Source organism: Chiloscyllium punctatum, chromosome 6 (genome assembly GCF_047496795.1).
Source record: "Chiloscyllium punctatum isolate Juve2018m chromosome 6, sChiPun1.3, whole genome shotgun sequence".
Classification (NCBI taxonomy): domain Eukaryota; kingdom Metazoa; phylum Chordata; class Chondrichthyes; order Orectolobiformes; family Hemiscylliidae; genus Chiloscyllium; species Chiloscyllium punctatum.
Genome location: NC_092744.1, coordinates 52,508,358 through 53,023,460, shown reverse-complemented (window position 1 = coordinate 53,023,460; position 515,103 = coordinate 52,508,358). Strand labels below are relative to the sequence as shown.

At 39.3% G+C, this 515,103-nt stretch overlaps 7 protein-coding genes and 2 long non-coding RNA genes across 12 annotated transcripts; 4 read left to right on the top strand and 5 right to left on the bottom strand.

Annotated features, from left to right (window-relative positions):
- Window positions 1–4,741: 4,741 nt before the first annotated feature.
- Window positions 4,742–32,992, bottom strand: pdcd10a (programmed cell death 10a). 3 transcript variants are annotated; one of them, XM_072572677.1, is made up of 8 exons: window positions 32,807–32,992; window positions 21,462–21,646; window positions 21,048–21,101; window positions 14,002–14,119; window positions 10,994–11,120; window positions 7,749–7,827; window positions 7,129–7,211; window positions 4,742–5,203 (listed from the first exon to the last, which is right to left on the bottom strand). In XM_072572677.1, the coding sequence occupies exons 2-8, from the start codon at window positions 21,549–21,551 to the stop codon at window positions 5,122–5,124; spliced, it is 633 nt and encodes a 210-aa protein (XP_072428778.1). In that variant the 5' UTR covers window positions 21,552–21,646; window positions 32,807–32,992; the 3' UTR covers window positions 4,742–5,121. The 3 variants fall into 3 exon arrangements, with proteins under 3 accessions (XP_072428778.1, XP_072428779.1, XP_072428781.1); XM_072572678.1 differs by lacking the exon at window positions 32,807–32,992 and adding an exon at window positions 32,383–32,582; XM_072572680.1 differs by lacking the exon at window positions 32,807–32,992 and adding an exon at window positions 32,188–32,323.
- Window positions 32,993–33,206: 214 nt separating this feature from the next.
- On the top strand, window positions 33,207–67,123 carry serpini1 (serpin peptidase inhibitor, clade I (neuroserpin), member 1). Of its 2 annotated transcripts, none has more exons than XM_072572675.1 (9): window positions 33,207–33,343; window positions 42,958–43,230; window positions 43,731–43,961; window positions 50,495–50,689; window positions 51,402–51,606; window positions 54,914–55,011; window positions 60,208–60,294; window positions 64,309–64,398; window positions 65,318–67,121. In XM_072572675.1, the coding sequence occupies exons 2-9, from the start codon at window positions 42,978–42,980 to the stop codon at window positions 65,392–65,394; spliced, it is 1,236 nt and encodes a 411-aa protein (XP_072428776.1). In that variant the 5' UTR covers window positions 33,207–33,343; window positions 42,958–42,977; the 3' UTR covers window positions 65,395–67,121. The 2 variants fall into 2 exon arrangements, with proteins under 2 accessions (XP_072428776.1, XP_072428777.1); XM_072572676.1 differs by lacking the exon at window positions 33,207–33,343 and adding an exon at window positions 33,361–33,650 and having other exon boundaries at window positions 65,318–67,123.
- Window positions 67,124–69,674: 2,551 nt separating this feature from the next.
- On the top strand, window positions 69,675–121,127 carry LOC140478968 (uncharacterized). The gene is made up of 4 exons (XR_011960910.1): window positions 69,675–69,816; window positions 70,438–70,577; window positions 71,138–71,199; window positions 121,094–121,127. It is a non-coding gene; the product is annotated as an uncharacterized lncRNA (long non-coding RNA).
- Window positions 99,377–223,963, bottom strand: LOC140478966 (transient receptor potential cation channel subfamily V member 6-like). Its single transcript, XM_072572673.1, has 15 exons — window positions 223,643–223,963; window positions 178,789–178,883; window positions 160,307–160,429; window positions 154,566–154,706; window positions 148,402–148,500; window positions 143,514–143,686; window positions 135,971–136,117; window positions 131,814–132,017; window positions 127,119–127,205; window positions 121,378–121,454; window positions 115,851–116,016; window positions 114,884–114,950; window positions 112,992–113,260; window positions 108,087–108,196; window positions 99,377–100,553 (listed from the first exon to the last, which is right to left on the bottom strand). The coding sequence occupies exons 1-15, from the start codon at window positions 223,798–223,800 to the stop codon at window positions 100,379–100,381; spliced, it is 2,091 nt and encodes a 696-aa protein (XP_072428774.1). The 5' UTR covers window positions 223,801–223,963; the 3' UTR covers window positions 99,377–100,378.
- Window positions 136,063–137,894, top strand: LOC140478969 (uncharacterized). Its single transcript, XR_011960911.1, has 3 exons — window positions 136,063–136,153; window positions 136,322–136,487; window positions 137,367–137,894. It is a non-coding gene; the product is annotated as an uncharacterized lncRNA (long non-coding RNA).
- A 46,955-nt stretch (window positions 223,964–270,918) lies between the features above and the next one.
- On the bottom strand, window positions 270,919–319,248 carry LOC140478967 (transient receptor potential cation channel subfamily V member 6-like). The gene is made up of 15 exons (XM_072572674.1): window positions 319,214–319,248; window positions 318,333–318,427; window positions 310,989–311,111; window positions 309,416–309,556; window positions 300,987–301,085; window positions 293,975–294,147; window positions 289,336–289,482; window positions 288,211–288,417; window positions 285,593–285,679; window positions 281,296–281,372; window positions 277,018–277,183; window positions 275,543–275,609; window positions 274,770–275,038; window positions 271,170–271,279; window positions 270,919–271,075 (listed from the first exon to the last, which is right to left on the bottom strand). Exons 1-15 carry the CDS (start codon window positions 319,246–319,248, stop codon window positions 270,919–270,921), a joined length of 1,953 nt encoding a protein of 650 aa, XP_072428775.1.
- A 6,590-nt stretch (window positions 319,249–325,838) lies between these two features.
- LOC140478421 (uncharacterized) lies at window positions 325,839–365,519 on the top strand. The gene is made up of 9 exons (XM_072571687.1): window positions 325,839–325,967; window positions 326,296–326,358; window positions 327,499–327,652; window positions 330,239–330,389; window positions 350,300–350,393; window positions 352,868–352,986; window positions 355,166–355,308; window positions 356,320–356,517; window positions 365,408–365,519. Exons 3-9 carry the CDS (start codon window positions 327,642–327,644, stop codon window positions 365,517–365,519), a joined length of 828 nt encoding a protein of 275 aa, XP_072427788.1. The 5' UTR covers window positions 325,839–325,967; window positions 326,296–326,358; window positions 327,499–327,641.
- A 3,705-nt stretch (window positions 365,520–369,224) lies between these two features.
- Window positions 369,225–404,943, bottom strand: LOC140478499 (transient receptor potential cation channel subfamily V member 6-like). Its single transcript, XM_072571757.1, has 17 exons — window positions 404,825–404,943; window positions 402,254–402,396; window positions 399,050–399,131; window positions 393,270–393,364; window positions 390,712–390,834; window positions 389,807–389,947; window positions 387,732–387,830; window positions 383,680–383,852; window positions 383,019–383,165; window positions 379,410–379,616; window positions 377,486–377,572; window positions 377,292–377,368; window positions 373,642–373,807; window positions 371,560–371,626; window positions 370,703–370,971; window positions 370,195–370,304; window positions 369,225–370,103 (listed from the first exon to the last, which is right to left on the bottom strand). The coding sequence occupies exons 3-17, from the start codon at window positions 399,082–399,084 to the stop codon at window positions 369,959–369,961; spliced, it is 1,941 nt and encodes a 646-aa protein (XP_072427858.1). The 5' UTR covers window positions 399,085–399,131; window positions 402,254–402,396; window positions 404,825–404,943; the 3' UTR covers window positions 369,225–369,958.
- Window positions 404,944–405,614: 671 nt separating this feature from the next.
- Window positions 405,615–514,780, bottom strand: golim4a (golgi integral membrane protein 4a). Its single transcript, XM_072572671.1, has 14 exons — window positions 514,173–514,780; window positions 479,463–479,537; window positions 463,985–464,034; window positions 458,883–458,936; window positions 446,974–447,124; window positions 443,703–443,785; window positions 442,566–442,649; window positions 440,506–440,697; window positions 439,389–439,727; window positions 434,141–434,343; window positions 432,738–432,814; window positions 427,332–427,423; window positions 423,598–423,666; window positions 405,615–409,006 (listed from the first exon to the last, which is right to left on the bottom strand). The coding sequence occupies exons 1-14, from the start codon at window positions 514,357–514,359 to the stop codon at window positions 408,842–408,844; spliced, it is 1,821 nt and encodes a 606-aa protein (XP_072428772.1). The 5' UTR covers window positions 514,360–514,780; the 3' UTR covers window positions 405,615–408,841.
- Window positions 514,781–515,103: the final 323 nt, after the last annotated feature.

Here is a 515,103-nt window from a genome sequence, read left to right as displayed (position 1 = left end):
AATAGGGATATTTTTAAAAATTCACTCCCGGGAGATATGTGCCACTTGCTGGGGTAGTTAATGCCTGGACCTAGTGATTCTTGAGAAGTGGTAATAAGCAGGTTGTTTGAACTGCTGCAGTCTACCTGCTGTAAATGATTCAAAATGCCCCCACGGCGGAATTTCCAGGACTTTGACACAGTGAAGGAATGGCAATACAGAGGAGCCTTGATTATCCGAACGAGATGGGCGGAAACCATTTCGTTCGGATAATTGATTATTTGTTTCACGGATTCAATGCCTTTCCTCTGGAACTCGGGGGTTTTCCATTAAGTCTGCTCCCAGCTCAGGAGACAAGGCAGTAGCACAGCATGCGCAGCCCCCACCCGCCCCAATCCCATCCAACACCACCCCATGCCCACAACCTCTCTTCCCCCCCTCCCCCACCCCCAACCCCATCCAACACAGCCCACCGCCCCACTCCAAATCTCCCGCGCGCCCCACCGCCCACAAACCCTACTGAACACCATGATCACCCCACCTCTCCGCATGTCCCCGTCTGCCCCAACACCACCCGCCACGAACAATCCAGAAATGAAGCTGCATCAGAACATTATTTCAAATGAGCCACCACACACTGCAGCACAGAGGAACTACGCAAAGCAGAGGAAAACCACCTACACAGTGTATTAAATTCAAATGGGTACCAATGAACACAGTCTGATTTCTCAACAACAAACCAAAACAAGCATCCAGAAACCCTAGCCACTCTCCCATACATCAAAGACATCTTGGAAATGACTGCCAGACTACTAAGACCCCTTGGCATCATGGTAGCCCACAAGCCCACCAGAACACTAAAACAGCATCTAATGAACTTGAAAGACTCTAGTTTTGCTTGTTGTCTGTATAATGTTATTTACAAAATATCGTGCAAGAATTGTAACAAACACTATGTTGGACAAACAGGCAGAAAACTAGCCACCAGGATACATGAACATGAACTAGCCATAAAACAACATGACGCTCTCTCACTAGTATCCTTACATACAGATAAGGAAGGACACCACTTCAACTGGGACAGCACATCCATCCTAGGACAAGCCAAACAGAGACACGCATGATAATTCTTGGAAGCATGGCATTCCAACGGAAACTCAACAAACACATTGACTGGGACCCCATTTACCATCCCCAGAGGAAAACAGGAAATGACATCACCAACCCAAATAAACCAAAACATATAAATAGAAAGCAGGAAACATCTGCAGTGCTTTGGCAGGAGGGTCACTGAATATGTTACCTAGTTATGGTGCCGAAACATCTAAAATGAACCGTCCAGCTCAGCGAGCAAACCTACATCCAGAACCTCAACCTGAGCTACAAATCTTCTCAAAACTCACTAATTCCAACTCTTGGCAAATAACTTTGGAGGAAACCCAAGTGAATGCCTAAATACTGATTAAATATTGCATGACTTTTGACTCAACTACCCTTTCAAGCAGTGAGCTCCAGATTCCCAATACCTTCTGGGTTAAAAAATAGTCACCTCAACTCTCCTCTTAATCTTCTACCATTTACTTTAAATCTATCCCTCTTGTATGAGCCCCTCTATTAAAGAAAGAATTTCCTACCAATGTGCCCTATGCTCTTCAATCTTATACATTTTTATAAGGTCCCCCTCTCAACGAATGTTGCTCTAAGGAAAACACCACCAGCTTATTCAATCTTTCCTTAAAGCTCAGACTCTCCAGGGCAGGCACTATCCTAGTAAATTGCCTCTGCAATCACATCATTCCAATAACTGCAACATCCAGAACCGGAGTAGACAGTTAAAGAAGTGAGCTGTCATACATTCCACCTCAGAGTAAAACACATGCTTTAATGTATGTAACAGAGAAAGCCAAAGATGGTTTATAAAATTTAAAATTATAAAAATATTGATTTTTAAAAACAGTTCACATTACAGAAGAGGAACTACTGGAGGTCTTAGAAAATATAAAGGTGGATAAATCTCTGGGACCTGATCTAGTGCATCCCTGGATGCTGTGGGAAGCTACGGAGGAAATAGCAGAGCCTCTTGCAGAAATGTTTTATTATCTATAACTTCGGGTGAGGGGCCAGATGACTGGAGAATGGCTAATGTTGTGCCTACGTTTAAAAGATGTAAGGAGAAGCCTGGGAACTGTAGACCTGAGTCTAACTTCAGTGGTTGGTAAATTGTTGGAGGTAGTTCTACATAATAGGATTTATATGCATTTGGAGGGGCAAGGAACAAATAGGGATAGTCAGCATAGTTTTGTGCTGTGGGATGTGGTGTCTCACAAACTGATTGAGTCTTTTATTGAGGAAGTACCAAGAAGATTAATGAGGGGAAGAGTGTTAAACATTGTTAACTTGGACTTGACTAAAGCCTTGGACAAGGTTCTGCATGGCAGATCAATTAATGTTAGATCACATGGGATTCAGGGTGAGCTTACCAATTGGATACATCATTGGCTTCATGGCAGGAGACCGCGTAATGGTGGAGGGTTGTTTTTTTGGATTGGAGGCAGTGCTACACAGGGACAGGAATTGAGTCCACTTTTGTTTGCCACTTAAATAAGTGATTTAGATGAGAATATTGAAGGCAAAGTTAGTAACTTTGCAGATGACACCAAAATTGGTGATATAGTGGACAGTAAAGGCTATCTAAAATTACAGAGATTTTGGATCAATGGGCTGAGGAGTGGCAGATGGAGTTTAATTCGGATAAATGCAACGTATTGCATTTTGGTAAAACAAACAGGGGCAAGATTTATACAATTAATGGTGCGGCCTTGGGTACTGTTGTAGAACAGACACCCACAAGTTCAGGTGCATAAATCTTTGAAGTTTGCATCACATGTAGACAGGGTGTTTACAAAGGCATTTAGTATCATCATCCAGATAATTGACTATAGGAGTCAGGACATCATGTTGAAGTTGAGCAGGTTGTCGAAGAAGCCTCTTCTAGATTACTGTGTCCAGGTCTGATTGCCCTGTTACAGGAAGGATAACTTTAAGTTGGACAAGGTGTAAAAAAGATTTACCAGGATATTGTCAATAATATCGTTGAGTTATATGGAGGCTGGATAGGTTGAGTCTTTTTCCACTGGAGTACAGGAGGTTGAGCGGTGGCCTAATTGAGGTTTATAAAATCATTAGGAATATAGATAAGGTGAATGGAAAAATGTTTTTCATTTGTTTCCAAAAATGTTTCCATTTTTTATGATGCCTTACCATCTTTCAATAACTTTGGCAGAAGATGTCTTCTCCTGGCGCAAGCCCAGCAATGAGTGTGCTTCCAACAGCCCAAAACAGCAGTATAGGCCTGACACCCAAAAGGACAGTCTCATCCAGGAGGGACAAAATTGGTTTGGAGTTGCGTGCTTGTCTCATCATGGAAGTCTTATTTGGGGGCTTCCAGGTATTGACGTGACGGTCTAGTCTCGGCACAAATGTCTCATCTTTGCTACGGAGGCGGCTTCTTTGTCTTCTGATGATGCAGCATGGAGGTCTAGTCGCGGCATAGTGAGGCGGTCTGACACCAGCATGGTGTTCTCAGCCTGCCCCGCAGGGCAGTTTCGGCCTGATTTTCCAGCATACCTTGAACCCAGGAGTCGTCAATTTAACAGTGATGCACTTTTACTTTAGTTTTGTTATCGTGACTTATATGGTGACTCAGAAAACTTTTCAGTTTTTTTTTTAAATACACAAGACAATAAATTGCTATTCTATTTCCCTGGAGGGGAAACTTCAAAACTAGGGTGCATTTTTTGAGGCGGGAGGAGAAAGATTTAAAAAAGACCAAAGGACAATTTTTTTTTGTTTTTTTTAAACACGGTGGTTCATGTGTGGAATGAACTCCCAGAGGAAGTTGTGGATGTGATCACAGTTACAATGTTTAAAAGACATTTGGATAAGTACATGAATAAGAGACATTTGGAGGGATATGGGCCAAGCACAGGTAGGTGGGACCAGTTTAGTTTAGGCTTATGGTCGGCATGGACTAATCGAACTGAAGGGTCTATCTTCAGCATCTAAATTTCTTCGTAGGTAAGGGTACATGTAACCTGGCATATTTGACTTAGTTTTCAAATTTCTGGCCTCTACCTGAAATCACTATAACACAGTAGCAACTTTAAAGACAGTCTTCATACAGCATCTGAATGGCAAAGAAGTTATTACATGAAACAAGCTTCTGTTTTGTGAGTGCACAAAGTTTTACAAACAAAATTTCCTATATTGCAAGAATTCTTCACCATTAGAACATTCTGGATTTTAAAAAAAAATCAAGTATTTTATGTCTCCTTTATTTTTGATGGGGTGGTGGCTCATAATACATTTACACAATGACTTCTGCCAAAAAATCTTTGGAAGACTTTTTAAAAACAGCATGTTTTCATAAAATGCTCGCGTTGGAGAGTCACAAAAATTGAGATATTTTATTGCCTTGATTAAAGCGCAACTATTTCTTCATACAGAAGTTTTATTCTATGGTGACTGGTCTCTGTATAAACGCAACTGGAAATTACACGTTGTGCAAGTACTCAAGGAGACATTACATTAGATCTAAATAGATAACAGGTCAGCATAACACAAAGATCTAGATTCAAATTGAAAGATTGAATCCAATCTGAAAATGTGATCATATTAAATATTAGCTTCATACGAATGAATTGCAGTCAAGCCTCCTCAGTTGTATTATTATAATAATGCATCTTAACAGAAGACAACATAATCAAATTGTGAACTATTTATTTGCGACTAATTATGTTAAATACATAACTTGTATTTTTTTGCCAGCAAGTTAACTTCAGAAACATAACACCAATATTTACACAAAGGAATGTTACATTAAGATATGTTAAGGCGCAAATTCTTTTGGCTTTGTTTTGGATACAATAGTAATAGCAAAAGTTATGCATTTTTTTTTAAAATGAGAAATCATGATTAGCTACAATGTTTTACAAAAATATGGTGCAAGTTGACAATTATTTTATTCAACATTTTCAAGTTCTGAAATGGATGTGTTAATTTACACAGTTGTAACTATTTAAATTTACATATAAAGGTCAACCTTTTAAGATTGAAAATTAAAAAGCTTCACAAATGGAGGTTCTAAGCAACAGTTTTGAAGGTCTGCAGTATCAAGTTAGTTTGGTGGATTAACCGATTGGCGCTGATGAACACATTAATTGCCCTGTTTAAAAACAAAAACAATTGTTTCACTCCATGATTTGCCCTAATCTTAACCCAAGTACAAGACACAAAAATACAAAATATACACTTAACCTTCTACTCAAATTGCTCAAATAAGGCCAATGTATTGGGAAATGCAAGAGCAGACTATTTTAATCAATAAAATTTACACAGCCAGGAAGGAGAGATCACATCCAGAGTGAGATCCAGCCTAAGTGAGTATATAGTTCAGGGACTCGACTGGCAACGTTGGGGGGAGCTTAGTGCAGAGAGGAAGAGGTGCTTTTTAAACGTGCTGTTTTGGCTGATAGTTTGTCAGTTTTGTAAAAAAAAAAGGAAAAACTGGAACCCAGCATCAGGATCCCAGCAGAAAATAATGATATCACAGGTAAGCTACAGGTTCATTGGTTGGTGACAGTTACTAATTTGACAATTGAAGGCAATTAAGGGAAATATTTACAGGTTACAAACTAAAAGACTAATAGGAATTTTTTAGAAATCAGATTAAGAACCAAGTAAAATAAAGATACAGAACAAGCAATGTGTTGTACGTGCATGATGTGGGAACTGGAGGATCATATTGTGTTTCTAGTGACCATGTGTGGCAAGCGTTGGTTGCTTGAAGATCTCGGACTCAGATTTGATGAGCTGGAGCCTGAGCTTCGAACACAGACATCAGAGAGAATTACGTGAATGCTGTGTTTCAGGAGATAGTCACATTCCTTAGAAAAGTGGCCTCGAATTCAGTCAGTGGTCAGGAACAGGAGGGTGTGACTACCAGCAAGGCAGGTAGAGGGATCCAGGAGGTAATGCTAAAGGTGCCTCAGCCTTTCAGCTTGTCTAACAGATTTGCAACTCTTGCTGCCTGTGTGCAGGAGAGTGGGGGCTATAGGGAGGATGACTAAACTGACAAAGCACCATGATATAGGAAGCCAATCAAGTATGTGGAGAAAAATGTAGTTGTAATCGAGGTTAGTATAGTTTGGGGAATAGATACTGATCTGTGTCCAGGATTGATAGCCCTGAAGGCTACATTGCCTGCCTGGTGTACAGATTCAGGATATCTCATTTGGGCTGCAGGCAAAGTTGGAGCAGTAGGAAGAATAGAAGTGTAGACTATTTTCCAAATAGGGAAACGCTTCAGAAATCTGAAGCACAAAAGGGACTTGGGAGTCTTAGTTAAGGATTCTCTAAAGGTTAACATACAGGTTCAGTTGACAGTTAGGAAGGCAAATGGAATATAAGCATTCCATTTCAAGTGGGTGAAAATACAACAGTAGGCATGTTTTGCTGAGGCTGAATAAGGCTCTGGTCAGACCCACACTTGGAACACTGAGCAGTTTCAAAGTGAACAGACAATGGTTTAGAACGGAGATTGGGTGGAATTTCTTCAGCCAAAGGGAGGCTAACCTGTGGAATTCACTGCCGCAGACGGCCATGGAGGCCAGGACATTAAGCGTGTTTAAGACAGAGGTATACAGGTTCTTGTTTTGTAAAGGGATCAAAGGTAATGGGGAGAAGGTAGGATAATGGGATTGAGAAACATATCAGCCATGATCAAATGACGGAGCAGATCTGATGGGCCAAATGGCCTAGTTTTGCTCCTATATCTGATCGTCTTTTAATTTTCAAAACTCTTAACTGGAACAGTGTAGAACTGGCAACATTACCCAACCTGGAATGCGATGAACTATCTCCAAGTTATAGTTACATAATATCGATTAATGTTGATTTTATTAACAGAAACAAACCTTCTTGTGAAATACAAACGTCACTTATTCTAAAGGCAGCCAAATTGATGTTTCCTATCAATTATTTTCATTTTTACTTAAATATTTAAAACTATTGCAGCAACAGCAAACTAAATTTAAGCTGATAGTACAAATGTAAAAGCAATACAAATGCTCATCTTACTGTAATACTTACTTTCCATCTTTAAAGTAGGTTTTTAAAGTGTCACTGAAGCTTTTGGAGTATTTGACAAATTCTTTCTTTTGGTGATCAAGCGCCTAAAAGTGACAAAATTTAATTTAATCAAGTTTTAAAGGTTTACACATAAGCTTCAAAAAAGCATCTTGTTTGTTTAGCCATCCAAATAAGCCGTCACTGGCTGTGAATTAATGGATGCATTTCTTCAAAATATTATGTGCGGATGCTACACATCCATGAAATGCACAATGTTACAGATCAACCAGAGTTACATCATTAAAAAATGGTAATGAGTCAGCAGTTTATCAAAAGTATTTCATATTCAATTAACATTTTGTGATGAATCGATATAATTTTCACAAGCAGAGATGTTAGAAATTTCACATTAACAAGGACTTGAAAGAAACAGTGACAAGTGAAATAGTGATAATACAGCTTGATAGCTTGATATCTCAGGAACAGCTTGAACCTAGAAGCTTCAAGCACTTTTCACCAGAATAATACACTGGAAATGGATGTAGTCCTTGAACAGTTCTCACACTATAAAACTTATCAACTGGTTTAATTGACAATATTTATATTGTGGGGTCTCTGGGCATTTTTTATGTAATACTTACTCTGCGGTTCTGGTACTGGTATTTTTTGAAAACATTGTTCACAGTGTCAAGAAGCTCCTTTATTGCACTGGCAATATCCCTGCAAAGAAAAAAAGCTGGAGAAATTAATAAACTTAACAAGTGCCATAAAAACTGAGAGAACTGCAGATGCTGTAAATTAGAAACAAAAATAGAAATCGCTGGGAAGACCTAATTGCCATGTTTCACTTGGGCAGGACAATGAAGGTGAGAATGGGAGGACCCTGGGATGCACCGAGGGTTTGAGGGACCTTGTTGTTCAAGTCCAACTTTCCCTTAAGGATCAAGGTGGGGTCGATAAAGTAGCTAACGTGACATATGAGATACTTGCCTTTATTTTCTGAAATGAGCTTAATAGCAGGGAGGTTAGGTTATAAAAAGCTGGTTAAACTTTAGCTAGATTATTATATGCAGTTCTGGAATCCACATAATAGATTAGAGGTGACTGCACTAGATGGGATACAGAGGAAATTTATCAGAATACTATCTGAGATGGAGAATTTTAGTTGCGATGGGAATTGGGTAGACTGGACTTTGCTTCATTGGATCAGAAAACACAGATGGGGGACCATGATTGAGATGTATGAAATTGGGAGAGGCATGGCCAGAGTAGATAGGAATAAACCTTTTCCCCTGGTGGAGGGATGAATGGCCAAGAGCTGGAGATTTGAAGGTAAAGGGTAGGAGGGTTAGAGGGGATGAAAGGAAAGCTTTTTCACCCAGAGGTGGTGGGAACTCGAGAACTCACTACCTGCAAGGTTGGTAAAGGGTAGAAACCCTCACAACATTTAAGCAGCATTTAGATATACTAGCGATACTTAGGCATACAAAATTGTGGACCAGATGCTGGAAAATGGGATTAGAACAATGAGGTGGTTGTTTTTAACCAGAGCAGTAGGAGGGCTTTTTACTGTGCTGTGGACTAGAGTCCAAGCTAAGTTAGGTAAACCATGTACTGTCAAGCTTCAAAGTGCAGCTAACTGCTTTGAAATTAGATATTGGCTACTTTCAAACAGAATATCAAATTAGCAGCTCCTCATAACTTTGAAGAAGACCATAAGATGTAGGAGCAGAAGCAGCCATTCAAGCCCACTCAATTTGCTCCACTATTCCACAAGATCATGGCGGATCTGATGATCCTCAATTCCACCTTCCTGCCTTTTACTCAAACCATTGATTCCTTTACTGATTTAAAAAAAACCTATCAGTCTCTGAATAAACTTAATGACCCATTCTACAACCCTCTGCAGTAAAAGAATTCCACTGAATCAAAATCCTCATAAGAAATTCCTCATCGGTCTTAAATGGGCAAACAAATTTGACTACTTGATCTCTACGAGCACTTAGTGTGAAGCATGCCTACAGAAATAAATGTATGTTTACATGTCATAATCTATAGCAACCTATTTAAAAATAAATTTGGGTTGAGTTGCATTGAGAATCTTAAGAAAATTGTTCATGAGATGTGGGCATCACTGACTAGACCAGCATGCACCGCCCAGTTCTCAAGTGCCCTTGAAGTGAGTGGTTAGCTGCCTTCTTAAACTACTTGGGTAGGTTCTTAGGGACAATGGACACCCAGTGTTGTTAAGAAGGGAGTTGTAGGGTTTTGTCCCAACAACAATGAGAGAACAGTTATAATACTTCCAAGTCAGTATGCTGACAAACATGGAGGGGAACTTGTGCATAGTAGTGTTCCCACACATATGTTATATTTATCCTTCAAGATGATAGAGGCTACAGGTATTGAAGGCTTGGGAGAGTTATTACAGTGCACTTTAAGATGGTACACACAATTGCCAATCTGTGTCAATGAAGGGAGTGTGCTGAGAGTGGTGGATGCTGAAAGGGGGCTTCTTTGTCCTGGATGGCGTAAAGTTGAGTATTGCTGAAGCTGCACTTATCCAGGCAAATACAGTACATTCCATCAGACATCTGACATGTATAAAAGGAGGCACTGTAGAATTCTTAGAATTTGACTGGAACATAAGCAGTCATGAAAAAAATAAAGTTTATGAAGCTCTCTTCTACTATTCTAGCTCACCCAAACCCAAACATACAACAGCATTTTGAACACCTCAATTAGACTCTACTACTTTTTAATTACTATCTGAGTAGGGTAAAGGGGAGTGATTTTAAGTAATTGACTTAGACTGGTGGAAAACAGGAACCAAGTTCCACACGGATTAGTGCTGGGGTCTCGAGTTTTCAAGAGAAAACCCCAAATTGCTGGAAAAACTCAGCAGGTCTAGTAGCATCTACGGAGATAAAGCAGAGTTAACATTTCAGGTCTGGTGACCCTTCTTCAGAAGATGATTTTTCAACCTCCACAGAAATGATTTGGATTCAATATTTGGAAGTACCTTTCCAAAATTTGTGGATGACAGCACCTTTGAGGGGTATAGCCAATGCAAAGTAAAAAAAAAAAGAGTTGAACAAAATACACGACATCAACACATTTGTGGAACAGAACTGTAAAATGACAAGGGTACTTCCTTTAAAAAGTTGAGGTGATACATTTAGTTAGGTGCTGGAAGGAAAAACCAGATACTCTGCGAAAAATAAGAGTCTGAAAGGATTGGAATCAGAGGAAACAGGTTATTAAAATGTACCAACTCAATAAGGCCACTATAAATGAAAAGCTATTGTGGTACATTTCTACAGAAATACAACTGGAAAACAGAAGTTGTTAAATTCACAACGTTGAAAGAGAACTTTATTACATGGAATACTCTGCACAATTGCGGTCCCTAAATTAAAAAAAAAACCAGATCGGTACCAGAGAAGGGACAAAAACAGACTAAAAGCTTAACGCCAGAACTGAGAGATCATAACCATCATTTAAAGAACTGAACAGTTTCAAATGGGAACAGTGCCTGATACAGATCACAAAGGAGTTGGTAAAGTAGACAAAAGATAGCTTCATTCATGAGGGAATCTAAAACTAGGATTCACAAATGCAACAGTCATGAGTCGACCCAATCAAGGAATTAGAGGAACTTCTTTGCTATAGTGTTTGGATTGTGGGATTTAGTACTGCTGGTAGTTGTCAATGAGGCAAATTTCATAGATGTCTTTCAGGTGAAGCTAAGGAGGTACACTAAGGGGAAATTTGCAGAGAATATGTTGACTGGCGAGATAAATTAGAATGGGAAATGAAAATATAATACATGCAGGGAAGCTTGATTTCAAATTTGGCAGGTTTGTTACACATTCACAATACCTACTTGATTGTCTGAAGAAATCTGACCCTATCATTGATCTCATCAGGAATTTTGCTGAGAATGTGTTTCAGTGCTCGTGCTTTTTCATTTAGCTCCCGGAATTCTGGTTCCTGTCTGTCAATCATGTACTCTATGAAAACAAAATAATGAGAAAGAAAATCAGCTTTCAAGAAAAATGACCCTAATAGAATTGATAGTTTTAATTTATATATTTCCGAACATGTCTCTGGCACTTCAGTGAAATGAGACATCTTCAGCACAGTACAAAAGTTTAAATTAGGCCTTTAATTATATAATGCTTATGTATAATCATAGCATCCTCAAGCCGCTCTTGTGTTTTGTTTAGTGTCATGCCAGGTTTGTTAGCTAATTTAATATCATTGATGAGAATATAAAATAAACTTCCTTCATTCAGCATGTCGATAGCTGGGAATACCCAATGAGAAAAGGTTGTGCACTAATTGCCAGCGACAATGAATATTAAGTCACATTGTGACATCTGCTTAAAATGTAAAAGCCAACGTCGGACTATCAAAGCAACTTCTGAACTTGTACTTGTATTTTAAGGGTTAAAGACAGGACCTGTTCAAGGGAATTCCAATTGAGGCTTTGATGCCAAAATAATCCTTATTTGGCAACAGACTGTAACGCTATGGGGGAGGGGGTGGGAACAAGTAAAATAAATTATTCAAAAAGGGAATTATGCAGGAAGGAACTGGGATTAGTTATACTTTACTGCAAGAATTTACAAAACACAATGAATACTAGAGGCTAGCTTCAGGTAAATTTAAAGAAGGAAATTATAAACAAACTTGCAAAATCTACAAGAATCAAGTGAAGCTGGAAATTACCAACATTGGTGAATGTAGTATTTTAAAAAAAACAGAAAAGGCAACATTAAATAATAAAAGTGCCTTAATCGTTTGCATGGTGTATTTGAAACTACATCCAAAGTTCCAATCTGGTGTTTCTGCCACTCTCAAAAGCACAAGAAATAACATACTCAAGCTCAAACTCGAAAGATGAAACATTCGGATTATTGCTGTATCCAATTAAATACAAAAACTGTCAAACAATGAAGATACCCAAATCAATGCCCAAATAGAAACTCCATTTTAATTTAATATAGATCAGAATTCTTAAATACTTCGAATAATAAATTCTTCAGCTTTAAGAGCTCTTAACAGCATTGTGCGTGTTGGGTGTGGGATGCGACGCCACGTCACATCAGCTTTCGTGCATTCCAGTATTATTCGAAGTTTTGTATCATCTATTGTCTCCAACTCCAGTAGGTTGGGAAGCCAGGTCTCAGTTCAATAAATTGGTCTACTGTGCTAAACCTAATTAAGCAAAAGTAGTAGACAGAGAGACATCTTTATCTACTTCACAGTTTTAAAATGAATATTGAAGTATAGTGCATCATCAGTGCATTATATGCAGCATACAACAATTCTGCAACAACTCAAGACATCAACAAATTGAACTCTTTGGTGTTCTTACAAGGAAGACAGAAGAACTGCCAGTGCAAATTCATCACCTGACTCAGTACAATGTGGATCACACTGCAGTCATAGCATTTTATCTTTGCATATGGCATTGATCTGGGAATGCAAAGTGCCCAAATGGAAAGTACCCTGTTAACCTGCTCTACTATCTGATACCGTTTAAACTTTTTAAACTTTAATATAACAAATCTGATGGAACTGCAAGATGGATTTTGACTAAATTGTCAGCTATGTTCAGGATATTTCTGCTCCTTACTTCCAATACTCAATACATTGTGGATTAACTGATTATATTTAACTTACAGCACAACTAATGAAACAAAATACATTTTTGTGGCATTTTACTACGCCACCATGTTTAAAATAATTTAACTAAAATATTCAGTACAATAATTCAACAAGGTGATATGATAGCAGAGCAGGTAACATGATACTTTACATTCAAGTACTTTCAATTCTCAGTTATTAAAGTTGAATGCAAAATAAATTTCTCGACTCTTTTCCATACAAATAATGCAATAAATATTTCTATAAATCTTTAACAAAATAAAGTTCCCAAGATACTAGGCAATCAGCTGTTCGCACTAGGAAAGGACATCAGCACAGGAAACAAAGTTTGATCAAGTTGCAAGTTTAAGAAATGTCTTAAAGGAAGAGAGATAATGAAATTTAGTGCTGGAATTTCACAGTTTAAGGCTTAGATGGACAAGACATTGCTTTCAGTAGTTGGAACGAGTGTAGTAGGACATGCATCAGGAACTAGAAAGTGGAACTAAGCAGAGATCAGAAAGGCTTGTTGGGCAGGAGGAGAGTAAAGCAGCTTTTGTTAGATTGTTAGCTAGTTGTCAATATACACATAGAATTTGAGAGTTTTCTGTTATAGGCTTAGGAGTTTCATCTTTACAATCCAACATCACACAGAGGCCATGGTCAGCCTGAGCCTAAAGTTGAATTTTAATTTGTGGATGAATTGTTTAAATAACAAATTGAAATCTTTAGTCATAACTGGAGAATTCAATTCCAAACTCGGTACTTTCGGTCACGTAACACTTGCTATGGTCACGCATGAATTAGTCATTTGTAAACTCTACTGTACTCAAGGAAAATTTGTTTTGAACAAGTGTTTCTTCCATGCAAAGCAAATTTGAGGGCAGAATGTTTACATCAGATAACAGCTCTTAAAAGAATGCAAGAGCCTTATAACCAGCCCTATTCTAAACTGGCTTCTGTAATAATATTCAGTGGCATGAGCAGATGAAACTTGACAAAATACTAATACTTTACATCTTCCTTTGTTTGCACTTCATGACGCAGCTGTACAGTATTTGAGATTAAATGAACAGCCTTAAATGTATTGGTTCAATGAAGAAACTAAATTTAATGTTCTTACAGATTCAAAGGAGAACTGTCAAGAAGATGCAGGCATGTGCTAAAGACACTGAAGTTTGGTAAAGGGTATTTTTGTTACTTGCTACATTTAGTTGACATGAAAACATGGAGTCATACCTTCAACATCATCACTGGCCATGCGCAGTAATGATTCAGTGAAATTAACATCCACACTCTTTTTTTCCAGAATTTTGGTTATGATGTCCTGGGTGAGACCAGGGTTCTCTTTTTCTGCCTAAATCAAAGAAAGAGAGATCATCAATGCACCAAGTGATTATGAACATGTACTATATTCCATCCAATCCAATTACACTTGAGCTAGAGTTTTGGAGCACAAAATGATTATTATTTTTTAAATTGCCTATGGATGATCTGTAAAATTACATAAGATCATACAAGGACAGGCAAAGTCAACAAAGTTTAATATAGTTGGCTATAATAAATATACTTGGCTATATTAAATTATGTTAAATTAGTCCAAAATTAAACAGTTTAACATACAGTCTTTGTTTATAAAATACTTTATACAGAATTAACAGATGAATTATTTACATGAGAACTGAAGGTCAGATTTAGCCACAAAGTTCAGGCATTCCATTAAATTGACATAACTTGGGTTATAATGAATTTTGATTTATTGACAACTAACATAAGAACAGCTGCATCACATGGGAGTTTACTTTATGACTTTTGCAAAAAAAAAAGCTCAAGGACAGCAATTACAGGCTAGACTTGAATATATCTATCCAGTTTTTCCAAAAGAGTTTGCTTCAAGAGCCAAAATGTCTTTACCTTTTCAAAAAAAAGACTTCATTATGTTTTACATACTTGTCAAATACAGATGTGAAAGAGCACTGTATAAATTATCAACATGTGCCTTGTGTTTAAAAAAAAGCATTTTAAAAGTTGCAATATAATCAGAGGTCACAGTAGATTGGATTGATCTCTGTGCTATTCCCAAGACAATTAGCATAGAAAAGCAAGCAAAAAAACTCAACTGTACTTGGATTCTTCTTGCCATGGGAACTGAATAAGGCTTTGTTTCTCTACATACCATGTGGATATATTATCGCTACAAAAACAAATGGCATTCAATTAAATACGCCCAAGTTAATCCAGTTTTTAAAATCTGATCTGTAGGCCCCAGTTCTCTGGTCTCAAAGTCCTAATGTATAAATAAGTTCAGCTACTTGCTGAATCAGGACAATGAATACAACAGCAATGATAGAGAGTCTGATATTAAAGCCACAATTACTTTTAAATACAAAGTGTGATAGTGTTTCAGGACACTACCAAAATCTGTTCAAGTAAAACATTTTAATCTTCTGACAAAAATTGGAAGACTGAAACAAACTAATTTTAATTGGAAAATGAAAACGTGAGCATGCAAAAATAAGTCTGAAATGACTATAACTCAAAGTGAAAGAAATGGTAGGCAGATTTTTAAAGTTAATTTGTGGGATCATATAGAATTATAATATAATATTGGGTTCTTCATCATTATGCACTCAGGGGAGTGGTTATTGCCAACTATTTTCTTCAGTCATACTTGTTTCCCCATCAAAAAAATGCACTTACCTGTTAATTTCATATTAGGAGTTTAAGCTACAATGTTGAACAGTGCTACTTGATCACCACTGTAGCAAAGGCAATCCTGAGAGTGAAAACTTCTAAAATTTCATGGGACTTCAAGCATTTTGTTTCAACACAAATGAAATAGAGAACGTGCAAAGTTATACATCAAGCTTTAAAAACAAAAGGTATTAGTCAGAAATCAATTAGTTTAAAATATAAACATACTGTACTTGTAAAGGAGCTATAAAAAGAGAGAGAATGAGGGAGTGAGAGACACTAAACACAAGAAGGAATAAGCATAAATGTGAAAGAGTACAAGACATAGTGCATAAAAGTTACAAAAGACTGATGAGTTTAAACTGGGGTGGGGGGGGCGGGTGGGAGGTGGGAGAGAAGAAGAGAGAAAGAGAGAGAGGAGGTTTGAGTGATCTATGAGGATCTCTGTAATTTGCATTATTAGATCCACTCAAATACAAAGCCATTGTTCAGAGCTTGAGTCTCATTCAGGCAAAAAAAAAGTGTTATTTCGTCGAGTAAAAAGGGAGTTTCTCACATTCATTCTAGGCTAAATTTTATTCATGTGTAGAATAATTAACCAGATAACATTCTGAAATCAACTTTTGCTCTATGAATGCATTGTAGTATCCCACTATAATTTTGTTAAACAACCCAAATATTTTGGTTAAATTTAAAATATATGCAATATGAGGAACACTAAACCAACTCTTATAATGAGTAGAGGGCGATTAATAACCTCATTGACAAATTTAATATTTACCTCATTATTTCCATAATGGAAAGTTGCTTAACAGTTAAATTTTATTGTAGTAAGCAGTCTGCATTTGTAAATCAACATGTATTGAGTATTAACGAGTTGTGAGAAGATTTGCAGCTCATGTTGAAGTTCTGGATGTAGGTTTGCTCACTGAGCTGGGAGGTTCAGTTTCAGACGTTTCATCACATACTAGGTAACATCAGTGAGCTTCCAGATGAAGCACTGGTGGTATGGCCCACTTTTTATTTGTGTGTGTAGGTTCCCTTGGATTGGTGATGCCATTTCCTGTTCTTTTTCTCAGGGGGTGGTTAAATGGGATCCAAGTCAATGTGTTTGTCGATAGAGTTCCTGTTGGAATGCCATGCTTTTATGAATTCTCATGTGGGTCTCTGTTTGGCTTGTCCTAGGACGGATGTGTTGCCCCAGTCGAAGTGGTGTCCTTTCCTCATCTGTATGTAAAGATACTAGTGAGAGTGGGAGCCCTCTCAGGAGCCATAGTCTCACTACCTGATACACCAACTTACAGATTAGTCAAAGAGCTACACCAAAGACTAAAACACTTAGTAGAAGACTCATGTCACTCTATCCACTCTACCCAAGAATTCCTGAAGACCAAAGTCACCAAGATAGAAGAGGATGAAATAACGATCTCCTTTGACGTAACAGCCCTGTTCACATCAACAAACATCAACTTGGCCACTGACAACATGATTTGAAGAACCAAAAGTCACGTACACCAAACATCACCAACTTCATCAGCAAGGACAACATAGTCAAGCTAGCGGACCTATGCCTTACCATCCACTTTACCTTCAAAACAAAACCTACATACAAGCAAATGGAGCACCCATGGACTCTCTGATATCAGGGTTCTTAGCAGAGGTAGTAACGCAGAGACTCTAACAAACAGCTCTGCCAACCATCCAACCCAAACTTTGGGCCCGCTACGTGGATGACACCTTTGTCATCACTAAATGAAACCTTCAAGACCATCAATTGTACGCTTACTGGCATAAAATTAACTACAGGAGGAAAACAACAAACTGCCATTCCTAGATGTTGCAGTAGAGCGAACAGTCAATGGGGAATTTCAAACCAGCATATACAATGGACCAAATACATATGGACCAAATATTGAACTACAGAAGCAATCATGCCAACATCCACAAAAGAAGCTGCATTAGAACATTATTTCAATGAGCCATCACACACTGCAGCACAGAAAATACGCAGAACAGAGGAAAACCACCTACTCAGTGTATTCAAAAAGAACGAGTACCCAATGAACATGGTCCGCTGATTTCTCAACAACAAACACAAATAAGCAGACAAAACATGTCCAGAAACCTTAGCCTCACTCCCCTACATTAAAGGCATCTCAGAAATGACTGCCAGACTACTCAGACCTTGGCATCATGGTAGCCGACGAACCCACCAACAAACTAAAACAGCAACTAACGAACTTGAAGGACCCTATACTAACAACAAGCAAAAATAATGTCATGTACAAAATACGTTGCAAGAACTGGAACAAACATTACCTTGGATAAACAGGCAGAAAAACTAGCCACCAGGATACATGAACATCAACTATCCACAAAAGGACATGACTCACTCTCACTAGTATCTTCACATACAAATGAGGAAGGACACCACTTTGACTAGGACAACAAATCCATCCTAGGTCAAGCCAAACAGAGACCCGCATGAGAATTCTTAGAAGCATGGCATTCCAATCGGAACTCTATCAATAAACACATTAACTTGGATCCCATTTACCACCCCCTGAGAAAAAGAACAGGAAATGACATCACCAACCCAAGGAATCCTAAACACAAGTAAAAAGTGGGCCAGATAACGAGTGCTTGATCCGGAGGCTCACTGATGACGTTACCTAGTATGGCGACGAAATGTCTGAAACCTAACCTTCCAGCTCAGTGAGCAAACCTACATCCAGAATTGTTGGAGTATATTTAAGATTGAGATGGATAGGTTCTTTCATATCAAGGATTATGGGGAGAAAGTTGGAGAATGGAGTTGAGAAACTTATCAGCCATGATTGAATGGCAGAGCAAACTCAATGGGCTGCATGGCCTAATTTCTGCTATATCTTATGGTCTTATAATTTTGTTTCTGCATACAAAGTGATCAAGCAGAGAGTTTTGAAGAACACTTCCCTGATTTTTTCTAATTTCTTTATAAACAACTTTGAAATCCTTTTTTTTTAAGATTAGATTACTTACAGTGTGGAAACAGACCCTCCGGCCCAACAAGTCCACACCGATCACCGAAGCAAACTCACCCAGACTCATTCCCCTACATTTACCCCTGCACCTAACACTACGGGCAATTTCGCATGGCCAATTCACCTAACCTTTTCTGAAATACAACTTATACAGTATTAGGGGGATTTTGAGTGTGATTAACAGAGGTAGTAATGTTGATTGAAGTTCATATATGAAAAGCTAATGTAATTAGACATTCCAGAGCTTTCTCATTTCAGCTAAACAAGCATGGAGTGATTGCCTGTATTGTGTTCTCTTTCTTGGACAGAATTGGTTGTTCTCAGCAAAGAATATTAATTTACAAACAAGACTGTTCTTCGTGTTACAGTAGAAGTGACTGATATTTAAAATTTGTACCCCTCTTTAGATTTGTATTGTTCTGTTTTCTCATGTTCCCAGCAGTGAAGTCACTATCTCAACAGCAAGCTATGCTCTTAAATAATGCTACTTGATTTTCAGTTGCAAAAGTTCAACAAATTGTTATGTGAAGTTGTGAGGTCTCTTCTGGAGTACTGTGTCCAATTCTGGTTGCCCTGTTATAGGAAGGCAATTGTTAAGCTGCAGAAAGTTGAGAGGAGATTTACCAGGATGTTGCCAGGAATGGAGGGATTGAGTTGTAAGGACAGGCTGAGATTTTTTTCACTGCAGCATAGGAGTTTGAGGAGTGACCTTATAGAGGTTTATAAAATCATGAGTTTAGATAAGGTGGGGGATTTCAAGACTGGGGGCACATTTTTAAAAGGGGAAAGATTTAAAAAGGACATGAAGAGCAATATTCTTTTCTTTTTTAAACAGTGTTTCATGTGTGGAATGCACTTCCAGAGGAAGTGGTGGATGCAAGTACAGTTATAAGGTTTAAAAGACATTTAGATAAATACATGAATAAGAAATGCTTGGTGGGATATGGGTCAAGCACAGGTAGTGGAATTGGTTTAGTTTGGGATTATGGTCAGAATGGACTGAAGAGTCTGTTTCCATGATTCCAAATTGGAGAATAACTGCAAAAGGATGTATCAACATTATTCATTGCAGCATGTGTCACTCAAGACTTTTTTTTTAAAAAGTGAAGAATATCCTCAAATGTCATTGAATTTTGGACTGTCAAAAATATTAACATAGTTTTCAATTGAAAAGGACTGTACAATGGAAGCTTCCAACCCATATCATTGTTACACTATTCAAGACCAGCAACATAATGCCAAGATGCAAGGAGTTAAGAGATCTTAGGCCAGACTCAGCCACCAATGGAGATTCCAGAAAGCCATTTTATTAAGGAGCCAGCAGATCATCAAATCAGAGTGAAATCTGAACAAACTCAAAAGGACAGGGCAGTGCAAACTCACTATTACTCAGCTTGGTGAATCATTACACACTGTTCTACATGTTATAACACCACTGTTTACGGAAATGCACAATGCACAGATAACTTTATAAAGATAATGTTAAAATTGGCATGAGGGATTGAGGACTTTTTATTAAAAGAAAGCATAAACAAACACTTGAAGACAGGCATGTCCTATCTTGAACAGATTAACTTCATAATTAACTCAAGTTACACTCTTGCCAAAACTATCATTTATATTGGGCATGGAATAAAGTTTCAGAAATGTCTGCAAATCAGGCACCAATCAGTGAATTAGTAAATAAAAAAGGCTTGCAAGGAGAGAAAACAGCAGCTGTACTGGAGCTAGTACAATATTCAGAAGTTTCTTTAAAAGCATACCTAGTAAGAGTAGATAGCACTTTATCCTACATAGGTTATTAGTCAAATGTTTTATCATTGTATCTCATGCCACTACACTACAGCAGAAATTTGATGTTATTGACATCACCCACATGCAACTGGAACCAGAGGCTCACACCCAATCTAGTCATAGGCACATACTCAATGTCACTGACCACAACAACGTGCACCCAATGTGCACTCTTTACCCTTACTCACTGCACTGCTCTCAACCCCTCATTACCATTACCCTGCTCCCTCACTTACAGTGAAAGAGCAGGCAGGGGCAGAGTGAGGGAGCAGCATGGCCAGACTGGCCAAATGTTGGGATTGGGACATTGAATCCCTGGAATTAAAGTGAATTGATCAAAAACATTTTGGAGAAAGAAAAGCACATTTTATTGGTATTGTACTTGTTAAAATATTTGTGCATTGCTCAATGTTACAGATGTTTCTATTCTTTAGTACAAACAAGTACCTGTAAGCATTGCTAGCAGTAATGTCTTAAGTACTGGGATTGCATTGACAGTGAGTGTGCCCCTTGTGATTGAGGGTAGCAAACAGTCATTTTTTACCAATATTTGAAATTCTTCAATATAAAGTCTGCTTTAAAGGGATCATGAACATTTTTTGGCCAAAATCTGCTAATATTTATAAATACTACTAGTTATCAAGTTTCCAATAATATCTGAAATGCTAAACCCTAAACATTAATCTTGCATTTTACTTAGCTGTTCAAAGTACAAATGAGGCAGCTGAATTGACAGTATATTTAGTTTCCATTTATAACAGCAATTAAACTTACCTTAATGAAAGCAGCTCTAAGTGTCTGTGCAGCTGATAGATTAACATGCTCCAGCTGTGATAAAAAAAAATTAAAGTTTAGCAATTTGCAATGTTAATACCTGATTCAAATATAGAACTAGATTTGCAAAGATGTGTATGTATATTGTTTGGAAAATATTTATTCACAAATATTGTACGGGAATCCTGTTACTTTGAATGAAAAAAAATTTGGCAAACTCAACCACACATTTATTGAATTTCAGAAGAGATATTTGTCTTAACAACACCCTATTCAAGTTTTCTTAGCTTGTTTCTCTATCATACGTTACCTAAGCATTGCCTCTCTGTTTCTTTGGTTCACTCCGTTTTTCTGTTGTAGTCTACTTCCATTTTACAGTCACTTGCAGCGAAAGTTTTCAAAAAGAAAACTCACCTCATTGAACACTGGGTACATCACAGCATAGAGTGGCATGGAAACCATGGAGGTCGTCTCAGCTTCATTCCTCATCTCTTCCATTGTCATCCTTGATTAATCACACTCTATTACTGAAAAAGGGCTGCAGAGGCATTCAGTGCCAAGTCAGTCTTCTTCTGTCCTCCTTGTAAAAAGGTGAGCCACTATTGCACGAAAAATGAAATAAACATTAAAACATTGCATAGAATAAGTTAAGCACTTCCATCTTTTTGTTTTTCTTCATGTCAAAACTTTCATCGAGTGTAACATGGTGTGAACTGAAATTGTTGGGAAAAAAAAACTAGTCATCTATAGAACCACAAATCAGGATTTAGGAGGATTTCAGAACATGAAACAGCATACTCAATTTGAGTTGTTCTGATCAAAATGGATGGATATTGACTACAAATTTTCTTTAAAACGTAGAATGAATGGCAAATGCCAGCAGTAACATGAAAAACATGCAACACGTAGCCAGTTTCTAATTAAGGATGGTAGATATAAACATTCAATTTTGCTATGAATCAATCAAAATTTTCAGGTTCTTTACAAAATACATAGATACAAGCAATGATAAGGATAAAAGTGAACTTGGAACTGTCTGATACAAAAACATCCAAGCCTTAAAAGCTTATACAGAAGCTGAGCATATAACCCAACAGTGAATTGCAGACTTCCTTCCAGTCTAATTTGATTGGCTGTTTCAATCTAGTTGGGAACAGTTGGTCCAATATTAAACAATAACAACATTGCAAAGCCAAAGGATAGCTAATTGAAGCCATAAATATTTTAATTAAATGGCTTGCTGAAAAGTGTGTGCATTCCGCAATAAAAAATACAAAAATGTTTTATTAAATTGGTCATACAAAACTGATTACTCCATAGGTGTTGAAATAAGTTAACTTGTTAGTAATGAAAAATTTTAGCATCTTTTACCTGCTCAATATTCCAAAGCATGTCACAACCAATTAAGTCAGATATTAAAAGCCATATACAACATGATTTGCAACACAAAGCGCATTTTATATACCAGTTGTTTCAACCTCTAGAAAATTTAAGGCAGTTGTGAAATCTTTATCTCCATTACACCAGTTGACATTAAACTTGGGTAAGCTTATCAGTTTATCCAAATTAGGAGCAATTCTATTTGGCACACCACAAGCATAAAGGAGAAATTGTGGTATGTTTTTCAAATGCACAGAATTCTTATAACCAAATAAAATAAACATTGTCACTTTGGGCAGGATTCAAATCCAGGTTTCAGAAATCATTGCAACATTCAAATGACACGTGTCCCATTAGCAAGAAATTAGCAAAATATTTGAGCACTTATTGAGCAATGAGTTTTGTGTGGTGATTTAATTGAGCAATTTTTTGACAAGATAAACTCTCTTCTATAAACTATTTGAACAAAATTTCTATTTGCATTTGCAGAAAACACCTAGATTTTGCAAACAAGACAACTGATGCTCAAGATATTAAAACTTTTTAGTACCCACACACAATCTTAAGCAGAACATCAATAAGCTTTACTTTATGAATTAACCTGTTCGTCACAGGATTTGCCGCATCACCAAGAGTCTCAGCTTTCAAATACACTACCTACATAGACATAATTGAAAAAGTTTGGCTCTTTCAATACAGGTACAAGTGAAATTTTAATGATGTGATCAATTTTAATTGATGCCAAATAACTTTTCTGGTACAGAAGATTAACTCTGTCAAGTGTTGGATTTCATTTTATCAAATTTAGTTTATTTTAAAAATAGGTTGAACAAATTTTCTTAGTTCACTTGGCCTTTATTTCAATTTCATGAAGGTGACTTGGCATTGAGTTATTGCTCTAAATTCGTACTTCCTTATGACTCAGATAAGAACCTTAAATCTGATTGGTTGCAGAAAAACACTATTGCTTGCCCTGCTTAAATAGAACTCCTCTAGAGAATGCAGTGCTGTTCTGACAACATAAAAGCCCATGGATATTGTAGATAAACTTATGCATAAATGAATAGCAAGTGCTATGCCTTTACCATTAACTATAAAACCCAAGCAGCGTGATTACGAATCTCAGAATACAGCATGAAACACTTGGCACATTCTTCCAAAGCTTGGCATAAGATTGACATTCCAGTTTATGAATGGATAATTCATAAGGATCTTTTTAAAATAAACTCAGCATACAACAAAAATCAAAAGGATACCTGAGAAAGTCACACAAAGTCTCTAAGCAGATCACCTGTAACAAGCGATAAAATATTAAAGACAATATTCACAAGATGGAGAAAGTGAGGACTGCAGATGCCGGAGGTCAGAGTCGAAGACTGTGGTGCGGCAAAAGCACAGCCGGTAAGGCAGCATCCGAGAAGCAGCAGAATTGACGTTTCGCGCATTCATCGGGCTTATGTCCAAAACGTTGATTCTCCTGCTTCTCGGATGCTGCCTGACCAGCTGTGTTTTTCCAGCGCCGCACAAAATTCACAAGATGTCTCAGCCCAAGAAAGGCACACTGCAGCATATCACAAAGAACTGCAGATGCTGGGGATCTGAAATAAAATTGCTGGAGAAGCTTCTGAAGAAAGGTCACAGGGGAGGAGGACAGAAGGAGTATCCCCATATGCTGACTTTCTTAAACATAGACAATAAATGCTGGCCTACCAGCAATGACCATAAGAATTTTTGAAAAGTGAGAGAAGCGAGTCATTAAATTACAATATCAAACTGAGATACTAATAAATTAAAAATACTATATATGAATGCACGAAGCATTAGAAATAAGATGGATGTGCCTGAGGCTCTTTTGGAAATTGGCAGATACGATATTGTGGTGATAACGGAGACATGGCTTCAAGTGGACAGGGCCTGGGAAATGAATATTCAAGGCTACACGTGCTATCATAAGGACAGACTGAGGGGCAGAGGGGGTGGGGTGGCCATGTTGGTACGGGATGATATTCAGTCCCTTGTAAGGGGGACCTAGAATCAGGGGATGTAGAGTCATTATGGATAGAGCTGAGAAATTCTAAGGGTAAAAAGACCCTCTTGGGAGTTATCTACAGGCCCCCAAACAGTAGTCTGGATGTCGGATGCAAGTTGAATCAGGACCTGAAATTGGCCTGTTGCAAAGATGTTACTACAGTTGTTATGGGGGATTTCAACATGCAGGTAGACTGGGAGAATCAGGATGGTATTGGACCTCAAGAAAGAGACTTTGTGGAGTGCCTCCGAGATGGATGCTTAGAACAGCTGGTGCTGGAGCCGACCAGGGAGAAGGCAATTCCGGATCTGGTATTGTGCAACGAACCAGAATTGATCAGGGACCTCAACGTGAAGGAGCCATTGGGAAGTAGTGACCATAATACAATGAGCTTCAATCTGCAATTTGAGAGGGAGAGGGTACAATTGGAAGTGACAATATTTGTGTTGAATAAAGGGAACTATGGAGCTATGAGGGAGGAGTTGGCCAAAGTTCAATGGTACAATACCTTAGCAGGGATGACAGTGGAGGAACAATGGCAGATATTTCTGTGTATAATGCAGAAGATGCAGGATCAGTTCATTCCAAAAAGGAAGATCAATCCTAGGAGGATGCATGGGTGGCCGTGGCTGACGAGGAAAGTTAAGAAACATATAAAGTTAAAAGAGAAAAAGTATCTCTAGCAAAAATAAGTGGGAAAACGGAAGACTGGGAAGCTTTTAAAGAACAACAGAGGATTACGAAGAAGGAAATACGCAGAGAAAAAAGGAGGTATGAAGGTAAACTGGCCAGTAATATAAAAGAGGATAGTAAAAGCTTTTTTAGGCATGCGAAAGGCAAAAAAATGGTTAAGACTAAAATTGGGCCCTTGAAGACAGAAACAGGGGAATATATTACAGGGAACAAAGAAATAGCAGAAGAATTGAATTGGTACTTCAGATCTGTGTTCACTGGGGAAGACGCAAGCAATCTCCCTGAGGTAACAGTGGCTGAAGGACCTGAATTTAAGGGAATTTATATTTGCCAGGAATTGGTGTTGGAGACACTGTTAGGTCTGAAGGTTGATAAGTCCCCGGGGCCTGATGGTCTACATCCCAGGGTACTGAAGGAGGTGGCTCGAGAAATCGTGGATGCGTTGGTGATTATTTTCCAGAGTTCGATAGATTCAGGATCAGTTCCTGCGGATTGGAGGGTGGCTAATGTTGTCCCACTTTTTAAGAAAGGTGGGAGAGAGAAAGCAGGAAATTATAGAACAGCTAGTCTGACCTCAGTGGTGGGAAAGATGCTGGAGTCTATTATAAAGGATGAAATTATGACACATCTGGATAGTAGTAACAGGATAGGTCAGAGTCAGCATGGATTTATGAAGGGGAAATCATGCTTGACTAATCTTCTGGAATTTTTTTTGAGGATGTAACTCTGAAGATGGACGAGGGAGATCCAGTAGATGTGGTGTACCTGGACTTTCAGAAAGCTTTTGATAAAGTCCGACATAGGAGGCCAGTGAGCAAAATTAGGGCGCATGGTATTGGGGCAAAGTACTAACTTGGATTGAAAGTTGGTTGGCTGACAGGAAGCAAAGAGTAGTGATAACCGGCTCCATTTTGGAATGGCAGGCAGTGACCAGTGGGGTACTGCAGGGATCAGTGCTGGGACCGCAGCTTTTTACAATATATATTAATGATATAGAAGATGGTATCAGTAATAACATTAGCAAATTTGCTGATGATACTAAGCTGGGTGGCAGGGTGAAATGTGAGGAAGATGTTAGGAGATTACATGATGACCTGGACAGGTTAGGTGAGTGGTCAGATGCATGGCAGATGCAGTTTAATGTGGATAAATGTATGGTTATCCACTTTGGTGGCAAGAACAGGAAGGCAGATTACTACCTAAATGGAATCAATTTCAGTAAAGGGGCAGTACAAAGAGATCTGGATGTTCTTGCACACCAAGTCACTGAAGGTAAGCATGCAGGTACAGCAGGTAATGAAGAAGGCTAATAGCATGCCGGCCTTCATAACAAGAGGGATTGAGTATAGAAGCAAAGAGGTTCTTCTGCAGCTGTACAGGGCCCTGGTGAGACCACACCTGGAGTATTGTGTGCAGTTCTGGTCTCCAAATTTGAGGAAAGACATTCTGGCTATTGAGGGAGTGCAGCGTAGGTTCACGAGGTCAATTCCTGGAATGGTGGGACCACCTTACGCTGAAAGACTGGAGCAACTGGGCTTATTTACCCTTGCATTTAGAAGACTGAGAGGGGATCTGATTGAGACATATAAGATTATTAAAGGATTGGACACTCTGGAGGCAGGAAACATGTTTCCGCTGATGGGTGAGTGCCAAACCAGAGGACACAGCTTAAAAATACAGGATAGACCATTTAGGACAGAGATGAAGAGAAACTTCTTCACCCAGAGAGTGGTGGCTGTGTGGAATGCTCTGCCCCAGAGGGCAGTGGAGGCCCAGTCTCTGGATTCATTTAAGAAAGAGTTGGATAGAGCTCTCAAGGATAGTGGAATTAAGGGTTATGGAGATAAGGCAGGAACAGGATACTGATTAAGGATGATCAGCCATGATCATGTTGAATGGTGGTGCAGGCTCGAAGGGCAGAATGGCCTACTCCTGCACCTGTTGTCTATTGTCTACAAACAGGGGTTTAGCAGCAAGTCATCCGAAACTGGGTAGACACACAAGTCATTTAAATGTTAGTTGTGGTGATAGAGCAGACACAAATCAAAATTTATCTCAGAGTTAAACAGGATGCCAAGTTTGCTGATAGGTTGCTGCACCCTCAATCTTTGGCCAGACTAGGGAACGGAGTTTGCTGCTTATAGACATTTTTAATTTATGTCAAAATTCAAGGTCATGCACAACTCAGGCCCAGCACATCAGCTTTATTAGTCAAATCTCTCAAAAACAAAACAAAGTCCATATACATTGGAAACTCGATTATCCAAACGTGATGGCCGGGCACTATTTCGTTTGGATAATCAATTATTCGGAAAATCGATTAAATGCCTTTTCTCTGGGGCTCGTAGTTTTAAAGTCTGCTCTCTATTCAGGAGACTACAGCAGCACACAGCATGTGAGGCCCCTGCCCCTAACCCCCGACCTTATCCAACCCCGCCCCCACCACAAAGCACGTGAGCCCCTGCCCTCAACACAGCCCCACGTCAACCCCCGGCCCTTCTCTGGGGCAGCCGGACTACACACCAACAACAAGACTGCTGCTGCTGCAGCTGTCTTTGTGGGGTAAGTCTCCAAATAGCGCACACAGCCACAAACACAACTTTTTTACTGCAAATTTTTGACAGGTTCCATGTTTGTCCTGTATAGGACAAGGTTGAAATGATTATTCCTGGGAAGGGGGGGGGTTAAGGGTACACCCCTCTGTAAAACTCCAGGGAAAAAGTGTGGGGAGAGAAAGGGCAGGCAGTCAGCTGGAAACACATCTTTGATGTAATGTTTCTATCTGGACCTCAGGATCTCCTTCGGATAATCTGATTTTCATATAATGGCATTCAGATAATCAAGTTTCCTTTGTAGTCAATGGTACAGATCTTTCAGTCTTCAGATAGTGGGAGATTGGACAAGCTCTTGACAAATGCACATCAGATCTTGAAAGGAATTCAAGTTCCGATGCACAATCACCCAGGATTTGGAATGCCACGAAAACATCTCTCTAACTTTTAGTTAAGAGTTTGTGGAGAGTTCCAATTTACTGATCTGAAAAGTTACCCAAGAAACATTCAGAGGATTAAAACCTGCTTTAACTCCAGGCCAACTATAAACTAACCCATAGCCGAACATTTGGATTAATAAAGATTAATTTATACTTCAGTTTCTTTCCAATTAATCAAAATGAAATTGAAGTAGATCTTTCTATGGAGTTAGCATAATTATGTTAACTATAAAAAAACTTAGTTACTGCATACACAAATGGATTGTGTCGTGGGTAAAAAGTAGAGCAATAGCATAATGGTCTGAAAAATTGCAAAATCTAACCATCCTGTTAAACGTCAATGGTCAGTAACATTGATTTTGTAAGGATATTACGAAAATACTGGACTATTCACAGAACATTAATATGGTTGTATTTTTATGGGAAATGTACACTGACAGATGCAGTCATCAATTAAGCAGAACACTACACGGATCTGAAACCACACACAATATTCATCATAAGTTTCATCTCTCCACGAATGTCTCAGGCCATTGGGCCACTCACCTCATGCCCTAATCAACTAAAAACAAAGCATAGATCCCAATACTCCTTTCTCTCTAGAACACAAAGCATCTGCATCCACCTCCACAACATAATGCACCGTAACTCCTACCTCAGCCAAATCATGTCTCTGCTGTCTCTTAGTTCAACAGTTTTAATGCAGTCCTGGACATTTTCCATTCTCTATATGGTTGAGCTCATTAGGGTTCCATTCTCCATATTCTATCCTGCATCACACCCTGCTCTCAGAACATTCTTGATCTTAATTTTGCCCCAGTTCCTGAGTATTGAAAAAAGTTCAGGTATTCATCTTTACATCCCTTCATATTATCATCCCACTGTCCCTCCCCCTAACCAGCAGCCTTGAAACTCTCCCCTTTCCTATTGTCCCTCAGGCAAGTTTTACCACATTAAAATCACTCTATAAATGCAGGCTGTTAATGAAGACTTCTGACTTTGGCTTTATGTGTTCTCTGTCTCCCACTATTGGTAGCTGTTCCTTCTTTGCCTTCCTTGGAGATATGGTTTGAGGTTACCTACACACAAACAAAACCAGGGCACCACTTGATGAGGGAACTCCTCTGAATTGATGATACTGCATTAGACCCTCTGATAGAAATTGAGCAAGAGAGACTCTGGAATTGTCCCATTCATGTAACTGGTACGCCCTTATTACAACCTTAAAAAAAAAGTGGCTATAGGACAGGAAGTCATATTTTCATCCTTAGCCACACTAGATATCACCGTGGAAAGCACTAAAGAGAGGGAAAATAAAGTACGAGAGTAGGCTTGCGAGGAATGTAGAAACTGATTATAAATGTTTCTATTGACGCAGGTAAGTTTAGACAAATATAAGCTTTTACAGTCAGAAACAGGGAAAATTAAAATGGGAAACAAAGATTATAGACAAAATGAATACAGAGGAGGACACAAATAACATTTCAAAAATGCTAGGGAATGCAGAGGCCTGGTGAAAAACAGGAACTGAAGAAAATCAGCATTAGCACAGAAATAGTGTTGGGGAAATTTGAATGACTAAAGGTGGATAAATTCCCAGGGCCTTCTAATCTACATTGCACAGTACTTAAGAACATGGCCCCAGAAACTTTGAATTAATTGGTGACCATCATTGTGCAGCAGTTCCTGCGGATTTGAAGATAGCCAAATGAAACCACATTTAATTAAAAAAGCAGAGAGAACATAGGGAATTATGCTGTAAGACTCGGTGACTCTATACACTAGTTAGCCTGACATCAGTACTAGGGAAAATACTAGAATCCATTATAAAAGATTTAACAGCAGAGCACTTGGAAAACAGTACCAAAATTGAATAGAATTAGCATAGATTTATGAAAGGGAATTCACGTTTGACAAATCTACTGGAATTTGGAGAGGATGTAACTCGTAGAGCTGATAAAGGGGATTCAGTTGGTATAATACTTGGACACTCAGAAGGCTTTGAATAAGGTCCCAGATAACATGTAAAATTAAAGTATTAGAAGTAGTGTTCTAACATGGATAGAAAACTGTTTAGCAGACAGGAAATGAAGTGTTGCAATAAACAATTCTTTTCCGAATGTAAAGTCAGAAGTCACACTTCACCTGATGAAGGGGCAGCACTCCGAAATTGTGATTTCAAATAAACCTGTTGGACTATAACCAGGTATCGTGTGACTTCTAACTTTGTCCACCCCAGTCCAACACTGGTACCTCCGCATCAAGGTTTCCAAATGCAGGCAGTAACTAGTGGGGTACTGCAGAGATTAGAGAGGTAAAAACAATGACTGCAAATGCTGGAAACCAGATTCTGGATTAGTGGTGCTGGAAGAGCACAGCAGTTCAGGCAGCATCCAAGGAGCTTCCTCAGCTTTTCACAAAATACATTAACGATTTAGATGGAGGGAACAAAAATGTAATATCTTAACATTTTACAAACAACATAATGCTGGTTGGAAGAGTAAACTGTGAGGAGATTGCAGAGATGCTTCAATGAGATTTTAGTGAGTGGGAAAATGCACAGCAGACATAGATTAACGTATGGTGATTCACTTTGGTAATTCAGATTATCTGAATGCCATTAGATTGAGAAAGTAGCAGGTGCAAAGAGGGTGTCCCTGTACATCAGCTGCTAAAATTAAGTATGCAGATCCAGCAGGCAGTAAAAGTGGCAAATTGGTATGTTGGCCCTCATAGCAAGGGGATTTGAGTACAGGAGCAGGAATATCTTGCTGAGTTGAACATGGCCGTGGTGAGACACAACTAGAGTACTATGTGCAATTTTGGTCTCTATCTGAGGAAAGATGCTTTGGCTGTGGAGGAAGCAAAACGTGGGTTTACATGACTGATTCCTTGGAATGAGGGCTTATGCCCGAAACATCGATTCTCCTGCAGTTCTCCTGCTGCGCTTTTACAACACCACACTCTTCAACACTGATCTCCAGCATCTGCAGCCCTCACTTTCCCCTGATTTCTTGGATAGCAGGACTGACATAAGGAGGGAAACTGGATTGTTAGGACTATGTTCACTGGAATTTAAAAGGGTAAGGAGGGTATCTAGAAACCTAGAAAATTCTGACAAGACTAGGCAGAGTAAATACAAGAAGGATGCATCCAACAACAGGAAGTCCAGAATCAGGGATCACAGTTTAAGAATACAAGATTGGCTAGCGAGTTTTGAGAAGATTTGTAGCTCAGGTTGAGGTTCTAGGTGTAGGCATGCTCGCTGAGCTGGAAGGTTCATTTTCAGATGTTTCATCATCATACTAGGTAACATCTTCAGTGAGCGTCAAAGGGCTGAATGGCCTGTTCCTGCTCAAATTTTGTATGTACATTTGTGTGTCAAGATGACAATCTATCAGTCAATACAATACATGCATAAGGAAAGCAGCTACTGGGGCAGCACTACCTGTAGGCTGGCATGTGCCATCATGTCAATTGACAGCTGTAGCAGCTTGTCAGCAAGCACCAACACCAAAACACAGCAGCCCATAATAAGATATGACACCCATTCATGAGCACTGCCTGTCACAGAATCAGCCTCACAGATTAGCCTCTTCAGTTATTAGCAAAAATATACCGTATGAAGCTAACCCTTCTCAATGGATTTTCTGCACATTCATATTGTGCAAAAGAATACAAGCAATCTTCAGGAGACCACAATGAAATCAAAGACCTAAATACCTCAACTTTCTCTCTTCATTAAACCAAACGACTGACTAAGGTTTTGATCATGACTTCCAATATCAGCATTTATATCCACATGTTCGGTTTAACTGTGAAGTACAAAGATGCTTTTCAAGTAAAATATCATAAAAGTTGTGAAAAAAACACTACGGCGGGTGTTAATTACAAGGATATAAAAGAAATTATTTCAAATTTAGAGGCCTAATCACTGATCAAAAAATGGACTAGAGATCTATTTAGCCTTAGCACAATATCCACTCTTATAATGCAGTAGAGACTTTTCGAGGATTTTATCTAAAACCGACAAGAAAGTATCCTACCGGCCGGCAAACCTGCAGATCGAGTTGCTGCCCAAACATTACATTCGGTTTCCAGAATGAAAAGAAACCGTACGAACGCATCTGAAATTTTGAAGGAGTCGCATTCGCCAATTGTCGCACATCCCTTTAGAGCCGGCGTATTGCACCTAATGCAAACTTAAGAACTCCAGGGGGTAACATTCGCCCGTAACTTACTTAAAAATGTAAGACCTGGGAAGACTAAGGGCTTCGATCGCCTGCCTGCCTGCGCGTTAAAGGGCAGCGGTGAGTTTACACCGCTGGTCAATGCTGACCGAGATCCTGCACACACCCAGGTTTGCTCATACACATTCCGGGAAGGCACACACTTCCGCAAGTTGCCTCTCGATTTAAAGCTGATCCAAACCCTCCCAGATTGATCGGTTCACACACAAAAACCGAGGCGTACCCCGCGGATTGTTGGCTGCCCTGAGGGGGAGGGGGGAGAGGGAGGGTAACCGGGCAGCCCCTAGGCCCGTGGCCCAGTCTGGGCTGGGCGGATACCTTCCCCACTCACCGGGGAGGGGGGGGGGGGGGTCACGGCGCTGCCGCCAGGGACCAGGCCTCGGAACCAGAAACACGGACGGTGACAGGGACTCACCCACAAGCATCGGGAGGGAGGGGGGAAGGGTTAAACACACCACGGCCACAGCCACCACCTCCCCGAGGTCCGGCCTCTCGGCGGCTGACTCGCTCGCTGTACTGCCTCCCGGCTCCTCTCACCCCCGGCACCGACAAGGAGGAAACGCAGCGTCGGCAACGGCTCGACCGGAAACCCCGCTTGCGCCTCAGTCAGTCACCGCTGGGGCTGCCGGGGGTTGTAGTCCTGGATGGTGACTGCGCCTGCGCCCGGACGTCCGAAAAACTACAAGAGCCAGGGAGCGTTGCGATGCAACGTCGTCGGAATGCTCCTGATTGATGTCCAACCGGCCAATAACTGCTCAGGACGGCGCGAGGGGGTGGGGCAGTGTCGTGCAGGGAAGGGACTTCAGCTTGAGGCTTCATACCACACCTCCAGACCGCAGAGGGTCTGCTGCAATCTGCAGAGTAGTGTGGTCTGTGGGAATCTGCATCCAGTGCTTCGTTTAATGCAACTGCCTCTGTGCTATTAATTTTTTCGGAAATCTCAAAAATACAGGTCTGCATTGTCCTTGCGAGCTACCTTTGATGTGATAAGAGAAAATGTCACAAGCGAGGTCTTGACACTTTGTTAAGCGCGTAAAAAGCAAGAGTGGCAGCTCTGTGTCTTGTTTGAGTTGAGTGAAAATCTAACCCCGTCCTCAAGAGTGAGAGGCGAAGGTGATGCTTCTGTGAAGTTATTTGTAAGTGCAGCTGGAGCTGCCTGACTTGGAAGCGTTAGTCTCACTACTGTAGGTTATTGACAAGTTCCGTGTATCGGCACCGCCCGGCTCTATGTTAGTCATACCATCGGTCTTACCTACAAGGCAAGCTCCAGCTTGTTGACCTTTTGAATATTCCCTGCTTAATCCATTTGTATCATTTTTGATGAATTAATTCACAAAATACAGACTGTATAACTAAGTAATTAGGCGAAAAAAATGCGAGCGGGATAAAATATCTGATATAACAGCAAATTGCATTGTGAGATGTGAATGCCAGCGAAACGTTGCAATATTTTATCACTTTTTGCAGGAGAACTATCTACACGTTGCCATAATTGTTGATGTATGTTAAGGTACTGGATAAAAGCAAATTACTGCGGCTGCTGGAATCTGAAACCAAAAGAGAAAATGCTGGAAAATCTCAGCAGGTCTGGCAGCATCTGTAAGGAGAGAAAAGAGCAAATGTTTCGAGTCTAACTGACCCTTTGTCTGCTGCCAGACCTGCTGAGATTTTCCAGCATTTTCTCTTTATTGTTAAGGTACTGAATGGTTTTGCTGGTAATGTACTGAGGTTATTTTTTTTGCATCGCTTCAAAATGTTGTTATTTTGAAATATTTGATGAAGTTGTTTTAAATATCTGGAATTAAATGTTTTTTTGTCCACATGAATCAAGTTTTATATTCACAGTATGGTATAAATCATGATTTTTATCTCTAAGTTATTGCCATACAACAGATTAATTCCTGATGTTTGTGCAGTTCTTTTGTATTCATTTTCAGCATTAAGCAATTTGGCTTTGTTTGTTGCTCCCATTTCACAGTTTAACTACCTCATCTTGGATTGATACTTCTCTTTTCTAGCCCAGAAGTTTAAGACGTTGGATCTGACATGCTGCAATATTGTATCATTCAGAAGGAAAAATTACCTTATTATCTAGAATGCTTGTCACACTGCAGATTTGCCATCTTTTGTATAGCTTGATTAGCCATAAATATGGTTCTAGGTAAAAACAGTGACTGCAGACACTGGAAACCAGATTCTAGATTAGCGCAGCAGTTCGGCCGCATCCAGCACCACTCTAATCATAAATATGGTCCTGACCATGCTCTTATGATCTGCTGTCAAGTATATCTTTAACAGAATGCACTCTTTAATTTACCACTGAAATTCTATCATTGTCAATCTTTTCACTTTAAGTAATATAATTAATTTTATAAATAATTAAACTAAACTCAAATTTTATTCAGGCAGTTATTTGTAAAGAAAATGAATAGCTGATTAGGGTCTTAGATCACACTGTAGTCTGATATTTTGATCAATTTGAGAGTGAGCAACAAATTATTTGAATACAAACACTGCATACTTATCCACTTTGTAAGCAGTCATGTGGATTACTAAGGGCAGCGATCTGTTGATTGTGTATTTGCCTGTAACCAAAACTTTAGACAACAAAACTCTTCAATGTTTATGACTCAAAGTGGAAAGACCAAAGCAGGTAAATCATTATCTGAAAGTAATTGTGCAATAGCCATTAAAATGCAATGAAGCTGATGTTAATATCCAATTCATCAGGTTTTTTTCTTGTTTTCTTGCCAAGAAAATATTGTTTTCAATATTTTATTTATTTTAAATAATTAAATTGCATAAGACTAATTTAATTACTATTTTTGTGCTATTAGCATTTATGTTTTAGTTGGTTGCCTAATTGTACAATTTTAGTGTGTGTTATTCTTGCATTGTTTCTCTGGTAATAATCACAAGTGTTAAAACCATTATGAAGGATGGAAACTATGATAAATCAGAACATAATGTTTAAATGGTCCTGTGCTTGAATTTTAAAACTTATGATTGAAGCATGAAACAAAAACTGACAATGAAGTAGCTACAGAAATTTGAAGTCCGAAGAAAGATTAAGTTGGGGTAGTTCAGTTTGTGTTGTTTGTCCAAATCCAAAGCAAGAAAAGCTGCATAGAATCATAGTCATAGAGATCTACAGCACGGAAACAGACCCTTCGGTCCAACCTGTTCATGCCGACCAGGTATCCCAACCCAATCCAATCTAGTCCCACCTGCCAGCACCCAGCCCATATCCCTCCAAAACTTTCCTATTCATATACCCATCCAAATGACTTTTAAATGTCGCAATTGTACTGGTTCCCACCTTGTACTAGCCTCCACCACTTCCTCTGACAGCTTATTCCATACATGTACCACCCTCTGCGTGAAAAAGTTGCCCCTTAGGCCTCTTTGATATCTTTCCCCTCTCACCTATGCCCTCTAGTTCTGGACTCCCCCGTCCTAGGGAAAAGACTTTGTCTATTTATTCTATCCATGTCCCTCATAATTTTGTAAACCTCTATAAAGTCACCCCTCAGCCTCTGCTCCAGGGAAAACAGCCCCAGCCTGTTCAGCCTCTCCCTATAGCTCAAATCCTCCAACCCTGGCAACATTCTTGTAAATCTTTTCTGAACCCTTTCAAGTTTCACAACATCTTTCCGATCGGAAGGAGACCAGAATTGCACGCAATATTCCAATAGTGGCCTAACCAATGTCCTGTACAGCCGCAACATGACCTTCCAATTCCAGTACTCAATAGTCTGACCGATAAAGGAATGCATACCAAACACCTTCTTCACTATCCTATCTACTTGCAACTCCATTTTCAAGGAGCTATGAACTTGCACTCCAAGGTCTCTTTGTTCAGCAACACTCCCTAGGACCTTAGCATTAAGTGTATAAGTCCTGCTAAAATTTGCTTTCCCAAAATGCAACACCTCACATTTATCTGAATTAAACTCCATCTGCCACACCTCAGCCCATTGGCCCATCTGATCAAGATCCTGTTATAATCTGAGGTAACCTTCTTCGCTGTCCACTACATGTCCAATTTTGGTGTCATCTGCAAACTTACTAACTGCAGAATGAGGAATCTTTATTTTAATGAAGTGTAGCAGGAAGAACATTTAAAGTGACACTTATTTTTTTTAAATTAAATTCTTTTTTTAATTTTTGAGTTGAGTCAGAATGAGTACTGCAGCAATAAGAATGATATACTTGATAATAAACAGGTGATAATTTTGAGTGCAACAATTTGCATTTATTATGCTGAAGATATACAGTAGTGAGCAAGTACTATAACTGGGACATTGATAATGGCTATTAACAACCATAAGAACAGGAATAGGTCATTCTGCCTCTTGCACCTGTTCTACCATTCAATGAGATTATGGCTGATCTGTGGCCTCAGTCCATATACCTGCCTTTGGCCCAAATTCCTTAAAAACTTTGCTTAACAAAATGTATCCATCTCCAGTTTAAAATCAACAACAGATCCAGCATCCACTGCCATCTCTGGAAGAGAATTACAAACCTCAATGCCCTTCTATGTATTAAAATGCATCGTAACATCTTTTCTGAACTGTCTGGCCCTAAATCTCAGACTATGCCACCCCCCAACCTAATCCTAAACTCCCCTAGGTATAGAATATACAACTAGTGGAAATAGTTTATCTATCTACTGTGTCTTTTTCTGTTGTTATTTTGAAGAATTTGAGCAGATCAGCCAATAAACCTTCTAAGTTCTAGGAAAAAAAAGGCATAATTTGTATGATCCCTGTTTTTAACTGAATTCTTGCGGTCCAGATATTCTTGTAAACCTGCATTAGACTCTGTACAAAGCCAATACAGAGGAACCTCGATTATCCAGCATTTGATTAACCGAATTTCGGATTATTTGAACAAGATCACAAGTTTCCAATCTTGGTTAACAATGTTATCCAGCATTTGATTAACCGAACGAAACCCTCCCTGCCTATGTCCTTCAGATAACCAAGGTTCTGTGTATACGTTTCCTGAAGTGTTGTGTCCAGATCTGGTTACAGTACTCCAAGTGGGTCTAACAAGGGTTTTGTATACCTACAGCACAACTCCAGTCCTCTAGATCTAATGATCAGCATTCGATTAACTTTGATTATTTTCTGCACCTGTTTATGGGATTTTAATGATCTGTGCATCTGAACCCCCATGTTTCCTTGGACATTCACTATATTTAACTGCATGCATCAAGAAAGTACCCTGATCTAACCCATTTCAATCTAACCTACAGCATGTAATGTGGATGAGTCAAGCTTTGTTTTCCTGTAACAATAGTTATGAACTTTTTGAACTGGCCTGTCTTTCTCAATAAGCCTGCAATTGATTTTGAAGTGAACAGAACCAAGTCCATTTACCAAGCCTGATATGAGTTTGTAAGTGAACACAAAAACATAACATACATCTCTGCAGTGGCTTTGTTTAGATTATGTGAAAGTGGCAAGGCATATTTGAAGACCATTGGAAATGCTTCAGACAGGATTTGGTTCATTATAAAAGCTGCATTTACCTTGAAATCCCAAGAGGTAAAATCACAATACAATAGCACTGGCTGTACAGTGAAGACCGGATTTGCAGACTGGCTGACAGTGGTTCATGTGAGCATCAGGTCAGTTTCAAATTGGCTGTGAAAACTGCAGAGCTGTCCCCACAGGCTATTTCAACATGACAGAAAAACACTTATTCAGGAACGTCTGGGCAATAGTCAAAACCAGAACAGGGAAGGAAAGAAAAGTGGCTGCATCATTGAATTACCCAATGAAGCAACAAGGCTAAAAATTCCACATACATTGACAGCATTTATAAAAGCCAGGGAACATCAGAAAGATGACCATCAAATCCCTTTGCATGAATTGGAAGACCACTGCTGTCCCATCTGAATTTAGGCTTTATCAAAACAGAATGTAGCTATGGTTTTTAGATCTGGATAAGAAAACAATGAAAACAAGTTTGCACAGAATCAACACTGGGCATGTTTCAGGAAGATCAAACAGACCCTGGTAATTGGAGAATATGCAAAGGATCAACCTTAAGTAATGTAACTTTCAGCATTCCCTGTTCAGGGCTAATGGCTGACAGGCAACAACCACAAGAATCAATTGATCGGTTTGTCAGTCAGGGCAAAGACGTGATATCTGGAAAGCTGAGAAGTTTTAGTGGATAATATACCTGGTCGTACTGATCAAAGATTTTCAAAAAGATCTCTTGAAGATGAACTAAATATAAAATTACAACATTATGATACATTTTAAGGCAGAAAGTGTCTCAAGATGCACATTGAAATGTAATCAGAAAAAACGTACCCTGAGATCCTGGGAGGAGGGATGACCCAAAGTGTCATCGAAGATGTGGGTTGTAAGGAGCTTTAAAGAGCGGAGTGAATTGGTGAGGTGCCAAATTTTAGGAAAGGGGCAGAACTGCAGATTTTCCAAATGTCCTAATTGACACTTAGAAAATGTGACTGTGGATTGTTCGAAACAACTAACTAGTTTTCTCAATGACTGTGCCTCTGCTCTTTCCTTTTATCATACAAAGTAAGAGCAAGTAGTTTAGGGGAAAACACAGAAGCCCACAGGCTATTCAGTATTAATCAGTTGTACTGTGTTTTCAGTTTTTTCTTAGTTTCTAATGTTTTGACATGAGCAAATAAACTCCATAGAAATTTTGACATAAACTCCTGCCCTACAGGATAGCTGTAGAAATTTATTATTATATTTGCATAAATGTACTTCGGCCCATAGATCTGTAGTTTTATCTCTTAAAACAAGTCTTGCTGCTGTTAACCAGAGTGTAGAAGTTACTGATGTCAAGACCTATTGCAGAAATGCTGGACAACATGATGTGGCATTCAGTCCTCCATCTCTGGGCAGAGTACAGCGCCACTGCCTTCTCCCCTGCATGCCATTACATTACTTTGGCTCATCTGCAGTGTCATCCCATCAAAAGGGCAGCAAAGTACAATAGGCAAGGCAAATGATGGCTCAGTTGCAATGAGTGTAAGATAATGGAAAACTGCATGTAAATGAGGGAAGTTTGATTATGAATGAGATGTAAATTTCCAGTTATTAGGGACATTCTTGTCTCGTCATTCAAAGTCTAGTTGCAGCATTGTGTTTCCTTCATCTCCCCACCCGCACCCCCTCCCCACCCCCACACACACGCATCCTCAATGTCAAGCATTCTATTTTCCCTATCTTGCCAAATCTTCAGCTGAAGGATGGCCTCATAAGAACACGGTACGACGCTCAACTCATCAAACGCCAGTTCTGATGTGCTACAACGAGAAACCATAATACCTCCTCAGGAGACAGACACGGAATGCAACCAATAGGGTACCCTTCGTTGTTCAGTACTTCCTGGGAGTGGAGAAACTACACCATGTTCTTCACAGCCTGCAAAACATTATCTTTGAAAATGGTCAACGTTGCCTATCTCATACACTGCAGGCAAGGATGCCTGAGGCATGGTATATTGACGAGACCGAGCAGAGGCTACGACACCGCACAACAATCGGGGAACACTTCAGCGGTCAGGTTCATTCAGCCTCAGATCTTCGGGTGGCCATCCTCCAAGGCGGACTTTGGGACAGGCAACAATGCAGAGTGGCTGAGCAGAGGCTGAAGCCATGTTCAATACCCATGAGGATGGCCTCAACTGGGAACTTGGGCTCATATCCCCACTACACTATACACTCACATGCACTCTTACATACTCGCGCACCCATGCAGACCCTTTTTCACACACACATTCTCTCTCGTACTCACACACATACACCCCCCACACTGTTACCGACGCATACACCCTCTCACAGGCTTCTACTCCATCACACTCATGCACACACTCTCTACCAAGCACACACATCTACGTCTTTGGGTGAATTTGCATTTGCAGCATTGTAATTGGAGACATATTCTATTTTTGCTCAATGCAGGTAGTCAATCATGTATCATTTTATAAATTCCTAGTTTGGAACCAGAACCAGATTGACTCAAGATTGGGATACAGACAGACTCTACTCTCACACCTTTTAATACATTGTCTGAGCTGAGATGTCACATTTTTATTTATATACATTTATTTTGAGAATGTGACTTAAAAGAAATTCTGGGATTTACATATTAATGAACCAAAACCTGCAACCCATTCTAAAAGATGAAAGACTTAACAGCAATCTAGGTTTGCTCAATATATCATTTTAATTGCATGACATTATAATCTTTCGCTATAAATTCTGTCTTATGGTACTACTGCACTAGTTACCTGATGAAGGAGCAGCGCTCTGAAAACTAGTGCTTCCAAATAGACCTGTTAGACTATAACCTGGTGTTGTGTGATTTTTAACTTTGTTCACCCCAGTCCAACACCAGCACCTCCACATCAGATTCAAATAATCTGGGACCCTGTAAAGGTCTAATTCTAAATTGATGCAATGAAACTGGGGATACCTTGGATAAATGACTAATTTGATAAATTGTTTCTGTCCCTGTTCAATAACTAACAAGTTACATTTATGCAAACAACACCAATGTCTTTGTTAAAGTGTTTCCTTTCATCTCTCAGGTGTGAATTCTGCTTCATGGATGCGACATAGAAACCTGTATGTTTGATCCATGCTATAGCAGGTAGATTTTCATCACAACTTGGAACATAATATGTATATACCATATAAAGCTTTGGTTTCCTTGGAATTTCACAGCATCAGTATGGCTAGTTTATACTTTTGAATAAAAATGATGCAAAAAGTCAGACTTGAACAGTGTCTAATCACACATTCAAACTTAGGACTTGTATTAACGTAACTTTCTTTTACTCTAATAAAATATTTTAAAATTTATTTTGTGGTATTTGAATGCAAAAGCAATAGGGTGCATCCTTTATATAAAGTAAAGCCAGAGAGTCATATTGACAAGAAGCTCGAATATTATTGTGTTTATTTGGCCTTGAAATTAAATCACCCTATTTTCTGATGTCCAGCAGTGTTACCACCCAATGTAGTTTTCAGTTAGCTTGTAAAATGAGTTCCAATGATGTCTTGCATTAAAAAATCAAGAAATAGATAGCATTAAATGCAATGTGGCTTGAACAGGAGATAGCTTACATTCATCCATTTAACTGATTGATTGGAGGATTAATGAAAGCAATAGTTATCAATAAATAATGGGGTATGAGAACTTATTACTGTCAATTAAGTGTACTTCTTGCAATTTAGTCAGCATTATAGTGTTAAATCATCATTTAAACTGTTCAAATATTGAAGCATGACAGCCAATTTGTACTTTGGATGATTCCATAATATGCAATGAGTTAATTAACCAAGTAATCGGTTTTAAATTTGATGGTCGAGTGATAAATAAAACAAAAAAATGTATACATCTGTACAACCTACGTTTCAGGGGTTCTTTTTGTCTCCAGAGACAAATGTAAGTTGAAACAGCTAACATTTATAGAACACCTTTACTGGAGGGAAGAGGATTTGCCTGCAGGTAGTAAAAATCATGCAAGATGATCAAACTGTGACCTTAGAGGTTCTTAAAGAAGTAGCAAGGTTTTGGGGAAAACATCTTGAAAATAGAGGAATGATGACTGATAGGTTTTTCTGATCGTGGGATTGGATCCACAGCAAGTCTGAATCGGGAGATCAAGGAAACTGTGTACATGTTGAGATTGGGGAAGGTTACAAAAGTAAATTACCTGAAAATGGGGAGGGAGTTTGCAAACCAAGACAAGGATGTTTAATTTTGTTAGATGGATGATTTGCACAGTAAAATTGCAAAATGATGCCACGAAGGTGCAGAAGGTGTTTGATACAGAGTACTATGTTATTGATAAATGCAAAATGTTTGACTTAAGACTTTAGCGTTGGTGTGAAGAGGGTGGTGAGTTGAAAAAAGAAAGAAAGGACAGCGAGGGGCCAGAATCAAATGACAAACGGTGGTGATAATTAAACACAAACAATCCTTTGGGTTGCATTTATCCAAACTGCAGAGATTTTCAAATGGTAGCTAGGTGTAGCTGGAAATAAGCAATAAAAGTAAATGTTAAAGTTTTAAATTCGACCAACAGCTTCCAACATAGAAGGCCTGATAATGTCCAGTCAAACTGGCAGATATTTGCTGCAAAATTGTTTGCTCTCTTTTGTATCTCCATAACAGCACTCCAAGTTAATTTGTTGCACTGATGCACTTTGGGATATTTCTGAGATATAAGACAATGCAACAATTTATTTTCTCTGCCATTCCCTAGCATAATTCCAATAGCCATAGCTGAATAGTATCAGAGCTGTTCTTGTTTTCTTTAACTGTGCTTTGGACCTGATGTCTAATGCTGGTACCTCTGTGCTTCTCCAGTATCTTTGGTTGCATAGAATACAATATTCTAATAGTTTCTTACTTAAAAAGAAGATTATATTGAAATGTTATTCATTCTAATTGTAATGTTTCAACTTTACAGGCAATATTGCATCTTTTTTAAACTTCTTGTAGTACAATATTTTCATGAGCATTTTGCAGTACTAATTTGCAATTCCTATTCCCATAGATTTGTAAATTAATTCAAAAATGGCATCTTTGCTGGGATTCCTGATCGTGTCGATTGTGAAGTATGTTATGGTCGATGCAGGCATCAGGGATGGTATCACTGCTGACTTTTCTGTGAAAATGTACCATTATTTGCGGTCACTGGAAAAAGATGGCAACATTTTTTACTCCCCGTTTAGTATTGCTAATGCCTTAGGAATGGTTGAGCTTGGTGCTGGGAGTACAACTCTTGAGCAAATTCAACACGTCATGGGCTACCATTACTTGCAAAAAGGTATATATTGTCTTTATTTAGGTAAACTAATTTTGTTCAGTAAGTCTGTGGTATATTCTTAACACCCTTAAATGTGAATTATACAACTAATGTTTTTGGTTGGTTAAATTCCTAGTTTTAAAAAATCCTGTAATCCGTATTAGTTCACCTTGACTTCATGGTCTTGATGCATCACCCAATGCCTGCCTTTTGGAAAGTGCTCCTTAAGGTAAAACACCTGGATCTTTATTCAAAAATATTTATTTAATCGGAGATAAAGTTTTCATCAGGTAGATCTTGAACCTTCCAAAGAAGCCATAACATGATAAGTCTAACTTAGTTACCGCTGGCACAAATATTGTACATATAGACAATATCTGAAGTATTCTGATATATGTTGCTCTTTGAGGTTACAGGACATTAAATATTTAATTTTCATTATTCATACAATGAAGGCAATATTGCAGAGCATTATTTAGGAGTATGTATTTTGTAACATTGCTGATTTCTGTTTTAATCAGGCATGGAATTTGACTTGTTGCGGGATCTGTCTCAGTCCATGAAAGCAGACAGCCAGCAGTATGTAATGAAGCTTGTCAACTCGTTGTTTGTGGAGAAAGGATTCCAACTGAGTGACCAGTTCCTTCAAATGCTTAAAAAATATTTCGGTGCCAGTGTTGAAAGTATTGACTTCAGCCAACCTTCTTTTGTGGCTGACCACATCAATGAGTGGGTGCAGAATCAAACCAATAGTAAGTATTGTCAATTTGGACAATATTAGTAGAAATGCCCACGTTTTTGAACTGTACCATTGCACAGAATTAGAATGTACCACAAAGAGGAAACTTATTCAGCCTATTGTGCTTGCAGTGATTCTGTTGAAGAATTATCCACTTCATCCTGCTCTGTTGTTGTCCCAGGCCTGCATTTGTTTTAGATATTTTTACAACTTTCCTTTTATGTTTCTTTTGGTGTTCTTTTGCAGGTTCACCGAGGCATTCAGTGCAGCTTTGTTATGTACAACAACTGCAACTGTCCCATCTCTACATTTTGACTGAAATTCATGTCTGGCATCCTCCCAGGCACAAATCTTGACAATATCTTTCCTGTCCACCCTCCCCTTCCTACTGTTGCCTCTGGTCCATAGGGCTTTTTACATTTGGGAATTAATCATCTTTCACCACTAGGTCAAAATCCCAGAACTCTCTAACAGCGTTGTAGATGTCCCTATACCCCAAGTACTGCAGTGATTCAAAAAGGCAGCTCACCATCATTTTCTCCTGAGCAGTTAGGAATTGGCAATAAATGTTGGCTTAGATAACATTGTCTATATTCCATAAATTAATTTTAAAAATCCCTCTCCTCATCTTGATCCAGAATGCCGTTTTGTTTGTGAACAATGCTCTTGCCAACCAGTTACTACTTGTGGGTGATGACATCAGCATCATGGCTTTAACAGAAACCTAACAGAGGAGGTGATGACACCTTTCCCCCTTATTTTTCCAAGACCATTTTGTTAATGGAGTGGCTTTTATGACTAAATCACATCCTGGTTTGTCCTCTTATTCCTGTGACAAGTTCGCACCTTGTTCTACACTCTCTGCTCATTTTCTACCACCATCCACAGTACCAAGTTTTTTTCATTGAGATACCTTGACTGCTTTCTTCCATCAGGCTATGCATCAAGCAACTTCTCCTTTTAAATTTCACCTTCCATCTCAACTTATCACTTTCTCTTCTAGAAAAATACTTTCCTCTTATTCTTTCCTTGACTTTTTTTAAACCAATATTTACAGTCACTCTTTTTGACCTTGTCATATTATGGGGTTTTACTGGCTGTGAAGAAGGTTATTTAAGAGCACAGCGAGATTTTGATCCAATAGATGGAGAAGTGGCAGATGGAATTTAATTTGGGTAAATGTGAGGTGTTGCATTTTGGTATGGGCAAATCAGGGTAGGACTTATGCAGTTGATGGGAGAGCCCTGGGGAGTGTTGTTGAACACAGGAACTTAGGGGTGCAGATTCATAATTCCTTGAAAGTGGAATTGCATGTAGACAGGATGATGAAGAGGTTGGTTGGCATGCTTGCCTTCATTGGTCAGAGCATTGAGTATAGCAGTTGGGATGTCATGTTGCAGCTGTATGAGACATTGACGAAGCATACAATTCTGATTGCTGTGCTACAGTAAAGATGTTATTAAACTAGAAAGGGTACGGAAAATAGTTACAAGGTTAATGTTCAGACTGGAGGACTGAGTTATAGGGAGAGGCTGGACATTTTTTCCCCTGGAGCATTGGAGGCTGTGCCAAGGCCTTATAGAGGAGGGGAGAGTGAGGACTGCAGATGCTGGAGTACTGGTGGTGCTGGTGCTGGTAAAACAGCAGATCCCACCACCAGGAATATATTTCCCTCTCCACCCCTATCAGCATCAGGATAGACCATTCCCTCCACGAATCCCTCGTCAGGTCCATACCCCCCCACCAACCCGACCTCCACTCCCAGCACCTTCCCCTGCAACCGCAGGAAGTGCAAAACTTGCGCCCACACCTCTTTTTTCCCCCCCCCCCCCCCCCCCCCCAACCTCCCTCCAAGGCCCCAATGGATCCTTCCATATCCGTCGCAAATTCACCTGCACCTCCCCACACATCATTTACTGTATCCGCTGCACCCGATGTGGTCTCCTAGAACATAGAACAATACAGCACATAACAGGCCCTTTGGCCCACGATGCTGTGCCGAACTTCTATCCTACATTAAGCACCTCTACATTGGGGAGACAGGCTGCCTACTTGCGGAACGTTTCAGGGAACACCTCTGGGACATCCACACCAACCAACCCAACCACCCTGGAGCTGAACACTTTAACTCCCCCTCCCACTCCGCCAATGACATGCAGCTCCTTGGCCTTCTCCATCGCCAGACCCTGGCCACATGATGTCTGGAGGAAGAGCGCCTCATCTTCCGCCTAGGAACCCTCCAACCACACGGGATGAATGTAGATTTCTCCAGCTTCCTCATTTCCCCTCCACCCCCCCCCCCACCTTATCTCAGTCCCAGCCCTCGGATTCAGCACCGCCCTCTTGACCTGCAATCATCTTCCCGACCTCTCTGCCCCCACCCCCTCTCCGGCCTATCACCCTCACCCTCCCCCTCACCTCCTTCCACCTATCATATTCCCAGTGCCTCTCTCCCAAATTCCCTCCTCCCTACCTTTTTATCTCAGCCCGCTTGGCACACCAGCCTCATTCCTGAAGAAGGGCTTATGCCCGAAACGTCGATTCTCCTGCTCCTCGGATGCTGCCTAGCCTGCTGTGTTTTTCTAGCACCACATTTTTCAACTCAAGGCCTTATCGAGCCAAGATCTTTTTCCCAGGGTAGGGGAGTCCAAAACTAGAGGGCATAAGTTTAAAGTGAGAGGGGAAAGATTTAAAAGGGACCCAAGTGTATGGAATGAGGAAGTGATAGAGGCAGGTACAATTACAACATTTTAAAAGATGTTTGGACAGGTACATAAATAGGAAAGGTTTAGAAGAATATGGGCCAAATGCATGCAAATCAAACTAGTTCAGTTTAGGATATCAGGTTGGCATGGATAAGCTGAGTGGAAGGGCCTGTTTCCATGCTGTATGACTCTGTAACCCGATGACTCTAAAATCATAATATAAATTGCTATCTACTCTGAAGAAGAGTGAAACTGAACTCAAAAGGTTGACTTTTTTCTGTTTCTCAACAGATGCTACCAGACCTACTGAACTTCAGCAGCATTTCCTGATTTTATTCCAACTTCAGCTCTGTCCAATCTGTGAACTTGCATCTTTCTCCAGTTTTCCCTCTTACCTTCTCAATTTGTCTGCAAGACACACCTATTCCCACCTGACCACTAAACTTCCCTTCCTCATCCCCTAAATGTCTCTCCTCCATCAACCAACTGGATGAGACAGCATTCCTTTGCTCCCATTCTTTTTTCTATCTAATTGTAGCTGGAGTATCATTTTAAGCGGTTTCTTATCCACTTACACAGTTACCTCTGGTGTCTCCCAAGAATCTATCTTTGGCTCCATCCTGTTTCAGCATGTACAAAATGATATCCAGTTCTACCTCTCTACTACTCCTTGATTGTTCTGCTGTCAGTAAAATACCAGCAACTTGTTTGAAATTGAGTATTGAATGAGCAGAATTTTCCTCGAACCTGGTCTTTGTTCCCCACCACAGTCTCTATCTGGTCACTGTTTAAAAACTCCATTCACTGCCTACTGGTTCTATTTCTCTCTCTGGCAACTGTCTGAGCACGAACAAGTTTGTTGACAAATTCAGTGTCATTTCTGACCCCATTTTATAAGCTTCTGATTCTATGCCCATGCCATCCATAAGACTGTAAGACTATTTCCATCACCATACAATCAATTGGTTACAACCTGCCTCAGCCAAATACTGAAACTCTCACCTTATGTCTTTGCTACCTCTAGAACTGATTATTCCAATGCTCCCTTTGTGGTCTTCCACATTCTGTTTTTCATAAACTTGATACAAACTAAAGTTGTGCTCCCCAAAGTCTGTTTACCCATCATTCCTCTGCTCGTTGACTTTGAACTAGCCCACATTCTAAGCAATACATTTACTTCAACTCATTGCTCCAAGGCATGCCCCTTCTCTATCTTTGTAATGCCTTCAACTCTCTCAAACCCCTTGGATATGCTGTGTCCTCTTAAGCATCCCTTATTTTAATTGCTGCAGCTTTGATGGCCATGCCTTCAGTTACCAACGCCATATGCTTTGGAATTCCTTCCCTTCACCTCTCCATGCTCCTGTTTTGATGCTCCTTGTACAAATCCAATCCAGCCAATTACCACCCCATCAGTCTACTCTTGATCATCAGTCAAGTCAGAAGGGGTAATCAACAGTGCTAGCAAGCAGCAGTTACTGTGCAATAACAACATGCTCACAGATGCTCAGTTTGTGTTATCCAAGGTAGTCTGCTCCTGACCTCATTACAACCTTGGTTTAAACACAAACAAAAGAGCTGAATTCCAGAGGTTAGACAAGACCAAGTACCCTTGACATTGAGGCTTCATTTGACTGAGTGTGACATCAGAATGAGCCCAAGAAAAATGTGTCAATGGGAATCCTGAGAAAAAGTCTTTGCTGCATACAATCATCCGTAGCATAAAGAAATGATTGTTGTTGCTCGGGTCAGTCATCTCTGCTCCAGAATACCTCTGCAGGATTTCCTGAGGCTAGTATCCTCTGCCCAACCACCTTCTGCTGCTTCAGCAATGCAGTGTCATAAGGTCAGAATGGGGATGTTAGCTGATGGTTGCAGAATGTTCAGTACCATTTGTGACTCCTTAGACAATGAAACAGTTCTTATCCATATGCAGAAACTTCTGAATAAAATCTAGGTTTTGGCTGAGAAATAGATTCCTGATGAAGGGCTTATGACCAAAACATCAACTCCCTTGCTTCTTAGATGCTGCCTGACTGGCTGTGCTTTTCCAGCACAACACTCTTCAACTCTGATCTCAAGCATCTGCGGTCCTCACTTTCTCCTGAGAAATAGCAAGTCACATTCATGTCATACAATGACAGAGAATTTAACAATTTCCCCTTGAACATCACTGAATACTCTACTATCAACATCTTGGGGATTACCATTGACCAGAAATTGAACTGGAATAGTGATATAAATACTGTGGTTACAAGAGCAGATCAAAGGCTTGGTATCCTGTAGTAAGTAGTAACTTGCCTCTTGACTCCCCATGCCTGTCTACCGTCTGCAATGTACAACTCAGACGTTTGATGGAATATTCCCTACTTGTTTTGTTGTGCAGCTCTGATAATATTCAAGATCTTGCCACCATGTGGGATAAAGCCTGCTGTTTTAGCACCACAACCACAAGCATTCACTCCCTCCACCAACACTCGGTACACACTGCTGTTACTACCTATCAGATACACTACAAAAATTCACGAAGACTCAAAATTTACAACCGCCACTATCTAGAACACCAGAACCTACAAGTTTCCATCCAAGACACTTGCCATCCAGGCTTGGAAATATATCGCTCATCCTTCAGTGTTGTTGGATGAAAATCCTGGAACTCCCTTGCTGACAGCACTGTGGATATACTTATAGCAAATGGACTGCAATGGTTTAAGTAGGCAGCTCACCACCATGTTTTCAAGTGTATCTAAGGAAGGGCAATAAATATCTGCTGGGCCAGCAAAGCTTGCATCTCATGAATAATTTTATTTTTAAAAATTACATCAAACTTTTCATCATCTGCCCTAAAATCTCTTTACTTTGGTAAATGTCACATCTTGTTTCTCAAAAACCCTATGAAGCTCCTTGGGGCCTGCTACAAAATATATGGTGCACAAAAATTAGCTATTGTTGCCTTCCTGTCTCTTTCCAATTTTTCCTTTTGAAATCTTCATTTTATATTTTTTTTTCTATTGAGAGTTCATTTTTCCTTCTGAAAGATTTTTAGATGCTGCAAGTACTACTGTTTCTAGGAAAACATTTTATATCCTAGGATCCCTTTGCTTGATATAGATTTTCTAATATCTTTGTTTAGTGACACTTATGAAATTGTGCTCTCTGCAGCATTGACCAGTGAAAATAATTCTTTCCTTTTTATCTCCTAAAAGTATAACGTAATTTTGATCCATTCTATTAAATTACACCTCAAACATTGTTCCTTCTTCTTGGATAAAAGGCCAGTTTCTTTAGTCAATATTAAATAAATATTTTCTGCATGCTTACCTGATGTAGTGCTCCCAATCCAGTTCAACATTCCAACATTTTGATACTGCTTATGGACATAAGCATTATCATGAGCATTTCCATTAAAAAAAAAGACACTTTTTTGTTGCAGTTTATCTTCACCCAATCATTTCAAGATTTGTGTGACTGACTCAAAAGGCATTCTCTTGTTTTACTTATTTACTATTTAGTGCATTATTCCCATCTGCCTTCCCAAAATGAATCACCTCACAGTTCAACAGTTATGTGTTTGCTCAATTCCGTAACCTATCTGCTCCAGACTGTAAGCAATTTCCTCCTTTTAGATCCTTATTATCAATCTCTATTAATTATAATCCCCATGCACGAAGGAGAGAGGTGTGTATGTTTGCTTTTGAGTGCTAATAGTAGCTACATTCACAAACCGGTCATGAATAATTCTGCTAAGTGTGTAGTGAATTTTGCTGATTATATAAATCCAATTGTGATTTGTATCTCTGTGAAATAATGTACTTGCATATTTTCTTCTTTTTTTGCTCAGATAAGATACCAAATCTTTTATCGCCAAAGGACTTGGATGCTTTAACTCGTCTAGTTCTTGTTAATGCAATTTACTTTAAAGGAAACTGGAAGTCTGAATTCAGAGGAGAGAATACGCACACATTTCAGTTTACCAAAGATGATGAAAGTGAAATCCAGATAGCTATGATGTACCAACAAGGAGATTTCAATTATGGTTTGCAAATATTTAGCTTCGTTACACAGTTAATTAAAATTGACCTTTTTCATTCATTTGACGTGGCATTTGAAATAAAGGTTAAACTTGTTCCAGAACAGTATTCCTTTGTTTCCTTAGCCTTTTTGAGCACAATCAGTTGATATTCTATGTTATAACTACACAATAGCCGAGATATTTTAACTAAAGCATTCAGCAGTGTACAGAGACATGCTGAAAGCCAATATACTCATTTGATATATCATCATTTATAATTCTACTCCAATGTGTAGTGTCAGCTGGGGCACAGCTAGTTCACTTCTAAATCAGAAGCTAATGGGTTCAATGCCAACTCCAAAGATTTGACCATGAATATTAGACCTGCACTGTAAAGCTTGGGAATGCTGATTTATCAGAAGAAACATTGTTCAAATAGCTGCAATTTAAAATAAAGACTTCACCTCTGTCTTTATTTGAATGCAAGTTCCCATTTCATTATTTCCATAAAGAATTTGAAGGTATCCCTTGTACTTGTACTTCAACCAATACTATTAAAGCCAATAAACTGGTGATCATCTCGGTGTGGTTTGTGGAAGCTTGCTGTGTCCATGTTGGCTGCTGTGTACCCAAAATTGCAACGGAGACTACACATCAAAAAATACTTTTTTGACTGTAAAGTATTTTGTGACATCCCAAGGTTGTACTATCTTTATAAATACAACTTTCTTTTTAGGTGAATTCAGTGATGGCTCGAATGAGGCAGGAGGAGTGTACCAAGTTTTAGAAATGCCTTACATTGGTGACGAGATGAGTATGATGATTGTTCTTCCAAGACAAGAAGTACAGCTGGCTACCTTGGAACCACTTATCAAAACCCAACTAATTAACGAATGGGCAAGCTCAGTAAAGAAGCAGAAGGTTGAAGTATATTTGCCAAGGTTGGAGGAATTTTCTTGTTTGGGGAACGATGCCTATTAGAATCTATTTTCATTTCTATAATATGATAAGTAATTTTAATATTAGAAAGTAACATATGTGTTTGGGGAAAATTCAGTGATCGCAGATAACAGTATTTAATGTTAAAAGTCCATTTGGGTTTTCTTGCAGCAATTACGTAACATATAATGTTATATTCTTTATTTTGAGAATCTCACAGTTTCTACTGAGTACTTATGAACTCAACAGGAAGGTTTTCTTTTCAGATGTGAGAGATATTAGCTAGGAGCCTTGTTCTTAGCAAGCCCTCCTCCAACTCAGCTGGTTTTTAACAGGCTTGCCTCCAACTGAACCATGTAAAACAAGGTCCACTCCAGGATAATCACTGTTCAGACCAGCCCTGGCAAGCTGTAAAGCAAGCTGTACTACCCAGGCATGTGAATTCTCAGAAGTCTTATTTTTTAAAAATTGATATGTGGATCTTCGCTGACCTCTTTTCAAGAAACAACTTCAGATATTTCCACCAAACTTGAAATAAATGTATTTTGCACGACCTTCAAAACTTAACTTCAAAACAATATTAAGAATAAAGCATCTTTGTAACTCCAATCAGTTATGGATCTTGCACAGCTCTATGAATGTTCTTGAGCAGAATAGCAAAGTCATAAAATCATAGAGAATTACAGCATGGAAACAGATTCTTTTGTCCAATTCGTCCTTGCTAACCAGATATTCTAAATAAATCTAGTCTCACTTGCCAGCCTTTGGCCTCTATCCCTCTAAAGCATTCCTACTCATATACCCATTCACATGCCTTTTAAATGTAATTGTACCAACCTCTACCACTTCATCTGGCAGCTTATTCTGTACAAGCACCACCCTCTGTCTGAAAAACATTGCTCCTTAGGTCCCTTTTAAATCTTACCCTTCCCACCTTAAATTTATGCCCTCTAGTTTTGGGCTTCCCAACCTTGGGGAAAAAGACTTTTTGGTTATTCACTCTATACATGGCCCTCATGATTTTATAAACCTCAACAAGATCACCCCTCAGCCTCATATGTTCCAGGGAAAATAGCCCTGGCCTCTTCAGCCTTTCTCCATAGCTAAAACCTTCCAAACCTCGTAACATCCTTGAAAATCTTTCCTGAACCCATTCAAGTTTCACAACATCTTTACTATAGCAGGGAGACCAAAATGGAACACAGTATTCCAAAAGTGGCCCAACTCATATCCAGTATAGCTGCAACATGACATCCCAATTCCTCTCCTCAACGCACTGGGTAAGAAAGGCAAGCGTACCAAGCACCACCTTCACTATTCTGTCTACCTGAAACTCCACTTTCAAAGGAACTATGAAACTACACCCCAAGCTCTCTTTGTTCAACACCACTCTCCAGGACCTTACAGTTTAGTGTATAAAGCCTGCCCTGATTGACCTTAGCAAGTTCAGAACCTTCCATTTATCTAAATTAAACTCCATCTGCCACTTGTCAGTGCATCTGATCAAGGTCCCTTGGAATGAGATGATCTTCACTGTCCACTACTCCACCAATTTTGGTGTAAACTGCAAACTTACTAATGATTTCTCCTAAATTTGCATCCAAATCATTTATATAAATAACAAAAAGCAGAGGACCCAGCACCAATCCACCACTGGTCACAGGCCTCTAAGCCAAAAGACAATCCTCCTCCGCCACCTTCGCCTACCTTCGAGCCAATGCTGTATCCAAATGACTAGCTCTCCCTGGATTCCATTTGATCTAACCTTGCTAACCAGTCTACCATGCTGAATCTTATCGAATGTCTATATGGACTTCAACAAGGCAGCATCTACCACTCTGCCCTTATCAACCTTCTTGGTTACTTCTTCAAAAAACTCAAATTAATGAGATACAATTTCCCACACACAAAACTATATTGACTATCTCTAATCAGTCCTTGCCTTTCTAAATACATGTAAATCCTGGCCCTCAGAATCCCTTCCAATAACTTGCTCATCACTGACATCAGGTTCACCGATGTAAAGTTTTCTGGTTTTTCCTTACCACCTCTCTTAAACAGTGGCACCACATTAGCCACCCTCCAGTCTTCCAACATCTCACTTGTGGCTATTGAGGATACAAAAATCTCTGCAAGGGGCTCAGCAATCACTTCCCTGGCTTCCCATAAAGTTCTGGGATTTTGCTGAAAAGGTCTCCGAGATGTATCCACCTTTTATACATTTTAAGATAACCTTCTTAACCAGCACAACCTTCTGTGTAATATGGGCACTTTTCCAGATGTTACTATTTATTCCTCTAAGTTCTTTAGATTCCATATATTTTCCACCGTAAATACTGACAGGAAACATTTGTTTAGTATCTCACCCATCTCCTACATGTCCACACATAGACAGCTTTGTTGATTTTTATAGAGCCCTATTCTGTCACTAGTTACTGTTTTGTCCTTAATGTATTTGTAAAATCTCCTTAGATTCTCTTTAACCCTATTTGCCAAAGCTACCTCATGTCCCCTTTTTGCATTCCTGATTTCCCTTTTAAGCACACTCCTACTGCCTTTATACTCTGAGGGTTTCACTCGATCCCAGCCTGTCATATGTCTCCTTTTTCTTGACCAGAGCCTCGGTTTCTCTAGTCATCCAGCATTCTCTACACCAACCAACCTTGCCTTTCACACTAACAGGAACGTACTGCCTCTGGACCCTTGTTATCTCATTTTTGAAAACCTCCCACTTTCCAATCATCCCTTTTACCTCTGAACAACCTCTTCCAATCAACGTTTTGAAAGTTCTTCCTTTAATACTGTCAAAATTAGCCTTATTCCAATATAGAACTTTAACATTTAGATCAGGTCTATCCTTTTCCATAAATATTTTAGAAATAACAGAATTATGGTCACTGGCCCCAAAGTGTTCCCCCACTGACACCTCAGTCACTCACCATGCCTTATTTCCCAAAAGAAGGTTAAGTTTTCCCCTCTGTAATGGATACAACCACATATCAAACAAGAAAATGTTCTTGTACAGTTGAGAATGCCACTTATGCTAACTCTGTGTTTAAACAAGTTTTTATTAAAATCATTATTTTGGAATTACAGTGTAAGGGGAACATATTCAGCATATAGCAGCAACAATTGGTTTTGCTTTACAAAAATGAGATTATTAATCATTTTAAACTCCACAGGAGAAACCTTTCTCCTTTTATAAAGATTGATATATCATTTAAAATTAAAGCAAAAGAAATGCTTACAAGTAATTCCAACCTGCTTGTTTTCATTCTTGTTTCAATGCAAATAAAATTATGTTGCTAGATTCAAAATGACACAGAATATTGATTTGAAGGAAGCTCTCGCAGGCCTGGGGATCTCTGAAATGTTTGGTGTTGAGGCTGACCTCTCAGCAATGACTGGTAAGTAAAGTTCTTCTCATTTAAAGATTTCTTATTAGCTTGTTACAATGCGTATAAAATTCTGTTTAAATCTAGCTGAGGTAACAAGTCTTTGAAACTTTCTTCTAATGCTGTAGATGGGCAGCCCTTTCCTTCAGCACTGGTCTTTAGGGTGAATGGATGATATTTGAGGAATGAGTTTTTTTTTAAGAAATAAAATCAGAAACTGCTTGAAAAACTCAACAGGTCTGACAGCATCTGTGGAGAGAGAGTAGAGTTAAAGTTTCAGGTCCAGTGACCCTCCTTCTGAAGGTAAATAGTGCAATGGTATCAAGTTGATGGCACTTTGGAAATAAAGACTGGTGTCTTTGAGAAATGTTTTTGTTTTTACTTTTCTGTTTATAAGATAAATGTGGATTAGTCAGCATTTAAACATTATCATGGTGAACTTCAAATATCCTTCTAAAATCTATACCCCCTAATGGCTGGAACACTGTTTCTTTTCTAGTCAATCAGAGCAAGTCTCATTTTCCACTCTGGTTGTCTTGTCTAGTTGTTCAGCTCCACCTTAAATTTATCCCAATGTGCAGGGTTTATATTTCAGGTGCTGTCAGGGTGCACTGAGGATATTGAAATGAAGGATGAACATGGTCCGGACACACAGGAGCAGATGACCTAATTTGGCAGCCAGTTACACCCTGGTCAAAAAGAGACAGGAAGGAGAGAGAGAGAGAGAGAGAGAGAGAGAGCAAAACAGCTAACCAGGGTTGTTCAAATCCTACTTTTAATCATGTCTATTTTGAATTTTGTGTTAGAAAACAAGTTACAAAGTGCTGTTACCTGGAAGCCCAGCACTCCAGCACAACATTAGAAGTTACAGATCACTGCATTTTAATTTTAACGATAACTAATATACATATTTTCCTGTGTGAGTGACATGTTGCTATTAGACTATGCTGTCTATTCAGTCAGTTGTACTCTGCTGCTCTTCAGCAAATATGCACTGTCACACTTCACTCAGGCAAACACAAATAGCACTTGCCAAGTTTCAAAAGAAATCAGAGCACCAAGTGATAAAGACTTATTTCACCTCAGTGCACACATGGAATTTATTTACTCCATGTCGACTAACCTGAAAAGGGAGAGAGAGGCCCACTCTTTCTCTAAGTAGTTTGATATCCGGACTGTACTGGATAGGCATGACAATACTCTGGTCTCAGGCTTTCTTTTTGAACAAATCTCTGCAAGTAAAGCACCAAAATTGGATTGTGACATTTGATAATTATATTTTTCTAATGTGCAGATAATCAAGTACTCAGTGGTGTAGATGTTTTTTGGCACACCAATGATATTGGTATGAACGCTAAAGGTTGGATTTGACCAGAATTTAGTTGTGTCCTTTTCATTGAGTTTCATGAAAAAGTTTTAGCTCTGTGGACTCTAGCAGGTTTTCTCATGGTATTCTCCACAGCTCACCTCATTGGCTGTACACCATGATTCTGTGGCACCCCGCCTTATGTTATCTTCCACTTATTATTGATATGATTATTTATCACTGCTGGCACATTCTGGGATTCTCTGTGCAGGCACCATTTTTAAAGCTGCGGCACACACCAAGTTAAGTATTGAGCTGAGAGCAATAAGAAAGGAACACACGTGTTTCAAATACAAGTGCACATCTGTCAATGTAAAACTACTTTTCATCATTCACTGTCTGATCAATAGTCACTGCAGCTATAAGAACCAGGCTAATAGGCTATCTATGCTTAGAGTTATCCCATCTTAAATCCTGACTGAGAGGGCTACTCTTTCAGTGTCTCCCAGTGAGGCATAACATCATCTCGTCATTCGATGTCCAAATGTTCACAGTGGAAAGCTTTCATACGGTTCAGAATATTCATTTTTCATTCACTAACATCAAAGAAACAAAGTGAGCAAGGAGAAGCTGTGTTTGCTTCTGGGAACAGACTGGCTGCTTGCCTTTTACAGCAGCAAATTAACAATCACTGCACCCAGCTCACATTTATCAGAACCAGGTGTCAGTTGCCACCTGTCTGGCTTGTACCTCCCCTTGCAGCGCTCTGTCATGATTGACCTCCATTTTGCTGTCACTCTCGCAGGTCTTCAGCTTCCATCACATCCCGTCATTATCTACTCCAGTTTGATACAGTACTGCATGCTAGGATTATGTGGTGCACTCTGTCTAGACTATTTTGCAAGACTCCCTCCCAGACCTATCTGAGCATCAGAATCTCCTCTTCACCATATCTTATTGTCTGTTCCCTGACAGCCCTAGTGGAAGAATTAGCTACATTGTATCTATGTTCAGCCTCTGTTATGGAGTTGTGTAACACTCTCAAGCCATGGTTACAGAGGGTAGACCTTATCTCCCAGTAACTATCCTTGGAAGACATTCAGCACGAATATGGGAATTCTCAAAAATAGGCAGCGTGGCAGCTCCCAGGATACCTGGGATGGTGTTCTCAAATGTGATACTGATGATCATAAATGACTTGTTAATTGATGAAATTGAACCATTTTCTGTGGATAAAGTCTGTGCACAGTCTATAACTGGTTTTCCCCAGGTATAGGGCACTATGCTGGCAAAGCCTATTCCCTGGGCTGCAGCACTGACCTTGTCACAGGGTCAAGGCGTGATTTGGCACCCAATTGCATTGTAACAACCTTGATACCTTTGGTCAAGAGTTAAGAGGTTGCACAGATGTGCCTTGTGGATCATTGGAAGCGGCCAGTTGCGTAAAAGATTAGCACAGCTTTCACCTTGATAGAACTGGGATAAGATGGCCATCCATCCTTTCAGGATACAGGTCCTGCTCCAACAGTTATCATAGTGACAGTATCCCAGGACATCTGCAGTATGTGCAAACAAAGTGCCTCACTCATCTGGAATGGTATTAATGTTGATAGCCTCTAGGTCTCCTATGCATTCTGCAGGGATCTTCATATTCCTTCTGTTGTGACTTCTTCACATGAAGGCTGTATGGCAGCTCTCAGAGGTTATTGCTAGGCCTGAGCCGTCTGACTCTCCCACACATTTGTTACTCTTCAAATTCACTGTGCCTTCATTGCATCACAGTAATAGCAACAATAAAACTGTTCTGGCTGGATCCATTGGTCATGACTCCAATAACCCAATGTGGGAATTATCAGAAACAGATGAGATCCTTAGTCAGTAATTGCATGACTCACAAATGACAGTTTAGCGTAGTCCCCAGTTCAGCAAGACATAAAATGCCTCTACTTGGACCTTTTAACATGGGGACATTATTTTAATGAATGCAGCCCAGCAAATACGGTAGGACAGTGTTAAAGCTGTGGGATTCCCGATCTCCTGTTCCTCCACCCTGACTGCTCACACCACCTAAGAAAGGCAGAGTTGCATTAAAGAGCATGTTGGTGAATACTTAGAGTTCAAGTTGAAAGGAAATCAGTTCTATGCCCTTGTCAGCCTGTGAGATCTTGGATTGTGTTCTGCAGCAACAGTTGTCACTTTTAAAGTCGCCTGTGATTAGTTCTACTTGGCAGAGATGACCATCTTCAATCTGCAGTGAGCAGTGACATGGTCAAGATTGCTTGTGACCAGAACTTTTACCCTACACGCTTGGACACTGCATTCACTGCATGGTTACACCAATGGTCAAGGACAATTTCGACCTGTACTGTCAGTGTCTGGTTAACACTGTTTCCGCTTGAAGGGCCACACGTTGCTCATAAGTAAAACCTACCTGCGAGGACCAGGAAGAAAACCCACTTATTCCACCTGTATAGAGTGCGGTTGCATCATTTTTCTAATTCCATTGCCTAATTTCAATTTAGAGGAGGATAGAAGGCAATACAAGACATGCTTGGCACAGTGAATTGCTGGTTCTACTTGGTAATTAAGGCATCCCTCACCTCCGAGTCCCTAAGTTCCTTTCTTCCTTGCATTTCCTGTCGAGCCCGTCTGAACTGGACTTCAACACATTCTGACACACCTCTGAATGATTTTGTCTGCCAGTGTGACCCGAGCCCCAGCCCTATGGCTTAGTCACTGCCAACCATCCTGCTGCACTAGCCCTCTGTCAAAGCCAGGGTGTTGATTGACGGTGCTCTGTCCCACAGTAACCCAATGCACTATCCTTTTGCGTTCCCCCGCCATCCCCCTATATAATGAGTTTTCTCTCTTCACAATTATTGCTGTGTCTGATTTCTAGTGTTCTGCCTCTAATCCCCAGAATTAATTTCCTCCAACTTCCCTATCACAGAAGTGAATCCTGGTCCATGATGAATTAAATAACTTTGCTGTTGACATCAAAGGAAGCTGCCCACAAAAAGCAAAGCAATTTCTGCAGTATGGATTTCACTTTTTTTTTTCCACTTTCATTCCAACATTAACATAGGAGGATGCCTGATGTCCAGCAGGGGTGATATCATCAAGAAAACAAAGCAGTCAAGCAGCTTGAAGAATTACCACAGACAGCCTCTGAAGAATAGTCATACTGGACTCAAAATATTAACTGTGTTTCTCTCTCCACTGATGCTGCCTGAGCTACTGAGTTTCTCCAGCATTATCTGTTTTTATTTCAGATTTCCAGCATCCACAGTAACTTGCTTTTATATTAGTAGAAAGCACCAATTGCTCTTTACTTTTTAATTATTTTACAGCTAAATAAAGATTAGCATGCACATATGGGATCAAGTTGTACTAAACAGTCATCTTTAGTGCAATCAGCCCACTGATTGATCTACTACTTTATTCTGAGCTCTCCACTGTCACTCTGTAATCCAGCATCATTCTGGAATGGTCTAAGTGGCAATAATGATTAAAGTAGTGTGAATTCACTAAATTTGCCATCGGGATTCATTTTGATTGAGGGTAGAACAATTGGAATTATTCAGCAGATGTCTCTGTGGAGTGGAATAAGGGATAGCAAGTAAGCTGTGTAATCTGTGTAGGCATTTGTCCACTGGCTCAGCATTTATTACATGCCCATCTATCTTCCTTTATTATGGCTTTTGATCAGAAATGTTAACTTTCCTTCTCTCCGCTGATGCTACCTGACCTAAGCATTTGCAGTATTTTTTTGTGTGTTTATTTCAGACACCCAGCATCTGCAGTATTTTACTTTAGTGTTGTAGTACAGTTTTACAGGTGTACTTCAATGTTTATGGTTTCCTTGGCTTGTGAAATGTAGCATTTTCTCTTCCAAACTACAGAAAAGAAGGACTTGCATATTTCCAAAGCTATTCATACATCTTTTATTGAGGTGACTGAAGAAGGTTCCGAAGCAGCTGCAGCCTCAGGTATTGTGCTGTGTAAAGCTCATAAATATTGAGTCTCATATATTTAACATTCTTTGAATCAAAACTCTGGTTTCTTGTCACATTTTGATTTACTTCTGTGTCCCCTGTGCCAGTGTGTAATATCTTTATTCATTATATTTATAGATATTATGGAACAAAATTTTGTCTCCAGCATTGGTGGAAAAATGGGCATTTAAGATTACCTTGTGTTCTGTTCCATTGCCAGTAATGGATCTGATTATCAGATTCTGGGTATAATAGGCAGCCAGCATGATATTGCCCGTCTTGCGTCAGTGCCCTTGATGAATTTTTATCTCTTGAAGTTTATAAATTATAGTTTATAAATTATAGTTTCTGAACAATATTTAAAATCCTAATTTAGCTTTAAGTAAAACTACATATACAGTTTTGTATACTTTGTTGTACCTAAACCTGACCTCCACTTGCAATGCACCTATTATCTAATGAATGGCAATGATATCATTGTAACTGTTCATTCATTCAAACATTCACAATATATTAAACTTTTAAATCTAAAATGACTTGAACTGCCATTCCATATTTCTGAGACATCATAAACTGTGGTAATTGACCATTAAGAAGTTTATTTAAATGTTAAAGAAAAATAGCGTATTCACACATTGGTTTTCTTAATTATGTATAAATTTTAATTATAAAACAATACTGAGGTGAAAGAAATGAGTATTGGATTGGTTAATTTACAGACATTGACAGTGTGCATTGTTTTGTTGTATTTTCTGGTCTTTGCTGTGCCCAAGTATTAGTGTAGACCTAGGAATACCTATCCTGCAAGAATGTGTAATGATAGAGAGTTTATTAAAAAATTACATCATGTAAACACAAGCTTACAAACTAATATAATAATATAGGACCAGACATTTGCACGCAAGATGACGAGCTTGGCATATCATCCTCAGGAAACAGTGCTCCAATTAATATGATTTCAGGTCAGGGGAGGGCTGGGTCCTCATGTGGAATTGTGGAGAGGCCCAGTGCTCCAGACACAGGATCTCCCGAACAAGTTCTTTTTAAAGACATTTTGGTTCTCAGGAACTCAGTCCCAATTGTTTTGATAAATGGTAAGTCCACTAACCCCCTCATTCTGTTCCATACATTTGAATACTCCAAGTCCTTAGTCCCTTTATAAAAACAACCTTTTCTTAATCCTACATTAAAGACATCTAATCCTTTAATAACCTCTTTGTGCCATCAATCAAATTTTGATCTTGCAATGCACATTATGATTAGAGTGTGGAAGTTGTTAATCCCTTAATGAACAGTATTTATTATCAACAAACCACAATTGAAATTATTAGAACATTTTTTCAACTCTAACAGACACCTGCAGACAGTACTTTTCAATTTTGAAATGGTTAGCCAATATTTTTTTAAAATGACAGCCTTACAGTATTACATGCTCTATTTGCCCTTAAGAACATTAACAACCTCTAAAGATTCACAACTCCTGTACCACAAGTTGAGGTAGATGTTTCAGCAAAATTACTTAAACTTGAGTTGAATTGTCCTCATTGAATTTGGATTTTCTCATTTGGGAACTCATATCGGTGGCACATGGGCAGCACGGTGGCACAGTGGTTAGCACTGCTGCCTCACAGCGCCAGAGACCTGGGTTCAATTCCCGCCTCAGTTTGTGTGTGCAAACTCCACACAGACATTCTCCCCCTGTCTGTGTGGGTTTCCTCCAGGTGCTCCGGTTTCCTCCCACAGTCCAAAAATGTGCAGGTTAGGTGAATTGGCCATGCTAAATCGCCTGTAGTGTTAGGTAAAGGGGTAAATAGATCTGGGTGGGTTGCGCTTCAGCGGGTTGGTGTGGACTTGTTGGGCCGAAGGACCTGTTTCCACACTGTAATCTAATATCTCACCCCCAATGTCCCTTTCCCCCGCTGCCCTCCATTCAAACTGCAGATCCAATCCTCTGCTTGCCATTTTTAAATGTCGCTAATGTCTCTATGACTGGGCTTGTTTTCAAAGTTAAATGAAAGGATTTTGAGATGATGGGCTGAAGTTTAACTGTCAGAGCTATGAGATCAGCAAGGAAACAGCAACCTATTTGAATAAATATTGGGACAAGAAGGTAATTGGTCCCCCAACCATAATTAAATTGAAGATTAATAGTAATCCATTGACTAGTAGGTATTCGCTAACTCTGTGATACACTGAACAAAGCAACAACTGTGAGAAAGTAAGAATTAACCTTTCAGTTGTAACTCTATATCTGTACTTGAGGATCTCAACATATTTCATGTTTCCAACTTCTGATGTTTTGCTTTATAAGAAAGAGTGGCACCGCTTTTAGCAATAATCAACTAAGGGATAGAGGAAGGAAATCTTGACTAAGATGTATGCACGAGCTTGCCTGAAATATTTGTATCAAAATGTATAAACTAAATGTGTAATGTTGAAACATTAATGAAATATAAGAATGGCAAAACATTGAACACTAACTCATTCAAAACGCTAAGCGCTCTGTGTACTGCAGCACCAGATCTTTGCTTTTCTAGTTTTTCCTACAATCCCGTCTGTATATCTCCAGTCTCTTCATTTCCTCTTTCTCCCAACATCACCAGCAGAACATTGGACTCAGCTTAGCCAGATACACTGGTATTCTGTTCCTAAATATTTTAGGCTTAAAGCCCATCTTTTTGTCATGGGCAGAATCTTGTTACATTAAGAGTCTAGTCTGCCTGCTGGGGCACCAAAATGTTGCAAGGTGGATCCTCACCATAGCTGAACATGGTAAACGAAACATTGGATAAACTTGCTGCCACTGTTCTTTTTTTCCTGGTGGTGATCGACAGGGCCAGTTGGTCTAATGTGATGGACAAAAGCCACTTGGTAATGTATCAAGAAGAGACTCTTGTCTGAAGCAAGATCTAGTTTTTTGCATGATAGTGATGAAGTACAAATTACATTGCTATGATAGATATTGTTGCTGAGACTATGAGGGACACCTCGACATTAGGTCTTATTTAAAGCTGTTCTGCTTCCTGTGTCCGTAGCCTATTACACTCATAATGAGGTGGCTTAATGCACCATTAATAGTCGAGTCACACCTTCTACAACTTGTGAGAGACTTGCAATGCTTTTTTTCCGACTTGCCAAACCACCAATGGACCTTCCTCTGAAATTGTGATTCTGAGGGCATGTTTTCCAACTAGTAAGAGCTTCCAGCCAGTCAGGGGCTCCCTCTCCCACCCCCTAAACAGAATCCCATAATCGTTGAAGATCTAGGCCATAAATGGGTAGTTGGGTGGGGCTTCACAAGCTGGGGATTGTAGGAAGCAAGGGCAGGCATTTTGTTCTCAGCAGGCTATTAGTTGGTCACCTAAGGGCCTTGACTAACAATGGGATGGGTCGGTCAGCCATGCGCCTTATTACCCAAAACAATGCGGAGGTGAGAAACCAGTGGGATTTGGGTGTGCAACCATCTGACCTAATTACATGCTGTTACCACCCCCAAGCTCACAACCAAAGATTCTACTCCATATCTTTGGTTACCTTCCACAACTGTGAGATAATCATTCCCTTTTATCCACAAGTTACCTAGGCATCTTGAAACACTATGCTTGGAGCAGTTTCAAATGAAGATTAATCGAGTTGTAGTTTATTTTATTGATTATCAAGAATTGAACTGGTAACAAATATGCTGACTAATTTATCATTATGCAAGTTATTTTGTTGCCTTTGATATACTAAGATGTTCTGTGGTGGAATCTGTACTTGTGTGACTTATCTTTTGGCCCATGACATGCACTTAACAGCTGTCACAAATATACAGATGGCTATATGTTCAGATGCAGTCATTTATTCTAAAAAGAACTAGATCGAATGTTGCTGTGGTAGTTCCATACATTTGGATTAAACATTTCCATCTCATTTACTAACCCATCTTTGGATTGGCAAATCCAAAATAGGAATGCAAAACCAGCTAATTTTCACTGGAACTAATTAGCTTGCACTTGTTCTTTGCAGAAATGATTGCTGTTAGCAGAATGATGGTCCTTACTCCTCAGATCATTGCTGATCATCCATTTTTCTTTCTGATCAGAAATCAAAGGACAGGTAATTTCCTAATACTAATGTATCAACACTAACAGCAAAGATCAATGACTTTTAGACTACTTAGACCCCTTGGCATCATGGTATTCCATAAACCTACCAACACACTTAAACAGCGACTAGTGAACCTAAAGGATCCATTAAATACTACCAGCAAAACTAACTTAATTTACAAAATAACATGCAAGAACTGTTTAAAAAAACACTACATTGGACAATAAACAGGAAACTTGCCACCAGGATACATGAACATCAACTAGCCACCAAACAAACACGACCCATGATCACTAGTTTCAATACATGCAGACATGGAAGGACACCATTTTGACTGGGACAACACACGCATCCTAGGACAAGCGAAACAAAGATACACATGAGAATTCTTAGGGGCATGGCATTCTAGCCAGAACTCCATCAATGAACACATTGACTTAGATCCCATCTACCTTTCCTTGAAAAAAAAAGAACCGGAAATTGTGTCACCCACCTTAAGAAATCAAGACCTATACATAAAGAGGTAGGACATACCGCCAGCGCTTCACTGGAGATTCTCACTGATGATGTTGCCTAGTATGGTGACAAAATGTCTGAAAAATAACTTGCAGCTTAGTGCGCTAACTTACATACTTGTCATCAACCTGAGCTACAAATCTTCTTTAAAATCACTAGCAAAAATCAATGGCACATTTTGTACTGTTAATATTACATAATAAATATATCTTTCTGTATTATGAATAATGCACAGCCCTAAATATAAACTGCCAAAAATTGTGAAAACAAGCAAATTGTTAGTTTGTCAGTCTAGGAATTAACGTACTATCATAAAATTAATCCAGAGCTATGCATTATTAGAAAAAATTAAATTAACTGGATAACTGTAACTACCTTAACCTACGACTGACCTCTCCCTCTTCCGTTCTAGGTACTATCCTCTTTATGGGAAGAGTCATGCACCCTGAAAATATTCATCCAAATGAACATGATTTTGAAGCTTTGTAGATGCACAGTTCTGCACTGATGAAATGCCCCATTTAGCAGCTTTTCATTCATAAGTGGTGTGTATTGCACTTCTACAGTCTGGAAATTTTTGTCATAAGTAGCTAAAGTAAAAGAATAGAGAAAATTTGTAGAAAAAGACTGTATTACACAATATATTACTATTATTGTACTGTCAGTTTCATCTCTTAAATAAAATAAATGAACATTGTTCCATATTTATTCTAAACTATTTAATTATGAAGCCTTTGGTAATACCCTTGAGAATGCTACAATGGTAGTTTTAAAAATAAAGTGAAAATTATGTGCCAACCTTTTTCTTATATATTTGTATTTCATGTCAATATTTCCAGGAAATGTTCCAGAAATCTCTCACTCCAAGCTATCCACACTATTTCAATAGAATAGCCAAGATACAGGCTAGCTCAGCTGACCTTGCCACAACTGAGGTCCTTAGATAGACTATTAATGGCTAACTACTGTTCTCAGTATTGAGGCTGGATGTAGTTTAGGAGGAGTGGTGAAGGCCACCACGTTATCCTTTTTAGGCGTCCCCTTTCCATATCAGAACTACACAGTGTTGGCCAATCGGATTAGCCAGCAGCTCTCTGAGGCAAGGCTTACACTCGACTGAGAGGCAGAAGCCCGGTCTTCAGCCAAATGTCTGCAAGACCGTCCTTATTGGTGGAGATGCATTCCCTGCTGATGCGTAGAATGGCATGGTGGGAAATCCTGCCTTGTGAAAAAGTTCTGTCCGTGTGTGACAGTCTGGTTTACAAATCTTTTGTTGTTCTAAACTTAAACAATACAAGCAAAATGTCATTTGGATTTTGTTGTGTACATAAAATAAGCCAAAATGGGTAATTACGCATTGTGCAAAGCTATTTGTCCATTCTCAAACAACAATTTCCAAGGACACTGTAAATCATCATTTCATGCTGAAGTTTATAGCCACTTTTTTCTAACTTTTATGGCCCACAATTTTGCAACTTTATATTTTCACCTGGCATTGGTTAATATATAAAAGTGCTATGTTAAAATATAGATTTCTGCTTGCAGAATGTTTTATTACAGTTTCACTTGAGTAATAAGCTATGAATAAAAAAAAATTCCCTTTTTATATGTTTTAGTTATACAGGGTTTTGATGAGACCACATCTTGCAACATGAGCAGTTATAGTCTCTTTACCCAAGGAAGGATATAACTGTATTGGAAGTTGGTCATGGAATGAGGAGGCTGCTTATCAGATGGTTGGACAGGCTGGGCTCCATTCCAGTTTTGGATACTAAAGGATGAACTTATTGAAGTGTATAAGGTCCTGAATACTCTTGACCAGTGGATGTGGACAGGAATTTTCCTCTTGTAGTGAGCCCAGAACTAGAGGACACTGCTTTAAAATTTGGTCATGATTTGGGGGAGCTGGTGTTGGACTGGGGTGGACAAAGTTAAAAATCACACAGCACCAGGTTCTAGTCCAACAGGTTTTTTTGGAAGCATCAGTACCTGATGAAGAAGCAGCACTTCGAAAGCTGGTGCTTCCAAATAAACCTGTTGGACTATAATCTGGTGTTGAGAGTGTGGCATTGGAAAAGGACAGCAAGATAAAAACAAGGGCTGTAGATGCCAGAAACCAGATTCTAGACTAGAGTGCTGGAAAATAGAGCTCTAGTCCTGATGAAGGGCTTTTGCCCGAAACGTCGATTTTCCTGCTCCTCGGATGCTGCCTGAACTGCTGTGCTTTTCCAGCACCACTCTCGTCTAGAATCTGGAAAAGGACAGCTGGTCAGGCAGCATCTGAGGAGCAGGAGAACTGACATTTCGGGCATAAGCCCTTCATCAAAAACCTGGTGTTGTGTGATTTTTTTTTTTTAACTTTAAAATTTGGTGTCACTCTTAAGATACTGATGAGGAGTACTCTCTGCTTTAATATGCAGTAAGGGTATGCATTCATTGATTATTTTAAATGTGGAAGTGGGTAGATTTTATTGGGCTGGGGTGTCAAAAGTTTTGTGTAGATAAAAATTATATTAAACACCACAATAAGCTTGAAGGGCCAAATGGTCTACTTCTGCTCCTATATTGTACATATGTAAGTGCTGAATTTTTTGACACTAATGTAGGTCTACAATGCTGAATTAAAGCACTTCTCTTTCATTTTGGCATCCTTGTTGAGCATTTTCATTTAATCCCTGATGGCTTTGAAGTTATGGCTAAACAATAGCATAGTGCTGATTTTGAAATGACAAATATATTTTTACACATAAACATGTGGTTTTGTTCTGACTGACAACTGGGGCTTAAATTCTCACAACCAATGGACATATCAGGGACTAGAGTAACAGGACTGTGAGCAAGTGGGCTGCATGTTCTGAATGTTCTAACTTACAAAAAACATTTGTGCCAACAAGGTGTATTTAAGTACTTGGGTTTCAAAGGATATCCTAGCATTGATGGCTCAGACACTATTAAATGGGTGTATACAGTATTTGTTATGGTTCGACCTATATAATGTGCACAACTATTTATGGGAATTTTTCTAGGTGTTTTATGAAAATATGTTTGCCAATATTTAAATGATTTCAAATTAGAATGAGTGTACTCACAACTTGCTTTGCACTTAATGGTTAAAAACCATCCACAATTTTTTTTAACTATTCTGAAGGTAAGGAAACAAATCTATAAATGTTAGAAGTTTGAAGTAAAATACAAGGAAAAGCATGTTCAAAGTCTGTGTCACCATCTGTAAAGGGGGAAGAAAATATTATAACAGCTTTGTGTAAACCCTTTGTCAGACCATAAATTGTTTCTTTGCCTCTAGACTGGTATTTGCTTACCTGAAGTGTATTTCCATAATTTTCTAGTTTCCTTATAATACAATGTGCAGAATTATGTCATCAGCTTTCATAATGAATTGGCTGCAGAAAACCTGGAGGAAAATAACCCAGGATGGTGCTCATTATTTTCCAAATCAGACCCAGGGAAAGTTGGGGCATGGTAATATGTGGTGCACATGTACAATTAACTGGTGTCCTTTATAACCAGTTATAATGCATTTTAGGTTCAATTAGATACATTCACAAATGGCCACCTCCAAAGCTTTAAGCTTGACTTTGTAAGAAAAGAAAATGCATAAGCTTAGGAAATCATTAGACTATAACAATTCTTCAAATTATTACTTTGAGTGCTCATTCTCCAGGAATCATATGTTCTATGAAGTCCACCATATTGTTAAACTCTGCAATCCCAAGCTTCCTGTTGGATGCAGATGGTACTTTTAGAATTTACTATTTAGCTGATTACATACAACTGCAAATCCTGCAGTATCGTCAGAACATATAGGAAACTTTCAAACTTTTGAAGGCTCAAAGCTGGCTAAAAGATTAATGAACAGATAGTGAGTAAACTCGTGTACATGGATGACTTTTTTTATAGCACATAGTCTGGACAGTGTAAATTTGCTTGTTGACCACTTTGTCCTACCCTCAGAAGTTTTAAGAAAGTAATATCTTATATCAGTCACTATCAACAATGCATCTCTCCATTCAGTATAAACATTATGCAATACTTAGAGTATCCACATCAATAGTGGCCGGGTGCTAGCAGATGGGACTAGATTGGGTTGGGATATCTGGTCAGCATGGATGGGTTGGACCGAAGGGTCTGTTTCCATGCTGTACATCTCTATGACTCTAATAGGTTATAGAATAAATCAACTATCACCTAACAGAGTCAAAGTCCACCAGGCAGTGGTTCTTGTATCATGTTTTTATGGATACGTGACTTGGACAATCTATCAGCATTTCACAAAGCAACTAAATAGAAGCATGCCATTCTCATAACTGTGTCTATTTACAACATCAAATAGGCTGGATAGAATGTTAACACTGAGATTCTTGCGAAGTGTTATGTATCTAGCAATGAAAGAATGTGGTCAGTCTTGTGGTTCATATTAAAGATTCATGGACTCCAAAGACAGTGCTCCAAAGCCAGCTGAGCATAGGAATCCACAGCACTGGCCATCCCAAACTTACTTACAAAGACAATCTGAAAGCCAGAGTCACAGCTTGCAATCTAGTTCCCAATACATGAGGAGAAAACTACCTTGGATAGTCACTGTCATCAACTGATATAGACATTTCACTAGAACAGATAAGTGCCTTCAGGGCAAGGGTAGCAGTACCTCAATCCAACCTTCCAAGAGTAACTTCACACAGAGTATTTGCAATCAGTTTTGTAACTCATGATTTGGCTTCTGATTTTTGCCAGGATGGAGAGCATCTTAATTGCGGAAAATATGCTGTCAAACATGCATCTAATTTTCAGAGGGACAAGTTTTAGGGCAGTTTTTAAATGACCAGCTGCCTCCTCTGAAGCTGGATTTTAGAGTCTCCGGTGTCTGAAATCTGGATTAGTCGATTAGACCAGGTAAGAATGTGATTGTTCTCTGTGCATTTGAGTACATAGGGAAACCCTGTGGATACCGTCCTAGCCTCCTTAGGGGTGGGAGGCATGGATCCTATCAGAGGTGAAGACTAATCTGTTAGCTGTGAGGACGATTGTCTACAAACCGAGTACTGTTTTAATGTGAACAAAAGTTCTCTGAGCTATCCAACCTGTTGAGATCTGTGGAAATGTCTAAAAATCTCAAAATTAATTTATGAACCAGAGTGCTTTTCTCAAATGTAGTGTATTCTTCAATATACAAATTTAATTAATAGAACCTTTTTTTTCTCACAACCACCTTTGGTATTTGAGAAGTTTTATTTTAAATTCAATCATGGGTGGCTAGGCTAGCATTTATTGTCCCTGAGAAACTGGTGGTTGTCTGCCTTGAATTGCTGTTGCACTTAGGATATAAGGACACCCATGGTGCTTATAGAGCCATACAACACAGAAATGTTGTTCCAAGACTTTGATCCAATAACAGTAAAAGAATAAACAACACAGTTCCAATTCAGGATAACGGGTGGTTTAGAGGAGAATTTGCAGATTTTTATTCGGTATTACCATAGTATTACCATGTATCTGCTGCCTTTGTTCTTCTAGATGGCAGAGGTCACAGGCTGCTATCCAAAGAGGCTTGGTGAATAAAAGCAAAATACTGCAGATTCTGGAAATCTGAAACAAACACAGAATGCTGGAGAAACTCACCAGGTCTGGCAGCATCTGTGGAGCAAGAAGTAAAGGTAACATTTTGAGTCTGGTATGATCTCTTCAAAACTGGTGAATATTTGGATGCACTTAAGCACCAAGGGTGTGAAAGGCTATGAGGGATGGATAAAGGGTGGGGAGTATAGTTTAGGCATTGGGAGAATGTTGGAAGAAAGTTTTATAAACTTCCTTTAAGAGACATAATGTACCCTTTTGAATCTGGTCCAAAGACACTTCAGTGGAGGTTAGATACTCTTTGAGATTGCAAAAACAGACTTGTTCCTAAAAAGTGAATAACCTCATCAGAACTTGAAAAATTGGCAAGAAACTGTCCAAAAAGATTACTTTTTAAAGTAAAAAATCAATGGTATCTATTTGAGAGTACCTATTTCTTTAAAATCATTAAAGAATTTGTGCTGCATGACTGTTTTCCCAATCATTTTAACAACAGGGTCCCTATTGAGTATTGCTGGACAGCTGCATCTGCTTATTGAATGGAAATGTTAGTTGACTGAAGGTTGTATTTTATTTACGTAAAGGATTTGTTTGATATATTGAATTGTTTGTGTTAATGAGAGTTTCCTTTTTTTTTTAGTGACTTCATCAACAGAAATGTTGCGAGGATGCTTCCTGGTTAATGCTCATGTTGGACAATGGGTGAGTTGGCATGTACAGAAAAGGGGAAAGAGTGATGGGGGTGGTGGAATCTTAATTGGCATGATTTAAAGGTGATGAATGGTCGTGGACATGATTTGGGACAACTAGGGTGGAAGGGACAGTAAAATGGGTTGTTTGGCATTGGATAGCAGAGGCCATCCTGGTACATGGATTGTTTGGTGTGGGGTCACGAGGGGCCTGGGGTTGGATATAGTTTGGCTCAGATGGAGCATAAAGAGTGAAGGAGTGAGAGCAGAAGGGAAGTTTACTGTTTTAATCTTTGAAACTTTTCAAAGTTTAAAAACAGAGTCCCCAGGCAAACTTCTGGTCAGTCTGCCTCAGGAATTGGGCAACCACTTCCCAGGTCACCAAGACTGACTCCTGACCCATTGTGCACCTCCTTCTTTTCTGCTCTGTCTTAAATAGGGAATCACTTATTTTAAACCGTGTCTCCAGTTGTCGATTCTCCTACAAAAGGAAACATCCTCTCCACATCCAAGCTGTCAAGACCCCTCATTATCTCATATATTTCAATCAAGTTACCACTTTCCCTTTTCAAATCCAGCAGATACAAGCCTAGCCTATCCATTTTTCCTCAAGATATCCACCTCATTCCAGTATTAGTCTAGTAAACCTTCTTTGAACAGCTTCCAAAATATTTGTACCTTGCTTAAAGAAGGAGAATCAATACTGTTCAGAGTACTTCACATGTGCTCCTGTACACAATGAGGCATAACAGCCCTCTTTTCATTTTTGATTTCCCTTATAATAAACAATAACAATTCTGAACACTATTAATTACTTGCTCTACTTGCATACAAATCTTCCTCGGCCATGCACAGACCCTCTGCTTCTCAGTGTTTTGCAATCACTCATAATTTATAGAATGTTTATTTATTGTCCCTGCCAAAATGAACAATTTCATATTTTTCTCAATTTGCCCATTCACTTAACCTCTCTATATCCCTTTTGTGACCAGCTTATGTCCTTTTCACAACTTACTTTCCTATCTTTCTTTTTCTCATCAGTAAATTTAGAAATGGTACCTTCTGCCTCTTCATCCACATCATTATATAAAGTGTAAATCATTGAAGCTGGCAAAACAGGTTGAAAAAGTATTAAAGAGGCACACACAATCCAAAGATTTGTAATTAGAGTCAGACTACAAAAGCAAGCATGTTATAATGAACCTTTTATAAAGCATTGGCTCAATTTCAACTGTATTCTTATCTTATACGTGAGAAAGGAAGTGAAGGCTTTAGAGACAATGCAAAGATTCATATTTGTTCTGGGGATGAGGGATTTAAGTTCCATCTTTGGATTGGAGAAGCTGGGTTGCTCTCCTTAGGGAGAAGAAGGATGAAATGAGGTTTGATAGAAGTTTTCAAAGTCCTGAGAGGTCTAGAGAGGGTTGATTTCCCCTTTGGAAAAATCCCAATTGGATCTGTTGATAATAATTCAATGTTCTCATAGGGGAAAAGGATAATTTAAATGTCAGCATTGACAGAAAGGTCAAGAACCAGCTGAGACAAATTGGAAGATTTGAAATGCCTTGGCTGGAAGAGTGACACAGAGATTAATTCCTGGCTTTTTAAAGAGGATTGGATAAGCACCTCACTTGATGATGATGATGGGGGGGGGGGGAGGATTATGAAGAAAAAGTGAGATTAGATAAATTGTTCTCGCAGAGATAATGCAGAGATCCAAAATGCAAAATGGCCTCCTGAGCTATAGCCATTTTGTAATTCCGTTTAGAGCAGCCTCATTTGTCTTAAAGGTTAGAGTTTGGGTATTTTTAAAATGTGTATATGTTTCTACTGGATTTAATATGGCTGAAAAGTATACAGTATAGTAAGATATTGGAAATACTGGTTAAATGCAAATCTTTAAACATAGACAACATATAGTCCCAAGGAGTACAGATATAATTGCAGATTGAAGGGGATGCTTTTTAAACAAATACAGAGTAAAGTATTGACAGCCTTACCCTGTTTTAGAATACTGATTCTTACAAGATGTCGCCAGCGCCTTGACTGCTCAAATCACCTGTGGATTGACCTTTTTAATACTTTGCCAAGCATATCTCTCTTATCTGATCATCAATTTGTTCAACAAATTGGCCCATTTCCTGCACCACACTTCTTGTTTTTTTTGTTTCCACTTAGATAAATGATGCTTGTTCTTGCCTTTCATTCACTAGCCTTTGCATCTGAAAAATTAATTTTTCACTATTTCTGCATTAACCACCACCATCTTGTTGGTTTCCTGGGAGGACAACTACCTAGTATGACACCCACATTAATTTTACTTAGTTCTTCCCAAACCATTATCCATGAACGCAAACATGTTTCTAGTGATGCTGAATTATGTATGTTTTCTCCAGTTCCATTTAGTGTTTACACCATTTACAGTATGGTCGTTTTTATCAGGAAAATCAAAATCAGGTTGGCTACCTGCTGTGCCACATATCCATCCTTTCTGTAAACATGATTCTGATTTCCCTGTAGTAGTTTTAAAAATTAGAGAAAGCCAAAGATGATAAAGGTTTGTTCAGCCTGTTAAATGTCCCTCTCTAGCACTTCAACTCTGTACAACCTAGCATCCAGCTCCATCGTGAACGCCCTTAAATATAAATGTATACAAGTATGGTACAGGAAAAGACAAGATTGTCCATCTAACCTGTTCCATAAAGTCAAGAGGTTCTTTGCTTACTTGATTCCACGAAGTTTGAGAAAGAGAATGAAATCAGTTTAGAAATATTGTTTAATTAGGGAAAATAAATCGAGTAAATTTCTCTCTGATTCTCCTCTGATATTGAAATTATTCTTTGAATATTTTTATGATAGAGCTGGATAGATTCTCAGTAAGCAAGGGGATGAGATGGTTTTGGGGGTAGTTTGGAATGTCAAGCTCAAACCAGGTAATCAGATCTGTCATGATCTCGTTAACCAGCAGAGCAAGTCGAATGGGCCAAATGGCCCACTCTTGTTGCTAACTCCTATGCTCATATTCCGGAAGGGCAAATTGATGATAACATACACTATATATTTTGATCTCTCATGTGACGTAATTCTAGTCCAGTGTCTTGAAGGTAAAGAAACAGCATTCATCAGATAAATGACAACTTGGATCTATGTGTAGTATCTTGAGAAAAGAACTGATTAGGAGCTAACTTCTTTCTTTGCATAATTTATGTCCATAACACCTCATTCCTCCCAATCTAATTGAAATAATTTGTCAGTGTACACAAAGCCTAGTGCCATATCTACCTTACAACCTCAAACATATCACACCTAGTCCATGGGCAGACTTTTGTAACATCCCACATGGCTAGTTTGGTATCAAGGGGCATTGAATTGGGCATGAAAGTGGTGGGTGGGGACATCTGTCTCTAATCTGAATAATTCATGACCCTGAATGCCCACCTGAGCGGTTCATCTCTAACAAGATGCAAAACAAGCAAAGCTTGTCACGTTTTTACTTGTGGACTCTGAGTGAGGGGATGTCTCATCATAGCAAGGGACCTAGCATCAAGGGGTGGGGTGTGCCACTTGGTGCTGACTCCCTAACCATGATCATTTATCTTTTTCTGGAGCCTATCCCCATCTGAGACTTTGGATGGGTATCATACTGGCAGAAGCTGCAACCTCCTGACTGGTGTTACTGGGTATTAGAGAGCTTGTAACTCTCAGCAGATAGAATGTTGAGGAATACAAGTTCTTGAAACTGGGAGATAGGTTCAGTGGGCTATCAAGTGTCTGAGTGGCAAAATATGCTGTTGGGCCTTCTTAAAAAGAGGTTTTTCGGAAGTCTCTTGTAGGTTTTCCAGTCAAAGACTGTCCTTGCCTTCACATAGTTCCAACATCTCCGTCTCTAAAGTCTGTAAAATCCAGCCCCCTCATCCTCTCTGTGATGTTTTAAACAATAGATAATTACTCAAGCCTCATTATAATCAACACAGGAACCAAACCTAGACCCACTGCTCCTCCATGATGACAATCAAAATCTTGGCCTGTAGCATTTTGTCCTTGTACATGAAATATGAATGTAAACAGTAGGCTATTTGTTTTACCAAAGCTTTCCTGAGTTTATCAAGTCCTTTAGTGAATTATAAAGTACGATACCCAAGATCTTTTTCTTTTTCTGTGGACTCCAGTTCTATTCCTTCAAAAGTGTACAGGTGCTAAATATTGGTCCTGTCTACATGCCTACTTTGAATTCCACCAAGTTAAATACCATTTGCACAATACACCCAAGATCTGCATGTGGTTGTACAAAACACTTGCTCAAATCTTCGTCTCATCTGTAGTACTGCAGATCATGCCATTCACACCTCTGAGCAACTAATTAATATAAAGAGTAGAATAAAGTCAGTAAGAGCAATCGTTCAGAAACAGCAATCCTTCAGAAACAGCAATGATACATTCTGTGAGATTCACAGCTGTCAATAAATTTCTGTCTATGAATACGAAGCCAGTTCTTAATCCACTGCAGTATCTTCCCACTGATCAGCCTGGGATTCTAGCTCTTGGAGTAAGCCATTGTAATATACTTTAGCAAATGTCTTCTGTAAATCTAGTTGAAAAATGTCTGTTGTAATACACTGATTCAGAAAGGTAGTAGCATCTTAAGACACAGCCGGCTTTTCCAGAAACAAAAACAGAAATTTCTGGAGAAACTCAGCAGGTCTGGCAGCATCTGTGGAGAGAAATCACAACTAACGTTTTGGATCAAGTGCCCCTTCTTCAGAATTTGTCACTGGTTCCAACACATTAACTCTGATTTCTGTCTACAGATGCTGCCAGATCTTCTGAGTGTTTCCCAGCATTTTCTGGTTTTATTTCTGATTTCCAGCACATGCAGTTCCTTCAGTTTCTTTTCCAGGAGCTGTGTTGGGTGTCGTAAAGGTGTCAAAGAAGAGTGCCCTTCTCTGTCTGTGCGATATTATATAGCATCTCATATAATCCCTTTAAGCAGATTATCCAATTGCTGTTTAGTGTTTTGTATACTTCAAGCAATTCTTTTTGACCACAGTTGTTGAACTAGAAAGCTTTTCAAAACTTTGTGCATGCTTTATTCCTTTAAATTTTTATTTCTTTTTATTTTATTTTATTTCCAATAGCAAGTGTCATGATGTGAAGTTCACACAGTAATCTCAATAGCATTTGTTGTGTAAGCACTTTAGAATCCTGGGGCAATCATGTGATAATGACCTGGAGTTGTTCCTTACTAGCACCATGAGAGTGGGGTGACTGGAAATAAAAGAGTAAGCAGAGAAGGAGGTAGAATAGACCAACTGGCATTATGTATAAAGCAAAGTGCAAGAGAAACTCAGCAGGCTTGGTAGCAAAACTGATGAGAGAAACAGAGTTCATGTTTCAAGTCAAATGATTCTACAGAAGAGAGTTCTGAAGAAGAGTCCTATTGGACTCAAAATGTTAATCCTTTTCTATCCCTACAGATGTAGACAGACCTGCTGAATTTCTCCAGAACTTTGTTTTTATTTCAAATCTCCACTTCCACAGTAGTTTGCTTTTATTTGAGAGTTTATGGAATAGAGTTTCAACAATGATATCTTTCTGATTACCATCTATTGTCATAATGTGTCGTGTTAAAGAAGCCGAAGCTTGAAGATTGTTCTTGGTCTTGGCTTCTACTTGACTGCCCTGTCCTGAACTCTCGTTCTCAAATGCGGGCATTAAAAACTACACGACAATAGAACATCCAATCACTGCCTTTCAAAACTTTAAAGACTCAAGTATTCTATTGAAGACATGTATTCTATCCTGGGGATTTCTTGCATTGTGGAAGGAGGTTAGATTAATGTCCTAAATGTTGAAACATGTCATTTATACAAAAATTGAGACTCAAATGATCACAACATGTCGATTTCCTATACATAAAGAAATCAAACCTGTTCTATACAAATGAGCAATTCTCACTTGCTGTTATCGTTGCCTCTTTTCAGCCTGATGAAGGGTTTATGCCCGAAATGTCAATTCTCATACTCCTTGGATGCTGCCTGACCTGCTGTGCTTTACCGCCAGTACATTCTCGAATCTGATCTCTAGCACCTGCAGTACTCAGTTTCTCCTCTTTTCAGCCTTGTCCAGTTTGCTCTATTGTGTTCTGCTGGTTTAGAGTGGTGCTGGAAAAGCACAGCCTTTCCCTTGTTAGTATAGTGGTTAGTATCCCTGCCTGTCACGCGGGAGACCGGAGTTCAATTCCCTGACGGGGAGATCTTTACTCTATTGTGTTCTGCTGCCAACTCCCTGCATACGAGTAAATTGTCTACTCCTGTTATGATTCATCATTTCTCCTTGTTGCTCACTTTCCACTAATACACATGTTTTTCCTTTTATGGCAGCTTTTACAAGTGTCTGTTGCAGAATGTACATACCACTGCTGCTTCATTTTGGGGTGTTGGCTGAGGATAGCCCACTGTTAGTTAACCTTTTCACTTCTACTGCATATTCTGGAATGTATAACTGTTAACACTGAAGATAGTGTGGATGTCAGTTGACCTCTGCATTATATTTATGATTTCATGTTACTAAGTTTACCACAGCCCATACACAATGAGGTCTTTCAGTGCAAAGTGGATACAGCCTCATCATACCATCTTAATAAAAAGAATTCTAGCCTCATGTGATATTTAAGACTGGAGGGTTTAAAGGCTTTCTTCTATTTTTATGCAGGCAGGTTGATCAGATTAAGTGTTGGGATAATCAGTTATTGTTTGCTGAAAAATCAAACATATTAACAAGATTCAGACTGACATGCTGACAAACAGACAGAATCAAACTGGGAAACAAGTTCATGGTCAGAAATTTGTGAACTTCAAGTTGACTCCAGATGACCTTAATGTGACTAATCAGAAGTAAAGAAGGTAAACTCATGCTATTCCTTAAGCTTCACTGGAACATGCAGCAAGCGAAGGAATTGCAGCTGTATAAGACATTTGGACTGAAAGGGTTAACTTGATTGCTTTGGAATAGAGCTTAAAAATGTGTTGCTGGAAAAGCGCAGCAGGTCAGGCAGCATCAAAGGAGAAGGAGAATCGACGTTTCGGGCATAAGAAGAAGGGTTTATGCCCGAAATGTCGATTTTCCTTCTCTTTTGATGCTGCCTGACCTGCTGCGCTTTTCCAGCAACACATTTTTAAGCTCTGACCTCCAGCATCTGCAGTCCTCACTTTCTCCTGCTTTGGAATAGCTCCACCCACTGTTATATAAGTCACTGTCGCTGGGAGGATCTAGTTACTTATAAGTAGTTGGTTCTAGGTTTTTCAGTGGTTAATTCTACAGACTAGAGCCAATTAGCATAGTTGTAACTACAATGTCTGAGAATAGAACAACTTCTCCTACTTAGAGTTAATGTAGTTAACATTGAGTTTTGAGTTGATGTAACTTGTTATCTCACTATTTATTTAATATGTAACTCAAGGACATGACTTTTCTGCCAAAGACTGAATGTGGTTATTCCATCACCTATTTTGAATACTCTTAAATCCCACAGACTATTATTATAACAAAAGTTGGCTGCAACAAATCTAGTCGAGGAAGTTAGAACCAGTTACCAGCTTGCAGGCGTCTATTATGTGGTGACAATGTGGTGTGCCCAACCTCTAGCAGTTCTAGAAACCATTAACTAGACATCCAGAGAGAAGAAAATAATTAGTGAAACAAGTAGGCACCTCTAAGAATTTGGCAGCTTAAAAACAGGAGCTCATGCAACAGTATCAGCTAACAGCAACAATCAACTGGACTAGCTTTAAAGACAGTCAATATTTAAATTTTAAATCAGAATGAGAAGAAAAGAGATATTAAAACGCTTGTAAAGATGAGGAAGAGTCTCACTGAAGCTACCAAAAATAAGTTCATTGCCATAAAGGAAAGATGAAAGTGCATTTAGGCAAAGTTCTGGGCTGGAAAGCTGAAACACAAATCAAATCAATATACTTCTTAATATGTACATGTTTTATCATTAGAAATCATCATTATAAGCTTGATTCTGTGGTTAGTTAAGCTTTGAAATAATGCAGTCAAATGAACTCCCTTTCCTGGACATCCTACTTGAGAAATTAGCTAGGTCTCTTTACCTCTGACTTTGTGAGCCTACCTTCACTGGTTAATGTGTGTGCTGGGATTCCTACAGTTCCACGTGACATTTTATCAACAACCTGGTAAATGGGTATGCACCATTTGTTCATCATGAAAGCTTGATGCTGAAATAGGGCACAATAAGCCATCCTGCTGGATAATGGTTACCTTGACCTAATCATACATTGTGCAAACTCATGAATAATATTTTGGTCTTGTAAGATATCTCAATTTACTTCAGATAACCCTGAAAGGATAAGGTATCTCAAAAGTCTGAGCACCAGGGAATGATTGTTGCTTCATGCTGCTCCTGTGCACTAACGATATGAATAGCATTTCTGGACAATATCTAGGCTTGGGCTGACAAGTGGCAAGTAACATTCACACCACACAAATGCCAGGCTATGACCATTACCAATGAGGCAATCTAACCATTGCCCCTTGACATTCAATGGTGTTATCATCACTGAATCCTCACTATCAACATCCTAGGAGTTATCATTGATCAGAAACTCAACTGGACACACCATATAAACACAGTTGCTACAAAAGGTGGATAGAGGCTAGAAATACTGCAGTAAGTAATCACTTCTTGATTTCCCAAAGCCTGTCCACAAGGCACAAGTCAGGAGTGTGATGGAATATTCCCCACTTGCCTGGATGAGTGCAGCCTCAATAACACTCAAGCAGCTTGACATCATCCAGGACAAAATAGCCTACTTGATTGGCATTACATCCGCAAGCATTCACTCCTTCTACCACCAACGCTCAGTAGCAGCAGTGTGTCCTATCCACAAAATGCACTGCAGAAATTCAGCAAAGATCCTCAGACAGTATCTTCCAATCCCACAACCACTTCCATCTGGAAGGACAAGGGCAGTAGATAAACAGGAACACCACTACCTTCAAGTTCCCTCCAAGCCAACAACCATCCTGACTTGGAAATATATCGCTGTTTCTTCAGTATCACTTGACTGGTTGAATTCCCTCTCTAATGGCATTCTGGGTCAACCCACAGCACGTGGACTGCAGCAGTTCAAGAAGGCAGCTCACCATTACCTTACCAACGGTAACTATGGATAGGCAATAAATGCTGGCCAGCCAGTGATGCTCACATCCTACCAAAATGAATAAATTTTTAAAAGAATTGCTTATAACAGGATGCTGTCATCAAACCAAAAAGATGTTCTGCCTCTCACACAAATGAGTAATGAGATATTTGAATTTCCATGCGAGTGTGATTCTAGACATGTAGGCCATAAGTCCCAAGTCTGATGAATTGCATCAAACAGCATGTTTGCAAGTTGTTTGCAATAGGCCATGTACTGACTGTACCCAACACACCTACATTTGCAAAACTCAAAAAGCAGAGTCTAATATGTGTTAACATGACAGGATTATTTATCAAACGCAATCCAAAGTGTTCTATGAATTATGCTGATAATCAATTTACAACGTCATTCAGGCTTTTAGCGTGACACACTAGAAGCTACATATATTACTATGCAGGGTCCTGATTTGTTTCAGGTCTCCACAACAAATCACAAGCAGAACAAATTACACACTCTTTTATTCTATAAAACTATTAACACACAATTTTTACTGACAGACAAAAGGTTAAAGAAGACACCTTTAGTGTCTCAAAAAATACTAATATAGAAGAAACTACCAATTTTCACTCATCTTAAAAACATGTTTACTTGATCTTACTAATGGAAAAATCTTCAAGACTTTCAGAACACTATGATTGAACCAACAGCTGAAACCATTGGTATACTCTTTAATACAATTAGTCCAGACAGTACAACTATTCAGAACAGGGATTAGCAATACTGCACAGCTGCAATGCCACTGACAATGATGAAACCAAACAAAATGATGAACTTGACCAAAAGAGCACATCTCATAGTGAAGGCTTTCAACTAAATCCAATTTATGACAAAGAACAAAAGGTTATTCCTTTCAACCAATCCACTATCACACACTTTGAGGAAATGTAAGGTCCTCCAGTCAGGACAATAATCTACCATCACCAACAAAGTCTTTAGTGAAAGACATTCAAGAATTGAAAGATCTGCCAGTAGAATAGAATGAAGAAAAGCAACATTTGAGTACATCATCCTCACGCAAATGACTACCAACTCATCTAATTCCAGATTGAATTGAATTGTAAAATCAGAGATGTGGCAGAGAAGATAGAGGTTAAAAAGGGGTATGTTCATTTGAACAAATGTAATGAGTTGAACATGGGTAATAGCTTTGGGGAGACGTAGGCCTCAAAGGGTTAACTCAGAAATTTTGGAATAGCTCTGTTTCCCAATAACCAAATAACTCCCAGGCAGGAGCTAGTTAGTTCTAAGTAGTCAGTTTTATGTAGTTATTCAGTTGTTACTACAGTTTACAGTGATCTCAGAATAAGGGGTTACACATTTAAGAAAAAGATAAAGAAAAATTTCTTCCTTGAAAGGGTAGTGAACTCATTACCACAAAAGACTGTTGAGCCTGGGGCGTTTAGTACAATCAAGACTAAGATCGACAGATTTCTACTCAGTGAGGAAATCCAGGGGGGATAGGGAAAAGGCAGGAAAGTAGAGTTGAAGATTATCAGATTAACCATGATCTTGTTGAATTGTTGGGCTGAATGGCCTACTTATGCTCCTATGACTTACCACCTAACCTCCAAAATTGAGTTTCAGTATACAGACATTGCTTTTGTCTGTGTACTGAGGCTGGGCTCTTAACTATCACCAATGCATCCATGGAGTCTTATAAAAGAATGGGCTTTAGGCTAAAAATCTGGAAAACAAAGACCTCTTATCAGTCTGTTCCCTCCACACAATGTTGCTTCACAATTATCAAGATCCACAACAGGCCACCAGTCAATATGGAAAATTCTCAAACTTTGGATGCCTCCTATTGTGAGGCCAAACAATAATGATGAAATTCAATGTCACCTCCAATGTGCCAGCACAGCCTTTGACTGTCTGAAGGAATGATTGTTGGATGACAAAGATTTCAAACCCAAAAACAAGATCATAGTCTGCACAGCAGCACTCGTCTGCTGCTGTTCTCCTCAATGCATCGTAGACATGGATAATGTCCAATAGACACTTCAAATCCTTACAGAAATTTCATCACTGATGCTTTTGCAAAATCCTGCAAATTCAATGGCAGGGTAGGTGCTTCAATATCGGTGACCTCATTTAGGGTGATGTCCCCAGGTTTGAGGCAATGCGTATGGTTAATCAGCTGCATTGTGTGGGCCACATTTTTTGCACGTGTAATACAAGACTCATAGAACAAGTTGTCTGCTCCAAGCTTTGTCACAGCAAGCATTTACCAGGAGAGAAGAAGGAACATATAGAGAATTTCCTCAAAGTCCCTGAAAATTACAATATCATCACTGACTGATAGGAATCTCTTGCCCATGAGCTCCCAAACCAGAGAAGAGATTAGATTAGATTACTTACAGTGTGGAAACAGGCCCTTTGGCCCAACAAGTCCACACCGCCCCGCCGAAGCGCAACCCACCCATACCCCTACATCTACCCCTTACCTAACACTACGGGCAATTTAGCATGGCCAATTCACCTGACCTGCACATCTTTGGAGTGTGGGAGGAAACCGGAGCACCCGGAGGAAACCCACGCAGGCACGGGGAGAATGTGCAAACTCCACACAGAGAGTCGCCTGAGGTGGGAAAAGAGGCCTGTGCAAAAGATGCCAACCACTTTGAGTGTCTTTGACAAGTCCAGATCCAGGTTAAGTGCAAACAATGTGCAGAAGCCTGAGCATCTCACCCATCCACCTCATCGAACATCACTAGCCACAATACAGCCGGGTATGTAGATCCAGTGTTGGACTGTTTAATACGTCAGGACCCACAACTCTGCATCAAAAGAAAGTCATCCTCTGTCCTGAAGGATGGTCTCAGAAGAAGAGACACCCAAACTTTCTTTATCATTTGTGACATTTTGCACAATTCTCCTGGAACTTTTTAACTCCCTTTTGAACATTCACAGTTCTAAATACTCATAAAAAGGTTCTTTCCTCATGTCCCCTCTTGCTTCACAAACCACTTTACATTTGTGATTGGGCTCAATGGTTAGCACTGCTGACTCACAGCACCAGGGACCCAGGTTTGATTCCAGCCTCGGGCAACTGGCTGTGCGGAGTTTGCATATTCTTCCCCGTGTCTATGTGGGTTTCCTCTGGGTGTTCTGGTTTCCTCCCACAGTCCAAAGATGTGAGGTCAGGTGAGTTGGTCATGCTAAATTGCCCATAATGTTAGGTGCATTAGTCAGAGGGAAATGGGTCTGGGTGGGTTACTCTTCGGAGGGTCAGTGTGGACTGGTTGGGCCAAAGGGCCTGTTTCCACACCATAGGTAATCTAATCTTAAAAAAAACTTTTTGCTACTCACTCACAATGGTTCACACTCCATTCAAAAGCTAATCTTATGCAAATTTCCTTACTTTATACCAGTGATGCAGTCATTCAAATTTATGTGCAAAAGTTTAGGTGTAGCACAACCTGAAGTGAACTGAAAGCAACATACTGTAGATCTTGGAAATCTGAAACAACCAGAGAATGCCAGAGAAACTTGGCAGCTCTGACTGCATCCATGGAAAGAGAAACCGAGTTAATGTTTTGAGTCGTACTAGATTCAATACGTTAACTGTTTCTTTCCCAACAGATGCTACCAAACTTGTTGGTTTCTCCAGTATTCTCTACTTGCTTCTGAGGTGAGCTGATATTGGTGTACTTAGATGTCCAAAGTTTGATAGGTTTATTTTTATTCATTTTGTTTTGTTTTTAAGCTGAGACCTGCGTTGTACTTATTCTTATCCAATGGCCTGTTAGTCGTGGTGTACTCAAAAAACTTCAGACTTTTACTCACCCAACCCATCACGTTTTCAAAAGCAAAAAAAGTTCTGTACTAAAATGAAAAGAAAAAACAATTCATTGAAATACAGCTGGTTTAAAACTGTTTTACCTTATTAGATTGTAAGAGACAATTCAATTAAATGTAGATTTATTAGAATTGTTTCAGGGATTACAGTGAATAAATTAATGATCTTATGAATAGAACAGGGAAAATGGAGATTTGCAGAGTTTAAATAAGGTATATAAAGCAAAACTGTTTCCAGTGGCTTAAGGCTGGTATACTGGAGGGCACAAATGTAAAGTGTTTTATGAAGCAAGAACTTACATGAGGAAAGAAGCTTTTTATGAGTATTTAGAATTTTGAATGTACTGCTTGATAATGTGATGGATACAGTTTCAATAACTTTGTTCAAAAGGGATTTAAAAACATACTTGAAAGAAAGAAATGCCAGGCTATGGAGAAAGAAAGGTGGAATAGGATCGAGTTGACTGCTCAATGGAATAAGACTGCTGCATATACATTGGGCTGAATTCTCCTGTGGTGTAGCATGCTGTGATTAACTCCAGAGGTAAAGGCCTTCCGAATCAGGCACCCTAGCAGAGGACAGATGCACACCTGCCATTACTCACATTGGTGAGTCCGCATTAGAGCTGTATTTCTTTTTTTCTCTAATTTTGCATTATTAGCAAGTATGTGTGATAGCAAATGTAGCTCCTCTAAGCAAGTCTGTTGCATAAACAATTCAACGTTCAGCATAATTTCTGTGAAAGTACAACTTGGGAAATCCTGGATCATTACCTTCAGGTATTTTACATTTTATCTCAGTCTTTTCTAGCGGTCTCTCCTGTTTGTATTCTACTTTGTCCATTCTTTTTTCAATTTACTTTACCTTTATTTCCTACATGTATTGACCTTATTGCTGTATGTGTGTTATCCAGTAAATTATTAAACCATTAGTTTTTAAATATTGTATATGATAGAATGCCATATATTCATTGGGGCACAATTCAAAAATTGTACCCAACATTCTTGGTATTATGGTCAAATGTTTGGCACAGCAGGTCAGGCAGCATCTGAGAAGCAGGAAAGTCGATGTTTTGAGCTCTTCATCAGGAATATGGAGGGAGCCCAAGGGAGCTGAGAGATAAATGGGAGGGGGGTTGTGCTGGTGATAAGGTGGCTAGGAATGCAATATGTAGATGGGGAGGGTGATGGTGATAGGTTGGAGCGTAAGATGGAGCTAATAGGGGTGAAAGAAGATGGACAGGGAGGTCAGTTCTAGGGGGTGGTGCTGAATTGGAGAGTTGGATCTGGGATAAGGTGAGGCGAGGGGAGATGAGGAAACTGGTGAAATCCACATTGATTCCATGAGGTCCCAAGGCAGAAGATGAGGTGTACGTCCTCCGGTCCTCAGGTGGCTGGGATTTGGAGGTGGAGGCAGCCCAGGACTTGCATGTCTTTGCGGAGTGAGAGGAGGAGTTGAAGTGGTCAGTCACAGGATGGTAGGGTTGTTTAATGCATGTGTCCCAGAAATGTCCTCTGAAACATTCCACAAGTTGGCATCCTGTCTCCTGAATGTAAAGGAGACCTGACCAGATTCTTGATATTATTCTGGCTCATTTCAAATGATCACTAAAATTTATTTGCATAATCACAAATCTTTCTTGAATTGCACCTCACTGGAACAGTGTGGTCAGCTGAGGAGGGGAATGTCAATATGAGTGCAAGATGCAAAATGAAAATAAAAGGTCCCCTGAAGTTTGGGATCATGTTTTTAGACAGCACAGAGGTGTTCTGCAAATGACTCAGTCTGTGTTTTGTCTCCCCAGTGCAGTTTAGGCCACATTACTACATTGATAATAGTACAATCGTTTCTGCTTCACCGAGAAGGAGCGTTTTGGGTGTTGGTCAGCGACGAGATAAAAAGCAAGAATTAAATCTCTTACATTTGCATGGAAAAATGGAAAAAGGGTGTTGGAAGTAATAGAGGAGTAAACCAGTGTGAGAGGGGAGACAACAGGCAGATGTATTTGGTGGTCGGATTATGCTGGAGGTGTGGGAGATGCCGGAAAATGACCCATTAAATGTGGAGCCTCATGGGATGGAAGGTGAGAAACAGAAAACCTGATCATGATTGTGGGAGAAAGAGGAAGGGATGGCTGCAATAATATGGGAAATGTAGCAGACACAGTTACAATGTGACAGAGGCTGCATTGGGATAATGCGGAATCCTCATTTGACATAAATAGATGCAATAGAAACAGTGGAAATGAAAATGTGGAATGAATGCCTTCAAGGATATAGGGCATCAGCAAGTGTAGGCAAGGTAGCTACGGGAGTCAGTAGGTTACAGCTATTGTTAGCTGATGGCTACTGGCTAAGTGTATCCTGCTTGTTTGGACACATGACGGTCATTACATGACAAGTTTTATGGTTTCTAAAAGGTTTTCCATAAGAGATTATGAATAGCGGGCTAGTTTTGGGTATCAACTTTTCTTAGTATATTTTACACACACCCTTCGTCTGTGAAGGCTTCAGCCACAGAGCAGTGAGCCATCCCTGGACTCTGAGTGCTTAACAGCCAAAGGTAAACCCTCCAACTCTTGGAGATAAGCAGCCCCACAGCAAGTGAGGGACAAGGAGTACCTTGTGACAAGTGATCTCACACCAGGGCAAGGTCAGTGGCCAGAGCTCTGGAATCAATCCCACAATGGGTCTAAATGAAGCAGGGAGTCGTACTCATTTGATCTACCATGCCCTCCCTTCCCACCTTGAGCCCATTATACTGACCTGGACTTGATGAAAATCCCAGTTAGTACCAGAGTTGGAACATTGTAATAGGTCTGTGTCGAGGTTGTCATGGGCAAACAGCACAGACCCAATATCAACACCAAATTGCACATCCATCTACTTCTAGCCCAGTTCCCAACCTATTAAAAATTCAGTCCCTGAGGTGTGTAAAGTCTAGATTTATCTTTGACTTCTATTATAATCCTGCGCTACTTGAGGCTGCTTGCCTTTGCAAAGTTATCACCCTTCCTGTCCCTATCCCTGCAATCCAATGTTAAGAGCCTGTTTCTGGAACATGCATACATCTCTTCTTTCTCTTTCTTCTCTCATCATGGCACTATTGTTACACAGATACCAGTTCTAATAATCAACCACTTCCTGATTTCCATCTGAACACTTAACAGTTTATTTTTTGTCTTTACTCATATTGGTGGTTTTGCCCCTGCTTTTTGGTCCTATAAGCAGTTAATCTGTAATATCCTCATGTTGTGAAGAAAGCCAGCTAACGCTTACAATTGTAGTTGTCTTTTCTTTATAACTGGCAGCTGACATGCTAATTGTTTCTAGTATTTTCTACACATGTTTGTTGTTCCAGGATTGTCAATATTCTGTTTTATCTGTTATCAGGATGACACAGGCTGGTGGGAAACAGTTGGAATTCCTACTCTAAAGAGATTTCCTAGTCATCCGATGGGGTGGAATCAGCTGTGAGGTGGTCCCAGACAGTGGTCATCAAAGTAAGACAACAGCGACTGTATAGCAGGGTATCCCAAAGTAGGGATTGGAACCCCCATGAGAACCCCTGATACTCTGGAGCCACAAACTCTGAGCCAGCAATGGCTACCAAGGAACTATAACTAATTTCTAATAGCTTGCTCCTTTGCCAAGAGGCACCTGTACTCAGTGTCCATTCCCACATCGTCCCATCCTGCCCGCTCAGTTTCATGTTTAGAGTCATAGAGATATATAGCACAGAAACAGACCTTTCAATCCAACTTGTCCATGCCAACCAGATATCTTAAATTAATCTAGTTCCATTTGCCAGCATTTGGTCCCTATCCCTCTAAACCCTTTCAATTCATATACCCATCAGATGCCTTTTCAATGTTGTAATTGTGCCGGTCTCCACCACTTCTTCTGACAGTTCATTCCATACACGCATCACCCTCTGTGTGAAAATGTTGTCCCTTAAGTCCTTTTAAATCTTTCTCCTCTCACCTTCAACTTATTTCTGTGAGGGGTCATGACAAGTTTCAAAGTGGAAATGGGGTCACAGTGGGAGAAGGTTGGGAAGCACTGCTGTAAAGCTTTAGGTAGCATGGAGGCAGATGAGGTGGCTGAGGCATTGGGGAGAGAGGGAAGTGATGGGGAGAATGGGACAGAAGTCAAAGGATAGAGATGTGAACTAAGTGCAATAATCTTGCCTGATTAACAGTATAAATCCTCTTATTCCTGGCTATTCTGTTTGAGCTGAAGCCATTACTATTAGTGGAGAGAAAATCACAATTTCTGACAGACTTACAAATTCCACCCCATTGTTCTTTCCTCCAAAAAGATTATCTCCATTGATAAGCAAAATACTCTGGATGCTGGAAATTTGAAACAAATGCAAAAAGCTGAGAATTTTGGAAATATTCAGCCTGACAAACCCATGAAGACAGAAAGAGTTCAGGTTCCAATTGGTGAACTTCCATCAGAAGTGGAAAATATTAGATAGATGGTTGGCTTTAAGCTGGTACAATGGCAGGGAAAGAGGCAATGGTCATGTGGTAGGCAGGAGGGATTAAATGATATTGCCACTTGGAATATCATACATCATGATTTAACAATAATGAATGTAGCTTTGTTCCTAAATTGCTGACTTTTTTGTATTACTTCAATATGTTTAAAATATCTACAGACTGTAAATAAACAGAGAATTGCAGAAGGTTACATCAGTTAAGCATTATTTAAAACTATTCAAATATTCCAATGTATCCACCAAACTATCTATGCCCTTTCAATTCTGTGGTATCTTGAGCAGCCCTTATTTTAATCGCTCAATGTCTGATTCTGGAATTCCGTCCTTAAACTTCTTGTTCTCTTTTAAGCTGATCCTTAAAACCTACGTTTTTGATGGAGCTGTCCATCACCTGTCCTAATTTCTCCTTATATGGCACTGTTTTGTTTAACAGCATTCCTGTCATGTTGTCCTCTTCGTGGATCTGCTTTCTTTGAGACCAGGAGCCTTGAAATGGACTTTGTTGAACTTTGTCTTGTATTTGCTTGATTTTGTAGCTTGTGATATTATCATGACTTCTGTCATTATAGGTGCCATGGTAGAGTGACTTAGAACGCTTTTCATTGTATTTTTATTGTAAAAATACGTATGACAATAAATAAATTCTAATTCTAATTCTTTTCAAGGGCATTGGAATGCTTTTCTATACTAAAAACACCATATAAATGCAAGTTGCTGTTAGCAATTCTGCAATGCGAAAGAACACTTACCGAGAGGATTCCTTAGACTTCTATCACCTCACTGTGTAATTTACTGTTTATGTTCACCTGATAGTCGCATACTGCTGGCAGAAAGACAGAGCTTTGAAATTTTCAGAAAACAGAATGAGGAATTTTACTGTTTTATGTCTTAATTTCACAAAAAGTGCAGCAAACTGCATTTCAGATAGGTTTTATGGTGATAGGCTGGGATACACTGAGAGAATTTCAGAGTGCTTTTTAACACGATAAGCAGGTCGGCTGGCGAAGTCTAGCAGTACAAAGATAGACAGTGGAGGTATGCAGTTGCATGCAATACCATGCAGTGTATTTCTCTCCTTGGCTGCTATATCAGCAGAGAATGCCCAGTCAATCTGGGAGTGTTGGCAATTTTAATTGAAATGCCACCAGAAGCCAGGACTAAAAATGAACCATTTTGTAGATATTGGACAACATCCAATTGGCCTTTCATAGAGAGGTACTGCAAAAGTAAAAGTTAAGTTGCATTGAGTGTACAAAATTAAACATAATTGCTCGGATCTCATCTAATAAGCAATTGTTATGTGTAAAGGAATATGTCAAAATAAAAAAAATCATTGTGTTGGCTCATCACAAAAATCTTTGTATTTTGGTTCGTCACAGGGCAGACCATCAACAATAGTTTGTTCCTTTCCTTTGTTGGATGATGAACTGGCAACAAACACAACACAATCCAACAATGTAATCCCTTGTAAATGTTCAATTAGTTTTAGATCAATGGTTTGGTGATGTCCATGAGATTTAACTTGCAGTTTCATAGTTACCTTTTACAAAGCACATTATGTGTTTTTGGTTACAAGTAAAGAGTCCTTTTGGAAGAGAAAGTTTTACAATACATTGAATGCCTCATTCTCTTTCAGCGTTATGATGTCTACATTTACCATTTAATAAATGCTAAGTATTAAATTTGTATTGTTATATATGTAATCATTACTGTAAATACAAGGCAAAACTTGGTGCCTGTGTGTTCCTGGTTACAGTGTATTTTCTACTATTTTTACAGTTAAGTAATAACACTTAGTCTGTGATAGTGTTTGAAAATTATTTACAAGTGGCAGATGGAATTTAGTTTAGATAAATGCAAGGTGCTGTATTTTGGAAAAGCAAACCAGGGCGGGACTTATACACTTAATTGTAAAGTCCTGAGGAATGTTGCTGAACAAAGAGACCTTGGAGTGCAGGTTCATAGTTCCTTGAAAGTGGACATGCATGCAGATAGGATCATGAAGATGGCGTTTGATATGTTTGCCTTTATTAGTCAGTGCATTATGTATAGGAGTTGGGAGTTCATGTTTCAACTGTACAGTACGTTAGCAAGTTTTGAGAAGATTTGTCGCTCACTTGCTAAACCTCTGGAATATTGTGTGCAATTCTGATCTCCTTGCTACAGAAAGAATGTTGTGGAACTTGAATGAGGTTTAGAAAAGATTTACAAGGGTGTTGCCAGGGTTAGTGAGTTTGCGCTATATGGAGAGACGGAATAGGCCAATTTCCCTGGAGTGTCGGAGGCTGAGGTTTATAAAATCATGAGGGGCATGGATAGGTTAAATAGACAAGCTCTTTTCACTGGAGTGGGGAAGTCCAAAACTGGGCTGCATAGGTTTAAGGTGAGAAGGGAAAGATTTAGAGGGGACCTAAGGGGTAACCTTTTCATGCAGGGGTTCGTACATGTATGGAATGAGCTGTCCGAGGACATGGAGGAGGCAGGTACAATTACAACATTTAAAAGACATCTGGATGATTATGATTAGAAAGGGTTTAGAGTGATATGAGCCAAATGCTAGCAAATGGAACTAGATTAATTTATGGAATCTGGTTGGCATGGACTATTTCTGTGCTGTATGTCTCTATGACTCTTAAGTATTTTTCAATGCTCTGCAGATTCATTGTGAACTTACTTAATGTTAACCAAGCAAAGTGAGAAATTCAACAGAGGTAGAGATCGTGCTAAAACCTCTGTTTCCTATGGAACCTATTACCTTCTTTTATGATAAATTTTAAGCTATTGGATTTTATATCGGAGTGAACCTGTACACAGTGAAGCTGTTGTTCTTGGTGAAGAAAATATAGATCTTGTTGACAACTGTTCTCCATGGTTGGCCATTTTTCTTTAAAAGAACAACTCAAAATATTCAATCTACCAGAGATAGTGCAATTTTAAAAATATTACTTCCATCATTGAGTGGAACTCAAACTTTATTATGTTATCCATTATGGAGCAGATGTGCAATTTTCACATATGCTTGCTGTTAACAACTGAAGCTTTTTTGGGGTCTTTGACTAAGCTTTTGATCACCATTTCCTTGTGTGAAATTTTGATTGATAATGTTTTTAAAATATAAATCTTAAAATAAATTACTATCTCAAAGGTGCTAATAAAAGTCAAGTTTTTTTTGTTACACTTCGTAGAAACAGTGAAATAGCACACTCAAAGGCTTTGGCTCACTCGTCACAAATGTGATGATGTTAGTAAGATGTTTCTCCAGTGTGATGAAGAAGCCGATATGCATGCTGTGTACTGGGATTAACTTTGGTGAGGGTGATGTGTTATTCATTAGTTGTTGGTAGCTGTGAATTGCTTTAAATGAAGAGCTGATTAGCATTGTAACACCTGCCAGAATTCAGTTTTTTTTGTCTCTTGATTGTGATGATAATCACTATTCAAAGCAGCATTGTAATCGTTAAATTCATTTACCAGTTTCCTTTAATATGCATCCCAGTGCTTGGGACTATCACACTCATTGACTTGCTGTACATCCAGCTAATATTATTAATAGTAAGGAAGTGGATAGTTATTAGATTTGTATTCAGCAACTAGTGGTTGATGGGACTGAGGTTTACAAAGCAATTTTCTAACATGTTGTTCTGGCAAATTATATCCAGAACAATTGTGTTTCTCATTTGACTATGTGGCCAACCTGATTAACAACTTAACAATATGGTTAAGATTTCTGACATTTATTCATCTTGAATTTACTTTTACATAAGTTCTTCTACATTCAAGAGAACAAATTTAAATATACACAGAAGCAGAAGAATGTGGGACAGACTTCTAACAAAAAGAGCGATGATTTGTCCTGTTGGTTAATACATCTAATAAAAAAATGGAATGTTGATCCAGTAAAGAATTAGTTTCGAAGCTATAAAAAGTGGACATTATAATTAAATGATGAGTAAATAGCATCAATCCTAGGCTGCTGAGATGATGATCCCAGCAAATAGCTATGTCTCAGATGTAAATGTTAAAGGTATGGAGACTATTTTACTATGTCTCTGTTTCTTTTCCATCAATGTTTAATTTCTGTGGTTTGAGGAGTGTGTTGGAGTTAGGCAGATAATGGAATTGCGATTGCAGTAGATGCTACTTCCTTGTTGTTTTATTAATGGTTGAAGATATTCATAACTCCTCAGCTCATTGTCCTTTTTGGATGGAGGATTGAAAGTCCATAACAGCATATTTATGTATTGCTTCCAGACCCCAGGTGATAGGAGGGATTATAGGCAGCATCTGTAAAGTGTGTTTTTGTTCATTTTTACTCCAGAAGGTCCTGTTTACAGAGACCTGCAAAACTCTCATATCTCTAACAGTATTTAAAACACCCCCACTATCGTTTTACTCTCCCTATATACTGCTAGAAGGTAGGGTGCATCCATATCACAGTAACAGACCTGGACAGGAAATCCCAATACTCTTGGATCTGTACCACACTGTTTCTATTTTACGTTCTTTGGGGAAAGAATATCAGTTCTCACACATCCAAGAAAATAGACATTTTTACTGGAATGACATAGGGTGAAAGGCTAGATGAATCGTCTAGTTTTATTTTGAATTTGTAATATGGTGGTGGGGGGAATGGACTACAATGTTGACTGTCTCTTCAAGATAGAGCATTCTACATGCTCTGCAGAAATGGTGGTCCCCAGTAATGTAAATGCAGTACAGAGTATGCTGATCCATGCTGCCAAGCGATTGAGCTCTAAGGCTCGGGTAGAATTAATTAGGCTGAAAGAAGGCACGTGAGAGAGGCCTAAAAAAATACATAAGATGGAAAATGATAAAGAAAAGCTAAATCTGGTGGAACAAGGTGCTGCATTTACTTTTGATTTCTGGGACCTGGGAAAATCCAACCCAGATTGATAGGATTAAAATCTTCTTACTGATGATTCACAGAGTCATAGAGATGTACAGCATGGAAACAGACCCTTCGGTCCAACCTGTCCATGCCGACCAGATATTCCAACCCAATCTAGTCCCACCTGCCAGCACCCAGCCCATATCCCTCCAAACCCTTCCTATTCATATACCCATCCAAATGCCTCTTAAATGTTGCAATTGTACCAGCTTCCACCACACTCTCTGGCAGCTCATTCCATACACATACCACCCTCTGCGTGAAAAAATTGCCCCTTAGGTCTCTTTTATATCTCTCTCCTCTCATCCTAAACCTATGCCCACTAGTTCTGGACTCACCGACCCCAGGGAAAAGACTGTCTATTTATCCTATCCATGCCCCTCATAATTTTGTAAACCTCTATAAGGTCACCCCTCAGCCTCCAACGCTCCAGGGAAAACAGCCCCAGCCTATTCAGCCTCTCCCTGTAGCTCAAATCCTCCAACCCTGGCAACATCCTAATAAATCTTTTCTGAACCCTTTCAAGTTTCACATCTTTCCGATAGGAAGGAGACCAGAATTGCATGTAATATTCCAACAGTGGCCTAACCAATGTTCTGTACAGCCGCAACATGACCTCCCAAGACCTGTACTCAATACTCTGACTAATAAAGGAAAGCATAACAAACGCCTTCTTCACTATCGTATCTACCTGCGACTCCACTTTCAAGGAGCTATAAACCTGCACTCCAAGGTCTCTTTGTTCAGCAACACTCCCTAGGACCTTACCATTAAGTGTATAAGTCCTGATAAGATTTGCTTTCCCAAAATGCAGCACCTCGCATTTATCTGAATTAAACTCCATCTGCCACTTCTCAGCCCATTAGCCCATCTGGCCCAGATCCTGTTGTAATCTGAGGTAACATTCTTCGCTGTCCACTACACCTCCAATTTTGGTGTCATCTGCAAACTTACTAACTGTACCTCTTATGCTCGCATCCAAATCATTTATGTAAATGACAAAAAGTAGAGGACCCAGCACCAATCCTTGTGGCACTCCACTGGTCACAGACCTCCAGTCTGAAAAACAACCCTCCACCACCACCCTCTGTCTTCTACCTTTGAGCCAGTTCTGTATCCAAATGGCTAGTTCTCTCTGTATTCCATGAGATCTAACCTTGCTAAACAGTCTCCCGTGGGGAACCTTGTCGAATGCCTTACTGAAGTCCATATAGGTCACATCTACTGCTCTGCCCTCATCAATCTTCTTTGTTACTTCTTCAAAAAGTTCAGTCAAATTTGTGAGACATGATTTCCCACGCACAAAGCCATGTTGACTATCCCTAATCAGTCCTTGCCTTTCCAAATACATGCACATCCTGTCCCTCAGGATTCCCTCCAACAACTTGCCCACCACTGAGGTCAGGCTCACTGGCCTATAGTTTAATGATATAATTTAGGGTAGTCTCGGCAGTTACTAATTAAGCTGGACATTACTAAAAAATACTGAAGAGTGTGGTACTGGAAAAGCACAGCCAGTCAGGCAGCATCTGAGCAGCAGGAGAGTCGATATTTTGAGCATAAGCTCTTCATTAGGAATGAGAGGGTGGTCCAAGGGGGCTGAGAGATAAATGGGAGGGGGCTGGGGCTATGGGGAAGGTAGCTGGGAATGTGATGGTTAGATGAAGGTAGGGGTGAAGATGATAGGTTGAAGAGGAGGGTCGAGTAGATAGATGGGAAGGAAGATGGACAGGTAGGACAGTTCAAGAGGGCGGTGTCTGTTAGAGGGTTGGATCTGGAATAAGGTGGGGGACGGGAGATGAAACTGGTAAATTCCACATTGATCCCATGTGGTTGGAGTTTCCCAAGGTGGAAGATGAGGCATTCTTCCTCCAGGCATCAGATGGTTAGGGTTTGGCGGTGCAGGAGGCCCAGGACTTGCATGCCCTTGGTGAAGTGGGAAGGGGAGTTAAGGTATTCAGCCACAGGGCGGTGAGGTTGTTTAGTGCTTGTGTCCCAGAGATGTTCTCTGAAATGTTCGGTAAGTTGGTGTCCTGTCTCCCCAGTGTAGAGGAGACCATATCAGGAGCAACGGACACAGTAGATAATGTGTGTGGAAGTGCAGGTGAATCTCTGTCAGATATGGAAGGATCCTTTGGGGCCTTGGATGAAGGTGAGGGGGGGGGGCGGAGGTATGGGTGCAGATTTTGCAGTCTTTGCAGTGGCTGGGGAAAGTGCCGGGAGTGGAGGGTGGGTTGATGGGGGCCGTGGGCCTAACAAGGGAGGGAATAGTCTCTCCAGAATGCAGGTAGGGGTGTGGAGGGAAATATATCCCTGAGCTGTTTGTAAGTGGTAGGAATGGCAGAGAATGATGCAATATATCCTGAGGTTGGTAGGGTGGAAGGTGAGGGCTGGTTTGGGGGTGGGGTGGGGGGGGGGGGTGGAGAACCTCTCTCCTCTCTCCTTGTTGCGATTGGAGGGGTGGGATTCAAGGACGGAGGAGGAGGAAGTGGATGAGATGCGCTAGAGGGCATCGTCAACCACGTGGGAGGGGATTATGCAGTCTTTGAAGAAGGTAGTTGCCTGGGATGTTCTATGGTGGAACAGGTCCTCCTGGGCACAGATGGATACCATTTTTACAGGAGGCAGGTTGGGAGGAAGTGTAGTCCAGGTAGCTGTGGAGTCGGTAGGTTTGTAGTAAATGTCGGTGTCTAGTTGGTCACCAGAGATGGAGATGGAGAGGTCCAGGAAGGGGAGGGAGGTGTCCGAGATGGTCCAGGTGAATTGGAGGTCAGGGTGGAAGGTATTCGTGAAGATGATAAACTGTGCAAACTCCTCTTGGGAGCACGAGGTGGCACTAATACAGTCATCGAAGTAGCGGAGGAAAAGAGTAGAATGGTGCTGATGTAGCTTCAGAAAATAGACTGTTTCACGTATCTGATGAAGAGGCAGGCATAGCTGGGAACCATGAAGGTGCCCATGGCTGCCCCTTTAGTCTGGAGGAAGTGGGAGGATTTGAAGGAAACATTGTTGAGTGTGAAGTCCAGTTCAGCCAGTCGGATGAGTGGTCATTGGAAGGGTACTGGTTGGGTCAGCAGGAGAGGAAAAAATTGAGGGCTTGAAGACCTTCATCATTGCGGATGGGCATGTAGAGTGGCTGGATGTCCATAGTGAAGATGATGCATTGGGGGCCGGGGAAACAAAAGTCATGGAGGAGATGGAGGGTGTGAGTGGTGTCCCGAATGTATGTTTCTGGACCAAGTGGGACAGGGTGGTGTCACGATATGCAGAGATCAGTTCGGTGGGCCAGGAAGAGGCTGAGACAATGGGTTGACTGAGGCAGTCAGGTTTGTGGATTTGGGTAGGATGTAGAACCGGGCGGTACAGGTTCCCAGGCTATGAGATTGGAGGCTGTTGGTGGGAGATCCACTGAGGTGATGAGGTTGTGGATGGTCTGGGAGATGATGGTTTGGTAATGGCAGGTGAGGTCGTAGTTGAGGGGACAGTAGGAGGTGGTGTCTGCGAGTTGGCACCTGGCTTCAGTGGTGTAGAGGTCGGTGCACCAAACTACCACTGCACCCCCCCCCCCCCTTGTTTGCTGGTTTGGTGAGGTTGGAGTTGGAGTGGAGGGAATGAAGGGCTGTGCATTGCAAGGGTGAGAGGTTGGACAGGTTGAGGTGATCACTGTCACGGCGGCAGTTGGAAATAAAGAGATCAAGGGCAGGTAACAGACCAGCATGAAATGTCCAAGTGGATGAGTGTGTTGGAGGTGGGAGAAGGGGTCCTTGGAGGGTGGACAGGGGTCTTGGTGGGAAAATAAAGCATGGAGGAGGAAGCTGCTGAAGAAAAGTTTGATGTCACTGCCTCTTAGTCGGATACATGGAATAGTCCATCTTCCGCAACTACACCGGTACCATTCCCCACCTTTTCCTCTACTACATTGATTACTGTATTGGCGCCACCTTGTACTCCAATGAGGAGGTTGAGCATTTCATCAACTTCATGAACACCTTCCCCCTTACCTCAAATTCACCTGGGCCATCTCAGTCACCTCCCTCCCCTTCCTGGACCTATCTCCATTTTCGGCAACTGACTCAACAGGGACATTTACTACAAACCCACCAACTCCCACAGCTACCTGGACTACACCTCTTCCCACCCTGCCTCCTGTAAAAATGTCATCCCTTATTCCCAATTCCTCCACCTCCATCACATCTGCTCCCAGGAGGACCAATTCCACCAGTGAACATTGCAGATGGCCTCCTTATTCAAAGACCACAATTTTCCTTCCCATGTGGTCAATGATGCCCTCCAGCACATCTCATCCACTTCCCACATCTCCGCCCTTGAACCCCACCGCTCCAATTACAAGGATAGAACACCTTGGTCCTCACCTTCCACTCCACTAACCTCTTGATAAATTGCATCACCTCTGCCATTTGCGCCATTCACAATCAGACCCCACCACCAGGGATATATTTCCCTCCCCACCCTTATCTGTATTCTGGAGACACCATTCCCTCTGTAACTCCCTTATTAGGCCCACAACCCCACCCTCCACTCCTGGCACCATCTCCTGCCACAAGAAATGCAAAACCTGCACCAACACTCCCTACCTCACCTTCATCCAAGGCCCCAATGAAGCCTTCCACATATGACAGAGATTTACCTCTACTGCCACACACATTATCTACTGTGTCCATTGCTCTTGATTTGGTCTCCACTACATTGGAGAGAATGGAAGCCAACTTGTGGAACATTTCAGAGAACATCTTTAGGACACATGCACTAAACAACCTCACTGCCCTGTGGACGAGTACTTTAACTGCCCTTGCCAAACCGCCAAGGGCATGCATGTCCTGGGCCTCCTCCACCACCAAACCCTAACCATCTTACGCCTGGAGAAAGAATGCCTCATCTTCCGTCTCTGGTCCCTTCAACTGCACCGGATCAATGTGGATTTTGCCAGTTTCCTCATCTCCCCTCCCCCCACCTTTTCCAACTTCCAACTCAGCACTGCCCTCTTGAACTGTTCTCCCTGTCCATCTTCCTTCCCACTTATCCGCTCGACCCTCCTCTGCGACCTATCACCTTCACTCCCACCTTCATCTATCTATCACATTCCCACCCACCCCCACCCGTCTCCCATTTATGTCTCAGCCCTCTTGAAACACCCCCTCATTCCTGACGAACAATTTATGTTTGAAACATTGACTCTTCCGCTCCTCGAATGCTGCCTGACCTTTCCCAGCATCACACTTTTTGCAATGTCAGTTAAGGATCTAGTGATAGTTGGGGGATGTAAAGGGAAAAAAGTTACATTGAAAGGGAAGAGTGCTATTTTAAGAACTGGATTTGAAGTCTGGTGTTGCCTTTACTCTGTATCATATATGAGGAGTATTGAGCCTGTTAGAAGTCTTTGACGTTCACAAACCAGTTGCAACTTTATGGAGCAGTTCCACAGGCATTTATTTTCATGAGCTACATAATTAATATCCATACTTTGACAACCAAAGTGACAAAAAAGTCATTGGATGAGAGAAGCAAACTAACTTGAATTAAGTTTGTTTTTAAATTGTGAGTTTGCAATTGTGGTAGCAATTCCTGCAAGGCATCAAAATTTGCCCTGCTTCATTTTACTGACCTCGGAAAAGAATGCACTGTTCAGAAAAGCAGCCACAGAATTTCAGTATATTTAGAATGGTCATAGCCTACCTGAATTACTCCCAATGCCCATTGCTCAGTTGTGCAAGTCATACTGTAGGTTTAATCAGATTGAAGAACATTTTAGCACTTAGAATGAAACAGATGTATAATAATTGTCTTATTCGTGAGTCGTGTCAATGCTTACTGTATTCAAACTTCTAAATGGTTGAACATAACATTTTACTTTGCAGCTTTCAAACTGCATGTACATTTTCTGTTTGGACTTTCTGCAACTTATTATTAATACAGAGTCACTGTATGTTTGTCAATTCTTTCAGTAAAATCTTGTTTGAGGTTTATTTTGGTACATAGTGTTACAATAGTCAGCAGCAGTGTTACCCCTTCGAATACAGTAGCATTTGTACCTTATGTTAAATACTGTATAAGATTATAATTTTCCATTTACTTACATTTTATATAAAAAAAAACTTCCATTCTTGTTCTGTGTTCAGTAACATCCTGTATTACATTTCACAGATCATTTAGAAACTGTGTGATAGTAACTTCATACTGAAAGCTGTTTTATCATATGAGTTTAAAGATGTGATCTAAAAACTGTTACAACAAAACCGCTATAATTTATAAATGCACAAAGGCCCACATAGTCTCATTTTAAATCTGACTCTTTGTATTATTGTAGTCTTATTTCTTTGAAATATTTCTACTGCAGTCAATTTATATCAGGTCCCACTTTGCAATACTATACTTTGCAAATGACAATAGATTTTCTAGTTACATTTGTTAATATTGATTTAGGATATCTATTAAAGCGGCTATCCAATCTTAATGTACAAACAATATAATATCTAGCAACATCCATCTTGAGGTGTCTAAGTTGTAGCATTGGTTATATCACATTCAAGAACATTTAGAATTTTAACGGATCTGTTGAAATTCAGCTTCACTAAAATTTTAAATATCTTTTTGAATGCTAGTGATTACACCTGAGGAAGAACTGCCCATTTCCTAACAGGATATTGGTCTTGTAAGCCTGGCTTCATTATGTTCAGAAAAGTAATTATGTGGTTCTGAAAACCAATACCTGTAGTGTTACACTGATCAAAATTTACAAAGTAGTCATATCACATGCTTCGTCATTCTTTTTAAGACTTTTTGAAATGTTTTTATGGATAAGTTTCCAGCGATAGGCACTTCTGTTTTTCCTCGGATGGGTTACATTTTCTTTCTCCTCATTTTCAGACTTCTTCCTTGCCTTTTGATAGTCACTTCTTTCTTCAACTCTTTAAAATAAAATTGAATAATCTACATTAAGGTACAGATTGTGAAAGAGAAATGTATGATGCAGCTTTATTATTACTAAAATACCCAAAGTTTTTCTGATCCTTTCCATTTGAAAGTCAGCACTTCAGAATGTGTGAGATGGCTTAAGCTTTTTTATTAGAATGCTCTTGTCTCAAATAGCTTTTTCATTCATAACAAATATTGAGTATTTAAGACCTAGTTGAGAAAATTGTTTGAATAGACATGTGACACTGGAGGAAAAGATGATAATTTCCTCAATGTTATCTCCAATAAGTGCAAAACAGTTTGAAACATTGTACAGCCTGTTAAGCTTGCTGCACCATTTACCACATTTATTGTTGATCTATGGATTCAACTTCACCTTCCCACCCTCTTGTCTGGTAAATCCCCATATCCTTTGATTCTTTGAGAGACGAAAGATCTGTGTATCATAGGATTAACTATATTTATTGCATATTCACATGTCCTTAGAGTAGAGAATTCAAACAATTTACAATCTTTTCAGAGAAGGAATTTCTCCTGATCTAAGTCCTAAATGTTAGGGCTCTTAGTTGTCATATGTTCCTTTTGTATTTATAAAATTTACCAATTTAAGACATTAAGGGTATTATTTTGATGTGATTATGGTCCAATGGTGTTAGCTCAAATTTACAGCAAAATGTGCAATATCCTGAAACAGACCAGAAACTGAAACTTGAACCCTTAGATTAGTCAGGAACATATCAGATCTGCAGTGAACTTTTCCTTTGATTGTCCAGAGTGTAATGTGGGAGGCATGAGGAGGTGTTCCTTTCTTTCTCGATAGTTTTTAGCCTTGTGTGGTTGGCTTTTACGATAGTACAGGATAAAAAGTTAATTGTTGATAAGTTATTCTACCGTTTGTATTATTTTAAAAATGTTTTAAAGTCAGGCAGGTAGTACAAGACTCCCCTGACTCTATCTTACTTGCTAAGCCTTAAAGCTTTTTTGAATAGATGGCTGCAGTAGGGGCTGGGGTGATTCATTTCCTCCTTCCAACATTTTCCGGATTTAGTACTCTCTTAGTTTCTCCCTTTTAGTTTTTTTTTGTTTTGGATATTGTTTTAGGGGCAGTTTTTATTGTTTGTTTTTTCTAATTAAAAAAATGCCAAGCTGTTCCCCAAATTCTGGGCAGGAAAAGAATCCAGAAGGGAAAGGTGGAAACTGATGTTTGTACTATACTATAATTTACAACAAATGCCTTGGAATCTCAGATTCTTTTGCCGCCTAATTCAACATATGGATATCAATGTGTGAAACTTGGATTGAGTTCAGATTAAGAGTAAATAGGTGAATTTCTGAGTGCAAAAACGATAAGGCAATCATAGTTAGGAATGTCTCCTGTCCAAATATCAACCGGGATACAAACAGTGTGAAGGGCACAGAAGCACCAATTCTTGAGCCACATGCAGAATAACTTTTTTTTAAACCAGCATGTAATAAGCCCAGTGAGTGAGGGAGCAACTCTGAGATAGTGTTGGGCAATGAGGCTGGGCAGGTGAATGAAGTCAAAGTCAATCACCATTTTGAGATAATGATCATAACAAGGTTATGTTTAGCCTTATTGTGAAAAGGAACAGAGATAGAACAGAAGTAAAAGTTTTAAATTGTGGGAAGGTAAACATTGCAAAGCTGAGAGATGATCTGACAAAGATGGACTGGTTGCAGTTACCTGAATGAAAGTCAGTGGGAGACCTTCAAAAGTGAGATTGTAAAAGATTGTGTAAACATGTCCTCACAAGGAGTAAAAATGGTACTGCCAAATCTCAAATCGGGGAAGCATTGTTACTTTTAAGGTTTATGGTGTGATACTAAAAAGAGCAATTGGAATGGATAGCTACTCATTCAGCTACCCCAGACATAATGAGCCACACATCCTCATTCTCTGCTGTAGCACTTCTCTGGCTCTATGGTTTCATACCACAAAACTACTAATGACCCTTTCTCCCTGCAGCTAACACCCTGGAAACTTGAGACATTCCTTTCTACAGCAAAACACAGTGATAACTATACTGTCAAGCCATTGTGTTAAAAACAACATTATGGTAAATAAGTGCTTAGTTCCCAACTACTTCAGGATAACTCAATAAATGTTCTCATTTCCCCATTTCCATCTTTTCTTTCTTACCATCTTCCTCTCCTTTTCCCTCTCTACATGTTTCTCAGAACCTCCCATAATATTGTCTTACTCCATTTCTCTCACATTCATTTCTCACTCTCCTTTCATCTATCCATCTCTCATTTCATCTGCCCTCTTCTTTCATTTACTCTCACGTTGATGCTGTCTCACGTGATTTTTTTCTTCTTCTTACATCAGTTATCCTTTCTTCTCCTTTATCATTCATTTCCTTTTCCCCTATTTTTCTTATTGTCTCTCTGTCCTTTTCTCACACTCTCCTCCTCCATCATATTCCATTTCTAGTCACACCCCTCGATCACTCAGACTGTTACCAGCAGGAGTTCTTTATTTCACAACATCCAAACAATGCCTATATCACTTGTAGCTTGTTTTCTGCTCAGAAAGCAACAACATGCTGAAAGTCTGTATTTGTGGTAGCAACAATTGGTTGCTCTGGCCTCATTTTCTTCATTACCATTTTTCTAGTGTGGACAACTATTTAAGAGCCAGGTCTGTGAATCATGTTCAGTGCTGAATATTACTGTGCGCATTGGCTGAATTTAGAAGAATTGATGATTCCACAAACTATTATATGCATGTTGGCACACAAAAAGGGGCCAACAGGCTCATTGTGATAGGTTATCCATCACATAAGCAAATAGTTCAACTCATATTTATCCGCATCATTCCCATGTCCTAATGAGTCTGTCCCGATCACACACCTTTCTTGCCTAATCTTAAACATTTAAGATAATTCTGCCTTGGACACCAACTCAAAGTAAATTCCACAGCTTGAACACTCCATTTCTCCTGCCCTCTGTTCTAAATCAAGTAATCAAGCCTATGTTTTCAACACAATGAAGATTCCCAACATAATCAAAATGGCACCAGTGGTATGAATGTGGAAGTGTCATACCCAACCCACTCTTGTTAAGAGAAGGCATAAATGTGTGTACGAAGTGGATAGACCCTTTGGAACTGGAGGAGAAAGTGAGGACTGCAGATGCTGGAGATCAGAGCTCAAAATGTGTTGCTGGAAAAGCACAGCAGGTCAGGCAGCATCCAAGGAACAGGAGAATCGATGTTTCGGGCATGAGCCCTTCTTTGATTCCTGAAGAAGGGCTCATGCCCGAAACATTGATTCTCCTGTTCCTTGGATGCTGCCTGACCTGCTGTGCTTTTCCAGCAACACATTTTCAGACCCTTTGGAACTGTCAAGTTGTAAAAGCATCTGAAAATCTGCCAAGCGATCCATCAGTTTATCAAGGCATCCGCCAAATTTTCATAGCATTTCATGTTTTGAAAGAGCTGTTTGCAGTCTATAAAAACAATTTGTTTGCTACTTCACCCTGACTATTGACAGAAATCTCAGGGCTATCGTTAAATGACATTTACTGCATGACTAAGACACAGCCTATCCTTATTTCTGTACAGTGCATGTCTGCTCACTGTTTGATAACCACCAAGCACTTGCTTAGGCTTTCAAGGAGGTCTGTGAAGTCAGGTGTTTGATTTTAAGGGATCAAGTTGTGGGAGTACATAAATTGAAGTGAATGAACTTTTAAATCAAGGAACATACTTTTAACTGGTAAATTCCTCAAGACATTTAGAACTTCATAGTATTTCATCTCAGCATGCGTTCTGAGGTCTTCTCCCAGGTGGATGAGTTAGTATTCAGGGTGTAAGGGCAAAGGATTTGTCCCTGGGATACATTGCCAGAACACCAAGATGTCTTCTCCCACAGCCTGCCTCTGCAGTCAACAGCCCCTCTGTCACTATGATATTCTCCTGAGCAGTGGTGGACACTACTCTTGCTGCCTTTCAGCTACACTGTAAGACTGTTCTTAACTCTTAGCCTCTGGATGGGGCTTTAATTAAAGTCAGACTTCTTTGTCTTTTTCATTACTTCAGACATCATAAAAAGGTTGACCAGATGCAAACACAGCTTGAATGTGGGACACAACAATTAATTTCTACATAGCAAGCTCCCCAAAACAGTATTATAATGGTTAACATATAATTTGCTTTTCGTAATGTTGATTAAAGGATTGATTTTGGCCATTGCACCATAGATAAATCTTCTGTTCCTTTATGAAATAGCACCATGAGATCCTTTATATCCACAAGAGTTCAGATTGTGCATCTATCCAATAGATCAACTGAAAGGCAGCCAATGCAGCATTCCTTCATTAATATGATGGGGTATGAGCCTGAATTTTTGTGTTTGAAATCTCTGAAGTGGGACTTGAACATATAACTTTCTGACCCAGAGGCATACTATTACATGTTCCATGGCTACCATAGCTGATATAAACTCTGGGCTAGAAACACACCTGCTCCACCAAATTATAGATCTGAAGTATTTTAACTTGAGATCGTTGATCTAATCTCCATTCCCTCTCAGTTTGTTGCAGAATAGACAAGTTATGTCTTAGTAACCAAACTTACGTGTCACTGCAAATGGAGGATCAAAACTAATTGTAGTTTTCATTGAAACAGGGATAGGGAGTTGGGCATATTTACCTTCTATGGCAATTGCAAGAAGCCAAATACTCAGAGCACTGAAGAGAACAGATTGCAAACTGGGAAGGAATTTGAAGCTACTATGTTTCTGTTTCTCCAGGAAAGAATTAAAAGCCAACAGGAGGAGGCCAGTGGTGTTTTCTACTGGTTCCCTTTTGATTGTGTGCCTGAGATTTCTTGAGCAATCTTCGAAATTTCACATTGCTTGCTCCACTTATTCTGGTTCTCCAAGGGAAATGCAAATGTTATGCTTTATTCCAACAAGATTGATTGTGGTGTAAACACTTTCCCAGACTATTGTATCCTGGCTGATTTATAATCTCAAAGAATCTGTCCACTTTCACATAGACACCTTGGGGTTTAAACTTTCACTTTTGGGAGAGACAGAGACCTGGATCAGCTGCATGTGCACACCCTTTCTGATTCTCTTTCCTACTGTCCCTTAGTTAGACATTCAAACAATACAGTTAATCCAGATCATTTTAAATTGGAACAAGGTATCGAAAGCCATGCAAAAAAAATCAAAACAAATTTCCTTATATAGTTTATGATTAAGCTCTGATGCCAATATAGAGATGTTATTTGTATTTTTGGTTATACAGTGAAATGTCTGAAAATTAATAGCAGGAATGAAGCATTACAAAGTTAGCGTAGAGAACTAATGCAGGTAAAAATGAAGGGCTTTTGCCCGAAATGTCAATTTCACTGCTCCTTGGATGCTGCCTGAACTGCTGTGCTCTTCCAGCACCACTAATCCAGAAACTAATGCAGGTAGACAGGATAGTGAAGAAGGCGTTTGGTACTTGCCTTTATGGTCAGTGCATTGAGTATCAGAGTTGGGATATCAAGTTACAGCTGGATTGGTTAAGTCACTTTTGAAATACCGCATTCAATTCTGGTCTCCTTTCTATCGGAAGGATGTTATTAAACTTGAAATGGTTTAGAAAAGACGGAAAAGGATGTTGCCAGAGGGTTTAAACTATAGGGAGAGGCTGAATAGGCTGGGGCTATTTTCCCTGGAATGTCAGAGACTGAGGGGTGACATTATAGCTGTTTATAAAATCATGAAGGGCATGGATAGGGTGAACAGTTAAGATTTTTTCCCCAGGGTAGGTGAGTCCAAAACTAGAGAGCATGTACATGTACAACATTTACAAGGCATCTGAATGGGTATATGAATAGGAAGGGAATAGAGAGGTCTGGGTCAAATGCTGGCAAGTGAGACTAGATTGATTTAGGATATCTGTTTGACACGATGAGTTGGACTGAAGGGTCTGTTTCTGTGCTGTACAGCTCCATGACTCTATGACTATAACTAGTTTTCTACTCATCATAATAACTTGTCATAGATTATTGTGTTTCAGAATACTACAGATTAAATTAAAATTCATAGAATCATAGAATCCCTAGTCAGGAAACAGGCCATTAGGCCCAACAAGTCCACACCGAACCTCCAAAGAGTGACCCACCCAGGCCCATTCGCCTACCGTATTACTCTACATATATTCCTGACTAATCCACCTAAGATACACATCCCTGAACACTATGAACAATCTAGCATGGCCAATTCACCTAACCTGCACATCTTTGGATTGTTGGAGGAAACTGGAGCACCCAGAAAAAACCCATGCAGACATGGGGAGAATGTGCAAACTCCAGTCAGTCATCCAAAGCTGAGACTGAACTTGGGTCTCTGGTGCTGTGAGGGCAGCAGTGCAGACTACTGCAACAAATTCAACCTGTAAAGCAAGCGAGCAATCGGAACTAGTATTTTTTTTTCAGCAAATACATAACTCAATTACTTCCTCAGGAAAGATTTTGGAATGTGAAAGAAATAAATAGAAAGATTTGAAAATGTAGAAGGAATAAATGGAAACATCAAATCATGAGCTCATAAAATAGTTAGAAATTGAAAGCCAAGACTGGGTAGGTTAATGAATGCATTTTAAGCATTTGCAGCTAAGTCTAATTGCAAATAACTGAGTATCTACAGCCACACTAGAGGTTAAAGGGTCAGTTAATGTCCATGAATATTCTTCTCTCTTCAGAGTTTCATTCAACCTTACATATCATTAAGCTCCTATGTCCTGATGATGTGTTCTCCATATTTACCCAACCCATTCTCACCCGATTATTCCTTAATTACAGCATAACCATCCCCATACCCTCAATCCATTTGGCCTCAGGCATCCTTGCCAGACCCTACTAGGTAATAACAAGGAAAGTTTAAATTGCCAGTCACAAACTATTGCTGTCTTTAATAAATGTGACTAACCTGCCCTCCAAATTTGCACTGTGGTAAGTTTTTACGAGCACTATAAACTATGAAGTGTTTCTGGGCATTACGCATTAACTGAAAGTTTCTTTATGCAAGCAATAGCAATAAAAGTAAATTTAAAAATAATGTAGTTAAGTAAATGATAAAATACCATTTAATTTATAGTAATTTGTATTTTCTTAATTTAATAACGATGCATTACAAATTCTGAAATTCCTTTGCCAAAATATAACAAGAACCTGTATTATTTTGTTTAAAAATCCTTTGTTTAAATATCTCAAGATATCAAATGAGTTACACCTATTGACACAACTGCATTATATTGTTTAATGGTGGCAAAACTATTTGCCATAAGAGAGGCACATTCATGATTAGTAACTGCTGGTTTAATATGTCAAATTGTTAAACGTTGGGCAGAGAAATGATAATAAAACAAAATAAGAGCTTCCCAAAGCATACTGTAACACGTGAAGGCTGATCCATTTATTTCAAATTTTAAGAATTTAAATGAATAATTCTTCACAAGCAGCAAATATCTGGAAATCATTTCTTCACACAGCTGTACATTTTTACCTTAGATACCACTTTTCTATGTTTAGACCCAACAGATCTCCTGGTATTCCTGCTCTGGGCCAGAGCCAAGCTGGTAGTCTCCGCTCAAGTAGAAGAGTTGTTGCAGCAATCTGAAAAGTATTAATCTTTTCAGTACTGTAATTACATTAGTTTGAATTTAAATCTGATAATACATGAGAAAGAGAATTCAAATTATTTCAATAATAATCCAAATCACTCAACACCGACCCTGCCTTGAAACAAGCATCAACTAATCCAAATATTCTTTTGTGCTTCAGTTCTTGTGTAATACAAAAGGCAAGGTGCAGGAAGAATAGTCAGAAGTATTTAATACAATGAAATGGTCGACAATTTCCTGGTGGATGAGAACAGGAACAGTAGAGAACTTTAATCCTGGTTACGAGAGCTATGAGATCCTGACCTAATAGCTATTCACCAAAAAAGGATGTTCAACTGATCAACATATCTTCATGAAAACTCTGTGATCTGTATCTAAAGAACGTTCTGCAACAGGGCAGCCAAGGTTCTTGTCTTTTGCTTTCATGAATCTGGAAAACATAGAGGATTGTCTCCGTATCAGATTTTAGCAGAACATGTGGGATAATTAAGCTGAAATCAGGGTCTCTCACTGTGTTCTCTTGGGAATATATAAACACTGCACTGTTGGCAATTGCAGAGAAAGGAGACACCATTTTAGGTACTAGATATCAACTGTCATTGAAGGCCATGAGGAAGTGATAATAGCTGTCAGGCTATCCCATCTCATTTAACAGTGGACAAACAAACCACAAAGCCAAGTGAAATGTTTTGATCTGTTGTTTGACAAGTGGTATCAGTGCTGAAGCTTTCTGCACTAATGCACAGAAATTCTTCACCTTCAGATTCTTTCCCAGAGCCACTAAAATCTGTAGAGTGTCAATGTTAGAACCGGTGCTTGCGGGAGACTGATAAAGTGATCGTGCCCCTTTATAGGAACATTGTGCTCTGCTGGCTGAGGGGTGGGGACAATCTTGGCAGCTAAAATGAAAGAAAGGGCCTAGGATTGCTTGTGGTGTGAGAGAACATAGGGAAAGGAAATGCGGCCGAAATCATCTGCAGCTTTTCATATAGCATGCATAATGTGATGGAGAACTAGATGAAAATGATTATGTATAAATAATTCACACATGATATCTCCTCCAGTGTCGGCAGTGGCCATGAACTCTGGTCTGCTGCTTCCATGACCAGATTGCACCCATCCGTTAGGAAAAGAGTGAGTAAATTGGCTATTGCTGCTTTGGAGACAGCTTGTTGCCTTGAATTGTGCATGACCTCCTTCTGGAAGGGAGAGGGAGCTAGTGAGGTTGTTGGGAGGTGTTTGGAGAATACAGCTGCCACAATGGAATTGCTGTCCATATGTCTGTGTGTTTGCACACATGTGCATGCAGTCATGTGTAAGTGTGGGTAGCAATAATAGTAGGAGTGTAAGTTCTCCCCACAGGGTTTAAAACCAGCTATCATGATCAAATGGGGGGGGAGGGGGGGGAGGAAATTAGAAGACCACAGTTTGTGGAAAAGAGCCATTCAACTGTGAGTTTCTCCAAATTGTCACATTAATGACCAGGGGTAGGCTCACACTCTAAGTATGGATAGGATGAAGCTAGAGGGTGTTAGGAGACTCTCTAGCTCAGAAGCAGCAGGTTGCCATTCAACTAAGAGAGATGGTGGCCCAAGAAGAAAGTACCTTCTTTTCAAATTTCATGCACAGAAATCTTTAAATTTAAGGTAAGTTCAGCCAACAGAACGCCACTGCAGACTGGCCTGCAGCTGCAGCCACAGAAAGGCTACCTCCAGATTTGGGGACCTGTAGGCCTCCTGGAAAATTCCAGAATGCAGGTCTTTAAGGGGCAGTAACAGGCTGAATTGGCTGTCTGCTGTCTATCCACACACTGCCTCCAGGGAAATGACTCAGGGATGTGACAGGCACACTGGCTGGCATTGCAAATTCATGTACTAATTGTACTCTCCTCCACTAGGGTGTAGACATTCAGTATATGGAAAATGATGCTCAGTGAGATGTGGTGCAGTGAATCCAATATAACGTGGAATTGTGTGTGGGGTAGGGGGGGCAGGAGGATGCAGTGTCTCAAGTTTTGTCATTTCATAAGGCAGTGAGTGACACTGGATAGATCAGTTAATATTTTATCAAATTCTAGATTAGATTAGATTACTTACAGTGTGGAAACTGGCCCTTCGGCCCAACAAGTCCACACCGCACCGCCAAAGCGCAACCCACCCATACCCCTACATCTACCCCTTACCTAACACTACGGGCAATTTAGCATGGCCAATCCACCTGACCTGCACATCTTTGGACTGTGGGAGGAAACCGGAGCACCCGGAGGAAACCCACGCAGACACGGGGAGAATGTGCAAACTCCACACAGTCAGTCGCCTGAGGCAGGAATTGAACCCGGGTCTCTGGCGCTGTGAGGCAGCAGTGCTAACCACTGTGCCACTATGTTCTAGTTTAGCAACTCAAATTAACACTTTTTTTTCTTGCTGTACTGCAGCCTTTTTCTTGGGCAAAGCTTCTATAACATCTACTTAGTTCTCCTCAATAGAAATCTGAAGAGATTCCTAATCAATGGAGGAAGAAGGATGTCTTCATGCTCTCCACTGCTTGCTCCAGTATGTCCAGAGCAGCATCACAGAAAAACTTGCTGCTCATTCTTCCTGATCTTCGACAAGTTGTTCAGTAATTTTTTTTGCATCTCTGCAGCCAGAATGCTCCCACACCTTTAAGAGACATTGAACCAGACATTAATAGCATGGATCCATCAAACAAATCTTTCTATGGAGCAGGCAACATAAATAGCGTATGAGTAATCATTGCTGTGGAAATTAGTGCCTTGAATGTCTGATTCAGGGAACAGTGTGACAGGGAAATGCTGAAGGCAGCTGTTTCATATCTTTTCATGAAAGCTTCGCTTTTGCTCCACACATTTCAGCAGAAATGCAACAATGAAGCAAATGAATATGTGTCTGTAGTTATCGTAGGAATTTGGAACTGAAGTGACCATATCAATAATAAAAGAATCTCATTATTTGTACTACAGCTTGGAAACTTCAAATAAGAAGTAACACACTAATAGGGTCCAGCCATTATTTCATGAAGTATTAGAAAATGTTATTAAAGGCAGAGCTATATCCCCACCAGTGGATTTGCAGAGAGGAGTCCATAACCTTTCCTGGGTGGCCTTCCCACTGCCCTCCCACCTGCCTCTGAATTGCCCAAAATATTATTTGGGAGGTAATGTCGAGGGTGCCCTGCCATTCAATCATCCATTAATTAAGTCATGGCATGTGCATATCGCGTGTTTAGTCTAACATTTATTGCCTATTCCTAAATACCCTTAAGGGAGTGGTGGTGAGCTGCCTTCTTTAATCACTACAGTTCTTGGGTTTAGGGCTACCATAGTGCTGTTAGTAAGCAAATTCAAATATTTTGACCTAGTGACAAAGTAGTAATGACAATAAAATTCCAAGTCAGAATGCTGTTTCACTCTTAGGGGAACTAGTATGTGGTGATGTGTCCATGCATTTGCTACCCTTGTCTATCTAGGTAGTTGAGGCTGAAAGTTTAGAAGTTGCTACCCAAGAAGTTTTGGTAAATTACTACAGTGCATCTTGTAGATTGCTGCTATTGTGTGTTGGTGGTGAAGGAAGTGAATGTGGAAGGTGGGGATAGGGTGCCAATCAAGCAGGTTACTTAGTTCCGGATGGTCTCCTGGCCATTGTTGCCACAGGTTGATGGGACAATAGAACTGCCAACCAATCTATTTGGTCAGCGAGGTTTTCATTCCAAGTGATGGGACAGAATAAGAGCAAAGAACGGGAGGTGATGGCCTGGTAGTATTATTGTTGAGCTGTTAATCCAGAGACTCAAGTAATGTTCTGGGGATCCATGTTCGAATTCCACCACGGCAGAGAGAATTCAATAAATGTCTGGAATTAAGAGTCTAATGACAATAATGATTGTCAGGAAAAACCCATCTAGTTCACTACTGTCCTTTCAGGAAGGAAACTACCATTCCTACCTGGTCTGGCCTAATGTAACCCCTGACCCACAGCAATGTCGTGAACTCTTAACTGTTCTCTGAGCAATTTGGGATGGTTAATAAATGCTGCCTAACCAGCAATGCCCTCATTCCTTGAATGAATATAAAAACAAAGTAGGCCATACATCCCCTGGAACCTAATCTACCATTCAGTAAGATCACAGTTGATCTATTTGCTTTTCAATTCCACATTCTCATTTGCCCCTGACTACCTTTGATTCACACATCTAACAAGAACATATCCACCTTGTCCAGTTAATTAAATTAAACATCTTTGAGACTAATAATAATTCCATTGATTCTTAGGAGACATGGCAGGGGTTAGACAGAATATCCCACCATCTGAACAATCTTGCCTGGAGAGGCAATGTATTCATTTGACATGAGCGTGGTTGTAATTCTATCTTAATAGGGAGGTTTAATGAATTTCTGATTGTAATTTACATGAAACCTTTAACGATTTTTTGAAATGTATTTGTCAAATTTTTAGGTAATTGGATTGATAAGCTCATATAATAATAATGGTGAGCATCCATTCAGCAGATCCAAGTTTTACTTCTCCCAATGCTGCATCCAGTTCTTTCTTGAAAGATAGCAGATTGATCCCCAACTTGCTTGTAGTCTATTCCATATATTGATCATTCATTTTGAGAAGAAGAATTTTTCATCAGTAATCAGTAAACTTATTTGCCATTGTTAATCCTATTCTCAATGGATGTGATTACAAACGTAATTTTTCAATCTGCTTTACGAAAAACTAATAAAAATAACATTATTTACAAAAGATGATGAAAGTATTCACTACCTGAGCTTTCCACAGTGACTTTCGTTCACTGACGACTCGATAATGAGTATCGCCCATTAAAGCAATGAAAAGATTCAGGAGAAGAACAAAGCCAAAACACATGTACACCATATAAAGGACAATGATAATGTCAGGGATCTTGATGTCAGGTGGACCTGGGAGTTCAGTGAGACCCATCATCAGCTGAAACAACGTGAAAATAGTGATGGTAAAATCCCTGAAGTACAAATAAGTATTTGGATCCAGGGCTTGAAAGTGAACATCGAAACCTGTGATATTTCAAAAATAAACAAATCATTAAGATATTGTAAAAACAATAGAATTAATTAAATAAATACAGAAAATTGCTAGAAATACACAGTGGGGCAGAAAATCCACGAATCTGTCACTGAGTGCTGCGATATGCCTAGTGGGGAGTTTTGCTGCTGGACTTGCCAAGTTAAGGGAAGAGATTTCCTCATGTACTTTTATAGCGGGTACTGATTTGACCCAATGGTCAGGACACTTCTGGCTGAAAGCCACTTTGACAGTTGCTAGAAAACCATTTTCTTGGCCTTCTAATCAAGGAGACTTCAGGAGCTTTGTCAGGTGGTTTCACCACCTACGGGTTATGGGAGGCAAATTGTGCTGCGTTTCCAATTACTACCATTTTTACTGCCATTATTCTTGCTTGGAGCCACACCTTTCTAGGTTAAATTATTTCTAGTAGCTACATAGTATACTCCATTTTTTTTTATTACAAACTGTTAGTGTGTTTTGTCTGACCGACTTCAGACTTTACGTGTATGCATAAAAGATTTTCAACAGATCCAAAATGATACCAAAACCCATTATCAGAGGTCATCCTCCTCAAACTTGTTACACACCATTTTCACTGGGGAGTAAACAGCAGTAGGTTGAAGGTTCATGGAAGCTACACTTCCATATTAATGAGCGCAGTTCCCTTAAGAGCAACTTTTGGTTCCCCTGTGTGAATATACAGAAGCAAATAATTTGAATCCTCAAGCCTACTCTGCCATTTATAATATTATAGCTGATCTCATGGTGTTTTGAATTCCACCATCCCATCCACTCCCAATAACATCTGGCTTCCCCACCGAACAAAAACCTTTTACATCTCTGTCTTAAAAATATTCAATGTCCTAAGTTCCAAGGTCACACATCCCTTAGGCTGCCATAATGGTTTGAGTGGGTTGTGGGGGGCTGAGTGGAGGGCATGTGATGTGTTGGCATGGATGGGATTGGGGACTGTGCGGGAATGAGGGCTATAGGGAATTGTGTTGTTTTTCTGTTGTTACAAGTCCTAAGTTACTGAGGTTAATCTTTCACACAGTCTACCTGTGCAAGCTACAGCTCATGCCTGCCTCTATACTGTACTGGGGGCAGTGAGTTTGACTCCCATTAATGTCTAAGCACTTAGACAAAAATTTTAAGATAAAGGAGAGGAACTGAATCGAATAGCTCATCTTGTCAATCGGGGGAAGGGGGTCAAACATAGTGACATGAATTGTGAAAATGACTTACAAGGAATAGATTGCAGAGTGGAGAGGAAATAAAGTGGAGACAATTCCAGTTCATTTTTTTTATACTTCAGATCACCAACAAATTAATTATTGTCTGACTTTTTAATCTGTCTTTTCCTTGCCTCACTAAAATGCTCATTCTGCTGACATTAGTTTTCAGCGTTATAATAAAACATATTCAATCCAAGATTTTATTTTTATTTTGATAGGCATTATTTCTCATTGTCAATTTTTGAGGAGGATTGGCTTCCAAAATGTTACTATAACTTTTCTCTTTATAAACATTGCTGAGCCTGCTGTATATTCCCAGCATTTCCTTTTCATTTCAATTTGCCATGTTTTATTTCTATCATTGTATGTTTTACCTACCTGCACCAAATCCTATAATGACAATTATCAGAACGTAACAAAACCTCATAAGATCACCAAAAATCATCTAATGAAGAGAAAAGGAAAAATAATTTATTAGTTACATAGCAGACAATTGGATTATGAAAACATTGAGCTGACTATCATAAGTAGTACAAAAGTTAAATCAATTCTACTGCAAAGAAGCTCTGAGAAAATCAACTCCATTTTTTTTGTTTAAGGAAAGACTGATCTTACCATAGATTTTACTATTTTAGTGATTTTGACTCCATTTTACTTATATCAACTATTTGCCATTTGCATTTAAAGTATCATGCATTGTTAAACCTACTGGACTGTCCCTCATATTCTGCAGGGCTGTTGTCTACAAACTCCACAACTTGAGTTTGTGTTCAAAAACTAGATGAAACCAGTCAAATTCATTTCATGCAGGAACCTTAGGCCCAACAGAGAGAAATTTTCATTTCATTAGGTGAGTCTTTGTTGAGCTTAGCTCCTAATGGAGCCCCAGCTTTTGCTTTAGAATACACATTTCCTTCATGCAGCATTATTTTAAGGAGGTAGAGGAACAAAGATGAAAGTAGGAGTGTTTTAGTATAAAAATGTTTGATCAAAACATTAGTTTTTGGCCCTATGTAAAGCTTCCCCAGCCCCCAAACCCCGCCACCCCTAATAATATTGGTGTCCAGTGTAAATTTATAAAAACAGATTATGAAATCACTAAATTGCTGGAAAAAAGTTAAGAAAATTGGGCACAGATAACAAATGTCAAAGCCAAAAAACTAACTTGTAAATGAGTAAGTCAGTGTTTCCTTCTGGAGTGACAGATGATCAACCACACGAATATTCATGCAATCTTCAAATAAAAAGAAACACAGGACCCTTAAAAAGGGACACCATGCTTATAATTAGAATCTTCAAGATGATTTTTTGGCTGAATGACATATTAAGAAAATAAACTACCAACCTTTTGTATCATGATACAGAGGGGACCAAGCAACTTGAATCCACGTGCAAAGTAAAGGACATTACACCAGGCACTTATCAAAGCATATGCCATTATAACGGTTTCCCATTCATGGTTCAAAACTCTTAGTATCATGGTGATTAGAACAAAGCAAGCATAAACAATCCTAAAAATCAAAATTAGAAAAAAAGTTTCTTAGGTTAGGAGGTAGAGAAACAGTCCTATGTTGTGAAGTTGTTGATACTTGAAGGAAAATTTTGCTAATTTTTTTTAAAACCAGGCATACCAAGTCAAGTAAGGTGGATATGCAGTGGATTGACTGCATACAACAAAATTTCCATGATCTGCTCACTTAAAATAAAGACCTGGCTTGTGCTTTGGGTTTGAACAGAGAGCAGAAAATGCCTGATTGGAGTTACAGAAAATGTGGCAGCAATTGTAAATTAACATTATGTTGACACTTCAAGGCAAGGACAAGTACTATCTCTACTTTTATGAAGGTTCAAAATTAATTTTACAATTTTATCAGACTTTTAAAAGTCAAGGTCGGGGAGAAATGATAAGTATTTGTTGAGTGAATTGAATGTCAACAGGTAAGCAGCAAAACAGTTATTTGCATAAGTGATAGAGCATACAGCACCTGATGCTCTTGTTTGTTGGCTAGAAAAAATTAACTTAGAGCTATCTGAAGTGGTTGTCCTGCTTTTCTTCAGAATAAACTTCCTCAGAAGACAATACATTTTTAATATATACAATGAACAGCCTCAGCTCTGGGAGCATTACATGTCGGGTATGTGAAAAGACACACCAGACATCAATAGATTTGAATAGAATTTCATAAGGGAAGACTACCCAGTCATTACATATATTGGGGATAAAATATGCCACAAATTATTTTCAGTAAACATTTTTATTGCCATTATAAACATATGTCATGCAGTTTTAAATTCAAGGATATGTCTTCACCTCACACAGATACAATACAAAGCCTCAACAATCATGTCTTTCAAGGGCATCACATCCCCTTATTTTGGAGAGAAAATGGCATAGTGGTAATGTCAGAAACAAAAACAGTAATTGCTGGAAAAGCTCAGCATGTCTGGCAGCAACTGTGGAGAGAAATCAGAGTTAACTTTTCAGGTCGAGTGACCCTTTCTCAGAACTGATGGGGTAGTGGTGATGTCACTGGGCTAGACTAAAACCCTAGGTTCTCTCTTGGAGATATGCATATAACCCCATCATGGCAGACGGTGAAATTTGAAATCAATAAACACTTGGAATAATGAAATTAGCTTAATAGCAACCACTATCAACTGTACATTTAAAAAACCCAACTGGTTCACAAATACTCTTTAGGAAAGGAAACCCGCCTTCCCTACCTAGTCTGGCCTGTATGTGACTTCAGACCCACAGCAATTTTAAATGTTCTCTCAGCAACTATGATTGGGTAATAAATGCTGGCCTAGAAAGCAATCCCATGTTACAGGTTGCACCTAAACTGGAGGGGTACCAATATCCTTGTAGGGATGTTGACCAGTATCATAGGGGAGGTTTTAAACTGATGTGGCAGAGGGTGGGAAGCAGAACACCAGGTTAATATGTGGAGTGTTTGAGGAAAAGGTCAATGTTAAGTCAAGTAAATCAAATAGGAGGAACAGGCAAGGCCAGGTTAATAAACATGGCAGTCTGAAATGTATTTACTTTAACGTGAGGAATTAAACAGGTAAAGCAGATGAGCTTAGAGCCTGGACTAGTATGTGAGACTACAATGTGGCATTCATTACAAAACTTAGTTGAGAGAAGGGCAAGACTGGCAGAAATGTTCCAGAGTTTAGATGTTTCAGATGTGATAGATAGGGATGTAAAAGGGGTGGGGGAGTTGCATTACTGATTAAGGAGAAGTCACAGCTGTACTGAGAGAGGACACATTGGAGGACTCATCCAGCAAGCCCATATGGATACAGCTTCAGAATAAGAAAGATGCAATCACTATGAAGGGGTTTTAAATGACTCATTAATTAACACGATCACAGTAGTGAGCAGACATTTTGCATCCAGACCCTTCCTGCCCGTCACTAAATATGGGCAGTTTTCATACCATCTAGAGCCATTTGGAGATCTCTTGCATGGGTTTTCTGCACTGCCTCTGCTAGCTCTAGTTGACATTACTAAATTCTGCCAGGCATATCTCTGCAAATGACATCAGATAGAAGCAGACTTTCTTCTAGTTTTTTTTTCTGTGCATTTCTCTTTATCTTTCAGCTTTCCAAGAGAAATTACCATAGGAATAGCCATCCCATTCAACATCAATTTTTGTCAGAGACCAATTCCCTTAAATGGCAGGAAAGTGGAGAAAAAAAGCAAACAAATTTGTGGCCATTTGCAAAATACCAAAAAAAGATACATCAACCCCTGGGGGGGTTGAAAGTTCATCTGTTCTCAATAGTCACACAACAAGGACAGTACACTATATGTGCAGTTATTTGAAAAATGCAATGTATGGAACAACCTATATCCTTTTCAGCATATTAATGAGCATTTACACTCCTGAAGCACATATCTGAGAGCCCAGCTCTGCCCTCTCAATGAATTTGCACTCCTGACACACATTCTCTCTGCATCAAATCTTCCATATCTCAAAGGCCTAGGCACACCTGAGCTGCTGGCCACATCAGAGCAGAAAATCTCCCCTCATCTTTCTTATTACATGGTGTTATATGGTAAAGAGAAAGTGCATATAGCCTAATTGAGAGATTTTAGGAAACCTTGTTCAGAAAACAAGCAATGGGAAATTCTTTTTCTTTTGAATTCAGCTCTTTAAGCACAAACACATTGGTATAATTATGCCTATACTATTGTAGCCTTTAGTCTGTAAACATCAATACCACCCTTCAAAACATTATGTAACATGTATATTACGTATCAACTGTATCAGCAGTGAACATCATACCATCATAGTATTATATATTAGCCGATATAATGGACTATTACAATTGCAGATTTAAAAACTGCAATTTTATTGCTATTTTCCAATCTGATCATTTAAAAACCCCTCAGATCTCACACACACACAATTTGTGGGAGAGAAAGGAACATACAGATTCATGTAATATTTGGATTAATTCCCTCCCATCCTTTATCAAATGCCCTTTACGGTCAGTTTATTTCTTTTTGCTGGAGCTGACTGCTTACCTTTGCACAGTGCATCCTGTAATGAAACAATGAACAATAGACTGCAAGTTCAAGATTTTTGTTGCTAAAACCACTAAATCCTGAACTTTCAACAGATTCAAGGAAGCTGTAAATTCTAAGCCATCCTGTAGGAATGTATCACAGTCATTCAATATGAAGAACCCCTTCACCAGTCATTGTCAAATAGAATACCACCTCATTCTGGGATATTTTTTGGTGCTATTTGCCAATTAAATAATGTTGACTAGAACACTTTCATTTCTTCAAAGGAATCTTTAATGGTAATGTGAATCTGGAGTATAATCAATTGAGAAGTTGATTCTATAAACAATTAAACAAGTGGTCCCTCCAAAAGTGCAGAACTCCTTCAATATTACACTATGCAGTCAACCTAAGTTATAAAGTCCACAAGAACATGAATAATTCAGCCATACTGATTCAACTTCATCCAAAGGACTTCAACTTTCCCTTCCTCCAACACTAGAAAGAAACTCAGAATTCCTGAAAAATACTTTGGGCTGCATCTTCCTGTCCTGACACAGAGTGAACCCCATTCCAGCGGACTCTTAAAAAGGAAGGAGATGAATTCAACTCTAGGATTTCAGTGTCCAATTTCATCATTAGCAAATTTCAACATTGTGGGATAAACATGCAGGTCCTGTGCATACATCCAACTGTCCCACATTACCAGCTGAGATAAGTCTTGCAGGCACCCCACAATTTTCATGGAGTCAGGCTGGCTTTTGAAAGCAATGTGGTTCACACTAGCTCAGAGATCTCGTAAACCATACGTATCTTTGTTTTGGAGTCAAGAATATTTTGACAACAAGTTTAAAGGCTGTTGTCAGCTTCACACATCATATTTAAACACTAATCATTTAAATTTGCCTTTAAGGCAATTATTTTATTAAATATTATTTGTTCTTAAAAAGGAAATTTAACATTAAATTGATGAGTGACAATGGCAAGTATTTGACTATATAGACCAGTAATGAAATTCAGATTGGCCTATGTCAATTGTTACACCATGATTTTTTTCTCTCTGAGTAAGAGGTCAGACATCTTCAGCTAAACTTCAAAGCTTGAACAATTTGCTGAGTTCTTTGAGTGTCCTTGAAGGTTTCAATGACATAGTGGGCAATGGAATCTCATTATCAATTCTTGACTGAAGCCTAAACTCCACTGATTCAACTATACATGGGTTGTTGCCACAATTGTGAAAGAGACTGAAATTTGTTTATCTTAACTGTTCTCTGAGCCTGCAAGTGGATTTTGAATTGTTGATTGTATCGATAGATTTTAAATAGCATAATGATTTTTAAAAATATTTTCTTTATTTAACAATTTCCAAAGTCTTCCCATTGTTGTTCCTGTGCTTATGAGTTCTACACCTCACGGATACTGGCTGAATGGGCATGGGGGTTGAGGAGGCAAGGGAATGGGGTATATGGGAGGGTAAGTGATGAGAGCATGGAATTATGGGTGGGAAGTAAGAATCAAGGTCCTCACAATCATTGACAAACTGAGCCAATGCCCTAATGAATGGAAACTCACTGCCACACATTCATTCTGTCTCGGATCTGCTTCAGGAAATAGCAGGCCTGACTTCGGCTAACCCCATTGTGAAAGTAGCATGGGATAAGCATTGTTGTAAAGGAAGCGAGATTATGATATCAGGAATTTCTCTGGACTTCTCATTCTCACCTCAAAGGGGAAAATCCAGACTTTTCTCAAAGGGGAAAATCTTTTGTTTTCCCTTGAAAACTTAAGAAAAAACGATAAACAATTCATTACCAAGTGGACTATTCTCTACACATGCTACAACCATTACAAATTTCAATTATTGCTAAATTAAAATTCCCATGTTTTCTTTATTGATCAGATGCAATTGACAACAATAGAATTTGTTCAGTCTCAAGTCAATTGATACATATTAAGTCTTCTTTTTAAGAACATAATTTGATTTTTTTAAGTAAATCAATATTTTCTACCTTTATAAATGCAACTTAATTAACAATAAAAGATTCAACTTTATTTTTTTATCTATGCAGGTCTGGCTCCACTTTAAGATAACATGAAAACAGACATTTGCAATCACTTTGTTCCTTGAGGAAGGTACTGTGAATAGGAATTTCTTAATTGAATTAGAGCAGACTTTGATTAGCACAAACAAAGTATTCTCAGATGTAGGACTGCTTTCTTGTATAAAATTCTTAAAAATTGCTGTTAAACTATAGAATAAATTATTATAATAGTATAGTAATCAGAATGCAATACAAAATTTGTAAATTGAATCAGAAAGAATGTGAATAAATATGAAATTTAATTGTCTTACATTGTAATGTGAAAAGGACCTCCAGTTACGGTGTTCCCAAAATATTTTGCAGGCCCTATGTGAATCAATCGTGGTATCTGAAAAGATATGGAGTTGATATATCTTAATAAATTTTGTGAACCACCTTTATGTATTTAATTGCAGTTTAGATAATGCAGGGCAAATAGTGTGGATGACTTCTTTTTGTATGGAACAAAACCTTAATTGCAAGGAAGTGAATTTTATGTTAGTTTTCCCCAAAGTCTACATATCCATCTGTCTAAGATATATTCAATAAGTCCAACATGTGGTGCAAATAACCTGTTTGACAGTTTTGTTACCACATTTTCTAATCAGCTCAAAGTAAAATGGTTGAAATCAGAACTGACTGGTTGTTAAGGTATATATCAAAATCAATTAAAATGGCTAAGTATGACAAAAAGAAATTCCTAAAGATTTAAGACCACTCAGAAGAAACTATGATTAAAGAGGAGCCAACATCAAAACAGGGGGGAACAGAAGGGGGGAAAAAATTGTCCCATGTGTTTGCACTGACAAATTTTATAAATCCAAAATAGGGTTCAAAACTAAAAGAGAGAAATCATACATACTTCACAGTAATATGGTTATAATTACTCTTATCTGTGATGATTTGAAGATGCCAGTGTTGAACTGGGGTGTACAAAGTTAAAAATCACACAACACCAGGTTATAGTCCAACAGGTTTAATTGAAAGCACACTATTGGGTTGGGGGGGGGGGGGGGGCGGTGCAAAGGTCTGGGATTGAGGGAGACAGAGTGGGGGAGAAAGTTGGGAGGATGGAGGGCTTCCAGCATCCCCTCTCACTGCCTAGTCCAGTTCCTCAATCATGCACAAACAAATTAATTGATCATTAATTAACCTTTTCGGGGCCTTCATTCATGACCGGACAGGAAGGTGGAGCTTGGACCTTCCTATCTGGAAGTAAATTCAGGTGGAAATGGGACAGTGTCAGAGTTGCCCCTTCATCAATATGTTACCATCCCATCTCTACATTCACCAAGTCTGGGACTGGGTCATTATGCCCAAAATGTTAAAGATTTGTCCTAAATAATGGACCTGAAATAAGATTGCTGTCTTTAAATTATTAAATCAGCAACAAGAAAGATTTGGAAACTAAAGCAGGAAATTGTGGAACTATTCAGCAGGTCTGGATGCACCTGTGGAAAGAAAAACAGAGTTAATGTAGAGGATTTTCCTAGGGTAATTGGGGCTTTGATGTCAAGGCCATAATAGAACCCTGAATCTGCCCATGTTACCAACGTGCCCACCAGCAGCACTTTTCTGCAGGCAGCCTCTTAACTTGCCACTGCCATACTGGCATCCTATTAAGGATGGTGGGTGGATGTCCAAGGCTGACATGCCCATGCAGACAGCCTGCAGTAACGCAAGACTGGCAACTTCACCAGGATACAGTCTCCATGTCTGAGAGCATGTCATCTGAGTAGAATCCTTGAAATCATGACAAAGTTCTTCAGCATGAGGCATGTCACTCATTCATTCTGACAAACCTACTAGAGTTTTTGAGGATATAATTGGTAGAACAGATGAGGGAGAACTAGTGGATGAGTTATTGTTGGTTTATCAGAAATTTTTTGATACGATCCCACATAAGAGGTCAGTGTGCAAAATTAAAACACATGGGACTGTGGTAAATATAAAGTCAGAGTCATTGAGATGTATAGCATGGAAACTTCGATCTAACTCATCCAGGCCGACCAGATATCCTAATCTAATCCAGTCCCATTTGCCCCTACCCCTCCAGATGTCTTTTAAATGCTGCAATTGTACCAGTCTCTACTCTTCCTCTGGCAGCTCATTCCATACATACACCTTCCTCTGTGTGAAAAAGTTGCCCCTCAGGTCCCTTTTAAATCTTTCCCCTCTCACCCTAAACCTATGTCCTCTAGTTCTGGACTCCCCACCACAGAGAAAACTCTATCTATTTACCCTATCCATGCCCCTCTTGATTTTACAAACCTCTATATGGTCACCCCTCAGCCCCTACACTCCAAGGAAAACAGCCTCAGCCTCTCCCTATAGCTCAAACCCTCCAACCCTAGCAACATCCTTGTAAATTTATTCTGAACCTTTTTAAGTTTCACAACAACCTTCTGATAGGAAGGAGACCAGAATTGCATGCAATATTCTAAAAGTGGCCTAACCAATGTCCTGTACAGCCACAACACGACCTCCCAACTCCTATACTCAATGCTCTGACCAATAAAGGAAAGCATATCAAATGCCTTCTTCAGTATCCTATCTACCTGTGATGCTGATATGGAATGAGAATTGATTAGCAGACAGAGAGAAGCCAAGTTGGATTGAAAGGCACTGACTAGTGGGGTACTGAAGCAATCAGTGCTTTAGCTCCAGCTATTCACAAATGCATCAATGATTTGGATGACAGAATCAAATGTTTTATTTCCATGTTTGCTGATGACACATGATAGGATTGTAAGTTATACACAGAATTTAAAGAAACTTCAAGGCAATTTAGATAAGTTAGGTAGGCAAATGCATGGTAGTATTAATTAAATGGGGATAAGTTGACTTACAAGGGGCCCTGGATGTCCTTGTACACTAGTCATTGAAAGCAGCCACATAGTTAGGAAGCACAAAGCAAGTAATTAGGAAGGCAAACGGTACATTGACCTTAATTACAAGAGGATTTGAGTACAGTGTGACTCTACAGTGCCTTGCTAAGGCCACACCCGAGTCCAGTTTTGGTTACCTTACCTAACAACAGATATATGTGCCATAGACGCAGTACAGAGAAGATTCACCAGAGTAATTCCTGGAAAAGCAGAGTTGTCATATGTGGAAAGGTTGAGTCGACTAGATCTGTATTCAGTGAGGTTTAGAAGAATGCGGGGAAATCTCAGGGAACCAGATCAAATTCTGATGCAGGGACAATGTTTCCCCTGTCAGGCACATTTAGAACAAATAGCCATTGTCTCAAAATATAGGATCAGCCTTTAGGACTGAGATGAGTCGAGACTCCTGCGGTCAGATGGTGGTGAACCGTTGGAGTTCTCCACCACAGATGGTGATGGATGTCAAGTCATGGAATATATTTAAGAAAGAAATAGATAAATTTCCAGACAACAAAAACAACATCCGATCTGCAAAGAGAGCTAGAGTGTGGCATTGAGATGGAGAATCAGCCACGATCATGTTTAATTTCTTCACGCTACTGACTCCATATTTAGCTATGCAAGGTGAAGGGATGCTTTTAGTTAGAATGCAGAACTCCAAAACTTCAATACTAGCATCAAATTGGCATTACATACTGATTGTTATCACTGTCTGTCTATGCTGCATACTCTACAGACATTGTGTGCCCATACTAACCACTCTAATCAGGATGGTTTTCAATAAAGCTCTCACCAGAAATGTATGAATCCGAAGTGGCAACTATTGTGCCACAAGTATGGGTGCTACAGGACCAATTTTTGCAGCCTTAATTTATTTGGGGGAGAGAAGGCAAATGAGGACATCCAGCAGTCTTCATAGTACACATAGTTCTATAACACACATTTCATCAGCATAAATTGGCTATAACACGATTGATAAATTGTGGACATTGTTTGCATGACATAAACTTTCTGCTGAACGGGTATATTGAGTTTTCTATACCGCTAGCTTCTACAGCGCAATTTCTATAGCAGTTTCCAATAGAACAATTTTATATAGCGCAAGGTTGCAGAGGAACACAACTGTCACGTTATAACAGAATGACCTGTGTAACCTTTAAGGTTATCCAGAAGAGAGACAGCACAAAGCCAAGTCCAAAAAACTTACTAAACTGCAAGTCTATATTCAATAGATGAATAGGTATGAATTTTTTTTAAATGACCCTAGAATCTTATATCTGCAGTTTGCTTAAGTCAGGAGAAACATTGTTGACAAAGAAAAATAGCAAGGTATGAGTTAGAAGATTATCTAAAAATCACTCCACAATAGTTCAAGTCAGTTATAAAATTTGTGCTCAGCTTCCACTTTAGATGCTGATACAGAAATTTAGAATGAAAATAAGATAATACAAAAATGTAACAACAGCAGATTCATGTTTATAACTAACACATGGAGTCAATGTAAGACTTATTTAAATATGACATGAGACAGCTCCTATGGTATTGCACAGGAGTCAAATTTAGAGTTCAAATAGTGTGTGGTTAGAGACGGATAGCTCAGTGTCAGACAGCAGTTTTTTTAGTAGTATTATCTGTGAAACAGTCAGAATTCAACATTGTGGTTGACAATCCATTAAAAAGCTTCAGCTGATGGAATGCAAGTGTTCTGGTTCCACCAGTAATGGGTTCAGTAGCAAGGGTTCAGTATATGGGGCATAGTCTGACATGGATGACCACAGACACAATTTGAGCTGTTCCTCATGTCCCAAGACCACATCTTCTCATGACCTGTGTTTAAACAGTTGAGGCCAATCCAGACTTTCCATAGGGAATGTTAAAGCTTGGGAATGCACCACTCACCACTCAGAATCCACCACTTAGCAGGCTGTGGTTGGTGATGGTGCAATTAACCCAGAAGCATGCCATCAAAAGGTAATGCTATTGTCAGTTTCTAGGGTTTGGAGTTTTTTTTAATCATTCATACTATGTGGGTGTTGCCAGCTAGGCATCATTTTTACCCAAATGTAGTTATCCAAGAGAAACTGGCTTCACCTGACAACAAGGTGAACTGGCTTCTTGAATTGCTGCAGCACATTCGGTATAGGTGGATCTACAATGATGTTGGGGAGGGAGCTCCAGGATTTTGACCCAGCAACACTGAATGAACAGCAATATATTTCCAAGTCAGGTTGGTGAGTGGCTTGAAGGGAGACCTGCAGATGGTGTTCCCACGTATCTTAAATCCCTGTCCTTCCAGTTAGTAGTGGTCATGAATTTGGAAGGTGCCACATATGAAGCTTTAGTGAATTTCTGCAGTGCACCTTGTAGATGGTACATACTGGTGCCACTGGGTGTTGGTGCTGGAGAGAGTGAATGTTTATGGATTTGGTGCAATCAAGCGGGCTGCTGTGTCCTGGATTGTGCCAGGCTTACTGAGTGATGTTGGAGCTGCCCTCATCCAGGAAAGTGGGGAGTAATCCATCACACCCGAGACTTGTAGACAGTGGGCAGGCTTTGGGAGTTAGGAGGTAAGTTATTCACTGCAGGATTGCTAGCTTCCAATCTGCTCTTAAACCATGCATTTTTGTGGCTCATCCAGTGTGTTATAGTTGGGTCCATGGATTTCAGGCAGTGTATGGAGTTTTGTTTAATTTCCTCTCTTAATAGGTGGTGATTCATTACCCTCAAAGGACGCTCCTGTCTAACAGCTAATGTATGTCCACATATGGTTCAATATGATGCTAGCACAGAAAGCCACTTGAGCCATATTTGTTTCAACTTCCCAGAAATAACCCTCATGACTTCCCAGTAGTTCTCTACCACTAGTAAGGGAGTCAGCAACCTTCATGTAGTCCTGCATTTTAAGTAATTTTCCAAATCTGAAAACTTGTGATCAAGTGAAGAAGACAACTGAATCCCGGCCAGCAAGCTCTCAGTCTGAGCAAAGAAATCACTGATAATTCCGTAATAAGTACATCAGATTCATCCCCTCTGCACTACATTGCTGTAGAATTTAAACACAAAAAAATGAAGCGTGGGGATAATCATCAAACTATGTCTGGAAGCCAGCACAGTCATTTACATACCTCAGTAACTAGGATCAGAACAGCACCCACAACGGTCAGAATTTCTCCTGCTAATCGAGCAAAGTCTTCAGCAGAAGCATAGGCTTCCTGCAATAATAAGAGTTCACAGTCAGAATTATTATCTTTAATGCTACACCAGAAGTAATTGTTCATTGTTTATTTAGTTGAGTAATATTCAAAGTAAGAGTTGTCCTATTCCATTTTTGCTTTTTCTAGCCCATGTTTACAAGTTTCAACGTAGAAATTTCAAAGCAATTAATTAAGCTGAAAACCAAAAGCAGAAGGAAGAACAATGATAATTAAACGCAACATTTTAAATGTAGAGAATTCCATATTTATGAGATCAAAGAATAATAGCATCTATAGACTTTTCCCATAAAATTTATTTCTGTAGTGCTTGACGTCATGGTGATGGGAATGCAGGGGTGGGGACTTAACTTCTTGATCTTTGATAATTTTGGTTAAAAACATTGATTTTTGGTTGGAGTTAAATTTGTGAATTCCTAACTGTAATTCTATCAAACCCACCTCCTCCATTCAAAATCAATTAATGACATTATCAATATGTCAGGAGGGAGGCCATTTTGGTCTGTTAAGATCATTAATGAACAGCTTGCCGTAGATAATAGAAAAATGAACAGATAATTGAAGTCAATGAAAATTAGTGAGCTTTTTGAGTGAAAGATTAGTCATAATAATGAGTAATAGACAGTACAGTGTATATTATGCTTGACAGCTGGTATTAGCTGTCAATGTGAGAATCTCGTAATGAAACAGGAGAGGATAGTACTAAAGTACGGGAAGACATTTCAAGAAGTATTAACCAGACAGTGGCTTCACTGCAGCACCCTAATAAAGCAGAGAACAAGATGACCAGGCATGGATGGGTGAGAGTATAATCCTCTGAAAGACTTACCTTTGATGTCCTGCTCCTTCCACCAATCATCAATTTTAACCGGTTATTCTGAGCATATGGCAAAAACACCCAGAATCCACTGAAGTCCTTCTTTAAATATGTAGATTAGCCAAACCTGAAATGTTATTCTGTTTCTCACTCCACAGATGCTGTCTAACCTTCTGAGTTTCTCCACTATTTTCTGTTTGTACTTCAGATTTCCAGCATCTGCAGTATTTGGCCTCAGGTTGAGTGTGTTAGCTGTCCACTGAAATTGCCTTGTAATTCACTGAGTTATTTTCGAGAAGGCAACTCATCACTACTTTCTCATGTGCAATTAAGTTAAATAAGAAATGCTGGCTTACTGGGGACATGGACATCCCATGAAGAAAGAAAATGACAGCAGGGGTTTCAAATTGCAGCTACAAGTTCAGAATACATTATAAAAGTTGTGGCGCAGTAGTAGTGTCCCCACCTCTGTACTGGGAGAGCCGGATTCGAACCCAACCTACTCCAGAGGTGTGGAATAACATCTCTGAACAAGTTGATGAGAAAATAAGTAATAATAAAAATTAAAAGTTCAATGAACTGCATGCAAAGTTTAATACCATTATAGGCAAAGTCTTCCTTGGGGTGGGGCAGTCCAGAACAAGAGGGCATAGGTTTAGGGTGAGAGGGGAAAGATATAGAAGAGACCGAAGGGGCAACTGTTTCACGCAGAGGGTGGTACATGTATGGAATGAGCTACCAGAGGAATTACAACATTTAAAAGGCATTTGGATGGGTATATGAATAGAAAGGGTTTGGAGGGATATGGGCTGGATACTGGCAGGTGGGACTAGATTGGGTTGGGATATCTGGTCAGCATGGACAGGTTGGACTGAAGGGTCTGTTTCCGTGCTGTACATCTCTATGACTCTATGGTGCATTTACACTCTGATTCATAAAATAACATCATGCTGGAGGAGATTACCAAATTCTGCCACGTCAGTGCCACAACATCAGACAACTTTTCCTTGATACAGAACTTGACACACTGACAAAAATCAACAATTACTTTTGACCAGCTCAAGAAATGCACATGAAGTAACATCAAGCTGACCCTTAGGATGGAGCTGCTTCTCTATAAGACCTGTGTTCTCAGCAAAAAAACAACTGTGGATTTTGTAAATCAGGAACCAAAACAGAAATTTCTGAAAAAGCTCAGCAGGACTGGTATCCGAAATCAGAGATAACGTTTCAGATAGAGTGACACCTCCACAGGATCCTTCTGAAGAAGGGTCACTTGACCCAAAACATTAATTCTTATTTCTCTCCACAGATGCTGCCAGACCTGCTGAGCTTTTCCAGCAATTTCTGTTTTGGTTTCTGTGCTTTCAGGGCCTTGTCATCAGGCTGTGAAACACAGACAAGCCTCAATTGTCAAAGGAAGAAACTCAAGAGTTTCCATCTTTGTTGTTAATCCAGCAGGACAAAATGGTGAATGTGGCAGTTATGTCAAAGGCAGAGCTCCAAAATTTTTGACCAATCATCAAACAGACAAGGCTTTAATAGATTGGACACATCCACAGAATGCAAGAGGTTACACACATAAGATTTCCACTATAGCAAAGAAGCCAAGTCACATGACCAGTGGGATGCCCAAATCTCTGCTTTAAGGATTTTTTGCATATATGACACAAGGACCTAAATATTGTTTAGCAAATCTGCGAGTCAATGGCTGATGAGAAAGGTGAAAAGTGAAAGGGCACTGCTTTGGCAACAGATATAAGCACCATCTCACAGTGGCATTTGGGAACTTTATGTGCAGCATGGGCCTGCTCCTCAAGGATTAACATCAGCCATCAGCAACTGTGCGCAATATGAAGACTCCCATCTGAAATGGATTATTTGCTGCGTGCCCATCAATATCCCTTGATGGGACATCACCAGAATTATAGGCCAGTGAAGCAGAATTCCAGTAAATATTTTCAGCTGAAGATGCAGACCCAACCAGCTGATTGTGGTGAAACACAGTTAACATAACTTAGAGGGATACATTATAACAATGAGGAATGAAATGTTATAAACAAGACAGAAAGGCAAATACGGCACAAAAATGTCAACTGAGAAAAAGAGCCCTGAGAAAAAGAAATCTAAAATCATGATTAAAAATAGAAATAAGTGTTATCAAATGAGCAAAGAAAAACAGGACCAAGAAGCAAAAGGACAGATGGAGGATCGTGAATAAAATTGGCAACTGCAAATCAGCAGCTTCTTTTATATCTTCCCTGATCTCTATTTCAGAAGAGATACAAAACAAATGATCAGTATACTACCATCTGTTTTCCCCATTACACAGTCAAAATCTACATCAAGACAGACAGACAAGAAGAAATTAGGAAATTCAAAAGGAGACAGAAAGGAGAGGAATTTTTGACAGGTATAATCTCTGACTGGCTAATCATGACTCCAGAGCAGAAATGCTGGAGAAATGTTTCTAGATAGATGCAATTACAAAAGAAAATACAAAATGGAACACATCAGTTGGGAACCTGAAATGAGTAACATCTACAGAAGTTATTTTAGGAGCTTTGTCACAAATGAAGACTCAATACCTTCTATTCCCTGAATGAAATATCTAACAGTAATCTTATAAAACCGTGCCCACAGTAAAAAACAGTTAGAACCACAATTTTGTGAAATTAACCAATTTGCCATCTAAATTTTACAAGATCTTCAATGAATCTAAGAGGATTACCTCAGATTACAACAGGATCTGGACCAGATGGGCCAATGGGCTGAGAAGTGGCAGATGGAGTTTAATTCAGATAAATGCGAGGTGCTGCATTTTGGGAAAGCAAATCTTAGCAGAATTTATACACTTAATGGTAAGATCCTAGGGAATGTTGCTGAACAAAGAGACCTTGCAGTGGTTCACAGCTCCTTGAACGTGGAGTCGCAGGTAGATACGATAGTGAAGAAGGCGTTTGGTATGCTTTCCTTTATTGGTCAGAGTATCGAGTACAGGAGTTGGGAGGTCATGTTGTGGCTGTACGGGACATTGGTTAAGCCACTGTTGGAATATTGCATGCAATTCTGGTCTCCTTCCTATCGGAAAGATACTGTGAAACTTGAAAGGGCTCAGAAAAGATTTACAAGGATGTTGCCAGGGTTGGAGGATTTGAGCTATAGGGATAGGCTGAATAGGCTGGGGCTGTTTTCCCTGGAGCGTTGGAGGCTGAGGGGTGACCTTATATAGGTTTACAAAATTATGAGGGGCATGGATAGGATAAATCGGCAAAGTCTTTTCCCTGGGGTCAGGGAGTCCAGAATAAGAGGATGTAGGTTTAGGGTGAGAGGGGAAAGATATAAAAGAGACCTAAGGGGCAACATTTTCACGCAGACAGTGGTACGTGTATGGAATCAGCTGCCGGAGGAAGTGCCGGAGGCTGGTACAATTGCAACATTTAAGAGGCATTTGGATGGGTATATGAATAGGAAGGGTTTGGAGGAATATGGGCCAGGTGCTGGCAGGTGGGACTAGATTGGGTTGGGATATCTGGTCGGTATGGGCGGGTTAGACCAAAGGGTCTGTTTACATGCTATACATCTCTATGACTCTGTGACTCCATAACAATACAAATGTTAAACTACTTTGACATCACCAATTTCAGAATTGTACGATATTCAATTTAACTTTGTTAATGTAGTCTATAACAACTGTTCTAAACAGTATCAACAGTTGACCTGTTTAATTTTATTAATTTTGCAAGTTAAAAAAATGTCATTTACACATGAATTCTAATATTTGTGCTTACATTTAGTGGTTTTGGAATCATGATAGTGATGTTGTCCCCATCAGGGCCAGCTGGTGTAAGAGGACGGTACACACAGCAAACCGTAAAAATGATTGTGTATAAAAAGTAAAGTGCAGTCCACAGCAAGAAATACTTGAAGCCATAATTAGTCCACTTATGATGAAGTACTTCTTTCACTGGAGTAATCTTTAATAGTTTCCGAGCCTACAATAATTAAAAAAATGTTACTATTACCACTTGCAACTTTACAAGGAACATTACACCATACACTGGTTGGTTTCATATTGAACACGTGAAATATCAAAATATCCAATAACAATTTTGCTTTTGTATATGATTTAGAATGTAACAAAACATTCTACTGTGTTTCACAAAGCAGAAAAATAAGTACTGAAGTAGATGGGTTTGGAGAGGGATGGAATGTCAACTATTAGGTCATGGAACTCCCTCTGGGGCTAAGCAACTGAATGTATAAATGATAAAAACATTATTGAAGTTGGCATCTTGAGGATGGGGAGCCAGTGTTCACCAGCAGGGATTGAAGTGAGGGCAGGTAGAATAAATAGGATATTGACAGCAAATTTCAAATGGTTTGAAATTTGTCGGAGGAGGAGCTTGGTAGACCAGCAAGAAGGACATTTGAAAATCAAGTCTACAGGAGATAAGGAAATGTGATTTGATGTTGGTAAGAGTGAGTGGAGTGGGAGGAGGGAATGACTCCATGTTGTGGAAATGAAAGTAACAGTAGTATAATTGTGGTGCTTATTAACATACATATTTGGAACTCAGCATGAATACACAAGTGAGAATTTACTTTATTGGTGCCCCGCTGTGTTCCACTCAGAATTTTACAAGTCAGATCTTAAAAAGGGCATTTTACACTGCAAGTATTTGCACAAGAGAAGGATGCAGTGGGATAATTGGAAGCACATGGATATCACATTAGTAATTGCTTTTAAGGGTACAAATTTATTATTTTTTAACAAATAAGACAAAGTTGCAGGAATAAAAGCTTTCACCAGCAGCATATGTCATGCAAAGCTTGACAAGCTGCATTGTTTTCATTAGCTACACATCTCTGCTTCACATTAAAAGTTCATCGTTGTTCTGGCAGCTGTGTAATTTCAGGAAGTGGGCCATTGTAAGTCCCAGATCAGAGATTGACACCACATGTGCATTGTAGGAGTGGTTCACCAAATAAAATCACCCAAAAGTAAATGTGTAGGTGAAGGAAAGGGGATGCAATGTTGCAAATGCCAGCTTACTGGAGGGGGGTATCACATATTAACACTGTTGTAATGAATTAACATTCATAAATTAAAAGGTCCGGGCTACCAAAGAAGGTTGTTAAACCTTAACAGACCTGTTAGTTACATAGAGCAGAAAGTATGTGCTCAATGTGTTAGAATATGGAGTAATCCATTCCTCTTCAGCCAAGACTTCAAAGACTATTCTGACCAGTGTGGAACAAGTATTCAGTCACATAAACAGGACTTTGGCACCGACCAGTATGAAGTTTCTGTTGACAGTTTCCTTCGAAACACACATTATTATGGAAGTGAGGTAGTGGAAGGACTGGAGGATGGTAGGGGATAGCACTGACAGGAGTTTTCAGATTGTCACCAATTTTTGCATATTGCACTCTTACAAAGCCATTGAAATGTAACTTTTCAGATTGACTACAATGGAGAAACCAATGATTCTCAGGTAACTGCATAGCACCATATATCACTACATCACGGTAGACAGGCTTTGGATCCAGGAAGACAAAATTCCACTTTGATAGGTTGTGAGAAGGCTGATAGGTCCAGTCCAATTTGCAGTTCCTGCCACTTGCGGGGCAGGTTTGAATGGATGAGGTGTTTGGAGGTTTGTACATTCTCTGACACCTTAAACTCATCTCTGTACGATTTCAATAAAGCATCTCAATGTGTTCTGTGCCTTCCCAAATGAATTATTTCTATTTTGGTTTATTACAAGCCAGAATCTCCCACGAGTTGGCAGAGATGTTTGATCTCTTCAGAGAGGTTTTGATGACATTCCTAAAGTGCTTCCATTGCCTTTTTAGAAGTTTCCTGTGCTGACTGGGTTCCATGTATGAGTGTTTTTCCTTCTGGAATCTGGTGTCGTGCATATGAATGACATGATTAGTTAGTGCTTTTGTGCTGGGTGATTTAGCTTGACAGAGGATACTGCTATTGACAAACTTTCATGCAGTCGGATTTGGAAGATCTTGCAAAGGTACCAGTAGTGGAGTGCTTTGAGGTGCCTACCTATCTTTGCTGCTGGATTCCTGAATACATTTGTAACAGAACACCTCTTCCAGGAATCTCCAGCACAGAAGCCTGCTAAAGGTGAATGGGTAATTTTTAATCTGAAAATTTAGAAATGTTGTTTCCTGGTCAAAATATCTGACCCATGACTTATTAATGTTCAACCCAGCTGAAAGGCTGCCTGCTTTTGCCCACTTTACTGTCTCATGGATCAGCCCTTTGTGTGATACCCTTGCTGAAACCTAAGTGTATCAACTCTAAAATTCAGATGCCTGGGAGAATCATCCATTCATTTCTAATGTTAAAGGCTATATCTTTTTCATACCAATCCTGTCATGGCCAGGAGTTGAATAAACAATATGGAGCTGAGGTCACCTTGGCCTCAGTGCAGAGGTCTGATGGTTTTCCAATCCACCCTCAGACTCCCATGTCCCAGTGCTACCAGAGGTCAAAATCTCCACAATATCTCAATGGCAGATTGAATTGTGAGGTGAAAGTTTACTGCCCCATGTACCTCATCTGGAATTTCTGGACTATACTTTTCACAAAATGTCCATTGTCAGTAGGTCTGTTTTGTAGTTGAAGAGCTTAGTAAATTTGTTCGGTAAGATCTTTCAATATATGCTGCATAAATCCATGTTAACCCACTCTCACTATCAACATGTTTTATCAATGCATTTCACTCAATTGCCTGAATAAAACTACTAATGAATCTGCTTCCTACACCATTTCAGATCCTAACAATTTGCTCTGTAAAATATTTATCCTAATTTATTTTGCCCACTACTAGAAATCTGAATCCACTGTTCAACAACCTGCCTGCTATTAGAAAAAAAATACTCCTTATTAAAACTCTTCATTATTTCCTGTTTCCTTGGGTTATGCTCCCTGGGTTTTAAGTGATTTCTTTTTAAAAAAAAGACTTAAATTGTTTTAAATGCTCAGCCAGTGTTCTGATTTATAGTTTCAAGTACTCGGTTATGATGTCCATGAAATTGAATTGAGACTTACTCTTGAGCAAGCTGCAATGCTTGGCTGCCTGTTCCTTTACAATCATCTGAGCTAAAGGGACTCTCTATACACATAAAAGGCAATATTCCCTCAAGATTTCTATTTGTGGTTCGGCTATGTTCTTAAGTGCAGGCCCTTCAGATTTTTTAGTACGGTAACTTAAAGTGGTAGCACACAGCTTAGAGGGAATATTATTTACAAGCATCCCTGCATTTGCACACCACCAAAGTAAAAATAAGGTGGGAGGCCTGCTGAAATCACTCCTGGGTTCTGGACAAAAAAGTCAATACACCTTAGGGGCAACCCTGGAATTCATGAGCATTGCTCTGAGCAGCTTTTTTATGATGATGAGTTTTTGACCTTTCTTTCTTTCTGCTTAAGATCAAAATGTTTCCACACCCAAAGTGTGGGCATCAGCCCTCATGGCCTTCTGCTTCAGTGTGGACCTTCAAATCTCAAAAGTCATAATGTACACACAGAAGGTAGAGAGATCGGTTTCTCCTGTAATCTGGAGTCATTTTTTTGTTTACTTCATTATTCCTCTGTATATATTATCATAGTTGACATATTTACTTGTTGTATCAGTGTTAACATTTGAACCAAAACCACCAATCTTTGTTCTATAACATAATATCAAGTTTCTGTACTTTAAAAAAAGCAACTGTCAATCCCATTTTATTTTCTCTCTTTTTGGTACTGCTCATGTTGTTTCATCCTCCTTTCTAATTCATTTCTTCTTGCCTATTACAATATCTTCTATCTCTAAAAGCACATTGTTATCTAGTTGATTCATGTGATGCCAATTCTTTCTATTTAGCTATGTTGTACATATTGCTATTTCTACCAGGAAGTTAGTATTTCGAAATAACTGACCTCCTTCTTCTTGCTAGAGCATAAAATGTCAAGGACGGAGAGTTCATCACCCCACGTATCAATTCCTGTCAGATCATACAAGGTGGATGATACAGGTCCAAAGGCCCAATAGATCTGTTTTCTCTTCTTCATGAAATGACTGAACATCTGCAACAAAAGCACACGAAATGTATCTTGAGTCAGGTAAATATAAAATGTGCTACAGTTCTAATGCACAAAGAGAAAGAAAAATAAAGGAATTCTTCGACTTGGAACAAATTACTAATTCAAATTGACATTAACAGACAAATTAGCATTTTGTTTTAATTACTAATCATTCCTAATTTGAAAACTGATGTCAATTTTAACCAGGAGTTCGATTTGAGTAGATAGAAGAGTGGAGTCGGCATTAGAGATCCTATATACTTTAATTTGATGCAAAGTTTTATGGATATTTACTAAGTTCTCAAGATTGAGAAGAAATTATGCTTGGAGCAGCAAAGGCTCAGACTTTTCAACTCCTCCTAGCCCTACAAAGGTCAGTTTTAAACTTATGTTTCAGGGAGTCTGCTTCTTTCTTGGGAGGTCTGGTGGTGTGGGCCAGCTTTTGTTTGTTGTGTCCTGCTTAAGCCAATGGTTACTAGGTCTATGGGACGCCAGTGACAACATGGAAGCCTGATTTACATTAATTAGCATGGCTACTGCTGAGTCAGCTGGACTCAGGTCCCTTAAAAGTAGCAGTGTTTAGAGACCATTTTAAACGCAAGGCCAGCCTATTTGTACTAGTCCAGGTGAGTAAACGCAGACTCCTAGAGAGTGAACTAGAGTTCAAAATTAATCTCAATGTTCAAATAGAATGTTAATCATAGAATGTTATGGGGCAGGAGTATGACTGTCAGCTCGTTGTCCTTGCAGCAGCTCATTGAATGAGCATCATTACCTTTTGCCAATCTCCTGCTTTCTCCCCATAACCTTTGTACAATATTTTTATCCAACTAATCATCCATTGCTCTCTTGATTGCCTCAATTTGTCGAAATAAAAGTGTCAAGGTACAGGAATCTGTAACTCAGCACCATCTTTGAAATTCAGTCAACAATCAACATAACCTTCTCATCTACAGCAGACAGATTGCTATTGTATCCATGGAAAAATAGGATGTTTATTGTACAATGAAGGGGATCAAGATTTGTTGTGAAGTACTTAATTGATAAATACTACCTGCAATAAAACAAAATTTAAAACACTGTAGATGCTGTAAATTTGAAAGAAAACCAGAAGATGCAAGAAACATTCACCAGAGTGATAACATCTCGAGAGAGAGAAGCAGTATTATTGTTTCATGTTGATAACCTTTCACCAGAACATCTGATCAAATGCCATCAATCTGAAACTTCAACTTGCTTTTTCTCTCTACAGGTCTCATCTCACTCACTGAAGTCAATCTGTAATACAGAAGTTAACATCATGCTGACTCCAAGGTATACTTCCTAAATTCTGTAAGCATAACTCAAAACTTATGAGGGTGCAATTCAATCTGACAGGTTTCCACTACGAAATAGGTTGAGTATCCAGCCTCAAACCTGACATAGCTTGGCAGTCAGTTCCCTGGGCAAATATTACCAGCTCTGATGCTGAGATGGCCAAAAACAGGATTTGGGTGGCAGGGGGCAAAAGTAAAAGGAGCTGAGCACAGGCTGGTGAATGCTTATGGTATTTTGATATAGCCAGGAAGATGAAGATCTGGAATAACACAAAAATATATGTGTTGCACAAGTTCCATCTATTTGCTGATCAATTACAATCATGGTCCTACAACTCCAATTTGGCAGGCGTTGCATATACAGGGAACATCAGGGGTAGAAATTCTCCACCTGTCCCTAGAACAATGACAATTTACACCAAAAATAAATCAGTGCAGCAAGTGTTCAATTTCTCTCCGTATAACTGGACTACAACACAACAAAACCTATAATTTATATATCAGTACATGTACACCCAGTTCCTATCACACTGGTACAGGAAACACATATTTGTCTCAGTTAACCAAGGCAAATACATTTCTTTCAAAATATTGGCTCACAAACAAATATTTGTTTGAATAATCTTTAAAAGAGGAAATTCCAGTATTCTGAAATGTACTGACAAACACTTCATAAATATTAAATACCTTATTAACAGCAGAATCAAAATTTTAATAGCCTAGGAATCAAGAAGTAATGTTAACAATCTCATTTTAAAAAAACAATTAAGTATTAATTGATTAGGTTTCTGTTCACTTAACCACAATTGGATTTTGAACCCTTAAAGAGACACAATCACTATCTTAACCTCAAAATATATTTACTTTAAAAATCTGCATCCTTCATGGCATTTCGAGCTTGTCTGCTGGCTGTTTTGCAGACAGAGCTGAAAATAAATCCGGATCTGGATCTGCCAATTTCTGACAGATTCACTTTGAGATCAAACTAGTGCACATCACAAATAATGGCCAGTTAAACCAGGGAATGTTTATTTACACTAAGATCCTTCTCTTCCCCAGTCTGCTTACGCTAGTTTATAGCCATGATTAACTAAGGGTGTTACACTGAAAGGCATAAGTGTCACTCAGCTTTCAGGCTACAAAACCTGTAGGCCAGTCCTCTTGTAGAGAGAGCCAGTGAGGGCAAATCTTAGTCATAGAGTCATAGAGATTTACAGCATGGAAACAGACCCTTCAGTCCAACCCGTCCATGTTAACCAGATATCCCAACCCAATCTAGTCCCACCTGCCAGCACCTGGCCCATATCCCTCCAAACCCTTCCTATTCATATATCCATCCAAATGCCTCTTAAATGGTGCAATTGTACCAGCCTCCACCACATCCTCTGGCAGCTCATTCCATACATGTACCACCCTCTGCATGAAAAGGTTGCCCCTTAGGTCTCTTTTATATCTTTCCCCTCTCACCCTAAACCTATGCCCTCTAGTTCTGGACTCCCTGATCCCAGGAAAAAGACTTTGTCTATTTATCCTATCCATGCCCCTCATAATTTTGTAAACCTCTATAAGGTCACCCCTCAGCCTCTGACGCTCCAGGGAAAACAGCCCCAGCCTGTTCAGCCTCTCCCTGTAGCTCAAATCCTCCAACCCTGGCAACATCCTTGTAAATCTTTTCTGAACCCATAGGACATTATTACTAATAACAGTTGGAGAGGGTCAAACTTTCTGGTTTGCATTGCTATTACTTGCTGTTTAAGATGTGTTCATAATTTCTTACTTTCTTTTAACTAGATGACACACCCCTGGCAGTTTGGTAGGGTCTTAAGAAGATTGGTATGTGTAATTCAGTATATACAGTTGTGCATAATCCCAGAGATCTTTGAAGCTATTTTGAGGAATTACAATGGTATTGTCTTCAAAAAGGACATTATCAATCTAATCAATTGAACAATGCCACAAAAGATACAGCAATGTACATTGCATCTAACACTCTTCTGTCCACCAGGTTGCACTTCCGTTCATCAGACTTCAGCATCACTCCTGTTGAGATGCAACTTTCTTGCAGCTAATTAGCTCAGACTTCATAGAAAGGAGCAAGAAATCAGAACTAATGAGTTATTGAACACATTTATCAAACTTATGTAATCTAGCTAGAAAATAACAATGAAATTTTAACGACAAAATATAAATGCAATGAAACAACGATACTCCTTTCATAAAACAAAAAAAATTGTCCAAATTTCTATGCCATTATAGAAATTTTTGTTGAAAGCAAGTTTCTAATAAAAGTAATACATTAAGATGATACAATCCACAATACTTCAGCCAAACGGATTTGGGATTTTTTTGTATCTCTGAAACTTATTTATATTTTTGGAGAAAGATTCTATTTATTTCAATTCATTGCATCAATTTTCTTGTTTGAGTTTCTGTTTTTGCATACATGACACAATCACACATGCACAGGCCATACAAGAGCAGTCAGGTATGATTTTGTTAATGATTGAAATTAGTCTTTGTGCAGGTATTTTGAGAGTGATATATAATCATTTTCTTTTCCAACCTTTTGCAAACATCCATGTTGTATATGCATGTTTGGTATCTGTTTGCAGCCTAATGTGACCAAGACATTGCTTCCCATGCAAGCTTACACAAATTTATTTGAGGATCTTTTCAAATAAAAGCTTTGTAAATGAATTTGGTACTATAGATCTTGAGTATTGCTGAAAACAGGCACATTTTGTCAAACATTCATTAAAACTATTCATAAGAAATATGACTGTAAAGGGAAAACAATATTTTATGCTGTATGAGAAGAGAGTGCTGATTGCTTGAAAAGTTGACTTGGATATGTAGAGGCATTGCCAGGGAGAATGCACCAGTTAGGTGATCACTGACAGTCAACTGTCAAGTTTGTTTAAATTTTAAGTGTTTGACTTGAACTAGTCCTGATGAGTACAAGGCAATAAGGTTTCAAAACATTGTGTCTTTTTTCAGAATCATGAAGACTTTTTAGTTTACTGGAATGGCTTTCATTTTTGTTTTTTTTTCCCTAGTGGTTGAAGACTGATTAATCTTTATGCAGCAAGTCATTGCACATCCAAAGATCAGTGACCCTAATGTGTGTGCTTTACCAAAATTATGGGCTTGAGCTGGGCAAGAGTGGAGTTGCAGAAGACAATCATATTGAGGTCCAACCCATTTTAAAGCTTATATTTCACCAGAGTCAAAAAACCCTCCAATGGCCATGAAAATGGAAAAGATTTAGCCTGTTTTAGATATTATAGATTTTCCAGGCTCACCACGGAGGGACAGTCTTTCTATTATACTAAGCAATCGAGGAAAAAAAAGCTGCTCGTCTCTGTTCCCTGCACTCACCCCCACCTACTCCATGTACATCACGCTCCTACTTGCCCTAGTATCACTGTAAATATGAATAACATGAGTCTTCCCCACACTCTCCCAGCCCCATGACAAGCACATTATATGTCAGGACTTCTAGTGTTGCTATATTTCAATATACATTTATGGCCCTATTCTCAATTATCTGGAATACCATAACTTTCTCACCCCTAGCTGTCACATCTACAACGGCCTTCTGTTTTTCTCCAAACTATCTCCAACACTGCCTTGCTTATACTAAGGAGCTACCCAGTTTCCTTTTCCAGCACTGCAGAATTCCTATGTTCATTAGATTACACGTCCACTTGTCATACTTTAACATCTCTCCTGTTGAGATGGATGGAGACACACAGTGACAGGTCTTAGACAAATGGAGAAAGATAACAATAGAGCTGCCTAAAAATGTACATATAGCATTCTACTCCAAGCTTTCATATTGCACATACTGAGAAGAGTTACTTCAGGCTCATTTACAATTCACTGCATTGTAAGCTAAGCAACTTACTCCTGCCCCTATGCTCCTAGCTTCCCTTCCTAGTGTGCTTAGGTCATTGGACACCAACACAGGCAGCTTTTAAATTGAACATTTAATCGCAGCAGCCACTTGGAAATATGACAGATTATGGTTTCCTCACTGGCATTCAAACACTCATACATGGCCAAGTACAGTACTAAGCTGACCAACCTCAAAAGTATGTGGGGGATTGGAAATCAGACACAGGCAAGGTGATGTCCATCTCCAAATAGTTTTTCATACCATTTAACTAAATTTGCCATAAATCATCGGCGGATTTATTTAATGGAATTCAATTGTTTTTAAAAAAGGAAATAATGTTATCTACATTGTACAGTAACACAGCTTGTCAGATCAAAACTTAAGTATGCATTTTACAGTCCTCCTCAAAACATATCAACTTTGATTTTTCATGTGTTGAATAGATTCAAGATCTGTCTCAACTCTGTGTTCTAAATTCAGAAATATTCATTTTAAATCTTTCACACACTACTATCTCTTTCCAGCTGCATTGTGCACCTGATATATGAAGTATTGCACGGAGTGATTGAAGTGGAATTCTTCATGTGATGTGGGATGGTTGACAATTGGGCAGCTAACTGAGATGCAGAATTGCCTGACAACTAATGTGGTGTGAACAGTATTACTTATGACACGATCTACAGCTACTTCCCATTTTGTAACATAACCTGTACACAAGCAAGAATTGACTTCCTTGGTTTATACTTAAATACAATAGCACAAACTGAACAGAATTCAACAAGGAATAAATATTTTAAAGGAAGTTGACAGCCTCTTTTGTGTTGAGATTCCTAGTTTTTGGAATGACTACTATTGCTCCAGTTACAATATCTCAAGGTCGACAGGTCTGGAAAAACTGAGTCTGAGATTCATAGATGGGTTGAACCTTGCATAGTCTATGGCTCCGTGGGTGATGGAAGTGAAAATCGGCTACAGTTACATCTTGACTTATTGTGGTCAGTGCCAGTGGTCCAAGAGCGCTTCAGTGGGTCCCATAAACAATATCTGGCTACTGACATGTTGGACCCCTCCCTCCACAATCACAATGTTACCCCATCCGCAACCTACCTTGCTGGCAGCAACTCCGGCTCAATTTTCAGACTTCAATCAGGTGGGTTGCGTCCAAATCCAGAACAAAAGGACTCAATCTTAAACATAGAGCTAGTCCATTCAGGCGTGAAATGAGGAAGCATGTTTTCACGCAAAGGGTAGTGGTAATCTGGAACTTGTTCCTCCAATAGGCTGTGGATTCTGAGTCAATTGAAATTTTCAAGATTTAGATTGATAAATTTGTTTTTGCTTACTAAGGGTATCAAGGGATATGGAACAAAGGCGGATAAATGGAGTTGACATACAGATCGAACATGATCTGGTTGAACTGTAGAAGACTCAAGAGGCTGAATGGCCCACTCTTGTTCCTATGTTCTTGCATTCTGTTTGCTCAACAGAAACTTGATTTTGTTGCCTTAAAAAGACGTAGATCCACTTTAGCAGTAAAAATACATTATCACATGAAATGCATAATGTTTCTGCCTTTCTCAATTAGCCCAAACAGTGTTGCATCTGATGTACTGAGGGGAAACTGAAGGATTGCATTACCTATCAAATATTGAGCTTCAGAATAATTCATTTGATACTGAATTAACTAATAATGAATGGAATATGCAATTCACCAACTAAAACTAAATCTAAACTCATTGGATATGGAACATGTCAAAATTTGGGCACCAGCTGGACTGTCCTTTGCTCTATGTATAAAGTTGAAGAAAAATAATTTTACTCGATGAATGATGTTTGTAGACATAAAATAATGCATTTTCTTTAACTCTAACACAGGAGAAACATCCAAGCTGGTTACACACATGTGGACAGTATTGTACAAGGTAGAATAGATGTATTGGAGTATTATTTGTATTTTTCCTATGTTACTGAATGATTACCATTTCAAAAATGGTTTCTATCTGCTATGAAGCTTTATGAGGACTAATTGCCAAACTAAATGATAAGGTCTATTATTTTTGCAATATCTTCTGTATAAAAATCATGACAAAAGCTTGCATTTTATGACATCTGTAATTACTCTAAATATCATGTCAAAAAACTATCACCGTCTGAAACTAAATGAAGTAGAGCTGTGTTATCTTACTGCTACATCTCCTTCAAATGCTGACAGTTTCATGGGAGTGAGTCCATCTTTGTTGGTGATATTCTCCAAATACTCAATCTTTTCCTTGGATATAAGTGATGAAATAAAATTGTACATTCTGCAGGCCATGCTCTTATTTGGATGCAGCACAAGCATGTGGAAAACGGTGTTACCTGTAAAACAAAATGTTAAACAGATTTAGATTTAAAACACTTATTGAATCACCATGTATATCTACAAGTCCAATATTGTAGGAACATTTGATATACATTCAGGACCAATGCTGTATGGAACATAACAATATTTCACTGGAAGGATCATGTTCTTTTCATGACAACCTACTGCTCTTCAATTTTGTATTATGTTTATTTCAACAATTACGACCTATGAAATAAGTTTTCAAAATATTTTGTTCATTTACCAACAATTTTAGTACACTTAGCAAATAGCTGTGGAGGATTGTGATTCCATTATAGAGCTGGAACTGGGAAGGCAATACTACAGAGCATAGAGAAATCAGGATTTTGTGTCTGGGATTTTTTTGTATCAAATTGTATAATTTTTGTTGGGCTGTTTTTCAAGACGTTTAAGTCTTAGAAGAAAGTTTAATGTACTGAATATTTTGCTACCTTTAAGTAGTTCACACCTTGGTCTGTCATCATTGGATATTCTGGTTTTAAGGTTATGGTTGTCTCCAGAAAAAACAAACTTAACATTCAGGGTAGACACATGCAATTGAAGGGATGACATAGTTCAATGATTTTGTGCTGATTCTATAGCAACTAAATTTTGTTTCTTTTGATTTGTGACAGTTTCTGTTCAGTTGCATGTTCATGCTCATTTTATTTTGTCCTTATGTTCTTCCATATACAACACTATAATTTCATGATATCTTGCATATCTGAGTATAACATGGCATTAAGCCACATTCAGCCACACATTTTCAGGTACTAACCAAGATGTCAATAATATATATAAACATGTAAAATATGGCAGTTTTAACTGATTAGGATGAAGATATCTGCCATCTTGAAGTTAATCCATGCAATCATCAATCTTTAGCAACATAAAAGATGGCTGTCAAATTAAATGTAAAAATGTTCTAACCCAGATTAGAAGTCTCAGCATTATAGTTTAAGTATTGCAAAAGGTACATTTCAGGAATATTGTACTAAACCTTGTGTACCAGCATCATGCTGGAGGGTTTGAATCACAAACATTGACTGGGACTTTTCCCCAGACACTTGATGTTGAGAGGTGACCTTATAGAGGTTTATAAAATCATGAGTGACATAGATAAGATGAATAGCAAAGGTATTTTCTCTATAATGGATGAATTCAAAATTAGGGGGCATATTTTTAAGCTGAGAGGAGAAAGATTTAAAAGAGACCTGAGAGGCAATCTTTTCAAATGGAGGTAGTTTGTATTTGGAATGAATTGCCAGAGGAAGTGGTAGATGCAGATACAGTTACAACATTTACAATACATTTTAGTAGGTACATGAATAGGAAAGATTTAGAGGGATCTGTGCAAAACACAGGAAAATGGGATTTATTTAGTTTGGGAATATGGTCAGCATGGACTGGTTGAACCGAAGGTCTGTCTCTGTGCTGTATGACTCTATGACTCTATAACTAAAGTGCTTTTGGAAGCTTAAGATAAGATTGCAGTACAAAATAGCATATGCCTATGTGCTCATTCTAGCTAGTGTGTCAAGTATACACACCTTATTGAGACAGTTACAACTGAACTGAGCTGGTCATGCAGCCAGAAAGTCTAACATTCACTTACCAAAGTGAATCTGCTATGGAGAGCTTGAGTCTGAGGTGCACTCTCATGGTAGTCAATGTAAGCACCACAAGGGCATACTGAAGGCTTCACCTAGGAATTGTGAAATCGACTTCGGTCCTGGAACAATCTCACCCAGGATCAGCGCCTAGCGCAACCAAATAAAAAACAGTGCGGCCTCCTTTGAAAGCAAGCAAATATCAGAGGCAGAGAGAAAACCCCGAGCCAGCAACTCATCTAAAACTCAACCTAATTCTGCCCTATTTGTAGGAGCATTTGCAGTACTGAAACCCAGCCAAATACCCCAGATGATAATCTCAGCTACCTTCACTTTGAAGGATGAACACAATGACTAAACCTCCATACCTCATCTCAATGTCATAGCCAGAAGGTAATACTATTTGCTTTAATTTCATATTATATAATTGACACACCATGAAGATGACTTAGGTGAAGACCACAGAAGTGGTAATGAGCTGATTCTTGTATGGTTAGGAAAATTCTCATGAGTTCACAGAAAGTCCCGTTTTCCAACTATGTATTGAGTGGTGAAATATTCTCGTTAATGGACTGACAAGAGACTTATTTGTACATATTAACCTTCATTAACATCCTCATTATGATGCCATTTTGCCTCAATGATATGCAGTTTCCTTTGCTACCACCCACTGGATAGAAACTAGATGGTAACAATTTCCAGCATGGAAGTCAGAGCTGGCAACTCTAATCACCGACATGTCAGAGCCTGCTCCATGGCTTCTAAGGAAGTAGAAACTAAATAAATGCATTTTGGTATACTTTAAAACAACAAACAACTATGACTTTTAATTTTCTTCATTCAGAAAGAGGAAGGCTAAGTACAAAATGAAATTAAAGAACCTAACTATACTGTTTAGAGTCATAAAGGTGTACAGCACAGAAGAAGGCCCTTTAACCCATTGGGTCATTACTGGTCAAAACCAAACACCTAGCTATTCTAAACCCATTTTCCAGCACTTGACCTTTTATGTCTTGGCATTACAAGTGTACATCTAAATACTTCTTAAATGTTGTGAGGGTTTCTGCCTCTACCACCCTTACAGGCAGAGAATTCCAGATTTCCACCCCCCTCTGAATTAAAAAAAAATCTTTTCTCCTATCCCTTTCTCAGAAGGGATGACAGAGTGGCTTAGTGGTTAGCACTGCTATCTCACCGCGCCAGGGACCTGACGTTGATTGCACCCTTGGGGATTGTCTGTGTGGGGTTTGCATGTTCTACCCGTCTCTACCTGGGTTTCTGCAGGTGCAAGTTTTCTCCCACAGTCCAAACATGTGCAAGTTAGGTGGATTGGTCATGCTAAATTGTCCATAGTATCCATGGATGTTTACGCTAGGTGGATTAGCCATGGTAAATGTGAGGTTATGGGGGTAGGGTGGAGTTGGGCTGGATCTGGGAGGGATGCTCTTTGGAGGGCTGGTACACACTTGATGGGCTAAATTGTCTCTTTCCACACTGTAGGGATTCTATGATTCTATACCCTCTAAGCAGCCTGTCCCTTACCTTAAATCTATGCCACCGGTAATTGATTCCTTCAACAAGGGGAAAGGTTCCTTTCTGCCTATCCTGTCTATGCCCCCTCAATTTTATACATCTTAATCATGTCCCTCCTTAATCTCCTCTATTCCAAAGAAAACAATTCCAGTCTATCCAATCTCTCTTCTGGACTAAGACTCACCAGCCCAGGCAACATCCTAGAAAACCTCCTCTGCATCCTCTCTAGTATGATCACATCCATCCCATGAACATGGATTTCAGAACTGAGCACAATACTCCAGCTTTGGCCTAACCAACATTTTATACAGTTCCAGCATAACCCCATTCCCATTAAATTCAATGCCTTCTTAGCCATTTTATCTACCTGTCCCACTACCTCAAGAGTAAATGTGCACCCCAAAGTCCTTCTGATCTTTGGTGCTTCCCATGGTCCTATCATTCATCATGTATTCATCCTTGACTTGTTTGACCTGCTCAAGTGAATCACCTCACACGTATCCAGATTGAATTTTATTTATCACTGATAGCCCATCTGACCAACCTGTCTCCATCTCCCAGAAATTTAAAGCTATCCTCCTTATTAGCTACCAGCCCACCAATTTACATATCATTCACAAAATTACAGTTGAATCCTCTTACATTCAAGTCCAAACTGTTAATATACACCACAAACATTGATGCCAGTGGAACCCGCTGGACAGAGACATTCAGCTGCAAAACACCCTCAACCATCACTCTCTACGTCCTGCCATTCAGTGAATTATGTATCCAATTAAACAAACTTCCTTGGATTCCAAATTAATTCTGTTCCTCAGAATTGCATCCAATAGTTACCCTGAAGGTAGACTGACTGGCCTGATTTATTCCCTGCTCTTCTTGAATAATGATGCCCACATTGGTTGTTCTCCAGTCCCCCGGCACTTCTCCTGTGGCTAGAAAGGAATTGACAATTATTGCCAGCATACCTGCTATTTCCTCTCTTGCCTCACTCAACAATCTGGGATATGTTTCATCCAGCCCTGGAGATTTATCTACTTTAAGCCTGCAGACCAACCAATCTCCTTCTCTTGCTATGCAAATTTCTTTAAGTATATCACAGATGCCTTCTCCCTGATTTCTATATTCACATTGTCCCTCAAATTAATGAACACCAAAGTATTCATTTCAAACTCTATCTATATTCCCTGGCTTCATACACAAATTATCCCTGTGTAACTTAATGGGCCCTACGTTTTCCCTAATTATCCTTTTAACTTTAATGTACTTGTAAAATGGTTGAGGATTTTTCTTTACTTTATCTGCCATTATTCTTTTGTGGCCCTTCTTTGCTCTCCTAACTTCCATTTTAAGTTTCCCCTTGCACATTTTGTCCTTTAGGACTTCTGCTGTTTTGATCGATGGGTATTTGCCATAAGCCTTGCTTTTTCTCTGTTATTTTTGTTGTGTTAGGAAAGTTTGCAATTGCATTTAAGATAAGATGTTTACTGTAATATGCAGAAATAATGAATGAAATAAAATAGGAAAACAGCTTGAACAAGATAATGAAATGATAAAAAAAAACCTACCTTGTTTATCTTGTGCATTTAAAGGTGCCCCATGTGCCACAATCATTTTAACTATTTGTTCATTTCCTATGCAGGCTGCAAAGGATAAAACATATTCCCCTGACATATAAAAAGAAAAAAAAAACAAGTACTAGTTATCACAATTTTGAAGAAAGAATGGAAGCGATTTTTCAAAAACCTCCAGTTTTGCAGAAAAATACCATAGATTATTCTCCTTCAAGACTGCCCATTGTAGAATAAGAATGCAAAAATAACAAAAATATTGATACAAATCATAAACTGTATGGAATTTGTAGTTTCACACATGGATCTGTTAAATGTGGCATAAGATGAGATTATTACAATTAAACGCAAATTCAAAGACAGGTATGTGTGCGCAATTGAAGCTGTCTATTGCCATCAGTATTGTGGAATCCACCATTTCATTGCCCTAAAATGTACACACAGCAAGATATGACCGGTTCTGAAACCAGGTGAGTAGCCTGTTTTCTGTGTGTTCATATAAACAGCTTTTGTTTGTACTGCAAATGCATTCTTTATTCAATCCAAACTTAGAGGAATTGACAAAGGAATTGGTTATAGTGAACACAATACCAATATTCACCAAAAACTTGCTGTGTTGATCAGAAGGAGCTTCCACCAACTCAAGGTGCTTCTTATTCAATTATTAAAATATAACATTACAAATCCAAAACAAATTTGAACTAAAGGTGGTTGTGAATTGTGTAGCAATTGAATAGTTATATTGTAATAGTTTTCCGAACAGCTGACTTATTGGACATTGTAGAACATTTGCACCGTAGCATGTGATAATTGCTACAGTGATGCAAGCGTTTGATAGAGTAATCAGACTTTGAACGGTCTTTGATTTTATCTAAATATGAAATATTAATTAGAACTCTCATTTTTTAAGAGAATCCATACAGTGTGGAAACAGGCCCTTCAGCCCAACAAGTCCACACCAATTCTCCAAAGAGTAACCCATCCCCCATATTTACCCTGATTAATGCACCTAACCTAGGCATCCCTGAACACTATGGGCAATTGAGCATGGCCAATTCATCTAACCTGCACATCTTTGGATTGTGGGAGGAAACCGAAGCACCCAGAGGAAACTCATGCAGACACAGGGAGAATGTCTGTCTGGAATTGCACAGTCACCCAAGGGCGGAATCTAACCCAGGTCCCTGGCGCTATGAGGCAACAGTGCTAACCACTGAGCCACCATGCCTTATTGTATCCCGCCATCTGAATTTGATGAATCACTTTGCAAAAGGAATGGGACATCCAGACATTAATGTTCATTTAGGAAGTAATGATATAGTCAGCCAAGGTTGAAGTCCTGGTTTGTTTCAGGAGCTACGAAGGAAATTAACAAGCAGGATCTCAAATGCAGTAATCTCTACTTGCTAGTGAATGTAGAAGCAGAAGATGTGTGATTGAAAGCCAGACTTTTCTCAAGCAAAGGGAAGAAATAGGCATTCTTAACAATGCTTCCAGGAATGATAGAGATGGAAAAATAAAGAGGGGGTTTTGTTTTAAGTTACTGTTACATCACAGGAAAGGAATATTGTATTTGAGGGTTTAAAGACAGATTTGGAATTGAGAAACATTAGAAGCAACCTGCCACCTACAAACAGATCCCACCACTAGGGATATCTTTCCGTCCCCACCCCTATCAGCATTCTGGAGAAACCACTCTGCCCATGACTCCCTTGTCAGATCCATGCCTCCATGAACCCACCCCTAGCCCCTAGCACCTTCGTCTACCACCACAGTAATTGCAAAACCTGCGACTACACCTCCCCGCTCACCTCCATCCAAGGCCCCAAAGGATCTTTCCACATCCTACAGAAGTTTACCTGTACTTCACACATGATATCTACTGTATCCATTGTACCCGATGTGGTCTCTTCTACGCCAGGGAGACAGGATGCCAATTTGCAGATCGTTTCAGAAAACATCTCTGGGATACCCACACCAACACACCCCACTGTCCCATGGCTGAACTCTTTAAATCTCCCTCCCACTCCACCAAGGACATGCAGGTCCTGGGCCTCCTCCATTACCAAACCCTAACCATCCAATGCCTGGAAGAAGAACGCCTCATCTTCCACCTTGGGACCCTGCAACCATACGGAATTAATGTGCATTTCACTAGTTTCCTCATTTCCCCTCCCCCAACCTTATCCGAGTCCCAAGCCTCCAACTTGGCACTGCCCCCTTGATCAGTCCTACCTGTCCATCTTCCTTCCCACCTACCTGCTCCATCCTCCCCTCTGACCTATCACTTCCACCCCCACCTTCATCTACTTATCATATTCCCAGCTACCTTTCCCCCAGCCCCACCCTCCTCCCATTTATCTCTCATGCCCCTTGGCCCAAATGCCTCATTCCTGATAAATAGCTTACACCCGAAACGTTGACTCTCCTGCTCCCTAGATGCTCCCTGACCTGCTGTGCTTTTCCAGCACCAGAGTCTCAGCTCCTGTGGTCAAAGGATTGAGTAATAAAGGCAAGCATGCAAAACACCTTCTTAACTACCCTGTCTACATGTGACACAATTTTCAAAGGCCTCTGTACCTGAACCCTTGGGCTCTCTGTTCTACAACACTCAAAGGGCCCTACTATTAATTCCATAAGTCCAACCTTTATTTGCTTTACCAAAATACGATGCTTTATATTTATCCAAATTAAACTCTATCTGCCACTCCTCGGCCCAATGACCCAATTATTCAAGATCTCTTTGTAATCTTAGATAACCTTCTTCACTGTCCACTATTCCACCTATTCTGGTGTCATTCGCAATCTTACTAACCATGCCTCCTGTCTTCTCATCAAAATTGTTTATATAAATGCCAAACAAAAGTGGATCCAGCACTGATCCCTGTGGAACACTGCTGGTCATAGGCCTTCAGTCCAAAAAAAACCCGCCACCACCATCCTCTGTCTTGTATTGTCAAGCCAATTTTGTATCCAAATCGCAAGCTCATCCTGAATCTCATGTGATCTAACTTTACTAACTAGTCTATCGTGCAGAACCTTGTCAATGGCTTTACTGAAATCCATGTAAACAACACCTATGGTTCTGCCCTCATCAGTCGTCTTGGTTGCTTCCTCAAAAAATTCAAACAAGTTTGTGAGACACGATTTCCCTCACACAAAACCATGCTGACTATCCCTAGTCATTCTTTGCCACTCCAAATGCATATGAGTCCTATCTTTCAGAATCACCAACAACTTACCCACCACTGATGTCAGACTCACCAATCTATTGTTCCCAAACTTCTCCTTACAGCCTTTCTTAAATAAAGACAGAACATTAGCCATCCTCCAATCCCCAGGCACCTCACCTATAGTTATGAATGATATAAATACTTCTGCTAGGGGCCCCACAATTTCTTCCCTAACTTTCCACAAAGCCCTGGGATACAGTTAATCAGGTCCTGGAGATTTATCCACCTTTATATTTTCTAAGAACTCCGGCACTTCCTCTTCTGTAATGTGAGCTGTTTTCACAACATCAATAAACATTTGACGCATTCTCACAAATGTAAGGAGGACATTCAATGCTCAAGCGTCTTGGATAACTAAAGATATAGAGATGAAAATGAAACAGAAATAGGATGCTAATGGTAACCAGGAGAAAGTGTTGACTGGAGATGCTGGAGGTCAGGGTCGAAGAGTGTGGTGCTGGAAAAGCACAGCCAGTCAGGCAGCATCCGAGGAGCAGGAGAGTTGACGTTTCGAGCATAAGCTCTTCATCAGGTTGATGAAGAGCTTATGCTCAAAACGTCAACTCTCCTGCTCCTCAGATGCTGCCTGACTGGCTGCGCTTTTCCAGCACCACATTCTTGGACTGCTAATGGTAACTGTTGAGTTCATAATTTGGTAGTGAACAAAGCTAGATACAAAAATTACAAAGAACTGCAGAAGAACACAAGGGACAAAGACAGCATGGGAATAGATTAGCAGGGAAATATAAAATGGAACCCAAAAATCTTATATGAATACATAAATAGCAAAAAGGCAATCAAAGCAAGGGATAATTGATTATGAACCAAAAAAGGCCTTGCTGTAAAAGTAGAGGCACTAATTCAGTTCTCTGCATGTTACAATAATGTAGAAGAGGATGCTATTGATGTCACATTAAAGGAGGAAAAAGATAAATTAACTTTAAGAGGCCGTGGAAACACAGAAACCTGGGGATGCATGTGCGTTTACTTTAAAAGTGGTGGGACAAGCTGAAGAAGCATCCAGAATCCTTGGTTTTATAAACAGAGCATGGAATGCAAAAACAAAAGTTATGCCTAACCCTTGTAAAATATATGTTGGATGCATTCATAGAGTGAAGAAGGAAAAATTATTGTTAACCAAAGAGAAAAAAAAGGTAATTAGTAAATGAACCAGAGGGGAGATAGAATATTTTATGCAACAAGTTGTCTTAGGTTGTAAAATACAGTCTGTGGAGTTGAGGGAAGTAGATCAAATAATATATTTCAAAAATAAATCAGCTAACATTAAAAAGGAAAAAAAAAGATTCAAGCTTGTGAAGAACGAGTCGGGAATTGTGATTAATTGTATAGCTGTTTCAAAGATCAGGCACAGGCTTGATAGACCCAATGATCCTGTTCTGCCCCATTTCATTCCAAGATTGTTAGGTTCAAAATAAAGACTCCACTAATGGTTTCATTGGAATTCCATGATTTGTTGGTCACACTGCCAATTAAACAACCTGTTTTTGTTTCCATTTGAATGTACCTAACTCCATCCAAAATTGATTGGAAAAGGTTATTGGGAACATGGGTGACAAAACAGGATATCAAAAGAACTGCTACAAGACTTAAAGGAAACTTCCTTTACAAATCTGTAAAAAAAGAAAGTGAATTTCATGGTTAAAGCAGGAACACATCGAATTTATAGAAGATCACATTTTATAGTTAAGGTAATCCTAGAGTAATATTTCACATCAAACCAGTCAATGTGATAAGTAAATATGAATTAAGGTTATTTAAATATGGATTTATAATCTTTTTTTAAATTACTCCTCAATAAACAGAATAAGTTAATTAAGTGTACACCTCTAATACACATTAAAAAAAGTATTTTACTCCTCAATAAATGCAATAGTATGACAATTTGTATAAATAAGAACATCAAGTTTATTCAAATCCAATCCGATGCTGTACTGAGAACATTATGACACTATACAGTTGAATTCCAATGGTCCTTCTCACTCTTGAATTTATTTTTCTAGTATATAATCTCCAAAATAGGGATAACAATAAGTATTTCCAATAAGACACTACAGCTAAGACACTGGTGCAGATTTCAACTGTGCCGCTAAGTCACCCACAATCATTATTTGGAACTAAATCACCTTCCTGCTGTTGCTGGTACAAAATCCTAGAACTTCCTTCCTTACAGCCTTAGAACACTACCCCACATAATCTACAAGTTCAAGTGGTTCACCACCACCTACTCAAAGATAGATAGGACTGAACAATTTATGAGCAAACATTTCAAAAACGATTGATTTCAAATCAGAAATCTTTACATCTCATTCATTATTTTAATCAAAGTCAATAGAAATAAAAATATAGAAAAATTGACGTCATCACTTCCACATTAAATTACACAAAGTCAAAATTAACGATGGAGGCAAATAATTTCCATGAAGAAAAGGTGATGGCCAATGCATGAACCAGGTGGGAAAGACAACTTTTTGTTCTTCCCCCTCACTCTCAGTTTTCTTTGCTGCTATCCTGAATGCAGTACCATGACATTACACTTTGTTATAAATACCTGCATTCCTTTAATCTCACACCGATGTGACAACTATTCAGTTCTGAAGTTGACCTGCTACAATCCATTTGTTTTCTGATCATGAGGGATAGAATAGGCAAGCTGAATCATGTTTTCATTTCCTCCATTTCTAGTAGGAATCAGTGCACATAAATTAATATCCTGTTGTTCTATTGCCTCCCTTAAACTGGGAATATTAAGATTAATCACGGCACCCACCATCACCACCATTGGTCAAATCAAATCAAATCTGAAACATTACCGCATCAATTAAGAGTGCTAATATACATAATCCAAAACAGCTAACTCATTTCCGAATACTGTTTTACTGTTAATACAGTTGAGAAATCTTACCGTACCATAATAACATCTGCAATCTTTTCCTGGAGTGAAAAAAGTTCCTACAGCACGAGAATGTTTGATATCTGCATTAAGAGCCAGCAGCTCCTTAATGAGGTCAATATTCTGATTCACCACCGCAATATGCAGAGCTGTTTCACCTGAAGGTAGATAATTTATTCCAGTTATTGCAAACTAAAGCTTGCCATATAGTAACAAGTGCAGAGTGTATTCTTCTAATGTTGAGAGGGCTAGAGATATACAACAGCACGGATGGACTGCTTATGCTGTATAAGGCTCAGGTCAGATTACATTTGGACTATTGTCAGCAGTTTTGGGCCCTGTATCTAAGGAAGGATGTGCTAGCATTGGAGGGGGCCCAGAGGGTGTTTACAAGAATGATCCCAGGTATGAAAGGCTTGTCATATGAGGAGTGGTTGAGGACTCTGGGTCTTTAGTCAATGGAGTTTAGAACGATGAAGGGAGATTTGACTGAAACTTACAGCACACTGAGAAGCCAGGATAGAGTGGATGTAGAGAAGATGTTTTCACTAGTATGAGAGGAAACACTGCTCATCTCAGGCTTAAATGGGCAACATCTTAATTCAATATTATACCTTCTTGTCCTGGACTCTTCCCACCAAGAGAAACAACCTTTCTGTATCTATCATGTCAAGTTCCCAAATAATGTTTTATGTTTCAAACATTGTTGATTGTAATTCAAACCCAGCTGATTCACCAATGTCCTTTGGAGAAGGAAATCTGCCTACCTTACCTGGTCTGGCCCACACATGACCTCAGCCCTATAAAATGTGGCTGATTCTTAACTGCCCCCAGACAATTTAATGGGCAGAGTTGGTGATGCCTGTATCCCACAAAATAATAGAAACCTGACCTTCTCCCATGGAGTATTATGTATAGTTCTGGTCGTCAATTATAGGAAGGATGTGGAAGCTTTGGAAAGAGTTCAGAGGAGATTTACTAGGGTGTTGCTTGGTATGGAGGGAAGGTCTTATGAGGAAAGGCTGAGGCACTTGAGGCTGTTTTAATTGGAGAGAAGAACTCTGAGGGGCAACTTAATTGAGACATAAAAGAAATCAGAGGATTAGATAGATTGGACAGCGAGAGCCTTTTTCCTCGGATGGTAATGGCTAGGACAAGGGGGCATGGCTTTAAATTGAGGGGTGATAGATATAGGACAGACGTCAGAGGTAGTTTCTTTACTCAGAGAGTAATCAGGGTGTGGAACGCCCTGCCTGCCAACTTTAAGGGAATTTAAAAAGTCATTAGATTAACATATGGATGAAATGTAATCGTGTATGCAAGATGGGCTTCAGATTGGTTTCACAGGTCGGCGTAACATCAAGGGCCAAAAGGCCTGTACTGCGCTGTCATGTTCTATGTTCTACGAGGTCGAACTTTGAGGGTCCACTTCCTAATCCTGACTGTCACTCCCACAACCATTTAATGGTTTCTGCCCCCTCCCCAGTCCTTACTGTCCTTTCCTGAAGTCAGATTCCTAAAGTTCAATATTCTGCCTCTCCTCCCTCGACTTTGAGACTGTTTACCTCTTTTAAGATGTGATTTTTTTTTAGACTTTCTTTTAACAAATTGCTTAACCCATTAATTCCTCTTCTGTCTTAGTGGATGACAGTTCTTGTATCGTTACCATAGCACTTCCTTCTCAAGCTTCAGTCCTGATGCAGGCTGCAAAAGTATAATGTGTGCATTTGTGTAACAGGTAAACTAGATGGCAATATCAATACGACGAGGACAGAAGGGACAGCCTCAGAGTGAAGGAATGACCCTTTAAAACTGAGGAGGAGGAGGGTGGTGGTGTATCATTGCTGCAGAGGGCTGCAGACGCTAATTCATTGAGTTGTGAGGCCACTGTGTACTATGTACGATTCCTGTAACCCTGCATTAAGAAGGATATTATTAAATTGGAAAAGGTGCAGAAGAGATTTGCAAGCATGTTATCAGAACTAGAAGGTTTGAATTACAAAGGAGAAACTGGATAGATTGGGACTGTTTTCACTGTAGCATTTAAGGTTGATTGGTGACCTTATAGAGGTTCATAAAATCATGAGGGGCATAGAAAAGGTGAACACCAGAAGTCTTTTCCCTTGAGTTGGAGAGTTCAAAACTAGAGGGCACAATTTTAAGGAGAAAGGAGAAAAATTTAAAAGAATGCTTTAAGGGGACCTGACATACAATTTTTTTCCCCACACATAGGGTGGTTCCTGTGTGGAATGAACTGCCAGAGGAAGTGGAGATGCAGGTACAATTACAACATTTAAAAGACATTTGGATAGTTACATGTATAGGAAAGGCTTAGAGGGATGTAGGCCACTAGTTTAGTTTGGGAAACATGGTTGGCATGGATGAGTTGGACCAAAGGGTCTGTTTCCGTACTGTATAACTTTATGACTTGATCCGTCATTTTCACTACACGAATTAATAATTTGCAAAAAAAAAAACAATTAAATAATGTGAATGCCTTTCTGCTATAGAAAGTTATTTGAGCTAATATTATGGGCTGAATTTTCAATGGCCTATGAATACAGGACTACAGATGGGTCAAAGGTGGAGAAGCCCAAAAAAGACAGAAAGACACCCTTTTGGACCAACTCCATGATATCTCCCTGCCTCCAAGATTTTATAAAGGAGTTTGAATAATGGGGGGAAATGCTTCGCATCCCCTAGACCAGTAACAAGTTGGACCCCCCGGTGCTTATTTGAGGACACTCTGTTAACTGCATATCCATTGGTACCTATCACATTTGCTCTTCTAAGAAGCACTGACACCCTCCCAGCAGCAGATCAGGTAGTATTAGAGGCAGAGACTTCATCCAATGTGAAAAACTTCAGTCTTAACATAACTTTTCTTTTCCTTTCTTGGCATGAAGGTATCTCTGGCAATGCCAGCAATCATGCCTATCCTAATCACCTTTGAATTAATTGCCTTGCAAAACCATTTCAGAGGACGGTTAAGATTCATCCATATTGCTGTGTTTTTGGAACCTCATGTAGGCCAGACCGTGTTAGGACAGCTGTTTTGCTTGCTTAAATGATATCAATGAACCAGATGGACTTTACAATGATTGATGGCCAATATTAGCAAGACCAGCTTTTAATTCAGGATTTATTCATTGAATTTAAATTCCATCAGCTGCAGTGGTTGGATTTGAACCCGAGCATTAGTCTAAGCCCATTACTCGTCTAGTGACATTACTATGATGTCACCTCCTCCCATTTGTAACTGTCTGCAATACTGTAGTAGATTATCCCCCTCATGTCCAATCTCTTCCACTCTTCACCATTTCCCTCTTTTGTGATCAGCAAACAGTAATAGAGGTGCATTTGTACTCCCCTTCATAATTTAGCAACATCACGTCTGATGGTGGGGTTGGTAATCTTTCACTGTTGAATACCCTCTGACTGACCCTCCAGACTTTGTAGCATTCCCTACATCAATACTGGATAGGACTCCCAAAGGTCACTACGTAACTGATCATATCCTCCAAACATTTCTCTGTTGCTCACATTTCTCAGTTCCCTGACCTGTATTTCATCCTGAAGGAAGAATCAAAACCCAGGAATGACAATCCTACCCTATATCAACAAGCACTTCTGTGTATTCACTGTAACAAGAACTTTGAACTAGTAATGCAAAGTTGGAAGTCTTCATGGCACAGATTTAAAAACTTTTGAAAATGCACACACCAATTTGGTTTCAAAATATTAATGGTTTTAATTACTGATAACACATTATTCATAATTCAGATGTCAAAATAAATATATACAGCCCAATAAAATGTCTTGAAAAGTCCTTTATTTACTGAACATACAAATATCTTTAGAGAAACAACCAAAGAAATACAAATCTTATATTCAAGTTTGGCCTTAAGATGGGCTCTTATTTTACAGCAATTTTCTTGCTCATGAACAATTACTCTATCTAAGGTCATATCATCATGATATAATTTCTGAAAAAGCCTGGATGATAATATGATACTACACAGTGCATTTCTCTAGGGTTAAACTTAACTCCAACTGATTTGGAATTGGTTATTATTCACTCTTAGGGTCTTCATAAAATGAATTGAATAGAGCACCCAGTTCCTGATAGTACTAGTTACACAATATAAAGCTGCCCCAGTTGTAACTGAATTGGCAATGTCAGTCAGAAATGTCACAAGGATTATTGCGATTGGAATTTGAAATATCCTATACTCCCCTCATCTTCTATACTAGGGCACAAAGTTTAGGAAGTGTCACCGTCCTGATTGCTGGGCTATACCTAATCTTGGTGTTCTTGAAGTTTATGTAAGAAATCATTCACTTTCGTATTCCTAATAAAGTTATTTTAGTACAGAAAACTGTCTCAAAGTATTTCATGGTTTAGGACCCAAGCAAGACATGGAGGAAACTATAGGAGATGACTGAGGCAAATTTGAAGGAGTAGACTTTAAGGAGCTTTGGAAGATGAAGATGAATGAAATCAAATAAAGGGATTTCAAACAGAGTGGTGGAGGGTCATGACACAGCTGACAAATCAGTAAGGGAAAAACATGGTCGATCAGGAATAGATGAACAATGAATAAATGGAAGGATACAGGATATATGCAGGGAGGTTCAAAGCCATGGAGGGATTTGGAGATGAAGATTTTGAAATCAGTACACATAGTGATGGGGAACTTGTTTAAGCTGGGAATGATAGGGATGACAAATGATTAGGACATTATTTTGGATCGAGCAAAGATGGTAGTATTCCAGTTACATTGGAAACTATGGTGTGGTGGTGAGTGTTGGTTGTGGAAGTGGAGTTGGGAGGGCAATGAAGACGAGATTGGAGAAGTTAACATATCCAAATGAGTTAAATTACAATATCACTCTTTTGGATATGGAATTTGAAGCTTAACTGGAGATTAAACAGGACATCAAAGATTCCTGTTAGAGATTGAACAGTCACCCAGGAAAAAGGCAAGAATCAAATGCTAAGGTGACAAAGTTAAAAGGAGAAACAAGAGTGGATTGACGGGTAATGTCAATGACACAGAGATGAAGAAAACGAAATACACAGTCACAAACGAACTGACCATCATTTATAATTAGTATTCCATTGTCCTAATGCTGTAACCAAATATGGGATGTTGTGTTTGGCCCCCACAGCCACTTAATGTTTGTCAGACTATTAATTCAATTAAAGTGACTTTCCGGCCCGACTGGGAAGGAAGTCCTTTCTCCGGCAACCGTTGACCATTTAACTCACCAGCACCACCTGGAGTGATTCAGACTTCAAGGTACATCCAGAGTTTTGGTGGAACCTCTGAGGAAAGCAAGTTGGGTGAAGGGCTGGGATGGATAGGGCAAAGAGTGGAGGACGCAAAATGGGATAATATGACCTATTACAAAAGAACAGGAAGTCAGAGTGATTGACAAAGACAGAGGAAGAGGGAAGAAAGTGACCTTTGTTTGTAAAAGTAACATTTTCCTCCTAGACCATTATCACTAAAACTTCATACAGAATCTGATGCTGTGCACATTTGGCTTCTCCCCCTTGACAACATTGATACAATATGGTCACTGTTACTTTTCTGCACCATATAGTAGATGAGTATACACTGACTAAGCTGAACTTCTAATAAGGAAAAGTATTTGAAGTTAAATAAAACCACAGTGTCCATTTTACAAATGACTTTCTGATAGATGGGTATATCTTGTTCTGATATTTTAATCAAAGATTACAGCCACTTACCCTTGTACATCTCGCAGTCAATTGGTTCATCAATTAAGAATGGAAAGGCATTGAGCAATATAATTGCAGCTTCCTTACTGTTATATAATGCTGCAACATGTAACACAGTTTCTCCAACAGCACCTATAATATAACAAGGTAAGATTTAAAAGCATAGATATACATCCATCACAGTGTAAAACAGGAAAGATAACTAGCACAGTTTTTGGAAAAGTATGATTTTGCTTTCCTATTGCCTGAATAAAACTATTTATTCCTGTTAGTCCCATCTACTGTAAGTACTAGGAACAATAACAAATTTACAAGGCTCCTCCATTATATAGGAACATATAAAATTGTTAAGAAAATTTGTGTCATCGGTCTGTTCCTAGTGTTGTATCATGTTTGCATGGGCATGGATAATGGGGTGTTTAAATCACTAAAGCTTACAATACAGAAGGAGGGCATTCAATTCATTGTACCTGTGCTCATTTTTAATGACAATGATTGAAAACAAATATCAATGTCTTGCTCTCTCACCATAGCTTGGAATCTTCCTCTACTTCAATCGTGTAAATACTTTAGAAGTTACAATAATTGCCACTTTAATCACTCAAATTATATTGCCCTTGACTATGGAGTTATTTATGTGCTTTCACATTTTCAGGGAATAGTGCACCTAAACTTTTAGGTCTGTCTGGCCATCCATAAAATGATGGGGAGATGCTGGTGTTGGACTGGGGTTGACAAAGTTAAAAATCACAGAACATCAGTTATGGTCCAACAGGTTTATTTAGAAGTATTGGCTTTCAGAGCGCTGTTCCTAGCTCCTTCAGCTCCTTGATGAAACAGCAGCAGTCTGAAAGCTAGTACTTTCAAATAAACCTGTTGGACTACAACTTGGTGTTGTGTGACTTTTAACTTCATACATACAATGTCATTCTATTCAGCCAAATTTCCATTTCATGTTTTTGCCTCCCACAAAATATATGACAACATTTTATGTATATAAAGCACTGTGATTCCATTCCACTAATCCACTTAATGCCAAATCCTCCACCTTTGTGTTGTCAGCAAACGTCAAGATTGCCATCTTCACATCCAAGTTTATTTTCAACTTCAACTATGAGCAACAGCCACTTAACTCCAAATCTATCTTGCTTATCTTTCAACCAGTTTTCTATTTATTCCATTATATTTCATCCAATAACATACACCTATATTTTATAACAAGTTTATAAGCCACCTACTTATTCTGAAACTCCATTCACACTAGATGTTTCATTTGATTTGCTAATCTGTCACTTCCTCAAAATGCTCCAATGTTGTGATACATTAACTGTAAAAATCAATGCAAAATCAGATTTTTTAACATTCACAAATAGACTTTCACCTTGTCCTATCCTCTTCCATCTCTTTACATTTTATCTGCTTATAAGAGTTCTATTGTCTTTAGATGACCTGCTTTATCGGTTTGTCTTTCTCCTATTTTCTTTCAAACTTTCCAACTTTCTTCTTCCCTTCCCCATGTTTGATATATTCCAAAAATTATTTGATATTTTAAATTCTGTTTAGTTTTAATCAATTCATCCATGGACTTCTAAATCTTGATGCAATCTCCTTTCACCTTCTAGAGACATATTAAAAAAATACCTGCTGCTTATTTGTCAGTTTGCTAAGGTTTTTCTCGAGTTAATTTGGGAGATTTGTTTGTTTCTGTCACAGGACCATATACTTCTCCATTTCAACAATGTTTTCTTTCAATTTTCATTAGCCTTTTCTAGCCTTGCATCAAGCCTCTTTAATTCTTGCCCTTTCTTTCTCATTTTTTTTCAATACTATATTTCAGGAAATAAATTACATTGCTTGTTGGACTAGAGTTATACTGATCTGTGAAGAAGTCATGGGTGCATTTACAATAAACACTTTCCTCACTGTAGCTGTTCCTTTTTTGTTTGGCTAGTTAAGTTCACATGTAAGAAATACAGGGCAATAATATACATGTCAATTGCCTGCAAATTCACCCTTCAGTGGAAATTAAACAATATCGTGAAGTGTACTTGCCAGCATAGCAAAAGTTGCAGATTTTCCCTTTTAATTTCTCATCTTCATCCACATGGACAATGAACAAACATCCAAATTCTGAGCAATAGCAGCCCACGTGAGCCAGCTCCTCCATTCAATAAGATCATGGCTGACCTGATTGCTCCACACTTCCACCAATCACTGATGAACCTTTATCTCATTGCCTGTCAGGAATCTACCCAGCTCTGCCTTAAAAATATTCAAAGAATCTGCTTCCATATCTTCTGAGGAACAGAGTTCCAAAGTTTCTCAACACTCAATGAGAAACACTTCTCAGCTGTCTTTAACAGGTGACTCTTTATTTTTAAATTGTGACATTTGTGTGGAAACATCCCAGAAACATAGGATGCAGAAACAGGAATAGGCCAATCAGCCCTTTGAACCTACTCCACTATTCAATATGATCATGGCTGATCATCCAACTCAGTGCCTTGTTCCCACTTTCTCCTCATACTCTTTGATCCCTCTAGCATGATGAACTACATCTAATCCCTTCTTCAATCATTTTCTGTGGCAGAGAATTCCACACACCTATCCACATCCAATTTGTCAAGACTCCTCAGGATCCTATTTGCTTCAATTAAGTTGCTTTTGTTGTTCTGAACTCCAGTGGATGCAAGCCTAGTACATCCAACCTTCCTTACAATAGCACACTCTTTCATGGTATTGGTCTAGTATACGTTCTCTGAATTGCATCCAATCCAGTGACATCCTCACTTACAAAATAGATGAACACTAACAGTCCTCCAGATGTGGTTTCATTGACATCCTGAGTGACTGAAGCATAATCTCCTTCCTTTTGTATTCGAACCCCCTTGCAATAAACAATAACATTCTATTAGCTTTCCAAATAACTTATCTGTATTCATTAGCAGCTTCCTTATATCAAATACATAAATTATTTTCCTATTCATCCTTTTGTCAGCAGCACATTTTGCAACTATCACTTTGGTTCCTTACTTTTTGTCATTTACATAAATGATTTGGATGCGAGCATAAGAGGTACAATTAGTAAGTTTGAAGATGACACCAAAATTGGAGGTGTAGTGGACAGCGAAGAGGGTTACCTCAGATTACAACAGGATCTGTAACAGATGGGCCAATGGGCTAAGAAGTGGCAGATGGAGTTTAATTCAGATAAATGCAAGGTGCTGCATTTTGGGAAAGCAAATCTTAGCAGGACTTATACACTTAATGGAAAGGTCCTAGGGTGTGTTGCTGAACAGAGACCTTGGTGTGCAGGTTCATAGCTCCTTGAAAGTGGAGTCACAGGTAGATAGGATAGTGAAAAAAGCATTTGTTATGCTTTCCTTTATTGGTCAGAGTATTGAGTACAGGAGTTGGGAGGTCATGTTGCGGCTGTACAGGACATTGGTTAGGCCACTGTTGGAATATTGCGTGCAATTCTGGTCTCCTCCCTATCAGAAAGATGTTGTGAAACTTGAAAGGGTTCAGAAAAGATTCACAAGGATGTTGCCAGGTTTGGAGAATCTGAGCTACAGGGAGAGGCTGAACAGGCTGGGGCTGTTTTCGAGCATCGGAGGCTGAGGGGTGACCTTATAATGGTTTACAAAATTATGAGGGGCATGGATAGGATAAATAGACAAAGTCTTTTCCCTGGGGTCAGGGAGTCCAGAATGAGAGGGCATAGATTTAGGGTGAGAGGGGAAAGATATAAAAGAGACCTAAGGGGCAACCTTTTCATGCAGAGGGTGGTACTTGTATGGAATGAGCTGCCAGATGATGTGGTGCAGGCTGGTACAATTGCAACATTTAAGAGGCATTTGGATGGGTATATGAATAGGAAGGGTTTGGAGGGATATGGGCCGGGTGCTGGCAGGTGGGACTAGGTTGGGTTGGGATACCTGGTCAGCATGGACGGGTTGGACCGAAGGGTCTGTTTCCATGCTGTACATCTCTATGACTCTATGAGTCTATATAAATTGTAAATCATTGAAGCCCCAGCACTGACCCATGACATAGCACTCATTAGATCTTGCCAACTAGAAAATGGCCTATGTATGCCTATTCTGTTTCCTTTAACTACCCACTGTTCCATCCTTGTGAATAGATTACCCCTTACATTTGGGGCTTTTACTTTTCTTGATGTGGCACTTTATCAAATGCCTTCTGGAAATCTAAGTACAGAACATCCAGCAGTTTCCCTTCATTCACAGTGTATTACTTCTACAAAGACCTCCAATAAGTTGGTAAAATAGGATTTCCCTTCTGCTGAACAACATGCCTGCTGACCTTGAAGTTTTTTTTATGTGTCCTGCTTTAACCTATTATGAATAGCTTCTAACATCTTCACTATAGTAGATATTAAGCTAACTGTCCTGTTACTACCTGCTTTTTACTCTCATCATTTTTGAATAAAGGAATTGCATCTGTGATTTTCCAGTCCAATGCAACCTACCTATGGAATCTATGGAACATCAGAAAATAGAAAGCTCTACATAAGCTACTAGCTATGTTGATTAAGATCTTCAGATAAAGTCCATCAGGGCCAGGGCCTTATCATTCCATACCTCCAACAATTTGCTCAGTACTTCATAATTGTAATTTTCTAGAGTCCTAGCTGATTTACAGAAATTTCTGGGATTTACTCAAATCATCTATAGTGATAACTTCATCGTGCAGACCATTGCAGAATATCTCTTCAATTCATCTGCTATCTCCTTATTTTTCAATATTAATTCCCCAGACTTACTTTATGTTGATCAACACTCACATTGTTAACACTTGTTCTTAATTAAGATCTATAGAAACTCTGACTATTTGCTTTTATATTTCCAGCTAGCTTTCTCTTCTACTCTCAAACATGCTGTTCTAGAAACTCTACAATGAATCATAGAACACTAGAATTTTAAAAGACAGAAGGAGGGCATTTGACCCATCATGTCTTTACCGGCTCCCGAGAAAGCTACCTAGCTTGTCCCATTCTCTAGCCCTATCTCACTTTCAAATATATATTCAGGTCTCTTTTGAAACTTCATTTGGAATTGCCTCCACTACTTTCCCTGGCAGTAGATTCCAAATACTAAATATACTTTGAGTAAAGAAGTTCCTCCTCATCTCATTCCTAGCTCAGTTGCTGGCAATCTTGTAATCGTGACCCCTAGTTACTGACATAGCCAGTGGAAGTAGAATATCCTTATTTATCTTGTTAAAATTATTCATAATTTTGAACACTTTAATAAGGTCACCTTTTAATCTTCTCTGCACCAATGATAATAACCCAAATTTCTCTCATCTTTACTTGTATCCAAAATCTCTCATTCCAGTAAATCTCCTTTGCCCTCTCTCCAGGGCTTTAATATTCTTCCTTGAACAAGGTGCCAAAAATTGAACACAATACTCCAAATGTGGCCTGACCAATGATTTGTAGAGGTGTACATCACTAGCTTGCTTTTATACTCTATGCCTCTACTTATAAACCCAAGGATCCTATAAGTCTTTTGATCTTTTCAAGTCTTACAATCTTTTCAACTTGCCTGGTCACTTAGAGAATCATGCACGTGAACCGAGGTCCCTCTGCTCCGGTACGCCCCTCAAATTTGTACCATTGAGTCCATATTATCTCTCCATATTTCTTTGACAAAAATGACTTACATTTCACTGCATTGGAATTCAGCTGCCAGGCATCTGCCCATTTGGCCAACTTGCCAATCTCCCTCTGAAGTCACTCAGGACCATTCACACAATTCACTATTCTCCATAGCCAAGTATTATCTGAGATTTGGAGATTCCTGTCAACATCCATTTCCAAATCATTTATATAAATGAGTGAAAGCAAGGGTCTCAACTCAGATCCCTTGGGAACATTAGATTCAACTAGTCTCCAATCTCAGAAATGCCCAACTCTACTTCCTGGGTTTTTTTAGCCAACTTCTAATTCATGTTGTCAAGGACCCATCAATCTCAATCATTTCTAATTTGCGAACCAGCCTGCTGTGTGGCACTGTGTCAAATGCTTTTGGCAAGTCCAAATATACAACATGCCCCAGCACTACCCTCATCCACTGCCTGTGTCACCTCAAAGAACTCAAATCAAATTTGTCAGACAATACCAACCTTTGACAAATTCATGTTGACTGTTTAGTATTAAGTTATTTTTCTCAAGGTGTATATTTATCTCATCCCACATTATGGCCTCCACCAGCTGTGAAGCTGACAGATCTGTAACTTCCTGTGTTATCCTTTGCCTCTTTCTTAAATAATGGCATCACATTTGCAATCCTCCAGTCCCCCAGGATTAATCCTGTGTTCAGAGAGACCTAGAAAATTTCTGTCAATGGCTCTGCAATTTACTCCCTTACCTATCTCAACAATCTAGGATGCATTGCATGCAGACCTGCCAGCTTCACAACATGGAGTGCTCAACACCTACATTTTCAACTAAGTCACTGTGGTCATTTTTAATTTGGTAAATCCAGAAGCAAAGTACTCATTTAGTAATGCTACCATACCCTTTGCTTCAAAGAGCAGCTTATCCTGCTTGTTTCTGAGGAAGGGTCACTCAACCAGAAATTTAACTCTGGTTTCTCTCCACAGATTCTGCAAGACATGCTGAGCTTTTCCAGCAATTTGTTTTTGTTCCTGCTTGTTCTTGATGGGTCCAACAGTATCATTCACTAATCTTTTACTATTAATATTATTATTCATACTTAAATGATTATTAGACAATCCAGAAATATTCTATGAGTTCCTTATCTAGACTATTTTTACCCATATGATTTTCTGTTCTTCTGAAAGAATAAAATAAAATATATTTGTGTATCTTTCTGACTCACCCCTATCAATTCTTCTTTTATACTCCATCCTACCATGTGGTTACTGTTAGGAGTCTGAAAATCACTCATGCAGGAGATTTCTTGCTTTTATCATTTCTCATCTTGACACAAAGTCCTTCAACATTTTGGTTTCCTAGATTTGGGTCATCCCTCTCTCTTGTGCTTATTTATTTAATTAACAGCAATCCTCCATCTTTACTTAGCTTTCTGTTCTTCCTAAATGTCATAAAACTTTCAATATTCCAGTGGTAATCTATATCATTCTGAAACCATATTTCTCGAATAGCTGTTACATCTTACTATTGGATCAGATCATAGCAACTTAAAGTATCAAATCCACGTTGCCCTTCCTGAGTAGACTGTGATTATATTCACTGGAATTTAGAAGAATGAGGGGGATCTTGTAGAAACATATAAAATTTTGAAGGGAATAGATAAATGTAGAGAGGATGCTTCCACTGGCAGCTGAAATTAGGACAAGAGGGTATAGCCTCAAAATTAGAGGGAGCAGTCTTAGGACTGAATTGAGAAGGAACTTCTTCATCCAGAGGGTTGTGAATCTGTGGAATTTCCTGCCCAGTGAAGTAGATGACGCTACTTCAGTAAAGGTTTTAAAGCTAAGATAGATATTCTTTTGAACAATGAAGGGATTAAGGGTTACAGTGAGAGAGAGGGTAAGTGGAACTGACGCCATGAAAAGATCAGCCATGATCTTCTTGAATGGTGTAGACGACTCGAAGGGCCAGATGGCCTACTCCTGCTCCTAGTTATTATGTTCTTATGTTCTATCTCTCCTGAAAATATTATGAATACTACAGCTATTAGATTTTTTCTTACATTATTATGATTGATTCTAGTGCTACAAATTTGTTTTGAAGCCTCTTATCATACAATTATTACACAACTATGCATCAGTACTCATATTCACATTTTTCTCACATTGTATGTTTCTTCAATTCCAATATTGTTACTGTTTAACTCTTTATAAACCATTTCCTTTTTTCTTTTTGCTTGAATAGGACTCCAACTAAATCTTCCCCTCTTATTTCACTAACTTGTTTTCTTTCCCTCTTGGGGCCAACTTTTTATCAGGGCATAAAACTGCATCTCAGTGCATAAATGGCTACATTTGGCTATATGTTTTGGAGGAAATCAGTCCTTCCTCCATATTTCTAGTCTGACACCATTTTTCTCTGGTCTCTTTTGCAGAAACCCATTCAGTGAAGAGGCCCCTTCAGTGAGGTTGTGTCACCCATTTTAGATATTTCCTCCCAAATATGCTTTTCACCTGATGGCATGAGATTTTGGAAGGCTATTAAAAACATGCCAGATTTACATAAAGTAAACATAAAGTCTATTGTGGAGTCTTGAATATTCTGACATCCAAGTGTTTGCATATTTCAAATGTCATTGTTAGGTGATGTATCGTAATGTAAATGAATTTTTATTGTAACGGTCATCATAGAAATCTGGCCTTTAAAGATAAGTTGCTCCTTACATTGATCAGCCTTGTGTATGTTTTCTGTGCATTACAATGTTTTTTCAATGGAGAAGGCATTACAATGCAATGAAGAATGTTACAAAGTGGCCTGTTAACCTTTGCTATCCTCTTTTCTGTTATGATGTAAACATCTCTGGTTGATTATTTTAAAAATGGCTTTTGACACTTAAAACATGCACCATCGAAACAGGCTCAGTTTCCCTTAAACAGTTGATTGATAGATATTCTGCTTTAAATTCAAGTTAGCACCTCATGGCCTTGTCTTGCTGAAAATAAGTCCATCATTTGGACAGCTGTAGCCATTACTAATGCTTGGCTGAGTGTCAAGGGTTTATTTAGCTTTCAGCAAAGTAGTTATCTCATTCCTTTGAGAATAAATGACCATTTCAAGATATTGTGATAACAGAGTGTCCCTTTGTTATGGATTTGGTTTGTTCCAACCTAATAGTGTTTCAAGTATTAGGTTTTTCACATGGAAGAATAATTTCTCTTTCTCTCAGCATCAGTCGTATGGAGTCTTCCATAGATGAAATGAGGTTTATTTTCCTCTAAGGAATTTGTAGCATTTTTCATTGATATTGCATGAAATGTGTATATTGTGCAATATTGGGTGACTGGCTATGGAGGATATATGGGGGAACGATAGTCAGAAAGGGTGACATGGATGATCTCAGGAGGCATGAGATGTAGGTAAGTTTGAAGAATGTGAAGAAGGTGGTATAGGGATACCTTGCTAGAGAACAAGTCTTTTAACGGTCTTGTCTCTATGTCTGCAATCCTCAGTCGCTCCAGCAGATCTTGCAAAATGGACTGCAAAGCCAACACCAGTGAGAAAAAGCAAAAACTGTGTGTAAAGTCACATACATGTTGATGCGTGTTTTTAAACCTGTAAACGTACACATTGGGTTTTTTTTCCCTGTCCCAGAAGAAGATTTGGCCTTAGTCTCAAATCTAAACATTTTCCATATTCCCTTTCAAAATGCTCCCCAATGTTTCATTTCTAAAATCTGTTGCTGCTGCTTCAGTTCAGGCAAAATTTATACCTTGCATATGACCTCTTCCTGTTGCATAATAACATCAACATCTCAAAAATATTGCGGTTTCTTTTATTCATATTCAGACGTAACTAACAAGTGAATTATCATGATTCCAAAGTATAGATACGTGAGATCCTATGACCATCTGCTTCTAGGGATTGTAAAGATGAAGAGAAATGATTGCTTGCTGGTTCTTGTGCTGCTGATAGCAGCTTGTCTCCATGGTGATCCATTAGATAAGCAGTGACTATGAATACATCTTCAAGTTTGGCATCATCATTCAACTCTCAGGGTCACTACTGTTTAGATGATATCTAAACAATCTTCAAGCTTCAGCTACAACCCTTTCAGTTTCACTTCAACAGATAAAGGTTTTCAAAGAGTAAAAGAAGAGTCAGAAAAGAGAAATACGGGAGAGCGGAACAAAAAAGGAAAATAGGAAGAAATAATAAGCAAGAAAGAAGAGAGATTACGAGAATTACAATTTGAAATGCTTGAAATAAGAGTGGAACATTCCCCTGAACTCAGTGAAGATACTAAGAAGAAAGTATCTGCATCCACCTCGGGGCCAAGAATGGAGCTGTCTGAATTTCCCCATGTAGTTTCAAAATGTGAAGATGCAATTACATTTGAAAAAAGAACTGCAAAAGAATGTAAATTGTCCACAGAAAGCTGAATTCTGTTAATGTGAAGCAGACAAGCAGGTAAACTCATGAAGTTTGTACACTATGCTTTCTCAAGAGAAATCCAGATTATGCAATGGCATAAAAGATTATCGTCAGTGCTTTACAATTTGGTAACTGAAGCATATAGGGATAAGTTTCAAATTCTCCAGAAGCCGTATATACAGACTTTGAAAGGATAAAACAATTTACCTCTGACTGTGGGATGTGGGAACATAAAGTAGACACCACATACAAAAGCTTCATGCAGGTATTTCTATTTGAAGAGTGTCTTTAAATTCATTCCCTACCTCTATAAGGGCACGTAGAGAAGCAAAGGATTTCAAAAGCTAGATAAAGCAGCTAAGGTAGTTGGTGATTATGAGCTCAAGCAGAAGTCTGCACCCGAAAATAAACCCTTTTTCCAACACACTCATCAACCAGAGAAGGATAAAAGATGAATGGGTGAAAGGAAGGCAACAAGCCAGGGACAAGAGGAGCAAGCTGGAAATGTAAAGTGTTCCCTGCCCCTGACCAGAATGGAAGGTTCTGAAAGTGGGAGTGATCCCCAAAAGTCAGTGCTTCCACTGTAACTGAATAAGATACATTTACACTGATTGTTAGAAGTGTAATGATAAAACAGTGATAATGGTACAAGCAACTCCATCAGAAACTACTAAAACTGGGAATGCAGCTCTGGACAGTCAAGTGTATTCTTCCATGAATATTATCAAAATGATTAATGTTACTGGAGCTTATTGATGTTTTATCTCTAAAAGAGAAGTATTCTCTTACTTGTACAACAAAGCAAGTTATTATTTTTAGACATACCAGGATAACTCAGATGGTTTATTAGGTAGAAAAAAAAGTATTACAGTAAGCCCTTATTTAAAGTTGTGGTAACACTCCTGAGAATCCCAAATGTAAATGAAACAACTTTAAGTGAATCATAGGATCCTATTGGAATCAATGTTAAAATCAGTATTGGGCTCTCATTTAGAGAAAGCAATGCACAAGGTGAAACACTACCATACATGTGTAGCACTGTGCATTAATAGATAAAGTAACTTTTCAAATAAATACATCAATAAATCTTAAAGGAATAGGTAAACAATGGAAGAGAAAATAACTCACTATATAGTACTGGACTTTTAGATTGGCAAGATGCCACCCTATAGCAGGAGTTGGTTGGTGCAGGTATTAGGTGAAATGCTGGGATGACCTGCACTGACCAATACTTGTCATTAGATGGAGCACAGGACATCAGTCTGAGTTTAGAAATGTAGCCAGCAGCCGAAGAGGGAATGGAGCTGCTAGTGAGTTTGGAAGGACTGAGAGCCAGCGTAAAATTGCTATGAAGAACCACATGAGAATGAAATCCACAGAAGGAGAACTCCACTGTGAAGAATGCTCAAGTTAAAACAATGTTAAGACAATGTTAAATAGATACAATGGCACTATTGTGCCAATGATGGTTAAAGCCAAACGATATACAGTGGGGAGACTTTAAATGAGGACTTACCATAATGGGTATATTCATGGAATTTATGGACCTGTCCCTTGTCCAGAATTAAAGTATGAAGTAACTTAGCAAGGGAAGGTATTACTACAGGAATTGTTCCTCATTTACCTCTTGAAGGGGTTGTTTTATTTGGGGTAATGGTCTGGCCAGCATTTGGCAATGACTATGGTGCAGCTTTTATCTTGCTGATCTAGGTAAACTCCTGTAAGCTGTTATGGCCAAACATGAAAAGTTTAATATTGCCAATGATGAGCAATTGAAGGGAAAACTGATCAATGTAGACAAGAATACTTTGCTAATGAAAAGTATGAACAAGTAACAACACTTGAGCATTGGTCACAAGAAGTAAAATATTTGAATGAAGACTTGAAACATCTGAATGATAAACTTGTAGAAGCAAATTCAACAAAGATAGATCTTCAATTAAACCTTGATGAACTTCCAATTATCAATAGTCTTTAAGAAATATCATGAAAACACCTTGGACAGAAACAGGAATCACTAAGAGCTCAGAACAGTTGGTTGAACATCGAATTAAAATATAAGACTAATGAACTATTAGAACTTCATCATGAAAAAGACAATGAAAACTGTAAACTCCAATACCGTGAAAATAACAAGAAAGAATAGGTTCAGACTTCAAAACAAGCAAAGGAAAATCTTAAAGAACAATCAGTAAGTATGGAAGAAAAGTTCCAAAGTGAATGTAATGCCCAAGTGAAGCTTTCAAGCTTACATAAGAGTTCCTTAGATGACTTTGAAACAAAGGCAACTGAACTGACTAGAGCAATTGCCAAGCTGAATGAAAAAACTACAAATGTGAACATGAAACAGAAGATAAGGGAGACAACAGCACATATTTAAATTAAATGGTGAAATTGTGAGTGCCACCTTTCGAGCTTCAGTGGGAAGAAAATGTAAGGTGGAGAAGGCTGCCGTGTATTCCTCAGATAAACTAGATGATAAGCAAATAAAGCAGAACTTTCTTGATACATCTTCACTGCTGTGAATCAATACAGTGTAGTGAAACAGTCCGTAATGATTCAAATCATTTTGAAGCGGACTATCAATCAAATATGCAGAGTGTCTGTAGCAAACATGTTTTCATCAGCAGAGGAGAATAGTAAGAAAAAAAAGACGATCAAAAGGATATAATTTGTGAATTGCATTGGAGTCTAAATATGTTGGAAATGAAAATAAAAGTCCCAAGGAAGCCATGACATCACACAAGAAATTAAATAAAGCATATTTGGAATGGGACCAGGAGAAAGTAAAAGATCTCAAGAAGGTCAATTCTAGCAGAAGTACAGCATGCCTCTGTTTCAAAAGCATTCCATTAACATGCTTAAGAAACCAAAGTAATTTTGACCTGAAGTTAGATGAATTGTTATTACACAGGGAAATTATTTTGCTTATTGTCTCTAAATTAGAATATACCATGTTAAGGTTCAGAAAATGAACTAAAAGACGGAAATGTGCCTAAAGCCATAGAGATGAATGCCAATTGGGTTGTGGACTTCACTGAAATATTCTTTGCATAATGAAAAAGAATATGTCCTGAATTATGTAAACACTATGATGTTTAAATCCTGTGGATCCTACTTGTTATGTATACTCAATTTTGTTTTTGAGTGAGCTTTAACAGCTTTATTGAAGAATGTCTGCAAATGTATAAATGAAGGGTTCTCGCTACCATTTGTAATACGCAGGTTGTTAGAAACTTGTGATGATAACTTGGTTATATTTTCAAAGCTGTGGTGAAGCCTTCTTTCTTTCAATGAAATAGGTGTGACTTTTTCTTAATGTATCTATTTTTGCAGGATGTGTTCTTGGCTGACAGCTATGGAGAGGAGGTAAGCTGGACCATTCAAGGAACATGGTATTGCAATGGTTGCTGCATTCAAACCCATCTAGAGACAAGGGCTTGTAGGAAATTTGCAATAGGTCACCCCTATATAATCAAGGGTCAAATGTTTTGCAGAAGCAGTTCTGGACTCAATTCTATTTCTTTCACCACAGATGGTGCCAGACATGCTGCGTTTCTCCGGCAATTTCTGTTTTTGTTTGAAGGGCCAGTCAACTGTAGTTTAAGGGTTACTGAGCGTACTCAGTTCTAATCAGCTATTTCAAGGCTATTTGGGCTGCTTGTTAGTCAGCCATGGAGAAGTGTTTCTGTCTTAAATCAAGTGCTGCTGTAGCAAGTTCCAATCATTCAACACCTAGAATCCTCATTCCTGACGAAGCGTTTTTGCCCGAAACATCGATTTTCCTGTTCCTTGGATGCTGCCTGACCTGCTGTGCTTTTCCAGCACCACTCTAATCTTGACTTCGGAGTCAATATGTGCATCTAGATATTGGGGGTTAGGGCTCAAAACAAAGTTCTAAGAGCTCAGAAGCTGTCTGTGAACTATCAGTAATACAGCAGAGTTGAGTGTGGTGAAGAAGAAATCCCACATATAGCATTTGCTAAGTGCACCTGAGGAAGGTTGGAGCTGGGAGAAAACCAAAAGCAATGTTAGCTTAGTGAAGTTAGCTGTCTGCAAACAAAAAAAGTAAGAAATTTTCTTGGGATTAATTGCTCGAGTGCAATATCCAGAATCCAGGGGAACATAGTCGCAGGTGATGAGAGTGAACTACAAGGTCATGAGCAGCCATTGAGGCTGATGCGTTCCAAATCTCAGACTTTGAAAGTGCAGACTGAAAGTTTTTGTGAGATTTGATGCCCCACTAACAGCTTTGGGGCTGCTGAGAAATTCATGGGATCAGTCTTAATCACATTTGCTTTTTGATTTGCTCGGTCAGTTGTTGATCCACCGTCTGTTTGTCGCATATATTTACTTCATGTTAATTCTGGTTGCTATAGAGGTTAAATTGTATGTATACATAAGATTATTTCACTGTTTTAACTTTTTGTATTCAAGTTTATTGTGGTTTATTTAAAACTGTGGGATATTTTAGCTTTATTTTCTTTGTAGGTAACTTAAGTCTCAAACTTTTCCTACATCGAGAAAAATCATTCTGGCAACTAACTAGACCATAACGCATTCAACTGACTTGTTATTTTGCATTGATAAAGATAAGGTTTAGATAAATGGAATAAAATAAACATCTTTCACATTGATATCTTTCTATGCACTCTGAAAGGCCTTGGCTATGCCCAAAAATAAAGCCACTACAATAATAGTTTTTACTTGGTCCAAGTTAGACATACGAATTTCATAAACATAGGCAAAATCTCCAAATTTGCACTAGCAATTCATTTTTAGAACACTAACCTGATAAAACTTCCTAATTATAATGAATCTTTCTAACGCTGTTATGGCATATTTCTACACTGGACCACAATCCTCTAGCTTCAAGGTTATTCCTGAAATTTTTGTAGCCACTGAGCTATATGATGAAATGTTTGTGAATGTAGCCACTATTTTACTTTAAGTTGTAAAATATCTGCTGTTCAGTACTCATTCAAATTTCAATTTTTTTTTAAATGCAGGATCATCAAGTAGTTTTGTCTGCTGTCAGATATGATATAAACTTTCCGGCCCTACTTATCACAACAATAACTAATGTTCTGAGAAAATAACTGTTGGGGGTCTTGCTTCTTAAAAACCTTGCATTGACAAATCAACCCCTTCTTCTAAGAATTTATGGTCATCTTTCACGACCCTCAATTGTCGGAAACATTTAAGGCCCACCTTTAAAGATTCATTATGTTCTGATTGGATCTCCTCATATTGCAGGATTTCACTTCTGATAGGATGCCTTCCAACATCTCTAACATTAAAAGCTGAAAATAAGACAATGTTTTGGAAATCTTGAACAGTAGTGCCCTTAAGCCGACCATCCAACATGATGAATATCATCAGTACAGTTGTCAGTCTTGAAACTTGTACTTGCCAAATTTCTGAATTAGCATCCCATTTCCAACCATTTCAGCTTCTCTCAATTGTAATGATGTCTGGTATGCTGATGCTGGTGTATATTTCTCATCGTATTTAGCTCATTCAAATGTCTCAGATTAAGAAGTAATAAGAAACTCAAGTAACATATAAGTCAATGGATGGTCCACCTGAGAAATCACATCTTTCAATTCTACCTTGGTAATTCTTTCTTTCTTGCTCAGTATGACTGAAATACTGATAGGCAAGAGAACAGCAATGGAAACAAAGATTTGTATTAGGCTTCCCTTTGATGTGGTTTTCTGGCAGAGTTGCTCAGATGACAATGAAGAGTTTCTCTTATTATTTTTTCATAATTTCAAGGGAACATATAGTACACTAGTTTTTTTTGGCAATTTTCAAATTATGAATTTTTTCCTCTACTACACCTACTTTCACTGAAGTATTTTTTCAACAACATTTACTGTAGAACATCAGGGAATGATTAAACATTCAAGACTTCGGTCAACCCTTATTGTGACAAAGCAACTACCAGTTTCTCTCAGGATTGACCATCATGTCCACTCCTTTTCAAAACCAATGGAGGACTTATTATGGAGTAATCAGATTGTCCAGAGGCTTCTGTTTTATGTTACTCTGTGATACATAATGACATTGGCTTCCTTGTACAATTTGTGATTTTTTGTGCATTGCGTGGAAACATTTCTTCCTTGAACATACATGTGTCTAGCAAAAATTCACACTTGTTTCAAGCATTTGATGTATCAGAAAGTTTCTTCCTCCACTTGTTGTTGTTAAATTTTAGCTGGAATACTTGTTGACTGCTGAGATTTGCTCTGTATTTGATTTTCCATCTGGGTGGCTACGAATTGTGTTTAATAGTTCCTCTTATCTTAAATGCTTTATTTGTCTCTGAAATGTAAAGTTAGGTTTGAGTTTAGGATTTTTTGCGAGTTTTCTATCTCACAGGCCAAGAATGATTCAGTCACAAGTAATCTGATCATGTGGTTGAGTACATTTACAATGCAGTAAATAGAATTGTATTGAAACGTTCTTCAGTTAAATTACAATTTACACACCATAAAAGACCTTTCTCTTCTTCCCACAATAGTCTGACCAGTTTATCAGACTTATTTTGCCAATATAAATTAGAATAAAATACTTCTACGGATTTGCAAATCTACAAACATCAATAGGCAAATTAGAATTTCTTCAATCTTCTTCAAAAACAGGAAGCATTTCCCTTTCATTCAATACTTTGAATCAAACTAATGCATCTATTAGCTTTCTGCAATTAAATTTTTCCAGTTGAGTCATTTTAAAAAATTTGCTACTTCCTGCACTCAGTTGTTGCAAGTTATTCTATGCAATTCTTAAGTAGAATGCCTGAAAACTTGTTTGACATAACTGTAGTACACATTCCTGAAAACAAACTTGCACCTTAGTGCAAATCAATTTCAACAAAAATAGACATACTGCCACATTTTTAAAATTCTTGATAGTTTTATTCGAATAACGTTGCAGACAGTTTTCTGATTAATGTATCCATGATGTATTCTGACTAATAACATTCCAAACTTTGGGACTATGTGTTATGTACAAGCTACACTCTCCCCTTCTTTACATCAATGCAACTAACATCACAAGAACAACTAAGAGCAAATCAGATAAAATTAAATGAGATGAGCAATTCAAAACCATCAGAAGTAGGTCAACATAGCTTCAAGATGTATTAAAAGTGGAACCGACGAGGCAAGAAAATTATCGATTTGAAAGAAGAGTTATATTCATATCCAATCAATGATCCCAGAGATAATTTTGTCTTGTCAACAAAATGACCATTACTATTATTCAGCATTCTCTTATCAACACAAGTGAAACTTGATTAAACCTGTCATTGTTTGCCACTGTCTCATTCTATCTTTGGAACAGCCAATTTATATCATCCTGTTAGTAGTCCATTCCATTGATTAAGTATGCATGAGTCTATATCTACTGTCCAGGTCACCCCAAATTTTCAATATTAAAAAATGAATTAATTCAATTGTCTTTCCCAGGGTTCTGGGTAAAAGGCTGCAAATACTTTCTAGATGGAGAAAGGTTGCACTCAGTGACTATGGATTGTGATGCTCAAGATCATAACCAGAACCAGACTTTTACTACAGACTCAAGAGTGTGGTGCTGGAAAAGCACAGCAGGTCAGGCAGCATCTGAGGAGCAGGAGAACCAACACTTTGAGCACAAGTTCTTCATCAGAAATTTTGCTACAAACTGCAATCTTTCCATTTTGCAATTCCTGCACCTTTCCTTTGTTCCACCATATCTGTGAATGAATGAGGAAAATAGAAAATGGAACCAATTCGAATTCTAAATTGTAAAAAGTGATGCTGCTAATACATAGGTTGAAATTAGTATTTCAAGATCTGCAATGGGTCTAGAATATTGAGTCTTGGTGATTTGTTCTTATGTTGTTACATTACTGTGTAAATTTGTCGTGGGCAGGTAAGCAGATGTATGGGTCAATTATTCTGCCTGCAGTGTATCAGTTTTAAAACTGCACCTTATCAATGGCTATGATTTGTTTCCGGGGCCTCTCTCTATCTCCATGCATACATACACACTCATATAGAAATGCATAATAGACATTCTCTCCTGTGTCTTTACAGATACAGGAAACTGTAATCATGACCCATTTAAATGTTTGAGTGTTTCATATAATTTTGCAGTGATTCCATCATTCTGTCTCAATTGTAACCTGAAAGGAGCATGGAAACAAATTAAAATTTGCAGAAGTATTTTGTGGAGAATACCAGATCGTTATCAGGGTTTTTACACACAGGGTTTTATAAACCCTGAATAGAATACCAAATCAGTTATAATAATGCTGTCTTTTAGCCCCTTTTCAGATTTTGCAGTTTGCTACAGTGAAAAATGTTTGCCAGTTTTGAGGCATGCAGTATTTTATGCAATATATTGCTACCTGCTGCTACATTTTACTTACCTCTCTCATAAGGATCTACATTTTTTTCCTGTATTAAATTCTTCAAGGTTTCAACATCATTTTGTCTTGCAGCTTTGAATAAAGGACTTTCTGTTCTGCAAAGTGAAATCATTTCTTTTTGTAATCCATCAGTTAAAAGTTTAAGTTGAATTTTAATGTCAATTTAAAATAGAAATACAACATATAGTTAGATTGCTACTATTAGACTGACAACTTGTAACTGATTCTAGATAGGATGGTGAAATTAGTTTCACCATTGCTAGCAATATAAGAACACGTGGAATGAAAATACATCCTTTGGCCCATCAAGCACCTTCCTTCTACAAACCAGAGATAATTCATTGTCATTGATTTTACCAGTTTATCTCCTGAAAAGTGATTTAACAAGATTCTCCCGCTTCTGCCTCAAAAATCATATTGAGAAGAATTCAATAATATCTAAACTTACATCCTATTTTATTCATGTTTGTTCTGTTGTCATCCTTGGTCTGATCCACGAACCACATGGTTCCACAAAACATACAACCTTCTCTTTTGATACTCATCATCATGACCCTTTGCACCATTCTAAAAGAAGAATTTTACCCAATTTATTTTTAATGCCAATAATAGACATAGTATTAACGACTTTTTTCTGGAGTTAACTTAAGACGCTATTGAGATGGAGTTCCTTAATATCTTGTATTACCAGAGGTAAGTTGATACAATAAGTCCTCTAGTTCTGTATTCACAAACAGGAAAACACATATCTCTACACCATCTATTCATCTCAGCATTTAAAAAACCCAAATCATGTTTTTACTCAATTCCTTTTTCTTTATTAATCACACAAGTAGGACTTTGCCAAATTATATCTCAAAGTTAGAATGTATCTTGTTTATTAATCCATTCACCTTCCTGAATAATTCCAGTAGATTAAATGCTAATTGCTCTTAAATACAAACGGACTTTTTCCTGATATCCATTTTGAACCACAATTTTAAACGCTTGAAAACACCCTGAAACTGTTGAAAATTCAATCTCAATAAGACAAGTGGGAATGGATTTTGGTTTCAAAAGAATACATTGTTCACCAGTTAAAGATTTGACCAGAACAAAAAACTCAGGAAAAAAAATGTTGACCATTTCTTCTGGTAAAGAAAATTTCATTAAAGTGCTACAAACGATTACCATATCTAGATTTCAGCACAGGCTAGAAAAGATGTCAGCAAAGTCTGTGTACAAAGATACTAATGGACTGTGAGAAATGTATTTACAAAGTCACATGGAGCAGATATGTGAACTAGTTAATGAAACTAATGAAAAAAATCCCAGCTCAAGAATCAGAATAAGAGGAGGGGGAATGTCATTTAGTAAAACGTTTCTGTTTATACATTTAGGCTTGCTATTAGATATGCTTAATGGACGTAAGATTCTAAGAATGAAGCAAAATGGGAGCAGAAATTTAACAAAAAACATGAAACCATATTTTGTTCTTCTCTGTTGTAAGATAATATGACCTTTGAGGTCAAGTTGAAAGCTTAACAGTTATATGAACACACTGGCAAATATATGTAGTATTCATAATTCCCACTTGGCTCAATTGTAAAGGTATTTTTCTTTTAACCAATTTGCTCTCATATCTCACAGACTATCCTTCAACACAAAAATTGGAAATAAAGTTTGCCCTTGAGCCCTATCAGCATTATCTTGCACTGTAGCAAGAAAGTGTAAGGTGTCGACAAAGAATTTGCCTGCTTATTTTTCTCACCCTTCAATGGAGAAAACAGCTCATTTTTAAATCCTCTCCACTCAATATTACGTTGAAGGTCGGGAACTTGTCATAAAAAGAAATCATTGAGTGCAATCTTTATCCTACTCATCCATACCACAGTGCATTTGAACACCACAGCATTGCCTTTTACAGATTAGAGTGAAACATTTTCTTAAGATCATTAATCTATGGTGAACCCCTGTTCAATCCAAAAATATAAACAAGCATTTAGTAACTTAGCTACACAGAATTTAAGTATTTGATGGCACAGGGTTTAAGTATTCCTGCAGAAAAATTTTGTCAGAGACTTTCATCTTACACTCACCAGGATGATTCACAGAGAATACCAGGTTAACTTTAAATTTAAAACCAGACATGTTGACTGATTAGTCAGGGCATTGCCCTGAGAAATGAATCAACAAAGCCATTAGTTGAAAAAGCCTGGCAGTTCTCTATCAATCAGCATTAATTTGTGTAATCTCCATGGTAATGCCTCTAGCCAGCAGAGTCCACTTGCCAACCAATCAGCATTCTCTTCTCATATAGTATAAATTTTGTTGTCCTCTTAAACTGGCATTCTTGTGAATTGTCCTGACATATGAAAAATGAAAAGCTTTGATAAAATGTCTTTTCTTACCATATATAAATGAGCATTAACCATACATACAGAGACCCTTTAATTCTAAAAGATCAAGTTAACATCAAACCAAAGTGGTTATTAAAAAATCCATTTATTTCTATAAGTAGGAGTATAAAAAATTAAGATCCAAGTCAAAATACAGATAAGTATCACCTTCTTGATGCTAAAATGCAAGCCAAGTAATCAATAATATTTCACTGTGAGCAACTAATGACTCAAGAAATCATTCTCAATAAGAAAAATCCCATCCTAAAGTCAATTCACAGTAACATAGGCACCATTTCACTTAATGAGGATTTGATATCTTTATTTCAACTTGTACAGACTAGTAAAACAGAGATTCAGCATTTTTCTTGAACTTGAGAATCTGAGTTCCCTTTTGTGGTTACGACAAAATGCTATCTATAACCAGTATCAAAAATAAGGTAGCATGTTAGTCTTCAATCCAGACAGTGAGAGTTGGTTGCAGACAGATCAATTTTCCAAAAAAAAAATGTATTGTGGTTCTAGAAATGTAGAACCTTGCCTTGTAGCTAGGGAAAATTGCAAATAATTGATGTTCATTAGAACTTGTAATTTGATGTTAATTTGTGGCTGTATACAGTCCAATTTGCATCTTTTTTGCCATCATTACCATCAATCCCGGTGTCACATGATTGGTAGAGGAAGAACCAAGTAATGTGATAGAATGCCACAAAAGAACGGTGTCCAATAGTGGGCTGTTCTGACCTCAAAACCTTACTTTTCCTAATGTTTGATCTAGTTCAAGGTTGTAAATAGATGAATTGTCACTTCAAACATCTAACGATACAGCAAATATTTCAGTGCAGCATACACTTGCTTCCTCTAGCAGTACAAGACTCCTTCTTGCTTACAGGAATCCTGATGGGAGAGGACACTGCATACTCAACCCAGGCAAATGAGTCAGTGTCATAGCAGAATTAAAATAGCAGGCCTGTCTTGATCCTTCTTCACACCAAATTTGACCTGAGAGGATTCATTCTGCGCAACAACTAAGCAAGGGACAGATGAGACATTAAAAGGATGTGTTACTGGATTGAGAATAAATTTCAATATCTTTTAGCACATTCTTGAGTTCAAAACATGCAGTAAATTGAGATGGTTAACATTTTACCTTCAGCAATTAGAAAGCAATCGTGCTAATTTGCCTCAGTCAATCTTCTGCCAAAACCCTTATCCATGCCTTTGACATTGCTGGATCTGATTATTCCAAAACACTCCTTACTGACCTTCCACTATTTTCTATACTCCATAAACTAGAGGTATTCTAAGATGCTGCTGCCCTTGTTCTAATTCTCAAAGTTCCATTCAACATCTTCCATTACCAGTTAAGTAACACAGTTACAACTCAGTTATAAATTTCTCATAGTTGATTTCTATATCCCACCATGAACTCAACCTTCCACATCTCTGTAACCTCCTCCAGCCTCACAACGCTTCAAGGACTCAGTGTTCCTCCAATTCTGATCTCTTCAGCATCTCAAAACTTCAGTATTCAGCTTTCAGAGAGTCTTTGCCTTCAGCTGCCAATGTCCTATGCCTGGGATTCCATTATTAGACCTTTCCAACTTTTTCCCAATTTTGCTCACTAACAGTACTCCTCAAAAACCAACCTACTGGACCAAACATTTAATCATCAACTCCAACATATCCTTAAACTTTGTTTCAAAATGTTCAGTGAAGCGCCTTAGGATATTCTATTACATAAAAGGTATTGCAAATACAAATTGTTACTGTTATTATTAGAAGTAACTCCTCTTTCTTTTGCAATTAAAATTATGAGTTTTAGCTGTCTATCACAGAAACAAATGCATGAAATTTGGTACCACATTGATTGTTCAAGTGGCGACAGCCACAGGTAAATTAAAGGACATGCCACATCAGTATCTGAGAAAACAGGCACGTTCTTCAGGCAGTGTCATGGGGATATGAAACTATACCTACACACCAGTCTATGTTCCCAATGAGTGCATGAAAATGTGAAATAACTTTTATCCTTCAACAAAGACACCTTCTCATTGTGTTGCACGCAGCATCAGCTCCAAGCTCTGATATGGCTTTGAGCAGTAAACCCTTCTTATGCCATAAGGAGTAAACTATACTGCTCCATAAATTAGACTTGAATCTGTTCGCAACAGAGCTTGGATCTGCAAAATTTAATATCTTATATAAAAACAAAAGCAAGTTGTATGTTTTTGGCTTCTTCATTTCTAAGTGTTCACGTATGATTTGAATTATAGATTAATCAAACAAAAATAATATGTGAAATCATTTACCAATGTAACATTTATCTAAATCGCAGTATCTTCATGGTTTATTAGTCCTTTATAGTAATTACTGATAAAATAACAAGTAAATAAAAAGATATGCGGTTTCATAATGATAAGGCAACTATTTGAAATGTTCTTAAGCACACTTCCAAGGTGACAAGTTTAATGTAATATTTTCAATAAATACATGTTCATTGTTTGGGTTGCTGTAGAGTACACCAAACACCATTCTATTTCTGCATAAACTTAAGATGCTGTTGATCATTTTGTTGCTGCATTCAAAGTTTGAGATTCACAATTAACAATAAGATTAGTGGCTAGAATTTTATTCTCTCCCTGAGGTAGGGGTATAATCAGAGTTTGTGTTATGAAATGAAAACATTATCTGTGAAACTGATGCAATAAAAGTTAAAGCATAAGAGAAGGAGTGGGTAGAGACCACGACAAGAAGAGCTTTCCCATCCAGGAGCTGTTTATTACCTTTAACTGTCCACTTACAGGACAGGTTACCGGTGGTATTCAAACAGAAGTGGGTAGGGCAAATCATATGGCCATTTCTTGAGGCTGGATTTCAGAAAGGCGAGTGGCAGAATCCCTTCTATTTGGACCACTCATAGTCAATGGAAAAACCGGCTGAAGGCACAGGCCCTAGCTACATGAATACCAACACCCCCAAACCACCACCCCCCCCACCCCCCTTTAAATATTAAACCTTTTCTCCTATTGCCAAGGCTTTCCTATTTGGCCTCAGAAGACCTGGCCCACTTACCTTATTCCAGGCTCACTGTCTAAGTAGCAGTACACTGGTTGGAGATAGTGCAGAATGGCCACTGCAGACTTGCTATCGACTTTGTAGACAGTAGACATGCCCATCCCTCTTAGTATTAATTTTCACCCAATGTTTACTGGTCACAGTCCTTAAGAAATTTATGAGGCCACCTTCTTCTCATTTAAGTTTTATTTATTTTCTTTAAGTCTTACATCTTAATTTCAACACAGAAACAAAAGAAAACTGAATGAATGACTTAAGATTCTTCAGTTTATTGTTGTTCAAAAATCCTCATTTTATCATATTGCTATCTCCAGCTGTCATAAAAGGAATAGACTGGCATTGCTGAAGCTTACAGAATGTATGTGTTATATTAATGCTCCGCTCGTAAGAACCAGCAAACGTTTCATAACTTTCAGGTGCATTTCCAATTTAAAATCTAAAATCCAGAAATAGAATCACAGAATCCTTACAGTGCAGAAAGAAGCCATTCAGCCCATTGAGTCTGCACCACCCCTCTGAAGAGCTCCCCACCCTCTTCTTGTAACCTCATACTGACCATGGCTAATCCACCTAATTTACATATCTTATTAGGGGAGACAAGGTGACTGCAACCTAGTTCCTCAAATTACTAGAATCTTATGGTACATAGCAAATATTATAAGTGAAATGTTGAGTGCAAAAAGTTCAATGGACAAACAAGGACAGCATCTGAAGTAAGACACCAACAACGGGTGGCACGGTGGCTCAGTGGTTAGCAGTGCTATCTCACAGTGCCAGGGAGCCGGGTTCAATTCCAGCCTCGGGCTACTGTCTGTGTGGAGTTTGCACATTCTCCCCATGTCTGTGTGGGTTTCCTCTGGGTGCTCCAGTTTCTTTCTACAATCCAAAGATGTACAGGTTCGGTGGATTGGCTATGTTAAATTGCCCATAGTGTTCAGGGATGTGGCGGCTAGGACCATTAGTCGGGGGTAAATATAGGATGATGTGGTAGGGGAATGGGTCTGGGTGGGTTATTCTTTGGAGCGTCAATTTAGACTTGTGGAGTTGAAGGGCCTGTTTCCACAATGAAGGGATTCTATGAACAAAGGTTGCCAATAAAAGAGGAGAAATAGAGCAGGGACCTGGAAAGCTTGTTGATGGTTAAAGAGTTTCCCTTGTCAGTTTTACTCTGTCTTTGACCAATTTTGATTCTCAGATATATATTGGGATTTAAAATTTGTTTGATTGTATACAGCCACTTTCTTTCTACATATACTATTTCAATAAACATGAGTTACATATCATACTTGTTTTGAAGGGATGGCAACTGAGAAATAACAAATGGGGATATTGATATATCAGGATCTGCTGTTCAGGCAGCTCCATCTATAGATGCAAAGAATAGTCCTCTTCTTAGAGTATATAACATTAGGCAGCATCATTCCCTGCTTCCCATATAATGGTTGATACGTGTGTTATATGTCTTGTTGGGCTGACAAGACACTTATCCACTGGTCTGAGAACTGGTAGAGAACCACTTGATTTCCAGTGGGTATAGCCTTGTTAGGCAAGGGAATTAAAGGTTATTGAGGGTGGATGGTAACGTGCAATTTGAAACACAAACAGATCAGATGTGATCACATTGAATGGTAGAGTAGGCTCAAGAGTCTGAATAGTCTACTTCTACTCCTATGCCTTATCTTTGTAATTTTGTACTGTTTCCATTTAATCCCTGAGCAACTGCTAAATTGGAAGGAGCTCAGGGATACTGAAGGTCATGTGGCTCAGTGATGAGCCCAATTCACATCCCACCCCCTGTGGCTATGAATTCCACAACAGCTCCACTCCTCCTCTGATATATTGAGGGAGGCTTTCCCACTGCATAAGACTGATGTGTGGCATTCCCAACAATTAAACAGGCACAATGGTTCCTGCTGCAATGGGCTACATAAAATCTAGACTGTCTTTGATGCTCAGACATGACAAATGTCCCCATCTATATGAGGCAGGAGCCCAGTACCTCATTGCAAAAGACAATACTAAAGCATTTGCAATCATTTTCAGACAGATGTTCTCTGTGGATGATCCATATTGGCTTCCTCCTGAGTTCCCAGCAGCAACGATGCCAACCTTTGGCCAATTCAATTCACGAAGTGACTAAAGACAAAGGACACTATAAAGTCTATGGGCCTTGACAACATTCTGGCAATAGTTCTGAAGACAAACAAGACCCATGCCTGGCCAAGTTTCTCCAGTAAAACTACAACACTGATATTCACCCAGCAATATGGTAAGTTGCTGAGTTATGCTCTGAAAAGCAGGACAAATTGAATTGGTCATTAACAGCACTCTTAGTCTGTTCTCGCGCATCAGCAAAGTGATGGGAGAAATTGTTAACAATAAATCAACAATAACTTGCGCACTAAATCTTAATTCAATTTTCATCAGGGCCACTTCCCCCCTGATCTAGTTACAGCCTTGACCCAGCCATGCACATAACAGCTGAACGTAAGAGTGGAGGTGGGAATAACATCCCTTCACATCAAGGCAGTATTTCAGTGTATGTGGCACAAATGAGCCTTTGTACAACTGAGATTAGCGGGAATCAGAGTGCACAATCTCCAACAGTGGAGTTATCACCAGCACAAAGAAAGCTTATTGTGATTGTGGAAGGTCAATCAGCTCAGTCCTAGGACATCAATACAGGAGTTCTTCAGGGTAGTGTCCTTGGCACAACCATTTTCAGCTGTTTCCTCAATGATCTACCCTCTAATATCAGGTCACAAGTGGGGATGTCAGACCAATGATTGTACAATGTTCAACAACATTTGAGAATTCTCAGATATCGAAATAGTCCATGTCTATAAGCAGCAAGACCTGTTAATAATCAGGTTTGGGATGGTAAATGGCAAACTACATTTTTACTACCGCACTACCATGCAATGACCTTCTCCCTGTGACATTCAATGGGCAGTATCATCACAGAATCTTGGGGTCACCATTGTCCAGAAATTGAACTTGATCAGATATACTTTGTATAAATACTGTGGCTTTTATAACAGATCAGAGATTGGAAACACTGCAGGTGGCTCACCTCCTGATTCCCCAGAGCTTGACTACCATCTATAGGCACAAGTCAGGAGTGGGATGGAATACTCTCTACTTGCCTGGATGTTGCAGCTTTAACAAAACTCAAGAAGCTCAACGTCATCTAAGACAAAGCAGCCCAATCATTTGGCACACCACACAGCACCACAGAAATTCATTCCCTCCATCACTGATTTGCAGGGACAGCAGTGTGTACCATCTACAAGATGCAAATCAGCGACTCAACAAGGCTCCTTGAACAGCACCTCCAAAACAACAGGTGCTACTACCTAGAAGAACATAAGTAGGAGATGCATGAGAACACTACCAATTACAAGTTTCTCTCCAAGCCACACTCCAATCTGACCTGGAACTACAAATCACTATATTCTTACACTGTTGCAGAGTCAAAACCCTGAAACTCCCTTCCCACGTAGACTAGAACAGCGAATACAGCTCAACATCACCTTGTCAAGGGTGGAATAAATACTGACCTTGCCAGTTACACCCACATCACACAAATGAATTGAAAAATAAACATGAACCTCAAAATACTTTCTCTTCATGAATATCATGAAGTTATGAATAATCTTGAAGTAACATTAATAGCATGCATCATTTTTTTACACTTGAGTGAACCTAGCCATCCATTGAAGGCTGTATGTCTTTTGCAATTGATACTTGTTCCATGCAAAAAGAATTGCCCTTAGAAATAGTGTTTGCCCCTTTCTTATAAACCAACATGAAGAATGTAGCACATGTTTCCAGGAGTGGTTTGGAAGAATGCAGTAACACATAAGTTTCGTCTGCAGTAACCTACATTTCTATACCAAAGCTACATACATTTGTTGACTCATATAGGATAGATGTTTTGAAGTAGAGGCTGAAAAGATAAAGGCTGCACTCCTCTGATATGCTCAGGTACATATCCTGGGATGAAGAGGCAAGTCACCAAAGTACTTGAACAGTTATCACATTTCCACCTTTCATGAACAGCTTTTCTTCATCTCAACTACGCAGTAGATTGGAATACCTCAAAGGAAATCTTTGGTAAGTGTAACTTCAGAACCAACAATGTTCCATAATAATTGAGTATTGAAAAAGTAAGAAATTCATAAGAATTAAAAAAAAATCTGTCCAACAATAATCCATCACACATGCAAAAATAAAATAATTATTACACATAAATGACTAACAACAAATACTACCATCTCCACAAATCTTACTTTCTCCCCATAAGGAGTTCTTTAGCTTCAGCAAATAAGATTTGGAGGTTTTTGTTTTGTATTCTGCCCAGCTCTGTACTGAGCTTTAATTGAATTTCTAAAATTGAAAGGCAACAATGAATTTTAATGGTGATATGAAGCTGCACACATTGACACCATAGCCCCATTCCAAACTGTACCTTGAAGAATTAGGTCTGCAATAAGCTGCCCACACAACTGAATAGCAAAGACCAAAGTCCTACTAGTAACTCAGATTTTCACAAATTTTAGTCTATAAATTTATATATAGACAATATATTCAACAAGAAATACACATGTAACTTATTCCTCAAATAACGTTGCAGATATTCTAGTTTAGAAAAAGAATGTACCTTTCTATGGTCAACAAATTCAGAGATTACCCACCCAACAGTCTTAGTTACACATATCAAAAGCATCAATCTCACAGGCACCTAATAAGGAACTGGGCACCTGCACTAAACACAGATAGGAAAAGCCCCTGTTTATTAGGGGTGGTGGTGGTTGTTGAGTGATGTCACTGGATTAGTAATGCGGAGGAAAAAGTGAGGACAGCAGATATTGGAGATCAGAGTCGAGAATGATTAGATTAGATTCCCTACAGTGTGGAAACAGGCCCTTCGGCCCAACAAGTCCACATCAACCCTCTGAAGAGTAACCCACCCGGACCCACTTCCCTCTGACTAATGCACCTAACACTATGGACAATTTAGCATGGCCAATTCACCTGACCTGCACATCTTTGGACTGTGGGAGGAAACCCACGCAGACACAGGGAGAATGTGGAAACTCCACACAGACAGTCACCCGAGGCTGGAATTGAACCTGGGACCCTGCTGCTGTGAGGCAGCAGTGTTAACCACTGAGCCACCATGCCAGAAAGGCACAGCACGTCAGGCTACATCCAAGGAGCAGGAGAATCAACGTTTCAGGCAAAAGTCAGGAGTCACAGGCCAGTGCTGTGGGGACATGTAGCAGGTGCTGAAATTCAAGTTCAATTAATAAACCTGTTTTAATGGTAACTTGGATTGTCATAAAAACTTAACTGGCTCATGATGTCTTTCAGGGAATGAAATCTGTTATTCATATCTGGTCTGGCCTACTTATGTTTTTGCTGTGAGTCTGGAATCTGGTTAACTTTTAAATGCCCTTTGAAGCGCTATGAACCATTTGACTGCATCTAACTGCTACAAAGTGTAAGAAAATGAATGACACTGAAAGGAAAACCAGCATTGACCAAGGCAGTGGAAGAAAAAGAGGAAAATCAGCTCTTTCAAACACACAAAATCTTTCCCACTAATTTAGAAGCTTGTGTCAGTTAGATCAAACATGGGCAAAGAAACCTCATGTTGATTACAGTCTATCATCCCCTCTCAGCCAATGAATTATAATTCCAACATGTAAAACACTAAATAGAGCAAACACAGAGGATCGCAAAAACAAAGAATGTACTCCAGATGGGGGAGCTCAAATGTCCATCATCAAAAGTAGTTCTGTAGCATCGCTAATGACTGATCTTCTGGGTCCTAAAGGATGTAGTTGCCATTGGTGCAAGTGGCAAAGGAACCGCAAGAGGGGAAAAATATGTAATTGACATTGTCTTCATCAATCTGCCTGTCATAAGTGCTTCTGTCAATGGCAGTATTTGTTGACAGGAGTGACCTTGGCTCACTACTTGTGGAGACAAAGTTCTATCCTCACGTTCAGGATACTCTCAGTCATGTGTGTGGCACTTCCATTCAAAACCAACCATCCAAGAGAAACTGTGGGCCATCAGCAGTAACAGATTTTGCTTACCCACAATCTGCAACCTAATGGCCTGGTATATCCCCTTCCCCAGCATTACCAATAAACCAGACGATCAACCACAGCTCAATGAAAAGCACAGTGAGGCATGCCAGGAGCAGTACCAGGGATATCTAAAAATGAGGTGTCAACCTGGTGAAGCCATAACATAGAACTATTTGAATGCCAAACAGCAGCAGCAGTTGTGACAGACAAGACTTTAGTGATTCAAATACTAATCGATCCAGATCTAAGCTCTGCAAGCCTGCCATTTGAAATCATGAGTGGTAATGGCAATTAAACTAACAGGTAGATGGGGGTTCACAAAAATCCCCATCCTCAATGATGGGGGAGCCCAGTATATCAGTGACAAAGAGAAGGTGAAACAATTGCAACAATCTTCCATCACAAGGAACAAGCAGGTGATCCACCTCAGAATCATCTTGAGGTTGCCAACATCACAAGTGCCAGTCTTCAGCCAAATGGATTTATCTGCATAATATTAAGAAACAGTTGAAGTCACTGGTTATTTTCTGACAACATTCTAGCAAATTATGAAGACTTGTGCCAAATCCAACCACACAGCCTTAGTCAAGCTGTTCCAGTGTAGGTGTAGTACAGGATTCTACCTAACAATGTGGAAAATTGCCCAGAGATGTCCTGCAGGATGAATCTAACCTGGTCAGTTATCATGCCATCTGTCTACTCTCAATCATCAAAGTGATGGAAGAAGTTGTCAACAGCAATATGAAGCAGCTCTTGCTCAAAGCCATAATGATGACAATTCAGGTTCTGTCAGGGTTACTCAGCTTCTGACCTCATTAAAGTCTTGGTGCAAACATTTAAATAGAGCACAACTACAAGAGATAGGCGAGTGTGATTGCCATTGACATGAGGGCAGCATTTGAGTGAGCAAGTCTGAACTCAATGGGAGGAAAACTCTGCTGGTTGGGGTTATGCCGAGCACAAAAAATGACTGTTGAGGTTGTTGAATGTCAATCTCAGACCCAAGACACGACTGCAAGAATTCCTCAGGGGAGAGTCCGAGGCCCAAACATCTTCAGATGCTTTATCAATGATGCTCCTCCCAACACGAACTCAGAAGTGGGAATGCTTGTTGATGATTATATACAATGCTCAGTACAATTTAGTAGGGATGAGGATGCATAGGAAATGTAAATGGGTATAGCAAAATTACCAATGGTTGTTGCTCAAAAAGAAAATGTGTGCAGTGGTACTGAAAGTGTAGAACTCAAATGTTAAATACAGAAGGCTAATTGAATGAACAGGCGCTGCTCCTTACACTTCCATTAGTCCTCACTCAAACAGTAGGAGGGTAAAGACAGACAAATCAGAATAAGGGGTAGAAAAAATAATTAAAATGATTGGCAATTCGAAACTGAAGGGCATACTTATGAACACAGGTGATTCACAAAGCAATCACCCTATCTCTCAATACAAGGACAGAGCATTGTGAGCAGCAAATATGTGATACTGTCTATAAACTGAAAGAACAGCAAGTAAAATTGTTGTTTCACCTGGAGGGAATATGTGAATGTTAGACAGTGAAAAGAGGGGAGTTTTTATTTTGTTCACTCATGGGATGTGGGCATTACTGGCTGGACAACATTTATTGTCTATCTCTAGTTGCCCTTGAGAAGGTGGGGCTGAGCTACCTTCTTGAACTGCTGCAGTCCACCTGCTGTGGAATGACCCACAGCATCATTAGGGAGGGAATTCCAGGATTTTGACACAGAGACAGTGAAGGAATGGCAATATATTGCCAAGTCAGGATAGTGAGTGGCTTTGAGGGGAACTTGCAGGTGGTGATGTTCCCATGTATCTGCTGCCCTTGTCCTTCTAGATGCAAGTGGTCATGGGTTTGGAAGATGCTGTCTGAGGATCTTTGGTGAAATTCTGCAGCGCATCTTGTAGACAGTATACAGACTGCTGCCACTGAGTGTCAGTGATGAAGGGACTGGATGCTTGTGCAGGTAATGTCAATTGAGTGGATTTCTTTGTCCTGGATGGTGTTGAGCTTCTTCAGTGTTGTTGCTGCTGCACCCATCCAAGTAAATGGAGAGTATTCCACCATACTCCTGACTTGCATCTTGTAGATGGTGGACAGGCTTCAGGGAGTCAGGAGGTGAATTACTCCCTGCAGTATTCTCCTAGCCTGCACTCATAGCCACCATGTTCGTGTGCCAAGTCCAGAGGAGTTTCTGCTCAATGATAACTCCCGAGATGTTGATAGTGGGAGATTCAGTGATGGTAACACCATTGAATATCAACGAAGTGGTTACATTTTGATAAATCTCTTACTGGAAATGGTTATTGCTTTGCATTCATGTGTGCAAATGCTACTTGCCACTGGTCAGCCCAAGTTCGATATTGTGTATATCTTGTTGCATTTGAACATGGGCTGCTTTACTACCTGACGAGTCATGAATGGTGCTGAACATTGGCAATCAGCAGCAAACAACCCCACTTCTGACCTTATGATGAGGGAAGGTGAAGCAACTAAAGATGGTTGAGCCTACGACACCACCCTGAGGAACTTCTGCAGTGATATCCTGGAGCTGAGATAATGGACATCCAACAGCAATGACTCCAGCCAGCAGAGAATTTGCTCCTTGATACCCTTTGATTCCAGTTCTGCTGGGGGTCCTTGATGCTACACTCGGTCAAATGTGGCTTTGATGTCACTCTCACCTCACTTCTGGAACTTAGCTCTTTTGTCCATGTTTAATCAAGACTGTAATGAGGACAGGAGCTGAGTGGCCCTCGCACAACCCAAAACGGGCATCAGTGAGCAGGTTATTGCTGAACTGCTTAATAGCACTCTTAATGACACCTTCTATAACTAATGATAGAGCGTAGACTGATGAGGCAGTAATTGGCTGAGTTGGATTCATCCTGCTTTATGTGTACAGGACATAATTGGGTAGAAGCCAGTGTTGTTACTGTACTGAAACAGCTTGGCTATTACGGGATGTCACCTTCCATAATACCAGCCTCTACATTAAACAATGACAGATATTCTCTGTCATTTATACTAACTCCAGTTCGATATCACAATGAAACACCCACCTCTCCATATTAAGCATTCCAGAAAAATCTGTCCACAACAGTGCAGTCCACTCTTCAACCACCCCATCACCCACTATTCATCCCAAGATAGCATCCCATGAAAACACAAGAAATAAAACACTGCAGATTTATTGTATCCCTTCCTACAATGCCCAAACACAGCTTCCAGATGAAACAGTGATTTACTTGCACTTCTTTCAGCATAACATACAAAATCCAGTGCTCATGATGCAACCTAAACTGTGGATACCAAAGGCAGATGGGTAAACATTTGCAGAACACTTCCATTCTGTCCAAAGGTATTCACTTCATTTTCCAGCTGCATGTTTGACTATTTGCAGATCATAACCATTCCATATTTACCCCCTCAAGCAACAGCTTTTGATAATAAATCTGCTGTTTCTATTTACACCTTCTCTACATGGACCTTTTGGTCTTGTACTTGCAACATTCATCCTTGACATTTAGCCCCTATTCCTTCCACCTCATCGAAGACTTTCTCTTGTTGTGTCTCCACTTCCCCTTGCCCTGCCTCTTAATTTGTTTACAATCTACTATATCTGGAGTCTAACAAAAGGTCATCAACTTGAACATTAACTTTGCTTCTTTATTCATAAATACTACCAGACCTGCAGAATATTTCTAACATCCATTGCATTTTACTTTTGTATTAGGTTAATAATCATGGTAAACAAATGTAAATTTCAGATCTGCATTTTAGGTCTCAATTCAAACAGATATCCTCCTAAACTTTTAATTATATAGAATCCTGTAAGTCAACAATTTGAGAAATACCACCTATATCAAGGTCAACTTTGCATCAGTATTTACTGTGGAAAATGATATGGAAGATATAAAATGCAGGGAAATAGATGGTGACACCTTGCAAAATGTCCATATTACAGAAGAGGAAGTGCTGGATGTCTTGAAATGCATAAAAGGTGGATAAATCCCCATGACCTGATCAGGTGTACCCTAGAACTCTGTGGGAAGCGAGAGAAGTGATTGCTGGGCCTCTTGCTGAGATATTTGTATCATCGATAGTCACAGGTGAGGTGCCGGAATACTGGAGGTTGGCAAACATGGTACCACTGTTTAAGAAGGGTGGTAAGGGCACTATGGTCTAGTGAGCTTGACGTCGGTGGTGGGCAAGTTGTTGGAGGGAATCCTGAGGGACAGGATGTACATGTATTTGGAAAGGCAAGGACTGATTAGGGATAGTCAACATGGCTTTGTGCGTTGAAAACCATGCCTCACAAACTTGATTGAGTTTATTGAAGAAGTAATAAAGAGGGTTGATGAGGGCAGAATGGTGGAAGTAATCTATATAGACTTCAGTAAGGCGTTCGACAAGGTTCCCCCTGGAAGACAGGTTAACAAGGTTAGATCTCATGGAATACAGAGAGAACTAGCTATTTGGATACAGAACTGGCTCAAAGGTAGAAGACAGAGGGTGGTAGTGGAGGGTTGTTTTTCAGACTGGAGGCCTGTGACCAGTGGAGTGCCACAAGGATCGGTGCTGGGTCCTCTACTTTTTGTCATTTACATAAATGATTTGGATGTGAGCATAAGAGGTACAGTTAGTAAGTTTGCAGATAACACCAAAATTGGAGGGGTAGTGGACAGCGAAGAATGTTACCTCAGATTACAACAGGATCTTGACCAGATGGGCCAATGGGCTGAGAAGTGGCAGATGGATTTTAATTCAGATAAACGTGAGGTCCTGCATTTTTGGAAAGAAAATCTTAGCAGGACTTATACACTTAATGGTAAGGTCCTAGGGAGTGTTGCTAAACAAAGAGACCTTGGAGTGCAGGTTCATAGCTCCTTGAAAGTGGAGTCGCAGGTAGATAGGATAGTGAAGACGACATTTGGTATGCTTTCTTTTATTGGTAGAGTATTGAGTACATGAGTTGGGAGGTCATGTTGTGGCTGTATAGAACATTGGTTAGGCCATTGTTGGAATATTGTGTGCAATTCTGGCCTCCTTCCTTTCGGAAAGATGTTGTGAAACTTGAAAGGGTTCAGAAAAGATTTACAAGGATGTTGCCAGGGTTGGAAGATTTGAGCTATAGGGAGAGATTGAATAGGCTGGAGCTGTTTTCCCTGGAGCGTCGGAGGTTGAGGGGTGAGCTTATAGAGTTTTACAAAATCATGAGGGGCATGGACAGGATAAATAGACAAAGTCTTTTCCCTGGGGTGGGGGAGTCCAGAACTAGAGGGCATAGGTTTAGGGTGAGAGAGGGGAAAGATATAAAAGAAACCTAAAGGGCAACATTTTCACACAGAGGGTGGTACATGTATGGAATGAGCTGTCAGAGGAATGGTGGAGGCTAGTACAATTGCAATATTTAAAAGGCATTTGGATGGGTACATAAATAAGAAGGGTTTGGAGGGATATGGGCCGGGTGCTGGCAGATGGGACTAGATTGGGTTGGGATATCTGGTCGGCATGGAGGGGTTGGACCGAAGGGTCTGTTTCCATGCTGTACATCTCTATGACTCTATGACTCCATGATAACTGCTGATTTCTCTCTGTCCTTGCACTGCAATTGTACATCCCCAACTGGTTGCAAATCTCATAATGTGCTAATTGTATACATGTGTATTACAAGAGATTCCATTAATGAGATGATCATTCCAAGTCATATGGGATAAAAGAACAAATATGCCCACGATACGATTTTAAAAATGGCAGTGTGTCACATTCAAACCATGGGTAGCATGGTGCCTCTGTGGTTTGCACTGCTGCCTCACAGCTCCAGGGACCTGGATATAATCTCAACCTTGGGTGACTGTCTATGTGAAATTTGCACAACCTCCCTGTGTCTGTGTGAGTTTCTCCCAGATGCTCTGGTCTCTTCCCATAGTTCAAAGATGAGCAGGATCGGTGAGATTAGCCACCAGAGATATGCAGACTAAGTATATTAGCCATGGGAAATGCATAGGGACTGGGTTTGGGTGGGATACTCTTTTGGGGGGGGTCAGCACAGACTTGACTGGCCAAATGACCTTTCTCTACACTGTTGGGATTCCAAGAGTTAATAACCCCTATGTATCCAATTTTTATTAAAAAATCTGTGCAAGACAGACTTTAAACAAGTCTTCAATATAGCACAAAGCAATCCACCATATATTTCTGATTTAGTTAATAATTAACCATATGGATTCATTTAAATGTGGACATCTATGGAAGTTGCAAATCAGGTATAAAGAACAATTAGAATACCAACCAATAAAATGTAATTTCTTGTAACTGTGAAGCTTCATAGAAGGCTAATTTCTTAAATATTCAATTTAATTGAAGATGAAATGGAGTAATGAATAGTTTCATGTGATCTGTCAATGATTCTGCCAAACAGTAAGCTTGTATGGTTGACAGACACAGAACTGGGAGTTGGGAATAGAGAACCCATATCAGATGTTATTGAAATGCACATGCCAAGTGTAATATCTGAAAACAAACACAGAAGCAGATGTCCCTGTTATTGCAGACTGCTTGTCTCAGATACTTTGCCAGCAAAAGAAAGAGAAATTGCATATGGCCTGCAAAGGGAATCATAGCATTGTTACAATGCAGGAGTCCATTTGGCCCATTATGACTGAATCAATTCTACTACCTAATACAATCCCCTCACATTGTTTCCATCAAATGGCCAAACAATACCCTCTTGAATGCCTCAACAGAAGCTGCCTCCACCACATTTCCAGGCAGCATATTCCACACCTTAACAACCCGCTCTGTGAAAAAGTTTTCCCTCACATGGCCCTTGCTTCATTTACATCACTTTAAATTTATGCCCTTTCATTCTTTTTTCTTTTATGCGTGGCAACAATTTCTCCCTATCTACTGTACCACTCATGATTTTTGAAATTACTGCCAAATGTCTTCACAGCCTGCTTGTCTTCAAGTAGAACAGTTCCAACTTCTTCAAGCTATCCCAATAAGTGAAGCTTCTCATATTTGGAACCATTCATGTTACTTACTTCTACACTGGCTCCAATGTATTCACATCTTCCAGATAAAATGGCACCCACACCAAACCAAATATTTCAGTTGAGGTGGAACATGTCTTTTATAGTTCAATATCACCTTCCTGCTCTAGTACTCTCTACTGCTATTAATAAATCTGAGGATACTGTATGCTTTATTAACTACTTTCACCACACCACCTTCAATTATTTCTGCACATATATATCCGGGTCCTTCTGCTCCTGCATCCCCTTTCAGAATTGTATCCTCTAATTTAGATTGGCTTTTAATGTTCTTCCAGCCAAAGTACATCACTTCACACTTTAAAAACATTTGTCAACTATCCTCCCAGTCCTCAAACTTGTCTGTATCCTTTTGGAGTTCCACACTGTCCTCTTCACAGTTTACAATTCTTCTATGTTTCATGTCAAATGTAAGCTTTGCAATTGTTCCCTACACACCAAGATGCAGATAATTAACATATATCAGGGAAAACTGGAGGCCTACTGCTGACCCCTGGGGATCTATACGACAGAGCTTACTCCAGGCCGAAAAATATCAATTAACTATTATTCTCTGTTTCCTATCACACAGCTAATTTTCTATCCATGTTGTTACTGTCCCTTTTAACCTAAAGTTTTCCTCAAATCTGTTGTGTAGCACTGTACTAAACATCTTCTGGAAATCCAAGTACACCACATCAACAGCATTACCCTCATTAAGCCTTTCTGTTACCTTGTCAAAAAAACTCCAGCACGTTAGTTAGACAACTTTCCGTTTTATAAACCTGTGCTGACTCTTCCTAACCAACCTGCCTTTACCAAGTGATTACTAATTCTATTACAAAGAATTGTTTTTAGAAGACTCCCCATCATAGAAGCTAAACTGGATGGTCAGTAATTGCTGGGATTACCTTTACAACCTTTCTTGAACAACTCCATATTGTTTGAAGTTCTTCAGTTTTCTGACAGGTCTGCCAAGTCCAGATTGTGGCCAGTGTCCCTACAATTTCTACTCATCTATACCTCCTGCCTCCATGTGTAAATCCATTTTTTGGTCTCTGATCAGCCCTTCTCATCCTTTAACCATTCTTTTACAGTTTAAATGTCTGAAGCCAACTTGGGAATTTCCCTTTATATTAGCGGCTAGTCTTTTCTCATTGTTCATCTTTGTTTCTTCAGGTCCTTCCTAAACCATTGATATTCACTCAGTATTCTCATTGATTCTCAACTGTGTTTTCTGCCTTACATCTTCATAAAAATATTTTTTCTTTTCATTAAATTCTACCTCCTTTTTCATTCAGGGAATTCTGGATTTGCTTGTCCTACCTTTTCCATTACAGGGAATATACCTTGATTGTACCCAAACCATCTGCTCTTTGAAGGTGGCCCTGTTCAGTCACTGATTTTCCCACTAACCTCTTATTCCTTTCAACCCTTCTCAGCTCTGTTCCTGCTCCATTAAAGTTAGTTCTCAGCTAATTCATTTTTCTTACTCTGGTTTGTTGTTTCTCATTCTCTAAAACCATCCTGAACTCTATGACACGATGATCACTGTGTATTAAATGATCCCCTACTGACACTTGATCCAATTGGCCTTACTAATTTCCAAGGACCAGGTCCAATAATGAATCATTCCTTGTTGGATTAAACACATATTATTGTCAGAAACTCTCCCATACACAACCGAGGAACAGTTATCTCTCACAGCCCTTTGCAATACCAATAACCCAGTGTATAATGGGAATTGCTTTGGAACATTAAGACCACCCTATATGTTGGCATTTCTTTATAAGTTCCCTGCAGACTTGTTCCTCGTATCCTTTCCATTAGTTGGCAGTCTACAGACTACATTGGGCAATAGAATTGCACCTGCATTGTTCCATACACTAGCCAAATTGACTCTGTCCTTGAACCCTCTGAGACATCTTCCTTCTCTATCACTGCAATGACCTCCCTAAACCATCTCCTTTCCTTTCTTTTCTTTCCTCAACACCCTGGCAAGAGTACTTCACCAGTCTTGCCATTCTTTGAACCAGGTTTCCATCACTATCAATAACATCATAATTCCAAATTGCAATCTATGTATAAACTACAAACTTTATTTACTATATTCCATGTATTTACACACATGCACATTCCCTCTATTTTGTTGCTTTCTTCTCCCACTTCAAGTTCTATCAACTCTATGTTAGCGCCAGCTCTATAAAAGTTGTTAAACATGAAATCTTTTCATGCAATACCTTTGCATTGTTCACAAGGAATTCAAACAATTTTTCACAATTTAATGGTTTTTGCTCAGATTTTAACGCATTCATTAACTTTATGGTGCCATTCAAATGTTTCAACACAAAACATTTGAATGGCACCATAAAGTTTGCTATGTTGATGTCTTGGTACCTGGTTCAAGTAAATAAATAATAAAGTACCAAACATTTCGCGCTTTGTGTTCTCTTTCATGCTATTGCCCAATTACCTCTTGTACCTGGTTTGAAAACTGCAGCCATTTTAGCTCATTTGTTTAGGGAGAATTTTACATTACTGGCCCTGCTGAAGTCTGCAAAATATTTTTATTATATTTTCTAGAGATTAGTATATCTGAACTTTATTGATGGCAAGACCCATGAATTCCATTGTATAAATGTTAAAGATTTTCACCAAGTTACATTTGAAATTGATGAATCAACATCAACAGGAAAACTGGCAAAATATTTGAAGCAAATTCAACTCAGTAGTTAGGAGCACCTTCAGAATAACATTTCATTATTGATAGCTCTTCTATTGCAGAATTGCACATTATTACAGCATAAATACTTTATGATAATTTTATATTGTCATCCCACATTCTTCCTACCAAAATGACGAATCTTTTATCTGTTTGTTTTGAATATTATCTGTCATTTGTCTGCCTATTCCATCAGTTTGTCTGTCATTTTAAAGTTCAATACTATCTTCCTCACAGCTTCCAAGTTTGACATCATCTGCAAATTTTGAAATTGTGTTCTATTCACCAGGGTCCATGGAAAGTAATGATTCACATACTGACCCTTGAGAGACACCATAGTGTTCCTCCAGCCGAAAGAACAACTAGTAACCACTACTCTCTGCTTCCTAGCCATTGGCTCCATTCTGCAGAATTCCTGATGCTGAACATATACACTTGACTCTGCAATAGGCTTCTGGTCATATAGCTGACCTAACACACTAGCAAACACTGCCATCATGTTATTCATCTCTCCTGCATTAGTAAATCTATTAATTCAAGCCTCATCCATATTTTTGTGTACTCTAGATTAAATTACATTGATGTTCTTCTACTTGGACTTCAACTATCTTAAACTTGAGCTCAGCCAAAATTATGCTGTCCGCAGTTTAACTGGAACCAAGTTGCATATTTATTCACTACCACAGTACTCACAGAAAAAAAAATGCATCGCCACATAATAGACTCCTTCAGATTTCAAAAGCACTGAATAGACAGCGGCAGCGTGAATATGGTTGCGAGATGGTGACGAGACAGAAAACAGAGTCTTGATAAATGTTTAAAATCAACTAAGAGAAAGTGAGGACTGCAGATGCTGGAGATCAGAGTCGAGAGTGTGGTGCTGGAAAAGCACAAGTCAGGCAGCATCGGTGGAGCAGGAGAATCGACATTTCCTGATGAAGGGCTCCTGCCCGAAATGTCGATTCTCCTGTTCCTTGGATGCTGCCTGACCAGCTGTGCTTTTCCAGCACCACACTCTTGACTCATGATGAATGTTTATTTTTTAGACTGGACCAAAGTAAACAAGGGGGCTTCCTGGGAGATCGTACAAGTATCACTGTTCATCGCGACTAGTAATGCCTTACTCTTGGGGATTCAGGCCTCAATTTCAAAATGTACAAATGAAAAAAAACCTGGAAGTGTAGTGAACAATGAAAAGGATGGCTGTTGACTCTAAGAGTACAGACAAGTTGGCAGCAGAGATAAACATGTGGCGATGAAATATATCAGAGAATTGTAATGGGTTAGATTTTGAAAGGAAAAGGAAAGGTAATTTATATCAAAAGCCTAACATTGGAGGAGTTGGAGAAACACAGATACCTGGAGATATATGTGCACAAATTCTTGATGATTTTATTGATAAAGTGGTCAATAAATAATGAAAGATCATGGGCTTTATAAATACATATATAGAGTTTAAAATATTATGATAAATCTTAACTAAACACTGGGTCAGCTATAATTGAAACACGAATGATTTGTAGGCCTTAGAAAAAGCATAGAAAAAATTTACTGGAATGATTCCTGAGATGTAGGACTTCACTTACGTGGATAACATTAAAAAAACTGAGGCTGTTATCCTTACAGAAGAGATGATGTTGTCGCCATTTCAGAGACATGGGTAGAGCAAGGACAGGAATGGTTATTGCAGGTTCTGGGATTTAGATACTTTAGTAAGAACAGAGAAGATGGCAAAAGAGGAGGAGGTGTGACATTGTTAGTCAAGGACAGTATTATGGTGGCAGAAAAGACATTTGAGGATTCATCTACTGAGGTAGTATGGGCTGAGGTTAGAAACATGAAAGGAGAGGTCACCTTGTTGGGAGTTTCTGTAGGCCTCTGAATAGTTCCAGAGATGTAGAGGAAAGGTTAGCAAAGATGATTCTGGATAGGAGCAAGAGTAATAGGGTAGTTGTTATGGGGGGCTTTAACTTTCCAAATATTGACTGGAAATACTATAGTTCAAGTACTTTAGATGGGTTGGTTTTATTCTAATGTGTACAGGAGAGTTTCCTGACACAGTATGTAAACAGACCAATGAGGGGTGAGGCCACACTGGATTTGGTAGTGGGTAATGAACCTGGCCAGGTGTTAGATTTAGAGGTCGGTGAACACTTTGGTGATCGTGACTACAATTTGGTTATGTTTACTTTAGTGATAGAAATGAATAGGTATATATCCCAAAGCAAAAGTTATAAAGTTGGGGGAAAGGCAATTATGATGTAATTAGGCAAGATTTAGGATGCACAGGATGGGGAAAGAAACTGCAGGGCATGGCACAATAGAAATGTGGAGCTTATTCAAGAAAAAGCTACTGCATGTCCTTGATGAGGCAGAAAAGAAGTTGTCGAATGAGGGAGCTGTGACTTATGAAAAAAGTTGGATTGCTTGTCAAGAGGAAGAAGAAGGCTTGTGTTAGGATGACATAAAGGCTCAGTTAGGGCTCTTGAGAGTTACAAGTTTGCCAGGAAAGACCTAAAGAGACAGCTAAGAAGAGCCAGGAGGAAACATGAGAAGTCATTGATGGATAGGATCAAGGAAAACCCTCAAACTTTCTATAGATATATCAGGAATAAAATTAGGGCCAATCAAGGACAGTAGTGGGAAGGTTTGTGAGGCATGACCTACCCTTCACAAAACTATCTCTAATCAACTTATTCCTTTCTAGATTATTATAAATCTCTTGTAACCTTTTCCAACACTTTACCCACAACCGAAGTAAGGCTCACTGGTCTATAATTACCAGGGTTGACTCTACTTCCGTTCTTGAACAAGGGGACAACATTTGCTATCCTCCAGTCTTCTAGCACTATTCCTGTAGGTAATGATGACATAAAGATCAAAACCAAAGACTCTGCCATCTCCTCATGGGCTTCCCAGAGAATCCTAGGATAAATCCTATTCAACCCAGGTGACTCATGGATTTTCACACTTTCCAGAATTGCTAACACCTCCTCCTTGTGAACCTTAATACCATCTAGTCTAATAGCCTGTATCTCAGTATTCTCCTCGACAACATTATCTTTTTCCAGTGTGAATACCAATGAAAAGTATTCATTTACCACTGCTCCTATCTCCTCTGCCTCACAAACCTTATTGAGTTCTTTGAGAAGGTGACCTAACAGATGGATGAGGGTAAAGTGGTATAAAGTGGTATATGGATTTCAGTAAGACATTTGATTAATTTCCCCATGGTAGTCTATTGCACAAAATACGGAGGCAAGGGATTGAGGGTGATTTAGCCATTTGGATCAGAAATTGAATAGCTGAAAGACAGAGGGTGGTGGTTGATGAGAAATGTTCATCCTGGAATTCAGTTACTAGTGGCGTACTGCAAGGATCTGTTTTGTGGCTACTGCTGTTTGTCATTTTTATAAATGACCTTGATGAGGGCGTAGGAGGATGGGTTAGTAAATTTGCGGATGAGACTAAGGTTGGTAGAGTTGTGGATGGTGCTGAAGGATGTTGCAGGTTATAAAAGGGCATAGATTAGCTGCAGAGCTGGGCTGAGAGGTGGCAAATAGAGTTTAATACAGAAAAGTGTGAAATGATTCACTTTGGAAGGAGCAACAGGAATAAAGTTTACTGGGCAAATGGTGAGATTCTTGGTAGTGTAGATGAGCAGAGAGATCTCGGTGTCCATGTACATAGATCCCTGAAAGTTGCCACTTAGGTTGCTAGGGCTATTAAGAAGGCAGAAGGTGTGTTAGCTTTTATTGGTAGAGGGATTGAGTTCTGGAGCCACGAGATCATGCTGCAGCTGTACAAAACTCTGGACTGGCCACACTTGGAATATTGCATACAGTTCTGGTCGCCGCACTATAGGAAGGATGTGGAAACTTTGGAAAGGGTTCAGAGGAGATTTATTAGGATGTTGCCTGGTATGGAGGAAAGGTCTTACAAAGAAAGGCTGAGGGACTTGAGGCTGTTTCTGTTAGAGAGAAAAAGGTTGAGAAGTGACTTAATTGAGACATATAAGATAATCAGAGGGTTAGATAGGGTGGACAGGGAGAGCCTTTTTCCAAGTATGGTGACGGTGAGCACGAGGGGCCATAGCTTTAAATTGAGGGGTGATAGATATAGAACAGATGTCAGAGGTAGTTTCTTTACTCAGAGAGTAATAGGGGTATGGAACACCCTGCCTGCAACAGTAGTATACTTGCCAATTTTAAGGGCATTTAAATGGTCATTGGATAAACAAATGGATGAAAATTGAATAGTGTAGGTTAGATGGGCTTCAAATTAGTTCCACAGGTCGGTGCAACATGGAGGGCTGAAGGGCCTGTACTGCACTGTAATATTTTATGTTCTAAAATGATTGATTGAATAAATGCATTCAAAATTCTGTGGTATCTAGACAGAGGAAAGAGAGAGAAACTTTTCCTACCATTCTAGGAAGACACAGCCTAAAAGTGACTGGCCAAAAAGCTAAAGGTGAAATCACAAGAATCTTTTGCAAACAGAAACAATTTGGAACTGACTACCTGAAATGTGGGTAGATTTAAACATAGCTTTAAAAATGGAACTGAAAAAGTATTTGAAAAGAAAAATATTTGCCAGGATATAGGGAGAAACTGGTGGAATGGGATTAGCTAGATTATTTTGATAGAGTCAGCTCAAAAACAACAAGGTGAATAGCTTCATTTGTGCTGTAACCATTCTGTACTTCTGTGATATCAAATCATCATTCTGAATTGTAAATATATTACTATCTCTTCATTTTCATTGGGTCAAAGCTCTGGAACTCGCTACACATCAGAACGGTTAAAATTCCGTCATTATAGAGATTGCAGTGCTCAATCTGATGTTTCACCACCACCTTCCCAATCGAAATTTCTAATGGATGTTTAATGTTGTCCTTTCCAGCAATGCCCATTTTATGACAATGAATAAATAAACCCCTTCCGGATTGTGGGTATGAACTGCATACTATCAAGTCAGGTGATAACAATAGGTGTCTTCGTTCCGGAGTAATGGGAGTCAGGGAATGTTCTGAAATGTATCAATCTATTGCTCAATATTCAGCCATCTAACCCCACCTTTCACAGACCCCCAAACCTTCCCAACAATCCTTATGCCACCTCATGCCACAATGCCAACTCTTGCCAATCCTTTCCCACACCATTCCCTGACAGCCACTTACACACTTCAAGCCAAAGGACCCCACAGACCCTAGTAGCCCCAAAGATGTTAATGCTAATCTAAGACACCTATTACCCACACGGTCTCATGGTTCCAATGCCATCTTAATGCCAATTCATGCCATGTTAACACAAGCACCACCTTTTGCCTTACACCTTCCATGAGAATTCACTTAGTATTCACCAAGGAAGGACCTCAAAAGCCATATTGCGATCAAACAAAACAAAATTCTACCAATCAATTATCGACTTCACTATAAAACAAAATCATTCATGAAAGTCTATTTAAAACATTTTAATCTGCTCAAGCATTTAATTCCATATCAAAAACATAGTTGTCTTCATAAACCCTGTATCAGAGACAACCAATCCTTCGATAATCTCTTTAAGCAGTCTATCAAAATGAATTTACAACCTCCTGCTGTGTCAATGATAGGTTATGAAAAACAGCCAGCTTTCACTAACCTGCTATTGTAACTGCTGGAACTTTTTTATTGCTCTCAATGATTCAGACAATCTTCTGTAAAAAAAAAGTTGCATTTAAATATAGGGAGCCAAGCTTCCTGTTGCCTTTTTCGCACTGTTTTGCTGTTATGTTATTGGAGTCTCAAATTTCATTGGATGTCACAAGATTTGTTTTAACATCGTCAACTCCTGCCCGAAACGTCGATTTTGCTGCTCGTTGGATGCTGCCTGAACTGCTGTGCTCTTCCAGCACCACTAATCCAGAATTTGGTTTCCAGCACCTGCAGTTATTGTTTTTACCTGGGTAAGTACTATAGTAAACAACTTTGGTGTAACCTTGCTCTCTCTGATTTGAGGCCACTTCCAATGCCAACCACTGCAAGTAGTAGCCAATATTATTGTATCACTGCCCAAAGTCTGCACCAAGGAGCTCTAACACTACTGGCCCCAGACCACTCACTACAGCCAATGCCATATGCTCTCAGCACTACAGGAGGAACCACTTGGAAATGGTGAAGCTGTCCCTCCTTCCTAGCCATATTATTTCTCCCCACACCCCAGCCTTTCCCCATTACCCAAAACAGCTATGACTATGCTTGACAACACTCACATCTGCCTCCTGAGGTGACAGTAGGAAAACAGGAATAGGAGTAGGCCATTCTGTCTATCAAGCCTGCCTTGCTATTCTAGTCCATGACTGATCATCTCTGCAATGTCACACTTTCTCACACTTTCTCCATATCCCTCAATATCACTAGAGTCTGGACACCTATTAATTTCTTTCATGTATATGCTATACAATTGAGCTTTCAAAGCCAACCAGAGTAGAGAATTCCAAAGATTCTGGGTGGTCTTCCAAAGGAAGTAATTCCTGCTCATCTCACTCTTAAAATGGCCTGCTCTTTATTCTGAGAGTGTCACCAGCCTCGACAATCGCCATATCAATATCTACTGCGTCATGCCCTGCATAACTTTCTAACTCTCAACTGGATCACCTCTCATTCAATACAGATGCAATTTACTCAATTTTTCCTCATAAAACAATCCTGCCATTCCAGGGATTAATCAAATGAGCCTCCACTGTACTCCCTCTATGGTAAGTTTATTCTCCTCAGATAAAGAGACCAAAATTGTACTCAATATCCAGGTTCAACAGCACAAAGTCATTTTTACTTCTGTGCTCAAATAGCATTGAAACGATTGCTAATATACCATTGCCTTCCTCCTTGCTTGCTGCACCTGTATGTTGGTTTTTTGTAACATAGGGCAAGGGCAGTCAGATTCCTTTAGACAACCACTTGTAACATCTCACTATTTGAGAAGTGTTCTGTGTTTCTGCCTTTTCTATTAAAGTTCATCAGCCATGTGATAGTCCAACCATGTTGCCTGTCCAAGTTGTCTTGAAGTCTCCTTGCATCTTACTTGAAAATTTGGAAATATTACAATTGATCCCTATCCAAATTATCTATAGATGATGAAAAATTGTGAACCTAGTTCTGACCCTTGTGATAGCCTATTAGAGCTATGCTGAGAATGCTTTATTTAGATTAGATTCCCTACAGTGTGGAAACAGGCCCTTCTGCCCAACCCTCTGAAGATTAACCCACCCAGACCCATTTCCCTCTGACTAATGCACCTAACACTACAGGCAAATTAGAATGGCCAACTCACCTGACTTGCACATCTTTGGATTGTGGGAGGAAACTGGAGCACCCAGAGGAAACCCACACAGACAAGGGGAGAATGTGCAAACTCCACACAGACAGTTGCCCAAGGCTAGAATCGAACCTGGGTCCCTGGCACTGTGAGGCAGCAGTGCTAATCTCTTTCCTGTGTGTCTATTAACCAGTTCTCTCCAATCTCATATGCCCTGATTTTATTTACCAACTTCACATGTGGGACTTTGTTAAAAGCCTTCTGAAAATCTACACACACAATATCCATGGTTCTCCTTTGTCTATGTTATGAGTAACATCCTTAAGTAACTCTAAACATTTGTTGAACATGATTTCCCTTTCTGCCCAATTTTGGCATTCTGTTCTAAAATGATCAGTTGTCAGAACCTTTATAATACATTCTAACATTTCCCTACTATAGTTGTTAAGCTAACAAATCTATAATTCTCACCTTCTCCTCTCCTCCCATCTTAAATTATGGGGTGATATTACTACCTTCCAGTCAGCAGAAACCTTTCACAATGCATCCATCAGCTCTCCAGCCACTTCAACACCATGGGATGAAGTTCACCTGACGGGGCATGGTGGCTCAATGGTTAGCACTACTTTCTCCCATCGCCAACGACCTGGGTTCGATTCCAACCTCCAGTGACCATCTGTGTGTACACATTCTCCCAGCCGCTGCCCCCCCCCCCCCCCCCCCCCCCCACCACCCCTCCCCCCAACCGTGCCTGCTTGGGATTCCTTAGTTTGCTACCACAGTCCAAAGACATGAAGGTTAGGTGGATTGGCCATGCTGAAGTGTCCAGGGATGTGTGGGTTAAGTGTATTAACCATGGGAAATGCAAGGATGGGGAAGGTAGGCCTAAGTGGGATGCTCTGCAGAGGGTCATTGTGGACTCGTTGGGCTGAATGGCCTGCTTCCATACATTCTATGGTTGAGGAGATTAACAAGCTTCAATTCTGTTAATCTTTCTGAATACTACCTCCTTACTTATACTAATTTATTTGAGCTGTTTGCACAAGATTATTGGTTGCCGAATATTTCTGGGAGAATTTTTATCACTGACTGTGAAGACAAATAAAAAGTAATTGTTTAGCTTCTCTGCCATTCCATGTTTTTTGCAGTAAATTCAAGCAAGGCAGTGGCGTAATGGTAATGTCAGTAGACAAATAATCCAGAACCTCCAGCTCTGATGACATGGATTCAAATCCACCCAATGGGAAATAATGAAATTTGAATTCAATAAAATCTAAAATTAAAATTTAGTCTAACAGTGACAACGTAATGATTGTCAGAGAAAAAAAAAGGTTGATGACTATCCTTTCAGTTAAGGAAATCTGCCATCCTAACCGAGCCTTTCGTCCATTTGACTGACAGAACCACAGCAATCTCTGAAGTGAGTTAAGCACCTCATCAGTTCATATGGCAGTTCAATCAATGATGGGAAACAAATGCCAGCCTTGCCATTGACACTCACGTCCATTCAAAAACGAAGAAAATCATTCCCTTGTCCCCACCTGTCACAGGGCTATATTTATTCTTGCTATAGTTTTTCTTTTCACATGTTAATAGGTTTTTACCGTCCATAGTTATGGTCCTCAGTAGCTTAACATTCATATTATTTTTTACCTTGCCTGAACATTTTTTTGGCCCTTCTTAGCCGAGTCGTAATCCTCAGATTTATCACTACTGCTAGTATTCTTATAAATCACTTCATTTGATCTGAAGCAATCTTTAACATTTGTTTAGTCAACCACAGTTGATTCCTTTTCTTTTCTGGGTGTTCCTGCCTTTGAGGAATGTATAACTTGTTGCAGTTCTTTCAGCACTCACCACTGTCCATCCACTGTCAAATCTTTCAGTGTATTTTCCCAGCGTCCCCAAGTAAAAATTTACTTTGCTCGGATTTGAGACCCTGGTTTCAGAATGAACTTGTTGCTTTAAAACCTCATGTAAAAGGGAACTTGGGGTCCCTACAGCACATTAAGGCGACAGAATAACACGGGGTTGCCACTGAAGCCCAAAGAGAGAGAGGGCGAGAGAGCAAGAGACAGAGAGGGCGAGGATCAGGAAGGAATAGCCAGCACATCTAAGCAAATGCCAGTGGCGGCAGCAGTAGCCATCAAGCAAGGGAACTGTAGACCTCCAAAATGACATTCTGGTGGAACAGCCAAGATGAGGTCATGAGGAAATGATAGCCACAGCAGGAGCCCAGTGAACAAAGGGCCTGGCACAGACTCCAGGCGGCAGCAGCACCCAAAGTTCCACTCTCAGAAGGTCCATTACAAGACATTCTGCAAGTGCTACAAAATGTTACATTCTTCATTCATATTTTAAGTTATATTTTAACAATTATATAATTTACAAATGTAGAATTTAACCATCTAAAGTGATGCATTTTAACTCAGAGGATATAGCTACAAGGGTTTAGTTTTTTTTTCTGCTGAGGAAATCCCTTTCGATTGTTTGGGATTGCAGCCAATGGAGACTTGACTGAGGGTATTGGTTGGGCCATGTTGATAGACCCCAGCAAGAACAATGTAGGGGGATGGACCTGAGGAACCAGCTTGAGAAACTGGGGTAGAGGGTTAAAAGGCCAGATTAGATCCTTGGAGGTGGCACCTCCATAGGAGATTGTCCCCCTCCTCTGCCCAGACACCAGCTCACCCAGAAAAGCTGTTTGGCATGGCCAAAGGATGAGCAGGCTGCCCATCACTTCCACCATCAAGCCGTAAAATGCAAGACAGATTGGATATGGGAGGGAAGGTGACAGGCAAGCCACACATTACATTTTATGGACTCCCACCTTTAAACATATCAGTATTAGATATAAATTACAACTCAATGATTTACCTCTCTTTTTTTCCATTGTTGCACCCATTCCACTGTTATACCCATTCTTTTCCAATCCCAATAACTCTGGCTGCCCACTATTCTCCTTTTCTTTCCCATTTGGTCTCTCCATGTCCCCTTCACAGAGTTTATTTTGTCAATGTCTCTGTACTCCTATTTCCAGCTCTCCCTCTTCTCTCCCTTTTTGCCCCTCTCTGCTTTTGCTTTCTTCTCCATTTCCATTTTATGTATGTCATCTGTTTGTCTGGGTTTCTACTTTTTTTTTACTGATTGATTTGCATTTTTCAGCTCTTTCAACCATTTGGTGAAGTCAGCCAATGACTGTAATGTGCTGAGGTGTGAATGTTCAAATGGGCAGAAGGAAGGAAGTGGTAATCAGGCAGTAGCTTGTCTCAGATTCCTCAGTTTGGTTTAGGCCAATAAAGAATGATGCTTTATGTGAACAAATCAGTTACCCATGTTTTTCATTAAGCCCAATAAATCATACTTCTTCGTACGATGATCAACGTTACTGAACAAGCTGAAAAAGAAGGAACAAAAACAGAAGTTGCTGGAAAAGCTCAGCAGGTCTGGCAGCATCAATGAAGAGAAATCAGAGTTAACGTTTTGGGTCTGGTGACCCTTCCTCAGAACTCATCACCCAACTCGAAACCTATAACTCTGACTTCTCTTCACGGATGCTGAGCTTTTCCAACAACTTCTATTTTTATTTCTGATTTACAGCAATCACAGTTCTTTGTCTTTTAAAGAAGAAACAAAGTTTGGTCTTGTCAGCAGATTCTATAACATTGACAATGACCAGCATTTGTAAAGTGTCTTTATTGTAATAAAAACTTTCCAGTCACTTCACAGCAACATTAGCAGGCAATTTGACAAACAACAGGCTACACTATGGCATATTTGGACAAAACACTTGTTCAAAGAGATGGGTTTTATGAAGAAACTTACAATTAGATGAATTTGGAAACCAAAAAGGTTTAAGGAAGAAATGTAAAACATTGGCAGTTGAAAGCATGGCCACAAATCATGGGGTAAAAGAAACCAGGGATGCCCAGGGGCCCAGAATTGGATGAGTGCAGTAATCTTAGAGGCTGATAGGGTTGGAGGGGATTAGAAAGATAGGGTTCTGCCATTGCCTTTTCCCAGAGTAAATTAATTGTCATCCAACCTCCAGGTTCCCCATTCACTTAAGGAGTGCCATGTAATAAAACATTTGGAATTTGAAGGGACCACAGCACTGTCTGCAAAGCCTCACCAATACGTAGATTTTGTGGCTGAGGTAACCACAGGGATGGACAGAAAACCTGATTAGGTTACCTCTCACCTTTTCCTGAATGTCCTGCTAAAGGACCTGAGGGGCTGCAGTGAAAGCAGCTCCCCCCAAGTAATGGATGAAGAGAACAGTGTCTTCAACCAGGCAGATGTGAATAGCAGTGGCCATTGAAATCAGCAGCATCAGTCTCCATCCTGAAGATAGGACCTGTTGGGAGACTAGGACCACCCATAAAGGCACAATAGGCAAGTAACGCTTTTTTGGCATTCAACCCCACGTCTCTCCTCTCACTGTTCTAAGCAGATACTCAGGCCAGTACCCCTTCTAGTTCCACTCATTTCCACTCTCTTCAATAACCTTACACCTCCATTAGAACAGCCAATATTCATACTCACTTTTAGCTTACTACCCTCTTGTATTCATGCCCCTTACTCCTTACAAATGGTAATTCTCCTCAACTACACTCAAGCCACTGGAAACATACACACACCGCTCTGCTTTAATTATTGTAGAAGAAGAAATCAAACCAGATGGCAAAAGGTAGAGACCCAGGCAACACGGTGAGGTTGAGTAGAAGAAGTAGAAAGGCACCTTAAGACGCACTGGAGAAACAAGAAAGCCTTCTTCATTGGGAAACAGATCTGGTACCAAAAAGCTGCAGACCTCATCTATAACCAGTTATGCCAGCCTGATGCTCCTAACACACTGATATGTTAGGTATGTTGATCTTCTGGCTATAAATCCTGCAATTGGGCATCTCACCACCTTCCAGCTATTCTCAGTGTCTTCCTATCTTCACTACGGAGGAGTATGGAGTTAAGAAGAAGAAAACTCTTGCTGCTTCTGTCACTACTGTTAATAATGGAGTGACCCTCAGCAACAATGGATGACAGAGCTGCATAAGCTGATCATGTATCATTGTGATGGATAGCAATGGGGAAATGCAGGTGGAGTGGAATGAAATGCTAGTGAGGTGAAGTGCCTTTCAAATAGTTACAAACGCTTGTCAAACAGTAAGAAGACCCTGAGAAAAGCCTCTCATTGCCCATGCCTGGAACACGACTGTGAAATGTCATTGTGTATTCAGCATGAGCTTGTTCAGTTTGTCAGGGGACTGAAGAATCTCTCTTGTGTGCACCAATCTCATTGATCCCAGTGAGTTGCCTGAAAGATCTGGAAACAAGTCCTGAAAAGTCATACTCGTCTCAAAATGTTAATGGCATTTGCATCTCTAAAGATGCTGCCAAGCTGCTGAGTATTTCCAGCACTTCCTGTCCTTAGATCAGTTTCCCAGCATCCACCATATTTTAGTCAGTGTCACACAGATCTACAGCACAGGAAAAGGCCCTTCAGCCCATTACGTGTAGACTGGTCAAAAACAATCACTTAACCTTTCCCTTTTACACTTTGCTTTTATTTCAGTAAGTTCTTGGCAGGAAAATCCAGAATTCATTGTTAAAACATGTCTTAATTACATTCTTAACAACCTCAATCACTTTCTAATTACTTGCTTGACCTATCCAAGGGGTTTATTTGGAAGCACTAGCTTTTGCACTCGTGTGCTCTTTCATCAAGTGGTTGTCCAAATGCTAGTGCTTCCAAACAAACCTGTTGGACTATCACCTGGTGTTGAGAGAGTTTTAAATTTGAACAGCCCAGCTCAACACCGGAACCTCCAAATCATATCCAAGGGGGTTTCCTAATTGCCTTCAAGTCAGTCTTAGGAAAGGTGTAAGACTGTGATGCCAAGATCTTCACCTAACATCAAATTTTGTAAATTGCCCACCACACACGAGAACCCACCTCTGTTTCCACTAATATTGAGTGTTCCAAATATTTAATTGGAGAAAATTTCTGTCATCCGCAACTGGACAAGAAGCAAGACAAATCCGAGACAGGAAGCGCTCTAGAGTATCGATGGCGAAATGAGTAGACCCTGTAAAACTGAACATTAATCTTTTCAGATTTTAAAAATTCACCCATGGAATAGAGGTATTGCTAGCTGGACCGACATTTATTGCCCATCTTTAGCTGCTATCAAGAAGGTAGGGATGAGCTGCCTTCTTGAACGACTGCTATTCAGTTGGTATAGTGAATCCACAACGTTGTTATGGAGGGACTTGCAGGATTTTGACCCAGAGACAGTGAAAGAACAAGGATACGTTTCCAAGTCAGGATGGCGAGTCGTCTGGAGGAGAACTGTGCTTCTGGCTGGTCGTGTTTATGCATTTGGAAGGGAAGGAGAGGCAGCATGTAGACAAGAAATTGAAAGGACCCGAAAATACAACCCATGCAATTCCAGGGGTAAGCATACAGAGAGTGGGAAGAGAAGCTAAGTCAGCTGAGTATCTAGCTGCAACTTGACATACAGGAATGGAACCAGGCAGAGCAATTCCACTCAGCTGGCCAACAAAGTACCTTGGCAAAAGTGAGGACTGCAAATGCTGGAAATCAGAGTCTAGATTAGAGTGGCGCTGGAAAAGCACAGCAGGTCAGGCATCATCCAAGGAACAGGAAAATCGACATTTCGGGCAAAAAGCCCTTAATTCCTGATGCTGCCTGAACTGCTGTGCTTTTCCAGCACCACTCAAACCTAGACTCAACAAAGTATCTTGCCTATAACATTTATGAATAATTAGAACCATAAAGAAGTGTAGAACAAACTTAAGTGGCCTACCACTTTAATGTCATTGTAGTGAGAGAAGCTTCTCCCACTAACTCATCAACTCCTGTTGGCTTCACAGCCAGTTAAGTATATTTTAAATTCTTAGTTTAAGAGGGGAAAGATTTAAAAGGCAACTTTTTCACGCAAGGGTGAGGCATGTATGGAGTGAGCTGCCAGAGGAAGTGATGGAGGCTGGTACAATTTAAAAGGCATCTGGATGGGTATATGAATAGGAAGGGTTTAGAAGGATATGGCCCTAATACTGGCAAATGGGTCTACATTAGATTAGGATATCTGGTTGGCATGGATGAGTTGGACCAAAGAGGCTGTTTCTGTGCTGTACATCTCCATGACTCTATGTTGTAGCCAATCTGGCAATCACTTTAAGGACAACAAGTAAGGCCATAAATTATTCTGGTTTTCCTTAGCACAACCAGTGGCAGCTGCTTCAAGAGAAAACTATAGCAGCAGAGATTTATATAGGAATTTGATTACTTATTTTTTTCCGCAATGATCTAACACCTGTTTCAGCTGTTTGGCAGACGACACATTGAACTTGTGGTCAGTCTGTGCTTCCAGCTGCCACATGGGACATTTGACAGGCCCCGCTCTGGATGTGAAATGTGTGTTAGAGGTGGAATATCATGGGCCTATTCTCTCTGATATGGAGGTGCCGGTATTGGACTGGGATGGACAAGGTCAGAAGTCACACAATACCAGGTTATAGTCCAACAGGATTATTTGAAATCACAAACTTTCAGAAAGCTTGTGATTTTAAATAATGAAGTGTCAGCATTCAACACACCAACTGGCAATATATTCTGGAGGCTCACTACTCCCTGGGAAAAGAATCACCCAGCTTCTTGTCTATGTTCCTCTTACATAGATGGTCTCTATTTGGATAATTCCAAGTTGATATTGCTTTAACATAAACAGAAACATTTGAGGTGTTTGGTCTAAATAGCTAAAGCATTTACTCTCAGAATGTTTCTGAAGCCTCTGCAAAAACCACTATGTCTCACACCTTATGTGGACAGCCCCAAACAATTCAATTGCAGTAACAAAATCAGTCCAACCAGTGACTTATACAATGAAGAAACTGGTATCCTTTGTTTTTTGTCTAAACTGACTGCTTCTGTTAGTACAATTCACTACTCTTTTAAATTTAATTCAAATTCTTGAGATGGTTATAAAGCTTCAGAGGTCTGTGTATTATAAAAGCTATAACATTTGCTTTCTCAATAAACTTCAATATTGCTCCCCACAATTGATGTGTTCTCTGTTCATCCTAAATACATGAAATTTAATGAAGTGAGAAAGCTATTTCCCTATTGTGTCACCCACTCCACACCTAGCACATTAAAACATTTTATGTTTAATTGTAATTCTCTACTGATTTACCTTGGCACACACATTGGTGCCTTCTTCAAAGTTACTGACTGCATCTCTGACATCTTGCTCATACCATTAAAAAAGACAATGAATAGTAGTATAACAGTAGGCCTAAAACTGATCGCTGGAAACAAGATTAGTACCACTGTCTCCAGGCTGAACCATATTCATTAACCATACTTCTTGGCTGTAGGTTTGTCTCTCAGTCCTAATCCAGTATATAAAATGAGGTACTAGAGGACTGGAGGATTGCTCGTATTGTCCCAGTCAGTCTAGCCTGAACAGTGAGAAAGTTATTGGAAAGAATTTTGAGGGACAGAATATATTTGCATTTAGAGAGATACGGATTATTCAGGGTTCGTCAGCTTGAAATATTTAGGAAAACTTATGTTTAGTGAATTTGATCAACTGTTTTCAGGATTAATGATGAAGACATTTGATATTGTCTACATGAACTTTTCAAGGCCTCTGACAAAAGGTCACACATGACAGACTAGTTAAGATAGTAAGAACCCATGGGGTCCAAGGCAAAGTGGCACATTGGATCCAAAATTAACTTGGAGGCAGGAAATGGAGGATGATAATAGAGGGATATTTCTGAGACAGGGAGTCTAGATTTTTCACTTGTCTGACAGTTGTTATTCCAGTATACTGTAGATGGGAGTTACGCAGTGGATCCCTACAGTATGCTCATTGTAGCACACTCTGAAGGAATTTCCCAGGAAACTAAAGATTCCACTAGGCAATTCCCCTATGCCCAAAACACTCCAGAAGTTTCCATTTAAATAAAATTTGGAGGATTCCAATGAAATTAAGTAAAATAGTTAGACTAGTAAATCCTGAGTAACTATTAAACTGATCCTACACTTAACCTCCTAATTACAATTCCCCAGACCCCCTACATCCTCAAGAGCCAGAGCCTGAAATGAACCATCCTCAGTCCTACTGGAAAAACCCCTGTCCCCCTACATCCCACCAGAGCCAATCCTCCACTTTGCCCACCAGAGGCCCCAGCTCCCCAGTCTTCCCCCAAATCTCTGTCACCCCAACCCATCCTACTTGCCTCGGGCAAGACCCCTGCAGGACCCAATTTCTCCCACCCTCCCTGACCTAGCCTAAACAATACATCATTTACCTTGCCACCTGGCACCCCTACTGTACCCTCCTCACCTAGCATCCTATCCAGCCAACTTCCTACACAACTGATTTCCTACTTTCCTGGTATCCTAACTCCTATTCATCTGGCATCCTACTCCAGCACCCTATCGCTCCCTAGCCGGCACTCCTACCCTCGACCTATCTGGCATCCTATCCTGGTACCCCATCCCCTTCTCAGTTGGAATCCTACTTAACTGGTAGATTACACAGCTAGTAGCTATATTAAGGTTGGTCTTCCACTCAGCCATGAGCGGAACCTCCTCTCAGAAATGCACAGCTCCCTTCTTTTGTTAAGAAAGGACAGAGTCGCAATCTGTATGAGATTACCACTCCTTCGAAAATCTTTCCCAACTTCTAAGCATCTCAAAGATAACTTAGGTATTTGTTTGAATAGAGACAGCAATATGCTTTACTGGCCCTGAACAGCTTTGAATTATTACTGACTTTCAAAGAGATAAAAAAAGTATTTTCTATTATTGTTATAATTGCATGTAATTTTATTTTCTAGAGGTTTCTTGTCGACTTTTATAGATGTTTTAATCTCCTTCATTTCTTTGAGATTCTTGCTTCTGTTTTCCTGCAACTTAAATCCCTTAAATATATAGAATAACATCCTTTTCAAACTGATTTGTCTCTGCTTATTTCTTGTTTACTATAATTAGAATAAATCAGTGGAAGATTACAATTCAAACAGAATAAAGCCATTTGATAGAATATAAACCCTTTATCATCAGTAGTAGGTTTCCTGTCTAGTCAGGTTGCCCAGGCAAACTTGCCATATTTTCTGAAAATTTTGTAAAGTCAGCCCTCTTAAAACATGAGATTGCCTTAGAATGGTCAATAATATTAAACCTAGCTGTCCCCCACTCTGATACTGGACACATTTTTTTTACTATTATTCATACACAGGATGTAGGCATCACTGGCTGGGCAACATTTATTGTTCACCCCTAGTTATCTTTGAGAAGCTGCCTTCTTGAACTGCTGCAGTCCATGTGCTGTAGGTTGACCCACAATTCCCTTAGGGACGGACTTTCCGGATTTTGACCCAGTGACAGTGAAGGAACAGCGATATATTTCCAAGTCAGAATGGCGAATGGCTTGGAGGGGAATTTGCAGGTGGTGGTGTTCCCATGTATCTGCTGCCCTTATCCTTCTAGATGAAAATGATTATGGTTTTGGAAAGTGCTGTCTAAGGATCGTTGGTGAATTTCTGCAATGAATCTTGTTGATAGTAAACATAGCTGCTACTAAGTGTCAGTGGTGGAGGCAGAGGATGCGGTGCCAATGAAGTCGGGTGCTTTGTCCTGGATGGTGCTCAGCTTCTTGAGTGGTGTTGGGGCTGCACTTATCCAGGCAAGTTGGGAATCTTCTATCATACTCCTGAATTGTGCCATGCAGATGGTGGGCTGTCTTGGGGGAGTTAGGAAGTGAGTTACTTGCTGCAGTATTCCTAGCCTCTGATCTGCTCTTGTAGCCACTATGTTTATGTGGTGAGTCCAATCGTATTTCTGGTCAATTGTAACCTCCAGGATGTTGATAGTGGAGGAGTAAGTGAATGGTAACACCATTTAATGTCAAGGGCTGGTGATTAGATCATCTCTTATTGTAGATGATCATTGTTTAGCGTTTGTGTGGCACAAATGTTACTTACCATTTGTCAGCCCAAGCGTGGATATTGTCCAGGTCTTAGAGCATTTGAACATGAACTGTTTATTGTTTGTCTATTGTTCTGTTATTTCTGTCAAAAACCCATTCTAGTTACTCCGAATTTATCAATCAAGAATCATTTTGCTTTAGTTTTTTAATAGCTTTTTAAATTAATTTTACCTTTGGCACAACGTGTGCCAAACTTCTTATTGAACCACTATGCTCTAAATTTTGATATTTTTCCATTCATACTCAAGATTCACTTTTTCTTATCCATGAAGTGCTTTTGGAGAAATTCCACTTCTCTCTCTAAGTGTTACTTTCATTTTAGCTTTCTATTTAAATGTTTCTCAGAATATGCCTTCTAACTTTCAAGAATACAAAATATTTCACATTCACATTGCTTGATTTTATACCATCAAATAGTAACACTTCTGAAACGTACTTCAATGTTTTAAAAGCATAGTGAGATTTCTTGAGGTTGTGAGAGGAACCATACAAATAGAAGTCAGTCAGTCTTCCAAATTTAACCATAGAAAAGTCACCTTTCCAAAATGCTCCTCCAAGCATTTAGTTAAATGATACACATGTATAATTCCCTGTCTTCTCTAGTTAGGTACAGAATATTTAAATACACATATGTAATATCCTACTTATTGGCTTCTTAATGCTGACGGAGGTTACTTGGTTGAAGCATTTGCAATGGTGGCACACTGGTACTGTCACTGGATCACCAATTTAGAGGCCAAGGTCAATGTTCAAATCTCACCATGGCAGCTGGTGGAATTTAAACTCACTTAATAAATCTATAATGAAAAGCAACATTACCAACAATGGTGAGTATTAAAGCATACTTTCCTTTAGGGAAGGAAATCTGCTGTCTTTACACAGTCTGCCTTACATGTGACATCAGACCTACAGTAATTGACTCTGAAATGGCCTAAAAACATTCACTTCAAGGACAATTAGGGATTAGTAAAAAATATCCCAGGAAGAAATAAAGGAAAATAATATTACAGAAATGGTAAATGATTAATGCAATTGGACTGATTTTGGATAGCACTTTGTAAGAGCTATATCGGCTTCATGGCTAGCTGCTGTGCTAAAAAAATTATACAGCACTGCCAGTTTATATCTAGAATATAATGATATTAATCTTGAATTGGTTTCAAGCCATTTGTGATCATCAAGCTAAGCAAATTACAACTATACTCATATACCTTGCAAAACTAGATCAAATCAGTTCTGCAATTTTCAGTTATGGTCATTTAATTGTTGCATTTTGGAGACAGTCTTTGGAAAAGATCAGGTTTTTTTCATCGCTTCCTACTTATTGTTACTGATTTGACAATACAAACATATTGTTCTGGTTGAAGAGTCTAGGTTGGGTAGACCATATGGATGTAATCCACTGACCTTGTTGCGTTATGAACTGTCTTGTGGCCAGGAATAAGAGTTCCTTTATTTCACAATCTGGAAAATTGGGTAACACGAATCCACTGCTGAATTAATAGAAGCTTTAGAAAACATGGAAGTCCACATTTCGTTGTCACTGTCTCATAATCCATTTATTGTTTTGGTCTAGGATAATAATGAAAATGACCCATCAATTGCTTCTTTTCCCTGACTAAATCCCATTAAATTGATTCAGCTGCAACTTAGTTGGGCTGGTGTAGGAAACAAATCACTTTTGACGATTTCCAGCAGATCTTTGATTCAGATAAAAATCACAGCAATACAGAGGACACTTGACTAAGAGAGTCCTGAACGAGGACACCAATTCAAGAACCATAAATAAGTGTACACCATCTGAGAAAGTTGCTTCTCGTGCCCAACAGTTCACTGGACTGATTTAAGGTCTTAAGTGAGGCTCAATTTGCATGACAAGAAGACAAAGTTTGGCTTCCTGCAGATTTGATTTCCAATAATTTAGCTGGGACCATGAAATGGGTAGCCCAGCTTCCTGTTGGAAATAGTTAAGAGCCTTACGAGCTCACTACGTGACATAAATAGAACAGCCAGACCATCTGTAACTTCTACTTGATTTTGAGTTGCCAAGACAGTAATCCATAAACCACAAGTTCCACAGCAAAAGAGGAAAATAAATCATTATTATTTTTAATGGATCCAAGGCAAGCAAAAACTATGTCCCTTTCCCCAAATCATCCAGTCCACCCCCATCTCGCTTTTGATTCTCCCTGAACTTGATTGGACTAGCTCTGGGGTCTAATGTGCAGCCACCAGATTTTCATCCTCTTTTGATATCCAATCAAGTGAGTGATATAATGAAAATGAAGGCCTAACATGAAAGTTGGTGAGGCTTTGGATCACGTCCATCAGATGGACAAGAAGCTCACTCAACTTGATTCCCACCCAGTGGAAGCATTCACACATTAATTTGTCCAAATGCCTTCATTACACAGTACACATCCCATCCAAATAAGAGTGGTGTTATTCCACAGCCCTAGTTTAATGAGCACCCTCATTACAGCCTTAGTTTAATGAATGTCCTTACTGCAGATTGGTTTGAAAAAAACATTAATTGTTTTGTTACCCGGAGAAATCAGGTAACCATCCAGCATATGCAAAATAGGGGATGAATTTACATGGATTGGCCTCCCAACTGTGCCTTGTAATTTCAATAAAGACAATACAGAAATCCTTGAAAAAAAAGCAAAATGTCATTTACATTATTTTTCCAGGATTTTCAAGATTCTTTTGTCAATTATGGTGGATAATTGGACCCTCAGTAGAAGCTCACCACTTCATTATCAATACTGAAACTAACTATGAAAAATAGTTCAGTTTTGTGTAAAATTAGTCCCTAACTTAAGGTTACCAAGCATATTGCAAGGCTGGTGGATGATGGATCATTGTATTCCCAGCAGCAAAATCAGCTTTATGGTCACTTGCTTCAGAGAAAGCTAGGATCACATATCATATCTAGGGAATGTTTGTGGAATGACATATTTGCTGAAAAGCAATCAAGGTTTCAAGATCAGAATTTTAAACCCAGCTCAAGTCGAATTGCTTATTCTGCTGAATTAAGGTCAGAATCAGAAACATGAAGCATTTTTGCTAAAGAATAGCCTTATCGGTGTTTGAGTTTTTGAAATTATGCTTGAGGAACAATTTGATTCCAACTAATTATTTAAATCCGTGTTCTACTGCTTTTCCATCCAAATAAATTTCATGAGATTAAAAGTCTGGTCACTGCATCCTGTATCTGTGCATATTTAAGATGATGGCATGGTAATGGAAATACCCATGAATATTAATACCTAATACATCAAAATATGTTGTAAAATTAAATGATAGAACTGAGTTTTCAGCACCTCATAGATGAAAATGCCTCTCACACTGTGAGTTCTGCTCATTTGATTCCAGATAAGATGACTCAGTTTTTCAGTTTGCTGATGCAATTATAACAGTGATCACTGGAAGAAGTGCAGTCTACTGGAGGAGATTTCTTTCTCGGACTGAAGTACACTTAAGCATGCAAGTGGGGTTGATGTAATTTAACCAAAAAAGCTATGCTGGGGGTATGGTATTTCTGTATTTTGTGGGCCTCCTGATGGGTTTCATGCACCTTTCTGTTGTGGTCACATGGTGATATTATCTCAAAACCACCATTCAATGTAGCCAAAATAAATGTGGAGTATAATGTGCAAACATCTTTATCTCCTGATGCATACTTTGGCAATTTATAATTTTAAGTTCCTTGTACAATTTACAGCACAGTACAGATCCATTTCTGAGTCGTCAGTCATACAGCAGTGTTCTGATTTTAACATGAAGCAAATATAATGCATTAAATGAAGTCTTCCACTCATCCAATATACTGTACTAATTATTTTGCACAACAATCTGAGTTTTGTAATTGTGGTTTCCTTGTAATACGAGGAAAGAGAGTCTTGAAATTCACCAAGTTAATTCAAATCACACAATGTGTAAGAATCTGGAATGCAACAACTGCAAACAGAACTTATTAGGTGTATGACAATACCATTAAGACTTTTATGCTGAAGGTAAATCCAGACACCATTGATCTAATGTACCAAGCAACTTTTCATTCATTACTATTGTGTCGTATTTAAGAAAAAAATCCTCTTCCAAGCAGTTTGCCATAAAGTCCAATTGCATATCAGGTTCTGTATAAACTGGAGGTATAAATGTTTCTAAAAATCTTCACTTGGTGAATTCTCAACTCAGCTAATCCATTCAAGAAGTACAATGCAGAGATGAATAGAGGCTTCACCAAATGCACTAAAGAAAACCCCGTGCACCTTAGGAATCACTGGAGAGGGAAAACTGAAGAGTGGTGACTAGTTTTTAGTAGTTGTCTGCTTACCAGTTGATTATTGAACAAAAATAATATACAGGCTCTGGACCAGATTATTTTCTTAGCATTCAATTTGTGACTGCAGTATCTGTCATAAATTACTGTGAAGAGGTCCCCATCCTTGCATAAAACCATTTCGAATTGCCATTTTAAATGGTCAGTAACAGTAACACTTCTGACAATTTTTGCCTCAAATGGCAAGTCTTGCTGTAAATATTTGATTTCAAATTATGAATTAGAGGTGAGATTAGCTGGACCACTGTTTTGTAACAGAACTAAAACTAATAAAGATACAAATTGTTCCTTAAGGGACAAAGGTGTGACAAATACCAGATTGTACAAAGTTTCTGCTTTGTTTGCAATATGAAGGATAGTCTTTTACACAACCTACAAAAAAATTAAATTGTTGCCTTTTCTTTCCACTCTGTCAGATTTATAATCCTTGTTTTCCATATTTTACCATGGAAGAGTTAGTATGAACGCTTTTATACAAAATGTCAATAACTTGCATAACTTAAAAAACATTGTTAATACTACACTCAGACTAGCAGAAATATTAGGTTATATCTAAACAGTATAGCAATTTGTTCCCAAGAGAATTTGTTTATAGGGTATGATATTGATTGTGATAGTGAAAGTGGAATAAAACATTAAGAGAAAGAAATAACGGAGACAAAATCAAACTAACGTACAAATTAAATACATAACTGCCAGGGCCATGCAATTTCATGGTTTTGAAATCTTTTTCAAAATATTATTGAAACCAAATGGCTATGACGGCTTTACATCGGTAAAAGTGCATTCATTCCAAAGCAAGCAGTTTTCCTCTACAAATCTTTCACTCCAGCTCGCACTTACCCTCTATTTTTCACTTCGAAAACGTTATTAAAATTCTTCTGCCGGCCTCCCAATCCAACTTTGTCAGATGCGCTGTCCTTGGATGCTGACTGAGTGGGTGAAACTGGATTTTTCAATCTGCCGAGGAAACAGTCAATCGCTTTTCTGAATGCAGCCATCTTAATCAGTTTGTTTCAATATTCATTATCGCATATTCTCTGCAACGCCATCCCACAGGTTTCTTAGTGAAATCTGGAAACACCGAAACATCCAGAGTCCCATTGCCATAATCATTCAGGCCTCCCCTCTTCCATCACAGCGCCTCTCGCCACTGACTCTCAGAGGTTGTATTATAGACTTCGAGCCTGACGTCAGGTTTCTATCTGCCACTCGAGACAGGTAAAGACAACGCTGGGGGTGAGTGTCAAAACTGCGGGACTTTTACTTTCATTTAACACACACAATTTGCCCAGAGTGATGTTACCTGAATAAAATTACTGCTGAAAATGCTTTCGTTTTAACGACAAGAGGGTGAAATTGGGGGAAATTCCATTTGCCTCCTATTTTGCTGATCTGATAGAAATAACAAAAATGTTGCATACACACCTAATTGGAAATAACAGAAAAGGAGCTGTTGAGCCTCTGGTATTAATTAACCTTTTGTAGTGAAGCCCTACAGAAATATGACCAAAGCTACTAATTATGCTTTTAAAATTTGCAGAATTCTGAGATAGCAAACACACCACACAACAGTGCTGGACTTGAATTTACTGAAAACATGCTTCACGGTAAAGATGTAGTATGATGTATGCCATGGTAATAATAAGGTCCACTGTCAGATGCCTTGCATTTTGGCTTCATGGCAAGTAACCCTGCTCTCCCATTTGCCTCAACAAGGTACTTAAATATCCATTCTCACCCTCAGCCCTTCACTGTAGGGGAGGGAAGCAGCTGGCATGTAGGACTAAGATGGGGATGTCTGGTCAGTGCAGAGAAGTTAGACTGAAGGGTCTGTTTCCATGCTGTATATAACTCTATGACTCTTTGTGTTTAGTGGTGACATCACACTGGGCATGTAGGAAATGGCAGAGGATTGTCCATTCAGAATGGAGACCGATGGAGTGTAATATGGTGACAAATTTATTTTTATTTGCCCATGAGATTTGGGGTAACTGGCTCAGACAGCTTTATCGTTCATCCCTAATTGCCCTGGAGAAGATAGCAATGAGCTGCCTTCTAGAATTGCTAAAGTCCTTGAGGTGTAGGTGTACCCTCAATGCTGTAAGGATAGAGTTCCAGGATTTTACAACAATGACAGTGAAGGAACGGTGAGATATTTCTGAGTCAACATAATGTACAATTTAGAGATGAACTTGCAGGGTGTGATATTCCCATATATCTGTTGCCCTTGTCCTTCTACACTGAGGACATTCTTTTGGTTTGAAAGGTGCTGTCAAAGGAGCCTTGATGCTCATGCATCATGTAAATGTATACACTGCTGCCACTGTTTGTCAATGGTAATGTGAGTAAATGTTGAAGGTGGTGGATAGGATACTAATGAAGCATACTGCTTTGTCCTGGATGGTGTCAAGCTTATTAAGTGTTGTTGGAGCTGCACCCATCCACACTCCTGAATTTTGCCTTAAGTAGCAGGCAGACATTTGTGCGTCAGAATTACTGCAGAATTCCCAGCCTTTGACCTGCTCTTGTATTTACAATATTATATAAATGGTGCAGTACAGTTTCTGATTAATGCTCATCTTTAGAATCTGTGAGGAATTCAGTGAGCATAATGCCATTGAATAGTAAGCAATAATTGTTAGATTCTTTCTTGTTTGCATTGGTAATTGCCTGACACTTGTGTGGTGTGAATATTACTTTGCATTTATCAGCCCAAGCCTGGATATTGTCCATGTCTTGCTATGAAAATGGATATGATTGCTTCAGCATCTGAGGATTCATCAGTGGTGCTAAACATTGTGCAATGATCAATTAACTTATCCCCCATCCTATGATCAGAAGTGGGTAAGTTCATTGATGAAGCAGCTGAACTGAAACTGATTGTGGATCTGGAAGCAAGACTGACCAAGGCTGAGAATAGAAGTGTAGGAAATGGGATGCAGCCAATCAAGGATCCTGTGAAACATCACAATAGAGAACCCTCAGTGGGGAAACAGGAACATATAGGAAGCAGTTATAGGGAAGACTGTTTCATCAGAATAGGTGACAGAGACTGAGAAACTGGGAGGGTTAGAATTGGATCCTCACCGAACTTGGGTTGTGAGTTCTCTGCGGCAAAGAGTTCCAAAGACAGATAACCCTCTAAGAGAAGAAATTCTTCCTCATCTCAGTCTTAAATTGGCACCCCATTACTCTGAGACTGATGCCCTCCATGCCTCCCCAGAAACTAAAGTAGAAGTGTTGAGGAAAGGAAGGAGGGCAGATTAGATTAGATTACTTACAGTGTGGAAACAGGCCCTTCGGCCCAACAAGTCCACACCGACCCGCCGAAGCGTAACCCACCCATTCCTGTACATTTACCCCTTTACCTAACACTACGGGCAATTTAGCATGGCCAATTCACCTGACGTACACATCTTTGGACTGTGGGAGGAAACCGGAGCACCCGGAGGAAACCCACGCAGACACGGGGAGAATGTGCAAACTCCACACAGTCAGTCGCCTGAGTCAGGAATTGAACCCGGGTCTCTGGCGCTGTGAGGCAGCAATGCTAACCACTGTGCCGCCGTGCCGCCCAAAAGATGAAGGCGAAAGATCAAAATACACAAAATATTTCACTTTGAAGTAAGAACAAGAAGTGGCACTGACTCAACGTACTAGATGCAGAGGTGAGGAGGGGACCTGAGTCTCTTGTTATTTCATGTGTTGTGGACATCACTAGCAAGCCCTGTGTTTTATGCCCAATACCCCTAAACCAAGTGTCTTAAAAGGCATCTCAGAGGACAGTTAAGAACCAGCCACATTTCTGTGGGTCTGCTATCACATGTGGGCAGACAAAATAAGCATGGCAGTTTTCCTTCCCTGATGGATATGAATGAAGCAGATGGATTTTTATAACAGTCAATGAGAGTTCTCATAGTTAATGACTGGCTTTATATTCAAGATTTATCAATTACATTTTCATTAGATTTCATTAGCGGCTGTAGTGAGCTTTGAGGCTATGGAATATGAGTTTAGCGATATATGTCTCTGCCATCTCCCCAAGATATGACTGTAACAGAGAATACTTCACATTTCTTATGATAAGTTAAGCAGAGTAGAGGCACATACAGGTTCCCATAACATATTTTATTTGGAAGAAGTAAGTGGAGTTGAGAGAGAAGTTGTGAGAACAAGTTCACCAGCTGGAAGCGGTTGGAGGTGAATGGAGTATGGTTTGGCCTCCATTCAGTGAAGAAGCTATGAGCCCTCAGACCATCCCGATACAGGTGTAAATGGACTGGATACTCATGGGGAAATACTAAATAAAAACCGAAAGAACAGCGGATGCTGTAAGTCAGAAACAAACATAGAAGTTGCTGGAAAAGCTCAGCATCTGTGGAGAGAAATCAGAGTTAACGTTTCGGGTCGAGTGATCCAAGTTCTGAGGAAGGGTCACTCAACTTGAAATGTTAACTCTGCTTCACCCATGGTGAAAAAGTGAACCAGGAAACTGATCGTTGACAAAGTGCCACAGGAAGCATCACAGACAGCGGTGGGAACAAACAGGACAAGGGAAGAAAAATAGAAATAAATTGTTGTTCCACCTCCAATAAAATGATTTAACTGCATGTAAGCAAGTTTTCATGCCGCTGGTACTTAGACTTACTAAGTGACCTGCTGATGTATGATTTATTGCTCCAAGGTTGGTTGTAAACTTGATTGTTGATGTGAGGATTCAACAATTAGGGGATTTGATCATTAGCACCCTGCACCAGGGATTTTCAATTTAAATAGTTTTACACTGCGTGCAAGATTTCTGATGGCCAGTCGGGGTGGGACTCCAGGTGAGCAGGCTGGCATTTCATGCTGCCACCTGGCATACCTTTTCAGGCAAAATCTAGTCCCAAAACCATTTTCAAAAAGGCTGGCCCTACTCACTCACAGATTGGGATCTTCCAGTTGGCAGACAAGCTGTGTCTGGGATTGACGTGTAACTAGTTAAATGAGGTGGTCCAAATGGCCTGCCCACCATTCTTAAGTAAGACCAGCTCTCTCACTGATTGGCTATTTTTGCAAAAATCATTGCCCAGTGACTATACTGAGCCTACTGCAGGTTTGGGGTCCTTTATCAGGATATTGGGATATCAAAGCTTCACTCAGAATGGGAAATGGAACGAACTTAACCTGAAAATGAAAGACTCGATTTTCCCAAAGTGATGATCCATACTGAGGTAAATATGAAGTATTCTCTGTTCCTTATTTTAGGGGACGCGATGTTCTAGTGGTATTATTGCTGGACTCTTAATCAAAAGACCCAGATCTGGGGACCTGGATTTGAATCCTGCCATGGCAGGTGGTGGAATTTGAATTCTATAAATATCAAGAGTTCAGAGTCTAATGATGACATTGACAATTGTAAGAAAAGCCTATCTGGTTCACTAACCCCCTTTCAGGAAGGAACCTGCCATCCTTACCTGGGCTGGCCTACATGTGGCTTCAGACCAATAGCAATGTTGTTGATTCCTAACTGCCCTCTGGGCAATTAGAGATGAGCAATAAATGCTGACTTAACCAGTGACAACCTCATCCTGTGAATAAATGAAAAAAGGACACAACAGACACCTTTCTTAGTATTCCATATTTTATCTCTTTTAAATAAATTTTGGCTGTTTCAATCAGTCATAACTAAATTACTGTTTATTCACCTCAAAAGCATTTTGAGATTTTCAGAGGAATGTCAGCACATTGCTTTGTCATTTTTTGCTGTTTGCAACGACCTTCAGTTTCATGTAAACCCAAAACCTTTCAATTAGTTCTATTCTGAAGGTTAGCTTGTTCAGTTAATTTTATGCACTTAGAAGTAATAAAATTAAGTCAACAAGTATTTTATTCCTAGATCATTTAAAATCTATAATAATTTGTAGCAGACCAAATTCATACATCACGTAGCATGGAAACTGCCAAACATCTTAAGACTTTGAAAGGAAGCCATTGATTTAAGTTTATCTAATAAGGTACTAAATCATTCTCCTTTTCTGTAAATAGTAAATATGTAATCATTTCAGCTATTAGATTGGGGGTGAATGCTAAATTTGTCACTATGCCATTTACAGTCTACAAATATGCAGGTGGTCTAATGTTACTAATTTCTGGCATTTCCGAAAGTTACCCTGAATGTTTTCAAGGGGAAGGGCATTGTATTTGCTGGAGGTACCAGCATCATTCAGAATAGTGCTGTGCAAGAAATAATGCACAAAGTTTTTCTGGGACTGAAAATCTTGGTGCAGAGAGATGGAGCACAGAAAGGCACAGCTAGTCTTGGGATGTCATTCTGAGTCACCTACACAGAATCCCTGTAGTTCAGTTGCTTTCCCAGAAAGACAGCTAAATGTTCACTAATACATTAGGGAAGGAAATCTGCAATACTTACCTGATCTGGGATACAAGTGATTCAAAATCCACTGGAATGTGAGTGATTACTACATGTCTCTGCAGTGGCCCTCAGGGAGAAAGCTACTCCATTGTATCAAAACTGCAAGATAAATGAAACCAGGTGGACCACTTGACATCGGCAAGCCCACCCCCACTTGGCCCTTCAAAATTCTCCATAGTGACGTTTGGACACTAGCGCCAAAATTGGGAGAGCTGTTCCACTGACTAATCAAGCAACAAGCTGACATATTCATAAACACAGAATCATACCTTATAGACAATGTCCCAGACACCAGCATCTCTGAGTACGTCCTATCCCACCATGCCTGGCCATCAGGCCTATGGCACATGATGATCATTGACACTAAAGATTGGAAGGTTGAACCCTTTTTTTCCTTATTTCTTCAATTTTTCTGCCTTTATACTGTATGTTTTGATTTATCTTTCTGTGTTTTAAAATGGCAGCATGATAGAATACTTTTCACTGTATTTTGTAACAAATACATGTGACAAGAAATAAATCAAAAAATAAATAAATCAAATACAGGAAGGAATTGCTCTGTGAGCCCTCAACAATGACTCCAGACCACAGGAAATGTGATGCATGAGATCAAATGTGGATGAGAGAGGGAAAGAGAGAGAGAGAGAATAGATTTTATTTGTCATTTCTACCATATACAACTGATACAGTAAAAATGAGACAGTGTTCCTCCAGGACCAAGGGTGCTACAAGGACCGCACAAATTATATCCATCCCCATCCCCATTCACCTATTGTATTCTATGCTATTTTCTCCCTACCCCACTCCCTCTCATTTATCTCTCCACTCTGTAGGCACCCTGCCTCTATTCCTGATGAAGTGCTTTTGCCCGAAACGTCGATTTTCCTGCTCCTCAGATGCTGCCTGACCTGCTGTGCCTTTCCAACACCACTCGAATCCAGCACAAACTATACAGTTATACAAGTCCTAAAGTGCATAAGAAGTGGAAAACACGCAAATTACAGTGTAGTAAAAGAATAATAATTAATAGATTTTGTTCTAGCAGCAATTCAAAGTCATGCATAAAAACCTCCTGCTAATAGCTATCTACTACTGCAATGAGAATGCATTCCTTCATTTTGTGTGGCACTATCATCGTGTTAAATGCAGTAAACGTCAGATCTAGCTAAACAAACTTGGCATTCATGAGATTCGCTTGGTCATCAGCAGCAGTATGACGGCAGAGGGATCGAGCAACATTGCTGATGGGAATCTTCTGGGGTGAGGGAGGATGTAAGGAGGGAAATTATTTTATGGGTGGAACTGAGGCAGTGGAAAGCAACTAAAACCACAGTAGGTGTCATGTAAAGACCATCTGTTAGCAGCTCAGAAGCTCTAGATTATATAAGTGCTTAAATTATGCAGCAAAGGCAGAATAGTATTAATGAGTAACTTTAATATTAACATAGACTGGGAGAGGCAGAAAAGCACCTGACAGGAAGGTTGTGACTTTCTAGAGTGTGTCCAGGATTATTTCCTACAGAAATATATCTTGGATGTGACAAGGAGACAAGCAATATTGGATCTACTAATGAGCAATGAGTCTGATTTAATTAGTGATTTAATTGTTTGTAAGCATTTATCAAATAATGAGCATAACATGATTGAGTTCCATGTAGCAATGTAAGAGATGAGAAAGGTTAGGATTTAATTGCAGTAGACTTTAATGGGATGAGGCAGAGACTGACATCAATAAACTGGGAAGCTTAACTAATAGATATACCAATGTAGGAATAGTGGAGCATGTTCATAGAAACATTTAATACTGTTGAGAAGCAGTTTGTACTCTTGAAATGAAAATGCTCGATGCCCTGACCATAATTTGTCAGAGTTCCGTGGATTCAGGATTTGGCCCCCTGGATTGGAAGTTTGCTTATATCACTCCACTCCTCAAGAAGGGTGATGGACAGAAACCAGTGAATTATAGACCAGTGAGGCTGACATCGCTGGTGGGGAAATTATTTGTGTCATAATCAAGATTAGGCTAACTGATCACTTTGAAATTTTTCAGTTAGTCAGCAAGAGTCAACATGGATCATGAAGGGTAGGTCATGCCTGATAAATCTCATTAATCTTTTTGAAGATGTGACAAAGATGGTGACAGAGGTAAGTGGATGGATGCTGTTTACATGGACTTCCAGAAGGCTCTTGATAAAGTCCCACATAAGAAGCTGTTAGCTAAGGTGGAACCTCAGGGAATTGAGGGCCAATTACTAACACAGCTAGGAAGTTGGTTGAGGAGCAGGAAATAGAGTGCGTAAAGTGCTCAAAATGGCAGGTTGTCACAAGTGATGACAAGCAGAGACTTGTGTCGCGGCATCAATTATTTATAATATTCATTTACAACTTAGATAACTGCATAAAATGTCAAATATCCAAATTTGCTGACAACATAAAATTGGGCAGAATTGTAGATAGTTTGGATGACAGCAGAACATTAAAACAAGATATTGATAGATTAGGTGAATAGGCAAAGAAAATGTGATTTTATTCATTTCAGACTGAGAAAGGTTAGATCAGAGTTTTTTTTTAGAAGGAACAAAGTTAAATACAGTTGATGTCCAGTCTGTTTTGCAGGTCTAACTGCATAACTCTTTAAAATGCCACAAACAAGTGCAGAAAATAACAGGAAGGCAAATGGAATATTGGCCTTTACATCTACGTAGCTGGAGTGTAGGGGTGCCAACATGATACTGCAGTTATACAAAATCCTGGTAAAAGCACACTTATGGTTCTGTGAGCAGATCTGGGCACCACACCTTAGGCAGGATGTTTTGTCCCTGAGGGAAGTTCAATTCAGATTTACCTGGATGATACCTGGACTTCAGAGGTTAAATTATGAAGAGAAATTAGACAAATTAGGTATTTATTTTCTAGAGATCAGAAGTTTAATTGGTAATCTAATCTAATTTGGGATATTAACAGGGAGAGATAAGGTTGATATAGATAATTTACTTCCGCTGGTTGAAGGTTCTAGAACCAGAGTGCATCATCTAAGAATTAGGGCCAGGCCGTTCAGAAGAGATGTTAGAAAGCACTTCTACATGCAAAGAGTAGTGGAGATTTGGAAATCTTTTCCTCAAATAGTGATCAATGCTAATACAATTAAATTTAAATCTGAGACAAATTTTTATTAAAGAAAAATACCAAGGGATACAGACCAAGACAAGCATGTGGAGTTAGGCCTCAAATTAGCCATGGGCTTATTGAATCTTATTGAGGGGCTGAATGGCCTATTACTGTTTCTATGTTCCTATCTGACAAGTTACACTGCAGTAATTCACCAAGTCTCTTTTGTCAGTATCTGCCAAATCTGAGACCTTTATAATCTGGAAGGACAAGGAAAACAGATTCATCAAAGCACTACAACCTGCAAGTTACATTCCTGGTCAACACTATCCTGACTTGGAAGTGTATCGTGTCTGCTTCATTGTTGATGTGTGAAAATACAGGAACTGCTCTGTAACAGCACTGTGGTGACTCTACAGCCCAAGGACTTCAGTGGCTGTGGAAGTCAGCTAACCACTGTTTTCTCAAGGGCAGTTAAGGCTGGCTTAGCCAATGACACTTGCTTCCTATGGATAAATTTGTTTAAAAACTGTAAGTAGTTGATAATCCCTTTAAATAGCATTGGTAGAATATTCTTCCTGCTGCTGAACACCTGTTCAATGGTATAAGGATAAGCGAGGGCATTCTCTGACAGATTTAGCAGCAAAATGGTACAGTTGGCATTAAATAGGCATTACATTCACCCCCACTAAGTCCTTTAATAAGATGTGAGTAATGTTAAAAGCTAGCTGCATAATGACATGTAACTACTGTCAATTCTTGGAAATATTCATGCAATGAGGCATTAGTTAACTGCAGTGCCTTTATAAAAGTCAATCTCACAAGCAAATGGTATTTCTGAAATTTCATCATAAATGTTGATTCTTAGTGGATAAATATTAAAGGGTTTGGTTTCCAATTAGTGAGGAAAAATTTATAAGCAGTTGCAATATCTATAATCTGAATTTATGTTCACACAAACATATCTAGTTAATGATGGGAAAAATATTTTGAAAAAGCAGTTGCTTATATTGGTTTCTCTAATAGTCATATGAACCTTCAGTGGAACATTATAGGAGTCTGAGGGACGTGGATGATGGGGCAAGATGTGTCGCAGAGACGTCATTTCATTCTCTATGCTTTCGACAAGCAGCATTGCGAGTTTCTCACCAGACAGTGGTGAAATGCCAAGTGATGGAATTAATACTTGTTAATCACTTTGGTAATGGCACAATTTGCCTCTTATTCAGGCTCCCATCTTGCCAAACTCACTAAGTAAGGTCAACATTGGGACAACCTACAAAAGAAATCAGAGCAAGTACCTGGCAGAGTTTCCTTACTGTTTACTCCAAATGATATCCGTATAACCTGCGACCAGAGTACAGCGCAGGCCATGATCAAGCAGCTCCAGGCAATCCTCATGCGTGGACATTGGCATCTGCCAACTCTTCACAACCATCCTGGCATTTCTCCATTGTGTTGGCTCTGTGCTCAGGAAGCATTGACTTGCATTGCAGAGTGGGCCAGAAGCTAATCTTGAAAAGCTGCAGTGGGCACCCAGCTCACAGATAGGACCAGGCTGCATCTCAGGGATACTTATGTGCTCTCTTAGTGCTTGTTCACTTAGCACCTAACTGCAAGCAAATGTTAAGAGAGTAGTCCTCAGGTGGGCGGCACGGTGGCACAGTGGTTAGCACTGCTGCCTCACAGCGCCGGAGACCCGGGTTCAATTCCCGCCTCAGGCGACTGACTGTGTGGAGTTTGCACGTTCTCCCCGTGTCTGCGTGGGTTTCCTCCGGGTGCTCCGGTTTCCTCCCACAGTCCAAAGATGTGCAGGTCAGGTGAATTGGCCATGCTAAATTGCCCGTAGTGTTAGGTTAGATGTAGATGTAGATGTAGATGTAGGGGTATGGGTGGGTACGCTTCGGCGGGGCGGTGTGGACTTGTTGGGCCGAAGGGCCTGTTTCCACACTGTAAGTAATCTAATCTAATCTAAACTCCATGGAGGCAGCTGTCAGTCAGGGCATTCCAACCAAGGGCAGTCTCCCATACCAACCTGGAGAATTGACCTTGGTCAGGAATCTGGTCAGAGTTTTTTCAGTCAGGGAGTCTGTCTGTCTGCAATACAGAGAGTGGGTCACAGTCAGTATGTTGGCTCTGTAGTGATAGGTCTGGGGTGAGGGCTAACATCGTGGGGAGATACAGGCACCAGTCAGGGTCTAGCCTTGTCTTGCCCAAGGCAGTCCTGTAACGTCACTCCATATGGTCTATCCACAGAAGCTAAAGCAAGGAGAGGACAAGTACAGCTGTTGCTGTGGAACTGAACATTAGCTGAGGATGCCAGATTAGTTTTTAGCACTGGGCCTTCAGGCTGTGGGAGGAAATGCAGTTCTGCTGTGAATGAGACAGCAGGATTTACAGGTGGTGCAGGTACGCTGGTATGGCTGGTAAGAGCATAATGTGAAAGGGGGACTTGTCCACAGTCAGGAGCACCCTGACTCATTATCAAAGTGAATAGGTAAATGACCACACTCGGCATGGTCACCTCATATTGCCAGGGGATGGGCTGGATAGGTAGGCAGGTTGAGGTGTATATGGATGTGTTGGATGGGAACTTGGGGGAATTGTGAAGTCTATTGGGTTAACAAGATGGGTGGCCACTAAGAAAGGGATGTAGGTGTTTGGAAGCTCTCTGTTACTGAGGCTGAAGCTGGGAACTATCAGAGGAGGGGCACCCACTGTCACTTCCACCATGTTGGACATTGAAAGTGATTGATGAGGAAGAAAGTGGTTGTGACCACGTTCAGAAAGGGCACAGTAAGTGATATGAGTTCTGAAGGACTGTAGCACACACAGATCATTAGACTTTTAAAGGGAAAGAACATTAGTCTGAGGTCCATGTAATGTACAACACACAGGCACGCAAATTGCCTATTCCCTGGTCATCTGACAACATTGACCGTCTCGGTATTTTGCATCTCCCTAGCGCAGCCACTAAAAGACAACTATTTGACAGTTACACATTTGTGCACAGAAGAAGCCAAATGTTTGGGTTTTTGAACAAGGATGGACAAAGATTCACCATGGCCCAACGCCATGTGTATGCATTGCTCCTCCTGCAACCAAATGGTACAGTAGATTCACAGCACAGAGCAAGGTTGCATGGGACCATAAAGTGCTGCCAGATGGTGTGAGCATGTATTTAATGTCTACACAGAGAGTGTCACAACCAGATGACAGTTAACACCAGGAATATATATGCATCAACTGAGAATGCATTCAAGCTGTTTTCATCCATGTCACCAAAATGCCCTCAATATGTTTCCTCTTGCTGTCTCTCCCATTATGTCTCAGTGGATTCCCTGGTTCCAAAGCTGGGGTGGAAGAAACCTGTTGGGTGGCTTGGCTCATCGACTGTGGATGGGTGACCCTGGGTCTTCTAACCCTCCTCAGCTCTCCTCAGCTGGAATTTCCAAAAGTGGAACAGTGGAGCTCTTGGACACCTCTGCAGTGTCCTGACTGGGAAGTGCCAAGGGACCTGTGTGTGTTTCCACCTTCAGCTGGGTGCGTTCTGAAACTGTGCTGTCTCCTGGTGAGGGTTGGTGGCCTTGGACTGTGATCCCTGCCTCACCCTGTCACTATACCTTCAGTCCTGAGGACTAAATCATGGGGTCATAAAGTACAGCTCTCTGTAACTCTCCAACAGCCCTATAAGTTCCTGGGGCTAGTTCTCCACAAGAGCTACCAATCTGCCCAAGGAGCCAGACAGTTGAACGTATGATTCTCAGCTCTGCTGGAACTCCTGGGCAATGAACACCATTGCATTCTGTGTCCCATTGTCACCCGCTGTTGTTCCTCCTTGTGAACGTGGATGTCGACCCTGACTGCCAACACTGCCTGAGGCTGAGCAGGTTCCTGGTCTCTAGCAGACCTTCCTTAGCCAGCTGTGGAGCTGTTGCAATGAAGTCCTCACCAGATTGTGTCCCCCATTCTCTTTGCCTACAGATCCCCACCTCACCTCCCAGGTGTCAGCATCTGACCAGATAGAGAAGTGTTCAGGGAACAGCCTTGCTAATGCATCCTCAAAGGTCCAGGAGGAACTTCTGGGAGAGTCAGAAATTTTTCTACAGAGATTATGGGAGGCTGCCAGAGCATGCAATACTGTACATAATGACATAGAAAATAACAGCAGTCCCCTGGGGGCTGCTCTACCATTTATTATGATCATAGCTCATCATCCAACTCAATAGTCTGTTCCCACTTTTCCCTCATCCTTTGAATCCTTTAGTGAATTCCACAGGTTCAGCATTCTCTAGGTGAAGCAATGTATCTTCATCCCAAACCTAAATGGTTTACCCCATATCCTTAGACTGTGACCCCCTGATTGTGGACACCCCTGTCATTGGGAACATCCTTCTTGCATTTACACTGTCTAGTTAGAACTTTATAGATTTCTATGAGAGGTTCACCTCATTCTTCTGAACTCCAGTGAATATAAGTTTAACAGATTCAATCTCTCCTCATACCTCAGTTCCGCCATCTCAGGAACTGCTCAGATAAACTTTCATCGCACTTCCTCTATTGGAGGAGTGTCGTTCTTCACATAAAAAGACCACAACTGCACACATTATTCCTCCTGTGGTCTCACCAGGGCCCTGTATAATTGCAACAAGACCTTCCTGCTCTTGTATTCAAATTCTCTCGCTATGAAGCCTAACATAGCCTTTGCCTTTTTTACTGCCTGCTGCTCCTGTATGCTTACCTTCTGTGACTGGTGTATGAAGACACCCAGGTCTCATTAGCAATAAATTGAGGAATGGGAGTGTGTATTCAGATAATAATCCACTTATTGGTTTTGCTCCCAAAATGGATAACCTCACATATGCTGCATATACCTGACCTGTTGTTCACTCACTCAACTTGCCCAAATTACACTTAAACACCAATGCATCCTTCTCATAGCTCACCCTGCCACTCAGCATTTGTCATTTACAAATCTGGAGATACTACATTTAATTCTCACATCCAAATAATTAATACATATTGTGAACAGCTTGGATCCTAGCACTGATCCTAGCGATAACCTGCTAGCCACTGCTTGCTATTTAGAAAAATACCCATTTACTAAAACCTTCTAAAAATCCAAATCAATCAATTCATTGGCTCCCCCTCATCAAATGCCTTGCATCCTTGAAGAATTCCAGTAGATATGGCCAGCATAATTTCTCTTTTGTAAATTCATGCTGACTCTGTCCAATCCAGTCACTGTTTTCTAAATGCTCAGCAAAGATAAAAGAGAGCGAAGACATCATGGCAAGTGGTTAAAAGTGGGATGCAGTGATTGAGATTGATGGTGTATTAATGGGAGAATCAGGGTTGGAAAGTGTGGTACTGGAAAAGCACAGCAGTTCAGGCAGCATCTGAGGAGCAGGAGAATCAACGTTTCGGACATAAACCCTTCATTATGCCTGACCTGTTGTGCTTTTTCAACACTTTTTCACTCTGACTCTCCAACATCTGCAGTCCTCACCTCCTCTCTATTAATGTGAGAAGTGCTGTGGAATGCAGAGTAATACTTAATCAGGCGGCAGGACATGGAGTTTTCAATATTCCTACAGGAGAGGTCCCAGTCTTCCCCTACGAGAGGTTCAGGATTCTCTTCTTATAGGGCATGAGGATACAGATTGTTTGCCTCCCCCATCTCTCTATTGAAAGAATAGTAGGGGATGGGTGAGATGACAGTGTGTGCCCCAGATGCTAGTACGGTGCATATGAGGGAAAGATGGTGAGAGATACTGAAGGCTGAGGAAGCAGCATAGAGTGCATGTAAGGTGAGTTGTGTGGGTTGTTCTAGCAGGAGGTAGAGGAGAGAATAAATGAGGGAGGATGTTGCAATGAGAGTGAGATTGGCCTTTGTAGGAGATGAGTGCAATGGCAGAGAAGGAGAGAGTATGAGGTGGCAGAGAAAAGAGTGAAACTCCCCCTGGCAGAGTGAAAAAGGTCATTGACCTTGCTTCTGCATTTCTGGCGGTTCCTTTACACCCTGGAGATACAACTGACCCAAGTTGTGATCTCAGACTCGGCTAGCAGGGTCTGGTTGTGAGACTTCCACTCTAGGTCCTCCAGGAAGAGGACATCTCTCCACTAGGCCACATCATTTGGACTTTCAGGTTCCTGTTGGAGAACCATAGTGTCATTTTCCTTTCCTCCAACATGTTCACACTCTGTCCTTAACTGACCAGTACAGTTTCAGATTACCATTTCTTGTCTGGTAGCTTTGGTGTGCTTAGTGGTGCAGCCCGGCTCCCCCAGCATCTGCCTCTTCTCCCTGGCCTGTCTGCTCAGTTACTGCACGCTGCTCTCTGTCCAGGAGAATATGATTTTAAAGATGGTGCACGTGTAAGGGTGATGTTTTTCTTCGCATGTCAGCTGAGTGGCATGCTGTTCTGTCAATTTACTGGGCCTCACAGTGACAAATCCTCCAAAATCCTGAACACAATTCGAAATAAGGCAAAAGAATGAAAGATTCATCTCTCAGTTTTTTTTGTTACTGAAAGAAATACATGGGCCTGCTTTACAGCCATCATATTAAGGAAAGAAATGTGTATCTAAATCTATAATAATTTTTTGGGGTTTTTAAAAAAAAGCACTTTTTTGTGCATTTAAGTTACCATGACCATGGAGTTTTATTTTCCAGCAACAAGCCTAGAGGTTAGGTTTGAGAGCTTTTTTCTAAATAATCCACCATTCAAAGGATTTATTTTAAGCTCCTTCTCAGTCATTCTGCTTTTCATGTTCATATCACAATTCTTGGTTGCTATTTTCACGCAATGATCTATGACAGATATAGAGTAAATGGAACTGAAAGCAGAATTAAGAACCAGCAGCAGGATTTTGGATGAGCTGAAGTTTAGATTAGATTACTTACAGTGTGGAAACAGGCCCTTCGGCCCAACAAGTCCACACCGCCCCTCCGAAGCGCAACCCACCCATACCCCTACATCTACCCTTTACTTAACAATACGGGCAATTTAGCATGGCCAATTCACCTAACCTGCACATCTTTGGACTGTGGGAGAAAACCAGAGCACCCAGAGGAAACCCACGCAGATACGGGAGAATGTGCAAACTCCACACAGTCAGTCGCCTGAGGCGGGAATTGAACCCGGGTCTCTGGCGCTGTGAGGCAGCAGTGCTAACCACTGTGCCGCCCTTAGAGAAGGTCTAGTTTGGGACATTGACCAAAATAGCATTGGAATCAGTAAGTCTAAAGTATCTATTGAAGGATTATAAATGTGAATCTGTAATGAGAGTGTAGCTTCTAAAATTTGCCAAGTATGTCTCATTTGAAGTTTCTTTAACACCATCAAAATCTGATATAATTTCTTCCTGAATAGATAATTGTAAATTGTTTTTTTCTATTATGATCAACACTGCACTTGCACATTTACTTTGTACTCAATCATTGGGTTAGGGAGTTCATTAGCTTTTGTAACCATACCAAATAATGTTGTGCATTTCAGTTTTGAACTGAGTTTGTCTTTCAGAGCACTTGTTCATTTGCTGTATGTGAACATTCTCCTATAAAATTAAAAGACCATAAAACAAATTATGAAAACTGAAGTTAAGGCATCTATGCCTTCCTTTTCTCAACACGAATGAAAACTTATTTCACCAACTACTTCATTTTGATTTGGAACCATTTTTAACTCTTAGTCTGAAACCAATGGGAATGGATGACATTCCCACTCAAGAGTTTGAGTTGGAAGTCCAGCTAATTTTAACCACTTGAACTTGTGAATGCTGCTGGTCAGACTCTGTGTCATTTCATGCAGAATAGGTTGGGGGTGGAGGATGAAGTCCAGACAGTTCAATGTCAGTAGAAGGCTGCTGGCAACAAGATTAATCTGAGGTTGGGAGTGATGTAGGTAGGGATAGGAAGAGCATGGGTGTCAAATGAAACCTGGAGAAGCAGAACACCAGATACTCCTTATAGGGACGAAAGGTCAATACTTGACCCTTGCAAGGAAAATTTTCAACAAACCTTCTGTGGACTAATGGTGCCTTGACAATTTGATCTGGAAAAGTCATCCAATGCAACTGAGTGTAACTCAAGCTGCTGCTGCATTTTGGGAAAGCAAATCTTAGCAGGACTTATACACTTAATGGTAAGGTCCTAGGGAGTGTTGCTGAACAAAGAGACTTTGGAGTGCAGATTCATAGCTCCTTGAAAGTGGAGTCGCAAGTAGATAGGATAGTGAAGAAGGCGTTTGATATGCTTTCCTTTATTGGTCAGAGTATTGAGTACAGGAGTTGAGAGGTCGTGTTGCAGCTGTACAGGACATTGGTTAGGCCACTGTTGGAATATTGTGTGCAATTCTGGTCTCCTTCCTATTGGAAAGATGTTGTGAAACTTGAAAGGGTTCAGAAAAGACTTACAAGGATGTTGCCAGGGTTAGAGGATTTGAGCTATAGGGAGAGGCTGAACAGGCTGGGGCTGTTTTCCCTGGAGCGTCGGAGGCTGAGGGGTGACCTTATAGAAGTTTACAAAGTCATGAGGGGCTTGGATAGGATAAATAAACAAAGTCTTTTCCCTGATGTTGGGGAGTCCAGAACTAGAGGGCATAGGTTTAGGGTGAGAGGGGAAAGATATAAAAGAGACCTAAGGGGCAATGTTTTCACGCAGAGGGTGGTACGTGTATGGAATGAGCTGCCAGAGGAAGTGGTGGAGGCTGGTACAATTGCAACATTTAAGAGGCGTTTGGATGGGCATATGAATAGGAAGGGTTTGGAGGGATATGGGCCGGGTGCTGGCAGGTGGGACTAGGTTGGGTTGGGATATCTGGTCGACATGGATGGGTGGGACCGAAGAGTCTGTTTCTATGCTGTACATCTCTATGACTCTATGACTCTATGTCAACCCAAGCTTACATTTATTGTTGAGGCTTTTCCTGGAATCTGGTGGGAAGATCACCCACTGCCAGAACCAATGGTTTCAACATTGACAGTCAACAGAAAATGCAGCCAGTCCCTTTAATTATTTCTTCACTCTTTTCCTGCTAACTGGAAATAGATAAAATGATCCCTTCTATGTCCTGGTGTAGTTTGAATAGCGACAGGAATAAAAATAAGGATTGCACTGTCTTGGAAACCACCATTTTTTGTAGTTTGTGTGAATGGCTGCCTCCTGTTTTGTCATTGCCAGAGGTCACCAAGTACTTAGTTTTGTCAATTTCCACCAATCTATTCTATATTTTCTTGAACATGATCAGACTATTTTTCTCCCTCCTTTGCTGTAGTGATTCATATTCAAAACATTTGATCAAGCATATGACATTGGTATATTGCCCATATTGTCTGTTAACACGTGATTTTTCACTAATTGAACGCTACCATGCTGTTGGAAGTCACTACAAGAATATACTTCAAGTTTAATTATCAAGAGTACTCAATTTTGATTTGTTTTGTAGCTTGTCATGTACATGATATCCCCTAATATCAACAATAGATGCTTTGTTGAGCATCAGTACTGTGCCAGTCATTATGTAAACCAAAATACTCAGAATTAATCTTAGAGTTGAGTTTGATTACTGAAGGACTTATAGTTAAGTTTGATCATCTTCATACCACATAAACCGTCTAACAAAAGTTATTTGATGATCAGGATTAGAAACTGCCTTTCCAAAGTAGAACATACTAAAGCCAATTGAAATTCCCCAAAATATTGCACCAGCTGAAATCAGATAACTAAGCACAGATCAAGAAACCTTTTTGGAACTTTCTTAGAAAGTTAAATCATTTAGCTAGTTCTTACAAGAGTATGTGACATCTGTTGTTGCAAAAATTGTGATGGTACGCTGTTTGTGCCTTCTTTCACTTTTCAATTGCAGCCTCATTAGTACTTTGCCATCTGGCATGAACAAGCTTAAATGGTGTAACTATGGATCTTTACTGTCCACCACACCCACTTTCGTTACCTCAATCTTCCCCCTTCTGATCTCCCACTTTCAGATCCAAAAATTGCTGCCTTCCCAGTCACAGCACACTGGCCAGTAAAAGAGAGATCAATGGTACAACACTCGAGCCACCAGCTCAGATACAGGCAGCGCATGAGGAGGCTAGAGTGAAGTAGGGATCTGCATGTAGTGACCAATTAGACATGTTTGGGTTTCATCCTGGCCCTAGATAAGGGGTGTTTGATTGACTAGCTCAGCACCAGACGAGGTGACAAGTTCTGCTATGTGAAGCTCAAATAAGAATGCTGTTGGGATATCAAACAGGAGAAGGCTGATGGCCATGCACACTGAGATGCTGGATGTGTTTGCTGGTGTTTCAATTGACCTCTTGTCATGTTAAATAGAGTGTGAAGAAATCCGGCTCCAACTTGGCAGAGTGCATGGTTCCTCATCCTCACAAGCCTCTGCTCCATCTCCCTGAGGTGTTGGAAACACAGAGACACTGCAGCTGCAGCCCTTATGTTAATTGTAGCCTTTGTATGGTCGGGTATGAGCTATAAGGAGAGGCTAGAAAAACTCAGGTTGTTTTCTCTGGAGGCTGAGGGGCGACTTGATAGAAGTCTATAAAATTATGAGATGCATTGATAGGATTGACGGTCTGAATCTTCTCCCCAGAGTTGAAATGTCTAATACAAGGGGAACATGCATTTAAGGTGAGAGGGGGAAAGTTCGAAGGAGATGTGAGGGGCAAGTTTTTTACACAGAGCATGTTAGGAGTCTGGAACTTGCTGCCAGGGCTGGTGGTGGAGGCAGATCATACAGGAGCATTTTAAGGGATTTTTTGATAAGTACATGAATATGTAAGGAATGGAGAGATATGGACCAAGGGCAGGGAGAAGGGATTAGTGTAATTTGGTGTCACGTTCAGCACAACATGCTGAAGGGCCTGTTCCTTTGCTGTACAGTTCTATGTCCTATGTTCTAAATCAACAAATCTGTTTGGCTTTTGTCCCTTTAAATAATAACCGCTGGAAGGTCTTTTTACATAAAGAATTTTCCAGAGCACAGAAACCCATCTGGAACAATCTGGTATGTCTTAAAAAGTTAAAAAGCTCAGTCAGAACTACTAAAATAGCCTGGATCTGGGTACTGTTTATAGAGCCAGTACACAATGAGCATGTGCAATAGATGTTAAACAAGTCAAACACATCCCATAGACAGTTTCAATGGAAATAGCAGCAGCAGTGAATGAAGACCTCAAGACTGGCCAGTGTTGAAAGGACTGGGCATTGTGCAAGGGTGTGCTGACAGAATAAACAAGATGGACTCAGTGTATTAATTGTTGGACACAGGGCCATGAGAAAAAGCATTGTTGAAGTGAAAGGGGAGGAAATATGCAGTGTAACCACCATCAGGTCCCAGACCAGGAGAACTGGATGGGTTTGACTCATCATCAAATCTAGAGATTAACAAGATGGTCACCAGGGAAGATAAATAGGTAACATCCACCACTGGCCCACCTGAGTAAGCCCCTACAACCAAATAGGTTCAGGGGTAAGGCATGACAGAAGGATTAAAACTGCTCTTCCAGATCATTATTAAGACAACTGACTCACAATTTAAGGAGAGGAAGTGTGACATGTTTGTTGGGAAATTTTGGGTAACTTCAGCTCAGATATTGACGATTTAAGATTTGGAACTGTATCCTGGAGTATCCATCAAGTCGTGAAAAGATTATGTCCTATATCTTTACTCAAAGAAAGGGCCTAATAGCTACACGTCCCATAGGAGGGAAAGTGGAGATCACAGTTAAGTTCTTCAGCAGAACTTAAATTGAATCCCTGAGAATGGAGCATAATAGGTTGATGGATCCTCAGGTTACTTAGCTCCACGTAGGAATGGCGCTGTTTGATATCAACATGAGAATATTGCACTGAATCAATACATTATGTCATACACTCCTCTGATACCCTGAAACTCAACAGTAATATTTCTGCTACAATGGTATTAGTCGCTCCTCTTGAAAAGACCTACAAAACAGTCCTAATTTCTTCCTCACAGAGGAACTTACTGACAGACTGAGTGAGGTTCTACTATAGAGGATTTGAGTATGATAACAACCACTCCTTCTGCAAACAGATCATCAAGTGCTTTACTGAGGGGGACTTTCATCTTACAGCGGCACCCTCACTATTTATATATTCAGCCCAAGGTGGAATTATTTATTAAATATTGACACTTTCCCTGGAGGAATGGCCTGGAAAAGGCCCTAGCCATCATCAAGAGGTTTATCAAACAAAACTGTCAATCAATCATGAAAGATAGGTTGCAAAGGAACCCAGCTGAGGTCTGGCTAAAGTCTTGGAAGACTTGATTGCTAATTGAACCAAGATGGCAAGAATGTAATGTATCAGAGAGAAGTAAGGATGGAGGCAACAGCTGTTGCACCCATTGCTGTTCTGTTGGTCAGTCTGTGTAGCAAAGCCTGATGATATCCCAGGCGGTGCAGAGGGTTATGCTAACATTGAAAGGTTACATTCAGATATCCACCATTGCCAAAGTCAAGGAATATGAAATTTGGAACATTTATGAAGATTTTGTTTTCTAAGGAATTGACAGTCCTGGGTCCATCCTAGGTCATTAGGTCTTCGGTGAAGCTGTAAGAGAACAGTCAATGAGAAAATCCAAGGCACACCGATCTCAGGTGACCCCTGACCAGGGCTCCAGAAGAAATACTGATGAGGGGGTTAAAATTAAAGTCTGGGATAGTCTTGAAATCAGTCATGTAGTTATGCCCAATTTCTTCATAACAACCTGTTTAGGCATAGTATTAATTGTTACACAGAGAGCAATGAGATAAGGTGAATTGAGAATCTAGACAAGATGGTTGTGTTAGCATGGCAACTCGCTGACCCAAAGCTGAATGTGCGATAACAGAGGATTATAGGAAGTTGATAATTATAAATGTGTTCTGAAAACTGTGTTTCTGAGAATTTTTTAAAAAATGGGTATCCAAGATGACCTACTACCTTGCACATAATTGAATAAAATCTTTGCTTCCTGGACTTGCGCAACTTGAGGGTTCACAAACGTTTGATTTTCACCGCGACAGGCTGACTGGAGTGTCATGTGCTTAACAAAATGGCTGAAGGAGTAGCAAACCCCACTTCTGTGGTCTGTGGCTTGTATCTGTGGTCTGTGGTCAGTATCTCCAGTGAGTCTGTGGTTCAAAATGCCATAGCTCTTGTCTCTCTTAGTCTCTTGTTAGCTTACTAATGTATCTTTTACCATCTCATTTCTGATATCTACTTTTTTTTAGTTTTATTTAATATCTCTAACACTTGGTTAAAATCAGCTACATTGGTACTACATGAAATAGGATTTCCAATTTCCAGACACAATTGTAAATGTTGTGCATTTTGTATTTTATGTTAATTCATTCTCAAGGCTGACATTTTTTGGAAAGTTGGCATTTGTTTCTCAGTCTGAATTTGTTGAGTAATGGATTAACATTTAAAAAAAATAGAAAGCTCTGCCAGTACTGATGTAATTGATCACATGATGGAGAAACTTTGAAAGAAGGAGTAACTCGTAGACCTTGTTCTAAATTAAAATGTCCATTATTGTTAAAATGTGAATTAACAGTTACCTTGAAGAACCTCCAGCAATGTTTCTTAACAATGTAGGGCACCCAACTTACTGTAAGTGTAACCTCCACAAAAGCAGACAGTTGACCTGAAAAAGTGACAATGGACTTTCTTGAACTAGTACAGCAGTTTGATACAACTATATGATGGCTTGGCTACTTTGGAGAACAACCAAGATTCAGTGACATTGATGTGGAACTGGAATCACATATAGACCAATCTGGTTAAGGACGATACGTTTCTTTCCTCCATGGATGTTAATCACCTAGTTGGGATTTACGACAAACTCATAGCTTCCTGGCCACCAAAACTAGCTTTTTATATCCAGCTTTTTCAAATTCAATATTAATTGCCAGACTGCCAATTAATATTGGGACTAGTAACCAAAGTATTGTAAAGGTAATAATAAGAGTGAGGGGAATTGTCAACCCAATTGCTTAGAGTGTGCACGTAGTAATGCTAACGTGTAGGTTCAATGCCTATACTGGTTGACTGGTAGATTTTTGGGGCCTGTGTCTTTAATAATATAGCATCATGGAATCATGATTAGCAATGAGGATTCAGTGTCATGGGTAGCATGGTGGCACAGTGGTTAGCACTGCTGCCTCACAGTGCCCGAGACCCGGGTTCAATTCCTGCATCAGGCGACTGACTGTGTGAAGTTTTCATATTCTCCCCGTGTCTCTGTGGGTTTCCTCCGGGTGCTCTGGTTTCCTCCCATAGTCCAAAAATGTGCAGGCCAGGTGAACTGGCCAAGCTAAATTGCCCATAGTGTTGGGTGAAGGGGTAAATGTAGGCGAATGGATCTGGGTGAGAGGTGGGTTGGTGTGGACTTGTTGGGCCGAAGGGCCGGTTTCCACACTGTATCTAATCTAATAGAGAGGGCTATTGCTTTTTTATTTTCCTAACAAGTCTATCATGTGGTCTGTTATCATATACTCTTTGCCAGTTCTTATACACAATGTGATTAGAAGGTCAATGGGAATACAGGTACAATATCTGCTAACATTCACAGAGCAGAGAAAAATAGCAGTTCTGACTGTCGGAAAGTATATTGTGATATTCCCCTATGTGTTAGTACTAAGACCATTGATTTCTTAAATTCATATTAATTTCACCGAATTTCAAAACAGCAGCTGATACAAGCTTTGAAGTGTAGTGAACAGTGTGAAGGATAGCAGTGTCCTTCAGCAAGAAACACAAACAGTGAAATATGAAGACATATATGGCAGATGAAAATTAATGCAGAGAAATGTAAAGTGATTTATTTTGGGAAAGAGAATGTATGGAGGCCATATAAATGAAATGATGTAATTTTAAAGGATGTTCAAGAAAAAAAAAACTTACATTTAGATTACCTGCACATCTTTGGACTGTGGGAGGAAACCGGAGCACCCAGAGGAAACCCATGCAGACACGAGGAGAATGTGCAAACTCCACACAGTCAGTTGCCTGAGGTGGGAATTGAACCCGGGTCTCTGGCACTGTGAGGCAGCAGCGCTAACCACTATGCCACCGTGCTGCCCACTTCAGCCCAACAAGTCCACACCAACCCTCCGAAGAGTAACCCACCCAGTCCCATTTCCCTCTGACTAATGTACCTAACACTATGGGCAATTTGGCATGGCCAATTCACCTTACCTGCACATCTTTGGACTGTGGGAGGAAACCGGAGCACCTGGAGGAATCCCACGCTAGGACCGTTTATGACCACTTGATGTCCTGAAGTGTTTTACTGCAAATAAACTATTTTTGAACTGTAGTCATTGTTCTAATGTGTAATGTCAATCAATTACACTCAGCAAACGTTTACAAATGCCACTGGGATAATGAACAGCTTTTATTTTTTGATGTTGATTGATGGATGAATATTGGCCAAGATGTCAGAGATAATACCCCTGTTCTTCATCAGACTTGTGCTATAGGAATATTTACACCAACCTAAGAAGGAAGTACTTCATTGAACATCTCATTCAAAGGACAACACCTCCAAGAGTGCAAGACACCCTCATTGCCTATTTTATATACTCAGGTACGAGGGTGGAATCTTGTTTGGGATGATGCATGGTCAGTGACAAGAGAGGAGGTGTATGTTAAAGAGATCAAAGGGTATGGGAGAAAGCAGGAGCACGACACAGTCAGTTCTGCTATAACATGGTAGTTCCGTTCTCATGCAATCCCGTGTTACAAGAAAATCATGTAATAGCAGCACCATTTAAACTAATAGGGCCAGAATCAGCTTATAAACAATACATGATTTGAAAATTCATACTTTAGAAACAGTGCCCCCATTTTGTTCAGTTGCATTATAGCTAATTTGCATTAATGAAAGGTGCATTATAGCAGAACAACCTGTACTGAATATACTGAATAGTGGAGGGGGCTTTAAGGGCTGAATGGCCTACTCCCCCTACTTTCTATGTTTCTATATTTCTAAACTAACACATTAAAATCAGTGATTAGACTTTAGTTGGCAGATTGGATCCAATTCTAGGCACCATTTTGAAAAGATGTTAATATCTTGGAGTGAATGCAGATGAAATTTACCAGAATAGTGCCAAGGATGAGGACCTCCGGTTCTGGGGAGAGAATAGGGACACTTAGATTGTTCTCCTTAAAGCAGTGAACTTACAATAAGGTATAGAGTCATAGAGTCATAGAGTCATGGAGATGTACAGCACGGACACAGACCCTTCAGTCCAACTCATCCATGCCGAACAGATATCCCAAACTAATATAATCCCACCTGGCAGCGCCCAGACCATATCCATCCAAACTCTTCCTATTCATATACCCATACAGATACCTTTTAAATGTTACAATGGTACTAGCGTCCACCACTTCCTCTGGCAGCTCAGTCCATACACGTATCACCCTCTGCATGAAAAAGTTGCCTCTTAGGTCTCTTTTTTTATCTTTCCCCTCCCATCCTAAAGCTCTAGTTCTGGATTCCCCCATCTCAGGGAAAAGACTTTGTCTATTTCTCCTATCCACGCCCATTATAATTTTATAAACCTCTATAAGGTTACTCCTCAGCCGCCGACACTCCATGGAAAGAAAGCCCCAGCTTATTCAACCTCTCCCTATAGTTCAAATCCTTCAACCCTGGCAGTATCCTTGCAAATCTTTTCTGAACCCTTCAAATTTCACAACGTCCTTCTGATAGGAAGGAGTCCAGAATTGCATGCAGTTTTCCAAAAGTGGCCCAACCAATATCCTTACAGTCGTAACATCACCTCCCAACTCCTATACCCAATACTCTGACCAATAAAGAAAAGCATACCAAAAGCCTTCTTCACTATCCTATCTACCTGTGACTCTATTTTCAAGGAACTATGAACCTGGACTCCAAGGTCTCTTTATTCAGCAACACTCCCTCGTGTATAAGTGTATAAGTCCTGCTAAGATTTGCTTTCCCAAAACGCAGTGCCTCACATTTATCTAAATTAAACTCCAATTGATCGAGTTGCCCATGGTGTTTTTGATGGAATAGATCAGGGAATAAAACTTTGAGTGACAGGACAATTGACAACTAGAGGGTACAAAAGTGATTGGCAACAAAAACAGAAAGAGGACAGGAGGTTTTTTTTAATAGATGCAGTATCTATTATCTTCCTCTTCACTACCATATGGTACAGGGGAATGACAGATGTGATCATGAGTTTATTCTGTGACCTAGAAGATGCTGCCTGAAAAGGTGTGGTAGCAGATTCAACAATAGCATTCAAAATTGCGTTGTACACATATTTGAAGAGGAAAATAAAAGTGTAATGGATAGATGGTAAGGGAGTAGAAATAAATGGGTAAGGGTAGCTTTTTCAAAAACCTTGACTCAGTGGGTCAAAATGGCTGCCTTCTGTCCTGTATGATTCCATACTTAATTCAATTGTTCAGACCTTTGTAATACAAACACAATAACATTATCACTTTAAATCAAAGCATTGCGGGACAAAAGCAGGAAAGAGGACGCAAGGAATGTAGGATCAGCCATCATCCTGTTAAATGACAAAGCAGGCTTTGAGGAGCTAAACAGCCACCTCTTGTTTCTATTTATTATGGTCTACCATACTCTGATATTCAAGATTTTATAATCATGTGTTGGGCTTCTATCATTTCTCAAAAGTTTACTCAATATTTTTTAAAAGTACAGTGCTTATTAGTTACAAGCAGAGTATTTGAGTGAACATTTTGAATCTGGTAAGTGGACTGTGCCATATCCTACTCATGTACATTCTGATCCAGGACCAATGGCTAAATGATGCACTTATGGGCATAATAAATTCACTGTCACATTTATTGGCTTGCCCTGAGATTAGGTAGAAGGGGGCACTTTTTCTGAACAAGGGGTACTTTCCCTAATTAATAAAATTCTGCTGTAATAGTTTTTAAAGCATAATTCACTGTGACCTTATTTACCTATTTCTCTTCTCATGTTGCTGGTTTCGTATGTATGTATTATCACCAAATACAACTTTGTTTCTGAAAGCAGATTTTAAACTTCAGCAGATGGTCTGTTTCCAAAATAAAGACTGTGAGTCTTTAATGGAAAAAGTCATTTGAACGGTAATATTTTCCATATATCACAGTAATAGCTCTGCTTTGTAGTAGAGTTATTGAATAGAACAGAAACTCCATTAAAAACCATATTACCTTAAAAATGGGTCATGCATTTTCAGCATTGTTTAAAACTTGTGAATATGTACTAATGGTGAATATGTACTATTGGTGAATATGTACTTGTGAATATGTACTTGTGATTTTCTTTGTCATTTTTTATGAGCAATTCAGGGTTGGGATTGTAGTTTCTGATGTTTACCCTGACTGCCATTCCACCCTGACTGCCTCAGCAAAGTGCAGTATCTATACATCACATTTTTTGCAGCAATACCAGATAACTGATTCAAGGTAAACATATTTCATATTATTCATAATAAATAACACAGATCTCAGTATTATAATATTTGAAATACTTTTTCAAACTTAAAGATACAAGTAACTATTTTTCTTTAATTCCTGCCTAAAATAACTTGGGGCCAAAGGTTTATGATTATTCCAGTCATCAATATGATGGAAGGCCAGAAATTAGTTGAGGGATCAGTGTAATTTGGGCTTAGCCTTATTTCAGTTATCCTTGATAAGAAGTGCACAGTCTGCATTTTCCAAGGTTATTTCTAAGGGGTTCAAACCAAGGATGAGATCTACTATATGTTAGTCTTGTGTTTGCATCACCACAGGAATTGAACATATCATTGGTAGTGGTTTTGCTCCTGTGCCTAACTAAAGCTAAAGCATCATTGCAGTCTCCTTCTGACCCTTCACAGCATTGAATCCACCTTTTAACACTTCGGGTCCCATCAAAGATTACTCTGGTCGAAGCATCCCTCTAGTGCAACTTTTATGGAATCATTGCCCATGGTAGCAAGGTTATGCCCTGTCAGCCATTATTTTACTTGCCTGCCAGTTTGCAGGTGAGTGATAGGAAGCAATCTCAGAAGGGTTTAGATGTGGGAAGGAGTGTCAGAAGGGTCTTGGAATGGGGAAGGAGTGGTGATTAATAACACTTACCTTGGAGAACTTCTTATGTTGTGAAGTGTTGCAGTCCCTCTTCAGCTTTGGTATCTCCAGTCAGGTTCCTACTAAATTATGGCCAGGTCATTTGGACACAATATGATTCCAAGTTTTATATGGGCATTTCATCCAGCTGCAGAACCTTGTAACTGGCAGTTTCAAGATAGCTGTTCAGGATTCAACCCTATCTAACCTTCTAATTTTTAACTGCCAATTTATCTGTTTTCAAACAGGAAGGTGGTGATGGGATCAACCCTGGAGTCTTGGGATTCGCTATCCCCAGTATAATTTGAAATTTTTGTTAATAGTGGATTGTCTTGTTAATTTTAGAATACTTTTTAATACATGATTTATGCATGTTGTTGACTGAAAATGAAAGAAAAAAAAATTAAAAGTTGGATTTGTCTCAATTTAACATAACAACATTTCTACAGAAACAATCTGAATATTTAAATTCTTCTTTAACAGAGAGAGTTTTCTCACATTGCCCTCCTAGAGCAGTTATTTGAATCCACTACTTTACTCATGAAATCAACTCACTAATGTGCATAAGAATTCTCAATGTGACAAAGCTTGCACAGGAATTCCCACCTACAGTGAGGCAATAATCCATTGCAGGTATGACGTTGGCTTGTATGAGGGGGCATAGCTGTGAATTGAGGGGTGATTTAAGACAGATGTCAGAGGCAGGTTCTTTATTCAGAGAGTGGTAAGGGCATGGAATGCCCTGCCTGCCAATGTACTTAACTCAGCCACATTTGGGGCATTTAAACAGTCCTTAGGTAAGGATATGGACGATAATGGGATAGTGTAGGGAGATGGGCTTAGATTAGTTCACAAGTCGGCGCAACATCAATGGCTGAAGGGCCTGTTCTGCGCTGTATTGTTCTATGTTCTAGATACAAAGCAACAGAATCATGCATAAACATGAGAAAATATGGTGGGATTGAAAATTCGTTGCTTTAGCTCAAAACTTGAAGTATAACAGTAGATTTTGCTTTTGGAAAAAAATAATAGGGAGGCCTTGGCGCAGTGGTAATGTAGTAATCCAGAGACTCAGGCTAATGAGTGCGGGACTGGGGTCCAAATCCCACCATGGTGAATGGTGAAATTTGAATTTAATAAAAATCAGGAAGAAAAACACTAGACTATTCTCAGTTTCCATTAAAAACCCATCTGATTCACTAAAGTCCTTTAGAGAAGGAAATCTGTCATCTTTGACAGATTTCCAGTTGTGATTTCAGAGCCACAGGATTTTGGTGGACTTTAAATTGCCTTCTCAAATGTCTCAACAAGCCATATATTTTCATCAAAGCCTTTGACCCATTAGCAAGGCAAGTAAGGATGGGCAATAAATGTCGACCTTGCCAGCAACATCCACACCCCAAAAACAATTTTTTTAAAAATCCTGTTTTTTGTAAGCATTCATGTCCTTATTTCTCATAACGGAGATTTCACTCATGAGTTCTTTTCATGCTTTTCAAAACCTGGATTCTATTTTTAAAGATAGGCTAATACCATGAGTCTCAGACCATAGCTGCAGTTGGAGTCCCATTTGATCAATTCCTGTTTACATTACTTAGCATCCATCTGACTTGGTGTCCGATTGTTCTCATTAATGTATTCTCTGCATTAATGGGTACACTTGCACAGAGATCTCACCAATTTTAGTGACTAGAATGAGTGTTTGTTTGATGCCATGCTAAATTACATTTTGTGAATATTTCTGAGCTGTATCTATGTCAGTTGTACAGTTGGGAGCAGGAATCACCGCTGCTCTCGGTCTTAAAGATTCCCAATGTATACATGTCTTTGTCAGCAAAGTAAAGACAGAAGATTGGATTTCTTTGGACTTTTTGATTCTGCAACTCTGGAAATCTAATGGAAATCCTGTTCACACATGTAAGAACATTGTTCCACTACATTATGTACATTTCTGGTGGAGCAATGGGGCAAAAAACAATCTAAGAAAATTCAGGACCACAGTTTTGATGAAATTTTAGAGATATCAATTAGCACTTATGTAAAAGGCAGGATGTTTCAGATTTGGTGTGGAACATTGAGATTTTTATTGAACCAAATGGTGAGGATGGTTGGTAAAATTACAATTTTATTTCTTTCTCATGGGTAAAGATAGGGGGAGAGGTGGTGTTGTTAATAGAGCTCTATGAATCTGATCTTACAAGTTGGACCCTTACCGTTACAACATGATGGCGCAAGTCATAGAAATACCAGTGATGCTCATCTGTTACCAAGCCCGGGGCTATGCTCTCCTTTTCCTCTAACATACTATAAGATTATACTGACACATCAGATCATATGGGATTTGGTAACCCTGATTCTTTATTCCAGATTCAAGCATATCAGTTCCTTAACAAAACATTTATAAAGTTGACTGTGATTTGAACTATTTTGCTCCACAGCCTTTCTTGCCAACTTAACAACCTTTTTTTTTAGATTCCCTACAGTGTGGAAACAGGCTATTTGACCCAACAAGTCCACACTGGCCCTCCAAAGAGAAACCCACCCACACCCATGTTCCTCTGACTACGCACCTCACACTATGGACAATTTAGCATGGCCAATTCATCTGGCCAGCACATCTTTGGATTGTGGGAGGAAACCAGAGCACCCAGAGGAAGCCCACACAAACTCAGGGAGAACATGTAAACTCCACACTGACAGTTGCCTGAGGCTAGAATTGAACCTAGGTTGCTGGCGCTGTGCGGTTGTAGTGCTAATCACTGAACTAATGTGCCGACCTTCTGGCAGTAATACTTTTCGTTGCCTAAATTAACCCATCCAAGAAAGAAACATAATTTTAAAATAAACCAAGAATTAATGTTATGTATATTGTAACTGATGGAGTAGACTTATGGAGTAGACTGCCACCTAGCACAATGAATGGGACTTAATTTGGATCTGTCAAAAAGACTTGGAAGATTCCTGTATCAACAAAATAAGGGCTTGGTAGCAGTAAAGAGGGAGTTGAAACTGGCTTGAGCAGGTCTTGCATAGAGCAAATACAAACAACAAAGTGACCTTGAGATTTTTGCTATTAGATCCTGACTGCCTGGCTCATAGGGATCTCAAGGATTTATTCAGGAGCGTCTGCACAAGATGCTCTTTCAAGATTACAACATTTAAATTAGGTAGATCCTTCAGAAACAGGTTCCATTGACTCTCCTGGGCTTGTAGGAACAGCCCCAGATCTTCCAATAGGGAAATCTCTGAAAATACTAGTGCAATGATGGACTTGCATCCTTTTCCCCTGAATTTGGAACAGGGCAATAAACACTAATACACTAATTTGCATAAAATTGGCCATAAAATCTATTGTTTCTTCAGCATAATTAATTTTAAGAAACCTTACATATATTTCAACTAACTTGCAAAGTAAAAAATCTTGAAAAAAATAAAATAAAACTCAGAGCCCCAAACAATTTTTGTAAAACTTATTTGATGTTATCTTATCACTGAAAAGTCGACAGCAAATATACATGCCACAGAATATTTAAGTAAAATTAAAGAGATGAAGGGAAGTCAATCAGCTTATTCTTTACAGAAAGCAATACAAAGCAGTTAACAGAAGGCAGGAACTCAAGTGACTTCACCTGCAGAAATATCTGTCTGGTCTAATTTTCACTATCAACAGATAGTGCTGTAAATACTGCAGTGTTTTATTCTCCTGACTTTCTATTATGACACAAATATAGGAGTTGTGCAGTATTTGTCATAACTATTCTGTTGAAGCATTTATTTCTGTCCAAAATGATTGTGTTAATGATCAAAATTTAGTATGAATTCTGCTCTGAATTTAAGTAACACATGCATTAAATGAATACAGTCAGGGAATTTACAAACAGGTACTAAATGCAGGATTCAAAAATGGCTCTGGATTAAGAAGATTATTTAGCATCAAATGCAATAAAGGCTAATTATTTTTGTGGTTGGGAAGGCATATTGGGATTTTGTTATGATAGGAGAAAGGCTACTAATGTTAGCTATTACAATCAAAACATTGACAAGTGACACGACAGTTGAATGCCAAAACCACGTGCATGCAGGGAGTTTCATATGTAATATTACATGGACAGGTGGTGAGTGGGGCATGAGCTCTGCTCACCTGATATGATAAGTATGAGACCATGCTATTTTGGTTCTAAATGAATTTACCTGGAATTAGACAGTTGCTGATAGTTTGTTAATTGATTGGAAGAATGGAAAAACCTAACCTGACAGGTGGTACATAAAGATGTTCTTCAGCATCTTTAAGGGGAAGTGGGTCTTTCACTGGTGGACTACAAACTACCATATTCTGGAGCAGGAGGCTGAGTGACCTCAACCAGTTGCAGTGGTGATGTGAAAGACCAAAGTCAGCAGTAGGAAAGAGATATTTTCCCTTCCAATAGGAAATGAGTTGACAGACAAATTTCCTGCATTGTTAGTCGACATGAAGCAATGTTTGTTTTCAAACAGATGCAGTTCAATTCTGCTGATTGTCCTAAAAACCCATCTGCTTTACTATATCCTTAGGGGAAGAGAACTGCCACCCTTATCTGGTCTGACCTACATGTGACTCCAGACCCACAGCAATGTGGTTGACTTTTAACTGGAGTCTAAACAACTGGGGTGATAAATAAATGCTGTCCTTACCAGAGATACTCACATCACATGAATACATAGGAAAAATAATTTCCTGAGAGTGGAAGGACTGAGAGATTTTGGACATGATTGTTAACAGAGCTAGCAGGGAATCTTAAGCTGAGGTGCTCTTACATGAGTAATTAATGCAGACCTCAAGATGGAGACAAGCACTGGAACCCTCCCACTTTGTTGTCATAATCTTTAGCTTCATAACATTTCTTTCATCATGTTGAAGGACGTTTGTGCAGTGTGTTCCTTCCAATATAAAGTAGAGATCTCCAGCTGGCAGCAAATCGGTCATATCATACAGTCTTCGCAGGTTTTATTGCAAAGACCTCTATAGCCTGTGCAGGAATTAGATTGATTGCTTGAGGATTCCAGTGGTTTGATCTAACAGGGTTCCATTTAAAATATAGATCTGATTATAATGCAGTTAAGACACCAAACATAGAAAACTGAGAAAAGTCATGAGTCACATGCAAGAGATGTTTCTTGTCCTAAAGCAGCTAACATTCCGCCATCAGTACTGCACCAAAGAATGTGGTCATGTGGAGAATTGAGAGCAGTCAAACACCACTGGACCTGGATGATGATTATCAATCTCTGCAAATCTCAGATATTTGTGTTGCTGCGTCCCAATATCCATGGAAAAGATTATAAAAGTGTTTTAGCAATTATATTACCTTTTCAAGATGTTTTCTCATATGAAGTGAATAGATAAGGGTATATTTCATGACCTTGCACTCCCAGCATTAACATTGCAGACTGAAAATCAATGCATTTCAAAGTATTCAAACATTAAACATTTTAGAATAGAATAGGAATTTATTGTCACATGTATTTTTATAAAAAAAAGTACGCTGCACCAGAGGTCAGATCAGTTTTCCTTTGTGTGAATCCAAGGAAAGCAATGGGACCAGATAGAGTATCAGGCCGTGCACTCAGAGCATGTGCAGATTAACTGCAAGGTCTTCTCAGACACTTTCAACTTCTCCCAGCAGCAGGTCACTGTCCCTGCCTGTTTCAAGAGGCCAATATCATCCCTGTGCCTAAGAAGGCTCATGCAGCATGTCTCAATGACTACTGCCCAGTAGCCCTAACTTCGGTGGTCATCAAGTGCTTTGAAAGGCTGGTCATGGCATTAATCAACTCCAGCCTCCCCACTACTCTTGACCCACTCTAATTTGCCTATTGGACCAACAGATCACTTGCCCTTCACTCCTCCCTAGAACATCTTGACACCAAGAACAGCTAAGTAAGAATCCTACTCATTGACTACAGCTCAGCCGTCATCACTATTATCCCCTCGAGACTGATTACTAAACTTAGTGATCTCGGACTAAGTCCCACTGTCTGCAACTGGATCCTCAGTTTTCTGACCCACAGGTCACAACCAGTGAAGATTGGGGACAATATTTCATCTTCATTAACACTCAACGCTGGAGCCCCCCAGGAGTGCGTACTCATCCTCCTACTGTACTCATTATATATCCATGACTGCGTCGCCAAATACTAGACTAATGCCATTTACAAGTTCACTGATGACACCACCATAGTCGTTCGAATCTCAGATGGTGACGAAACAGACTATAGATGGCAGGTGGAAGACCTGGAAAAATGGTGCACTGAGAACAACCGAGCTGTCAATGTCAGCAAAACCAAAGAACTCATTATTGACTTTCAGCGGGATGTTACTCATGCCCCTCCACACATTAACAGCACAGAGGTGGAACGAGTGGAGAGTGTCAAGCTCCTGGGAGTGGTCATCCACAACAAGCTTTCTTGAACTCCTCATGTGGATGCACTGGTTACAAAGGCCCAACAACATCTTTTCTTCCTCAGGCAGATGAGGAAATTTGGCATGATGGTGAATACCCTTGCCAATATCTATAGGTGTGCCATCGAGAGCATTCTGTCTGGATGTATCAATACCTGGTATGGCAACTGTACCATTCAAGATCAGAGACGGTTACAGAGAGTGGTGAACTCGGCCTGGACAATCACAAAGGCCAACCTCCCATCTATAAAATCCATCTACCAGGCCTACTGTCAAGGAAAGGCCGCCAGCATTCTCAAAGATCCATCCCACCCTGGCAACGTTTTTCTACAACCCTTGACCAATGGGAGAATGTACAGAAGCCTGAACACATGGACCAGCCGGTTTTGTAACAGTTTCTGTCCGACTGTTGTTAGAATACTGAATGGACTCACAAACCATTAACATTCGCCTGTACCTGTGTTTTTAGTTTTGCTGCTGTTTACCTATAATTTACTATATTTGCTACTTAACTATGTGATATGCCTATATTGCTTGCAAGACAAAGCTTTTCACTGTGCCTCGGTACAGGTGACAATAAATTCAATTCAATTCAATTCAGTGAAAAGTTTTAATAGTCACCATACCATGAGACCTAAATTAATAACAGAAGTCATAAGTAAGAAAGAAAAAGTAGAAGTTCACAACAGCTCAATTAACAATTCCACGCCAGGACTAGTTCTCCATGCTGGGCCATTGGAATACCTGTAAGTCACCTCCGAAGCAAGCATGAGACCTTCACACCAAGACTACACCTTCATGCTGGGATTTCCAGAATACCCGGAAGCCGCTGAAGAAGAACTCCAGGCAAGTCCACCAAACCGGGAGAGTGCCCCTCCTGGATGAGACTGCCAGACCGGGAGATGCCCCATCACACGGTAGGTCTATACCTCCATTCAGGTAAAAACAAGGACTGCAGATGCTGGAAACCAGAGCCTAGATTAGAGTGGTGCTGGAAAAGCACAGCAGGTTGAGCAGTATCCGAGGAACAGGAAAATCAACGTTTTGGGCAAAAGCCCTTCATCAGGAATACAGACAGGGTGCCTGCAGGGTGGAGAGATAAATGAGAGGGGGGTGGGAATGGGGAGAAAGAGGCATAGAGTACCATAGGTGAATGATGGTGGGGTTGGAGGTGATAGATCGAGAGGAGCTATCTTCCACCACCCTCCTCTCTGTCGATTTTCCTGCTCCTCGGATGCTGCCTGACCTGCTGTGCTTTTCCAGCACCACTCTAATCTAGACTGTACCTTCATTCAGGCTCATTTGAAGCCGCCTCTTTGCTGGGTCTGGGCCAGGAAAAGACAACTTTTGCTGAGTTCATTAAAAGAAGGTAAGGTACATTAATAAATTGAAATGTTTTAAAAAAACATAGAATGGGGGAAAAAAAGGAAAGCGGACAGAGGAGACAAGCTCCAGGTGCCTTGAAGAGAAGCCCACCTGTTGCGCTACTACTCTACCGCCATCTTGAAACAAAAATTAAATATGATGTTAAAGAGAACAATCAATCACAGCATTTCTAATTGTGTGGTATGTTTTCTTAATGTAACATTTCAGAAGTTGCATTGTGTATGCTTATGGACGAATTTTACCTTCATTTGAGTTTCATTGTATTTATTCTTTCATTGCTTCTGGCTATGTGTTCTTCTGTTTTAGTTTCGCGACTCAATTAAAGGCACCTTTGACAGCAGCATTTCACTGGAGTATTAGCTCAGATCAGATAGTTAAGTTTAAGGAGTGAGCCTTGAGCTCAGTATCTGAAGTTAAAAATGCTGCCTCTGAGTTATGCTGACAGATTTAGCCAATCATATAATCATAAAATGTTCTGTAATCTCATTTATAGGATAAAAGTGACAAAAACACAATGAGAACACTGCCATGTAATTACTCTCGATGACAAATGACTAGTTCTTTAATAGCTCCCTCAAATGCACATGCTCAACCACCTAGAAGGACAAGGGCAGCAAAGAGGAATACTATGGTCTTCAAGTTCCCCTTCGTTGTTACTGGGCAAAAATCCTGTAATGCTCTCTTTTATACTGTACCTACACATGGATTGCTGAGATTCAAAAAGACTACCACCTGTTCAAGGACACTTGGAGACAGGCAACAAATCTGATCATACCAGGTATGTTCACATCGCATGAATGAATTTTAACAATTTCTAGAATGATTATTGAGCATAAAATGGTGCACTGTGAACAACCTAGCTCTCAATGCTGGCAAAACCAAGGAACTCATTATTGACTTTCGGCGGGATGTTACTCATACCCCCCTACACATTAACAGCACAGAGGTGGACCGAGTGGAGAGTGTCAAGCTCCTGGGAGTGGTCATCCACAACAAACTCTCTTGGACTCCTCATGTGGATGCGCTGGTTACAAAGGTCCAACAACATTTCTTCTTCCTCAGGTAGCTGAGGAAATTTGGCATGACGGCAAATACTCTTGCCAACATTTATACATGTGCCATCGAGAGCATTCTGTCTGGATATATCACTCCCTGATATGGCAACTGTACCATTCAAGATCGGAGATGGTTACAGTGAGTGGTGAACTTGACCTGGACAATCACAAAGGCCAACTTCCCATCTATAGAATCCATCTACCAGGCCCGCTGTCAACCAGCATTCTCCAAGATCCATCCCACCCTGGCAATGTTTTTCTGCAGCCTCTACCATCAGGGAGAAGGTACAGAAGCCTGAACACATGGACCAGCCGGTTTCAAAACAGTTTCAACCCGACTGTTGTTAGAATACTGAATGGACTCACAAACTCTTAACATTTGCCTGTACCTGTGTTTTTGACAAAACAGTGCTTTGCATGAAATTGCATGAATGAATGAAACTTGTACCAGCAAATAGTAAATAAATCTACCACACAGCTGCAGTAAACAGTTATCTTTTATTCTTATATTACAATTTCTAACTTATTTAGAACATATAGGCCTAGTATTTTTTACTAACATTTACTAATTTAAAAGCCGAAAGAAATGACATCTCTTGATTATGCAAGCAAACCGGACAGATACCCTTAATCCTATCAGAAGTAATAGCCAGCACTCAGCACATGTTTTAACCCATTTCCTGTTTCCCAGGACAGAAGTTCTTCAAACCTTTGTGTACTATGCATAAAAAACAGAACACCACAGCAATGAGATTTTAATATATGTAAGAATTGTATATAAAGGGGCTTTTGTAAGAACTGTATTTTGGAATTCCATTGTCGCCTCAAAGTTGAGCTGTGATTGATGAATAAAAGAGACTGTTTTCACCACTCGCTGATTTTGGTCGTTATTTGAGTGTGATCCCACACCTAGATCTCCCAATAGTCTAAGTGACAGTGTCTTTTGCTACTTAATTTGTATCTGATTGCTATCATGCAACATCATGTTTAAGACAGGATACTTTTGATAGAATTTTTAGTTGTTTTTATCTGTTAATTTTATATATGTCTGCTACATCAAATCAGAAAAGGAAATAGTAGCAAGTTTATTCCATTGCATGTTGGCAGTGTAAGGTATCTCATGCTCGTACAGCATGGTGACAGAGATTGGAAATTGACTTAGCTGCAAAGAGCAGATTCTATTGAAACCAGATAAAAATTTGAATTAGAGCTTTAAGAACGACTTGGACAGACAGTCAGTTGTACAAGGTACTGAACAAATCAAAATACCTGAAACTGTCAAACTGTGACAAGATTCTACAGGGGAGAGTCTGCACTGACAGTAGAAGAAAGCACTTCCAATGCAGTAAGAGAAGCACAGCAGGAAGTATGAGCTAGAAGCTATGTTGAGCTAGTACACTAATCACATCTGGTAGTTACAGATTGCATCCTGTACTATGAAATGTAGGAGTACTCCCTGTTAGAGGTTGGCAACAGAGAGTGAATACAGCAATGGTTGCAAAGTGAAAACTGTAATAAATAAAATACACAGTTACAGGTTGCAAAAGTGAGAAATAGAAAATGAATATTTAACAGCTCAAAATGAACATTGCTGTCACAATGAGTAAGGCATGGCCACAGTAAGGAATATTATCGGCCATAGAAGTAATTTAATCCAAGATTACAGTATTGGGAATACTGTAAAGCCAGAATTAAAGCAATAACGGGCAATTTATAAATCTAATCAGACAGAATCTACCATAGAATATAATGAGACTATCGAGGCTGCAATCAGAGTAGGAGATCTATTACTGAGGCTGTAGTTAAGATGGGAAGGAACTGGAAAACATGCAATGAAGCGAGTAAAACAAAGAGGCTGTAGTTAAGATGGGAAGGAACTGGGAAACATGCAATGAAGCTAGTAAAACAAAGAGGTGATCTTGATTAAATTTCAAAATCACTCAACACCAGGTTATAGTTCAACAGGTTTATTTGGAAGCACTAGCTTTCGGAGCACTGCTCCTTCATCAGGTAGCTGTGGAGCAGGACCTTAAGACACAGAATTTATAACAAAAGATTACAGTGTCATGCAACTGAAATGATATATTGACCAATCTAAACCTAGATGGCTGTTAACTCTTTCATCATTTAGAATGGCTTGTAGGTTTCGGTTCATTAGTATGCAAAACCTAGAACTTTTTAAAAATCATTTTCTGAGATAACGTAAGGCTTTATAACAAAAGGTGACATGTCCGCTCAGACAATGTATTAAACGTGTGAGGTTAGAGTCTGCCTTTATTCCGATCTTGAGTCAGACTGGTTCTATTTCCAAAGTGGAATTTATAAAATATTACATGGATTGATTGTTTTCATTGACTGCCTGCAGGTTGTGCATATTTTGAGCAAAATAGAATGTATCTGCAAATATAACTCTGGAAATGCAAATTTACCCCACAGACGTATATGTGTGTGTGTGCATGAGAGAGAGAGGGAGAGAGAGAGAGAGTGCATGTACGTCTGATTGCTGGTGAGTATGTGTGAGAGTGTGATGAATATAAGCCTGTGAGAGAGTGTGTGCTTGGGTGTGAGTGTGGGTGTGTATGTGTGTGTGTGTGTGTATATGAGAGAGACCTTGTGTATGAGAGAGGGTCTGCATGAGTGTGTGAGTATTTAAAGGTATGTGTGAGTGTGAGGGAGAGGGACAGAGAGAGAGAGAGAATGGGACACCTGTAGTGTGACATGAACCCAAGGTCCTGGTTGAGATCATTATCATGGGTTTCAAGTGTGGCTATCAGCCTCTCCTTGGCCATTCTGCATTGTTGCCTATCCTGAAGTCCATTTTGGAGGATGGTCACCCGAAGATCTCCGGCCATATGTCCCTGACCGCTGAAGTATTCCCCGACTGGGAGGGAACATCCCTGTCTGGCAATTGCTGCTTGGTGTCCATTTATCCATTGTCATAGCATCTGCTTGGTCTCACCAATGTACCATGCTTCAGGGCATCCTTGTCTACAGCGTATGAGGTAGACAATGTTGGCCGAGTTATGTGAGTACCTGCTGCGTACGTGGAGGGTGGTGTCCCCACATGTAATGGTGGTATCCATGTTGACACTCTGACATGTCTTACATTGGTTGCCGTGACAGGGTTGTACGGTGTTGTGGTCAATGCTGTCCTGAAGGCTGGGCAGTTTGCTGCAAACAATCATCTGTTTAAGATTTGGCGGTTATTTAAAGGAAGAAAGTGGAGGTGTAGGGAAGAAGTTGGTGAGGTGCTCATCATCATCGATAATGTGTTGCAGGCTGTGAAGAATATGGTTAATTTCTCTGCTCATAGGAAGTACTGGACAATGAAGGGTACCCTATCGGTTGCATCCCATGACTGTCTCCTGAGGAGATCATTACGGTTTCTTATGTGGCATGTCAGAACTGGCAATTGATGAGTTGAGCATCGTATCCTGTTCTTATGAGGGCATCCTTGAGCACCTTCAGGTGTCTGTCACATTCCTCCTCATCTGAACAGATCCTATGTCTGCGAAGGGCTCGTCCGTAGGGGATGGCTGTTTTAATATGTTAAGGGTGGAATCTAGAGAAGTGCAGCATTGTGAGATTATCCATGGGTTTGCAATAGAGTGAGGTATTGAGATGCCTGTCCTTGATGGAAATGTGTGTGTCCAAGAATGAGACAGATACTAAAGAGTAGTCCATGGTAAGTCTGATGGTGGGATGAAACTTGTTGATATCACTGTGCAGTTATTTCAGTGACTTCTCGCCATGGGCCTAGAAGAAGAAAATGTCATCAATATATCTGATGTATAGTGTTCGTTGGAGGTCCTGTGGAGCAAAGAAATCTTGTTCAAACTTATGCATAAAAATGTTAGCACATTGAGGTACAAATTTGGTCCCCATAGCTGTTCTGTATGTCTGGATGAGGAACTGGTTGTCAAAGTGAAGATGTTGTGGTCGAGGATGAAGCTGATGAGTTGCAAGATGGTGCTCAGAAATTGGCAGTTGTTGGTGTTGAGTACTGAGGCTGTTGCAGCAATGCCATCATCATGGGGGATGCTGGTATAGAGTGCCAACGCATCCCTTGTGACAAGGAATGTCCCTGGTTCAACTAGTCTATTGGGTGCTGAGTTTCTGGAAGAAATCTGTGGTGTTGCAACAGAAGCTGGGGATTCCCCTGTACAATGGGTTTCAAGATGCCCTCAACATAGCCAGAGAAGTTCTCAAACAGGGTCCATTGCCTGATATGGTAGGACGTCCAGGTGTGTTGGCTGAGTGTATTTTCAGAAGGCAGTAGAAGTCCCGTATGTGAGAAGTAGGTGGGATGAGGCTGCGTAGGGAACTCTGAAGGACTGGATCCAAAGTCCTGATCAATGTGTTTAGTTCACGGGTATGCTCTTTGGTTGGATCAGCTAGTAGTTGTCTGTAGTGTTCCTGGTTGTTCAGTTGTCGGTACAGTTCCTTGCAGTAGTCCATTCTGTTCTGAATGACGATGGCTCCTCCTTTGTCTGCTGGTTTGATGACAATGTTGCGATTGGCTTTGAGAACACAGATGGCATTATGTTGTGATCGGGTGATGTTTTGCTCTACCTTGTGGGTGCAGCTGATGAATCTGACGTTTGCACATTTCCTGATTGCTTGAGTATACATGTTAAGCCCAGAATAGCAGCCCTCCAGAGGGGTCCAAGTCGACTCCTTCTTTGGTTGCTCCATTATGGAACCCTCTGATGTCTGTTTCGGTTCATCGGTTGGTTCATTGGGATCACTGCTTACTTACTGGAAGAATCCCAGGAGTCTCATTCATTTGATGAATTCCTCTGTGCCTGCCAGAAGACCAGTAGGGTCCATTTTGGTGGTGGGGCAGAAATTGAGCCCTCAGCTGAGAACCTCACTCTCTTCCAGTTGAAGGGAGTGGTCCGATAAGTTGATAATTGATTTCCCCATGGCAATAACGCTTTCAACTGTGGTGCCGGGGAGGCTTGGCTACTGTTAGTAGTGATGCCAAGTTTCTCCAGTTTCTTGTTCTTGGTGTGCATGTACATGGTGTGGATCTGTCGCCTTGTCTGCTTGGCAAGGCAGCAAACTGCCCAGCTTTCAGGACAACATCGACCACAACACTGTACAACTCTGTCAGGGCAACCACTGACATGTCAGAGTGTCGACACCAGTAACACTGTTACACGTGGGGACACCACCCACCATGTACGCGGCACGTACTCATGTGGCTCGGCCAACGTTGTCTATCTCATATGCTGCAGACGAGGATGCCCTGAGGCATGGTGCATTGGCGAGACAAATCAGAGGCTATAGCAACAGAAGAATAGACACCACGCAACAATTGCCAGACAGGGATGTTCCTTCCCAGTCGGAGAACACTCGGTCAGGGACATTCGGCCTCAGATCTTCGGGTGGCCGTCCTCCAAGGTGGACTTCAGGATCCACAACAACGCAGAGTGGCCAAGCAGACACTGATAGCCAAGTTCAGCTCTCATGAGGATGGCCTCAACCAGGACCTTGGGTTCATGTTGTACTACCGGTAACCCCACTACACTATACACTCGCTCATACACATACTCTTACATACTCACACACTCATGCAGACCCTCTCTCATAGACACATATACTCCCCACACTCACACCCACGCACGCTCCCTCTCACACTCACAAGCACACTTTACCACGCATGCAAACACTCAAACACATGCTGTCTAACGCTCACTCACTCTCTCATCCATGCACACACACGCATATAACTCTATGGGGTGAATTTGCATTTGCAGAAGTATATTTACTGATATATTCTATTTTGCTCAAAAAGTGCACAATGTAAACAGTCAATCCATGTAATATTTTAAGAGTTCCATTTTGGAAACAGAACCAGTCTGACTCAAGATTGGAATACAGACAGACTCTAACCTCACACCGTTAATGTATTGTCTGAGCTTTAAATTAGATTAGATTCCCTATAGTATGGAAACAGGCCAATTGGTCCAACAAGTCCACACCAACTCTCTGAAGATCAACCCACCCAGACCCATTCCCCTACCCTACATTTACCCCTGACTAATGCACCTAACACTATAGGCAATTTAGCATGGCCAATTCACCTGACTTGCACATCTTTAGATTGTGGGAAGAAACCAGAGCACTCGGAGGAAATCCATGCAGACATGGGGAGAAGGTGCGATTCCACACAGACAGTCGCCCGAGGCGGGAATCGAACCCGGGTCTCTGGCGCTGTGAGGCAGCAGTGCTAACCATGAGTTGTCACTTTTTTTTAATCTAAAGCCTTAAGTTATCTTGAGAATGTGACTTGAAAGAAGTTCTGGGATTTACATATTAATGAACCGAAACCTGCATCCCATTCTAAAAGATGAAAGACTTAACAGCAATCGAGGTTTGTTCAATATATAATTTCAGTTGCATGACACTGTAATCTTTTGCTATAAATTCTTTGTCTAATGATCCTGCCCCACAATCACCTGATAAAGGAGCCATGATTTGGAGATGCCGGTGTTGGACTGGGGTATACAAAATTAAAAATCACACAATGCTAGGTTATAAACCTATCACCTTCATCCCCTCCCCCACTCACCCATTGTACTCTATGCTACTTTCTCCCCATCCCCACCCTCCTCTAGCTTATCTCTCCACGCTTCAGGCTCATTGCCTTTATTCCTGATGAAGGGCTTTTGCCCGAAACGTCAATTTCGAAGCTCCTTGGATGCTGCCTGAACTGCTGTGCTCTTCCAGCACCAGCAATCCAGAATCTGGTTTCCAGAATCTGCAGTCATTGTTTTTACCAGGTTATAGTCCAACAGGTTTAATTGAAAGCACACTAGCTTTCGGAGCATCGCTCCTTCATCAGGTGATAGTGGAGTTCACTATCACCTGATGAAGGAGCGACGCTCCGAAAGCTAGTGTGCTTTCAACTAAACCTGTTGGACTATAACCTGGTGTTGTGTGATTTTTAACTTTGTCCTCCCCAGTCCATCACCAGCACCTCCACATTTTTATTAAAATTGTAAAACAATGCATGTAATTAGAAGTACCATGGACAATGAGTTGTCCAAGGGAAGGTGTTAAGCAAATGGGATTCACCTTTAATGCCGCAGGCAGAAAGATTTATTTGGTAATGTGAGAGAAAGGGATGGGAATTATTCATTAGGCCATAGGAGGTGGGAAATCATCTATTTTTCTCTTGAAAAATAATGAGAAACCTCCATTTATCTTCAGAAGGGTAACCACAGATTTAGCCACAAAAACACAAGAAAACCCTCCAATAAGCAATACAGTGAACAGCAAGCTATCCACTATAATAGACATTTCTATGTACAATGGTTGATATACTTGAGCCAGGGTAATAGATCTGGATTATGGAACTTTAACAGGATAGATATGGTCATTTGAAGTCAGTAGACTAGCAGCAATCATATATTGTTGATACAGTTGTTATGAGATTTGTACAAAAGAAATGCAGGAACCTTTTCTCATTGCAAATCAGTCATCCATCAATAACTGATTGGGATCATTAAACTCAATTGGGAACATCTTGACTGCAATGACTTACAGACTGCAAGTATTCAAAAACAAATCCCATGGTCCTCAAGCCAAACAGAGCACATTCTGAAAAAATTGTGAAAACTCCAGATGACCTGAATATGTGATTTTTCAGATACTTGAGGGGGCGATGTGCTAGTGGTAAGTGTATTTACAGACATGAATGTAGAAATATTAATCGTGGGAGTAAAACCTGGGAGGAGATGTTGCATAAAATAATAGTTCTGAAAGGATTAATGTTGAAGACTGCATTAAATGACACCCAGTCTGGTGATATTAGAAGGACTTGGGAGGCGAAAGGCAGAACAGTTTACGATCTCAAAGGCAACAGTCCTACTATCCCAGGTGTCCCATATTTATCTACATTATTCTTTAGCTGCTATGCATTTTCCCACATACAACCTGACCAAATCACACTGAACCATCCTGTATCCTCCTCATAGCTCACCCAGCTTTATTTCATGTTCTTCAAAAAAGGAAGAAACCAACATTGTAATGGATTAAATGAAGTTAATAGACTGTCTCTTTATCTCTGTTTTCTAATCTGGCTGAAATGATAAGATAAAAACACATCTGTTAACTGTAGAAATTTCACATAAAAGAAATTTGGTTCATCTCAATCCTACTTCTAGTGGATATTTATCACCACCTGATTTGATATTAATTGCCATTTAATTTGATATCATTCGCAGAGAAACCACAGATAGTTCCTCCAGAAAATCAAAACTGATTTTTGATTGATAAAGTGTAATAAGATATATTCTTCTTGGGTTACCAAACAAGGAAAAATAAAAGAAATGTGACTTTGCACCAAACTGTGATGTGATTGGCCTGTGAACCTTTACAACAATGCAAAGTTCTCAAAATGGAAAATATTCCAACATCTTGAAGATTGCATGGATTTGAGGTATAGGGAGAGGTTGAATAGGCTAAGGCTGTTTTCCCTGAGCATCGGAGGTTGAGGGGTGACCTCATAGAAGTTTATAAAATCATGAGGGGCATGGACAAGATAAATAGACAAAGTCTTTTCCCTGGGGTCGGGGAGTCATAGAGGACATAGGTTTAGGGTGAGAGGGGAAAAATATAAAAGAGACCTAAAAGGCAACTTTTTCACGCAGAGGGTGGTACGTGTGTGGAATGAGATGCCAAAGGAAGTGGTGGAGGCTAGTATAATTGCAACATTTAAAAGGCATCTGGATGAGTATACGAATAGGAAGGCTTTGGAGGGATATGGCTGGGTGCTGGCAGGTGGGACTAGATTGGGTTGGGATATCTGGTTGGCATGGACAAGTTGGACTGAAGAGTCTGTTTCCATGCTATACATCTCCATGACTCTACTTTTCACTTTGAGGTCACCCATCATAAATACATTCAGTATTTGAAATTTCTAGAAAATATATTTGACAGAGTAATATGCTACCAAATAGTATCCATTTAAAGGAAGTTTAGAGTTGAAGGATTTAAATTAAAAACAGATCAATTTGTAAGATTATTTAATGTTAAACTTTATTCCATGATATAAGTATACTGATCCCCAAATTTTAAGAATACCAAATTTAACTGCACATTTTTTGCCTAAACAAACATCTCTTACTTTATAACATTAATCTTTATAAAATACAGCAAAAACAAATGTTTTACTCTTAACAGTAAAAGATTACACAACTGTTGATTTTAGAAGCAGATGCAGTAATTACCACAGTTTATTTGAATGAGGCAAACCATGGAGCTACAGCATAGGCATCCCTTTGACAATGTGGAATATTGTCCAGATATATATATTAAAAAGAAACTAGGCTAAATCTAAACTGGGAGATACCAAATTGTCAGGCTCCTCCCAAGTGTAAAACAGTTAGATTCTCAGCCATTTCTCATCTCTGCTGTTTTAATGGCTGCCACTTGCTACCCTCACTTTATACTGCCATCGCATTTTATACTTGCACCCACTTTACACTGTCACACAAAGTCAAAAATAGCCCTGAGTGGGTTTGTCTTGATTAGAGTAGGTAGCTAATTTTGATTTTACATTTACTTTTGAGAACTTAGAGGCAATTTGATCTTCCGGTTGTTCAACTATCACTAACAATGTGCAGGACAAATATAAGGAAATTCTCTATATACAAGTCAAATATTCATTTTTACTGAAACTCTAAGCAAAAACAAATAATTACTTAAATGGACTACAGCAAGGCTACAAATTAGTGCAATGACACATGGATCTTCATAACTCCTCACAAGCTTTAAACTGGGGGAAAGAAATCCTACTTAGATGTGAGCTTATTTCAAGCTCACTGTGAGCTGAACTTCTGTTTGTAGCAGCAATTGCATCTATACTTTGAATCTAATTTTGAACAGTAGGCTAACGTCAAAAAGTAGACTTCTGGCCCGAATAGCATCCCTCCACTACCCTCATCTGTGTGATTCCAAATGTACCTTCTGTGTTGTATCCTCCACGCTTTTGTATTAACAGATCCCTTTCCCTCCTTTTAGAAGATTTGTCCAGATTCAAATGAAGTCTTTGTGTTTCTCAGGGGTTCCACTAAAGTTAGGATGGGAGATTAGGTACATCTTTACTGAAATGTTGTCATTTGTGTTCAAGAATAATTTCTGATTGTTTAAATGGTTATTGTTTTGAAATAAAACTTCAACTACTCAGTGGAATGTAGAACATTCCCAAATAATTCATTACAATGTATTAAACCTGATATAAGAAAAAGCAATGAGCAGGCTATAATCTGAAATCTACTTTTTATTGGATGATTTTATGAATGGTTTAGCTTCCAGCACCACTAATCCAATGTTTGAATCAAAGTCCCCTTTCGCTTATTTTAACAAAGGTATTTAAAGCAAATCAACTCTGTTAAGTGACTGAAAGAAGAATTTAAAATTAGCATGTCAAGTACTAGTCTAACCACACACAATAAAGTGTGATTTTTGTATATTATCATTTGAATAGTATTGCACAATAGAAATTACAAAACAGAGAAAAATATATTTTGGATTTATGAATGGTGATCATTATGAAGAAAGTGTTCCTTAAAAAGAGGTAGACTCGGAAGACTCTCTCATGCTTATGATTTTTGCAAGATTTTTTCGAATTGCATCCCAACCTAGATGGTGTGAGTACTTCTGTGCGTTCAGTGCTGGAACTTGCACTTTTGTTCCTACTGTCTCAGTCAGAATTTCTTCAACCCTGTAATAAAATAGAAGTTAATATAAATAAGTGAAATTTGTATTTGAAGTGAAACATGAATAATTAAAGTCCTGAAGTGTCATCTTCGGATTACCCAATATACCACTTGTCATCATCAAAGCCCAGAGACCTTCCTGGAACTCCTGAGCGGATTTTCAGAAATACTGGCACTCGTCGCTCTAGAAGCAGTATGGTGGCTGCAATCTGAAAAAGATGACTTGGCAATTTAATTTCTAATTCATGGGCTGCTACTATTATCATTTTAAGTTCTAATAAAAAGCAAATCTTAAACTAGAGAACGTGGTCACAAACTTTGGTCCTCCTTCTCATATCCACACCCACACACACATCTTTCCTCAGTAGTCAATCATTTTAAAGGTAGTAGGATGCTACCTTCATAACAGAAATAACTGAACCTATCAAAATTCACTGTTGTCAAATGGAATTTGCACAGCAACTGCTGCCATCCAGACATGTCAACTAAACAGTGGATTCATGAGGTTTATAGCTGAATTATCCTACTCAGATAAGAGTTTCATTACAACAGCATTTTGTTGAAAGATAATGAGTTAAAAAATATATTTAAAGCTGTAGTATTTACTCAGTTGAAGCTAGCAAATGTACCAGATAACATTAGAGCTGTTGCATTCCGTTGTAAGTAACTTTTTAACACATTCACTTTGGAAGGTCGAATTTGAATGCAGAATGCAGGGTTAAAAGTAACATTCTTGGCAGTGTGGAGGAACAGAGGGATCTTGGGGTCCACGTCCATAAATCCCTCAAAGTTGCGACCCAAGTTGTTAGGGTTGTCAAGAAGGCATATGGTGTATTGGCTTCTATTAGCAGGTGGAATTGAGTTTAAGAACCACGAGATTATGCTGCAGCTATATAGAGCCCTGGTTAGACCACACTTGAAATGTTGTGTTCAGTTATGGCCGTCTCATTATAGGAAACATGTGGAAGCTTTAGAGAGGATGCAGATGTGATTTACCAGGTTGCTGCCTGGACTGGAGGACATGTGTTATGCAGGAAGGTTGAGGGAACTAGGGCTCTTCTCACTGGAGTGATGAAGGACGAGAGCTGACTTGATAGAAGTTTACAAGATGCTGAGAGGCATAGATAGAGTGGATAGCCAGAGACCTTTTTCCTGGTGGAAGTGTCTATCATGAGAGGGCATAATTTTAAGGTAATTGGAGGAAGGTTTAGGGGAGATGTCAGAGGTTGGTTCTCTCCGCAGAGTAGTGGGTGCGTGGAACACACTGTCAGCAGTGGTAATAGAGTCCAATACTTTAGGGATATTTAAGCGACTCTTGGATAGGCACATGGAAGATAATACAACGAAGGGTGTGTAGGTTAATCTGATCTTAGACTAGGATAAAAGGCTGACACAATATCAAGGGTCAAAGGGCCCATATTGTGCTGTACTGTTCTATGTTCACTAAATCTTAATATCTGCCAAACAACTTCTTTGATATTGAAAGTTAAATTTTCAGAAGTATCAAAACTCATTATTTCTGATTTGTTTGTTGTTCAAGGTAAAAATGATTTTTTAAAAGTTAAGTGTTTAAATAATTATTTGCTCTTTTTGTTTGCTTTATTTCTTTCTTCACCTCTAATTCACTTCCTGGAGAAGAGATTATGTTGTATTCAATATTCTAACTTCCACTTTCTGATTTAGACTTTTTAACTTTGATTTTGACTGGGATTTGGGAAGCTGGGAGGGCATGCAGGGGTTTGGTCAACCTGCAATTTTGGGCTTCTGATTCCATAGCATGTTTTTGTTTTACTTGTAGGATCCTCATCAAGAAGTCGGCTTGAATGACAAATTGGTTCCAGTCAAGGAAGGAGAATTCAGGCTGTAGAATCAGGTAAATAGTTGGCAACTCCTACCAGGAGGAAGAGTGAATATCTGTATGGGAGGAGGGTAATTTTGTATAGCGCTGAGGGAAAATTTTCTGTCTCGTTTTAGCCACACAAAAAGAAGTAAGGGAGCTCAACTTCTTTATGAATTTGCATTCAATTCCCTTCAGCTACTGTTTTGTTTCCTTTGAAGGCAGAGAAACCTGAGCAGCTAGGGTTGAAGCTATAAAATAGCTCAGTCAGAGACTACAAGTCTCCGTTACATCTTTAAAAAGCTAACCTGCCTCCAGGGAATTGGTCGCCCACTCATTATCCTGCCCCAGTTCAAACTGGAACCTGACTGATTCAAGGCAGATTATGGTAAGATTTGGGACTTTTAGAATTTCAACACCTCATCTGATCCTAACCATAGGTTTCAAGGTTAAATTTCATTCCAGCATGCCTTAATAAGGATTCTTCAATCTGATTTATTAAGGAAGGAAATAATTGCTTATTTGGGTTCTGACTTCTCAGTGGAAGGCATCGTAATGGTTCTGCCTTTTGCACAACTGCAAGTCCCAGTGCTGCCAAAGTCTGAGGATAAGTGCAAATGCGATGAAGAGCTTGTGTCTTTCATTTCCTGCTGGCTATAAAAGCTATACCAATATATATCTACAGAGAGGTTAAAGAAAACAGGAACACACCCATATATCATAAATTGAACCAATTTGGTTAAAGTTTTCTGCATTCTTAGAATAGCAGTACGGCTTGTAAACAATAATAACATGTATCCAGTGAACATTATTGCCTAAAATGGTGAAAACAGGATTTTAGCCAGTTTCCCTTCACAAACACGATTAAGTAACTCAGCTGATTTTTCATCCTAACAAGTATGAGTGGGGTCCATACTTCATATGCAGACAGACATAACAATGGTTGAATGGTGGCAAATTAGATGATTTACCAGGCCGTGGAACCATATGCTAAATCCAGTTGTAGAACCTCCTGTTTCCATTCTGCCTGTGATCATCTATATTGGTATACATTAATAATTAAACACACCAGTTCCTGATTGCTGCAAATTAGCACTGAAACTTAGAGTGCATTGGAAGAGAATTGATTAAGAATATGCCACAATTTTGTCTGTTAGCTCAGCACTATTCACCAAGTAATTATGGCCATTTTATAAATGAGCGCTGCACAAAATTATTTATTTAGCTGGATAAGAATTAAATTGATACTCAGGGCTTTTACAGTCCAGTGGTAGTGTCCCTACCGAAGAGGCCAGAGATCAAGTCCCTCTTGCTCCAGAGGTGGGGCATAACATTTCTGAACAGGTTAATTACAAATATTTAGGCATGGAGAACAAATGTGCTTTTTCAAAATATATAAATAATATTTTTTAAATTATAATATAATTATACCAAACTGGACTATTCCAGATACACTTATTTTCTCTTCAATATGGCAACCTATCTCATCTCTGTAGCTGGATAATGGTAAATCAGGCATTGAACTTAGCAATTTCAATAGGCGTTAATTGCAGATAAGAAATTCTCTCATGGGAGAAGACTAAAAAAAACTTCTTTTAAGTTCTGACAGGACGTTCATCATACTGATTGAAATTTTATCAAAATTGTTTCATGACAATGTATGATTTCTCGGGTGAATTAAACATCATGGTACTGATATTTAACTTGGAGAATTCATCAATTAGTCCCTGTAGACAACTGATTCCAATACTACTCTTTACACCCATCTCTGTATTATTAGAAATAGGCCAATGAATTTGATTACTTCCCACACAGCTGCTTATCATAAACTTCATGAACTGGATTCATGAAACATGGCTTACCTGCACTTTCCAAAGTTCCTCTCTTTCATATGCAATTCTCCAATATGTGTCATCCATCATTGCGATCAACAAATTTAACAGCAGAAGATACACAAAAATCATGTATAGAACATATGCAACATATAGGATACTGGGAGTTGGCTTATCATATGGAACGGGAAGATCAATTAAGCCCATCATTAGCTCAACAGTGGTGTACATTGTCATTGGAAAATCCCGGAAATATGGATAATTTCTCAAATCGAGAGTCTGAAACATGACATAGAAAGCTGGAGGATAAAGACAAAAAACATCATTATGTCAGATTTGTTTTCAATTGAAGTGTCAACAATGAATACTGCAGCGTAATAAATTTTAAAATGTTCTGTTGGATGAAAGAAAAGGGAAAAATTATACATAAAGTTGTGATCAAGTTGAGGCCTATTATGTTGTAAATGTGTTCATTGACAATGGAATATAACCAACTTCATATTATAGCATCCAATGGAACTAGAAAGTATTCGTAATGTTTTTCATTATAGAGAATATGATTGCGCAACAACCTTTTCCAATTCTGTTAACTAATTTCATACCCAGGAATTCAATCATTCCACACTGATATATCATAGTCATTCTTTATTCCCTAGGCCCATTTTGATTGAAATCATGCTACAGAAGATTGATATGGGGGTAAGAGACCTCTTTTACTTACATCACACAGATGTTCAGTTTAAAGCTTCCTGTTTTATTTATTTTTACACCCTAATGTTATTTTATTAAAATGAAGCACATACCAGATGTAAATCCAGTGATGCAAATGAGTACCAGGCAGCACCATTGCATAAAATCACCAAAAATTATCTGTAAGGAAATAAAAATCCACATGTCATATTTAGGAAGTCATGTCAGTTTAAGCGCTGTTTATTTTTAAATCGTGACTAAGTAATGAAAACCCGAAACAGAATTTTGAAAAAGATGTACATTGCAACTTAGTTGACTTTTTACTTCAATTTTTCAAGGTAAATGAAATGTTGTCCAGGGTTTTGTTATACTTTATTCCTTTCTCTTCTTGCTATCTCTCACTCTACACACTCCACATAAAAGCCATAAATATTTTCACCAACTGATTAGTCAGCTCCACAAAGATATTGAGAGTGTTTTCCACAATTGAAACTCTGCTAACAAATCTAGTAACATGAATGCTTGGCTCATATCCTATTCCTTAGCTATAGTTGCTCTGATGACATTATCCAAAAACCTTTGTGTCAGATTTCACACATATGGCACCTAGCTCTGCACCTCCATTCTTTATATTAATTACTTCACTGCTTCTTTGTTCCTCTGATTTTCTGATGTCCACTTCTGTCTGGAACAGATGGCCTCTGTTTAAAAACCGAGAACATTAAAGCCACCACCACAAACTCTGTTCACATGCTATTACTTCCATTCCCCTTCTGGCCATGGTCTCAAGTTGAAGACATTGTTCACACTCTCAATATTCTATTTAATCCTGAGTTCAACTTTCAGCCTAATTCCTGATCATCTCAAAGTTTACTCATTTACTCCTCTGAAACATTTGCCAGTTTGTGGCTTTGCCATGGCTTTGCCATGCTGCTGAAATTTTCATCCACACCTTTGTCACTTCCAGTTCAACTGTTCCAACACACCCTTGTCTAATCTCCCATTTTCCATGCTCCAGAGACCTCAGTTCATCTAAAACTACATCCTAACTTAGATAACTATCACTCACTCATTATAGCTGTATTTATTGGTCTACTCTGAGGCATTGTTTTCTGTACTGAAGATGGTATATAATTGCAAGTTGTTGTTATTTAAAATTTTTGGAAATTACATTTACTGTCAGTGGTAATTGAGAAAGCAAAAAATAATGCCAGAACTCACTAGGATCATAGCAAGATATTCGAGTTTGATCACAATATCTCTGGTGGGGGAGAGATCGAATTGAAAATGAGATGGGAGTGAGATATTCAGGGAAACCCATCAGTGGAAACAATGAAAATACAAGCTTTGACAAGCTTTGGCAAAGGGTCAGTTAGACTCAAAATGTCAGCTCTTTGCTCTCCTTACAGATGCTGCCCGACCTGCTGAGATTTTCCAGCATTTTCTCTTTTGGTTTCAGATTCCAGCATCCGCAGTAATTTGCTTTTATGACAATACAACTTTTTGGTAACCAGGGACAATATAAATGTGTTCAACATGTGCTAAAATGTTTCCATCCTGGATAAATAATTTTAAATGGCTTTCCCACCTTTTGGATCATAATGGAAAACTGTCCAAGCATTTTAAAACCTCTTGCAAAATAGATGGTGTTGCACCAACCAATGATCAGAGCCAAAGAAATTGGAACTGCTTCTTCAACATTACCGAGGATTCTCATGATAACTGCCACAGCAATCAAGAGTGAGTAACAAACCCTGGAAAAATGGGAAACTCATGATTTATAAAATTTGAACCTGACTGCAAGAGAGTAGTTTAATAGTTTTATATAATTATACATACAATGGTTTTGCACCACTTACTGTCAATAAATGTAATATTTAAGTCTGACTGTCTGCATCTGGCAAAAATAAGGGCTATTCTTTGCTGTGGTGACTCACATTGGAAAAATAAAGTACTATCCTCACAGAATTCCATAAGAGAAGCTGGTCTTTTTTATTTAAACATAGTTTCGAAGCTGAAGATCTCCAAGATCCAAAACTACAGCTGAAATGTTGTCATCAGGATGGGCATGGGAGGCATTATTTTACCCAATTCACAATTCCATCGCTATTTCAGAGTACCCACTCACCCAATTTTATTTCTGCTAAGAATGTGAGTTTATGATGGAGATGGTGCTGCCAGCTCTGAAGGTACTGACAACAGACTCTGAAGCAGCCAGAAGTGGGCTGAGATACTGAAACTGGGAAAGCTCTGTATGTGAAAGCCTACCACCTCTGATGCAACCATTCGAAGGTGGGACTAATGAAAACCAGTGGACCCAGCACCGTGAAGTCAACTCTGACCCTTTTCATATGAACAGTGAACTTTTCTGTGATTTGTATGTGATGGCCAGTTGATTTTTAACTGTGGTAAAGTCAATCCAGTGTGAATTAATTTGACATAAACTGCAAATTTCTTGCTGTCTGATTCTGTTTTTCAGGAGACTACCGCACACCATACTGACCCAGTGCAGGTACTTGTACACAAGTGTCTTTAGCAGTTGTGACCATTGCTGTAGGGTAGGGTTTGTTCTCTACATGTGGCATTCAGTCATAAGATCTCTAAATCCCAGGCACTCTGTGAAGGTGCAAAACAAATGTACGAATTGTCCTGACATACCAAGCTACCTGGCACTTCCCACTATTCCTTGCTTCCATGCACCTCTTGGTCTAACGGAATGCTTGGTCACAGGAGTAGGAGTAGGCCATTTGTAATTGTTGATCTCAGTGCCAGTTTCCCATGCTATCCCCATGTCACTTGGTGCCATTATTATCTAGAGACTGATTTGATTCTGTCGATTATACATAATGACTAAACTTTCACAGTCCTTTGGGTAGAGAATTCAAAAGATTCACCACCATATGAGTGAAGAAATTCTTCCTCATCTCTGTCTTCTCCTTATTTGACATTGTGTCCCTGGGTTCTAGCTCAAGTATATGAGTTCTTGCCTGGAGTGATTGGTTAAGCTGATTGGAAAGCCACATATGGCAACACCAGGAATGCATGCATGAACAGTGTGAGATTCTGTACAAGTCACACTCAGCAACCTGGACCAATCTGCTCATAACAAAAGTACACAAAGAGCAACATCTCAAGCCAAGACTCTTGCAATGGTGGCACAATAGCTACAGGGGTTGGTAGCTGCTCCCTAGTAACTGATTCCTCTAGGCTGCCTGAAAACATACCCAGTGCTTGCTGTTGACAAGGATGACAAGATATTTGAGTAGCATTCAAATTCCTCAACTTCCATGGCTTCAGTGGCCCTTCTTTCAGAGCTGCATCTTTGGTATAGGTTGCAGTGGCCATTGTTAGCCCCGCAGAGATGGAGGGAACATAACCATTGACAGGACCCTGCAGACTAAGTCCAGTTACCATTTTCCTCACATGATTTGTACAGCAAGAGAAGTAAATAATTTGCTCTTTCACTGAGGCAATGAGGGGAACATTTTGAAGAAGTGTATGCATTTACAATTGGGTCCTGTCATTGTGAACAGTTGACATTCCCTGCAACTGTGATTTTTCAGAAATACGATAAATGTATGCATTATCACCTCTAATAGTTGATAGTATGTCTTCAGAAGCTAAATCATGTTTTTGCCAATTGAAGCAGTAGACAAGAGTCCATCTCTTCCTAATGGCAAGAACATGAAGAATGGTGGTATGCTTGCACTCTAACTGAAGGCTTAGACTTTGTTCATGACCATGCATTTGTTGCAGCGTGAACTTTTTGTGCTCTGTCAGTTGAATCACCACTTTATTAGGAGCCCTCTGGTGATAATGGCATGTGTTTGGATGTGGCACTTGGGCATGCCATCAGCCAGTCCTTCAGCATCTGTTTCTGATTCTCACCCTTTATTTTGGCTCCCTCTTCTTCCTCTTTGTCTTCCTCCATCCTCCATAACCCTTCCTTGCCTGCCTCATGTAGGTACGTCCCATCTCATCCCTGTAATATACTATACAGGATGTCCCCGACAGCCAACTGTTCTGGAGAATCCAGCTTCTGAATATTACAGGGCAATCCAGAGTACTGCACTAAAAGTGTATCTTCAATATCCCAATTCCCTGTTCAGTGATGACCCACATCTGAAAGTAGCTCACATTATAAAGCTATTGGGTCAGTAGGGGCTATCAGAGGTGAGGAGCCATCCCCTTAAATGATAAACATTATCACTACATAGCCAGCATGTACCTGGGCAATGGAATGGAATAACTGAAGTGGGTACAACTCTTGCAGACTAATTGCAACATGCTAACTGCTGGTGATTCGAGTGCACACATAGTGGAATATTGTCATATTGTCACACATGAGCTGAATGTTGATAGAATGGAATGCTTTCTGATTTATTAATCTCTCCAGCTGTAAGGAGTATCTGAATGGTCAGATGTGTGCAATTGATTACTGCTTGCATCAGAGGGAATTTGTCTTTATTGGTCAGAGTATTGAGTACAGGAGTTGGGAGGTCATGTTGCGGCTATACAGGACATTGGTTAGGCCACTGTTAGAATATTGCGTGCAATTCTGGTCTCCTCCCTATCAGAAAGATGTTGTGAAACTTGAAAGGATTCAAAAAAGATTTACAAGGATGTTGCCAGGGTTGGAGGATTTGAGCTATAGGGAGAGGCTGAACAGATTGGGGCTGTTTTCCCTGGAGCGTTGGTGGCTGAGGGGTGACCTTATAGAGGTTTACAAAATTATGAGGGGCATGGATAGGGTGAATAGACAAAGTCTTTTCCCTGGGGTTGGGGAGTCCAGAACGAGAGGGCATAGGTTTAGGGTGAGAGGGGAAAGATATAAAAGAGACCTAAGGGGCAATGTTTTCACACAGAGGATGGTACAAGTATGGAATAAGCTGCCAGAGGAAGTGGTGGAGGCTGGTACAATTGCAACATTTAAGAGGCATTTGGATGGGTAAATGAATAGGAAGGGTTTGGAGGGATATGGGCCGGGTCCTGGCAGGTAGGACTAGATTGGGTTGGAATATCTGGTCGGCATGGACAGGTTGGACCGAAGGGTCTATTTCCATGCTGAACATCTCTATGTCTCTATGGTGAAATCTGTTGCCCTCTGCTCCTGGAAGTCTGCATCTATTTGAAAGGTGGTGAAGTCTCCCATCTGTGCAAATGGCGTATCCATAGCTCTGGTTATACAGTCTATACTCCTGCTGCTGCACAACTCTGCCAGGCTCAAAGGAAATTTAGAGGCTACATAACATAACCATAACATTGTTTGGAAGCGTGATGAATGTAGGTTCAATTGAGGCATTCACAAGAGTATTGACTGATTATTTGGATAGAAATCATGTACAAGGGTAAGGGGAAAAAGCTGGGGCATGGTTGCCAGGGTGCCTAACGGCTACATTATGCTTGACATGACTTTAAAGCCTTAATGCAACCATTCTTCAAGTACAGGAAGTTTCACCAAATAATTCGAAAGATGCAACTAGTGTGAGGTCTCAGTAAGGCAGTGGCTTTGTGTCATGGCTAAATGAATGATAAATGCTAGCATACGAATCAAGCAGATTGTCACATTATATATCTATAACTTGGTTAGCAATAGTAAACAGATAAAATCTGTTGAATAGCAGAGCAGGCTCGAAGGACCGAATGGCCTACTCTTGTTTCTTTTTTGCATATTCGTACCCCTTGCATCATTGAGAACTTTATCTAAATTGTAAATATAGTGTGGAATAATACATCATCATCTAATCTGATCAGTTTTGTTGTGATTATTAACCTTTAGTAGCAATCACATTCTCTAATTAAATTCCAATATGCTGTCTAGATTCATTAAGAAAACAAAAAGGTAAAAGAACAAAACTATACTTACAACAGCAATGGGAATGGCCCTCCAATAGATGTATTTCCTAAATAATTTCTTGGACCAATCCTGTACAAATAAGGAATCTGGAAAGGAAAATGAATATTGAGTCCATCATAGACAATTGAATAGAAAAAGAATAGTTCTTGTGGGAAATGAATCTACCTCATGGGTATTTCAGCTTGTAATCATATTACTTTAATTTGTCTTGCTAATTCTTATTGACATGTATTCTTGATCAGCTCTGGGCAGGTCTATTATCTTGGGTGACTGGTTTGTGTTGTACTGTTGCAACAGTGCAGGTTGAATTCCCACACTGGCTGCAGTTACTGTGAAGGGCTTCCACTCTGTCTTACCCCTTGTCTGAGGCATGGGACCCTCAGGTTAAACCATCCCCAGTTAGCTATCTCTCTCTCTCTAAAATGAGAGAACAGCCTTATGGTGACTTTTCCTTACCATTTACATCATCTAACTTGTTTAGATTTTACAAATCTGATTCTATCAAGCTGTAGAAACATCACTTGTGTTTTACTTCTCACAGATACATAGGGCCATGGAAGCAGAAGTAATCTCCATTTAGCACCTGGAGATTACTACTCCAAATCAGCGACTTCAATCCATTGTTTCCTGTGCTATTCCCATGCTACTTTAATTTTATAAAGAAATAGAAAGTTATCTATATCTCTTGAATTTACTTAATGACTGAGTTTCTACAGCCCTCTGGGATGCGGAACTCCAAAGATTAACTCTCCTATAAATGATGATGTTCCTCTTCTTTATGCTATTAACCTGTTGTCTGAGAATTTAGCAAAAGTCTTTTCAACAACACTGCCTTTAACTTTTCTTGTTAGCTATGGCTCTCTCAGTTATTCTGTTGGGTTCTCTTGTCCAGAAGAAATGTATATATTTTTTGCAAACCAGGCGTATACCTTTAAATACTAACATTTGACCTCCCAAAATGTGTCACCTCACTTGTCTGGATTAAACTCCATCTGCCGTTTCTCTGCCCAACTTTCCAACTGATCTATATCCAACTATATCCTTTGACAGCCTTCCTCATATTCACAACACGACCAATTTTTGTGTTGTCTCTAAACCTGCTAATCAGACCACCCACATTTTCATCTGAATCATTTACATGCACTACAACCATAGAAGGTCCCAGCACTAATCCATGTGGAAACTTGTGGTCACTCACCTCCAGTCAGAAAAATACCCCTCCACAACTACCCTGTCTTCTATGAGCAAGCCAATTTTAGATCCAACTAACCAACACATCATGGATCCCATGTGACTTAATCTTCCGAATCAGCTTACCAGAAGGACCTTGTAAAGTCTACATAGACAACATTTACTCCTCTTTCCACATCAATCATCTTTTCACTTCCTCAAAAAAATTCAATCAAATTTGTGAGACAAGACTTGCTCCAACACAGAGCCAAACTGAATATCCCAAATAAGTCTATTTTGTTTCCACATGTGAGTAAATCCTGTCCCTAAAAGTCTTCTCCAATAATTTCCATACCACTGATGTAAGGCTCACTGGCCTATAATTTCCTAGGATATCCCTATTGTCTTTCTTAAACAAGGAACAACATTGGCTATTCTCCAGTCTTCTGGTTTTGGAGGGAATACAAAGATTTCTGTCACGGTCCCAGAAATCTTCTCCTTGCCTCCCTCAGTGTACTGGGATTGATCCCATCAGACTTTGGGGACTTATTGACTTTAACATTTTTCAAGACACCCAGCACCACCTCCTTCTTAACACTGACATGTCCTAGGATATCAACATTACCTTCCCTCATGTTCCCTCATCCATATCCTTCTCCTTAGTGAATACTGATTTGAAGTATTCATTATGGACCTCATCCAGTTCCTCTGGCTCCACACAATCCCCTTCTTTATCCTTTAGTGGACCTACTCTTTCTGTAGTTGTCCTCTTGTTCCTAATATCTGTACAAAATGCCTTGTGATTTTCTTTAATCCTACTTGCCCAGGACTTTTCATGGTCTCCTTTAGCCCTCTTAATTCCTTGTTAAAATTCTTTCTTGAAAGCTTTATATTTCTCATTTTCAGTTTCCTAAACTTTACATATGCTTCCTTTTTATCTTTTTTTGTTTCTAATATACAGAGAGGTCTTGGGATACAGGTCCATAACTCCCTGGAAGTGGCAACACAAGTCAATAAGGTGGTAAAGAAGACATACAGCATGCCTGCCTCCATTGATCGGGGCACTGAGTATAAAAGTTGGCAAGTCATATTGCAGCTACATAAAACTTGACTTGGACCACATTTGAAATATTGTGTGCATTTCTGGTCACCATACTATAGGAAGGAGGTGGAGGGTGCAAATGAAATTTACCAGGATGTTGTCTGGATTGGAGTGTATAAGTTATAAGGAGAGGTTGGATAAACATGTTTTCACGAGAGCGGAATCTGAGGGGCAACCTCATAAAGGAGGAAAGTTTAACTTAGTTGTGCGAGGCAAGTTTTTTTAAAAGCAGAAGATGATAAGTGTCTGGAATTCTCTGCGTGGAGGTGGAAGAAGCAGATATAATAACAACATTTAAGGGGCATTTAGACAGAAACATAGTCAGACAGGGAATAGAGGATATGGACCATATGCAGGCAGATGGGGTTAGTTTAAAATGACATCATGATTGACACAGACATGGTGAACAAATGCTTCTGTTCCTATGCTATACTGTTATGTGTTCTGTGTACTAATTGTTGCCTATCCATCATCAAACCTCTCAATATGTTTTTCCAACCCAGCGTGCCAATTTTCTCCACATATCTTCAAAATGTCCCTTGTGTCAATTTAAAACCAGTTTCAGGGTGAACTACATCTTTTTCAAATTCAATAAAAAGTTCTATCACGCAATGGTTACTATTCCCGAAATGTACTTTCACCGCAGGAATATTAATTAGCCTTCACAGTCATTCACAGTATTCCATGATCATTCTGTCTTTGCTATAATGACTGTAGATACATGGGATCCATTATAAAAGTGCTTAGCTGATGTCTGGACAATGTACACAAGTGCCATTAGCCACCATTGTGGAAGGTAAGTTTCATTTTTAAACTTACCTCAAAAAATTACTGTTTTGAAAGGACCTAGTTTTGTGAAAAGACTGCTAGGATGTCAGAGAGCCTTAAAATAAACACATCATGGCTGCTTCTCAGAAAGAAAAGGTTTACAAACATAGTGAGATGGTGTGGCTGGTCATTAAAAGGGGGGAACAGTTACAGGGTGGAATCATTTGTTATCAATGTGCACGATTACTCAGATCTTTCAATCAACTGTGTTAGTGATGGTTCCTTAGGCCTCAAGAATCTTGCCATTCTGCAAAGGCATATTTTTCTCTCATACCATCAGCAGTTATTCTTGGGAAAGTGGCTGAGTAGCTTTTTCGAATACCAATCTACATAATACTGACCAAAATGTTCTTGAGTTGAGCAAATTGGCTAATACTGTGCATGACCCCTGTTTAGCATGAAAATATCAGGTCACATAGTTGTGGATATCAGCAACTTTCACAGGTAATGACAATGTGATACCTGTAGTGGATTTGGACAACACTGCTTGTAATGTGAAAGTCAAAGATCATTTTAATTAGAAGCTGTGGTCATCACAAGAAACCAATAAAGTTCTGTTTTGATATGGAATAAAATGAGAACTCTTTAGTCAGTATATTTTACTGTGGGAATATTGGTGGTTAGATGCATTACATCTCCCATAACTCTGCAGCTAACTGAATTATTTCTAGTCATTATTATGCTTGGTACTGGATTCCCAGAATCCAAAACTCTGCCAGTATTCAGATTAATGATTGTTAACCAGCTTTATCATAGTTTTGAGTTCTAGAGCTTACGAAAGGATTCAAAACTGTAAATCAACCTCCGGCCTTTATTGCATAGTGCATTGTAATTCCAAGTTGCTTCTTCACCAATGCTTAATAAATCTTATCTGTGGACAACTGAACTGTTGTTCCTACAAACCTTGGAAGAAGCCACTTTTTGAAGGAGAATACTACATCCGACCATAAGTCATGGCAACAACAGCTCCATTAGCTCTTCTGTAAATTGCACCATTTTCTGGCTGAATAGCAACCTTGGTATTGAAGACTGAAATTGGATATCATCTCGAAATCTGCTGATTCGTCTTCTTAAAATTTATTCTTGCCAGATAGCTGGCAAGGATGAATAGTCAAATAATTTCTTTCACCAACTGCAGCTGTCCAAGTGAACTGTAAGTGAACCATTTAGCTTATAAGGTGTACAGAAAAAAGGATTGTGACTTACCTCACTTATGAGTATTACCAAAGCTCCTATAATGGTTATTAATTCACCCACAAGTCTCAAATAGTCTTCCTTTGTTTGATAGGATTCCTAAAGTGAGTTTTGAAACATGACTGTCAATAAATGTAAAAGTATAGGTGTATAGCCTGTACCATTCTTATTCCTAAAATAAGTAATCTAGGATCACATATAAGGGCCAAAAATAGCTAAAGGGATTGCAATGCATGATTAACTTGAATCCATTGATTGCAATGCAGACAGCTTGCCAATGATATTTTTATACTTGAACAAGAATTATACTTGATCTGACAGGCTCTTAAAAATGGTTACACAACATCAAATATAATCAAGAAACATTTGAGGTATTTTATTCTGCATTCTTCTTAATCAATGCTAATGCAGGGAGGGATCAGATCCCATGACCCATTTTTCAGGACTAAGGTTCGTGGCTATACAGGGGTATGAGAGTGGAGTCAAGGGATCCAACTGACATCTTTAACACAATGAGAGATCTTTTTATTGACTCTGGAAGAAAATGCAACTCGGATTGTGGTGAGGCCCCTTATGCAGCACCTGAAGATGATAAGATCATTTAAAGGAGAAGGAAGCACCCTGCAGTTCAGTTTTTCACTTATTTCAGACTGGCCCAAAGTTTTCCTTCATTATTGGTGAAGTTTGCAGTGTGCGTGGCTGTAACCTGATGCTTCAGTCATGCTTCAGTTGTGCAAGGCCACATGGGGTTAGTTTAAAATGCCATTATGATTGGCACAAACATGGTGAACAAATGCTTCTGTTCCTATGCTATACTGTTCTATATTCTGTGTACTAACTGTTGCCTATCCATCCTCAAACCTCTCAATGTGTTTTTCCAACCCAGCATTATGTGAGACCACATCTGGAGATTTGTGTGCAGTATTGGTCTCCTATTTTGAGGAATTACATAAATGTGTTGAAAGCAGTTCAGATTTCCTAGACTAAAGGTGAAACAGCTGAAATATGCAGTTTGCCTTGTGAAGAAAGGTTGGAAAGTCTAGACTGGCATCGACTGGAGTTTAGAAGAGTAAGAGGCAACTTGATTGAAACATCTAAGTTTCTTTATAAGGTGGATGTGGGAAGGTTGTTATTTTTTGTGGAGTATCCTAGAACTAGGAGTCCTTGTTTAAAAATGAGGGGTTATCCAGTTATCAGAGAGATGAGGAGAATTTTTTGTCTCAGAGGACTGAGTCTTTAGAACTCTTCTCCAAAAGGTAATGGAAGCAGAGGCTTTGAATATTTTAATGCAGATGTAGATAGATTATTGATATGTATGGGAATGGAAGATTGTTGGGGTGGGCAGGGTTGTGGGGTAATCTGGTCAGCTACAATCTCATTGAATGTTGAGCTGGCTTGATGAGTAGAGGAGCCTTCTTCTCTTCCTGCTTGCAGCTGCCCCACCCCTAATGTTTCCTCGCCTTGGTGGGCCAATGGTTGAAGGAAAGCACCTAAGTTCACAAGCCCTGCTTTCTTGCATTGCATGTGTTGGGATGATGTACTTGCCACAATTGAGTTGATATTCTTGGATAGACAGAAGACAGTTAGGACAGAGAGCTGGTAACTCTTTCTTCTCTATCAAAATATCTCTTCATACTCATCAGCTGATTTGACATAGTAACAAAAGGGTTTGGGGCAAATGCGCGCACAAGGTAATATATTAATCAAAAATGTCTGCATTGAATTATTCATCAATCTTACAAAAGGGAATGCTACAGCTATATTATCTAAGACATGAGAAGACAATCTGGTCAGATTTAGTATTTGCCTGTTAGAGATTGTCTTTAGAACTTTATCAGAATCTATAAAGTCATTTGAAGATTAGTTATGGAATTTTTCATTTGGCACTGAATTAATGCTCCCTCTTTTACTGTGAGTTCAGAATGATTTCTGTTTTTGGCTTCTTTAAATTTATTTTGCAGCTAGTGTAAAGGCTTTAGGATCCTTTAGCAACCTGACAGGGATGACTTGGAGTTATTCCCACATGGCATAAATAGCATAGTGTGGGTGGATTTAACTAGATTAAATAAAGAATTACAAATTGGTAGTAGTCTCTGAACAATAAATTCAGAACATGGTATATCTCAGATTACCGATACAGTGGTGTAGAGAGCTAACATGTCGGCTGAAAGGGCTGAATGGCCTACTCTTGCTCCAATTTCTTTTTCAATAAATAGCATTCTACTATGCGGTGTTACAGTGTTAAATAAATAATGTTATACTTCGGAGCATAAGATAAAAATTGTATTATCATTAACTTAAAAGGACTCAGTGTGTGGCTTATAAGGGCCCTTTGTCCTTCTGCTTGACCCTGAAACTTATAGGGAAAATTGGGATGAATTATTTATTAAGGTTTGATTTACCACCTCATTTACCACCTTTTCACCCACATCTTTTCACTCTTTAGATGCCCTGCCCAAATGTGAACTATTATGCAACATTTTTGGTGGCGTCAGTAGTATTTTATTACTTCAGCAGTAAAATGTTATGCTTCTGAATTTAAGGTATTAGACACCCTCAGAAGAACTCGTTTTAAAGACTACTAACATAACTAATTGAGAAAGTTCCCATCAGAAAATGTGTACACTTACTGCCAGAGTCTTCTGTGTTCTAATGGTGAGGTTGTCAGATAATCCAGGTGGAATTGGTTTCAAGGGCCGATAAAGACTAGAAACAGTGAATATAATAATGTACATAATATAGGAGAACATCCATATCAGGAAATACTTGTACCCAAAAGAATTCCACTTTTGATGTAATAACTCCTTCACTGGTTTAGCATCAACAAGTTTGCGAACCTACAAAAACAAGATCAATCAATGTCTGTTCAATTTTTGCTCAGGGTTTTCTTCCTTCATTTTCACCTGACCTCCCCCTTTCCAATGAGATAAGACCATAGATCGTAATATCTGCCATTAACAGTTCAGCAATACCGAACCTTAGGAAAATGTGTGCACAACAGGTTTTAAAAAGCATTAAGAACTGAAATGGAAGAAATGCTTTAAAAGCAAATCAGAACATCAAAGCTGGGATGAGCAACTTGTTGATCTACAAAATCTTATTTATAGATCTGAGGTGATAACAGTAAGTACATTTTTGGCATGGAGGCCTTTACCTTTATGGGTACTGCAGATATTTGATACCATTTCTTGAACCCCACAATGTAAGACTTCCAAACATGAGTACAGATGGGAAGGTGCCACTTCAAACATGTAAATAGCCTTAACAGATACCCCCAAGGCTCCTTATGCAGCACTTTCCAAACCCATAACTACTACTTTCTAGAAAGACAAGGACAGCTGGTATGAGAACAACACCGCTTGCAGGTTTCTATTCAAATCACGCAGTAACCTGACTTAGAAATATATCATTGTTTTTCTAGTGTCGCTGGGTCAAAATCCCGGAACTCTCACCCTAATGGCATTGTGGATCTACCCTAACCAAATGGAAATTAAAAGAATTAAGAAATTAGTCAACGTTTGGATTTTGTGGTTTGTGGCTTTGAAGTTGTGATCCTGAGCTGCTATATGTAAGAGTTCAAAGCAGGAGTTGTTACCATTAAAGCCACAATGGTTACTAAGTTCCTTTCTCATTGAGAATGTAAATGTATCTTTTCACAATAGAGAATTCAAACTCATGACATATGTCGAGCCATCTCATGGAGAGGCATTGTATAATGGACAATTACAACAAAGTACCTCATTCCTTATGGTTACCTCACTGTTCCTGCTAGTTGTTATGATATCCAGAACTGATTTTTGGTCACCCCATGTATCAATGTTGGTGAGATCATAGACACAGTAAGAAATTGTCCCCATTGTCCAATATATTTTCTTTTGTTTCTGCACCAAATAGTTGAACATCTACAGAAAGAAAAATAATGAATGTATTAATCAAATGTAAGTACATACTTAAAGACAATTTTATATTTTTCAAATTTAATTGTAAAGCACTCGATCCACTGAAAATTGCTATGAATATCCTAATGTTGTTCACTTTGTGATTACAAAGCTGAGTTTGAATGAATTCAGCATTTCAGCCCACTGTTCATTTAAAAGCTAGGAGAAATCTCATTTCCCCAGAGGGAAAACAGAGATATTTAAAATCAATCTGAGATTGTTATTTCTTGCTACAGCACTATCTGATTGTCTGATATAGAAACCAAGTGTTACTAAAATTGTTTACTTAACAATGAGTCAGATTTTGGAAAAAATACTCAACACAAAAGAAGTCCAGTCTTCAGTAAAAGTGACCATCTGTCTGTCTCAAAGGTGAAAGTACTACCATTGAGCCAAAGTTTTATTTGTTCAAACCCCAGTTCAGAGTTTTGAGCACATAACTTCAGCTAACACCACAAGTGCAGACTAGAGGATAGATGCTTAAAGTGAGACCCTTTCTGTGCTCTGATATGGATGGACATTGGTGTTTTAGTGAGTTTGTTTAGGTATTCTCAGGCCTGACCTCAAACAGCATCTATCAACATTTTATACATTGTGAAGATATAGCCGATAACTCTGCCCTCCGTTCATCCAGTTCCATCATTCCAGCAGAGTCTCTCCCACTGATAATATTAAGGTTGCAGTTCCGTTAGGTCATACCTCAGAGGTTGATTTGTATATTCATTAAACCTTATCTTTAAATTTGATGCCATTGAAGATGAACAATGTTCTGGCCAAGATTTATCTCTGAATCAATGTTGCATAAAACAGATTAACTGATCCTTTATGTCATTTCAATGCAATGCACAATGTGCTGACCCATTTCTTACAATGAAGCAGTAAAAGCATTTCAAAACTGTACTATTTTGGGACACTTTGAAGTCACAAAATACACTCTGGGAGTTGAAATTATGTCTTTTCTCCCTAGTTGACTTACCTGTAAACTTAATTATTTTTTTAAAAAACTTTTTTTGTACCTACTCTTTATTTTTCTACAGTGAAAGAAACACTGACTAAAACATTTTGAGAGCGCTCATCAAATTTATTACAGAGGTTAAAGGTAATTGTTTCTTTTATTTTAATACTATGTCCAAGCAACAAGAGCTGCACCCATCTTTTAATTTAAACAATGATAGGACTTATGGATATTATGGAAGACAGCAGTGCAGGATGGGTGGATTTAGCAAATACATTTCTGAGGAAGGGTCACTGGATCTGAAAAGTTAACTCTGATTTCTCTTCACAGATGCTGCCAGATATGCTGAGCTTTTCCAGCAACTCTGTTTTTGATAGCTAATACATGTTAGGCTGGTTTGCACCATAGGACATCATGAATCATCCCAGGAGGAAGTTGTAAAGGGGATAGCATCAGTAGGTGAAAGGAGACAAATGACAAGCAAGAGAAAAAGAGCAGACAGGCGAGCATACAGAAGAGCACAAACTGAGAGCAAGAAAGTGGGAATGAACAGAAAGAGAGAAATCACAGGCATAGTTTTCTGGAGTCTTCAGGGTCCTGCTGTCCAGTTCAATAGTGGGTCAGAAACCCACACTGTGTGGGAAACGACTACTCACTTACAATTTTCCTCAAACTGGTCAATTAACAGCCGGGAGTTGGCTCAGCATACAAGGAATGGGAAGGTTCTCGAAATTGGAGTGCCAAGATAAATCTTGGCCAGAACATTGTTCATCTTCAATAGCATCAAATTTAAAGATAAAGTTTGAAAGCAGAAGAAGAATACTTGGCAGGTTGGTGAAGAATGCCCTCTCATAAAATATTTGAAATGTGAAGTTTACAAAAAATGCTGTTGTAGCTAGCTTGCCACCTAAACAGGGGTCCTCTATACATGGCATGTTAAGGCTGTTGCTCAACTTAGGTAAGTGCTGAGGGACTCCGAGTATGGTTAGAACACAAAGACTCAGACTGCTGCTGGGAGGCCACCTCCACAGAGCAATTGTCTTCCCTGCCACCTCTGGGACCTTAATAGGCTCAGTTAGCTATCAGAAGCCTGTGGACTCAACTTGTCCATTCTACCTCTGGGGAATTAGAGTAGCATGGAGCATAGGAGGTAGCATATCACCAGTGGTATGCAATTATGCAGCCACCCACCTCCATGCCCATCCCCATTAGAGTCTACAAATGCAATTCAATGTAACAGACATAACCTGCCATTTTGCTTTTTCAGTTAAGAGACCAATCCATGAATGAAATATTCTGGTGCTAATTTTCAATTTTAATGCACATCAAACAATGAACAGAACAATCATATCAATAAAAGTTTAGACTTGTGTTGTCAGTCCATTAGTACCATCAAGAGGCCTGAATCATTTTCATGGGCTAAATTATATTGCAATCTGCTCCAGTTGAAAATCAAAACAACAGCCTCTTGCCCCAGGATTGCAAGTCAGATTAGTAATGGAAGGTTTTGGAAAATATAAGAATTAATATAATCCAAATACTAATGAAATACAAATACTATAGATGTTTTTAACATAGTAAACTATAAATTTAGAGAATTTACAATTCAGTAGGAGATTAGGAGAAAATTGCGACAGATGCTGGAGTCTGTACTGAAAATAACAAGTGCTAGAGATCACAACTCTGATGAAGAGTCATCTGGACTCGAAATGTTAGCTTGCTTTCTCTCCACAGCAAGGGTTTAATTCCATTCATTCTGTTTGTGCTGGCTGAAAAAGAGTTATGAGCGCAGTCCCCAAATCTTGGTCAAAAGACCAGGAGATAACAGCATCACATTGGATATCGAAGTATTTATAAAATGCATGCAAGGTTTTCCCCACTGCTCACCTTTTGGTAGTAAGTTTCAAATCTCCACAATCCTCTGGAAGAAAAGCTTTTTCCTAATTGTTTCATTTTTTTTCCTGGTTATTAGTCTCTTTGTTAAGGGGAATGTTTCTTTCTTACACAATAACAGAATAATAATTGTGTGTAGCTCTTCTAAACCTCTTTGAAGGCCTCCTTTATTCCAAAGGAAACAATCTCAGCCTATCCAAACTTCTCTCACAGCTAATATTCCTCAGTTCTGGTAATTTTATTTATCTCTCGAGTGTGATCATATTCCTCATGTAAAATGGTGACCAGAATTGTACACAATACTCTGTTAGTGTTCAAACCTAATTTTCACACAGTTTCAACCTAACCTCCCTGATATTTTTAAAACTTTGTTCAAAGAAGGAAGGTTTATACTTAAAGTAATCTTTCAACCTAACTGATAGTTTGACTAAACATAGCACACTATAGTCAGGGACTCATCTTGGATATGATGGGGCCATCCCACGATTGGAGCAGATGTCCAATCTCCCTCATTGTTTGTAGCTGGGGCACCCATTGTCCTGAATTTCTGAAACAGTGAACTGGAGACTGCTCATGATCCTCTTCTTCCAGCTGTCCAAAGATGTTTGATTATCACACAGGCACAGTACGTACATGTGGCTTCTTCTTGGTCTTGGCTCTAGAGCCCTGGCCACACTACAGACACTGATTCCTTGACTCACCCCCGATCCATTATCTTAATGATAAAGGCTGAATAATCAACCACTCATAAGGAATTGATTAACTTCTCAAATTAGTTTATTGAAAACAGTAAAACACATTACAAGTTATGAAGCAGACATTACAGCAAACCAAATGATTTCTATGCCCTGTAGTTTGTAGATACACAGCAACATAACTGCCAGGCAGAGTCACAATGTTGCATACATACGACAAGGAACATAAATGAAAAAAAAGGCAGACGGTGATAGAGTGAGATAGATAGAGAAAGAGAGGAGTGAGGAATAATAACAAGAATATCTCCACTCCTCCCCCTGCACACAAGGTACTTACAGCACCTAATACCCTCACACACTCTTCTCAGCTGCCTCCTCTTCCCCACTCCTAGGGTCTATCCAGCATCCAACTCCACCCCAAGGTTTCCATGACCAAATAACACACCCCTATCCCTATGTGGAAGTAACTGTTTGGCAGCCCCAAGAATTGGTCACCCTGATACTGTTGCATAATTCTTCACACTTGCAGCAGCCAACTTATGCATAGCACAGTTCCTGAAAAGTAATGTGACAAGGCATAGACAATATGTTAGTAGCTATTGTTCAGTTCTTTGCAGTTGTGTCACAAAAACTTTGAAATTGACCTCCAACGGAAAGCACAACTAGAGTTTAATGTCTCATCCAAAATTTGACAGACTGCCAGTTACTACCACTACTACAGTATCATCTTTGATTTTGTGCTCAAGTCCTTGAAATGTGACTAATCCCCAAAATTTCTGACTGGTTGCTGCCAATGGAGGCATGACAAAACCAGTCTATGGGAAAAAGAAGAAGGACCTTTAACTCTTACTTTTATTTCCATACCAAGCTGAGAAGCTGGATTCATATTATTGCAGAAAAGTAGCTTACTTACTACAAAGTCACCCTCAGCTGCTGCAAGCTTCAATGGAGTGTAGCCATCATTGTTCACAATATTCTCAACAAACTGGTGATGTTTCTCAGACACAAGTGAAGTAATGAGATCATACATGGAATATGCTTGCTCTTTTTCTGGTTGTAGAACTAGCACGTGAAGTACTGTATTACCTGCAGAAAATGGTGCAAATTATTAATCACTATCATAGCAGCTTGTCTTTTGACTACGCTGCTTTGGTGGCAGCTTTAAAGATGTGGTGAGTCTAGGCCTGGTATTCTCTTATTTGGTGGCTGTTGTTGTTAGCGTTGGTTTGACTCTCCTTGTGGCATTACAGCCCAGAGCTATGAAATAGATTAAGATGGACAGAATCCTAATTTTTCTTTTTTATACGTTTCTTATTTTTTATTTATGTGTTTTGGGTTTCCTTGGGTTGGTGATGTCATTTCTGTTTTTTTCTCAGAGGGTTGGGAGATGGGGTCCAAATCAATGTGTTTGTTGATAGCGTTCTAATTGGAATGCTTCTTGTGCGTGTTTCTGTTTGGCATGTCCTATTTTATTATACTATCATGGAAGGACTATTAGTCTGAACTTTTTATTTCTTTATTTTTCTAATTTATGTTTGATTTTGTACTTTTGAACATCTGTAATGCTGGATTTTTTATTTCTTTATTTTTCTATTTTTTTTCTAAGAATTTGTATTCCAGAATCTGTGCCTACTTCACCTTTGTATCTAAGATGGCACTATAATTGCTGACTTGTACTCATGTGACAATAAAGCTAATTCTAATTCAAATTCAAGATTAAAAAGAGTGAAGAGTACATTTTGGAGAACGATATAGCAACACTCTTACTCTGAAATAAACACAGGAGGTATTGAAAAAAGGGATTCAATAACTTTTTATTACAGCTGCAACGAATTAAAGATGCAAAAGCTTTTAAGCAAGTACAGAGACAGAGTGGAAGTAGTGATAAAAGATCAAAGGGCAAAACCTGTGATGGGGGTAAGGCAGGAGTAGTGAAACAAAAGAAATGTTGGTGAAAGGAAATAAAAAAGTCACAATAGATAAACTTCAAGAATATGAAAATAGCAATGGAAAAATTATCATTAGTGCCTGTTGTCTGAAAATATAAGAAGTAAATTATTGAAATCCATGTGAAGTTCAGGAGAATTGTGTTTTGTGGAATCTCTCACGCATGACCATGATCTATTTGCACATTTATAAAATGTATAGCCAGCAGGGGAATTCTTAACAGAGAGAGTGACTTGAGTGGGTTGAAAAATGAGGGAATTGGCAGCATAGCCAAAACTAACAGTGTAACATTTTGACATTCTTAACTCAATGGAAGAGGTATAGACCATTTAGATATTTGAGCCTGCTTTGTTAATCGATTTGGTCCTGGCTGATCATCTTCTCAGTGCTATTTTCCCACATTACCTCAAAATCGCTTAAAGGAAGTTGTCTCCTGGAACCTATTGATTTGTGTATTGAACACGGTCAATGACTGAGCTTCCACATCCCTCTGGGGTAAAGAATTTTAAAGATACACCATCCTCTGTGTGAAGAAATACTGCCTCCTCTCAGTCTTAAATGGCCTCTCGTTATTCAGAAGTCTAAGGAGTACAGATTAAGTTTTCTCAATCTTGCTTTATAGCACAATCTTGCCATTCCAAGGATTAATCTGTGTTGCATTCTCTTGATGAGAAATATATTCCTCCTGAGATGGAGGGACCAAAACTGTACACAGTACTCCAGGTGAGATCTTACAAAGGTTCTCTTTAACTGAGGGAAGATATCCCAACTCCTGTTCTCAAATCTCATTGAGATTAATGTCTTCATAATTGTTTGCTGGACCTGTATACTTAATGTTCAGTGAATCCTGAACAAAAACATCAAGGTCTTTTTGGACACCGACACTTTCCAACCTCTCACCATTTAGGAAACATTCTGCCTTTCTATTTTTCCAACTAAGATGATTAATTTCATACCTATGCCCATATTTTCCAACTGCAATGTTTGAGTTTATTCATGTAGGCCTGTCAAAGTTTGCTTGAAGCCTCCTTGCATCCTCCTTACAAGTTACACTCTCACCCACTTCAGTATCATTAGCAAATTTAGAAATATTGCAATATATGCCCACCCACACTTGCACAAGTTGTGAACAGTTGTGGATCTAGAACTGGCCTTGTAGGACACCACTATGAATGGCTGAAAACCTGAGAACGATAAGATTATTTCTACTCTTTGTTTTATACTTATTAATCAATTCTCAGTTCATATTTGCATGCTTCCCCAATGATCACCTAGCTCAGTTGGCTGGACTATTGATTTGCAAGCAGTATGATGCCAACAGCATAATTCAACTCCCACACTGGCTGAGGTTACCATGAAGGACTCTCCTTCTCAACCTCTCCCCTTACATTAGGTGTAGTGACCCTCAGGTTAAACCACCACCAATCATCTCCCTCTAATGAGAGAGTAGCCCTATGGGCTAGTGTGACTATGGTGACTTTACTTATTTCCTCCAATTTCATGTGCTCTAATTTTATTTTCTAACATTCTGTGTGAAACCTTACCAAAAGCTGTGCAAAAATCAAAATTTATCAGATTCACTTATTCATCTTTATCAATCTACAAGCAATACACTCACCCTAAGGCTTTCAATAGGTATATCAGGAATCAAAGAATGACTAGAGATTAGGGCCAATCAAAGATACTAGTGGGAAGTTGTGTGTGGAGTCAGAGGAGATAGGGGAAGTGCTAAATGAATACTTTTCGTCAGTATTCACACTAGCAAAAGACAGTGTGGTTGAGGAGAATACTGCGATGCAGGCTACGAGACTAGATGGGGTTGAAGTGCACATGAGGAGGTTTTAGCAATTCTGGAAAGAGTAAAAATAGATAAATATCCTGGGACTGATGGGATTTATCCTAGGATTCTCTGGGAAGCCGGGGAGGAGATTGCCAAGCCTGTATGTCTTTATGTTGTTATTGTCTACAGGAATAGTGTCAGAAGACTGGACAGCAAATATTGTTCCCTTGTTCAAGAAGGAGAGTAAAGACAACCCTGGAAATTATAGACCTGTGGGCCTTACTTCAGTTGTGGGTAAAATGTTGGAAAGGGTTATAAGAGATAAGATTTATAATCATCTAGAAAAGAATAAGTTGATTAGGGATAGTCAACACAGTTTTGTGAAGGGTAGGTCGTGCCTCACAAACCTTATTGAGTTCTTTGAGAAGGTGACCAAACAGGTGGATGAGGGTAAAATAATTGATGTAGTGTATATAGATTTCAATAAGGCATTGATAAGATTCCCCACGGTTGGCTATTACACAAATACAGAGGCATGGGAATGAGGGTGATTTAGCAGTGTGGATCAGAAATTGGCTAGATGAAAGAAGACAGAGGGTGGTAGTTGATGGGAAATTTTCATCGTAGAGTTCAGTTATTAGTGGTGTACCACAAGGATCTGTTTTGCATCCACTGTTGTTTGTCATTTTTATAGATGACCTGAATGAGAGCATAGAAGTAAATTTGTGGATGATACTAAGGTCAGTAGAGTTGTGAATAGTGACAATGGATGTTGTAGCTGACAGAGAGACATAGATAAGCTGCAGAGCTGGGCTGAATGGAAAAGTGTGAGGTGATTCATTTTCGAAGAAGTAACAGGAGTGCTGAGTACTGGGCTAATGGTAAGATTCTTGGTAGTGTAGATGAGCAGAGAGATCTCGGTGTCCAGGTACATAGATACTTGAAAGTTGCCACCCAGGTTTATAGGATTGTTAAGAAGGTATACAGTGTGTTAGCTTTTATTGGTAGAGGGAGTGAGTTTCAGAACTAAGAGATCATGTGCAGCTGTACAAAACTCTGATGCAGCCACATTTGGAGTATTGCATACCATATTGTAGGAAGGATGGAAGCTTTGGAAAGGGTTCAGAGGAAATTTACTAGGATATTGCCTGGTATGAAGGGAAGGTCTTATGAGAAAAAGCTTATGAACTTGAGGTTATTTTCATTTGAGAGAAGGAGGTTGAGAGGTGACTTATTTGAGACATATAAGATAATCAGAAGGTTAGACAGGTTTCCTTGAATGGCAATGGATAGCACAAGTGGACATAGCTTTAAATTAAGGGGTTATAGATATAGGACAGATGTCAGAGGTAGTTTTTTTACTCAGAGAGTAGTAGGGGCATGGAACTCCCTCCCTTCAATGGTAGTAGTATCGCCAACTTTAAGGGCATTTAAAGGACCATTGGATAGGCATACAGATGAGAATGGAATAGTATAGGTAAGATGGGTTTCAGATTGGTTCCGCAGGTCGGCACAACATCGAGGGCCAAAAGGCAGTACTGTGCTGTAATGTTCTATGTTCTAAACCTCCAACAAGTTTGCAAGCATGTTTTCTTTTTTATAAATCAATGGGACTCTGCCCAATATTACCATTATTTTCTAAATGTCCAGTTACCTTGTTCTTTATAATGGATTCTAAAATTTTCTCTTCGACTGATGTCAACCTAATAGGTCTGTATTTCAGATTCCCTTTCCTCACTTCTTAAAAAGCAAAGTTACATTTGTTACTTCCTAGTCTGTAGGAAGCTCTCTGGAATCTATCGAATTTTGAAAGATAACCACTAATGCATCCATTATCACACTATCCACCTCCTCAATACCCTAGGATGAAGCATAACTTGTCTTATGGTTTATCAATCTTCAAACCAGTTAACCTTATACTTTTATATATACTGTTATTAATTTTTTTTAGTTTTTCAGTTTTGTAAGTGACTCGGTTTCCGAATGTTTCTGGGAGTTTTTTGGGAAGACAGATACCAACTAACTGTTTAGATTCTGCATCATTTCCTATCTCTGCTACAAATTCTCTTGTCCCTACCTTAAATGGACCCACTTCTACCCCAGTAAAGCTTTTCCTTTTCACTCATGTAAAGAAGCTTTTATTGTCCCTCTTTACATTCCTCGATAAGTTGCATTTATATCCTAAACAGCTTCTTGGTTGTCCTTTGTTAGGATTTCAGTTGCTCCTAGTCTTCAGACTTACTTCTTTTTCTGGCATCTTTATAAGCCATTTCCTTTAATTTCATGAAATCTTTAACTTGTGTTAACTATGGTTGATTTAACTTTCCTTTTGAGTGTCTGTGCTTTAGAGGAATGTATATCTGTTGTGGACATAGGCAATGGCTAGGTTTTAATAGATATTACCTATTCTCAAATCTTTTAGTATGATATTAAGGACACTCATGTGTCTTATTTGAAAATGATTGGAAAGTTTTCACTTGCTCCTAATTTAGTCACCTCCTGAGGCGTAATGTCTAAGGCTTTATTAATAACACTGTTAGAGGACTGTGCCTCTGGCAAAGTTATCTGAAGCTATTCAGTAATTTTGCACCAAGAACAAGTTCACCATGATAAGTGTTCCACTACCCATCAGTAGCAAATGCATACAAATATCTTAACTACCAGGCAAAAAAAAAGTTAAAGAATTGCGAATGCTGGAAAACAGAAATAAAAATAGAAACTAATGGAAAGAATGATGGGAAGAAACTCAGCATCTATGAAAAGAAAGCAGAGTTAATGCTTGGGACTATTTTTCAGAATGCCTGAAGACCTGCTAAGTTTTCTGTAATTTCTGTTTCAGTTTGTTCACGACCGGGATTGATTTTGCTAATGTTGTAAACTGGTGTTATTGTTTTATTGATAGTGAAATATGTTTCTCTTGTTTAGGATTGCATATTAAACATATGAAAATTATAATTCCCAATCAGCCCTGATAAGACTAGATAAAGATGAGCTAGAGACAAAGGCTGTTAATGCTACAAAGTTGGAAGTGAAACATTTCAAGGCTGCTAACAATACAGGTTGCAAAGTTCAGTTCTTGGCTGAGCTAGACTCAAATTCAGCCTAAACCATCAAACAGTGAAAGGAATGGAGTTTCCTAAATGTGTGCAATTAGAGATAAGCAAAAGTTATAAGGAAAAGCATGGGAATCATAGACCAGGGTGAGCCTTATCTAGTAATGGGTAAGTTGTTGGAAGTGATTCTGAGGGATAAGATTTACATGCATTTGGAAAGGCAAGGACTGATTAGGGATAGTCAATGCAGCTTTGTGTGTGGGAAATCATTTCTAACTAACTTGATTGAGTATTTTGAAGAGATGACAAAGAAGATTAATGAAAGCAGATTGGTAGACATTGTCAATGTGGACTTCAGCAAAGTGTTTCACAAGGTTCTGCATTGTAGACTGGTTAGTAAGGTTGGATCACATGGGATCTGGGGGACTAACCAATTGAATATAAAATTGGCTTGAGGGTGGTGGTAGAGGATTGCTTCTTGGACTGGAGGCTTGTGACCAGTGGTGTGCTGTAAGGATCGGTCCTGGGTCTACTGCTTTTCATCCCTTATATAAATAATTTGGAAGTATGGTTTGTAAATTTGCAGATGACACCAAAATTACAATGTAGAAGATTGCTATAGGAAATCGCTATACCCATTCAGCAGAAGGTTTGTGTTATTCAAACAGTATCCACAATTCGTCAATCACAATTGTATTATAGCCAAGTCACACTGATGAAATGCATGTTATACCAGAACAACCTGTAGGTAGTATAGTGGACAGTGAAGAAGGTTATCTCAGAATACAATGGGATCTTGATCAGATGGCCAATTGTCCAAGGAGCGCCAGATGGAGTTTAATTTAAATAAATGCGAGATATTGCATTTAGGTCAGACAAATTGGGAATTGGGATGTCATTTTGCTAGAGGAAGTGGTAGTGGCAGGTACAATTAAAACATTTAAAAGTCATCTGGATGGGTACATAAATAGAAAGGGTTTGGAGGGATATGGTCCAAATGCTGGCAAATGGGATTAGGTCAGATTGGGATGTATAGACAGCAGGACATGATGAGCCAAAGTCTGTTTCCATGCAGTATAACTAATAAAATATACATTTCTTAGGTAATTTAGGCACAATTCTTGAAGCAATTATGGAACACTTACCTAAGGAATCTTGTGCCTCTAATGGAGCACAGTGTTTAATAAGAGTTCTGACAATCTCTTCATTGCCAATGCACGCTGCAAATGACAACAAATATTCGCCTGTGGATAAGACAATATGGTCAAAAATAGACTCTACAATGTGTAAAATTGAATTAAAACTATAAACAATATTAGTTCATCAGTTTACCATTGATAATCATTGTGATAGACAGTTTGAATAGATTACTGTTAAGGTTTGAAATTTAAAAATATGTGAAAAGATTATTCCCCACTTGATATTGTTTGAATGTTGAATGTCTATACTTAAGCAACATAGTGCTCTATTGCTGTGAAATCCATCAGGCAAGGCCACATTTCAGATCAGAATTTCAAAGGAAAGTACAATCAGGAGTCAGAATGACAAGTGAGACAGTTTGTTCAGGTAATATAATTGGTCACTTCCTGTATACTTTAAGAACACAATATTACAATATAATGCATTCCCAATTTAATCCAACATAAAAATTTCAAAATATGTGGGGATTTTCCACAGAAATTCTGCTGTTCAGTTAACATATCATCAATGAAAATCCTCCAAGTACTCAATATAATCAATACCAAAGTTATGATTGTTGAGTATGTGAAATTCACTCCCATAATAAATATAGTCTATGTCCAGTTTCCTTAAGTGAGCATATATTATGGGATATTTTATTTACTGTAGTCTGTGTCTTTTCTGATCTTATTACATCCATTCTGGATTCATGCAGCCAGGCTCCAATTCCCCTAAAGATTAATTACTTTTGTTGTTGCCCTACTATCTTCCTAATGAGCAACGACAGAGCACTTTATGGCTTTTCGGTGGTTGCGAGGGAAGGTTTGCACAATTTTATCTTCTATAGTAATTCTTGACATTGCAGCTGTTAAGAATCATTAATATTTTCATGATAAACTGGCCACCTGTTTGAAATGGCAGAAAGCCATTTCCCTTTTATGAGTATTTCTAAAATAAATTGTCATCGTGTATTTATTGGGTCAGAATTTGCTGCACCTAATGGCATTCATTGTCATTTATGCACAAATTCTACAGCAATTTAAGGGGACAGATGCATGGTTAAGCTGTAAATATCCAAAACTTGTTATGTTCTCTCTTAGCTTTGCAAAAGCATCACCCTGCCATGGAAATTAATTGAACTATGTAAAGTTGTTTTATTTGTGTATTATCTGAATAAAGATAATACACAAATAAAGCAACTTCACATGAACAAAGAGACCTTGGAGTATAGGTTCATATGTTGTCAAAAGTGGAGTCACAGGTAGATAGCATAGTGAAGAAAGCGTTTGGTATGCTTTCCTTTATTAGTCAGAGTATTGAGTACAGGATTGGGAGGTCATGTTACGGTTGTACAGGACATTGGTTAGGCCACTGTTGGAATATTGTGTGCAATTCTGGTCTCCTTCCTATCAAAAGATATTATGAAACTTGAAAGGGTTCAATAAAGATTTTAAAGGATGTTGCCAGCGTTGGAGGATTTGAGCTATTGGGAGAGGTTGGGTAGGCTCGGGCTGTTTTCCCTGCACCATTGGAGGATGAGGGGTGACTTTAAAGAGGTTTATAAGATCATGAGGGGCAAGGATAGGATAAATAGACAAAGTTCCCTGGGGTGGAGGAGTCCAGAACTAGAGATCGTAGGTTTAAGGTGAGAAGGGAAAGATATAAAAGAGATCCAAAGGGCAACTTTTTCATGCAGAAGGTGGTATGTATATTGAATGAGCTGCCAGAGGAAGTGGTGGAGGCTAGTACAATTGCAACATTTAAAAGGCGTTTGGATGGATATATGAATAGACTGGTTTGGAGAGATATGGGCCGGGTGCTGGCAGGTGGGACTAGATTGGGTTGTGATATCTGGTCGGCATGGAAGGGATGGACCGAAGGGTCTGTTTCCATGCTGTATGTCTCTATGACTGTATGACTCTCTCGAAAAAACAAACCCACCACAGAAAGTTAAATCTTGTCCATTTCAGTCCAAATACTCCTTTAACCATGTAATATGTATGAAATACTGCTAGTCATCACTCTGACATTAAAAATGAATAACCAAAAGTATGAAATCTCAGTCTTTCAAGTTACAATTGTTGCAGATTTTAAAATTAGAAGCTTTAGATTGGATTTTTTCTTTCGATGACTTTTTCCAAGTACATAAATAAATGTTTGGAGGGATATGGTCAAAGGATATTTAATTTGGGAACATGGTTGGCATGGACTGGTTGGACCGAAAGGTCTGTTTCCATGCTGTATGACGCTATGACTCTCTTTTGGTGCAATCTTTCATTCCCTTGCTTCATTTCTCTTTCTGTACTGGTTTTGACATTAAATTTACAATCTTTTCTTAGTCCCTCCATTGTCAATTTCACAATTTTTCAGTCTTGATTTTGCAACAAGACACATGATTATTTGCCATGTTCACCCAGAACCCAGATGCCCTGGGCCAGAATTTTCCCATGTTGTTAGTTTAGAAAGGATTGCCAACCAACAACAGCAAAATGGGATGGCATTCCAGAGCCTGACATCCTGACTCTGTGTCCAACTTCTGCAATGTTCTTGAATGTTGGGATTCAGCAGATCTTGGGACGGGTAAATTTTATTGAGAGGTACTTAAGCAGAAGATGGCCCTGAGAAATGTAGGCCTCTGCTCCACGATGAAGTTGCTTCCTCATGCCAACCTTAGTCCTCCTTTCCCTTTCCTCATTGGTGCCAAGATGCCATCTTCCCTGTGCCATTTCTCTCACACACTCTCTTAGGACATCAGCTGTCTTGGTGAGAGTGACATTGGGTGTCTGAACCATTTGTGTCACCCTTATCTTTCATTAAGCAAGAAAATATCTGTATCCCAGGAATCTTGATGACTCAGTCAGGTTCCCATTGAAGACAGGTTTAATCAAACACAAAGTTAGATCTTCCTCCTGTTTCAAGGCTGCAATGGGTAAGACAAGGAGTCCAATAGGATTTTGAGATTATATGATAGTATGGAAACAGAAATGCTTAACAGACAAGTAGCAGACAGTTGCAATACTAATTTTCAAATAGTAGCCTGTTATGAATACAGTCCAACAATCCTCCTTTGGATACATCATGATAGGATATGTTTAAGATAAAGGTAGACAAATTTTTGGGCTCTCAGGGAACAGGGGATCTGAGAAGAGGTGGGAAAGTGGACGTGAAGACTAAGATTAGCCATAAGACCGTAAGACCATAAGACACAAGAGTGGAAGTAAGGCCATTTGACCCACTGTGTCCACTCCACCATTCAATGATGGCTGTTTGGCATTTCAGTGCCACCTACTGCACTCTCCCCATAGCCCTTCATTCCTTGCGAGATTAAGAATTTATCAATCTCTGCCTTGAAGACATTTAAAGTCCCGGCCTCCACTGTGCTCCGTGGCAATGAATTCCACAGGCCCACCACTCTCTGGCTGAAGAAATATCTCCTCATTTCCGTTCTAAATTGATCCCCTCTAATTCTAAGGCTGTGCCCATGGGTCCTAGTCTCCCCGCTAATGGAAACAACTTTCCCAGCGTCCACCCTTTCTAAACCATGCATTATCTTGTAAGTTTCTATTAGATCTCCCCTCAACCTTCTAAACTCGAACAAGTACAATCCCAGGATCCTCAGCCATTCATTGTATGCTAAGCCTACCATTGGACACGCTCCAGTGCCAGTTTGTCCTTCCTAAGGTATGGGGCCCAAAACTGGACACAGTATTTTAAATGGGGCCTAACCAGAGCTTTATAAAGTCTCAGTAGCACGTTGCTGGCTTTATATTCCAACCCTCTTGAGGTAAATGACATTTGCTTTCTTAACCACGGACTCAACCTGCAAGTCAAACTTTAGAGAATCCTGGGCTAGCACTCCCAGATCCCTTTGTACTTTGGTTTTATAAATTCACTCACCATTTAGAAAATAGTCCATGTCTATATTCTTTTTTCCAAAGTGCAAGACCTCGTGTTTCCTCATGTTGAATTTCATCAGCCATTTCTTGGACCACTCTCCTAAATTGTCTAAATCTTTCTGCAGCTTCCCCATCTCCTCAGAACTACCTACCTGTCCATCTAACTTTGTAGCATCGGCAAACTTCACCAGAATGCCCCCAGTCCCTTCATCCAAATCATTTATATTATAAAGTGAACAGCTGCAGCCCCAACACCGAACCCTGCAGGACACCACTTGTCACTAGTTGCCATTCCGTAAAAGATCCTTTTATCCCAACTCTCTGGCTTCTGTCTGATAGCCAATCCTCAATCCATGCCAATAGCTCACCTCAAACACCATGGGCCCTCACCTTACTCAGCAGCCTCCTGTGAGGCACCTTATCAAAGGTCTTTCAGAAGTATAGGTAGCTAACATCCACTGGGTTTCCCTGGTCTAACCTACTTGTTACCTCTTCAAAGAATTCTAACAGGTTTGTCAGGCATGACTTCCCCTTACTAAATCCATGCTGACTTGTTCAAATCCGACCCTGCACATGAGATTTTAGAAATCTCATCCTTAATGATGGACTCTAGAATTTTACCTACAACTGAGGTTAGGCTAATTGACCTATAATTTTCCATCTTTTGTTTTGATCCTTTCCTGAACAGGAGAGTTACAACAGTGATTTCCCATTCATCCGGGACTTTCCTTGACTCCAGTGATTTTTGAAAGATCACAACAAACGTCTCCACTATTTCTTCAGCCACCTCCCTCAGAACTCTAGGATGTAACCCATCGGGGCCAGGAAATTTATCAATTTTTAGACATTTTAGCTTTTCTAGTATTTTCTCTTTTGTAATGGCTACCATACTCAACCCTGCCCCTTGACTCTCCTTAATTGTTAGGATATTACTCATAGAGTCATAGAGATGTACTGTATGGAAACAGACCCTTCGGTCCAACCTGTCTATGCCGACCAGATATCCCAACCCAATCTAGTCCCACCTGCCAGAACCCGGCCCATATCCCTCCAAACCCTTCCTATTCATATACCCATCTAAATGCCTCTTAAATGTTGCAATTGTAACAGCCTCCACCATTTCCTCTGGCAGCTCATTCCATACACGTACCACCCTCTGTGTGAAAAAGTTGCTCCTTAGGTCTCTTTTACATGTTTCTCCTCTCACCCTTAACCTATGCCCTCTAGTTCTGAACTCCCCGACCCCAGGGAAAAGACTTTGCCTATTTACCCTATCCATGCCCCTCATAATTTTGTAAACCTCTATAAGGTCACCCCTCAGCTTCCAACGCTCCAGGGAAAACAACCCCAGTCTGTTCAGCCTCTCCCTATAGCTAAATCCTCCAACCCAGGCAACATCCTTTTCTGAGGTTAAGCTAATTGACCTATAATTTTCCATCTTTTGTTTTGATCCTTTCCTGAACAAGAGAGTTACAACAGTGATTGTAAATCTTTTCTGAACCCTTTCAAGTTTTACAACATCTTTCCAATAGGAAGGAGACCAGAACTGCATGCAATATTCCAACAGTGGCCTAACCACTGTCCTGTACAGCCACAACATGACCTCCTAACTCCTGTAATCAATACTCTGACCAATAAAGGAATGCATCCCAACAGCCTTCTTCACTATTCTGTCTACCTGCGACTCCACTTTCAAGGAGCTATGAACCTGCACTCCAAGGTCTCTTTGTTCAGCAACACTCCCTAGGACCTTACCATTAAGTGTATAAGTCCTGCTAAGATTTGCTTTCCCAAAATGCAGCACCTCACATTTATCTGAATTAAAATCCATCTGCCACTTCTCAGTCCATTAGCCCATCTGATCAAGATCCTGTTGTAATCTATGGTAATCCTCTTCGCTGTCCACTACACCTCCGATTTTGGTGTCATCTGCGAACTTACTAACTGTACCTCTTATGCTTGCATCCAAATCATTTATGTAAATGACAAAAAGTAGAGGGCCCAGCACCAATCCTTGGGGCACTCCACTGGTCACAGGCCTCCAGTCTGAAAAACAACCCTCCACCACCACCCTCTGTCTTCTACCTTTGAGTCAGTTCTGTAACCAAATGGCTAGTTCTCATTGTATTCCATGAGATCTAACCTTGCTGATCAGTATGAAGACTGACACAAAGTATTTGTTGAGTTCTTCAGCTATTTCCTTATGGCCAATCACTAGTCTCCCTATATCAATTTGGAGCGGGCCCAATTTCTACTTTTGCCTCTCGTTTGTTTCTTATGTATTGACCATACTCGATTGCAGAGCAGACTCTATGGACTATACAGTCTTTGCCTGCTCCTATTTCTTATGTTCTGATGTTTTTAACTCGCCAGGCAATAAATCCAAAACCTAACTAATGATGGAATTTGTCGAGTCGCCTGCTATAGAAAGTTATAACCCATTGTATTATAATTCAGATTACTTTGTGTTACTTCCTGTATATTATTGAATGTACGTTTCTCTTAGTTGGCTCATTGTATTATTTATCCTTTAGCCGACATGAAATTATTGGGGTTCCATTAAATCCATTAACATTTTGATATGTTAGTAAAACTTACCATTCAATGATAGCTTGTTTTTAAATAACAAGAAAGTAATTCAGTAATTTTTCTGAGATTATTTGTAACAATTGTCCAATGTCATCTAAATGCTTTGACAAAAATTACTCTGAACATTTCAGAGTTATGAATAGGTTAGAAGAAAATGAGTGAACAATTATTTTTAAAAAGTCAAATATACCATTATGCCAATGCCAATGTATCAAATATACTATTATACCAAAATGAAGTGTTCCACAAATTTTGTTGATCAGTACAAGACTTGTCAAAGTGAACCAATCCACTCACTTCTCTGGTAATTAAATATTTATTCAACTAACTGTTTGGACAGCAAAAGGACCAGAAAAAATGGATGACAACCATTCCAATGTAAATCTAATTGGCAATTCCCTAACTATTTTTGAGTTTGCTGTATCCATATCATTTGACTACCATTCATACACGCATTCTCCATACTAATAAATGCCTTCAGTCGGCCAACGGAATCCCTTATATTTGGTCAGAGGTAACATCGCTTTTCTTCTGGAAGAATGTCCAAATCACAAAATTTATCTGATCCTCCAATGAGTAGGTTCTGTCCCTCACTCCTCTTGATCCACAGCCTGTGATTGTCCTGATGCTTCTGTTTGAAAATCAGTATCTAACTGCCTAGGTTTAGATACTCCAGGTCTGTTACTTGTTATTTGAGTGGTGCATGATGCTATGAGGTTTTGCTTCATTTTTAACAGCTATAGAAATAGAAAAGGAATATGTATTTCACTTCTGGCTCCAATATGCTTCAATCTACAATTATAGTACTTCACATTTTATGGTGTTTGAGTGCAGGCATAGAGGGAAGTGAGTAAACAAATAGAATGAGAAGAACAAAAAATGAGAAGGATGGTAAATGCATTATGTAGCTAGATTTTTGAAATTTGTTTGAGATGAAGACTCGTAAAGGTATCAGTGCTGTAAATGTCATATATACATTTATGCATATATTAGTGTACTCTGCTATAGAACAAAATTACAAGGACGCTTTCAAAGGGTTAGTAAAGTGTCTGAGAAAGGAAGAAAAATTGATAGTGCATGTATTTTGCCAGTCTCATTGATACACAAGAGTACTCTTACCTCAGTATATTTATAGCTAGATTTCTGCTTCACAACTACAACATTGAGATGGCCTACACTTCTTTCTCTTTGCTATGAGAGCTCACCTGTTTGGATGATGGCTTCAATATCACATTGGAGAAACTTCCTGTGCTGCATTTCTTTATAGAAGCACTTCCAACAATGCATTACCAAATGTAATGTATATTTCTGTATTTGCGCTATAGGTCTTGCTGTCTCATTTTTCCCCCACTAAGGCACACTCCCAAACATGTGGTATTTCCCAGATGGTACCTTGGGCATTTACCTTGGTATTTGCCACCTCTACCAATATATGGTGCTGTGCAAAGGTTGTTTGAGATAGTTTGCTGCCACCAATCTTGTTTGTCTTCAGGTTATCTAGTAATCAGTGATAGAGGATACTCCACCTTTTAGTGTCTGTAGAAGAGGGATTGTACTTAGATAACAAGAAGGTTTATTGCATGATAGTAACTATTACAACTCGGACATAATTCCTAGGGTCTTAAGGAACTGGCACAGCTACAACTGCAACTTCCAAACTTTTGAGTAGAATTCCTTGCCTTCATCCATGCTGTGCTTGACATTATGTACAGCCAATGTAATCTGAATATTAGAATCATTTAAAATCATTACCTTATACACAACTGACACATTGTACATATTGTTAAACTTGACCAAGAAGGATACACAGTCAATAGGTATAAAACTCACATGTACTCTGACCCTGCTCACTCTGTCAACTTAATAGAAAATAGACCAATTCTACTTTTGGAGAATAAATGAGAGATTACCATAGTAACACTGACATTCCTCCCCAGGGACAAAGCAGGAGCCAGTTGCACGAGCATTCATCACATCAGCACCTCGTTTCAACAGTTCCTTAACCATTTCCACATCTTGTTTCAGAACAGCAATGTGCATGGGGGTCTCACCTATTGGATGAAAAGAAACAAATGAAAATGGCGCTAGAGACAGCTCTTTTATCCAAACAGGATAAGAAATAGCATCACACTAAAGATGTGAGTAATATAGTCTGTTTTTTTTCAGTTAGCTGGAAGGTTTATTTTAGCTTAAGAATATCTGCTGCTGATATTGGCTAACTGAAATAAAAATATTTAATTCTAGATGACCAACATTCCTCAATTGGCTGATAATGGCAACCAAATCAGGAAAGAATGTTCAGATTTTGTTACTGAGTTTAAATGTTTTCGAATGTTACAAAGGAAAGATGACTTGGTGACTATTAAGTAATAGTTTTATCTCTGCATAGCTAGTCAGCCATGGTTTATCTTGTCCCTTGCATATTAGCTTAAGGAGCAGAATTTCAGATTTGATTGTGAAATTGTTCTCGTCATGTTACAGATTCAATTGCACTGAATTAATTTAAAGTTAATCATGAAAGCAAACTCTTCCATGAACCATGGATTCAAGCAGCACACTGGTATGTAATTGTTTGATTAGAATAGATTACTTACAGTGTGGAAACAGGCCCTTCGGCCCATGGCCGAAGTCCACACCGGCCCTCCGAAGAGCAACCCACCCAGACCCATTCCCCTACATTTATCCCTTCACCAACACACTACAGGCAATTTAGCACAGCCAATTCACCTAACCTGCCCATTTTTGGACTGTGGGAGGAAACCGGAGCACCCAGAGGAAACCCACACAGACACGGGGAGAATGTGCAAACTCCACACAGACAGTTGCCTGAGGCAGGAATTGAACCCGGGTCTCTGGTGCTGTGAGGCAGAGTGCTAACCACTATGCCACTGTGCTGCCACATTTCTTTGGGTTGAATCTCCTGCTCTTGGTGACAAGAAGGGCACTGGGTGATGGCATACCCGAACTCTGCCATCTCCCTACCTCTGCTGGAATTAAGCTCTTGATAGAAATTGCAACAGTCCAAACACTCTCAAACTCCATAATAGGTAGAGGAGAATTTCCTCCCACTAGTCACCACTTGTTTTGATCCACATGTTAAAGGTGAAAGGCCAAAGTTTGATCAACTGCATGATTCAGTGTCACATATCTGACATTTTTACCTCAGGCATCACTATTTAGACTTTGAATTAGGTTCAGAAACAATTAATATTAATGTACAAGACCATGTATTTTAATTAAATAAAATCTATTTTCTGAGGAATACATTAAGCATCTGTTAGCTAATATTGCAAAACATAAGATTAGTTAAATAGATCAAAATGAGCACTTATTTTGTCTTCCAAACATGTTCATTTTCGTAAATGCATATCAAGTAAATTCTTCTTTTAATGAGTCTGAGATTAAAGTTCTACAATAACAGATTGCTTTTGTACAGTCAGAACTGGCTCAATAAATGATGAGAACACTACTATTATTTTTTACCTCTGTACATATCAGATGTCATTGGTTCATTGATGAGAGATGGCATCATATCCAGAATAAACTCTGCAATTTCCTTATTGCCATTTAACAAGGCAGTGTGCAGGATTGTTTCTTCCAAATTCCCTTTAAATAATAATGTTGAATTTCAGTTTAGAACAAAATCAAAATGAAATATCAAAACACTGGTGATATTATTTTACAAAAAATATTTTGTAATTTGAACAAATAAGTTTATGATATATGTTCCTTATTACTATATCTAACTTTCTGAAACTTGGTATCATTGTTCAGTCAACTAGTCTCTGCACTGACCAACACTCCCAGAGGCAGGATCTCAACTCTCAAGTAGCCTTTAAGACCCTGTCCTTTATTAGCTGCCGGATAGTCCAAAGATTGGACCAGGGATCATATAACAGCTGAGGCACAATTGTCCGAGTCGTTCTTTCCCATCCTCAGGATCATTGCTGTTACAATGAAATCTAACCCACCATTTACATGCCAATAATAGCATGGCACCATGCTATTATTAGTCCAACAGGTTTATTTGGAAGCACTAGCATTGAGAACACTGCTCCTTAATCAGATAACTACTGAGGCAGGATCATAAGATACTAAATTTATAACAAAAGATCACAGTGTCATGCAAGTGATACGATATATTGAACAAACTTAGATTGCTGCTAAATCTTTCATCTTTTAGAATGGACTGCAGGTATTAATTCATTAATATGTAAATCCCAGAATTTCTTACAAGTCACATTCCTGAGATAATTTAAGGTCTATTAAAAAAAAGGTGACAACTCAGCTCAGACAATGCATTAAAAGTATGAGGTTAGAGTCTGTCTGTATTCCAATCCTGCCCCCATTAGTTACCTGATAAAGGAGCAGCACCCTGAAAGCTAGTAGTTCCAAATAAACCTGTTGGACTATAACCTGGTGTTGTGTGAAGGATAACTTTATTACTATCTATAATGAGATTAAGGGTTTAGTGATGTGACAAATGTGAGACTTTCTAAGTGGCTATACTTTAACTTGTTTCTTTTAATTCAAGTTAAAATAGAAAACCTTTGAATGGAGGATGGGACTGTAGGGACCACAGCTAAAATTCATCATGTAGAGACAGAAGCCCAGGTCAAAACTATAAAAATGTCATAGATATTTAAAAGCCAGTTTTCACACCTTGACTCAAAAGACAGGCAGGTGGTATTGCTAGACACAAACTCTCAACTCAGATAGATAGACAAAGCAGAGAGAGAGAGAAATGGCTATTGTTGTGCCAAATAGAGGGAATAATTGTCCTTGTGGTATCCACGGAAGAGATTGCTGATGAGAACAAAATTCCTGTTCAAGCAGATGAAACTCAGGGATGAGAACGTTCCTTGCTGCTGGAAGTCAGTTCCATGATGCTCAGGAGGTTTAGGAGAGGAACTTTATGTGGACACTGAAAGACTCATTCTGGTTGGGAAGGAAGAGGAGTTGTTTGGAGCTTGGGAACTTCATCTATAAAATTACATATGTGTGAAAAGTGTGGCACAATGTGCAAACTGAGTGGAGTTTCCACTGTATTAATTAATTCATGGTGAAATTGTCTTTTCAATAGTTTTCTGTACTAGTTGACTATGAAGTAATGTTGAGTTAACGTTCAATATAATTTGTTTGCTATAATAAAACAATTAAAATGTGAAATCTTATCATATGATTCAGTCTGTCAGTCTCAGGAATTTTTTTTTTTAACTACCTATTTATTTCTCTTTGTTGCTATCGGTTGATGCCATTGTCTGACTGTGGCAACAATCCCTGACTGTATAAAATCTACCTTAATTGAACATGAACTAATCTCCTGGCATTTTCAGATGCAGCCGCTTAGTGGAAATATTTGCTGTGTGTTTGTCACATAAACTGCTGGCACACCTTGCGAGTGTGATGACATAGCATGGTGCCATACAACAACATGTCCACCCCATTGACTGATTACTGCTGGCAACTACCTCAAGCTACTTGGCTTTGTGTCTGTGCTAAAAGGCAAGACAGAAATAATGTGAGACTGTAAGTTCTGAATGATGTGGCAATATACTAAAAGGCAAGCGTGGTATTGATGTTGGGAGCATGCAAAAATGTGCAAAGTCAATGCATGCTGAGAGAGCAACCTAAGAACACTGAGATTAGACTAGATTAGATTAGATGTGAGCTCTGAGATGCAAACTGCTCCAATGCATGTGATAGGTGTCTGTTTCTGCATTCAAAGAGGCAAAAGCATTGTAATGAAACATGTCAGTGAACTCCAAGTGTAGTATTAAAGTGTGAACTTTCTTCCAAGTGAGTCAAAGATGTGCTTTGATCTGGTGAACCTGCTGCTTTGATGATGCCAATCTCTGTGGATGAAGGATGTAGAGGTTGGTCCCCATGGAGTGTTGGGTCTGTCAGCCAAGGTGGATACCTCGAGGAGCAAGTGGCAAGCTGGAGTCACCAGATATCCACTCATGTCAGGAACTGTCACCACATAGTTTATTTCCTCTACCTGGAAAAATAGCTAACTACATATAAAAGAGGTGCAATTAGGTTATGATGAGATGTTAATGCATTAAAATAAGCCCCTTGCTGCTTACCAGTGAGATTTTCATCGTGCCATTAAAATCTTGGCCAGTAAATCTGACTTCTTCCTTCATCGTTGAGAACCTTGGCGAACAGCCGGAAATCGTATTACATATTGGCACTAATGATATAGCCAGGAAAAGGATCGAGGATATAAAAAGTGATTTCAGGGAGTTAAGATGGAAGCTGCAAAGCAGGACAAACAGAGTAGTGTTCTCTAGTTTACTACTGGTGCCACGAGATAGCAAGGCGAGGAACAGGGAGCGGGCGCAGCTTAACACACGGCTGCACAGCTGGTGTAGGAGGGAGGGCTTCAAATATGTAGATAATTGGGATGCCTTCTGGGGAAGGTGGGACTGTTACAAGAAGGACGGGTTGCATCTGAACTGGAAGGGAACCAATGTCCTGGGTGGAACGTTTCCTCGAGTAGTTCAGGAAAGTTTAAACTAGTATGGCGGGGGGGTGGGAACCTGAGCTGTATACTGGAGGTGAGAGTTGATGCAGATGATGCAATAGCAAGAGGTAGACCAGCTAGTGGGAAGGATTTTCCTGGGAAGGAACCAAGGGATCAGTTAAAGTGTGTTTGCTTTAACGCAAGGAGTATCAGAAATAAAAGTGATGAACTTAGAGCATGGATCAGTACCTGGTGCTATGATGTTGTGGCCATAACAGAGACATAGGTTTCTCAGGGGCAGGAATGGTCGCTGGATGTTCCAGGGCTTAGAGCATTTAAAAAGAATAGGGAGGGGGGAAAAGAGGAGGGGGTGTAGCACTACTAATCAGAGAGGGTATCACAGCTACAGAAGCTTCCATTGTCGAGGAAGACCTGCCTACCGAGTCAGTATGGGTGGAAATTAGGAACAGCAAGGGAGCAGTCACCTCATTAGGGGTTTACTACAGGCCCCCCAATAGCAGCAGGGAGATGGAAGAAAGCATAGGTCGGCAGATTTTGGAAAAGTGTGGACATAGTAGGGTTGTTGTAATGGGTGACTTTAACTTTCCCAATATTGATTGGAACCTCCTTCGAGCAAAAGGTTTGAATGGAGCTGTTTTTGTAAGGTGTGTTCAGGAGGGTTTCCTAACTCAGTACGTTGACAGGCCGATGAAGGGAGAGGCCATTCTAGACTTGGTGCTCAGAAACGAGCCGGGGCAGGTATCAGATCTTGTGGTGGGAGAGCATTTTGGTGATAGTGATCACAACTACCTCACCTTCTACATAGCTATGGAGAAGGAGAGGATTAGGCAAAATGGGAGGATATTTAATTGGGGAAGAGGAAACTATGATGCAATTAGACATGAGTTAGGAAGCATGGATTGGGAGCAATTGTTCCATGGTAAAGGCACTATAGATATGTGGAGACTGTTTAAGGAACAGTTGTTGCAAGTGATGAATAAGTATGTCCCTCTGAGACAGGCAAGAAGTGGTACGATAAAGGAACCTTGGATGACGGGAGCGGTGGAGCTTCTTGTCAAAAGGAAAAAGGTAGCTTACATAAGGTAGAGGAAGCTAGAGTCAGGCTCAGCTCTAGAGGATTACAGGCAGGCAAGGAAGGAGCTCTAAAATGGACTGAGGAGAGCCAGGAGGGGGCATGAGAAAGGCTTGGCAGAACGGATTAGGGAGAACACAAAGGCATTTTACACTTACGTGAGGAATAAGAGAATGGTCAAAGAAAGAGTATGGCCAATCAGGGATAGCATAGGGAATTTGTGTGTGGAGTCTGAGGAGGTAGGGGAAGCCCTAAATGAGTATTTTGCTTCTGTCTTTGCGAAAGAAACGAACTTTGTAGTGAATGAAACCTTTGAAGAGCAGGTGTGCATGCTGGAATGGATCGAGATAGAGGAAGCTGATGTGCTGAAAATTTTGTCAAACATTAAGATTGACAAGTCACCAGGCCCGAACCAGATTTGTCCTCAGCTCCTTTGGGAAACGAGAAATGCAATTGCTTCGCCACTTGCGAAGATCTTTGCATCCTTGCTCTCCACTGGGGTCGTACCTGAGGACTGGAGAGAGGCAAATGTAATTCCTCTCATCAAGAAAGGAAATAGGGAAATCCCCGGAAATTACAGACCAGTAAGTCTCACATCTGTCGTCTGCAATGTGTTAGAAAGGATTCTGAGGGATAAAATTTATGATCATCTGGAAGAGCATGGCTTGATTAAATGCAATCAACACGGCTTTGTGAGGGGCAGGTCATGCCTCACAAACCTTATCGAGTTCTTTGAGGATGTGACTAGAAAAGTTGATGAGGGTCGAGCTGTGGATGTGGTGTATATGGACTTCATCAAGGCATTTGATAAGGTTCCCCATGGTAGCTCATTCAGAAGGTCAGGAGGAATGAGATTCAGGGGAACTTAGCTGTCTGGATACAGAATTGGCTGGCCAACAGAAGACAGTGAGTGGTAGTAGAAGGAAAATATTCTGCCCGGAAGTCTGTGGTGATTGGTGTTCCACAGGGCTCTGTCCTTGCGCCTCTACTGTTTGTAATTTTTATTAACGACTTGGATGAGGGGATTGAAGGATGGGTCAGCAAGTTTGCAGATAACACAAAGGTTGGAAGTGTTGTTGACAGTATAGAGGGCTGTTGTAGGCTGCAGCGGGACATTGACAGGATGCAGAGATGGGCTGAGAGGTGGCAGATGGAGTTTAACCTTGATAAATGCAAGGTGATGTATTTTGGAAGGTCGAATTTGAAAGCTGAGTGCAGGATTAAGGATAGGATTCTTGGCAGTGTGGAAGAACAGAGGGATCTTGGTGTGCAGGTACATAGATCCCTTAAAATGGCCACCCAAGTGGATAGGATTGTTAAGAAAGCATATGGTGTTTTGGCTTTCATTAATAGGGGGATTGAGTTTAAGAGTCGTGAGATCTTGTTGCAGCTCTATAAAACTTTGGTTAGACCGCACTTGGAATACTGCGTCTAGTTCTGGTCACCCTATTATAGGAAAGATGTGGATGCTTTGGAGAGGGTTCAGAGGAGCTTTACCAGGATGCTACCTGGACTGGAGGGCTTATCTTATGAAGAGAGGTTAACTGAGCTTGGACTTTTCTCATTGGAGAAAAGGAGGAGAAGAGGGAACCTAATTGAGGTATACAAAATGATGAGAGGCATAGATAGAGTCGATAGCCAGAGACTATTTCCCAGGGCAGAAATGACTAACACGAGGGGTCTTGGTTTTAAGCTGATTGGAGGAAAGTATAGAGGGGATGTCAGAGGCAGGTTCTTTACACAGAGAGTTGTGAGAGCATGGAATGCGTTGCCAGCAGCAGTTGTGGAAGCAAGGTCATTGGGGACATGCAAGAGACTACTGGACTACTGGACATGCATATGGTCACAGACATTTGAGGGTACATACATGAGGATCATTGGTCAGCACAACATCGTGGGCTGAAGGGCCTGTTCTGTGCTATACTGTTCTATGTTCTGTGTTCTATGTTCTAACCTTGTTTTCCCAATCTCACCATATCTTTCCAATTGAATCATCATTGGTAGATATCTTTCAGGAGCTGAGAAAATTGCTCTCTAAAGGACAGAATAGGATCAAGATAAGTGTTTAAGTGAATTAAATGATAGAGGGAGGGTGGTTTAGGGGGAAATTCCAGAGTGTCATGCTGAGATTTTGAAGGACAACAAAAGGGAAGGACTGCTATTGATTCTATTTTCTGTAGCGAGGTCTGCAGTAAACAGTGTATGTAGTTTTATGTGCAGCTGGTGACAATTTTATGACAATGTGATGCTTTATGGCTCAGCCAAAACAATTGACGGGTAGCTTGGTGGTTATCGCTTGAACATGTTGTTGATGTTCATCAAGCCATATGTGATACGAGTCATTAGCTTCCAGGAAATGGGGAGAAATCAGAAAAGAAGAAGGATTTTTAAAACATCAGCTTAGAATTAAATGTAAGAATTTTTAAAAAAATATTTGACTTGAAATCTCTGTTTCAGGAATTCAAAATGCTAAGTATTAAGCTACTTAAATGATAAACTAATTCCTGGTGTGCTTATGAATTATCTTGTTATTATGAATTATAACTTGGATCAGCTGTGAATCTCACAAATGACAGAGCAGATTTGAATGACAAATACTTTTGTGTTTTATGATTTTATGCAACTTATGATTTGCAGTCTCTTATTCATGAGGTATGTTTTGTATGCCAAAAATTTGTACCTAGAGTTCCCGACAATATGAATGTTAAGCTACATCGGTGGATCAACACTGAAGTATTATGATATGTTTGTAAGTTGTAATTTGAAATTTTTCTCATGATATGCTATGTCTAATATTTTGGTTTCTAAATATTTTGTTACTAGGCTCTTATCAATAGATGACTATTAATGTCCTAAACTGACTTTCATATAGTCAAGGGTTTGAGCTGCTTGCTACAAATGAAGAAGTCTTTGCAGTTGAAGGACATTAGATTTCAATAAATTACTGCTAAGAATAGAACTGATTAATGGATAGAGCAAATTAACAGAGGCTTAAAACCCTCAGTCTCCATTTGGTAATGTTCATGATTTCAGCCAGGAGTTGACTGAAAGGTTCAAATCAGAGGCAGTTCAAGAAAGCAGATGGAAAATAAGGACAAATTAATCTAGATGCCTTTCACACTGGTGCAAACATTCAATTATCAACTGCTTTTAGCAGAGGAAATTTCATTCCCACCTGATGATATACAGGGCAATTAAAATGGGTGAAGAAAAATTAAATTACAGATAATAATGACTAGAATTAATTAAGATATAATAAACACACCTCGAATGGCAGGATCAAAATCTTTACTTGTCAATAAGGACTTCATACTGACAGTGTCATTTATGTGAGCTGCTTTAAAAAACTCACTTCCATGCCTGAAAAAAAACATACTTTTGTCATATTTATTCAAAGAATGAAAGATTAAAGTAATTCCAAATCTATTTGATATCAGATAATCTGAAGTAGTTATAAAAATGATCCATTTTCCCTTCTTTGATATGTAACTTATTTCAAGAATGAGACCCAGGATTTGTAAATTTCAGAGCTATAGTTTAGGTATTTTCTAATTAACCTGTTCAACAATGTCATTGCACATCTTTGCAGCAAATAGAATTTGAAAGACTGACTAAAAATAACAATAAAAGTGGTATCAAAATGGTAGCCAATAAGCAGAATTTTTATTTTACTCAATGTCCAAATTTGCTTAATGATTTAAATGTGACTCCTTTCTCAGGTTTATCAAGGAGTACTCTCATTTTGTCTTCTCCCCCACCACCACAATAAAACAATAAAATCTCCAATATTCAACATAATTATTCCTATAAAAAATAATGGCTTGGTTCAATTAATGAACAAGGCTCATGCTGGAAGCTCAGATTTACAAAACCAGCCTCACTATTAAAAATAGCCCATAGGCATTAAATTTTAAATTAATTTTTCATATGTAGATGGAATAGCAAAAATGTTAGTAAGGAAATTCATAGTCTTTAAATTAATACTATTTCATTTGCTGGAGATTTTATTGTAATCGTCTGATTTCTTTGAGTCACATACTCCTCCCCTATAATATGCTGTCCAAAATTCAAACGAATGCTTCTGCAGATTATTTTGTCCCTCAGTGTTATTACATATTTCCTCTTAAGATGTTCTTTGTTTCTTACCTTGCTGTATCGTTCATGTTCACTGTGATATACATGTCGACTGTTTAAGTTACTTCTAGCAGCTAAACTCCTGATTGAATCCTTTAAAAAGAGAGGGGATTATATTTGATCAACATTGCTTCAAGAACGAATGTATATTATAATTGCTTTTCTGAATGTGGACTCCTATGGTAAGGACCTAACATTCGATTTAAAATTTCAAATTCAATACTGGAAATTACAGGTATAATCCTAACAAAATTAATAGCCAGCACATTAATTGAAACTAATAATTCCATAGAGGTATTAGTAGTGAGTGAGAGTCCACAATAGGAATACACATTTCAGCAATTTCATTCTAAAGGCCTTGTCCATTAATGCTTTTTTGCGTATTATTCTATACTTCACTAAATATATTCCAGATTTCTGTGAGATACTATGGGAGAAAAGTGATTGTGATATTTATTGCTGAATATTATATAGTAAAATTATACAATCATTGAACATTGTAATCCATATTGTCTTTAAATGTATTGCAAAGATTATATTCCTGTCAACATTTTTAATTTTGAAATCTTCTCAGTCTCAGACAAATGACTTAAAAGAGAAGTGCAAAATATTCAAGCTGTTTTAAACAAACTTCACTTTACTTTTTTCAATGTTTCAATAAAATTTACCAACTTGTAAGCTTGTGAAATTTATGCAAACTGCGTATCTTCAAAACTTCCTTCAAAAAATACTAAACCTAACATTGCTATAATTTTACTTTTTAAACAATTAAAATCATTTTAAAATAATAATATGCAACTATTGTGCATCACCCATTGATTATAGTTTGCATTAGCTTCATCTACAAGTTATTTCGACAGACTGTCTTTTACTATTTTATTCAATTAAAATTACAAGGAGTCACTTGTTTTATCCTTATAAATTGTACGTACATAAATTTGAGCTATGCTAAGCATCCTTAAATTTAAATAGTGGTATTATATTTGTTAATTTGTTAAGAATTGAAACATTGTTGCCGGAACAATGTGACATAATAATTCAAATGTGCCCATTAGATTAATATAGAAAAATGTCTCCTTGAATCAAATATAATTACAGCGATGAGTGTTCAGTTTATCAATATCTGCCTCCATTTGAATCACTGAAAATTATAACCTGAGATTCTGAGCTTAATCATCATAGCATTTCTGACTAATGAAGCTGCAAACAAAGTTCCAGTTTTACTTAAGTTATTTATTTGTCTATCCTCAACGCAATTAAAAGCCAATATCTGAACTACAATATGAATCAAAACTTCCCGAGAATTATTTATTGTCAAATTAACATGAAAATAATATTCTGGATTGGGCACCACATCTTAAGTCATATGTCTAAATCTTAAATATTATCTTAAGATGTTTATAGAACTTTTAACAAGAATTTCACTAGCTTTAATGCACAATTTCCCGAGAATTACCAAATTCAGAATATTTTTTCTTATAAAGAGCTTATGTTTATGAATTTGGAAAAGGTTGTTTTAGTGTGTAATGGCAGATTTAACATTCTTACCTTGGATTCTCTTCTTAATCGTGCTTGTATAAAATCTTTCAGTGCAATGTGACTCCAGAAACAATCCTTAAAGGAGTGACTTTACCTGGCTAATTGTTTTGGAAATACACAGGCCAACTTCTTGACATGTTTTCATTGTATTTTGGAAGACTATTTTATTGTTTCAGTAACTAACAATAAACAGAAGGAATGATCTCCAGCAGGAATGCTTGAATAGATTTCTAATTATTCAGTTTACTTCCAATGAACATCTTAATCAAAAACATATCATGATTCAGAGGAAATGTGATAGAACTTGATGGCTATCAAAATGAGGACAGCGACCAAATACTATGTCTCTTTAAAAACAGATTTTTAATATAGTACAGCATTTGCATAATGTTACGTAACCAAATCGTACAAAGTCCTGACGTAGATCTGTATCACCATTTTTTATTGTCACTAGCCTAGATTCTGGAACTCCCTCACTAGCAGCACTGTGGGTGAACCTGCACCAGTTTGACTGCAACAATTCAAGAGGATAAGTTGGCACTATCTTCTGAAGAATAAATTATAGATGGGCAGAAAATGATAGTCTTGCCAATAATGGCTGTGTCCCATGAAAGGATAGAAATAATTAAGAAAAACTCTTTACTCTTGATAATTTTATAATCTAGATTTTTTTTTAAAAATGCGGTAGTTGGAGAAATTATGTTAGTATTATGATGGGTTTAGCTGCAATATAGAGACATAGAGTACAAGCCCAAGGAAGTTAAGATAAATCTTCATGAAACACTGCCTCATATTCAACTGCTACATTGGTACAAATGAAGATGTTGAAGAGGTACTGAAAGTGTTCATGTTCCAGAAATTTCAGTCACATGGATTGATAGGAAAAGCACAGGCTTTTCTCACTGGAGAAGAAAAGATTGAGGAGTTTTGATAGAGATGTTTCACACAGTAGATAGGGAGAGACTCTTTCTGCTGGTTGAAGATCAAGAAGCAGTAGTTAAGATGATTAACAAAAAGAACAGAAACAATGCGACAAAAATATTATTTTGCAGTGATTTATTTTGACTTGGAATGCATTGCCTGAATGTGTGAAGGCAGATTAAATTGTGTCTTTCAAAAGAAAATTGAATAATTATGTATAGGAAAAATGCAATGTTGTAGGAAAATGCAGAGGAGTGAGCTAGGAGTGCTACCATGGATACAATAAACCATATCCTTCTGTGCGATAACTATTTTATTATTCTATAATTTCTGATATAGAGCATCTGGTTTATTGAATTCTAACTGAAGAACATTTGAAAATATTAGAATGTTTATTAAAATTAATCCAAGCCTTAAATACTTATGTTCCTGGAAATGCATTCACTAACAAAGACTTAGAGAAACAGAACTACTAATTTTTCATTTTCCTTTAATCATGAGGAAATATTTTGCTCTGATTTGCATCTAATATGAACAAAATGCTGCTAGTAAAATAGAAAGACAGATGAGGATCTGAATCAGAAAAGAGAAAGTTAATTAGAAAAGGCAGACAAGTGCAAGTCAGTGAACAAGGTCACTCTGAATAATTAAACTGCATTCATTTCAATGCACGGCCTCTTACAGGTAAAGCAGATGAGGTCCCACCTTGATGGGATTGCATTGTAGGCCCCCCAATAGTTAATGGGAAATTGAGAACCAAATATGTGGAGCGATCTCAGACATATGTAAGAATAATAGGGTTGTAGTAGTGGGGAATTTTAATTTTTCCAACATTCACTGGAAGTGCCATAATGTTAAAGGTTTGGATGGTGAGGAATTCATTAAATGTGTTCAAGAAAATTTTCTTTATCAATACGTAAATGTACCCACCAGAGAAGAAGCAAAACTTGAGGAAATACGGAAAATCTCCTGTCTTGGGAAATAAGGCAGGGCAAGTGACTGAAGTGGTAGAAGTGACAACACTTTGGGACTGGTGATCATAATTCTATTCATTTTAAAATAGTTATGGAAAAAGATAAGCCTTCCATAAAAGTTAAAGTTCTTAATTGGAGTAAGGCAAATTTTAATGGTATGAGAAACGAACTTTCAAAAGTTGGTTGGAAGAGACTGTTCACAGGTAAAGGCATGACCGACAAGTAGGAGACTTTCAAAAGTGTGATAACAAGAGTTCAGAGCCATGATGTTCCTGTTCGAATGAAAGACAAGGCTGGTAAGAGTAGGGAAGAATGGATGAATAAAGATTCTGAACTTCTAATCCTTATTAAATTTGGCCTATTAATTTTTAGCTGTCCTCTAAAATCAAGTCAAGCAGGCCACTCAGTCCTATCAAGCTACTAGAATTAAATTAGAAAAGAATGGAATTGGATGGCTCTTCCACCACTGCCCTATGCACCTAATCCAATTTAGGCATACCCAGCTCAGACAACCCTGCAAAGTACATTCCATTAACTTTGTAAATACAGGGAGATCTGTTCCACAGACTGGTCAAGCAACAGCCTGATAAGTTCCACTCACAGAGTCATTCCAAATTCCTCCAATGCCATTCCTGGGTATGTTCTGTCAGCATAACAGATCCATGAAAAATGTTAGCACAGTAATGTTTATACACATTAGTGAAGGAATAACTCTAGTAGCTATCAAGATTGATGATAAGGTCCCTTGCATCAGATCAAACATTGGCAGGAAATCCTTCTGCTGATTACCACCTACTACCCTGTCTCAGCTGATGAATCAGTGTCTATTTTACATTTTGTTCTTTCAAACTCTTGAAGTACTGAATGTGTTTGTTCATGGAGCTAGATGTTTCATCTTTAAATGGTGTCTTACTTGGTACCATTGCAGTGTTTGCCAACTTCTCTCTGCAGATGAGGCATTCAGGAAAGGGACAAATAGCATCTCCTGTTCAAGGTAATCCAAAGGCCAGATTGCTTTCATTATAGTGTCTCTGAGCAGTTCTTGGTTTTTATTCTTTGTTTCATCAACTCATATACTCATCTTAGAATCTAAGACTTAGATGAGTGGTGTAACTAAAAAACAATAAAAAAATATTCATTTTAAGTCAATGCTAACATGGAAACATGTCAACAGTCATTTCAATGAGGCTGTGCTTGCACAGTTTCTTTTCATAAAGAATGTTTGGTACTGCACATGTGTTGCTTTTAGCAAGATGAAAGCCTTTGTTGTCTGATACTGTTCCCATACTACACATTTGCTAACTCAACCTGTTATGCTGTGGGCTGTAGGCCATCAGCAGCAACATGAACCCGATTTGATCCTGTATTTGAACGCACTTGTAGCCTCATGTAATAGTGTTTCCCTCAAGCTGGTGTTAACACCAAGTCATGGGGCTATCCCTACTTCAGTGTGGAGAGTTGGGGACTGCCAGGACTATCAACAGGCATCTCAAAAAATGCAATGAAACTCAGTGAAGGTACAACACAGGACTGTGTGAAGGCTAAACTTTGGAACTGACTTGTTACATACAGAGTTAAGTGATCGCTTAACAATAGATCAGATCTCAATTCTATAATCCTACCATATCCTGTCATAAATAGCAGTGAACTATTGAATAACTAATGAGAGAACACACCAGTGAATATGACTTCTGGAGTTCTTGTGACTCTCTTCATTGAAATGTGCTGAGTGGGTAATACATCTTGACTTCATTTTGGTTGGGGTCTCAAGTTAAGTACTCCAAGGCCAACTCCACACAGATAGTCACCTGAGAGTATGGAGTTTGCACGTTCTCTGTGTCTGTCTAGGTTTTCTCTGGGTGCTCCCACAGTCAAAAGATGTGCAGGTTAGGTGGATTGGCCAGGCTGCATTGCCATTGGGTCCAGAGATGTGCTGGCTAGGTGGGTTATCCTTGGGAATACAGGGTTACAGGGATAGAATGGGGGCAGGGCTGGTTTGGATGCTCTTCAGCCGGATGGTTTGTTGGGAAATAAAATCTAATTTTGTTTGTTGTTTGTGGGCAAAGCTTAACGAAAATCTGCGCCTAATCATGGTTTTAGCAAATTCCCCAAAGGAAGAGCAGTTGGTCTTTATTAAGAAGTATCCAAAACTGAATACTCATTAATTGAGTCAGATAGACCTTTTGTTTGAGGAGCATTTAAACTCTCCTTTATTGAATAGTCTTGCAAATGCACTGCTCATGTATTAAAATCCAAAGTAATCAAATATAAAGCAACTTGCCAAGAATTTCAGGTAGCTATACTCAATCTACAGGCTGCTTCTCAGGACTATGGTTACCCTCTTCAACAACAAGACCGATCCATCCTGTTCTTCCCTTGCACAGCATCAATGTGTATTGCAATGTTGAAAAGAAAGATAAAGTGGTATAAGTGCATGATCAATGAGTGTACAGACAGTTATTTCAACTTCAACCAGGGCAAAATATTAAAGTCTGAACTTGTGGTTTATGAAAAGATACCATGTGTGAAATTTTCACAATTTTTGAACAGAAGGGCAATAGTGATAAATTTGAAAATGCAGTGACAATGGAACAAATCTGATTCTCACCATCAAGGGAAGAAAACTCTATTTTTGTCATTGTGGTTTAAATGGTTAGATCAGATGCATGATGTCATGAGACATGTGATGCTCTAGTATAAAGATCCTTGCTTTCAGTCACCCCCTGATCAGTGCAATGGAGTCAGTATATCATGTTCAATCAGTTAGTTATTTATGTCATGTAGTACTCATTCAGTACAGAATCCTGACTATTTGTAAATCCGAGGTATCATTTCACGATATGTAGTGTTACTAAACTTAAGGGCATGTGTCTCAACAAGAGCTCAACCCTTGTGGTATACATTAGATGAGCTAACATTTAGAGAAGCACTCAGACCACCTCCATTTTGGCAATGGTGTTTCACCCAAGAAATTATGTAAATCCTCACAGTAGTTTTTGCCAGATGGCGAGGTATTCACAGATCGGGCCAGCACGAGTATTATCAGAGGAACGCTGGGGTGCAGCACTCACTCAGAGCTTGGCACATCCTGTAATAAGACAAGGTAGTGAAAATAAGTAAGAGACTTACATTACTTAATAAGATATTTTTTCTCAATAGCAAGGATCCTGAAGTCCAGTCTTGATGGATACCCTGAGAAGTGGCATTATGTGTGAAAGTGTGAAGGATGATGAGTATCTGACATGACTTGGCCTGACTTGGCATTAAGTCTTCACAGGGTGATAAAGGATTGGAAGAGAGTGCAGGAGCACAGAGGATGTGGGAGACATAAGGTTTGTACATGACTTCGGTTGGCATGAAAGTTGATCAAAAGCATGGAGTTGAGTACAGAGGCACGGCTTTGCATGGAGACTCTGATGAAGGTGATCGGTGGGTACTACGGAATAGGTTGGCACATGACGTATGGGGTTCTAGGGGCAGTTATAAGGCATTGGGTTGACATGGATGGGCATGCAGAATGTGTGGTGTTGAGGATGGTGCTGGAGGATTTTTTATGTGATTGTCTTTTACTTTTAAGTTTAAAGCATGGTCACAAAGCCCAGAAGTAAGCTTTCTCACTAACCTACCTCTGTACCTGACATCCTCTTCATGTTTTCTCAGGTTGCCGACATCTGCTTGATTTCCAATCTAGGCTGGTGTTCTCATCCTGCGTCAAATTTACAAGTGTGTGCAATTATTTTTAATGGTCAGTTATGTTGACTAGAGATCGAACTCATAAATACCATGTCTACATGAGCATGTCTACATTTTGTGGCAAGTAACTCACGTCCTGATTCCCCATAGTCTTTCCACTACCTACAAGGGACAGGAATGTGATGGAATACCCTCTACTTGCTTAAATGCTCCAACACCATTCGAGCATCCAAGATGAAGCAGCCATTTTGATTGGTTGCCCATTTCTCTCCACCATCAACAAATAGTGGCAGCAAAGTCACCATCTGTAGATGCACTGCAGCAATTTGCCAAGCCTTCATCAATGGCACTTTTCTGACCTGTGAGATCTGCCACCTAAAGCAACAAGGACAGCAGGCACATAGGGATTCAACCATTATCCTATTTAGCCCCACGTCACACCTCATTCTGATCTGGAACCATATCACCATTTCTCCATCTTCACTGGATCAAAATTCTGATACTCCCCAATTACACTTCCAGTGTACATGCAGCAGTTCATGAAGGCAGTCCACTGTCACCTTCTCCAGGGCCATTAGAGATAGGCAATAAGTGTCAGCCTTGTCAATAAGATCCACATCCCACCAGTGAAATAACATTTGTAAATTGTCTCAAAATTGAACTGAAAATTTAAAATGGCAGATTTGAATCATCAGTGTTATAACTTGAAAGTTATTGGTACTATTTTTGGGAAACTTAAGAAATTTCGTCTTTTTTAATCAAACACAATCACAACCAATGTATAAACTATTGATTGTCTGAAAGAGCAACTTTTAGAAGATATCTTCTACTTAGTTGCTTGGCATTTTGATCTACCTTGTACACGATACACAATCACCTACACCACCCTACTTTGAATGTGGATTATCATTCTGGGGACCAGAAATCCTTCAGACCTGCCATTGATATCCATTCGTTGAATTACAGGAACACATGAATTATGAATATCATTCACGTGAGTTTTTTCACAAGATTGAAAGTGTGCATATGTTTAAACTGATGCTCTCCTTATGAATCTATTGTTATAAGTACTGGTTTTCTTCATTAGCAGTTTTTTTTTTAATACCACCTTCATCTGACATGCAACCTAACTCGCATCCTGATACTTATCTCATGTGTCTGTCATTTTAGCTTTGGGATGTTACCAGGTAACGGACCAGTTTGGCCAGTTCTCAAGCCCTTCATCTTTCTCATGGATTCAGCTCAATTTAAAGATTTTGCTCAAGGTATTGAAGCACATGCAGCTAACAAGCAGACAGTAAGGCAGACACGACATGTCAGAAAGGTAAGAACTTTAAAATAGCTTGTTTAACAGACAACCTGCAGCCAGACCACATTGGGTTAGACAAAAATATCCTTCTATAAAACTGAAAAAAGTAAAATTAACACTTCACTTAATTTGTTAGTTGAAATAATTGTAAGTTGTAAGTTTGTAGAAGTGTCAACTTGTATCCAGCTTGTAAGATATGTTTATAATGGCATTATGTTTCACAAATGTGAACTTGTTTCTCATTAAAGAAGCATGACTACTTCATGGCTCAATTACATCTGCTCATGTATCCGGTTACTAAGGTTGCCACTAGAGCAGAATTGAGGATTAATTGTAACCTTATCTTTAAAAAATAATATCCATGACTTTCTTCCTAAATACACTCTTCCAGTTTTAGAGGACAAATATTTGTCAAGCAGATTTGTTTTAAAGAAGGTTGACTGTATGTTTGTAGTAATGCTCCTTGAAGCATTGATGCTCACCAGTGATGTTATGTTACCCTTTACTAGCACTTCTACTTTGCTAAATGTTCTTCCAACCTACAGTGCACAAACTACTGCCATGGTGGTGTCAGGAATATCATTTTAGATCATGTACCTACAAGTTTGCCATTACTGCATCTATTTTATTCTTAAAGATGCATACTTGAAGGATGGTAGTATGCTTTGCTTTTTTTTTAAGAATCATCTTGATTCAGCCTAAGACAGTGATAAAGGAGTGGAATCTGTGGTGATGGAAAGGAATTCATGGAGGGAATGTTCAGTCAAAGATGATTGGTATTTTCAATTGGAGGAATTTGAGTCTCCCAAGGAATAGAAATAGCAGAGACAATGGAAAGGCGAAAACAAGTTTTAAAAAAAGCAATAGAGCAGCCTGTAGAGACACCAAGAAAGACAAGAAAGATAAAAAGAGTTGTGTATCATGACCTCATTAAAATATGGTGTCATTTGTAGCTTTACTTAGGGCTTATTTCAGTGCTGTGGAAATTTCTTTTTGTCATGGCATTCAGAGAAAATATGTTAAAGAGGTTTGGTGAGGAAGAAAAGGAGGTTGGAGATGGGGTGTTACTTTGTAACCAAAAAGGGAGGCATCAAGGATGGATTCATTTCAAGAGGGAAATAATGGCAGAAATGTTTAATGGCAGAATAGTGCCAGTAGAAAAGGGAATGTTTACAGTGCCTGCTACCATGCATACTGGGATGGGAGTTTACTGGGAATTGAAGTGAGGGAGCAAAGAATGAGTCTTATGGAAAAATAAGCTGAGAAGAGATGAGGGAAGAGAAACTGGAAGAAGCTGGGGTGGCATGGTGGCTCAGTGGTTAGCACTGCTGCCTCACAGCGCCAAGGACCCAGGTTTGGTCTATGTGGAGTTTGCACATTATCCCCACATCAGCATGGGTTTCCTTCAGGTGCTCTGGTTTCCTCCAAATTGCCCATAGTGTTCAGGAATGTGTAGATTAGGTGCATTCATCAGGGGAAAATGTAGATGTAATAGGGTAGGGGAATGAGTCTGTGTCGGATAATGTTCGGAGGGTCAGTGTGGACTTGTTGGGCTGAAGAGCCTGTTTCTGCATTGTAGGGATTCTATATTTTAAAAAAGAGGTAGCGCAGTGGCTTAATGGTTAGCACCAGGGACCCGGGATCGATTCTAGCTTCGGACAACTGTCTGTGTGGAGTCTGTACATTCACCCTGTGTCTGCATGGGTTTCCTCCGGTGCTCCGGTTTCCTCCCACAATCCAAAGATGTGCAGGTCAGGTGAACTGGCTATGCTAAATTTCCCATAGTGTTCAGGGATGTGTAAGTTGAGTGCATTAGTCAGGGGAAATGTAGGGGAATGGTTCTGGGTGGGTTACTGTTTGGAGAGTCATGTGGACTTGTTGGGCCAAAGGGCCTGTTTCCATACTGTAGGGATTCTATGGCAGGGAGAATCCTCAGGGAAGGTTTGGCTCAGCGAACAAGGGAAATGTGTGGGATACAGCAGAGCCAGCTGAATGACAATGAAATCCATGAGCTCCTCATATACACTGAAGATGGGGGATGGAGAGGCTGGGAAAGAGAGGTTGAAGATGCTGTGTGATATTTGAGCAAAGCTTACAGTATTTCTTTTGCATTCCAAGATGATTCAGAAATAATGAGCATTTTTAACAGAGATCATTAGTGTTTGAATTATAAAACAATGTCACTGCAATTAGGTCTTAAAGTGCAAAGCTTAAACTCCTGAACACTGGATCTATGAAATCTGCAAAATCATATTTAGTACAGTTAAATTGAACTAAATTGTGAACTTTTGTTGTATGAGTTTACAAAATACAACATTCACAATATCAAAACTCTTTGGATATTTAGGGCAAGATGTTAGTACAGTGAGTTCTCTTGACATTGACCTGAATGAATGAGACAGCTTAAAGTTTCATCATTCAAAGCCCATCCATTTACACAATGTTAAAATCACACCTATTATAGTCTGATTATCTTGGAATTCAGTTTCTTGAAATGTGAATTGAATAATTCTGAATTTTGTCAGATATGTAAGTCGAATCAAATGCATAGAAAATAATTATCAACTATAACACTTTAACAAATTGCTGTTGTATTTCAAGTTCTTCAGGGGTGAATACAAGCTCTGGTAGCTTTCCAAAAAAGGAATCTTCACCGTGGTCAAATGTGAATGAAACAAGCATTTCACTGCCAGTTGCCTGTCGAAGCAAAGAAACTTCCAAACAGAGCCATGATTCAGGAATATTGTCACCTGTGAGTAGCTGACCTCTCATGTAAATATGTTGTTTTTTCTTCCTGTTTATTTGATCAACAATGGAAAGGATCAACAAAGTAAGATTTGTTGATTGGTTTTTTTCATGAAAAATAGGACTTAAAATACATCAAGGCTCGGTGGTTAGCATTGCTGCCTCACAGCACCAGGGTCCCAGGTTTGATTCCAGCCTCAGGCAACTGTCTGTGTGGAGTTTGCACATTCTCCCCATGCCTGCGTGGGTTTCCTCCAGGTGCTCCGGTTTCCTCCCACAGTCCAAAGATGTGCAGGTCAGGTGAATTGGCAGTGCTAAATTGCCCATAGTGTTAGGTGCATTAGTCACAGGGAAATGGGACTGGGTGGGTTACTCTTCGGAGGGTCGGTGTGGACTTGTTGGGCCGAAGGGCCTGCTTCCACACTGTAGGGAATCAAATCTAATCTAAAAAAAACCCACATGGTCCACAAGGAAGAAGGTCTTGTTCAAGGAGAAGCAACCATCATCATGGTCTGATATGAAATTCTGAGCCTCATGAGGTGCTGTTGCTCAGTTCTGTTCAGAATGGTGATCCTTCACCTAGTAGCACTATACTGAGGTTTTCCTTTGAGGTAGAGCTGGGTTTCCATTCCTTCTGTCCTGTGCAGCCAAATGTGGCCAGGTCAAGTCTGCTGGCACTTATGGTTTTGCTGTTGCCACTGATAGTGTAGCTTCTCTTCAGAAGTTGCGAGTAGAGCTGTACTCATTATCCAGCATTCGATTATCTGACTATCAGATTATCTGGCAAGATCGCAAGGTCCCAATGCTCGGCTAAACTGTTGTCCGGCATTCAATTATCTGGAATTTGATTAACCAAATGAAATACTCTCCGTCCATGTCCTTTGGATAATCGAGGTTCCTCTGTATAAGCTACTCCCATGCTGCAATGAAGGCTGAAAACAGGGAGCTGCAGCTCATGGTGAGCAAAATATTGAACAAGCTAACAAGTAATTTTCAACATGTTGGAAAACTCCTGTCGAGTAGTGGAAACACACTCAGAGCAAGTCCTGAAAACCAAAAGCCTTTCAGAATAACATCTGTGCATTTTAAGAACTTACTGGCTTTCCAGCCTGTCAGTTTCAAATCGCAATGAATCCTTGTGCTGTTGCCTTATCGATGCTGATGATTTTAAGTCAGCCTAGGAAATCTGAGCTCTAGCTGTTAAAGTCAGAATGCTGGGCTCAAGTCAGAATTGATTGCTTCATTCTATATTTCAGTACCAATATCTTCAGAGTGTTCCTGCATGCCTCTGTGTAGACCCCAATAAAGGCTGACATACCAATAGTTTGGGGTGGATCCACACTTCTGATCATCACCCTTCTGTTGCCAGTTATAATTCTGCCTATTAAATACTCCAATCATCAATGTAGCATAAAAGGATACCCAGAAAAGCACTCAATGTACATTCAGTCTTCTATATGGAGCCCACTCAGTCTAAATAGGACAGATATGTAAATATTAAATATATAGATATATATGTGTATATTTATGTTTTATGATCCCTCATTCATTTTGTGCAGTTGCTTGCTTAAAATTCTGCTTTGTAATCCATTGATTCACAACTACATTCAAATGTCAGAAGTAAGCATGGGCTTCCTCTGGAAGTTCTGGTTTCCTCCCACAATCCAAAGATGTGCAGGTTAGATGAATTGGCCATGCTCAATTGCCCTTAGTGTTCAAGGATGTGTAAGTTAGCTGCATTAGTCTGGGGCAAATGTAGAATAGAAGGGGTGGGTTACTCTTCGGAGGGTTGGTGTGGACTTGGGCTGAAGGGCCTGTTTCCACACTGTAGGGATTCTGTTCTATTGGTAGTGGGACAAAAAAAAAGGGGTGGCACGATGGCTCAGTGGTTAGCACTGCTGCCTCACAGCACTAGAGACCCGGGTTTGATTCCAGCCTCGGGCGACGGTCTGTGTGGAGTTTGCACATTCTCCCTGTGTCTGCGTGGGTTTCCTCTGGGTGCTCTGGTTTCCTCCCACAGTCCAAAGATGTGCTGGTCAGGTGAATTGGGCATGCTAAATTGCCCATATTGTTAGGTGCATTGGTCAGGGGTAAATATAGGATAGGGGAATGGGTCTGGGTGGGTTACACTTCGGAGGGTTGGTGTGGACTTGTTGGGCCAAAGGGCCTATTTCCATACTGTAGGAATCTAATGTAAGCATCATTATCATCGTGAACAAGGAAATCAGATATCCGAGCTTTTGCAGATCTTCAAGTTTCACTGATTGTACTTCCACTGGTCACAAAAATAGCTAAATAAAAAGAACAGTGTGATGGATCGCGAAATGTCTAAAACAAAACTATGAATCAGTTAAACATTGCAGTAGGCTGTCAGGGGAGATGTTCCACGATGAAGGTTGAGAAATGAACTCTAAGATGCTGAATCACTTTCTTACATCTGTGAGTTTCATTTTGCTGTTTTACAAAACAATTAATTAGAGCCAGATGTCATAAATGAAATTTTGTGTAAATTTAGTGCTGTACCAGGATGAAATATTTCAGTAAAAGTGCAACAGATGTTTGGTATGATCTTTCAGGTTAAGAAGAAAAAACATCAGTTATCCATCATACAGCATCTCCATGAAGTCATGGGAGAGTTAGATATGCTAGCAAATTGAGGTTCAACAATTTGGGTCTTACGTTCCTTGTTTGTTTTAATGAAATCTGGCAAACATTGGAGGTAATGCTAATGCAAACCAAAACATGCAAAGGAATTGTAACAATGAGAGAGGCCAATCATTGTAAATCATTACAACAGGGTAAAGGAGGTTTGAGAAGTCTAAATGGAGAATGGATTGATTAGGGAATGTGTCTTGGTGAGTTAGTGATAGCACGAAAATGATGAAGAAAACATACATACGCTAAGGGAAGTAAGGAACGGTGTCATGGTTTTACAAATATAGTCACTTACTGGAGATGAAGAGAACGAGTATAAAACTTTGGTTGTTTTAAATGGCCTAATCTTTGGGGATAAAAATATAACTAAGACCTCATTTTTGTGACAGAAAATAAAAGGCTACTTTCTTTAAAGCATCCTTTAAGCAAGCAGAGTTCAGATTGCTGGGATTTCAAATTAGGCAAAAAAAAATGCTGGCATGCAGCTCATATCCCTGCTCTGGTGCAGGGCTTGCACATGTCTGCCTAAAAAAAAATTGTCTGACTTTGCAGATAAGGAGAGCTTGATTCTATGGCAAATTGTATCATTGCTACAAGTACTTGTTTTACAGTATCCTGAGGGCACTAAAGACATGCATTATAGGTTGAAGACCTTATGAACACCAAATTCATAACAAACCAAGTCAATGGCTTATATGCAAGTTTCCAATCCTTTTTCTCCCCACTGATTTACAACCCTGAGCATCCTGAGTACATCTGGAGGATCAGCTTCTATTCTCAATCTTCCGAGGAATCATCCTTAATGTACTGGAGCAAGCTGATTTAATTTATTTATTTATTCTCACTTGTATTTTATATAACATAAAATAACAAATAATGTAAAATTTGTTGTACAGTGTTGTCATTTTCCAGTACCATCTTAAAACACCAGAAAAATAAATCAAAACATAGAATACAAAGGCAGAAAAATGAAGAAATAAAGAAAAAGTGTTTAACTTTACAGTTCTTGTTAAGTGTTCTGCCATGGGCCATGGGCCTGGTGGCCAGGTGTGAGTCTCTTTCACCGCGTCACAGCCACTGGGATGAAAGTAGCCACTCTTCAGCACCATCTCACCGATACCGATGCCCTTGCCAGTATGAGTCTTCAATAGACCTTGCCAATGCAGATGCCACCAATGCCACCAGTGGCCCAAATAGAACTCCACTGTTGCCACGGGTCTGCTTCGGGCCCATCTCACTGATGCAGCAGCTGCTGATGTGGCCAGGTCTCATACTGGGCCCAAACCTGCCTCCGCCACTGTCTCCATTAATCTACACTGGATGCAGATACTGCTGGGAATCCAAACCTGCCTCCACCACTGCCTCCATTAATCTACACTGGATGCAGACACTGCTGGGAATCCAAACCTGCCTCTGTTGCAGCAGCAGTCATGAGTCATCGATGCCAGGAACCTAAACTGGCTCTGATGTCACCTCCATAGGTCTGCGTTGCTGGGCTTACCCACAGCCATCAATGCTGTCACCATGATTGAGCTCTTCGCCAAGAGTTAAGTAAAATAAAATAAAAGAGAAAAGGAAATGAGAGAAGAGAGAAAAAAAGAAAAGAAAAACAGACGTTATCTGGGCTCAGAAGTTCTACTCCACTGCTATGTTATCGGAATATATTTGGTAAATCTGCTGTCCATCTACACCCATAACAGTGGCGTCCATGTATGAATTTATATGTATCACACACACACACAAGAACTCATGCACAAATGCATTCTACTGACCAAACAACAGAAAACTATTCAAATCTAACATTCAAATTGCTTCTCAGTCTTAAAAAAGGCAAAAGAAAGTTTTGATTGAAATATCTTTTAGCATGCATTCAAAAAAAAGCACATAAATATATTTTAGTACATAAAAGTTTACATACACATTAATCAGTGAGTTATAGAGATGTACAGCACAGAAGCAGACCTTTCAGTCCAACTTGTCCATGCAGACCAGATATGGGCCGGGTGCTGGCAGGTGGGACTAGATTGGGTTGGGATATCTGGTCAGCATGGACGGGTTGGACCAAAGGGTCTGTTTCCATGCTGTACATCTCTATGACTCTAATCTAGTCCCATTTTCCAGCACTTGGCCCATATCCCTCCAAACCCTTCCTATTCATATACACATATCCAGATGCCTTTTCAGTGCTATAATTGTAGCAGCCTCTACCACTTCCTCTGGCAGCTCATCCCATACATGCACCACCCTCTTCTTGAAAAAGTTGCCCCTTAGGTCCCTTTAATATCTTTCCCCTCCTACCTTAAACCTATGTCCTCTAGTTCTGGACTCCCCCAAACAAGGAAAAATACTGTTCATCCTATCCATGCCCCTCTTGATTTTATAAACCTCTACAAGATCACCCCTCAACCTCCAATACTCCAGGGAAAACAGCTTCAGCCTAATCAGCCTATCCCTATATCTCAAATCCTCCAACCATGGCAACATCCTTGTGAATCTTTTCTGAACCCTTTCAAGTTTCACAACAACCTTCTGATAGGAAGGAGACCAGAATTGCATGCAATATTCCAAAAGTGGCCAACAAATGTCCTGTACAGCTGCAACATGACCTCCCAACTTTTATACTCAGTACTCTGACCGATAGAGGAAAGGATACCAAACGCCTTCTTCACTATCCTATCCACCTGCGACTCCACTTTCAAGGAGCTATGAACCTGCACTCCAACATCTCTTTGTACAGTAACTCTCCCTAGGACCTTACCATTAAGTGTATAAGTCTTGCTCTGATTTGCTTTCCCAAGATGCAGCACCTCGCATTTATCTAAATTAACCACCATTGCCATTCCTCAGCACATTGGCCCATCTGATCACGATCCTGTTGTAATCTGAGGTAACCTTCTTCACTGTCTACTACACCTCCAATTTTGGTGTCATCTGCAAATTTACTAACTATACCTTCTATGTTCAGATCCAAATCATTTAGATAAATGACAAAAAGAAGAAGCATATGTCAGGTATAGACAAGATCAAGTGAATCCTTGGAAGAGTATATAGGCAGTAGGAGTAGACTTAAGAGGGAAATCAGGACGGCAAAAAGGGGACAACACATTTTCAGCTCTGATGCTGCCTGACCTGCTGTGTTTTTCCAAATACATGTACATCGTGTCCCTCAGGATTCCCTCTAGCAACTTGCCCACCACTGATGTCTCAGTCCCTGTCTATAGTTCCCTGGCTTTTCCTTACCACCTTTCTTGAATATTGGCACCACATTAGCCAACTTCCAGTCTTCCAGCACCTCACCTGTGACTATCGATGATATAAATACATCAGCAAGAGGCCCAGCAATCACTTCCCTAGCTTCCCACAGAGTTCTAGAGTGCACTTGATTGGGTCCTCTGTAATATGGACATATTTCAAGATGTCACGATCTGTTTCCCCACATTCTATATTTTCCATTACCTTCTCCACAGTAAACAGTGATGCAAAATACTCGTTTAGTATCTCCTCCATATCCTGCAGCACCATACATAGGCTGCCTTGCTGATCTTTGAGGGGCCCTATTCTCTCCCTAGTTACCCTTTTATTCTTAATATATTTGTAAAAACCCTCTGGATTCTCCTTAACTCTATTTGCCAAAGCTATCTCATGTCCCCTTTTTTGCCATCCTGATTTCCCTCTTAAGTATTTACTCTTCCAAGGATTCACTTGATCTTGTCTATACCTGACATATGCTTCTTCTTTTCCTTAACCAAACCCTCAATTTCTTGAGTCATCCAGCATTCCCTACACCCACCAGCCTTTCCTTTCACCCTCAGGAATATACTTTCTCTGGACTCTCATTTCTGAAGACTTCCCATTTTTCAGCCGTCCCTTTACCTGTGAACATCTGCCCCCCCAATCAGCTTTTGAAATTTCTTGCCTAATGCCATCAAAATTAACCTTCCTCCAATATAGAACTTCAACTTTTAGATCCGGTCTATCCTTTTCCAGCACTATTTTAAAACTAATAGAATTATGTTGCTGGCCCCAAAGTGCTCCCCACTGACAACTCAGTCACTAACCCTGCCTTATTTCCCAAGAGTAGGTCAAGTTTTGCACCTTCTCTAGTAGGTACATCCACATACTGAATCAGAACATTTTCTTGTCCACACTCAACAAATTCCTCTCTATCTAAATCCTTAACACTATGGCAGTCCCAGTCTATGTTTGGAAAGTTAAAATCCCCTACTATAACCTATTATTCTTACACGTAATTCAACAAACACATCGACCTGGACCCAATATACCGGCCACTACAGTGGACAGCTCGAACTGACAACCGGAAGCGGCAGAGACAGGCCACTATAAATGCCGGAGGAAACAGCACAGAAGTGCTTCACAGGACGCTCCCAAGCACTGACGATGTCACCTAGACAGGGGACGAAACGTTTGCAAGACAAATTCCCAGCTCGGCGAACAGAACTACAACAACAAGCACCCGAGCTACAAATCTTCTACCAAACTTTGAACGTAATTGAAATCTTCTTACAAATTTGTTTCTCAAATTCCTGCTATTAGCGGGTCTACATTACAATCCTGTTAAGTCCTATCTCAAAGAACGTAATGACCCGCTTTCAGAGATTTGAAATAACATTTTCATATTCTGCATTTCAGTTTTTACACCAGGATTCCAAATTTACCTTTTGCTTCTAGTGGGCCATCATAATTCAAATCCCAACGCTTAAGTTAGGTTTTACTACTAACAGGCAGTGAGGTGCTTTAGTTTTACTGCTGTTTTTCTTTTCAAAGTTCCTGTAAATGATGAATTATTGATACTGTCTCCACACATTTTATGACAATATTTTTCAAATGTAGTTTTGCCTTCTTTCATTTCACCCTTTTAATTTTGTTTTGAATAATAATGTTGATCTGAGCCCTACTCTTCAAGTATTAATAGCAATGCTTTGCAAGACCTACCTGTAATATAAGAAGTTTGATGTCTGAAACTGAAGAAATTTGCACTTTTATCCAAGTGGCATTGCTGAATTGTAAACATAAATGGGAGTTGTTAATTTGTTTAATGATCTAGTGGTATAATCACCTAACTGTTAATCCAGAGACCCAGATAATGTTCTAAGGACCTGGGTTCAAAACCCACCACAGCAAACATTGGAATTTGAAATCAATTAAAAAACTGGAATAAATAATCTAATGATGACTATGAATCCATTGCCAGTTGTCTGAAAAACCCATCTGGTTCACTAATGTCCTTCAGGGAAGAAAACTGCCATCCTTACCTGGTCTGGGCCTACAAGTAACTCCAGACCCACAGCAATGTGGTTGACTTTTAACTGCCCTCTGGGCAATACATGTTTGTCAGGTGTCTTCATTCTGTGAATGACTTTTTTAAAAAATGTCTTGACCTCATGAACTCAGTAGTTTATAATTAGTGGTGCAATTGTTGTATTTTTCTGTTGAAAGGTCAAACAAGCATAAATCTTGAAACATATGATGCCAGTATTGAAACAGTTTGCTGAAGACAAAGCTTCGTGAAACTTTCTTAACAGAATGGTAGAATTATTAAGAATAATTGACCTATTACAGTCTTTTCTCAAAAAATTACTGCTAAAAATTTGCACTGCTAATTTTGTTGAACATTTACACGTCATATTCCAAGTGAAAACAAACAAAGCTAATTTAAGGTTAATGTCAGTCATTCCACAGTATTGAAATGATAGCACATGAAAAGATTGCTCAGTTGAGATAGTTAATACCTGGTTGATCATATTGTAAAGGTGTTTAATAACTTTGTTAAGGTTAAGAGGACCAGGCAGAGGACATTAGTTATTATATATAAAGGGAGCAGACATTGGTGATGAGATGAAAGGGTTAAAACTGAGCAAGTCAATAAATTCTCTCCACAAGGGAAATGTATGAATCTTCTTTCTACATTATCAACTTAGCTTAGAACTTATTAAGACAAATGTAGTACGAATTAGTTTTCAATTTATGAAAATAGAGAAGGGCAAATTTCTGAAAAAAGAAACTTCATCGTGTCAATTAAGGCAGCACATATTGGGTAATTGAATACCAGTGAGGATTTTCACTAACATTGCTTTGTTTTTTTAAGGCAAAGCTAACAACAAACAGATGAGTTGCATCTTATGCCCAGCCTAAATTAAGTAACCTACTAGAAATGCCTTTGCTACAGGGCTTGTCCTGTTTGAACCCAAAGCAGAACTGTTCAGCATTCCATATGACCACATTATTAGGCAAGGAGTAACTAAGTGTGAATGCACAGTTGACTCTTTGAATTTGGAAAAGCCAAATAAAAGCACTATGGATCATAAAACTGTCAATTGAGTGAAATGCAAGTACTGTTGATCAGAGATTAACTTCAATGAGTCCAATGTTGTTACTTTGTACAGTCACTTTATTTCAGGCAACAGCACATGATCAAGGCTAAATACTGCATTGCTTTGTAAACACTGCAGTGATATCGCTGTATATTGACATAAGAACACTGGCTTTTGGTGCCCTGACAAATATATGACAAGGGAACAGGTGAAAGTTTCAGACTCTCAGTTTAACTAGTCACCAAAGAACAATTTGGGGTTTATTCATCCTCTTCAGCCTAAGAATAAATGGCCTATGTAATACAGGTCAGCAAAATATTTACCTCCAAATAAAAACCCCAAATAGACTTGGAAACCCTTTTAAAATGTCAGACAAGATCAAAGATCTGGGATTCCTGATCCCATTCCTGGAAGTTCCAATTTATGGGATTGCCTTTTTAAGGATGCAAGATGATGTGGGTTAAAGCCCACACCTGACAATGCTGTCCTGGACAGCTCAACTGCAGGAAGAAGCATGTACTAGTCCTCTATGATTTTCATGGGATTGTACTACTTTTTTAAAAAAATGCAATGGTTTGCAGAATCTCAGAGATGTCAGAAACCATAGTCCAGATAGAGTCATGAAGACGTACAGTACAGAAACAGATCCTTCGGTCCAGCATGTCCATGCTGACCAGACATCCCAACCTAACTTAGTCCCATCTGCCAGCACCTGGCCCATATCCCTCTAAACCCTTCAAATTTATATATCCATCCAGATGCCTTTTAAATACTGCAATTGTACCAGCCACCACCACTTCCTCTGGCAGCTCATTCCATACATATGTGGGGAAACCCTTTGCAATGTAAGTTCAAAAGATCCTCCTTATATCCAATATATATACTTCCCTCATAGCCCTATGCCAGGCTATGGACTTAACAAATCGTCCTTATGGCCTGTCATATCCCACATGTCAATTGCACCCATCCCTTATGCCTCCTCATCCCCATCCCATGATATGAACCCTGCAATAACAAGCTATGGCACTCTCATGCTCATTCAACCACTGTACGCTGTGTAGAAGCCATGAATGAAATGTAAACATATAAAACAGGAGTTGGAGTAGTCCATTCAGCCCTCAAATCTATGCCACTTTCAATACTATCAAGGTTGATCTGATCGTAACCTCACATTCACCTTCTGCTTCTGCTTGATAACCTTTCACCCTGCCTTGAAAATATGCAAAGAATATGCTTCCACCACTTTTTCAGGGACAGTTCCAAAGATGCATGACCACTACCAAAAATAAATTTGCCTCATGTATTTTTTAAATGGGCAACCTCTGAATTTTAATCAGTGACCCAAGTTCTGGATTCTCTTAGAAAGGAGATATTGTCTCCACATCTTCTCTGTCAAAATCTCTCAGGATCTTCATATGTTTCATTAAGTCACCTCTTACTCTTTTAAACCAGTAGATACAAGATTAACTTGTTTAACCTTTGTTCATGAGATAACCTGTTCGTTCCAGGTATTAGTTTGGTAAACATTCTCTGGACAATTTCCAATGCAGTTACATCCTTCCTCTAATGAGATGGTCAACACAGTTTTCCCAGATGTCGTTGCACCAGTGGTCTGTATAATGGAAACATAATATTCCCACCTTTGTATTTATCGCTTTTGCAATAGTGATAACATTCTAGTGGATCTGCTCACTGTACTTGCAAACATGCTTTCTGCATACAAGATTCATTCACAAGGACACCTGGATCCCTCTGCATCTCAGAGCTCTGCAATCAATCACCAATTAGATAATGTGCTTCTTTTTTATTCTTCCAGCCAACATAGAAAATTTTACAATTTCCTATCTTATGTTTCATTTGCCATTCGCTTAAACTATTTATATCTTGTTGTAGCCTCTTTATGTCCTTTTTACAACTAACTTTCCTATCCAACTTTGTGTCTTCAATAAAATTTAGCAACCATACTTTCTGTCCCTTCATCTGAGTAATTTGTATGAATTGTGAACAGTTCAGGTGTTATCCTTTTGGTACAACACTTGCTTTATCCTACCAGCCAGAAAAAGACCCATTTATGCCCACTCCTGTTTACCAGCCAAGCTTCCATTGTTGAAGTAGAACATGAACAAAAGAGCTCATAAAGAAAGATCATTCCTTGACAGTGTTCTACGTTCTTTAAAAAAACTCATTTAATGCAGCCCAATTAAAGGTAAAATCTCTTCATCTTGTGGATATAAATAAAGTGGAACTGACTGCAGAGATCAGAGAGCTGGAGCTTCTAATCAGGTTGGGGGCCTGGTGTTTCACCAATGGAATGGAGTTCTGGGCTCTCAGCCAAGCTATATTCTCTGTGTAAGATTGACATCTGAATGTAAATGTGATCATTCAAAAAGTATATTTAATATAATGGCAGATTGAATATCATAGGCTGGCCAAAACGACATTTGTTTTTAATTTGATTTATTTGATTTATTATTGTCACATAGGTACAGTGAAAAGTTTGGTTTTACATACAGTACAGGCAGATCATACCATACAAAATGCATTAGGGTAATAGAACAGAGTAAAGAATATAATGTTCTAAAACAATTTATAGAAATAAAATATGCATATCAGCTGTTTAGCATTTCTTGTTGGCAATTGTTTCTCTTTAAGGTTTTTTTCTCAAGTTGCACATACTTTTTAGCCAAGGGATGAATGAATGATCTATTTCTAGACCTGTGCCAATGTCAAATTGACCATTCAAGATAGAAGCGATAACAATTCCTTCAACTTTACCTTTCTCCTTGAGCAAGATGCTTCACTTCCATTCAGTGGTAGTCCACATACATGGCTGGGATATAGAAAATAGTACATCCAGCATGAAGGATTGTTTCTAACTGGTCAAACTGCCAATACACTTTATGTACTATCCTGGTTTCTGAACATTTCTGAACAGCTCTCCAAATGATCGCAAAGAATTTCCTTAAACTTATTTAGAACAGGCTTCTAAGGAATGGGAATGTGCACTTTCTATTGGGACATCAGATATTCAAGTGATATTGGTAACTTGGTTCACAAACATGATTTAAAAATACAATTGACACCACACTTTAAGAAATGCTTTTTTCAAAAGCTACATGGCAAATAACATGTTGCAAATTTGTTTTTTCTAATAGCAGTATTTCATTCACTGAACATCATATTTTATTTATTCATGTGGCGTGGGCATTCTAACTGAGATGGCAGTGGTAAGCTGCCTTCTTGAAAGGCTAAATCCCTTGACAAGATACATTGCAATAACCATAATGCTGTTAAGAAGGAAGTCACAGGATCTTGACCAAGCAACAATGAAGGAACATTGTGATAGCTCCAACCCAGGGTGGTGTGTGTCCTGGAAGGGAAGTTGTAAATGATGTAATCCCATGTATCTACTGCCCTTGTCCTTGAAGGAGGTAGAAGGTATGCATTTATAAGATGTTGTGCAATGCCCCTTGTAGATTGTACGCACTGCTGCCAGTAAGTATCGCTGGTGGAGTGAGTGAATGTTGAAGGGAATGGTTGGAGTGCTTTGTCCTAGATGGTGTCAATCTTCCTGAATGTTGTTGGAGCTGCATTCGTGCAAGCATTGTGTATTCTATCTTAATTTGTGCCTTGGAGATGCTGGACTCACTTTGAGAAATCTGAAGATGAAATGTACACCACAGAGTTTCCAGACCCTGACCTGCTCTTGTATTTATTGTATTTATATGTTGGTCCAGTTCAATTTCTGGTCAGTGGTAACTGCCAGCATGTGAATAGTGGGGGATTCAAGTGGCAATGATTGGGATCTCTCTTATTGGAGATTGTCTTTGCCCAGCATTTGAGGAGCACAATGTTACTTGCCACTTATCAGCTCAAGCCAAAACTTTTTCCAGGTCTTGCTGCATTGAACATTGACTGCTTCAGCATAAGGAGTCAGGAATGATGCTGAACATCATGCAATCATCATTGAATATCCCCAAATCTGACGTTGTAATGGAGGGAAAGTCATTGATAAATCAGGTGAAGACAGTTGGGCTTAGGTCATGACCCTGAGGTGATGTCCTTTGACTGAGATGTTTGACCTCCAATAACCACAACCATCTTCCTTAGTGCTAGGTATGACTCCAAACAGTGGAGATTTTCCTCATTCTCATTGATTTCAATTTTCCCACAGTCCCTCTACACTCAATCAATACTGCACTGATGTTAAGGACAGTCAATCTTCCTTCCCTTCTTGATTTAATACTTTTGTCTATATTTGAACCAAGTCTGTATTGCAGTCACAAGTACAATAATTGAAGAGGAATTCATATTAAACTTTGATCAGTAGGTTATTGTTGAGTAAATGTTGCTTAATAGCACTGTCAATAACATTTTAAATTACTTTGCTAGTGATTGAGATTGGAGTAATTGGTCGACCTGCTTTTGGCATGCTTTTGAGGACAGGACATGCTTGGGCATTTTCCCACATTACTACATCGATTCTAGTGTTGTAATTGACTAAGTGCATGGCTAGTCCTGGACCATATTCTTCTATAATATTGCTGTAATGTTGACAAGTTAGCCTTTTCAATATCCAGTGTCTTCAGCCATTTCTGGATATCATGTAGAGTTGATCAAATTAGTTGAAGAATGGCACATAAAGTGATGGGGACCTCCAGAGGAAGCCAAGATGGATCATTTGCACAGCACATCTGGTGAAGTTATCTGAAAATGCTTTTGCCTCATCCTTTGCGCTGAAATACTGTGCAAACCTTTCACTGAGGATGAAAATATTTGTGAAATCTCTTCCCCCGGTGAGTTATAGTAATTGACTTTGTTGGCAATACGGCAAAACTGCAGAGCTTAAATCTGAAATATTAGTTGAAATGATAGCTCTATCAATCACGGGCTGCTTATGAACCTTAGAATACAATTAGTCCTATGTTGTAGCTTCATCATGTTGACACCTCATTTTTAGATATGCTTAATGCTGCTACTGGCATGGCCTCCTGCTGTCATGGTAGGTTAGAGTTGACTTTCTGGTTTAGTGGTAATGGTACAGCAAGGTTAAAAATTATCCTTGAGTAAAGTTCTGCTTTTGATGGCACAACATCTCATGAATGTCAAATCTGGAGTTGCTAGATCTGTTCAAAATCTTTTCCATTCAGCACGTCAGTAATGCTGCAAAACTTGATGGAGGAATCCTCAATATGAAGGTGAGACTTCATCTCCTCAATGCTCCTACTAACATTTTCATGAGATTTTACCGTGAAAAACCTATGAAAACTTAAAGCTTGTGAAACCAAACTTGGTGTTCCCATCTTAACTGAGGCTTTATGTCATGATTCTGAATTTAATTTGGATATTTAAGAAGTTTCAGCTGTATTTTCTGGTTATTAATTTTATTAGTAAAGTATAGTTGTGATTATAATATTGTATATGGAAGTTAGACCAAAATGGTATTTTCCGTTAAAGACTTGGACTTTATTTTGGAAACAGGCTAACTACGGAGATTTTAAAATCTGCTTTAGGAAATAAGGTTGTATTTGATAATAAAACATGCAGGTGAAATTAGCACTGCATTAAAAAAAAGGGAATTATATTATAAGGTCACATTGAATATTGCTACAAAGAATGGAGAGTAAAAAGAAGTGCTATGCTTGTAATGAGAATGATGAGGGTAAGATTTCACCTAGAGCCCCCGCTTTAGCTCATGATAAATTACAATACACAGGGGCTGGAGCCAGTGAGAACTCACTTATGATGATAATGATGTGAGGCAGATAATTCTATTTCTTAGACCTCATTATGATGCTGTAAGAAAGACTCCTGCTGAAACCCAGTTGGAATCATTATACATCATCACAGCACAACTTCCATAAAATCGAGAGAACAGTACTGGTATTAAGTTGAATGGTGGGATAAGGGAATCCTTCTGGGTGTTATATAAAGATAGAGCACAGAAAGACTTGGTTTACATATTGGAGCACTCCTGTTCCTCTTAACCCAAAAGACAGACTTCAAAACACATTTTAACATCAGCTTATCTTGGTTTCTTCTCACCACACCACTACTGATGGTACTGCTACAACACGGGTTTCATTCATGTGAATTTGCTCCAACAAAATTGACAAATTGGGGAGACTGTTTCTAAAGCATGAACTTTTAAAGTGTGCATTGGTTATAATGTGATTTGGGTGGCATTAATTTAAATGGTGCTGCTATAATGCAATTTTTGTATAACATGGCATTGCACAAGAATGAAACTACTGTGTTATAGCAGTACTAGCTGTACTTATACGCTTGAAAGAATGCATGTCTTTAAGGAATCCTCAGTAAAAATTGAGGTGGTGTTTGCATGACATCATTTGACTTTTACATTTTAGGCATGAGATCCCATCGGTCTGGGGCAGGCACCAATAAAGCCATTGAAACCTAAAGGGTCAAAGAACATTGGAAGTGTGAAAAAAACAGAGCCAGAGAAAAGATATACATTGTGAATAAAGTTAGTAGATGGATTTCCAGTGGTCAATGTTCTAGGAATCTCAGAAGTTTCTAGGAATTGATGATTTCAGTAACTGGGTATAGGTTTGCTCGCTGAGCTGGATGGTTCGTTTTCAGACGTTTTGTCACCATACTGGGTAACATCTTTAGTGAGCCTCTGGATGCAGCACTGGTGGCATGGCCCACTTTCTATTTATGTGTTTAGGTTTCCTTGGGTTGGTGATGTCATTTCCTGTCCTTTTTCTCAGGGGGTGGTAAATGGGATCCAAGTCAATGTATTTGTTGATAGAGTTATGGTTGGAATGTCATGCTTCTAGGAATTCTCACAGTTGTCTCTGTTTGGCTTGTCCTAGGATAGATGTGTTGTCCCAGTCGAAGTGGTGTCCTTCCTCATCTATATATAAGGATACTAGTGAGAGTGAGTCATATCTTTTTGTGGCTAGTTGATGTTCATGTTTCCTGGTGGCTAGTTTTCTGCCTGTTTGTCCAATGTAGTGTTTGTTACAGTTCTTGCAAGGTATATTGTAAATGACATTAGTTTTGCTAGTTGTCTGTATAGGGTCTTTCAGGTTCATTAGCTGCTGGTTTAGTGGGATGTTCGGTTTGTGGATTCCCATGATGCCAAGAGGTCTGAGAAGTCTCGCAGTCATTTCTGAGATGTCTTTGATATAGGGGAGAGTGGCTAGGGTTTCTGGACTTGTTTTGACTGCTTGTTTGGGTTTGTTGCTGAAAAATCAGCAGACTGTGTTCATTGGGTACCCGTTCTTTTTGAATTAACTGTATAGGTGATTTTCCTCTGCTCTGCATAGTTCCTCTGTGCTGCAGTGTGTGGTGGCTCATTGAAATAATGTTCTAATGCAACTTTGTTTGTGGGTGTTGGGACAATTGTTTCTGTAGTTCAGTATTTGATCCGTATATGTTGTTCTCCTGTAGATACTGGTTTGAAGTTCCCCATTGGCTGTTCGTTCTGCTGTGACATCTGGGAGTGGCAGTTTGTTGTTGTTTTCCTCCTCTTTAGTGAATTTTATGCCAGTAAGGGTATCATTGATAGTCTTGAAGGTTTCCTGTAATTTGTTTCATTTGGTAACATTTGGCAGCCAGAGCAGGAACTTCTATAGGCAGATCTGAAGGGATGAAGCAGGGGCGTTTAGTGCAACAATAACCATCCTAAAATGAATATCACAAATGTTTCTTGGTTTGCTAAAATAGATGAGCATAAGTGCTTATGGAGTAGAACATGAGAAGGGCATTTGATCCCTTGAACCTGCTCAATTATTTCCTGAGATCACGACTGATTTAATTGTGGCCTTAACATCAGCCTCCTGCCTATCCTTTTAACCCTTGACTTTCATGGAATATTTTCAATCACTTCATCTTTTTGCTCTCTGGGTTATTGAGTCTCTGAGAGAAGAAATCCCATCTATTCCCATCTTAAATAGGAGATCTATTATTTTGAGACTGTGCCTCTCATGAAGGGAAATATTCTCTCAGCATCCACCATGTCAAACCCCCTCAGAATCTTATGTTTCAATAAGATCACCTCTCAATCTTCTAAAATCCAAACTTGCACAAATGTTTCCCATCCTTTCATTGCAGAAATCAACTCCTTGTCTACACTGTCTCCACTGTAATTATATCCTTTTTTAAACTGGGAGACTCGAACACTTAGATTACTTACTTACAATGTAGAAACAGGCCCTTGGGCCCAATAAATCCACACCGACCCGCCAAAGCACAACCCACCCAGACCCATTCCCTCACACCTAACACACTACTGGCAATTTAACTTGGCCAATTCACCTAACCTGCACATTTTTGGACTGTGGGAAGAAACCGGGGCACGCAGACACGTGGAGAATGTGCAAACTCCACACAGAAAGTCGCCTGAGGCAGGAATTGAACCCGGGGTCTCTGGCGCTGTGAGGCAGCAGTGCTAACCACTGTGCCACTGTGCCACCGTGCTGCCCACTTACTCAAGTGTTAGTTCACCAATGCCCTATAACATTGTAATAACACTCCGCTACTTCTATATTTCATCCCCTTACAATAACAAGCAATATTCCATTTTCTTTCCAAATTTCTTGCTGTACCTGTTTCCTAACTTTTTAAGTATCGTGAAGTAAGAAATCCACATGCTACCATCTGCAGTATTCTGTACTCTCTCCCTAATTATATAATACTCAGGTTTTCCATTCTTCCCACCTAAGTGTACAAGGTCACATTTTCCCACGTTATACTCCATCTCTCAAATTTTTGCTGACTCTCTTAACCTGTCCATGTATCTTTGTGCCATCTCACAACTTGCTTTCCTATCTATCCTCATGTCATCAGCATATTTTGCTACAATACACATCATCTCTTCATCCAAGTCATCAGTACAGAACTAAGTAGTTGGGGCTCCACTGATCTCTTGATGACCTATTAGATAAATATTGTCAACCTATGAAAGCTCATGTACCCATGCACCTCCAGAAAAAATCTAGAAGCATGATTTATCTCTGTGCTATCCGTGTGCATACAATAGAAATAACAAGATTATTGTGACAGTTTATATCCTCCCTCTCACAGGAAAGATTGACTCAGAGCTGGGACCATTGCAATGATCTTGATTTCAACAAAGCAAAAGTAAGCAAGTAGAAGACCATGTAAAATGATCAGTTAGAATCATTAAAATAGAGGACATAAAGGTTTACAGTGAAAGAAAGATTGGAGATATAGGTAAACAAAATATTTTTAGCTTATAACATGTCTCAGAGTGCCGCTTTCATGAGCAGACTACTGTTTTGCTGTGAAATCTTCCTGCATATCATACCTATCAAAATCACTGGAAATTACATTTGGTGTGTTATACAATGTCCAAGTGACACTTAGCTTATAAAGGAAAACATTAACATTTTCTCTGCCAGAAACCAAATCTTTCCAGCATCTGAAGTTTTTTTTTGCTATTTGTTTCACCATATCAGGTGACTTTTCAGAAAATGCAGTACTGAACAGCCCAATCTAACTGTCTCAAAAGGTAATTAAACTTAGTGTTGGATACATTTTGACTTGCAACAAATTCCAAAGTATGTTCCAATACTATTTGAATACATACTTAAGTCAAGCTAAATAACAGCACCTTTCATAGTGGGACATGAAATGGAGAGAATTTCCTTAACTTTTAGTTTGTTTCATACTTCCCACCATTCAATTTTTTTTCTTTCTTTTTATAATGTTAATGCAGGGAATCTTTCATTAAAATCAAAGCTTTGAGTGGAAACCATGTCTAAATCTTTTAAATAGTTCCTGGTGAATGCAAATTAAATATGCCTGGACAAGGTTCAACTATAACAGACTTCGAAATGCATGACATTCAAATGTTATATGATTAATCACAGCCACAGTTGTGCAGTACATGACTTAGGTTTAAATTAGGTATAATGGCTACACATAGACTTAGTTGGTGATTTGTTTTAAAAATGTACATGTAACTACTTAGAAACACAAGAAAAAGAAAAGAAAGAGGTCTGTCCTGTTTATGTATATTGCAACTAAACATCATGACTCCAAATACTTCCCACCTACTAGCATGTAATCTCCTGGAAGAGATGAGACACAGATTTTAAAAATTCATGGACACCTTGTAAAAAGTTCAATTTTGTATCTGACTTCAAGCTAAAGGACAGAAATAATATCACAGGAATAATTGTGAATCAGAATGTGAAAGGACCTTAAGGGGCATAGAACAATTACAATCACCAGAGAAAGGATACTGAGAAAAACTTAGAATTAAAATATGGCAATCCCCTTGGCCTTAATGGACTTTATCCTTGGATGTTAAAAAAAAGTGGCTGTTGTCATACGAGATGAAATGGTTTTAATTTTCCAAATTTCCATAGGTTCTTTAAAGGTCTCGTCAGATTGGAAAAATAGAAATGGTTATTCCTTTATTTATTAAAAAAGGAGAAAGAGATCAAGAATCTGCAGGCTGATTAGTGTAACAGGTGGCAGAGAGAAAATGCTTAAATCTATTATGAAGGAGATTATTTCATAACAGGTAGAAAATCTTTATGCAATCAGACAGAGTCAACATGGTCTTGCGAAAGGGGAATCTTGATTAACCAATTTATTAAAGTTCTTTCCAAAAGTCAAAAGTAAAGGTTTAATCTTGAGATTCTAATCTCAGTCTAATGCAATTCTTTTGAAATATCTCATCATTAGCATACCAGCTACAATTTTATAAATTACAACTTTCTTTACAGAAAAATTGTACCTATGAGAAACTTTGAGTTGAAGTAATATTCCATTTTAATTATCAATAAAGCTTTTTTGTGAATACACTTTGAATCTTTTTTTTAATTCTGTAGATTTGCAAGCCAAATTACTGAAGTTCAATGAGTAGTTGATTAATATTCAAATGCAATAAAATGTAAATCTCTAAATTTGTCTGCCATTCTTTTCTAAGCTACCATCTGATAAATTCAAGTTCAGTACTTGGTATGAGCTGGAAGGAAATAACATCAAAGGTGCTCAACTTCATTGTCCAAGAATCAGAACAGGTAACACCATTATAATAAAAATCAAATCCTAAAGATGATAAAAAGAACAAATTGTACTATCTTAGTCAAATTTTAAGAGTCATACGAGTTTCTGCAGGTATGGCCTTATAAAATCCATAAATTACTTTTATAAAATATATAGATTGACAATGGGCTTGCATTGGGTCATGTAGCAGCTATTTTTAAGGCATTATGCAGCTTCCTAAGAGCCTAAATAGTAGCTCGGAAGCATGTGCACCAACTGGAAGTGCATTACTCACTACATTGGATAAGAACAAGCAAGAGGTATTCTTCACCCATGTCTGAATCAGGTATTTGCTCCAATGCTGGGTTGGCTTAGAGAAAACTAGTATGAAGCTTCTCCTTAATAAAATGTAAGTATTCACTACAACTAGCTTCATAATCACCACTGCTACAGGTCTGAGAATCCTCTCAGCAAAGATCGAGGTCCCCTATTCCTCTCTGAAATGACAAACATAAGCTACATCCACATACCCAAACCCAATCCCTTGTTTCCTTCTATGAGGCTCTGATCTCTTCTATTGGGCCCCAGTTTCAAAATGAGACTCTACCAGTGATATCTTGCCATTTCCCATGTTCCCTTCCACTCTCGCAGCACCAAATTGGAATATCTCCATCTCGTTTAGCATCATCTTTATTACATTGAAGTTCAAAGTTTGACATCTTCAAACCTCACCATTTCTGTCTGCAGAAATGAAGATGTGCCTGGGAGATGCCCAGAAATGGCTGCTCCAAACTTAACCTCCTTTAACTTCAGTTGATTATAATATTATCAAATTACAATAGGTTCAGGAACTTTAAATACATGGGCAGTAATCTAGATAATATACAGAGTATGAAAATGTGTTGTTGGAAAAGCGCAGCAGGTCAGGCAGCATCCAAGGAACAGGAGAATCGACGTTTCGGGCATCAGCCCTTCTTCAGGAATGAGGAAAGTGTGTCCAGCAGGCTAAGATAAAAGGTAGGGAGGAGGGACTTGGGTGAGGGGCATTGGGAATGCGAAAGGTGGAGGAAGGTCAAGGTGAGGGTGATAGGCTGGTGTGGGGTGGGGGCGGAGAGGTCAGGAAAGAGATTGCAGGTTAGGAAGGTGGTGCTGAGTTCGAGGGATTTGACTGAGACAAGGTGGGGGAGGGGAAATGAGGAAACTGGAGAAATCTGAGTTCATCCCTTGTGGTTGGAGGGTTCCCAGGCGGAAGATGATGCGCTCTTCCTCCAACCGTCGTGTTGCCATGGTCTGGCGATGGAGGAGCTGAAATGTTCCGCAAGTAGGCGGCCTGCCTCCCCAATATAAAGGAGGCCGCCTACTTGCGGAACTTTTCAGAGAACACCTCTGGGATACCCGGACCAACCAACTCAACCACCCCGTAGCCCAACACTTCAACTCCCCCTCCCACTCCACCAAGGACATGCAGGTCCTTGGACTCCTCCATTGCCAGACCATGGCAACATGACGGTTGGAGGAAGAGCGCCTCATCTTCCGCCTAGGAACCCTCCAACCACAAGGGATGAACTCAGATTTCTCCAGTTTCCTCATTTCCCCTCCCCCACCTTGTCTCAGTCAAATCCCTCGAACTCAGCACCACCTTCCTAACCTGCAATCTCTTTCCTGACCTCTCCGCCCCCACCCCACACCAGCCTATCACCCTCACCTTGACCTTCCTCCACCTATCGCATTCCCAACGCCCCTCCCCCAAGTCTCTCCTCCGTACCTTTTATCTTAGCCTGCAGGACACACTTTCCTCATTCCTGAAGAAGGGCTGATGCCTGAAACGTCGATTCTCCTGTTCCTTGGATGCTGCCTGACCTGCTGCGCTTTTCCAGCAACACATTTTCAGCTCTGATCTCCAGCATCTGCAGTCCTCACTTTCTCCTTGAATATACAGAGTATGACAAGAAGGCTTAGAGCATACAAATGTAAGAAAACGTCAGTGGATAAGGTCAGAGAAGAAAAAATGGCAAGAAGAGAAGAATTCAAAGCTCTTTATTTGAATTAATGCAATATTCATAACATGATGGAAGAATTAATTGCAGAACTGTAAAGAATTGAGCATGATACAGTCGCTGTTATAGAGATATGGTTAATGGTTGGAATCTGAATATGTGAGGATATTTGATATTTCAGAAGGACATGAATTAAAGAAGGTCAACATTGCTGAGATAGAATGCTAGTTAAGAGAAAACTAGTTATAAGCTTCTCTTTAATAAAATGTAAGTACTCATTGCAATTAGCTTTATAATCACCACTGATTCAGTTCTCAGAATCAGCCCAGCATGGAGCAAAGATCAAGGATTTTTTGAGGATTCCAAATCATTGTACTTATGCCAAGATATGAGTCATCTACAATTACCCTATAAATTATGCAAATGAATAAATATTTTTGGGAGGTTTAAAGGTTAGCCTTTAAAAATGATCAACAGAACATGTCAATTCAATGAAATTTGTGTGTTGAAAGGCCCTCCATCACAGCATCTGTTTTTCAAAGATGGAAGAAGAATTTCAGCTGAGAGGAAGCAAAGCCAAAGCCAAGCTACACTGGATCAGAGATTACTGGAAAACTGGGAGAACTGCCTGGTGAGAGCTAGCTTTTTTTTTGTTTGTGGAAAAGCATCAGGAACTTCAGAGGGCTCCAATAAACTTAAGGGAAATATTTCCTCAGGATAAGACAAAGCACAAAATACATGTTCTAACTCCTGAGTTACTATTTAACAGTCCCAATATTTACCCCACACACCTCCAAATCCACCCAGATGACCTACATTCACCAGACCCTGACCCAACACCCCGGCACCGAACCCCCTTTCCATCCTTATTGGGCCAAACTAGTCCTAACCAGATCATCCCTGTCACCAGACCTGACTCAACCTGATCTGATCCTTCATGCTGCCAGATCTAACCTGATCCCTCTGGTGCCAGACTAGACTGACTCCCCACCCCCCACCCCCACCAACTTCCCTCTCCTCACTGATCACTGGCCTGACACTCCTCAGGACCCAACCTGAACCCCCTTTCTCCCCAGTCTCAACATACTCTCAGCATTAGGGAGGAAGTGAGGGCTGCAGATGCTGGAGATCAGAGTCGAGAATGTGGTGCTGGAAAAGAACAGCAGATCAGGCATTATCCGAGGTGCAGGAGAATCGACGTTTCCTGATGAAGTGCTCTTGCCCAAAACATTGATTCGCTTGCTTCTTGGATGCTGCCTAACCTGTTGTAACCACCACACTCTCAACTCATACTCTCAGCATCTTACAGCTTTACCATTAAAACACAATGATTATGAAACCTAATCAGAATGTATGAGACAATAACTTTCAAAACACCAGCACAGGTATAGTGGTCCAAATGGTCTTCAATGCTGTAAAGTTATTTAATTATTATTAAATAAACGAAAACCAAACTGGTACCTATAAATTTTGAAAATATAATGGCAATAATGCAACACTTTAAAATCTTTTCAAATAATAACTTCTATGATCATTACTATTGACCCAGATTTTTGCCACATCAAGACTGCCAGGCACTAAAAATTCTAGGCCTTTAAATCTTTGAAAACAAAGCCAAGAGAGTTAAAAGAAAAATACAAGATTGCTTTCTTGTTCAGTGTATCTGTTGGCACTGGTTTGAGGATTTTTATTACTGGACGAATGCAGCACAAGGATCCATTGTCACAGTGGATTCCATTTTGTAGTTTTATTGACAGCTACAAATAATTTTGGAATCTTTGATGTGGGAGTTTGAATTACAATGCTTACTGCATTTGAGTAAACTGCATATTTCGTAATGTTTATTCAAATGAAAGGATATAAGTGTTATACATGGGTTTTAAGAATGAGAGTGCATTTTCAATTTAGGGAAGTCAAAAATGCACTGAGTTTTATTCAGTAGAAACTTATATTTTTACATCTTTGCACAGATCTTGAGGTCTCTCATGGTGAATACTAGGTGAGTGGACATTCTAGGTGTAAGGTGGGGAAAACAAGTTAGCACTAAGTTGACAGAGCTGCTGTAAAAGATTATGGGGGAACAATCATAGGCCATGGAGGGTGGTAGGCTTATAAGGTTAGTTGCTGAGAGAGAGACTCACTGAGATCCATGTAAAGGGTGGAGGAGAACATCTTCAACGTAGGCATCCTTGGAAGAGGCTTTGCATAAAACTTATGCACGAAACATCGATTCTCCTGCTCCTCTGATGCTGCCTAACCAGCTGTGCTTTTCTGGCACCACACTCTTTGACTCTGATCTCCAGCACCTACAGTCCTCACTTTCTCCTAGTTGATTATAGGATTAGGTAGAGTGGCAAATGTTGGCTTGAAGGGTATGAAGGCTTATAAAGTCTGGATAGTGAATATAGGTTGGCCTGAGTTGATGTGGATGGGATATTTGGAATACGTACCCAATAGTCTCTGGTTCTGTCCAGGTCACCTGACTCAACTCTCAGGGAATCCTGTCACCTTGGAAAGTGACACCAAAGTTCCAGGCCTCTTTTACCTGGGCCAGCCTTTTGGAACTGGGAAATTCCCTGTTGCTCCACTCCCAATCCAGGAGACAAAATTCCAGGCCTGTGCTTTGCTGGACTGAATGTTAATAATTCTAGCATTCTATCTCAGATGGGCCTACTCAGTATTGACCAGGATCACTGTATAACCTTATGAATTATAAGTAAAAATTACAAGTTTCTAAGCCATTTTAGCTTGTGATATACATCTGCATTTTTTGCCAAAAATTCACAAAAATGTTCATTTCCAACATACAGGAAGTAAACCTATCATACCAAGGCCTTGGTGATTCCTATCAGTTGGAGAACTTTTATAAGATTCTTTGCAGGTTGATTCGAGTGGAAAAGCTGCAGTTGGTGGACAATTTTCTGACAGATCTTAGTTCTGTCAGGTTGCCAAGGTAGGGAATACTTCATTTAACTATTGATCCATAGCTACTCCATTTATTCAGATTTAAACCCTTCCTGTCTAATAACTCCAGTATTTTGTGGAAATATCTGAATGTCTTTGTTACTTGTTCTACATGTTATTATTATATGAAGGGTTTTTTTTTCTGTGTATAGCACCTTCCTTTTGCTATGTTGTTTACCTTTCATCATTTAATGTATAAGGCAGAAATGTCACAGGAGCCCTGAGAGTGTCTGTTTCTTGACTTGATGAAATCCACCATCTCCATTTCTAAATGCATGGAATCATATGCTAGATATCTCCAATTCCAATTCCAACAATCACTACTCCACAAAGTATTGATGGTTCCCTGGGTGAGCATGGAACATGATTGCGTCTGTCCACTGATAATGATTATTTGGCAGTGCATCCCTGCCTAATTGGCAGTGATAACTAAAATGCAATTTAATATAACTTATATACACTTTTAGACATTTAGAAGTGTGGTGGTTTATTTCTGGTGAGGATTGTTTATGTTTATCCTGGGCTTGGCCTGGATAAATTTGTACAGGCCTCCGATTTAAATCATTTCAATCACTAGCTTTGACTTTTAAAAATCTTGAATATTACTGGCCACTAGACAGTGATCCTTAATCCTTTAGAAATTGTGTGCATTGTTAACCACATGAGCTTCTATCACAATTATTTCAAGTAAGTTCCAATTGCTTTTTCTACATTCAGGACAGACCTTCTTTCCAAACCTGTTTATTTCACTTCTGTCACTCATTGTGTTGATGTTTTTTTACTGAAAATCTATACATTCTGGTTTCAGTTAAAATAGCAAAAGGTTTAACTTCCCTAACCTTAGTGTCTTGTACTAATAATTTTTCTATTTCAGCATTTATCTCAATCTTTCGTCATTGAGAAATTTAAGCAACTTACTGCTTTGATTACCCAAATTTATCTACAGTTTGGTAGTCTTTCGATTCAAACTGGAAATAATATGTTTATTCTGTTTCTACAGATGTAAAGAACTTAATCTCAATAAGAATCATTTAACAACGTTTGAACAACTGCCGAAAATTCCCCAAATTCAACATTTATCAGTAAATGAAAACAACATAGCCACATTAAAAGGACTTAATGAACTGGGAGGAACACCAATCGAATCGCTAACTTTGAAAAGGAACCCCTGTGAATTCCAGGATAAGTACAGACCCAAGTAAATTTTCTTGGAAAATATTAATTATAAATGTAAATCACTCGTTGCTTAAATCTGAGGGTCACTTTTAAATATGATTGCACAGAAACCTTTAACAACATCATTGCCAAAGACTGGGGAAACATTACAAATTATCACCAATAATTCTGTCTTCTAAATCTACACATCTTATGAAGTAAGTTAAAAAGAAAGCAGACAACTTGTTTGCATTTGAATTTGAAGTGTTCTGAAACACCATGTAAAATGTTGGTGTGTGATTATAATGCAGTTTCTTTTGTTTTAGAAGCTATTTCAGACAGCAAACACTCTCAGATCATGCTCTCCAACTGCGCCTCCATGTATCAATATGTCATCCATGTGACATATTGCTCCATAAAGATCTTTAAAAAATATTTTACAAAGTCCATTGATAAATCTCTGAAATAAGACAACCCCACATCATAATCTGTTCAACAAAATATCCCAAATGGAGTTAAGAATATAGTAAGCAACTTGTTTGCTCATCCAGTGGCAGTTGTGGAATCAATTATTTTCTTGAAGCTTTGTGAAAAATTCTACTTTTGGATAGATCATCTAAATTCTCATCAATCATATACATAGGGTGGATTCTCTCATCATCATCTTGTTGAGCTGTGAAAGGACAACACAAATTCAAATGGTACAATTAATCTTAGGAACAGGAACTATGCTCAAGCACCATTAGTTTGTTCTTGTGACTAGGGAAATGATGCCCATTCTTGTTATTTCTTCAAACTATTTCTGAACTTGCTTCATTAATATGTGCAGAATATTTCTGGGTATACTGAAACATAAGGATTCAGAGCCTTTCTTCAAAGTAATGCTGTATTCATATTCAGGTTTCATAACATTTTAAATAAACTCTTAAACAATTCTTGCTGTTTAACCTCTTCCACAATTTGAATAAGTTTGAAGTTAAGGCACGTATTCAAACTCAGGAATGAGAATTCTTAATTGAGAAGTAGGCATAGCTTTCTACAATTCAGCATCCCCTTTATTAGAGAGGTTTATTTTGTAGTATATCATTTATCTTAAGTATTTATGCCTCCTAGACCATGTAGCTACAATGCTGTTAGCTGCACAGTGTTTCTTTAACCATGGTTACCTTTATACTAATATTGTGACACTTGTCCCATTGCCTAAGTTAAAAGTTGTGAGATGACCATTGACATAAATATTAGCGTGTCTAAATGTATGGTCTGGAAACATTTATTTTTCCCAGGAACAATTTGCAGGAAGGCACAATGGTTCAATGGTTAGCACCGCTGCCTCACGGCACCAGGGACCTAGGTTAGATTTCACCCTAGGGGATTGTCTGTGTGGAGTTTGCAAATTCTCCCTGTACGTGTGTGGGCTTCTTCTGGCTGCTCCAGCTTCCTGACATAGTTCAAAGTTGGGCAGGTTAGCTGGGTTGGCCGTGCTAAATTGCCCATAGCGTCCAAGGAAATGCAGGCAAGGTGGGTTAGCCATGGGACTTGCAAGATTACAGGAATAGGGTATGGAGCAGAAATCTTGGTGGGATGTTCTTTGGCAGGCCGATGTGAACTTCATGGGCTGGAGGCATAAATACTTAAGATAAATGATATACTACAAAAAAACCTCTCTAATAAAGGGGATGCTGACTTGTAGAAAACCAATGCCTACTTCCCAATTAAGAATTCTCATTCCTGAGTTTGAATACATGCCTTAATCACTGTAGAGATTCTATGATTTTAGCTTTTTCTTCTTTTGAAGACTTCAGCTTTTTGATTTTGATTTCTTGTTTTTTTTTCTCCCTAGAAACTGTGTCCTAAGCTTGAACCGTTTTCTTTAACTGCAACTGCATGAGGTGACAGCTAAAGCATTCACTTTTAATAGCCAAGCAATGTCTGTGCCTGTAAGATTCAGTAATGTTGAACAAGGACTTTTAGTGTCTGGTGCCTGTCCTACTCTCTCTATTGATTTCTCACATGCATCATTTGTGATTTTGTGCCTTTGGAATTGAATAGACTCTGCTGATCTCCTATAGTAAGGTTGATATTCCCCTCTTAGAATTGATCTCTGTATCTTTGGGACTTCTGTTTAACTCAGCTTGCTCTACATAGTCAGGCCTCTTTTGGACTATAATAAAACTCTGACTCATCAGCAACTCTACAACATTTCTGACTTGCATGAATTCGGATTGGAAGTCAATATAGTCGCATTTCTCCATTTATCTGTAGCTATCATTAATAAAATCTTCTATGGATTCATCTAGATGCTAAACTCTGATTAAATCTTGCTCTTTCAAAGATTCTATGAGGTCTGAGGTTGGCATAATTGTCAAAGGCTTTCAAGAGTTATAAAATAATCTGTTGCTTCTTCCACCTTTTGGCAAGCTACATCGTCAGTTGGATCCAGAAGTGTATCTACTTGTATAATTCATGGTTTACTGTCTAATTTGGAAGCCATTCTGTGCCTCAGAGTCTCTCTTTCTCCAAGATATCTACTTACATGTGGCCCACCTTTAAAAGTACACCTTCCTGATATTTTGTCTGGTGCTATGTCTTCCTAATGTGGTTCTATGTCGGATGACTTTTATTTCAGAGTAACTACAATTCTGCTGCTGTATTGAAGAGTTTCTTATGTTTTGCATCTAAAATATATATTGTCACTTTCTCATGTCCAATATGGAAGATACATGCTTTTAATTACTAAAATGCTTTCAAGGAGCTATGAACCTGCACTCCAAGGTCTCTTTGTTCAGCAACACTCCCTAGGACCTTACCATTAAGTGTATAAGTCCTGCTAAGATTTGCTTTCCCAAAATACAGCACCTTGCATTTATCTGAATTAAACTCCATCTGCCCCTTCTCAGTCCACTGGCTCATCTGGTCCAGATCCTGTTGTAATCTGAGGTAACTCTCTTCGCTGTCCACTACACCTCCAATTTTGGTGTCATCTGCAAACTTACTAACTGTACATCTTATGCTCGCATCCAAATCATTTATGTAAATGATAAAAGGTAGAGGGCCCAGTACCGATCCTTGTGGCACTTCACTGGTCACAGGCCTCCAGTCTGAAAAACAACCCTCCACCACCACCCTCTGTCTTCTACCATTGAGCCAGTTCTGTCTCCAAATGTTCTCCCTATATTCCATGAGATCTAACCTTACTAATCAGTCTCCCATGGGGAACCTTGTCGAACACCTTACTGAAGTCTATAGAGATCACATCTATTGATCTGCCCTCATCAATATTCTTTGTTACTTCTTCAAAAAACTCAGTCAAGTTTGTGAGACATGATTTCCCACGCACAAAGCCATGTTGACTATCCCGAATCAGTCCTTGCCTTTCCAAATACATGTACATCCTGTCCCTCAGGATTCCCTCCAACAACTTGTCCACCACTGACGTCAGGCTCAGTCTATAGTTCCCTGGCTTGTCTTTACCACCCTTCTTAAACAGTGGCACCACGTTTGCCAACCTCCAGTCTTCCGGCACCTCACCTGTGACTATCGATGATACAAATATTTCAGCAAGAGGCCCAGCAACCACTTCTCTAGCTTCCCACAGAGTTCTCGGGTACACCTGATCAGGTCCTGGGGATTTATCCTCCTTTATGTGTTTCAAGCACTTCCTCCTCTGTAATCTGGACATTTTGCAAGATGTCACCATCTATTTCCCTACAGTCTATATCTTCCATATCCTTTTCCACAGTAAATACTGATGCAAAATATTCATTTATTCTGTGGCTCCACACAAAAGCCGCCTTGCTGATCTTTGAGGGGCCCTATTCTCTCCCTAGTTACCCTTTTGTGGTTTTATTGAATAATTCCTAACCTGTATACTTTAACTAAATGATTCTTGCCTTCACTGTGGATCTTATGAAGGATCTCCCAGATTTTCTGTGGCATGAATGAAGTCTTCCAACCTTTCTTTCCCTGTTTAAACCAACTCTGCTTCAGCTTTTAATCTAACCAATGTTCTAACTTTAATTATTGGCATTGCGCTATCCCTGGGTCTGCAACCTTTGACTTATATCAGTTTTGTGGTTCTTTCCTTATGATGAAGATGTGTTACTTAATGAAAACTCAATTGCTCAAATTTCATAAAAGGCAAATAAAAAGACATTGGAACATTTATTTTTAAACAAGGCATTACTTGGTAGTCACCTGCCTTGTGGGAATTGCTTCTTTACTGAAGGTCCTTTCTATGTACTTGTCAAGTTGCAGTATCTACTTTGGAGATTTGGTTGGTGCCCAGCCTTGAAGGAAAGGAGCTGCACAGTTTAACTGTTTTGTCTCCAGCAAAGTCTTTGTGGATTCAGTGTGATTTCTGGAGCTCTGGTCCAACTACTCCCATATGAGAAGCCTTTGACTATGTCCATTGTTGTTTCCCGACTGACTGCAATTTCATAGGTCCCCAGTAATGACTGTATGCGTTCAGCAGCACCCATCTTGTGTGGCAGATCATTTACTGGGAGCAATATAAACACCTGAAACCTTATCCTCCTGGCCAATTTGTCTTGAAATTTTCAAAGCAAAACATTTTGTTTATATTAATTGAATCTCTCCAACGGAAGTGAAAAATCTGTCTCTCACCACCAACTCCTCACCCCCCACCCCACCTAACCTGGTGTGTTGTTTGTATGTTTGTTTTGAGTTTTTTATAAGTGTAACCATTTTTACTTTCATATTACAACCAATGTGTGTTAACTAATTCAGCAATTTTGTGTTTATTAAAGGAACCTGGATAATAGATCTTTTTATTTTAAGTCTAATACAGAGAAAACATATGATTTGCTGTATCAAGAACTGGTTAAATCAATTAAATTTATGTTGTGACCAGTGGAGTAATGGGATTAGAGAATGACTGACCATGCCCTCCTCTGCCTTGTTCTTGCCAAAGTGCCTTGTGGTGCCTGCTTGCTATGACGGTAACGTTCATTCTGAGCTCTAAGTATTGTTTTTACTTCTCGCTTTTGTAGTCTGAATTGATGCATGTTTTAAAGCTTCCCCTGACCACCAGGGATTTTAAGCTTTACTGATGGAATCTCTACTGTCCGTTGCCTCACTGCTGAACTCGAATTCAGGACTGGTCTCACAGATCTTTGCATTAGGACAGAGCCTGTATCCTCCTCGGATTTATTAATCCTCCTTCTATGAAAAGTAGTTAATCCTCCTGCAGCAGCATACCTCTCACCAGCTGTGAAATGCTCTTGCCATTCCCTAAAGTATTCTGCTTTGTTGAGGATTGCTATGAGGATTACTTCTGTAACTTTTGCCAAAGTGCTGTATGAGCAGGTGACTTTAAACTGAGATGAAGATCTCACAGTGCTGCTAACCATGTGTTGTATGAACAGTCAAATCAAATCCGAAACACTGCATAGCATATTGCATGATGTAGCAGATCATCTGTGCTTTATGAACTGTTACTCATGCTGAGGGTTGCTGCCAACATTCTCTTTAAGTGTAGGAAATCAGAGGAGATACTGTGTCACGTGTGGTAAAGGAGAACCAGTTCCTGGTCTCCAAGAGTCTCTTGTATTTGACAAGTTATGATTTATTATATGTTAGACATTGAGGAATGCCAGATGTTGTGTCTCACTTCTTCAAGATCCAAAGCCATTCTTCCCATAAATTCATACGACACTATCACAGTGGGTAGTGTTAACAGTACTCTCAGTATTAACCCTTTCAGATCTATATAAACCAGATATCATTTTATTGTCAATATTTTTAGCTACTAACGGTCAGGATGCAAATCCAAGTTACAACCATCTGCGCTGCCCAACTTCTCACTATTAGAGATTTCTGCGTCTTTGTCAGAAAACTTGAAAGTTGCTAACATTTTGGTATTGATATCTACACTCCACCAATATATAAAATATTCAGATTTAAGAATGGAATGTCTGTGGAATTGTTCTTTATCAATCATTATGATTTTGTTAGAAGTTGAGAGATACCTCCTTTACAAGCAGACACTGATTTTCTGTAGCTCTTCCAGAAAACAGCTATGGAGAACTGCCTGACCTAACCTTTTTGAATTTCAGCTTGAACATATATAACTTATACTTCTCACACATCTGATGTGAAATCCCTAACGGAAGTGATTTCTCACCATTTTGTTTCCAGTGCTTTGACAATCAGATAACTGAACTGTCATCTGAATCATCACACCACTTTCTTTCTATAAGAATTTTGACTTGATGGAGTAGTAGGATCCTTGATTAGCCACTAGGAGGAGCTGAGAGGATGTTTGGAGAAAGTTCTGCAATTTGAATGCAATTTTGACAATTGTCAGAAACTGCAACAACTTTTTTTCTTTTACCAAACAATTATTCTTCATGCGCTTTGCTTTGACCAGAATGATATGAACTCATGTCATTACTGATTCATTATAAGGTAGCATATCAACCTCCACTGATAATTCAGAGTGTTATTTGCCTGACAATGAATATTAGGGAAAAGAATGGGCAACGTATGGTAACAATATAAGAATATGCATTTGACTTTTTACATAAACAGTGGATGGTGCAATTCATTGAGAAAATAATTCTGTGAATGCAATGATCATCCGAACACAGCATGGATCATTGGGAAGTACTATATTAATAGTCAATGATATGCATCATCTATTGAATCAACATATCCAGATACAGTGTGCAAGTATTTCATGCTTCACAATGCATCCAGAGATGGACAAACATGAATGAATGCCAATAATGTTCTCCTTTAGTACAACATGGAGAAAATTGCTGTCATCAATATCAGAGAAACAAGCACTGCAGAATTACCAATACTCTTATCAGTCCTCCTTCCACAGCCATTAGTGGCTCCTGGCATTCAGGACTTGCACATAATTACATATCACTCATAAATGTCTTCCAAGAATGCCAGGCTTACACACTGTCACATAATGCAGTTATTCAGCTGTGGTAGGCAATGCAGGCAAACATTGCAAAATAATCACAGGCATTCTGTAATTTCGCTCCCAGGTCAAGGTAATCCTAAATTACCAACGGCAGCATAAAAGGCAACACAGACAGCTGCATCTCCTGAGTCTTAACAGGAGGTTTTCCAAACCTAAGCATTGGCTGTAACATAGCCCAAGCCATCTGACATCACTGATAATGTTGCCAATGACGATATGTTCCTGCCATACACTTTGTCAAATTCAGCAACTCAATACAATATCCCAACTACAATCTATGAACTCCACAAGAAAATTATTCAAAATAACCTTATGTGCAAGTTGGATGTCTTGTCTTTTAACTAACATTGGCGATGGATCTATCTTACAGGAAATGTATGGTCTTTGGTGAGTGACAAAAGAGAGTATATTGAGAGGGCCTGAATTGTCCACGTTTGTAAATTGTGCTTCAAATTAGATGATATGGCAGTTTGATGTTAAAATGATATCAATTTGGATATTTTCAGGGGTTGCATAGAAAACACAAATGAGGTCTCCTTCCCAATATGGGGTGTCACATGGACCATCCCAAAAGCAGCCAGAGACACCAGAGGCTCCACTGAAAGGTCTTTGGTTTTTAGATCACTGCATTATCATCATTGAGGGTAGTGCTCTGGGATCCATAGTTTGGGGAAGTGGCCTGGGGTCTGACAGTACAGCGATGATACTACAGGACCTGTAGTTTTTTGAAGTAAGTTTCAGTGTCTGACATCACAGAGTGAATTCCCGAATCTGAGGAACAGTGGAGAGGGAGGTTCTGGTAACCATGGGAAAGTCCTGGATTCTCGGCTAAATGTTACATTCTTCATCAGAAATTACAAGCAGAAATCACTTCCCATATCTTCATGTAAGCTTAACTGTTTGCTCAATATTTTCCAAATTAAACACCTATTTTAAGTCACAACTTTGCTACTTTCAGATTTTGCAGTAATTTCTTCCCCCCCCCCATGGATTTAGTCATTACAAGAAGCAGCTCTGAGTCTGCTACAAATTGAAATTAGAAATTAATTAAGCACTTGACAAAACAGGGTTGATTGTCTACTTATTTGGTGTATATTTGTGTGTTAATAATTTGAAAAGCCAGTTTGATTGGCCAGGGGCTGTAATCTTTTAAGCCAGGAATAAAGGTGAATGGGCAGACAGTTGGAAATCTCTACATCAAATTGTTAGTGTACTTTGTACAAAGGAAGAGCCAATAGACCAGAGTCCAAGCCCCACCTACTCCAAAGGGGTCTAATAACAGAAGTTTGTTTAGAAAATATCTATACCTGAGTTAGCACTTAGAAGTGGCTTCCCCCCTTTAAATTCTACAGTGGCCTGCTGGTCCCTACTCTCCTCTGAAGCCTCCAGTTGCTAATGAGAAAAGACCAGGCAAATTAAGCTGATTGGGAATGGCACCAAACATTTGAAATTTGGTATTGACACAAATAATAGCATAATGTTATTCCAGTTTAGCTCTTAGAGGAACAGAAAGGCAGGGAACTGGATTGGAACTTAGTTAGATTTTATTTTTGGGCACAAGATAGGTCTATAGTTTATCTTTTTTTTGTCAGAGAGTGCACATGATCAAACATATCAGAAGTATAATGACTGTCATTTTGTCAGTACTTCCTTTAATGAGTGAGGTCAATTGTACATAAAGCTAGAAAGTTTAACACCCATTGAGGACCTATTTTGTAACTGGACTGCAATTGAGCAAGTGCTGTGGCATGCTAGAGTCAGTTTCTCAGGCTTAAAGCTGTGAAATTAATCATTTTATACTCACTCTTTTTCCATTTCAATAATGACAACCAATTAACTGTTACAAAATCCAAGACTGAGAAAACATAATACTTAGGGAATAAAATTGTGATGTCTTCTGATTGACTGATTTAAACCATGAGGAAAAAAAAATAATTTTACTTTAAAAGTTTAAGAATGAATGTTTCATTATTTCCAGAGTGTTCTCTTCATTGCCAAACCTGAAGATATTAGATGGAATTCCTAAGTTGCTAGTTGACTGTGCACCAGTGGACCATCCTGTAATCTCCAGAACATGCACTATTTCCTAACTATTAATGAAGAGCTGCTTTTGCAAGACAGTTTCATAAATCTCTTTTAACCATTTTTAATCATGGTTAAATAACTTAGAAGTAATGAGTGTTGAATATATATTACATGTTACTTTTTAATTTAATTATTCAGAAAATGTTTTAAATTGTTTAAAAAGTGCTGATGAATTACATTGGTGCATAAATATGTTCACAGAATAATGCTTTTCAGATGTGTAATAAACAAATCCAATTCAATTTTACATATGATTTTGTCTAAAGAGTCTTTGAAAATGCTTGTCACAGATTACAAGATAGTTGTGACATTCCAAGCATCTTTGTTCATAATCCAAAAAGAACCTCAAATCCCTCCAATACAGTGTCAAATTGGTTCTCAAGAGATTCCAGATCATTTGACACTACTGTGGAATTAGGCAAAGGTGAGGACTGCAGATGCTGGAAACCAGAGTTTAGGTCAGAGTGGTGCTGGAAAAGCACAGCAGGTCAGACAGCATCAGAGGAGCAGGAAAAAAAAAATCGACATTTTGGGTAAAAGCCCTTCCTGATGAAAGGCTTTTGCCCAAAATGTCAATTTTCCTACTCCTCAAATGCTGCCTGACCTGCTGTGCTTTTCCAACACCACGCTGATCTAAACTACTGTGGAACTGTCCTTGGTGATCAGATTTATACACAGCACCTGCCCAGAGCATTCAATCCAATCATGACTTCCTCTGAAGGTTGTGCAGTTCATACAATTTACTTGTTTTGTTAATTGCATTCTGCATTGATTAAATATGTAGCATCATTAAACAGGTGATAGTAATAGATATTTTATTGGACTAGTCATCCAGATATCTCAACCAACAACATAATAATGTCATTCCAAATCCACTACCTATTTGAGATGTTGAATTTGGGTTAAAATAATTGAAAATTCCAATGTTATTCTTTGGCCACCTATGGATGGGAAATAAATATAGTACCAGCCTTGACAGCAATTCAGAGTGAATTGTGAAGCCCATTTAGACTTCCACATTTCTCTCAACTGGAGTCCTAACATTTTTAGCAACATTTATTGAAGAGACATAATTTTCCTGTTTCTTATGTAAACTTACCAGTACTGTATTAATACAAAATTAAATCAATCCATCTTCTCCCAAGATAATTTGCCCGAGGTTTGGTACTTTTTGAGCTTTCTCTTCTGATTCCATTAATATAAAAGCAATAAAATTTGAATAATGCTGCATTGCTGTTTGACTTAGAAGCAATACATATTGTTTTAATCTCAGCTGATGGTTGTAGGTCAAGCAGATATAAATATATGAACTTGGAGCAGAAGTAGACCATTTGACCACTTTAGCCTGCTTCACCATTCAATAAGGTAATGGTTGATATATTTGTATTCTGAATTCTATACTCCCATTTACCCATGATAATCTTCTCTTGCATAAACGGGATCTATCCATCCCTGTCCTAAAAAACATTCAATGACCCTACTTTCACTGCATTCTGAAGAATAGTTTCAAAGATGCACAGCCCTTTGAAAAAAAAGTTCTCTTCATCTCTGTCCTAAAAGGAAAAATCCTAATTTTAGAAGTGTCCCCTCGTACTGATGCACCAGCAAGAGGAAAAATCCTTTCCACATTCACCTTGTCAAGGCCCCATACACCAATCAAGTGTATGTATCACTTTTCTAAATTCCAATGGAAACAAGCCTAGTTTGCCTAAACTATCCTCATTAGAAAACCTACTCACTCCAGAAAATGATTCAATACGTCTTTTCTGAACCACTTGCTGAACATTTATCTCCTTCCTTAAACAAGGGAACCTTAAATGCACACCTGATTTGGAGATGCCAGTGTTGGACTGGGGTGTACAAAGTTAAAAATCACACTACACCAGGTTATAGTCCAACAGGTTCATTTGGAAGCACTAGCTTTCGGAGCACTGCTCCTTCATCAGGTGATAATGGAGAATAAGATTGTAAGACACAGAATTTATAGCAAAAGTTTACAGTGTGATGTAACTGAAATTATATGTTGAAAAAGACCTGGATTGTTTGTTAATTCTCTCATCTTTTAGAATGACCATGTTGGTTTCAGTTCTTTTATGTGTAAATCACAAAACCTTTTTTAAAAGTTACATTCTCAAGTGCACTTTAACAATTGGTGTCATCTCGGCCCAGATAAGATATTGAAGGTGTTAACTCCCTGTGAGGCTGTCTGTGCCACAATGGTCAGGCTGATTCTTATCTAAAAAATGGATTTACAGGATTCATGCAGTTTTTGAGCAAAATAAAATGTAATTCTGCAAGTACAAATTCACCCCACAAACTTATATGTGTATGGGTGCATGTGGGTGTATGTGTGTGGGGGTGGTGGGAATTATGAGTGTCTGTGAGAGAGTGTGTATATGTGTGTGCGTACACACCGTCTCACAGACACTTATACCCCCCCCCCCCCCGCCGCCCCAACCACAGAGACACACACTCACACTCGGTAAATCAGAGAGACGGGGACCAGGATCTTTCATTGCATTTCAGATATATTTGATCAAATATATATAGTCAGATTTAGTAGTATCAGGCATCCATTCAGTCAAAGAACGCAGGTGAGAAGCAAAGAAAAACAGATTAACTGAAAATTTATTTAATTTCTGCTTTTATTTTGATCCTGTTTGTTCATAAATAGTCCATTACTTGACACAGCAAGCTTAAACTTACCTTGCTAACAACAGATACTCTGAAATTTACTGCAGTACAAGAGAATAAATGATGTGCCATACTATGTCCATATTTTGATCCATAATTATTAATATCATTTAAATTAAAGAAACATTTCCACAACAAAATTACATGTATCTAATTTTGTTTGTTGATTGTAATAGTAATGAAAAGGGCACAAAACTTCTTTCCGAAAAGAAAAATATGATATTTGGTATTCATAATAACATTGCTCTGCTGCACAACTATGAATGGATAACAGTCACCTTTTTGCCAATTGACTTAGACAACATTCAGGCTTGATATGATGTGACAAGTAATATTAACACCACAAAAGTGCTAAGCAACGAATCTAACCATCTCCCTTAATATTGAATGGCATTACTAACTATGAATACCGATTATCAACCTCACAGGAGCCTTACCATTGATCACAAACTTAACTTTACCAGCCTTTGACAAAGTAGGGTGATAAGAGCAGGTTAAAGGCTGAAAATTTTGCAATAACATATTCATACAGCCTATAATCTATCAGGAGTGTGATGGAATATTCTCCACTAGCCTGGAGGAGTGCAGCTCCAAATGCACCAAAAATGCATGACACCGTCTAGCTCAAAGCAACCCATTTGATTGCCACCACACACATTATACTTTGAAAATCTGAGTGATTGGCATCTTTATAACCAGTGGTAAAAACAGTATTTCCAGATAGTAATGGATTAATGACTAATATTTTAAAGATCTTTTTTCATGCATGACATTATTACTAATAGCTCTGCATAGAATGTATATGGCAATTGGGGGCTTGGTCACAGCTTGGTCTGGAGTTTATGAAGTGCAATGGGCATAAGAATAAGGGGGTACAGGTAGACCGGGGGACTACTGAGGGATTACGATGAGTGGATGAAGGGGCATACATTGGGATTGGGTGGGGAGGGGGGGGTATAGGTGAGAACATTTGAACTTACCTTTCAAAAGGTTTCAATATCCAGACTATGGTTCACAATATCTTGAAGGTTCAGTGATTCAGAACTCCTCGAAAACCTGGCCTATGGAGGACTAGGACTTTTAAGTGGAGCCAGGCAGGATGGGGGTACTGATTTGCAACCTACAATAACCCACACCTTCATACAATTTTGACATAAATTGAGTGCACTGGGAATAGGGGTTGGCAAAATGAAATCGGTCCCTTCTATCTTTGGAAATCATTGAGATTCCATGGAAGTCCAACTTGAAATCGCTATTTCCTAGTTTAACTTATCTCCTTTGCTCCTTTTGACCTAGATTTCCCAAGAGACTATTTAATATTATAATAAAAGCTTTCTTTACAGCCATCTGATCATTTCTGTGTAGATTCCAGTTATCTAATGGCTTACTTGTCCAGATGTTCAGAACACTTCCTGTGTAAAATAACTTCATGCCAAAACAAAGTAAATGGCTACTTCCACCTTTGAGGTCCAACTGCATGGAGTCTTCTGGACCAAAGGTTCCAACAGATTGCTTACTAAAAAAGTTTCATATTTTCAGGAAAACAGGCCTTATCTTTGAACAATAAAACATGAAAAATAACTCCACTAAGGTTATTCATAGTATAGGAGCTACATAATATTTTTAGGGGAAATAACTGCTTTTGATTTTCTTTCAGCCTCTATATGGGAAATAACTAACATCAAAAATTTAGCAATTTTAATTAAACATAGTTCATTTGAGAAACAGATTATTAATTCACTATTGCTTCTTATAAAATGGTAGATTCAGAAGAATCTTTCATGTTTATGATTTTTCCAAGATTTCTTCTAACCACGTCCCATCTTATGTTTTGTGAATATCTCTGTGTGCTTATGCCAGCTCCTCCTTCTGTCTCAGGGAGAATCTCCTCAACCCTATATAAAAATACACAGTTCAGATAAAGGAAAACACATTTTTGGCTTAGTTATGAATATGAGAAATCATGAAACATAATTTTCCATATACCCAATATACCACTTGTCATCATCAAAACCCAGAGATCTTCCTGGAACTCCTGAGCGGATCTTCAGAAATGATGGCATTCGTTGCTCTAGAAGCAGTATGGTGGCTGCAATCTGGGAAGGAAAAATGATATGTAGTAACCATGAAAGCACAATCTGTTGTAAATTAATCCAAATGTTTGGTCAAGATATTTATACATATACAGGCACAGACACTGGGAAAATATATTTATCATTAACCTCACAGAAAGTATGAGCTAGTGTTTCTCCTACTGCTTAAATAATTGGATTGAGTATGCCAAGTTACTGCAGTCTTGAAGAAAATTAATTCATCATATCATGCTATATCGCCACAAATGATAGTGCCAAATACAAAAATAGTATATTCCATAAACAAGTGATGCCATGTCTCAGTATGAATTATATTGCCTCACTCCTGATCACAATGTCTGCCTGTCCTTTATTTAATTTGTTGTGGCTAACAAGCTACATTAAAAGAAAGCAAGGTTTACCTGTACTTTCCATAGCTCCTCTGTCTCTGGTGCAATTCTCCAGTATGTGTCATCCATCATTGCAATCAACAAATTTAACAGCAGGAGATATACAAACAGCATATACATGACATAAGCAATATAGATATTGTTGGGAGTCGGCTTGTTATAAGGAAGAGGAATATCCATCAATCCCATCATCAACTCAAACGTGGTGCGCAATGTCATTGAAAAATCCCTAAAATACGGATAATCTGCCAAATTCAGAGTCTGAAACATAAGGTAAAATGCTAGAGGAAAGAAATGAAATACAAGGTCATTTCAGAAAACCATAGAGTTTATCAATTAAAACTTCCACAATCACTACAGTATCCTAAGTGTTATTTTACTTATTCTTTTATTACAATTTATTGATTTGCAGTAAGACCAGGATCAACAATATTTAAAACTAGTTATGTATGTACCTAAAGTCAAAGTATTGATGTTAGTAACTAACACCACATCATTACATTTTAACATTTTGAGCAAAGATTATAGAGAAAAAAAGTGGCAACTTAAAATTAAACAATGAAGAATGGTTTGATACCAAAACTGGTTCAGGAGAGCAAGTATTTCTCCCAGCTAACAATATGGCAGTTAGACAATTATAATGAGCAAGCACTGGTGATGCACATCTAGACCTGCAATTAAAATTACTGTTCTTTTTTAAAAACAGAGGTTTGATGTAGGGAGGAGCACACATTCTCCTATTCTAAATTACTTCTTTATCAGCAGCAAGAGTTTAACTTATAAAATTAGACCAAAACATTTTCCAGCTGCCATTCTACTTTTTTAGAAAAAGAGTTACAAATGGATATTTATTCAGATGAAACACATACCAAAGGTAAATCCAATGATACAGATAAATACAAGACAGCACCAATGCATAAAATCTCCAAATATTAGCTGTAAGGAAATGAAGATACACAAATATGATATTTGGCTACAATTGCTGTTTATCTCAGCATCTAAAATGGCTGAATGAGTTTAAATCATTAATGATAAAGAATGCAAAAATAAATGATAAATATGTAACTTGATATTCTAAATGAATTGCTTTATCACCAAAAAAGGGCATATTTACCTATTCTCATTAACAATGAAAATATTAGGTAAACAAATCTACAAAAACATTAAAGTACACCAACACAATATCCAGAATGGAATTCTTAGATCTCACTACATACCCTTAGAAATATATTGTTTCAACAATAAGTTTGTTAATTGTAGTTTTTTGATACTTTTCCAGTAGACAAAAATAACATCTGATCTTTGCCTAAATTTGCAACATTTCAAAATCTTATGACATCTATGGAATTAATTTTAGTACTGGTGATAAAAGGAACATTATTCCACAACCAGTGATTTGTGCTTCAAATTGACAGATATGTTTCTGTCTCCATGTTTCTTATTGACCCCCATTCCTCCTCTTGCCCCAAAAAATGGTGATCAAGCATGATTTTGAGGACTCAAAAAACCAATTAAATGAAAATATCCTTTGAAGACATTTCCCAGTTTCCTTCATTAGAGGCTGCCATGTACTTATTTCAGTACCATAATATCTTTAGGTATTTTGTCACATCATGCAAAATGGCCTCTGACCTCTGCAGAACAAGATGTCAGTTGAGTTTTTATTGTCTCTTATTTACAATAGATAAGATTAAATGAATGAATTTCCAAAAATTGATTCCTACCTCTTGGTACCATGTTTCAAGAGGCCCATGACATGAGAAAAATTGCAAGGAAAATAAAAAATGATTGCTTCAATCAATTTTCTAGTTAACGTTTTTAGAGGAGGGATTTCATGATAAATTAAAGGAAAAATTCATTTCAAGGAATAATAGAGTGTATTAAATAATCACTGTCAGCTTGCTTCCATTCATATAATTTATCTTTCAAGAACTACATAGTTGTGGGTTCAAGCCAAACTACTGTATTTGCTAATAAGGGCAGGTGACATTCTCGAATGTGCTGACTTTTGGATCAGTTATTAATCCAAGACAATTTATCTCTTAACTTGAATGAATTGTTATTAAACTGCTTTTAGGTGGATGTAAAAGAACTCCCCTAGCCCTATTGCAAAGAAGGGCAAAGAAGCTATCTCTGATGTCCTATTCAACTTTAGTCCCTCAATGATTAAAAAACAGATTATCTGGTCCTTACTACATTGCTGTTTGTAGGATTTCTGCATAAATTAGCTGCCATATTTCTTATATCACAACAGTGACCACACTTCAACCACATTAAGATTGCTGGCAAGTGTTCTAGTACACAGTGGAGTTGTGAAAATTGTTACAGAAATGCAAGTTCTTTTTATAAAACTGTATCTATCTTTAACTATTGGATAGTGTAGACTTTGAACCAGTAAGAATAAGTTACAATAATATTGAATTCAATATCAAATGAAGTGAAGAACAAAACAATGGAAGAGAAAGAAAGAATGGATTAAGGAGACATGACAGAAAAAAATGTAAATATAAACATCTGTAATTAAAATTTAGTGCATGAGAGTCCACACTTGTAATAATTAAGTTGCAATGCCAAAGAGGTTGGCCAGCTAAAATTAAGATTTATTACACCAATTAAAGGGTATTTAGGCTTAAATGGACAAACCCCTACTTTCAGGCAAATTTAGTTTATAACTATTACTGACATGGCGGAATGACACACTATTTAATTTGTATTGATGGAATGTTAAACATTGAGATACTGTTTTTGAGAATCTAATAATAAAGTGACACATCTTAGACAGCTTTTACCCTTCAAAACATTTACTTTCTCTCGCCTGAAGTTGTTATGTGCTTTGAATATCAATAATGGTGAGGGTTGTTAATGTTACCATAATTTTGACCACAAACTCTGGCCTATTATGTTATAGCTCTTGGCCGACTTTACTAAATGACTTCAGCCTGTTTTCTTACCTTTTGTATTATAATAGAAAACTTCCCAAATGTTTTAAAACCTCTGGCAAAATAGATGGTGTTGCACCACCCGATGATCAAAGCAAAGGAGATTGGAACTGCTTCTCCAGCATCAGCATGGATTCTCATAATGACTGCCACAGCAATTAAAAGGGAGTAACAGACCCTGGAGCAATAGAAAGGTGCATCATGATCAACCATAAGGTCAAACTTGGAGTGAGTCATTTTAGTATTTTATATAGTTATAATTTTGCAAAAATTAGTTATAGTCTTCCCACATATTCTTCCAAAAATATAACATTTATGTGCTGGAGCAACAAAAGAAATCATGAAAAATCATGACACGTTATATAAATGTATATCTATTCAACATTATATGCATTCTCTCTTGGCTCATTAGTGTTGCTCTTCACTGAATACATGTCATGGATACAACATCACTCCCAGTGCAGTAGAAGGAAGTCCTGCACTGTGGAGGCATCGTCTTTCAGTGAGACATTAAAATTATATCCCATCTGCTCTCTCAAGTGGACAACCAGGAGGAAGTAATTTCTAAAGTCCTTGCCAACACTTACCCATGAATCAACAACACTAAAATAGCTCAATTGATTACTAAGCTATTTTGTCGCTCTGCTCTTTATGGTGCCTTTCTTGCAAATTGGTTTCTGTGCTTGCCAACATTGCAGCAAAGCTAATGTAATTGAGACAAAGCTAATGTAATTGAGACAAAGCTAATGTAATTGACATGATTTAAGCCCACTGATTAGCAAACAGTGGGAAACCTGTGTCACTTCTCAAAGGCAAATTAAGCCAGATTAAGTGCTTATCTGGCCAACCTTCCCCAAGAGTTAGGATCCTGAGTAAATGGTGGTTACTGCAGGTAACGCACACAGAGAGGGACCTAGAATCACTGAGGGACACAGGGTACAAGGTGAGTAAGGACAGGATGACAGTCATGGGTGAGATGGCTGTAGGGGTAGCATCTAGATAATTTGGAGATAAAGTGAGGGGCATAGCTTTCAGCGTCCACAACACTGCTCACCCAGGTTCCCCAATTGGGCATTAATTGCTTCTTGCAAAATGGACCTACTGTCTTTTCGAGGTTGACGAACATTGTGGATCTCTCATGTAAATCACAAGGCACCACCAAATTCTGGTGGGCTCAGGTATAACTGACATAATAAGGAGTTTAAATGTCATCCCGCCATAAGCTTATTCATGCCAGAGACGAATGAGTGGTCTTTTCCACAATTAAGTGGACTGATTGCCAAGTTTATTGCCATAACATGCTGTTTTAAGGCCAGTTCTGCACCTCTAAAATAATTAACCAGCTGTGACATGCCTTAAGATTTGTTGTAGCTACGAAGTTGCTATATAAATGCAAGCTTTTTTTTCTTGCTATTCAAACGTATTTAATGTCTGATCACTGACTACCTATAGGGGATTCAAATAAAACTTGATCAGTCATGCAGTAGTCAGCAAAATTACTTTAATCTGTTAACAATTCAACTTTCACTATTTTAAAATTGACTAAAGCCATATGTAAGGTAAGAATTAAGTGGTATACTAGGTTAACAAGATATTTAGTTGTTTCTGGGTTTAAAGCCAGTTATGACAGTCGAGTTATAGACAATCTCAATTTAGTTGTTATTTGAAGTGTATACATTCCATACAATTACAAATATGTGACACCTGCCTGTATTTCAAATGACTTTGAATGGCTTTGGAAAGGCCTGAGCTTGTGAGTCAGTAATCAAAATTTACCGTTCTTTTCTGTTCCTATACTGGGAATATATCTCAAATCAGAGGGGCTACTGAAGAAGGTAGAAACACACTGCTGGGACAAAAAGCGATGTACGTGCAAAGTTAGAATCAAGGGATTTATTAGGACAGTGTAAAGGGTTCACTATTATTGATCTCCAAATCTGATCTCCAGATATCCAAATTGCTAACATCCATCAATTTCATGGAAGACTCAAACAATTTATGCACAAAAAATAGTAAAGAAAAATATACACTACACTTTTAAATTATATGAAGATAATGAAAGTAAAGAACAAGAAAAAGTCATTTGGCCCAAAAAAACACGAGTACTTGATATTTTCAGCCTTTAAATTCCAAAGTCCCTGAAGTTAGTTTCCCACAGTGTTACCTAATGGATTATTCTGAATATTTACTTTCTTTTAAATGAAGACATTCCCTCTAATATCTTAGAATGATTTCCTTTTCACTAATTTGTTCTCAGATCCTCTGAACTTACTATATTACCTTATTGTAAAGTAGGATTCTTGATTAAATTTATCAAAGGCAATTTATTATTATGTTACAGTATGTATAACACTGTAAGCATAATTAATCATTTTTAAGTTATGGCAATGTTTTAATGCTTTCCTCCTAGCTCAAGCTACTAAAGTTGGAATGATTCTTGTCCCATTATTCTGCAACACTTCCAAAGTATTCTGTACTAAGTAGTTATTAGGCTTCAATCAGAACTAAAGAGCATTTGAACACATCATTTATTGCAATGCAACAGGGAGGTTTTATTCCATAGCTGTGCACTCTGTAAAAGTTCAATAAAAATCTGAACAAACCTGTAAACCTGGCTAATGACTATCCAGTGTGACTCACCAGTGCTCACATGACTCAATTCTTAAAAGGATTCTGTCCCAACATAATATATACAACTACAATACATAACAACCACTATTCCATAGCATGCTAAATCATGCACACAAGATTTGTCAGATTTTAATCAATTGCTGAACCCAGTCTGACAACACTGGGATTTTCTGGTTGGAAAATTGACCAACAACAATGCACACCAAATGATTAAGAGCTGAGGCACACAAAGAAATTAGGCCCTGGGTCTCAGTTACAGAAGTTAAGAAATCAATTCTGTACGCTGTTGCAGCTAGCTGGTCAAGTTCAATTTTCTCAGACAATCGATCATCCAGCAAAATCAAAGACCCCACCCACCCCAATTATACTCTGTTCTACCCTCTTCCATCAGGCAGGAGATACAAAGTTTTGAGTGAATGTATGAAAAGATTCAAGTACAGCTTCTTCTGTGCTGTCATCAGACTTTTACATTGACCTCTCAAAAGTTAATTTTGATCTCTCTCTGTGGCTGTGATACTGTATTCTGAACTCTGCTCTGTTACCCTGGTGCACTTTGTATGATATGATCCGCCTGTATAGCAAGCAAAATAATACTTTTCACTGTATTACAGTACATAAATCAAGCATTGATCCAACCTACAGCAAATAAGATATGGAGGAAAATGAAAAGAACTTCTCACAGAATTTCTGTGGAACTACCAGATAAAAAATACCTGCTTCTCTTGTTACCACATTAAGTCAAATCAACAAATTAAAATTTCATCTGTTCTTCATTTGAATATCTTTAATGATCGTTGATTAGACGGATGTAGATTTTGTAAAACTGACTGAAGTCTAAATTTTGCCAAATTCTTAAATGGTGTCCAAACATCAGCATTCAGCTCCTGATTTGCATGCTTAATGTGTCGTACATTTGTGTTCGGTAGTCTGGGCAGTTGGACACCAGAACATCAGCAATTATTATTTTTTGACATGCATTCCAATAGATTGCTACAAACAAGAAGGGTGAAAATGAATGATCATGTACTTACAGTAGTAGTGGGAAAGGTCCTCCAATTGATGTATTTCCAAAGTAATTTTTTGGACCAATCTTGTATAAATACAGTATCTAAAACAAAGGTAATAGTTACATGATACAATATACATGTTTTTGTAACTACTGGAGGTAATGCACAAGTTCCTATTTCTGGTTTATAACTGAGTTCAATAATGTTTCTCAGCTTACCTCACTGATGAGTATTACCAGTGCTCCTACGATAGTTATTAGCTCACCCAGGAGTCTCAAGTAGTCTTCCTTTGTTTGATAGGATTCCTAAAATGTTTACTTTGTTAAATAAATCATTGTAGCATATGCAAATAATTATTCTTAATAGCATAAAGTACAAATATCAATGAACCACTACTGGAAGTGACAAACAGGCACTATAAAAACACTATGTGAAAATGTCCATTATAAGTAACAATTCATTTGCGTCATATAAACTGCTACTTATTGATTAATCATTAATTGACAAATTAGCAATGAAGCTACAGTGTTTGGCTTTATGTAAAAATATTGTATAAGAACATTATTTAGAAATACAATCAATGAAGTTAGCACAATATTTAACTACATAACTCTTCCACCTTTAGTTGACACTGTTAAGACTTCTTTAGAGCTAATCTGGAGTTAATTTAACTTTTCTGGCCCTCACAACATGAGGCATGTCCCCTCCTATTTCCCTACTTCAGTCTCATAACTTTTTATAATAATTCAAAATATGTAATGCGAAAATTGATTTGGCATCAATCACTACCTGTGAGAATACAGTCCTATTTGTTTGAATCTTTGCTTATATCAGAGGTTTCATCCTGTTAAACTTGTATTTCTCTTTTCCTACAGTTATTATATCCAACTGAAGAGACATAAGGTTGCATTTATTATTTGGGAAATGGGATATCCAGAGCTTTATTGCAAAATGTACAACTCAAAATTAATTTTATTCAGAGAGTTTTAACCTACTCATTAAAGTGTAAAGATTTATATACGTACATGCTAGGTATCTTTGTTTCCAACACTGCACTGAAAAGTTTCATGCATGTTTCAATTCTGTTTTAAACTGCATCTGCCTCTTGTCAGTTAACTCAGTCTATTTATTTTTGTAACTTCTGAGCTTCATTCCAGCAGGCTTTAATTGTTCTTGGTTTGGTATTAACAGTAGATAATAATCTTTATCTCTTTGCATTTAAGTTCCCACCATCTACATATTTGGTTGTTGAACTGTTCCAGACAACATGAAAGTAAAATGATCAAGCAGGAAAGATAAAAAGAGATCTCATAACCAAAGAGAAAGAATTGACATTTAGTCAATGAGGAAGAAAATTAACTGAATGTTTAACTGTTACACTGTTTCCAATAAATCCCTAATGCACAAGTAAGTTTTTACATTCAATTTTATTTTTATTTTATTTTACCTGGACGACCATTGGTTTGAATTTGGGTTATATTTGTTTATTAGCACCCACATCCTACAATTAATTCACAATGCAATACCTTTAACAACTTTGACTGTCACTATCTTCTAAAACTATGTGAATATAGAACAATCTCAAACAACCGACCAAGACGGCCGGGGAGTATTCTGTTCAGATAATTGATTGTTCAGATTACTGATTGTTTGGATAATGGATAATGTTTTTACAGGACCTTGAGATTTTGTTCGGACAATCAAAAATTTGGATAATTGATGTTTGGATAACCGAGGTTGTTCTGTACATCATTGCTGGTGTCATTGAATATTGTAAGCCTCCAATCTACTTTCCCAGTTAACTGCTTCTACCTACAACTCTCAGCGTCTATTGTTAAAATCAATTGATTTGCTTGGAATTAAATTTATTGAGTGATAATCCCTCTTACCTGATCTTAAAGTACATGAGGGATTGTGTAAAACAAATATATCTAGCTGGGATGGAATGTCTCATTCTAACGTTTTTAAACTGGATTTGGACATTTCAACAGTTTAGCAGTTAATACAGCAACCATACAAGTTTTCTAGATAGATTAAAAGTGATTTATTACTGTATTTGGTAAAGTGTTTACCAGTTCACAAACTGTGAAATACTATCTTTACAACTCTAGCATTGAAATTTTCATGCTGTACTATACTTACTGCGAGAGTCTTTTGTGTTTTAACAATATAGTCACCAAATTGGCCAGGTGGAACTGGTTTCAAGGGCCGGTACAAGCTTGAGATGGTGAATATTGTAATGTACATACTATAGGAAAACATCCACATTAGAAAATACTTGTATGCAAATGAAATCCACTTCTGATGCAATAATTCCTTCACTGGTTTAGCATCAATGAGTTTATGAACCTACAAAGAAAACAATTTAATTCCTATCTCATAATTTCTACAGAAAATACAAAAACATAAAATTTCAGAAGGCACCAAAAGGCTATTGTGATCAGCCACAAATGATAGGCTACATTAAAAATGGGGAAACAGCTCAAGCTAGCCACTTGGACTGCCACTGCCTATCAATCAACCAGTCAGGTTCATTTGCAGATTAAATCCTACAACATACAACTGGCTGTGCAGGATCTTACAAAAAAACAAGCGGAATATATGCTCCATCAATTTTCTTGTCACTAATCCTGATTGAAGGAATTTAAGGGCTCTGTTCCCTTCATTATATTTGCGAGAAAAATACATTGTTCCCAAGAACACCACATTGACTAGGGCAACACACACATCCTAGGAAAGGCGAAACAAAGACACGCACGAGGCATGGCATTCTAACTAGAAATCCATTAATACACACATCAATTTAGATCCTATCTATCTTCCTTTGAAAAAGAGAACCAGAAATGACATCACCCACCTTAAGGAACCAAAACCTATAAATAGAGAGGTGGGACATACCACCACCAGCGCTTTATGGAGACTCTCAGTGATGGTGTGACCTAGTATGGTGACGAAACATCTGAAAACAAACCTTCAAGCTCAGCAAGCTAACTTACATAATTAAAGTTCCCAAAGTTTAGAGAAGTGATAAACATTTTAAGTTTTCCTGTCAGTGTACTCAAAGTCATGAGGCATGGACAAAAGGAATTAAATAAGTGTGTAATCAACATAAACGAAGATTTAATCACATTTTTCAACTGCTATGGCACATTCTTGGACATCAAGTTGAATTTATTATGCACATTTCTTTCAGGATATATATTACCAAGAAAATGATAATTTCGTTATCAGCATTGGATTGTATTGAATGCCTGTAACCTCATTCCAGGGGTGATTTTTTTTTCTCATTTTCTAAAAAATTCCCAGAGCACAAAGAACAAGCAGCAAAACCACTTTTGAACTGTCACAAGTCATTGTGTATCAGGAAACCAATTTAAATTTCTAAGTCAATAAATTCAATGAAGTTGAAAAACAGGCAGGGAATTATAATATGTGATTAACCAGCGCCCAGTGCTTCCAATGCAGGAAGTCTATCTCCCATGAAATTGGGTGTAATCTGCAAGCAATTCCAAACAATCTCTTGACTGACTCCAAACCTCAGCAGGGGATGCAAATTTGTGAGAGGTTAACATTAATTCATGCTAGCAGCATTTCTTAACACCAGTTTGCATCTCCTACAGGGAAGGTGAATTTGACTGGACCAGATATTAAAAAGTCATTCCATAATTGAGTTTTAACAGGGAGAGACATAAATGGGACAACATAGGAGAAAACATACCCTATCTTCTCTGGCACAGCACTAAAAACCTTGGCACATGGGTGGTCGGGGGTTGCCGGTGGGGGCATGGAAAGAAAGACAGAGAGAGAGAGACAGGGGTCCTCAGCTCACAGTGTGTCAGTATACCCTTCAAACAGACACTATGAAGTTGATAGAAGAAAGTAACAAATGTGGTCAATGCCAACAGTTTACCTTTGAGGATCTGAATGCATTGTCCTACAAAACTTAATAAATTCATGCGCATGATCAGAATCAGGACATACCAAAATATTCTTGTATTGCCATGCCTCATTGTCAGGGAACATGATGCCTAGCACTAACTTTTCACACGGTTTTTGCAAAATGTGGAGCACACCATTTCAAGTATGAAATGGGTTGCCAACATCATAATAAACATGTTGTGGAGGTTCCGGTGTTGGATTGGGGTGGACAAAGTTAAAAAGCGCTGCTCCTTCACCTGACTTGCTACTTGACTAGCAGCACTCTGAAAGATTGTAAAACCTGTTGGACTATAACTTGGTGCTGTGTAATTTTTAACTTCATCAATAAACATCACCTTGATCCATCCATGATGTGGCATCTAATGATGCTAATGCCTCAGCTTCCATCATTTAAACATCACATGAGTCAGCTCAGTTATTTTTGTGCATGACATCATGGCTCTGGTTACTTGGGATCTATTCATCTGTGTGTGGAATGGGTATCAGTGTCAAGGACCTGGTGAATATTAGACACTCTACAGATTCTTGTAGTGACTCAAATGCTGATGTAAGAGAGAACTGGTGCAGAATAAAAGTATTGTGTATTAATTTGTGTGATTGTTAGTCTGAAAACACACCAGTTCGACATTGCACCATCTTTGTGATTGCCATACATTTACAAATGGCATGTGTAAAACATAAGCTGTACAGTCAATAGCACCTTGAAATGTGAAGAAACATGGTATCCTGGTAAAGCCATATTCTTTCTCCATATGCTTCTCTGGAATGCAAAGTATTCCTGCTTTTTCACTTACAGAGCATCAGCAACCTCCATGTACAACATTGCTTATCAAACTCCAAGATCTTGGAGGTGTTGCCTGGAAAGAGCCTGCCTGACACAAGGACATTAATGGACATGGTCATCTTGACAACAATCAGCCAGATAGTCCTCACTGGGCTTTGAGGTTGCCCATCTGCCTTCAATAAGGGTGGCAGATTTCAATGGGCATTTTCAAGTGAAATGGAAACAAGGCACAAATTATTCCTCATTGAAGCTAACATGGATGGATATTGCTGGAGGGATAGAGATGACCATATCAATAACTGGGCACATGTGGTGTGAGCAGAACCCTTGAAGTGAGTACCCAGGTTTGCACCGATGAGTCGAACTACTTCTGGTGGGCTTTACCAACTTTAGGTAACAGGACTAACATACATACACTTTATTTTAACTTGGAACAAGCCTGTAAATTGTTGATGGTCCTCTCAATAGCTCTGATGGTAGTGTCGGATGTAGATAGCAAGGGTTGGTTCTTCTGCTATTGAATGCAAGTTCAGATATGCAAGACTGAAACAACGATTCCACTGGAACATTCAGGTCAAAAATATCACCTTCAGAGTCTAATCAGCTTGACACTGACTGACATTAAGATTTGCTGGGTGCTTATTCCCATCCAGCAACCCACAAAACATCCACCAAAGGAGACATCTGCTGTGGACTGACTGGAATTATGTGTGGGTGATTTTCATGCCATTTTGGAGATGAAATGGCAGCCAGAGCACCAAAAATAAACCAATAAAATTTGCACGTGAATTCTGTGATGTTTTTAGAAAATCAACCAAATTAAATTGGCTGAGGTGCTGAATACAGATTTCAATTGGAGGGGCATTATATAAAGTCACAATCTCTATTAAATTCATATACATTAACAATATAAATACTTATCTATGTAACTTTTCAGTGGAAAAGATAATAGAAAACAATCTCATGCAAAATGAGCAATTTAATTGATAATTACAATGGGAAAAGGCAGCTTCATTCCTTATGGTTACCTCTCTATTCCTGCTAGTTGTTATGATATCCAGAACTGATTTTTGGTCACCCCATGTATCAATGTTGGTGAGATCATAGACACAGTAAGAAATTGTCCCCATTGTCCAATATATTTTCTTTTGTTTCTGCACCAAAAAGTTGAACATCTACAAAATAAAGTTAAATTAAGGTATTAAAAAAAGTATTCAATTACATTTGATACAATTTATGAATAAAGGTTTGAACTGGTTTGATTTCAACTAGAGTCCATTAAACATCTTCTGAATGAACAAAACAATTAGTCTTTAAAATCTCCCAAGTGATTGACTGGGGTGTAATGAAACTAATATTAATGACAAAAAAGTTGGACAAAAGTAAAACCTAGAGCTGCTGTGATAATGCAGACAATTATTGTAAACATTTTAGGGCAAATTGTGCTGAATAATGCAGCTACAAATAGAAATTTTACTGATAAGGCACATATGAATGAGGCAAATCATGGATATTAGAACATTTAAAAAGGTGTGTGTTATGAACTAACCCACCTTCACAAGAATCTCTAATATCCATTGAGATGATTTGTACTTAAAATTATTGACTCTTTAAATAAATAGTCCATCCTCTTGTACACTTTAACAAACAATATCTTCATATTTCATTTAAAAGTCACAATGTACTGACCTCCAAATCTCCCTCAGCTGCTGCAAGCTTTAATGGAGTGTAGCCATCATTATTCACAATGTTCTCAAGACTTGGCTGTTGTTTCTCAGACACAAGCGATGTGATGAGATCATACATGGAATACTTCTGTTTTTTTTCTGATTGTGTAACCAACACATGAAGTACTGTATTACCTGTCCAAGAGAATTCTATTATACAAACATAGTTTGTTCTCGAAAGGGAAATTGAGAAGCTAAAATGTAGTCATTTCCTCCGTTTTTGAAACAGGTTGGGCATAATCTGAATTATCACAGTATATATGAACATATCGATAATTAGTGAGCTCTTCTGTCAAACTGAAAATCCAAAGCTACCTTAATATGGTTAATTCAGGTTAACTTGAATATGGTCTAACCGGACAGTTATTCCCATGTGGGATTGTAGCTAGATTTTCACTTTAGAAATTGATGTGTGCACAGGCAAAGAAATATGAATTCTGATCCTTTCAATTATACAAAGAAGGTTTGTGGTTATTGTTACAGATGATATTTTACTTAGATTTAAATTTAAACCATGATATGAAATTTTGCTTTTACAGAATCACAGAACTATTATAAACCAACATGTCTACACTGGCCCTCCAAATAAGCAATTCACACAGTGTCATTCCTCTACTGTGACCCTGCACTTTCTTCATTTTCAGAAAGGAACCTATGTCACTTTTGAATGTTTCAACTGAACTTGCCTCTACCAGTTTCACATTGTACATTTCAGGCCTTAACAGCTCAATGAATGAAACAGTTTCATCTCATGTCACTTTTGCTTTTATTAACTAATTACGTGAAATTATTAATGACTGCAAAATTTAGATGAAGGGCAAAACATATAGTTTAGAATACCATTAAGAACAAACAAAGATAAAATAAATATGTTGTCACGAATCATGTCAAGCTTAACTTTAAAAAGCATTAAATTTTTTCCAAAGAGACTGCTGGGATGAGATGGCTGTCTGTCCTGTAAGGAATGAATGAACATAAGAGCCCACATTCCCCAGAGTTTGGAAGGATGAAACATGATTGCATTGAAGTCCTTAAGCGCTTGAGAGGGCAGGGATTTACTCCTTTCTAGGGAATCTAGAATTAGGGTTCATTATGTCAGCATAAAAGGGCTAAGGTGAGGAGAAATTTCCTCACTCAATGAATTGTAATGAGTTGGGTAGCTCAGTTGGCTAATGTGTGGTTGGGAATAATGTCATGTAAGGTGGGTTCAATTGCTGTCTGCCCTTTCCCTAAAGTGGAACATAATGGTAAACCACAAAACCTGCTCAGGAAAACAGCTCAGGTAGTTAGGAAAAATACATATGAGTTAGAAGATCAGACATGATCTAATTTACTGTTGGAATAGGTTTGAGAGGGAAAAATGCCTCATCCTGCTTCTATTTTTGAGTTTCCATTTCTGACACATCAGAAGAGGATAAGATTATAGGACATTATGATCTTCATTCCAACTTGATGAGTTGCAGTGAAGTATTTTCTGTTCCAAAGAAAGAAAGAGGGAAGTACAGCATAGTGATCATTATATTTTCACCAGGATAGAGGGAAGAATATCCTTCCAGGCAAATAATTTGTATCTGTCCCTTTTTGAGAGGCAAAAAAGAATCTCACAAGTTGATGTTGCCAGGAATGGAGGGTCTGAGTTATAAAAATAGGCTTGGACAATTTTTATACGAGTAGGAGGTTGAGGGTTGACCTTATAGAGGTTTATAAAATCACGAGGGGCATAGATAAAGTAAATAGCAAGAGTCTTTTCCCTTAGGTAGGGGAATTCAAAACTTGGGGGCATGTTTTTATGGTGGGAGGAAAAGATTTAAAAAGGACATGAAGGGCAATGTTTTTTACACAGAATGTGAACTGAACTGCCAAAGGAAGTGGTAGATGCAGGCACAGTTACAACATTTAAAAGACATTTGAATAAGTAGATTATTAGGAAAGGTTTGGAGGATATAGGCCAAATGCAGGCAAGTGGGACTAGTTTAGTTTGGGAACATGTTCGGTGTAGACTATTTGCACGGTAGTGTCTGCTTCCATGACTCTGTAAGTTCTGTTTCAAACTTCTGCCTACAAGAGTAGCTCAAGAGCTGGAATGCTGACTTCCCAAAGCTTGTCCACTATCCAAAAGGCACAAGTCAGGAATGTGATGGAATATTCTCTAATGACCTGATTGCGTGCAGCTCCAACAACACCAAAGAAACTTATTACCATACAGGACACAGCAGTCTGCTTGATTAGCACCACATCCACATCAATCCCCCCACAACCTACGCTCAGTAGCAACAATGTATACTATCTACAAGATGCACTAATGAAATTCGCTGCGGTTTCTTAGACAGCACCTTCCAAAACTACAATTACTGTCATCTAGAAAAACAAGGCAGCAGATATATGGAAACCACACCACTTGCAAGGTTCTCTCTAAGCCACTACCATCCTGACTTGGAAATATTTCACTTTTGCTTCACTGTTGTTTGGTCAAAACCCTGGAATTCCCTCATCAAGAGCATTGTGGGTCAACTTACACCACATGGACTGCAGCAATTCAAGAAGGCAGCTCACAATACCTTCTCAAGGGCAGCTAAGGACAGGAAATACATGTTGGCCCAGAAACATTCCACAAATGAAGAAAAAAATGGAAATAAAGCTCTAACAATCATTAATTCTCCTGCTCCTCGGATGCTGCCCGACCGGCTGTGTTTTTCCAGCACCATACTCTCCACTCTGATCTCCAGCATCTACAGTCCTCACTTTCTTCTAACAATCATACCCCAAGTTTATACAAGTGCCGTGTAGTACTTTTTTGTAATTTTCCCTATATAAATCTGTTACCTCTTATGTTAAGGCATATTGGCAAATAGTGCTGGATTTATGAGTAGAGATACCCACATCTACTAAGAAATGGACTGAGATGACACCTGCAAATTTCCTTATGCTCAAGAGGATAAATTTAACATGTTAATTAGGAATAGATTTGAATGCAGATTCCAGAGGTAAAAGATCAGTCTTTAATCTATTGCCCAATCTTTTGGTATCCAAACCACTTGGACAGTTATGTGTGTATGACTCCATTAAACAATGCACTTGATAATGTAACAGAAGGAAGTGGGATTCAGATATGTCACAATCCACTTAATTAAATTCCCTCCTCCTCAAAAGTCATCATCAGAGAGCAGAAGCTTCAGTCCAGAGAGCTCCCCATTGTATTTTTTAATGGCATGGCAGGAAACCATGCTATCTGTTATAGTCTAGCTCCCTTTAACTTCACAGAATCACAGAGGTGTTACAGCACCAAAGGAAGCCATACAGTCCATTGTATCCACACCATCTCTTAAAATGAACATCAATATCTACTTTCAATCTCCTGCTTTATCACTATACCTCTGCACATTATTTCTATCCAACTTATCATCCAATACCCTGTTCAATGCATCAGTTGAACCAAACTCCACCACACTTCCAAGCAATGCATTCTATATCTTAACTACTCATGAAGTTAAAATATTTTTTCTCACCTCAAATATGCTTTTTTAGCAAATTCCTTTCAATCTGTTTCTTTTGGTTCTCAATCCTTTTTTTTTCCTGTCTGGCATGAGGACTGAATAGTGGTTAGCTTCTGATAAAATGTGATTTTTCTAGAGTCATTCTGTTTTTAAAGCAGTTTTTAAAAACACATCTGTGAACTTTACATTGTGGTATGTAATTATTCCCAAAATTCCATTTTTGGGGAGGAACCTTCAATGAATCCAGAGGTAATAAAAGGTTGACATTCACCAAATCGAATCTTTCTAATATTGTTGCGAAAGACGTACAAATTCTTATATGAAATGAAACTTGTGCAAGGTTGTTGTTTTTATGATGAGCTCAGAATGGTTTTAAGCAAACAAAATACTTCAAATCTATTTATTATTATGGTAATTCATAGGGTTACAGATCTTTTGAGGGGAACAATATAAGTCTCAATGATAATTACACATGAAGAAGTTCAAAGGTTTGGTAGTTTGTGAATGCTGGAATATTTACCTAAGGAATCCTGTGCCTCTAAGGGCGCACTATGCTTGATTAGAGTTCTGACAATTTCTTCATTGCCAATACATGCTGCAAATGACAACAAATATTCACCTGCAGATAAGAAAAAAAATGTGGTTAAAACTCATCATCAATATGAGGAGGGTTTGACAGCAAAATTGTTTCTACTGCTGTTCTGTTTTTCTTGTGGATGTTCCTAGATATTAGTCATCAAAACCATGGCAAATCAAGAACATTTCTATGCAGTGTGTATAAAGCATTTAACACAAGTTAGTATACATTTATATTATCTAATGGGAACACACTAATAAACATAACTAGAATGTTGCCAATTGATAAATAAGATGTAGTGACTTCAACCCAATATATCTACAATGTCACGGAGAGTTGTCAGGTCCCAATTAATGCATTTATATCAGAGTCCACTCCCATGGTGTTTGATTCTTAATGTTAGAAACAGGTCTGTTAGTGGCTAACACCACAGTTCCATGTGTTATAAGATTTCTTTATCAGCAAACTTGCAAATAGCACCTGAGGTAGTTATTCACCTACTGCTGAAATAGGGCATATCAAAGCCATCCTATGGGATGGTGCTTACTCTGATCAGATCAGTTATCCTAGTCACTGTATATCATGCAAACTCTCTATCACATAAATGGGCAGTGTGATATTTCAGTACTTGGCTGAAGCTAGGAATGTAGCCCATTTTTCCCAAGATAGCTGGGTCATATCAAATAGAAAATCCCTTTCACTGTTCACAAATGCAAAGTTTGTCCATACCTAGGACCTTGCAAAACTCACACCACAGCATCCAACATTAGACATGATTCACAACGTGACAAAATTCACCAAATTATCCCAAGTATGCAACGAATTACACTGACGATCAATTTAGGCTTGTCAGTCAGGCTCACAGTACAGCCACTTGTATGTCCTAGGAAAAAGATGTACACATACACTGCCTGTTTAAAAATAGGTCACAGCCAATCTCTGGTTCATTTTCCAGGGCAATGTCTTGACCAATCAGCGCCAACCTGTTTGGTTTAAAATTTAAACAAACTCTTGGCAGTTAACTGTCAGTTGTTATTAACTGGTGCATCTACACAACAATGTTTCTATAAATTTGAGTCCACTTGCTAACTAGTCAACACTGTCCTCTCATCAATATGTTTTGCCTTTACATTGCTATTCTTGTTTTTTCCATAGCAATACTGTTTTGTACGACCAAATTACCAACTTAATTGACTAAAATACGTATCACACCAATTTTGGACTAGAGATGAGTAAACTGGGACCATTATGTGGATGAGTGCTTTCTTAATATATCTTAGTGATCTGGGTACCAATTTAAGATGACTGGAAAAAGAATAAATGGTGTCATGAGGACTATTTATGCAGTCTGCAATTAAGATATAGAATGCACAGTACGAGTGTACATTGGTGACAAATACAATGGAGCTTTCAAATTGGCAATGGATAAGCACCTGTATGGAAAAAAAAAGCATTGCCAGAAAACTGTAAAAATGTGTGAGGCACTGCTCCTGTAAAGAGGCAGCATGAGCAAAATAGGATAAATGGCCTCCTATTATGCTGTGGCTATTCAATGATTCTATGACTCACATGTTCACTTTTTTGTTCATGGACCTGAGATTGCTTCCAATCAAAAGTGATAACATTGGTTTAAGATGTACTACACACATCATTCTTGATAAGTTAAGGCACCTAGATTTTACTATTATTTCAAAGAAAAGCATTCACTGTTGATTATGTTCTTACATAAAACTAATGTAACTCCCCTACAAGTTATTGAAGATGACTACCTGTTTATTCAGCAATTCTAAACCGGTTCGGGAAATTCACTTGAATACATAATGCAGATGTCATTTTCAAACAACTTTGAGTGAGAATGAACAATAACAAATTACAGAGGATACATTGAAACATTACACTCATTAATAGGCAGATGAACAGGTTACAGTTATGTAAGACTATGCAACCCTCTAGAAATCTGCTATAATACTTCAATAATTTATCTCATCATAGTTCTGAGAAAATAAAAGTGAATTTACCATAATAACACTGACATTCCTCTCCAGGGACAAAGCAGGAACCGGTTGCACGTGCATTTACCACATCCGCACCTCGGTTCAACAGTTCCTTAACCATTTCCACGTCTTGTTTCAGGACAGCAATATGCATGGGGGTCTCACCTAGAGGGTGAAGGAAAATTGAAAAGTGATACTAGAAATAGTTCATTCATGCAAACAGAATAAGAAAGACCTCTGTACAATATATTAAAGTAACTGGGCCTATTGTATGTTACATGAACATTTTCTGACCTCTATTTTGTGTAGTATTTCTCGATGATCTTCTCATTCAGAAAGGTGGCTCAGATCTACATCATACACCACTTACTGGATATTGCTAATGTTACCTTTTGGATTATCTATCAGTAATTTTACAGCAGTGTTGGACAAGTTCCCCTAAATCTGTAACATGTCTCTAATGAATAGAAATGCAACAACAGCCCCTCCCTTTCCTCAGCTCATCAATACTTGGTTTCCTTCCTAGTTGAATCTAAGTAATTATTACTGAACCTGTTCCACAAATTGTGTTTTTTTTTTGTTGAGAATTTAAAGATCAGATTATAATGACCAGTCTATATTCCCCATTGGTCCCAAGTGTTGTTACGCTTAAAATAGTTGAAGTTGCAAATTTACACATTACCATTAACTCTTGTTTGGTCTTTCAAGCATTGTAACTTGGGCAATTTATTGGCAGATAGCAATTTCTGTATAAAGGTGTTTGCACAATGCTGATAATTATTTGCACATTTAATAATAAACATACTTTATTTCAAAAATCATTTACAAAAAAATGTAAGTGTAGTTACAGGACTTTTGAATTAGGAAATTAACATTTCTGTGCTCCTTACACTTAATGCTAATAAGTATTAAAATCCAAGATATTTTACCTTTGTACATGTCAGATGTCATGGGTTCATTGATGAGAGATGGGATCCTATCCAGAATTAACTCTGCAATTTCCTTATTGCCATTGAACAAAGCTGAATGCAGTATTGTTTCTTCTAAATTCCCTTTAAATGATAAATTTAAAAATTAGATTCTGAACAAATGCGCATAAGAATATCAAAAAAAATTAGAACTAAAGAACTTTCCACACAGGACATAATTCATCCCACACTGTCTCTGCTAGCTTTTTGGCGATGTAATCCTTAACTGTTCCACTGTCCTATTTTCTCCATAGCACTGCATCTTCCATAGCACTGCATCTTCCATTCCACCTTATTTAAATTCTTGTCCTTTTAAAGATACAATAGCTTCTACCTTAATTCCTCCATGCCATAAATAAATGTGTTCGAACAACTCTCTTTTTGATGCAAAGATATTTTTCCTAATCTCTTTCCTTCTCAGTGTCAATTTCAAATTGATGATCTCCTATTACTGATGCATCAACTATGGAAAACAACGTGGCTGCATCCACTTAACAGAAAGCTTTCTGAATTTAAAACTTAATTAAATCTGAAGAAATACATAGAAGCACTTAAAGATCCCTTGAGCTTTGGGGAATCAGCAGTGAAATAAATTTGCACAGTTGTGCTAAGCAACTGAGACTTATTTTAAAAATTAATTCTTGGACTATGTACTTCTAACAGGGTCAGCATGCATTATTATCTGTCTCTCTCCCTTGAGAAAGTGATGGCAAGCATTCTTTTGGAACTGTGGCAGTGTGGTGAAGAGACTATCAATATGTTGTTCCTGTATTCTGACCAAGTAATGATCAAGCAATATCAATATATATCCAAGTGGGTAGTGGTGATTAGAGAGGAACTTGGAGGTGAAGATGTTCCCCACATCTGCAGTTCTTCTCCTTCTAGGTGATGAACATTGTGGTTTTGGAAGGTGCTTTAAAGAAGACCTGGTATGTTAATATAGTGCACCGTGTCTTGTTAACCGCTATAGCTAAAGTGTACCATTGGTAGATAGAGTGGGTATTTAAGGTGATGGATTGGTGCTAAGCAAGCAGATTGATTTGTCCTAAGGGATGGTGTCAAGCCTCCTGAGTGTATGGTTGGAGCTGCACTCATTTCAGTAAGTGAGGAATACTTTTTCAGATTCCTGACTGTTTTGCAGATGTTAGAGGAGCTTTAAGGACTCCGGAGGTGAGCCACTTACTGCCAAATGCCCAGTCTCTATCCTTTTCTCGTGACTGTGGCATTAATGTGACTGTTTGGTTCTAGACAATGTTGACCTCCAGGAAATGGATTCTGGCTGTATTGGTTGTCAGGGGATTGTTAGAGTCTTTCCTGTTGAGAAGTGATTTATTTATTTATCAAGAAGAGGGCCGAAAACATCAGCTTGCTGAACAAATTTGCAAATGTTTGAATGCTTTTAATGTTGCCATTCGTAAGTTTCCTTACAGAAGATGGCAGAGCACTGTGTCTGTGCTGAGCCTAACCTGAAAACCTCAGTCACTGCCAAATAGATATCCCAACATCTGTAGTATAGTTGGGAGATCTGTGTTGAGCTAAAAACATATGGCAAAGGGGCAAGGTTCTCTATAGTCATTATGATGCATTAGGAGAAAGTGAGGACTGAAGATGCTGGAGACCAGAGTTGAAATGTGCTGCTGGAAAAGCTCAGCAGGCCAGGCAGCATCTGAGGAGCAGGACAATCACCCTGATGCCTACCTTGAAGAAGCTCTCCTCCTCCCTCTACAAGGGATTCTGAGGAGCAGGAAAATTCCTTGCAGAGGGAGGAGGAGAGCTTCTTCAAGGTAGGCATCAGGGTGATTGTCCTGCTCCTCAGATGCTGCCTGGCCTGCTGCACTTTTTCAGCACCACACTTTTCAATTATGATGCATTAGTCAAGGTGAGTTAATTCTATGTCCACAAATTGTATTGTCTGTATATTTTCATCATTAATGGTTTTTTCCTCTTAGAATGTCACAGATTTAGATATTTGCCACTTCATAGGCTTAAAATAGATTAACAAAAAGTGTATCTTTCATCTTCTTTTTTGAGGTACATATCTCAGATAATCGGGATTTTATGCTAAAGAAGCAAATATATTGTGTAACTGCAGAATATAGCCTACAAATCCAATTATCTGTCTGAAAGAGGTTACTCTTTGATTGGTGATTGTTGCAAGGAAACATAAGGACCAAAGCTCAACAACTGACCCTGTCAAACTCTGTGGTGCAAAGTGATGAAAACGATTTCCTATGATTCTCCATAAAGTGAGATTGTAATCTCAGTTGAGACTTCAAGCTACGTCATTCAAGGTGAGTTTATATAGGACAGGATTGAAGGACTATACATAGATCCATCAATCTAGACTACACTGTTGTATCTATTCAGTGGTAGCAAAGGAATGTCACTGGCCAACATTTACAAATGCATATCTCACCAGCTTCTTGACTAGTAAGTTATAGGAAAAGAAAGGCAAAATAAAAGCTACTAAGTCAAGAGTAAATGTTTAATTTATAAACTTTTAATTCTATCGGACATACCTCGAACGTAAGGGTCAAAATCTTCACTTGTCAATAAGGCTTTCATACTGATGGTATCATTTGTGTGAGCTGCTTTAAAAAACTCACTGCCATGTCTGTGAAAAAAAAGCATTGTTACATTTATTCAAAGAGAAACAAACATTTAAACCTATAAAATTCATGACTCGCTGGGTGACTCAAATATTCATACTTTCCACCTGATTTAAAAGTTTTACTTTAGCCTGACAAAGGTCAACATTTCAAAACTGATAATATCTGACTAAAACTTTACTCACACGTTTATCAAAATGTGCTGATAACCCTCAGGTATCAAGGTTTTCATTTAGTTTGCTCTGAATGTTTGAACTGGTTACTGAATTGAAGGTTTAATCACTTTATTAGTTAGCACAAACAGAGCAACTACCAATGTTTGTCCACTATCTGTCAAAAGTCCAACAGCTGCAGCACAGGTGCACACTGACCACATTGTAATGTTTTTCTGCTCATATAACTATTTCAGCTGAAAGATTTAAAATTATTTAGGATTTATACATTATGTGGCATATTTTGACTTTAAATTGTGGTATAAAATGGCTGATGGTGAATGTGAAGGGCTTAAATATTTCTGATTCTTATCTCTATTGAAAAAGTTCAATAGATAATTTAAGAGCAGGACAGCCTGGTGGGGTTTGGTTTAACTCAGTGTACTGGTTTTCTAGTGCAATGTGATGCCAACAACATGGGTTCAATTCCTGCACCAACTGAGGTTACCATGAAAGACTCTCCTTTTCAACCTCTACCCATACCTGAGGTGTGGTGACCCGCAGGTTAAACCACCACCCATGAGAGAACAACCCTAAAGTCAGGTAACACTATGGTGATTTTTAAACCATGGTGTGGTGGCAGATTCTGCCAGGCTCTCTAGACTAGCTTGTGATGCCTTGTGTAATGATTTAACTGATTAACTCACCAGTCCACACTTGCAGGGAAGTTTGATATCCTCAATGGCTCATGAGTCCAAAGCCATAAAATTAACTCATTTGAGGTCCACGCCCACGCCATTTCTTGGCAGGTTAGAGTGTAAATCATTGAAAGTATCATGTGATCATTGATGACAATCCTCCTTGCTTACTTTCCACTTCCTTGAAGGTGGACACCTTCTTCAAATTCTTCCAACTGATGGGTTACAGCTTCTAATTTTAAGCTAACCCAATAACTTTGGGGCAGGTTTAGATTGGGTGCTTGATTTCTAACTCATCTACAGTTCTACTCCATCCACAGGATTTTTCTAAGTGAGAACGGTTTAAACTCAGGGTTCAGGTTTATGTTTTATATGACTGCCACTGATACTTGTCAGACACTTTATTTAGTATTCACTTCATTTTGGATGTGCCAAGTATGGTGTGTAAGTTGGTCAGAAAGTAGGCATGACGATATGGTAAAGCTGGTGGTTTGGCCATGCCCAGTTGCAGGGATTGAAGGGTGGAAGAGAAATGTGCCTATGGGGCATGCAGGGACCTTGTAAAGACACTGTTATTACATGAAGGCACAGGGAAAAAAGTGGCGAGCTATAGTCACCAGATACCAACTCTGACTTTCATGTAAGCCAGGAGCACTTGCCTATATGATTCCAACAACACATAAGAATCTTGACACCATTCAGGGCAAAGTAGCCCGCTTGATTGGCACCACATCCACAAACATTCACTTCCTCCACCACTGACACCCACTAGCAGCAGTGTGTACAATCTACAGGATGTACTGTAGAAATTCACCAAGGCTCCTAAAATAGGACCTTCCAATGCAAGATCACTTTCACCTAGAAGGGCAAGGGCAGCAGATACATGGGAGCACCATCACCTGCAAGTCCCTCTCCATCATTCACCATCCTGACTTGGAAACATATTGCCATTTGTCCAATGTCACTGGGTCATATCTGAGAACTCCCCCCGATGATGTTCTGGGTGTATCGACACCAAATGGTTTACATAGTTCAAGAAGGCAAATCACCAACACTTTCTGAAGGACAAACAGAGATAGGGAGCCTGCGATGCCCATATTTCAATGAAGGAACAAAAGTAACAAAATGCAGTTACATGGAAACGAGGTACCATAAAGACAAATTTGAACTTATTTCCTTGAGGTCAAGAATCTGATTTCCATTGTGCCATATTTCCCAACATGTTTTTTGCCATTGACAATGCCACTTCAGGGAGCAGAAAATCTGGCCCAACGTGTCTATGGCCAGTTCCAGTGAGACAGGCAGCACTAAAAAACATTATGATGCCTTCTTACTTCCATGGTCTCAGCGTGAAGCTGCACAGAGCCTGAATCCTCATCAAGGGGATGAGAGGAAATTTGTTGAATGTAGTCTGCTGTTCTGAAAAATAATTTGGCCGTCTTAAACAGATGCTGAATTTAATGAAAAGGGGCTTGCTTCTCAATAGAGCAACAGGGCAGAGAGAAAGCTCCCAGATTCACTGATGAGTTGCTGGAGGACTCAATCATGGAGGTGGATCAGAGGAGAGATGTCACATTGTCGTGGGGAGATAGGCAGCCCTCAAGGTATACAGTTTTAAGGGAACAGACAGACATAATAAAACAAGGATTTTTGACAGGAGTATGATGTTGAGAAGTTTTAATTGCCTCACAAAGATGGGCATTATCAGTGAATGCTTCTTCAAAGGACATTTTCCATCCACTGGGCCTTCAACCTTACACTCCAGTGAATGCCCCGCCCAGATTACTCACATATCAGGAATCCTCAGGACCAAAGACTCATGTCTAACATTCAGATTCTTCACTTCAGCCATGTACATGTTCTCCTGTGACAGCCCTGCACCTACCTCTCACAGCTTCCAGCTCTTCAGCTAAGGCAGGAACATAAAACTGAACAGAGCCACAGAATCACCAACATTCTGCCATCTCCCTTTGACCACTATAAAAGATGGCAAAATAAAACCATCTCATCCCAAGCCTCATGGTGGTATGCAACATGGGCCTGGCTGTGACAGAGTCGATAACATTCAGCATCACTGAAAGCATGCAAGGGGATGGTATGATATTCCCTTATACACGTCACCATTTCTTCTTCATCCTCATCATGTATATGGCGAGTTACTGAGTATAAGTGGACTGCAACTGGCCAGGCCAACCAGGGTGATATCAGATATAGATTCCACTATGAGACCTAGACGAGGACTTTGATAAGGCAACTTCCAGGATAGCACTGCTGAAGGTACGCACTATGCTACTAAATGAATTGGAAGGCATCCCAGACAGCCCCTTGTCACTTACAAGGAGCAGAGAGGAAACTGGCTCCAATGTGACATCAGGCATTGCATACAACTTGGTGCAGGCCAATGTAAACTTAGAAACAGTGAACGGGCAGCTTCTTTCTGTTTCGACTCTGACAGGAGGAGCTGCTGGTAAACCCAACTACTCCCTGAGCCATATTAAAAGTTTAAACATTTTACTTAAACATTAATATGGTTAAATTGTTTCTCTTTATTACTGTTATCCAGAACAAAAGAGATCTTTGCCAGGTTTCTTCAATAAATTCAAACATAACTTGGTTATTAGAAATGAATTTATTCTTTAAACAACTGGCAATACAGGTCACTAACTAAGATATGATGCAGAAACAAACTGCATACCCATAGTCCTTCACAAACACTTTCATACAGAGAAGACCAGATGTTACAGCTCTGTGAACGTAATGTGGTTTTGAAAATAATAGACATTGAAAGGAACAACATTCTCGAAGGCAGGGCCCGAATGCAGAAAATATAATGGGTTGATTTCTCATTGTTTCTTTGTTTATCCATTGTTGAGATCTGTTACTGACAGTCACGGAATGATGGAAGATTTCACATTCAAATGGGAAATAGTCAGGAGTCCTAAACTTTTAATCTTTATCAGAATTTTACAAACTTCTTCACTGAGATAGAAACAGCATTTTAGTTGATTTTGCCTTAAAGAATTATCTGTTACGGACTGAGAGATAACATGGCTTTTCCTTGTAAGGCTCTGCCCCTGGAGCACTGTCATACCTAGGTGTGTACTAATAAAGCAACTTTAGAGTTTGCTGCTGAACAATAGTTTCAAGAGTTTTTCCCAAGTCTATTTATCCAACAATTAACTCATAAAACATCTCTAATTTCTTCTTACAGGGCTCTGCTGGACACTCCTTGATATTTTAATGTTTTATTTGCAACCCAGTAAAGGTGAAACAGTCCCACAAAACAGTTTGTCATAATCCATAAATATATATGTTTTCTTAACATCCCAAATATCTCAGTCAGTGAAAGTGTTGCTTGGGCAAACGGATGCTCTGCTCCTCAATCTTTTCTGTGGTTCTGGGATCTTCAACGTATAGTCTTGTGTCTCATTGATGATAGCAGTTGGGGACTCATGATTGGGAGGGCAGTAAGGGCTTGGGATAGTTAATCAGCAACATGCTTAATGGATAGCCTTGTCTCCCAGCAGCCTCTTGTTCTTCTTGCAGGCCTGAAAATGTTGGGAGTAACACACTACATAATCATGGTTGCTGCATGGATGGCCTGTACTCACAAATGTAATGCATTAAGCATAGTTGCACAAAAACTGAATGTTGCTTGAATTATAGCCTTATGACTTCTATAGCTCTATTTATTAACTTTGAGAGTTCATAGCATCACATGCCAAAAGTAGATGGAATGACAAGAAATCTAATAAATCCTGGCAAAGCCACATGCCCTATATATCATATATATAGTCCTGCTTCTCCCTCTTTGAAGACAGCATGAAATAATCACTTTTTTTTAATAGATAGGACTTCTACCGCCACCTTAATGTATCAATGGATGGCATACTTGAGAAGTTGGCCAAGTAGCTAACTACTGCCTAGAAAGAACAATCATAAGAGGTTTAAGCCTCTATGGTGTTGTTGGTCACTGACAGTACTATTGTCACTCTGCTGTAAGTTGTGGCCTGAGGTAGGTAGCACAGTTTTGTGACAGCTTCCAGTTTAACTTGGTATTGTTCATAATACAGACAGCGGTATCAGAAACTCATGATGGATCAGGCCTTCTGTGGAATGTTCTCCCCTTCCTCCCTCTGTGCAGAACTTTCCTTTACTGCAGGTTTCCAATTTATTGATCCTGCTACTGATACAGATGAAGTTTGCACAGCCTCTGTACTTTTTTCCAACTTGGGTGTCCAAATTCTCTGACCACCCTGAATGGATTTAAAACGCACCAAGAGACTTTCAAACGAAAACCCCAGTCCTTACACCAATTTTGCTGCAAAAGGAGGCAAAGTAAATTACAAGTGACCCAACAGCAAAGTGGTTTACTGATTCTTTAAATCGCAGCAATGAGGAGTCCCTTGTGCAGTTGAATGCGTATTCAGTTTGGAGTCATTAGCAGACTATTCCCTGAACCTGAGTGGTCCAGGTTTTCAGAAAGATGCATCAAACTCAGCTGGAAATACTGACCGACACCAGCAACGATGTCCCATTATGTCAATAGCACACAAATGCTTTTGGCCTGCAGCACTGCTCTCACAGGCAAAGCCAATTGAGGATGTTTGGCTTTTTGTGCTGGGGTTAGGGAAGCCCATTTCACAGCATTTCTACAATAATGAATGATTAAAATGTGTATTTTTTTTCCAGAACACTGCAGACTCAGAGTTAACCTCCCATAATGATCTTCTCTATCCCATATCCTACTCTGTGCTTCTTTTGTGTTTAACAGAGCACTGCAACACTATTTTAAAGGAAATATTACTTTTGACAAGTTATAAGCATTTACACAATTTACCTTGTTGTGTCATTCATATCCATTGTGACATGCATGTGGACTTTTTCAAATAATTTGGACAGTTCAAGGTCACAGTGAAATCCTTTAAAAATGAAAATACAAACGTTAGCATTTGCTTTAAGAATTAAAAAAAGTTTGCTCATGCTTATTCTGAATCTCCCAATTTATCAGCATTATCAAGTATTCTGCATTAAGATGACTAAATGGTTCATTTTAAGGTTTAATCCATTTTAATGTGGAAAATATGCTCATGCAACCATTTAATCAGGATGATTTTTTTTTAAACTTTGAATTCCTTTCTGTGTGCAGAACATTAATCTATTTGATTTTGGTCTTTTTATTAATTCTAACTAGCTAGATGAAGTCACGGTTTTCAGTTAAAACCAGGAAAGAATTAACCACCTCTATATCTTCATTCAAATTATACTTATATTGAAATTGTGAATGTAAAATGTTTGTGTTTTAGTATGGATATTCAAAAAAGGTGATTACAACAGGATGGCAGCTTTAGAAATTAAATGTTCAAAGTTTATCTTGAAAATCTCATAGAAATAGCAATTAGGAAGGTCAGTGCATACCTTAAATTACAATTCAGTGAAGATGGAAAATTAGTTGTGCTGCATTCATTTCATAAGAACAGCTAATCTCCATACTCAGAACCTATTAATTTTTACATGATGCTTTTCAAATTGTTTGGATTAACCCACCTTTAATTTTAAAAATTTTAATTGAGTTTATCCAAAGAGTAAATTTAAGTTCTTTAAGCTACTCTGATCAGTCCCATTCTTAACATCTGGAATTTTTTGGATGATAGCATTTGAATAACTACTTGGACTCTGTACTGTTTATTGTATGCTATATCCATTGTTTAGTGAGAAGTTCCACATTGTAACTTCAGACTGAATTTTTACATATGTCTTGTGTTACCTTGTGTTATTATAGTGATAGATACAGGCTGTCAATTTTTGACTTCCATCATTTGATTTTTAATACCTGGGACCTTATAGAGTAATAGAGTCATAGAGATGTACAGCATGGAAACAGACCCTTTGGTCCAACCCGTCCATGCCGACCAGCTATCCCAACCCAATCTAGTCCTACCTGCCAGCACCCGGCACATATCCCTCCAAACCCTTCCTATTTATATACCCATCCAAATGCCTCTTAAATGTTGCAATTGAACCAGCCTCCACCACTTCCTCTGGCAGCTCATTCCATACACGTACCACCTTCTGTGTGAAAAAGATGCCCCGTAGGTCTCTTTTAAATCTTTCCCCTCTCACCCTAAACTTATGCCTCTATGTGGACTAAAATAGGTTTTTAAAAAAGGAAAACACTGACTGAAGATGGCTGATGTAATTACATGACCACAGGTTTTGCTAGTTCATAAAACCATCAATAAACAAGGGGTCAATGTCTGTTCAGGCATGAGTGCTGACCAGGGTAATGGTCAGGAATTATATTCCCACCATTGACTGTTTTATGGTCAGAGTTGATGGTTAGACTTTGATGAACTTGTACATGGCTTTCAGCAACCTTACATTCATTCAAAAAGATGAGTTGACTGTGGCTGAGAAAGGAAGCTAAGGATTATATAAGATTCAAAGGAAAAGCTAATAATGTTACCAGAAATAGTGGCTAATCTTGGAAACTGGATGGTTTTTTGAATGTAACAAAATAACTCCAAGAAACTGAAAAGGAACTGTCAAATATAATATGAATACATGCTAGCAAAAATATAAAAGTAGTTTGCCAAAGCTTCTATAAATACATAAAAAGGAAATGTTTAGTTAAAATGAATATGGGTCTATTAGATACAGAGTCAGGAGAATTTATAATAGAGAAGAGAGAAATGGCAGAAAAATTACGTGTTTATGTCTGTTTTCATGGTAGAAGCTCGAATAAATCACCCAGACTTAGAGATCTAAGTGACTAGTGAGAATGAGGAGTTGGACAGAATTAGCATCAGTAAAAAGCTTGAGAAATTAGTGGGCCTGGAAGTTGATAAATCTCTTAGACTTGATCTTGTATATCCCCGTGCTTTGAAATGCGTGGCTTAGTGACCTATCTTCCAAATTTGTAGAGATCCTGGAGTGATTCCTGCAAATTGTAAGCTAGCAAATGCTCCCAACTATTTAAGGGTGTTAGAGAGAAAGCTGGGAACTACAGACCCGACAGCCTTACATCAGTTGTTGGGAAATTGCTACAATCTATTATAAAGGATGTGACAAGTGGATATTTGGACAATAATGATCTGACTGGGTATAGTCTGGATTTGCAAATGAGAAATGGCATTTGACAAACTTGTTGGGGTTTTTGAAGACATTACTAATAAAACTAATAAATGGAGGTGAATATATGTAGTATACTGGGATTTTCAGAAGGCTTTCGATAAAGTCCCCCACAGAAGATTAGCAAAATTAAAACATATGGAATAGGTTACAGAGGGCTATGGAAGCTAGTCTTTGAGTATGTTGAAAGTAGGGATTTATATATTTCTGATTATCGGTGGTGTAAAGGGTTATGAAGATAACGTGGGTAAAAGGCATTGAGAGTATTTGATCAGCATGATCGTCTTAAATGGTAAAGCAGGCTTGACAAGCTGAAGGCCTTATTCCTGTTCCACACCCAACAGTGAGATAAAAACAGAGTTATCCACTGGACATCAAACGTACAAAACCAAGTTTCAACCTCAACCAGTTCAACTGGATTGATGTGAAGTTCAATAAGAATGTGATGCAGGATTCAAGTCGACACCTTACAGAAGGCAGACATCAGACCTCCACCCACCGCTATCATAGAAATCAAATTTATAAAAATGTTTGACTCTGGTACATGGATTATGGAACTGGATGGTGAAGGATTAAAATTTAGGCCCAATTGAGGAAACAAGTCTGACTGTCTTTCCCAAAGCAAGGTTCGTAACCAGAGTAGGACAAAGAGAGAATGCAGAATGTGTGTGTTGTCATTCCAAATTTCATATTGTTATCTCATATCTTATGACAGAACACTCACTGTAAATAAAAGGAGAAATATTACTGGGTTTTTGTTTCATGTGGTGGGGAGGTGTTATAATAATGGTACAAATGGACAATCAATTTCCACCATCTTCATTACTGTGGAACATTGTTTTCATGAAGAAAAACACTGATTTGAAAGACCAGTGATCACAGGAGCACAAGTTCAGCCAATTCATTGAGTTACCATGAAACAAGACTTGTCTGAACAGTAACTGACATGTCACCAAGATGTCTGAAATCAGTCATTCAGGTCCGTACTTCCTGTTTGTTTTCCACCTTTCTGGAAGCTTTGTATATTAAGATGAAAGTCACCTGCAGATGGTCCAGCTTGGAAAAAGAACAACAAAAAAAACTAGAAAGAGTAATACACAAATGAACTGTACTTCAGGCAATAGTTTTTTAGAGAGAGAGGAAGGAACATTAATTTGAGATACAGAGCTGGAGTTCTCACTTTCTTGCTCATATTTCTCTCAGTCACTGGGAAAAAAGCATCTGGTCGTAATGCAAGTTGAAGAAACACCCATTCACTGAGGACTCAAGGATATCTACAAATCTTATCACTGCTGAGGATACAAGATATCAATTAATCAACTGCGTTTCTGGTTTAAACCTAATCCCTAAAGACTCTGAGGGCTTTTTCTTTAAATTACATATTCTTGACTTTCTTTTTATTAAACCATGCATTTCCCTTTTTAAACTTTAAATCTGTGTTAGTGTGTGTTTGATGTTGCATTATTTACCTTGGGGTTTAAGTAAAAAAATTCCTCTGTCTGTCATCCAAGAAGATCTTCTAACTGGAACCTTAATTTTAACCAGTCCCATGTTTTAATGGAAGTGTGATTTAATGGGAAAACAAAGTAAACATCTTTGTTGCAGCCAAAAAAAGCTTTAAAAAGAGGGGAGTTGTTTCACCCCTCTACATCATCATAACACTTGCGCTGTTTCTGGCTTGCTCTCCTACACTCCTCATTGAACTTGGGCTGATCCCCGAACATCATGGTAACAGTAAAATGTGAAATACAATTGTGTGGTTGCTGATGGTGCACAGTATCATATGGATGCCTACTTTTGAGCTGCTCGATCTCTTCCAAATCTATCCAATGTAGCATGCTGCAGTGCCACACCATATTTTGGAGGGTATCGTCAATGTGAAGATGGGACTTTGTCTCCACTGTGCAGTGAATATTCCTACTAATACTGTCTTGAGCAGATGCATTTGTCACAAGTGGATTGGTGAAGGTGAGGCCAAGTAAAATTGCCCTTCTTGTTGGTTATTTCAGATTCGAACCGTTCGGTCAATAGTGGTGCTACTGAGCTGTTTCTTGTGATGGACGCTGAAATATCCCACCAAAAGTCCAAGCAGCTACTGCTACCATCAGTTTTTTTGTTTATAGTCATAGCTATCATAGCACAGGAGATCATTCTGCCCATCAAGTCCATGCTGGTGTTTAACGTGGAAAAACACTACTTCAATTGCAGTGGAAGAGCTGCAACAAGCAAATGTTTTCCTTGTCCATGTTTCACATGATGCTGTCAGACTTCATGGGGTCTGAAGTCAATGTTGAGGATTTCGCTTTTCAGATAGAATATTCCAGAACCCAAATATCAGTTTCACTCCTTGTACTTTCCTACAGCCCTTCAAATCTTTCTTTTTCCAGTATAAATCAAATTTCCTTTCAGAAATTACTGCTGAATCTGTTTAATTCATCCACCTCTCTAAATCATAAAAATCTACTGCATAAAATGTAATTTTTCTCATTCATTTTTGAATTATCTTAAGTCTGTGCCCTCTGGTTACCAACAATCCTGTAGTGGAAACACTTTGTCCTTATTTACTCTAACAATATCCCTCATAATTTTGAACTCCTTGATTAAATTTCCCTTCCATAACCTTCAATGATTTAAAGAGAACAACACCAGCTTCTTTATGTTTTCCATACGGGGGCGGCACAGTGGCTCAGTGGTTAGCACTGCTGCCTCACAGCACCAGGGGCCCGGGTTCAATTCCTGCCTCACCCAACTGTCTGTGTGGCGTTTGCACGTTCTCCCCGTGTCTGCGTGGGTTTCCTCCCACAATCGAAAGATGTGCAGGTTAGATGAATTGACCATGCTAAATTGCCTGTAGTGTGAGGTGCATCAGTCAGGGGTAAATGTAGGGGAATGGGTCTGGGTGGATTGCTCTTCGGAGGGTCGATGTGGACTTGTTGGGCCAAAGGGCCTGTTTCCATGTTGTAGGGAATCTAATCTAATCAAAGTCCTTCATTCATGATGCGACTCTGGTACATCTCTTCTGAATTCCCACCATTGTCTTGACATCATTCCAAATAGTAGTACTTATAAAAAATTTCTAAAGTATAGTGCCAAAAACAGGAATACTAATCTAGATTTATAAAGATTTAGTAAACTTCTTTGTTTTTGTACTCTCTGCCTCAATTTTTTAAGTTAACAATCTCTAGGTTTCACTATTCCTAAATAATTTTTAAAATTGTTCCATTTAGTTTCTCCTTACTTTCCCCCCCAAATTTTAAGCATATATTTAAATAATATTTTTACTGTTTTAAGTGAATAGTATGTTTTAACATTTACATTTAATTTTTATTTTCCAAATATAAGTAGTCTTTACGCCAGTATTTACACATAATACCATTCACCAGCTGTGACAAAGTCTGGAAGAGCATTTCTAGTAACAGCTACTGTTATAGCACTAATTATAATTTTGTTACTTTATGCCTAAAAACAAGTTTAATCTTCTTACCTTACACTCTCTTTTTGATCATTTCGGCGATAGGTCTCACAGCACAATGTGGCTTTGACACTAGTTCTTAGAGGACAGACTATCTGCGACAAATTGTTTTGACAACACACAGGCCAATTTCTTGCCATGGTTTCTGTGTATCAGGGAAACGTTTCAGTCACTAACAGGAAACACCAGTTTAACTACCTTCATCACAACATTTCCTTGGCATTTAAACTGAATTCACTAAAGGTAAAAGTGAATTGCACATAAAAACAGAATAGAACATCAAACAGATGCACTCCCACAAACTTTCCATTCAATCATTCACACAAGAACATTTGCGGCTGTTGATATTTTGCTTTGCATTAACTAAAAGAAATTAGTTTCAGAGATTTTGGGTGTTTAATCCAGCAGGGAAAGTAGGGCACTTAGTCAAATTTTCTTTCTTTGTACAGAATAGAGAACAAATTAAGGAAGTCCTGTGATACCCTGAAAGCGCCTTTGAGAACTGACATTCTGAGCCAAAATAGCAACAATCTGAACTTGCACAGCAACAAACTGAGATTTCTTGACCCCATTCTGAGATTGAGCTGCAGGACTCAGATTTTGGATGACCTGTGCTGCAATGGAAGTGACTCAATGTGTGGATATTCATAATATGAAAAAAGAAGCTTATTTCATAATCATCTTCTAAAAATACCTATTGTTCAAATTTTCTGTAAGAAAAACATTTCTGAAAATGTATCCCACAAAGAATGATAATTCATGCCATTATGTGTCAATAACAAAATATACATAATACAAAGCATTGAACAATCACACAGTTTAATAATGGCCAATAATTTCACATAATCACTTAATGTCCTTTGGAAATCATAGTACTTAGTGATATAGTGTTTAAGTTTTGTTGATCAGCAACTTTATTTACATAATATACACTTTACACTAATAGTGAATAGAAGCTCTCACAATATACTTGTCTACATGAATATTGCTGACAACAAACCCAGGCAAAATCTATTCCGCGTAGTTGCATAATCACCCTAGACCCCATTATAAAAAATTGTAAAAGGAACACATGAATGTCATTTATGCTTGTGTTTAGTAGAAAATTTTGCATGTTGCTTCATATAACATCATTATTCACTTTGGTAAAGTATTAAAAAGCTGGTATTACAATTATTTAAAAAGTGTTCAGGCACTATAAAAATAATATAGCCAACCAAACAAATTTGAATACCAGTCAGTCAGAAAGTTTAATCTTTCTGCATACTACAACAGAACAATAATTGCTCTATTGTGTTCTTAAAGTAAATTAACATCTCAAAAAAACCAATCTCTTTAGTAACTCCAAGAAAATTGATTATAATACACGTCAGTACCATTTTACTTCAAATTTGAATTGATTTAAATCAATTTTGTTTAAAAAAGGCAATAAAACATGTCCAAAGGACTATATTAGCTTAATTCATTGGTAGGAAAGATGATGGAATCCTTACTCAAAGAAGGACCAGAAAGACAGCTGGAGCCTGGATTTCCTAACGCATGACCATACAGTACCAACGTCATAAAATTCTTTGAAAAAGTAACAGAAAAGGAAGACAAGGCCTTCAATAAGATGCCACTTAGTTGGCTCACAAATAAAGCCATAAGACAAGTATCAGAATGGATAGCATGCTGGTGACAAAGCAGGTAAAGGGGTTCAACATGATTATTCAGACTAGCAAAAAGTGGTAAATAGTATTTCATGAGGACCAGTGCAGGGACTCTGATATTCAACACTTGCAATGAACTACTCTGGGCTTGAAAACTGGAAACCCAATTTAAAATCTAGTGGAAAATATCAAATGGGTATGTATAATAAATTCAAAGAGGGACAACAAAATATAGGAAGGCACTAACAATCTCCATGAATCACTGTGCAAGTGGCAATTGAACTTCAATATATAGCTAAATGTAAGGTTTTTTTTCTGACAGGAAGAATAAAGAGGTTTTATACTATTTCATAAATAACTATCTAAAGGGGCAAGAGAGCAAAGAGTTTGGGGTGTGAATGTTTAAATCACTACGTGTAATGATATCAGTTAACAAGACCATAATAATTAAACAAGCACCTGGGTAATTTTCTGGCAGAACAGAACTAAATGCACGAGTTATGTTATGCTTGCATACATTCTCGATTAGATAACACAAGGTCGTCTAAGCTGTTCACGTCTCAATATTATATGGAAAACAAAGGCACTGGAGCAAATGCAAAAAAACAAATTATTAGAAGACATTAGAAGATAGAGCTTATTCCAGTAAGAAAAGGTTGAACAGGTTGGAGATTTTTTTCTATAAAAAATGGAGGCCTAAGACCTGTTCGAGGTCTTTCATTTTACAGGGTACACTTATGGATTTCTCCACTGTGGGGCCAACCAGAAATTGAAACCATAAATTTATGACAGACAATAAGTCCAGTATGAATTCACAAGGAAATTCTTTACAGAGAGAGTGATTAGAATGTGGTAGTCACAACTGTCAGATGTCGTTGAGGTGAATTGCATAGATGCATTTAAGAGAACTAGATAAACACAGGTCAGGGAGAATAATAGAATTATTATTGATTGCAATAGATCAAAGTGAGAGGAGACTTGTGTGAGGCATAAACATGTGAACATGTTGGGTCCAATGCTCTGTACGTGCATTAATACAATGCACTCATAACTATTTCATTCTATGTATAAATTCAATACCAAAAATCAACATTTGTTTGCTTAATTGAACAAGTATTAGTTGATCATATGTACCACATAATTAAAAATCCGATAGAAAAATCTAACCTTTCATTTTTGTGGAAATTTCTGCCACCTTGACATTAACGAAGCCAGAATGACTTACGTACTTAATTTTAAAGCTTTAAATTTTTATGCATTAAAATTATTAAAGTATCTGCACTGTCCAGACTAGTGCGCCTCATGGATCAGGAACTATATGCTTCTTCACATACCCTTTTATTCTCATAACTGACAAACTTCCAAATGGAGGATTACATTTAAATTGCACCAATTTACTTGCTCAGAAATAAATTGAAAGTTAAGGACCTTTATAGAATAACCAAGCTAAAAACTGTTTTCAGCTTCTCTCTTCATACTTTTTTTTACTTCTTTGATTGTCATTTCAAAGCAATAAGTTTTAAAGCAGTTTTAAATATAATTTTCTTTCAGAAAACAAAGACAAAAATAGCAAGAGTAAATCCATGAGCATAAATGGATTACATCTGTATTGAGTCTCCCTATTATACAGAAAAAAATTTGATCAATATCCTTTGAACAGAATATTACTCAGTAACACAATGAAGTTGGGTTTGGTAACACTGGATGAATTACAAACTACCGCATGAAGTACAGTTCTCTATGAAGTACATTTCATTACAAAGCTGAAAACAAAGCTAAATGCTCTGACTTAACTTTGATAAGCACGGTGGGATTGATTTTTGACTGTGCAAAAGTATAAAATGGATGATTTGAATTAATGGAAACCAAAATCAGGAAGAGTGTAAAATGTACGGTGACTGGCTCTCACTCATTTTACAGTATTGCACAGCTACCCACTGTGTGCAGAGCCTAAGAGCAGTGCTTCTTACATGATTAGTTATGTTTACCAATTAACATCTAATCATAATGATAAATATCACTCATTTGAAAATAGGCTTTGATGAACTTCAGACACGTTCAAGAATTGCTTTGCATCGAAAAAATACTTTCGTAGGAGTTACAAAATGCCTCCAACAAACATGACTGAACATTTTACAATTCAAAAAAAGTGTTCTATGAACTTTTGAGGACGCTTTCACATTGTAATTTGTAATATGTTCAATCAGGAAGCAGATGCATTTAAAGGGTTTTAATACTTTTATCTTTAAATATGTCCAAATTTAAATTAACCTGAAAAATACATTATATATCTTTGTGAAAGTTCCTTTAAAATATTGTGGGTCAAACAAATCAAATTGGATAATGAAACAAAATCATTATAAAGCTAACTGTGAGAATGTCACATCTCTGCCCGCCGATTCGTCCTTGCAGCAGGGTCATCTCTGTCTTCTTCTTCTTCCTCCTCCTCTTCATAATTTTCATCTTCTTTCTCCCCTTCCTGATTGGTTTCATCAGCTATTGCCTCTTCTTCTTGTTTGTTAGGATCCCCTTCTTTCTTGTCGATCTACAAATTGTAAAAATGACAAACCACTAAGAAAACATACTTTTTAAATACATGATATAATTTGACAGAATGCCTAATGCAGACACACGTGAAAATCTTAACTCTCTTTCCTACAAACAAACCTAGCTCAGACATGACTAAACATAACCAAGCGAAATGACAATATTGCCAACTTTAAAGACGCTGGTTTCCTAATTAAATACATTCACAATGAAACATGTATGTTTCAGCCCAAGTACACAACTTGCATGTATTTATCTGATGTAGTAACATTCAAACCTTTTTTTTTAAATTGTTGGCAAACACTCACCCTGTTATTTAGGTGGTCTGGGTTTGTTGGAAAATAATAAACTCATTACTAAGATGCTCGGGTGCAGTGAGAATGTCCCTGCCTCTGAGCCAAGAGGCATGGGTTCAAGTCCCAACCTGCCCGAGTGTGTAAGAGCATCCCTGAACAGGTTCATTACAAAATATCTCAACTAATTACTAATCCCCTTCCCTTGGTCTATCAAATCCATTTTCTCTTTATTGTAAAACAATAAGATACCTCATAACAGGATACCAATATTGTATACAAATCATGTTGTTGTCTCCCTGTACTTGACCTAAACAAAAACATAGGTTGATCAATTTTGGAATAAAAACAGCAGATCATGCCACATCAACAATCATTGGGGTTTTCACGTAAGGTATTCTTTGTCGAATATTGAATTAATGGACAGAGTTTATTTGAAATGTATTGGCTGAATTTAAAGGTTTCATTTAAACAATTTCCCAAAACTCAGGATTGCCAATGGCCTGAAGATAACTCGTTGAAAAGTGCACAAGGCAGCAAATAAGAGAAGGTGGGTTGAAACTGGGCCTCTGTGTGGACTGTGTCTGGGCCTGAGTGTCAACTTGGGGGAAAAATGCCTGCTATATGATGTATGCCAGCAGTTTAGCTGTTGTCATGCTTGCATGGGTATTCATTCCTTAAATATATCTAATCTTAAACTGTATGAGTAGTTTGTGAATGGAGGTTTCGGACCTGCATCAGTCATGATTTTACAACAGCCACTGAGGTCATCACCAGAAAAGTACAGCAAGTGAACTTACCTGTGGAGCAAACAGGAGCAGAGATTTTCCTCCTGTCTCCTACCTAAACAACTGAAACACACACAATATGCAAGCTCCCTCTGGAGGTGCAATAAGCAACAGTAGCACCCTGTAAGATTATTAGAATGAGAGTTGCTTTTGTTTTTTTCAGGAATCTACTTTGTCAGAAAAAGTCCATGATTGTAAATGAAAGTTATCAATCTTATTATTTCTAAGATAAAGGTGAGAAAGCGACTTTCAACCCTTGAAAGAAAATTAAGACATAAGAAATAGGAGCCTGAGCAAACCCCCATTGTGTCTGCTCCATCACAAAAACACACAGGATATGCTAGAGCAACTCAGCAGGTCTTTCAGCGTCTGTGGAGACAGAAACAGAGTTAATGTTTCAAGTGTAGTATGAATTCTTCAGTTCGGAAGAGATCATACCAGACTTGAAATTTTCAGATTTCCAGTATTTTGCTTTCATTCAAGTCTGCTGTGTCAGTGAATTTGGTTATGGCTGATATCAGGCTTGAACTCTGCTTTCCTGTCTACATCCTATTTCCTTTGATTTGCTGAGACCAAAAATGTGTCTATCTCAGCCTTAACTAAATTCAGTGATGGTTCATCTACAAACCACTGAGACAGAAAACTCCAAAAAATCCACAAGCATTTGAGTGAAGAAATTTCTTCCCATTTCAGACTTACATGATCACCCCCTTATCTGGTGCTCTGGTGATATAGTGCTGTTGTATTCTAGATTCCCCAGCCAGGGAAACAACATCTCAAAATCCACTGTCAAAACCCTGCAGGATCTTGCATCTGTTAATGAGATCACCTCTCATTCTACTAAAATCCAGACAATACAGCATCTCTCATCATTACGCAACACTTTTATCCGAGTGTGAGTTGAGTGAAGCTTCACTACACAGCCTTCAATTCATCTATATCCTTCCTTAAATACAAAGCCCAAAACTCTACACACAATGTGCACTCAACAAAGCTCTATACAACTGCAGCAAGACCTCTTTATTCTAGTACTCTCATTCCTCATTTGATTACAGCTTGGTCGAAACTCTGAGCTCCAGAGGTGAGATGAAAGTAGGTGCCATTATCATCAAGATATCATTTGACTGAACATGGTGCCAAGAAGCTCTAGCCGAACTGGAATAAATGGGAATCAAAAGGAAACATCAAAAGAAAGTGTCAAATAGAGCACTGAAGACGATGATAATGGTAGTTAGAGTTCAATCATTTCAATCCTAGGATATCTCAGCAGGAGTTCCTCAGGATAGTGTCCTAGGGCTAACCATTTTCAGCTGCTTCATCAATGACCTTCACCCCATGATATGATCAGAAGTGGGAATATTCACAGATGACTGCATAAAACCTTGCACAATTTGTGACTCCTCAGATACTGAACAAGTCCATATTCAAATGCAGCAAGACCTGCAAAATATTCAAGATTACATGGCATGTAACATTTGAGCCACACAAGTGGCAGGCAAGGAACATCCCCAACAAGAGAGAATCTAACCATTGGCTTTCAATAGCATCACCACCGCTGAATATCCCACTACTGACATCCTGGGGTTTACCATTAACCAGAAACTGAACTGAAAGCCATATAAATGCTGTGGCTACAACTGCAGGTCAGAGGCTAGGAATTCTGTATCAAGTAATGCACCTTCTGTTTCCTCAGTTCATGACCTACAAGGTACAAGTCAAGAGTGTGATACAAAACTCTCCATTGGCTGAATGGATGTAAGTCCAACCATGTTCAAGGCATGTGATACCATCCAAAACAATGTTCAATAACATTGACCCTCAACACTCACACCCTTCACAAATGATGCACTGCAGTAACTCACTAAGACTCTTTTAATAGTGCTTTAAAACTCGTGACCTCTACCATCTGGGAGGACAATGGCAACAGACATATGGAAACACCCCCACCACTTACAACCTCCTCTCCAAGTCACACACCATCTTGAAGTGCAACTGTATCACTGTCCCTTTACTGTCGCTGGGTCAGAATCCTGGAACTACCTTCCTAACTGCATTTGGGTGTCCCTAATCTTCAGTTCAAGAAAGCAGTTCATCACCACCTTTCTACAGTAGTCAGGGATGGACAATAAATACTGGTCTAACTATCAATGTCTCATCCTATGATCAAATATCAAAAAAAAAGTTTGGTATTACCAGGAATTTACAACTAGCAGAACATCTATGTCTGATAAAGCTAAACCATTCTGATGTTGAAGTATTTCATCCCAACTGAGATCTTCCTTTACTGAAATGGACTTCTTAAAGATACGTCTTATGAATACTTGCGCAATACAACTTTTGAAGATCAGGTGAACAAAAGCCACCAAATTAGGTTGGTGTCCAGGCTGTACCAATGTGAACCAGCTCATTGGGTTAAGTACACCCAACTAAATTCCTTAGTCATAACAATTCCATACAAGTGTAAACATGCTTGTTTCCAATTGCAAATCACCTTTTATTATGTCCTACCATACAGGGTGCCATGTTTGCCCATATAATGATAATTTCACTCAAAAGGAATACATTGATTTTAAACTGTATTCGGATATCCTGCAGTTATGACGGAATGAAGCAGCCTTTATTGACAGCTTTGGCAGTTTCAAATTTAAGCTGCTGGACTTTTCTGATGAAGAGCTGCTGCCCAAAACATCAACTCTCCTGCTCTTCAGATGCTGCCTGGCCTGCTGTACTTTTCCAGCACCACACTCTCGACTCTATATTTAATCCTTGCCAGTCTTGTATCATTTGTACTTTCTTGCAGATGGAAGACAAGCAGATGTGTATCTGAACACTGATACTTTGACAGTCATTACACATTTGCATTATTCAGAGGCCAAAGATGAAAGATAGCACCATTCAGATGATTCCACATTACCGGTCATACTTGGATAGAGACACAGTTACAACAATGCCGTTGTGACCCAATGACCAATGTTACCTCCAAGCACAGTATCACAATTGGTGTATAAAACTATGGAACTAATCTTCATATCCTCTACTAATCTAGTGAGTAGTGTGCATGAACTATTTCAATTTTGCCAAAAAATCAAGTCTATGTTATTTTTTAGGATTGTAGCTTCAACACTTTATGCTTTTCTATCTGTATAGTACAATATTGATACACAGAAAGTGCCATAGGTTGTTTGGTGAGAGACGTCACACAGCGAACCCCATAAGACAAAGGTATCTGTACTCACTGACTGGCAGCAGACTCATTAAACTGAAACCTTTGGAATCAGCTTCCGTTGGGAAACTTCAACAAGCTCTCGTCCCAGATTGCACTCAACACAGTCTATAATTTATTTTTGTTTGTGCAATCAATTGTCTTAACTTAATTTTTGTGAAACTTCTTGCATGGCCGCATGCACCTGGTAACTTCAAGAAGTCTTGTGCACAGCCTGCATGGGAACTTCAGAGTTACTGCATAGTTTAGAGGGAGCATTGACTGTGCCTGATGATGGAACTGAGGGAAGTATTTTGCACTCATTGCCCATCCAGTTAAGTGTCACCACATTGCTGTGCCTCTGGAGTCACATGTAGGCCAGACCAGGTAAGAATGGTAGCTTTCTTAAAAGATATTAGTGAACCGGATTTTCATGATAATTGACATAGGTTACACGTTGGCAATATCTTAGGTTTCTCATTCAATTTTTTTTTTACTGAATTCAAATTTCATCATCTGCCATCCAAAGACCATGTCCCCAGAACATTAAGATGTAAAAACTGTGTTGGAGAAACTCAGCAGGTCTGCGGTGTTCCAAAGAAGAAGGGTTATGTTGGACTTGAAATGTTAACTTTATTTCTCTTCCCACAGATATTGCCAGACCAGCTGAGTTTTACCAGCACTTTTGATTTTTATTCCACGTTTCCAGCATCCATAGTATTTTGTGTGTATTTCCCAGAACATCAGCCTGGGGCTTTGGATTACAAATCCTGCAACATTACCACTACATAACCGCCTACCCCTAAACTGAGTTTTGAAGTTTAATTGATTGCTGTGTTACATTTCAGTTATTAGGTTCCCAGAAAAGAAGATGCAATAACTGGGCATTTTGAGCAACATAACAGTCATCTGTTCTCTGGATGGCAATGCAGATGATGCTTAGTTTGGACCAATAAAGGCAGAGCTGAGAAATGTGAGTGCAACAATAAATTGTCCGGTCACTGAGAGTGCAATTGCCACAGTGCAGACAGATTATATAGTTCTCGTGACAAATGGTCAAAACTTACCAGCTGTCTCCCAGGTGGCTCATAGGCCCTAATATTAACTCATCTATGTAATGGAAATTGCTGTTACCTCCAATGTTCTGGGACTTATCACTTGCACTAATTTATGGAAGTCCAGACTGCAGTAGATGACTTGGTGCTTAGAAATCCCCAAATTATTTAATCCATCACTCTCTCAAAAACTGCAAGTCTGCTTCTGAAAAGCAAATATTTATCTCTCCAAGACGTGGTAGAGACGAGAGGCCCCAATCTGAATGGCAGCCATTAACCTTGTCCCAAATTCTGTGAGCACAGATTTCAGTTATGAGGGTTTGACTGTCGAATCGCAGAAGGTGATCCAACCTTCCAGGCAAAACTACAGGGTGATGATGCTTTGATGGATGACACCACACATTCTAGAAAATGATTTTACTGAACTTTCAATTATAATGGTGAATCTCCATTGGCACATCTTCCAACACTTGAAATAAATGCTTTTGTGAAATAAACTCTTCACGGCACTGATCTCCTCAATGAAGTGTCTGTGGTTTTCCTCAGCAGGACTGGGAAAGGACCTCTTCCTCTGGCGAGATGTCTCCTGGCTTTCACTACCACCACTACCTGCTGCTGTTCACTAGAACTGTGTTCAACACTTCCCTTCCTCACTCAGTCAAGAGTGTAGTGCTGAAAAAGCACAGCAGGTCATGCAGCATCCAAGGAACAAGAGAATTGACTTTTCGGGCATAAGCCATTTATCAGGAATGCCCGAAATGTTGATTCTCCTGCTCCTCGGATGCTGCCCAACCTGTTGTGCTTTTCTAGCACTATACTCTCGACTCTGATTTCCAGCACCTGCAGTCCTCACTTTCCCCCTTCCTCACTCAGCCAATCTAAGTGCAAATGTGACGTGAGAAAAACCTTTTTGCACAGCAAGTAGCTTGGCTCAGGAGTGCACTTCTTGAATGGAAAGGCAGAGGCAAGTTCAATTGCAACATTGAAGAGGGCATTAGATGTTCATTAAAATAGAAATAATGAGGGAGATTATGGAAAAAGGAGATATTAATGTAGTCCCATTGCTTAGAGGGACCAATGCAGATACAATGAGGTAAATGGCCCCCTTCTGAATTGTAATAACATTGTGACTCTGTGCTGTTGCTTGACATTTGTGGACGGCACGGTGGCACAGTGGTTAGCACTGCTGCCTCACACCCCCAGAGACCCGGGTTCAATTCCCGCCTCAGGCGACTGACTGTGTGGAGTTTGCACATTCTCCCCGTGTCTGAGTGGGTTTCCTCCGGGTGCTCCGGTTTCCTCCCACAGTCCAAAAATATGCAGGCCAGGTGAATTGGCCACGCTAAATTGCCCGTAGTGTTAGATGCAGAGGTAAATGTAGGGGAATGGGTATGGGTGGGTGCGCTTCGGCGGGTCGGTGTGGACTTGTTGGGCCAAAGGGCCTGTTTCCACACTGTAAGTAATCTAATCTAATTAATGAAACATATGAAGATAGCTTCTCAGAAGGACTTCTTCTGCAGAGTGAAGCCTTTGAAAGGAACCTAGAGGAAAGACACTTAGAGGCTGGGCAGTAGTATATGACAGCCATCAAAATATAGCTTGATGCAGTCATGTTACATGATTGTGAATTAAGACCATAACAGCACAAGAAATAGGAATAGGAGTAATCCATTTGGCTCCTTGGGACTGCTCTACCATTCAATAAGATCATAACTTATCTAATCATAGCCTCAAGTCCGTTTTTCTGCCTGCACCCCCATTCTCACTCCTCTGAAGACAAAACTCTGATTAAATTCAATCTTATATTTAATAATCCAGCCTTCACTGGTCTCAAATTTCAAAAACTAAAACTCTCCCAGAGTTTCTTCATTACTGTTCTGTCAACTTGACATTTATTTTATTAACAGGGCTACCCAACCTCCTTTGCCTTTCTTCCTACCCTTTTAAAAATGAACATGGAAAACTGCATATCTCACAGACAAGATGACAATAATGAAGCCATTAATGCAGCCCCCTGCTCACTAATAAGAATTACATATTGCCTTTCAACAATTGGTTTGCTCTTGTGTCAAACTCCTCAATGCCAATCTCATGCAATTCTTCTAACTTCCACACCAATGCCAATCTTATTTTGTGTTAGGAACAATTCCACCCTAAATCCTTGAAGTGGCTATCATACGATCCTCATGTATTTCTATTTTGGCCAACAGTTCAACTACCTTGTTAAGAGTGTTGCATTCATGCTGAGAAAGCCCTCTATTTCTCTATTTACCATTATTCGCTTGTACTTACTCTTTCCTAGTGTTACCTATATTGTTGGAATCCATGTGGAGCATGATGACTGGATTGATCCCCTCCCCCTCCAAGTTCATGTCTGATCCAAAGGTGATGTTCTCAACCCCAGAACCAGGCAAATAATAGCCTTTGGAACCAAGGCTTTCAGCCAGAGAGAACCATATCTATCCACCTACTGCACCAATCCCTATCATGACATTCCTTTTTACTTCTCCAACTTTAATGCCCTCTGTATATGATGGTGCTCTGGATAATTTGCCCATCCTTCCCGCAGACCCTGCTTTTGCTCTGACAGGGGAGTGATATGCTTATCTCTCCAGTCCCAGATTAATCTATAGCCCTAATTTAGACAAAGGAAAATTGTTTAATGCCTATTTAATACCCTTAGGTCCCAATTCTTACTGCCTCTCGCTCCATCTCTGACACTTCCTTGTTTTTAAAATAATAGAATACTTCCTTCACTGCACTGAATTCCCAAATTAAATTTCAACATTAGGTATTTTATAGTTATGTGCTCCATCAGTGTGGATTTTGTGATACTTACATGTTACATGGTTCATTCTCTATGTTATATTTGAGGTTCAAGAAGAGGTGCAAGTAAGAGTCATAGATCCTATACAGAATAGAATTAAGTGCTCAAAATCTCTTGATGGCTCCGGAGAGGCTATTGTTCTTCTGTGTTCAGAGAGGTTCATGATGTTATCTATGCCCCCTAGCTCATGCCTTCTCTTCTCTGTGCTGTGCACTGCCTTGACCTGAGAGGCAGAGGGGGTGAGAGGTAGTGAGCGTCATCAACCAAGGGCACTACAGATATATGGAGCTATTCCTTGTTGTGCAGATGCTGAGTGGGACAAAAAGTAAGAGAGGTTTAAGATGTGAAAAAGTGTTGAACGCTAAATATATGTGAGCATTCATCATGAGAAAAAAATGCTCTGGAAAGACTAAAGAATACAGCTAGTGGCCATTGTGAAATGAACAAGGAAAAACTGAGTGATTTTGGGAATGAGCATAAGAGCTGATATAACGTTCCCTTGTGTTATGCTGTGAGAAATGTGGTTGAGGGAAACACATGCTGAGAGCCGTGTTGAAGAGTTTTGTTGTAAAAGGTGAGAAATTAACAGTCCTACTTACCTTTGCTACTGTTCAGTCACCGAAGGGTTTCTTATAATGCATCCAGGATCTGGGTTGATAATTCTGGAACTGATAAATTTCTGTTGTGTGTCTCCATACCTGTAAACCTGTTTCCATTTGTTCCTCCATTTCTCCTCATATTAGTAAGAAGAAATTTCCTCTCTTCTCCCTGGCTTCTTCCAGCACAACCTCAACAGAGACTTTGAAGAGTTAATTGAAGTTGCTTCCTCTGCACACAACTCTACAGCCAATTCATTGGATAGGCAATGTAACCTTGCTTTTCCAAATGGATAACTACTTTAGATAAAACTCTGATTGATGACCTGAAGTACTCTGGAAGTTGGTCTTACTTTACTGGATGGGAAATTTATTTATCCAATTGTAATGAGGGCTGGGAGCTAAAATACTCTTAAACCTGTTAAGTCTAGCCATGAAACTCACTCTATTTTCCATCCATCCAGAGTTAAATTTATAGCAAGGCTTCCATCTCCCCTCACTAGAATTTACAATTGGAAAATCAAAGAAAATTTATGGCACATACTTTGGCCCATCATGCCCTAGATACCCATCCTTATCTCAGCTTCCCACACTGACCCATAGGTCACATCTCTTGAATTAGACATCAAAGAACATGATACATTTGATGAGAGTTTCTGTATCTACTTCACTTTGATGCTCACTGGATTGGGCCAGCATATCTTAAAAACAGCAATACATAATGGCAGCAAATGTGTTTCAGGACAATTGGGAGATCCTTCCCTACATGTTTTAACTTGTATATGAAACAGAACCAAATAAACTGAAAAGCAAATTCAGCAAGTTTAATCACTTTAGCTATAAATTACTGAATGTTCTATCACTGCACACACAGACACCCTTGTACAACATGCCTTGTTCCAATGTTTGATCACCACTGAAGCAGACAAAGGGGTATTGAGCAATTCTTGTTAAGAGGTCTCCAAATTTCAAGGAGATGACATGCTTTTGGAAGCAGTGAAAAATGACTAATATGTTAATCAATGTTAGAATGTACAGAAGAATGGAACCAAATTGTAAGGAAAGGAAATGACTAGCATCTTTTTTCTCATCAACTTTCAATTAGCATTCCAAAGCTTAATCACAAAATGTGCAAGCAGCTCTAAAATTATCTTGGACATGAGTCTTTAATGAAGGTAGGCAACATTAAGATATTTTGCAATAAAATAAATGTCAGATGAGATTACATCCAGGCATAAAAAAATTACAACAAATAAAATAATTTGAAATTGAAAAATTGACCACCAGTAAGATACTATTACTTAATAAGAGGCTTATCCTACAAAAAATAGATTTTTGAGAATGCCATGAATGAATGTTAGTTCAGTGTCTTTCAAGAAGACTTGGACTGTTTTAGTAGGAGAAAGTGAGGACTGCAGACGCTGGAGATTAGAGTCAAAAGATGTGGTGCTGGAAAAGCACAGTCGGTCAGGCAGCATCCAAGAAGCAGGAGAGTCGATGTTTCTAGTATAAGCTCTTCATCAGGACTCTCCTGCTCCTCGGATGCTGCCTGATCAGTTGTGCTTTTCCAGCACCTCACTTTTTAACTTGGGCCTAAATATTTACTGTAAGACAAGGTATTTTTTTTAAAGGCATCAGAACTCAGAAAAATAGGTGAAGTTAGTAATGATATAGTGTAAAATTAATTTGCTAACTTTACCTTTGTGTGACTATGCTGAGAGGCAGTTGGATGTAACACTGAAGTACAATAAATGCAGTATTTGCAACCAGTTTTATTTGGACATCTGATTATCATAATTATGCACAAGTTCAGATGCAGAAAAGTAAACCTTAGCTCACCTTTCCCTTCTGTTAGGTGATGCTGCCCAACTGTGAATGCTTATGCCAAAACAGTTGCGACAGCTGTGAAGGAATGACAAAAGTATGGCAGTAACAGCAAAACATAATTGAATGGCAAAATATTAGATCCATAAATAAAACATGACAGGTGAATACAGCAGTGTTTTACAAAGCAGTAATATAACTGCAGAATTCAAAGTGTTTTCAAAAATAGTTCAGCATTACTTTCGTAATTATGGACAACAGAACTCCTAACCAAATTACAACCTGTAAAATCAGGGCCAGCTATAGTTCTATATGTGGACAAAGAATAATATTATGGTAATCTGAAAATGCTTTTTCCAGGTTTCATTACAAGAATAAATCCCATTATGTATCTATGTCTATTTTCATCCCCATTGAAGTTAACAGAACTACAATTTAGAACAGCTGTGGTTGAATCACTATCACCTTTTCACTTTGCATTAGAAGTCAAAATGATTGCTATATTTAAATATGTGCAGCATTGACTTGACACATTGACAGAATAATGTGCTATTACAAGACAGGAAGACAGTAAACTTTAAGAAAAACAGCAATAGATCGACAGAAGCAGAACCTGAGAACATTTTAGAATCTATTTATTGCATGGCAATGAAACGTGACCCCAATGAAATTAAGATGGAGACAGACGTTTTATGGAATTGGGAAAAGTGGAAAATATTGAATGAATGATGAATTTATAACTAATGCTAGTTAACAATTCCTTTGGCAAAAGATGATGACAAAATTAACTAATGTTATCAAAATCAAAATTTGATTCAGTGTCTCTTTTCTCCTTTTGTGAATATCAACACAAATGATGCAGCCAAAACCATTGACATAAAAAGATAAGGAATTTTAAAATAGAATAAAACAGAGCTTTGAGGAAAACAACACCAGGAAACAGGCAAGCCAAAACTCTAATACATTTAGGAAATGGATAAATTTGAAGAATGTAAAATTTAGAGAGCAATGGGATTTTTGAAATGGGCAAGATTGGGATATTTGCTTCCAAATACATGCAGAAGCCAGGAGTGAAGGGATAAGCAGAAAGTTGAGAAGGCACAGAAACATATTTAAAGTGGTGGTGGCTCAATTAGAAACACATAAAAGGATTGAAGAACCAATATGAGGATCAGAACAACTTGTAGTCTCTATGATAAAAATATCTCTAAATGCCTTTTTATACAAGACCAATACAACCATTGGCAGCTCCTGCCATCATCTATTACAGAACAAGGACATATTGACAAAACTGACAGCATCATCAACAATGTGCTATTGACTTACACTAGCCAGCTACAGTCAATATGAGCGTGTCCATACAATTACTATTGAGATTTCAGTACAATACAGGTGGCCAGGGCTAATTATTGATCTCAAAGAAAGAATTAGAACAGGAGCCCAGGGAAGATCATAAATCCAGGAAAGTGTAAGATTGTATTCAGAAAACAGTAAATACTTAATCTTGAACTGCTGGATGAATGAGAACGAAATAGCCAAATATTTTGGTCATTTCACATACCACCTGCCATTACTCTTACCTTCATTGGAATTTGCTGTTTAACCTTTGAAGAGTCAGAGACTCTGGTCATCCCTTTCAATGGACACTTATACTGAAGGATCATCCAGCGAGATTGGATGCATCAGCTTGTTAGAATATCAGATTGCAACAGAGTGTCAGTAGACTAGAATTGAACCTTGCTTCTAATAAATGGAAAGAATTCTGAAAAATTCCAGATCAGCTCTGCACCCCTTAAAACTACCGTTCCTCCCCTGAAATCAGGAACTGATGAGGCCTTGGGCGAAGGAATGCTGTTCCCCAGAAGAACAGGACTGCAGTCTTCAACAGCACTGGACAGGGGCTTTGGCAGTGGGTGCTGATCAAACCCATCCTAATGAAATGGGCTTCTACTGACAGTGAACTCAGGGTCAGCACTGCTAAACAGAATCCAGTCATTACTGTTCAGATCATCTCTCTCTTTCTTTGTATGGTGCCTCTATTATCTGAGGATTGCTAATCCTGGCTTAACATTGTCATGGTATCACAATGGGACCAGGTAGAAGAGACCATCACAACTATCTCGGTTGATAGAGGGACTGACCTAAAGCGTCAGCATTATTAAGCACCACCCACTAATTAACTGAGCTACCTGGCGCTATTTGGAACATTCCCTGTGCATTTCGAAACAGGTAAAGACAATAAAGGAGTTAAATGGATAAGTGTGGGATATTCACATTCAAATAAGAAAGAGAAACAAGAAGAGAAGGTAGCTGAAATAAAGTAGTGAAGTAATATTTAGAGTGAGAAAAGCTAATGTAATATAAGAACTGATTAAAAAAGAGTAGTGCACTTACAGCAGCATATTATGCACTGTTTTTCAATCATACAAGTTATAGAAATAAATGTTTAAATCATGACCAGATAATGAACATGTGTTAGGATTGGAGAAGCTGTGTTGCAATTACATGTGAAGATAAACAGTACTAATTATAATTACTAGCAGGGTTTCCTATATTGAGAATGGAACTTTTTAAACTGCACTTCTAATTCCTTTTACCTGTTCTGATATGATGTTTTTACATTATGCATATGACTACCAGCAATACCACGTCACCGCTGATCTTTTATTAAATTGACATCTGACATTATAACAAAAACACAGACACTGCTTAATGTAAATTCCGAGCAGGATTTATTATTTTAAAGATAATAACTAACTGAAAATTTACTCTTTTTTTGGATTGTAAAAGTCTTGGAGCATATGATAACATTAAAAGCTTTTTCTCTCCATTAAGCCGTGGGTCTTGAGTTTTCTAATGAATATTTTGGGGGAAATTCTACTCAAATGAAACAAACTTATTCCACAGGTTGTCATGCAAAATTCCAGATATTGGTAGAGTATTCCATCCATACATGGCCCAATTTCTTCACAAATAGTCCCACTCTCTTCCCACATTCCAAGCCATTTAATTTTTTTCTCTGATATTAATGTTATTTTAATACAAAGGATTACACAGTTATAACTGGGCAGAGTGCAATGGAAAGCGCGATACTCAGTTGCACTCCAAATATATGAAATTACTGGCCCCCAAGTGGCTGACATTTGAATTTTCTTGGAAATGTTTTCATAATTTATATGCTAGATTTCCGTCTTCCACAAACAAGATTCTTACACACAGAAATACAGGAACAGTTATGTTCCTATAAGTAGAGTGTTGATTTATACCTGTACTTTTAACATTTAATCGTGTCCCAACAACCTTTGCTATCAAAATAGACAGAGGGATAAAGCAGGTTCATGATCAGTAAGAACTCAGATAATGCAATCAAACATTTACATCACACAAGAATTTAATTCATATGGTATCATACCAACAGCTTATGTTACCAGATTATAAATATACAATTCAGCTGAGTTAAACCATACAAAAATCATATGAAAAGTTAAGTCATGCTATAGAAGTTTTGTATGAACTTCCTGTGCCCACTGTTCTAAATCAAGAAAATGACACTATTTATTTTGAAAGCAATTACTGCTGGTGTTGGAAATATGAAATGAAAATAGAAAATGCTGAAAACATTCAACTCAGGCAAAATTTGTGCAGTAAGGAAGGTGGGGTCATTGTTTAAGACTGAAAAGCCTTTAGTCAGAGCTGGAAGGTGTTACAAATGGTCCATATAGCAATTACTGCACCTATGTTCCTTGATTCATAGATGCTGCCTGACCTGATAATTTTTGATCAATGAATGCCTGTGTTTAAATATGAACAAGTGAATTTCATTTTCCTGTGTTCATTACAGATACTCTGAATGCACCTTTTAGAAATGAACACATATTTTTTGTCTCAAAGCTTTTTGAGAGAAAAAAACAATTACTGAAGGCAACATTGGTGCTAGCAATATTCCAAGATGTAGATAGAATTAAAGTGCCATTCCACCAGTTTACCATTGTGTATCTCCTTACCTCGTCCTCTCCCTCATCCTGGTATTGTTCATCTAGATTATCTTCCTGTTGATCAGGATTTCCACCAAGCTGAAAATATCAACATATAGTGATTATATCAACACACTCCACAAAACGAACAATTTGTAAAAAAGTACCACAGAGGAAGCAAACTGAGTAGGAAGAATCTAAAATGTTGCAACCAAACAGAACAAAATCCTACATTCAAATATTCATAAAACATACAAGATATCTGAATCCATCAGTTCAAAATAACGTCCTAATCTAGTAACCATTTTCTGTCAGAAAATGCATTTTAATTCATGCGTGGGTTGAACTTAATCACTGTTACAAGCTAAATCAGAATGAATCTTGTTGACCTCAACTAACTTCAACTTTACAAGCATAACCTACAGTTGGGATCTCACAATAATTAAACTCCAGTGGCTCAGTCTTTAAAAACATCGTCACTTGCTTACAGAGGAATAAAATACACTTCACACAAGCATCATTCCTAGTTTGCCATTGAGGGAGGGAACTACAGAAGCATCACTGTAAAGTGAGTAGAGTGGGGAGAAGAAATGGAGCTTAGAGCACATTTTTCTGGGCTGCCTTCACAAATTTAATAATTGATTTAATAGCAGGGTGTGCAGATCTGTAATAACACAGTTGCAAAAGTACCCTTTCAACTTGGGAATGGGATATGGCAGACAATGAGAGCACTGATGGAAATTGCATACCCCTGTCCAAGGACAACCTGGTACAAATATAATCACAGAAGAGAGGCAAACAATTGGCAAAGATGGCCCCTCCAGAGCCTGTCCTTAAGTACTCTACATTTACTTAGCTAATTTGGAACAACAGTTAAGTCCCAACAAAACTATTCATAGTCACAAGCCTTCCCCTCTTCTCACAAATACTGGGAAAATAATATAAATGTTGACAATAAACTAATTATTGACCCACAGCTATATTTTGAAAACAAGAACAATTCAGTATTTACAGATTTGATATTTTCCTTTCTTCAGGACATCCAAAATACTCTTGAATCAATGAAGTACCTTTTAAATGCACTAGTTGGTGTTCTAGATTTTTTCTAATCAACCAGCTCAGACATTACACATCTCTGGAGCAGGTGGGTCTTGAACATCTTCTCAGCAGCTTCAAATATTTAAACTGAACATCTCCACAGCTGTCTGTGCTGAGGGAAACCCTTCTGAAGTCCCTCTGACATGCTGTGACCTACTCCCCCACCAGCCAGCAAATATGAATCCTCCAATTGGTTTCTGACCTCTGACCTCATTTGCTAAATGTGGTTTGCAAGGTGGCTCGGTGGGGGGAGGTGCCAATAAATCTGCTGCTGGTCGGTAATGCAAAATTAGCAGCCTACCTCCCTCTCTTCTCCTGCAAACTTGATTGAAAATCTTGCCCTAAATATCTAAACTGAATACAGAGGAACTGTAGGGTACAAGTGGTTCACCAGTATTCAACACACTTGAGAAAACATTGCTCACAAAGAATCAGTTCTGTTGACATAAACAGATTTATTTTGATTTATGGAGCTAGGCAAGACATCCTTCATTGATGTCAGAAGCAACACTACATGATCAAACTTCTGCTACTTTTGCATCTTTTATAGTGGCAGCAATTCATCACTTTTTGTGATGCATCAAACCAAATGTTTTTGGAACTTTGCCATTTTGTAAAGATGTTGGTACACTATAAGACTCATTCGGAGGCACACTGAAGATGTTACCTAGTATGGTGATGGAACGTCTGAAAATGAACCTTCCAGCTCAGCGAGAAAACCTACATCCAGAACCTCAATCTGAGCTGCAAATCTTCTCAAAACTCGCTTACACAATAAGATGTTTGTATTTTTAAAACCATCAGACACTAACACCTCTTGTACTCAGCAGTGCCATGGAAGAGGCTGTGGCAGCTACAGGTAGTAAACCCCCCAGAGTCTGAGAGTCAGGGAAAACCCAGAAGGAATGCGAGTAATTTGTGGGTTGGGTGTTTGGGGAACAGGGGGGTTTGGAGACAAAAGCAGGCAGTGGTTGCAGTAGGCACCCTTTGCCCATTATTCAATCTCATGACAGGTACTGATTGTCTTTGCTCAAGAGCCCTACACTCCTGCGAGGTGACAAGCTGTCCACAGGGTTGCAGCAAAGCTAAACATAGTGTTAACCTAGGAAACCTTAACCAGGTCAATCACAGACTTTGCAGGTTAAGAACCTTAATTGCCAACTTAAAGGCTTCAAGTACCAATAGGACTGGAAGGTCAAACATGGATTTAGTTCTGCTGAAGGTGAGAAGGCAGTGAACTCTGGATATGCCACCACCCGACCTGATTAAATGCCTTTCCCACAGACAAACCCACCACATCTGGGAGCAGAAAATTCTGCCCACTGCTTTGCAGCTCAGAATTAAAACAAAAAGAAAGCAGTACAGAAGCACTTAATATTTTTAATAAAGCATACATTCTTTATATTTTGTTTCTAGAATCCAGACAGTGTAGAATTAGTCCATTCAGACAATCGAGTCCACACAGCCCCTCCGAACAACATCCCAGCCAGGCCCACTCTATCTCTGTATTTCCAACGGCCAATCCACTTAACGTGCACTTCTTTGGACTGTGGAAGTAAACCACGCAGACATGGGGAAAATGTGCTAACTTCACACAGATCGCCACCAAAGGATGGAATCAAAACCTGGGTCCCTGGTACTGCGAGGCAGTAGCGTGAACCAATGAGCCACTGTCCCACAATTCAGAAACTAGACAGTGGATAAATTAAGCTGGTTAAGTTTTATGCTTTCCTTCTAACAATCACTCAAAGATCTATCCATAATTTAACAATGCTAAAGATATGACTATCTTGTTCATCTCTTGTCAGTATTTCAACATCCTGTGACTTAATTACTTTTTAGAGCTGTTTCCTCAAACTATGCCAGGTGATGCCCAATTTCAGCATCCAGTTGAAACCTCAGCTCTGCTTCAAAACCAATACCAGATACATCATAAAGAACACTTAGTTACTCCCTCACAACAGTAACTTCTTTCTGCCCTTACCTTAACACCCAATGAAAATCACTGCTTTGCTAGCTCTAAACTCAATTTCGCTAACACTTTCCCTGCCAGCCTCATTCCCTTCTTTGCACTACTCAGGAATGAAGCTTCAGCTGCTTTAGTCAAATTAGTTGAATTCTCTGCCTAAATTCTTCTGTCAGTCACCTCTCTCTATCTTCCTGTAGTCAGTCATTTCCCCTCAATTTCCTAATGCACAACATTAAATCAGCTATGAATAATCTGAGAGTATATTAAAGTCAACATAAAAATGCAAGTTGCTATAGCCAAGATGAATGCAGTGAATTCAAAGCCGTAAAGGGAGAATTGCTAATCAATGTAGAAATCAGAATAGAAAATCAAATTGATTATAAGTCCTATTTTTTATTCAAATTATCACAGTAATTTTCTGTATTCTGGTGTTGAAAAGCACAGCTAACTAGATGTTATATTAATGTTACAGCAAATGTATCACATCCTTTTGTACAAAAGCCCTTGTAAGTGACAGATTCTGAATTTAGTTACAGATTATTGATCAGGCATCACTAAAGGCCACATAAGTGAAATGGTCAGTTCGACAGAAGAGGTTCCAACTGTAAGATTTGTGACAGTATTAATTTCTTACCAAGTTTACTTATGCAAACTCATTAAAACCGGTCGCTGTAAATAGCAATGTAGTAAACTTCACCTGTTCGTTCATAGTCTCATGTTCTGTGTGCTGCTCCTCATTTTCTATTTCTGGGTCCTCATCTTCAGGTTCCTCATGTGGATTGTTCTCATCTTCAAATAAGACATAAAATTATTTTTAAAATCTTGTTACTCAATGCAGTTTCTACTGATAATTATCCAAACATACTTACAGCCAGACCATATTGAAGAAACCCCATCTAGATGGAATATTCGGTCAATATTTACTAATTGTCACGTTAGGTTACAGTAACATATGTGTTAAACATTTATCTTTGAATTGGTTTGAATAAAAGTTTGAAAAAAAAATACAAAAAATTGTAACAAAGAATCTGGTTTTGCCTTTTTACTGTAATCTATTTGCATCATGAGGATTCATACAAGTCTGAATTACACAATGTCCTGCAGTTGGCCCAACTGCTGCACTTTATTGATGCTTTTAGCCATCACTGTTTTTGATATTATCAGATGTAGAGCCATTGGATGGCTGGTGAAACACGGTGCCCTTCCACTTACCATTTACAGCAAGTGTGCTCTGCCAATAAGGCTAACTTCTGATGCACACTAATAAGTGTGTTCAGAAAATGATAAGAACCACCGTCAACAATGGTAACATTTGTTTGATATACTGAGGTACAGAGTTGTAGGTTTTTGACCCAGAGTGGCTATCCCCATTTCAAACAAGTATGCTGTTTTGGAAAATGTAGGAAGTGATGGATTCTCAGGGGAATGTAGCACAAACAGCCAAGTTTCTGGTATCAAGACTGGCTCAAATACAATGAGAGGTACATCAGGTTCCAAGAGACCATTGTGTTAGGGGACTCTCTAGTCCAAGGCACAGACAGATGTTTCTGTGGCCAGCAGCGAAAAATCAGAATGGTGTGTTGCCTCCCTGGTGCCAGGATGAAGGATGTCTCAGAGAGGGTGCAGAATGTTCTCAAGGAGGAGACGGCCCACCAGAAGGTCATTGTCCACATTGGAACCAATGACATAGGAAGGGAAAAGGTTGAGATTCTGAAGGGAGAATATTGAAAGTTAGGCAGAAATTTAAAAAGGAGGTCCTCGAGAGTAGTAATATCTGGATTACCCCCAGTGCTATGAGCTAGTTAGGGCAGGAATAGGAGGATAGAATGTATGGCTGAGGACCTGGTCTTTGGGAGAAGGATTCAGATTTTTGGATCATTGGGATCTCTTTTGGGGTAGAAGAGACCTGTACAAGAAGGACAGATTTAACCTGAATTGGAAGGGGACTAATATACTGACAGGGAGATTTGCGAGAGCAGCTCGGGAGGATTTAAGGTAGGAAGGTGGGACCCAGGGGGTTAGTGAGGAAAGAGATCAATCTGAAACTGGTACAGTTAAGAAAAGAAGTAAGTCAAACAGTCAGGCCAGGCAGGGACAAAATAGACAAGTTATGACTGATAAATTAAACTGCATTTATTTCAATGCAAGAGGCCTATCAGGGAAGGCAGATGAACTCAGGGCAAGGTTCAGAACATGGGACTGGGATATCATAACAATTACAGAAACCTGGCTCAGGGATGGGCAGGACTGGCAGCTTAATGTCCCAGGATACAAATGCTACAGGAATGATAGAAAGGGAGGCAAGAGAGGAAGTGGAGTGGCCTTTTTGATAAGGGATAGCATTACAGCTGTGTGGAGGGAGGATATTCCTGGAAATACATCCAGGAAAGTTATTTGGGTGGAACCGGGAAATAAAAAGGGATGATCACCTTATTGGGATTGTATTACAGACCCCCTAATAGGCAGAGGGAAATTGAGAAACAAATTTGTAAGGAGATCTCAGTTACCTGTAAGAATAATAGAGTGGTTGTGGTAGGGGATTTTAACTTTCCAAACAAAAACTGGGACTGCCATAGTGTTAAGGATTAAGATGGAGAGGAAGTTGTTAAGCACCTACAGGAAACTTTTCTGATTCAGTACGGGGATCTACTTACTAGAGAAGGTGCAAAACAACTTACTCTTGCGAAATAAGGCAGGGCAGGTGACTGAGGTGTCAATGGGGGAGCATTTTGGGGTCAGCAACCATAATTCTATTAGTTTTAAAATAGTGATGGGAAAAGATAGACTAGATCTAAAAGTTGAAGTTCTAAATTGGATGAAGGTCAATTTTGACAGTATTCGACAAGAACTTTCAAAAGCTGATTGGGGGCAGGTGTTTGCAGGTAAAGGGACAGCTGGGAAATGGGAAGCCTTCAGAAATTAGATGAGAGTCCAGAGAAAGTATATTCCTGTTAGGGTGAAAGGAAAGGCTGGTAGCGATAGAGAATGCTGAATGATGAAAGAAATTGAGGGTTTGGTTAAGGACAAGAAGGAAACATTCCTGAAGAAGGGTTTATGCCCGAAACGTCGATTCTCCTTCTCCTTTGATGCTGCCTGACCTGCTGCGCTTTTCCAGCAACACATTTTTAAGCATACATCAGGTATAGACAGGATAGATCGAGTGAATCCTTAGAACAGTATAAAGGAAGTAGGAGTATACTTAAGAGGGAAATCAGGAGGGCAAAAAAAAGGGACATGAGGTAGCTTTGACAAATACAGTTAAGGAGAATCCAAAGGGTTGATACAAATACATTAAGGACAAAAGGGTGATGAGGGGGAGAATAGGGCTCCTCAAAGATCAGCAAAGCAGCCTTTGTGTGGAGTCACAGGAGATGACGGAGATAATAAATGAGTATTCTGCCTCAGTGTTTACTGTGCAAAAGGACATGGAAGATACAGAATGTAGGGAAATAGATGGTGACAGCTTGAAAAATGACCATTTTACAGAGGAGGAAGTGCTGGGTGTCTTGAAATGCATAAAAGTGGATAGATCCCCAGGACCTGATCAGGTATACACTAGAACTCTGTGGGAAGCTAGAGGAGTGATTGTTGGGCCTCTTGCTGAGATATTTGTATCATCGTTAGTCACAGGTGAGGTTCTGGAATACTGGTGGTTGGCTCACGTGGTGCCACTATTTAAGAAAGGTGGTAAGGACAAGTAAGGAAACTACAGACCAGTGAGCATGACGTCGGTGGTGGGCAAGTTGTTGGAGGGAATCCTGAGGTACAGGAAGTACATGTATTTGGAAAAGCTAGGACTGATTAGGGATAATAAACAAGGCCTTGTGCGTGGGAAATCATGTCTTACAAACTTGATTGAGTTTTTTGAACAAATAACAAAGAAGACTGATGAGGGCAGAGCTGTAGATATATCTATATGGACTTCAGTTAGGCGTTCAACAAGGTTCCCCATGGGAGACTGATTAGCAAGGTTAGATCTCATGGAATACAGGTAGAACTAGCCATTTGGATACAGAACTGGCTCAAAGGTAGAAGACAGAGGGTGGTGGTGGAGGGTTGTTTTCAGACTGGAGGCCTGTGACCAGTGGAGTGCCACAAAGATTGGTGCTGGGTCCACTACTTTTCATCATTCATCTAAGTGATTTAGATGTCAGCATAAGGGATATAGCTAGTAAGTTTGCAGATGACACTAAAATTGGAGGTGAAGTAGACAGTGAAGAAGGCTACCTCAGATTACAACAAGATCTTGATCAGATGGGCCAATGTGCTGAGGAATGGCAGATGGAGTTTAATTTAGATAAATGTGAGGTGCTGCATTTTGGGAAAGCAAATCTTAGCAGGACTTTTACACTTAATGGAAAAGATCCTCTGGAGTGTTGCTGAACAAAGAGACCTTGGGGTGCAGGTTCATAGCTCCTTGAAAGTAGAGTCGCAGTAGATGGGACAGTGAAGAAGCATTTGGTATGCTTCCCTTTATTGGTCAGAGTATTGAGTACAGGAGTTGGGAGGTCATGTTGCGGCTGTACTGGACATTGGTTAGGCCACTTTTGGAATATTGTGTGCAATTCTGGTCTCCTTCCAATTGGAAGGATGTTGTGGAACTTGAAAGGGCTTAGAAAAGATTTACAAGGATGTTGACAGGGTTGGAGCATTTGAGCTATACGGAGAGTTGAATAGGCTAGCACTGCTTTCCCTGGAGCGTCGGAGGCTGAAGGGTGACCTAAAAGAGGTTTATCAAATCTTGAGGGGTATGGATCGGGTAAATAGACAAGGTATTTTCCCTGGGGTGGGGCAGCCCAGAACTAGAGGGCAGAGGTTTAGGGTGATAAGAAAAAGATAAAGAAGGGGCAACTTTTTCATGCAGAGGGTGGTTCATGTGTGGAATGGGTTGCCAGAGGAAGTGGTGGAGGCTGGTACAATTGCAACATTTAAAAGGCATCTGGATGGGTATGTAAATAGGAAGGGTTTGGAGGGATATGGGCCATGCGCTGGTGGGTGGGACTAGATTGAGTTGGGATATCTGGTCTGGTTGGACCAAAGGGTCTGTTTCCATGCTGTACATCTCTATGGCTCAATGACTGTATTTGATGGAGGTAGAATAATATGTGTGCAGGCCAGGATTGTGCATGACTTGGAAGTGGTGGTCTTTGTTCCACCAATTGTCTTTGTTCTTTTAGATGCTACAAAAGTTACAGAATGTACTGTCAAAGAAGCCTCAGCCAATTATTGCATTAGACCATGCAGATCTGGGCAGGGTTTGAACACGCATCACTCTGGGATATAGTACTTCGACCATGACACTATAAGATATAAGAGCAGGATTAGGCCATTCAGCTCATGAAATCTGCTCAAATTATTTGATCATGTCTGAAGTATTTCTCAACCCCATTCTCCTGCCTTCTCTCTGTAACCCTGCCAATATAGATTTTGCATGTTTCATGATGTGTGATATATGCATAGATTGTACATACATTGAGATTTTAAAAAACTACAGTAATAGAAATAGTTACACTTTCGACTAACACACAAAAAAGTAAAATTATAGATTGAATGTCTATGAATCCAGTTACATTTTTATTTAGCAAGGTGAAACTAGGAGGAAGCTTCTGACATGTTTGTTTGCATATGATGCAAGGTTTTAGAAAAGGACAGTTTCAGAGAAAAACATACACAAATATATCTGCTCTTTTAATGACTTGTTGACTAGCTTTGGTATGCAGTACAATTAATATTTCACTTTTGGATGGCAAAATCTATGTGATGCCTTGGATACTCCCCTAGATAATTGAGATACGAATATTTCAACCATTCCTATTGCTTTCCAAAAGAAAACAAAATGGTCATTTTGCACTGAAATTACACTTCAATTGTGGCTCCAGCAAAACTGTCAATGACAGGATTCTCTAGATGTAAGTTCTGCATATGCATTTCTTAGAAGCATTTAGAATGTTAATCTTTATTCATTAATATTTGGGTATGTTCACTTTTGCAAAACATTGTGAATCATATATAAATTTAGATCAAACATGTCAGTTCAAAAATGTATTTTTACAAAACTGCTAAGTAGGTTAATCATCCTGAATGTCTTCTGATCCAATCTTACCCTCTTCCTCCTCTTCATGCATATCTCTTTCATCACCACCTTCAGCAGCATCTTCGTTATTAAAAACTGACTGCTTCCTGTGATGTTAAAAAGCCAGAGTAAGCAAATTTACATTCACAGTACACTATGAACAACTCAATCATGTTACTTCTAAGGAAAAACCAAAATGTATGACCAGAAAACATCTTGTAAATCAAAGGTGGAATGAACCTAATAATTGAAAAGGAATATTATATCAATTACAGGATGGCTTCTCGTCAGTTAACTTGTATAATGTTTGTAGTAGCTTTTGAAAATCCTGCATAGGAAACTTTGCTCTTTAGATACTACTAGTGCCTATAAAAGCTCCAACGTAGCGTGAGCAATGAGCCTATATTCTTACAGAGAAAATCACACCAGATGGCCTTTTTGTGAGAGCATTAACAAAGCATGTAGAGTAAGAAGATCACAAGGTCAACAGCATGTAATGCTAATTGGATAGTACTGCTGTCACACTGGAGTTCAATGATCTGCCTAAGCTCCTTCCTTTGTCTCATTCAGCAACAGCAGAAGCCACCCTGACTTTCATTCCAAAATGGTACTGATCTCCTGTTATCTATTAAAGTGGGGCTGAAATAGAGAGGTACTAAGTGTCCTAGACACCACTATCACAATCCCAGGAGAGATGGACCAACAGTGGTGGCTCAGTGGTATACAGTCAGGGGGGAGTTGCCCTCGGAATCCTCAACACGTTGGCTGCAACAGAAGGTCAGAGGCTAGGAATGCTGCAGTCAGTAACTCACTTCCTGACTCCTCAAAGCCCGTCTACCTTCTACAAGGCACAAGTCAGGAGTGTGATGGAATACTCCCCATTTGCCTGGATGAGTGCAGCCCCAACAATACTCAATAAGCTAGACACTATCCAGGACAAAGCAGTATGCTTGATTGGCACCAGATCGACATGCATCCACTCCCTCTACTACCGACGCTCAGTAGCAGCCGTGTGAACCATCTACAAGATGCACTGCAAAAATTCAGTGCACATCCTCACAGAGCACCTGCCAAATCCATCACTTCTATCTAGAATGACATGGACAGCAGATATATGGGAGCACCACCACCTGAAAGCTCCCTTCCAAGTCACTCACTATCCTGACTTGCAAATATACTGCTGTCCCTTCACTGTCACTGGGTCAAAATCCTTGAATTCCCTCTCTAAAGGCATTGTGGGTTAACCTACAGCATGTGGACTGCAGTGGTTCAAAAAGGCAGCTCACCACCACCTTCTCAAGGGCAAGTAGGGACAGACAAGAAATGCTGGTCCAGCCAGTGAATATCCCACAAATGAATTTAAAAAACCTTAATGTTGCATTCTATGAGAATAAAGACATAAGAAAAAGACATCAGCAAAAAAAAAAGTTCACCTTAATTGTTCTTCTCGCAACAACTCTTCTTTCCGTTCTGCTTCTTGCTGGAGGCGTTCCTGTCGATCCATGTATTCCCTCAGTCTCTGTTCGTGCAGTGCATCTTGTCTTTCTTTCAGTTTGCGTGATTCTTCTGCCCGTAGCTCTGCTAAACGTTGCTGTTCCAACTGTTCCTCATAAGGGGATTTGTGCTTCATGGTTATCTATTCCAAAATAATAGTTCGTTAAAAAGGCATGTGAAAGCAATCCGATTCAGATTCATGAGCTTCCAAAAACATGTGTTTGAAATGCACTTATGCTTGGCATTAGGTAAATCAACTGTTGCTGGGTCAAACTCCTGGAATTTCCCCCCTAGTGACATTGTGGGTCAACTTACAGCATGTAGAACGGCAGTGGATCAAGAAAGCAGCTCACCACCACCTTCTCAAGGGGCAACTAGGGACGGGCAATAAATGCTGGCAAGTGGACTCTGATTGGTACAGGTGTTGCCCTGGAGAATGCACTAATTAATGATGATTGACAGTTAATTACTAACCTTTTTAAAAAAATTAAACCAAGCAGGTGACTCTGGTAGGGCAAAACCTTTCTCTGAGAAATGAATCAATGAATGGCTGTCACCTATTTTGTTGAGTTGTAGCAGGCAAAATGTGCATATTTGTTCTGATTGCAAAGAACAGTGTCTTGTGGCTGAATATATGTAGCTATAGTACACACAAGTGTTCCACACTGCATGTACTGGAAGAAATATCCTTATATGGTGATGAAAATGAACTTAGACCATAAAGCATACCTCAGGACATTAAACTATACAGCATTCTTAACATATCTTTGTTAATTACAAATTGGTGTTACTCAATTAGAACTTTTCCTCTAACTTGTACATTGTAGCTCATTCTGAGCTTTAGTTAAGAATGTACATACCTATGACAATTAAGCCTAATTTACAACCCTCTCAACTCCAACAGAGTGCTGTGGGCTCAAATTCCATTCTAAGGTTTAAGAGGATAGTGCTGCACGAGTGTGTCGAGGCTAAGAGTTGTGCATAGCAAGAGGCAGCAAACGTTTGAGAAGACATCATAACAAGGCCCTTTCTGATCAGGAAATTTTACACATCCCATGGTTCAATTTAAAAAGCAGTGTCCTCCTATTATTACCTATTCCTCAATAAATAACAAAAACAGATTGATGTACAAATCATCCCATTGTTCGGTATGGTTTTCTATACGAAGTCCTGCTGTGCTTTCCTCCATAACGTCTGCAGCCCTTCAAAATGATTATTGTAAAATCCTAATCAAGTGATGGTATAACATAAATCTTCTGCAATGGTATCTTTTAAACAGGATAGCCTGTAAAGCAAAACTATCTTGCCTGACATGCTGTTCATTTTTAAAAGATAATGTTATTGAAAGGACAGTCAGCAATCCACACATAATGTATGCTACATAGAAAGAGCACTAATTTAGGGATGCATGCAGCACAAAATTAAATAAACGTAGAAAGCAAATAAGGATAGTACTTCCACTCATTTATCAGAACAGGACTGTGTTATAAAACAATTTGTTACTACTCTGCTGCCCTCCTCTGCCATTTACAAGCAAAGCAGAGATACAGAGTGATAACAAATTACTGAACTGCTTGGGCATTCAGAAATGTTCTATAAAACATTCTAATTAATTCGATCTTTCAAGAAAATCATGGTGTGTCTATTTATTCCAGTTAAATGTATCATTGATGTGCCTAAAAATTAAAAAGATGTTAAAGTGAATATATAACCAAGTTGATGTACAGTCAACTTGGCTTTCGCCTGCTCCTCAGACCCTGCCTGACCTGTTGTGCTTTTCCAGCAGCACACTCTTCGATTCTGATCTCCAGCATCTGCAGTCCTCACTTTCTCCTTTAATGCAATTGGGTTTGGTCAATCCAGAATAAAGAAACATAAAGTCAATTTTCAGTGTGACGGGTTAAACATTTTTTGATGGCACAGTGAAATCTATTAATTAATCTTTTTAAGTGTAACCCTGTTGTTCTTTTACTTTGTAAATCTACAATAGCGAGTAGACTGGGTTCTTTTTGGTTATATGTTTTATTGAGATCTGTCTCTCGGATGAAATTTTAAGAATATAAAACATAAGTAGAGTTGTTCTTTTTAACAACAGCAAGACTGTGCTATTTTGTGGGTCTGCAGTTTATTATGGTGCAAAGATGGCCTTTGATAGAATGATGTGCTCTTCCTGTCGGATGTGGGGGAATTATGTCTGAAATAAGTTGTTTGGTTGTGAATCCTATCAAAATCGCATGGATCAGTTGGAGCGGTAGTTAGAGGTCATGAGGAATTTACAGGAGCTATGGGGTATCTTGGGTGGTAGTTGTAGGAAGGGAGAGAAACCGGAGATACAGTCTGGTAGATGGGTTACCTCCAGGATAGATAGGAGAGGGAGGGAGGCAGGTAGTGGACAGGTCTTCTGTGGTTATCCCTATTTCAAACAAGCCTGCTATTTTGGAAAATATAGGAGGTGATGAACTCTCAGGGGAATGTAGCATGAACTGCCAAGTTTCTGGTATCGAGACTGGGCCTAATGGAACAAGGAATACCTCACGTTCCAAGCGATCAATTGTGATAGAGGAATCTCTAGTCAGAGGCACAGACTGATGTTTCTGCAGCCAACAGCGAGGAATCAGAATAGTATGTTGCCTCGCTGGTGTTAGGATCAAGGATATCATGGAGAGAGTGCAGAAGGGGAGAGGGACCAGCAGGATGTTGTTGTACTTATTGGAACTAATGACATAGGAAGGGAAAAAAATAAGATTCTAAAAGGAGAACATAGGAAGTTAGGCAGGATTTTAAAAAGGAGGTCCTTGAGGGTAGTAGTATCTGGATTACTCCAATGCTACGAGCTTGTGAGGGTAGGGGAGGATAGAGGAATAGGAGGATAGAGCAGATGAATGTGTGGCTGAGGAGCTGGTGCGGGGAGAAGGGTTCACATTTTTGGATCATTGGAATCTCTTCTGGGGTAGAAATGACCTGCATAAGAAGGATGAATTGTACCTGGATTGGATTGTACCGGGATATACTGGCAGGGAGATTTACTAGAGCTGCTTTGGAGAATGTAAACGAGTAAGGTGAAGGGGTGGACCCAGGGATATAGTGAGGAAAAGATCAGTCTGGTAAAGTCTGTCTACAAACAAGGGACCTATTATAATCTAATGGATGGCTGAGGTCAGAGTGACTATCCCTGACATCAAAAAAGCAGCTGACTGTGTGAGACATCGAACAGTCCTAGCAAAACTGGAGTCAATAAGAATCGGGGGGGGGGATCCCCTATACTTTGAGAGTTATACCTCACGAAATAGGAGATGGTCACAGTTGTTGCAAGCATTTCTTTATTTTCCATTCTACACCTAAGATTTTGTACCTCGGTACCTTTATATACTTTTCACTGTACTCTTGTATCACTGTAGTTGAGTACATGTCATAAAAAAAGCCTAATTCTAAAATTCTAATGTTAAATTCCCAGAACATCACTACTAAAGTTCTGCAAGGTAGTGTCCCAGACACAACCAACTTCATCAATGACCTCACTTCCATTACAAGAACAGAAGAGACAATGTTAACTGACAATTGCACAATATTCACCATCATTTGCATTTCCTCAGACACTGAAACAATCTGGGTTCATATACAGCAAGATCTGGACACCATTCAGGCTTGAACCAATCAGTAGGAAGTATCAATTCTGCACTTCAAATGCCAGGCTATGATCAAACAAACATGATTTTAACCACCTACCTTGGGCGATCAGTGGTTTTACTATCCTGGGGTTACCACTGACTAGAAACCAAAGTGGTAAAACCAATAACTGCAGATGCTGGAAACCAAATTCTGGATTAGTGGTGCTGGAAGAGCACAGCAGTTCAGGCAGCATCCAACGAGCAGCAAAATCGACGTTTCGGGCAGTTTCCTGATGAAGGGCTCTTGCCCGAAACGTCGATTTCCCTGCTCGTTGGATACTGCCTGAACTGCTGTGCTCTTCCAGCACCACTAATCTAGAAACCAAAGTGGACCAGCCATATATTGTGATTACAGGTCAAAGGATGGGAATTTTGCAGCAAGTGGCTCATCTATCTTACTCATTGTGTCTGTCTACCATCTGAAGGTAGAAGTCAGGAGTGTGATGGAATACTCTCCACTTACCCAGATGAATGCACCACAAATAACAATCAAAAGGCTCAATGCTATCAGAATAAAGCAATTCCCTTGACTGGTACTTCATCTGGTACCTTAAGAATTTATCTCTCCATGACTGATGCATATTGACAGAATTGTGTACTACATACAACATGGACTACAAAAACTCCTGCAGCGACACCTTTGAAATCTGTGACCTCCAAGCAGGACAAGGGCAGCAGCTGCAAAGAACACCACCAACTGCAAATTTCCCTCCAAGTGATATAAGAAAGGGGAGCCTCAATATGAGCCTGGTTAGTCTTGGGCTTCGACTGTACTCACCCACCTGCTCCAAAAATTATTTTCTACAAGTGCTCTGTACTGGCACTAGAGGGGGTACAGAGGAGGTTCACTAGGTTGATTCCAGAGTTGAGGGGGCTGGCTTGTGAGGAGAGACCCAGTAGACAGGGATTATATTCACTGGAATTTAGAAGAATGAGGGGGGATCTTATAGAAATATGTAAACTTATCAAGGGCATTGATAGGATAGAAGTAGGGAGGATGTTTCCACTGGCAGGTGAAACTAGGACAAGAGGACATAGCCTCAAAATTAGGGGGAGCAGGTTTAGGACTGAATTGAGAAGAAACTTCTTCACCTAAAGGGTTGTGAATCTATAGAATTTCCTGCCCAATGAAGTAGTTGAAGCTTCCTCCATGATTTTAAAGCTAAGATAGATAATTATTTGAATAGTAAATGAATTAAGGGTTATGGTGAGAGGGCGGGTAAGTGGAGCTGAGGCTTTGAAAAGATCAGCCATGACCTTATTAAATGGCGGAGCGGGATCGACAAGGGCCAGATGGCCTACTCCTGTTCCTATTTCTTATGTTCTTAAGCAATTCAAATAATTTAACAAGTATAATTGTTATAAAGTATAACAGTAAATGTCACAAAGGCTAGGCAGTGTAAATTGTATCATTGATAGACGTATTGTTCTCTTCCAGAAAGCCAGTTGGTGAAGGATAGGATTGAAGCCAATCTTTGCAGTTTTCTAAGCAATTAGTTACAGAGTTATTATGTATTACCTCAGTTGGACTGCCTCTGGCTGGGTCTTGTTCCTCTGTGTGGTAACTTTCATTGTCCTGATTTTGAATCAAATGATGTTCAGTTTCTTCTTCCTCACGATGTTGCCGATGGAGCTCTGTGTGGTCCACTGTCGGATCTTCTTTTTCTTCCAGTTCCCATTCGTGATGGTGCTCCTGTGATTCGTACTCTTGATTATGCAAATCTGAGTGCGCTTGATGATCATTCCTTTGCCAGTTTTCATGCTGAGTATATTGTCTCTCTTCTACTTCTTCATTATCTCCTCTTACTTTAGTGTCGTCATTCTTCATGAGATTACCATGTAGCTGCACACCTTTATTCTTAAACAGACAGAAACATGTAATTTTATTTAGTGCCTTGATTCCGCTCCCTTGGCCTATCCACAGTTCTTCATTTCTTTAAGACCTAAAAAAAGTCTATTAAATATTAAGATTGTACTTTTAAAAAGACATTTCGGATACAGTTGCTTCAATGATTGCTTTGTCCACAAATGGATGTTATTCCAAAAGGAATACAATCCTTTAAGCAGTCATCAGCTGCAAACACACTGGCACAACATATGGAGTTCACACCAGTCTATCACCCCCAATTTTTGTTTCTCAATGCCGAAAGGTCGTTTTTAGTGTTGTCTATTTTTGTTACAACTTTTCATCGGGGAGGTGAGATTTGAAAACACAGATGGCCCAAAGACCATGAAACATCAGGTCATTACAACTATTAAGGGAAATTAGGGTTAAACAAGGATGTATTTACAATATTTACATGGAATAAGGCCGATGGTTTACATTGGGTTGAAGAACTTATTGTCTGTTCCATCATACTATGAGCCTTCCTTTCCCCTAAGTCATCCACTTTTCAGATAGGATTCATTCAACTGCTCCAGCTTCCCTCCCTCACCATTGTCACTTGGCTCCACAGGTCCTGGCACAACTGCTCAAACTCCCCTGCTCAGTGTCCTCCCTCACCATCGCCACCTGCTCCTGGAGGTACCACTTACAAGGGTTATAAATTAATAGTTCAACTGTAGACCTTGCTATTTCACTCAAAAAAGAAATGTAATTCAATTTTGCTCTTCAGTTCAGTCACACTTTGACATACCTCATTATGCTGGTTACCTTCACTTCTATATGCAATCTGGTCTTGTGCTCCCAGCTTGTTGTGATATTGCAAGGGTTCAGCAACACCTTGCTGAGATTTCTCTGCATTGGAAGGTGGCTTTTGTTCAGTTTGCCTTAGGCTGGGCATTTTGTTCAAGGTTTCTCTTAGTTGCTTATATTCTTCCACCTGAGCCTGTAATTTAAACCATAAAATCATCATGTACGTCATGGGCAACAAATTCAAAACAAGTGTAAGGGTTATCTACAGAACATGACATTACATCAAAGTTCATTCATAGAATCATGTCCCAAAGGAGGTTATTGCACCCATAGTGTTTATGCTGTCTCAACACATGTCAGTAATTTTGTAAAAGAAACACTCCTAGAAACATAGGCAGTGAATGTTGGCAGACTCTCTGACCACAGCATGAGAACATTGAATGGAAGGGCACAGTACATCACAGCGATGGCCATACTATCCTTCACAAAGGGCACTAGATCATGATCAGTAGCACAAACTTTGATTTCCACAGCCTGAAGTAGCCAATGGGTAGTGAAGTCAATGGTTATACATTCCTTTTGCCTCCACTGAGAATCTGTGGAACTGAGCGTTGAGCAGCTGAGCCAACAGTCCTAAACAGAATTACTCCATTAAACTGAAGAAAAAGTCATAAAAAGCTGCATAACTGATTTTATGGCTCTCCTTCCCACAAACACCTGTCTACCTTCTACCAATCACACAATGGCTGTTTCTTTAAGGGTTTCTAACACTCCCAACTCATTTGGACAGCTGTCTACAGTGTTTGTCATAATTACGGAAATGAAAATTGATCAATGAAAAAAGAGAGACATTTACTGGGGTCATGAGACAGGAGCTGTGTCGACCATATGATCTATGGGTATCTAAACAAAAAACATTGCCTCTGGTGAAGCAGTCCCAAGTTGAGGTCAACTGTATTATCTGAAAGGAGAAAGTAAGGGCTGCAGATGCTGGTGTCAGAGTTGAGAGAGTGGGGCTGAAAAAGCACAGCCAGTCAGGCAACATCTGAAGAGCAGGAGAATCAACGTTTTGAACATAAGCCCTTCCTGACTGGCTGTGCTTTTGCAGCTCCACACTCTTGAACCTGTACTATCTGAAATGCTGTCCTCATGACCTGAGCCATTTCCCAGACTTCTATTACAGTATTTGTTTTATGTAATAAATTGAGTAGTTGCAGATTAAGCTGTTGGTCTATCTCAAGTAGAATTTACTGAATCATTTCCATTCTGGCCAGGAGCAATGGTTTAACTATACACAGTTCTAGCTGCCAGCCATATGTGGAGTTCAAAAAATAACCAACTACATCAATAGTTCAAAAGCAGGGGCAGAAGGCTTTAGAAAGAAATATTGAAACAAAATAGAAATAACCTCCTGATCTACACATAAAATATTAAATATATAGACATCCCCTATATGAGAATACAAGAATCCTCTATCAAATATGCCATGGCAAGGTGGCACTAATTCTTCAACAACATGCATGAATTTGGAGAGGCAACTGTAAACAAAAGAACATGCAACAGATCCAACAATTTAAAAAATGTCTTTAGATCAACACATGTAATTTCAGCAGCTTATACACAGGGAAGTAAATGTGAAGGTTGTGCTTTGCAAAATGCCCTTGTCCAGAATGCCAAGAAAGCACGCAGAGGTTAGACAGAATTCAACATTTCATTTGCAAAGTTTAGAAATTCATTCTCAGGATGTGAGTATCTTTGGTTAGCACTTATTGCTCATCCATAACTTGTCCAGAGGCCAGTTAAGAGTCAATCATATTGCTGGGTTTCTGGAGTCACGTGTAGGATGGACCAGGTAAGAAAGGAAGTTTCCTTGCCTAAAGGACTGTTTCATGATCAGCATTACACTTTATTCCAGATTGTTATTGAATTCAAATTTCAACATCCATCATGAATCCAGGTGCCCAGAACATTAACTGTGTCTCTGGATTAATAGCCTAGTGACAGTACCACTTCAGATTTTTGTTCTGTCCAAAATTATAATTTTTTATTACACGTTCTCACCTGTGCAGCTGATAATGAGTTCTTGTGGTCTTCTAAAGTCACTTGTAGCTGGTCATGTTGCAACAATAAGTTTTTATGCAATTGCTAAGAAAAAAAAGAAAGAATATTACACTTTTGGTTACATTCACTAATAAGTTATCAAGTTATCAAGATTTCAACTTCCCCTCCAAGTCACTTGCCTTCCTGACTTGCCATATATCGGTATTCCTTAATGTTCTGGTGTCAAAATCTTGGAACGGACTCCCCCAATATCCAAAGCATCTATCTACAGCAGATGGACTGTTATAGTTCAAGAATACAGCTCACCAGGGCCTTCTCAAGACTAACTAGGAATGCACAATAAACACTGGTCCAGCCAATAGCACCCTCATCTGATTAGTTAATTTTAAAGTAGTACTAGTGGACATATAGCATGTGTTGCAAGGGGTGACATGCCTTGTCCATTGCTTTTCAAATTAGCATCAGATGCTATCTCATTATATGAAGCAAATTTGCATGAGCTGTTCAGATACAAACATTAGCCCACCAATCCCATTTCACATTCACCCCAGAATACTGATAGCATATACTGGCAGGAATATTACAGTGCTTGCTATGCCTACATTCTCACTGACCATTTTACCTTGTTCCCATCTGATACAGAAATGCAGAAAAATCACACCAAACTAACTTATAGAGGAAGAAAACTGACAGTTCAGTCACAAAGTAGACATACATTTGTTTTATGAACTTGCGAACAAACAGACTTGGCCAAAATTGCTCAAATTCAATTCATGCACAATCCTTACAACCAATGCAGAGACATCTGTTTCATCACATTGGTCGAAGCTGCATTCAAACTCAAGTTTCAGAGATGATGGTGTTTTTTTCACTTACAAACTAATCCCTTAAACTCCAAAAATTCTGTTTTTGAGGACATACCACATTGCAGCCCTTCCTTAGCAATTATACACCAAGTGTAAACAACAACATACTCACCAAATCTAGTTTTTAACAAGACAAGACAATTCAAACATTGACGATGGCAATCCTCTGTATTAATCATCTAGAAGTTCACTTATTATGTTGTTGTCTACATCATGTCAAAAACAATGAGTATAATACAAGTGAAGCTGATAAGTACAAACTTGACTTTACCCTCACATCCTGGAGTTGAACATGGACATCCTGATGAGCTTTCCTCAACTTTTTGTTCTCTTCAAGTAGATTGTAAATATTCTCTGTGGACACAGATGCTTCAGGTAAGTTGCAGCTCCACTTTATTAAATTAACTTTGAAGATATGATAAAATTAAAATTTACTTCTGTTTTCTTAAGCAATGTGGAATAGAAATTGAGTTCATTTGCACTTTTTTCTGTGTGATATTAACAGACATGCATCCTCTAAGTCAATTGCATTGGGTGCTGTACAGATGAAGGAACTGGTATTAACTTCGAATTATGCAAAGCAGGGCAATCATAAAGTCATAACATCACTCATCGCACAATGTTGACTTGACATCAAGAAAGAGATGAATGAGCTGCTCCAGCCAACACACTCATTTAGTTTCCCCCAACTTACCCTACATAAAGTGATTAACCCTACTTTCAGATCAGTTGTTGATTAATTTTTTTGAGCTTTTACAGCGTGAGAACATTTTATGTTCTATCTTTTATTTTGCACTTGCCATAATTTCTTCCAAGTTGGAAAGAACACAGGGGGTGGTGTGTCAGATGATGTAATACCTTTTATTGATTTCAAGGCTTTTGCATTAGCAGCAACTCCCTTAAATGGAAACACAAGGTGGCATCCTGCTTGGAACACCAAAAAGCACAAGTATCTTTTGAGAAATTCAATAGTCAAATGTATTAATTAATTCATGCCATTCATTTTTTTAAAAATCAATAAATCAATTCAGCACACTCCTTTGATGCTTGTCTTCTGTGTGCTTTGCCTGCCCTAGTGCTCCTACAGAGTGAATTTCAATAGTTGGCTAAAAGACCGATGTCTCTCAATGAAGGAGACTACAGATAACCTTGAAGATCCGAAGCAACACTGGATCCAGATGCACTGGCTGTGGACTGCAACATGTCATGGAAGGAAGGAGTCAGAGCAAAGCAGCTATCAGGTAGGAGCAAGGACGTTGGTGAGATTCAAGGGGTAAAAGGGCAAATGCCATCTCTACACAAAAGGACAACAAGTAAATGCACCATGCAGTCATTGCTAGGTACCTTTGCAACCCTGTAATCTGTTCAAGAAATATTAATGCACTATGTGACTCTCTGCAACCCCCTTTCCACACTGAAAACTACAGCCATGACAGCAGTGGACTAAGCTTTCACAAGTTTGAACTTCCACTTCTGTACTCAGATGTTGGATGACTGTTGATTGTGCTGTTATATCAGTCAGTACATAGTTGAGTCCACAAATGTGATAATTGATTTTGACATAATTTCTGCAAGTTTTACACAAACACCTGTGAGTTGGTACAAGACTTCTACATTCCTTGACTGTTATCACAAGCTTCAAGCAGGTCTACCAATGTGGTAAGTATTTATGCATGTACACCCATTTCTTCTATGGGCAATTCCATCCAAGTGCTCATCTGAGTTCTCTCCAGCAGAACATTTGCGATCTTGGCCTCTATCCTTGTCCCCAGTCCTGGCCGCAGCCCCTTTATACCCAGTGACTCATCACGTGCAGATTCCACCTCTGATCTATCCTCTAAATTACATACTGAGCTGGTGGGAGACAGCATGAAAATGAATGACGGTGCATCTTCGCTATCACTGGATTCTTGCTGTTTATTCACTGCCTAAGCATGTTGGATGTTTTAGGTTTCTGAAAGAAAAAGTCGCTAAAGATAAGGTTATAGTGCAGGCAATGAGAAAAAGTAAGAGATGCATATACCATCTACAGCTTGTAGATATGATGGAAGTGCATCTGAAAAGGAAGATTAAGGTAATTGCCATCTTCAGTGCCTCAGCATTGGGCGCCTTAATAATGGCCAATACTGTCTCCTTGCTTAGGGGTAAGATGATGCAAATGTAGTTCTCCCTCTGCTGCTGGCTCTGGAGGTGTGCTTCCTTATCCCACAAGACAGAAGTATATAGCAGTGACTGTTGTATGATCTTCTTGCTTATGTGGCCATCATGGCTGAAGAGCTGGCAGTTTGTGTACATTGTGAGACAAGGGTGTGAGGCTTACAGTGGTGTTAACTGTGTGAGGGTGTAGTGAAGAATATGAATATTAGGCAAATGCCCCAATTAAAAGAGATAGTTGGTAGGTGAGTGATGGCCTTCTAATGAGCTGAGTAGCATTTCAGTTGGTGGAATGTGATATTTGAAGATCTAATCAATGATCCTGACTACTCATTTGAGTTTGATAAACAGAGAATAATCACGTGTCACAACCTTTTTAAGAACTATCCATTTCAGCTCTCTTGATATTTTAAAATTTTGTTCTCCAGGTTAAATATTTAAGGATACCAAATGATCCAAATAAGGAGTGAGGTACTTCAAAATACTTAATACCTTTGGGATTAACAGTATCATCTAATGTGTTTCTTAATCTAATAATTTAACAAGTGACACTATTTGAAAACTGCTCAAGTACAAAATTCAGTAATATACATAAAACATAGAACAGTGACTTGAATCTTGGAAGTTCAATTTTGCATTGGCATTTGCAAATCAATGATGTGAGTTCCAAATGACCTCGTAAATAATACTGTGATTGAGGCAATACAAGTTAGAGTAACAACATACCTAACATGACAACTATTCAAATCTCAATCTCTTGAAGATAGTTTATCAGTAAACTAATAGTGTGCAGAAGAGCTAAGGAGATATTTACAAGGCCATGGTACAGCAGAACAGTAAAATTTGCACCAAGTTGGCTACGCATATAAGCTATTTGCAAACCTTTTAAAGGAATACAATTAAATGAAAAATCTGAGAAATCTGGACATCAGAAACAATAACAGAAAGTTTTAGGAAGGCCTATTAGTCATGTCAGCATCTGCAAAGACGGCAGGCCAGACTAACATTGAAGACAGTGTAATTCTTTAGATTTGAAGACATAATGAAGAATGAGCATTTTGATGGAGTCAGAAAGAAATGGGCTGGAGAAAGTGAAAGAAGGAAAGCATGAGCAAACAACACAGTTTCATTACACATTTGAATTTGTTTTCAATGAAATCTGCATTCAAAACGCAAGAAATGAGAATTAAAACAATTCTCTAGATAGTACCAAAGGTAAATTATTACTGTCACTGCATGGGTGGAAATCAAGTGGAGCAGAGCATTTGGCCATTACTGGAATGGAAACTGATATCTTCCAGAATGGACCAAACAATTCTTTTCCATCAGCTGGTTGCTCCAACTGTGAGGCAAAATGCCTTCTCACTGTAATTGAATTCTCATATTACCTTTCAGTTTAGAAATCTCCTGCTCCTTAGTTTGTTGAAGGCTGAGGTATCGCCGGTTGTGCTCACTCATTGCTCTATTGTGGTCCTCTCCAAGTCTTAGATGTTCCTCATGTAGGTCACTATATTGTTTTCGCAGATCTTCGTGTTGATTCTGTATAGAGAAAGCAGAGGCTTAGTTGGGAAAGGCAAAGACTCTGGAAAATTTATAAGGTTTCTGTCAGTGTCCAGTCACTGAAAAATGGTATCAGTTTGGTTGCACTGAGTCTCTGCTATTTCTCGAATTTTCTGAATTCCTAGCAAAAGGCGAAACCTCTGCAATTTATTTATAAGGCAAGGTCACTATGTGAATGGTTACCATTTTATTTGCTCAGTCACCACATGTCATAGTAATGAAGGTGTGTACACCAAATGAAATAAGTAATATTCATAACGTACCAGAAGAGAGATCTGGTAGTGACTCATGTCTGACTAATAAGCTTGAGGATCTGTTGTCATCGGCTTTAATATTTTATTAAGAAACATAAAAGTAGGCCATTTTCTGTCTTTTCCTCTACCTTATATTATCACATAGATCACAGTAAACTCACAAATCCAACACATACATAGTAACATCAAATGATATAACTCCACAGAAGCCAGTATCCCAGCACTAAGTCACTCTTTATTTACACATGGAAAGTCTTTGGCACTGATCCAGCTCCCTCAGAGCCAGCTCTCAGAGTGAGCAGAACCCCTGACACTCCTGTTTATATCTGCCTGCCAGGGCTCCCTCATTAGACCAGTTAACAGCCCCAGTCAGGGACCTCATATTCTATGAGGACCACCTGGCTGACCTTGTTACAATCACTACATACAACAACCAGTCTGTTGATATACAACTGGTGCGTGAAATTCAAGTTGCTATCCTCCTATATCAATATAGTTTCATTGTCATGTTATTGGTGAACAATCCATGTCAAGAGGCAGACCTCTTAGTTACCATGAGGAACCACAACTGCAACTGGACCAGTTGCATATCTATGCTTGACAAAATTATTTTACTTATTATTCAACTGAGTTTGTTTCTTTTCCAACTGATGTCATTCAAGAGTATGTTTCTGCTCTGTTTGCATCATCTTTACTACTTTTGTGACCATGTCAAGTCTGCTTAGGTGTTTTAAATTTACAAACGCCAAAACTAATTTTCATCTCAGAGTTTCTTATCTACAGAAATGCAATAAATAGTGTCTGTAAAGCTGCATTTACCTTATTAAAGCAATTTATTCTGTAAAGGCATGCTTAGACACATGCTGTATCTAATTTACAGTTTAATCCATGTTTTTGGCTTATTTCCAGTTGTCCAAATGTAGTCATTCTCCTATAATTACTCCAAAGCTTTACTATAAGTCAGGCAAGCACCCCTCAAGGAAATACTCATGTTTTCACACAGGGAGCAAGAGTGAAGTGGTTATGAATTTGGATGCCAGACACAATCCCCACAGCTGGCAGAATACTCAAGATGCACTTGGACTTGCCTAGGCCGCAGCAATGTGGGACCTTTCAATCCTGGCAAATTAAACTCCAATGGTACACCTCAATGGGATGATAAATCAGACAGCCAACCTGACTTCACTCACTTAACATCCCAACTCAAATTGAAAGCTCAAAATGTTCAAATTGCTTTTCGGATTTTGATATAGTTTGCTGAAACTTCTCTGAGTGAAAATAGACAGTTCAGAGATGTTAATGAAATTACAGTTGGTAGCTAAATTAATTGCATAAATTGCTTTCCCCATTTCCTGTTATTTATTAATTTGATCAATGGTAACCTGGGTGTTTATTTTGGTGTGCCTTTTGACTAATAACCTGGGTCTTGTACATATTATGTGCCAGAGATTTGAGAAGGGCTGTGTGTGTCTTCTTTTGGGGCATTTTAGCTGATCCACTCTGGGTGCAGTCGAAGTACTGGCTGATTCTATAATTAGTATTGAGCTACAACAACGACCTGCCAACTTCCACTCTCAGAGACAAATAAACAGTCAATGCTGGATTCCAAGATTGGGGTGGCACAATGGCTCATTGGTCAGTACTGCTGCCTCACAGCGCCAGGGACCAGGGTTTGATTCCATCCTCGGGCACCTGTCTGTGTGGAGTTTTCACATTCTCCCCTTGCCTGTGTGGGTTTCCTACGGGCACTCCAGTTTCCTCCCACAGTCCAAAGACTTGCAGATTAGGTGAATTGACTATGCTAACTTGCCATTGGTGCTCAGGGATATGTAGGTTAGGTGCTTGAGTCAGGGGTAAATGTAGGATAATAGGGAGGTGAATGGGTCTGGGTGGGTTATTCTTCAGACGTGTCGGTGTGGACTTATTGGGCTGAAGGGCATGTAAGAAGTTTATGATACAAGCAGGAGGCTGGAAGAACTCAGCAAGCCAAGCAGCACCAGGAGGTGGACAAGTCAACAATTCGGGTGTGACCTTTCTTCAGGACTGGGGGTGAGTGTGGGGGGAACTGCACATAGAGGGGGTGGAGGGCAGGGTGGTGAAGTGGAGATAGGTGAAGACAGATTGAGGTCAATTGGAGGAACGAATCCAGTTGGTAGCTGGAAGGAAGGATCAATGAGAGGAATGGAAGTGAGGGGAGTGGCTGGGAAGGGAGTCGGGGGATGGGGAGGGAGGTTATTTTAAATTGGAGTACTCAATGTTGACTCTTCCGGGCTGTAGGCTGCCCAGGCGGAAGATGAGGTGTTTTTCTGCCAATCTGTAGTTTGATTCATTGTGGCAATGGAGCAGGCCAAGGATGGTCATGTCAGAAAGGGAGTGGGAAGGGGAATCAAATTGGACAGTGACTGGGAGGTCCGGTTGGCCCCTGCGAGTCCGACTGAGATACTTGGTGAGCCCTTCCCTAAGTTTACGTTTGGTCTCCCCAGTGTAGAGAAGACCACATTGGGAGCACTGGATACAATAAACTAGATTGGAGGAGAAGCAGATGAACCTCTATCTCATATGGAAGGTCTGTTCTATTCTCAAGCAGATCAGATATGGTCCGCTCTATTACTGTTGACAATAAGATGCTCCTGTATATTTTATAATGTTCATATAAATGTCACCTTTCCTTTCTTTCCTACATTTCACTACATGCTCAGGTACTTCCTCTCTAAACTCTGATAAGTGCAGTTTGTAGCTACCCTAATTATTGTAATATAATTCCTCAAACAGCTCTCTTGCTTTTTGCTAAGTTGTCTACTAATGCAGTCATGCATGAGATGTTTTGGCACATGACAAGGTTTATGTCAGGTAGATCAGCTAGAGTTTCTAGTCAATGGGAGAAATATTAACTAGTGGAAAGGGTGAAGCCAGGATCTGAAAAGGTAGTACAGCATTGGCTGAAAAGCAGGCACTGGAATGTTGACATATTTTGTCAATAAAGTGGAAGAGGGAAAAGTCAATGTTTGTATGAATGTCATAGAGTCATCGAGATGTACAACACGTATCAGAAGATTTTCTTTATTATATATTATCTCATAACATTCGAGGCCATGGGCGAAGTGCTGGAAAGTAGGAGGAGTGTAGATTCAGTGTAGTTATTGTCAGTCTAGATTTGAAGGGCTGAAAAGCCTTTTCTATTTTGCATGCTTCTTTGCTACTCACATTGACAGATTAAATCCTCTACTTGGAATAATTTTTTACAATGGTAAACATCTTCCATTTGCTGTTTTACGTCCATGTAAAATTATTTATATACAATCTCACAATCAAACTTCATGTGTTAATTGCTATAAATATCAGCAGATTGTATGTTAGCAGTTTTTCATGGTCTTTCCTGATACTTCATATCAATTCTCTACAATTTTAATCTGATTGCAGGCTATTCTCATTATAATAGATGTAAACATAGAATTAAAATCTAATAACTGTTTCTGTTGTTAGCCTCAGGCCACGGATATTAAACTTGCCAGTACATCAGAATGGCGTGGGTTCAAGGCTCACTATGGAAACTTATACAATTTCATGTTATTGTTAATCCTGACCGTATCTGATTATAAACCCACACATAAAGTGTAATGAATTTATAGTTTTATATTATTTTAAATGATGATATGAACAGGAGTTAATTAAACAAGTGTGTAGACAGAAGCTATAACAATAATATGATCTTGTTTAAACCAATTGCTTATGAAATAAAAATTAGAAGCTGACTTGTTCAAGTAAAAATGTTGATTGACAACAGCAATAACTTGTAATATTTAAGCAGCTTCAATTAAATAAGATGTCCCAAGGCACTGCACAGAAGCATTACAAAACAAAATGCAGAACTTGCAAGAGATGTGGTATATGAGCATATGCTTGGTCAAAGATGTAGGTTCCAAAGAGTTTCTGAAAAGAGGAAAGGTAGGACAAAAGGCAGAGAGGCGTAGGGAAGGAATTCCAGAGTATAGGGCTTGTAGCTCAAGGTAGAAAAGTCTATGATTGGAGAATCAAAATTGGGGCTATTCAAGTGGCCAGAATTAGGTGTGTGCAATTCACTTACAGGATCGTTGGGAGGGAGTATTATAGACCTAGTGTGGAAAAAGTCACAGAGGGATTTAAAACCAAGGACAGGAACTTTAAAATTGAAATCTTGCTTATCCAAGAACCACTGTAGGCTTTAGCAGATCGAAAACACAGTTTAAAATAATAAATCAAGCCCTTTAATTTAGAAGGATGTTGCCAGGGTTGGGGAATTTGAGCAATAGGGAGAGGCTGAACAGGCTGGGGCTGTTTTCCCTGAAGCGTTGAAGGCTGAGGGATGACCTCATAGAGGTTTATAAAATCATGAGGGGAAAGGATAGGGTAAATAGACAAGGTCGTTTCCCTGGGGTGGGGGGGGGGGGGTCCAGAACTAGAGGGCATAGATTTAGGGTGAGAGGGAAAGTTAAAAATGGATCTAAGGGGCAACTTTTTCATGCAGAGGGTGGTGCACGTATGGAATGAGCTGCCAGAGGAAGTGGTGGAGGCTGGTACAATTGCAACATTTAAAAGGCAGCTGGATGGGTGTATGAATAGGAATGGTTTAGAGGGATATGGACCAAGTGCTGGCAAATGGAACTAGATTAGGTTGGAATATCTGGTTGGCATGGATGAGTTGGACTGAAGAGTCTGTTTCCATGCTGTACATCTCTATGACTCTCTGACTGTATAATTAGAAATGTAGGAACAGGAGTAGGCCATTCAGCCCTTGAGCTAGCTCCAGCATTCTAGATCTTGGCTACTCATCTCCCTCAATGTCATATTTCCACACTCTCATTAGTTTCAAAGTTACCTTGATGTCATTAGTATTTAGAAATCCATCAAACTCTATCTTGAACTTAGTCAACTTCCATAGCAATCTGGGGCAGAGAATTCCATAGATTCACCAACCTCTGCTTGTACTATGCCACTTTCACCTCACTCAGTCCCTCACTTTGTCTTTTTGCAGGAGAAAAACACGCACAACAGGCCTGAAAGAAATAGATTAGGTGGTGAAGTGCCTCACATTCCTCTGCTCACCCTCGATGAAGGGAGAAGTTTACCTTGGGAGGAGAAAGCTACGACTGCTCAGATGGTGATGTTGAGACCTCCATGTCCGGGCAAACAAGGAAAAACTATTCTCCTGTGACATGCTTCCCCAGTCATGACCAGAATTCTACCCCTGTTTCATCAGAGTCACTGTCTTATAATCTGCACACACCAGCAGCACCCACACAGCCTCTACCCTGAAGAAAGCTGCCTCTCTGGCCAACATCTCCTTCTCCACCTTTGAGGAAGAAGTCACAGCTCCCTCAGACGGAGCACTAACAAGGCTGTCTCCTGTATCCTGTCCAAGGATTCAAGGCTCAAGTCGCCAGTGCACTGAGCACCACTGGAGACTAGGCACCTGCTCATCCGCCGGCAGAAGAGGACCCCATGGTGTCAGCCATCAACAATTTCATTAAAATGCACAAGCTGACATAGGAGCAACAGGCTGTTTTGTCAGAGACACTTGTGAAACTGGATCAAAGGTTGGAGGAGTCCGCTAACGCCATTAGTCCCATGCTGGATTTAGCATGCTCCAAGGACAGACTGGCAGCTACTATGTAAATCCAGGTGAGACACCCACACTGTCTGCCAGATAGTCACACCAATCTAAACTCCATCAGTAAGGCCAGTAGTGCTTAGCATCAAAATATTGACAATTCATGAGAGATGACCTCATGCAACTCAGTTCCATTGAATAAGGTTTACAAAGAAATCTTGCCTGGATTACTTTGGCTGACACTGCTGTGCTGTTGGATGCTGGAGATACGCTTCCTTCTGAAAAAAGTTCTTGTTTCTTACTCAGTGCAATGCTGGAGCTCTCATGAACCCTCATCATCCATCATATCGTCTTGTTGCATCCTTCAGTTGTCTGGAGCAGACCATCCACGGATGTAGTGATATCCTCCATCTGTGCTGCACTGCAATGAACCCCCAGTTATCACCCACATGGAAACCTCATATTGAGGAGATATCTCATGGCCCTGTGGAAGAAACTATTGCACGGTAGGTAACCTGAGCAGCAGGACATGGTGAGCTGAGCGCAAACTCTAAACAGAGTATAGCACCACTGGCCCTCTTTCATCAGCATAGCATTCCATGGACGATTAGTGACTGAGGGCCTGCTGCACTTTTGCTGCATTACAGGGGCATCTTTTGCTTGAAGCTCTGAACTTGGAGGCTTCTCCACATCAACTAGAGGTTGATACTTGTCCTGCACCTCCAGAGGCATGTGTTCATCATCCATTCATGGAAACACTCTTTATGCAGTGGCTACTGAAATTACAGCTTCTCTAACTGGATACACTGGGGTCAGTTCCAAACAGCCTACGTGAGCCATATCAGAAACAATGCAGGTTCTCGGGAATTTGATCTTTCAGCAGTCATAGTACACGGAAATGACATTTAAATATAATCCTCTAAACACTGGGACATGGAGGACCCGAACAAGAAAGGCAACTGAATGTCTCTACCATTTATGCCATAGACCTGTTCAGATATATGCTTCTTAAGTCGTTTGGTTCACAAAATGTAGGCAATTGTAAATGTCATAGGGAAGATGTGATCTTCTCCCCTCAGCCCTAATACCCATCTTTTCCCAAGAAAGGTGAGAGCTTAGCAGCTCCTGGACCTGTGCAGACCATAAGACCTTGAAAAGTGTTTGTAAATTGTGGAACTTAGGTAAATCTTTACAGCTCACCTGACATTACTAGTGCTTCACAACTTTTACTTGGATTAATTTGAAATGATCAATGAAACGGTGAAGACTGCGAGTGAGCAGGAGTTTTAGTCAATGTAATTGGTTAATGCATGATGTTTTCTTTCCAGGATTCTGTTACAACAGATGACTTTAATCTGTGTTAGTATCTGTTCATCATGCTTTAGGCCTTTAAAGGACATCGCATCACTCCAAGTAGAGCTTGCTCCCTGACAGATAAAAAAAATCTTACTCCACTCACTCCTGGTCTAGTGACAGGCATTTAAAATTTTGATTGTGCATTTGCAATCTGGATGAGAATGAAGGAAACACAAGTCACACTTTGGAGAGAAAGTTACAAGCTCAGCCTGGTAATCTTGGTGCCCCCTCAAACCTCATGTTCCTTTCTGCTTTGCCTTCCATGTCAACCCTATCAAGATTGAAATTCCCATGTCCCAAACAATCCTTTTATTTAACTGCTCATCTTCCCACTTTATCCCTTGAGCCACAGGCACTATTTACCCATGTCATTGTAGTGGTAACCATTGATGAGTCTCCTCCTGCAGTAACCCCTGTTCTCCCATGCTCTACTGTCTCCTACTCCTAAACAGTGAGTTGCCCTCTTTAAAGTTATTGTCTCCTTTGTACCCCAGCATGCTGCCTCCAATCCCCACAACTGACTTCCACAACTTGCACAGCAATGGCCCCGATAACATCCACCACCCCACACTGCCATCCCTTCTTGAGTTTCAGTGAATAGGACTGACCACATGACCAACTTAGAAGGTCAGTCCGAGCTGATGACTTACGAGACCCTGACTGAACTTTGTGCAACTCCTCAACTGTCCAATTTCCAGACTCAGTGAACTGGACCTATGGGACTAACTGTAGCCCACTTCTCAAACTGTGAGGATATTATTGACCCTGATTGCCCCAAACATCCCAAGAATACTTCCAACCCCCTAAACTGAGATCGAGGCTGTCCTTGAATGACTGTGCTGAGAACCGCTGACTGACCGCAGTCCCCCTAGATTCAGCTGAGGACCATTCCCTGTACACTTTCAGACATGGCCATTTAGTTGAAGCACATGCAGTGTGTTTGCCACATAAGCTGCTGGCACATGCAGCTTATCTGACATTGATGTAGCACAGTACCATACAGCAACATGTCTGTTAACTTGATGTGCCCAGTTTCATGTCTACATTACAAGATAAGGCAAGGCAGAAGTACCATGACGCTATAAATTCTGAATGAGGTGACAATGCACAAAAAGGCAAGGCAGAGATGCTGTGAACATCCAATTAGACGCAAAGTGAGTTATTGTTAAGAGAACAAGTGAAGAGCCTGAGATGTTCCCTCGGATGGTGCACGAGCTGAGTGCCTGTCCCAATGCACAAAGTGGCCTGGCAACAATATTGCAATGGATAATGCCACTGAGCTCCTAATCAGCAGCAATGAAGTCAATTATAAGTGCTAACATGTGACATAATGATGTTGTGAGGTTGGCGTGTGCCTGATGCCCAACTCTATGGGTGGGGGGTATGTGTGCTCTGAGATGATGGCATGCTGGTCAAAGTGGACACTAGGAGAATCAAATGGTGCGCTGCTGTTGCCAGATACCTGCTTTGAGTTTCATGTAAGAAATTGTTGCCGGGTAGCTTCTCTCCAATGCCTGGGAAAATAGCAAACTGCATATAAATGAGGTGAGATTAGGTAACAATGAGATGTCCATTCAAGTTGGCCTTGCTAAGGTTACAAGCAAGATGTACATCTCCTCACTGAAACCTTTGGAACAAAATGGGACTTTTATTCTTGATATTGAGAATCTCAACTTTCTGGTATCACCAGATTTTACCAACTGATTTGCCACTCTCCCTATCATTCAGGGCTGGAAAAATTCCACCTGCAGTTTTTAAGAATAACATGATGAAAAATGGTTGATTCCATCTAACATTCCTTTGAGCCATTTTGATGATATGCAAATAAACAAAGTCCCTTTTGTGAGTTGCCTGGGATCCAGGTGAGCATGAACAGAAAGTGAGGCACACCACTTTAACCTCAGCAGTATGCCCCCAGGGCAATTATACTGTGGTTAGCAATCTACCTGAAGCTATCAGAAAGCAGTGGTTATCACAAGAAGGAGCAAACCTTCAGATCAAAGGAAGTCTGTACTAAAAGAGAGGTTTTCAGAAAGTTTTGCAGCCCTGAATGTGACAAAGCTCAGCTCAACTTTCATTGCAAATCCCTGAACAGCAGTTCTCTTCCTCCTTGCCCAATAAAGAATGAAACTTACCTTAAATAGCGGCACGGTGGCACAGTGGTTAGCACTGTTGCCTCACAGCACCAGAGACCCGGGTTCAATTCCCGCCTCAGGCGACTGACTGTGTGGAGTTTGCACGTTCTCCCTGTGTCTGTGTGGGTTTCCTCCAGGTGCTCTGGTTTCCTCCCACAGTCCAAAGATGTGCAGGTCAGGTGAATTGGCCACGCTAAATTGCCCGTAGTGTTAGGTAAGGGGTAGATGTAGGGGTATGGGTGGGTTGCGCTTCGGCGGGGCGGTGTGGACTTGTTGGGCCGAAGGGCCTGTTTCCACACTGTAAGTAATCTAATCTAATCTAAAAAAAAAGCAGGCTCTAATCTTGGATTGACTTCCCTAACATTGAAAATCCCGAACAACTTGTCTGATTGAGTCACAGTTAAAATCACTGTTGGGAGTCTGACAGCTTATTCAAGTATTGAGTTACATAATTTAACTAAGTTTTCGACTAAATTCTGCAAGGGTCTTCTTGTTGCCTGTTCATAAGGCATAGTGAACACAGCAGGATGTCGAGAGATGTTGACAAAAAAACTCCTCACTAATGCATCTGTCGAGCTTCTGCCAGAAATTGGCATGTTGGAATCACATCATCCATCTTTCTGCAAGAAGGCAACACCTCTTATTGTACAACACAAAATTGGAATGAAAACAGCATCATCGATATGAGTGGTCTCTCAATATTTTGCTTTCTGAGCTGAGGCTAGGAGATCTGACATTAAGATATTAAAAATATCATCAATGAGATTGTATATACAGTAATTATTATGTAATATAATTGTAGAAACAAAACTTTCTTAAGGGTCTATAAACCCAGGCACATCTATCTAATTAAATCAAAATAATAAACCTATATAACATGCAGAAATTGTTTATATTTAAAAAATAGATTTCAAATCTTTCATCCAACATTACTATGAAAATGCAACCTGCTAAAGACTCTGCCTACAGTAAAACCATCTGAATTTTAAATGAGTTGAATATAGGTACCAATATTAACATCAGATGAGCCTGCTTCCATTTCAGCTTTAATCGGACTTGAGACAATGAATACTTAACTGAAAAAGGTTGATTACGCGTAAGCAATTTTCAGATACTAAACAGAGAAAGGACATTTTAAAATATTTAATCATGCAAACCAAATCTATTTTTTCTATTGATCGAGGAGCCATTTTGTAATAAGTAGAGAAAATAATGTTCAGATTTAAATGAGAAAGATTATAACCTGATTGTGTCTACTTCACTCACATATCCCCTGATGTAATAATGTAGACAACAGTAGTGAACATTTGCACTTCCTAACAAGCCATGCCCTGGTCAAATTGTTCCAGTATAGTTACAACACTGCCACCTACCCAACAATGCGGAAAATTGATCACATTTGTCCTTAAGTAAAAAACACAACCAATCCAACTCAGCCATTACTACCCTATCAGCCTACCCTCAACAATGAGCAAAATGATGGAAGGGTCTTCGACAGTATTATTAAGCAGAACTTTCAAAAGAACAACCTACTCAATTATGTTCAGTTTGGGTTCTGCCAGGAACACACAATACTGACCTAATGATAGCTTTGGTCCAAACATGGATCATAGAGCTGAACTCAAATGGTGTGCTCAGAGTGAATGCACACTTCATCAGACTTGAAATGTGACTGTGTTTATCTCTCCAAAGATGCTCCCAGACCTGCTGAGTTTCTCCAGCATTTTCTATTTTTATGCCCAGAATTACAGCATCAGCAACATTTTACTTTTATGTAAATCTGGGCATGCAACATTTTTAACAAATATCATTCTCAAAAGCTGGAAAGCTGATATATCTCAGTATAATATGTACCACATGCGGTGAGTTACTTCATGGTAATTGACTTGGAGTGTTAACTCTATCTCTGTCCACATTTGTTGTGGAGCTCAGAAAGGGCAATGCAAAGCACTGGCAATACTTTCTGATTTATTTCAGACCTCCAACATCTGAAGTGTTTTGACTTTTAATATAAAAAGTCTTTCCCTTCATGAAAAATTCTACTTTCCATTATTAACATTAATCATGACATCTACTGTAATTATGGCATTGAACATATGAAGTTGTTAGTTATTCACAAGGAAAGCCACAATTATACATTATCTAGAATAATAATTCAGAAGATTCCAAGTTGTAATCTTGAATAGTTTTTCAAGTCTGCAGTGAAACTACAAGGATATAAAAGGAACTCTTAAAATCTGTGCACTCAATGTAACAATGTGCATTTAAGGCACCAAATTTATGTTGAACATATGTGTAATATACTATTACGTCAGAATCTTTCACTGGCAAAAGTGAAATAATTTGGCAACATTTGCTCAAAGATATTGTAACTAAGATTTAATATCAAATAACAATGCACCTACCTTCATCATTTTGTGTTGGATACTAAGTGCACTGTAGCGGTTACTGGAATCTTGCTGTAAAACAGAAATTAAAACTGAGAAACCTACCTTGACATGCTGTTGGCATTTTTAACACAAATATTATTGATGAGATTACTATCAAAACCAAACAAAATAACAAAATAAAAGGGACATAATAAGTAAAAGCCAAATCAAGGCTTATTTATAATAAGTGAGTCAGATTCAGATAATTATTGATACAGTGGTATACTCTCACATTGAACAATGACAAGAGTGTTGTAAATTACTTTGGGCTACTTTGGATCATTGGAAACCAGTGTAAGAAAGAAACTAAATCGAAGTAAAATGATTTGTTGCACTGACATGAAGAGACAAACGCTAACAAGTTATAGAGGCAAGTTGAAAATGAAATGTAGATCAGAACATGACATACGCAATTCAGTAAATTTGCAACACTTCTATGAATGTCAGTATTTTTTTTAAACACACTTATACAATTAACCAGTTAATTCAGCTAATTCCACAAGCAAAGAATTTAACATTCTTACTCACTGTTCAACATGGCTCAGCTACATCATGTCAAGATACAAAATTGTGCTATTTTTGATTTGTTAACCACAAACAATAATGACAATGGATCTAATACAACACAGTGAAAGGGAAAGACAGAACAACTTTGGAAAGTCAACAGGCATTATCGGGTTGAAAGCCATAAGTTTAAAAGAGACCTTGGAGTGCAGGTTCATAGCTCCTTGAAAGTGGAGTCACAGGTAGATAGGATAGTGAAGAAGGTGTTTGTTACGCTTTCCTTTATTGGTCAGAGTATTGAGTACATGTGTTGGGAGGTCATGTTGTGGCTGTACAGGACATTGGTTAGGCCACTATTCCGGTCTCCTTCCTATCAGAAAGATGTTGTGAAACTTGAAAGGTTCAGAAAAGATTTACAAAGATGTTTCCTGGGTTGGATGATTTGAGCTTTGGGGAGAGGCTGAACAGGCTGGGGTTGTTTTCCCTGGAGCATCAGAAGCTTAGGGGTGACCTTATAGAGGTTTACAAAATTATTGATAAGATAAATAGACAAAGTCTTTTCCCTGGGGTTGGGGAGTCCAGAACTAGAGGGCATAGGTTTAGGGTGAGAGAGGAAAGATATAAAAGAGACCTAAGGGGCAACGTTTTCACACAGAGGGTGGTACATGTATGGAATGAGCTGCCAGAGGAAGTGGTGGAGGCTGGTACAATTGCAAAATTTAAAAGGCATTTGGATGGGTTTATGAATGGGAAGGGTTTGGAGGGAAACGGGCCAGGTGCTAGCAGGTGGGACTAGATTGGGTTGGGATATCTGGTCAGCATGGGTGGGTTAGACCGAAGGGTCAGTTTCCATGCAATACATCTCTATGACTCTATGTTAGTTACCCAGATAGGTTCAAAATCCCACTTCTATATGATTTTGAGATTCATAGATTATGGGATGACTTAAATTAATTTAAAATAATGAGGGAAGTAGACTATATTTATGTAGATAAATTATCATAGATTCAGAGAATCCCTGCAGTGTGGAAGAAGGCTACTTGGCCCATCAAGTCCACAGGTAGTCGCCGAACAGCATCCCACCCAGACTCACCCCCCTACCCTATCCCTGTAACCCCACATCTTCCATGGCTAATCTACCTAGCCGACATACTCCTGGACACTATGGGCAATTTAGCATGGCCAAACCACCTTACTTGCACAGCCTTGGACTGAATCGGTTACTGAATGGGTTAAGGAGGACAGAAGCTTACAACTTATATAAGTGCGAAGCAGGATTGGATGAGAGGTGAGTTCTGATGCATTGAAAAAAAAGTGTGATATAAATGCAAGAACCTAGGAAATGTTGATAAGGAGACTTAATAGTGGAAAGAAGGACCACAGTGGAGATGCTGAACAACCATTTTGTGTCTGTCTCCTCAGTAGAAGACCTAAAAAACTTCTTAAAGATTAGTGAAAATCAAAAAGTGAAAAAAGGAAGGAAATTAAAACAAGCACCATCATTCTTCAAAAGGGCTGAGTAGATTATTAAACATGATGCTTCAAGTAACAAGACAAGATAGTGTGTATTCTCTGAGAAAAAAGTGGAAGCATAGATTGTACAGGCATTAGTTACAATCTTCCAAAATTTCTTCAATCCTAGAAGGGCTCTAGTGGATTGGAAAATAGCAAACACAAGAATTTTATTCAAGAAGGGAGGGAGGCACAAGTAGGAAATACAGGCGAATAAGTCTAACATATGTCATAGGGAAATTGCTAGAACCTACCACTAAGAAAATAGTAGGATCTTTAGAAAATCATGGATCAGGCAGACTCAGCATGATTTTATAAGAGGGGAATCATACTTCATTAATTGATTAGAACTCTTTGAGGTAGGCACAAGTAAATAAAATGCCCCTGCAGATATGGTGTACTTGGATTTTCAAATGGTATTTGATTCAGGGCCACATCAAAATGACCACTATCTAGCTCTCACCCAAACAAAAAAGGAATGATCACCTTATTGAGATTGTAAATTTAGACCCCCTAATAGTCAGAGGGAAATTGAGAAACAAACTTGTAAGGAGATCTCAGCTATCGGTAAGAATAATAGGGTGGTTATGGTAGGGGATTTTAACTTTCCAAACATGGGCTGGGACTACCATAGTGTTAAGGGTTTAGATGAAAAGAAATTTGTTAAGCATGTACAAGAACATTTTCTGATTCAGTATGTGGATGTACCTACTACAGAAGGTGCAAAACTTGATCTACTCTTAGGAAATAAGGCAGGGCAGGTGACTGGGGTGTCAGTGAGGGAGCACTTTGGAGCCAGCGACTATAATTCTATTAGATTTAAAATAATGATGGAAAAGAATAGACCAGATCTAAAAGTTAAAGTTCTAAATTGGAGAAAGGCCAATTTTGACGGTATTAGGCAAGAACTTTCAAAAGCTGGTTGGGGGCAGAATAACACAGGTGAAGGGACGGCTGGAAATGGGAAGCCTTCAGAAATGAGATAATGAGAATCCAGAGAAAGTATATTCTTGTCAAGGTGAAAGGAAAGGCTGGTAGGTATAGGGAATGCTGGATGACTAAAGAAATTGAGGATTTGGTTAAGAAAAAGAAGGAAGCATATGTCAGGTATAGACAGGATAGATCAAGTGAAAACTTAGTACAGTATAAGGGAAGTAGGAGTATACTTAAGAGGGAAATCAGGAGGGCAAAAAGAGGACATAAAATAGCTTTACAAGTAGAATTAAGCAGAATCCAAAGGGTTTTTACAAATACATTAAGGACAAAAGGGTAACTAAGGAGAGAATTTGGCCCCTCAAAGATCAGCAAGGCGGCCTTTGTGTGGAGCTGCAGAAAATGGGGGAGATACTAAATGAGTATTTTGCATCAGTATTTACCGTGGAAAATGATGTGGAAGATATAGACTGTAGGGAAATAGATGGTGACATCTTGCAAAATGTCCAGATTACAGAGGAGGAAGTGCTGGATGTCTTGAAATGGGTAAAGGTGGATAAATCCCCAGGACCTGATCAGGTGTACCCAAGAACTCTGTGGTAAGCTAGAGAAGTGATTGCTGGGCCTCTTACTGAGATATTTGAATCATCAATAGTCACAGGTGAGGTGCCGGAAGACTGGAGGTTGGCTAACATGGTGCCACTGTTTAAGAAGGGCAGTAAAGACAAACCAGGGAACTATAGACCAGTGAACCTGATGTTGGTGGTGGGCAAGTTGTTGGAAGGAATCCTGAGGGACAGGATGTACATGTATTTGGAAAGGCAAGGATTGATTAGGGATAGTCAACATGGTTTTGTGCATAGGAAATCATGTCTCACAAACTTGATTGAGTTTTTGGAAGAAGTAACAAAGAGGATTGATGAGGGCAGAGCAGTGGAGGTGATCTTTATGGACTTCAATAAGGCATTCGACAAGGTTCCCCATGGGAGACTGATTAGCAAGGTTAGATCTCACAGAGTACAAGGAGAACTAGCCATTTGGATACAGAACTAGCTCAAAGGTAGAAGACAGAGGGTGGTGGTGGAGGGTTGTTTTTCAGACTGGAGGCCTGTGACTAGTGGAGTGCCACAAGGATCGGTGCTGGGTCCTCTCTACTTTTTTGTCATTTACATAAATGATTTGGATGAAAGTATAAGAGCTACAGTTAGTAAGTTTGCAGATGACACCAAAATTGGAGGTGTAGTAGACACTGAAGAGGGTTACCGCAGATTACAACAGGATCTTGACCAGATGGGCCAATGGGCTGAGAAGTGGCAGATGGAGTTTAATTCAGATAAATGTGTGGTGCTGCATTTTGGGAAAGCAAATCTTTCTGGGGAGATTTTGGGAAAGCAAATCTGGGGAGTCCAGAACTAGAGGGCATAGGTTTAGGGTGAGAGGGGAAAGGTATAAAAGAGACCCAAGGGGCAACTTTTTCACACAGAGGGTGGTACGTGTATGGAATGAGCTGCCAGAGGGATTGGTGGAGGCTGGTACAATTGCAACATCTAAGAGGCATTTGGATGGGTATATGAATAGGAAGGACTTGGAGGGATATGGGCTGGGTGCTGGCAGGTGGGACTAGATTGGGTTGGGATATCTGGTCGGTATGGAGGGGTTGGACCGAAGGGTCTGTTTCCATGCTGTACATCTCTCTGACTCTATGACACGAAATTCTCTACCAATAACACAATTGCCTTGGATTTTAAACATTTTCCCCTATCTCTTCAAAGAGATTTTATGCATTTAGGTGGGGGACAGTGTAAACATATAGTATGCACAAAGCTTCATAATTGTGTAGGACAAGACAGCTGGATTGGAGATACTGTTAACGTCCATCACCCTTACATATTCATAGTGGAAATTAGTACAAACAAAAAACCTCACCATTGGCAAAATACAATCTAACACAGTTCTCCTTAGTTCAACAAACTAAACATCCTTAAAAATACCAAGAAGTGTTATTCAATTAACCACAGCTCAAGATATCTACTGAAATGTTCATCAAGTGTTCGCAGCACATGCACTTTGCTCCAATGAAAAGAACCCTTAAACAATAGTTTGGCATTCCTTAACAATAAATTACTCACTTTTTCTTTGTTTAAGGCTTCCTGCGCTTCTAACTTATAAACCAAGTAATCTAAAGTAGAATTTAAAAAAAAAGATAGTTAATATTCAGATTGAACTGAAACAAAAACATTCGAACCGTCAGCATTAGTAAATCAACACACACTAACTCAGAATAACGGTTGATAGATTTGCTCCTTTATTGAAGTGCTGATTCAGTAAGGAATCTCTAATATCAACGGAGGAAAAAAAACTGTGATGATTTAGAGACAATGTCACATCCAAGTTTAAGCAGATAGATGGGTGACCGCTAGATGGGCGACCGCTAGATGGGCATGTAGACATATCCTGTAGCTATTCCCCTCTCTAATAAATATACCATTTTGGATGCTTTTTTTGGGGGGGGACGGCAGTGCGGGGAGGGTTGACCTATTAGGGATGGTGACAGCAGCCGCCAGAATAGTGGCATCACAGTTGGCTCTGTTTTACAGTAAAGAGGATCAAAGTGCAAGAGAGCGGTAGTAATAGGGCACTCTATAGTCAGAAGCACAGGTAGGCCTTTCTGCAGCGGTAAAAAAGACTCCAAGGTGGTGTGTTGCTTCCCCAGTGCTAGGGTCAAGGATGTCTTTGAGCAAGCATGGGGCATTCACAAATGGGGGGGCAAGTAGCCAGAGGTCATGGTGGATATTGGTGACATAGGCAGAAAGAGCGATGAGTTCCTACAAAGGGAGTTCAGAGAGTTAAGTAATAAGTTAAAAAACAGGACCTGAAGGGTTGTTATCTCAGGATTAATCCATGTGCCAATGTGGTTAGGAATAAGAAGACAGTACAGTTAAATAGGTGACTAAAGAATTGGTGTAAGAGGAGGGCTTCAGGTATCATTGGATGTCTTCTGGGGCAGGTGGGACCTGTACAAGAAAAACATATTGCACCTAAAGTGCACCAATATCCTGGCAGGGAGGTTTCCTTGTGTCACTCAGGAGGATTGAAATGAGTCTGGCAGGAGCTGGGATCCAGAGCAGTAGGTCAGCAAGTGAATAAGGTCAGCAGGACTAAGAGTAAAAACAGCCAGGGAAAGGTTACACAGCAAGACTGGCGGTCTGAATACTATCTGTTTTAACATGAAGAGTATGACAGGTAAGGCAAATGAAATTAGAGCTTGGATTAGCATGTAACTACAATGTTGTAGCTATTACAGAGACTTGGCTGAGAGAGGGACAAGACTAGCCACTTAACTTTCCAGGATTTAGATATTTCAGCTGAAATAAAGAGGGGTGGAAAAGAGGTGGGGGAGTTGCATTACTGATAAAGGAGAATAGCTGAGGGAGTACACCACGGAGAGCTCATCCAGCGAGTTAAATGGGTACAGCTCAGAAATGGAGAGGATGCAAACACTTTGATGGGATTGCACTACAGGCCTCCCAGCAAATAACAGTTGATAGAGGGAAAGATATATGGACAGATTATGTAAAAATGTAAAAACAACAGGGTAGTTGTGATGGATGATGTTAACTTTCCCTATATTGACAAGAGTCAATTAGTGCCAAGGGCTTGGGTGGGGGCCAGTTCATGAGGTGTGTCCTAAAGGGTTTCTTGAAGCAAGATGTAAATAGTCTAAGAAGGGAAGGGGTGGTATTAGATCTGGTGTTGGGGAATGAGTCCAGCCCAGTGATTGCAATTTCAGGAGGAGAACAATTATAGCGACCATAATTCCATAAGTTTGAAGTTACTTATGGATAATGGTAAGAGTAGTCCTCAGCTGGAAGTACTAAATTGGGGAGAAGGCTAACTACCGCAATATAAGGCAGTAACTGCAGAATGTACGCTGGGGTAGCTGTTTGAAGGTAAATCTATATCTGTCGTGTGGGAAACTTCATGGCGAGTAGATTAGAGTTCAGGATCAGCATGTTCCTATAAAAATGAAGGATAACGATGGGAAGGTTTGGGAATCTTGGATGACAAGAGAAATTGGGAGCTTAGCTAAAAAAAAGGAGGCATACATAAGGTTTAGGAAACTGGAGACAGACACAGCCCTTGAATAATATAGACAGCATGGTGGCTCAATGGTTAATACTGCTGCCTCACAAGGCCAAGGACCTCGGTTTGAATACAGCTTCAGGTGACTGTATGGAGTTTGCACATTCTCCCAGTGTCTGCATGGATTTCCTCTCGGTGCTCTGGTTTCCTTCCACAGCCCAAAGATGTGCGGGTTTGGTGAATTGACCATGCTAAACTGCCCATAGTGTTCAGGGATATGTAGGTCAGGTGCATTAGTCAGAGGAAATGTAGAGTAATGGGTCTCGGTAGGTTACTCTTCCAAGGGTTGATGTGAACTAGTGGGCCAAATGGCCTGTTTCCACACTGTAGGGATTCTCTGAATATAAAGAAAGCTGGCAAGCACTTAAACAAGGAGTTAGGAGGGCCAAAAGTGACCAAAGAATGTCCCTGGCAAAAAGGATTAAGAAAAATCTCAAGGTGGTGTGTATGTGTATAAGGGGGAAGAAAGTAGCTCTGGAAAGGATAGGTCAACTCAAGGACAAAGGAGAGGATTTATGCATGGAGTTAGAGGAAGTGGGTGATGTCCTTAATGAATTAGAACACAAAACATAAAACATTACAACGCAATACAGACCCTTCGGCCTGGATGTTGTGCCGGCCTGTGGAACCAATCTGAAACCTATCTATCCGACACTATTCCATTTCTATATGTTTATCCAATGACCAGTTAAATGCCCTTAAAGTTGGTGCGTCCACTATGGTTGCAGACAGTACATTCCATGTCTCTACTACTCTCTGAGTAAAGAACCTACCTCTGACATCTATCCTATATCTATCACCCCTCAATTTATAGCTATGTACCCTCATGCTAGCCATCACCATCCGAGGAGAAAGGCTCTCACTGTCCATCTTATCTAACCCTCTGATTATCTTATATGCCTCAATTAAATCACCTCTCAACCTCTTTCTCTCTAACAAAAACAGCAAGTCCCTCAGCCTTTCCTCATAAGAACTTCCCTCCATACCAGGCAACATCCTAGTAAATCTCCTCTGAACCCTTTCCAAATCTTCTACATTCTTCCTACAATGCTGTGACCAGAACTGTATGTAATACTCCGAATGGGGCCACACCAGAGTTTTGTACAGCTGCAGCATGACCTCTTAGCTCTGAAACTCAATCCCTCTACCAATAAAAGCTAACACACTGTATGCCTTCTTAACAACCTTTTCAACCTGGGCATCTATATACGTGGACACCGAGATCTCTCTGCTCATCTACACTACCAAGAATCTTAGCATTAGCCCAGTACTCTTTCTTCCTGTTGTTTCTTCTAAAGTAAATTACCTCACATTTTTCTGCATTAAACACCATTTGCCACCTCTCGGCCCAGCTCTGCAGCTTATCTATGTCTCTTTGTAATCTACAACATCCTTCATTACTATCCACAAATCTATTGACCTTAGTGCCATCCACAGATTTACTCACCCATCCTTCTACGTCCTCATCCAGGTCATTTATATAAATGACAAACAGTGGACCGAAAATGGATACTTGTGGTGCCCTACTAGTAAGTGAACTCCAGGATGAATATTTCCCATCAACCATCATCCTCTGTCTTCTTTCAAATAGCCAATTTCTGATCCAAACTGCTAATTCACCCTCAATCCCATGCCTCCGCATTTTGTGCAATAGCCACCCATGGGGAACCTTATCAAATGCCTTACTGAAGTTCATATACACCACATCAACCGCTTTTCCCTCATCCACCTGTTTGGTCACCTTCTCAAAAATAACTCAATAAGGTTTGTGAGGCACGACCTACCCTTCACAAAACCATGTTGACATTTTAATCAACTTATTCATCACTAGATAATTATAAATCCTATCTCTTATAACCCTTTCCAACACTTTACCCACAACTGAACTAAGACTCACAGCCTATATTTCCAGGCAAGTCTCTACTCCCCTTCTTGAACAAGGGAACAAAATTTGCTTCAGTCATCTGACACTATTCCTGTAGACAATGACGATCTCCTCCCTGGCTTCCCAGAGAATTCTAGGATAAATCTCATCTGGCCCAGGGATTTTATCTATTTTCACACTTTCCAGAATTGCTACCACCTCCTCCTTGTGAACCTCAATCCCATCTAGTCTAGTTGCCTGCATCTCAGTATTGTCCTCGGTCACATTGTCTTTTTCCAGTGTGAATACTGACAAAAATATTCATTTAGTGCTTCCGCTATCTCCTTAGACTCCACGCACAACCTTCCACTACTATCCTTGATTGGGCCTAATCTTACTCTAGTCATTCTTTTATTCTTGATATACCTGTAAAAAGCATTAGAGTTTTCCTTGATCCTATCTGCCAACAACTTCTCACGTTCCCTCCTGGCTCTTCTCAGCTCTCTCTTTAGGTCTTTCCTGGATAACTTGTAATTCTCAAACCCCTAACTGAGCCTTCATGTCTCATCCTAACATAAGCCTTCTTCTTCCTCTTGACAACAGATTCAGCTTTTTTAGTAAACCACGCCTCCCTCGCTAGACCACTTCCTCCCTGCCTGACAGGTACATACTTATCAAGAACATACAGTAGCTGTTCCTTGAATAAGCTCCACATTTCTATTGTGCCCATCTCCTGCAGTTTCCTTCCCCAACCTGTCCATCCTAAAGTTTGCTTAATTGCATCATAATCGCCTTTCCCCAACTTATAACTTTTGTCCTGCGGTATATACCTATTCATGGTAATTTTTCAGAATATCTCTGTTGCCCTTCTTAAACAAAGTGATAACATTGCTATTCTTTAGTCCTTGAATAAGCTCCACATTTCAATTGTGCCTGTCCCCTGAAGTTTCCTTTTCTACCCTATGCATTCTAAATCTTGCCTAATCACATCATAATTGCCTTTCCCCCAGCTATAACTCTTGCTCTGTGGTATATACCTGTCCCTTTCCATCGCTAAAGTAAATATAACCAAATTCTTCGTATTGGTATTCACAATGGAGAAGGACATGATGGATAGGGGATATGTTGATATTATGGGCATATTAATATAAAAAGCCATAAAAACCTGGTGGGATCTATCACAGAATACTGAAGGAGGGGAGGGAGGAAATTGCTCAGGTTTTGTATGAAACCTTTTTTATCTTCTTTAGTCACAAGAGTGGTCCCAGAGGACTAAAGAATAACAATGTTATTCCTTTGCTGAGGAAGGGCTACAGAGACAATCTGAAAAATTACAGGCCAGTAAGCCTTATGTCAGTGGTGGGGAAATTATTGAAAAAGATTCTTAGAAACTGGATTTACTCACATTTAGAAAAATATGGACTATTAGCCATAAAAAAAGTATGGTGTTGTGCGGGGAACATTATATTTCACAAGCTTGATGGAGTTTTTTGAGTAAGTGAAAAAGATGATTAATGAGGACAGGACAGTGGATATTGTCAACGTGAACTTTAGCAAGGCCTTTGAGAAAGTTGCTCATGACAGGCTGATACAGAAAGTGAAGCCACATGGGATCCGTGTGAGCTGATAAGATGGATACAGAAATAGCTTAATCATAGAAGACAGAGTAAAAGCAGTGACTTGGAGATCTGTGACCAGCAGTGTTCCGTAAAGATCATTGCTGGGATTCCTGTTGAATATATTTTCTATATATAAAATATTTGGAGGAGAATGTCAGTGTTCTGATGAGTAGGTTTACGGACAAGACAAAGATTGGGAAAGCTGCAGATAGTGAGTAGGATTGTCAGAGGATACTGCAGGGTATAGATTGGCTGGAGACTTGGGTGGAGGAATGGCAGATAGAGTTTAATCCAGACAAATGTGAAGGGATAATTTTGAACGATTTAATTTAGGAGGGAAGTGTAAAGTAAATGGCAGAACCCTTAGAAGCATCAACATACAGAAAAATATAGATGTAACTGGTCACAGTTCCTTGAAAGTGGCATCACAGGTGGATAAGATGGTCAAGAAGGCATACGGCACACTTGCCTGCATCAGTTAGGGCATAAAGTATAAAAATTGACAATTCACAGGGCAGTTGTATAGAATTTTAGTTAGGCCACATTTGAAATATTATGCATAGTTCTGGTTGCCACACTACTAGAAGAATGTGGAGGTTACTGAGAGGATATAGAAACAGTTTACCGGAAGGTTGCCTGTCCAGGAGAGTATGAACTATGAGGAGAGATTGGACAAACTTGGTTCATTTACATTTGAATATAGCAAGGCTGAGGGATGATCTGATAAAAGTTTACAAATTTGTGAGAAGCATGAATAGAATGAATATTCGGAGTCTTTTTCCCAGGGTAGAAAAGTCAATTACTAGTTTTAAGGTAAAAGGGGATAAGCTTAAAGGAGATGTGAGAGACAGGTTTTTCTACACAGAGGGTGATAGATGCCTGGAATGCACAGCCAGAGAAGATGGCAGAAGCAGATACAAGAATAATGTTTAAGAGGCACCTTGAAAGATACATGAATGGGCAGGGAATACAGGGATACAAACCACGTGAAGGCAAAAGGTTTTTACCTTAGAAAGGCATCATGTGTTGGCACAGGCTTAGTGGGCTGAAAGGTCTTTGCCTGTGCTGCACTGTTCTTTGTTCTTTGTACATACTGACCTTCTGTGATTCATACGCTAAGATACTCAGATCCCTCTGCATCTCACAGCTCTGCAATCCCTCACCTTTTAGATATTATGCTTCATTTGTGTTCTTCAAATGGGTCAATTTTACATTTCTCCACATTCTACTGCATTTGCTAGATCTTTGCTGACGTACTTTAATTTATCTACATCTTTTTGTAACCTCATGTTCTCTTCATAACTTACTTTCCCACCTTTCTCATCAGTAAAGTTAGCAACCATATATTCAGTCCTAAATTTGCTAATATCATAAAGATAGGTCAAAAAGTAAGTCGCAAAGAGAACATAAAGAGGCTTAGAAATGGATATTTCTCAAACATGTTTTTGCTGTAAACAGGAAAGTTTTGACTGAACATGTTTCACCAGCTCTTCTGCAAAATTATGCTTCCTGGATACGAACATGAACCAATGGGAATTCATTGAAATGTTTCAAGAAACATTCACATCAATATGTTAGAATTATTTCATTTATGTGAGCTCAATGCATTAGCTGCCAAGAGTCCATCCCAAAAAGGACTGTAGCAGATACTATTGGCAACTCAATCAATCAATTTGAAGGTGAGGAGAACTGGCAAATGATTGTAAGTCAAACCATCCATTACTTGATCAGCTATATCTGCAAATAGAATAAAAATCATAAACTAGGAGAAGAACTCATTTGGTTCAGCACCTTTAGGGAATTGTAAATCAGAGAATCTATTCTACGAACAAAGACAGTGGAATGCTATATTATTTGCAATGTTGTGAAGTGTTATTCAATATGAATAACTTTTACAGTAAACAGTTTGGTCACTCAAATAATTTATATAAACTGAAAGAGATATGCCTGGTTAAAAAGGAGACAAAGGCCAGATTTTGTCTTACGCTTTCTTGGTATGCGTGCGTCATTGGCAAGGACATCATTTGTTACCCATCCTTAACTGCCGTTGAACTGAGTGGTTTGCTAGGCTGTTTCAAAAAGCAGTTCAGAGTCAATCACAATTACTGTGGATTTGGAGTCCAATGTAGCCCAGGACAGGTAGGAATGGCAGATTTCCTTCTCCAAAGAGCATTTGTGAACTGGGTGGGGCTTTTATAACAATTGCTTTTGTGGTCACCATTACTGAGCAAAATTCTAGATTTATTAATTGAAATTAAATTCTACTGCTGCCATGATGGGATGCTAATTTGTGTCCACAAAGCTTCAGCCTATCCCTCTAGATTACAGATCCAGTAAAATTAATATTCTGCCACTGCCTCCCTTTCAAGTCTTATAAAGTTTATCAAAGTGGGGATCAATCCCAGGTCCTTTTCCAGCTGATGCCAGTGGTCGGCTTGCCTGTACAAGCTTAAGAAAAGAGGCCAATTGGTAAGTAACCTCAGTCTTTATGTCCAATTTAGAGATAGTGAGTGACATACATACATGGAAGGGTGAATTAGTGACCCCAACAGCAGTGCTGACCTGGGAAAGATGAACATTGCTGAAGAATAGGAAAATCAAGGAATGGTTCAAAATAGAGGCATTCATTTATAAATCTAGAATAAGTAATAAAAAGCAAGGCCCAAAACTGTAAAAGTCCTCAGGGTGGTGTGGAATGTGGCGGAGAGTGACATAATTGCTTCTGAGACTAGGATCCTGTATTCAAGTGAAGGAAATTATGAACTATAAACTGGCCATGTTAAATAGGGGATCGTTATTTAAAGAGATGATTGTAGACAGGCAATGGCAAACACTTAAACAGTGCATGGATGAACTGCAAAAGATATTCATTTATTCCCGTCTGGCACAGAACGAGAAACGTGTATAGACCATAGCTAACAAGGGAAATTTGAGGTTGTATTAAATCCAAGGAAATAAACAACAGACCGGAGGATTGGGAACCGTTTAGATTCCTGGAAAGGAAGACAAAGAGACTGGTTAAGAAGGGAAAAAGAGATTGCGAGTAAGCTTCCAGGAATATACAAACTGATAGTCAAAGCTAACACAGATATGTAAGGGGCAAAAGATTAGTACAGACAAATATAGTCCCCAAAAAACAGAAACAGGGGGAATTCATAATGGGGAACAAAGAGATGGCAGACCAATCAAGCATACTTCAGTTCTTTCTTCACAAAGGAAGACACAAATAACATACTAAAAATATGGGGAACTCAAGAGTCTAAAGGGAAGGGGAAAAAGAAAGAAATTCTTATTATTAGAGAAATAATATTGGGGAAACTAGCAGGATCAAAGGCAGATATATCCCCAGGGCCTGATAACCTTCATCCTAAAGTGGCCCTCGAAACAACAGATGCACTAGTGATCATCTTCCAAAATTCTACAGACTCTGGAACAGTTCATTCGTGTTGCAGTACAGCAGATATAGACTTGTTGACTTGATATCAGTAGTGGGAAAACTGCAAAACTCCATATAAAAGATGTAATAACATAGCGCTTGGAAGATAGTGACAAGATAGGACAGAGTCAGCATGGATTTACAAAATGGCTCAACAAATCTGCTGGAATTTTTTTGAGGATATAACCAGGTGCTTGGATAAAGAGGGATGGAATAGTTGACTCAGTTTATTTGGATTTTCAGAAGACTTTCGATTTGGTCCCATATCAGAGCTGGCGTGCAAAATGAAAGCCCATGGAATTGGAGGTCACATAATGGAATGGATCAAGAACTGGTTGGCCCACAGGAAAAAGGTATCGGAATAAATGGCTCTTTTCCAAAGGCAGGTAGTGACTAGTGGGTTACTGCAGAGATCTGTGCTTGGATGCCAGCTATTCACAATATATGTTAATAAGTTAAATGAGAAAACTATGTGCCATGTCTCCAGCTTTGCAATTGACACAAAGCTGTGCAGCAGAGTATGTTCTAAGGAGGATGAAGGGAATCTTCAGTGCAATTTGAACTTGTTAGGTAAGATGCAGTACAATGTGGATACATGTAAGGTTGTGTGAGGCAAAGACAGGCAGAAAGATTATAACCTGAATGGGAAGAGATTAGGAAAGAGAGAGTTGCAATGAGACTTTGGAGTCTTCGTGTACCAGTCGCTGAAACTAAGAACACAGATGCAGTAGGTGGCCTTCATAGCCAGAGGATTCGAGTATAGAAGCAGAGATGGCTTGCTGTAACTGGACACAGCATCAGAAAGACCATACCTGCAATATTGTATCTGAGGAAGGATGTTCTGGATATTGTTAAAAATCACAACAGCAGGTTATTGTCCACCAGGATTATTTGGAAGCACTAGCTTTTGGAGCACTGCTCCTTTGTCAGGCAGTTGTGAGGCAATTACCCGACGAAGGAGCAGCGCTCCGGAAGCTAGTGTGCTTCCAAATAAACCTGTTGGAATATAACCTGGTGTTGTGTGATTTTTAACTTTGTCTGCCCCAGTCCAACACTGGCTCCTCCAAATCATGTTCTGGATGTTGAGGGAGTACAGCACAGGTTTAAGAGAATAACTTGTGAGATAGCCGCACTGACAAACAAAGAGAGATTGGATTGGTTAAGACTATATTCACGAGAGTTTCAAAGAATGAGGGGAGAATCTGACAGGAACCTATAAAATTCTAAAAGGATTAGACATGGTAAACACAGGAATCATGTTGCTGATAACCAGGGAGTCCAGAACCAGAATCACAGCCTAAGAATAAGGAGTAGGTGGTTTAGGACAGGGATGGGGAGAAATTTCTTCACCCAGAGAGTGGTGAGCCTGTGGAATTCTCTGCCAAAGGAAACTTCTGAGAGCAAAACCTGAATGACTTTCAAGAAAGATGTAAATGTAGTTGTTAGGGATAAGGGGATTATTGGATTTGGGAAGAAAGCAGGAGCAGGGTGCTGTGTTCGATGATCAGCCATAATCATATTGAATGACAGATCAGGCTCAAAGGAGTGAATGGCCTGATCCTGCGACTATATTCTATGTTCCTAAGTTTTCTCACGTATATGTGTATCTACTACTGTATATCTTTGAGCCTTGATTTTAATTTATTCTCTCATGGATGCCGACATTGATGGCTCAGTGAGTATTTATTTCCCATTCTAAATTGCCCTTGACAAGACCAGGTGAGCAAAGGGGCTGCTTTGACCTGGATAAAGTCAGGCCTTTTGAGTCTTGTTGGGGCTGCACTCACCCAGTAAAATGGAAAATGTTCCACTTCTGACCGGTGCCTTGTAGATGGTTTAACCACATTTTGGAGATGGTCATCAACTGGCACTTATGTGACACCAATATTACTTGTACAATACATATTCTATGTGTATATTGTAGTATTGACCCTGTAACTAGAATAAGGCTCTTACTTAGAATTAAAGCAAGTTGCTTCAGTCAAATTGGGCAGCTCTCATTTCAGATACAGGCTATCTGATTTCTGACCACCGGTTGATGACCACCAGTTCAAAATCACATATCAATGCAAAGGTATTTAATGCCCTACAGCGCGGCAAGGTAAGAGCGAGGGGGCATTTAGTTAGACACAAGGAAGACAAATGGTGCTTCTGACTACTTCCAGTTTGAACTGATGAAGTCCATGGCAGGAAGGCCTGTGGATGCTTATACCTACTTAGGGTTTCATCTCACCATCACATATAGTCACCCAGTTGGATGGGGGTTAGAATGGGTGCACGATATGCCCTTTTAGAATTCCATTTGGCAAACGTCAAAAATAAATTTAACAGTGTGTCACCTTTGCAGATGAGCACAGGCCATCCTGTTAGTAAACTGATAATCTGTGCTTAGTCAATGCTCTGAAGTGGACATTACACAAAGCAATTTCTACCCCTTCACTCTGAACCATTCCAACTCACATTGGCAAAGGCCAATTTTAAATCGTATATCCACACTTTGAAAACAATCACACAATTAAGTTCAGATCAAAACACAACATCTTTCAAGATATTGTTGACCACTGGCTACATAAGAAAATTCCTTAAATTTTTAACTTAAATTTAGAAACCTGTAATGTTACTTAAACTGGCCACTTCATCAGCCTTTGCAAGCAAAATGCTAACTTCCATTGACAAGAAATGTTCAGGAGGGAAAAAAAACTAAGTAGCAACATTACCAGAATAGGTTCAAAAAAAGCAGTAGGTGATTGGAAATTGCAAAGCGACCCAATGTTTTTGACTTCCTGTTACTTCATCTGTAAAGGCATGAATGACAGATGCTCTTTTTCAGGAGTAATGCCTTCACATTGAATGAAGTGTGTCCACGAAAGTTCATCTTCATAGTGAATAACTATTAGGCTCATGGAGTGCCTGTGTCTAAAAGTGTAGAAGGTCATTTTCATACCTGGCAACCATTACACTTATGAAGCAGCTAAAGAATGCTGATGTAATTTTTATTTGGAAACAGCGCTACAGGAAATGCTTCAAGTGAAAAATAACTGCTGCACATGAAGCTGGCGCTGACATTTTCATCTGATGTTCTGATGGAATCCACATGATCCATTCATATGAAAGTGCTGAAAGCTGAATCTATTGCTGACTGCTTTCAGCAGGATAATTCATCACAGAAGCAGAGGGAGCAGCTGAATCCAACTGTCAGCAACCCACAGAAACTTTTGACAGCCAATACTGAAGCAGAAAACCTATTTGATCGCATGAGCTCCTCGATGCCATAGACATTTGTTTTGAAACTACTTTGAGAAATGGGACTGAATATTGTGAGAAGTCCAGCAAGGCCAATCTCAATATCAATGCAATCACTGCATCTTTTAACAAACTAACTAGCATCGAGATACACGTTAGGCAGTGATGAGTCACCTATTAAGGGGAATTACAGGCACTGGTGACATTAATAACTGCACACCTCACCTTATTAACATGCAGCTCCCTATTGCATCAGCTGCCATGAGCAAACACAATGCTAAGAACTACCAACATGGAAATCTGACTGGGTACTTATTGAATTCAGCTCGCTGTTTGCTCCAAAGGATCTTTACACTGGAGTTTGTGACAGTGAATGAGGGAAGTTGTTGCAAGGAATATTGAGAGTGATAGAGGGTGAACCTTGGTGGAAGGTGTGTCCAGCTGTAGACATGGAGTGTGTGTGAGGCAAGACAGGGAAGGTGATGGAACCTATGCTGACAAAATGGAGAAGGTCACTGACCTTCTTCCTACATTGCTGTGCACTCCACCAGATAGCTGCAATTCCACTGACCAGAATACCAACCATGGATCAGGATGGCATGATCTGGTGTTGTAGCCTCCACTGCCAGTCCTGGAGATGACACACACCACACCCCTGCACCACCCCATGTAGCAGGACCTACAAGCCCCTTGCTTAAAGCAGGGCAGCAATTATCCCTTCTCTCTCATGCCCTGGGCGAATATCACGACCTGCACAAGGAAGCTCTGGATTAATACTGTTATTCAGGCCTACAAGCAGCTCGTATGGACAGGGATGCCGGTCCTTTCTGGATAACCTAGCACTGGCGAGTGGTAGAATGGGGCTAAATTCGAGTGAGCGAGGCACCGTAGAAGCACAGTTGGATATTAATGAGTCGAGTTTAGTAAGATATGACACGAGATCTCAAGAGGTACCATGGTGAGAAGCCTTTCATGAACCTCAATAAAAGTGACACTTTGCCAAAAGAATATAAGATTCAGAACATAAAAACTGTTGATGGCACATGGGAAAATATTGCTGCCAATGAGAATGAGAAGAGACAACAACTATATACAGTGGAAGAATCAGCCCTAGCATAGCCATGGCACCTAATTTTGTGTGATTGCTGATGGAGTTGCTCTACCTTGCATGTCATCAAGAATGTTGTGAATTAATGTACTGTCAGCAGGAAGCAAGCCATAATGCTACAAGTATTTCAACAAATTACTTACCGCATGTTACACAGATAGATAGTGCTCAAGTTGTCAATACATGCAATATAATTGTTTTGCTGCTTTATTACAATATTTAATTATTTTAGGATGCTGTTTCATTACAATTACTTAATTCCTGTTGCAGGACAATTCAACTTCTTCTTAAAGAATAAATTTAAGTAAGAGTTGTCCCAAAGCCACAGTGGGCATGGAATATCATTGTTACCACACAGATACAACTATAAGGAAATGTTCAAAAGAAAGACAGTGAGACATTAAGTAGCTTTCCTAGCCAAACAAAGAGTTTGTTCTAGTACAAGTAGGAAAAGCAAGAACTGATTAGTTCGAAGATTTATGTCATATTATTCATAAAAAAAATTAATATTATGTTGCAATTGGAATTCACTCTGACAATCATTAGAGACGTTGCAATTGCAATGAACTTCAAACTTTTCTGCAAATACACTGATGCACCAAAATACAGTTTCAGCACCACTATTGCAATCCCAAAATATAGCACTTTAAATGACTCTCAAAAGCAGGTTGTTGATTACAATGAGGATGCAGAACTTAATGATAACACTCAGAGGTCCAAACAGCAACAAAACAGCATGTTAGGTTGAACAGTTAAAAATCTTTTTTTTCTTGTCTTGAAATATCAAACAAATCGGTTACATCAGAATTTTGAGCATTTTCACCAGAACTGGTTTTGAACGCCTAACAAATTGAACAGTTTGTTAGGCACCAATGCTTATAGAATGCTGCCTGCATTGGCTGAAACTGTTGAGCTTTGTCTGATAGTAGGACATATCCACAACTGCAGTTCAAGCAGACAGGAACAAGTGAAACCTGAAAATACATTAATCACCTACACCACACATAGATGCTACACATAATCAAGCAGATAATCTATCCATTTTTTAATTCCAGAAGAAAAATCAAGTATTGGATTCTAGAATACAAAATTGCATAGGCAGCAAACAGCAAAAAAACATGATTGGCAAATACCAGTTCGGTAATAAGTGTCCAAAAAGAAAACTGTGATAATTACAGAACCGAGTGGAGAACTGAGTGCTCTGAATTTTTTGCTTCAATTTCCCCACCCAGTGCAACTTCTTCCCCTGGCTCTTAAGGACCTGGCATGCAGTTGGGTGAGTTGTATCACAGGGGTTTTAGAAGACTCATTACCAGAACATTACATGCCAAAGCTGCTCAGTCTGCAAGCATACCCCCTGATTATTGGTCCATCTCTGGACTTTACTGCAATGATCCCTTTGAGGATGCTTCATTGTCCCTATAGGAACAATATGAAGCAAAAGAAGTTAGAACCACTCTGATAACCTCAAATCTTCTTAATCCTTTCCATACTGTTCTAACTTTGTAGATCTGCTGCATTCTTATTCTCAAGTTTACTTCTTCTCCTCTGCTATCACCATGGGTCTAAACCATTAGACATCCAGTCAGTGCCACTATGAACACTCCTGTGATCAGAAGATTCCCATATTCATCTCTGTCCTTCCTTGCCTACACTATAAATAAATCAGTATCACACTGATCAGGAATTAATTTCTGTAAAATATTAATTTTGCATTGTTAAGAATTGTGGAATCCTAAAATCCCGTGCCTGATTTTTGGCCTCTTGCAGTCATGACAGAGCTTAGATTTTTATAATTGGGTAAGAATGTGTCTTAACTGATGATACAAAACAATACTATAGCATAGGCGATCCCTTATAGACTACAATGAAACTGAATATCTGGCTCTGTGTATAATGGACAGCTGGAATGACAGCCTGCTTTTCGCCACTACATAATTAAATTTCGACCTTAATCTCCCTCAAGTAAGAAAAATGTAAACATTTCTCTGCCACCAACAATAAGATTAAAGGAGGAGGAATGTACAAAAAGCCACGGTCAGAGTAGGGAAGTTACATATTTGCAAGACTGCACCATAAAGATAGAACTTGTTCATGGCAATGGCCCAGAGCACTTGTATATGGAGGGTAAGTAAATGAGTGAAAAAGAAAGAACACATTTATAACATTACGGTGCGACTGAATATTTCTTTACCTTCTTTTGCTTTTTTATGTTCACTTCTTTCTTTTTGTAGTGATTTTTCTAATCTTGATCTATGTTCATAAACAACTGCAACAAAAAAAATTGAAAGTCATTTCATTTCTTACTTGAATTTCAGACATTATTGTTGACCAAAAGTTCTCTCTCTGGAACAAATCATTCAATAAGGTGAAAATAAGCATAAATTGTGAATTATCAATGTTCAAATATTTTGAAAGATTATATTCCTTTGCACATGCAAAATATTAGAAACATGACAACTTTAAACTGCCCATTTATGCACTTTAAAGAGAACTTAATTCAAGTTAACTGTCTGTTTATTTCACTATTGGCAGCAACTACACTTAGTGGAACTGTACAGCAATTATAGGAAATCTAATCCCTATATTTACTGTTGAAGTGACTAATGGATTTATTAACAAAGGCTACTTTATACAAGTCAAAAGCAACACACATTTCAGTCATGCTCAGTTATTGGGGGGGGGGGTTTGAAGTTGAAAATCACACAACACCAGACTATAGTCCAACAGCCTAATTTGGAGGCACTGGCTTTTGGAGTGCTGCTCCTTCATCACTTGGTTGTGGAGTATAAGATCATAAGACACAGAATTTACAGCAAAAGTTTACAGTGTGATGGAACTGAAATTATATATTGAAAAAGACCTGGATTGTTTGTTAAGTTTCTCATCTTTTAGAATGAACCTGCTGTTTTCAGTTCTTTCATATGTAAATCGCAGAACTTTTTTTAAAGTTACATTCTCAAGTGAACTTTAACAATAGGTGTCATGTCGGCCCAAATAATGCATTGAAGTTGTGTAAGCTTCTAAAAAATGGATTTACAGAGTCTTACATGGATTCATGCAGTTTTTGAGCAAAATAAAGTGTGCGTATGTGTGTAAATGTGAGTGTAAAGGGGTATAAGGCTGTGAGAGGGTGCGTGGGTGCATGTGAGCGTGGGACCTGGAAGTACTCAAGGATGCCTTCATAAGAATGGGGTACAATGCTCAACTCATCGACCACCAGTTCCAACCTGCCACAGCGAGAAACCATAATGAATTCCTCAGGAGACAGACATGAGCTGCAACCATCAGGGTACCATTCGTTGTCCAGTACTTCCCAAGGGTCGAAAAACTATGTCATGTTCTTCACAGCCTGCAACACATTATCAATGAGGATGAGCACCTCGCCAAAAACTTCCCCACATCTCCACTTCTTGCCTTTAAACAACCACCAAACCTCAAGCAGATCAGTTTGTAGCAAGCTACCTGGCTTTCAGGACAACACCATACAACCTCGTCACGGTAGACGCTGCAAGACGTATCAGAGTGTCAACACGGATACCACCATTACACCTGGGGCCACCTCCCATCATGTACAAGGCAGATACTCATGCGACTCAGCCAACATTGTCTAACTCATACGCTGCAGGCAAGGATGTCCCGAGGCAAGGTACATTGGTGAGACCATGCAGAGGCTACGGCAATGGATGAATGGACACCGCACAACAATCAACAGACAGGAGTGTTCTCTCCCAGTTGTAGAACACTTCAGCGGTCCAGGACATTCAACCTCAGACCTTTGGGTGATCGTCCTCCAAGGCAGACTTCAGGACAGGCAACAATGCAACGCGGCCGAGCAAAGGCTGATAGCCAAGTTTGGTACCCATGAGGATGGCCTCAAACAGGACCTTGGTGACCTCACTGCAATATACAGGTATGTATCCCTTTATCCAAGCATCCAAAAACCAAAAAGCGTCGAAAACTGGAGTGTGCAGCATCAGCCGTGTCTGCATAACATAACGGGGTTTTCTTGGCAGGCAAAGGCCACACCCACATAACCCACATGGCGGCGTGGCCCAGCACTCAGAGGCATCTGTTGTGTATTGTATTGACTGTGCTAAATTGTTTAATTTTAGAGTGAAAATGTTGAAAGGAGGTGCAGGTACATCTATGGCTAACAATAATATAAAGAAAAGGAAGCAGCTGTCATTATCAGTAATGCAGAAAGTGGAGTTATTGCAGAAACTTGGTTGTGGTGTGGCTGTGCGGCGTCTTACTGAAGAATATGGTGTCGGAACTACCACTATCTATTATTTGAAGAAACAGAAAGACAAGTTACTGAAGTTTTATGGTGACAGTGATGACCATCAACTAATGCAAAATAGGAAAACACTGCATAGGGCAAAAAAATGATCTTAACCGTGTGTTGACGGAGTGGGTTAGACAATGAAGAAGTGAACGTATGCCACTGACTGGTTTGATGGTCGTGAAACAAGCTGGAAAATATCATAAAGAACTGACCATTGAAGGAGAGTGTCAATATTCAGAAGGTTGGCTGCAGAAATTCAAGACACGTAATGGTGTGAAATACCTGAAAATCTGTGGCGAAAAGGCTTCTGCTGACCATGAAGCAGCTGAAAATTATGTTGGTGAATTTGCCAAGCTGATGTCTGATGAAAGCCTGAACAAATTTACAATGCTGATGAAACAGCTCTCTACTGGCGCTATGTTCCGAGAAAAACATTAGCAACGGCTAATGAGAGAGCACCAGCAGGTTTTAAAGAAACTAAGGACAGATTAACTATTCTTGGGTTTGTCAATGCTGCAGGCACACACAAGGTGAAATTGGCAGTGATTGGGAAAAGCAAACATCCAAACAAACAGTCTTAAAGATGTATGCAATTTGCTTCTGCATTATAATGCAAACAAGAAAGCATGGGTAACCAGAGAATTTTTTCCTGACTGGTTCAATAACATTTTGTACCAGTGGCACAAGCTCATTGTAGACAAGCTGACCAGAAGAAAAGTGTAAAATTTTATTGTTCCTGGAAAACTGCTCTGCACATCCCCCTGCCGAACAGCTTGTGAAATTAATGTTTTTGGCATTTACTTGTCCCCGAATGGGACATCGGTATTACAGCCTAATGACCAAGAAATTTTTGCTCCATGAAGAGCAAGTATATTTTTTAAACAGTATGCTCGCTGCAGCCAACAGAGAGGCAGGAATTCAAGACTTCCTGAAAGAGTTTAGTCTAAAAGATGCCACTTACGCAGTTGCGAATGGTTGGAATGATGTTGATAAAGCAACATTAACAAATGCTTGGCACAGACTCTGGCCTACAATGAGGTTTCTTGTAAATGAACCTGCAGATGAAGAATTTGAAGGACTTCATGTCACTGAAGAGAAAAAGATGATAGCAAGCCTCGTTACTTAACACACAACTGTAAATAAATTACGCGAAGCTGACATCGAAGAAATGCTGAACATTGACAATGATGTGCCTGTCATGCATTCCTTGAGCGATGGGAACATTGCTGAAATGGTGAGGATAGTAGTGATGATGATGAGAATGATGATGATGAGTTAGTGAGCACAGTTGAAAAAGTCCCCATTGACAATATGGTGCAAATGTGCGATCAGATATCTGCTGGCCTTGAACAATGTTCATTTATCAGTGAGCAAGAGATTATGGCAATTTACTCAATTAAAGAGAGCTTGCTTAGACAGAAACCTATGTTAATGAGACAGATGACACTTGAAGAAGCCTTTAGAACCACTGCCTACCATAGTGCTGAAGCTGTATACGTTTGAGTTTTACCGAATATTTTTTATGGAAATAAAATGTTGTTGAATATTTATAGTCATTGTATTTCATGAATTTGTATATATTACTGTATAAATAAGCTTTGTACGTTTGTTTTCCAGAATGTTTTTCTTGTAGTGCTTTTTATGGAAATAAAATGTTGTTGAATATTTATGGTCGATGTATTTCATTTATCAGTACACTACTCTATAAATAAAGTGTGGTAGTACTTCTAGTCTCCATTTATCCTGCTTAGTGTCAGTATTCATACATTTTTGCTGCAGTACACAGTGTTTACATTTGATTATGGGTTGCTGCCCTGTACCCTACAGGGGACACTACATTAGTTCTGAAAATCGCAATGTTCCGATTTCCGCAAAGCAGCTGGTCCCAAGCATTTTGGATAGAGAGGTACGTACCTGTACACACATACAGACGCACGCTCACACACACACACACACTTCTACACTCACACGCCTACACACACACACACATACACAGACACATCTACACTCACACGCCTATACACACACACTCCCATATATCCATATACTCACACAGACCCTCTCTCATACATACACATTCACTCCCACGCTTACACGCACACACACACCCTCTCACAGACTCATACTCCTTCACACTCATACTTACACACATGCACACGCACTCTCACAGACACTCATAACATCCCCCCCGACACCCACATGCACACACACACAAGTTTATGGGGTGAATTTGTACTTCAGAATTAGACTTTATTTTGCTCATAAACTACATGAATTCATATAAGATTCGGTAAATCCATTTTTTAGATTAGAATCAGTCTGAACATTATGGCACAGACAGTCTCACACAGGGCACCTCACTCCTTCAATGCATTATCTCAGCAGGTATCTATCGTTAAAGTTCGCTTGAGAATGTAACTTTATAATAGTTCTGGGATTTACATATGAAAGAACTAAAGCCAACATGTTCATTCTAAAAGACTGAACAAACAATCCTAGTCTTCTTCAATATATAATTTCAGTTACATCACACTGGAAACTTTGCTATAAATTCTGTGTCTTGTGATCTTATACTCCACAACCACCTAATGAAGGAGCAGCGCTCCGAAAGCTAATGCCTCCAACTAAACCTGTTGAACTATAATCTGGTGCTGTGTGATTTTTAACTCAGTTATTTTAGTAAGTATCTGTTTTTCCTTCCCAGAATGCATTTTTGCAGGTGCAACAATTTCTGAATAAAACTACTGAACTGCCATAGAGCTTAATACAAATAATTAAAGCAACCACATTAAGGATTATTGAAAAGCAACTGCCACTCATAAAATCAAACAATTAAAAGTGTTTAATTAAATCGAAGGGCAGAATTTTCTACTCCCTTGAGCAGCACAGGAGTTGGTGAGAAAATTGAGAAATTATAGTAACAACAAAAATCGGAATCCCAATAGGATAGTGAAGAAGGTGATTTGTAAGCTATCCTTTATTGGTCAGAGATTTGAGTACAAGAGTTGGGAGGTCATGTTGCAGCTGTACGGCCATTGGTTAGGCCACTTTTGGAATATTGTGTGCAATTCTGGTCTCCTTCCTATCGGAAAGATGTTGTGAAACTTGAAAGGATTCAGAAAGATTTACAAGGATGTTGCCAGGGTTGGAGGATTTGAGCTATAGGGAGAGATTGAATAGGCTGAGGGGTGACCTTATAGAGGTTTATAAAATCATGAGGGGCATGGATAGGATAAATAGACAAAGTCTCTTCCCGGGGTGGGAGAGTCCAGAACTAGAGGGCATAGATTTAGGGTGAGAGGAGAAAAATATTAAAGCAACCTAAGGGGCAACATTTTCACACAGAGGGTGGCATGTGCATGGAATGAGCTGCCAGAGGAAATGTTGGAGGCTGGTACAATTACAACATTTAAAAGGGCACCTCTGAAGCATCTCATCCATGTCTCGCACCACTGCCCTCAAACCCCAACTCTCCAACCACAACAAGGACAGAACCCCCTGGTCCTCACTTTCCACCCTACCAACTTCCACATAAACTGCATCATCCGTTGACATTTCCGCCACCTACAAACGGACCTCACCACCAGGGATATATTCCTCTCCCCTCCCCCATCCGCTTTCCGTTCCATCCGTGACTACGTGGTCAGGTCGATGCCCCCCAATAACCCACCCTCCCCTCCTGGCACCTTCCCCTGCCACCGCATGATGTGCAATACCTGCGGCCAAACCTCCCGCCTCACCTCCATCCAAGGCCCCAAAGGAGCCTTCCACATCCATCTAAGTTTCACCTGCACATCCACCAATGTCATTTATTGTATCTGTTGCTCCCGATGCGGTCTCCTCTACATTTTTCCCTTCAATTGTGAGTGTAGTTTCAGAAACTCACTAATAAGCAGCAAGTTCCTTACTTCCATACATTTGAATCTCATTATTTTGTTGATTTCCTATCAACAACTTCCAATTCTCCTCCCCTTCCTTGAGAAATTGACAGAACAAATTCCAAATATGAAAGTCAGAGAAGCTACCAGGTAGCAGCCAACATTCATCCAACCTTCAATCAATCCTACCTTCATTGAAAGTCCCTGCATGCTCCATGGCCATCATCTTCCTCCTCCTTTCATCCATGCAACTCATCGTTGGCAAACCCTGAGATCAATTCTGCCTCACCACGTCACCAATTCTGTTCTTGGCCCAACTCCATACCATTTCAGTATTCAACCCTTGACTTGGAGTGGAGGGTCACAACCAACTTACATACTTCTGTCAGGTCATGCTGCATCCTCTGGATATATTTTATTGCTCTTAGCTTTATTTCTTAACGCTCACTCGCTTAGATCATACGTGGAGACTGCCAGTCTCTGTGACTTTCACCAGTTTCTAGTACAGAAGGCAGTGTGTCACAGTTCAGTGCACTGAACAGTCAAAGGGTGTGTGTGTGTGTGTGGGGGGGGGGGGGGGGGGAGGTTTAGATTGGACATGTCAATGTATGGTAACCTTCAATGTCAATGTCATATCTACAGCAACAGCTTACATGGTGAACACACTGCAAGCACCTCAACTAATTGGCCATGTCTACAAGTCATAATGCTCTCAAGCCTGAATGCTTGGGTTATACAATTGCATTTTGATAAGGCACTGATATCAGTGTTCCTTACTGAGGCATCACATTGACTTTTCAAAGTCTCCATGCCAAACTAGGGCTATAATTTCATTGTGACTGATGCAAGAGCTCAGGAGTACCATTAGTGAAATTAGTCATTCTACTAATACTATCAAGGACAGGTATATCTGTAATAGACAGGCTAGAAAGGAACAAATAGGAAATTGTTTGTTGTCACACCAGCCACACGTCCAGTCTGGAAGAAATATCAGAGTCATAGAGATATACAATGCGGAAACAGACCCTTCGGTCCACCCCGTTCATGCCAACCAAATATCCCAACCCAACCTAGTCACACCTGCCAGGACCCGGCCCATATCCCTCTAAATCCTTCTATTTGTATACCCATCCAAATGCCTTTTAAATGTTGCAATTGTACCAGCCTCCAACACTTCCTCTGGCAGCTCATTCCATACACTTACCACCCTTTGAGTGAAAAAGTTGCCCCTAAGGTCTTTTTTATACCTTTCCCCTCTCACCCTAAACCTATGTCCTCTAGTTCTGGACTCCCCCACCCCATACCAAATAGACATTGTCTATTTATTTTCTCCCTGCCCCTCATGATTTTGTAAACCTCTATAAGGTCACCTCTCAATCTCCGACACACCAGGGAAAACAGCCCCAGCCTGTTCAGCCTCTCCCTGTAGCTCAAATCCTCCAACCCTGGCAACATCCTTGTAAATCTTTTCTGAACCCTTTCAAGTTTCACAACATATTTCCGATAGGAAGGAGACAAGAATTGCACACAATATTCCAACAGTGTTCTAATCAATGCCCTGTACAGCCACAACATGACCTCCCAACTCCTGTACTCAATACTCTGACCAATAAAAGAAAGCATACCAAACGCCTTCTTCACTATCCTATCAACCTACGACTCCACTTTCAAGGAGCAATGACACTGCACTCCAAAGTCTCTTTGTTCAGCAACACTCCCTAGGACCTTACCATTAAGTATATAAGTTCTGCTAAGATCTGTTATCCCAAAATGCAGCACCTCGCATTTATTGGAATTAAACTCCATCTGCCACTTCTCAGCCCATTGGCCCATCTGGTCCAAATCCTGTTGTAATCTGAGGTAACCTTCTTCAATGTCCACTCCACCTCCAATTTTGGTGTCATTTGTAAACTTACTGTACCTCTTATGCTCACATCCAAATTATTTATATAAATGTCAAAAAGTAGTGGACCCAGCACCGATCCTTGTGGCACTCCACTGGTCACAGGCCTCCAGTCTGAAAAACAACCCTCCTTCACCACCCTCTGTCTTCTACCTTTGAGCCACTTCTGTATCCAAATGGCTAGTTCTCCCTGTATTCCATGAGATCTAACCTTGCTCACCAGTCTCCCATGGGGAACCTTGTCGAATGCCTTACTGAAGTCCATATAGATCACAACTACCACTCTGCCCGCATCAATGCTCTTTGTTACTTCTTCAAAGAACGCAATCAAGTTTGTGAGACATGATTTCCCATGCACAAAGCCATGTTGACTATCCCTAATCAGTCCTTGCCTTTCCAAATACATGTACATCCTGTCCCTCAGGATTCCTTCCAATAACTTGCCCACCACCAACGTCAAGATCACTGGTCTATAGTTCCCTGGCTTGTCCTTACCACCCTTCTTAAACAGTGGCACATGTTAGTCAACCTCCAGTCTTCCGGCATCTTACCTGTGACTATCAATGATACAAATACCTCAGCAAGAGTCCCAGCAATCACTTCTCTAGCTTCCCACAGAGTTCTAGGGTACACCTGATATGGATTTATCCACCTTTATGTGTTTCAAAACATCCAGCTCTATAATCTGGACATTTTGCAAGGTGTCACTATCTATTTCCCTACGTTCTATATCTTCCATATCCTTTTTCACAGTAAATACTGATGCAAAATACTCATTTAGTATCTCCCCCATTTTCTGCGGCTCCACACAAAGGCCGCTTTGCTGATCTTTGAGGGGCCCTATTCTCTCCCAGTTACCCTTTTATCCTTAATGTATTTGTAAAAACCCTTTGGATTCTCCTTAATTCTATTTGCCACCTTCAGGAGAAGGCCAGCTCTGTCAGTAGTGGTACAACCAAGTTACTCTTGCTGATTGATATTGAATCCCATCAACTGAGCATTCCGTTTACTTGCCACCTTGCTTCGTCCCATTCGTGTTCAACATGGAGGAGCCCTGCTTCATCAGGTGTGGAGGGCAGTCAGCAGGAGGGCTCCCTGCTTATGATTTGTCCTGACATCACAAAGACACTCTCCGAAAGATAACCTATCCTGAATATATATCACTGTGCTGACACCATTAGTGGAACAGCCCCGACACCGAAGATATCAAATAGCTGAAAGCAGGGCTTTCGGTGCTAATTAGAGACTCATAAAACTGTACAACTTTTAAAAATAGAAAGATAGAAAAAATGTAGGCTACCATATCCAAAGTATTAATAATTCTGTGAGATTCAAATGATACAGATTTAAATAGATTCACTTGAGCAGAGACTTTACATTAATAATCCTTAAATGCACTGGAGATTTAAAATAAGTGTTTTCCTGACACATAGCTATCTCCTACATGACAGGGAGTCATTGAAGAGATCCATGCTGATACATGTAAAGGGTAGCTGAACAATCATGTGAAGGGAAAGGGAATAAAGGGCCAACATGGTAGATTTAGATGAGGAAAGGTAAAAAGTTTCAAGCAGAACATAAACACAAGCATGGACTAGTTGGACTGAAAGATCTGTTCTTGTGGTGTATATCCTATCTGTTAACATAATCCTACATATGATAACTTGGTGGAGGCAGGGAAAGACCTTCATATAAACCAGTTCAGAATAAATTGCTTAACTCAGTCAAAACACAGCTGCACAAATACCCAAGTAAGAATGAAAATAGAGGTTTTTGAGAGTTATCAGCTGGCATGATCAAATCTTGTGATGTGGGACTTGATGTGAAGAGGAGGCTGATGAAGGAAATCTGAGAATGAATTAATGCACTGGCACTTTGATCAACTAATTTTAAGATCTGGGAAGTATTTACACAGAATCTTGCTCAGAAATGTATGAGATAGAGTTAAGATCAGGCAAATTGTGTCTGCTATAGGGAAGAAGCAGACAACGGTCTAAATGAACTTTTGTTATTTTTGCACCTTTTAATATATTTTGTTTCCAAAATCGAGGTCATAAGGCTATTGAATTTTTGCCTTATTGGCAGAAAACGTGGACACAGGATTCTGACTGTTAACTCAGAAATGGTCAGTTGCTGGAATACTAAAGAAATTTAATCCTCAGTTGAAACTATGTTGTATTCGCTACAAGTGCTTGATGCATATCTCAGTACATGCTTCCCTCTAATTTAAAAATATCTTGTCAATTGATTGCCGGCCTGAACATGTTCAAACAAATAAGAAAAAACAAATAGATTATCCTCCCTGAGAAAGGAACTTGCTGGATTCTCCACTACTTTGGTTTCCAATGAAAACTGCCACAATAGGAAAATCCTGAAAGTACCAAATAAGGTTGCTCACCATACTAGAGCTGCACTTTCACAGGATCACCTTTTAAACAAAGGCAAGGGATGAGAATATAACATTTAGGAATGAGATTGTACATCATGCTGTAACCTATGATTTTCAATCTCAATGGTGTACATTATACCACTGAGCGAATAGAATACAGTAGAATAGAATGGAATAGCATAGCGCTTATTGCCATATATGCTTAATGAGTAGCATGAAAAGGTTATACGTTGCCAATTACACCACCAACTTAGATACAAAAGTACCTCGGCACAGCTTCTTTTGATGCAGGATTTAGACAATACAGAGAATAAAATGTCCAGGATTACAGAAATAAAAGTTCAGTATAACAGACCAGTATAACAGTACAACATCGAGCTTCCAATCCACACCGGGGTCTGGCTCCACAACGAGCCGGCAACTTGCCATACCCAGAGGCTGCTGCGCCAGGCTGGGAGGTTGCTACACCAACACTGGAAGGCCCCTACGGAGGAGTCCATTGCAGGACATTACCAATCACCACACCATGCTGGGAGGCCCCTAAGGGAGGAGGCAGCTCCATACCAACACTGGGAGGCCACTGCGGGAGGTCACCACACCATGCAGGGAGGACACTGCACCAGGCCAGAAGGCCATGATGTGAGGCCGCTGAGCCAGAGGCTGGGAATCATTGGCAGAGGCCAAGCGGGAAAAAAGAAAAGAAAAACACTGACAGGAAGGAAAAGAGAACAAAAAGAAGAAAAGAAGAACGGGCAGAGCAGATGAGCTCTGGGTGGAGCATCCTACTCAGCCGCTACTTTATAACAAAGATGTGTCAGTCTTGGTTACTTAGCAGTACTTGTATCTATGAGGCAGGAAATTGTGGGTCAAGATCCACTCCAGAAACTTAAGAACAAAACAGAGCTGACATTTCAGTACAATGTAAGGATGCTGCAATGTTGGGGGGGGCCAACTTTGGAACACGACATTAAACTGAAATCCCTTTGTCCCTCAGGCAAATATGAAAGAAAAATGGCTGTGTTTCCAAAGCACTTGAGTTCTCACACTGTCAAATCTTGTTAACTAACTAAAGCAACATATCCAGACATCAATCTTGCTGCTGTATGTGATAGATTGCTGAGGTTCAAATTGTATTTACATTGCTACAGCAATCATCTGTGGAGTGCTTTGGAATAACCTCAGGTGATATGTCAATGCATTTTCCAGTTGCTGAGTGAAGCTGAACAGGACTGCTCACAACCATAGCATCCTGTCTCACTATGAACTTATTGATTAGATTAGATTCCCTACAGTGGGAGGCTCTTTGGCCCCACAAGTCCACACTGACCCTCCGAAGAGTAACCCACCCAGACCCATTTCCCTCCGACTAATGCACGTAACACTATGGGCAATTTAGCTTGGCCAATTCACCTGACCTGCACATGAACGGAATGGAATTGAACTGAATTTATTGTCACGTGTACCCAGGCACAGTGAAAAACTTTGTCTTGCAAGCCAATGACTCTTCATCAGAATATTTAATTTAGAGCAGTCTAACTTCCATTTCAGTTTATAGTTCCAAAAATGAAAATATGTGGTCTCTCACATGACTGTATGAGGCTGAACATGCAAGGTCTCATTGAGAGGTTAAAAAATATGCATTGATTACTTACATCACAGAATCTGATCCAAGTTCAGAATTATCGGTATAATTAGAAAAGTCACATATTACTACTTTGCAAAGAATTTAGTTCAACATAATAATATATTAGCATCTAATGTGCTGTAATTGCTACTGGGTAATCTAAATTTTTGTTCAATCCAATTTGTAGACTACAGCTTATAATACGTGGCATTCTAGAGTCACATTTGGTCTCTTATCTCAAGCACAAAAATGACATGAGTGGGTTTATTGTCATTTGTAGCAAATTATGATAAACAGGATGTTCTTTTGACTTTCACAGTGAGAGACATTTTTCTGGCCTTCCACCTCATTAGTCTATAAAATATTTCATGGGGTACACAATAATATGTATTAGCAAAGTAATCTCCTTCACAGGGATTCTGAAGTAATTATACTTGCTTTATATTTTCTATGACAATAAATTTATACAGCATACTTATGTGCGTCAGCATAATATAGTTTCTGTAAGTTGCTGTAATCAATGCAGCAGGTCAACAAGCCCAGATTAAATAACCTTTAGAGAAGATCACCATAATGATTAAATTTAATCCCACTGGATATGTCATCCTTCCTGCACCTGCATCCACTACTCTCCACTGCATGATTTATCGAAGTAAATTTACCACATAGAGCTGAATCAGGATTGCTAATCAATCCTTGCCATCAATCTTTGGGGTGCTATTACATACAAAGACATCAGTCATAATAAAACCATCTCTCCAGCGCTTCAGCAACAAAATAACCAGGTTGTAAAAATTATTCTCTTAGCCAATATCCCATATCTATGCATCTATCTAAATGATTGTCCTCCACTCGAATGTTGTGATGACACAGTAATTGCTTATACCTAAAAGGGTTTTATGTGCAGGTCTTGCACTAATAACACCTTACTGCCATATGTGCATCAACTGATTGTCTACTGAACAAAAAGATGCTGACTAATCATCCTTCTCGATTGACTGTGCTTCTGTTTGACATGTACCCGAACACATCAATATTCATTTAGTCGTTTGCTCAGGTGATGCATTAACCCAGCACATTATAAAAAGTGCTGCAAATGACTGGCTAACATCCAAAATGTAAAGTAAATATGTGAAGAATATTTTTTACTGTGAAGATTATAACACTAAAAAGATTAACTCTCTAATCTAGTCAACAGCAACACAAGGTCTCTTCAATCAAACTTGGCCATCCTAAGGAACAAAAAAACCTGAAGAAGTTCTGAAACAATCAGATTTCAATGTTTCAATAAGTAATTTAAAACCTAATTGTAAATATTTCACATTAAGTGTTTCCTGATTTCTAAGTACTTAATGCAGAATCTGATCCAATGTTCACTTTTATCTTTGTAATGGTGATCATTTTAATCTAACCAGAAATCGGCTTAAGTGTCATTTTTGTCAAAGTCCATAGAGGGTTTCTCTCTGTGAGGCCAAATGAGTTCTCTCGCACTATCATACCACACTCACCTCATTAATTAGATTCCATACCCATATGGGACCCTGCCCATCTGATGCTAATCCAAGTTGCAAATTTGTTGTCGGTGAACACACTTACCTACTCCTAGGAGCCCTGGTGCTAGTGGCATATTTAAAAGGCTGTCATGTAACTATTTAAGAGCGAGCAATTGAAAACTGCAGTGCCATTTGGGTGGGTGGGTGGGTGGGTTGTGGTTTTGCCCAACATTCAGTTTCTTGCCCACTATGATCAAAGGATCTTGGCCCTTGCTGGCAAGGAATCATGACTGGTCTTGTGGAGGGATAGAAAGATCATATTTCAGCAACCAAGAAAGAACCATTGTCCACTGCTGAACTGCTCCTCCATTACATCTACTGTGAATGTCTTATTAACATGCCACAATACCTACTCCTTGTCCATGACACATTCCCTTTTGTGTCTCCATGCAGGTACCAGCAGCATTACAATAATCCTGACAGTCAAGAATGTCTGTTTAACATTCCCTTCTCCACTTCTGAGGAGGAGAGCATAGGTCTACCACAAGGCTGCCTCCTGCACCCTCCACTACTCAGATACTGATGCATTAGTAGCTGCATTAGCCAGACTAGAGCCAGAGCACCTGCTGCTGTTACTGCTACATCTCCACAGCTGGCTGAGGAAGAAAATCTCAGGTCACCTGCACTCAGAGGATTGCCAGATACCAGGCACCTGCTCAGCCCCAGGCAGGAGGGGGGCCCCATGGTGCTTGTAATATCACTGATATGCACAAACAGACACAAGAGCAGCAAGCTGGTTTTGTCAGGGGCACTGGGCAACTTGACACAAGTACTGAAGGACTGCAGCAACAACTTTGTAAGTCTGACGCTTCTGTTTGCCTGTCACCATGGACAGATTGGTGTCTGCCATGGATTGCCAGGTCCAGCAGCATCAGTCTGCTGGATATGGGTACAGACTTGCACTCCATTGCTGCAGCCATTGATACTCAGTACACACAGCAAGGTGACAGGAGGACAGAGGACCTTAAGCTCACTCTAGGCACCTCATCTCAAAAAAAGAGACAGCTCAGTACCAGGAAGCAACCAGAGGAGAAACCACAAACACAAGTCTCAAAGATTCTGCTCAGCACAATTCAGAGGTGGCTAGGTTTCTTATAGGAATCTTATAGGAGCCTGAACAACATGGGCTATGGCAAGAATTGGCAGAATTTGGGAGAAGTCAAGTCAGGCCCATCACAACACAAAACAACTCACACCATCTTTTATGCTTTTGTCAGGCAATGTGGAAGGTTTCTCACTAGGCAGTGGTGAGGTATCTATTAGTGTGGATTACTACTTGTTAACTTTCTTATTAAAATCATCAGATTCCTGCTCGTTAACTACAACTCTGCCTTCACCACAATTAGTTTGCCCAGACTGATCTCAAAATTTCAAGACCTAGGTCTTGGCTCTGCCCTCTGCAACTGCATCCTCAGCTTTCTGACCCAGATGGCAATCAGTGAAGACAGGCAACTGTACCTCCTCTACAATAACCCTCAACACTGGAGCTCCCCAAGGATGTATCCTCAACCCCTACTTTATTCTCTGTATACCCACGACTGTGTGGCCAAATTCCAAACGAATGCCATCTACAAGTTTGCTGATGATACCACTATGGTGGGACAGATATCAAACAACAATGAGTCAGAATACAGAAAGGATATAGAGAGCTTGATGATGTGGTGCAATGATAACAGTCTTCCTCTCAATGCTGACAAAACTAAAGAACTGATCATTGACTTCAGGAAGAAAGGATGAGAACATGCCCCATCTACATCAATGGAGCAGAAGTTGAAAGGCTTGGCAACATCAAGTTCCAAGGAGTGACGAAAACTGACAACCCGTCCTGGACCACCCATGTACATGTGATGGTCAAGAAGGTACAACAATGCATCTTCTTCCTCAGGAAGTGAAGGACATTTAGCATGTCCATTAGGACCCTCACCAACTTTTACAGATGTACCATAAAAAGCATTCTATCCAAGTGCATAACAGTCTGGTGCAGCAACTGCTCTGCCCAGGACCATAAGAAACTACAGAAATTTGTGTCCACAGCCAAGGCCATCATGGAAGCCAATTTCCTATCCATGGACTCCACTTTCATCTCTCGTTGCCACAGAATGGCTGCCAACATCATCAAAGACCCCTCCCACCCGGTAATGCTCTCCGACAACCTCTTCCATCAGGCAGAAGATACAGAAGCTTGAACACATGCACCAGCAGGTTCAGGAGCAACTTGTTCCTGGCCGTTATTAGACTGCTGAATGGTCTGTCTAACTTCAAATAATATTGATCTTGTTGATGTTGTTTTTGCCTCGGGCATGTCCTGTGTCATGTAACCTGTATGCCTTACTCTGTCCAAGTTTCTTTTCACGCTATGATCCTTATGTCCTTGCTTACCATGATTTGCCTTTACTGCTCATGAACAAAGCTTTTCACTGTATTTAGGTACACATGACAATAAAGCAAATCAAATCTTGTCTTATTAATGTTCAGCTTTCTATTTTACCAAATAGCAAACTAGATGCCAAGAATTCACAATTTGCAAGTTAGAATGGGTACCTGGAGACTTCACCTCACCACTTGCTCCAAAAGACCACCATATTGAACACTGGCGACCAATGTCTAAGGGAACATTCCATCGTACAGGCAACACACACTCCACATTCAGATACTGGCATCTGCCAAGAGCCAGCCTCTAAGAACCCTTATTGCACATTTCTAATTCACATGCAGTAAGCTTAGGAACACAGGGTTGGTGACTGCCATGGATTGCCAAGTCCAGTAGTATCAGAGTCTGCTGGATATGGGCACAGGCCTGCACTCCATTGCTAGAGCCATTGATACTCAGTACAAAACAGTAAGGCGACAAGAGGACAGAGGACGTTTAACTCACTCTAGGTGCCTCTTCTCAACACAAGCACAGCTGATCGAAAATTTAAATGATAATTAAACATTTGTCAACATTTTCCACAGCCCTCCGGAGTAGAGAATTCCAAATAATTCTGAATAAATATTGCTCCTGACCGCAATTCCAAATTGTGCTCCCTGGCTCTAGATTCCTGAGTCAGTGGGAACACCTTACATGTAGGTATCCTGTCATTCCATACAATTATTTTGTAAGATCACATCTCATTCTTTGAAACTCTAGAGAATACAGCTCCAGTTTACCTAGTTTCTCTTTATAGGACAGTCCCACCACCCTGGGAACAAGTCTGGTGAATCTTCATTGCATTCTCTCTTCAGTAATAATGCTTTTCCTGAGAGAAGGAAACAATAATTGCATGGAGTATTCAGGATTTGATCTAACCAAGCTCCCATACAACTGAAACATGGCTTCACTACTTCTGTACTCAAAGTCTTTTTCAGTAAAGGCTAACATTGTTATCCTTCCTGGTAGCTTGCCACATCTGCATTTTAACCTTCAGTAACTTATCAACAGAACAAAAGTTCCTTTGTACATTGACACTTTCCAACTTCTCACTATTTAAGAAATACTCTTCACAGTTGTTCTTTCTGCAAAAGTGGACAGCTTTACATTTGCCATGTTCTTGTCCAATCACTAAACCTGTCCAAATCCTCCTAAAAATGTTTTATATCTTCCTCACAACACATTTTTATCATTCACAAATTTGGATATAATATATTTGGTCCCCAAATTCCAAATCATTAACATATACTGTGAACAGCTGGGGCCAAGTACTGATCTTTGTGCTATCCCACTAATGTTGGCCAACGGAAAAATGACTCATTTATTCCTACTGTCCGTTTTATTGTTTGTTAGTCAACTCATTAATCCATGCCAGTATCTTCTATACCATATGTAAACCAACTTGCCAACCAGCTTCGTATACCAGACCTTATCAAAAGACTTTTCAGAATATCCAAATATACGACAGTCATCAACTCCCCTTTATCAATGTTAATGACTACATCCTTGACGAAGCTCTTCAACATGCTGCTCTAGAAAACCATCTCAACGACATTTCTGAAACTTCCCCTCCACTGTTTTGGTGCTCAATTGTTTTACTCTATCAAGATACTCTCCACATCAAAGATGAAGAATTAAATGAGAAGACGCCCACCATCTAACTTTACTCTTTCTGCTCTATTTGGGTTGTTTTCCTTCTGGGCTGTAAGAGAAGCAGATATTAAGGGAGTTGAAAATGGGTGGCACAGCTAATAGTTTTGGGGCAAACAGGGAGGGTACTGAGCAAGTGAGTTGACAGCACAGTAGGCATGCAGAGTTATTGGTAGCATGGGTTGGGGTGGGTGCAAGTGAAGGTAGATATTACAGGCAATATTGAGAGGGGTGGAGTTTGAGTCTTGGTGGGACGTTAGTACAGCAAATATACAGTTGAGAGTTCAGTATGGTGGCACCTATGCTGGAAAAGGTCCTCCTTCCTATATAGTTGTGCATTTTTCCAGAAGGGTGAGACTGCTCTGAGCTGGGTGGGAACCTCAGGCCTAGCTGGCAAGGTCTGGTGTGATGGCCTCCTCTCCTGCCCTGGGGAAAGAGGATGTCACTCCTCTGCACCACCCCATCTAGCAGGAGCTCCAGGTCCCTCCAAGCGAAGTGAAGTACCAATTTTCCCATTGCTGCCTTGTCCAGCCCAATGTCAGAAACTTAGCAGGTCGGCTCCAGACTAACAGTGCTCATCTAGCAGCATGATGGCACAAGCACCTGGAATGCCAGTCATTTCTGGAATATCCCAGCAGTGGCACTTTGTTGCGGGGGGAGGGAGAGCAGGCAGTGAGAGCAACGGGTTTGGTAAGATACAACAAGAGATCTAACTCAGCCTCACAGCAAAAAAAACCTCCATGAGACTTAACACAACTGACACTGAGGCAAAGAGAAGTAACATTAGGTTTCAGGCTGATGACTTTTTTTATTAAGTTGTCCAGCACTTTTCTTTCTTATTCTATTATTTTTACAATGTGTTCAATCTTTAATGGAGTACATTACACTACAGTATACTTCTTAAATCACAATATCCTTTGCAAAAATAACAAAATGTTCTTTTCTTTAAATTTTCAACAATCTTTAAATTCTGAAAAATGGGATTCATACTCATTAATTTTGAATTTTGCAAATTGACAGCAAATGTTCACTGTTATGGAGGCTATTTACATACAGTCTTTAAGATTTATCACGCCACAAAAATTTACTTAACATGAATAACTTGCTACAATATTATCTGACATGTTCAGTGGATACTGGATTCGTGGTGCTGGAAGAGCACAGCAGTTCAGGCAGCATCCAATGAGCAGCGAAATCGACGTTTCGGGCAAAAGCCCTTCATCAGTGGGTGTCTACGAGGTAAATGTAGCAAATTCACACCTTTCTTATGGTTTAGCGCCAAGTCTCTTGGCAAAATACTGATGTAGTAAAGAGCTGAGTAGCCCTGTGCAGTGCAGACCTCAGAAGGGTCAGGAAGGGATTGCAACACAGATTTTCACAAATGGTACCTCGGGGAGATGTTTCCTGCTTTTGAAGATTTCCAGAGCTTTGGATCATATGTGTGCCTTGTTCCTGATGATGACACGTATGATCAACTTCTTACAACTTCCTAACAGAAGACGAAAACTCCAGGAGCAACATCCATTAAAGGTTAATGGGTGGGAGAAGTACATGCTCAGCCTCCCAGTGGAGTGAATTTGGAAATCTGGGTGGCAAGCAGACGAAGGAGATATCATAAGAGGAAAACATACTCTGAGAAACTGCACGTCACTTAAAATTATTTGGGGCCACAACTGCCAGAGTATCGTTGTAGAGGAGAACCTCTCCATAGGAGAGTGTGTAGCCACACCTTTGTGTGGATGGCAGAGGTGCCTGTGAGAATTCAAATCCAGGGGGGTTTACTAGTTCTCGCAACCTGTTTCTGGGAGGCTGCATCCAGGGATATATCAGTCCTCACCCACAGACAACGTTCATCCACCACAACTGAGATCTCAGCCACATCATCAGCCTGGCCCTACTTTGCCAGTTAATTGGCTCGAATTAGCTTCCTAATGCAACAAGGCTTGGCACTCCATTTGATCAACAGCAATATCAGGCTGGGCCAGGAATACATTAAGTGACACATTCTCAAAACTCCCCAACACCTGCGACCAAAGCCATCTCCTTACATTTCATCCATGATATCAAGAGTTAAGCTACAAGAAGAGATTAAACAAACTAGTTTTTTAAAAAATTATTCATCATAGCATATGGACATTATTGTCTGGGCCAGCATTTATTGCCCATTCTAGCTGCCCTTGAGAAGATATTGGAGAACTGCCTTCCTGAACTGCTGCAGTCCATTTGGTGGGGGTACACCCATAATGACATGAGGGAGGGAGTTCTAAGATTTTGACTCAGTGACACTGAAGGAACATGATACATTTCTGAGTCAGAACGGTGAGTTTGTTGAAGAGGAATTTGTGGGTTATGGAGTTCCCATCCATTTACAACACTCATCTTTCATAAGTGGAAGTCAGGTATTTGGAAGGCACTGCCAAAAGGCTTTTGGTGAGTTGCCACAGTGCACCTTGTAAATAATACACAGTGCTGCCACTTTGCCTTGGTTCTAAAGAAGGTCCCAGTCAAGCAGGCTTTTATCTCCTGGATGGTATCAAGTTTCTTGAGAGTTGTTGAAGGTTTACTCATCCAGACAGATGGACACATTTCTGTCATACTCCTCAATTGTTTCTTATAGATAGTGGACAGATTTTGAGAAGTCAAAAGATAAGTTAGCCATCACTGAATTCTCAGGTTCTGACTGGCTCTTGTAGGTGCAATATTTATACAACTGGTGCCGTTACGTTTAGGTCAATGGCAACCCCCAAGATGTTGATGGTGATGCTATTGAACATCACTGGCCAATATGTCAGATTCTCTCTTGTTGCAGATGGTCATCACCTTGTGTGGTGCGAGTGCAACTTGCCACTTGTCAATATAAGCCTGGATGTGGTCCTGGTCTTGCTGAGTACGAACACAAACTGCGTAAGTATCTGCAGTGTTATTAGTGGAACTGAACACTGTGCAGTCATCGGCAGACTTCTAATATTATGATGGAGGGGTCAACCTCAATAAATCAGCTTAAATGACTTAACTTTGGACAATACTTCAAGGAACTCCTGAAACAATATCCGGGAACTGAAATGATCAATCTCTAACAATGGTATTGCTCCAACCAGTGGAGAATTTTTCTCTGATCCCCAATGATTTAATATACAAGAATCAAATTAAGGCCTATGTAGATTAGATTACTTACTTAGTGTGGAAACAGGCCCTTCGACCCAACAAGTCCACACCGCCCCGCCGAAGCGCAACCACCCATACCCCTGCATTTACCCCTTACCTAACACTATGGGCAATTTAGCATGGCCAATTTACCTAACCTGCACATCTTTGGACTGTGGGAGGAAACCAGAGCACCCGGACGAAACCCACGCAGACACGGGGAGAACATGCAAACTCCACACAGTCGCCTGAGGCGGGAATTGAACCCGGGTCTCTGGCGCTGTGAGGCAGCAGTGCTAACCACTGTGCCACCGTGCCGCCCACCATTGCTTATCTAGGTATGTAATTAGATTGATATAAATTTCTGTTATAAAGTATCAGCTGTGACTCATCAAAATCACTCTCCACAAAATCAGAAAGGTCTAAGTTTGAAACCCACTTCAAAGATCCAAGTTCATAATCTCATTTAAACCTTAGTGCTGGGCTAAGGAAGTGCTGTACTACCAAAAGTGTAATTGTTCAGTTGATAACTTTGACTGTGTCCTCTCATCCTCTCTGATGGAAATGAAAGCTAGCCTATAGCACTATTCAAAGCATGCAAGAGTCCTTCTGGGTAACATTTGTCCTGAAACTAATGGAACTAATAAAAATTTATCTGATCATTTATCTCATAGCTGTTAATGCAATCTTGCAAACAGACTTGCAGTGACCTCGAAGGTTACCATGACAACATCACAAAAGTACTTCATTAGCTTTAAAATATTTGTGACATTCTGAGAATATGGATGGTACTGCAGAAGCACAAGTTCTTTCTTTTAGGTTGTTGGCAGAAGATGATAACAGCTGTGATCCGCAACTGATGGTATATAAAGACATGCAGCTTCTATAAATCACAACTCTGTAAAATGGTTAGACAGTGCTTTGTTCGAGAATTGCATTCATTGACATTTGCAAGAAGTTTAAGTTAAAAATAGCCCAGGCTTGAGTGTGATTGTTAATGATGTATAAGCAATGTACAATCCTCACAATTGTCATTTTGTCGATGTCACTCATTTTAAATATCTAAAACAGACCAGTTGCCAATAAAACTTGATTTTGTGGGAGAAGGACAGTCTGGAATTAGGAGAAGGGAAACACCTTACATTCCTGCAGTGTTGAACATTTCTTACATTCAATGCACAGACACATGTACCACAGAAAATTACTTTTAATAACCAGCCATTGTTGCTACTTCAGTCAGTGGAACCATATTAGATAATAAGAAAGGAGTCATGAGGGTAGGTACGATATGGTGTTGACATCAGCTATGATTTGTTCGGCTGGTGAAGCAGGTTTGAGCGGTTGGATAGCCTATCTTTGCTCCTAATTCATATGTTCATATATTGCAAGATTTGACCATTTTGTTATGTTGCCTTCTACCCTACCCTCAATCTCAGAGAATTGAAATAAGTTCTCTTATTTCTTGTAAGTTGAAATAAAGTAGTTCAACAATTACTGATTGCAGTTGAGCTTTTTCCAACTCAGTCCAAAACCAAAGAAAAGATGGCAAGTGGAATGAGATGCAATTCTTTTTATATTTCTTCTGAGAAAGTAATGATTGAAGAATATAGTGACACCCATCTTGAAATGTGTAAAGTTGATTTTGGGAAGTTTAAGTAAGTTTGTTTGATGTACACAGTGAGTTACCAAAGTTAATTACTCAAAAATAGCACTAAAGACATATTTGAGGACAACTGAGGACAAATAGGACCGATGTAGTTAGGATAAAACATTAAACATTTAGTTCATACTGATCAAAATAAGTGAAGGCAAAGTAAGTGATTTCCTCAACATGATAAGACAAAATTCTTTTGAAAACAATGTTGCCCACAAAACCATAGTACCACAGAATACGCTGTAATTAATTAAATTCTGGACTCTTTACTGAATGGTTAAGAATGAAATTGCACTTGGTGTTGTGTTCTGCCAAAAACTTACAAATTGCACTCTTAAATTGAAGGGATTCTCATGCTAAAGTGGGTATGATGCAAACTCAGAAGCAACCTTTCAGACACTTTCATAGGAGCCAAAAGAACCATCAAGATCTCAGATAAACTTTTGAGAAAAGGCAAAAGCTGATGTGGAAGGAGTCCTATGATTATGCCAGAACCATACACATGGCAGAAAGGGACGGTTGAAAATTGCACCAAGGTCCACCAGATTTCAGCAAATCCAAGCCACAGCTGCCACAGTCTCTGAGCCAAAAGTTTAGAAATTATATTGCCATGGTAGAAACTAATAATTGCAATGTCCTCATTGTCAAAGTTTCATGCCTATGGGAAAATCAGTCAAATCCAGATAGCACACAGGAGGAGAGAGAACAATCACGATAAAGTTCCAAGTCACAACCACGTACCTGATTGACACTGTAATAGATCAAATGGTTGATCAGGACTGGAAATCCTCAAATGCACAAATGATAGATGTGGAAATAGAAGTTAATGTTATCGTGCTGAAAGATCGAAAGTTGTATTCAAAGAGCAAGAAAAATAGCACATGGGAAATGAGATTAATGGGCTGAAGATATAATTCCAGTGCCCATGCTAAAACTTAAGAAATTTACACCTTAATTTAATCATTAATACAGCTGCAGCAGTGTCTACTATCTATCTTTCTTGGAGGAGACTCCAAGAAATCTCTAAGTGACATTCATTGTCATAAAAGTAGATTGAAACTGACTTATTTCAATTCCAGTAACAACATTCCAATGTGAGCATAGTGGTCTTTTTAGCAAAGAGAACCAAATAAATAAAATTAAGCATCACAAGGCTGAAGTCAAGATAAAGGACAATGTATAGCCAGCATTTTATAAAGCTGGGTCAGTGTTTTATGCATAGTTAAAAACAATAATAGTAAATTAAAAAGACAAAGGGCAGTTCAGAAGGTGAAGAAAGTAAATAAGTCACATCCACTACTGCCATTTAAAAAGCACATGGGGTTAGATTTTGAAGACTATAAACAAATGGTAAATAGGTAATTGAAAGTGATACTTAACCATTGCTTACTGGAGGCCTGTGACCAGTGATGTGTCGCAAAGATTGGTGCTAGGCACACTGTGTTTTGTCATTTATATGAACGATTTGGATATGAATATAGCAAGTATGGTTAGTAAGTTAGCAGATGACACCAAAATTGGAGATATAGTGGACAGCAAAGAACATTACCTCTAAGTATAATGGGACCTCAATCAAATAGACTGATGGGCCAAGGAGTGGCATATGGAGGTTGATCTAGATAAGTGTGAGGTGCTAAACATTGTGATAGGGCAAATCAGGGCAGGACTTATACACTTATTGATAAGGACCTAGGGAGTGTTGGTGAACAAAGAGACTCGGGGTGCAGCTTCATAGTTCCTTGAAAGTACAATCCCATGCAGACAGGATAGTGAAGAAAGCGTTTGGTTCACTTGCCTTTATTGGTCAACATATTGAATAGAGGAGTTGGGTGGTCTTGTTGCGTCTGTACAGGATATTGGTTAACTTTTGGAATACTGCATTCAATTCTGATTTCTCTGCTATAAGAAAGATCATAGAATCTTAGATCACAGAATCCCTATAGTGTGGAAGCAGGCCATTTAGCCCAACAAATCCACACTGACCCTCCGAACTATTCCACCCAGACCCTTTCCTCTACCCTATCACTCTACATTTCCCCTGAGTAATGTACCTTACCTACACATCCCTGAACACTATGGGCAATTTAGCATGGCCAATTCACCTAATCTGCACATCCTTAGACCATGGAAGAAAACCGCAGCACCCAGAAGAAGCCCACGCAGGCACAGGGAGAATGTACAAATTCCACACAGACAGTCACCCGAGGCTGGAATCGAACTCGGGTCCCTGTTACTGTGAGGCAGCAATGCTAACTACTGAACCACTGTGCCACCCATAAAGCTGTTGTTAAACTTGAAAGAGTTCAGAAAACATTTACCCAAATGTTGGCAGGGTTGGAGGGTTTCAGCTACTGGGAGAGGCTGAACAGGATGGAGCTATTCTACCTGGAGCAGAGACTGAGGAGTGACCTTACTGAAGTTTATAAAATCGTGAGGGACATGGATAGGGTGAATAGTCAAGGTCTTTTCCCAGGGACAGAGAGCGTAGGTTTAAGGTGAGAGGGGAAAGATTTGAAAGGGACCTCAGAAGCTACTTTTTCATGCAGAGGGTGGTGCGCGAATGGAATGAGCTGCCAGCGGACGCTGGTACAATGGGACTAGATTAGGTTAGGGTATCTGGTCAGCATGGATGCGTTGGACCAAAGGGTCTGTTTCTGTCCTATACATCTCTATGGCTATACAAGTGAAGATATGTTTTCTAAGTTAGCCATCAGTGAGATGCTCAGTGAAATAGATTTGTCAAATGCATAGAGTCATGAGATGTATAGCATGGAAACATACCATTCGGTCCAACTCGTCCACGCCAACCAGATACCCTGAATAAATCTAGCCCCATTTGCCATTATTTGGTCCATATCCCTTTAAACCTTTCCTATTCATATAGCCATCCAAATGTCTTCTAAATGTTGTAATTGCACCAGCCTTCCACTGCCAACTCATTTCATACACGCATCATCCTCTGCATGAAAAAGCTGCCCCTCAGATCTCTTTTAAATCTTTCCCCTTTAACTTATGCCCTCTAATTTTGGACTTCCCCACCCCAGGGAAAAGTCCTTGTCGATTTACCCTATCCATGTCCCTCATGTTTGCAGTTGGGATTAATTATCAAGGACAAGGAACTTGCTTACTATTTGCACACAAAGGATTTTATTCATATGAAAAGTTACCATTTGGGGCATCCACTGTTCCGGCAATGTTGCAAAGCATCATGAATCAGGTACTTAATGGGATGAAAGGTTCATTGTGTTTCTTCGGTGACATTCTGATTAACAATGACTCTATAACAAAGACCGAGATTGACTCCAAGAGCACGGCATCAAAGCTAATAAGCTTTTTTTATGGATTGGAGTATAACATACCAAATTCACCAAATAGATGGTTGAAAGTAGGTGAAGGATATAAGAGATGAATGAGGGGAATTTGAAACAACAGAGACCAGTGAACAAAGACAAACTTAAAATATCCATAGAGACTGTAATGTTCTGTTGTAAAATCACCCTGACTTAGCTAGTACATCTGTCCACAGTATCTACTGTTCAAAGATGGAATTAATTAAATGGTCTGAGGAGTATCAGAAAGTATTTGATGAAATGCGAAAATAATGACTACTGCTGCTATTTGATCCATTATGATGTTTGTGAAACAAGTGGCTTTAGTGTGCACTACCTTGTGACAGGGATTTGGTGTGGCGTTATTTCACATAATGAAAGATGGTATTTAGAGGTCTATATTGTATGCTTCATATAATTTAATATAGTTGGAGGAAACTTATTCACATCTTGAGAAAGAAGCATTAATGATCAGAAGCAATGTTACTAAGTTCCACAAGCATTTGTACAGTCAGGTTGTTTATTTTGTTAGCTGGCAATCAAGCATTTATAATGACATTTGGTTTACAGAAGGAAGCACTATCCCATATAGCTACAAGCTCAGGGATGGGCTTTGGTATGGATAGCCCATCAGTACAATATTAAATATAAATCAGTAGATCATACCAATGTACACATCCATTTGCAGTTATCTGCACAGACAAATTATTTCCACCCACTAAGGTACCTGTGAGTTACTTTACATCCACAAGTGACATACCAGTGTCTGCTCAGTAAAACTTGTGAAGAAAAAGCATGTAATGCTCAATAAAGGTTCAGTTATGTAATGAATGACTGGCTTAAACATTGTGCTACTGAGAAATTGCGTGAGTATTTCACACACAGAAATGGAATGTGTGTTAATCAAGGCAGTCTCTTATGGGGTTTGACAGTTATTATTCCAGTAAAGGTAGAGACAGCTTGTTAGAGGAGATTCAATAAAAGCACACAGGGATATCCTGCATGAAAACAGTGATAACAAGTTATTTTTGATAGCCAAAGTTAGACTGAAATATTGAATGGTTGGTGAAATGTTATTGGGTGCATCTCAAAATAAGAAATGATCCAACCAATGTTTCTCACAGTCTATTATCAGACACAAAAAATGACTTTGAGATAAAACAGGAAGAGTACCTTGTCCTGCTTGATAACTGCAGTAAGTGAATAAATGTTGAGTCTAGGCCCAATACCAAAAATCATATTTTATCTGGGAACTTATGTACATGTACTATTGTACATTTCAATGAACAGATTGATTTTATTTGAAGTGAGGAGGGAGTATAAGACACTACAAACTTTATTTTAAATTTCTCTTACTGCTTACCTCTCTTTTAGGGAATATAAAGGAAGTTAGCATTGCACATGCACTCCTCTCACTTCATGCAATACACAATCTTCTCTGTGTTGAAGTCCTTCTCAGACATAGACATGGTACAGATTTTCTGCAAACGACCAGGACTCGTATGACTACCAAGTCCTGACAAGTCATTCAACATGCTTTCTTGGCATTTTTTTGTATCCAAGATTTTTCTTACTAATTGGCATTTCAAATGTCTAAAATCAGAGCTTAGAGACAATGTTTAAAAAAACAAGAAGTATGCATTTCCCAATTGCATTACATGTAAAAATACAAACATAACGGCCCTTCGTCATTCAATAAGATCGCAGCTGATCTGATTATGTCATAATCTTGCCTAACCACAATTACCTTATAAATATTTGTTCATCAACATTCGTGATTATATTTATAGAATTATCCCTTAAATTTTAGAATGCTTTGATTATTGTTATACTTGAAGACCTTAGCTTGTACCAAGCTTCTGGGACATGGCTATAAAAGATTAGACAATAGACAATAGGTGCAGGGGTAGGCCATTCTGCCTTCGAGCCTATAATCTGAATCTGGTTTATGTAATATGAACATGTGTAATGTGTCTTAATGCCAATGCTACATCAGTAGCAATGAATTAACTACACTGCTGGAATTAATTTAGGCAAATGTGATGTGCTACATTTTGGGAAGGTAAATCAGGGCAGGATTTATGCAGTTAATGGTAACGTCCTGGGGCGGGTTGCTGAACAAAGAGACCTTGGAGTGCAGGTTCATAGTTCCTTGAAAGTAAAGCCTCAGGTACATCTGATAGTGAAGAAGGCATTTAGTATGCTTTCTTTTATTCATCAAAGCTTTGAGGATAGCAGTTGGGAGGTCATGTTGCAGCTGTAGAGGACATTGGTTAGGCCACTTTTGGAATACTATGTGCAATTCTCTTCTCCTTCCTATAGGAAGGATGTTGTGAAACTTCAATGGGTTTAGAAAAGACTTACAAGGATGTTGCCAGGGTTGGAGGGTTTGAGCTATAGGGAGAGGCTGAATAGGCTGGAGCTGTTCTCCCTGGAGCATTGGAGCCTGAGGGTGACCTTATAGAGGTTTATAAAATTAGGAACGGGCGCGGATAGGGTTGGGGGAGTTCAGAACCAGAAGGCATAAACTTAGGGTGAGAGGGGAAAGATTTAAAAGGGACCTAAGGGACAAGTTTTTCACACAAAGGATAGTGCATGTATGGAATGAGCTGCCAGAGGAAGTGGTGGAGGCTGTACAATTACAACATTTAAGCGGCATCTGGATAGATATATGAATAGGAAGGGTTTGGTGGGATATGGACCAAGTGCTGGCAAATGGTAATTTTGGATATTAGAGAAGAGTAGGATATCTGGTGGGCAATGACGAGTTGGACCGAAGGGTCTGTTTCCGTGCTGTACATCTCTATGACTCTATCATAATCTAGCAATTCCTGGTCAAAATTATTTAACAGGTCAAAGTTTGAAATTTGAATTTTCTGTCATTTGCATCTTAGAATAACTAAATGCCAATTAATGCTCAACGGTTCCAAGCTTCCCAGGCTGGAATGCAGGTGGAGAATGCCCTTTTCATTTTTGATCATTACAAGTATTTACACAGTCTGTGTTTGAATGGTAGATGCTAGAAGCCACAGGAGGCAGCTTTAAATTGTCACACAAACCCTGCCAGTTTTACTAGCAGCTCAAATGTGACAAACATCAAAGAAAAGATTAACAGAACAAAGCACTAACCTTACTCGGAGTGCACTCACTGCTACAGGGGGGGAAGCCTCTAAATTGTAGGTTAGAATGAAATTATAAATACCGCTTTGCGACAAGTTGAAGTATTACTCGAAAGAATATTCGCCCAAAGTCAGTTTCTGTAAAACCTTTAGGCGACTATCTTTTATTTCCACATATTGGGTGAGGGGGATTTGGAAAACAGTAACACGACATCACAGTCTAAGTGCTGGAAAAACATTGTCTAAAATTTGCTGACAGTGGAACCAGATTGTGTGCTCCAATTGATTTATTTTCCCTACACTTAAGCACCAACATCTTACAGTCACAAGCTGCTGGAAGTAAGAGCTGATAATGGTGTGCTGAGGTAAAAACAATGACTGCAGATGCTGGAAACCAGATTTTGGATTAGTGGTGCTGGAAGAGCACAGCAGTTCAGGCAGCATCCAGATGGTGTGCTGAGGGCAATGGACATCTGGTGAAGGATGGAACCAACAAGAATTGAGAAGGAAACCAAGGAACAGCTGAGAAAGAAGTAAGATTAATTAAAGTCAAATTGATATAGAGTATGAAAGACAGAAAGGATGATTGGATTAAAAGAGTGTGAAAAAACCCAGAAACATAAGAAAATTAAAAATTAATGTTTTAAATATCTTCACAAACAATTTACTAGCTGCATGAATGTCACTCACAATTTCAACTGCTACATTCTGAGATGGAGAGGTTCAGTTGCACTGAAGAATCATAAATCTCACCTTTAAAAGGCTTCTGACAGTGTTCAATATCACTTCGGTATTTCTTCAGCCAGTTTAGTTTAAGCCTAATGCTCAAATCGAAGAATGCTTTGTGACTCCCTGGATGACTGGCAGCAAGTTTGAGAGACAATAGTGATGGAGTAGCACAAATCATCCAAGGCTTTGTGAATTGTGAATTCACAATTCACAGAGTATCACTTATTTGGCACAAGCTCGGATGTTTAACACACTAATAAAATGATGCAAATTAAACAGTAATTTATCCACCAAAGGACAGAGATAAGCAGAATATTGTAAATGACAATATAATGAGATACTTTGTTTCCATCTCCCAAAAATCACAAGTTACTTGGTCTCAGCTAGTGAGTAAACAAACTTTATCCAAACCAAACACAGGTCTTCACATTCCCATAGCTTAGTTCATTAGATGAGATACATTTGGCCTTCAGTCAAGCCAATGTGTCTGTTGTGGCAGCATGATGAGTTTGCAAAATCAACTGCAATTTGACAGTTATTTTAAAAACTGGCAAAGTATAGACAAAATACAGTAGATGTAAAATTAATCAGATGTAGATGTAAGGGGATAGGTAAAGCTTTCTGAAACAGTAATATTTAATGGTACACTAAAATATCTAAGTTATCACAAATTTTTTAAAAAATGAATTGCCAAAGAAAAATTCTCCAACTGTTTAGAACAGAGATGATATTGTATTAACCTCTACCTCTGAGGAAAATAAAGCACATCAAATTCACAGTACTTCAAAACCTCAATGAATCTAATACTTGGCACTGTTAACTTACCATATTAAAATGAAAGAAGTTTTCAATGTTTGCTTCCAACTTTTAACCAATAAAGGAACACTTTCAAAATAACTTTACAGTCTATATTAAGTGACAATAATGAAGGTCTACCATATATTACAAGGATAGTCAGCAAATGCATTTAGATCTGTTTGCTGTATCAGACTTCATGAATAGGGATTATCTGACCTAGGCCTTTCCAACCAGAAATTAATTTAATTCATTTGCTAGTGCAAATCTCATGCCTGGCCCTACAGAGATAGGTAACATACAAACTTGTTGCTGCCTTGACATTTGTGTTATTGTGACATTCAAACAAAGGCGCTCTGTGCTGTTGTCCAGTTGAATGCTCAAGAGTGAGTCCAGCAGTATGACTAACACATGTTCCCTTAAAGGTGGCGTGCCTGTCTTGAGGATGTGCTCCATTCATTAGAAGAAAGCTGTTGCTATGGTATTCAGCTGGAACTGAGTGGAAAGTAAAGCATACCAGATGGAACAACAGGTACAAGAGGCAATAGTCCATGAGGTCAAGAGAGAGACAGGTTATTTTTCTGAATAGGGCAAGGATAACCTCAAAGGAATACTCTCCAAAGGAAATGGATCAGTAGTCAAAGAAGTCAATCCATGGAGTCTTACCCCAAGGGTCTGTCAGTAGTACAATATTGTCAATGAATGATCAAAGTCAGTGAATGTTTCTTCATATTACATTGTCTACCCAAAGCAGCATAAAATTCTTCCCCAATAATCACTCATCAGCATTCTTTATCAGTCTGGCTTCAGGGGTAGTATTCAAATACTTTACCTCACCCTCACAAACTTTCCAAATACACCAGCCGCATACTGTTTCCACAAAATTGCAGCTGTTCAGGTGGACAGTCACTTCATAGAAGCACAGTGCGACACGATCACTGACATTCTTCCTCTTTCTGTCAGAACAAGATGGCCAATAGCCACAGAGAGAAGAACAGAGTATAAGAAAGTACAGATTGCCTAAAGCTCAGTGGAGGATATGATGCTCCACATCCATGGAACCTCATTGGTCAAAAGTGGTTCACCCAGAGCAAGGAAGACCATTTAGGATGAGAGATGTATCTAGGCTATGGCCCTTCTCAAATTCAAGCTCTCCTCCATCCTTCTATTGGACATGAAGTGCAAACTCCAGATGATGTGACCATGAGCCTACTGTTTTCCATTCCTCCTCCATTCACTTACCCAAGACCTCCTCTTCTGATTTTCTGCTACTCAAATACTGCAGCTTGGACATAAATAGCAGCTTCAAGAGGAGGAGTGAGAACATCCAATGAAGCAGCAGTACTGTGTTCAAATACGAGAAGTAAACAGAGCAGATGCTATCAATGTACGAAGCTTGGAAAGTCGCAGAGTTGGGGATCTCCTCATGTTGAATCACAGAAAAGGAATGCAATGCTACTAGACCAGGAGAAAGGATAGTTCCTGTAAAAGATCCACAAAGGGCAAGCTTTTAGAAGAATTCTAGACAAAATTCTCAGATGAGGCTTTTGATGGAACAACATGCAGGCGATCGCTGATGAGTGTTTCACACCAAGATATTTGGTGCATTTACACCTGTCAGTTAGCCTCTTGTCCCTCTTGTTAAACTTCAACTTAATGTTGCATACAGCCCAGCCTTAACACTGTAGTAGTGAAAGCCAATGACATTCAGCACTTACCCAGCAATGATGTAGCTTATGATGGCCAGCATCATAGCTTCAGTCCTCCTATACTCTCCAAGGCCAAATGCAGCAACATTCACTGCAAAATAAGTGACTCACTACAATATTTACTCAATGTTACTTCTGTAAATTTAGCAGAATTCAAAATCATGTCATCTGTAAGTTGGATAACTGGCCTTTTAAACAGCATCGCTGCAGATGAAGGAATCCCTCATGCAGGTAAAGGTTTGTTCAGTTGTGGATAGTAAGCACTTGATCTGTAAGTTCAAGTTTGCAAGTCATGCAGCAAATCAGTGAAGGCATTTGTTCAACATTACGATCAGTTCAAAGCCCAATTCTGTGATCGATGTTCATTAAACAAAGGCAACGATACAATTTGCAAACTATTTATTCAAAGTCTTTGTTATATTACTTAGATATCATCAATTATATTTCCCCCAGATAAAATGACATTGTTTTCGTTTCCAGTTGTAATAGAGCAGCATTCAAATTCCAATGACCAATCACTGACTTTCACTAAATTGTAAATATCAATCACCTGGTGTTCTTCCGTTTTTGAAAGAGCAAAGGTCAATGGCGTCATCCAGACAAGTATTGTTTTTGTAGACGAGCTTTTCATTTTTGAGATCAAAAGATAGAATGTATCAGAACTTGTAAAATGTTTCTGAACCGGCTAAAAATAAGCAGATTGTTTTGTAAATTGTCGGTGAAAACTAGAATCTTTTCATCTGTTGTTTTTAAAACATGCGAAATCTGTTACCAATGAGCTCTACTAAAATATGCATTGAAACACATCACCGTCCCCTCAAAGAAATATAAACTATTTGAAACTCAATAGGTCTAATGCTCACTATCAAGAGGAAAAAAAAAGTTACTTAAATTCTCAAGACTCTATTTGACAACCTAAAATTAATGCCCTAAAACTTTGTCTTTTTATCTTCTGGTTTGCTGCAAGTAAATAGCTAACTCAGAGAGGACTGTTAAAATTCACCCACATTTGTGTGTGACCGCATTCGCGATTAGAGAGTGTGGTGCTGGAAAGCGGGTCAGGCAGCGTCTGAGGAGCAGCAGAATCGACGTTATGGGGTTTATGCCTGAAACGTCGCCTTTCCTGCTCCTCGGATGCTGCCTGACCGGGTGTGCTTTTCCAGCACCACTCTGATCTCCACCATCTGCAGTCCTCACTTTCTCCTGCAGTCACCATTAGGTCAGACCATCAAGGGTTTCCCTTCGCGAAGGACAACAATGAACCAGTTGCTTTCTGTGACATTCCAAGAGTTTCATTATAACTGATACATTTTAATTGTATTTTCTTAACAACTAACTCCAATTCCAAACATTCACGACGGAATTTAAAGTCACGTCTTTGGAGTATTAGTACAGGTCCTTCACTGCTGGGCTATTTTCAAGTTAAGTGATTTAAACAAATGCGTTTTATTTTCTGTAAATGCTTTTCTGGGTGTGAAACAACACTGGGTGAAAAGGCGAACACGGTCACAGATGGAAATACACTATGCGTTTTGTAGTTTGGAAAGCCAGAAGCGAAAGCGAGACAATAAAGTGAACCAACAGAGCCCAAACAGGATATTACAGTTCATTATCAAGAGAATTACACATTTTCCTCTCAATGGGCGGAGCATCAAACGAGAGTCCTACTTCGAAGCATGGGGCTCTTGCGGTAAACCACACTAAATTTGGAGATCTCCAATGTAAACAGATTTTATGAATCACGTGGCTACAGATTTTTTTTTAAATTACGGTAAATTTAAAACCAATCCGAGCCAGTGAGAACCAGCCTCCCGGTTGAGGGCCTCGCAATTCGGGAGGGCCGCGAGTTACATGATCCCCTTTGAAGTCGGATCCCCTCATGTACCTGAATATGAAAAGACTGCAGCAGTCCCGGAACGGTTTGTGATGGTTCAAGGGGAAATAGCACAGTCAAGCTGCTGTGCGCTTCAATCACAGTGAAAGACATGAAGGAGAGCTTAAGGAGACGGTTCTGATCTTCCTTTCTTAAGCGGCTGCCGCCGCTGGGGATTGGCTCACTCTGAGAGTGACTGCAACTCCATGTGCCCCGATCATTTTCAAAACAGTGAGATCAGAGGGCCGAGAGCTGAACCAACTTGTGGCAGGGGACAGAAACAGAGAAAACTATTCCTGAGATTCTATCCCCGGCTGGTCATTCCACCTCCTTACACCTGGCTCTTATTTACAATCAGGATCACATTTGGGAAACAGAAATGTACAGTTTTTACCCCTCTGCTGAGGCACGCCTTTCACCACTGCCAAATATTTACTCTTGTAGTGACTCAAGCTGTGTGCTCCCTCCTTTGTAGTTACTGCTCATAAACGCAGCTTTTAATAAAACAGTAGGTGCGGGGTCACTCAGTCGATCCATATGAAACTGCAATTAAATTTCACACAGTGGCTTCCCCGTGCAGTACCTTTTTTTAAAAAAAAACAAACTGACGGAATCTGAGGAATACCAGTCCCACATCCAGTTTGAGGTCTCCTGCACAAATCCTAACAAAGATTGCACAACATGTTCTTTAATTCTCTTCTTAAATAAAGTTTGTAGAATTTATAGACGCTCTGGGCTTGGGCTTTAATATGCATTAATCGGAGCTAAAGTGATTAAGCAACAAAGAAACTCTCGAGAGGTCTGATCGCATGCAGGACATCAATAGACAGGAGAGACCCCGGAATTTTTAAGTGTACCTTGCAACTGTGCAGATAAAGCCTCTTGATGCTGTTGGTACTTCGACGCCAGTGTTTCCGCCTTCTTTAACTGATTGTGCATCTCGTAGTATAACAACAAACCATAAAGAAACCCAAAAACTATTGTAAGGAAGAACAAAGTTTGAAAAATCTTTTTCTGTCGCCTGGAACACATACTGTTCCCCATATTCCTCCCGTTTCTAGCTGGGCACCTTCTCGACGGCTCCAAAGCGAAGAATTGGGGGGGGGGGGGGGGTAGTTCCCCCTTTCCCGATTCAATGTTTAATGAATCAGGAGCACAACAGGCTGAGGCACTCACTTGGGCAGAGGCGTGCCTGCAACTTTAACTGCTTTTCTCGCTCAAAATCCTTTCCAGGTTACAAGTTGCAAAGTTCAATTTTTTTTAAAAAAAGTCTCCGATCCAATTTTAGGAATAGGCAGAGACCGTGGACCGCTTTCTGGTCTGTCAAGTTGCAGCGAGCCCTATGCTGGAAGACAGCTCTGCAACAATAAAGTACTGTTTGTCTTTTAACCTCACAGCAATGAAAACTTCCAGGCCTTTTCCCCAATCTCCCGTCTTACGTGTCACCTCCACTCCGCTACAGCCTCCCATCAGACAGGAAATCCCACCCACTCCCATACCGATTGGTAGCATTCCCACCCTCACCGTTACTATTGGAGGATTCCCGGATCGGAGCCCTCTCCTGGGTAAAGAGTTAGCACCAAGTGACCATCTCACAGTGACAGTGGTGTGATGTTGAAAGCTCGATCCCAATAAAAAAAATCCCAAAACGTCAGAAGTTTTCATAAAACATCTTATATTTTCATGTCGAACCTGAAAGTAATCCCATTTGTGTACAAAAGGAAAGTTCTGGTTTACACTTGGAGAGTTGCGAAGATAAGATTTATTTCTAAAACTTCCGAAAGATTG

Bases quoted from the DNA above. Each gene is read 5' to 3' on its own strand.
- pdcd10a (XM_072572677.1), bottom strand. From the start codon at position 21,551: ATGACAATGGAAGAGATGAGGAATGAAGCTGAGACGACCTCCATGGTT. The intron at 7,828-10,993 runs GTAGGTATTGTG...TTTTCTTTGCAG, and splicing joins AGATTTCTTCAGACAATCAA to GGATATTGCCAGTGCAATAA. The intron at 5,204-7,128 runs GTAAGTATTACA...GTTTTTAAACAG, and splicing joins ACCTACTTTAAAGATGGAAA to GGCAATTAATGTGTTCATCA.
- serpini1 (XM_072572676.1), top strand. From the start codon at position 42,978: ATGGCATCTTTGCTGGGATTCCTGATCGTGTCGATTGTGAAGTATGTT. The intron at 51,607-54,913 runs GTTGGAGGAATT...TTATGTTGCTAG, and splicing joins GTTGAAGTATATTTGCCAAG to ATTCAAAATGACACAGAATA. The intron at 64,399-65,317 runs GTAATTTCCTAA...CTTCCGTTCTAG, and splicing joins GATCAGAAATCAAAGGACAG to GTACTATCCTCTTTATGGGA.
- LOC140478966 (XM_072572673.1), bottom strand. From the start codon at position 223,800: ATGGCTGCATTCAGAAAAGCGATTGACTGTTTCCTCGGCAGATTGAAA. The intron at 114,951-115,850 runs GTTGGTAGTTTA...TCTCTTCATTAG, and splicing joins TCTGTATCATGATACAAAAG to ATGATTTTTGGTGATCTTAT. The intron at 108,197-112,991 runs GTAGTGAATACT...AATACTTTTCAG, and splicing joins AGTCACTGTGGAAAGCTCAG to ATTGCTGCAACAACTCTTCT.
- LOC140478967 (XM_072572674.1), bottom strand. From the start codon at position 319,248: ATGTATATCACAGTGAACATGAACGATACAGCAAG. The intron at 294,148-300,986 runs GTAAGTGTTCCA...CATTTTCTGCAG, and splicing joins AGAGGCACAAGATTCCTTAG to GTAATACAGTACTTCACGTG. The intron at 288,418-289,335 runs GTAACCATAAGG...TTGTTTTTGTAG, and splicing joins CAACTAGCAGGAACAGTGAG to GTTCGCAAACTTGTTGATGC.
- LOC140478421 (XM_072571687.1), top strand. The intron at 330,390-350,299 runs GTGAGTAGCTGA...TTCTTTTCTAAG, and splicing joins ATTCAGGAATATTGTCACCT to CTACCATCTGATAAATTCAA. The intron at 352,987-355,165 runs GTGAGAGCTAGC...TCCAACATACAG, and splicing joins AAAACTGGGAGAACTGCCTG to GAAGTAAACCTATCATACCA.
- LOC140478499 (XM_072571757.1), bottom strand. From the start codon at position 399,084: ATGCATGTCACAATGGATATGAATGACACAACAAG. The intron at 389,948-390,711 runs GTAAAATATCTT...TTCACCCTCTAG, and splicing joins GACATCTGACATGTACAAAG to GTGAGACCCCCATGCATATT. The intron at 379,617-383,018 runs GTAACCATAAGG...TTTTCTTTGTAG, and splicing joins CAACTAGCAGGAATAGAGAG to GTTCATAAACTCATTGATGC.
- golim4a (XM_072572671.1), bottom strand. From the start codon at position 514,359: ATGGGGAACAGTATGTGTTCCAGGCGACAGAAAAAGATTTTTCAAACT. The intron at 443,786-446,973 runs GTAATATGAGAA...CTGTGTCCACAG, and splicing joins GGAGATTTCTAAACTGAAAG to AGAATATTTACAATCTACTT. The intron at 432,815-434,140 runs GTGAACTTTTTT...TTAACATCACAG, and splicing joins TTGCGAGAAGAACAATTAAG to GAAGCAGTCAGTTTTTAATA.